At 45.2% G+C, this 576,716-nt stretch overlaps 1 protein-coding gene across 1 annotated transcript; it reads left to right on the forward strand.

Annotated features, from left to right (window-relative positions):
* Nucleotides 1-1,983: 1,983 nt before the first annotated feature.
* Nucleotides 1,984-348,269, forward strand: SH2B3 (SH2B adaptor protein 3). The gene is made up of 9 exons (XM_063964379.1): nucleotides 1,984-2,767; nucleotides 158,209-158,250; nucleotides 158,681-159,487; nucleotides 295,188-295,289; nucleotides 303,116-303,204; nucleotides 342,343-342,437; nucleotides 344,321-344,535; nucleotides 344,748-344,919; nucleotides 346,281-348,269. Exons 3-9 carry the CDS (start codon nucleotides 158,708-158,710, stop codon nucleotides 346,586-346,588), a joined length of 1,761 nt encoding a protein of 586 aa, XP_063820449.1. The 5' UTR covers nucleotides 1,984-2,767; nucleotides 158,209-158,250; nucleotides 158,681-158,707; the 3' UTR covers nucleotides 346,589-348,269.
* The last annotated feature ends 228,447 nt before the right edge of the window (nucleotides 348,270-576,716 follow it).

A 576,716-nucleotide genomic window follows, 5' to 3' on the forward strand; every position in this document is an offset into this window, starting at 1 on the left:
GGGACCTAAGGAGAAGCTACCTGCCACGTTTCAAGATTGTAGGCCTTGTGGTTTAAGAGATTTTGTTATGAGTCAATTAGTGAGTCAATCTCCTTTTTTGCCTTTGAGATATATATAAGTACTGATATGGTTGTGCGATCAATGCCCAAAGTTCTTTGCAGATTAAGATCCGTGGAACAACAGATGTGAGTGCAGGCACCTCAGTTAACAGCGTAACTACAGCTGTCAATTCGAATGTGTGACTGGGAAAAAAAATGAAGGCGCACTCAATGAGAAAGTATCACAAGTATTTACTAAAAAGTATATAGCTCACACACATCTTAGTTTAAATTCACAAGCTCACGGACGATTCCACCAGGGCCTCCGGATCGCGGCTGGTCAGTCATTCCACGCGGCTTAGGATGCACGTCAATGTCCTTAGCGTTTTTAGCTCACGGATCTGGTGTAGAACTCTGGCAAGTAATACACGTCCTCCATGGCCACGCCCAACGCGTTTCGTCACTGTCGGACTTCGTATATATATATATATATTAAGCCAAAAGGTCGACATGGTTAATAGGTCAACAGTGCATATGGTTGACAGGTACAAAAGGTCGACAGGTTTAAATGGCCAACACAGCTTTTTTTTTTTAGCATTTTCAATTTTTTCATACTTTACCATCCACATGGACTCTGATTGGGAATAGGAAAGCTAGCCATTCGAGGGGACATGGTACACTAATTAGGGTTCTATGTGCTTTGACGGTGAAAACAACAAAAAAAATGTAAAAATGTCAACCTTTGTTGTGTCAACCATTTGAACCTGTTGACCTTTTGTTGGGTCAACCTTTTCATGTGTCAACCTTGAACCTTATGACCCTGTCGGCCATTGGTGGTTGACCTAATGACTGTAGACCTTTTCCATGTAGACCTGCTGATCCATACCCAGCTGAAGTACTGTACTGTACATGCTGGCTTGTATTACAAATGTAAAGTTATAGCAGGACAGTTGGTAACAGAGAGCATCTGTGTAAGGGGTGATGAGAGGTGGGTATATACAGGGCCGATGCAAGGTCTCTCTGCATCCTAGGCAAAGCTTCAACCTGGTGCCCCCTAACCTGCAACCCTCATGCAGGAGGTGCATCAGTGCTATGAAGAGCAGCTGTGTGGGCACCCCTCAGGAGCCATAGTTGCATCCGCCTCCTATGTGCATTCACGTGACTTGATGTTATACGTGTCAGCACAGAGGAAGCGCTGAGGCACTATGTGGTACAGCTTGATAGTGGTGGCTACACCTGATTCTGACCCGCAGCAGCAGTCAGCGCAGCGTAAAAGGAGGAGGCCACATACTGTATAGAGACATCCTTCAGTTTTTTGCTAGATGAATTCAGTGGCGCCCTCCAGGGGCTGGCGCCCCTAGGCAACCACCGAAAGCTGCCTAATGGTACAGCCGGCTCTGGGTATATATACTGTAAGGGCTAAAACACACTACCCGGCTTTTGCCGGCCGGGAAAAAGCTGGACGGCTTTTTCCTGTGCCGGCATTGTAGTTAACAGTGTGAGGGCTAGGGTCCCTTCACACTGCATGGCCCCGGCCCAGCTGCCGGGTTGCAGCCAGGTCTCACCACTGGAAGGTCCGGCGGCCGGGCGGCCGCCGGGCCGTCAATGCAGCCAGTGAACCGTGTGTGTGAAGGGGAGCTTTCACACACGTTTTTTTTCCAAGCCGTGCCTGATGCTGCGCATGCGCACAGCATTACACACGGCTCAAAGCCGTCCTGTGTGCGAGACTCTGCCGGTTTCTCCCGGATGGCAAAAAGCCGGACAAAGTTTGTCCGGCTTTTTGCCATCCGGGAGAAACCGGTCAGTGTGTTACAGCCGTAAATGTACAGCAGACACATCCCAGAGAGTACAGCTATAGTGAGAGGCTTGTGGCTGTGTATAGCAGATGGGAGGAGGATATTATTATACAGGGTGCTCCTGCCCTCTTGCTCCTCCCTATCATGGCCAAAGAGGGACGAACTCACTTTCGGTTTTGCACTTATTATGGGCTCAGGAACTTAGAAGATTCTAAATTCACACTCAGCTCCAATGATGCATTTACCGTATATGCACTGAATCAGTAATACTTACGTTACAGAACCAACCTCTGTTCCCTATAGCCCCGTCCCATACGGGTGTCCTGTCCCTGAGCAGAGTAGGAGGCGTAAATACGCGCGAATCGCCTCTTGCAGCAGGAGATGTACTAAGCGCATTATCCCTGCGTGACGGCCGGTGGTGGCGGGACCCGGAGCGCTGGGAGTAGTAGTGCCTGTAGGTGTGATAGTGCCTGGCTGCCATGTGACACACAGAGACGTGGCTGTCACCAGTGATCCCAGTGCTGCCGCCGCCTTCTCTCGCTTCCACATGCAGAGGACAGTACAGGACTGATAGAGAGGAGCGCACATCCTGCAGCCGCCGTTACATAATAACACAGCTCAGCATGGGCCAGCAGCTGCAGCGCCGGGGTCTGACGCCGAAAGCTCCCTGATCATCTCCCCGGGATCTCCTCCCGGCATCTGACGTCTGTCCGGGATCTCCTCCCGCAGCTGCTGTCACCCGCACACAGGCGCAGCTGTCACCTCACACGCCGCTCACAGCGCCTGCCTGCCGGGGGTGAGGAGGAAGAGGATGAGCTTCTAGCAGCAGCAGTCTTATATCCATATCTCACACACAGGGGCTGCCGATCATTCTGTGAGAGTGATGGCCTGAGACACCATGGGGGATCCGACACGGGAAGACCTCTCCTGCAGGTAAAGGCTCAGCGTGCAGCTGCCCCACTTCCCCTGCCACTAGGGTGCGCAGTGCACGTAGGGGGCACAGTGCTCAGGCCGCGTCACTTCTGGTGATGTACTGTATGTGAATGTATTATAGGGATTATATACATACACACATACGTTGGAGATACACTGTTACTCTCTCACAGCCTTCCTTCCATCTCTCTGACCCCAGCCTTGGCCAGTAGCCTCCCCCTGATGGCTGGTGACCATGTTGCTGCGTGCAGCCCCCTCCGCCCAGCAGCCGCCCGCCGCATGTCACTGTGAGATACCATGCACGTAGTATACAGTAGCTGTCATGACTGTCCGTATACACACACATGCACCTCCTGGCCTGGCACATCTAGGTGCAGGGCTAGTAGCCACTATTGCCCTGGTCATACAGAGCACTACTGTACTTGCCATGGTCATGCTCGGCATTAAGTGACACTCTGCGGGCACTTGTATACTGCAGGTCCCCGGCCTCCTGGGGGATGTTTATGGTGATAAAAGCAGCCACTAGCACATGTCAGGAAGCGCATGGTAACATGTCCGGATGTATGAAGGCGATTGGATGTTTTTAGAATGTACTATGTTGCTTTGATAGTGTTACACAGAGAGAAGGTCCAGCAGCAGCTGGAAGTCCCCGGAAGCAGCGCAGGCTGCATGTTGGCTGGCCTTCACCTTCATGCCATGCAGGGAAAACAGGAACATACATGATTTGTGACTGCTGTAGAAGTCCATGCTCTCTTTTAAGAATTGTTGCCGAGTATGTTTCATTTGTTGTCTGTGGAAACCCCAATATGTCACTAACAGTAGCTGTTCTTGTCAGCCCCACTTTACCGTAATGTGGTGTTTTTGGTTCCCTTTGTTATTATGATTGGGAAAAAGGAGGTAATTATGTGTATGCATACACGTGTGTGTGTGTGTGTGTGTGTGTGTGTATATATATATATATATATATATATATATATATATATATATATATATATATAGTAAATACATACTACAGTATGTTAGTCACAAGCAGTAGTGCCTTTTTCTCTGAGAAGATGCAGAATTTGTAGAAATTCTCTTTATGCTAATATTTTATATGTGAGAGGCTATGAAATATATGAAATACAGCACCGTGTAACTTTATAATTTACTGTGTGAAGGATTTGTTATGTGTATAGACGAAAGCTGGTGTACAGTAACTTATATAGCAAACATAACTGAGTTGTTAACAGGATGCAAGCAAGTAAAATGGTTTCTTTTAAGTTTGATTGTATCATTCATCTAAGGAAGCCAGTAACACAGACATACCATCAGTCAGCTCGGAGGGATTTCCCCCTGAAACTTCCTAGCCTGGCACACAATGCCCATATGCCAAAGGGTCACTTGACTGTTAACAACATTTTTATTTATAAACACTTATAGAGGTTTTGCAGGCTTTTTTTTTAATGGAAAAATATTATAAAATGAATACACACTAGTCAAACCCTACCCGCACAGAAACAGTGTTTGAGCTTCAGCGCTCTGCATGGTGAATCCAGTGTGAACCTCTGCTATAGTATTTTGGAAATTATTGATGTCTATGGAGAACATCTTTCACACGCATTGACGCACTGAACTGGCCTATCTGTACTGTGATTAGTGTGTCCAGGTCACCAGTGCATAGCGGTTTATGATACCCATGCTGCTCACTTGTGTTTTCACAGAATAAACTCTTGGAACATGATTAAAAACAGTAATAATAGTTATTTGTATATTAAGTGCACAATGATGGGTACTCACTCAGAACTCTAGGTGGGCTTGTTTGCCGAGAATGCATGTTTCACAGAGGTCATTGTCGCGCGTTGACCTATGAAAACTTTTCAAGCAGTATTCTTTTATCTCTTTACGGTTGTCTTTCGTTTTCATATTTTTACTAGGTTGTGTAAGCTCAGATCAATCACACGGTAGCTATCACAATAATGTAACTATTGGTGGAAATATACATTAAAATAAAACTTTCCATCGGGTAGCAAAGCTTGAAGGAAAACTGTATCGTACGACAGAGTTAAGCTAACCCTTCCAGGGATAACAAAGTGCAAGCAGTTTATTTACAGTATGTGAAAATAATAACTTGGTTCACCGTGCTAATGAATATATAGGTTGTAACATTTTCTCTGCAAAAGCTCCACATTTGTGGTTTTTGTTGTATTTGGCACTGAATAGGTTAAAAGCATTCTCTTTCCCAACTACCAGGCGGAGTGGGATACAGGGAGCACTGGTGGCCTTAGTGTTATGCCTGGAATGTGAGTACATTGCTAGAAAGGAAAGGAAGCATTTCCTAGTACTGTGTAGGCCCGGACCGATAAGAGAGGGCAACCTGGCCACAGTTTACTTTTGAATGCAACCTTGCCAATTCTGTTTTACAATGGCGAGTGATATAGTGATTGAGTGATGCTATTCTCATTACAAAGCCTTTATATGAAATAGTTTTTTGTAACATACTTTTATTTTAACCAATATTTTTATCATAATTGAAGAGCCTTTGTATATGCATATTAGGAACTGTGTTACCTGTAGCAGTGGGCCACAAACCCTTGTCTGTGACAAGTGAGGGGCATTCAGAGACTAGTAAGACAAGACAGGTAAATCTGGTTCTGTTAGTGTGTGCAGATGTGTCCCTATGCCATATGGCAAGAGACGCTCTGAGTGACTAAAAGGAGTTGCGTACCATATTTTTCTTAAAATTTTGCATCTTACGCCAGGTACACACTAGAGTGACGGGAGTTTGTTCCGACGTCGGAATGAATACCCGTCAGCCCTAGATCGTGTGTACAGACTGGGGAGATGCTAATGAAGGTCGGAACAAGCTTGTTCCATCTTTCATTAACATACTACAGGACACTCGCAACAACGCTTGGTTGGACGTGCATCACATAAGAAAGGACACATCTGTATGTCTCTGCTACCCACTTTTATAGGGGAGGCCCTGCATCCAACAAAATGTGAGCAAGTCCTGCTATCAGCTATACACCTTAAGTGCTTGTACTAGTGGATTTTGTCAACAGTTTAAATCATGGTTAATATTGAAAGCCCAACAGCTAGTGTATTTCACAGTATTTTCAGCTAGTTATAGAGAGTATGTGATATAAACCAATGTAATTTAACATGAAACCACTACTAGGTACATTTCATGCCTTAAGGTGCCCATGTACTAGATGACCTGTAAACGATGCATTCTCGTTAACGATTTCCCTTGAACTCTCCTGGCAGCTCCTCGGCAGTCCTGGGCAAATGATATAGTACAATACACATTAGACATATCTTAAGAGCTTCAGATCTTCAATGCAGCAGGGAAGATCAGAAGCTCTGACCAACATCCAGCGGGACGGCGCATCATGATTATTATTGTTCACAGACACTGAGCGATCTGCACTATTATGAACAATTTGTAGCTCTGATCCGTTGGAAATGGTCAAATGGCTCATAATATCGTCTAGTGTATGAGCACCTTTATGGATGGCCACCAAATTCATTGCCATATGCATAACCAAGGCTTTATTTATAGTGAATAAGCCATGCTTATAGCACTCTATCCATCTACTATGGGGGTTATTAAAAACCAACTTGTAAAAAAACAATTTAATGGTAAATACAGATGTGCTGGCTATGTGTGACCGGCGGTCAGGAAACGTATCCCGTGCAAACATGGAAATTACATGATCTTCATAAACTGGGAACTTATATGAAGTGGAAACATTTACAAACACGAGAATGTTTTCCAAATGTACACAGCAGTAATTACTGTTAAGTCATTAGTTTACAAACTATATACAATATTTGTATTAGGGGGATAGGAAATATGCTCATACATAGCTGGCCATGTACACTATCATCTGTTTGGCTGAATAGACCAACCTGTTTTCAATTTGACACACGTGTACAGGGCCGGTGCTAGGGTGTTTGGCGCCCTCCTGCAAACTATAAATTTTGCGCCCTCACTCCTGTACTTTAAAAAGGAACAGCAAAAAAGGGGATGTGGTCTCATGAGAAATGGGTGTGGCCACACAATAGTACCCGCATTTCATATTTCACGACACAGTAGCACAGTCTTACTCGCATTACACCACATAGTCTACCTTATTCATATTACCCTACACAGCTGTACCCCTTATATACGTTATACCACACAGTGCCCACAGTAGCAGTGCCACTTGAGTCGGGAAAGGGAGGGTGCAATGAGGTGGGTGGTCCAGGCACATGTGCACACAGGATCTTGCTAAGACACCCCGCACTGCGTTCCCCTACCTGCATTCAGCGCCTTTGAGTATGAATTCCGTGGCGGACGCTGCTGGCTGGGATTAGGTGCTGAGCGGGAGCCGTCGGACAGCAAATACATGCAGGCAGGAGTGGGGGAGCATACCAAGCTCAGCACTCTTTGGTGAAGAGGATGACTGGCATATTTTGCTGTCCTCGTCTATGCAAAAGGTAGGCATTAAATATATCTATATGTAGATTTGTAGATATATATCTATATGTAGATTTGTATAGCGGCACTCACGGGTCTTGGTAGTAAATGGTCAAAATCAGGCAACTAGCACCAGAAGCAGCATGTTTATGGCGCTGGTAGCCTGATTTTGATCATGTACTACCAAGACCCATGAGTGCCACAATCTACCTGCATATCGACCCCTGCACCCTGCATTGTGGACAATGGAAGGCACCTGGGCACCATTCTCTAAATCTTAATAGAGTGCCGGCCATCTGTGTTTTTATATATATATATATATATATATATATATATACACACACAGTACATGCAACCAGGCGTTCCCTAGGGTGTGATTGGTGAGTCCTCCCCTCCACTAGTAGCAGTACCCAGGCATCACTCAGCGGATTAAGTGACCAATAGAAGATGTATTCAAATAAGCAAAAGCATAGATGCACACCACTTTTGCTTATTTGAATATGTCTCCTTTCTCTAAACTAATCTGCTGAATGACACCTGGTTACTGCTACTAGGGGAGGGGGGGGGGGGGGGGGCACCACGACTCAGAAGTCACCACCACGACTCACTTTACACATATATGCTGCAGTGCTGGGCTCTGGGTGAAGGGCAGGGCTGGTAGCACACCAGGTGGCCCCTTTCCTCCTCTTCCTTAGTGGCCACAGGACACGGGGGAGCGGGGTGAGTGTGATAAGGGAGAGTGGCTGCTGGTGCTGCTGATTACTGGACAGTGCGACAGACAGGAAGAAATTGTGGGGGCGGCGCCGGCTCTGGCAGAGAGGGAGGGGGCGGCGGCCGCTCTTCATGCTGCCGGCGCCGCTGTGCTGTCAGTGTGACTGGTGCAGCGGCAGCACACAGCAGGGAGAGCACCTCTCCACGCTGCACAGGGTCCCAGGCGCAGCGCAGGGATGCAAAGCAGGCAGAGCGCCTCTCCTACCCGGCCTGCACGTGTAGATAGGAGGAATGGGCAGATCTGGTAGTGTGATATGTAGGCTGAAAGATTCATTTGCAGGGAACATGTTTCCTGTTGTCTTGAGTGTCCAAGATATGCAAAGAGACAGAAAAAATCCAGATGGCTTCATTCAAATCAGCTTTTTATATATTTATCCAGTGTTACTTCTATTAAAATTTAGTACCGATTTATGATTTTTTGCAAAAATGACATTTCTTATCACCCCATGACATATTTGGAATGCATTTTCGGGATATTTATTATTAAAGACATGTCCGAAAGAGACTTCAAAAAGTACCTATCAAGACGAAGTCTAGAAAGTAGAGCCATCAGTAACTTTACTTCCAGGTTCACACCCAACATCTTTAATGTGGATAAGTGGGCTTTGGGCTGCACATGTCTAATCATGGTTTAACAGAGAGGTTTCCTTTGGACCTCCAGAAAAAATGAGTACACATACTGTATATCCCGTAAGCATTAGCTAATGGGGCCAAGCTCTGAAAGCCAATCTTTTCAGATTTTTTTTTAAAATGGGAAGTTTTGCAGTCCTTATAAAAGGCTATGGGGACTGCTTTTGTGAGCATGAACAGGGGAACCCAATTGGTAAATGTCCCCGATACGCTAAACTGCAAATTGACTTTAAGTTTTTCCTTTATAAATAGACTCCCTAAAGAGATATTCACAATATTGATAGCTAGGTTTAGTTAGCTTTTTGGTGTGTTTTCCTGTTTGTGTGTATGTGTACTTTTGTTCATCTGTATAGGGTCTGCATTTTGTCCCTATCAATATCTTTCCCGCCTACTTGTTCGTATGTAATAGTGTCTCCCAGTTTTCCAAATAGTATTTCAGTATAGTGTCTCTTAAAAAGTGAGTTTTTTATGGCAGTCTACTTCTTTCAGTGCCACAGATATTTATAGAGCATAGGCCCTCATTCCGAGTTGTTCGCTCGTTGCCGATTTTCTCTATATTGCGATTAGTCGCTTACTGCGCATGCGCAATGTTCGCAGAGCGCATGCGCTTAGTTATTTTACTCAACAGTTAGGTATTTTACTCACGGCATTACGAGGATTTTTCTTCGTTCTGGTGATCGGAGTGTGATTGACAGGAAGTGGGTGTTTCTGGGCGGAAACTGGCCGTTTTATGGGTGTGTGTGAAAAAACGCTGCCGTTTCTGGGAAAAACGCGGGAGAGGCTGTAGAAACGGGGGAGTGCCTGGCCGAACGCTGGGTGTGTTTGTGACGTCAAACCAGGAACGAAACTGACTGAACTGATCGCAGTGGCAGAGTAAGTGTCGAGCTACTCAGAAACCGCTAAGAAATTTCTATTCGCAATTTTGCAAATCTTTCGTTCGCAATTCTGCTAAGCTAAGATACACTCCCAGAGGGCGGCGGCTTAGCGTGTGCAATGCTGCTAAAAGCAGCTAGCGAGCGAACAACTCGGAATGAGGGCCATAGTGCACACATGTAACATAAATGTCAAATGTATATGGAGGAGTCTTCTTACTGTAGCCGACTGCTAGTATTTGGCGCCACTGCAAAGCCTTCTTTTTTTAGGCTTCACCTTAAACTCATCACTTGAACCAGGTAAGGCAGCCAGCACATACCATATATTACATACATGATGACATCAGAATCAGCTTTATTGGCCAGGTGTACTCACGTACACTAGGAATTCTTTGTGGTACAATGCATTGCCAAGCAGCAACATGAAGGGGGAATACATAGCATAAGAAGGGGGAAAAACGTAGCATACATTACAGACATTACACGTATGAGTTGATACTGCACATTGCAACTGTACAATAGACTTGACATATTAGACATATTATACATGCAAGACTAAAAACGAAGGCTGCTTGGCAGAGCAGCACCGAGGCAGCCATCCGCGGAGCCAGAAAAATTTCTGGTCTCGCCAGGATTCAAACACAGGATGCACGCATTGCAGGCGGACACTGTAACCATTATGCCACTGCTGACCACAACACATGTATGCTTGCATGTGTTAACAGCCCCCTCCATGCAATGTTTGGTCTGTGCTGCAGCCCACGGGCAACAGCCGCCACAGTAAATAAGTATACATGCTCTTACACTCAAAACTGTATTTTATTTTAAGTCGGGGAATGTTTGTTCCAAAATATAGGGTTCAATCCCTGCCATCACTGTATGGAGATTGTATATCCTCCCCGTGCTTGCGTGGGTTTCCTGCAGGTACTCCGGTTTCTTCCCACAATCCAAAAATATACTGGTAGGTTAATGGGCTCCCAACAAAATGAACCCTAGTCTGAAAGTGTACATGTGGTAGGGAATGTAGAATGTAAACTCCACTGGGGCAGGGCCGATGTGAATGGCCAACTATTCTCTGTTTAGCACTGCGGAATATGTGTGCACTATATAAATAACTGGTATTAAATAAATAAATAAATAAAAATTGTAGCAGATAACCTTCACATTGTATGAACAAAATACCACCACTTTTAAGTTAAGAATAAAAAAGTGGTAGTAAACTTAAACTAAAAGTGGTATAAACTTTAGAGTGAAAATATAATTTAGCATCAGGTCACCTGGACTATTTTTTTTCTTTAACTGTTCTCATGCAAGATAAATGATGTTTCCAGGAACAATTCTGGCTTCCTTTTTTTTTTTATAAACAACTGGATTTTTTCTCTTTCTCTTAATTTTTGGTAATTTAAAGGGGAACATTAGCAAAAACAATTAGAAAAAAATAACTTTTTTTGCAATGAATCACACTCAAGACCCTTTTAGACAAACTTTTGGATTTACTAATGAAATAAAACTGGTTATTCATCATGTTTGAGTGCCACATCTATCTATCTATCTATCTATCTATCTATCTATCTATCTATCTATCTATCTATCTATCTATCTATCTATCTATCATACAATTCATATTTAATGATAATACTTGAGTTTAATTTGTCATCTTAACTACTAAATCAAACACCTCCCATAACTTTATCTAAACAGACGAGGTTTGATTTAGTCCTAGTGAAAATATTGCTCACTGATCTATTTTGTGCCTTGTAAGATTGTTACTAAATCGACAGTTTCACTTTCACAAAAACCACAGTGATTGATTTTATGTCTTAAGATATGAGTCTGCAAACAGTAACATGTTTACATTGACAACGGATGTGTAGTGTACTTCATGTTCTTCTCCAGAGCACATCCATATCAAGCTGGAACAGGGCACCCATCTCAGAGTGACACGCATCCAGAGCGGAAACACTGCTGCTTTTGTAATTCTCTGGAAGAAAGATGACATTTTATAAGGAGCTCTTTTAAACTGCTCTATACAGGAATTATACAGACCAATGGGGTCATGTATTTCTGAATTATGTGCACAGCACACAGATTATTTAATGAACAGTTATGGTCTTCTACTAGAGTGTACATAAGGGCTACTATAATATAAATGATATGCCTTAGATTTGATTGTTGAGGCACTAATTAGTCTCTCATCCGTAGGGGGGGTTAAATTGTTTTTTTGGTGCATCCATCTCCTGCAGGAAAAAGAGAGAAACCCAGTGGCGCAAAAGTGAAAAAAACACTTATAATGCAGCCCAGATAACTCAAATGGCTCCATCTCCTGTCTAAAATGACAGGTGCTATTCAATTGTGCCGATGGCTGCAAATCCCATGGTGCCCATTATTTCTGCTCACCACCTCCTTGAGGTGGCAAGCAGGAACAAGCAAAAAGTCAGGCTGTTGGCCAGCCAAACTGCTGTTTCGACAGGGCACCCAATGTTTTGCATGGGTTTAGCCACTTTAACGGGGTCCTTTTTTTTAAAGGGGAAAACACAAGTAAAAATCATGTCTTATAAGTGATTGCCCATTTAAAAAAAAGTCTGACATCGGCCGGCATCCCACACCTCCAGCGACCTTGGACTCCATTACATCCCACCAAATGTGTCTAAACCCAGCACATATGGGCGTGACAAGTGCGATAATTAATGGGCACCTGTCTGCATAACAAATGAATATTGCCCGGCAGGTGCACATTACTTACACATGCTCAAAAACAATAGAATCCTTCCTCAAGAGTTAAATGATTTTCCTGACCACTACCATCAACATGCATATGTTTAGCATAAATTACATAACAATGTAAAAACAATAGTAATTAAATATTGTTGAACTCATTATGTCCATTTAATATACTGATTTACAGTATAATTATCGATTAAGTAATAATTATAATTATATGCAAGGGCTATAAAAATAAATGCCAGCAAATCAATATGAGTTGGAAGTGCGAGTTCTTTTATATTTGTCTAGGATGCAATTTCAGTTTAGGTTTGTTTATCTGAGTTATGTGATATTTATTGTACGCTGAATACCAGGAATTTGGATAATGTTGCTTTAGGCCAGTATATTTTACAGTTATCAGTGCTGCATTTTCTTTCATGCACAATTATATATTTATTCTGGAAATGATTGCAAGTACATCCCAGTTCATAAATGACACAGGGGGTCATTCCGAGTTGTTCGCTCGTTATATTTTTCTCGCAACGGAGCGATTAGTCGCTAATGCGCATGCGCAATGTCCGCAGTGCGACTGCGCCAAGTAAATTTGCTATGCAGTTAGGTATTTTACTCACGGCATTACGAGGTTTTTTCTTCGTTCTGGTGATCGTAATGTGATTGACAGTAAGTGGGTGTTTCTGGGCGGAAACTGGACGTTTTATGGGTGTGTGCGAAAAAACGCTGCCGTTTCTGGGAAAAACGCGGGAGTGGCTGGAGAAACGGAGGAGTGTCTGGCCGAACGCTGGGAGTGTTTGTGACGTCAAACCAGGAACGAAACTGACTGAACTGATCGCAGTTGCCGAGTAAGTGTGGAGCTACTCAGAAACTGCTAAGAAGTGTCTATTCGCAATTTTGCTAATCTTTCGTTCGCAATTTTGATAAGCTAAGATTCACTCCCAGTAGGCGGCGGCTTAGTGTGTGCAAAGCTGCTAAAAGCAGCTTGCGAGCGAACAACTCGGAATGAGGGCCACAGTTCAAACAAGTCATTGTGAACTGATAGCACATTATACCCATTTGTTTGTAAGTTTGAGGGCCTTATGTTTCCACAAGGCAACCTACTGTTGAACATTTAATAGATCTAAGTCAGTGTGTTACTGAATTTAGGGGTGTATTCAAGAAGCAAAATTTCATTTAAATCAGGCGGCTATTCAGGTACTGTAGCAGAAAAACATAAAAAAATAAAAAATCTTTAAAGACTTACATTATATGATGCAAGATGAGAATGGCATTATATGAGGAACATCCTTATTTAAGCTGATAACTGCACAAACCAGTGGATCTTGTCCTATCAGTCACTGCAGTCGGCTTAAGCTACTCCCACTTTCCGGCCCTCATTCGGCAATTACACTACCAGTGTTTCCAGCAATGTAATATTCCAACCAATATTGCGATTATTGCTAAATAATATAACTAAAATAAATGCATAGGTTACACTTATTCTGTTTAGTGTCCTGTATGTCTCATACTTTTGCTGATAATTTCCATGCTAGGGTAGTGGAAAACATCTATTTTACATATGTCTGGGACATTGCAGAAGCCACATTCTTGAAGGCCTATTTAATAAAGGTTGAAAAAAATTAGTCTTTTTCTTATTTGCTGTTAACTGCACCAAAATCTAATTGCTTTATTTGCTGCCTATTTGAGAACAACTGAAAATGTCTTCAGCAAATTATACAAAATTGAGTCACTGTGTAAACTAAATGTATGTAAATTCTTTTTCTGCTGTCATTGTGATGTAGGCATACTGACAACATAAACTCTCTTTCCCTGTCACTGTGATATTAGGGGATGCAATAAATTTGCCGGCTGTCGGGATCCCAATGCACAGGGGCTATTCCCAATCGTGGGTGTCCACGACACCCATAGAGTGAGAATAGAACCTGTGGCAAGCGCAGCAAGATACCGAGCCCGCAGCGTGGCAAGTGCAGAAAGTCCGCAAGGGAACTCTCAGCACTTGCCCTGCTGACGGCATTCTGGCGGGCGGGATGTCGCTGTTGGGATCTTGAAAGGCAGGCATCCCACCAGCCGGTAAAAAGTACATTGCATCTGGAAAGTATTCACAGCGCTTCACTTTTTCCGCATTTTGTTATGCTACAGCCTTATTCCAAAATGGAATAAATGTACTTCTTTTACGTCCTAGGGGATACTGGGAATCCATTTAGTACCATGGGGTATAGACAGGTCCACTTGGAGCCATGGGCACTATAGAAGTTTGATAACGTTTGCTGGCTCCTCCCTCTATGCCCCTCCTACCAGACTTAGTTTAGAAAATGTGCCCGACGGAGTCGGGTCACATCTCTGGAAGCTCCTGAAGAGTTTTCTGCATTTATTTTAAACTTTTATTATTTTCAGGCAGTGCTGGATGGCACCAGCCTGCTTCGTGGGACTTAGGGGGGGAACGGGCCAACCCTACTAAGGTTTAATGGTCCCGTTCCCCGCTGACAGGACGCTAGCTCCTGAGGGAACTATTCGCAAGCCCCACCATGGCGAGCGTACATTCCTGCAGTACGCCGCCACCCCTAACAGAACCAGAAGACAGAAGAGTGGTGAGTACTAAGCCGGCGTCTCGATTAGCATTAGGGTACGGAGACGCACGGCTTCTAATGGGGCAGACTGAGTCTCCAGACTTAGTACACAGTATGTGTACACAGTACCCAGACTGGCATTGCAGCTTAAAAAGGGTCTTTCTCCATTTTATGCACTTAGACACATAAAGCCAGTATAAAGAAAAGTGGGAAGACCGCGCACCATTGCAGGGGCGGGGCTTCACTATGAGTGGATCCAGCAGCTCACAGGCACCATTTTACCCTGTTGCAGCAACCCAGTCGCTGACTGCAGGGACGCGCAGTTTCTCCGGAGAGCTTCCAGATTACCTCAGTGGTACCAGGGGGTCATAGCAGGGGGAAGCTTTATACTTGTGTACTAAGTTCCTAATCTACAGTAGGTACTTAGTCTGCGACCCGGCTAAACTTAGCTTTAACGATAAGGGCGCCGTGTACTGGTTCTATTCTCTCTCTGTGTCTCTCCGGAAGGGCTCTTTGTGGGTTATTTGTGCTCTCAACCTTTTCCTGTGTGTGTGCTGTTACTGCTGCAGTATGTCAGGCAAAGATTGTGTATCATGCAAGGCACAGTGTACCTCTTCTCCAGAGGGTTCACTATTGTGTACTCAGTGTAGTATCCCTTTTCAGGCTAGTGGGATGGAGCCAGCATGGCTGGACTCCATTTGGGGGACGGTTTCCACCATTTCCACTAAATTATCTCGTAATGAGAAGGAGATGCAATACTTAAGACAGTCTATGGCTGAATTTATGCAAAAGGACTCAGTACTCAGACCAGCGTCTCAGTCCTCTACCATTTGTCCGCAAAAATGTACTTTGGCCCATATCCTGCATTCTGACTCTGATAATGAAGGGTCAGAAATGGAGGGAGGTGAGGTGGACATAGAGTTAGGGGAGGGTACTCTGTCGCAAGGTGTTGAGGCTCTCATAGACTCTATCAGGGAAGTTCTGAATATTCCTGATAAGGTGACATAGGTGTGTGAGGAATCTTTCGTTAATGTGAAGAAAAAATCCTCAGTCACTTATCCGGTGTCAAAGGAACTAAATACCCCGTTTGAAGAACCATGGGTTAATCCAGATAAGAAATTTCAAATTCCTAGGTGGTTATTATCATCTTTTCCTTTTCCTCCAGAGGATAGAAAAAAATGGGAAAATCCACCAATAGTGGATGCTTCAGTCTCCAGGCTCTCACGTAAAATAGTATTACCTGTTCCTTGTGCAGCATTCCTAAAGGATACAGCTGATCGTAAGATTGAGACTACACTCAAATCTTTGTATACAGCTACAGGGGTGGCCCAGAGACCCACTATAGCATGTGGGTGGATTACGCGAGCCATTGCTAAATGGTCTGGTGATTTATTTGAGGGGTTAAACACCTTACTTCAAGAGGAAATTTGTTTTACTCTTGTAGCACATACAAGACTCTGCAAACTTTATGGTTGAAGCCATTAAGGAGATAGGTTTGCTTAATGCACGCACCACAGCTATGGAAGTGTCGGCATGCAGGGGATTATGGCTACGTCAGTGGACTGCTGATGCGCACTCCAAAAAAGGCGTGGATGGCCTGCCTTTCACAGGTGAGTCCTTATTTGGCGAAGAACTCGATAAGTGGATTTCACGAGCTACTGCGGGTAAATCCACTTATCTACCTTCTGCAGCTCCGCCAGCTAGGAAGGCCTACTCAGGACCCAATTTACAGTCCATTCGGACTGCAAAGTTTCGGGGGAAAGGTCAGAGGTTCTTCTGCCGCCGCCAGAGGGAGTGTAATTCCTTACCTGGACGATCTTCTGATAAAGGCTGCATTCAGGGAGCAGTTGTTGGAGAACATTGGTCTCACGACCAGATTACTCCTGGATCATGGGTGGATTCTGAACCTGCCAAAATCTCACCTAGAACCAATGCAGAAGCTTAATTTCCTGGCAATGATACTGGACACAGAGTCTCAGAAAGTGTTCCTTCCCTTGGAAAAGGCAATGGTGATCCAGTCGATGGTTCGGGCTGTCTTGAAGCCGACCTGAATTTCAGTACATCTGTGCATCCGCCTTCTGGTGAAAATGGTGGCTTCTTACGAGGCAATTCAGTATGGAAGGTTTCATGCGAGGCCCTTCCAGCTGGATCTGTTGGACAAATGGTCCGGATCGCATCTTCACAAGCATCAGAGGATTCGTCTATTGCCAGAAGCCAGGATCTCCTGTGGTGGCTACAAACTTCTCACCTAGTGGAGGGTCGAAGGTTTGGGATTCAGAATTGGATTCTGTTAACCACAGATGAAAGCCTCAGAGGTTGGGTGCAGTCCCCCAGGGGGTGCAGTTTCAAGGAAGGTGGTTAAGTCAATAAGTTCCAATAAACATCCTGGAGCACAGGGCTATTTACAACGCCCTTCTACAGGCCTCCTATCTCCTTCAGAATCAGGCCATTCAAGTTCAGTCGGATAATGTGACGGCGGTGACTTACAAAAACCGATAGGGCGGAATGAAAAGCAGAGCCGCAATGTCAGAGGTGTCAAGAATTCTCCTCTGGAGGGAGAAACACGCCGTGGCATTGTCGGCGATCTTCATTCTGGGAGTAGACAGCTGGGAAGCAGATTTCCTCAGCAGACACGACCTACACCCGGGGGAATGGGGCCTCCACCCGGAGCTGTTCCAGTGGCTGACATGTCGGTGGGGTTATCCACAAATCGACATGATGGCCTCTCGACTCAACAAGAAGCTCAAGTGGTATTGTTTCAGGTTGAGGGACCCACAGGTTGTAGCGGTTGACACCCTGACAACTCCGTGGGTCTACCAGCTGGTGTACTTGTTTCCTCCGATTCCTCTGATCCAAAGAGTTCTCAAAAGAATAAAAAGGGAAAGAGTTCAAGCAATCCTGATTGCTCGGGACTGGCCAAGAAGGGCCTGGTATGCGGATCTTTTTGAGATGCAAATCGAAGATCTGTGGCCTCTGCCTCTTAGAGAGGATCTTCTGCAACAGGGCTCATTTGTTTATCAAGACTTACATTGACTACGTTTGACGGCATGGAAGTTGAACGACTGATTCTAGCCAGGAGAGGGAATCCTGACAAGGTCATCCCGACTATGATCCAAGCCAGGAAGGGGGTAATGTCAAAACATTACCATCGTATCTGGAAGAAATATGTCTCTTGGTGTGAGAGCAGACAGTATTCTACGGTGGAATTTCATCTCGGACTTTCCTGCTTTTTCAGCAGTCGGGAGTGGATGTGGGCCTACGCCTAGGCTCCATAACAGTTCAAATTTCGGCCTTGTTTATTTTCTTTCAGAAACAATTGGCTTCTCTCCCTGATGTCCAGACGTGCTTGAAGGGTGTTCTTCATATCCAACCTCCCTTGTGCCTCCCACGGCACCTTGGGATTTCAATTTGGTTCTGCAATTCCTCCAAACTGACTGGTTTGAACCATTACAGGAGCTAGACGTAAAGTATCTTATGTGGAAGACAGTCATGCTGTTGGTCTTGGCTTCAGCAAGGCGCGTCTCGGAGCTGGGGGCGTTGTCTCACAAGAGCCCTTACTTGATTTTCAATGAGGACAGAGCTGAACTCAGGACTCGTCAGCAATTCCTTCCTAAGGTGGTGTCGGCGTTTCACATCAACCAGCCAATTGTGGTTCCGGTGGTTACCGACACATCTGCTACTTCGAAGTCCTTGGACATTGTAAGGGCTTTGAAGGTATATGTAAAGCGAACTGCTCGTCACAGGAAATCGGACTTGCTGTTCATTCTATATGATGCCAACAAGACTGGGTGTCCTGCTTCAAAGCAGTCTATTGCACGCTGGATCAGGCTCACTATCCAGCATTCTTATTCCACAGGAGGATTGCCGATTCCGAAATCTGTACAGGTCCACTCTACTAGGTCGATGGGTTCCTCTTGGGCGGCTGCCCGGGGTGTCTCGGCATTACAGGTCTATCGAGCAGCTACTTGGTCGAACACGTTTGCCAAGTTTTACAAGTTCGATACTTGGCCTCTGAGGACCTTCAGTTTGGTCAGTCGGTTCTGCAGGAACCTCAGCACTCTCCCACCCAGTTTGGGAGCTTTGGTACTTCCCCATGGTATTAAATGGATTCCCAGTATCCCCTAGGATGTAAGGCAAAATAGAATTTTAATTACCTACCGGTAAATCCTTTTCTCGTAGTCCGTAGGGGATACTGGGTGCCCGCCCAGTGCTTCGTTCTTCCTCCACGGTTGCTTGTTTAACTGTTGTTTGGTTCAGCTGTTGCTGTCCCTGTTTTCTAGTTTGGTTAGCATAGCTTTCCTCTTGTTCTGGTTGTGCTGGTTCGAAATCTCACCACTTTCCTTATCTATTTCCTTCTCTCAAAGTATGTCCGTCTCCTCGGGCACAGTTTCCTTGACTGAGTCTGGTAGGAGGGGCATAGAGGGAGGAGCCAGCACACATTATCAAACTTCTATAGTGCCCATGATTCCAAGTGGACCCGTCTAGACCCCATGGTACTAAATGGATTCCCAGTATCACCTATGGACTACAAGAAAAGGATTTACCGGTAGGCAATTAAAATCCTATTTTTCCCCTCAAAATTCTACACACAATACCCCATAATGACAATGTGAAGAAAGTTTTTTTGATGTATTAAAAATAAGAAACTAATAAAATCACGTGCACATAAGTATTCACAGCCTTTGCTTAATACTTTGTTGATGCACCTTTGGCAGCAATTACAGCCTCAAGTCTTTTTGAATATGATGCCACAAGCTTGGCACACCTATCTTTGGGCAGTTTCGCCCATTCCTCTTTGCAGCACCTCTCAAGCTCCATCAGGTTGGATGGGAAGAATCGGTGCACAGCCATTTTCAGATCTCTCCAGAAATGTTCAATTGGATTCAAGTCTGGGTTCTGGCTGGGCCACTCAAGGACATTCACAGAGTTGTCCTGAAGCCACTCCTTTGATATCTTGGCTGTGTGCTTTGGGTCGTTGTCCTGCTGAAAGTTGAACCGTCGCCCCAGTCTGAGGTCAAGAGCGCTTTGGATCTGGTTTTCATACAGGATGTCTCTGAACATTTCTGCATTCATCTTTCCCTCTATCCTGACTAGTCTCCCAGTTCCTGTCGCTGAAAAACATCCCCACAGCATGATGCTGCCACCACCACCACCATCCTTCACTGTAGGGATGGTATTGGCTTGGTGATGAGCGGTGCCTGCTTTCCTCCAAACATGACGCCCGGCATTCACGCCAAAGAGTTCAATCTTTGTCTCATCAGACCAGAGAATTTTGTTTATCATGGTCTGAGAGTCCTACAGGTGCATTTTGGCAAACTCCAGGTAGGCTACCATGTGCTTTTTTTACTAAGGAGTGTCTTCCGTCTGTCCACTCTACCATACAGGCCTGATTGGTGGATTGCTGCAGAGATGGTTGTCCTTCTGGAAGGTTCTCCTCTCTCCACAGAGGAATGCTGTAGCTCTGACAGAGTGACCATCAGGTTTTTGGTTACCTCCCTGACTAGGGCCTTTCTCCCCTGATCGCTCAGTTTTGGCGGTCGGCCAGCTGTAGGAAGAGTTATGGTGGTTCCGAACGTCTTCCATTTATGGATGATGGAGGCCACTGTGCTCATTTTGGACCTTCAAAGCAGCAGATATTTTTCTGTTCCCTTCCCCAGATTTGTGCCTCAAGACAATCCTGTCTCGGAGGTCTACAGACAATTCCTTTGACTTCATGCTTGGTTTGTGCTCAGACATGCACTGTCATAGGCATTACAGAGACATAGTGGGACAATTCTCATGACTGCGCAGCAAACTTGGAGGGGTACACCCTCTTCAGGCAAGATAGGAATAATAAAAAGGGAGGGGGTGTTTGTCTTTATGTTAAGCCATTCTTAAAACCGTATTTAAAGGAGGTAATTTACGAGGAGACCGGAGATAACGTGGAGTCATTATGGGTTGAGATTTCGAGTGGGGGTAAAGATCCAAAAAAGCTTTTAACAGGAACATGCTACAAACCACCAGATATTAGTGTGTCTGACGAATCACAACTCTTGCAGCAAATTGAAAAAGCTGCGGGAATGGGGGAGGTCATTATCATTGGGGACTTTAATTACCCATACATAAATTGGAACACCGAAACAGTAAATACAGCTAGGGATAACAGGTTCTTAAACATGCTAAAAGATCATTACTTATCCCAGGTAATCGAGGAACCAACTAGGCATAGGACTATACTGGATCTAGTACTAACAATGAGGAGATAATGTCAAATGCTAAAGTAGGGGAGACCTCGGGACTTAGCGATCATAATATGATCACATTCGATATCAGCTCCCAAAAACAACACTGTAAGGGTCTAACTAAGACTTCAGCTTCCAAAAACAGCACTATAAGGGTCTAACTAAGACTTTAAACTTTAGAAAAGAAAAGCTAATTTCAACTTGCTGAAACAAGCAATGAAGTGCATTAATTGGGAAATTGTATTTCATGGTAAGATTATGGCTGAAATGTCGGATGTTTTTACAACTGTGCTCAATAAGTACACTCATTTGTTAATTCCCAAGGTCAACAAAAACACGAGTAGAAAATTCAAATCATTGTGGCTTAATAAGATCAAGGAACAAATGGATGAAAAGAGTCGTGCTTTCAAAGCATTTAAGTCTGGCAGGAAGGAGGAATCATTCCAGTTCTAGAAGGAATGAATGTAACAAAAAATGCAAAAAAGTAATCAGAGCAGCTAAAATAGAAAACGAAAACAAATCACAAAGGAGAGTAAAACAAACCCCAAAAAGTTCTTTAAGTATATAAACGGTAAAAGGAGAGTTATTGAAAAAATTCTTTTCATCAGTATTCACGAGAGAGGACTGGTTGACGAGAGTAAAGCACAACATAAGCTATAATAACGACCTGTTGCTAAGTACTTGGTTAAATGAGGAAGTAGTCCGGGAGAGACTAAGTAAAATTAAGATAAATAAATCTCCTGTGCCGGATGGACTTCACCCCAGGGTTCTTATGGAACGTAACTCAGACATATCGAGACCCCTATATTTGATTTTCAGAGAGTCAATTATCTCAGGAATGATACCGAAGGACTGGCGTATAGCAGAGGTAGTCCCAATATTTAAAAAGGAAATGAAAACTCATCCCGGTAACTATAGACCGGTAAGTTTGACATCTATAGTGGTGAAAATACTGGAAGGTATATTAAGGGATAGCATAATAGAGTCCTTGGATGCCTCCCAAGGCTATTACTATTAATCATCTTAAACTAACTTAATAAGCTTCTACAAGAAATTGAGCGATAATACTGATCAGGGTAAAGCAGTGGATGTGGTCTTTTTGGACTTTGCTATGACCTTTGACAAAGTCCCACATAAGAGACTAATTTTCAAATTAAGAGAGCTTGGGATAGGAAACACTATTTATACTTGGGTGAGTAATTGGCTGTACAACAGGGAACAGGAGTGGTGATTAATGGGATGTTCTCTGAATGGGCCTCAGTACTTAGTGGAATACCGCAGGGTTCAGTACTAGTGCCATTGCTGTTTAACATATTCATTAATGACCTAGGGGTTCCGGTATGAATGTTCGACCATGTTATGGTCGACAGTCATTAGGTCGACATTGACATGGTCAACATGGACACATGGTCGACACATGAAAATGGTCGACACATGAAAGGTCGACATATGAAAAGGTCGACATAAGTTTTTTAACTTTTTTTGGTGTCGTTTTTTGCGTAAAGTAACTGGGAACCCCAATTAGTGCACCGCGTCCCCTCGCATGGCTCGCTTCGCTCGCCATGCTTCGGGCATGGTGCCTTCGCTCCGCTACCGCTTCGCTCGGCACACTTTACCGTTCCAATCATAGTCCATGTGGATCGTAAAGTATGGAAAAGTTCCCCAAAATAAATAAAAAAACTCATGTCAACCTTTTCATGTGTCGACCTTTCATGTGTCGACAATTTTCATGTGTCGACCATGTGTCCATGTCGACCATGTCCATGTCGACCAATAGTGGTCGACCTAATGACTGTCGACCATAACATGGTCGACCATGTGAACGGATACCTGACCTAGGAGTGGGCCTAGAAATCACAGTGTCAATTTTCGCAGATGATACTAAACTATGTAGAGTAATTCATTCAGACAAGGATGTTGAGTCTCTACGGAATGATTTACCTAGACTGGAGGTCTGGGCAGACAAATAGAGAATGAGGTTCAATATGGACAAATGTAAAGTTATGCACTTTGGGACTAAGAACAATAGGGCAGCCTAAACTAAATGGGGAAAATGTAGGGATAACATTAGTTGAAAAAGATTTGGGGGTGCTTATCGATAATAGACTTAGTAGCAGTACGCAATGTCAAAATGCAGCAACAAAAGCAAATAAGGTCTTATCATGCATAAAACTGGGAGTGGAGACTATGGATGAGAGTGTAATCTTACCACTGTCTAAATCATTTGTGTGGCCACACCTGGAATATTGTGTACAGTTCTGGGCACCTCACTATAAAAAAGATATCTTGGAACTCGAAAGGGTTCAGAGGCGAGCCACCAAACTGGTTAAGGGGTTAGAGGCATTGGACTATGAGGAAAGACTTAAAAGGTTAGATTTGTTTACGTTGGAAAAAAGGCGACTGAGAAGGGACATTATTATTTTTTCTAAATACATAAAGGGACAATACAATTAGAATGTAAGCTCTCACGAGTAGGGCCCTCTTCCCTCATGTGCTTATCCTTTTCTTACTTTAATAATCCTCAACTGCCCAGATCCCGCAGTTTTTTGGCCACCTGGAACTTATCTCTATATTGTTTACTGGTGTAGTTATGCTTAGTTACCCTGTACTTGTCCTATATTGTCTTCAACTGTAAGTCACTGTTTTCCTGTTTTGATTATGTGCATATGTACTCTGTAATTGGGCGCTGTGGAACCCTTGTGGCGCCATATAAATAAAGGATAATAACAATAATAATAATAATAATAATAATAATAATAATAATACAAGGTTTTATCAGACGATCTGTTTATCAAAAAAACGCTACACAGGACACTGGGACACCCCCTGAGGTTAGAAGAAAAAACATTTCATACAAAACGGAGAAAAGGGTTCTTCACAGTAAGAGCAGTGAGGATTTTGAATTCTCTGCCAGAGAAGGTAGTAATGGTGGACTCAATCAGTAAGTTTAAAAATGGACTAGATAAATTCCTAATTGAAAGAAATATCCAAAGATACAACATTTAAATGATATAAAATTTTATAATACAGGTTGAACTCGATGGGCATTTGTCTTTTTTCAACCTCAACAACTATGTAACTATGTAGCTGTCAAGTGTGGCATCTGAGCTCAATTTTGAGCTTCATGGCAAAGGCTGTGAATACTTTTGTACATGTGATTTATTAGTTTTTTATTTTTAATACATTTGCAAAAATCTCTAACTTTTTTTCACGTTGTCATAATAGGGTATTGTGTGTAGAATTTTGAGGGGAAAAATGAATTTATTCCATTTTGGAATAAGGCTGTAACATAACAAAATGTGGAAAAAGTGAAGTGCTGTGAATACTTTCCGGATGCACTGCATGTATTCCAATATAAGAATACCGACAGTGTTATTCTCTTCCACTGTCAGCGTGATGTAAGATCACTGATAACGTAAACTCTTTTTCTGCTCTCAATTGAAGAATATTGACAATGTAAGTTCTTTTACGGTGTATGTATGATGTAAGAATACTGATAGCATAGACTCTCTTCCTCTGTCAGTGTGATGTAAGAATACTGACAGCATAAGATCTCCTTGTCTGTCAGTGTGATGTAAGAGTAACGACAGCATAATCTCTCCTCCGCTCTCAGCAAGATGTAAGAATACTGACAGCATAAGATCTCCTTCTCTGTCAGTGTGATGTAAGAATACTGACAGCATAACCCAGGCATGTCCAAACTGCGGCCCTCCAGCTGTTGAGAAACTACACATCCCAGTGTGCCCTGACACAGCTTTAGCATTCTCTGAGAGCAAAATTGTGTTGGGGCATGTTGGGATATGTAGTTTCACAACATCTGGAGGGCCGCAGTTTGGACATGCCATAAGCTCTCATCCACTGTCAGCGTGATGTAAGACTTCTGATAACGTAAACTCAGCATTAGCTCTCCTCTGTCAGCGTGATGTAAGAATACTGACAGCATAAGCTCTCCTCCTCTGTCAGCAAGATGTAAGAATACTGGCAGCATAAACTCTCATCCACTGTCAGCGTGATGTAAGACTTCTGATAACGTAAACTCAGCATAAGCTTTCATTCTCTGTCAGCGTGATGTAAGGATACTGACTGCATAAGCTCTCTTCCTCTGTCAGTGTGATGTAAGAAGACTGACAGCATAAGCTCTCTTCCTCTGTCAGTGTGATGTAAGAATACTGACAGCATAAGGTTTCCTCCCCTGTCAGTGTGATGTAAGAATACTGATTGCATAAACCAGGACTGGCCAACTTGTGGCTCTCCAGCTGTTGTAAAACTACAAGTCCTATCATGCCTTGCCACAGTTTTGCTATTAGGGAATGCTAAAATTGTGGCAGGGCATGCTGGGATGTGTAGTTTCACAACATCTGGAGAGCCACAAGTTGGCCAGGCCTGGCATAAACTCTCTTCCTCTGTCAGTGTGATGTAAGAATACTGACAGCATAAGGTCTCCTCCCCTGTCAGCATGATGTAAAGGGCCATACACACTAGGGGATCCGGTCTGAAGATCGACACTGTCTAGGTTGACAATGTTTAGATAGACCACTATAGGTCGCAGGACCGGCAACAGAAATCTTGGGGCCCGGTACACGGCTATCTCTGGGCCCCCCATCCCCCATATATAGCCATTATGTAATACATAGGATACAGTATAATACTGTATATGTTTCTGACAGCTATGTGACTTATGCTATAAACATCACCACTACATCAGGGTCGAAACTAGTGTTTTTGTAATCTTGACATGCACCCCCCCCCATATAAAATTACTACACACATTATTACACCGCACAGTAGTACCCCTTATCAACATTACCCCACACAGTAGTGTCCGTTATTCACTCTACACCACACAATTCTACCCTTTATACACGTTATGCCACAGTAGGCGTATTACTGACTCCAAGTATATGGGAGGAGGAGGCGGAGTGCAAAGGTAACAGCATCACACGCAAACACTACCGTAAACACAGTGTACTGGCTGCAAACACACTCCTCTTGTCAAACAATATAAACTAGCGCTCTCCCTAGACTATGAAGCAGTTTTAATATCAATATGAAGTGGTGCTAAAATAAGGTATATCTAAACAACAGACACATAAAATATCATAAAACACACACACACACACACACACACACACACACACACACACACACACACACACACACACACACACACACTATGTATAGGTACTTTAGGAAGAGTTGGCAGGTGCTTCACTGTCAATATGCAGGGAAAATACCATGTGTTGCAGGCAGCTTTCCCTACCTTTCCCTACTAGCAGTGCCCGGATCCATAGAGCACAGGGCAGCGCTCACAGAGATCTAAAGCTGCTGATTGCAGAGTGTGGAGAGCCCCTAATGCACAGCGCTGGTCTGCTGTGTGGAAGCGAGCGGATCTCCTTAACCCACTCAGTGAGGGCATGAAGGGGGGGGGGGGGTCATTAACCCACTCAGTGAGGGCATGAAGGGGGGGGGGGGTCCATTAACCCACTCAGTGAGGGCATGAATGGGGGGGGGGTCCATTAACCCACTCAGTGAGGGCATGAAAGGGGGGGGGGGGTCCATTAACCCACTCAGTGAGGGCATGAAGGGGGGGGGGGGGGGGGCATTAACCCACTCAGTGAGTGCATGATGGGGGGGGGGGCATTAACCCACTCAGTGAGTGCATGAAGGGGGGGGGGGGTAATTAACCCACTCACAACCTCACAGGCACACTGAGCAGCTCCCATCCATAACACCCGGCCACAATAAGATAACCCGTCAGTCCGATTGCCACCCCGTCAGTCAAACAAAAAATTCATTATATTAATCTTACTCTCCAGCAGCCTGACGGCAACAAGCTGCTAATCGTGTCCTGTCCTGGGATCCCGCTTAACACCAGCCGCGGAGCGCTGCAATACCCGCACTGTCCCAGCATTCTGTACCACTGACTGCACTGCTATTTAAAGTTCCCGCGTACCACGCGTACGCGCGCGTCGCTTCTTTCTACTTCGCCCCCAGCACCGCCCACTGCCTGACGTGCACTAGGTCCTTCCGGCGAAGGCATCCTAGACGCTACCGATCTCCTATAGAGCTTTTCCCCCCTGGTGTCCTTCCGTGACAGGTGCTGGGAGCCCGCACTACAGCACTGGCTTGCTCAGTCAGCGTGCCGCTCAGGTTCCTCCTGCCTTCCTTCCTCCCGGATATGGCGTACACCATGCAGTCAGTGAAAGTGGCTGCGCCAGATTCTTGGGGCCCCTCTTAACCTCGGGGCCCGGTACGGGAGTCCCCTTTGACCCCCCCTGTCGCCGGGCCTGATAGGTCGACAGTCACTAGGTCGACAGGGTTTGAAGGTCGACAGGTCAAAAGTTTGAGTTTTTCAAATTTCTCATACGTCCTAGAGGATGCTGGGGATGCTTCAAGAACCATGGGGTATAGACGGGATCCGCAGGAGACATGGGCACACTATAAGACTTTGAATGGGTGTGAACTGGCTCCTCCCTCTATGCCCCTCCTCCAGACTCCAGTTAGATTCTGTGCCCAGTGAGACTGGATGCACACTGAGGAGCTCTCCAGAGTTTCTCAGAAAAAGACTTTTGTTAGGTTTATTATTTTCAGGGAGACCTGCTGGCTACAGGCTCCCTGCATCGTGGGACTGAGGGGAGAGACGTCAGACCTACTTCTCTGAGTTTAAAGGCTCTGCTTCTTAGGCTACTGGACACCATTAGCTCCAGAGGGTTCGATCACTTGGTGCGTCTAGCTGCTTGTTCCCGGAGCCGCGCTGTCACCCCCCTCACAGAGCCAGAAGACAGAAGCCGGGTGAGTATGAGAAGATCAGAAGACTTCAGTGACGGCAGAAGACGGTGTTTGAGGTACCGCGCAGCAGGCGCGCTGCGCGCCATGCTCCCACACATAACACGGCACTGCAGGGCGCAGGGGAGGGCGCCCTGGGCAGCATGAAAACCTCAAACAGCACTGGCATAAGTAAATAACAGTGCCTAGGCACTATTTAAGGGACCCCCGCCAGTATAAATATGAATTTAAGCGGGACTGAAGCGCGCCATGTAGTGGGCGGGGCTTAGCCCACACAGCTCTGACCAGCGCCATTTTCTCTTCACAGAAGCTGCAGAGACGCTGGCCCTGACCTCCACACTGCTGTACAAGTAACAGGGTGCAAAACGGGGGGCACAAGTGATTTGGTGCAAATTGATATATATAAAGTGCTAACAGGTCTGGGCAGTCTTTCTACTCGCTTCAGTACCGGGATAGGCCCTGGGTTGTGAGCTGGCAGAACTCCCTCGGTGTCTCTCTTACAGGCTTTGTGTGGGTCTGTCTCCTATAGCCCCAGTATGGTTGTTGGGTCGGTACGTGTGTGTCGACATGTCTGAGGCTGAATGCTCTTCCCAGGAGGAGGCTGGAGTGGGGACAGAAAATACTGTGAGAGTGACCGTGTCAGCACCGCCGACGGATGATTGGGTAAATATGTTAAGTGTTAAATACAAATGTGACTCGGTTGTTGATAAATCTGAGTCTAAGAACCAGACATGGAGGAAATCCATCGAGGATGCTTTGTCACAAGCCCAGACCCCTTCGGGGTCACAGAAACGTGCATTTACCCAGATAGCTGATACAGATACCGACACAGACTCTGATTCCAGTGTCGACTATAGTGATGCCAGATTAAATCCAAAACTGGCTAAGAGTATTCAGTACACGATTGCGGCGATAAAAGAAGTGTTGCATATAACAGAGGACCCTGCTGTTCCTGATACTAGGGTCTGTATGTTTAAAGGAAATAAACCAGAGGTAGCGTTTCCTCCCTCTCATGAACTGAACGCTCTTTTTGAAAAGGCTTGGGAAAATCCTGACAAGAAGATACAGGTTCCCAAAAGAATTCCAGTGGCATATCCGTTCCCTTCTGGGGACAGGGAAAGGTGGGAGTCAACCCCCACGGTAGACAAAGCTTTATCGCGTCTATCCAAAAAGGTGGGGCATCCGTCTCCTGACACGGCAGCCCTAAAAGATCCTGCGGATCGTAAGCAGGAAAATACACTAAAATCCATTTATGTCACTACAGGGTCGCTACTCAGGCCTGCCGTTGCTTCGGCATGGGTGAGTAGCGCTATTGAAAAGTGGGCAGATGTTGTTGGCCTCTGCATCCGCAAGGCGAGTGTCTGAGTTGGCGGCTTTGTCTCACAAAAGCCCCTATTTAATTTTCCATGCTGATAGAGCGGAGTTGAGAACTCGTCAGCAATTTCTACCGAAAGTGGTTTCATCACTTCACGTGAACCAACCTATTGTAGTGCCAGTGGCTACTGATGCCTTGGCGGATTCAAAGTCTCTCGATGTGGTCAGAGCTTTGAAGATCTATGTTGCCATAACGGCTCAGATTAGGAAAACTGAGGCTCTGTTTGTCCTCTGGGCTCCCAACAAGATTGGGGCTCCTGCTTCTAAGCAGACTATTGCGCGCTGGATTTGTAATACGATTCAGCAGGCTCATTCTACGGCAGGTTTGCCGTTACCGAAATCGGTTAAAGTCCATTCTACGAGGAAGGTGGGCTCATCCTGGGCGGCTGCCCGTGGAGTCTCGGCTTTACAACTTTGCCGAGCTGCAACTTGGTCAGGATCAAACACCTTTGCGAGGTTTTACAAGTTTGATACCCTGGCTGAGAAGGACCTCTTGTTTGGTCAATCGGTGCTGCAGAGTCATCCGCACTCTCCCGCCCGTTCTAGAGCTTTGGTATAAACCCCATGGTTCTTGAAGCATCCCCAGCATCCTCTAGGACGTATGAGAAAATAGGATCCTCTACGGACTAAGAGAAAAGGATTTACCGGTAGGTATTAAAATCCTATTTCTCATACGTCCTAGAGGATGCTGCGGACTCCGTAAGGACCCTGGGGTATAGACAGGATCCGCAGGAGCTTGGGCACACTAAAAAGACTTTGACTGGGTGTGAATTGGCTCCTCCCTCTATGCCCCTCCCCCAGACCTCAGTTAGACTTTGTGCCCAGGAGTGACTGGACACACACTAGGGGAGCCCTACTGAGTTTCTCTAAAAGACTTTATGTTAGGTTTTTTATTTTCAGGAAGACCTGCTGGCTACAGGCTCCCTGCATCGTGGGACTGAGGGGAGAGAAGTCAGACCTACTTCTTCTTAGTTAAGGGCTCTGCTTCGTAGGCTACTGGACACCATTAGCTCCAGAGGGTTCGATCACTTAGTTCGCCTAGCTGCTTGTTCCTGGAGCCGTGCCATTACCCCCCTCACAGAAGCCAGAAGAAAGAAGCCGGGTGAGTATGTGAAGAACAGAAGACTTCAGTGACGGCAGAAGACTTCAGTAACGGAGGTATCCGCAGCGGGGGGGAGCGCCCAGGGCGGCATATTACTGAGGGTCAAGATAGCTGGCAAGGGGAAATACTAGGTGCTCCCACACACCAACGGCTTACGAGGGTGCAGGGGGGGAGGCGCCCTGGGCAGCGATATTTATATATGTATATATACAGGGGGTTAACTGCTGTATATAGACCCCCCCAGCTCAATATATATTTATTTTAGCGGGCTTAAGCGTGCCGGGAAGGGGCGGAGCTTAGCCCTCACAACGGAGTCAGCGCTCTTTTCTTCCATGTCTCCGCCAAGGCTAGGTTTATAGTACAAAGGGGGGGGGGGGGGGCACAGTGTTTTTAGTGCTATATGGTGAGAAATATAGCACTATGTTCAATAATGGGCGCATAATCCTTGTTGTGGTGCATGAATCTCTGTGTTTTCCTGTCAGATTACCCACTATAGGTTTAATCGACATATGTCGACATGTGTGAGGGCTCTGTCACAAGCTGCTGTGGGGATCATTGTCGGCATCGCCGACGCCTGTCGGTACTTGATTCGGAAGATATAGTATCAGCAGGTTGGTGGTTGTATGCTTGTAAAAGTAAACACGGTATGGGAGACACAGTCGTATGTGGGTGCCCTGTCGGCATCAACTGTATTTACTGGGTGAAAATTAACATGCTGTAACTGAATTATACCTGTATATATGTTTATAGGTATATGTGGGGGGAGTGTTTTGAAATTATATATGTATGCTCCCCTCAGACCCCTCGGGATTCCAAGAATGTTAATTTTGCCTGCTATATGTCCGGACAATTCACTTATGTATATATGTTATATACACTGTATGTATGTATATATATATATATATATATATATATATATTTATTCAGAGTGAGGACAGCGCCGAGGACACAAGCTCCAATATTGCAGCTAATAAAAAATAAAGGCTGTTTATAATAAGCCAAACGGGTCTGGAAGTTAGCCACTAGAAAGCTGGAATATTCTACACTGGTCCCTACTGATTATAGGATTTAAAAGTGGGATAAACTATATGGGATTTGTCCCATCTATTTTCATATTAAGAAATCGCTCTTACATATAAAAAACACCCCTGAGGAAGTCTGTTAGACGAAACGCGTTGGGTGAATTAACATTTGTGGGTTGGACGGGCTGTCATAGGAGCTCCTCCCCGGCTGGGGTAGACAGCAGTGCCAATGAGATGGGTTCACTACGATCTGCCGGCGGCCGGCGACCAGCATACCGGCGCCGGGAGGCCGGCCGCCGGCTTACCGACAGTGTGGCGAGCGCAAATGAGCCCCTTGCGGGCTCGCTGCGCTCGCCACGCTACGGGCACGCTACGCGCGCCACACTATTTTATTCTCCCTCCAGGGGGGTCGTGGACCCCCACGAGGGAGAATAAGTGTCGGTATGCCGGGTGTCGGGCTCCCGACGCCGGTATGCTGGTCGCCGGGAGCCCGACCGCCGGCATACTGAAGACCACCCAATGAGATCTTATCCCACGAATGTTAAATTTTAATGTAAGAGTCATTCATTTATTTTAAAATAAGATTTTATCAACAATAAATTTCATGGAAGTTTTAAACTAACGAGTGATGTTGTTATCTGGGTGAATCTGGTGAGAGGGTATTTTGCAGAAATATCCATCTTCTCGTGATCAAAGCTAAAACTGAAGGACTGTCCTAGAGAGAAAAAAACAGCTAAAGAGACATAACTACACGTTAAGAGCGCTCTCCATACAACCATTTACAGTGTTTAACCACCTGGTTCTCGACTGGCAGGAGGACCCTTTTGGAGAATAGCAGCCGATCTTCCCCAAGGACTATTAGGTCTAAGGCGGATTTATAGCGCAATTTGGTTATATATATTTATATATACAGTATATATATATATATATATATATATATATATATTGTGTATTACATTATGTATATTCATGAATGCTGAAGTAATAGTATTCTTTTTCATGTGCTAGTCGCTCTGTTGATTAAGCTCTACATCGGCAGTGACGAGTTGGTCTTCAATCCTCTCAAGGAGTCCGAAGGTTTATTCTCTTCCCGACGCGGAGAGAATACTGTGGAAGTCAACTCCTGGTCGACACGGGGGCCTGTCATAAAGGATCGTATACAGGAAGCTAAGTGATATTTTATTTCTATGCTTTGAGCTTGTTTACATTACCTGCACATGAGGAAGTGTTTATATTCGGAAGGGCATCCGATAGAATTAACCTAAAGTGTGTAAGGTTTGTTCCTGCTGTTGGTTCTTCTTTATACCATTGAGGCGGCCGCTGTGCGTATACAGGAGGTGTGGCTGGGGAAATGCTGAGGCTGACTCCGAGAGATACTGGACTTTTTCCCTGGGACGGTGTACCACTGTTTGGGGATACCTCAGTTCAGTCAATCCCAGGGGATACTACTGGTGATTCTAACTTCGCGAGTTAGTCTCCTTCACAAGGGTTGGTGACGCATTCTTTGGTGGGATGTTGTCGTTTTAACCAGTTCGATACCGTTCTTTTTCCTTTTCTGTGCTGACAGTGGAATGGGAAAAAGGTAAGGGTTCTGCAGCCTTGTTCCGTTCGCCGAAGGGGATGTCGTTGTCTGTTTCTACCACATACATCACATGTCGCGGAGTCTACCTGGCTGGAGGCCACCCTGGTGGGACCTCGTCTACTACTTTTCAGTCAGTCCGGGAATAGACTAGGACCTGTGAGTTAATTATAGAATCCTAATGGGGACTTCCTGGTGTTACAGATGTTTCCCCTCCCTGATTTTTGTAATAGATCTTGCCGTTCCCCTCTGGAAGGGGAGGTGGTACGCGACGCCATACCAGAGGTGCGTAAGGTTCAGGGCATTGTCCTGCTGTCCCTGGTAAAAAAAAAAAAAAAGAAAGACAAAGATTTCTCCTTACGACGTTGGACTACAGGATGGAATCTCTCAGAGCAGGGAGCTCCAGCACGTCAAGATAGTAAGGGGTTTAAAGGCGTTTTTCTACGCATTCATCTTACCTGGGTGGATATCCAGGAATGTCTTTGCCATTTCACCGGAGTGATGGCAGTAGGATGGTATTCTTTCCATAGTAAGAGCCATCGTTATTCTGTAGGGGGGCACTCCCCTGATTAAGGCGAGGTCAAGTCACAAGTGGTGCAAATCGTTGTTTTCTCTCTGACTGTTCTTCGACACAGGGGAAGCCTGTTATTCCCAACGACGCAGACGTCGGAGGTGGGTATCAGAGTCGATACGGAACGGTTGAAGTTCTGTGTGTTCCTGTGGAAAGAGGTCTGAGGATCCGGAGTCGGATCAGATTTGTAGTGACAATCCATCAGTATGTTCCGTTGATGAAGAAGATGGGTGCGGCCTAAGAGGCCTTTTTCGGTGAGCTGGTCAAATGCCAGAGTGGTTTTCACGGGGCCAGTTAGAAAGGTGGGCCGGGTCTCCCCTGCACATGCGCCAGAATATAATCCTAATAGCCAGGATATCGCTTCTGTGGTGCCTGCTCTGTTCTCACCTCCTAGAGGGACGAAGGTTCGGAATCCAGGATGAGATCCTGGTGTCCATGCATGCAGATTTCCGAGACTGGGGAACAGTCCTTGCAAGGGCAGTATTTCCAGAGGAAAAGTTCAAGCTGGGGAGCTTGTCTGCAATAAGCTTTCTTGAATTAAGAGCTATTTTCAGTGAACATACGCTTCATGATCTGCCCGTGTTAATTCTGTCGGACGATTTGACAGCAGTCGTGTAGGTAAACCGCTAGGGCGGAACAAGGAGCAAAGCGGCAATGGCTGAAGCCGAAAAAGATTTTCCGCTGGGTGAAAAGACTGGTAAATGCTATATTAGCAGTCTTCGTTCCGGATATGAACGATGGAGAAATAGATTCCTCTGCAGACGCAATCTCCATCCGGGAGAAAAACAGTCGTCATCGAGAAGTTTTCACTGAAGTGACAAGTCTTTGAGGAGTGCCTCAGGTCGACATGCTGGCGTCTCACCTCAACGAGAGATCTCAGGGATATTGTTCCAGGTCAAGGGACACTCAAGCTATAGCAGTGGCCGTCCTCGGGACTTCTTGAGTGTTTTCAGTCGGTCTATGTGTCCCCTCTGTTTTCACTCTTCGGAAGGTGATAAACGGGGGAAGAACAAAGGTTCAGGCGATCCTCATGTTTCCGGTCTGACCAAGGAGGGCTTGGTATCCGGTTCTACAAGGTTTACTCATAGAAGACCCATGGACTCTTCCTCTACGTGCGGAACTGTTACAACAAGATCCGGGCGTGTATCAAGACTGGCGGTTGAACGCCATATCCTAATCAGAAAGGCTATTCCCAGTGAAGTCATTTCCACACTTCTTCAGGCTAGAAAAGAAGTAACGTCAGAGCCTTACCACCGTGTTTGGAGACAATATGTGTCTTGGTGTGAATCCAAGAAGCCTACTACAGAAGACTTTTGGATGGGTTGTTCTTCTCCATTCTTTGTAAGCAGGTGTGGGTGCAGGCCTAAACTTGGGCTCCATTTAAGTGAGGTTTTTGGCCTTATACACTTTCTTTCACGAAAGTATTGGCAACTTTTCCGGAAGTTCGGACCTCCGTAAAAGGAGTACCACGCATCCATCCTCCATTTGTGCCCCCGTTGGCACTGTGGGACCTTGACGTGGTGTTGCGTTTTATTGTGTCACACTGTTTGGAACCTTTGTGTAAGGTTGTGTTGAACATTCTCTCTTGGAAAGTGGTCATGCTATTGGCTTTGACGTCCACAAGGTGGGTGTCCGAAGTAACGGTTTTGTCTCACAGGAGCCCTGTTTGATCTTCCATGTGGATAGAGAGGATTTGAGAACTCGGTCAATAGTTCTGCCAAATGTGGTTTCTGGGTTTCGCAGAAATCAGCCTATTTTGATGCCGGTGGTTACTTAAGCTGATTCAAGGTCTCTCGATGTAGTCAGAGCTTTGAATATTATGTCGCCAATTTGGCTCAGATTGCGGAAACAGAGGTTCTGTTTGTCCGGTATGCTCCCAGCGTGATTGGGGCGACTGCCTCTCTGCAGTCGGTTGCACGCAAGAGCTGTGCTCCGATTCGGCGTGCTCGTTCTGCGGCTGGATTGCCGTTACCGAATTTGGTGGTGACCCATTCTACTAGGTAGGTGGGCTTTTCTTGGGCAGATGCCCGAGGAGTCTCGGCGATTCAACTTTGCTGAGCGGATGCTTGGTCGGGTTCAAACACTTTGCTAAGCTCTACAAGTTTGGTACCCTGGCTGAGGGGGACCTCCTGTTGCTCAATCGGTGTTGCAGAGTCGTTCGCACTCTCCCGTCCGGTCTGGAGCTTTGGTATAAACCCCATGGTCCTTACAGAGTCCCCAGCATCCTCTAGGACGTATGAGAAAATAGGATTTTAATACCTACCGGTAAATCCTTTTCTCTTAGTCCGTAGAGGATGCTGGGTGCCCGTCCCAGTGCGTACTGTGTCTGCAGTAATTGGTTATGGTTACACTCTGGTAGTGTTTCTTTCTGTCAGCTTGTTGCTGACGTTGTTCATGCCATGGCATGCAGTGTTTTCTTATTGGTTGTGTTAACACACAGGTTGTGTTACATATTCTCTCAGCATGTGGCGGTATATTTTTCATACCGTGGGCTGGTATTCTATTGAATGCCATGTTTTGCGGTATGTTCGTGGTGTGAGCTGGTATGACACTCACCGTGTTTAAATTATAAATTCTTTCCTCGAAATGTCCGTCTCTCCTGGGCACAGTTTCTATAACTGAGGTCTGGGGGAGGGGCATAGAGGGAGTAGCCAGTTCACACCCAGTCAAAGTCTTTTTAGTGTGCCCAAGCTCCTGTGGATCCCGTCTATACCCCATGGTCCTTACGGAGTCCCCAGCATCCTCTACGGACTAAGAGAAAAGGATTTACTGGTAGGTATTAAAATCCTATTTTTATTAATTTTTTTTTACTTTTTCATACTTTACCATTCCAATCGCAGTCCATGTGGCTCGTTATCAGTACTTTGGGCGTAAACCTTGCCCGAAGCACTGCGAGCGAAGCGAGCCATACAAGGGGACACGGTGCACTAATTCGGCTTCCCGGTCCCTGTACGCAGAAAATTACACCCAAAAAAACATAAAAACTCATGTCGACCTTTTGGCCTGTCGACCTAGCACATGCCGACCTAGAAACCCTGTTGATCTTCAAACCCTGTCGACCTAGTGTCTGTCAACCTATAGTGGTCGACCTAGACACTGTCGATCTGATGATCCACATCCCACACTAGATGATTATTTTGACCAATATGGTCGATACCGACGATTGTGAATGATATATCGTTCACATTGTTTACTGTGTATGGTCCTAGCAATCAATGATGCGCGCACCTGTGCTCGTTGAATGCAGGTTGGTGGTCGGAGGTGCTGCATGCTCATTGTGAGCAATGTCACTTGTGACGTCGCTCATCACGGCATGTGTGTACGGAGCCGCGATGAGCGATGTTCACAGTGTGTCATCGCTCTCCCACCCTGGCAGCGGCTCCCACGTCCCCCTCCGGCAGCAGCTTTCTCCCCACCAGCGGCTTCCTCTCCGCCAGCGGCTTCATTCTAGCTGAGCCGCTGACGGGAGCCGCTGACGGGAGCCACTGATGGGAGCTGCTGACGGGAGCTGCTGACGGGAGCTGCTGACGGGAGCTGCTGACTGGAGCTGATGATGGGAGCTCAGCGTCTCTGTCCACTACCCCACCAATATATATATAGATAGATATAGATATATACATATTAATATATATATATATATATATATATATATATATATACACATATTAATATATATATAATATACACTGGTCAAAAAAATAAAGGGAACACTAAAATAACACATCCTAGATCTGAATTAATGAAATATTCTTATTAAATACTTTGTTCTTTACGTAGTTGAATGTGCTGACAACAAAATCACACAAAAATTATCAATGGAAATCAAATTTATTAACTCATGGAGGTCTGGATTTGGAGTCACACTCAAAATTAAAGTGGAAAAACACACTACAGGCTGATCCAACTTTGTCCTTAAAACAAGTCAAAATGAGGCTCAGTAGTGTGTATGGCCTCCACGTGCCTGTATGACCTCCCTACAACGCCTCCCAGACCTGGACTAAAGCATCCGCCAACTCCCTGACAGTCTGTGGTGCAACATAGCGTTGGTGGATGGAGCGAGAAATGATGTCTCAGATGTGCTCAATTGGATTCAGGTCTGGGGAACGGGCGGGCCAGTCCATAGCATCAATGCCTTCGTCTTGCAGGAACTGCTGACACACTCCAGCCACATGAGGTCTAGCATTGTCTTGCATTAGGAGGAACCCAGGGCCATCCGCACTAGCATATGGTTTCACAAGGGGTCTGAGGATCTCATCTCGGTACCTAATGGCAGTCAGGCTACCTCTGGCGAGCACATGGAGGGCTGTGCGACCCCCCAAAGAAATGCCACCCCACACCATTACTGACCCCCTGCCAAACCGGTCATGCTGGAGGATGTTGCAGGCAGCAGAACGTTCTCCTTGGCGTCTCCAGACTCTGTCACGTCTGTCACATGTGTTCAGTGAGAACTTGCTTTCATCTGTTAAGAGCACAGGGCGCCAGTGGCGAATTTGCCAATCTTGGTGTTCTCTGGCAAATGCCAAACGTCCTGCACGGTGTTGGGCTGTAAGCACAACCCCCACCTTTGGACGTCAAGCCCTCATACCACCCTCATGGAGTCTTTTTCTGATCGTCTGAGTAGACACATGCACATTTGTGGCTTGCCGGAGGTCATTTTAAAGGGCTCTGGCAGTGCTCCTCATGTCCCTTCTTGCACAAAGGCGGAGGTAGCGGTCCTGCTGGGTTGTTGCCCTCCTACGGCCTCCTCCACTTCTCCTGATGTACTGGCCTGTCTCCTGGTAGCGCCTCCATGCACTGGACACTACGCTGACAGACACAGCAAACCTTGCCACAGCTCGCATTGATGTGCCATCCTGGATGAGCTGCACTACCTGAGCCACTTGTGTGGGTTGTAGACTCTGTCTCATGCTACCACTAGAGTGAAAGCACCGCCAGCTTTCAAAAGTGACCAAAACATCAGCCAAAAAGCATAGAAGCTGAGAAGTGGCCTGTGGTCACCACCTGCAGAACAACTCCTTTATTGGGGTGTCTTGCTAATTGCCTATAATTCCCACCTGTTGTCTATTCCATTTGCACAACAGCATGTGAAATTGATTGTCTATCAGTGTTGCTTCCTAAGTGGACAGTTTGATTTCACAGAAGTGTGATTGACTTGGAGTTACATTGTGTTGTTTAAGTGTTCCCTTTATTTTTTTGAGCAGTGTGTGTATGTATATATATATATATATATATATATATATATATATATTAATATATACATATTAATATATATATATACTTTACGTATGTCTACACGCATGCCCTGCTGTTGTCCTTTATTCAAGCCGCTAGGAGTGCCGCACCTTTGGACTTTATGTTACTATTATTTGTGGAGGCGCAGCAACGCGGTCTTATTGGGAGGGCCGGGCACTCTGGTCATTTTTATTGAACCTATTATAATTTCTGCTGCGGGGTACACTGGGCTCCACAAGGATTGGACAATAGGGTGTAGAGTAGGATTTTGATCCGAGGCACCAACAGGCTCAAAGCTTTGACTGTTCCCAGAATGCACAGCGCCGCCTCCTCTATAACCCCGCCTCCCTGCACAGGAGCTCAGTTTTGTAAGTTGGTGCTGCAGTAAGCAGGCACTGAACAGAGGGGCTGCTCCAGGCAGCCCTAAGAAACCTAAGGTGGTTTCTTCGTTCCACCTTTAATCAGGAGATTGTGGTTCCGGCCTTTGTCTCTCCTGATTTGTCTCCCAAAGAGCAGTCTTTGGATGTGGTACGGGCTCTCCGTATCTACGTGAAGAGAACTGCTTCTATTCAAAAATCTGATTCTCTCTTTGTTTTGTTTGGATTTCACAAACATGGCTGGCCTGCTCACAAGCAGACCCTGGCCACGTGGATTAGAATGGTGATTGCACATGCTTATGTGAAGGCTGGTCTGTCAGCTCCTGCTCACATTACGGCCCATTCTACTTGGTCTGTTGGACCTTCTTGGGCGGCCCAACGTGGTGCGACCCTTGAACAATTGTGCAAGGCGGCTACGTGGTCCTTCGGGAACACGTTCATAAGGTTCTATGCCTTCGATACTGCCGCTACCCAGGATGCTTCCTTTGGACGCCGGGTTCTTGTGCCCGCTACAGTGCGTCCCCTCCCATAGGAACTGCTTTAGGACATCCCCATTGTCCAATCCTTTTGGAGCCCAGTGTACCCCGCAGCAGAAAACAAGATTTATGGTAAGAACTTACCATTGTTAAATCTCTTTCTGCGAGGTACACTGGGATCCTTCTATAAACAACTGGTCGGTACCGCCATGGGCACCAGGTTCGCGCACAGCTATGCTAATTTATTTATGTCCAGGTGGGAGGAGTCCCACGTGTGGACAGGTCATGGCTGGAACGCAAACCTGGTGCGGTGGTGGCGGTACATAGACTATATTCTTTTTATTTGGAAGGGCGATGAATCTGCCCTCAATGAGTTTTGTCAGTATTTGAATGACAATAATTTGAATATTCAACTATCTTTTGAAAGTAGCCGTCAGTCTGTCCATTTTTTGGATTTAAATATAGAGATATTGGAAGGAGTTCTCACTACCAGTAATTATGTGAAACCAACAGATTGCAATACGTATATACCCCTGGATAGCAGTCATTTACCCCTTTGGTTGGAGAATGTACCCAGGGGCCAACTGTTGAGATTAAGTAGAAACTGCTCGAATAATGAGAAATATAGAGAGCAAGCCTCTACCATGATGAATAATTTTGTAGATAAGGGGTATGAGGCAGCAAAACTGCTTTGGATATCTGAGGAAGTGGGCAGTACAGAGAGATTTACACTACTGAAGGATAAAGATAAGGCAGTGAACAATACTACAAATTTCCAAGTATCCTTTCATACACAATTTAATAAGCATAATAAAAGGATTAAAGGAATTATTAGAAGGAATTGGAATATCCTTCTGAAAGATGAGATTCTAAGGAAAGTACTACCTGAAAAACCTAAATTTACTTATAAAAGGGCACCTAATATTAAAAATAGTCTTGTATCAAGTGCACTACATATGGATGGGAAACGATTTCTCCCTAGAAACAAAGGTTTTTACCGATGTGGGGATTGTAAAATGTGTAAAGCCTGTTCGAGCTCTGAGTCCAAAGTAACCAATTTCTGTTGGGAAAAGATAACGATTAAAATAGATGAATTTATCACCTGTCATACAGACTATGTTATATATGGTATAATATGCAAATGCAAATTACTATACATAGGTAAAACAAAACGTCAGGTGAAAATTCGATGGGCAGAGCATGTTCGTAACATCACAAATGGAAATATCAATCATCCTTTCTTATTGCATTTTAAAGAGAAACATGAGAAGTCTGTGAAAGGAATAAAAAGTTTTTGTGCCATAAAATGGATAAAGAATAATTGGCGAACAAGAGATAGAGATAACAGGCTGGCAAAAGCAGAAATGAGAAATATCTATGAATTTAACAGTCTTAAACCTTATGGTTTTGAATCATGATTTCGAGATTCGGTGGCTCCTGTGATATCTGTATATCCAGGATCATCATCCCTGATTGTGATATATTGGGATTCAGACAACAGAGATACCCTTGCCCATACTTTAGAAATGGGTAGGTCATCAGGGTTTCCATAATGTTTTCCGGTTCAATTTAAAATCATGTTTTATATATGTTATATGATAGAATTATTAGCTCTTATTTAAGACCATGTCACATGATAGAAATACTATATGTAATCTGGTATTTGGAAGTGACGGTGGCCATCTTTGTAATGGGCAAGGGTTATTTTGAAGTCTATATGCATGTATTCTTTTTTCCAGGTCACGATGGTGCTATTGACACGATCACGTGATCGGAGGTCCGGACCGCTTGACTGGTTGTGCAGTAGCACGATGTTTGATGCACATATGGGCAATTAGAGGGAGTGACGCATGTTACGTGACCTGGTCGTGACGGCCAGAACTGGTTGACATAACGATAGGACGCAATTATGTGTTTGAGATGGAGGACATGTGACCTATATGTCATATGTGTTCCAGTGTTTAGAAATGACAGCGGCCATCTTTGGAATGGGCAACGGTGAAACTGGTAGCCTTATATATTTGCTGGTTTGCCCAGGTTGTGATAAGAAGAGACTTATGGTGCTGCTTATGTATGCAGGGTTGTATATCATCGGGAGACATGGGGTTTATCATGAAGAGCGCCGATCGGATGTTCTGTTTTTGGGCCCATCACGTCATCGGAGGTCCGTACCGCGTGATCGGATGTTCGGTCACGGGGGTTTGATGTTACACATGGGAAACCAGAGGCAGTGACACATGTCACGTGATCCAATTCGGATAGTCAGAATTAGTTACTATGACAACCAGACGCAATGTAGCGTTAGAGCTAGTAAAACATGTGACTCATGGCCCGGATGTGTAACTATGGTAACATGATGCAGGCCTATTTAATTAAGGGGATTTAAACAGTTAGTTGGCGCCGTTTATGTTAATACACGTTGAGGAAAACACATGCTATTGGTGCATCCAGGTGTCAATCTAACCAGATGCATGTTTATTGGATAATTGATTAGAAACACACCAGGCCACTGCTATTTAAGAGAAGTCAGTTTGGGAACTATTTCATTCAGCTGACCATACAGGAGAGGCTGCACATCAGTGGTATGTTTTTATATGTTTTTATTTGGGAATGTTAATAATAGGAAAAGTTTTTATTGATGTCACTTTAGGATTATACGATTATGTCTATTTTATTAGATTATAGTCTATTGGAAAAGTGGTGTAAAACACACCAAGTCTTTGTTAGCTTAGAGAGGAAAGCTTGAGAACCATTATGTTCAGCTGACTATATACTAGAGGCTGTATACCATTATGGAAGTTGTAGTAATTGGGGTAAAATCCTAATTAATGTTTTTTATTGTTATAGTTAAATACACTGTGTAATCTTGACAAAGACGCCGGTGAGCGTCGAAACGCGTTGATACGATACAGTGTAAATTGATGTTCTTAAACCAGCATATTCACTGAGGGGATTATATGGCATTGTGATATCCGGATGTTACTGTGTCAGCTGAAGTCCATCTCTGTTCCCCAATTTGGGTATGACTGGTCGTTTGTTTGGTTTTAAAAATAATAAAAAGGGTTTTTGCTTTGCCCTAATTGGCTTCCCGTATTTTAATTTTGCATATAATTCCATGAGTGACATCTATCCACATCACATGGTCTAAGGAGGAGAGAATAAAACATCATCTCCAGTAAAGAAACCTTTATGTGTTTTCTACCACATTTATAGAAGTAAGCATACACGTAAGAATTTACGTTCAAGTCCTCATCACTTTGGGTGACCCCATAAGAAGGTGGACGTCGGATCTTTTCTGGGACTGTCTTATCATCTTAGTTTCCCTCCACACTGGGGAAATAACTTTTATCTCATATACAGTATCACACTATTTTGTGTTATATCTCTTTGTTTCATGTAACAATGTCATCGGTGTGAGGACTACTCAAGTGAAGGAGCATTTGGAGCGCAGAAAGTGAGATGGTACCATTCTTTTTTCCATATACTTTACGTATGTCTACACGCATGCCCTGCTGTTGTCCTTTATTCAAGCCGCTAGGAGTGCCGCACCTTTGGACTTTATGTTACTATTATTTGTGGAGGCGCAGCAACGCGGTCTTATTGGGAGGGCCGGGCACTCTGGTCATTTTTATTGAACCTATTATAATTTCTGCTGCGGGGTACACTGGGCTCCACAAGGATTGGACAATGGGGTGTAGAGTAGGATCTTGATCCGCGGCACCAACAGGCTCAAAGCTTTGACTGTTCCCAGAATGCACAGCGCCGCCTCCTCTATAACCCCGCCTCCCTGCACAGGAGCTCAGTTTTGTAAGTTGGTGCTGCAGTAAGCAGGCACTGAACAGAGGGGCTGCTCCAGGCAGCCCTAAGAAACCTAAGGTGGTTTCTTCGTTCCACCTTAATCAGGAGATTGTGGTTCCGGCCTTTGTCTCTCCTGATTTGTCTCCCAAAGAGCAGTCTTTGGATGTGGTACGGGCTCTCCGTATCTACGTGAAGAGAACTGCTTCTATTCAAAAATCTGATTCTCTCTTTGTTTTGTTTGGATTTCACAAACATGGCTGGCCTGCTCACAAGCAGACCCTGGCCAGATGGATTAGAATGGTGATTGCACATGCTTATGTGAAGGCTGGTCTGTCAGCTCCTGCTCACATTACGGCCCATTCTACTCGGTCTGTTGGACCTTCTTGAGTGGCCCAACGTGGTGCGACCCTTGAACAATTGTGCAAGGCGGCTACGTGGTCCTCCGGGAACACGTTCATAAGGTTCTATGCCTTCGATACTGCCGCTTCCCAGGATGCTTCCTTTGTACGCCGGGTTCTTGTGCCCGCTACAGTGCGTCCCCTCCCATAGGAACTGCTTTAGGACAGCCCCATTGTCCAATCCTTTTGGAGCCAAGTGTACCCCGCAGCAGAAAACAAGATTTATGGTAAGAACTTACCTTTGTTAAATCTCTTTCTGCGAGGTACACTGGGCTCCACAAGGCGCCCACCCTGACGCACTTAGCTTCCTTGGGTTGGTATGGCATTAGCCGCTGACACTTCTCTTGTCGTGAGAGTGTGTCAACTAACCGTTGTCGTCTCTTTTCCTGCTACTGCATTGGGCTGGTTAACTAAAAACTGAGCTCCTGTGCAGGGAGACGGGGTTATAGAGGAGGCGGCGCTGTGCATTCTGGGAACAGTCAAAGCTTTGAGCCTCTTGGTGTCTCGGATCAAGATCCTACTCTACACCCCATTGTCCAATCCTTGTGGAGCCCAGTGTACCTTGCAGAAAGAGATTTAACAAAGGTAAGTTCTTACCATAAATCTCGTTTTTTTTTAAGCTGGTGGCACAGTGGAAATTGGTGGGGCAGTGGGTGATAAAAAAACTTATCTGTGTCCCCCTTCTATAGCCCTGCCCACACACCCAGGAATGCCTCCCCAATATTAAAATATGTAAAAAAAAAGGTGCCAATTCCAAAGATATCTTTCATCTTTCAAATTGTTTGAAAAATTGCTTAGTGTGTAAACTCAATTTTGTTTGTCAGGGCTCTGGGAAATTCAAGGGAAATTGCTCATCGTCCATATTGTTCATCTTTCACATTGGTCATGCCTTCTAGTGTGTAGGGCACTTTAGAATACTGACAGCATAAGGTCTCATCCTCTGTCAGTGTGATATAAGGATACTGACAGCATAAGGCAGTGCTCTCCAACCTTAATTGGGGTGTGAGCTACTTTCGGAAAATAAAACCTCTGAAGGAGCTACCCCCTCCCCCCAATGCGCGTGCGTTCTTGTGAAAGTGGGTGTGGCCTCACAAAAATGGGTGTGGCCTCACAACTACAAGTAATGCCCCCCGCGTAGTGCCTGATACACAAATAATGCCCCTCAGCAGTGCCAGATACACAAATAATGCCCCTCAACAGTGCCAGATATTCAAATAATGCCTCCCAGCAGTGCCAGATACAGAAATAATGCCCCCAGCAGTGCCAGATACACAAATAATGCCCCCCAGCAGTGCCAGATACAATGCCAGATACAATATCCCCCGCAGTACCATTTAAAATGCCCCCCCCCCCGCAGCGGCAGTTAAGATGCCCCCCGCAGTGTCCGATACAGTGCCCCACACAGTGCTATCCCTTGCTGGCTTCTTCTACTGCCGCATTTAAAATATGGTGCCGGTAAGTGAGCCAATCAAAACTCGCGGTCCGGCAGCCAATCAGGTGCCGCCACTGCCGGTCCACGAGCTCTGATTGGCTGACGGCCGGCACCATATTAAAAATGAAGGGAGGAGGAGTGCCAGTGACTGCCCAAGTCCGTGCGCTCTGTGAGCTACCGAAAATACTATGGCGAGCTACCGGTAGCTCGCGAGCTACGGGTTGGAGATCACTGGCATAAGGTCTCCTCCCCTGTCAGTGTGATGTAAGAATACTGACAGCATAAGCTCTCTTCCTCTGTCAGTGTGATGTAAGAATACCGACAACATAAGCTCTCTTCCACTGCCAGTGTGATGTAAGAAGACTGACAGCATAAGCTCTCTTCCTCTGTCAATGTGATGTAAGAATACCGACAAAATAAGCTCTCTTCCTCTGTCAGTGTGATGTAAGAATACTGACAACATAAGCTCTCTTCCTCTGTCAGCGTGATGTAAGAATACTGACAGCATAAGCTCTCTTCCTCTGTCAGTGTGATGTAAGAATACTGAGGGTAATTCCAAGTTGATCGCAGCAGGATTTTTGATAGCAATTGGGCAAAACCATGTGAAATGCAGGGGAGGCAGATATAACATGTGCAGAAAGAATTAGATTTGGGTGGGTTATTTTATTTCTGTGCAGGGTAAATACTGGCTGCTTTATTTTTACACTGCAAATTAGATTGCAGATTGAACACACCCCACCCAAATCTAACTCTCTCTGCACATGTTATATCTGCCTCCCCTGCAGTGCACATGGTTTTGCTCAACTGCTAAAAAATTTCCTGCTGCGATCAACTTGGAATTACCCCCACTGACAGCCTTAGCTCTCTTCCTCTGTCAGTGTGATGTAAGAATACTGACAGCATAAGCTCTCTTCTTCTGTCAGTGTGATGTAAGAATACTGACAGCATAAGGTCTCCTCCCCTGTCAGTGTGATGTAAGAATACTGACAGCATAAGCTCTCTTCCTCTGACAGTGTGATGTAAGAATACTGACAGCATAAGCTCTCCTCCTCTGTCAGTGTGATGTAAGAATACTGACAGCATAAGGTCTCCTCCCCTGTCAGATGTAAAGGGCCATACACACTAGACAATTATTTTGACCAAAGTGGTCGATACAGATGATTGTGAACGATATATCGTTCACATCGTCTACTGTGTATGGTCCTAGCAATCAATGATGCGGGCACCCGCGCTCGTTGATTGCAGGTTGGCGGTCGGAGGTGCTGCATGCTCATTGTGAGCAATGTCACTTGTGACATCGCTCATCACGGCATGTGTGTATGGAGCCGCGATGAGCGATGTTCACAGTGTGACATCGCTCACCTCCCCAGCAGCGGCACCCTCCCTGCCAGCGGCTCCCACCCCACCAGCGGCTCCCACGTCCCACCACGGCAGCAGCTCTCTCCCCACCAGCGGCTCCCTCTCTCCGCCAGCGGCTTCATTCTATCTGAGCCGCTGACGGGAGCCGCTGACAGGAGCTCAGCGTCTCCGTCCACTGCCCCACCAATGGCATTTTTTACATCCACTGTCCACCAATTATATTTCCACTGTGCCACCAATGTAATAAAAAATGTAATTACAGTATAATGGGTACTAATATATATATGTATATATATATATATATATATATATATATATATATATACATACATACATATTAATATATATACTTTATATATATATATATATATATGTGGAAAGAGTTTTTTAGGTCAGTGCGCTTATCCAACGTTCGAATGTTCCTTCAAAGGAAGGGGTCGCCAAATGTCCAAATATTAGGACTTAATTGATCGTGGACAGTCCGTATCAGTGGCTTTCTAGCAAAAACTTTGTGCTCTATAGACACCTCCCAAACTTCTTTGGTGGCAGCTCAGTTCTTCAAGATATGACCCAGGTATATTCAGTCATGCAATTCTGTGGAGGCAGGGGAGAAGAACAAGCGCCATATGGTGTAGTAATTTAGAAAAATTAGAATATTGTAGACACATATACGAAGTGTAAGTACCGGATGAATTCTTGGAATCAGGCCTATCTGTCTCTCTTTATCCTCAGTGGCTGTACCCCAGCTATATATCAGGAGACAAAGATCATCGCCATATAGTGTAGTATCTTTGCAGATTTCTTAGGGAACCCTCCCCTATATTTCATGCGTACCAAATTAATAATTCAATCAAGCATATAGGATAGACTTATATCCAGGTAGCTCGAGTCGGTCCAGTATGGTGTATTTGTTCATTCAATTGCAAACTACTGCCTTGTATAATAGTACCAAGTTTTTAATAAACAAACGTAATATACAGATGAATCAAAAAATAAATAAATAAAATATGAAATCTTAGCTTAGTGATACAGGCAGTAGGTAGGTAGGTCAGTCTCAACGCGTCTCGCCTTTAGGGCTTCCTCAGGAGAATCAGGAGTAGCTCGAGCTACCTGGATATAAGTCTATCCTATATGCTTGATTGAATTATTAATTTGGTACGCATGAAATATAGGGGAGGGTTCCCTAAGAAATCTGCAAAGATACTACACTATATGGCGATGATCTTTGTCTCCTGATATATAGGTGGGGTACAGCCACTGAGGATAAAGAGAGACAGATAGGCCTGATTCCAAGAATTCATCCGGTACTTACACTTCGTATATGTGTCTACAATATTCTAATTTTTCTAAATTACTACACCATATGGCGCTTGATCTTCTCCCCTGCCTCCATATATATATATATATATATGTATTTCTGCTGCAGGGTACACTGGGCTCCACAAGGATTAACATCGGAGTGTAGAGTAGGATCTTGATCCGAGGCACCAACAGGCTCAAAGCTTTTGACTGTTCCCAAGATGTACAGCGCCTCCTCCTCTATAACCCCGCCTCCATGCACGGGAGTTCAGTTTGTAAGTTGGTGCCATGTAGTAAGCAGGCACTTAACAGCCTATTGATAGCTTAAATTGACAGAAAAGAAGATTTTTCTACTAAGACTTCAAGGGCTGCAGCAGGCAAAGTCTTTTAGACTTTTCTGCCTGCAGCTCCATCACCCCCAGTGGCGCTGTTTAATCCCGCGCCCTGGTTGCTGGGTCACTGCAGCGGAGGCTCCGGTTCCTTCCTACTCTTCAGTCACACACACGCCGCCGTCCTCCCGGATCGTGGGGCCGCAGGAAGGAGGAGGTAAGGGGTCTCTTTGGCCGCGCTTTACCGCGATCCAGCGCGGCCGTGGGAGGCGGTCCGCGCTGGCGTGGACACTGTTATCGGGCAGCCGCTCCACTAGCCACCAGGGACGATTATAGGGCACAGGTCTGGGTTTTTTTTTGTGAAAATTACCCCGTTTTGTAATGTCCGCAGCGCCCGGTGGGGATGCCAGCAGGGGGGGTAGGCCTGACCTGTAGCTCCTCCCCCGGCCCCAGGGCGCCATTTCTGCAAATGTTCCCACCCTGGAGCTGCATTTCTCGCCTTCAATCCTAGTCAGCAGCCATCACAGACAGAGCTGAGCTGTTCCTGGGAATGCTGGAGCAAGTCCTCCTCTGTAGAGCCGCCTGATTGCCAGTGCTGTGCCTCATACAGGACACTTAAGTATTTTACCTGTCACTTGGACAGTGTTAGTTAAGAAAGAGTGCATACAGTCGGGTGGTCTTCTGTATGCCGACTGTAGGGATCCCGGCGCACAGTATACCGGCGCCGGAATCCCGACAGCCGGCATACCGACACTTTTTCTCCCTCGTGGGGGTCCACGACCCCCCTTGTAGGGAGAATAAAATAGCGTGCGCCACCGTGCCCTTAGCGAGCCCGCAAGGGGCTCATTTGCGCTCGCCACGCTGTCAGTATGCCGGCGGTCAGGCTCCCGGCGCCGGTATGCTGGTCGCCGGGAGCCCGGCCGCCGGCATACCATACTACACCCCATACAGTCAGGGTTGTGTGGTACAAACACCCTGTGATATACATCCAGTATCTACTGTGCTTTGTTATATCTATTGTTGACACATATAGCCATACTGAGTATTACTTTGTATTGCTAGTCCAGTGCAGTTTTATGGTGCATAATTTCTGCATGGTACGCTTGTGACTATATACTTGTGTGTGCATGTAGCTGCTGCATGGTTGCCTTAATAAAGGGTATTTCACTCAGTGGGCTATTCCTTTATTGCTATACCTGAGAGGGCTAAGTGTATTATCTATCTATCTATCTATCTATCTATCTATCTATCTATCTATCTATCTATCTATCGAACTCCCGGTTGTACTGTCATTGTCACACTTTCCTGGGAGTTCTTGCTAAGTATATCGCTGCTTCACCTTGTACCTGGTTGCCCGATATTGTACACATTATTATGTCAGCTAAACGTGGCAACGACGCTGGGGCTTCTCCCACATTGCGTGGTAGTGAGGCCGCAGACGCGATGGAGGATAATATGGCAGCTGAGACTTCAGGTTCAGGGGGTTCCTTACCCCCCAGTGGATCTGTAGCACCTGGGGCATCACAGGACCCACCTTGGACTACCTTTTCCACGCTGTTAAACACGCTTGTAACTAAATTGGCGTCCCCTGCGGGACCACCTGTGCCACTGCAGCAGTTTATGGTCCTTGCTATTAATCCGCCATGGGCAGATCAAATCTCCACTCAGTTACAGCATTTGAACCGGTCATTGTCCAAATCTAAGTGTCACTCTCGCCCGCCTAAGACTAAATCGTCTTCTAAATGGGCCATTACCTCCTCCCAATCTACTGCTATCTCAGACACGTCCTCTGAGGAGGACGGTGCATATACTGATCCCACAGACACTGACACAAATATTTCTGATGGGGAAGGGAAGTTATTGGTGGATGTCCCGGATTTGATTGAAGCAGTTAGGCTCATTCTTCAGGTGTCTGATGATCCTGAGCCTGTCTCTAAGAAACCGGATAGGTTTAAATGTAAGAAGGTGGTTAAACAAGTGTTACCTCATTCTGAACCCCTGGTTGACATACGTCAGGAATCCTGGGAAAATCCGGGGACAAAATTCACACCAAATAAGAGACTGTTGGCTCGCTATCCTTTCTCTGCGGAGGTATGTAAGAATTGGGAAACCCCTCCGCACGTTGATTCTCATGTGGCGCGTATGGTTGTTTCCTCTGCTCTGCCAGTAACTACCGTCACCTCTCTGAAGGAGCCGACAGATAGACGTGTGGAGGGTTGTTTAAAAGCGATTTATACCCTAACGGGGGCTGTGCATAGGCCAACCATTGCAGCAACTTGGGCTGGTGAAGTTGTTGAGGCGTGGGCTCAGGAGATTGAGGCAAAACTACCTTCTAACGCATCTGAGCATGCTCGACAATGTCTCTCGTATATTACCATGGCTTCTATCTTTGTCTCCGGAGGTCTGCCTCTCACTGGACTGGTGGCTTCAGGACCAACGATTGAGCAGGGGCCGTCCCTTCTGGATATCCAACTGGGTCCTGCTGACGACGGATGCCAGTCTGAGAGGTTGGGGCACGGTGTTGGAACAACACTCTCTCCAGGGTCCGTGCACCAAGCAGGAGTCACTACTCCCGATAAACATTCTGGAATTGCGGGCAGTGTTCAATGCATTGACAATGACCCAGCATCTGATACAGAACAGACCTGTTCAAGTACAATCGGACAACGCCACCACGGTGGTGTACATCAATCATCAAGGCGGCACTCGAAGCCGCATGGCAATGAGGGAAGTATCACAGATTCTTCAGTGGGCAGAACGCCATCTGCCAGCCATATCCGGTGTTCATTCCGGGCGTCCTGAACTGGGAAGCGGACTATCTCAGGCGTCAGGATGTACACGCCAGAGAGTGGAGCCTCCATCCAGAGGTGTTTCAACTTCTCGTGGACACGTGGGGTCTTCCAGATGTGGATCTGATGGCGTCTCGACACAATCACAAGGTTCCGGCCTTTGGAGCAAAGACAAGGGACCCTCAAGCTGCGTTTGTGGATGCTCTGGCAATTTCATGGAACTTTCAGCTACCGTATGTGTTCCCTCTGGTGTCACTCCTGCCCAGAGTAATACAGAAGTTCAAGCAAGAAGGAGGAAACCTGCTTCTGGTAGCTCCAGCGTGGGCCAGACGGCACTGGTTCTCCGATCTACTGGGTCTCTTGTGGGATCGTCCCCTTCTACTTCCACAATAACCAGACCTCTTCATTCAGGGCTCTTGTGTTTACCAGGATTTGGCCCGTCTGGCTTTGACGGCGTTGCTCTTGAAGCTTCCGTCCTGAGGGCAAGGGTTTTTCTGTGGCGGTTGTTCCAACTATGTTGAAGGCCCGTAAGCCGGCTTCTGCTCGGATCTACCATAGGTCTGGAATGGGAATGCTTACTTTACTTGGTGTGCATCTCACAATCATGATGTTTTCAAGTTTAGTACGGCCAAGCTATTGGCCTTTCTACAACAGGGCCTGGACTTAGGCCTGCGTCTGGCCTCCGTCAAGGTTCACATCTCTGCCTTGTCGGTTTGGTTTCAGAGAAAGATTGCTACCCTACCTGATGTCCATACATTCACTCGGGGTGTGTTGTGGATTCAGCCTCCTTATGTGCCACCTGTGGCCCATTGAGACTTGTCGGTGGTTTTGGAGGCCTTGCAAGAATCTCTGTTTGAGCCTCTTCCCTCTGCTGACCTTAAGTGGCTTTCCCTTAAGGTCCTTTTCTTGCTGGCGATTGCTTCAGCTAGAAGGGTATCGGACTTGGGCAACTTATCCTGTAAGTCTCCCTACTTGATTTTTCACAGTGACCGGGCGGTTCTTAGAACGCGGCCAGGTTATTTGCCCAAGGTGGTGTCTTCCTTCCACCTTAACCAGGAGATTGTGGTTCCGACCTTTAATTCTCCTGAGTTGTCTTCCAAAGAGCGGTCTTTGGATGTAGTACGGGCTCTCTGTATCTATGTGAAGAGAACTTCCTCCACTAGGAAATCTGATTCTTTTTTTGCATTGTTTGGTTTTCACAAACGTGGCTGGCCTGCTTCCAAGCAGACTTTGGCCAGATGGATTAGAATGGTGATTGCACATGCTTATGTACAGGCTGGTCGTCCGGTTCCTGCTACCATTAAAGCCCATTCTACTCGGTCGGTTGGACCTTCTTGGGCGGCCCACCGTGGTGCGACCCTTGAACAATTGTGCAAGGCGGCAACGTGGTCCTTAGGGAACACGTTTGTAAGGTTCTACGCCTTCGATACCGACGCTTCCCAGGATGCTTCCTTTGGACTCCGGGTTCTCATGCCCGCTACAGTGCGTCCCCTCCCATAAGGAACTGCTTTAATAAATCCCAGATTATTATTATTATTATTATTATTACATTTTATTTATAAGGCGCCACATGTGTTTCGCAGCGCCGTACAAAGGACAGTACAGGGGACAAAACATTGCGTTACAGTAAATAAATAACAGAAATAGAGTAGAGGTAACAGAGCACCACACATTCTCAAGACATAGTACAGCTAAGATGTAAGTATTGAGGGAGTGATCATCGTACTACTAGAGGCTGGTGGTCATAGATGGAGATGAGCCTTTACTAGCAGGATAAAGATGGTCGTTGAGTAGGGGAGAGCTGTGAGTGAAATGTGTTGAGACGAGGGCTTAGATAACAAGAGGAAAGAGGGCCCTGCTCTGAAGAGCTAACAATCTATTGGGGAGGGGCGACAGACAGATGACAAGAGGTGCAGGCAAGTGGGAGGTAGCCTGATAGCAGTATGCAAGCAAAGCTGAGATGTTCACGGCATGAGGCAGGGGGGGTGGAGGCGCGGCTTCAGCTCTGGGTTATGCATCAGAAGGGTACGCTTTGATGAATAGGTGGGTTTTTAGTGCCCGTTTGAAGCTTTGCAAGGTTGGGGAGAGTCTAATGGAGCGGGGGAGTGCGTTCCACTGAAGGGGTGCAGCACGGGCAAAATCCTGAACTCGTGCATGGGAAGCAGTAACCAGGGCGGTGGAGAGGCAATGCCCATTAGTCGACCGTAGGGGGCGGGAGGGAGTATGAAGGGAAAGGAGGTTGGAGATGTAGGGAGCAGTGGAATTAGAGATGGCCTTGTATGTGAGGGTGAGGAGTTTGAAGAGGATTCTGTAGGGGAATGGGAGCCAGTGTAGATTTTGTTGAAGGGGAGTGGCAGATGTGGTGCGGCGTGAGAGAAAGATGAGCCTAGCTGCGGAGTTCAGGACAGATTGGAGGGGAGCAAGATGGGAGCAAGCGAGGCCAGTGAGGAGGACATTGCAGTAGTCAAGTCGTGAGATGACCAGTGAGTGGATGATGAGTTTAGTTGCACTCTGGGAGAGATATGGCCTGATACGAGCAATGTTGCGTAGCTGGAAACGACAGGATTGTGCCAGAGCTTGGATGTGGGGTGCAAAGGAGAGGGAGGAGTCAAGAGTGACGCCCAGGCAGCGGAGTTGGGGAACGGGGGAGATGGTGGTGTTGTCAACAATGATGGAGATATTGGTCGGGGGTGTTGCTCTGGATGGGGGGAAGATGATGAGTTCCGTTTTGTCCATGTTGAGCTTTAGAGAGCGTTCAGACATCCAGGAGGAGATTGCAGAGAGGCAGCTCGAAACCTATCATAGTACAAAAAGCATGTAATGTCTGGATGTTAAAGTTGCAGCAGTGAGAGATTGTCAATACCTATCATAGTACAAAAAGCATGTAATGTCTGGATGTTAAAGTTGCAGCAGTGAGAGATTGTCAATACCTATCATAGTACAAAAAGCATGTAATGTCTGGATGTTAAAGTTGCAGCAGTGAGAGATTGTCAATACCTATCATAGTACAAAAAGCATGTAATGTCTGGATGTTAATCCTTGTGGAGCCCAGTGTACCCCGCAGCAGAAAACGAGATTTATGGTAAGAACTTACAGTTGTTAAATCTCTTTCTGAGAGGTACACTGGGCTCCACAAGGCGCCCACCCTGACGCACTTAGCTTTTTTGGGTTGGTATTGGCATAGCCGCTGACACCCTCTCCCGTGGTGAGTGTGTGGTGTAATTGGCTACGAGCGATTGTCGTCTCTGGTACCTGCTACTGCATTGGGCTGGTTAACAAAACTGAGCTCCTGTGTATGGAGGCGGGGTTATAGAAGAGGCTGCGCTGTGCATCTTGGGAACAGTCAAAAGCTTTGAGCCTGTTGGTGCCTCGGATCAAGATCCTACTCTACACCCCGATGTTAATCCTTGTGGAGCCCAGTGTACCTCGCAGAAAGAGATTTAACAACGGTAAGTTCTTACCATAAATCTCGTTTTTATATAAAGTCCAAAGGTGCGGCACTCCTAGCAGTTTGAATAAAGGACAACAGCAGGGCATGCGTGTAGAAAACGTTTCAATGCCTTTATTGCGGCATGGTCATCAGGTCTTTTTTGCCGCAGTAAAGGCATTGAAACGTTGTCTACACGCATGTCCTGCTGTTGTCCTTTATTCAAACTGCTAGTAGAGCCGCACCTTTGGACTTTATGTGACTATTATTTGAGGAGGTGCAGCAACGCGGCCTTAATGGGAGGGCCGGGCACTCTGGTCTGTATGTGTGTATGTATGTACTGTATATATGTATATATATATATATATATATATATATATATATATATTTTTTTTTTTTTTTTTATTGAACCTATTATATTTTATTTTTTAATAAGTTGGTGGCACAGTGGAAATTGGTGGGGCAGTCGGTGATAAAAAACTTAATTGGTTCCCCCTTCTACAGCCCTGCCCAGAAATGCCTCTCCAATATTAAAATATGTAAAAAAGGTGCCAATTCCAAAGATATCTTTCATCTTTCAAATTGTTTGAAATATTGTTTAGTGTGTAAACTCAATTTTGTTTGTCAGGGCTCTGGGAAGTTCAAGGGAAATTGCTCATTCCCACATTGTTTATCTTTCACATTGGTCATGTCTTCTAGTGTGTAGGGCCCTTTAGAATACTGACAGCATAAGCTCTCCTCCTCTGTCAGTGTGATGTAATGGGCCCTACACACTGGCCGATCCGATGCCGAGCTGCCCGACGGCGGATACGGCCGACGAGCGACCCGGCGGCGGGGGGGGGGGGGGGGGAGGGGTGGCAGTGACGGGGGGAGTGAAGTTTCTTCACTCCACCCGTCACGCGGCTCCATTAAAGTGCAGGCAAATATGGACGAGATCGTCCATATTGGCCTGCATGCACAGCCGATGGGGGACCAGCGATGAACGAGCGCGGGGCCGCGCATCGTTCATCGCTGGAGCCTCCACACTGAAAGATATGAACGAGTTCTCGTTTATTTATGAACGAGATCGTTCATATCTTTCAAACAAATCGGCATGTGTGTAGGGCCTGTCACAACTGAGGGCCTGAGCTGACGGGAGGCAGCCTCAGTTGTAGGGGCTGAGATGTACCGGAACCTGGGAGGTTGTATCAGACCCCTGGACATGTAAGTAACATGAATAATAACTGCCCGAAGGCGTGACCACGACAACTTAGATAAAAGTCAATGATGTTTATTATGACAACTCCGCATCACAGCAGCAATAAAAGAAAACGTAAAAGTCAGCAAAGAATAAATACAGTTCCTGAGTACTACAGCATGGCAGGAGCCACAGGGCACTGGTAGTGTGAGATAGTTCTTATGATCTTCTAGATGGAAAGTCCTTACCAGGCCCGGCTGTAGCAATGGAGATAACCCAGGATTGTACCAGCTGGTGTTCCAGGAAGAGCTGGGTTGCTGAAGGTAAAACAGCTGCTGTGGATACTGGCTGGAACCAGACTGTTGTTAGCACGGAGTGGATACTGGCTGGAACCAGTTAAATAATAAATGAACTTTGGGAGCGATGAAATGTGAACTGAAATGTAGAACTTGAGAGCGGAGAAATAATAATTCCGGTGGAGAGTGGTAAAGTGTAGAAAGGACACCGGCCCTTTAAGGGAAGCTGTATTCTGCTGGAAGCTGAGGCTGGAAGCAGGTAGTGTTGTAGCTGGAAACAGATGAATCCACAATGGATTGGAGAGTCAGGCTACACCGCAGGTGGAATGCTGGTGCGGGTCTCTATGGTGGAAGTCTTGAGACAGGAGCTGGAACCTGGAAGACAATCATAGAAGAGAGACAAACAGGAACTAGGTTTGACAACCAAAGCACTGACGTCTTCCTTGCTCAGGCACAGCTTACTTATACCTGCAGCAAGGAAGGGGTTGGCTAGGCAATTATGCAAATCAACAATACAAACAGCAGATTGGTGGAAATGATCAGATGACAGAATCCAAGATGGCTGCGCCCATGCAGACACTTGGAGGGAAGTTTGGTTTGTAATCCATGTGGTCTGGGAAACAGTAATGGCGGCGCCGGCCACCGGAGACAGGAGACGCCAGGCTGATAGATGCACATTTAACCACGCGGGCACAGCGGAGGCCGCGGCTGATGAAAACACCACTCTGACACTCTGCATGTGGAAACTCAGGAACAGCGGAATCTGGTCCTGGAACGCTGAGCCCGCCTTAGGAGGCATCTGAAGGGTAAGTAATGGCGTCCAGATACCCGGATCGTGACAGCACCCCCCCCTTTAGGAGTGGCCCCAGGACACTTCTTAGGCTTTAAAGGAAACTTTGCGTGGAAATTTCGGACCAAGGCAGGAGCATGGACGTCAGAGGCATTGGTCCAAGAGCGTTCTTCAGGACCATAGCCCTTCCAGTCAATGAGATACTGAAGTTGACCGTAACGGTGACGTGAGTCCAGGATCTTGGCCACTTCATACTCAACGCCTCGTTGAGTTTGGACTTTCGGAGTTGGTGGAAGTGAGGAATGAAACCGATTCAAGATTAGCGGTTTCAACAGGGAAACATGGAATGTCCTGGGTATTTTTAAGAAGGGAGGTAACTGGAGTCTGTAAGCAACAGGATTGATGACTTGATCAATTTTAAAAGGACCGATGTAGCGAGGTGCAAACTTCATACTGGGAACTCTTAACCTCAAATTCTTCGTGGATAACCATACCCGATCACCCACCTTGAGAGCAGGAACTGCTCGACGCTTCTTATCCGCAAACTTCTTGTACCTGAACGATGCCTTGAGCAGAGCTGATCGTACGCTCTTCCAGATATTGGCAAACTGATGCAAGGTGATATCCACTGCGGGAACAGAAGTTGCTGGAAGCGGTTGGAACTCAGGGACTTTAGGGTGGAATCCAAAGTTGGTGAAGAATGGTGTTGAAGAAGATGAAGAATGATACTGGTTGTTATGACAGAACTCGGCCCAGGGAAGTAATTGAACCCAGTCATCTTGAGAGGAGGACACATAGATGCGGAGGAAGGCCTCCAAGTCCTGATTCACCCTCTCAGTTTGACCATTGGTCTGAGGATGGTAAGCCGTGGAAAACTTTAACTTGACTTGGAGGACTTGACATAAACTTCGCCAGAATTTGGCTGTGAATTGAACTCCTCGATCTGAGATAATTTCTTCTGGAAGACCGTGGAGTCGGAAGATCTCTTGTATGAATACTTGAGCCAACTTGGAAGCTGACGGAAGACCGGTGAGAGGAATGAAGTGTGCCATCTTGGTGAACCGGTCAACTACCACCCAGATGGTATTGAACTTGTTGCACATGGGCAAATCTGTAATAAAATCCATCGACAAATGGGTCCATGGTCGACGGGGAACAGATAGTGGAACCAGTTGCCCCGCAGGCGACTGGCGGGATACTTTATGTTGAGCACACTTTGGGCAAGATGCAATAAACTCCAAAACGTCCTTTTTCAGAGTTGGCCACCAATAGGACCTAGAGATAAACTCCAGGGTTTTTTGGATACCTGTATGTCCGGCAAAACGGGAAGCATGGGCCCAATGCATGAGCTTCTTCCTTAGTGTCGGCTTCACAAAACTTTTCCCTGATGGGGGCGTAGAGTCCATCCCTACCGTGGAGAATGCCAACGGATTTATAATAGGATGCTTGTCTGAAGACTCTGACTCATTTTCTTGCTCCCATGAGCGGGAAAGGGCATCGGCCTTGCGATTCTGAGAGCCCGGACAGAACTGGAGTTTAAAGTCGAACCTGGAAAAGAAAAGTGCCCATCTGGCCTGACGAGGGTTGAGACATTGTGCGCCTTTTAGATATAGAAGGTTCTTGTGGTCTGTAAGGATGGTGATTGAATGAGAAGCTCCCTCCAACAGATATCTCCACTCCTCTAGAGCGAGCTTGATGGCTAGCAACTCCTGGTCGCCAATGGCATAGTTGCGCTCCGCTGGGGAGAACTTCCGTGAGAAGAAACTGCAAGGATGTAAATGACCATCTTTAGCCCTCTGAGATAACACCGCTCCTACTCCAACGGAGGAGGCATCCACCTCTAAGATGAAAGGAGAGTCGACGTCAGGCTGTTTCAGGACAGGTGCAGAGATGAACCTCTGTTTTAAAAGATGAAAAGCTTGCATGGCTTCTTCAGACCACTTGGACGGGTTAGCACCCTTCTTGGTGAAAGCAGTAATAGGCGCCACAATGGTGGAAAAGTCTCGTATAAACTTTCGGTAATAATTGGCGAACCCTAAGAACCTCTGGACCCCTTTGAGGGTTAAGGGTACTGGCCAATTCTGGATTGCTTGTAGTTTCTCAGGATCCATCTCTAGTCCGGAACCGGACACAATGTACCCTAGAAACGGAATGGACTTGACTTCAAAGACGCATTTCTCTAATTTGCAGTAGAGATGATTGACACGGAGACGGGACAGAACCTCCTTTACCCAGAAACGATGTTCCTCTAAATTGTTGGCAAAAATGAGGATATCATCTAGATAGACCACGACATGACGGTATAGAATGTCTCTGAAGATCTCATTGACGAAATGCTGGAAGACAGCTGGAGCATTGCTCAATCCGAAGGGCATGACGAGGTACTCATAATGTCCGTCACGGGTGTTAAATGCGGTCTTCCACTCGTCACCCTCACGGATCCGGATGAGATTGTATGCACCTCTCAGGTCCAGCTTTGTAAAGATGGTAGCTCCGCTAACTCTGTCAAAGAGCTCAGTAATCAGGGGTAAAGGATAGCGGTTCTTGATGGTAATGTCGTTCAAACCTCTGTAGTCGATGCACGGCCGCAGACCACCATCTTTCTTCTTTACAAAAAAGAAGCCTGCGCCGGCTGGAGAAGAAGAAGGTCGAATGAACCCCTTTGCTAGGTTCTCTTTTATGTATTCCTCCATAGAATGCGTCTCGGGGAGAGACAACGGATAAGTTCGGCCTCGAGGTGGAACCTTCCCTGGAACGAGATCAATCGGGCAGTCCCATTCTCTATGAGGGGGAAGGATATCAGCAGAAGCTTTACTGAACACATCCGTGAAATCTTGATATGGAGGAGGTGGAACATCAGACGACCTGGGGGAGGAGGAACAGACAGGCAACACTTTAAACAAACATGTCTTAGTACAGGAGGAACCCCATGCCAGGATTTGCGTAGTCGTCCAATCAATTGTAGGATTGTGAAGACGGAGCCATGGAAGGCCCAGGACCACAGGATGTGTGGCTCTTGGAATCACTAAAAGTGAAATAAGTTCGGAATGAAGAACTCCCACTCTCAGACGAACTGGTAGAGTCCTTAGAGAAATAACTGTATCAAAAATTTTACTGCCATCCACAGCAGTTAAGGAAAAGGACGAAGGAAGTCTCTCGGTGGGTAGGGACCACCGTTTAACATAGGCTTCGGTAATAAAGTTCCCAGCTGCTCCGGAATCCAGGAGGGCAATGACGTTCTGATAACGTTGAGCAACTTGAAGCGAGACTGGGAGGTTACAATCTTGAGGAGATGGAGAGGAGATCATTACTCCTAGCCGGCCCTCTCCTTGGCGAGCTAGGATTTGGAGTTTCCCGGACGTTTGGGACAGGCATTAATGGTGTGAGACGGAGCTGCACAGTACAAACAGAGAAACTCGGAGAGACGTCTTCGGCGCTCAGCAGGAGTTAAACGGGAACGGCCAATTTGCATGGGTTCATCTTTAGTTGGTGACAGTTGGCGAGGAGGAGGAGCAGAAGATTTTGGAGCAGATGATCTTCCACGCTCAGTTGCTCTCTCTCTGAAACGTAAGTCAACTTTCGTACAAAGTGAGATTAACTCATCTAACTTGGAGGGTAAGTCTCTGGTAGCTAACTCATCTTTAATACGCTCGGATAAACCATGCCAGAATGCAGCATACAGGGCCTCGTCGTTCCATGCCAGTTCGGATGCCAGGATCTGGAACTGTATAAGATATTGTCCTACAGTACGTGATCCCTGGCGTAAACGGAGAATCTCAGACGAAGCTGAAGTTACCCGGCCTGGCTCGTCGAAGATGCGCCTGAATGTTGACACGAATGCAGTGTAAGAAGATAGCAGGGTGTCGGACCTCTCCCATAACGGTGATGCCCAATCGAGGGCTGAGCCACTGAGAAGAGAAATAATGTAGGCAATTTTTGTACGGTCACTGGGGAAATTGCCAGGTTGTAGCTCAAACTGAATCTCACACTGGTTGAGAAATCCCCTGCAGAATCTTGGAGATCCGTCAAATTTTGCTGGCGTTGGAAGATGAAGACGTGGAGCAGGAATGGGTAAGGTGGGTGGGGTTATAGCTGGAGTCACTGTGGTTGACGCACCAGACGCGCCTGATCCACGGAGAGTGGTCTGAATCCCATCCAGCCGAGTAGAGAGATCCTGGAGACAGCGGATGATGTGGCCCTGTGCAGCCTCCTGATGTTCTAGTCGGGCTGCCAGTTCTTGCATCGGCCTGGCCGCTTGATCCTGGTCTCCGGCTGGATTCATTAGGTCAGTGCTTACTGTCACAACTGAGGGCCTGAGCTGACGGGAGGCAGCCTCAGTTGTAGGGGCTGAGATGTACCGGAACCTGGGAGGTTGTATCAGACCCCTGGACATGTAAGTAACATGAATAATAACTGCCCGAAGGCGTGACCACGACAACTTAGATAAAAGTCAATGATGTTTATTATGACAACTCCGCATCACAGCAGCAATAAAAGAAAACGTAAAAGTCAGCAAAGAATAAATACAGTTCCTGAGTACTACAGCATGGCAGGAGCCACAGGGCACTGGTAGTGTGAGATAGTTCTTATGATCTTCTAGATGGAAAGTCCTTACCAGGCCCGGCTGTAGCAATGGAGATAACCCAGGATTGTACCAGCTGGTGTTCCAGGAAGAGCTGGGTTGCTGAAGGTAAAACAGCTGCTGTGGATACTGGCTGGAACCAGACTGTTGTTAGCACGGAGTGGATACTGGCTGGAACCAGTTAAATAATAAATGAACTTTGGGAGCGATGAAATGTGAACTGAAATGTAGAACTTGAGAGCGGAGAAATAATAATTCCGGTGGAGAGTGGTAAAGTGTAGAAAGGACACCGGCCCTTTAAGGGAAGCTGTATTCTGCTGGAAGCTGAGGCTGGAAGCAGGTAGTGTTGTAGCTGGAAACAGATGAATCCACAATGGATTGGAGAGTCAGGCTACACCGCAGGTGGAATGCTGGTGCGGGTCTCTATGGTGGAAGTCTTGAGACAGGAGCTGGAACCTGGAAGACAATCATAGAAGAGAGACAAACAGGAACTAGGTTTGACAACCAAAGCACTGACGTCTTCCTTGCTCAGGCACAGCTTACTTATACCTGCAGCAAGGAAGGGGTTGGCTAGGCAATTATGCAAATCAACAATACAAACAGCAGATTGGTGGAAATGATCAGATGACAGAATCCAAGATGGCTGCGCCCATGCAGACACTTGGAGGGAAGTTTGGTTTGTAATCCATGTGGTCTGGGAAACAGTAATGGCGGCGCCGGCCACCGGAGACAGGAGACGCCAGGCTGATAGATGCACATTTAACCACGCGGGCACAGCGGAGGCCGCGGCTGATGAAAACACCACTCTGACACTCTGCATGTGGAAACTCAGGAACAGCGGAATCTGGTCCTGGAACGCTGAGCCCGCCTTAGGAGGCATCTGAAGGGTAAGTAATGGCGTCCAGATACCCGGATCGTGACAGGGCCTATAAGACTACTGACAGTATAAGGTCTCATCCTCTGTCAGCGTGATGTAAGAATACTGACTGCATAAGCTCTCTTTCTCTGTCAGTGTGATGTAAGGATACTGACAGCAAAAGGTCTCATCCTCTGTCAGTGTCAGAGCCGGCCCTAGGCATAAGCAAACTAGGCAAATGCCTATGGCATTTGGTGTGCCATGGGGCACAAGCAGGTTCTGCTGATTAAAATGATATGCGGCATGCCTATATTCTGTGTGTGGCTGCGGCTGTATCTGCATATGAAATGCTGCGTTACAGTGGAAATCACTGTAACGTAGCATTTTGTTTGCAGATACAGTCACAGTATTACAAATAAGATGCATTTTCATTAAAAAAAACCTGTGCACCAAATGTGTGCACTGTTCCTATTTGAAATATACTGTAGGGGGTAGGAACACAAAAACAAGTACTACTATGGGTGAGGGGTGATCGTGCTGGGAAAGGGGTGCTGGGTCAGAGGCGGAACTAGCGGCGGTGCTAGAGGGCACCAGCCAAAATCTTGCCTAGGGCATCATATTAGGTAGGGCCGGCTCTGGTCAGTGTGATGTAAGAATACTGACAGCATAAGGTCTCATCCTCTGTCAGTGTGATGTAAGAATACTGACAGCATAAGCTCTCTTCCTCTGTCAGTGTGATGTAAGAATACTGACAACATAAGCTCTCCTCCTCTGTCAGTGTGATGTAAGAATACTGACAGCATAAGCTCTCTTCCTCTGTCAGTGTGATGTAAGAATACTGACAGCATAAGGTCTCATCCTCAGTCAGCATAATGTAGGAATACTGACAGCATAAACTCTTCAGTTGTCAGTGTAAAATAAGAATGTGAGCAAAGTAAACGTTTTTCTGTTATATCTTTTCTCTAATCTTTTCATGATAGCAGTGTCCTCATAGAGAGTAATGGGTAATTCCTGGTATTAGCAGACATTTTTTTCTGAGAAAAATGTTGCTTTAAAGGCAGCATTACATTTTATCAATTCTTAGCCCGTAGATTGCAGTGGATGAACTATAGCAATTAACTTGAATGTGATATTTTGGCAGAACTAAAAAGACCACAATAGACCTTGTTGATGTTTGCTATGTACAGTACACTGCTATGTATTATAGTAAGTAGCCAAGAAATGTGAGGTACAGTGCTTTACTGTGGTAAATCCTGTAAACAAACACCACTTCACCCTTTACTGAGCACCCCTCTAAGTGATTTACTTTATAACATACTAAATAGAAACTCAGATTTCTGATGATTTTATGAAAATATCCTAAATGTAAACAGTTGTTGGGTTTAGCAACCTTTTAGTACAAGTTCTTGGTGTAGTTCTCTCAAGGGTAGCATTTGTCTTGTATATCCTACTGATATGCCCGTGGAATGCATGAATTCTGAAATTAGCTAATAAGACTTGGCTAATCATAACATGATGACATTATCAGAATGTGGTTCCTGTTTTTGTTTAGCTGACTGAGTCAGTCCTTTGGATCCCCCTGAACACACGTTAAAGGAAAAATATTTATAGTGAGTTTGTTTCTGTCACTTGCACATAAATGTTGCTTCCTACACACATTTGCAGTTACATATACAGTTGGTGGGGGGGGGGAAACTGTGAAAAGCTCCCCACACAGAAGGGTGTATAGAGACATATAAGGACATATTCAGACCATGACGCAGCTGCTGCGCACATCAACCAACCGCTTACTGGCCGTCTGTGCACGTGCAGCTGCTGTAGTGTGCATGCGCAACCAGTCATTATGCGATCGCATCATGATTGACAGGCGATGAGCATCTGGGGGGCGGCGATGCGGCATTGGCGCGGGAGTTTCACAGGAAACGCAGGTGTGATATGGCTGTTTTCGGGGCCGGTTGATGACGTTGCCTGCATTTCCTGCAATTTGAAACATGGTGGCGGCAGCCATACTGCGTAGGCAGGGGCTAACATCTATTTCAGGTTTTTAGCAATGCCTCCCAGCATGTGATTTTAGTGGATGCAGATTTTTCTAAGATGCCACAATCTGCAACAAACTCTGAATAACCACATAGGGTGGTATCAGATTAGCCACAGTAAAACATCAGTTGTGTAAAATTAAAGTTTTTCATGCTTTTTTCCTGTGTTTCACCAATATTTTTTTTACAGGCTATCCAATTGTGGTTGCCCATAAAAAAATACGTTTCCTCCCAAAAGCACAGGTTCAGTGACACCTGTGCGTTTTTCGGCAGCCGCAGCTGCTTTCGGGGATTTGGTTTTGCCTACCTGAGGCAGGTGAAACAAAATCCCTGATAAGCTGCGTCTTGCGCTAGCTTATTGGGGATATTTGGATAGCCCCCGACGCACTAATGACCGCGGATAATAGGATACCACCCATAGGTTTTTTTAAACTGAACAGAGAATGATTTGTTGAGCAATAAAGACAAATGTGTAGTTGTTTCTCTACGATGCTTACACACGTATGCATTTATATTTGTGAATGTTACAGTGATATCTAATATAGGGCTTTATTCATGTGCCTAATGAAATGGCACTTGGAAAATATCAGTAAATAGCGCATAATATTAATGTGATATACACTAATGTAACTGTCTGACGGCATCCTCCGATAAACGGCCCCTTTGCGATCCCGAAAAGCAGTGTGAACACTGACATACTGTATCAGGAATCCAATAAGTCTTCACACTGCGCTTGTGCCGGTCTTGCCTTGCACTCCAGCATTCGCTCATGGGCCCTCATTCCGAGTTGTTCGCTCGCAAGCTGCTTTTAGCAGCTTTGCACACGCTAAGCCGCCGCCTACTGGGAGTGAATCTTAGCTTATCAAAATTGCGAACGAAAGATTAGCAAAATTGCGAATAGACACTTCTTAGCAGTTTCTGAGTAGCTCCACACTTACTCGGCAACTGCGATCAGTTCAGTCAGTTTCGTTCCTGGTTTGACGTCACAAACACACCCAGCGTTCGCCCAGACACTCCCCCGTTTCTTCAGACACTCCCGCGTTTTCCCAGAAACGGTAGCGTTTTTTCGCACACACCCATAAAACGGCCAGTTTCCGCCCAGAAACACCCACTTCCTGTCAATCACATTACGATCACCAGAACGAAGAAAAAACCTCGTAATGCCGTGAGTAAAATACCTAACTGCGTAGCAAATTTACTTGGCGCAGTCGCACTGCGGACATTGCGCATGCGCATTAGCGACTAACCGCTCCGTTGCGAGAAAAAAATAACGAGCGAACAACTCGGAATGACCCCCATGATCCAGGGCAGATGCTGGACACAAGGGGGCGGAGCAATGGAGCAGGAGCAGTGAACTTCACTTCTTCTCTCCCACTACTGAGGTACAGTACTCTTCAACTCATTTCACCATCTCAGATGGCGAAATAAAATGGAGAAGTGAAACGGAAGCATGACGTTTCCGTTCTTCCCTCTATCGCTCTCCCCATACTATTGTATGGAGAAGTGATTCTAAAAGTAATCAGGAGTGCCACTTCTTACATTTCTCCACATAAACCCCTTCCCTGAATAGGACAAAGAAGTGAAAATCTGTGAAACAGGGCTTTTCACTTCTTTATGAATAGAGCCCATAGACTCAAGTTACACTTTAAGCTGTAATACAGCATTGGCATCTGACATGCTAGTGTGCCCTGAAGACATTAACTGAAAGCTGGTGTGTCTGGCTGTCTTGTACTGAAAGTATAGTGAGATCTTTCTATAAAGTGGATCAATAATTTCACAAATAATTCAAATTACTGCTGAGCTGATATAAATAAGTTTTTGTTTCCTAAGCCCTCACTTATTAGTTGACTGTCATTATTGCTGTGATTTAGAAATAGATATTTTTTTCTATTATTATTATTGTGTCTTTATGGTCTTTGTTGCTACAGAGGGGTTAATGTAGGTTCTCTTCTCATATTTTTATGCTTTAATTGATGTGTGGGTTGACAGGTAGGGGCATGACATTAGTACTCACATGGAAATACAGCTTGGCTTCTGTTCATCACCTCATTACAACTACCTTTTCACTGCTGGAACAAGTCTATTCCTGTGGACATTCTGTGGTTCTCTGTGGCAGTAATACTGGCAGTAACTGGGATGTATTTAGTGTGGCTCAGCAAGGGTCCATTGAAGAAGAAATATTAAAAACTTAGTATGTTTTCAGTATTTCATTATTATAGTTCACTAGTAGGCAGTCCTGGTCACAAGCATATCAGTGCAACATTTTGAAGCATGCCTGTATTCCGGCTACAAATTATTGTAGCTATCATTTTACAGAATGTACTAAATAATTGATAGCTAGAATTTGATTAGTTGCAATGGGCAACACCTCTACTTGCCCTCTTTAATGCATCTCTCCTTAATTTCTCTGTATTAAAATACACAATACATGGAATTTTAACACCTGATCTAATGTATCACAGTAACACAATTAATAAATGAGCTATTTGCAATTACGTAGCGCCCAAACTAATTCTAGCTATAGTATGTGTAAACGGGTGGTCTTCAGGTTGCCGACTGACGGGATCCCGGCGCACAGTATACCGGCGCCGGGATCCCGACAGCCGGCATACCGACACTTATTCTCCCTCGTGGGGGTCCACAACCCCCCTGGAGGGAGAATAAAATAGCGTGGCGAGCGCAGCGAGCCCGCAAGGGGCTCATTTGCGCTCGCCACACTGTCGGTAAGCCGGCGGTCGGGCTCCCGGCGCCGGTATGCTGGTCGCCGGGAGCCCGACCGCCGGCATATCGTAGTGAACCCGTGTAAACTATTTGTAATACATAGTATAGATTAGTGATCCTGTGTCTGATTCTCGGCACCAGGTCTTATCGATGTATTGTGCATTTGCTTGCCCCTGATGGGGGGGGGGGGGGGTGATCACCCTAATTGCTCCCTCTGGATCCATCACTGCATGTAAGGAGGCATCCTAAGGAATTCTATAGCTCCAGTTGTGAAGTGCTCTGTTCCTTGGTCTTGTAGGGGCATTTACCTACCATGGTTTGGTTCAGTCAGTCCATTCAGAAACAAGGTCAGTTCTAATCGCTGCTTAATGATATTAAATTATCATTTGAGCCAGCACATTTTGAAAACAAAAATGATCCACCCAAATGTTGGAAAGGCTGCACAGAACTAAGCTCCTGCACATCTAGCGGACCTGCCCTAAAGTTGCCTGATTTTGGAACAACATAATTCCTCAGACTTAGAATATTACTGTAATGCCCAGCTCCAAAAAACCTGATTCGAGACTGAAGTCTCAGGGCGGACAACAACTGCCTATGATTTCAACATACTATCATGCCACAATACTGCATAGGATTGTCGATTGGTCTCGCCCTGGTTCATATAGGAAACAGTGGGTTGATCTGGAGGCTTCTTCCACTAATCTTAATTTGCAGGCAGTGCCCTGGTCTCCAAAAATTAGCCGCTCATTCCACCCTACTGTGGGGCCCACCTTGGCTCTATGGCGGACACTCCGTTACAAGATGGGAATATCGTCTAGACGGACATCCCTAATGCCTATTTTTGATAACCCACTGTTCCCCCCGGGACAGTCCAATACAATTGCCTCTAGATGGGAGAGAGCGGGTGTGACAAGGGTAATACACCTGCTTGCACGTGGCAAACTCAAAACGTTCTCCGAGATACAGGCAACGGGCGATATACCCGCTAAGGACTATTGGTTTTACCTCCAGGTCCGCCATTTTATTACCTCACAGAAAGGGGCAATAGACCTTTATAAGGCTCTTGCTCCCTATGAATCCATGTGCAATCAGGTGTCGGCCCCATCACATGTAGTGTCGGGTATTTACAAAATCTTACTGCAGGGCTGCTTCCCTACTGTCCCTTCTTTCTGTGATGCCTGGGATAAAGATTTACTACATCGGGGAATTAAGATCCATTGGGATTCACATTGCAAGGTTATGGCACAATGCTCCACCAGCCTGGAGGTTGTGGAAACACAATACAAATTATTGACGAGATGGTACAGGTGCCCCTCTCTTCTTCATAAATTTTACCCGTCAGTCTCTCCCCTGTGCTGGCGCTGTGGTAGGGATACTGGCACGTTGATCCACATTTGGTGGGATTGCCCGTCGATTGCCCCCTTTTGGAACACAACTATTAAACTATCCACTGAGATTATGGGAGGCCCAGTACCAACGGGCCCAGACTTTTGGCTTCTCTCACACTCGAATGTCCCCCTGTCTCATTACAAGAAGTCTCTACTTAAACACTTGAATAACGCAGCGAGAGCGGTGCTCCCAGTACACTGGCGGTCCGTTAGCCCACCAACAATGTGGGAATGGTTCCAACGCATTGATTTTTATATGCATATGGAGGATGTTTACTCTGCCGCCTTAGATAAATACTCCGATTACTTAGCCACTTGGCTTTGCTGGATAGAGTTCAAGACCACTAAGACCTATGCTGATTACGCACCACTGACTACACACTGAGGGCAGAACCGGTTGAAGCCTCCTCTCTGGTTTCTGTATGATTTATGTATGTGACCCTCTTCATTTCCCCCCCTCACCCTTTTTCCCTTTCTTCCCCTTGTCCACCCCCCCTTTTTTTTTAAGTATTAATTGTTTCCGACTGTTTACTACCTCGAATGTCATATGGCTACCATGTTAAGGAGTGATACTGTTACGAGGAGCTCTTTATTCCAGATATTATGTCTTCGGTTGTATGATATATAGGAGTAAGATGACATATATATGTCTGTTTAACTACAATCACCATGCTATGAGACTAATGTCTACGTTTTATTTTTGGACATATGTACTGTATTATATGGAAACTGTTTCAATTTGCAAAATGAAAAATAAAGAATTAAAAAAAAAAAACAAAAAAAAAAAACCTGATTCGTACTTGGTGCCGATGTCCACGTAGTTTAGTGATTCTTGGCAGATGCACATAGGCGAAAATGTTTGTGTACGCATAAAAATGCTGTTGCAACTGGGACAGATGGTATAAGAAATGGGGAAGAAAAGTGATGGCCATTCCTGGACGGTGAATGGGAGGTAGCTTAATGTGAACACAGAAAAAGCCTCTCTCATGGGCTTAGCGGCGGCGGTAACAGTGAAAGCGTCTGCATTCCGAGACACACAATCGCAGCCATAGGAGGACATGGTCAGAAAACTGCACCTATCACAGCACTGGTGCTAGTGATGTGGTGAGCTGGTAGTGGCATCTGAAGACTCACCGGCGATATTACAGCTTGCAGAGAGTGGGCATCTCGGTCTTTGCACATACATGCGTACACTTGTACGCCAGGGAAAGGGCTGATAGTACCATTTGTGTATACTCGCAGCTGAAACTCCAGCAAAAGACACAAGAGCCAACATAGCTGCATTCATCTCTGAAACAGTCTGCCCAAATCCTGTGATAAACTCACTTCTCAGATACTCTCTGCACCCTGGTGTTGTATAACTAGTCACTGGAAAATAATGGTGCCTCATAACCAAGGAAAAATTTATGTACACACCTTTACAACAAAACTCAAAACCCTGCTAAAAATGGGTGTGGTATGGAAGGTAGATAGTAACTAGGTCAACAGTGTCTAGGTCGGCCACTATTGGTCAACAGGGTATCTAGGTCGACAGGGTCTTTAGGTCGACACGGTCTAGGTTGACAGGTCAAAAGGTCGACATGAGTTTTTTATGTTTTTTGGGTGTCGTTTCCTTCGTAGAGTGACCCGGAACCCCAATTAGTGCACCGCGTCCCCTCGCAAGGCGAGCGAACTTCGGGTAAGGTGCCTCGCTCCGCTACGGCTTTGCTGAGCACAGGTTACCTTTCCAATCGTACTCCATGTGGACTGTTAAGTATGAAAAGGTTCAAAAAAAGAAAAAAAATAGTGAAAAACTTGTGTCGACATTTTGACCTGTCGACCTAGAACATGTCGACCTAGAGACCCTGTCGACCTAGAAACCCTGTCAAACTAGTTACTGTCGACAGACAGTGTCGACCTAGTTAAGGCGACCTAGAGACCGGATCCCCTAAAAATAGTGACCTTTCAGACCATATTTTGTTACTTGCTGTTTGCTTTGTGTTCCATGAGCTTACTGATCCACTAGAGCATACTTTATTTCTGTGTTTAATTTCCTCTGAGTTGTAGTGGGCCCTCTGACTTCCCTCAGTATCCCTCCCCGTCCCCACAGGGGAACATGCCAGTTATCTGTACCCTGTTGCTTGGTATCACAAGATGAGACTGAGCATATCTCTCTCGCAGGACTTTGGGGTTGTGCAGTACTGCGTATGAGTGACAGTCTGGCACCGAATCATAGTTCAGCTGATTCATTCTGATGCTTTGTCAGACTGTCCAGTTTCTCCACACTAGCAGTGACAGACCATGCCTGTGTATGCAAGGCTTGCAGGGAGATACAGGGGGCCTATGGACACATGCACTCACCCCATACACTGGATGTATTTTGTAGTCACTATGGTGACAGGATTTTGTTGGTCTACCACATGCAATGGGCTTCTCAGTCAGCAGTTCTTAACTGTATTTAGCATCTGTGGTATATTCTGGAACAACTTATTAGTCAGAGTTTTCCCCCACTGTGAAAATGGGGCTGTTGAGCGACTTTCTTGCCATTGGTAGATTCAATGTCATGACTTAAACAGGCCATATTGGCTGCATTTGCGTGTCATACATTCTACTAGTAATTTATATTGGTGTTCCATTTTTTGTCCGCTATATACTGTATGTACCATTTCAACAAATATGGGGCCTAATTCAGACGTGATCGTAGATGTGCGAGAAAACACACATCTATGATCAATTTCTATGACATACGGGGGGACGCCCAACACAGAGCAAGTCGGCCCCGCATGCCGGATCTAGAAAGAAAAAGACCTTGCACATGCACTTACCGGTGCAATTTTAGTACATCTGCAACGTAGTCTGAATCGGCCCCATCGTTCTACAACTTGTTTTATTAAGCTAGAAAATCTTAAAATATTAAAGACAAAGAAATATTAAAGACAAAGAAATTATTAGTTATCAAAGTAAATTGTGACAGCTTTAAATTACTTGATCATGAATAACTTTTCAATGTCACCCTAATGCCCATTTCCAAAAGCTGTTGGGACTTGATTCTGAGTTGCACGCAATGCAGATGTTCACGTATTTGAGAAATTTGTAGCAACTGCACACGCACAATATTTTTTTTTTAATGCATGATATTTTTATTGAAAGGAAGATGCATAGGATTACAAACAGGAATGTAGAACAGCAAGTACAGTTGAAGAACCTCGTAGTCGCACACAAGAACAACCATCTTGTAAGAAGAGGCATTACAGACTAGTGCAAGGGTAACATATTACACCAGGGGGGTAATTCTGAGTTGATGGCAGCAGCAAGTTTGTTAGCAATTGCACTGCAGGGGGGACAGAGATAACATGTGCAGAGAGAGTTAGATTTGGGTGGGTTATTTTGTTTCTGTGCAGGGTAAATACTGGCTGCTTTATTTTTACACTGCAAGTTAGATTTCAATTTGAATACACCCCACCCAAATCTAACTCTCTCTGCACATGTTTTATCTTTCCCACCTGCAGTGCCATGGTTTTGCCCAACTGCTAACAAATTTGCTGCTGCGATCAACTCAGAATTAGGCCCCAAGGACGGTAGTAAATGTACATTGAATAAAGAAGGAGCAAACTATCCAATTACTGTTTCTCAAGTACATAATATAAAATACCTTCAAACTAAATAAAAAGAGAGTAATAATTAGGGAGGCCAATCCGGGCCGTTTTTTCAATCCCGGGATTCGGGATTGAAAAACGGTCAATCCCGGGATTCCCGGGATCCCGGGATTGCAGTAGGGACCAGTGAAGGTTGTAGGGAGCAGCGCTGGATGAAGGGTGTAGGTAGTGGTGCGGGAGGTAGGGAGGGTGTAGGTAGTGGTGCGGGAGGTAGGGAGGGTGTAGGTAGCGGTGCGGGAGGTAGGGAGGAGGTAGGTAGCAGTGCGGGAGGGTGGGTGTAGGTAGTGGTGCGGGAGGGAGGATGTAGGTAGCGGCACGGAAGGGTTGGTAGCGGCGCGAGAGGGAGGGTGGGTGTAAGTAATGACACTTACTATTAGGCGGGCGGCCGCGGCAGCCATGGACTCACTGAACGCGGGAGCATTTCAAATGAAGCGCCGGCCGCCAGCCAACCAGAGCTGGCGGACCGGCAGCCAATAAGGGAAGCGGTCGCAACAGTGGCTCCTGATTGGCTGCCGCTGCTGTGGCAGCTTCCCTGATTGGCTGCCGAGCCGCCAGCTCTGATTACCTAATAGTAAGTGTCATTACTTACACCCACCCTCCCACACATGTGCACTGTAATCCCTTGAATCCCGGGATTGGAAGCTCCAATCCCGGGATTCAAATCCCGGCATTTTTGGGCCCAAATCCCGGGATCCCGCCGATCCCGATCCTGGGATTGGCCTCCCTAGTAATAATGCTAGAAGGTAAGCAAGCGAAAGAGGGAAGTAAAGAGAAAGGAAGAGAGAGACAAATGAGAAGAAAGTTTGGAAAATTTGGGACGGGTGGGGAACCATCTTATAAATCATAAATGTAATTATTGCTGTTTCCAAACATATATGTAACTGAGCACAAAATAAAATCTAAATTGCACTGGCAATATGCTTATATGTCTCTGTTTCACAAAATTCTAACCAGGGAAGCCAAATCAACGAATATGTATGGAATTTATCAGAGGAAGACATTATAATTTCATCCATCGTTCTATACCACTCTGTCCTTTTAAATCACTCCGAAAGGGAAGGAGGGGAAGCGGATTTCCAGTGGACCGGAATGACTGCTTTAGCCGCACTATTAAGATATTTCAAGATAGACTTTTCATAGTGTGATGAGGAGGAAGAATGTAAATTTAGCAACCAAAATTCAGGGCTGTCAGGAATCTCTGAACCTAGTATGTCTTTTGTGGTTGAAATCACAGCGTTCCAGACAAGCTGTAGTTTCGAGCAGGTCCACCATATATGTAATGGCGAGCCATAGTCTGAACCGCACTTCCAGCAAGTTGCAGAAACCCCAGGGAACATCTTAGAGATCGTGGAGAGACAGCGGTACCATCTAGAAATGACTTTAAAATGAGTTTTCCAGGGTCAATATGTTAGTGGAGCTACTCCACGATTCGCACAATATTTTTTAAAACCACCTACAGAGCATGGGTCAAACAGTGTACACAAAAAGATGCTGTTGCAATCGGGACAGACAGTATCAGATATAGAGGTCTATTTACTAAGCCTTGGAGAGAGATGAAGTGGTTTGGAGATAAAGTACCAGCCAGACCGCTTCTGAGTTTTTTCAAACACAGCCTGTAACATGGCCGTTAAGAGCTGATTGCCTGGTACGTTATCTCCATCCACTTTATGTCTATTCAAGGCTTAGTACATAGACTTCATAGGGCAGAAAATGAATTGGTGTTCCTGGGAGGTGGGTAGAAGTGAACACAAAAAAAAAATTAGTTGCATGGGCATGCTGTGGGAGTGTCATGGGCATGTCAGTGAAAGTGCCTTCGTTCTGAGATGCAGAACCGCCAGAGTCAGACTGGGAAACTGCAACTGCCTGTACAAGTGGCGACAGTGCGATTGATGGTGTGCCGATAGTGACATCTAAAGAATCAAAGGCAGTGTGTAGAGATACTGAAAGCCGCCGTCTCCTTGCACATCCTGGTGCTTGCTTGAACACCAGGGTAAGTGATGATACTAGCATTTGTATATACTCGTAGCCGCAACTCCGGCAACAGACGTAAGAGCGAACGCAGCTGCATCCATATCTGAATCAGGCCATTGGTACTTTATTTTGAACCTGCCCAGCCAAATTCTGACCAAATCCTGTAATTTAGGGGTCTGTTCATGAAGCAGTGAAAACATTGGAGAAAAGGACCTGTGGAGAAGTTGGTCATGGCAACCAATCACCTTTGAAGGAAGCCTTTATTAAGTACATTTTATAAAATGTAAGGGAGATGCTGATTGGTTGCCATGGGCAACTTCGCCACTGGTCTGTTTCTCCACTGTTTTCACTGCTTTATGAATAGTCCCTTAACTCTCTTCTCAGATCCTCTATGCAGCCTGGTATGTTATAACTAGTCGCTGTTCAAGAAGTACACACTTAATTATGGTTCCACTGTGGTGTCAGAAGTTTGTTTGATGTCTACCACATGCAATGGCCTACACAGTCGCCAGTTCTTAACCGTATTGATGATTTGTAGTATACTGTGGAACAACTTCTTAGTTTTCCATCTCCACTGTTGAGTGCCTTTCTTATCATTGGTAGGTTCAGTGTCTTGACATATACAGGCCATATTGGCTTCATTTGGTGGTCAGACATTTTACTAGTTCAATCTATCACCCTGCATCAAAAACAGGGAGGAGCGCATATGTTAATTTTAAAGGGCAGAATTTTAGACGTGATTTTTCACTATAGCTATTGTAGGTGTAGCTATACATCACATATAAAATTTGCCCTTAAAAATTAAAATATGCCCTCCTCACTGATTAGGTGCAGGGTGCTACACTGAATACTACTAGTACCTTACAGTATATTGGTCTTTCCATTTTTTTCACTACTACCATATTCAAAACCAACTGAAAATAAACTGTATTCCATGCACTTTTAGGTTATGTACTAACATTTTGTATAGCATTTACCATGCCTCTTTTGCTAACCTTTAAAATCAAGGATTTTTTTTTTTTTAACCTCACCCTGCAAAATGCAATATTTGGTAGTAATATAACGCACTGATATAAATAGGACAGTGCCATAATGCAGTAATATAAGGCAGTAATATAAAAGTATCATTAAAGGCAGTAATATAATGCAGTGATACAAGGCAATACTATAAGGCAGTAAGATAATGCAATGCTACAAGGTAATAATATAAGGCAGTAATATAATGTAATGCTTCAAAGCAATAATATAAGGCAGAAATATATTGCAGTGGTACAAGGCAATACTATAAGGCAGTAATATAATGTAATGCTTCAAGGCAATAATATAATGCAGTGGTATAAGGCAATACCATAAGGCAGTAATATAATGCAGTGGTACAAGACAATACTATAAGGCAGTAAGATAATGCAATGCTACAAGGTAATAATATAAGGCAGTAATATAATGTAATGCTTCAAGGCAATAATATAAGGCAGAAATATATTGCAGTGGTACAAGGCAATACTATAAGGCAGTAATATAATGTAATGCTTCAAGGCAATAATATAATGCAGTGGTATAAGGCAATACCATAAGGCAGTAATATAATGCAGTGATACAAGGCAATACTATAAGGCAGTAAGATAATGCAATGCTACAAGGTAATAATATAAGGCAGTAATATAATGTAATGCTTCAAGGCAATAATATAAGGCAGAAATATATTGCAGTGGTACAAGGCAATACTATAAGGCAGTAATATAATGTAATGCTTCAAGGCAATAATATAAGACAGTAATATAATGCAGTGTTACAAGGCAATACCATAAGGCAGTAATATAATGCAATGCTACAAGGCAATAATATAATGCAGTGGTATAAGGCAATACCATAAGGCAGTAATATAATGCAGTGGTACAAGACAATACTATAAGGCAGTAATATAATGCAATGCTACAAGGCAATAATATAAGGCAGTGGTACAAGGCAATACTATAAGGCAGTAATATAATGCAATGTTACAAGGCAGTAATATACAGTAAGGCAGTAACATAAAGCAATAATATAAATAAGGCAGTAATATAAGACAGGAGCGTTGTAGCATAGGAATCAGCTTTTCCATAGTAATCTCAGATCGCATGTGGATATACTGTATTCTCTCCTGAACAGAGAGCACATATGGAGACTCATTTTGTTAGAGAGCATGAAGCACTGTTAAAACAATATTTAGCTAAACAAATATATATAGAAATGCTTTTATTTTCCCTTTTCATGAATTTGGCTAATATTGTTACATCATTTTTCAGTATAATGTTCCTGTATGTTTTTATTTGTTATTGTATTCCCGACCCAAAATATATTCAGAAGAATAAATGTAGTTTACAATATTTATTATAACAGTTAAATAAAAATTTGGATACCAGAGTCCATTAGTGTCTAGGCAAATGTAATAATCATGGGTTAAATTAATTTGTAATCCTCGTAAAACAAACTTTCCATAGAGATCAGTGACGATGATGATGATGAATATTGATGCTCTTCATTTTAATACATAATGGGGGGTATTCAATTGCTTGAAAAGTCAGTTGGGTGTCTGTTTTTGTCCATCTAATAGACAGGAAAACACAGACAACCCAACCGACGTTTCAAGCATTTGAATTCCTCCCAATGAATCAGTTTGCCTCAGTTTTTCTTTGAGTAGTTTGTTTCTCAGCGCTGTAACTTGCCTGCCGTTTTCTGTAGAGAATTTCAGGCTACACTCCCAGCTGTTATACTGGTTCGTGGAGTCTTACTACAACCTCTGTCTGTGTTATGTGCCGTAGGAAGCTTGGCTAGTGGCTGAAAGGATGCTGAGTCACTTACTGGCTGGCAATGACAGCTTCGCTAGAAAGTCAAAGTGGGGGCCCACTAAAGGGCAGTAGTGCAGATATTGCATGCAGCACGTTCTCCCTCTACAACCTCCTCTACACATGGCCTGACTGCGTAATAGTAAACATGCTGTATCTCATATATAAAGGTATCTCTGTGGTTCAGTGTACAGGTAAATGGAGGGCTCAGTTTACTGCCATTTATACTATTTGGAGTAGTTTGTTAATAAAGATTTTTTTTATATACAAGTCACTACCTGTTAGTTTCCCTGTTAGTAAATATAGCATACTGTATGCAATTACCAATACTAATGATGTAGAATACACAATAATAAAGATGTACATAAATGAAGCAATGACCTTGTAGAAATAGTACAGGAGAAAAAAGAAAGCCATGGAAATAAAATAGAAGCTAAATTGCATGTCAAGTATTTCTGCATAGAGAATAGATGTTTTTGGAGGGGAAGTAATTTCATATTCTACTTCTTCCTTCCATAGTGTGTTGGTAATACAGTTAGGTTTGAGGTATCACAGATCCATTCTCGGTATTGCTCTGTATAAAGGCGTGTGTATGAAACTACATATGTGAAGCAGAAATAAATATAAGGATATAATTTATGTGTTAGGAAAGTGGCCGCTAGTAACTTGGTTCTTAGGGGAAGATCTCATCATATACATCAGACCGCTGCCAGCGTGGCATTCACACTGTGGGATAGTTTCTTATGAACTTGTTTGCATGACATCATTCTAAAATACAGTAGTAATGACATATTTAAAATTTTAGAACATAGTACAGAGTTGTTTTTTTCTTGCATTAATACGTTACCAGTACATTAGAGTGTACTGGTGAAAGCGCTCTGCATGAGATGCATCACTAAAATAATTTAAAGTATGTGTTATGCAGTTATAGCCACTTTTCCAGTGGGTGTGATATAGAAGACAGACATTAAAAAAATAGACAGTCATTAGGTCTTCACAATAGGGTCGACAGGGTCAAAAGGTTGACAGTAAAAAAATCAACCATGCGTCGACCATATGTTGACCTTTTGAACCTGTCGATCTTATGGTGTCGACCTTTTGACTGTCTATCTACCACTTCTCTTTCCAGTGCATATTATATGTGAAAGAAATTAAAAGTAACTGTCTTCTGTATTAATATGGGGATCGGTATAGGAACCCGGTGGTCGGGTTCCCTGGAGGTCAGGAAACCAACACCGGGAACCGACAGTCAGAATACCGGCAGCAAGCGCAGTGTGTCCCATCACGCTCTAGGCCTGCTGGCGACCTTCGGGCGCCACACTATTGCCCCTCGAGTGGTGGTGTGGACCACCACCCAAGGGTGAATACCGGGCCTGGGTCGGGATTCTGACCACTGGCATTGCCCCGGCTGTCGGGTTCCCAGCGTCTGTATCCTGACCGCCAGGATCCCGAGAGCCGGTATTTTAACAGCATACTAATACTATACCTGAAGGTGAGGAGACTTCCATATTACATACTGTTAAACCATCTTATATGTAATATATTTGCACATTTTAAGAATTGATATGGTAAAGGTAACTGAAGTTCCCAATGGTTTTTGGGTACGAAATCCCAGCAGTTGGGATCCCGACGGACAGAATCACGATGGATCCCAGTAAGTATTTTAACCTTATCCCTAACCTTAACACACCCCTCCCGAAGCCTAACCTCCCCCTCCGCAGCATAACACTAAATTTACGCCCCTTCCCCCTCATAACCTAACCCCAACCCTCCCCCTAGGGCCTAATCCCAAGCCCAGTACTCACTGACGTGATCTGTCTGGATCCTGTCTGTCAATCTTCATAATGTTGGAATCCTAACTGCCAGGATCCTAGCCTCATCCGGAACAATTATACCTTTGTATCCACTTTTCATAGACATACAGTAGTGACACATCCACATTTCCCTCTTTTTGGAACTGCCTCATAAAATCCTTCTGCTTGTTCTTTACTGGTCTGGGATGTTACTGGAAATGCACATGAATGAATTAAGTGAGCTGCTGAAAGATTGGCTGTGCTCTCTCTCTCTCGGTTTCCCAAAAGCGCATGACAGTGATAAATGAAATAGAATATCATGACTCTAAAATAAAATATTGTGACATGAGTCATATAGAAGAAACAATTAGAACAGAATAGAAAAAGAGTTGCATTAAAAAAAAAAACAGATTTAAGGGTACATGTCCCAAGACAACAGGGAAGCTGACTATTTAAGCATCACTATTTTACATTTTATATTACAAATACTTCCAGTTTAGTAAATAAGCTTCCTGAACTGATTTAAATGACAAGGGTATAGTTTAGGTGTCATAGATATTACTGAGTCATGGTAAAACAATAAGCATGACTGGGAAATAGATGCTTATGAGAGATGACAAAATGCCTGATAGAAAGACGAATGTGTCATATGCCAAATAAGCCAGGAGTAGTGACCCTGAATTTACTGCTTTGAGCATCTCCCAAGAGATTAATTAGTGAATCAATATACAAGGAAACATCCCACATTTAGGGTCTGATTCAGAGATGTTACCAAATGCAGTCACAGATGCAAATTTGTACTCGTCCGCCGTGTGAAAATATGCAAATGATGCAGCCGCTTGGATTTGTATTCGGTAGCCCACCAGAGCTTTTGAAGATCCCATCGGCTGCATACAAAGATGCAGCATCCATCGCAGATCTGTTCACTATCAATGTGCTGGGTAGCCCTAAGGTGGCGCAGAATGACTGCAGGGAGTGAGACACAGGAGACAGTGCACCTGTGTATGAGACCGCAGTCATAGCCCCAATTACTCCTACAAAATTGTCACATCCGCATTTTTGTTGCCACAACATTGTACCTCCCTAAATGCTCCCTGACTTGCAAATACTTTCCGAATAAATCCTCTCTGCCACCACATGGCACATGCACAGTGCAACTTATATGCATGTACAGTGCGACCTCTATGCCTGCACTATCGCTCAACTGTGTAAGTATCCGGTTTGTGTCCAACTATGAATCAGGCCGTTAGTCGTCAAAAGGAGATGTAGGAGGAGATTCAATGAGCCGCTAGGTTCTGTTGGAGCCTTACATGCAAACATATCTGGGGATGTGCTATCAAAGTGTTCCCTCCTATAATTCCGCATCTATAGGGTCTAGTGACAGTATATTTATATTTATTATACAGACAGCAGCGAAGCAGATGCAGCTTGAAATAGATGGAATGTTGAAGCTGTCCAGATAAGCTGATCCATGACCAAGCTGAGCACAACCCAAAGAGAGTGAAATGATTAGAAAAGATTATGCAGCTATTAGAAGCAAGGTGAACTCCTGACGTTTGATATAAAACATTTAGGTCCTGTTAGTAGGACAGGAATGAATGCAGAAGTAGAGTATTTTTTCTCTATATCTTGTCAACTGTGACATCATAAGTGAAGAGTTATTTCCCTGTAGATCTCAGCCATGAGTAAATGCAGAAGTAAAGAGTCCACTATATTATCTCACAAGGTGGATCCTCTATAACCATGTGTTTTCTCATCGCCAGTTACCAATTGTAACCTGTATTCTTCACAGTCTGCTGGAATTGTGTTAATCCCTACAAATAATCAAAAATTAAAATAATAATAATAATACCTATACCACTTTTAGATTTTAGAAATGCGGATTTAGTCAATGGGCAATTATTTAATAGAAAACTGATGTTTCCCCCAAGTAAGTATCAGTTGTTGTACGTAAGTGCAAAGAAAACTGTGTACAAGAAATATAGACAGACCGAGGGGGTCGCTTGCTGCAGTTTATCGCAGCGCAGCGATCAGGCCAGAACTGCACATGCGCCGGCGCCGCAGTGCGCTGGCGCATGGCTGCCAGCCGACGGCTGTTGTTGCCTAGCGATCACCTAGTGATCGCTGGGCAGGAGGGGGTGGCATGGCGGCGTTTGGCCGCCGTTTTGTGGGCACAGTCCGGCCAACGCAGGCGTGGCCGGACCGTGCAGAGGGCGGGCCGCAGCGGCTGCGTAACATCACATGCAGCCTCTGCGAGCCGGGCAGCGATGAGTAGCTCCCGGCCAGTGCGCAAAAGCTGCACTGGCCGGGAGCTACTCTTGAAGTACAAAAGCATCGCCACTGTGAGATAAGACATGTGCAAAAATCCAGTTGTAGTTCTTGTTAGAAACATATTGCTCTTCAAAAGGCATTGGGATATAACCATTAACCTTTGCATACTGATACAAAGACACAACTTGCTTTATAGCTACAACTTGGGCAGCACAGTTGGTGTATTGGTTAGCATTACTGCCTCAATGCCCTGAGGTCATAGGTTCAATTCCCACCATGGCCCTGTGTGGAGTTTGTATATTCGCATCGTGCTTGCGTGGGTTTCCACCGAGTACTCCGATTTCCTCCCACAATCTAAAAATATACTGGTAGGTTAACCCTAGCATGAATGTGTGTGCATGTACCTGTGGTAGGGAATATAGATTGTAAATTCCACTTGGGGTGACTGATGTGAATGGCCAAATATTCTCTGTAAAGCACTGCAGAATATGTGTGTGCTATATAAATAACTGGTAATAATAAATAATAATAACTTAAAACACCTGTCACAACTGGCATCATAGTGAGAGTGGCATTATAAAATGTAACATATAGTAAAATTGATACTTTTGAGCAAGGAAGGTGGGAGCTGCAAGAGTAATGTACTCCAGTTACATCCTTATAAATCATGTTCATGTACATAGTAAAGCAGCAGGAACACTTTTGCGTATGCAGAGAGATGCTCTAGCTGACCTACATATGGGATCAGTATGAAATGTCGGCCGTCAGTATACCGACAGCGGCATCCTGGCCGCCAGTATGCTGGTAGCGGGGTGAGCGCAACAGAGTCCCCTCGTGGGCTCGTCGCGCTGTGGGCAAGGTGGCTCGCTCCACTCGCCACAAGTTGTATTCCTGCTCTATGGGTGTCGTGGACACCCACAAGTGGGAATAGCCCCTGTGCGCCCGGATTCCGGTTGTAGGCATTGCCGGCTGTCGGGATACCGGCGTCTGTATCCTGACCGGCGGGATCCTGACAGCTGGTAAATTAACTGCATCCCATACAGATATGACATGTGCCTCTAGATGTGGACTTTTTAACACTACCACCATGAACTATGGGGGTAATTCAGACCTGATCGCTGGGCTGCGTTTTTTGATGCCCTGCGATCAGATAGTCGCCGCCTACAGGGAAGGCGAAAATGCTGTGCAAGTTTGCATTCGCTTCATGAGCAGAGCTGCACAAACATCAGTTTGTGCAGTCTGTGCTCAGCCCAGGACTTACTCAGTCGCTGCGATGTGATACTGCTGATCGGGGCCGGAGCTGATGTCAGACACCCTCCCTGAAAATGCCAGGTCCCGTCTGCGTTTTTCCGGACACTGCTGTAAAACGGTCAGTTGCCACCCACAAACAGCCTCTTCTTGTCAATCGCCTTGCAATCGCCCGTGCGATCGTTTTTTTCGCACCATCCCATTGCTAGGCACCGATGCCCGTTGCAGTCGTTCCGACGCGCTGGCGTGTTGCGGTGCACACGCATGCACAGTCAGATCTGATCGCCCGCTGTGCGAAAATGCACAGCAGCGATCGTGTCTGAATTACCCCCTATATGCAGGATGACAGCTTATGCTCCCCTTGCATCAGTGCCGTTTAACATTACTCTGGAACTTGGAAGTATCTGTGTTGGTTTCTAACTGACCTTTACTTTGCTTCATATCTTATCTGCACCTGAGGAAATATTATAAATGAAATGAAGCAGTTCATCTAATAATCACATATTGTAACTAGTTGCCTTGTTTGTGTTCTCTTTACTTATTCCGTTAATGATAATGCTCCTGATAAAGCTGAATATTTATCGTATATAAAACCCTTTATGAGGTCTAAGAACACTGTACGCTATTTACGTATGAAGTACCGTAAGGGTACGCTCGTTGCGTAACAATCGCTCAGCCGTAGTCGAGACGCTCAAGCGTCACGTTCGCTCACGGCCAAGAGATCACTGGCAGGCACGCTATTGGCTGCTGACTAACGTAATGATTCGCTATAGCGTAGCGGACGCTCGGGACCACGAGGAGATCACCAGCGGCGCTGACGCTCACAATGTTAAACCTTTGTATCTAAACCATAAACAGTGTATTGTGCAGTAAAACCTTAGTGTAATGATAGAGTGTAAATGCAACACAGTATAACCTTATTACCTTTAAAGCTGTTCTAGCGTCACCGACGCTCTGAGAATACTTTACACTATAAGAAATACACAGATACCGTGCTCAGGGTCCAACGCCTAATATATATATTATGAATGATATACTTGCAAAAGAATTAATACAAATACAAATCATACACTACAATATAACATAGACTACCTAACCAGATAACTACACAGGAAATATAATACAACTAGGTGCTTCATCGCGCCCTACGGGCGCTCTTCACACCGTCGCAAGGGGCTACGCCCCCTTAACCCTTGCATGCCTTTCTGGGGTTCAGTATTTGTGTTATATGGAGTATCACCTGCATTCCTTTGTTAGTGGTTAAATATTGCACAATGAAAGGGTGTGCGATGGTGAAGGAGGCGCAGCCCCTTGCGATGGCGTGAACAGCACCTGCAGACCACAATGTACAGAATGTAGCGGGTGCGGGGGGTACTGCGGATGGTGTCTGTAGATGCTGCGGATGGAGGGGGGGCGGAAGTGGGGATGGGGCCCGGATGGGGAAGGGTTGGGAGGTGCTGCGGGTGGGGGAGGGGCAGAGGAGTGGGGGATGCAGATGGGGGAGGGGTCCGGAGGCACTGCAGGTGGGGGAGGGGCGGGGGTGCCATGGGTGGGGGAGGGGCAGGTGTGGGGATGTTGCAGATGGGTGAAGGGTTCCGGAGGTGCTGTGGGATGGGAAGGGGCGGGAGTGCCACTGGTGGGGTAGGGGTCCGTAGGCGCCATGGGTAGGGGAGGGGCAGGTACGGGTGTTGCGGCAGATGGGGAAGGAGGTCCGGAGGTGCTGCAGGTGGTGGTGGGGCAGGTGCGGGGGTGCCATTGGTGGGGGAGGGGTGGGTGAGGGGGGGACCGCGGATGGAGGAGGGTGTCTGCAGATGCTGCGGGTCGAGGGGGGCAGGAGTGGGGGAGACATATAAGGGGGGTGAATGGTGGAGGGGGCCTGGAGATTGCTGGGGGTGGTGAAGGGGCGGAGGAGTGGGAGCCGCGGGTGGTGTAGGGGGTCTGGAGGCACAGCATGTGGGGGAGGGGTGGAGTGCCGCATGTGGTGGAGGGGAAGGTGCGGAGGTGTGGTGCATTGGGGAGAGGTCTGGAGGTGCTGCGGGTACTGTACCTGCCAAAAAGGTAGTTGGAGGGTATGCAGTAACAGGGCCAGGACAGGGGTGACAGGGTCAGAACAGGGTTGACTGGGCCAGGACAGGGGTGACAGGGTCAGTGTAGGGGCGGCAGGACCAGGACAGGGGTGTCAGGGCCAGTATAGGGTTGACAGGGCAAGCACAGGGGTGACAGGGCCAGGATAGGGGTAGCAGGGCCAGCATAAGGGTGACAGGGCCAGGATAAGGGTGAAAGGGCCAGGATAAGGGTGAAAGGGCCAGGATAAGGGTGGCAGGTCAAGGCCAGGGGTTACAGGGACATGACAGAACACAGGGCACGGGAGAGATTGGTATTAGGGACAGAACAGTGGTGACAGACAGATGTGTCTTACCGGAGTCACTGCTGCTGGCTGCTGCTGTTCCACTCCAACCTGTTGGCATCTGCTGCTGGTGGAGACTTGGTATGGCTGACTCTCTTAGGCTGTATTCCTGCTTCCTCTGCCCGTCCGCATCACTCCCCCCCTCCTCAGTCACACACCGCAGACCTCGCGCAGCTGCCGGGCACTGTGGTAAGGTGAGACTGGGAGTGACTGGTTAGCCCCCAGGAGATGCTGCGGCTGGAGGGAGGAGGGGGTCATAGCATGCACGTGGCGCGGACCTCACGGCTGCTGGGCACTATGGTAAGGGGAGACTGGGAGTGACTGGTTAGCTCCCAGGAGACGCTGATGCTGGAGGGAGGAGGGGGTCAGAGCCTGCAAGCAGCGCGGACTTCTGCAGCGCTACCCGCCGGCTAAAGTGTGTGAAGGAGCTGGGCGCAACTCACTGCGGGTGGCAGCGCTGCAGCTAGCGGTGGGGTCGCAGGGGCTGGAGATAACAGAGGCAGTACGGAAAGTGCACAGCGGCTGGTGACCCACAAAACTACAGCTAAGAAGCGTGGAGTGTGCCAGAATGTGACGCTCCTCCCTGCCAGAGAGACCCTGCTGAGTATGCTGATGTGGGGGTCAAGTATGGCATACCCCCTCACACACCCCCATACCTCCCAAATGTCCCAATTTTCGCGGGACAGTCCCATTTTTTGGGGTCTGTCCCGCTGTCCCACCCGCGGGTCGCAGTGTCCTGCGGTGGGGGGGGGGGAGCAGTTGGAAAGCTCCTGTACTCGCTGTTCTGCTTAGCAGATCAGCGGTGAATAGTGGAGACAGAGGGAGAGGGGGCATCAGGGGGTACGGATTAAGGGGGGGTTCCAGCAGCAGAGCCGGATTAAGGGGGGGGGGCAGGCGGTACGTACCGTTGGCCCCACAGTTTTGGGGGGCCCCCTGGCTGGAGTAGCTCTGTCCCAGCTCAGAAGCTCCCCCGTCCTGCCAGCAACAGCGGCAGCATTGTGCTACAGTCAGCACACGCTGCTGCGTATTGGCAGGTCTGTGGTGTTGCAGGGAGGCAGCAGTCTCCCTGCTTTCTTCTGCCTGTGCGGGTGTGTAGGGGGGAGCGACCACCTCCTCTGGATTTACCTCTAGCTGAGGGGCCAAAATACCATAAAAAAAAAAAAAAATATCCCGGAATTTGCATAATGGGGCGTGGCCTCGCGTCCCGCGATTAGGCCACGCCCCCAACCCACAGCAGGCACAGCAATGAGATAGGGCTCCCCTGTCTCAAGTACCCTGTGCCCCCCGGACTCATAATCAGCCCCTGGGGGCATGCCAGCAGCTCACAGAGCGCTGGGCATGCCCCCTCACTGACGAAAACGGGGGCCCTCCCGCGAAGCCACGCCCCCTTTTTGCCGTGTGTGTGTGTGTGTGTGTGTGTGTGTGTGAAAGCTGGGAGGTATGCATGCACCCTGCCTGTGCCATGTCCATACTATCTGCTTCTGCAGCTGCTCCTAGTGTCCTATAGATTTGGCCAGATCTGTGACTCATTTGACTAACTCCGCCCACTGTTGTGACTCCGCCCAGCGTTAGCAAATGAATCACAAGATCACAGAATAGGGCTATTATATAGGAGATTACTATTTAAGAGAAAATAAGAGAGAAAGAGGAGAAGAGAGAGAGAGAGAGAGAGATTGGCTCACAATAACAAGAAGATCAATATAGTTGCAGCGAAGCTTACACATGTGAGGAACAATCGCTGCACAGTTATTCAATGCTGAGAATCTTTTTGGAGAAAATACTTGACCTTACCCATACTGGCAGTCCCTATATACACAACCCTACAATACCGCATGGGACAGAAGCTAGACTCCATTTTATTAAAGCTCCCATGATTCCAAAGACTGCACCACATGGTTGAAAGGGGGAGGGGAAAATACCCGGCAGCAGCCATTTTAGATTTGCAGGTCCAAACACATGGCACTCTTTGCTACACCACAATCACATAGCAGAAGACACAAGACTCCATTTTATTCCAAAATGTCCAAGCCTCAGAACAATGCATATGTTCTGATTTTACAATTCCAAACCATCTAAATCACCTTTCACAATTTCAATCCAACTTCCTAGAACCATCTTATTCACTTTCACATTCCAAACAACTTCAGTATCTCAATAACCAGAGCATATTCATCACAAGACCAGATCACAATGTAACCACACATCTCAGCCCGCCACTGCCACAAGCACATGCCCAAACGCAACTGCATGGTGGTATTTATGATTAACAAGATATATATTATAACTAACCAGTACAATCTATTTTAAATCACCATAGGCAAACAAATACCACAAATGCTATGCTACAGGTTGTCTAATGTCCCAGCTACCATCACAGATTCCCAGATCTATCACACAAACACCCAACAATCACACAACCAAGTTACAATATCCTATTTAAACCAGAAAGCAATCTGTCTATATTTCCTTATCTAGCCATGTGAATTCAATACTTAGCCTTTGGTGCCTGGTGATGATCCAGCCATGCTTCTGGGAGCTTTGTTCTGAGTGTAGCTTCATTACATCTGTTCTCTGAGGCCACCAGCAAAAACTGACCCCCAACCCCCCCAGACAGGAACTATCCTCCTGTGTGTCTGTTCCTAGGGGAGGGGTCTCTCTCTCTCCTTTGTATATGTTAATCAGGTTCAGCCCTGAAAATCTTAGTAAAAGGTTGGCTTGATCATCCATTGTTCTCAACAAAGTGATCTTAGCTTTTATACATATAATCATATCTATCCGCTGCAATGTCCCACAACTTCACAACCAGCATCAAACTAACCCACACATCATTCTGCTTGCTTCAATACCAAACATGATGGGCGCATCTGGTTCTGTTCAGATAATACATATTCATGACATCAATTCATCAGCCAATTCTAAATCTCCATGATGTCTGGTGCTTGACATTATTATAACCATGTACTGTATGAAACAAGCGCCGAATCCATCTCCGTGCCATGTCCGAGCAAATGCGTGTGTTTCCATATATTGCTGTGCTCGCTGCGCATATTTGCAAGTATAGCGACTTAAATGTGTGTGTGGTTTGTATGTTCTCTCTATGTAATACTTTTGACTTTGACAGTCCACCCTTTGGCAGTCACCAATAACTGCCACTTCCTAAAACATTTCAAAAAGAGAAAAATATATGTCAGGGGTTAATACATTTACATGGTTGGGTAGGGGAGGAGAGGAGAAGGTAGAAAAAGGGTATGACCTAGTGAGATAGCAGAAGCATGTGTGTATGAATCCGTGCTTGGGGGTCATGTATCATCGTGCCGTACGTGTTTTAAATCAAGCTTCGAGGTATTGCGAAGTATACATTTGAATTCCTTCTTATCCCGTGGTACGGGTCTGTGGATGGGCTGTCAAACTTTACCGAGCTCTTTTCGGCTTTGGTTGTAACAAAATGGGGGAGCACATTTTAGTTGATGATACATGAATGGGGGTGATATGTGATTGCTGATATCTGTGCCTGTATTCCCTATCGACTATGTGTGTCATTACCTGAGGGTTGTAGAAATGAAGAAAAGACATAATTACGGTAAATGCGGTGGTATTCTATGTCAGGTAAATGAACATTCGTCGATTGAGGTCTTGTTTGGTGTCTGTTGAATGCAGTCTTCTTTGTGCTTTTGCCCATAAGGTGCGAGCAAAAGCTGTCAATGTCCATAGATTTACAAAAGTGTTGGGCTAGCGTAATTTTAAAATTTCTAGGGAAACTGGGGATCCATGGCATAGTTCATCAAAAATCTGTGTATCAGGTTGTCAAAACTTCTTCTTTAATCCATCTGTTGTCTGTATATCGGCTCATCAAACTCCTCGTCCAAGTGGGTCTTTTTACCTTGGAGAAAACGGAAAAACAGGTTAAAGAAACGGACCGTAGAAATCGCATTTTCATCACATCATTGTTTCTACCGTTGGGTCATAAATCAAGTCCATTGGAATTACAGTTTCCTCACTCCTTAGACTCATTACCTCAGGTAGTACTTTTCCAATATAACACAATCCTTCAGAGTTTGGGGCAAGCCGCTCATACGCCTTTCTCCCGCATATGAAATATGCATCATCGGGGAGAACATATGGGACGGATTAGGACATAACCATATTACACACCTTCCATGTGAAATCTCCTAACCCTAATTCTTCCATCTGCTTAGTACACGTATCAGGTTGTACGATATGTGCACAGTATCCTGGTGATACCTCTCCAACTCTCGTAATCCTATTTCCTAAGGTATACCTATACCGGAAAGATTTTCCTCTACTGGCTATGTGGCGTACAAGCTCTGTATCTGTCGGCATTCTATCTGCTCTATATGAAAAGGTCATGGTTTGGTTACTCCATGACACTTCCCAATTTCCCGGCTTTCGGGGATTGGAGATGTTAAAACATAATAGGGACCTATCCACATGGTATTGGTGGAGCTTCAAACTAGGAGGGCTGGAGATATTAAACCTCCTGTCCACCGGTCTCCCACCCTTTAGCTCAAGTACCTCCCCTATCGTTAAAGGAAATGGTACTAGTCCTGATTTGCTATGACCTTGAGGTACTTGAGAGCATACCCAACAATCTGTTTGATTTAACACACTACCCACTAAGGAGTGATAGTCACTCAATGGATGCCGGTCCATGTGGATATTAAAACTGGATTGGCATTTCTTAATGCACCCATCCTCAACTACATTGTTACAGAGCCTACAGATACAGTTTTCTTTTCAGCTAACAATGTTTACAAATAACATGGCTGTTAGATCGTTTCCGGTACTCGCCTTTGCTCGGTGCTTGTGTTGCTATTGGAAATTTACACCTCCGTCTTAGTCATTGGAACCTTTCTGGATCCTTTCTCGACCTCACTGGTACTCTCACCGAAATAGACTGCTCGGGTCAACGTCATGGTCAACAGGAAAATCCATATCACAGTCTCTCGGGGCAAGTCCATCTTACAGGAGGAGAAAAGAAGAAATTTGTAATGGGGTACAGAAAATCAGTTTGAGGGGGAGAGAAACTTGTTACGATAATTAGTTCTCTCGTCTTGTTGTTCTTCTTGTTCTGCTGTCTTCTCAAAGGTGCTGTCTCTCAGTCTTCCAAACGAACATTCTGGTGATGCAATATTCCCTCCAAACCAGCGATCTTTCTGTAAGGAGCAAAAAAAATCTTGCATTACCATTTGCCTAACTGAGGTGTGACATACCATCTTTAAAACATGAAAGCATGAGTGAGAAGAGAGAGAGAAAACAACAACAGCAAAAAAACAAAAGAGAGAGAGAACAATTCATATATGTATATATATAACATAACACATCAATAAACAACAACAGGGAAAAAATTTTTTTTTCAAACAAACAGTTTTCAAAACATTTTAAAACATTTTAAAACATTGTCAGATCATCAGGCTGTCATATCTACATGTCTAATGGTTTCCTTGCGCAGTCCCTCCCCCCCAGCACTTCCATATTCCATTGTCTGTATCTGGCCAGAATACATTGGTGCGGATAGGTCATGCTGGGGTTTGGTAGACTTCTGCAAAGACCAAGTATATATGCAATGTTTGAATCCTACCAATAATCGTCAGAGATGGGGATAGAGAGAGAGAAAGAGAAAAAAAAACATTTTTCACAAATACATTTACAACGTTTCACCTGGTCATTCCTGTGTCTTCAGGGAATGACCTCCCAATTTATTAACCGTTACCTCAGGCTTACCATCAGTCGTTTGATCACCTTTCTTGACTACATATCATGGGTGTGGCTCAAAATTCTTCCTATGTGATCCCTGATTGTAATTTGGTGTGTCATATTTATGCTCATTTTCATGTCTAGGGGGTCTGACTTTATGTGTGCTATTACAGTTGTTGGCATAATGCCCTTCTCTTTTACAAAGATAACAAACCCGGGGCTTCTTCCAAGTGTCAGTGACCTGAGGTTTTGGTTGATTTGATGCCTCCTCAAACGCTCGGATGCTCATCACCATCAACCGCTTTCCCTGTGCTTCCCTGCTTCCTTGGATATCATGGTTATGTTGTTGTCTAGGGGATTGATATGACTTTTGTATTTCTCTTGATCTACAATCTCTCGCAAAGTGTCCCTTTTTATGACAATTGTAACAGACTTCCACATTTAAATTTCTCGCAGGGGTTTGGGGCTTATGCTGGAGTGGTCTTGTGGTTAGGGCCTGTATGCTTGCGGCCATTAATTTATCACTTTGTGACTCTCTGTATCTGGTGATATTTTGATCAATATCAATAGCGGCCTCTCTTAATGCGGCCACCGAGATATTTCTCCAGTTTGGGTTGGTGGTCTGTACCCTTGTACTCAATACCTCCTTTAAACCATTCATTAATACCTTAACCGCTATTTCTCTATGCTGTGCGCATGTTTTGATGTCTGTGATCCCAGTGTTCCTAGCCATTACTTGCAGTGCTCGATTGAAATAACTGGAGATACTTTCCCTTTCGTTTTGTCTTATGGAGAAGATTTCATTCCACTTGACAACGGCAGGGAAATATACTTCCAACTGTTGGTTTATCTGCTTAATACATTCCTGATTGTGTTCCTCCGTTTGAGGTACTTCTGTGTCTAATTGACAATCAGTAATAAATGTCGCAGAGTCAACACCGGAGGGCAAACATGCCCTCAGCACTGTCCGCCAATCGTTGTTGGTGGGTTCTGTTGAGTTTCCTAGTTCTTTAATGAACCTTTGACATGCGACTAGATTTTTCCGTGGATCGGGAAATTCGGACATAATTGACCTCAATTCGGTCCGGGACCAGGGACAGCGCATTGCACTGTCCTGGACGAGAATGGTTCCCTGATCGTCAGTCTTCCCATTGGGGACTGTGATCACCCTGACAGGACTAAACTCAATTACATCACCTTGTTTTGGTCTTACAATATGGGGTACATTTGTTTGTGCGTGATATAAAACATTGTACGTACCTGTGGACACGACCTCACCTGACCCTCCGTTAGGGGGTTTGATTATTGCCTTTACCGATTTGGTCGCGTCCACCTGGATGTCTTGTGTGATGGCTGCTGGAAGTGGTGCCGACATCGTGTTGAGTTCACTTTCTTGCTCGTATTCCTGAGGGAAGTTTGACATGGGGTGCAACTTGCACGGGTTAATAGTTGTACATTTAACAGCATTACAATTATCATTGTTATGTTTATTATACTTATTCTTATCATCTATACTACAGTTGCTAAGTGCGTTTTTATTGTTCAACATTGTGCCTTTCTCCGCAACCATAATCCTCTCCATTGCCACATCTCTCCTCCCAAGATGAGAGTCAGGTATGTCAGTTAGCTCTTTTTGCATTTCACTTTCCTGTTGCCATAACTTTAAACAATCATAATGTTTGATCCGTCTCTTTGCTGGTTCAATAAGACCTATCCTTCTCCTTAGATTTAGTAACACTTCTGTGCTGAAGCTACCTACTCTTGGGAATTTCTCCCCGTCATGTACCGTCATTCTCTCCCATTCATCACATAAAGCTTCTGTGTGACTTCCGTATTTCTCACACATTACGTACCTTGCCGACCCGACTGGTCGGTTCACTGAATCAACCCGAACCGAGGTTGATCGCCCCCTACCTGAACAAGTGGCCCCCATAGTTCGAAGGTGTTGCTTTATTCAGCCAACCCTTACGCAAACCAAAATGTTCAAAATAGGCTGACGGTGGCGGTTTACCGAGTACCCCACTCACTCGCCCACGCCGACCAATACGACCTGATCACACCGATATGGTGCTGGCGTACTCGACGCAGAGCCCCTGCGACCTGAACCTCTATTTACTGGAACCTGTGAGGGTGATCCGAAGAACACTTACTCTTTCCAGTAACTATTGGTTGTTGGATAGTTCCTGAGTGAGCAGCGAACCTCCCTTAAAATAAAAAAAATTACACAAATCACGTTAGAATGTACAAATAGCGTTTATGACCTTCGTACACAAATAGTACCGGTCAGGTTTACTAATGCACACAATTACGTGCGGTACAATCGTTCAGCACATAAGCAACTAATCTTATGTACGGAGCGACCAGTGGAATCGAAAATTACGGCTGCGAATTCCTTCAGCCAGAGCTTGTATGGCCTATATGGGTGTTGCACCAACCCTTTTAGGTGTTGTGCCTGTGGACTGTATAGCGGACTTCCTTGTCTGCTGTACCTGAACCTGCTGGTCTGCTATGACCTCCTGGTCTGTTACAGTATGACCTCCTGGTCTGCTACACTCTAATGCTCAAATTGTATGTTTTAACCAGGGATGCCTCCCTAGCCACCATGTACGTCACTTACACGCATGTACCTCACGAGAACTCGACTTTTCTTGTGGTTCAACCTCAAAAATTGTAAAAACAAACACTCACTCACCACATATACACTTTTGTTTCTATTTCTATTTCTGCGCAGAAATTTCTCTTTAGACCAGATGTGTTACCAATTAGGAGAAGGATCTGTTAATTTAAATTTCGAATGTTAGAATAGATTTGCGCGATTTATCGCCTTGCGTTATTTACCGCGTTGCACTATTTATCGCGTTGAAAAAAATTAACACTTGTGATTTGAGTTACGTGGGCGTACCCGTACGCTCCGTTGCGTAATATACGCTGCGTGCGTCGGCCCTTGGGTTGCGTACGCAAGTCTCAGTCCTTTGTTAGAGACACGTGTACGCAAAGCAAAGATCCACCGTAACACAATTTATACGTTTATCAATGTAGATGATCCTTTATCATCTACCGCGCACCACACTGACTTCGCCTTGTCTCTCAGGCACAGCTGTGTTTGTCTATACTTTAACTATATTACCTTTTTACTCTTAAACTATAAAATAGCAGCAAATCTCTCTTAGCACGTTTATCAACTATAAAACTGGCAAACAGGAGAGTGATATACGAAAATACACAAATGAAAAAAAAAAGAAATGCAGATATATATGTGTGCGTGCGTGTGTACGCAAGACAGAAAAATAAACAGTTTTAAAAGAGACTAGCGTGTTGTTCTTACCTCCGGTTCCCGGATTCCTTCAGCACCCTTTACTAAGAGAAGCAGACGCTTATCCAAACAGCACTACGAGGAATATGATCTCCCGCCCTTTGCTGCTGGATAATGTCTGCTGAAATTACCTAGTGCAGATGTGTGAAGGACAGGACGAGCCCGCAATTGATAAAGCTGAATATTTATCGTATATAAAACCCTTTATGAGGTCTAAGAACACTGTACGCTATTTACGTATGAAGTACCGTAAGGGTACGCTCGTTGCGTAACAATCGCTCAGCCGTAGTCGAGACGCTCAAGCGTCACGTTCGCTCACGGCCAAGAGATCACTGGCAGGCACGCTATTGGCTGCTGACTAACGTAATGATTCGCTATAGCGTAGCGGACGCTCGGGACCACGAGGAGATCACCAGCGGCGCTGACGCTCACAATGTTAAACCTTTGTATCTAAACCATAAACAGTGTATTGTGCAGTAAAACCTTAGTGTAATGATAGAGTGTAAATGCAACACAGTATAACCTTATTACCTTTAAAGCTGTTCTAGCGTCACCGACGCTCTGAGAATACTTAACACTATAAGAAATACACAGATACCGTGCTCAGGGTCCAACGCCTAATATATATATTATGAATGATATACTTGCAAAAGAATTAATACAAATACAAATCATACACTACAATATAACATAGACTACCTAACCAGATAACTACACAGGAAATATAATACAATTACTATTTAAGAGAAAATAAGAGAGAAAGAGGAGAAGAGAGAGAGAGAGAGAGATTGGCTCACAATAACAAGAAGATCAATATAGTTGCAGCGAAGCTTACACATGTGAGGAACAATCGCTGCGCAGTTATTCAATGCTGAGAATCTTTTTGGAGAAAATACTTGACCTTACCCATACTGGCAGTCCCTATATACACAACCCTACAATACCGCATGGGACAGAAGCTAGACTCCATTTTATTAAAGCTCCCATGATTCCAAAGACTGCACCACATGGTTGAAAGGGGGAGGGGAAAATACCCGGCAGCAGCCATTTTAGATTTGCAGGTCCAAACACATGGCACTCTTTGCTACACCACAATCACATAGCAGAAGACACAAGACTCCATTTTATTCCAAAATGTCCAAGCCTCAGAACAATGCATATGTTCTGATTTTACAATTCCAAACCATCTAAATCACCTTTCACAATTTCAATCCAACTTCCTAGAACCATCTTATTCACTTTAACATTCCAAACAACTTCAGTATCTCAATAACCAGAGCATATTCATCACAAGACCAGATCACAATGTAACCACACATCTCAGCCCGCCACTGCCACAAGCACATGCCCAAACGCAACTGCATGGTGGTATTTATGATTAACAAGATATATATTATAACTAACCAGAACAATCTATTTTAAATCACCATAGGCAAACAAATACCACAAATGCTATGCTACAGGTTGTCTAATGTCCCAGCTACCATCACAGATTCCCAGATCTATCACACAAACACCCAACAATCACACAACCAAGTTACAATATCCTATTTAAACCAGAAAGCAATCTGTCTATATTTCCTTATCTAGCCATGTGAATTCAATACTTAGCCTTTGGTGCCTGGTGATGATCCAGCCATGCTTCTGGGAGCTTTGTTCTGAGTGTAGCTTCATTACATCTGTTCTCTGAGGCCACCAGCAAAAACTGACCCCCAACCCCCCCAGACAGGAACTATCCTCCTGTGTGTCTGTTCCTAGGGGAGGGGTCTCTCTCTCTCCTTTGTATATGTTAATCAGGTTCAGCCCTGAAAATCTTAGTAAAAGGTTGGCTTGATCATCCATTGTTCTCAACAAAGTGATCTTAGCTTTTATACATATAATCATATCTATCCGCTGCAATGTCCCACAACTTCACAACCAGCATCAAACTAACCCACACATCATTCTGCTTGCTTCAATACCAAACATGATGGGCGCATCTGGTTCTGTTCAGATAATACATATTCATGACATCAATTCATCAGCCAATTCTAAATCTCCATGATGTCTGGTGCTTGACATTATTATAACCATGTACTGTATGAAACAAGCGCCGAATCCATCTCCGTGCCATGTCCGAGCAAATGCGTGTGTTTCCATATATTGCTGTGCTCGCTGCGCATATTTGCAAGTATAGCGACTTAAATGTGTGTGTGGTTTGTATGTTCTCTCTATGTAATATTTTTGACTTTGACACTCCCTAGTTGGTTTTGTAAGTGAAGATTGGACTGGCTCAATAGGGGTACTAGTGCTGTATTTACAGTATAACGTAACAAAATAGATTCATGTGTATTTTCGTATTTATTTATTTATTTATTTATTTATTATTGCAGTTTACTAGCAGTTCCAAAAAAATCAAGCTAGGCAAAGCACAATTGTTAAGTATAAAAATATGTTTTTAGAGTAAATATGGCTGCTGGGTGCAAAAGTTACACATGAGGAATAAGCATTTTGTGCAGCAGAGGGTGATATTTAAATTGTGCTGCCTGACTTAAAATTTTGTGTATGGCCTAATGTAGCCTGTCGCTAAAAGTCAGTGTTGTAATAGAGCTGGCCAGTATGTATATACAAGTGACGTGTGGTGGGGTGAGGCAGAGCCTGTCCTGTCATACTAACGTTTGCTCCAGAGTTTTGACTGTATAAAGTATATGAAAAATACAAACAATATATTAGACATATCTTCTTTGTATTATTCTAATCATTTTTATAGTCAACTCTGGAGTGAAAAGTATATGGAAGTTGTCTATCTTTTCCGCACATCTCTGATCAAAACTCACTAGATTTTATTCCTCTGCATATTTGCATAATGCCCAAGTGAACCCTTTGGTTCATATATTGTGTGTAAATCTGGCTCTGGTACTAAGCAGTGCCTCCTAGCCATTTACCTCACCGCATGTCCCTGATATATACAGCATGCAATATTTGTTTGCACCGGGTGGTCTTCAGTATGCCGGCTGTCGGGATCCCGGTGACCAGCATACCGGCGCCGGCATCCAGACCGACACATATTCTCCCTCCTGGGGGTCCACGATCAACCTGAAGGGAGAATAAATAGCCCACCGTGCCCACAGCATGGCGAGCGCAGTGAGCCCGCAAGGGGATTATTAGCACTCGCCCAGCTGTCGTTATTCCGGCGGTCGGGATCCCGGCGCCGGTATGCTGGCCGCCGGCCACTCATACTACACCCGTTTGCACCACTTGCAGTGTAACCTGATAAGCTCAGCTGCAAGGTCTACACCTGGCAAAATTTACTCTAAACTTTAAACAGCTTCTGTGTGTAGAACTGGCTAGTAGTTATGTACTTGCATAAACACAGCTGCTAAAGTATAGCCCTTTCTTCCTATTTATATCAACACAAGTATTTCCAGTCATCCCCTGCTTGTACTCTAGCAAGGTTTATTTGCCATATCATTTAGTAGCAAGGGTGAGTTTTATATGTCAGTATAAATGATATCAGCCATGCATATGGGGGTGTTGGACATCAAGGGGTACATTAATAAGGGCTACATTGGAAGCTTGACTACTTCTGGTTGAAGTGGATTTCCGGTCCAGGGAGGTACCCAAGAAAGTTTTTGCTTGTTAAACGTGATTTGGTGTGCATTATACACCGCAAATTATGGTACACTGTTTAACTTGTGCATTTTAACCTTATTTTTATTGAATTAAAAAACTTTATCACACAATTGCTACCTTCTCTTTCTCCATACATGTAATATATGAATGGGAGAAGTCTTATACCAAAAGGGAAACTTTTCAAGTACCATTGAGACACAGAAGGAAAAGTGTGAATATGGCTGGGCTAACAAGAAGAGGACTATTGGAGAGATAAGAAAGAGAACTGATTATCATTATATGTGACCCTGAACAGATATTATTATCCGAATATTATATTAATATACACAAGATATCATCATCTGGTTATTATACCATATATTCAGAATACCATCTTATTCTGTCTATACCCTTATTGCTTTTGCGCCGGTCTATTTTCGTGTGTTGTATATGCATATGGGGGTGTTGGACATCAAGGGGTATATTTACTAAAAGTCGATTTTGGTTTTCAGTCGATTCTCAGTTGTTTTTCAGTTGATTTTATGTGTCAGGTATTTACTAAAGTCAAAATCGACTGAAAGAGAACTTTACACTTAAATCGAACTTCAATAGATCCTTCAATACTTGACCTTGAGTTCAGTTCTTAACTCATATTTACTAATAATCGTTTTGAAAATCAACTCAAAATTGACCACAATTCAACATTATCAATAGAACTATCAAAAACAGTTTTGTTTGATTTGAAATCATGTGGAATTGTCTGAAACCTAAATATGTTGGAAAAAACAGGGGAGAGAAGCATGTGGGGCACTCTGGCTGCATAAATTATGGTATTTAAATGCACAGCAATGATTTAAAAAAATTGTGGATATGTAAATAACCACATGAATGAAGGTGTTTGCAGGTAATACAGTGCATGTGACCAGTAGGAATGCTTTTGTATAATTTTGGCGATTTTTGAATTATTATTTTTTTTTTTAAATGGAACTCAAAATCGACTTTTAGTAAATTAGCTATTTGGAATGCATGCACTGTAGTCGATTTTGTGTTGATGTTGATTCTATTTTGATCGATTTTAAATAGACCCAAAATCGGCTTTTAGTACATACAGTATACACCCAAGTCAGGAAAGTTTGGGGTATACATCTTCTTGTTTCTTGTTGTTTCAGGAATATTCCTTCATGTTTGGAACAGCTCAAATGTGTAACATGGCCCTGGGCAGGCAGTGACACATTTTTGGGATTCTGATGAATGAAGAGCACACATTTATACATGGCCCTAGGCAGGCAGTGATGGATCAGGGGCTTTTGATGAATGAAGAGCACACATTTGTACATGGCCCTGGGCAAGCAGTGACGCATTGGGGGCTTTTGAGGAATGCAGAGCACACATTTGTACATGGCCCTGGGCAAGCAGTGACGCATTGGGGGCTTTTGAGAAACGAAGAGCACACATTTGTACATAGTCCTGGGCAATCAGTGACGCATTGGGGGCTTTTGATGAATGAAGAGCACACATTTGTACATGGCCCTGGGCAGGCAGTGACGGATCGGGGGCTTTTGATGAATGCAGAGCACACATTTGTACATGGCCCTCGGCAAGTAGTGACGCATCGGGGGCTTTTGAGGAATGCAGAGCACACATTTGTACATGGCCCTGGGCAATCAGTGACGCATTGGGGGCTATTGAGGAATGCAGAGCACACATTTGTACATGGCCCTGGGCAATCAGTGACGCATTGGGGGCTTTTGAGGAATGCAGAGCACACATTTGTACATGACCCTGGGCAGGCAGTGACGGATTGGGGGCTTTTGATGAATACAGAGTACACATTTGTACATGACCCTGGGCAGGCAGAACAACTACAAGGCCCAGCTATGCCCAGCCGGTCATATTTTGAGGATTCCTGTCTGTGAAAGTAGGTGGGATAATAACTGACCCAGTAAAATAGATTAACTCACCTGTGCATGACTAAAGAAATCCACAACCTGACCTGTTAGGGGTATTTTGGAACTGCAGTTGAGAACCACTGTTGTAGAACATTACCAGGCAAAGAAAAATGAATCACATGGTGTCCAAGCGACAGTTTCAATTAGATGTGAGCTGTCTTACACTCAAAGTGGCTTCCAGCATCTTAGTTGGATGTCTCTCTCTGCTGGTTATAAGCGCAGTAATGGGCCCTACACATATTTTTGAAGTTATGTTTGACTAGGATGAGAGCACATTCTTGTTATCAATCTCTATCTCAGCTCATCAACGACCTGTAGCCAATCCAATCATCAGGATGGTCATCTACTGCCCCCTACACACTCGGCGATCCGCCCTGACAGCGGATACGGACGATGGGCGACCCGCTGGCGGGGGAGGAGGTGACGGGGGAGTGAAGTTTATTCACTCCCCCCGTCATCCAGCTCCATAGCAGTGCAAGCTAATATTTATGAGATTTTCCATATTGGCCTGCATGCATAAGCGACCCAGCACCAACGATGAATGAGCGCGGTGTCGCGCATTGTTAATCATTGGTGCCTACACACTGAACGATATGAACGAGTTCTCATTCATTAATGAACGAGAACGTTCATATCGTTCAATTATATCGCCTAATGTGTAGGGCCTATTAGGAAAGGGTGACTTCAGCTCACACCTCCATAGGCTGCAAGCAGGAATCAGAAGAGAGATATCATGTGAAGCTGCAGGTTTGCATATTTTTCATTAAAGATGTTTGGAAAATATATATTAACGTTACAATCACTGTAAATAGGGCATAACTATACTGTACATCGAGTTTCATACATGAATCACAGCAAACGCCCTCGCTGTTAAAATGGCGCTTCAATTGAAGTTAGTGCAATCTGAAAAAGGGCACTTGTAACATTCAGTACATATATAAAAGTTATTTATTTTTCATCCACTTGGGGTCACTGGAGTAATCTTGGGATATGGACGGTTCCACAGGAACTAGGCACTGAATAGTTCAACTTTGACTATACCTCCCCTCCATATCCCAGAGTACCTCAGTGTTTTTTCGGTGCTCACCGAGACTAGGCTTGTGGAACTTGATCCACAATTACTGAATTTTTTGATTATTTTTTTTTTTTTTAATCCCTTTCCCCCTTCCAAGAAGGCGAGGGTCTGGGATAGTGAAAGCTGCTGAAGCAGCTGTGGGTTCGGACCTCTCTAGAAGAGCTACCTCACTACCACGTGCAGGACACCTGCAGTAAAGGCTGGCAGTGCTTACAGAGAAGCCCCGTCATTGCCCTCACCACAGGGTCCAGGTATGTGTTCGGGGCGGTCAGCTCATGCTGCCGCCCCGCTGTGTGGATTACTGTGTGTGTATGTGCTGCCCGCAGCCGCCCGCCGACGCTTTCAGCGCCGCTGTGTATGTGCCTCTCCCGCCGCTCGGAGCCACGCCGGCGCTCCACGGCTCTATGCGGCATGTTCACCTGCTCCGATGCGCTTCCGGAAGGCGCAGTGTCATAGCCCGGTCTCTGTGTACAGAGAGCAGTACACGGAGCACGGGGGAGAGGGGGAGACATACTTAAATAAATAGAGTGTGTATGAAGCCTAGCACAAGGCCTGCAGCGCTGCATAGAGGATTAAGCCTTTGTAACAGGATATATGTGCTTTAATGCATATAAAAGAAATATAAATCTGCAACATAGTTATAAGTTTGCACTTTGGTGATATTCTGTGAGCATGGGGACATATTAAACCATGCTTCCTGTTTTTCCTGTTTTCTTTTCCAGAATTCCTGATTACATCTCTCCACCATTGAAGGCGCAGGGGTGTTAGGGGGATTTTGGGATCAGGCATATTACTGGCACACTTGGCCAGAGATATAGAGACACCTTAGTGCTATTTACTGAGTCGCGCAGGTTGTTTGTCTTTGTATTTTGTTTTGTCTGTTTGCATAATGAGTAAAACACCAACAAAGTCCAAAAAGCAGTTTTACTGCCATGTCTGTAAGGGTGTATTACCTGATGGATTTACCACATGTAAAGTATGTTTTGTAAATTCAGAAACAAATACAATTTCTGCTCCGGTTTCAAATTTAATTTCAACCCCGGACCCACCATGGGCTATATTAGCAGATGTCTTAGCTGGATTGCAATCAGGGTTGGCCGCCTCTCGGCAGGAGCGAGAGGCGGCAAGATCTGAATCTAGGGTGAGACCGCTAGAACTACCAGAGGGGTCTCAGCCTTACCAAAGGTCCAGATCCTCTTTGACTAAGGGGGATAAGTTTCATTTTTCTTATAAACTACCGGTTTCTGCTATGTTACTGTCTGATGATTCTTCGCCAGACCTCACTGTACAAGATGTGGGTGAGGAGGGCGAAGTAGACCAGCAGTCAGAGGGTGACAATTTTGACAGCCCGGGCATTGATAATCTCATCAGAGCGGTGCGTCAGTCTCTGAATTTTACAGAAACTGAGGAGCCTCTGACAAATGATGAGGTCGTTTTTACTAAACGACAGAGAACTCCAATATGTTTTCCTGTTTCAGAATCTCTTAATAAAATGTTACTAGAAACAAGGAAGAATCCGGATAAACGGTTTTCTGTACCTCACAGATTTAGGTCTAGTTATCCGTTTCCAGAGTCTGTGACAGCTACATGGGAGAATCCGCCGTTGGTGGATTCATCTGTGTCGAAACTTACAAAGAAATTAACCATACCAGTACCAGCTGCAACTACACTCAAGGACCCTTCGGATCGTAAAATAGAGGTTATGCTGAAGTCCATGTATACAGCAGCAGGAGTGCTGCTAAGACCTGGGTTGAGTGGCATCTGGGTAACTAAGGCCCTAATGGTATGGATAACAGAACTCAGATCTGCCTTAACTGATGATCATCTTATACTTCTCGCTGATCAAATCTGGGAAGCGCCTGACTAGTTATGTACAGCTTCTACTGACGTCTGTCAGCTTACTTCTCGCCTTTCATCGTCGCTAGTCGCAACTCGGCGGGCGCTCTGGCTACGTTCTTGGCGAGCAGAGACAGAGGTCAAAAAAGGAATAGAAGCGTTACCTTACGAGGGCGAGAAGTTATTCGGTCCTGAATTGGACAAATGGATTTCTGAGGCCACGGGAGGAAAGTCGGTTTTCTTACCATTTCCTCCAACAGTACCTTGAAAAAGGTATTCTGGACCGGCGTTCAAATCTGATAGTGTAGGAGCTTCCGCAGTTTAGTATATATATATATATATTGATTCACGTTTTTCGCATTTATTAAGATATTTACTGTTAATCACAAAATGAGTTGATATGTCCTTAAGAAAAATGTGCAGAGCTGGTCAGAATGTTGTATTTGCTGAATAATCTTGTTTTAAGGCATGACTTGTACAAGACAAATGCAACATTAAATGTATTGGAAATGTATCTAGGACGGACAAAGCAACACCAGATATATCCAAGGCTAATTGAGAAGAATAAAGAAAGAAATCTTTTGAGTTTATGTCCGAAAGACTGATAAACGAAACAATAACCATTTTCAAGGCTGTCCTAGTTGCCACTTCTAACATTGTATAACAATCGATGTATTTTCAAGACATACATGGTGCATTCTGATTGGCTAAATATATTGGCAAGCATAAACCCTTTGTGTTCAAGCTATAAATAATAAAGCCATGACGGCCCCCAAACAGATCAACTATGAACTGCTTAGGTTACACAATGATCCGGTGTCACTTATTCATTCACTGATCTCCAACCGGTTGCTAAGGGAAACAGCATTCTGACTGATGACTGAAGAGAGTTCATAATCAGACCTATTGTTAACATACCCTATCATTTTGGGGATCTCATCCAGGGATATTCCAGCATCTCCTCCACTGGCAATAAATCCTCTGATCTTTCAGGAACCGCTGATAACAAACAAAACCGGTAAGTGAGATTTACTGTGTAGATTTCTACCTGCTCACTTGAACTCAGCGCTTCTTGTGTAAATCAAGGGGAAGTCCAGTCGAGAAGGTCAGAGAATATCTTAAAGAGCCCAGCGTCAGTCAGAAGAAATTTTTTTAAGGTACCATACATGTATGTTATATTGTTGAATTGTGTTATATTGTTGAATTATGTTATATTGTTGAATTGTGGGTAAATAATTTCAGATAATTTGTCACAAGTGCACAGGGGGAATTAATCAAGTATGCAGAAAACTTTTAAATTGTGCAAATACTGATGTGTGTTTGTTGAGAAAATAGAGCCGTTTTATAAAAGTGGCGCATGGCCAAGATATGTTCTAATGCTGATAACCAGTTTGAATTGATAAATAACCAAAGAGGTGTATGCAAATCTTGTACCTGTGTTGTTGTGTTAAGAAAATATAAAGGGTCTGTAGCACCAAGATTGCTGGCAATTACAGGCACTGAAGTCTCATTTGGTTATGTGGAAAATGATGATGAATTTTATTGTACAAAAGGTTGTCATTTTAAAAAGAGAATTGTTGGAACATTAAGAATGATTGATTTAACATCATAACCTATTGGCCTAGGAACCACATAATTCCAGGTCTAAGACCCATGTGCCGTGCAGTCTCAAACAGCTGCCGTGCACGCAGATAACAGATATAGGATTTACTGTCATCTTTGTTTTTGTATCCTTGCACTGTTATATGTACTCTGTCAATATGCTTTTGAAAAGGTGGGGGGGAGTCGGGTTGTCTGCTGAATAATGAAACTAGATTCTCCTACACACACTGATAGGTATTTCTCAGTGATCCAGCATTCCCGGTGTTAGCTGTTACTTTCTGAAGAGAAACAAGCATTAAACTACAACAGGGATACTGATACAAGCAGGAGTCCATATAGGCAGGGGGATAGACCCTTGGAGTAACTTAACAATAATATTAGGGACGCATCTCAGTGATCCAGAAGAAATAATCTATTATGCAGGTCTCACTTGGGGAGCAGTACTAACAAATTCTCCACCAACACAGGGAGGAAGGGGCAACACTACAACCCCAGTCATTTGTCCACAGACGGATTGAAGAAGCTCTTTTGGAGATTCTTTAACAGGAGATTTTAATTCCCTCATAAGGAGTTATTAAAATACCACATCAGGATGGGTTCAAACCCGTGGATATTGTTAATAACAAGGAGGGAAGCAAAGCTTTAAAAGGAGATTTTAAGTCCCTCATAAGGAGTTACTAAAATACCACATCAGGAGGGGTTCCGCGCACGTTCACCCAGGCATGGGAGCGCGGTCTGTAAAGATGTCAGGGCCCGACAAACCCGTGGATATTGTTAGTAACAGGGAGGGGAGGAAAGCTTTGAAAGGAATAAGTAAAATTTTTAAAAGAGCAGGTTTTCCGTCAGAAGGGACACCAGACTTAGAGAAATGGGAAAAATTTGCCTCCTGTAACAAGAGTTGGATAATTAAGCATAATAGTAGAGATCAAGCATCCATCTGGATCACTGTAGCAAAAGAATTAGGAGCAGAGAATAGAAGAAGAGATGAGGAAAATGATTTCCCCATTGTACCAGAGTACTCAATAGCACCACAACCAGCGTTAAACTCACTGCCTGTAATTGCAGCAACAGCACCTGCACACTATACCCCACCCCTATACCCAGACATGCATGCACACCAAGGTACCCCTAGTATGAACAGAATGCAATTACCTACAAGCTCACTAAAAGTGAAATTAAAAAGATACGAGCAAGGTTAAAAGAGTGACGAATAATCAGCCCTATCTTAGAAGGATCTGTGGTTGAAAATCCGAATGATTTACCTGAGCTATGTGTACAGAGTATGCCCCAGTGTCCTGATACTTCATCACAAGAAACCCCAACAAGGTTAAAGCAAAGAAATTTTCTACCTAATGCTTCCCTCATGTTTAAACGAGTGGTAGACACCTGCAATCAAGCTGAGTCCAGTAAACAATTGTCCACAATCAGGAACTATAGGCGAAAGGGTGCAAATCAGGTGAAGAGGAGAAGCAAGGGGTCAAGACACAGCCTCTACAGCTTTTCATGCCCAGGTGCATAATGTACAGAATAAACTGACATATTTTCCAGAAAGATTGTGTCCGGTATGTCAGTTTTGCGTTCCAGAAGGATATGAACATTGCCCAAATTGTGGAAACTGGATTTCACACCATGAACCACCATGCCAAGATATCTATGCGACTAGAAATACTGAAAGACGGTCATCATTGCCTGTTTCTCTGTATCCAGCACAAGTACAGGGAATACGCAACCCAGATAATGCAGCCAGGACGAACGAACCATACATCGTACAGAGCCAACACCACAAACCATGGTATGGCAATGACCTCGCAAATATAGTTGCAGAGTCCCCAGATCCTAGATAAAACCCAATAGCAGTTTATGCCTATATGGAAAGAATTCAAACCATATGGACACCGGCATGGGTCGACTACCACCAGTTGTGTGAAGCTATACTAGGACCAGCTCAGTAAGCACCATGTTAAAAGCAGATGCAGTAGATGATTGCCCAGCCATAACGGACGTTCCGACAGAGAAAAATAGAACAACGTTTGAAAGTGGAAAGATGTACATGACAAGACTTAAGAGATGGTGTCATGCACAGACACTCAGGGCACCAGCAGCCCCAGATTTGAAACAGGAAAAGACTGAGTCCATCAGAACTTACTATGATAAAGTCACTATACGACACACAAGATGATAGAATATGAAAGTGTGCAACTCCTGTGTCGGCAACAGTGTACTCAGTCACCACTGGCAGTTCGATAAAAGTGACTTTACCCACAGGAGACCCAAGGGTTTCAAGAGCTGTTTTTATGCACAACCAGATTCCTCTACGTTTACTTACAGATCAAGCCATTGCAACGACTGGATTGGGAGGTTAAGCCCTACCCTTGCAAGAAAGCAAAGATGTAACCTGAAATACAAGCTGCTATACAAGACTATCTCTCACAGGAAAAGTAAGACAAAGAGGAACAACAACTCCCAGCATAAACATCATTATGTTAAACACCAGCCTGGGTGGACTTGGACTAAGAAAATGACATGCCAGCAGCAGTGAGAAAGAATATGCAAGTGAAGAAAGGACAAAGTATGAAGAATAATGAATGAATCATAAAGAGAGGTGATTGGAAAAAGAAAAGTTGAGAAACAATATGAAGGTTGCATGAAAGTTTGGAGACTAAAGGAAGTCTGCTTTAAGAAGGACAAAGAAAGACATCTGACAAGTGGTCAGTACTACCTGGCAAGATTACAGAGATAATGCCATGATTTAAAGCAACAGAAGCTCCGGGGTTTAAAGCAAATAATAAGGAACAAGACAGAAAAAGTTCCAGAAAACAAATGAATGATGCTTCTTCTGCCAATATGAAGTACAAGCTCCTTCAGGTACTCCCCAGTGAACATAATATCTCCAGAGGAAACAGCAGAAGGTATGATTACAGTCACCTTGCCCACTGGAGAAATACGTCTGTGCCTAATGAATACTGGAGCCAGCACACGCAGAAGACAGCAGAGGGAGATACCACAAGAACTGGTGATATCAGAAATTCTTAAAGGGACAGGAGATGAGAGAAATGCAGTCACCAATACCAGCCCAATTCTTGACCTTGGAGTACATGTCCAGTGACTTTGCTGAAGCACAATGTACTAAAGCTTATCCAAGGAGAATACAGTACACATCAGCAGAAGTTTAACTTTCCAGCAACTTATCAAAGGAAAGAACAAAAAGCCATTTAGAAGCAAGTTAAAACAGAAGTTCAGTATTGACTCATTCCAGCAGTACCAGTTGTAGAAGAAAGGAAGCAATACTACTGGACCGGAATAGCCCAAGTGATATATCCACAAAACACACAGCTAAATACAGGATGTGAATGAACTGCTGATTGCCACCACTACTAAAAGAAGCACCAAGAAGGGGCAGTGTCCTTAGTGAAGTTTCTGAAAGACCAAGACTGCAGAGCCTCAGAAGGAGAAATTGCAGCTAGTCAAGCAAGAGTTAATCTTCCTAGGACACTCAAGGTACCAGACATCTAACAAAAGTGAAAAGGAAAAGATTCAGACTGCAAGCTAAGATGCCAACTAGTGTCAAGCAAGTCAGATGATCATTCCTGGGCCTAGTAGGACACTACAGAACACGGATACCTCTAGCACCAGTCTACATGCAAGCATTGTATGACAACACTGAAAGGGAGGAGGGTCCGCATCCTACATACAGCAACAGATGAATTAGGCTATTGAACAGTTGGAAACAGCACTTGCCTCATCTCAAGCCCTAGAACTACCTGACTATTAAAGAAGGAGGCCATACATAGAAGTCCTTATGCAAAATCATGGACTGAGGTGAAGACCAGTGGCCTACAACTTAAGCAAGCTTGACAGCGGTAATCAAAGAGCACCTACCGGCATCAGAGCAGTGATAGCAGCAACAGCCCTAGAAGAGTATAAGAGCACAGACACAGTGATGAATCAGAAGTCCTAGAAGAGGACAAGAGCACAGGCATAGTGCTGAATCATGAACTTATCATCCAGGGTCCACATGCAGGTACAGAGAAGCTTCAACAAGCAAGAACCAAACACCTGTCAGTGGCAAGGCTGACCATGTATGAAGTAGCACTGCCAAAATGTGACAAGTAACCATCAGAAGATGTATTACCCTCAACGCAGCAACCCTTTTCCAACATTAATCAATAAAGGTGTTGAATCTCAAGATTCAAAAGGAGGGAAAATCAGATTATCTACTGATGAATGGGAAAGCCAGAAGTTTCTAATATTCACTCACGAAGGTAAACAATATGGTGGGACACAATTACCCCAAGGGGGAGCCACTAGTCCATCAGATTTCTCAGAGGCAATGGCATTAATCCTGCAGAAATGGAGACCACACTTTACAGACACCCAGTTAGTTCAATATGTCGATGATCTGCTTATTGCTGCACAGACAGAAGAGAAGTGCAAAAAGGAAACAGTATCACTACTCATCTTTTTGGCAGAAGAAGATTGCAGAGTGTCAAAAGACAAGCTTCAGCTAGTACAGAAAAAAGTTGTCTTCTTAGGACACTGCATATCTCAAGGAACAAGGCATCTTACTGATAAAAGAACAAAGGCAATAACTCAAGCAAAAACCCCAAGAACATTAAAAAGGAGGCGTCAGCAGAAAACAGGGACACCATTGAAGAAGCAGTAAGACAACTAAAGCAAACCATAATAACAGCCCCAGCATTGGGATTGCCTGATTACACTGTGTATACAAGTACCTCACGCTGTAACAGAAATATTAAGTCAAGAAAATAGCAAGCATCTTTCTGCAGCCAGACTTACCAAATATGAAGTGATTGCCTAGCCTCATGGAATTAGAGACTTTACCTCTTCCTAATGTCTAAGATACACCACTGGACAATCCAGACATGAACCTGTTCGTCGATGGATCAAGATATTATGATAATGGATCCCCAAAGACAGGATATGCAGTAACAACTGAAACTGAAGTCATAGACTCTGGAGCATTGCTACCAAGTATGTCAGCACAAGAAGCAGAACTCATAGCAATGACCAAAGCCTGCATACATGCTGAAAACATGACAGCTAACATCTAGTCCCAAGATTACGCTGTTATATGGAAAAGTAGGGACTTCAAAAGTGCAAACGGAAAACCCATCAAACATGCCAGTTTGATTATGGAACTCTTCAGAGCATTGGAACTACCTAAAAGAATTGGAATAATCAAGGTACAAGCACATACTAAGAGCCAAACCATGGAAGCTAAAGGAAATGCATTTGCAGATGCAGAAGCCAAGAGAATTGCCTTACAATCAAAAGAACTTGAGCAAGTCTTAGTAGCTCAAGACGTGAAGCAAATGCCCAGTGAGAGGAGTTGATCAAAATTCAACAACAAACATCACAAGGAGAAAAGGAGAAATGGAGATGATTTGGGGGCAGAAGAAGATGAACATGGACTTTGGAAATAAAGAGAATTGAAGTACTGTCTACCAGCAGCTCTATTTCCACCCATGTTACAAGTAGCTCATGGACAAGTACACCATTCAAAGGAAGCCATGGTGAATAGAGTACAAGAGCATTGGATAGCTCCAGGCTTCAATAAAGCTGCAACAAATTTTGTAGCAGGATGCTGGATCTGTGGAATCAGCAATCCACGACAAAGAACCAAGACACCTCTAGGAACTATACCCAAAGCCTCTTACCCATTTGAAAGACTACCAATTGACTATATACAGTGGCGACGAAGCAGTCCATATGAATATGTACTAGTAGCAACGGACATGTTTAGTCACTGGGCCGAAGCCTGGCCAGTAAGCAAAAACCACTGCAAAGAAACTGATAGCAGAAGTAGTATGTAGATTTGGGATACCTGAGGTTATAGAATCAGATAGAGGTACACATTTCACAAGAGAAGTCATGCAGCATATAATGAAAGATTTGGGGGTACAGCAGGCCTTCCATGTGCCTTACCAGCCCCAGGCGAGTGGGAGGGGGAACATCTGAACTTTGACCTTAAGCTAAAACTACAGAAAATGACAGAAACCAAAAGAACTTGTCCAGAATGCCTACCTATAGTCTTGTTTAATATTAGGACCACACCCATGAAACCTAGTAAACTGACTCCATATGAAATATTGTTTGGGTCAGCTCTAAGAACAGGTTGTTATTATCCACAACAATTACAACATAATCATGATGATTTTTACAGGTTATGTACAGGAGGTCTGTAAAACATTGACTAACCTCCATGGCCGAGTGTTTTCTACCATTCCAGACCCAGAAGGATCAGCTACGCATAAGCTAAATCCAGGAGATTGGGTCTATTTAAAGAGACATGTGAGAAAGACCTTTGAACCAAGATATGATGGTCCATATCAAGTGCTGCTAACCATGTCTACCTTAAATTAAGATGAAAGGTCGTGATACTTGACTACGTGCATCCCACTTGAAGAAGTTGACAGTGACTCTCCAGCCAGAAGAATGAAGTTGCTTATCCTTTGATTGTTGTTAGGGGTAATCCCCAAGGTTTGGACTATAAGTCCAGGGGACTGGTTTACTGAAAGAGAATGTTTCAGGCCTAGATAGTGTAGGTAGAATAGGGAGAAAAAGTGGAATCAAAAAGAGGGGAAATGATAGTGTAGGAGCTTCCGCAGTTTAGTATATATATATATATTGATTCACGTTTTTCGCATTTATTAAGATATTTACTGTTAATCACAAAATGAGTTGATATGTCCTTAAGAAAAATGTGCAGAGCTGGTCAGAATGTTGTATTTGCTGAATAATCTTGTTTTAAGGCATGACTTGTACAAGACAAATGCAACATTAAATGTATTGGAAATGTATCTAGGACGGACAAAGCAACACCAGATATATCCAAGGCTAATTGAGAAGAATAAAGAAAGAAATCTTTTGAGTTTATGTCCGAAAGACTGATAAACGAAACAATAACCATTTTCAAGGCTGTCCTAGTTGCCACTTCTAACATTGTATAACAATCGATGTATTTTCAAGACATACATGGTGCATTCTGATTGGCTAAATATATTGGCAAGCATAAACCCTTTGTGTTCAAGCTATAAATAATAAAGCCATGACGGCCCCCAAACAGATCAACTATGAACTGCTTAGGTTACACAATGATCCGGTGTCACTTATTCATTCACTGATCTCCAACCGGTTGCTAAGGGAAACAGCATTCTGACTGATGACTGAAGAGAGTTCATAATCAGACCTATTGTTAACATACCCTATCAAATCCTTTACACCTCAGTCCTTTCGCGGGCGTGGCAGGGGAACGGCCACACCAGGTAGACGAGGTCGGGGACGTGGTTTCCAACGAACCAATACCACTTGTCAGGATACTAAAGTCACCGGTAAGCCAGTGGCATGACGGGCTCCCGGCCCATCTCGGATCTCCTATTGTGGGAGCACGTCTTCAGTCATTCCAGTTGGCGTGGCTTCAGACTTCCATAGATGGGTGGATCCGCAATTTAGTTTTAACAGGTTACAAAATAGAGTTCGACTGTCTCCCGCCAATGCGGTTTTTCAGGACAGGACTGCCTCTGTCGGACGGCAAGAGGGCGATTCTGCAGACTGCCGTTCAGTCTCTGCTGGACGCAGCAGTTTTGGTTCCGGTCCCTGTGCACCAACAGGGTCAGGGTTATTACTCCAGTCTGTTTCTGGTACCGAAGCCGGATGGCTCGGTCAGGCCAATTTTGAACTTAAAGGGCCTCAATCAGTACGTCACTTACTACAGATTCAAGATGGAATCTCTACGGTCAGTAATTGCAGGTCTAGAGCCACAGGAATTCATGATTGCGCTGGATCTCAAGGATGCGTACTTACACATTCCGATTTGGCCTCCTCATCAAAGGTTTTTACGGTTTGCAATGCGACAGAACCATTACCAGTTTCAGGCTCTACCGTTTGGCCTCTCGTCAGCACCTCGGGTATTCACCAAGGTGATGTCTGTGATGATAGCTCATCTCAGATCCCTAGGAGTGATAATAGTTCCGTACTTGGACGACTTACTCATCAAAGCTCCGTCTCAACAAATCCACCTTCAACAGGCATTGCTGACATACAATGTACTGGTTCACCACGGTTGGATTGTCAACTTCAAGAAATTGCATCTAGTTCCGTCTCAACGACTTCAATTCCTAGGTATGGTTCTCGATACGGTAGATCAAAGAATTTACCTACCCGAACAGAAAGTACAGGTCATTCGTCATCTGGTACAATTAGTGCTCAAGCCACGCACGGCGTCGGTTCATTTGTGCATTCGCCTTTTAGGCACAATGGTGGCGGCTTTCGAAGCGCTTCAGTTCGGAAGACTTCACTCACGTCCTTTTCAACTGGACATGCTCGCACAGTGGTCAGGCTCGCATTTACAGATTCACCACAGGGTAAGGTTGTCTCCAAGGACCAGAGTGTCTCTACTCTGGTGGCTCAAAGTACAGAATCTAACCGCAGGGAAACGGTTCGGCGCCTGGAATTGGATAATTCTCACGGCAGACGCAAGTCTCAGAGGTTGGGGAGCTGTAGTTCAAAATTTTCAGCTCCAGGGCCTCTGGGCGGATCACGAAAGATTGCTGTCTATAAATGTCCTGGAACTCCGGGCAATTTACAATGCTTTGCGACAAGCAGTGCACTTGTTGCAGGCTCAAGCTGTTCAGGTGCAGTCAGACAATGCGACGGCGGTCACATACATCAACAAACAAGGCGGAACGAGAAGCCGCATGGCAATGCGGGAAGTAGCTCGAATCCTCAATTGGGCCGAATATCACCAAGTGATATTGTCAGCAGTGTTCATTCCGGGAGTGGACAACTGGGAGGCGGATTATCTCAGTCGTCGGGATTTTCATCCAGGAGAATGGGCATTAAATCCAGAAGTGTTTCACATGCTGGTCCAGAGGTGGGGTTGCCCGCAGGTGGATCTGATGGCATCTCGCCACAATCATCAAACGCCCCAGTATATGTCCAGAACGAGAGATCCAGAGGCAGTGGCGGTGGATGCTCTCACAGTCAGGTGGCCATACAGTCTAGTGTATCTGTTTCCACCGTTTCCGCTGCTCCCTCTATTGCTAAAACGGATCAAAAGAGAGTCCGTCACAGTCATACTAGTGGCGCCTCATTGGCCACGGAGAGCTTGGTTCTCGGATCTTCGCGGATTACTCGCAGATGATCCTTGGCCGCTCCCACTACGTCCGGACCTGTTACAACAGGGTCTGTTCCTTTACCCCGATTTAGCGCGGCTGCGTTTGACAGGGTGGCTGTTGAGACCGCCCTCTTAAGGAAAGAGGGCATTCCAGAATCAGTCATTCCAACCATGTTACGAGCTAGGAAGCCGGTTACGGCAGCTCATTATTACAGAATTTGGCGTGCCTATATAGGTTGGTGTGAAGCTCGGAAGGTTCCGACATCTTCTTTCAAGTTATCCCGTCTTTTGTTATTTCTACAGATGGGGTTAGATGGAGGTCTACGTTTATCTACACTAAAGGTGCAGATATCTGCTTTGTCAATTTACTTTCAAAGAAGATTGGCTCTATTACCGTCGGTACACACCTTTATGCAGGGTGTCCTCAGAGTACAGCCTCCATTCACTCCACCTACTGCGCCATGGGACTTGAATCTGGTGTTAGATTTTTTACAGTCTTCATATTTTGAACCCTTACAAGAAGTGGATATTAAGTTTCTCACTTGGAAAACGATTTTTCTCCTAGCCTTAGCTTCGGCAAGGCGGGTTTCAGATTTGGGTGCCTTGTCATGCAAGCCACCGTATTTGGTGTTTCATGATGACAGAGCGGAACTTCGAACGAATCCCGCTTTCTTACCAAAAGTAGTGTCATCTTTTCACATCAACCAACCATTAGTAGTTCATGTGTTCAGGACATTCTGAAACTCTGGATGTGGTATGCGCTTTACGCATTTATGTATCCCGAACGTCTACAGTTCGTAAGACGGATACGTTGTTTGTTCTCTATGATGCTGCCAAGAGAGGTTGGCCAGCCTCTAAGCAGACCTTATCCAGATGGATAAAACTGACCATACGTCAGGCTTATCTTCAGGCTAGGTTACAGCCGCCTACATCGGTAACAGCTCATTCCACACGTTCTGTGGGAACTTCATGGGCAGCTGGTCGTGGAGCTTCTACGACACAGCTTTGCCGTGCGGCTACATGGTCGTCAGTGCACACGTTTGTGCGCTTTTATAAGTTTGATACTTTTGCGGCATCAGCATCTAGCTTTGGCCGTTTAGTGTTACAGGTGCCAAATAGCTCTCCCGCCCACGGGGGAAACTTTGGTACGTCCCAAGAGTACTCCAGTGACCCCTAGTGGATGAAAAAGAAAATAGGATTTTGGTACTTACCAGGTAAATCCTTTTCTTTGAATCCATAGGGGGCACTGGACGCCCACCCAGAGCAGTTGTTACCTGGTTGTGGTAAGTGCAGGGAATATTATGGTAACACACTCTTACCGACTGTTTCAAATTAGAAATTTATCGGGTTGGTGTCAACTGTTAGTTGTCAGATTTGTTTTGTGTCAACTTTATTGTTGTCCGTTTTTTTTTTGTTATATGTTTTTCTCCATTGTCAACCTCTATAGCTCCAGTTCGGCTCAGTAAAAAAAACACTGAGGTTCTCTGGGATATGGAGGGGAGGTATAGTCAAAGTTTAACTATTCAGTGCCTAGTTCCTGTGGAACCGTCCATATCCCAAGAGTACTCCAGTGCCCCCTATGGATTCAAAGAAAAGGATTTACCTGGTAAGTACCAAAATCCTATTTTTGCTATGTAAAAAAGATTGAAAATCTAGACACAGCGGGACTCATGCTAAGAATAATTGTATTTACATAAGAACAGCTTAGGGGTATATTCAATTAGTGTAGAATTTTCAGACATTCGGAAAATCAGCACTAATTCGACCTGTGTGTATTCAATAGCGGGCGTTTTCACCCGTTTTTTTAAACCATTTTCGCCCATGCCTTTTCGTTGTTGTTTTTTTGTTGTCGAATCGGCATGGGCGAAAACTGACCCAAAAACTGTGGAAAACGCCCGCAAATTCGCCAAAACATGTGGATCGACGGTGAATTCGCTGATCCACGTGGTTTTCACCAGTGCAGATTTTTCAACCAGTCGAAAAAGCGGCACGGATATTGAGTAGGAAAATCGGGTGAAAAGTGCAGTCGAAAAAACAGCACTAATTGAATACCCTCCATAGAGGTGAAATACGTTCCCTACAATTGTGCACATATGCGGCTGTGCATTAGTAGCATACATACCATGGGGACAGTAAGACGGGCATACATGAGATACACTTTCACCCAATTATGTAAACTTTTGTTTTTGTAGCAATTATAATTCTTTATGATGTACAAAATAGGCTGATAAAATCATACTAAATAAGCCATCAATGAAAAAATCATCAATTTGTAATCAAATAATGATTTAGCTATCAGTGACTATAAATTAGGTAGCATGTACCCATAGGTGGTCTCACATCTGCTGGTGGTGTGTTACAGAAAGTGTTGCCTTGCACTAATCACACGGTGTCCCCACTAGCCGCTACTCCTCTTACTCTGCTAGCTCTCGTGTTGTTCCCAACACCTAGGACCATCTTTACCTTTTGTCCCATGTCCTTATATGTTATCTGTTTGTACCATTTATACCCTCAATGTACAGTGCTACTGTACGCTTTATAAATAAATTATTATTATTATGATAATAATAATAATAATAATAGACTGCCTTGAGTATTTGTGGCTTGTGTAAAAATTGCTGAGTATTAGAAGTGTAAATCACAGTTATCAAGTGTCCACTTTGGGTGAATGTAAAGCATGGTGAGGTACCATGGACAGATACTACATTGCCTATGATCAGTGGGATAATAATGTCTTTAAAATTATTCACTGCAAAAACAGTGGCTGTGCGCCATATCCACATTTTATTTATACCCTAGTGTGTGCCTTATTACTAAATGTTTCTCTTTTGTTTTTAACTGCCATTTGGTGGTTTTGTATTGAATTGCCTCTGGGAGGTTCTCCAGTGCGCTGCTGGACTAATATCTGTGTGAAACCTAGTCTGATTATATGCAGTGTTAGCGTTGAAGATACAATGAATGTTATCAGCGAACTTACACCCACGCCGACAGGTTTGGTTGGGTTGATGCAATATTGATGAAATATCATTTTATGAGAGCTATACTTTGAATTTCATAACTGGATTCGTATTCTGTTGTTACTACTATAAATATGCTTGGTTTCATTTTGTGCCTTCCACTGTTTGTCTTACATATGTTTCCTGTGAATGTACGTACACATCTTATACTTTAACTATGTTCTGCTCACAAGCTGCTATTTATGTCATTTACAACTAGAGAAAGTTTAGTAAAATGCGCACAGCAACACTACTTGGGGGTAAATTTACTAGGCCATAATTTATAAAAGCCGCCACATCTTGGTGTGTTTAAGCAGGAAATTCAAAGGCTTTTGCAAACCACGTTTAGTAAATGTACCCATAGACTCTGCACCATAGCAATGCAAGACCAGAGCAACGTTTTACCAGCAAACCCAACTGCCTTCAAAGAACATGGCTGTGTAGTTTTGAAATTTATTTATATCTAATTAATATATTTATTTATTTATTTATTAACAGTTTCTTATATAGCGCAGCATATTCCGTTGCGCTTTACAATTAGAACAACAGTAATAGAACAAAACTGGGTAAAAACAGACAGAGGTAGGAATATGGCAAGGGGCGTCGAAAGCAAAGACACCTGAGCTGCCAAAAGCAATGTAACGAATGTTACTCTGCGCCACGAAGCCACGCCACACATTTCAAGTGGTGGTGCCACACACAACTCTAATTCAGACCCTGTAGCTGATGTGCAAAAATCGATATGAAGCGATTTTTGCACATCTGCACATGCGAGTACACTGGTACGCGCATATGCAAGGTCCTACACTGTGTCCTCTTCAGGATGCAGTTTAAGACCTGGAGGGGGGCGGGAATGGGGCGTTAACACTGTATTTTGTGTGTGTCGACGTTCAGTTTAGGGGGAGCTGTGCGGACCGTTGCTGGGGCGGGTCGCAGCGGCTGCGTGACGTCACAAGCAGCCGCTGCAACCCTTAGCATGGTGGGTAGCTGTCTGTCTTTGCAGCTAGGCTGCGTAGGCAGAGGGCTACTCGAAACATGCAAAAACATCACTGCCGTGCGATGCTTTCACATGTTTGTGCGGGATGGCTGGATCCGACATGTGGGGCGGACTTGCCCTGTGCTGGGCGTCCTCCCGCATGTCTAAGAATTTGATCGTAGATGTGTGTTTTTTTGCACATCTACAATCAGGTCTGATTCTCAACTCTTGTCCTTACCACTGTAACCAATAGAAAATGACAATGAATAGAAATATGACGCATTTTCTCACGTCAAATTTGTTTTGCCATGGAGTTGGAAGCCATAAAAAATACAGATGTGGACATGCGCCGGGATATTTGTTTCCTGTTTTGCTTCTAAATATTGTCTATATATTAGCTGGTGTCTAGTCAGCCAATACAGGGTCATTTGGCTGTGGTTTAAAGAAAACTATTTTTCTGTCACATTGTAGGCACTTTAACTAAACTTAACTTAACTTAAAATTAAGAACTCAAGATCACTCTCTACCCCATCTGTGGGGTTGGGATTGATTTGCCAGCATTCAGGATGCCGGTGGTCAGAATACTGACTGCGGCATACCCCATAGTTAGAATCCTGACAGGGGAAGTAAGTATACTTATCTCCCCAACCCCCCCCCCCCCCCACCCTAACCCTCCTTTCCACAGCCTAACCCTCCCCGATGACATCTAAACATACCCCCCCTTACTGCAGCCTAACCCTTCCTGGGGGTTGCCTAAACCTAATCCCCCTTGCTGCAGCCAGCCTAAACCTAACCTCCCTGGTGCAGCCTAACCCTCTCCCCATAGCCTAAACATAACCTCCTCCATCGCAGCTTGCCTCTCCGGCGTGGCAGTGGATGCTCTTTCAGGATCCTGGCTGTCGGGATTCCGGCACCGAGCTGGAGATCCTATTCGGGTTGCCGGTGGCTGCATTCTGTATAGTGTCAGGATTCCGGCGTCGGTGTTCTGACTGCTGGGATCCCGACCATCGGGATCCTGACCTGATCCCAATCTGTGTCACCCCTGCCTGTCTGCTTCTCCCCTTTAGAATGTAAACTCACGAGCAGAGCACTATCCCCTCATGTGCTTTTCTTTCTCTCACTTAACCCATCCTCTACTACATACTTGTTTAGACGGCACCTTGTCCATTGTTTTTTTGCCGTCCTGATACTTTTTTCATTGCACTCTACTGATGCAGCTATGTATATATATCCGGTACTTGTCTTATATTGCCTTGAACTGTAAGTCACTTTTTTCTAATTTTGCTTTTTTGTTTACGTACTCTGTAACTGGGCACTGCAGATCCCTTGTGGTGCCATATAAATAAAGGATAGTAGTAATAATAATAATAATAAAAAAAATGAATTAATTTATACAGGTAATGACAAGCCCTGGCAGCATTGATGGCACTGTTAGTATTTATATGGTTCATTTATATTGCTACACAACTGATACCCTTAAAAATAACAGCTGTGGCCATGTTCAGGTCCTTTTTCTTATTTTGCTAGAATTACATCATGGTGCTGTGAACAAGCCCTGTTCTCAACTCTGTACACATATTACTATTTTGCCTCTCCTTTAGCTCAACATTATTTTACCAGGTGCAAACATTCCCTTTTTTTCAAGATGGATATAGTCCACAACCCTAAATAAGGCCCATTAAGTCCAACAATGGCCACACACCTCTGATCACAGCAGCAAATTTGTTAGCTAATGGGCAAAACCATGGGTGTAATTCCAAGTTGGTCGCAGCAGGAATTTTGTTAGCAGTTGGGCAAAACCATGTGCACTGCAGGGGAGGCAGATTTAGCATGTGCAGAGAGAGTAGATTTGGGTGGGGTGTGTTCAATCTGCAATCTAATTTGCAGTGTAAAAGTAAAGCAGCCAGTATTTACCCTGCACAGAAACAAAATAACCCACCCAAATCTAACTCTTTCTGCACATGTTATATCTGCCTCCCCTGCAGTGCACATGGTTTTGCCCAACTGCTAACAAAATTCCTGTTGCAATCAACTTGGAATTACCCCCCATGTGCAATGCAGGGGGGGCAGATATAACGTGCAGAGAGCTTTAGATTTGGGTGGGGCGTGTTCAAACTGAAATCTAAATTGCAGTGTAAAAATAGAGCTGCCAGTATTTACCCTGCACAGAAACAATATAACCCACCCAAATCTAACCCTCTCTGCAAATGTTCAAATGTTATATCTGTCTCCCCCCTGCAGTGCACATGCTTTTGCCCATTAGCTAACAAATTTGCTGCTGCAATCAGATCTGATTAGGCCCCATGTGCAGCTGTATGGATACATTATACATAGTAGTATCCAAATACATGAAGGGCTGGATTCAAAGTTGTACAATATGCTGATATTCAAACTGTTGAGCAATTATCGGCCAATTGTGCATGCTCCGCGGTCGCACTGCGCACTTACCAAGGCACGTTAGCAGTGTCACTCACAGTGAAGATAATTTCGCAGTATGATTGACAGCCAAAGACCGTTTGTGGGCAGTTCTGGGGAGTGGCGTCACTGGCATGTCGTGACTGTTTTCAGGTGTATCAGGCTACGACTAGATTCCTGTGCACAGATAAAATGTTGCGGGCGTCTTAGTTGCCTGACTGTAAACTCACTCAGAGAAGCATTGATTTCATGATCTGCATCTGAAGCTGTGTATGTGTACGTAGTTGTGGACAGCTGCGATGGCGCAAGTGGGCTGTCTCATTACACGTTCTGGCGGCTGATGCATTAGCATATTTTCTCATATCCATAGCTACAAAAACCGCAGCTGCAGCAACGCTAACAAAAACTACACCCAGTAGTGGCTTCAAATTGGTTGACAAAGGCATAAAGGGAATGGTCCCAATTACATGACGTGGATAATGTTACTACTGCATGGTCATGGAGTATACAAGTTGGTTATTCGCCATCTGTGCATTGCACTTTTCAAAATTGAAAAAAGAAATAAGGAAGGTTAGAAAGGGAAGAGACCGTAGGCCATTGTACATCAAAAGAACTCACAGAAAAACATTTTCTCTTACGTCCTGGAGGATGCTGGGGACTCCGTAAGGACCATGGGGAATAGACGGGCTCCGCAGGAGACATGGGCACTATAAAGAAACTTTAGAATGGGTGTGCACTGGCTCCTCCCTCTATGCCCCTCCTCCAGACCTCAGTTAGATCCTGTGCCCAGAGGAGACTGGGTGCTTTCAGGGGAGCTCTCCTGAGTTTCTCTGTAATAAAGAATTTTGTTAGGTTTTTTATTTTCAGGGAGCACTGCTGGCAACAGGCTCCCTGCGCCGTGGGACTGAGAAGAGAGAAGCAGACCTACTTCAGTGATAGGCCCTGCTTCTTAGGCTACTGGACACCATTAGCTCCAGAGGGATCGGAACGCAGGTCTCACCCTAGCCGTTCGTTCCAGAGCCGCGCCGCCGTCCTCCTACAGAGCCGGAAGATAGAAGCCGGGTGAGTATACGAAGAAAGAAGACTTCACAGGCGGTAGAAGACTTCGGATTTTCACTGAGGTAACGCACAGCGGTAACGCTGCGCGCCATTACTCCCACACACACACTGCAGGGCGCAGGGGGGGCGCCCTGGGCAGCAATAATCCTCTTGGCTGGCATAAACAGTATATTCAGCTATGGCATTATAATATACAAACCTCCGCCAGGTTTTTTTGTATTTTGAGCGGGACCGAAGCCCGATCCCACAGCACTAACCAGCGCCATTTTCTCCACAGCACGCTGCTGAGAAGCTGGCTCCCCGGACTCTCCCCTGCTGAACACGGTGACAGAGGGCTTTGAAGGAGAGGGGGGGGGGGGGGCACATAATTTGGGCGCAGTCAATATATATGTATATATAAAAAAAGCGCTACATATATCTGGGAATTGTGTTTCCAGGGTCATTGGCGCTGGGTGTGTGCTGGCATACTCTCTCTCTGTCTCTCCAAAGGGCCTTGTTGGGGGAACTGTCTCCAGATTAGAGATTTCCCTGAGTGTGTGGGGTGTCGGAACGTGTGTGTCGGCATGTCTGAAGCGGAAGGCTCTTCTAAGGAGGAGGTGGAGCAAATGAGTGTGGTGTCTCCGTCGGCAACGCCGACACCTGATTGGTTGGATATGTGGAATGTTTTAAATGCAAATGTGAATTTTTTACACAAAAGGTTGGACAAAGCGGAGTCCAGGGTAAATACATGGAGTCCATCCCTGCCTTTCACTATGTCACAGGGCCCTTCTGGGTCTCAAAAGCGCCCACTATCCCAAGTAGCAGACACTGATAAAGACACGGATTCTGACTCCAGTGTCGACTATGATGATGCGAGATTGCAGCCGAGATTGGCAAAAAGTATTCATTATATGATCATTGCAATAAAAGATGTGTTGCATATCACAGATGACCCCTCTGTACCTGACACGAGGGTCCACATGTTTAAGGAAAAGAAACCTGAGGTTACTTTCCCCTCTTCACATGAGCTAAATGAGTTGTTTGAAAGGGCTTGGGAAACTCCAGACAAGAAACTGCAGATTCCCAAAAGGAATCGCCAGCCTGGAGGGGGGCTGGGGGGGATTATATGGTGTCCCTGGACATAAAGGATGCATACCTTCATGTCCCCATATATCCTCCTCATCAGGCGTTCCTGAGATTTGCTGTGCAGGATTGTCATTACCAATTTCAGACGTTGCCGTTTGGGCTTTCCACGGCCCCGAGGATTTTCACCAAGGTAATGGCGGAAATGATGGTGCTCCTGCGCAAGCAGGGAGTCACAATTGTCCCGTACTTGGACGATCTCCTAATAAAAGCGAGATCGAGAGAACAGTTGCTGAACAGCGTATCACTCTCCCTGAGGGTGTTGCAGCAGCACGGCTGGATTCTCAATCTACCAAAGTCACAGTTGGTTCCAACGACCCGTTTGCCTTTCTTAGGCATGATTCTGGATACGGAACAATAAAGGTTTTTTCTCCCGATGGAAAAGGCCCAGGAACTCCAGAACGTGGTCAGGGACCTGTTAAAGCCAAAAAGGGTGTCGGTCCATCAATGCACTCGAGTTCTGGGAAAGATGGTGGCGTCTTACGAGGCCATTCCATTCGGCAGGTCCCATGCGAGGACCTTTCAGTGGGACCTTCTGGACAAGTGGTCCGGGTCACATCTACATATTCATCAGATGATCAGCCTGTCCCCCAGGGCCAGGGTATCTCTCTTGTGGTGGCTGCAGAGTGCTCACCTTCTAGAGGGTCGCAGGTTTGGCATTCAGGACTGGGTTCTGGTGACCACGGACGCGAGCCTCCGAGGATGGGGAGCAGTCACACAGGGAAGAAACTTCCAGGGTCTGTGGTCTAGCCAGGAGGCTTGTCTACACATCAACGTACTGGAATTGAGGGCCATATACAACGGCCTACTTCAAGTGAAGAATTCTCTTCGCGACCTACCGGTTCTGATTCAGTCAGACAACGTCACGGCAGTGGCTCATGTAAACCGACAAGGCGGAACAAGGAGCAGAGTGGCAATGGCGGAAGCCACCAGAATTCTTCGCTGGGCAGAAAAACATGTAAGCGCTCTGACAGCAGTCTTCATTCCGGGAGTGGACAACTGGGAAGCAGACTTCCTCAGCAGACACGATCTCCATCCAGGAGAGTGGGGACTTCATCAAGAAGTCTTTGCAGAAATTGCAAGTCAGTGGGGACTGCCTCAAATAGACATGATGGCGTCACGCCTCAACAAAAAACTACCGAGGTATTGTGCCAGGTCAAGGGACCCTCAGGCGGTAGCAGTGGACGCCCTGGTGACTCCGTGGGTGTTTCAGTCGGTCTATGTGTTCCCTCCTCTTCCTCTCATCTCAAAAATATTGAGAATCATAATACGAAAAGGAGTACAGGCAATTCTCATTGTTCCAGATTGGCCTCGAAGGGCCTGGTATCCGGATCTGCAGGAAATGCTCACAGAAGATCCGTGGCCTCTTGCTCTCCGAGAGGACCTGTTGCAACAGGGGCCCTGTCTGTTCCAAGACTTACCGCGGCTGCGTTTGACGGCATGGCGGTTGAACGCCGGATCCTAGCTGAAACGGGCATTCCGGATGAGGTCATTCCTACTCTGATAAGGGCTAGGAAGGAGGTGACAGCGAAACATTATCACCGTATCTGGAGGAAGTATGTGTCTTGGTGTGAGACCAAGAATGCTCCTTCGGAAGAATTCCATCTGGGCCGTTTTCTCCACTTCCTATAGACTGGAGTGAATTTGGGCCTAAAATTAGGTTCCATTAAGGATTTCGGCCCTGTCCATTTTCTTTCAGAAGGAATTGGCTTCTCTACCAGAAGTCCAGACTTTTGTGAAGGGAGTGCTGCATATCCAGCCTCCTTTTGTGCCCCCAATGGAACCATGGGACCTTAACGTGGTGTTACAGTTCCTTAAGTCTCACTGGTTTGAGCCTCTTCAAACCGTGGAATTAAGGTCTCTCACTTGGAAAGTGGTTATGTTGTTGGCCTTGGCATCTGCAAGGCGGGTGTCCGAATTGGCGGCCTTGTCTCACAAGAGCCCCTATTTGACCTTCCATGTGGATAGAGCGGAGTTGAGGACTCGTCCTCAATTTTTGCCTAAGGTGGTTTCTTCATTTCATATGAACCAACTTATTGTGGTGCCTGTGGCTACGAGTGACTTGGAGGATTCCAAGTCCCTGGATGTAGTCAGGGCCTTAAAAATCTATGTAGCCAGAACGGCTCGAGTTAGGAAAACAGAGGCACTGTTTGTCCTGTATGCAGCCAACAAAGTTGGCGCTCCTGCTTCGAAGCAGACTATTGCTCGCTGGATCTGTAACACGATTCAGCAGGCTCATTCTACGGCAGGATTGCCGTTAACAAATTCGGTAAAGGCCCATTCCACTAGGAAGGTGGCCTCTTCTTGGGCTGCTGCCCGAGGCGTCTCGGCTTTACAGCTTTGCCGAGCAGCTACCTGGTCGGGTTCAAACACTTTTGCAAAGTTCTATAAGTTCGATACCCTGGCTGATGAGGACCTTGCGTTTGCTCAGTCGGTGCTGCAGAGTTGTCCGCACTCTCCCGCCCGGTCTGGAGCTTTGGTATAAACCCCATGGTCCTTACGGAGTCCCCAGCATCCTCTAGGACGTAAGAGAAAATAAGATTTTAAACCTAACGGTAAATCTTTTTCTCCTAGTCCGTAGAGGATGCTGGTCGCCCGTCCCAGTGCGGACAACATTCTGCTTGCATAAGGGTAATGTTACAGTTTTGTTCAGTCTTTGACTGATGCTGTTCTGTTTCATACTGTTGACTGGTTCGTATATTCCAGGTTATACGGTGTGGATGGTGTGGGCTGGTGTGAATCTTGCCCTTGGATTAACAAAATCCTTTCCTTGTACTGTCCATCTCCTCTGGGCACAGTTTCTCTAACTGAGGTCTGGAGGAGGGGCATAGAGGGAGGAGCCAGTGCACACCCATTCTAAAGTTTCTTTATAGTGCCCATGTCTCCTGCGGAGCCCGTCTATTCCCCATGGTCCTTACGGAGTCCCCAGCATCCTCTACGGACTAGGAGAAAAAGATTTACCGGTAGGTTTATAATCTTATTTTTACACATGTATCAAAACAATCAAACACTTTAATAGTATGAGCAACCAACCAGGTTATCGATACAAAAATAAAAGGTGCGATAACATTTAGTTTCGTCTCTTTAGTAGCAGAATTGCATATATGAGAACAACCAGTACGCTTCGGCTAGCACTTACTCCATTCAAACCATCTCATCAGAGGGTTGGTGGCTGGTGAGAATAGGAGCATCCTGCAGTTTCAAACTCACAATAGGCTTGTACCTTAAGGGGCATACACACAATAAAGATAAAGATTTCCCTTGAAATGTCCCGAGCAGCAGAATGTCCAAATAGTGCATACACACTGAAAAGATAAAGATAATGCAATATCGTTGGCTTCAAGTGAATTTTTTTTGGTGTCAAATTTACATAATGGCCTGTACTACTGTGGGGTACTTCATGCAGCCTCCATTTTTATATTTGCAGTGCAGCTTTGTTGTTTTTTTTCCAGTTGTCAAGTTTTGTTTGCCTATGTGGGCGTGGTAGTTGGTGTGAATGAGTGGGCCCAGCACAGGAGGAGGATGAGATCGAGCTGCCCACCACTGTATGCCGTTATAGCTGTCCTCCAATATTATATGCTGCTGCCTTCCACCCATCACTCCCACCCACCAATATGTGGTGCTGCCCACTGTGCAAAGAAAAACACAACTTTTTTTTTTTTTATCAAAATGTTTTTATTAAATCCATTTGGAGTGGATTCATTGATAAATATCAGGCCATGGAGTGCCTATAGAGCAAATCCTATTGCAAAAAAGTGTAAAATAAAAACCTACATTTCAGCAAGTGGTCAAGTACAATAAAAGGCTAAACAGTGATGCAGACATAGCTAGGGTCAAGAAGAAGAAACTGAAACAAAAGAAAATATAAAAAGTCACAACGTCTAGAGCAGTGTCAATGGATGTCATTAACCAAACTTATGATACTATGACAAAGTAGTATTCATCCTGGAGCAAGGCCAAGCCACTAAGAAAATCCTCTCCATGCAATTTTTTAAACATGAATAAAATTATAATTCATATAAACTGGGGTCTCCATGCTCAGCAGGGCTGAGTAAATTCCACTGGACATGGAACCTGTGGGGCCAGGGGGTGCGGCATAGGTGGTTGGTGGCAAAAGGACACCCGTTGTGGGAAAGATGACTGTTTGTGAAGGAGCAAAATTGGTTGTGTTTGCGCTGGGCGTCTGGTATGTGATTTTATTACAATAGTAGAATCATCCAAATCTTCAGAGATCCCACGTATGAAAATATCATATCAGACGCTTAAGGGGGGTACACACAGAGCGATGTATGCTTAATTTCTAAGCGATCTGACTAAACTTCTTAGAAATGAAGCACGGATCTCTCCGTGTATATGCCCCATAGCAATAGAGATGCATGGCCCTGCGCTATCGCCGGTTCTAGATTGGCCTGGCACAATCTAGTTACATCGCTCCACATGTTGAAAAAATTGCTTGGAGGACATAGAAGGGTAAGTGTAGGATTTCTTGGAGTGGCCCAGACACTTCCTGTTTTGGTAGGGGGTCAATGGGTTTGGTCTCCACTGAAGTTTCTGCAACTTCTGAGGCCTCCTGGGAGGCAGAGACGACCTCCAGGTCTGGGGTGCACACCTGTAAAATAATACAATCGTTAAACAAATATAAAACAAACAAATAAATGAAACAACAAAAAACCTGTGTGTCTACTTATCTGATCCGGATTCTCCATTTCCACTTCTGACAACACCCTGTCGTCAATTGGATGTAATCTGGACGTTGAGGCTTGCTGTGGCCCCTGCTCCAGGACGAATGTCAATTGGTTGAAGTACTATTAGGTAGGTTTAGTGACCTCATCTGCCTCTGTGCCAATTCGTTGGGACTTTATATTTCCAGTGTTCGTTCATAAACATAGTCCTCAGATTCTGGATATTTTTCTTGACCAATGCCACATCTACATCACTGTGTTGACCTCTACTGTAGGTGACCAGTTCCTGAAATTGATGATGTTTTTCACTTTGTTGCAGTAGTCTTTGCTCTTAACTCGCCATAGGCACTTGTTGGCCTTCAATAAATCCACTCTAGAAGTCTTGATTTTTTTTCAACAGGCATGTCTGTGAACAGAATAAAAAAAAAAATCAATATTGTTTGCCTATGGTTTATACAGGGTGGCACACAGGGAAAACATTGGTGGGCAGCAGTGTTTCTCTATCGTCCTAAGTGGATGCTGGGGTTCCTGAAAGGACCATGGGGAATAGCGGCTCCGCAGGAGACAGGGCACAAAAAAGTAAAGCTTTACTAGGTCAGGTGGTGTGCACTGGCTCCTCCCCCTATGACCCTCCTCCAGACTCCAGTTAGATTTTGTGCCCGAACGAGAAGGGTGCAATCTAGGTGGCTCTCCTAAAGAGCTGCTTAGAGAAAGTTTAGTTTAGGTTTTTTTCTTTACAGTGAGTCCTGCTGGCAACAGGATCACTGCAACGTGGGACTTAGGGGGAAAGTAGTAAACTCACCTGCATGCAGAGTGGATTTGCTGCTTGGCTACTGGACACCATTAGCTCCAGAGGGATCGAACACAGGCCCAGCCGTGGAGTCCGGTCCCGGAGCCGCGCCGCCGACCCCCTTGCAGATGCTGAAGCGTGAAGAGGTCCGGAAACCGGCGGCTGAAGACTCCTCAGTCTTCATAAGGTAGCGCACAGCACTGCAGCTGTGCGCCATTTTCCTCTCAGCACACTTCACTGGGCAGTCACTGAGGGTGCAGAGCGCTGGGGGGGGGCGCTCTGAGAGGCAAATATAAACCTTATACAAGGCTAAAAATACCTCACATATAGCCCATAGGGGCTATATGGAGATATTTAACCCCTGCCTGACTGGAAAAATAGCGGGAGAAGAACCCGCCGAAAAAGGGGCGGGGCCTATCTCCTCAGCACACGGCGCCATTTTCTGTCACAGCTCCGCTGGTCAGAACGGCTCCCAGGTCTCTCCCCTGCACTGCACTACAGAAACAGGGTAAAACAGAGAGGGGGGGCACATTAATGGCTATATATATATATATTAAAGCAGCTATAAGGGAGCACTTAATATAAGGATATCCCTTGTATATATAGCGCTTTGTGGTGTGTGCTGGCAGACTCTCCCTCTGTCTCCCCAAAAGGGCTAGTGGGTCCTGTCTTCATTAGAGCATTCCCTGTGAGTTTGCGGTGTGTGTCGGTACGTGGTGTCGACATGTATGAGGACGATATTGGTGTGGAGGCGGAGCAATTGCCAAATATGCAGATGTCACCCCCCAGGGGGTCGACACCAGAATGGATGCCTTTATTTGTGGAATTACGTGATGGTTTATCTTCCCTTAAACAGTCAGTTGAGGACATGAGGCGGCCGGACAATCAATTAATGCCTGTCCAGGCGCCTCAAACACCGTCAGGGGCTGTAAAACGCCCTTTGCCTCAGTCGGTCGACACAGACCCAGACACGGGCACTGATTCCAGTGACGACGGTAGAAATTCAAACGTATTTTCCAGTAGGGCCACACGTTATATGATTTTGGCAATGAAGGAGACGTTACATTTAGCTGATACTACAGATACCGTAAAACAGGGTATTATGTATGGTGTGAAAAAACTACAAACAGTTTTTCCTGAATCAGAAGAATTAAATGACGTGTGTGATGAAGCGTGGGTTGCTCCTGATAAAAAGTTGATAATTTCAAAAAAGTTATTGGCATTATACCCTTTCCCGCCAGAGGTTAGGGCGCGCTGGGAAACACCCCCTAAGGTGGACAAGGCGCTCACACGCTTATCCAAACAAGTGGCGTTACCCTCTCCTGAGACGGCCGCACTTAAGGATCCATCAGATAGAAAGATGGAAGTTATTCAAAAGAATATATACACACATGCAGGTGTTATACTACGACCAGCTATAGCAACTGCCTGGATGTGCAGTGCTGGAGTAGTTTGGTCAGAATCCCTGATTGAAAATATTGATACCCTAGATAGGGACAATGTTTTACTGTCGTTAGAACAAATAAAGGATGCATTTATCTATATGCGTGATGCACAGAGGGATATTTGCACACTGGCATCTCGGGTGAGTGCTATGTCCATTTCAGCCAGAAGAGCCTTATGGACACGACAGTGGACAGGCGATGCGGATTCAAAACGTCACATGGAGGTTTTGCCGTATAAAGGGGAGGAGTTATTTGGAGTTGGTCTATCAGACTTGGTGGCCACGGCTACTGCCGGGAAATCCACTTTTTTACCTCAAGTCACTCCCCAACAGAGAAAGGCACCGACCTTTCAACCGCAGCCTTTTCGCTCCTACAAAAATAAGAGAGCAAAGGGCTTGTCGTACCTGCCACGAGGCAGAGGAAGAGGGAAGAGACACCAACAGGCAGCTCCTTCCCAGGAACAGAAGCCCTCCCCGGCTCCTGCAAAAACCTCAGCATGACGCTGGGGCCTCTCAAGCGGACTCGGGGACAGTGGGGGGCCGTCTCAAAAATTACAGCGCGCAGTGGGCTCACTCGCAGGTAGACCCCTGGATCCTGCAGATAATATCTCAGGGGTACAGGTTGGAATTAGAGACGGATCCTCCTCATCGTTTCCTGAAGTCTGCCTTACCAACCGTCTCTTCCGAAAGGGAGAGGGTGTTGGAAGCCATTCACAAGCTGTACGCTCAGCAGGTGATAGTCAAAGTACCCCTATTACAACAAGGAAAGGGGTATTATTCCACTCTATTTGTGGTACCGAAGCCGGATGGCTCGGTAAGGCCTATTCTAAATCTGAAGTCCTTGAACCTCTACATAAAAAAGTTCAAGTTCAAGATGGAGTCACTCAGAGCAGTGATAGCGAACCTGGAAGAAGGGGACTTTATGGTATCCTTGGACATCAAGGATGCGTATCTACACGTTCCGATTTACCCCGCACACCAGGGGTACCTCAGGTTCATTGTTCAAAACTGTCACTATCAGTTTCAGACGCTGCCGTTCGGATTGTCCACGGCGCCTCGGGTCTTTACCAAGGTAATGGCCGAGATGATGATTCTTCTTCGAAGAAAAGGCGTATTAGTTATCCCATACTTGGACGATCTCCTAATAAGGGCAAGGTCCAGAGAACAGCTGGAGACAGCTTTAGCACTATCTCAAGAGGTGCTAAGACAACACGGGTGGATTCTGAATATTCCAAAATCCCATTTAATCCCGACAACTCGTCTGCTGTTCCTAGGAATGATTCTGGACACGGTTCAGAAAAAGGTTTTCCTTCCAGAGGAAAAAGCCAAGGAGTTATCCGATCTGGTCAGGAACCTCCTAAAACCAGGAAAAGTGTCAGTACATCAATGCACAAGAGTCCTGGGAAAAATGGTGGCTTCTTACGAAGCAATTCCATTCGGCAGATTCCATGCAAGAATATTCCAAAGGGATCTGTTGGACAAATGGTCAGGGTCGCATCTGCAGATGCACCTGCGAATAACCCTGTCACCAAAGACAAGGGTGTCACTTCTGTGGTGGTTGCAGAAGGCTCACCTATTAGAAGGCCGCAGATTCGGCATTCAGGATTGGATCCTGGTGACCACGGACGCCAGCCTGAGAGGCTGGGGAGCAGTCACACAAGGAAGAAACTTCCAGGGAGTATGGACGAGTCTGGAAAAGTCTCTTCACATAAACATTCTGGAACTAAGAGCAATCTACAATGCTCTAAGCCAGGCGGAACTTCTCCTGCAAGGAAAGCCGGTGTTGATTCAGTCGGACAACATCACGGCGGTCGCCCATGTAAACAGGCAGGGCGGCACAAGAAGCAGGAGTGCAATGGCAGAAGCTGCCAAGATTCTTCGCTGGGCGGAGAATCACGTGATAGCACTGTCAGCAGTGTTCATCCCGGGCGTGGACAACTGGGAAGCAGACTTCCTCAGCAGACACGATCTTCATCCGGGAGAGTGGGGTCTACATCCAGAAGTCTTCAACATGTTAATAGACCGTTGGGAAAGACCAATTGTAGACATGATGGCGTCTCGCCTCAACAAGAAACTGGACAAATATTGCGCCAGGTCAAGAGATCCACAGGCAATAGCTGTGGACGCACTGGTAACTCCTTGGGTGTACCAGTCAGTGTATGTGTTTCCTCCTCTGCCGCTCATACCAAAGGTATTGAAGATCATACGGCAAAGAAGAGTAAGAACAATACTAGTGGTTCCGGATTGGCCGAGAAGGACTTGGTATCCGGAACTTCAAGAGATGCTCACGGACGAACCGTGGCCTCTACCTCTGAGAAGGGACCTGCTACAGCAGGGTCCCTGTCTTTTTCAAGACTTACCGCGGCTGCGTTTGACGGCATGGCGGTTGAACGCCAGATCCTAAAAGGGAAAGGCATTCCAGAAGAAGTCATTCCTACCTTGATTAAGGCACGGAAGGAAGTCACCGTGAAACATTATCACCGCATTTGGCGAAAATATGTAGCGTGGTGCGAGGATCGGAGGGTTCCGACGGAGGAATTCCAACTGGGTCGTTTCCTACATTTCCTGCAATCAGGATTATCTATGGGTCTCAAATTGGGATCCATTAAGGTTCAAATTTCGGCCCTGTCAATATTCTTCCAAAAAGAATTGGCCTCTGTCCCTGAGGTCCAGACTTTTGTCAAGGGAGTACTGCATATACAGCCTCCTGTGGTGCCTCCGGTGGCACCGTGGGATCTAAATGTAGTTTTAGATTTCCTCAAATCCCATTGGTTTGAACCATTGAAAAAGGTGGATTTGAAATATCTCACATTGAAAGTGACTATGTTACTAGCCCTGGCCTCTGCCAGGAGAGTATCTGAATTGGCGGCTTTATCTTATAAAAGTCCTTATCTAATCTTCCATTCGGATAGGGCAGAACTGCGGACTCGTCCGCATTTTCTCCCTAAAGTGGTATCAGCATTTCATCTGAACCAACCTATTGTGGTGCCTGCGGCCACTAGCGACTTGGAGGACTCCAAGTTGTTGGACGTTGTCAGAGCCTTAAAAATATACATTGCAAGGACGGCTGGAGTCAGAAAATCTGACTCGCTGTTTATATTGTATGCACCCAACAAGTTGGGCGCACCTGCTTCTAAGCAGTCGATTGCTCGTTGGATTTGTAACACAATTCAACTTGCACATTCTGTGGCAGGCCTGCCACAGCCTAAAACTGTAAAAGCCCACTCCACAAGGAAGGTGGGCTCATCTTGGGCGGCTGCCCGAGGGGTCTCGGCATTACAACTCTGCCGAGCAGCTACGTGGTCGGGGGAGAACACGTTTGTAAAATTTTACAAATTTGATACCCTGGCAAAGGAGGACCTGGAGTTCTCTCATTCGGTGCTGCAGAGTCATCCGCACTCTCCCGCCCGTTTGGGAGCTTTGGTATAATCCCCATGGTCCTTTCAGGAACCCCAGCATCCACTTAGGACGATAGAGAAAATAAGAATTTACTTACCGATAATTCTATTTCTCGGAGTCCGTAGTGGATGCTGGGCGCCCATCCCAAGTGCGGATTATCTGCAATACTTGTACATAGTTATTGTTAACTAATTCGGGTTATTGTTAAGGAGCCATCTTTAAGAGGCCCTTTCTGTTGTCATACTGTTAACTGGGTTTAGATCACAAGTTGTACGGTGTGATTGGTGTGGCTGGTATGAGTCTTACCCGGGATTCAAAATGCCTCCCTTATTGTGTATGCTCGTCCGGGCACAGTACCTAACTGGAGTCTGGAGGAGGGTCATAGGGGGAGGAGCCAGTGCACACCACCTGACCTAGTAAAGCTTTACTTTTTTGTGCCCTGTCTCCTGCGGAGCCGCTATTCCCCATGGTCCTTTCAGGAACCCCAGCATCCACTACGGACTCCGAGAAATAGAATTATCGGTAAGTAAATTCTTATTTTTTACTTCCCCCAGTTTAGTTTAAGCTATGCGTAATGCCCCTAGTATACTGCCACATACACTAAATGCCCCATTAGTGCTACCAATAGTGCCCCCATTAGTGCCACACAATGCCCCCGATAGTGCCTCCATTAGTGCCACACAATGCCCCAATAGTGCCCCCATTAACCCCCTCATTAGAGCCACACAATGCCCCCATTAGCGCCCCCATTAGTGTCACACAATGCCCCCATTAGTGACACATAATGCCCCCCAATAGTGCCCCCATTAGCGACCCCAGTATGCCCCCCCTTCAGTAGTGCCTCCAATGGTGTCCCCAGTATGCCTGCACAATGCCCCCAATAGTGCCTCCATTAGCACCCCCAGTACAGCCCCCCTATGGTAGTGCCCCAATTGTGCCCCCAGTACACCCGTACAATGCCCCCAATAGTGCCCCCATTAGCCACCCTGGAATAGACCCCCCCAGTAGTACTTACCGATAGTAGAAGAAGCTCCTTCCCCTGCATGGACAGTGCATAAAATGGCGCTGGGGAGTGTCCTGGGTGCGGCCGTGATGACGTCGTTATCGTTAGTGTTTGTGCGTATACACTGAACGATAACCATTGTGCGTATACACTGAACGATAACCATAGCCAAAATTGCCATGCATGTTCAGTTGATAAAAATTGTTGATAACAACCCACGGGAGCACACATCGTTATCGTTAACATGCATACACACATATGAAAAAGTAGATCCAGATTATGCAGACACATTGGGGTAAATTTACTAAGATTCGTATTTTCCCGTTTCAGGTCAAAGTTCAATCACGAATGACATCGAAAGTGTAAAACTGCAACTTTTTGAATTGATTACGACTAATTTACTAAGCTGTCGTATTCGGGTTTTTCTTTTGTTCCGATGTCGATGTCATTCGTGTTTTTTTTTCTATTTTTACGGCAGTGATTAGCAAAACACTGCCGACTTTTTTTACAATCAATCTCGGCCGGATCTGTGTGATCCGTGCTGGGGTTTTTTTTTTTTTTTAATTAAACACTGTAAAATAATAAAAAAAAATGCGTGGGGTCCCCCCTCCTAAGCATAACCAGCCTCGGGCTCTTTGAGCCGATCCTGGTTGCAAAAATATGGGGAAAAAAATGACAGGGGTTCCCCCATATTTAAGCAACCAGCATCGGGCTCTGCGCCTGGTCCTGGTCCCAAAAATACGGGGGACAAAAAGAGTAGGGGTCCCCCGTATTTTTAAAACCAGCACCGGGCTCCACTAGCTGGACAGATAATGCCACAGCCGGGGGTCACTTTTATATAGTGCCCTGCGGCCGTGGCATCAAAAATCCAACTAGTCACTCCTGGCCGGGGTACCCTGGGGGAGTGGGGACCCCTTCAATCAAGGGGTCCCCCCCCCCAGCCACCCAAGGGCCAGGGGTGAAGCCCGAGGCTGTCCCCCCCCATCCAATGGGCTGCGGATGGGGAGGCTGATAGCCTTTGTTGTAAAAGAAAATATATTGTTTTTAGTAGCAGTACTACAAGGCCCAGCAAGCCTCCCCCGCATGCTGGTACTTGGAGAACCACAAGTACCAGCATGCGACGGAAAAACGGGCCCGCTGGTACCTGTAGTACTACTACTAAAAAAATACCCAAAAAAAGACAAGACACACACACCGTGAAAGTATAATTTTATTACATACATACACACATACATACATACTTACCTTAAGTTCCCACGCAGGTCGGTCCTCTTCTCCAGTAGAATCCAAGGGGTACCTGTTGAAGAAATTATACTCACGAGATCCAGGGGTCCAGGCTCCTCGGGAAATCCAGGGGTAATCCACGTACTTGAAAAAAAAAAAAAAACGGTGTCCCGACCACGAACTGAAAGGGGACCCATGTTTGCACATGGGTCACCTTTCCACGAATGCCAGAAACCCACTTTGACTTCTGTCTAAGTGGGTTTCTTCAGCCAATCAGGGAGCGCCACGTTGTAGCACTCTCCTGATCAGCTGTGTGGTCCTGTCCTCACTGACAGGCAGCACACGGCAGTGTTACAATGTAGCGCCTATGCGCTACATTGTAACCAATGATGGGAACTTTCTGCTCAGCGGTGACGTCACTTTAGGTCAACCGCAGGGCAGAAAGTTCCCATCATTGGTTACAATGTAGCGCATAGGCGCTACATTGTAACACTGCCGTGTGCTGCCTGTCAGTGAGGACAGGACCACACAGCTGATCAGGAGAGTGCTACAACGTGGCGCTCCCTGATTGGCTGAAGAAACCCACTTAGACAGAAGTCAAAGTGGGTTTCTGGCATTCGTGGAAAGGTGACCCATGTGCAAACATGGGTCCCCTTTCAGTTCGTGGTCGGGACACCGTTTTTTTTTTTTTTTTCAAGTACGTGGATTACCCCTGGATTTCCCGAGGAGCCTGGACCCCTGGATCTCGTGAGTATAATTTCTTCAACAGGTACCCCTTGGATTCTACTGGAGAAGAGGACCGACCTGCTTGGGAACTTAAGGTAAGTATGTATGTATGTGTGTATGTATGTAATAAAATTATACTTTCACGGTGTGTGTGTCTTGTCTTTTTTTGGGTATTTTTTTAGTAGTAGTACTACAGGTACCAGCGGGCCCGTTTTTCCGTCGCATGCTGGTACTTGTGGTTCTCCAAGTACCAGCATGCGGGGGAGGCTTGCTGGGCCTTGTAGTACTGCTACTAAAAACAATATCTTTTCTTTTACAACAAAGGCTATCAGCCTCCCCATCCGCAGCCCATTGGATGGGGGGGGACAGCCTCGGGCTTCACCCCTGGCCCTTGGGTGGCTGGGGGGGGGGGACCCCTTGATTGAAGGGGTTCCCACTCCCCCAGGGTACCCCGGCCAGGAGTGACTAGTTGGATTTTTGATGCCACGGCCGCAGGGCACTATATAAAAGTGACCCCCGGCTGTGGCATTATCTGTCCAGCTAGTGGAGCCCGGTGCTGGTTTTAAAAATACGGGGGACCCCTACTCTTTTTGTCCCCCGTATTTTTGGGACCAGGACCAGGCGCAGAGCCCGATGCTGGTTGCTTAAATATGGGGGAACCCCTGTCATTTTCCCCCCCATATTTCTGCAACCAGGATCGGCTCAAAGAGCCCGAGGCTGGTTATGCTTAGGAGGGGGGACCCCACGCAATTTTTTTTTGAAAAAATAAGCACTTTCCCACCCCTTCCCACTGATATACATGCACGGATCTCATGGATCCGTGCATGCCTATCCAATCACGAATAAAAAAAAAAGGTCTGTTTTTTTTTAGCACTTTTTTACGAGTTGTAATTTTTCACGGCAGTGTTTGTTTGTTTTTTGCTTTGCACTTCTTAGTAAATGACCGAGATTCATACTTAAACAGCCGCGTTTTGACCGATGGTGTATTCATTCGTAATTTTTTACTTGGACTTGCAAAAAATTACGAATGCCCTCATCTCTGCCGTGATTAGTGTTTAGTAAATTACCGAGATGACACTTTGATGAAAAAACGGCATCTCGGTCAAAATCGGGAGCTTAGTAAATTTCCCCCATTGTTCCACATCTGGGTCAGAACTAGACATGCCCAGAATTTATTACATGACCACTATTATGCATGCATTGGTTAGAAAGGGTCAGATAATTTTTATGGAGCTTCTCAGGGGTCAAATCTAATCTATGTAAGAGTTTATAAAACTGTACAGCATGGGATATATACTTAACTGGAAACATGTTTGAAAAACAGATTTACATTTGTCCTCGGAGAAAGACCAGGAGAGGTAAGCCTCCCATTTCAGTAGGGCTGAAAATTTCTATTATTAGTCACCAACAGTGCACTATACCACCAGGAAATACCTCCCTTGTAAAGTGACTGAAGTACATCTCTCATCAATATAGCTGGGGATAGCAGACCGTTGTTGGGAGACCCATTGTAAACTGTGTAACCAGTGACACAATTATAGGTATTTATAAAATTCTCTAGCAGAAATCTGATGTTACCTCCCGCAAATAGATCAATCCATTAATCCATCAATCATCAAATCTAAAATCAGTGGTGGTATTCAATTGATTATTGCGCCCGCTCACGTTTAAAGTGACGGAAGATTGCGGGGGTGATGTTAAATTATATCTGTTTATCACCCTGATCCCACCCATAGAGGTTGGGTTTAGTTGTGTAAAGCAGCTAAACCTGACCAAAGTGCTGGGCGCGATCTCAAAAAGTGCTGTTTGGGCACCCAGAGGAGTCATTGTTTGCACATTTCAGCTCGCCACCCCCTGGGGTGTGACCTGAAATGCAGATGCCGGCATCCATTCGTGTCCGAACTGAGTTACAGTTGAATAGCTTTGTTGGGCGCCATCTGCTGGCTGCCGGTGGGAGGAACAGTTGAATGCCTCCTTAATTAGCTATACTAGCTGCACCTGTTAGTCGATTACCCTTTTAATTGGGACCCAAATAATGCCTTGTTGTGCATCATACAAAATAGTAAACTGGAACTTCTTCATGTTTGCAAATAGCTTAGTTTAATGAACCCACCTGCAGGAGCTACATCCCTGCGAAGCTAATTGAATCGACCCCAATTATATGAAGCAGTAGCTAGTATTGAAATGTAAAAACTACTCACTGGAAACCTGTGTGGTCTTTTAGTGATTGAAACCTTTTATCAAAAATGAGATGCTAGTATCCTTTTCAGTCTCACTTTGCTTGTATCAATCATTTGTGGTTGTCAAAGCCTATACCCATTATGACTATTTTCTCTACTATAACCAGATGCAATCTCAGAATATATTTTGCTTTCAGTGGTTTCCAATAATCAGTGGTTTTGTTTTCCTATTTGGTTTCTCCATTGTATAAAGAGTGATACAGTCAAATTAAAAGAAATCAGTGATTCAGCTAACTTAGGGGTCTAGAGCTAAAACCAAAACAAATGTGTTAGGTCATTATAAATTCTCACCATTTTTTGCTATCCATATTTCTCTAACGTCCTAGTGGATGCTGGGAACTCCGTAAGGACCATGGGGAATAGCGGGCTCCGAAGGAGGCTGGGCACTCTAGAAAGATCTTAGACTACCTGGTGTGCACTGGCTCCTCCCACTATGACCCTCCTCCAAGCCTCAGTTAGATTTCGTGCCCGGCCGAGGTTGGATGCACACTAGGGGCTCTCCTGAGCTCTTAGAAAGTAATAGTCTTAGATTTTTTTATTTTCAGTGAGACCTGCTGGCAACAGGCTCACTGCAGCGAGGGACTAAGGGGAGAAGAAGCGAACTCGCCTGCTTGCAGCCGGATTGGGCTTCTTAGGCTACTGGACACCATTAGCTCCAGAGGGATCGACCGCAGGCCCAGCCTTGATGTTCGGTCCCGGAGCCGCGCCGCCGTCCCCCTTACAGAGCCAGAAGCAAGAAGATGGTCCGGAAAATCGGCGGCATGAAGACTCTGTCTTCACCAAGGTAGCGCACAGCACTGCAGCTGTGCGCCATTGCTCCTCTCACACACTTCACACTCCGGTCACTGAGGGTGCAGGGCGCTGGGGGGGGCGCCCTGAGGCAGCAATAAAAACACCTTGGCTGGCTAAAATACCTCAATATATAGCCCCAGGGGCTATATATGAGGTAAATACCCCTGCCAGAATTCCATAAAAAACGGGAGAATAGGCCGCGAAAAAGGGGCGGAGCCTATCTCCTCAGCACACTGGCGCCATTTTCCCTCACAGCTCTGCTGGAAGGAAGCTCCCTAGCTCTCCCCTGCAGTCTACAAAGGGTTAATAAAGAGAGGGGGGGCACTAAATTTAGGCGCAGTATACATTATATATAAAAACAGCAGCTATAGGGGACATAACTCAGTTAGTCCCTGCATTATATAGCGCTCTGGTGTGTGCTGGCATACTCTCACTCTGTCCCCCCAAAGGGCTTTTGTGGGTCCTGTCCTCGTTTAGAGCATTCCCTGTGTGTCTGCGGTGTGTCGGTACGGCTGTGTCGACATGTTGAATGAGGAGGCTTATATGGTGACGGAACAGAGGCCGATATATGTGATGTCGCCCCCTGTGGGGCCGACACCAGAGTGGATGGATAGGTGAAAGGTATTAACCGACAGTGTCAACTCCTTACATAAAAGGGTGGATGACGTAACAGCTGTGGGACAGCCGGCTTCGCAGCCCACGCCTGCCCAGGCGTCTCAAAGGCCATCAGGGGCTCAAAAACGCCCGCTCTCTCAGATGGCAGACACAGATGTCGACACGGAGTCTGACTCCAGTGTCGACAAGGTGGAGACATATACACAATCCACTAAGAACATCCGTGACTTGATCCCGGCAATAAAAAATGTGTTATACATTTCTGACTTTAACCCAAGCACCTCTAAAAATGGGTTTTTAGGTTTGGGGAGAAAAAACAGGCAGTGTTTTGTTCCCCCATCAGATGAATAAATGAAGTGTGAAAAAAGCGTGGGTTCCCCCGTTAAGAAACTGGTAATTTATAAAAAGTTACTGAGGGCGTACCCTTTCCCGCCAAGGGAGATATCCCCTAGGGTGGATAAGGCGCTCACACGTTTGTCAAAAAAGGTGGCACTGCCGTCTTAGGATACGGCCACTTTAATAGGTACCTGTTGATAAAAAACAGGAGGCTATCCTGAAGTCTGTATTTACACACTCAGGTACTAGACTGAGACCTGCAGATAGTGCTGCTGCAGCGTGGTCGGTGACCCTGTCAAACAGGGATACTAGTTGGCAAACATAAAAACATATTAAAGACGTCGTCTTATATATGGGGGATGCACAGAGGGATATTTTGCCGGCTGGCATCCAAAATAAATGTAATGTCCATTCTGTCAGGAGGGTATTAGAGACCTGTCACTGGACAGGTGATGCTGACTTAATAAAGCGCATAGAGAGCCTTATAAGGGTGAGGAATTATTTGGGGATGGTCTCTGGGACCTCGTATCCACAGCAACTGCTGGGAAGAAATAATTTTACCTCAGGTTTCCTCACAGACAAAGGTACAGTCCTTTCGGCTTCAGAAAAGCAAGCGGGTCAAATGGCGCTTCCTTTCTGTACAGAGACAAGGGTAGAGGGAAAAAGCTGCACCAGTCAGCCTGTTCCCAGAATCAAGATTCTTCCCCCGCCTCCTGTGAGTCCACACCATGACGCGGGTGCTCCACAGGTGTAGCCAGGTACGGTGGGGGGCCGTCTCAAAAATTTCAGCAATTAGTGGGCTCGCTCACAGGTGGATCCTTGTTTCTTTCAAGTAGTATTTCAGGGGTACAAGCTGGAATTCGAGATGTCTCCCCCCAGCCGTTTCCTAAAATATGCCTTGCTGACAACTCCCTCAGGCAGGGAGGCTGTGCTAGAGGCAATTAATAAGCGGTATTCCCAGCAGGTAATACTCAAGGTGCCCCTACTTCAACAAGGACGGGGTTACTACTATTCCACACGGGTTGGGGTACCGAAACCGCATGGTTCGGTGTGACCCATTTTATATTTAAAATCCTTGAACACATACATAAAAAAATTCAAGTTCAAGATGGAATCGCTCAGGGCGGTTATTGCAAGCCTAGACGAGGGGGATTACATGGTATCCCGGGACATCAAGGATGCTTACCTGCATGTCCCCATTTACCATCCTCGCCAGGAGTACCTCAGATTTGTGGTACAGGATTACCATTACCAAGTCCAGACACTGCTGTTTGGACTGTACATGGCACTGAGGGTGTTTTATCAAGGTAATGGCCGAAATGATGATACTCCTTCGAAAAAAGGGAGTTTTTAATTATCCCGTACTTGGACAATCTCGTTATAAGGGCGAGGTCCAAGGAGCAGTTGGTAGTCGGGGTAGCACTATTTTGGAAAGTGCTACAACAGCATGGTTGGATTCTAAACAGTCCAAAGTCACAGCTGGTTCCTATGACACGTCTACTGTTCCTGGGGATGGTTCTGGACATAAACCAGAAATAGTGTTTCTCCCGGAGGAGAAAGCCAAGGAGTTGTCATCTCTAGTCAGAGACCTCCTGAAGCCAAAATAGGTAGCGGTGCATCATTGCACGCGAGTCCTGGGAAAAATGGTAGCTTCCTACGAAGCAATCCCATTAGGCAGGTTCCATACAAGAACTTTTCAGAGGGACCTGTTGGACAAGTGGTCCGGATCGCATCTTCCGATGCATAGGCTGATAACCCTGTCTCCAAGGACCAGGGTATCTCTACTGTGGTGGCTGCAGAGTGCCCATCTTCAAGAGGGCCGCAGGTTCGGAATACAGGACTAGGTCCTAGTGACCATGGATTCCAGCCTTTGAGGCTGGGGGGCAGTCACACAGGGAAGAAACTTCCAGGGACTTTGGTCAAGTCAGGTTATTTCCCTACACATAAATATTCTGGACCTGAGGGCCATTTACAATGCCCTGAGGCCGGCAAGGCCTCTGCTTCAAAACCAGCCGGTACTGATCCAATCAGACAACATCACGGCAGTCGCCCATGTAAACCAACAGGGCGGCACAAGAAGCAGATGGCGATGGCAGAAGCCACAAGGATTCTCCGATGGGTGGAAAATCATGTGTTAGCACTGTCAGCAGTGTTCATTCCCGGAGTGGACAACTGGGAAGCAGATCTTCTCAACAGACACGACCTCCACCCGGGAGAATGGGGACTTCCTCCAGAAGTCTTCCAATAGGATTGTACACCATTGGGAAAGGCCACAGGTGGACATGATGGCGTCCCGCCTCAACAAAAAGCTATAAAAGATATTGCACCAGGTCAAGGGACCCTCAGGCGATAGCTATGGACGCTCTGGTAACACCGTGGGTGTACCAGTCGGTTTATGTGTTCTCCCCTCTGCCTCTCATACCAAAGGTACTGAGAATAATAAGAAGGCGAGGGGTAAGAACGATACTCGTGGATGGCCAAGAAGAGCTTGGTACCCAGAACTTCAAGAATTTATATCAGAGGACCCATGGCCTCTGCCACTCAGACAGGACCTGCGGCAGCAGGGGCCCTGTCTGTTCCAAGACTTACCGCGGCTGCGTTTTTGACGGCATGGCGGTTGAACGCCGGATCCTGAAGTAAAAGGGCATTCCGGAGGAAGTCATTCCTACGCTTACTAAAGCCAGGAAAGAGGTTTGAGCAACTCATTATCACCGCATATGGCGAAAATATGTTGCATGGTGTGAGGCCGAAAGGGCCCCAACAGAGGAATTTCAACTAGGTCGATTTCTGCATTTCCTGCAAGCAGGAGTGACTATGGGCCTTAAATTGGGTTCCATTAAGGTACAGATCTCGGCTCTGTCGATTTTCTTTCAAAAAGAACTAGCTTCAGTACCTGAAGTTCAGACATTTATAAAAGGAGTGCTGCATAATCAGCCCCCGTTTGTGCCTCCTGTGGCACCTTGGGATCTCAACGTGGTGTTGAGTTTCTTAAAATCACATTGGTTTGAACCACTAAAAACCGTGGATCTGAAATATCTCACGTGGAAGGTGGTTATGTTATTGGCCTTGGCTTCTGCCAGGCGAGTATCAGAATTGGCGGCTTTGTCTTGTAAAAGCCCTTATTTGATTTTCCATATGGATAGGGCAGAATTGAGGACTCGTCCCCAGTTTCTCCCAAAGGTGGTGTCAGCGTTCCACCTGAATCAGCCTATTGCGGTGCCTGCGGCTACTAGGGACTTGGAGGACTCCAAGTTGCTAGACGTTGTCAGGGCACTGAAAATATATGTTTCCAGAACGGCTAGAGTCAGAAAATCTGACTCGCTGTTTATCCTATATGCACCTAACAAGCTGGGTGCTCCTGCTTCTAAGCAGACTATTGCTCGTTGGATTTGTAGTACAATTCAGCTTGCACATACTGTGGCAGGCCTGCCAAAGCCAAAATCTGTCAATGCCCATTCCACAAGGAAGGTGGGCTCATCTTGGGCGGCTGCCCGAGGGGTCTCGGCTTTACAACTTTGCCGAGCAGCTACTTGGTCAGGGGCAAACACGTTTGCAAAATTCTACAAAATTGGATACCCTGGCTGAGGAGGACCTGGAGTTCTCTCATTCGGTGCTGCAGAGTCATCCGCACTCTCCCGCCCGTTTGGGAGCTTTGGTATAATCCCCATGGTCCTTACGGAGTTCCCAGCATCCACTAGGACGTTAGAGAAAATAAGAATTTACTCACCGGTAATTCTATTTCTCGTAGTCCGTAGTGGATGCTGGGCGCCCATCCCAAGTGCGGTTTATCTGCAATACTTGTACATAGTTATTGTTAACTAAATCGGGTTATTGTTGAGCCATCTGTTGAGAGGCTCTATTGTTTCATACTGTTAACTGTGTTTCAGATCACAAGTTGTACGGTGTGATTGGTGTGGCTGGTATGAGTCTTACCCGGGATTCAAAATCCTTCCTTATTGTGTACGCTCGTCCGGGCACAGTACCTAACTGAGGCTTGGAGGAGGGTCATAGTGGGAGGAGCCAGTGCACACCAGGTAGTCTAAGATCTTTCTAGAGTGCCCAGCCTCCTTCGGAGCCCGCTATTCCCCATGGTCCTTACGGAGTTCCCAGCATCCACTACGGACTACGAGAAATAGAATTACCGGTGAGTAAATTCTTATTTTATATCAAATGTGAAAAATGTGATGCTGGGAAAGACCATGCGGTAAAGGTCTGTCCTGGCGAGGACAAAACTGGCATGTAGCGTGCTTCCAGTGCATGTGCTGGATGGGTGCCGGTGGAGCAGGGGAGTGATGCGCTGTGGTAGAAAACAGAAAGAGAATTTGCCCTTCCCTGATTTTCTGCAGTGCCTACAGATTCAGTTATGCTTAAAAAAGCGAAACTTTGATCATCTTTATAGATGGAGGAAACGCACATGTTGCCCCTTAAGCTATGGGGCTGGCACCTCCAGTCAGAGAGAAGTAAAACAGGGGAGATCAGTGTGCTTTCTCTGCTGTTTCATTATTTTATAAATGAGAAGGTGATTTCTCCTGCTGAGAAGCCAAAGACACACTATTTTTTACTTTTATAAAATCATACCCTCCAACATTTTACACATAACAATCGATACAACTTAGAGAAAGGGGCGTGGCTATAGGTAAAGGGTGTGTGGCCATACCTCTTTTCCTATACTTTCAATGGAAAATAGGAGTGTCAAAAATCGATACAGACCATAAAAAAAGGTACTGTACCTGCCAAAAAGGTACAGTTGGAGGGTATGTTAAATGATACCCTAGAAGACTTGATGGTTTTAAAAGGGAGTTAAGTGTTAGTTGTCACTACAGTGTATTGTATATTTCTGTTTTAGTTTATCAATACTGTTTTGAAAATCTTATTTTAACCCAGTAGTTAAAGTGCAGTGCTTAGTCAGATACCCTCCCAAAATATCTATGCATTGTTTCCTTTGCTATGCCTTTATTGTATATATGATGATGATGATGATAATAATGATAATAATAATAAATAAATCTTATATCTATACTGTAATTTAGTTTCCCAAACTCTGCCATTACAGTACAGGTTTTCAGTATATTGGATGCTTGAGTCTAGATGGGTAAATCAAATTGACTGAAGTACTATTTAAGTCACCTTTGCTAAAGCATGAATATCCTGAAAACCTGGACTGTAAATGAGTTTAGGAAACTCAGTTAGAATAGTGTTAGGAGCTGTCGCAGTGGCTTACATATTCGGCAGGTTCGGGTCAGTGCTAGGCGACAAGGACACCGTGTCACTTCACCCACAATGGCTGATGGCTACAATGCCGTAACTAGGCATTTTAGCGCTGTGTGCAAGAAACGACAGTGGCGCCCCCCCCCCATGTAAGATAGGGGCAGTGCGCGCCGCAGGCGTGTGAAAAATTTATAGGGGCGTGGCTTCACGGGGAAGGGGCGTGGCCACAAAATAATAGCAATTCATACTACGGTGCACAGTAGTCTACATTATTCAAATTACGCTGCACAGTAGCGCCACTACACCAGGTAGAGCCCCTTTTATACATTACAGCAGACAGCGTCCCCCTTTTTACACATTACGGCAGCCATCCCCCTTTTTACACATTGCGGCAGCCAGGCCCCCTATTTACACATTGCGGCAGCCAGTCCCCCTTTTTACAGCCAGTCCCCCTTTTTACACATTGCGGCAGCCATCCCCCTTTTTACACATTGCGGCAGACGGTGACCCCCTGAGAGAGAGAGAGAGAGAAAGAGAGATATACTTACCATCTCCCTGCTGGCAGTCAGGCTCCTCGTGCAGCTCCCTCGGTGCAGGCAGTGAGGTGAGAAGGAGGGGGAGCAGGGAGCCGCAGCAGCGCTATGTCATTGGTAGTAAGCGCCGCTGCAGCATCCCCCTCTCTTTCTGTATTGGCTGCCTGGCGCTGTTGTGGATGCTGGGATGGAGGAACCGCATCCCAGCATCCACCGCAGCGCCGGGCAGCCAATACAGAAGGAGAGGGGGATGCTGCAGCGGCGCTTACTACCAATGACATAGCGCTGCTGCGGCTCCCTGCTCCCCCTCCCTCCTCCTCCTTCTCCGCTGCCCGGCGCTGGTCCTCTTCTCCCTCCACAGCGCGGCGCACGGCGCACACAGCAGAGGCGGCATGTAATGAGTCAATTTGACTCATTACATGCCGCTGGCCGTGCGCCCTCAGGGCAACTGCGCTGTGTGCCAAGCCCACCTGGCACACACGTAGTTACGGCCCTGGATGGCTACGACGATTGCTATGCAACCAGGACTCTCTGCGGATGCTTACTTTGTTTGTGCAGCTACTCGGCTGCAGTGTAAGTAATTGCAAGGTGCCTGTCTGTACAGCTGTAAGACTATTAACCAACCAGACCTGTTCCAGCCACATAACACCCATTCTCTACTCCCTTCACTGGCTACCTGTAAAATGGCGAATCGTTTTCAAGATTGGCTTACTGACTTTCAAAGCTCTACATGACCAGGGCCCAAGGTACTTGAATCAGCTTCTGATTCCATACTACCCCACTTGATTGCTATGATCTGCAGATGGAGGACTACTAACAGTACCTAGAATCTCCCTGAGTTCATCTGGGGGTCGAGCTTTCAACCTTGTGGCTCCGACTCTTTGGAACTCTCTTCCCCGCACAGTGCGAGAAGCCTCCACTCTAGAATCCTTTAAAAATATACTAAAGACTTACCTATTTACTCAAGCATTTCACTAATAAGCTTGTTTTGTATTTTGAGCTGTAAAGACAATTGTAAAGACCTTTGAGTTCTATTAGGAGGAAAGTTCTATATCAATAACATTATTATTATTATTTTCTCTAACGTCCTAGTGGATGCTGGGGACTCCGTCAGGACCATGGGGAATAGCGGCTCCGCAGGAGACAGGGCACAAAAAGTAAGCTTTTAGGATCACATGGTGTGTACTGGCTCCTCCCCCTATGACCCTCCTCCAAGCCTCAGTTAGGTTTTTGTGCCCGTCCGAGCAGGGTGCAATCTAGGTGGCTCTCATAAAGAGCTGCTTAGAAAAAGTTTTTTAGGTTTCTTATTTTCAGTGAGTCCTGCTGGCAACAGGCTCACTGCTACGAGGGACTTAGGGGAGAGAAGTGAACTCACCTGCGTGCAGGATGGATTTGCTTCTTAGGCTACTGGACACCATTAGCTCCAGAGGGATCGAACACAGGCCCAGCCATGGAGTCCGGTCCCGGAGCCGTGCCGCCGACCCCCCTTGCAGATGCCGAAGTTGAAGAGGTCCAGAGGTCCGGAAACAGGCGGCAGAAGACTTTCAGTCTTCATAAGGTAGCGCACAGCACTGCAGCTGTGCGCCATTGTTGTCGGCACACTTCACACCAGCGGTCACTGAGGGTGCAGGGCGCTGGGGGGGGCGCCCTGGGCAGCAATGTATAATACCTTTTTCTATGGCTAAAATACATCACATATAGCCCTTGAGGCTATATGGATGTATTTAACCCCTGCCATATATCGCAAACTCCGGGAGAAGAGCCCGCCGTTTTAGGGGGCGGGGCCTATTCTCCTCAGCACACAGCGCCATTTTCCTGCTCAGCTCCGCTGTGAGGAAGGCTCCCAGGACTCTCCCCTGCACTGCACTACAGAAACAGGGTAAAACAGAGAAGGGGGGCATATTTTGGCGATATTTTTATATATTAAGCGCATATAACAGAAACAACACCTTTTAGGGTTGTTTATATACATTTTTATAGCGCTTTGGTGTGTGCTGGCAAACTCTCCCTCTGTCTCCCCAAAGGGCTAGTGGGGTCCTGTCTTCGATAAGAGCATTCCCTGTGTGTCTGCTGTGTGTCGGTACGTGTGTGTCGACATGTATGAGGACGATGTTGGTGTGGAGGCGGAGCAATTGCCGGTAATGGTGATGTCACCCCCTAGGGAGTCGACACCGGAATGGATGGCTTTAATTATGGAATTACGTGATAATGTTAGCACGCTGCAAAAGTCAGTTGACGACATGAGACGGCCGGAAAACCAGTTAGTACCTGTCCAGGCGTCTCAGGCACCGTCAGGGGCTGTAAAACGTCCCTTACCTCAGTCAGTCGACACAGGTACCGACACAGATGAATCTAGTGTCGACGGTGAAGAAAGAAACGTATTTTCCAATAGGGCCACACGTTATATGATCACGGCAATGAAGGAGGCTTTGCATATCTCTGATACTGCAGGTACCTCAAAGGGGGGTATTATGTGGGGTGTGAAAAAACTACCTGTAGCTTTTCCAGAATCAGAGGAATTGAATGACGTGTGTGATGAAGCGTGGGTTAACCCCGATAGAAAACTGCTAATTTCAAAGAAGTTAATGGCATTATACCCTTTCCCACCAGAGGTTAGGGCGCGCTGGGAAACACCCCCTAGGGTGGATAAGGCGCTCACACGCTTATCAAAACAAGTGGCGTTACCGTCTCCTGATACGGCCGCCCTCAAGGATCCAGCTGATAGGAGGCTGGAAACTACCCTGAAGAGTATATACACACATACTGGTGTTATACTGCGACCAGCAATAGCCTCAGCCTGGATGTGCAGTGCTGGGGTGGTGTGGTCGGATTCCCTGACTGAAAATATTGATACCCTGGATAGGGACAGTATTTTATTGACTATAGAGCAATTAAAGGATGCTTTTCTTTATATGCGAGATGCTCAGAGGGATATTTGCACTCTGGCATCGAGAGTAAGTGCGATGTCCATATCTGCCAGAAGAAGTTTATGGACGCGACAATGGTCAGGTGATGCGGATTCCAAACGGCATATGGAAGTATTGCCGTATAAAGGAGAGGAATTATTTGGGGTCGGTCTATCGGATCTGGTGGCCACGGCAACAGCCGGAAAATCCACTTTTTTACCTCAGGTCACCTCCCAACAGAAAAAGACACCGTCTTTTCAGCCGCAGTCCTTTCGTTCCTATAAGAACAAGCGGGCAAAAGGACAGTCATATTTGCCCAGAGGCAAAGGAAGGGGTAAGAGGGTGCAGCAAGCAACTACTTCCCACGAACAGAAGCCCTCCCCGGCTTCTACAAAGCCCTCAGCATGACGCTGGGGCTGTGCAAGCGGACTCAGGGGCGGTGGGGGGTCGACTAAAGATTTTCAGCACACAGTGGGCGCGCTCACAGGTGGACCCTTGGATCCTGCAGGTAGTATCTCAGGGTTACAAGTTGGAATTCGAAAAGTCTCCCCCTCGCCGGTTCCTAAAGTCTGCTTTACCAACGTCTCCCTCAGAAAGGGCGACGGTATTGGAAGCCATTCACAAGCTGTATTCTCAGCAGGTGATAGTCAAGGTACCCCTCCTACAACAGGGAAAGGGGTATTATTCCACACTATTTGTGGTACCGAAGCCGGACGGTTCGGTAAGACCTATTCTAAATCTGAAATCCTTGAACCTGTACATACAGAAATTCAAGTTCAAGATGGAGTCACTCAGAGCAGTGATAGCGAATCTGGAAGAAGGGGACTTCATGGTGTCCCTGGACATAAAAGATGCTTATCTGCATGTCCCAATTTACCCTTCACACCAAGGGTATCTCAGGTTCGTGATACAAAACTGTCATTATCAGTTTCAAACGCTGCCGTTTGGTTTGTCCACGGCACCTCGGGTCTTTACCAAGGTAATGGCCGAAATGATGGTTCTTCTACGAAGAAAAGGCGTATTAATTATCCCTTACTTGGACGATCTCCTGATAAGGGCAAGGTCCAGAGAACAGCTGGAAGTCGGAGTAGCACTAACCCAAGTAGTGCTTCAACAACACGGGTGGATTCTGAATCTTCCAAAATCTCAATTGACCCCGACGACACGTCTGCTGTTCCTGGGAATGATTCTGGACACTGTTCAGAAAAAGGTGTTTCTCCCGGAGGAGAAAGCAAGGGAGTTATCCGAACTTGTCAGGAACCTCCTAAAACCAGGAAATGTGTCAGTACATCAATGCACAAGAGTCCTGGGAAAGATGGTGGCTTCTTACGAAGCAATTCCATTCGGCAGATTCCACGCACGAATATTTCAGTGGGATCTGCTGGACAAATGGTCCGGATCGCATCTGCACATGCATCAGCGGATAACACTGTCACCAAGAACAAGGGTGTCTCTTCTGTGGTGGTTGCAGAGTGCCCATCTGTTAGAGGGCCGCAGATTCGGCATACAGGACTGGGTCCTGGTGACTACGGATGCCAGCCTACGAGGCTGGGGAGCAGTCACACAGGGAAGAAACTTCCAGGGCGTGTGGTCAAACCTGGAGACGTCTCTTCACATAAATATACTGGAGCTAAGAGCGATTTACAATGCTCTAAGCCTGGCAAAACCGCTGCTTCAGGGTCAGCCGGTGTTGATCCAGTCGGACAACATCACGGCAGTCGCCCACGTAAACAGACAGGGCGGCACGAGAAGCAGAAGAGCAATGACAGAAGCTGCAAGGATTCTTCGCTGGGCGGAAAATCATATCATAGCACTGTCAGCAGTGTTCATTCCGGGAGTGGACAACTGGGAAGCAGACTTCCTCAGCAGACACGACCTCCACCCGGGAGAGTGGGGACTTCATCCAGAAGTCTTCCACATGATTGTGAACCGTTGGGAAAAACCAAAGGTGGACATGATGGCGTCCCGCCTCAACAAGAAACTGGACAGATATTGCGCCAGGTCAAGAGACCCTCGGGCAATAGCTGTGGACGCTCTGGTAACACCGTGGGTGTACCAGTCCGTGTATGTGTTTCCTCCTCTGCCTCTCATACCAAAGGTACTGAGAATTATACGGCTACGGGGAGTAAGAACAATACTCGTGGCTCCGGATTGGCCGAGAAGGACTTGGTACCCGGAACTTCAAGAGATGCTCACGGAAGAGCCGTGGCCTCTACCGTTAAGAAGGGATCTGCTTCAGCAGGGACCTTGTATGTTCCAAGACTTACCGCGACTGCGTTTGACGGCATGGCGGTTGAACGCCGGATTCTAAAAGAAAAGGGCATTCCAGAGGAAGTTATTCCTACCTTGATTAAAGCCAGGAAGGAAGTGACCGCACAACATTATCACCGCATTTGGAGAAAATATGTTGCGTGGTGTGAGGCCAAGAAGGCCCCAACGGAGGAATTTCAATTGGGTCGATTCCTACATTTCCTGCAGGCAGGATTGTCTATGGGCCTCAAATTGGGGTCTATTAAGGTTCAAATTTCGGCCTTATCGATTTTCTTCCAGAAAGAATTGGCTTCAGTGCCTGAAGTACAAACCTTTGTCAAAGGTGTACTACATATACAGCCCCCGATTGTGCCTCCAGTGGCACCGTGGGATCTCAACGTAGTTTTGGATTTTCTCAAATCCCATTGGTTTGAGCCGCTCAAATCGGTAGATTTGAAGTATCATACATGGAAAGTAACCATGCTACTGGCCCTGGCTTCAGCCAGGAGAGTATCAGAGTTGGCGGCTTTATCGTACAAAAGGCCATATCTGATTTTCCATTCGGACAGGGCAGAACTGCGGACGCGTCCTCAGTTTCTGCCTAAGGTGGTTTCGGCTTTTCACTTGAACCAGCCTATTGTGGTGCCTGCGGCTACTAGCGACTTGGAGGACTCCAAGTTGCTGGACGTTGTCAGAGCATTGAAAATATATATTTCAAGGACGGCTGGAGTCAGAAAATCTGACTCGCTGTTTATCCTGTATGCACCCAACAAGATGGGTGCTCCTGCGTCTAAGCAGACGATTGCTCGTTGGATCTGTAGCACAATCCAACTTGCACATTCTGTGGCAGGCCTGCCACAGCCTAAATCTGTAAATGCCCACTCCACAAGGAAGGTGGGCTCATCTTGGGCGGCTGCCCGAGGGGTCTCGGCATTACAACTTTGCCGAGCAGCTACGTGGTCAGGGGAGAACACGTTTGTAAAATTTTACAAATTTGATACTCTGGCTAAGGAGGACCTGGAGTTCTCTCATTCGGTGCTGCAGAGTCATCCGCACTCTCCCGCCCGTTTGGGAGCTTTGGTATAATCCCCATGGTCCTGACGGAGTCCCCAGCATCCACTAGGACGTTAGAGAAAATAAGAATTTACTTACCGATAATTCTATTTCTCATAGTCCGTAGTGGATGCTGGGCGCCCATCCCAAGTGCGGATTGTCTGCAATACTTGTACATAGTTATTGTTACAAAAATCGGGTTATTATTGTTGTGAGCCATCTTTTCAGAGGCTTCTTCGTTGTTATCATACTGTTAACTGGGTTCAAATCACAAGTTGTACGGTGTGATTGGTGTGGCTGGTATGAGTCTTACCCGGGATTCAAGTTCCTTCCTTATTGTGTACGCTCGTCCGGGCACAGTACCTAACTGAGGCTTGGAGGAGGGTCATAGGGGGAGGAGCCAGTACACACCATGTGATCCTAAAAGCTTACTTTTTGTGCCCTGTCTCCTGCGGAGCCGCTATTCCCCATGGTCCTGACGGAGTCCCCAGCATCCACTACGGACTATGAGAAATAGAATTATCGGTAAGTAAATTCTTATTATTATTATTATTATTATTATGTATATGCAGCTACTCAGCTGCAGTGTCATTTATTGCTAGAGGTCTGTCTCTGTTCTGGAGTTCTGACTGATTCCCTGAACAGTCAAAGCACAGTTAGGGCTTTAGTGCATTGCTGGTTATAGCTTCTGTGCCACATGAAGTCACCTGCCCTGCTGCAACTTTATAGGAGTTATTCTGCTAGTTCCTGCCTGTCATTCTTATATTGCAACTTGTCCCTTGGTGTTTGGAATCCCTGCCTTTGCCAGTCCTGCGTCTGTCTTAATTCAACCTATTGTTTCTGAACCTAGGATCCTCAGCATGCCTTTTACTCCTCTCCCAGCTTTCATTCATTACCTGTTTCTTTCTGTGTATTTGCCTACAACCACTGAACTATTATTTATGTTCCCACCGTAGACCATTCCTTGTGCACACACAGGCCCAGATTTATCAAGCCTTGGAGAGAGATAAATTGCACAGTGATAAAGTATCAACCAATCAGCTCCAAACTGTCATTTTTCAAACACAGCCTGTAACATGGCAGTTAGGAGCTGATTAGCTGGTACTTTATTACTGTGCAGTTTATCACTCTCCAAGGCTTCATAAATCTGGGCTCTAGTTTCCACATGTACTCTTTGTTATCTGTCTTAAGTCCTAGCGGCATTCAAGTGCTGGGAGAAGTAAATTCTCTCGGGATCGGCGGCTTTTAAAGGTGAAGCCCATAATAGTGAGTTCATGAGTCGCGTGGTAAACTAGGTGTGCCCTAACAATAAGATAGACTGAGCACTGATTGACTGAGCACGACTGGGAACGATTCTTAGGCTCAATACAAGACTTGACGGCGGGCCCTCCGTTGCGCCAACAGAGTGGCCGATCTAGGTAAACATACACATTTACAGATCGGCTGCTCAATGTGTCGGTCAGGACATCCACCCTGCTGTAGTGTCAGTCCCTGCAGCACGTGTATGGCCAGTCGGCAGACTGCCCATACACAGCCATATGCACCAATATATCTGCACAGCACAGCCAGTGCCGGACTGGAGCATGTAGGGCCCACCGGGGGAAATGCAGTGGTAGGGGCCCATGTTAGGTGTGTGGCCAGTCTGTACAGGGGGTGTGGCCTGCCACCTCATTGGTTTGACTAACCATTAGAGAGTTTAACGTCTGGGCCCCTTCATAAATATATACAGTAAATTCAGCTGCTGCATGCATGATAATGTACCAGATTAACAACAGCAATGCACTGTAGAAAATACACCATAGTCCAGTATAAGGTAACATATGTACAATGTACAATTGAAGTGCACAGTCTGGAACCTGATCCTTAGAGCAGGAGGTGGGCCCCCAGGCAGTGGGGCCCACCGGTGGTTTCCCCTGTACCTTTGTGGGCCAGTCTAAGCCTAAGCACAGCCGACCCCTTTGTGATATATCGGCCATTCGCTTGAACAGCTAATATATTGCCTAGTGTGTACCCAGCATAAGGAAAAGAGAGTATGGGTAAATGTTTAGGAAGATGGAACTTCCAGGTGATGTGTGTGGAAATGGCAGTATTGGAAATGCATTTAAGTGAAATAGAGTGAGAGACTGCTCCAAGACAAAGTAGAGGAGCAGGGGTGTGCATCTTCCAGGCAGGTTCAAGATATGGAGTGGAAATGAGAAAAACAGGATTTTTTTTTATGTTTACCTAAAAAGTGCTTGAGATATCCAAGAGCATATAGTATACAGACAGCCCTTGACTATATTTAACAGGCTAAGGTACTGTATAGCGAAAAATGTGGAATAGAATAAGGACAACTGCATTAAAGTCAGCAGTAAGTTTAGGGAAATGATTTATGCATGATAAATTGCATAAAGAAAAGATGGGTGAGAGGGCAGCTCCAGTTCTTTTATGTAAGTCTGCCCCTTACTACACTGGAATTTCAAAAAACTGTGCAAAACAATTATTGTTTTAGAGTTGAACCTGGAAGGAACTTGCTTTCCTGTTGTGGGTTAGAGGAGAGTCAGTGCGATAGTTAGTGCACGCTTCTACTGTGCCTCTAGTTTAATTACTAGTTTTCTAAAAGCGCACAGTTGAAAGGGAAATTTCATAGTTTTATGTCATATTTAGTTTGCAAAGCGATCAAAATGGCTTTTTCTGTTAAGCTTATTCTACCGGATTAGGAAATACATCTGCACTGTGATATTCCAGTAAATGCAAAATCAATAAATACAATTTTATCTAATTTGAAATCTTCATGTATGACTTAAATCACTATACCTGGATTCCTGCAGGTCTGAATACAGTTTGCAGTGTTAGCCTATGTGACAACATCTAATATGTACATGTACCTTCCTAAACCCTCAGTTATGGAATATAATATCAAGACTAATGGTGCCCATGCACTTGTGAGATAATCGGTGCTAACATTCGATTTCGACCGGATCTGTGAGAGAAATAGAAGGATTGTATGCACATTTTAGATACCATGCGACGCGATGCGCGGGCACGCCGGTCGAATCTCACATCTCAAGATAGTATGTGCTGCACTTAATATTTATCGAATCGCAGTGCGATTGCATGTGTTTTTTAAAACACATGCAATATATCGCACTGCGATGTGCGATGGGCACCCGCTGGGAGCAACCAGACGCCGCTCTCACTTGGCAGTGACGTGCCCATCACGTGATTACCATGCGATCTATCGCATGATCGCATGGTAAACACTTTTGCAGTTCAGGTGTGATTTCATTGCACCTGAACTGCCGGTGCGATGCGCTGCGATGTTGCGAGGAATCGCACAAGTGTATGGGCACCATTACCTTTTAACCCCATTTGGGAGAACAGTTGGATAAAGAAGTTCTTAACATAGGAGTCTTATATTGATGACAATATGTAGAATCCTCCTTTGAGGCCCATTTAATAATATTACTGTGGTGGAAAGGTCTTCAATATATTTTTTGAGTCTCCAATACATACCAGCCATAGGGGTTGGGGCTGATATGCCGGCGGTCTGGATCCCGGAGGTCAGCATACCGACCACTGGAGCCTGGCCGCCAGAATGCCGACGGGGGGATAAACGCAACAGAGCCCCTTGTGGGCTCGCCACGCAGCGGGCATGGTAGCTCACTGTGCTCGCCACAGGTTCTATTCCCACACAGTGGCGGTTCTTGCCACGGGCAAGCGGTACTTTTGCCCGGGGCGCCGCCTTCCGGAGGGCGCCGGCGCCATCCGGAGGGCGCCGCACCAGGGCAAGATCCGCCACTGTGCCCCCCGCAGTGCCCCGCTGTGCTCCCCCCCACCCCCCGCTTTGAAGGGAACCAGACGCGTAGCGTCTAGTTTCCCTTCATTGAGAGGAATTTAGTTGTGCGGTGCGCGATGACGGCATCGCGCACCGCACAGCAAAGGTCCTCTCCATGAAGGGAAACTAGACGCTACGGTCTAGTTTCCCTTCATGGAGAGGACCTTTGCTGTGCGATGCGCGATGACGTCATCACGCACCGCACAGCATAGTGGCACAGACACTAGGGGTCATAATTGACCTCTAGTGTCTATGCTGTTCTATGGGAGAGACGTAATAACGTCTCTCCCATAGATGAAGAGAGGAGAAGAGCGGCGCCGCCGGCGGATGGGGGTCTGGATCAGGAACGGGGATGGTAAGTATACTTTTTATTTATTTATTTTTTCTTTCAGGGTCGTGACCACGCCCATTCAAAGCCACGCCCCCATATTTTGCCCGGGGCGCCACAATACTAAGAACCGGCCCTGTTCCCACACTATGGGTTTAGTGGACACGAGTGGGAGTAGACCCTGTTAGCAAGCATTCCGGCTAGTGGCATTGTCAGCGGATGGGATTACGGCGTCGATATCCTGACTGCCGGGATCCCGACCGCCAGCATATCAACTGCATCCCAGCCATAGACATCACTTAGTAATGCAGTGAACTTTCTTTAACATTGTCACCTTATCCATTATAGGGCATAGGCAAGGCAATGGCTGTTCTTTTTCATTTTCAAAACACATTGGTTATTTATGAAGCATAAAACACCCACTGCACACTGCAAAAGCAGCTTTAGGCCTAACATGCACTTGGATTTGCTTATGTGTGCCTATAGTGCCACCACTATCCATTTGTGCACAAAAAGGGCAATTTCCCATGTGGAGAAGTAGATCTTTGCAGAGGGAGAAGGGAGGAGTTTGCTGGAGTGAAAGCTTGTTGGAGAGTAAGTGCATCATTTTGAGAAGTAGTTCAGAACAAGAAGCAAGACTAATGATATGGGAGAGAGGGCACACACAGCCTTTTTCAGTCCATAAAATGTCTTAAGAAATGTAAAAGTAAAATAACGCCACATATACAAAGGATTTTTATAAGCCTTGAACTGTATTTTAGGGGAAAAAAAACTTAGAGAAAGTGGTAGGAAGGACTTAAATGTTATATTCACACTTTACAGAATGCGACTCTTCAGAATTTTTTTCCATCACCAGGGAGCACATAGACAAGTACTGATACTGCAGGTACAATAAAGTCTGCTGTAGCATACAATGGGGCAGATGTATTAAACCCAGAGACAGCATAAGGAAGTGATAAACCAGTTATAAATGCAAGGTGATAAATGCAGCAGCCAATCAACTCCTAACTGTTAATTTACATATTGGAGCTGACTGGCTGGTGCGTTTATCACCTTGCACTTATCACTGGTTTATCACTTCCTTATGCCTTCTCCAGGTTAATACATCTGCCCCAAATTCATTGTGGGAAAACAACCTTCTCTTTAATGAATAATACTCGTAGGTTACCAGGTGGAATGCTCACATTAAAGGGTCAGGACATGTCAGCATGACCTGCAGTAAGCAAAACCTTTTGTCAAGATAGTTCATTAAATATTTTATTGAGAGAGGGTCATATCAGTGAGGTTGGAAATGACAGAAAGGTGTCTCCCTGATTAATTGGGTCATCTGGCACGCTGTCTTTATTCCTAATGTAGATGCTCCCCCTAAATGGATTTCTTTATACATACTGTTTTAGGATCTTTGCACTCCTTTGTAGACAGTGATAGAAGTGAAACTACTTAAACTGATCATGGTTAGAAAAATGAAAGAGGAAGTAGGAGGCCTATATAATTGGCACTTGTGTGAGTGTATGCAGTGATCATTCACAACTGCACTACAGTGTATAAATACCAGTCTCACTGAGAACAGCCAGGCTTTCTGCAGTATGTCACATTTAAAGAACAAATTATTTGATCCGCTAGTTATTTTATGTCACAAAGAAGAAGTACAGTACAGCCAAGTTTGGACCCACATATAACATGATACTGAAATTCCTGACACACACTGTCTGCAGTCACTTTTGATGTTTATATTCCCAGTGCTTATCACCTATTGGTATTGGAGACTAGTTAACTGTTGCCATTAAAATTAGTGGGAAGTAGAGGATGAGCTGCAGCTACTCAAGGGAGGGATCTGAGAGTACCCTTTCCCTTATGTAGTATTGGCATTTTTAGGACCTTGCTGTTTTTAAGACCTTGATCAACAGTGCTGTTACCATAAAGTACAGGGGAGTGGCAGTGTTCTGGCTGTCCTTATGTAACATAACCATTGCTAAATGTAGCCAATACTAAAAGTCATGAGAAACCTGTGAAGACAGCTGTTCTCAGCAGGATGTAGTCAGGATCCCTACAAATCCCGATTGTATTAGGGCTAGGGTTAGGCACTACGGTGAGGGTTAGGGTTAGGCTGCGGGAAGGGACGGCTAGGGCTAGGCTGCCGAAGGGGTGGTTAGGTTTAGGCTGCGGGAGAGGTGGGTTAGGGTTACAATACTAACCAAAATTTGCTAAGATGTACAGAGGATTATTTAATAATAATAATAATAATAATAATAATAATAATTTTATTTATATAGCGCTCTTACTCCAATAGGACTCAAGGCACTTTACAGACAAAAAAAATGCACATGATACAGAAGATTTAAAAAATACAGTAATTGACAAGCCACACAGACATACAAAGATCACACCGTAAGCATAATGCAGGATTGGTGTAAGCATTTTGGGTAACAACTTTCAAGGGTTGTGTATTCCACCCTCACAAGTACCAGGAGAGGCAGCCATCTTGTGCACGCTGTGTAGGATAGCCTGGGTGGAATAGTCTACCCCTAGAAGAGATGACACAGAATGGGGTGATTTCAAAGAAACAGTCAGGTCCATGTATTTTTTATCCCATCCACAAGCGTTCCAGATGAGGCACTCATGTTGGGCGTACTACGAAGGTTACACTGTGGGAGGTGAGCCATACAATACTAACTAATTTTAGAGTTTATTAGCACTATAATAAGGTCACCATTCTGTATCCGTTAATTTTCATTCACCATTTTAACAGTTCATGTTCAGAATTGTGCTATAGAATTTAGATAAATTGAGATTATAGGCAGAACCTCTAGCTTTTTCTCTGAAACACAAAATAAATTGTTATTACTCACTTTACTATTCCAGTTCCCTGTGCTGAATTACTTGTTTGAGATTAAGGGGGTTATTTATCAAAGCTTGGCAAGAGATAAAATTGAGAGAGATAAAGTACCAACCAATCAACTCCTAACTGTCATTTTTCAAACACAGCCTGTAAATTGTAAATTAGAATCTGATTGGTTAGTGATTGATAACTACACACCCTTAAAATCGCCATTCTCACCAGAACAGTCTCCAGTTACCTTTAATGGTGTTAAGTTCTACTTTACCGCTACAAACCCGGGTTCGAGCAGGCTCAGACCCTTTCACATTGCAATTTCAACCCGGGTTATTCCCGGTTTATACCCGGGTTGGGGCCTTTCACACTGAACCCGATACACTCACGTTAAACACTGTGATGTGATTTAAAGTGGATTTTCTGGCTCACATTGATGAGGTTTCAAAGGAAATAAAAGAAGGGGCTGGGGACTGCACTGAGCAGACACATAAACAGCCAATCAGCACTTTTTTCTGAGACTCGGGTTGAGCCAGGTCCGACACCTGTTTAACCCTTCTTTTAACCTGGGTTGAAATGCCAGGTTTCTTGACCCGGGATATTCACTTTGGTGCTTTCACACTGCACCTCGACCCAGGTCGATCCGGCAACAACCCGGCAATATCCTGCGTTATCGATGCAATGTGAAAGCGGTATTAAGTGACAAGTTTGAGAGCAGACCACTGGATTGAAGGGTGTCATGTTAAAGGATCTATATGGCTATGTAAAGAACTAATTAATGTATTATTTAAAGTCAAAACTCAAATCTTTCTACATCTCACTGCCCCCAACTTATTAGAACTATTTTTTGTTTGTGTAGACAATGTGTTTAAATAATTGCTTAATTGATTATGTTCTGTTATATTTCACAGGCTGGAAAACAGTGTCACCATTGCACAGAGGAGCAATAGCATGTAGGTACATTGTGTATTTTATTAATCAGAAAATCTTTATCTGTTTGTATATTAGAATTTAAGGCTGCATCTCACCTAATACTTTAACTTGTGAAACAGCAAAGATCATCTGGTATTGCTATGTTACATGTTAAGGTAAATTATGTACTTTGTTAAGGGATATTAACAGATGGACTGGTTATCTAGTTTGCCATTAAATGCTTAGTATATAGTTCTCTTGTCAGGGTCATCTGTGCTAATTAAATGGTAACCTGATGCAGGTAATCTGTGTACAGCACTGAAGAGGTGAAGTTTCTTAGCTTGATATTAGAAACAGTAGTGCTGTAATCTAGAGAGCAGTTCACTATAAAGTAACTTCCTCTTAGCATGCAAGACAGTGAATTTGCAATGGAAAGCCCCTCATTCAGTGTTTCCTTTTCTGCTTTCGTAGCATACCACAACTGCTTCAGTCACTGCAATGAATGGGGACACTATTCAACCTGAAAGTTCCTCCGTCCCTCAGGGCTGGAATGAGTTCTGCGAGCTTCACGCCATCTCCACGGCTAGGGAGTTGGCAAGGCAGTATTGGTTGTTCGCTAACCAGAACCCACACTATGATATCTTGGCCGCGGAAAACTTCTCTTTGCAGTTCACAGATCTTTTCCAACAGTATTTCAGGAACGAAGTGAGAGAAAGCTGGGGCATTGACCAATACAGATTTTTTCCCTTCAGTAGAGTAAAAGACTACAGAGAGACAGGTAGCAGGACTTCAGAGGAACCTAATAGCACGGTTGCAGCAAAAGTGGAGGTGGATTTGACAGCTATCCATGAACAGACAGAACAGACAGCTAATGACACAGCTGTCCAACATGTACAAAAAGCTTGGAGCTCAGAGGAGCTCCAGAGCAATCACACTCCCCCACCTCCAAGACCATTCATCCGATTCTCCTTCAATCATATTAGGAGGAGTATTAGAAATATATTCAGACGGAAACCTGCAGATACAACTCCTCCTGAATCCAGGGAAATTGACACTGATAGAACAGACTCGCCCACCTGGCATAAAAGGATTTTGCCATGGACTTTAACAAGGGAGCCAGTGTTTGAAGTTCGGAAAGAGGGGTATTTAAATTACAGCATGGTGGATGAGACAAGTATGGACAGTGGAACTGTGTGGCAGAGATGCCGACTAATTTTACGGAAAGCAAGCCAATTAGACAACGAGGAATATGTGATGGAATTGTATGATCCTCCTAAGGTAAGAGACCTTACTATTTATTTAGGAATAACGCTACATGTGTTATATGTTTGTGTGTGTGGGGGGGGGGGGGGAGTGTCATAACTATACAGTGCAAAAGCTATGTGTGAAATCCTGCTACTGCCTTTGTTTCATCTGACCTGTCCTGATGCTAGAGTTCCAGCTGGAGACCCCTAAGGTTTTTGCACAATGTAAAATATCTGTTCCAATGTAGAGTTAACTATAACTTGTTGGAAAATGTTGTTTGTACATTTTAACCAGACAAGATAAGTTGAAAGCACAGTTCAGTACCAGATAAACTGTTCATTTATATAACTAATAAAATAACTACCATTACAACTTCCACAAATATAACATTTGAAATAACAACAGCCTTTTTGCCCACTAACTTTCCAGAGCTAATTAATAAATTAAGGCTCCTCTGCAGTTCAATGGAAGCAATATTGGAACCTGCAGGAAAGTGAGTTGCTTGGGACGTACAGTAGAGTAGGTAAAACACTTTGGTGATTTTGTATATTTCCATCTACAGCACAAGGATTAGCATGGCAGCAAAGGCACAATTTCCACTCAAATCAATTGGGCCTAACTTTATGCTTTCAAATGACATTTGTACTATGTACAAACCGATCACAAAATAACCCTCAAAGGGTTAAACAAATTTGCATTAAGCCACGTGGACATAAATGACTCCCTCGGTATTATCCTGGTATTTCAATTATACAGTATGTACTGTGCTTCAAAGGTATTATGTTGTCACTGTTACTTTCTGTTTTAGTTGAGTCTGTTATTTCAGTTATGTGCTTTTTCTTCTATGATCATGTTATGTGTGTTATGTGATGTAATGATGCAATAATGTATGTTATGTACATAGAGCACACAGATATGAGCATAAATAGAGATTGCAGCTACTATATAGCAAATAGTAGTTACTACAGGTTGAGTATCCCTTATTCAAAATTTAAAGAATTTTGGATAAGGGATACTCAACCTGTATAATGAAATAGAATCTTCCTGGAGATCTCAGTTTATTTTATTATACAATTTATATTGATGTATCTACCATTTTATTCTAAAATTTTGAACATCAAAGAAGAACGTCTCAGAAAGAGAAGATAAAGAAGGTGTTATTCTTACTAGCTACAGGATATGGTCATTTGATTACAACTGTCTGGCCTTTCATATCACTATTCAAAAGAACTGCAAACAAATGTTAAGAAAATGTCCAGAGAGTTATTTGCAAATTCATACATCTTGAAATTTCTAGTATTTTATTTGGGTAAAATGGACAGTAGTGCTAAATACTTATATTTGTTACATATCTGTGCTGATACACGGTCTTTGTATGTCTGGCATCCGAGTTTCTGTGTTACTTGCTCCCAGTGACCATTCGGCATAAATGAATGTTCATTTCAGGAGGTGTGGAAACTCTTTTCTTCCTGTGTGCTGCTTGGGAGCTTATGCTGGAGACTGACGCAGTGATTTCCATACTTATCCATTCACAGAAAGTGGATAAAATTTGTGTCAGTGTGGGCTGAAAACAAATGATTGGCCTGCTCATGGTCATGCACTAATTCCCAAGCTCACAGTGGACGCATTAGTATGTGTGTGGTCATTTGCTGACCGCTCTGTGGGGGTCATTCCGAGTTGTTCGCTCGCAAGCGGATTTTAGCAGATTTGCTCATGCTAAGCCGCCGCCTACTGGGAGTGAATCTTAGCATCTTAAAATTGCGAACGATGTATTCGCAATATTGCGATTACACACCTCGTAGCAGTTTCTGAGTAGCTCCAGACTTACTCGGCTTCTGCGATCAGTTCAGTGCTTGTCGTTCCTGGTTTGACGTCACAAACACACCCAGCGTTCGCCCAGACACTCCCCCGTTTCTCCGGCCACTCCTGCGTTTTTTCCTGAAACGGTAGCGTTTTTTCCCACACGCCCATAAAACGGCCTGTTTCCGCCCAGTAACACCCATTTCCTGTCAATCACATTACGATCGCCAGAACGAAGAAAAAGCCGTGAGTAAAATTCCAAAGTGCATAGCAAATTTACTTGGCGCAGTCGCAGTGCGGACATTGCGCATGCGCATTAAGCGGAAAATCGCTGCGATGCGAAGATTTTTACCGAGCGAACAACTCGGAATGACCCCCAGTGTTCTTACATTTACACCGCAATTGGCAATGGATGACTAAGTAGATCTGCACATATAGGCCAGCATTATGCAATTAAGGAGAAGATGTATAATAAAACATAGAGAAAATGGTGATGAAAAGATTCTGTATCAGCTGTCACTGGAGAGTAGTTATGTGGTTACCTCATTGACCAAAGGAACATGAAACCACCTTGCATGCGGTATTCCATGATTGGGTATGTCTGATGGGGCCACCTTTAGAGCCCACAGAATATGCAAACCTTCATACTTGTGATTTGAACCATAAGAATAGTGGTAACAAGATACATTGATATATGAAGTAAACCTGAAATTGTAAATGGAATAGGGGTGAAAGTGAGTTTTCGGTCTCTCTGTCTCCTATACTAGTAGACGTGGCAGTTTTGGAATAATGCATAATAAAAAAAATATACTAAAAATGTCCTGATTGATTTTTAAATAATGACCTCTGTAAAGTAAAGAATGTATTACAATGCCTAACGGTGATACTTTGGTTGAGAAGAAAATGTATCAAATGTAGGGTCGGACTGGCCCGCAGGGTTACAGGGGAAATCCATGAAGGCAGCCAAATTCACAATCAACCAAATTCACATCAACCAAAAAAGTAACCTAAACAAAATACTACTTCTGTGTATTTGCAATATGTTGTCACTTCATAAAATATACTACTCTACTTATATGATAATTTACAATATTTTTTACTTTTGTGAAATAATAATTGCTTTAATTGGAGGTATTATTATGTTAATACAAAAAAAAGTGTGAATACGTTGGTGTATTAAAAATGTATTTAAAATTGATTGAAAATATAACTTGACCGTAATATCTACTATTATATTCTATTTATTAGCTAATGTACAATGTTATAAAAATACATGCATGCATATTTTACAAACACTTAAATAATCCGTATTGTTAAAAATATAAAAAAAATATAAAAATTCCCAGTTTATTTGGCACCAATCTTGGTAATTGCAATAATGTTAATACAATTGTATCAAACCTCTTGTGTCCAGGTGTCCAGTATTAAGTGTCCAGATCAGGGCCGTCTTAACAGCAGTGTAGGCCCCTGGGCACAGCAATGCACTGACCGCCCTACCCATCCTCCAGGGCAGGCATTCCCAACCACGGTCCTCAAGGCACACTAACAGTCCTGGTTTTAGTGATATCCAGGTTTCAGCACATGTGACTTAATTAGTAGCTCAGTTATTTTGATTTAACCATCTGTGCTGAAGCCTGGATATCACTAAAACCTGCACTGTTGGTGTGCCTTGAGAACCGCGGTTGGGAATGCCTGCTCCAGGGGTAGGGGGTGCTATCAGTTGCAGCTTTGATGTCCTGCGGGCGGTAGGGGGCGTTCTATCTTCCGTTCAGCATGTAGGACCTGGAGCAGTAATTTCTGATGATTACTCCTTTACTGCACAGATGGGGCTAAACTGTAGAAGTGGGCATTGGGCTGAATGAAGGGGCCCTGGTACATGACTTCCAGGGTGTTAGGGGGTATTAAATACGTAGGGGAGGGGTGGATAGTGGAGTGGGCTTAATATATATAATTTTCCGGTGGGAGGGCAGCTTGCTTGACTGCAGATATCTCATGTTCCTGAAAATATATTTCTTGGCTTTGAATTGGATAAAAAACTAGAGAGTCTCACCGTTCAGGAGTTACTGGGGACTTGGGGATGAGAGTTCAGGAGCCAGAGCAATCCACCAACGAACATATAAAACTGCATATTAGGCGTGTGGAGCTGGAGCAGGGACCAGCTGCTGGAAGGCTGATATCTCTGGTTCTGGGCATAGTACAGACAAGCTGCCAGTGTCCACCAAAAGGGGAGAGTCCCAGCTTTTGGACTATACCCTCAGAGAAACTCTAATACCCCTTTTACACTCGCACTCCCGGGTCACTCCCGGGATGCATCCCGGGATGCATTCCCGGGACTGACCCCTTTCACACTGCACTAAGACCTGGGATCGACCCGGGACAGCCCCATTCACACTGATCCCGGGATATCCCTGCAAATGCATATGTATGTCATTAGAAATGGCCTTTTTCTGGCTCACATAGATGAGGTCACACTAGTCAACAAAGGGAGGGGTGAAGAAGAATCAACACAACATGTTTGGTGAATTCAAAAAATTTTATTTCACCTTTGATATTTGGTTTCATTTTTTATGATTTCCCCCCCCCAAAAAAACACATTGCCAGCAACTGTATATATATATGGAGAAACAATGTAGAAAACACTGAAAACATGGTCTACTATTACGCACATTTGGCTATGTTATGCATAGATTTGCAATCATGTTTTGATTGGCATAAAATAAAAAAAAACACTGGTAGGCTTGGAGAAACAACACCATAAAATACAGTGTCCCTGCAGTATATTATTACTGTGTCAAAAATAAATAAAAAGTGCTTTAATGTAGACACTATACAAAACAGAACAGAACATAGAAAAACACGGTACGGGACTCTGTACGCAAACGGTGTACAAAGGCCGCAGCGGCTTCAGGTTAAAGTGTATTTAGAGTGTATTGAAGGTATAGCTTTTCATTCCTGTATATAAATCAGCTTTATCAATTGTAAACATGTACTTACTGTTTTTCTGTAAAGTTGGGGTGACGGTGACGGCACTTTGTACAGTCCCACTGTCACTGGTCTGAGCATCCACGACGTCTTCAATGGTTGCAGTTATGCTGTCGTCGTTTCTAGATGTGTTGATGGACGGGTGGGAGGATGTGTCGCTGTCCTCAGGTGTGTCGTCAATTAACAACGGTGATGACGGGCAGACGTCACTGCTTGTCTGTGTCTCTTTTGGAGTGCCTTCTGTAGCAGTGTATTGTGAACTGGAAGACAGACTCACCGGACTGCAGAGAGCTGTGTGCCCAAAGATATTAGCACAGATGTCATAGTACTGCCAGTCGATACGGCCAAACCCGCTCTTTCTCCGGTTGTTGTCATGCACTTTCATGAAATGCTTTTCTCTAACGTCCTAGTGGATGCTGGGACTCCGTCAGGACCATGGGGAATAGCGGGCTCCGCAGGAGACAGGGCACATCTAAAAAAGCTTTTAGGTCACATGGTGCGTACTGGCTCCTCCCCCCATGACCCTCCTCCAAGCCTCAGTTAGGTTTTTGTGCCCGTCCGAGAGGGTGCAATCTAGGTGGCTCTCCTAAAGAGCTGTTTAGAAAAGTTTTTTTTTTTAGGTTTCAATCTCAGTGATTCCTGCTGGCAACAGGATCACTGCATCGAGGGACTTAGGGGAGAGATTTCCAACTCACCTGCGTGCAGGATGGATTGGAGTCTTAGGCTACTGGACACTTAGCTCCAGAGGGAGTCGGAACACAGGTCAGCCTGGGGTTCGTCCCGGAGCCGCGCCGCCGATCCCCCTTACAGACGCTGAAGAGACGGCAGAACAGAGGTCCGGAAAGCAGGCGGCAGAAGACTCCTCAGTCTTCTTGAAGGTAGCGCACAGCACGGCAGCTGTGCGCCATTGTTGTCACACGGCTCACTGACTCAGTCACGGAGGGTGCAGGGCGCTGCTGGGGGCGCCCTGGGCAGCAATATAATTACCTTTAGTGGCAAAATAAATACATCACATATAGCCATTAAGGCTATATGTATGTATTTTAACCCAGGCCAGTTTCTTAAAAACCGGGGAAAAGCCCGCCGAAAAAGGGGCGGAGCTTATTCTCCTCAGCACTCAGCGCCATTTTCCTGCTCAGCTCCGCTGGTGAGGAAGGCTCCCAGGTCTCTCCCCTGCACTGCACTACAGAAACAGGGTAACAAAGAGAAGGGGGGCATAAATTGGCGATATTTATATATTAAGAGCGCATATATAGTAAACAACACCTTCTAGGGTTGTTTATATACATTTATAGCGCTTTTGGTGTGTGCTGGCAAACTCTCCCTCTGTCTCCCCAAAGGGCTAGGGGGTCCTGTCTTCGATTAGAGCATTCCCTGTGTGGCTGCTGTGTGTCGGTACGTGTGTGTCGACATGTATGAGGACGATGTTGGTGTGGAGGCAGAGCAATTGCCGATGATGGTAATGTCACCCCCTAGGGAGTCGACACCGGAATGGATGGCTTTAGTTATGGAATTACGTGATAATGTCAGCACATTACAAAAGTCAGTTGACGAAATAAGACGCCCGGCAAACCAGTTAGTACCGGTTCAGGCGTCTCAGACACCGTCAGGGGCTGTAAAACGTCCTTTACCTCAGTCAGTCGACACGGGTACCGACACAGATGAATCTAGTGTCGACGGTGAAGAAACAAACGTATTTTCCAATAGGGCCACACGTTATATGATCACGGCAATGAAGGAGGCTTTGCAGATCTCTGATACTGCTGGTACCTCAAAAAGGGGTATTATGTGGGGGGTGAAAAAACTACCTGTATTTTTTCCAGAATCAGAGGAATTGAATGACGTGTGTGATGAAGCGTGGGTTAACCCCGATAGAAAACTGCTAATTTCCAAGAAGTTATTGGCATTATACCCTTTCCCACCAGAGGTTAGGGCGCGCTGGGAAACACCCCCTAGGGTGGATAAGGCGCTCACACGTTTATCAAAGCAAGTGGCGTTGCCGTCTCCTGATACGGCCGCCCTCAAGGATCCAGCAGATAGGAGGCTGGAAACTACACTGAAGAGTATATACACACATACTGGTGTTATACTGCGACCGGCAATAGCCTCAGCCTGGATGTGCAGTGCTGGGGTAGTGTGGTTGGATTCTCTGACTGAAAATATTGATACCCTGGATAGGGACAGTATTTTATTGACTCTAGAGCAATTAAAGGATGCTTTCCTTTATATGCGAGATGCTCAGAGGGATGTTTGTACTCTAGCATCAAGAGTAAGCGCGATGTCCATATCTGCCAGAAGAAGTTTATGGACGCGACAGTGGTCAGGTGATGCGGATTCCAAGAGGCATATGGAAGTATTGCCATATAAAGGAGAGGAATTGTTTGGGGTCGGTCTTTCGGACCTGGTGGCCACGGCAACTGCCGGCAAATCCACTTTTTTACCTCAGACCCCCTCCCAACAGAAAAAGACACCGTCTTTTCAGCCGCAGTCCTTTCGCTCCTATAAAAAGCGACCAAAAGGACAGTCTTATCTGCCGCGAGGCAGAGGAAAGGGTAAGAAAGGGCAGCAAGCAGCCCCTGCCCAGGAACAGAAGCCCGCCCCGGCTTCTACAAAGCCATCAGCATGACGCTGGGGCTTTACAAGCGGACTCAGGAACGGTGGGGGGTCGACTCAAGATTTTCAGCAATCAATGGGTTCACTCACAAGTGGACCCGTGGGTCCTGCAGATAGTATCTCAGGGTTACATGCTGGAGTTCGAAAGGTCTCCCCCTCGCCGGTTCCTAAAGTCTGCTTTACCAACGTCTCCCTCAGAAAGGACGTCGGTTTTGGAAGCCATTCACAAGCTGTATTCTCAGCAGGTGATAGTCAAGGTACCCCTCCTACAACAGGGAAAGGGGTATTATTCCACACTATTTGTGGTACCGAAACCGGACGGTTCGGTAAGGCCTATTCTAAATCTGAAATCCTTGAACCTGTACATAAAGAAATTCAAGTTCAAGATGGAGTCACTCAGAGCAGTGATAGCGAATCTGGAAGAAGGAGACTTCATGGTGTCCTTGGACATAAAAGATGCTTATCTACATGTCCCGATTTACCCCTCACACCAAGGGTATCTCAGGTTCGTGATACAAGACTGTCATTATCAGTTTCAAACGCTGCCGTTTGGGTTGTCCACGGCCCCTCGGGTCTTTACCAAGGTAATGACCGAAATGATGGTTCTTCTACGAAGAAAAGGCGTATTAATTATCCCTTACTTGGACGATCTCCTGATAAGGGCAAAGTCCAGAGAACAGCTGGAAGTCGGTGTAGCGCTAACACAAGTAGTGCTTCAGCAACACGGGTGGATTCTAAATCTTCCAAAATCTCAATTGACCCCGACAACACATCTGCTGTTCCTGGGCATGATTCTGGACACGGTTCAGAAAAAGGTATTTCTCCCGGAAGAGAAAGCAAGGGAGTTATCCGAACTTGTCAAGAACCTCCTAAAACCAGGAACTGTGTCAGTACATCAATGCACAAGAGTCCTGGGAAAGATGGTGGCTTCGTACGAAGCGATTCCATTCGGCAGATTCCATGCACGAACATTTCAGTGGGATCTGCTGGACAAATGGTCCGGATCGCATCTGCACATGCATCAGCGGATAACACTGTCACCGAGAACAAGGTTGTCTCTCCTGTGGTGGTTGCAGACTGCCCATCTGTTAGTGGGCCGCAGATTCGGCATACAGGACTGGGTCCTGGTGACTACGGATGCCAGCCTACGAGGTTGGGGAGCAGTCACAAAGGGAAGAAACTTCCAGGGCGTGTGGTCAAACCTGGAGACGTCTCTTCACATAAATATACTGGAGCTAAGAGCGATCTACAATGCTCTAAGCCTGGCAAAATCGCTGCTTCAGGGTCAGCCGGTGTTGATCCAGTCCGACAACATCACGGCAGTCGCCCACGTAAACCGACAAGGCGGCACGAGAAGCAGGAGTGCAATGGCAGAAGCTGCAGGGATTCTGCGCTGGGCGGAGAATCATGTCGTAGCACTGTCAGCAGTGTTCATCCCGGGAGTGGACAACTGGGAAGCAGATTTCCTCAGCAGACACGACCTTCACCCGGGAGAGTGGGGACTTCATCCAGAAGTTTTCCACATGATTGTGAACCGTTGGGAAAAACCAAAGGTGGACATGATGGCGTCTCGCCTCAACAAAAAAAATTGGACAGGTATTGCGCCAGGTCAAGAGACCCTCAGGCAATAGCTGTGGACGCTCTGGTAACACAGTGGGTGTACCAGTCAGTGTATGTGTTCCCTCCTCTGCCTCTCATACCAAAGGTACTGAGAATTATACGGAAAAGAGGAGTAAGAACAATACTGGTAGCTCCGGACTGGCCAAGAAGAACTTGGTATCCGGAACTTCAAGAGATGCTCACGGAGGATCCGTGGCCTCTACCTCTAAGAAGGGATCTGCTTCAGCAGGGACCTTGTATGTTCCAAGACTTACCGCGGCTGCGTTTGACGGCATGGCGGTTGAACGCCGGATTCTAAAAGAGAAGGGCATTCCTGAGGAAGTTATTCCTACTTTAATTAAAGCCAGGAAAGAAGTGACCGCACAACATTATCACCGCATTTGGAGAAAATATGTTGCGTGGTGTGAGACCAAGAAGGCTCCAACGGAAGAATTTCAATTGGGTCGATTCTTACATTTCCTGCAAGCAGGATTGTCTATGGGCCTCAAATTGGGGTCCATTAAAGTTCAAATTTCGGCCTTATCAATTTTCTTCCAGAAGGAATTGGCGTCAGTGCCTGAAGTACAAACTTTTGTCAAAGGTGTACTACATATACAACCCCCAATAGTGCCTCCAGTGGCACCGTGGGATTTGAACGTGGTTCTAAATTTTCTCAAATCTCATTGGTTTGAGCCTTTAAAATCGGTAGATTTAAGATACCTTACATGGAAGGTAACCATGCTGTTGGCCCTGGCTTCAGCCAGGAGAGTTTCGGAGTTGGCAGCTTTGTCATACAAAAGCCCATATCTGATATTCCATTCGGACAGGGCAGAATTGAGGACACGTCCTCAATTTCTCCCTAAGGTGGTTTCGGCATTTCACTTGAACCAGCCTATTGTGGTGCCTGCGGCTACTAGCGACTTGGAGGACTCCAAGTTACTGGACGTTGTCAGAGCATTAAAAAATATATATTTCAAGGACAGCTGGAGTCAGAAAATCTGACTCGTTGTTTACATTGTATGCACCCAACAAGTTGGGTGCTCCTGCGTCTAAACAGACGATTGCACGTTGGATATGTAGTACAATCCAACTTGCACATTCTGTGGCAGGCCTGCCACAGCCTAAATCTGTAAAGGCCCATTCCACAAGGAAAGTGGGCTCATCCTGGGCGGCTGCCCGAGGAGTCTCGGCATTACAACTTTGCCGAGCAGCTACGTGGTCAGGGGAGAACACGTTTGTAAAATTTTACAAATTTGATACTCTGGCTAAAGAGGACCTGGAGTTCTCTCATTCGGTGCTGCAGAGTCATCCGCACTCTCCCGCCCGTTTGGGAGCTTTGGTATAATCCCCATGGTCCTGACGGAGTCCCAGCATCCACTAGGACGTTAGAGAAAATAAGAATTTACTTACCGATAATTCTATTTCTCATAGTCCGTAGTGGATGCTGGGCGCCCATCCCAAGTGCGGATTGTCTGCAATGCTTGTACATAGTTATTGTTACAAAAATCGGGTTATTACTGTTGTTGTGAGCCATCTGTTCAGAGGCTACTTCGTTTGTGTTATCATATTGTTAACTGGGTTCAGATCACAAGTTGTACGGTGTGATTGGTGTGGCTGGTATGAGTCTTACCCGGGATTCAAGATCCTTCCTTATTGTGTACGCTCGTCCGGGCACAGTACCTAACTGAGGCTTGGAGGAGGGTCATGGGGGGAGGAGCCAGTACGCACCATGTGACCTAAAAGCTTTTTTAGATGTGCCCTGTCTCCTGCGGAGCCCGCTATTCCCCATGGTCCTGACGGAGTCCCAGCATCCACTACGGACTATGAGAAATAGAATTATCGGTAAGTAAATTCTTATTTTTAAGAGTTTTCATTTTGTTGATCACTTGCTGCTGTGTGTGGATGATTCCTCTGGCTTCCAGCATCTTGGAGATGTTTTTATAAATCCCTGCATCTTTAACTGTGCCTGTGATCTGCCTCATAATTTCCTCCTCTCCCCTAATGCTCAGCAACTCTCTCACCTCCTGGTCTGTCCAAGTAGCCATGCTGCCTTCCTCAAACGCTTCCTGGACGCTCCCCTGGGCTCTGAAAGATGACATCATCTTTTCTGAGCCCAAGAAAGCTCCAATCCGAGGCCTTTTAACAGTCCCGGGATAGTGAATCCTGGGATGGGCCCTTTCACACTACACAGCATCCCGGGACGGTCCCGGGACCAACCCTGGACGAGACCTGGGTTGAAATCCCGGGATGCTCGTCCGGGAAATTGACCCTGTACCCTTTCACACTGACAAAAATCCCGGGATGATGCGCGTTCACGTGCAAAATCCCGGGATTTTCATGCGAGTGTAAAAGGGGTATAAGTCAGACAGAACCCGAGATATCTGTCTGGGAAGAGCAATTAACAGGCTTGGATGGGGACCCCTGCTTTCAAGTCAGATATCTCCAGTTCCCCAGGGCCAATTTTCAAAAACCTGGTACCCCTGGACAGAGGGGACCCTCAGCTATCAGCCTAGGGCCCTTGCACTCCTGGGGCCCTTGGGCAAGAGCCTATTGAGCCCATACGAAAAGACGGCCCTGGTCCAGATGCTTGTTGATATTAATCTCAGAATTCAAAACAATAGAATGACTGTCAATTTACAAATATTTAAGCCAATCCTAATATTAAGGCAAACAGGCGTGTTTTGCAGATGCCTATCCAGCAGGTGTGTCTGAAAGGGGTAACAGTATGTTTGGCTTAATCACTTTAATATTAGGCTGACAATAAAGATGGGCAATTCCAATAGCGGAGAAGTACTGACTTGACAGGAAGCTGTACCTGATATTTACGCTGATGTTCAATAATTATTACCTCTCTCCTGACTGTTCAGTGGCCTGCTAATGCGAAGCTGTCCCCTCCACCTCAGTAATGGGTCTAAGGTGTGCAGTGGTGCAGGTGTTGGAGCTCCTGTGGGTAATGTGTCAGTTTTACTCTCCATAGCCCAGAGACACAACAGCAATGTGTTTCCTACACCTCTGTGTACTTCATCAAGCTGATAGGTTTGATATAATTGTATGAACATGGTTCAATTTACCATGATTGGCGACAAACAAACTGGATTTTTTAATATAGATTTTTTACAAATATTTTTAACAATTAGAATTATTTAGATTTTGTAAAATATGCATGCCTGTATTTTTATAGCATTGTACTTTAGCCATAAAATATAATTGTTGATATTACGGTCCAGTTATATATTCAATCAATTTTGAAATAATTATTTATACATCAGTGCATTCCCATTTTGGGTGGGGTTTACAACATTCCCCTTTTATGGGTATTGCTGCAGATGAATACATTTATCATTTTCTTTATACATTGGTTGTGACTAGCGCTGGGTACATATTTTTTTTATTGTGGTATCATCATGTTAGAAAAGAAAAGGAAGACAGTCAATAAATTAGATGTTTTAACAGCTAATTTTTTGATTGGGGGATTTGATTTGAGCAAACTGAGTGCTCATACATTCTAATGCCTTCAGTCATTGGTACAGTATATACAGCTTTTGTGAGATCTTTTATCCCTACTAATCAGTTTTTATGCCGGTAGACTTAAGGGGGGTACACACGGAGCGATAATCTAAGCAATCTGACTAGATTGCTTAGATTTTCAGCAAGATCGCTCCGTGTGTATCCCCTACAGAGATAGCGATGCGCAGCCCCGCACATCGCTATCGCTGCTGCTAGATTGGCTTGCATGCAGGCCAATCTAGGGGGTCGCTCACTTCACCTGCTGGGTTAAGTGAGCGGCCTCCCGTCTCCTCCTGCACGCTCAGAACAGATTGCGCTGTGCTGAGCGGCGGGAGAGATGTGTGCTGAGCGGTTCACTCAGCACACATCTCTCCTGCATCGGCCAGTCTATATGGGCCTTAAGAAACACAAGTCTGTTAAAGATGTTCATGCAGATGTTTAGTGTTCTAGTCTAATGTATTTATAATAATGTATTTGCTCTGCTTTCGGTTGATTCTCTAAACCTTTGAAATGGCTGCATGCTCAAAAATATCAAAACATAGTTAACACGCAGAGCAGTTTATATGGAAATTCTGTGCCTGAGAAACGTCTGTGATGGTTTGCCCTAGTTTTGCATGGGCCCTGTAATTTTGCATGGTATGCTTAGCAAGGTAATGTATTTATTTTATCAACTAGGAGACGATTAAAAAGTTGTTGTTTTGAGCCTGATTCAGACCTGACCGCAGGTTTGTGTCCACACGCAGATTCCAGAATATCGTGATCTGCAGCTGAGCAAGATCCATTCTGCGCATGCACATAACGGGCCTTGCGATCTGGCCTGTACTTCCCCTCTGCCGCTGCCTGATTGATAGGCAGCGGCATTGAGGGGGTGGGGAGGGGGCGGAGGAAGTCCTGCGTTCGCAGATACGGGGGTGTCTCACCACCGTTTTCTGGCAAGGGAGAGCTAGGAGTATGCGTGTTACCATACAGACTTTCTGGGCTTGCAGTCCACAATTCTGTGGGCTAGCTGAGTAAGCTGGAGCTTCCATCAGCATGGAACCCATGGTCGCGATGTTGGATCTCAGCTTGAGATGTCTTTTGCAGTGCTGGGATCACAGCAACATGCAGGAGGCGCCTCTTCTACCGATACATCTCCTTCAAGCTTCTCCTTTAGATCGGACGGAAATACAGTGCTGTTTGCATGCAGCATTGCGTTTTCCTCCATCTCTGAATCAGGCAAGTGTAAATTGTTATCTCATCAATTTCCTATTGTAATCATTTTAGGTCCTGGTTAAACTCAGAATTTTATTGTACTTGTAGGGATATATTTACTAAAGTGCGGGTTTTCAGATAAATGACAGTTAAGAGCTGATTGGCTGGAGCACCATTTAACATTTGCGACGATTGATAACAAGAATATCACTTGTTAAATCTGCCTCTCTATAAGAGTGATGCAAAGTTTAAATACATTTCACCTCAAATATATAACCATAGGCAAAAGGATAAAGGTATCTAAGCAGCTGGTATTTTAGCTTCAATTACTAGGTGCTAAAGCCTATGTGTCACCGTCCGTTATTGACCGACAAGGAGAATATTGGTAAATAGATAAGTATTGGGAGAAACTGTTATTTAAATAACACTATTATTACTTTTATTATGACATTAGTACATTGCACTAATATGACATTTTCAGCTATTTTTTTTGTCTTTCATCTTAAAATTATAGATTTGAGACTCTGCCCCCTTTATAAATTACTTCACAGATGATTATAGTGAAATTGCAATGCATATTTATTGGATTTGTGTAAGAATGGGAGTATAAAGAGAACACAGATCACTTTCACAGTATATGCATTGCACTCAGAGGTAGATCTGGAGACGTCTGCCTGGCTTTATTGTAACTCCATTATCTGGTATCATGGGAAGGCAATAGCTAGACAATGCTTTTTGCCGCTCATTAATTGGACTCAAGATGCCTTTCTCATAGAGGCTTATGGGGACAGTGGTGAGCAGAGGAAAATGGGATATCACAGGAGAATTCTTGTTTGTTATAAGCCCTACACACTTGTCGATGTAACTGAAAGATATGAACGATCTCGTTCATTAATGAACGAGATACCATTCATATCTTTCAGTGTGGAGGCATCAACGATGAACGATGCGCGGCTCCGTGCTCGTTGATCGCTGGTGCCCCGTCAGCTGTGCATGCAGGCCAATTTGGACGATCTTGTCCATATTTGCTAGCACTTGTATGGAACTGGGTGACGGGGGGAGTGAAGAAACTTCACTCCCCCCGTCACTGCCCCCCCGCCGCCGGGTCGCCCGTCTGCCGCATCGGCGGTCGGGCAACTCGCCGGCGGATCGCCGTGTCTGTAGGGCCCTTTACATTAATACCACTTTCAGACAGAAATGTCTGAAAGTCCCGACAATTACCCGGCATTTCAATGCGGGTTCGTTTTGCCGGGACCTGCCTGCCCCCCACCCCTTTCACACAGACATGCAAATTACCAGGTCGTTAATTTTGACCCGGTAATTTGCATATCAACACAAGTATTTTGTCTGTGTGAAAGGGTCAACCCTTGTCTTAATTCCCGTGTCTCCGATCCTGGTAGATTCCAGGGTCGAAGTCCCCGGAATTACAACCTGGCGTCGACCCTTTCACAGAGGAAGAGGACCTGTGTGTTTTATGAAATTACCGGGTGGAACTGCTTCACCCGGTAATTTCATTTTCTGTCTGCAAGGGGTATGAGACATGCTGAGAGAGGTACTTTTTTCTGTAAAAAAAAAAAAAAAAAGGCAAATAAAGTACTTTCTCAATGTCATAAATAGACCCCTTAGTACATAGAGTCATTGCTAATCTGATAATGATAGGTATGAGAAGATGTCATCTCATTTACTTTGTAGTGTGGACCATCCTAAGGAGAGCTTGATACAAAAGAAAAGTGGTGGGAAATGTGACAGCTAACAATGGGGGACCACTTCACAAAATGTTTTGTGCCAGGAAACTATTTTGGTAAAGCATGCAATTGTAAACAATAAAAAAAAAAGTTCTTGTTTTTTATTGTAGCTACTTTCATCCAGTTAGAGCAACTAACAAATATACCCTAAAATGTAACTGCCTTGTTACAGTATTTCAAGTCTAGTGGTATCAAATATATGTATTTTACTTTATGTAAAGCCTATAGTACCAGAAACATGTATACATAGGTTAATTTTAAATGATTCATATCACTCATGCACAGAAGTTCTAATAGTGGGAGTAAGGAACATTATTGGGTATATTCAATTAGGGTTGGATCCATTCCGACATGCATTTGTCGAAATGGATCCGACAACCCCTATTCAATCCCATTTCAATTCGACTTTAAAAAAAGTCGAATTGAGATGAGACCTGTGAGCGGAGGAGAGGGGGGAGACCAGCGGGGACATCCGCGGGCAGACAGAGGAGAGCAGCACTACAGCAGCGCTGCAGGAGGATGTCTCACAGCCGCCAGACCTCACGGCAGTGTCCACCCGGCTCCAGCAAGTGTGACCTCACTTGCTGGAGCCGGGTGGACGCTGCCGTGAGTGGCGCAGCTGTGACACATCCTCCTGCAGCGATGTGCTGTAGCGCTGCTCTCCTCTGTCTGCCTGCGGCTGTCCCTCCATCTCCCCACGGCTCTCCCCCCTCTCCTCCTATAAGGTCCCTCATCTCAGTCCGACATTTTTGTATGTCGGACTGAGATGGTCGTAAACGGGGCCAAATCCTGTAGAATTTGGTCCCGTTTCCCTTAAAAGTGAATCGGCAGCTATACCGCCGTTTTACGTACTATTCGACAAGTCGAATTACCCTACTTGTCGAATAAAAATAGCGGGGTCTGAATAGGTCGAATCACGATTCGACCTCAAAAAGTCGAAAACTGCCGTTTTTTCGACAGACGGCAGCTTTCAACCCTAATTGAATATACCCCTATGGCTCATGGGAAAGGGCAACATACAAAACGCTTCAGAAATCCTCTGAGAGGGTGACAGTCTATTAGTGCTGCTAAACTTAAACTAGTGCTTAAACTATCTGTTGCGCCCTATTAGATACAATTAACATTTCTCTTATTTTTATGAACTCACATACACCTCAAGTGTTTGCCAGATACGTTTATGAAGCTTAAAGGGGGAATTCAGTCGTTTTTTGGGCACCAGCACCCGACGGAGCTATTCAATTATTGTGCCGATCTGGCATGAGTGCTGTTGGTGCCCATTATTTCTGCCTGCATTCTACTGAGGTGATGAGCAGAAATGTGCAAAAAATAAAACCAAACTGATTTTGGGCTCGACATGCACAAAATGTAATTAGCACGAGTAACAGCAACACAATTGAATATAACCCCGTCACTTTAGATGGGAGATTGGGTGCAAGAGGCCAAGGAAAACAATTGAATTCCTCTCTTGGAGTCCTTGGTTAGATGCCAGAACTGTGAATTTTACTAAAGGTCTTGGAATTCTTTTGGCTATGTACATGCAGGTAATGGGAATATTTTCAAGTTGAAAGACTATAAACTAAAAGAAAGTCTAATTGGTGTCTTTGTTCTTTTGTGTTTTTTTCCCCCTATGTAGAACAGTGAGGTTTTTGGTGAAGAAACCGCCATTGCCTGTCTTCCTTAAACTGTCACAGGTTATAGAGGAAGTGCCTACATCCTCTCCCACTTTTTACAAATATTTGCACAAATATATATATCTTATTTGTCTTAAAAATTCCCTAACTAGTTGCACTTCATCATAATCAAGTTTTACTTCCTGTGGTTAATACATCCTATTATCTATACACTAAACAATTGTTGCAAAAGTCTTTTTTTTAAACTTGAGTTTATATAGTATATAGTTGCCTGGAGAAATAGCTTAAACTGTCCTAATGTTTTATGTCCCAATGTGTGACAACTCGTTATACCTCCCAGAATATTTGATCTTTCCCATTTTCTGCAAATCACTGTGTAATACCGGAAACCAATACCACTGGTTTTGGACCAACTGTCAGACCTGTGTGCTGCAAACATATTCTGAGATTCTTAGGGACCTATTTGATAAACATTTTTTTATTTTTATTTTTCTCCAGCATTTTACCTAGAGAAGACCACACTTGTATTTTATGTTTAGTTATATGAAAAGTGTTGAGAAATCACAGATTTTTCCTCCATTTCATTTCTTCAGTCACATTACTGCAGCCCTCATTGGACATAATAGAGGCTGTGCAGGAATGGTATTTATATGTCTGTATGTGTATGTATACATGTATGTACCGATAGATAGATAGATAGATAGATAGATAGATAGATAGATAGATAGATAGATAAGGTCCATGTGGTACAGCACTCCTGGCCAGTGGCGGAACTAGCGAGCGGTGGGCCCAGGTGCGACAAAATGTCCACCCCCTCACCCCTGGAGAGGACCTGGTGAGGGGGACCTGCTCAGGGCCAGAGAAATGGATACCTAGCAACAGTGCCGTAACTAGACATTTTAGCACTGTGTGCAAGAAACGGCATCGGAGCCCCACCCCTGCATGCAAAACGGGGGCAGTGCGCGCCGTAGGCGTGGCTTCGTGGGGAAGGGGTGTGGCCACAAAATAATACCAATTCATAAAACAATGCACAGTAGTCTTCATTATTCAAATTACGCCGCACAGTAGCACCACTACACCAGGTAGAGACCCTTTTACACCTTACGGCGGACAGATTCCTCTTTTTACACATTACGGCAGACAGCGTCCCCTTTTTACACATTACGGCAGACAGCGTACACTTTTTACACATAACGGCAGACAGCGTCCCCTTTTTACACATAACGGCAGACAGCGTGCCCTTGTTACACATTACGGCAGACAGCGTCCCCCTTTTTACACATTGCGGCAGGCAGATTCCCCCTTTTTACACATAGCGGCAGGCAGATTCCCCATTTTTACACATAGCGGCAGGCAGATTCCCCATTTTTACACATTGCGGCAGGAAGATTCCCCATTTTTACACATAGCGGCATGCAGATTCCCCATTTTTACACATTGCGGCAGGCAGATTCCCCATTTTTACACATTGCGGCAGGCAGATTCCCCCTTTTTACACATTGCGGCAGGCAGATTCCCCATTTTTACACATTGCGGCAGGCAGATTCCCCATTTTTACACATTGCGGCAGGCAGATTCCCCATTTTTACACATTGCGGCAGGCAGATTCCCCCTTTTTACACATTGCGGCAGGCAGATTCACCATTTTTACACATTGCGGCAGGCAGTCCCAAGAAAGACAGAAAGAAAGACAGAAAGCAAGAAAGAAAGAAAGAATTATACTTACCCTCTCCGCTGGCTCAGGCTCCTCGGTGCAGCTTCTGACGATTCCCGGGCAGGAGAGAAGGAGGAGGAGGGAGGTGGAGGAGGGAGCTGCAGCAGCACTGTGTTATTGGTGGAGGCGCTGCTGCTGCTGGCCCTCCGCTTCACTATAGGCTGTTCTCGGAAGACAGCCTATAGTGAAGCAGAGGGCCAGCAGCAGCAGCGCCTCCACCAGTAACAAAGCGCTGCTGCGGCTCCCTCCTCCACTTCCCTCCTCCTCCTTACCCCCGTGCCGCTGCGCTCCTCTCCTCTCTGGGCAGCTGTGTGCTGCGAGCAGCGGTTGCCCGCAGCACACAGTGGCATGTAATGAGTCAGTTTGACTCATTACATGCTTTGGGCCCCTGGACAGAGGTGGGCCCCAGTGCAACGCACTGGTTGCACTGGCGGTAGTTCCGCCTCTGCTCCTGGCGACTTTCAATAATTCACAGGTAGCAGTATGTAGAACAACGTTTCAATGCTGTAATTCTAGCATTTTTATCAGGTTAAAAGAATAGCAAAACAGTCTTACTGTCCCTTTTATTACCAGCAACACCAAGTGACTATCTGCTGCCGGGAGGCGGGTTGCACGCTCGTTCCCGGCGGCGCATAGACGGTGACATCATTCGGCGCTCCGTCATAACTGTGCTCCCATCACCATAGAAACAAGGTACACATACTGAAACTAATACATCACACAGATTAGGGTCTATTGGAACGTACCATATGCGTTAATATATCACACTAGCGCGCTTTAATTGTATTAAATTGCTCATTACCAACGCTGTTGTATAATAATAGATATCAAAAAACGAAATATACCACTTGTTAAACACATATTCTAGTATTAATAATGCTATAGAATATCAGATCCTATTAAGGTAATGCCCAAATAGATAATATAGACAAACTCCACTACATAATAAAGATAGTGACCAAAAAATATTATAACAAAAAATATACTACAAACCACAGAATGACCACCTGATAAACTGTTGTCAGTTATCATATTAGAGAAAACAGTTGAGACCCAAATGGTCATTAAGACCCTTGGGATATATGGTACCCAATCGGTGGATCCATCTTGTTTCAAGCTGTAGCAATCTCAAAGCGCGATTACCACCCCCTAGGCAGCTACTGGACTTGGTCAGTCATCCGATACCTTAATGTGTACCCAACTAAAGATGGGTGGAATAATCTCCTTACAAATAATCACTTGATTTCAGTTGCACTCACTGCTGTTCTGCAGCTGGGTACACACTGCTCGATAAATGCCACCGATCCGATGGAGCGATTATCAGATCGGTGTGCGCCTGTACACACTGAACAATTTTTGCTCAGTGTGTACTTTGTAAAATGGCAAAGTATGCAAGGTCCCTACCCCTATCAGTAGTCTGCAGGAGCATCATCATGAAGTAAGACTAGGGTTTTCGGAGCCCAGGACCAGATTAGGAATGGCGCGACTTCCTCCCCCCCCCCCCCCCCCCCCCCCAAATTAAAAAGAAAGACCCACCACAAAGGAAAGTACTATATTTGCTCGCGCCGACGAAAAAATGGGTTTGACCACATACCAGAAGTGGCGTGGCGACTGAAAAATGGGGCATGCCAACATGACACGACAACTGTTTCTCGTCACACTGGGAACATTCTTTTCAATTCCACATAGACCTTACCTATATGATGGTTTCTCACAATGTGGAACCTCTGAAGAAATGTATCCTCTAAGGCAAACGACATCTTCAGTTGGTATTCACTATTCATTTAGGAAATCACATTGGGGGTCATTCCGAGTTGATCGCTAGTTAAAAATGTTCGCAGCGCAGCGGTTAAGTGAAAAAGCGGCACTTCTGCGCATGCATATGTGGCGCAGTGCGCACGCACGACGTACTTTCACAACGGGCGATGTATTTTTACACAAGGTCTAGCGAAGCTTTTCAGTTGCAGTGGCAGCCGCAGAGTGATTGACAGGAAAGGGGCGTTTCTGGGTGTCAACTGACCGTTTTCAGGGAGTGCTCGAAAAAACGCAGGCGTGGCTGGGCGAACGCAGGGCATGTTTGTGACGTAAAATCCGGAACTGAATGGTCTGAAGTGATCGCAAGCGCTGAGTAGGTCTGGAGTTACTCTAAAACTGCACAATTTTTTTTTGTAGCCGCTCTGCGATCCTTTCGTTCGCACTTCTGCTAAGCTAAAATACACTCCCAGAGGGCGGCGGCTTAGCGTTTGCACGACTGCTAAAAACTGCTAGCGAGCGATCAACTCGGAATGACCCCCATTGTCTGGAAGATGCCTGACTGTGTAGGAATATTACCAAGGTCAGCATCATACAACAGCAGTTCAACGAGACTTGTGTCACTTCCTGCCCTCTGCGTCTCTCAGCGACACCATCTCCCCCTTTCATCTCTCAGCCACACCATCATCTCCCCCTGCGTCTCTCAGCTACACCATAATTTTCCCACCACATTGTCTCTCAGCACACCATCATCTCCCCCCTGTATCTCTCAGCCGCACCATCACCTAACCCTGAGTCATCTCTCAGCACACCATAACCTACCCCCTGCGTCATCTCTCAGCACACCATCACCTCCCCCTGCGTTGTCACTCAGCTCAATATCACCTACCCCTGCATCGTCTCTCAGCACACCATCATCTCCCACCCTACGTCATCTCTCAGCACACCATTACCTCCCCATGCCTCATCGCTCAGCACACCATCACCTCTCCATGCGTCGTCACTCAACACACCATCACCTCGCCATGCGTCGTCACTTCTACTGCGTGTTCTCATGTTCCGCCTGTGTGTCTCACCATCCTCTTTTTCATCTGTGCCAGACAGCCTCCCCAACTTCATTCTGTATCTCCCCCCCCCTTCATTCTATGGACGATAGTCAACTGTATTTGTGGCCGGCAGCCACTAGATGGCGTCCAATGGAGCTATTCAAATGTTACTCCGTTTTGGCTCGATCGGCTGCCGGTGTCTACATTTCAGCTTGCACTCGCTGGGGGTGGCGAGCTGCAATGTGTGAAAAGTAATCAGTTTCCTGATCCTATTAGTTTAGTCGGGTTTAGCCGACACTAATGGGCGCGATCAGCATGATAGATTGTAAGCTTGCGAGCAGGGCCTTCCTACCTCTATGTCTGTCTGTTTTTACTCAGTTTTGTTCTATCACTGTTGTTCTAATTGTAAAGCACAACGGAATATGCTGCGCTATATAAGAAACTGTTAATAAATAAGTAGGAGTCATCAATTGTATATAGCCCCCTGTGATCTCCCATCACTTTAGACGGGAGATGGGGGGCGAAAACAATTGAATTCACCCCAATATCTCTCTTTGTGTCTCCCCCCTCTTCATTCTATATCTCTCTGTGTCTCCCCCCACTTCATTCTATATCTCTCTGTGTGTCTTTCCCCCATTCATTCTATATCTGTGTGTGTCCCCTACTTCTTAGCCTCTCTTGTGTGTCACCTCACCCGTTCCCTTCTAATCCTATCACTGTGTCAGAACTCACCTCCCCCCCCTCCCCACACTCACCTTCCCCCCACCCTTACCTTCCGGGAGCTGGAAAGCAGGAGGCGGCGGGAACTGTGTATGGGGTAGGCAGCAGACTGAGGCTCCAGTGCTCCGCTCATCAGACAGGGAGCGTTACACATTGCAGTCACGCTCCTGGCAGACTGCAGCAAGCAGGCGGCGCGGTAGATATAGTGGAGGGCAGCAGGACCAGATTGCTCGGCGGCATGCTGGTGGATGGCGGAAGAATGGGCGGAGCTCCGGCGCAATGGTGGCACAGTGGGGCGAGTGCACCATGCCGGTGGCACCCCCCTTCCTGCCACTGGGTGCTCACCTCCTCCCCTAACTCTCTTCCAGCCAGCAGGTGCTCACACTCCCCCCTCCTCCCGCCATGCCATCCACTGGTTACTCACCAACTTCCCTCCCACACACCCTCCCTGTGACCTGCTAACACCCCCCTGCCTCTGGGTGCTGACCTTCCCCCACTTCCCCTGTCACTGGGTGCTCAAACCCTTCCCCGGTACTGGGTTTTCACATGCCCAACCTGCCAGTAGGTGCTCCTTTCAATAGGTGCTCACCTCACCCCCTAACTCCCTGTCTATCAGTCACTGGGTACTCACCTGCCCCCACCTTTCTCTGTACACACCAGCTAACACCTGTCCACCCGTGCTCACCATCTCCCACTTCACCTGTCACCTGCTCACCTACCTCCCCCCTCCTGTCAGCTACTGAGTGCTCACTTCCCTCCCTTTCTCGCTGCTACTGGGTACTCACCTGCCTCCACCTGCCCATGTACTCACCTGCTTACACCCCCACTGGCATTTGGTGCCCACCTTTGGGCAGAGCAGAACACCACCACCCCCCTTGACGGCGCAGTGCTCGATTCTATTATCAACTGGAATCTCCCTGAAACTACTTTTTGAAAGATTCATGTATGTTTCAAACATAAGAGCTCATTCAGCCTTTACCCTTTTGCCCCCTCTCCTCCATTCGTAGCACCTCCATCTTAGGCATTGGTGGATGCCTGTAGCTTTTGAGCTTTAATGTGCATTATGACAGCCACCGTGGCCCTGCCTACCAGAATTCTGAGTGGCAAGGGACCGCCTCCCCTCCTGTCCTGTCTCCTGGTTAGATGACACCAGACAGAAATTCTTCCCAGCTCTGTATCTCACTCCATCGCTCTTTCTCTATCAGGGTAAATCACTCCGCCCCTTTCCTCAGTGACAGGTCACACACATATACACACATATACTAAATGGTAGCTAAATAGCTAGGATTTTCATGAGTTTATCATATATTATTTTTCACTTTTAGTTTTATTCATGACAATATTTTAATACAAGTCTAGCATGTAAGAAATTAATTGAACCCAAGTTTCTGACTAGGTATGTATGTTGGCAACATTGTTTCCCTCCCCCTGCAATTAACAAATTATTGTCCTCTTCAGATTACTGCAGCCTTAAGGGCCCCATACACTAGAACGATAATGCCCGATTTAATCCGAATCCGCCCTTTCGGGCCGATAAATCGGATGAAAAGTGGCAAATTGGATGTGTTTTACATCCGATCCGATGCGTGGTCGAGTGAGCATCGGATTGAAGCCCCTAGGTCGTTAGTGCTGCACTCGTGATATGTCAAATCCCGCAGGCACGGCTGGGATCGCATACGATACATCGTATGCAAAAGGACCGCATACGATGTATCGTATGCGATCCTGCCGCCCGGGAAGCTGTCGGGCGGTTCAAGGGAAATCGCATCCGACTTTAGCCTCCGACATGTCGCTGTAGTGTATGGGGCCCTTTAGTTACAGGTCATGTCAGGGCCATAAAATGCTAACATCCTGTCGCTAATTTTAATATGTCTCTTCTCCATTATTGTCTATTTAGCACTGCAGGTATCTAACGATTGGTGTGACAAAATGAAAACATTTACATAGATTAAACTAAGGGAGAAATAAGATATTAAACACAGGAATCTGATGGCTTGTAGCTCTGGTGGGTAAAGGTATCAATAGGTTTGAACTCACTCAGTTTAATACCTCTTTAAGGAACCTACTTAAATAATCACAAATTAACATATAGCTAAAATCCTTAGAATTGCTTTATATGTAATTTTAGCAGCTATCTGAGGGCAGGATGTGGCAATATCAGGGTCACAGCATACTTCTATCTGATCTGTCAATTACCATTTCAGAAATTGTAGTTACCTAGAAGAGAATGACTTGTCCACAGATCCTGTGTTATTTGCGTATTGCACTATGTAGTAACAAGTTCTCTTTAATGAAGAATGTTCATTCCCCATGTGAGATTCAATGGGTTGATATCAGGTATTGCTTTTGGCCTTGCTTTCAATGCTTTTACCTTGTGCATAGAGTACTGTGTTATACAGTATCTCCCAATTTCAACACGTCACTAGCTAGCAGATGTGGGGGTACACAGTAAAGTTTCTGGGTTTACCGTGATGGGGTTTAGTTGGGTCAGGGGTTAAGCATATTTTTTTTCACAATTTCACATGTGTTATTTTTGCGAGTTGTGCTGTATATTGTGTATATTGTGACCACTAAGGTGCTTTACAGTCATTATGATTCCCCAGTTTTTGTGAAGATAGAACTGGCTGAGAGATTTCACTGCTCATAAGAACATGCATTCCCCCTAAAAACGGGAGTGCAAGCAGAAATCCAGCAAAAGTGGTGGCATGACGCTGTTTTGTGCCATTAGCGTGTCAGAAACAGCATTGCGCCCGCACATAAGTTGGAGAATGATGGTTCTGGTGACAAAACACCCTGATTAGTCCACAAGTACCGGCTTTCTGCGTCATAACAGCGCGCTGTTTTGAATTGCTACGGGAGCTAATTCCTATCGCTATTCAATCCACGCTGAATTGAAATGACCCCAATGTTAGTAATAAATTAAAAGGTCACATTTACAATGTAAAAATACAATACAATACAATACAATACAATACAATACAAATACAAATGCTACTACAAAATGAATTAATTAAATACAAACATTCCTTGTATTCCAGTTTAAAAATGTAAATATCAGTTCAGTAATGAGAATAGAAGGTTGCAACTCCATATAATATAACAGCCACACTAATGATTAATGTACAGTAGGAGGGGTCCAAACACATCACACAAGCAGAAGTGGCTGCCAGTCATCATCATCTTCAGTGCAGATTTAGTACAAGGGTGCAGCATCCATAAGGGATAGGCCTCCTCGCAGGCACATTTATATCAGTGTACTGGTTTGTATCTGTTTGCAATATAACCCCCCCCCAAAAAAAAAAAAAAACTGATAAGCTTACTCACTCCTTCCACCCATGTTTCACATTTGTCAAGTATGTAGACAACTGTAAGCATAATATTCTACTCCATTGCTATACAGTAGTAAACTTAAGTCTTTTATTTTTAGGACATTAGTAATACAGAAATGCATATTTTATGCAGAAAAAATGCACACGTTAAACACTATATGAGTCTCTATAGTAACAGGTTAAATAAAGCAGGCACAGAATATCAAACACTGTTGTTAGCAGGTTGAAGACACTCCACAGATATGTGTTTTATCATGTACTAAAACACTGAAAGATCTATACTTGATATTTGCATATTTGTGCAAAACACTATAGTTAACAATGTAAATTGCTATTATTAGTGTTTTGCTTCACTCAAAAAGAGTCATAGGATTAGCCTGCAGAAAGGAAGGGTTAGAGTTAGGGGGCTATTGGGGTAGGTAGGTATACTTACTTTCAGGATACTTATTTTCCCCCTGTTGGGATTCTCACAATTGGATGCTGTCGGTATTCTGACCGCCGTCATTCTGAACTTTGTAAAATGTAGGCCGAGGCCTGGTTCACACCACCTCTGGTGAAGTATAAATAAACGGTTCCTTCTCAACCCTTTGAATTCCATCTCAATAATCTAATAATACAAAACCTCAGTTGGAACACGCAGGATTGCAGACATTTTACCAAATTATTTTTTTTATCCTTGCAATCGCCATCATATTGGTCTACCTGTGAAAGGCAGAAGTATGTTTGTGACATGGCAAAATGTTATTTGACCTGTAGTGCCACACTTTTAATGCTTTTGTTCATAACCCTTATGGGAGAATTCAGTTTAGAGTGATGACTACGAAGTGCCTCTGGAAAGGTCAGGCAAAGGCACTTCACAGCCAGTATTTGCTCATTTTCTGTCGTACTTCATAGAGGAGCGAGGGGACATTAGCAAAGACCGTGTGCTATGATAGACAGTAATTTGCACAGCCGGGGGTTCTAGATAATGTCTTCACATCAGACTGACTTGAATTCTGCCCTGTACTTGGCAAATATAGCATAAATAGTAACATTAACATAACACCAAATACTGGTCAAGACTGTTAACAGGGGCAAAGGGAGGGCAACTCGCTGAGGCTATCAGGAGTTGCAATTGGGAATGGGTTCAGTAATTTGTGAACCTGTACCTAAAGTATGGACAAATATACAGGTTCTAGATCACTGAAGGAATGTTATGGTTTTGATGCAGATCTGCAAAGGCTGTAGATGAAACTTCTTGAAAATGCTAGTCATGGAGCTTGACTAAGTGGTGGGAAATATGTGCAATATTTAATAATGGTATATTTATTCAGTGACACATGGCACCAAGCAGTAGATCTGTTCAAAGGAACAAAAGCAGAGTATACTTTTCTCAGAATTAAGATGTTGGTACAGGAAACCAACTGAGATAATGTAAGAGCTGTACACGAAATCTGTCGGTGTAGCTGTCTGCAAATGGGACTCCCCCAATTTCTAGTCAGGAGCTTCTCTTCTCATTAGTAGTTTACCTTTTTGCAGTCACCTGGTAGATGTAGAATTACAGCCTTTACCAAATAAAGTGCAAAGGCACCAGCTTTCTTCTTGCAGTTTAGCCTGGATTTGGTCTGTAGTTAATGTAGACCCAGGAAACTAAAAAAAAAACCACCTTATTAATTACATTACACTCACTGAAAAGGCTTGGTTGGAATATTTTTAGCTTATTGATTCAACTGATGTTTTATAGCTGTTTTTTACTTTAAAATGCTATAAAGGCATTGGATGTGGAATTTCACATGTATAATTTATATAGCTGCCTGTGCAGTCACAAAAGCGTGCAGCTTATCATGTGACTGTCACCTACAGGACCCACACACAAGTGATCTCTGTATTTTTGTGCTCTTGTGGACAGCATGCAGCACAAAACAGCCAAGGTACAGCAAGAATGTATGTGGAAATGAAAGTACATAGCTGTATGGAGCAGAGGAGTAAGTGTTTGCATTAGTTGGGAGGTGTAGGTCAGAATAACTCTGTTAGTTGCAAAGTACTGAAAAGTGCGCTAGTGACTACTTTGTGTCTGAATATGCAGAGAAGTCCACAAATGAGATTTGCACTTATTGGAAAGAGAATGTTGACCGTTTGACCCTGTCGACCTAATGCATGTCTACCATTAGTGGTAGACCTATTGACTTTAGACCTTTTTAGTGTTGCACACTCTTCACCCAGACTTTTATACTGCTGCAATAATTATTTTTTCACCTCAGGAACTCTGTGATATTGGTGGTCATTCCGAGTTTTTCGCTCGCTGCCGTTTTTAGCAGAATAGCGATCAGGCTAAAAATGGGCGATTCTACGCATGCGTATGGGCCGCAGGGCACATGCGCTAAGTATTTTCACACAAAACTATGCAATTTTACACAGGTCCGAGCGACGCTTTTCAGTCGCTCTGCTGATCGGTTAGTGATTGACAGGAAGTGGGTGTTTCTGGGCGGAAACTGAGCGTTTTCCGGGAGTGTGCTAAAAAACGCAGGCATGCCGGCCAAAAACGCAGGAGTGGCTGGAGAAACGGGGGAGTGGCTGGCCGAACGCAGGGCGTGTTTGTGACGTCAAACCAGGAACCAGACGGACTGAGGTGATCGCAATCTAGGAGTAGGTCTGGAGCTACTCAGAAACTGCAGGGAAATATTTAATAGCAGAACTGCTAACCTTTCGTTAGCAATTCTGCTAAGCTAAGATACACTCCCAGGGGGCGGCGGCCTAGCGTTTGCACTGCTGCTAAAAGCAGCTAGCGAGCGAACAACTCGGAATGAGGGCCATTATGTCTTCATCATGTCTGTGAAGCTTTGTGGTCCTGCCCCCACCTCATTTACTGCACCAGTAGATGGATGATCTACTCAGATGAGCTACTGTCTTGTGATGTGCCACAAAGTTTGGCCAGTGAGTCAAGACTTTGAAATGAAAATGTTTGGGTGCAGGGGGCGTGGCTCATGGGCCTATCATAGATACACAACTGAGTGCAGCCTTCATAGACAGACACCAATAACCATTTTCTATAGCTTTATAGAAGGAAAGTGCATTTAACTCACTGACAACTTGAATACATACATAGCCACGCTCATCTATCTTCCGTGTGGTGTGTGGTGCAAAAACTAGTCGCATTATGTTTCCCTGCACCTTTTTGCAGCGTGGTGTATTCAGTCGCAATGTAACGTATTGAGGGGGTCATTCCGAGTTTTCGCTATGCTGCGATTAGTTGCTTACTGCGCATGCACAAGGTTCGCAGAGCGCATGCGCTTAGTTATTTTACACAAAAGTTAGGTATTTTACTCACGGCATAACAAATCTTTTCCATCGCTGTGCTGATCGTAGTGTGATTGACAGGAAGTGGGTGTTTCTGGGTGTAAACTGGCCGTTTTATGGGAGTGTGCGGAAAAACGCAGGCGCTCGAGTTGCAAAACGCAGGAGTGGCTGGAGAAACGGGGGAGTGGTTGGCCAAACGCTGGGTGTGTTTGTGACGTCAAACCAGGAACGAAAAGGACTGAGCTGGTCGCAATGGCTGAGTAAGTCTGGAGCTACTCAGAAACTGCGGGGTAATCGTTACGAGAAAATTAGCGAAGCTTTCGTTCGCAATTCTGCTATGCTAAGATACACTCCCAGTAGGCGGCGGCTTAGCGTGTGCAATGCTGCTAAAAGCAGCTAGCGAGCGAACAACTCGGAATCACCCCCTGAGTCACCTGCTGTTGCAGTTCCGGTGTTCGTCCACAAGGTGTCTCTTTTCAAAACCACCATTGCGCATGTGTTAAGTCTCTATTGTAAAGTGAAACGATGCTTGTAGTTTAGATATACTTCTTTTTTTAGATGCTTTTTTATTTCCATCTCTTATGCACCGAAACACTATAAAATAGCATGTTATATTATGGTGGATATACAGTAATGTATGTTTAACAAGCCTTACCACGATAACAGTTGTTTTATTACACACTGCAAATTTTGCTGTGCTCGTGCTGGGGCACTCATGATCACTCATGATATACTGTATATTTGACATTACAAATCTTATTTTTTTGCACCATGACTTGTGCCTTATTCTCGGACCTTGCAATTTCGCGGCAGTAGTGACGCAATAATACCATGCTTATACATTATTGTATATGATCACTTACAGTAAATACAGTACCTGGATAAGCACAGAAAAAGTTTTTTTGCATTGAGCGGATTGCTCACTGAACATGACACTGAACTATATTGTATTGTATATCTGTGTAAAAAGTAGCATTCACAGCTTTTTTCCAATTGTCCCAAAACAAGTTCTGTCATGCTTTGTATACAGACTCATACATGCACACAGATATACCAATCAGTTGCGAAAAAAGCTGTGTTTGCTACTTTTTACACAGATATACAATACAAGTGTGGCTTTTCAAACTACAAGAGTCAGAATCAGCAATGCACACAGATATACCAATCAGTTGCGCTTACAGTGAGTGACATCCATATGTCACTGCAGGTGTCAGTCACCTGTTTCCGGGGCTCTCTTGGCATAGTGGTATTGGCGATGGTTACCATGCCCATAAGCTAGGGTTCGATTCCCGCAAAGGACAAGATGCTTTGAAAAACAATTTAGAATACTTTTGTTATTCATTTTATGCTGTATATACTGTATGTCTATACTGTATGTATGTCTATACTATATGTCTATACTATATTATACTGTAATAAAATAAGAGGTAATTCAGAGTTGATCATATATGTGCTAAATTTAGCACATCTACGATCATTTACTCTGACATGCATGGGAAAAGTCCGCCCCGCATGTCAGGCCCCCCCCCCCCCACTCACACACACAGGTACAAAAGCATTGCACGGCGGCGAAGCTTGTGTACCTGATAAGTAGCTCCCTGCCAGCGCAGCTCCTGCATGCTGGCAGGGGGCTAACCGCCGTGTCCCGGGTCGCAGCGGCTGCGTGTGATGTCACGCAGCCGCTGCGGTCCGGACACGTCTCCATTGTCCGGATAGCTCCCCGCCAGCGGCGTTCTAATGCCGTTGGCATGCCCCCTCCCGCCCCTGCGACCGCCTCTGCCTGTCAATCAGGCAGATGTGATAGCATCTCACTGCCTGCACATGGGCAGAGCGCCCGCCGCACGTGCACACTGTGCATAGTAATTCAGACTGCAATTGCTACCGCGATGCAGTCTGAATTACCCCCATTGTTCAGCAAGCGCCGATCATCAATTTCTGTAGTGTTCTCACACAATGCTAACATGCCTTACAAATGAATGCTGGGCTCAGGATTGCTGTATAAAGTGAACACACACTGTAACTAAGAATGACAACACAGATAAAATGTGCTTGCATTGAACTGATTGTGCGTCTTCAACGCACACAACATGCAAATTATTATATACATCACTATGCAAAAAGGATGCACAAGCAGCTTCTGCTGATTAAAATTATATTTGGCATGTCTATATTCTGTGTGCGAGTGCGTCTGTATCTGCATACGAAATGCTATGTTAAAGTGATTTCCAGGAAAACACTGTAACATAGCATTTCCTATGCAGATACATCCACAGTCTCACACTAAATATAGGCATGTCGCTTATCATTTTAATCACCATAGTCTGCTTGCATAGTGATGCGTATAAGATGCATTTACAGCAAAAAAAGACAGCCATACTTATTATCAGTAAATTAGGAATGGTACAGACACCTGTTGTTTTCCAAGGGCTAATGTGGATGCGGTCAGGATCCCTATAGTCAGAAACCCAATGGATCGTGAAGGTAAGTACAGGGGTTAGAGTTAGCCAATGGGGGTGGGTTAGGCTGCAGTGGGCGGGTGGGGAATTAGGGTTAGGCTACAGGGGTTAGGGTTAGATTGTGGGGACACAGGGAAATTATGTTGGATGGGTGGGTTATGGGTTGGGTGAAAATAGTTACCACGATCTCTCTGTATTCTGACCGCTGGACATCCAGACTACCAGGTTTTTGTACCCAATCCTGACGATGAGATAAAAGCTTTTATCATTTTCTATAAAAATGCGTGGGTGGCCAATTTCAGGTGTATTCATTACTGACATATTTTAAAAGACCTACAAGTGCGTTCATTACAAAGTTCATTAGACTTCGATGTTAATTTCCCTGTTATGTTATGTTACCAGTATAGTAGATAAGTAGATTGAATAAAAGGGCTAGAAGCTTGTATTAGTTTTAATGCATTTTACAAACTATTTTTGTTTTCATATCTGTGAACAAGCTATTCTAAATGTAGACAGTATATCCAGCCAAGAGACAGGTTATGAATTGTATTTTCTCTTAAGATAATATAACATACAAAACATGTAAAAATTTCTCTTGAAACACGGTTCCCTTTTCATCAATGCCCATTTCCTACCGGCCTTTATGACCTTTGCAGTTGTTCTAGTCCAATATAAACTTGGGCACAATCACAACTGTTTATCTTTGCTGGAAAAGGTCAAGTCTACTTCCTTCCTCAGAAACAGTCTGTGTATGTTACAAAGTAAATGAAGCCATTACATTTTTGAGCACTGTGAAGTTCACTGCTCTAGTCTATAAATTAGTATGAGATAAGATCAACTTATCCCACCCAACCTATGTAACCAAATTTTTCCCTTTATTATATTTTATTTTACAACTCCATGGGGAGAATCCAATTGTGGTTGGGAAATGTAAAAAAACGTGCGGTGTGGAGGTTTTCCAGCAGCCACGTGATTTTTTTATTTTTTTATTCAGTTGTAGGACAGAAAATGGGACGCAGTAATTTAGTCTTTTTTCTCGTACCTCCAGAGCAAGTCTGATTTTCCCTAAAATCGTTAATTTTTGGAAAAATCACCGGGACTTGCTCTGTCAACCCGGCAGCACCCTCCCTAAGAACTAATTTAGCAATTGGAAGTTGCCAATTAGCTTAATTCGTCAGTTATCACCCAGCGACGGGAGCCATGTTTTTCTGCAACAGTGGTGCGTTTGTGAGGTGTGTGAGTGTTTGTAAATGTCTGTAATGTCTGTAGGTGGGTGAATGTGTGCATGAGAGTGAGTGAACCCCTCCCCGTGTCAGTGTAAACCCCCCATCCATAGCCGGCCGCTGGGAGAACTACATCTCCCAGCAGCCCTTGCACCCAGGGGCGTTCACAGCTTTGCCGGGCCCAGGTAATGGGAGGGGGTGTGGCCAGCATGCATACCCACTGTAATCCAAAATTGGGCACGACATATGCAAGTTCTTTATCTCGCTAATCCTTGCGCCCAATTGGATTCTCCCCCAACTATTATAAAGTTCATTCTTAATTTAACATTAAATTAACATAGTATATGAAACAGTACCATTAGTATATGAAACCGTCATTCAGGTTTTGCCTCTTTACGCAGCTAAACCCGACTAATATGGGTGCGATATGGGGAACAATTGAATATCGCATCGCAATCTCCCGCCACTTTAGGCGGGAGATCGGGAGCGAGTAAACAATTAAATTCCCCCTTGAGAATAGTATGGAGAGAAAGTAACTTTATATGAAACACTTTTGTATACTTTGTTGTCTTTATAATTAAGTAACCCATCTTGCACGTGATTAGAATGGGGGTGGCAGTGATACAAGATGACAGTATTGATGATATGAATTAATGGTATGTTAATGTGCTCTGTTGAGCAGAAACTTGTGCAATATTTCCTTTCCAGTGATGAAGAAAGGTTACGTCTTTAGTTGGCTTATTTCCTCTTATTCTAACTACGCAGAAAGGTTGTGTCTAATATTTGTCAGCTTTATTCATATAATGTATGACCCAGAGCAATGATAGCATTGGTGCCATGCCTTCCTGCAGAATATTCACTCTCTCCAAGGTTCTGGAACATGAATTTCAAGATCTACCAGCATTAAGTACTGTATTGCTCTGTATTTTCCAAGTGCTTGTTAGGATATGCCTGAGCCAAGTTCGGATTTGGCAGAATTAAACCAGATAGCAAAGCATGGGTTAATTTCAGGTCAGGTTAGCAGCATACTGAAATGGTTACTGCAGACATGCTTGACAAGGTATGATAACTGGAAGCCGCAGGATTGAATATGCACTCAGTGATTGCAAAAATGCGCTATAGGCAGTGAGGGACTCAATTTTGAAATATGAGCGGGTCCTGCAGGATGCGCTCTGACTCCCCAACCAATCACCGCCGGCAGTATTCCCCGTCTCAACCAATCACCGCCGCAGTGTCCCCAGTTTTCACAGCCAGTCACTGACAGGCCGGCAGCATCTCCCATCTCCCCATTCAAGAGCGCCCTGGCCCTGCCCTGAGACCTTTCCCTCCCTGGCCGCCAGCACACACTCATCCTACCGCTGTGCAGCTTCAATCTGCATTTGGGCATCCTCCTCCACGGGCTCCGGGTAACAGGATTTGCTGGCTTTTGCAGTCAGCAGCGTGCTCTATGCCAGCTGCAGGATGGACTCCCGTGCTGTTTAAGAAAGCAGAGGCTACCTCTCAGCAGGAACTGAGCGGCAGTGCACAGGCTAACCCATTGTACTGAATATGCACCACGATCAACAGCACTGGCGGCTTCAGGGGAGGGCACAAAGGTATGTGTTCCAGGACAGGGTTTCTCAAACTGTGCGCAGCAACGCAGCGCACTTATAGGGCTGCGGCAAGCTGGTACCCTAGTGCAGTCTAATAGTGTCTGCACATAGCTTTAGGCATACAGTAGAAACAGTGTGTGACCATTTACAGAGAGGACTGCAAGCTCCAGCCCCGCACCCTCCATCCGCTGCGGCAGACCAGAATACAATCTAATGTCCCTCTTCTCTAACCCTCCCGTTGTCTCCCAGGAGTAATGAAATCTCTGCACTAGTCTACACAGCAAAATAGTTTGCAGACTACAACCCTTAACTCTGCCCTCCTGCCCCCAGATCTGGCCGACATATGGCTGCTCTTCGTGCTCCTGGAGTTACAGGCAGCCTGCTGCTGGAGGGGCTCAGAGGTCATGGAGTTAAGAGCACTCTGGATTAGATTTATATGAACTCCCTGCGCAAATATGAACTTCAACTCTGGAGTGATTGCACTGGGAGACTGGTGTCCTACTGTGTAGCAGCTGTCTGCAAACTACAGGTATGAAGTACACTGTGTGTAGCCTCCCTCTGCTTCAACCCTGTGTACACTGACACTGTCTGTGCAGCTGGGAGTGCTGCTGCTCAGTCTAATTCTGCGGGGTGCGGAGTGAGAGGACTCTGAGCAGGAAGCATGAATGCCTCTGGGAGAATTGAAGAAAGTCTCACCTGCTGCATCCGGTGTCAGTGGATTAACTGAGGGTGCTGGTGCCTTGGGGGTGCACTCACCAGGTGAGACATTGTAGCAGGCAGTGGTTCCATAGTTATCCCCAGGGTGTTCTAATTATTATTTAGGGACGTTCTGCATTTGCCCCATCACCCAATGTCTGCCCCAACATGGCCTTCCCCCGTACCCCTGCACTATCATGGCTCCATCCCCACTGCTCTGTCTGGTCCCCCTACCCCGGGTTCCTTACTCGATTCTCAACAGCTGGCCCTCCTCTTCTAGGTCTGTCCCATATCCATTGCAATAGGAGCAGCAGGAGTGTATGCCCAGGCTTCGTCTGTGCACGCATAGAGGAGACGTGGCACTGTCACCCACTGCCTCCCTGTCTCCTACTATCTCTCCCCATCACCCTCTTTCTCCAGTCACGCTTTCCTGTCACCCACTGCCTCTCCATCTCCTACTATATCTACTTGTCACCTCACTCCTCTGTCACCCACTGACTCTCCCCATTATCCTCTGTCACCCCTGCATCACTGTCTCCCAATCACTGTCACTCTCTGGGGTATATTTACTAAGCTCCCGATTTTGACCGAGATGCCGTTTTTTCTTCAAAGTGTCATCTCGGTTAATCTCGGTCATTTACTAAACACTAATCACGGCAGTGATGAGGGCATTCGTAATTTTTTGCTAGTTCAGGTAAAAAATTACGAATGAATACACCATCGGTCAAATTACGCCTGTTTAGATATGAATCTCGGTCATTTACTAAGAAGTGCAAAGCAAAAAAACACAAAACACTGCCGTGAAAAATTACAACTCGTAAAAAAGTCCTAAAAAAAAACAGACCTGCTTTTTTTTTCCGTGATTTGAGATGCATGCAGGGATCCATGAGATCCGTGCATGTATATCAGTGGGAAAGTGCTTATTTTTGCCAAAAAAATTGCGTGGGGTCCCCCCTCCTAAGCATAACCAGCCTCGGGCTCTTTGAGCCGATCCTGGTTGCAGAAATATGGGGAAAAAAATGACAGGGGTTCCCCCATATTTAAGCAACCAGCATCGGGCTCTGCGCCTGGTCCTGGTCCCAAAAATACGGGGGTCAAAAAGAGTAGGGGTCCCCCGTATTTTTAAAACCAGCACCGGGCTCCACTAGCTGGACAGATAATGCCACAGCCGGGGGTCACTTTTATACAGCGCCCTGCGGCCGTGGCATCAAAAATCCAACTAGTCACCCCTGGCCGGGGTACCCTGGGGGAGTGGGAACCCCTTCAATCAAGGGGTCCCCCCCCCCAGCCACCCAAGGGCCAGGGGTGAAGCCCGAGGCTGTCCCCCCCCATCCAATGGGCTGCGGATGGGAGGGCTGATAGCCTTTGTTGTAAAATAAAAGATATTGTTTTTAGTAGCAGTACTACAAGTCCCAGCAAGCCTCCCCCGCATGCTGGTACTTGGAGAACCACAAGTACCAGCATGCGGCGGAAAAACGGGCCCGCTGGTACCTGTAGTACTACCACTAAAAAAATACCCAAAAAAACACAAGACACACACACCGTGAAAGTATAATTTTATTACATACATACACACATACATACATACTTACCTTATGTTCTCACGCAGGTCGGTCCTCTTCTCCAGTAGAATCCAAGGGCTACCTGTTGAAGAAATTCTACTCACCAGATCCATGGGTCCAGGCTCCTCGGCAAATCCAGGGTTAATCCACGTACTTGAATAAATAAAAAAAACGTTGTCCCGACCACGAACTGAAAGGGGACCCATGTTTGCACATGGGTCACCTTCCCACGAATGCCAGAAACCCACTTTGACTTCTGTCTAAGTGGGTTTCTTCAGCCAATCAGGGAGTGCCACGTTGTAGCACTCTCCTGATCAGCTGTGTGCTGCTGTCCTCACTGACAGGCGGCACACGGCAGTGTTACAATGTAGCGCCTATGCGCTCCATTGTAACCAATGCTGGGAACTTTCTGCTCAGCGGTGACGTCACTTTAGGTCAACCGCAGGGCAGAAAGTTCCCATCATTGGTTACAATGTAGCGCATAGGCGCTACATTGTAACACTGCCGCGTGCTGCCTGTCAGTGAGGACAGCAGCACACAGCTGATCAGGAGAGTGCTACAACGTGGCACTCCCTGATTGGCTGAAGAAACCCACTTAGACAGAAGTCAAAGTGGGTTTCTGGCATTCGTGGGAAGGTGACCCATGTGCAAACATGGGTCCCCTTTCAGTTCGTGGTCGGGACACCGTTTTTTTTTATTTATTCAAGTACGTGGATTAACCCTGGATTTGCCGAGGAGCCTGGACCCATGGATCTGGTGAGTAGAATTTCTTCAACAGGTAGCCCTTGGATTCTACTGGAGAAGAGGACCGACCTGCGTGAGAACATAAGGTAAGTATGTATGTATGTGTGTATGTATGTAATAAAATTATACTTTCACGGTGTGTGTGTCTTGTGTTTTTTTGGGTATTTTTTTAGTGGTAGTACTACAGGTACCAGCGGGCCCGTTTTTCCGCCGCATGCTGGTACTTGTGGTTCTCCAAGTACCAGCATGCGGGGGAGGCTTGCTGGGACTTGTAGTACTGCTACTAAAAACAATATCTTTTCATTATCACAAATGGCTATCAGCCTCCCCATCCGCAGCCCATTGGATGGGGGGGGACAGCCTCGGGCTTCACCCCTGGCCCTTGGGTGGCTGGGGGGGGGGGACCCCTTGATTGAAGGGGTCCCCACTCCCCCAGGGTACCCCGGCCAGGGGTGACTAGTTGGATTTTTGATGCCACGGCCGCAGGGCACTGTATAAAAGTGACCCCCGGCTGTGGCATTATCTGTCCAGCTAGTGGAGCCCGGTGCTGGTTTTAAAAATACGGGGGACCCCTACTCTTTTTGTCCCCCGTATTTTTGGAACCAGGACCAGGCGCAGAGCCCGATGCTGGTTGCTTAAATATGGGGGAACCCCTGTCAATTTTTTCCCCATATTTCTGCAACCAGGATCGGCTCAAAGAGCCCGAGGCTGGTTATGCTTAGGAGGGGGGACCCCACGCATTTTTTTTTGGGATTTTACATTGTTTAATTAAGAAAAAAAAAAAATAAGAACCCCAGCACGGATCACACAGATCCGGCCGAGATTGATTGTAAAAAAAAACGGCAGTGTTTTGCTAATCACTGCCGTAAAAATAGGTAAAAAAAAACGAATGACATCGACATCGGAAGCAAAGAAAAATACGAATACGACAGCTTAGTAAATCCATCGTAATCAATTCAAAAAGTTGCAGTTTTACACTGTCGATGTCATTCGTGATTGAACTTTGACCTATTTTCGGAAATTACGAATCTTAGTAAATATACCCCTCTGTCTCTGGTTTTCTATCGCCAGTTACAGCAGCAATAGAAAACTACCTTTCACCATGATTTACTGGTATAATTACAAAGCAGTGTACTTTCAAACCCACAATCTTACCCCCTCGCTACCCCCAGCACTGCCCCAGTACTGTTTTCCCACGAACCCACTCCTTGCCCCCAGTACTGCCCCAGCTGCAATCTACCCCTATCCCCAGCACTGCCCCTAGTAGCTACCTACACTTACACCATTCTTACCACCAGCATTGCCCTAGTACTGCCCCAGCAGCTGTCTTTCTTACCCCTCCCTAACCCAACTACTGCATGCCCTTATCTCCCTCTACCCCAACTGCTACCTGTTCACCGCACTTCTCAAACTGTTGCCTTCCCCCAGTTGTTCCCCAAATGCTGCCTGCTCTTACCCCATCCATACCGCTAGCACTACCTGCCCTTAACCCTCTGTACCCCTTCCTGCCCCAAGTGTTCTCTGCCTCAACCCCCAGCTCTACTCCAACTTCTGCCTGCCCCTAACACTGCCTATAAAGCATAAATTGTGATGGAACCCAGAAACAATGGAGCAGGACCCCAATTTTTTCAAGTGAGGGGTCCCAGGGACCCACATATTTTTTCGCACAGCGCAATCACTTTGCACTGGTAACTAAACATTGGGAACTGAATGAATGATGTGATAACTGCTGGGAGTAACCAGGTGAGTGTGTGTGTGTGTGTGTGTGAGCTTATTAAAAGCAAAGTTTCGTCAGTTTGAAAAGAGAGACTTGCTTGATGAATAGTGACTAGGCTGTAGTAACACACATAGGTAGAGTTGTAGCTTCGAATACTGATACAGTTATCCAGAAATTGCTGCAGACCTGTGAATACAGGCACGGCTGGAGTGAGTAAAGTTTGCTACCAACAACCAAGGACACACAGGTTGGATGTTCACGAGACCTGAGGTGGCAGGATAAACTCACGAAGACTTGGCAGGAGTTAGGCAAGTATCAGGACCATGCATGAGAATAACTGGAGGGCTATGGCTGGATGTTGACACGGAGCAGAAACGGACACAGGATGGCAGGTACTGAGCAGGATCCAATAAGGCACGGGTCTTAGGACTGGCAAGGAACCAGGACTCAGGGACAGATGTGGGGTTCAGACGGGCAAACCAGGGTTACAAGAACTGGGAACTGCACAGTATGCAGCGACCGTGTGGCAGGCTCACTAGGTGCAGAAACGTAGTAATATTACCGGCTCCAGGATCAGGGCAGAATTCCTAATGAAAGTGAAAGAGACCAATCACAGGAGGAGTCAGGTAACAAAAGCATTTCAAACAGGTGTGCTACATACGTAGCAGCCGGCTTCCAGGTTGCTAGGAGACAGAACACAAATAGGAATGAGTCACAGTGGTGGCTCATAACAGTGCTACAGCTATGAATGTGAATATATCATCTTATTTGTGTCATTCATAAATTAATTTTAGACAGTCTTTGGAGAATCCAGGCATTGCTGAAATGCAGCATTCATCTTCCAGCTAATAAAAATGAAGCATCAAAAGACCTACCCATACTACAGGCCCAGACGGATTCAGTATGGGATCCCGGCAGTCAGGAGACCTACACCGGAATCCCAACATCCGGAATCCCATCAGCGAAGGGACTTGCTGCGCTTGCCACGCTTTGGCCATGGCAGCGAGCTTTGCTCACCACGCTATTCTATTCCCTCTCGGATGGTGGCGTGGACCACCACCCGACGAGGAATACCGGTCTTCTGTTGGGATTCCCACCGCTGGCATGTACACGCCTTTCGGGATCCTGAATGCTGGGATCCCGACAAGCGGTATATTGACCGCATTCTGCCCAGACACATCCAAAGTACCAGCATGATAAAGTGGTCTTCAGACCTTGCAAAAGACAGCCTAGATATTCATTGTATGCAATCTCTCTGTAAAGTGTTTACATGTGATGTGGTAGAAAGCACTCTTCCTTTTGACTAATGATTTGAATCATCATTCTTCGAAGGTGGTAGAATGAGGACTACTTTCCTTTTTCTATGTAGTCATTACATACTTCTCTGTTTAAAAAGAAAAAAAAATGTGTTCACATTTAGGTATGTACTTATTTATTTCTTTTTAAGCCACACTGTTTCCATTCTGAGTATGACATGGAAAAAAACACTTGCTTTGCACCGACCACAGGGCCAACTTGCGAATTAGCTATCAGTAGCACATTTCTTATTTTGGAAACATTGCTTCAATCCATACTTCATTGTGGTGTATAAGGCACTGAACTGAAACCCTTTCTTCTGTCTATTAATATGACCCTTGCAACCACTATACTACTGGGCCGGCCACCTATAAACTGCAAATGCTTTTTATTATTATCCTTATCAATAATATGGTGATGTTTCCTACATGTGTGTACAGCCAGCAAGTCTAGTCGATACTTGTGCAAGTGGCTTGCCAGCTTTTGTGTAACCAGAAGTACCAGGATGCCTGGACATAAAATGGTTAGCATTTCCTATGTTTACATTGTTCTAGTTTCTCTAAACATTTCAGGCCCACAGTCCTTAGTTAAAAAAGATGGGGCTTCCAGATGGATGAATGCTTGCAGTTTTATTAAAGTGTTAGGGCCAACATTTTTTGTACCTGGAACAGTCCTTCATCAGGGTAACTTCCTGCTTCTGTCTATTAATGTCCAAATATTGTAATAAAGCTGTGTTCTATTTCAAATGGAAGCTCCATCTTTTGTTTGTTGTGGACTGTACGGCTGCTAAGTATCTGCAGTGGCACAGATTGAGGAAAGTACAAGCCTCATCACTCCAGCTATGGAGACACTTAGGTAAATGTATTATAGCGGCACGCATCGTCCCGCTATAACACTTCCTGCTTCGCCTCATTACCGAGGCGAAACGGGAAGGGACATCGACAAGATGAACTAACATCTTGTCTGCCAAAGTGGGGGAGCGAAAGTGATGTGTCTCATTCCGGGCCCGGCTCCTCTGCGCATGTGTGGGATCTTACTACTCACGCGAGATCCCCAGCGCAGTCCGGAGCCGGCACCCGCCACAGGCAGGGACAGCTGTGTCTCTGCTGTGGTGAATGGTCATCGACAGCTGCAGGTGTCGGTGACCGTTCATACATTGCCCGTGCATATCGACCTATTGGCCTGCTATCTTTTTTGTGCACCCCTGTCATTGTGCCTGTACCGCAGCCATCATACATGGGGGAGGGGTGGTCTTCAGTATGCCGAATGTCGGGATCCCGGCGCACAGTATACCGGCGCCGGAATCCCGACACCCGGCATACCGACAGCTATTCTCCCTCGTGGGGGTCCACGACCCCCCTGGAGGGAGAATAAAATAGTGTGCCCGTGCCCGCAGCGTGGAGAGCGCAGCGAGCCCGCAAGGGGCTCCTTTGCGCTCGCCCCGCTGTCGGTATGCCGGCGGTCGGGCTCCCGGCGCCGGTATGCTGGTTGCCGGGAGCCCGAGCGCCGGCATACCGTACTACACCCATGGGGGAGAAGCGGTATAGCGCACATAACGTACATTGACACCGCTTCTTCCTCATAGCGCCACTTCATACATTTACCCAACAATTTCTGTTATGCGGGAGAGAGTTCATCTGCTTGCAGCTAGTGACCAGCCAGGTGCTGTTTTGGTCCTTTTCTCTTGGGTGCTCTGCAGTATGATCTTATTATAGACCAGAGCGGCACTAGTCTGTTGGAGCAGCTGTGGTTCCGCTGCTGGTGGTGAAGTTTGCCCTTCACTGACCAGCGGCACCCCTCTCCAGCTGCTGTGGGGACTGCCGGAGTCTTCTACCTCTTCCTAGTTGCTGCTTCAGTGTGACTTTTAACTTCAGGTGGTTTCAGCCCTCAGAGGGACACGCGTGTTTCTGTTTTAAAAGACCAGGTGTGACATCTGTGACATCATATTTGTCGCCATATTCAATCCTCCTGCCTATTTATGGAAGTCTCTGGGCACTATTCGTTGCCTGGGTATTAGGCTCATATCCTGTTCTCCAGAGTCTATCTGCGTGAATTCCCAGTATAATTACCTGTGTTCTGATCTGGTCTGTCTGACGACTCATCTCGCCTGGTACTGCTTCTTGTGACTATCTTTCTCCTGAACTGATTCTGCCCATCCCCTGGTGCCGCATTGCCCACCTGGTTCTGGCCCCTTACTGTTGACTGTTCTCCAGTATGCCTCATGGTGATCAGTCTTACTGCCTGCTTTCATACCCACCAGGTCATACATAGGAGCCCAATTAGAGGGCCACGACCTATGTATCATGCATAGCAAAGGCAAAATCCCCCTTGCAGGGGTCCCTGGTGGAGGCCACCAATATGCTAGACTCCGCGCTTCTGTTCTGGATCTATGCCAGTTGTGTTTGTACAGTCAGTATCCATATCATCCCAGTGAGAGTTATTAGTGTTATAAAGTGCTTCCACATTTCCATCCCTAGTAAATTGTGTATCAGCCTTCCTCAGAGGCCCTGTAAAGACCCCTACACACAGCACAATATTTTAAACAATGTGGGCGTTTCCGACCATTGATTAAAAAGTGCCGTGTGTAGGGACGATAGCTCAGGTTGTTGGCCATCTCCTCAGATCTTTTGAACATGCAGAAAGATCTGAGGAGGTAGAGAACGATGCCATGCTGGCGAATGCAGGATGGCCCTGCTCTCCTGACACCCGCATGACCCCCCCCTTCCCCGCCATCGCTCATCGTTGCTGGTATTGGCTAGTGTTTAGGGGCCTTAAGAGGGGGTTTGGTTTTAATTACTGTATGCCAGGTCTCTAGTTGAAAGAAACGGTATAGGCCCTTTAGCTGAGTACTTATAGAATCAGATAAAAATGTAATCAACCTGTACTTACATAGAAGCTAAGCTGGACATTGTGACTGCCTGATTTCTGTGAGATTGCAATACTATAAATAAACTGCACATTTCCTATGATAGTCAGTCTTGCAGCTTGCTCAGAAAGCGTTCCCTCTACCCTCCTTTCTGTGAGCTCCACTATTGACATAGGTATAATATACTAAGGTATTAAAAGCAGGTTGGGAATCGATGATGTTGAATATATGTGTACTTTGTATGTTCACAGAACTGCTTGTTGATTTATGTCAGGGGTAGGCAACCTGTGGTACTCAAGCTGCTGTGAAACTACAGATCCCAGCATGCCGTACCACAGTTTTAGCATACCCTAACAGCAAAACTGTGGTAGGATATTCTGGTAAGTGTAGTTCCACAGCATCTGGAGTGCTGGAGGTTGCCTCCCCCTGATTTCTAATATCCTAGTAATTTCCCGTAAGGGGTACATAATCCCATATATAAATACTACAGTATTAAATGCAGGTTAGTACATGATGATGATGAAATGTGTGTACTAGGCTACAGATATGTCCACTTACATCTAGCCTCCTTGCACATCACACAGCCCATCAAGTGACGACATGCCGTGGCGACTCTGCAGCGCTGAGTGTCTTTACGTGTGACTGTTTCCATTAAAAAGCATCTTATTCACAACTTTAATCAGCAGCTTATGCTGATAAAAATGATATGCAACATTCCTATGTTCTGTGCGACCGTGGCTGTATCTGCATATGAAATGGTACGCTTCAGTGCTTTCCCAGAAACGTACCACTTCATATGCAGATACAGCTTCAGAAGCACAGAGAACATAGGTTAGCCGCAATATAATTTTAATCAGCCCAGTCTGCTTGTGCGTCCTATTTGCAAAGCAATACGAATAATACGCATTTCTGGCAAAAAAAAAGACGCCTGACGCTAATGGAGTAGCACGGGACCTGTCAGCTATCTCCCGCTCCATGGAATATTGGGGGTAATTCAGAGTTAATCGCAGCAGCAAATTTGTTAGCAGTTGGGCAAAACCATGTGCACTGCAGGGGAGGCAGATATAACATGTGCAGAAAGAGTTAGATTTGGGTGGGTTATTTTGTTTCTGTGCAGGGTAAATACTGGCTGCTGTATTTTTACACTGCAATTTAGATTTCAGTTTGAACACACCCCACCCAAATCTAACTCACTGTGCATGTTATATCTGCCCCCCCTGCAGTGTACATGGGCCCTCATTCCGAGTTGTTCGCTCGCTAGCTGCTTTTAGCAGCATTGCAAACGCTAGGCCGCCGCCCTCTGGGAGTGTATCTTCGCTTAGCAGAATAGCGAACGAAAGATTAGCAGAACTGCTACTAAATATTTTCTTGCAGTTTCTGAGTAGCTCCAGACCTACTCACAGATTGTGATCAGCTCGGTCCGTTTAGTTCCTGGTTTGACGTCACAAACACGCCCTGCGTTCGGCCAGCCACTCCCCCGTTTCTCCAGACACTCCCGTGTTTTTCCCTGACACGCCTGCGTTTTTTAGCACACTCCCGGAAAATGCTCAGTTACCACCCAGAAACGCCCCTTTCCTGTCAATCATTCACCGATCAGCAGTGTGACTGAAAAGCGCCGCAGGATCAACAGCAAAACTGCTAAGTTTTTAGTTAAATAACTAAGCGCATGCGCGCTGCGTACCATGCGCATGCGCATTTAGCAACAAATCGCAGCATAGCGAAAATCGGCAACGAGCGAACAACTCGGAATGACCACCATGGTTTTGCCCAACTGCTAACAAATTTGCTGCTGCGATCAACTCTGAATTAGCCCATTGAGGCAAGTTGTATGAGGACACATCTCTATGTTCAAATAGCTTCTAACTGACTTGCAGTGTGCCTAGTATTTGTCTACATTCCCCAACACCACCGGATAATTGCTTAACTATGAAACTATGGGATAAATAGTTATACCAATTTTATTCATAGTACCGCTACCTTTTTCCAAAGAAAAATAGCAATGAGATAAATTAACAATCCGTACAAGCTAGATCCTCTCATAATTCTAAATGGTTGTGTCGTGATCTGAATCCTTTTCTAAAATCTCTGATCTCCTTTTTATTAATACTGCTTCTAGGAAGACCACTATCAGGCTTCCAATGATATCCACTTAGAGGGGGGAATTCACTCGATCTCCAGTCTAAAGTGACGGGAGATCCCGGGGCAACATTCAATTGTCCCCCGTTATCCCACTGATCGCTTAAAGTGGCAAAAGCAGACGAAGCAAATGGGCACAATGCGAAAAATTGTTTGGGCAAGCAAAGGGGTCACTTTTTGCGCATTTCAGCTACCTACTCCCGGGGGTAGCGAGCTGAAATGAAGTTCTCACGCCCATCTGCAGCAACATTTGAATAGCTGCCAGCAGGCGCACCTGCAGGTGTGGGGACCAGCGATAACATTTGAATCTCGCTTAGAATATCTTTAATCTTCTCTTTCCATATGCACTCTACAAATGATACCTCTGACTTGAATAAGGAATTTTCCTGTCCTTGATTTACTAGCCATAATAAATCTTCATTGCTGACAGTTGGGCAAGACTTGCGGTACTGTGATCATTATGCATCATTTGGAATTTGCAAACAACAGTGCAGCGGAAATATGGGATAGCGGGCCTGTTTCAGATATGGTTGGAGGTGGCATCGCTGCTGCTTACTTGGATGCAGCAGCGACGCACAGACATGGCAATGCGTCCTGGGATGCAGCATTGGATCAACTGCAACACCATCATCTGGTCACTGCAGCTCCTACCAAGAGGCCAGGAAATCTCCATTTTCCAACAGAAACCCTGGCCTCGGCACTTCCCCAAAACGGAGGAGACACGCCACTTTTTTTTTTTTTTTAAATGGAGGCCATCACTGGCCCCCTGCCCCCAAACAGCTGCAGACTGCTAATCACTTGACATCTACTCAGTACTTAGAGATATGGACATGAGCTGTCGACATCACCATTTAACATTTGCTCCAAGCCACCCCCCCACTGTTTTATATAAATATTATTTAAAAATGTTTTTTGCAAATATTAGCATAACTTGTGTATTATTATGTCATTTATTCCAGAAAACCTCACTGTTTTTTATTTAAAAAAAAAACATTCTTCAATGATTATTATGGCAATGTAACTTAGTATACTGATTCCTTCATGTTCCCTCATCCATGACATTTCTGGGGAACTTGATTCAATGTTAGAATGCAGAACAGCCATAATCACAACTCTGCAGGTTCTAGATATACATATTTTGTGCATTTGCAGAATACACATTTTCAGTTTTATCTTGTCAGCTCAAAATAAGGATGTGAGAACTATCGAAACATTCCAGATTGTATTTGGGTGGATGGCAGTGAGAAACAGGACACTTCTGAGCTGATGCAACATCTTGGTGCAGCCGTATAGAAATATTGCTTCTGACTTCAACCTAAAAACTTTAACATTGAGCAGCACTACACACTTTTTGTGTCCTGCTCACTTAATGGCAGCGTAGACAAAATGGAATAGTAAGCAGTTATCTGGTTAGTTCCTTGTGGTTATATTGTTATGCTTGCCAACTGTTTTTAATTAATGCAGACAGCCCCAGTTATTAATTGTTCCTGGGAATAGCCCTATTTTGCAATATTAATCAATTGGACAAAAACACTCCTCTTTTCTGCATGCAATAATTAATTTAGTGTCACACTTAACACGTAATACACTTAGATTTTACAGCTCAGATGTAACACTATTTGATGTTCCCAGATGATATACAGTATGATAGAATGAAAGTATAAAAGCAGAATGATATATTCCCAGATGATATACAGTATGATAGAATGAAAGTATAAAAGCAGAATGATATATTCCCAGATGATATACAGTATGATAGAATGAAAGTATAAAAGCAGAATGATATATTCCCAGATGATATACAGTATGATAGAATGAAAGTATAAAAGCAGAATGATATATTCCCAGATGATATACAGTATGATAGAATGAAAGTATAAAAGCAGAATGATATATTCCCAGATGATATACAGTATGATAGAATGAAAGTATAAAAGCAGAATGATATATTCCCAGATGATATACAGTATGATAGAATGAAAGTATAAAAGCAGAATTATATATTCCCAGATGATATACAGTATGATAGAATAAAAGTATAAAAGCAGAATGATATATTCCCAGATGATATACAGTATGATAGAATAAAAGTATAAAAGCAGAATGATATATTCCCAGATGATATACAGTATGATAGAATGAAAGTATAAAAGCAGAATTATATATTCCCAGATGATATACAGTATGATAGAATGAAAGTATAAAAGCAGAATTATATATTCCCAGATGATATACAGTATGATAGAATAAAAGTATAAAAGCAGAATGATATATTCCCAGATGATATACAGTATGATAGAATAAAAGTATAAAAGCAGACTGTGCATGCGCCTAAAGCTGCAGTAGGGGTCTGTGCATGTATCGCACAAAGCATCTGCAGTGGCAAGGAGCTCTGTATGAGCCGCATCTTGAGTGGGCATACTGTAGCATTCTGTGAAATGGGTGTTACTGAGCGCAAACTGGGCGGTTACCGTTCACATGTATGCACGGAACAGTTGCATCTCCTGGGGTGTCTGGGAGTGTCATTTGCATATAGCCTGACTCCTGTCATTGTGCGAGGCGAGTACGGAGATGAGGTGCCTGCTTCAGGTAGATCTTTTGCATCCAGCTCTTTTCCATGTCAAGTTCATATACAGATTCAGTCGCACACAAATACACAAGTGTCACATACCAAATTAATCAGTGCAGACTTCTAGTCGCATCCAATTGCGACCAATACCCCCATACACATAGGAGGTCATCCAGTTGGGATTGCACTTGCAATTTCATGCAAGTACCAATGTTCGGTACTTTGTGCATGCACTGGACCCATTATGCACGTGTTCCGGAAGCAGGATGGCAGCAGACTATAAGTTCAGTGGGCGAGGAGGGGGTGGTGACGGTCTCCTTTTGTGAAAACAGGTGTGTCACTGCCATTTAGGGGGTGGGAAGATGTTAGTGATCTCCGCCATAGGACAGAGATTTCCTGGCCTCTGTGATGGGCGGCTTGTGTGCCACCATGGGTGCAGTAAACCACCCGATGGTGGGAGATCCGATACTGCTTCCTAGGATGCAGCAGGAGGTGTCTGCTTTTAATAGATGCCCTACTGCTACAATATAATACATCGCTATCGTTGCTGCTTCCATGAAAGCAGCAGTGATAGAAACTCCATCCGCACCTGAATAAGCCTCATAATTCCCACAATAGTAGTGCACCTTATACAGATAATGCCCACAGTAAGTTGTGCCCCTTATACACATAATGCCCACATTAGTAGTGCCCCTTATACAAATAATGCCCACAGTAGTAGTGCTGCTTATAAACAAAGCCCACTGTATGAGTGCCACTTAAACCTACAGGGCCTAATTTAGGTTGGATCACAAATCGCGATCCAACCACAGTTTTTACTATGGCCCCCACTACGCATATGTAGGACCCGTCCTCCGCGTGAGCGCGCAGTTAATGCTAATGGTTAGCATTAACTGCGAACGCCTCTGCCTGATTGACAGGCAGAGGTGTTTGCGGGGCGAGTGGCGGTCCATTGCGGGGGTGGCACAGGGTAAACGGGGGCGTGGTGGCACGAACGGGGCGTGTCATCAGAATTTTCGGGTGTGGCTGCGCGATCGCTATTTGAGCATGATCGCAGTGGGTGGGTGGGTGTTGGGCTGTATGCTGGGAGGTCTTGCCCTGCAATGGGCGGTCCCTAGCATGCGATTCAAAGGATTGCAAATTCTGTTAAAAAGCAGAATTTGCAATCCTTACTGAATAAGATCCATAATGCCCACAGTAGTAATGATGCTTACACACAATGCCAAAAGTAGTAGTGCCGCTTACACACACAATGCCCACAGTAGTAGTGCTGCTTATACACAAATGCCCAAAGTAGTAGTGCTGCTTACACACACAATGCCTACAGTAGTAGTGCTGCTTACACACACAATTTCCAACAGTAGTAGTGCCCCTTACACATAATGCCCACAGTAGTGCCTCTTACACATAATTCCCACAGTAGTAGTGCCCTTTATACACATAATGCCCACAGTAGTAGTGCCGCTTATACACAATACCTACTGTGTGAGTGCCCCTTACACACATTATGCCCACAGTAGTAATGACGCTTACACACACAATACCCACAGTATTAGTGCCACTAACACACAATACCCATGGTAGTGCCATTTACTGTGGATATAATACCCACACTAGTCGTGTTGCTTATACACACAATTCCGACAGTAGTAGTGCCCCTTACATATATGGTGTCCACAGTAGTAGTGACGCTTATACACATAATACCTACTGTATGAGTGCCCCTTACACACATTATGCCCACAGTAGTAATGACGCTTACACACACAATACCCACAGTATTAGTGCCACTAACACACAATACCCATGGTAGTGCCATTTACTATGGATATAATACCCACACTAGTCGTGTTGCTTATACACACAATGCCGACAGTAGTAGTGCCCCTTACATACATGGTGTCCACAGTAGTAGTGACGCTTATACACATAAAACCTACTGTATGAGTGCCCCTTACACACATTATGCCCACAGTAGTAATGACGCTTACACACACAATACCCACAGTATTAGTGCCACTAACATACAATAGCCATGGTAGTGCCATTTACTGTGGATATAATACCCACACTAGTCGTGTTGCCTATACACACAATGCCGACAGTAGTAGTGCCCCTTACATACATGGTGTCCACAGTAGTAGTGCCGATTACACATATAGTGCCCACAGTACTATTGCCCCTTATGCACATAGTGCCCACAGTAGTAGTGTTCCTTGCACACAATGCCCACAGGCAATATTAGTGCCCCTTATACACATAATGCCCAAAAAAGAAGAATCAAGGAGACAGGCATAGAAAGGTACAGTGTGGGGCAGACAGTGGAGGAAGGAGTGGAAGAAATGGTGCACAGAGGATTGGGTGGGAGATAGTTAGATGAAGCAGGGGATTAAGGGGATAATTGAAGACCTGGAGAGGACAGAAAAGTGCAGAGATCAGAGAAGGGGAGCTAAGAGAAAAAGTTTTTAATAAGGATTGGGAAACTTTCCCTAATTTACCCTATCCAGGGAGAGCCGCGTTCCACGGAGGAGGTGGGGCCTGCAGAAGGGGACGGAGCCTAGGAGACTAGATGGCTGCTGTAGCAGGAAAACAACTTCCTATCTACAGTAGCAGTAGCACTTAGGTGGATGGCGCTGAGGTGCCTTGACGCTGTTGCCTGTTTGACAGACACAGAAACAGTGGATACTGTAGCAGCAGAGTGGGGAGAGTGCATCTGTAGTTCAGCGACTCCCTGCATTGCTGACCTCGCAGAACACATTGCCCCAACTTTGCTCACAGCAGCTTCACAGCCTCCTATTTTCAACCAGTATTAAATACCCTTATAGTACCGTTCTAAAGCTGTTGTGGGAAGGGATTTAGAGGGTAATTCAGATCTGATCGCTAGGCAGTGATTTGTGCAGCCCTGCGTTCAGATAGTCGCCGCCTACAGGGGGAGTGTATTTTCGCTGTGCAAGTGTGCGAACACGTGCAACAGAGCTGCATAAACTGATTTTGTGCAGTCTCTGCACAGCCCAGGACTTACTCAGCCGCTGCGATCACATCAGCCTGTTCGGGAACGGATTTGACGTCAGACACCCTCCCTTCAAATGCTTGGACACTCCTGCTTTTTCCAGACACTCCCTGAATTGGTCAGTTGACACCCGCAAACGCCCTCTTCCTGTCAATTTCCTTGCGAATGCCGTGCGAATGGACCCTTTGCACAAACCCGTCGCTGACTGGTGATCCCGTTGCAGCTGTGTGACGCGCCGGCGCAGTGTGGTGCACGCGCAGTTCAGATCTGATCGCCCTCTGTGTGAAAACGCACAGCAGCGATCAGATCTAAATGACCCCCTTAGTTGTATAGAATAGCTTATGCAATTAAAACTTTACATTTTAAGTCAACACAGAATAGATTTTCTATATATGATACAAAGCTGGCAATGTCAATTTTGAGGTTTATTTGCTTTTCATTTATTAGTCTATTTTTTTGGTGTCAGTCACCTGCCGAGAAGATTTGCAAATATGTAAAAAAAAGTATATGACAACTTTTAGCCAAACATGCGCCAATATACCAATATCTGTGTGTAGTCATCTCATCAGCTGTATTGTCAATTATAATATTATGGGATGGACGTATCAAGCATCGCATTTTGAATGTGATACATCCCGCCACTGATCGCATACATAGCAGCATTTACTAACATCATGTGCATGTGCAATCAAAATCGCAAAGGACAGCTCTTCCACTAAGAAGACTTCCAGGTTTATGTCCTGGGAGTGTTTCTGCACATGCGTGACCATCAATCAACTCAGCTACGGGGACACTGGGATCCTATTAGTCCTTCTAGCATAATGCAGAAAGAAGACCATAGGCTTCTATCATGCAACGGATGGCGCTACCTATCGGGTAGAAGTTCTGGTTACTACAGTTTTTTTTGAGATTTGTCCGCATTTTGCGGTTAGTACCTCCTGCCCTAAGTGAGCATAGATTAAATGAGATAAATAGGAGTTTGCATAAGTATTAAGGAGCTAGGTAGAATTATAAAACAGTACAAAGGGTGCAAAATATTGTGCAGTAAGCACAGAGCCTAGACTTCTTCAGCTTTCAGATCTGCAAAGTCATGAACTTTGAGCTGGAATGGTTTTATTTATTTTCTGTGGCAACCTTGTTCTTCCTCATTTGGGTAAGATGTCAGTTATCCTCAGATGATAGCAAGCTAAGGTAAATATTTATGGTTACAGTGTTATTTATGGCTTGGTACCAAACATTGATCATACTTGTATTTTACAAAGGGCAATTCAGTATGAAATTCCTAAAGCAAATGCAAGTGGTGGAACTTTACATTTGCTTTGTACATTGACTAATTTCAATAAAAAGATCCAGTTTCTGCTAGTCATCTATGTGAATATTATATAGTAATTCTCATAACCAGAATGTGTCAGTCATCCTCTTGTACCTAGTAATATCCACCAGAACACAGGGCCCGTGGTACACAGCCGCGTAGAATGCCAGACTGTATCGCGTGCCACTGCAAACAGTGAGTCACCGTCACTCACTCTCTACTGCCCCGTGGCCGCCCACCCCAGACACAAGCTGCTCTCTGCTAAATGCACAGCTGATGGAACAGCGCAGCATGTGATGACGAGGGGGAGCTGGAGCTGGAGCTACCCTATGGCAGAGGTGAGAAGCCAGCTCTCCCTGTACAGTGTATTTGTGTGTGTCAGTGTGCCCATGGTCTCTGTACAATTTCCCTTGTCATTATCTCCCTGTCACCCCTGCCTCAGTCACTGACTGGGTGAGATTCAAATGCTGTTCCTACCGGTAGCCACTAGATGGTGCCAAACTGAGCTATTTAATTGTTGCTCTGATCCAGCTCGATCGGCTGCCTGTGTCTGCATTTCAGCTCGCACCGCATACCGAGTTGAAATTTGTGAAAAGTGAGCACCCAGGCACTTTTCCCCGATCGTGCCCATTAGTTTAGTCGCTTTATGCGGCTAAACCAGACATTAATGGGCGCGATCAGCATGATAGTGGACATCAATTAAATATCGCCTGCTGTGATCTCCCGTCACCTTAGACGGAAAATCAAGGGCAATAACAATTGAATTCCCCCCATTATCTCCAAGTCACCCCTGCCTCAGTCAACCACTATATACATATGCAGAAGTGGTGGAGGAAACATTGGCTTTATCTCTATATCTACATCCTCTTGTTAGGAACAGAAATATAATGACATATTCAGATACCAAAAAATTAAACTTTACTCAGCTGATTACCCACAGCACCAAGGGAGCAATTATCAAGGAGTTTACACAATACTTAATTTTATTACAGCAGTAAATGTACTCCTAATACACTTAGATATCATATATATCTCTGTTTTTAAATATTTTTCACCATAGGCGTAAATCTCAAATTGAAACTGTCCACTATGGAATATGATTAGTGTCAATAGAGTGTATTTTAACCCTAATATTTACATAATTTAAGTATCCTATAGGTGTTTGTTTTTATACTAAAGTCTGTCGATCCTTTTTCTTATGATTAACTTTAATAAACATTACGTTTTAACATATTTCATATTTCCAAAGTGTGCCCCAACACAGTCTTTCTTTTTCCTTCCAAAACTACAACATAGGATAGCTCTAAGGTTAGTACAGAATGTAGTATTCTAGAATCTCCATTCACGCATATTTTGTTAACTAGACGTGAAGCCTGTTGGTTCCACTGGTATCAATATCAACCTAGAGATGCTTTGCATTACAACTCTGTGAGTCAAACTGAGAGTGGCTGTAAGTTCTTTCCCTGTTAGAGCTATTACTAATTGATTGGAAGCAGAGAATAATATGGAGCTAGCTATAAAACTGTAGGTAAGAAATTACAGTGTTCAATCATTCATTTCCAAAGCAATCAGTTGTGTGTTGTAATACAGCCATTACTCATAGTGTGCCTTTCTAGGTAACCATAACAGTTTCACTTTCAGTCTGAGAGACAGTATAATTTAAAAGACATGTCCAGCATACATTCTTCATAGCGATATGACAGGTGACCTGGTACAACTCCATTGCAATTGGATAGGTTGTCTGGTGCCACTGCTTATTAATTCATTTTATTTCCAAAACATATTTTATAATTGAACACATTCTACAGCTACTTCGCGGTCTTTATCGCAATCCGGCGGGGTCAGTGGGAGGCGGGCCACGCGCGCTGGCGGTGGACACTGTGGATACAGGCGATCCCACTAGATCACCAGGGCATGGGCGCAGGTCAGGTTTTCTCTCTAAACCAATTCTTATATCGCCCACAGTACCCGGTGGTTTTGCCAGCAGAGGGGATAAGGCTTAGACCTGAAGCACCTCCCCCAGCCCCAGGGCGCCATTTCTAGCAAGTGTTCCCGCCCTGGAGCTGCATATCTGTCTTTTCCTCACTTCCTGTCAGTGTCTGCGGCGCCATTATTCCTCAGTTCACTGTTCCTGGGACTGCTTGGGCAAATCCTCCTATGTAAAGCCGCCTGGTTGTCAGTGCTTTGACTTTACATGACACTTAAGTATTCTACCTGCCTTTTTTAGTCAGTGTTAGTAAGAAAGAGTGCATTTAGTCAGGGTTTCCTAGTACAATTACCCTGTGATATACATCCAGTTCTTACTGTGTACTGTTATATCTATTGTTATATAGCTGTGTAAGCTAGTCCAGTGCAGTATTTTTGTCAGTGATAACCTGTGCATTGTACAAACTGTGACTATCTATGTGTTCATTTGATAGCTGAGTGGTGTCCATTTCGTGTCTTTCACTCAACCTGCTATCCCTATATTCTATAACCTGATGGGGCTTGGTGCGTCAGGTGTTATCTAATATAGGATTTTCACAAAGATATACTGTATTACGTATTTTTCTCTGTGATTTAGTCACCATATCTCTCCTTTATCCCTGCTGGTGCTGACTACACTGCGCAGGGGTTTGGGTTTAGGGATATAGTGCTGCTGATAATTGTACTGTGTTACCTCATACTGCAAGTTATATCATGTCTGCTTCTGAGGGTAATGGTTCTGGGGCTGAACACACTGCCGGTGTTGCTGAAGCCACAGACCCATATGAGGAGAATATAGCAGCTGTGGGCTCTGGTTCTGGGGGCTCTGGTTCTGGGGGCTCCTTGCCCCCCAGTGGGACTGTGGCAACGGAGGCACATACTGACCCACCGTGGGCCGCTTTTTCCATGCTTCTGCATACGCTAGTTCATAAACTAACACCCCCTATGGGACCCCCAATGCCGGTACAACCGTATGTGGTCCCTGCAGCTAACCCGCCGTGGGCGGACGATTTATCTGCTCAGTTAAAGAAGTCCCTGACTACTAAAAAGTCTGACCATCGCTCGCCTAAATCCAAGGGCTCCTCTTAGCGAGCGCTTGTCTCCTCACAATCCACTGCTGTCTCTGACACCTCGTCTGATGAAGACGGCACGTATACTGACCCCACAGGTTCTGACTCAGATACGGCTGATGGGGAGGGTAGTTCACATGTGGATGTTCCTGATCTTTTGGAGGCTATTAAATTAATTCTACAGATTACGGATGATCCCGAGCCATCCGTCCCTCCTAAGAAACCAGATAGGTTCAAGCGTCAGAAGGTGGTTAAACAAGTTTTACCTCACTCTGACCACCTATTGGATATACGTCAGGAACCCTGGGAAAACCCGGGTACGAAGTTTGTGCCTCACAAGAAGATGCTGGCTCGCTATCCCCTCGCACCAGAGCTGTCTAAGAATTGGGAAATGCCTCCTCCAGTAGACTCACATGTGGCTAGGATGGTGGTTTCCTCAGCTCTACCTGTCACTACCGTCACGTCTCTAAAAGAGCCTACGGATAAGCGTGTGGAGGGTTGTCTGAAAGCGATTTACACCCTCACGGGTGCTGCGCAAAGGCCCACTATTGCAGCTACATGGGCTGCCGAGGCTATTGAAGCGTGGGCCTTGGAGTTAGATACTGAAATCTCCTCTGACCCTGCTAGACAATGCTTGTCATATATTGTCACAGCTTCTCTCTATATTAAAGAGGCGGCTTCGGATGCCGGTATACTAGCAGCCAAGGCCTCTACTACGTCAGTCCTGGCTTGCCGGATATTGTGGCTGAGATCTTGGTCTGTGGATCTGGACTCTAGAAAAACCCTGGAGTTACTCCCTTTCAAGGGAGTTATTCTGTTTGGGGAGGACTTAAATAAGATAGTGGCTGACTTGGCTACTGCCAAAACTGCCTGTCTACCAAATACCGCTCCTTCTGTGTCGAAGGCTAAAGGTACGTCCTTTCGCCCTTCAGGTAAAACAAAAGGTCAGGCGTACCACAAGCAGGCCCACACTTCCAAACCTGGTAAGCCGAAGCCCAAAAGAGCCTGGGCTGCCCGTCAGCCAGCAGCCAAGACCGATAAGCCTGCCGCATGATGGGGCGGGCCTCCCCCTGGGGGATCCCAGGGTGGGGGGCCGGCTTCTGGGGTATACCCAGGAATGGTTGAAAACCACTTCAGATGCCTGGGTACGGGAAGTCGTCACTCGAGGTTACGCCATAGCCTTCAAAAACCGACCCCCTCATTGATTTTGCCAGACAGATGTCCCGTCAGACCAGACAAAGGCAAACACACTGCATTCGTTGGTACAGACCCTACTGGATACAGGAGTTGTAGTACAGTTGCCTCTTGCTCAGAGGGGCCGGGGGTACTGTTCTCCGCTGTTTCTAGTCCTGAAACCGAATGGGTCCTCCCGGCCCATTCTAAACCTCAAGGCATTGAACAAGTTTGTGAAGGTTTCCAAGTTCCATATGGAAACCCTTCGCTCTATAGTTCTGGCCTTGGAACCTGGGGACTACATGGTCTCCCTGGATATACAGGATGCTTACCTGCATATTCTATAGCAGCGTCACATCAGCAATACCTGAGGTTCGCTATTGGCAATCTTCATTACCAGTTTCGGGCGTTACCTTTTGGTTTAACAACGGCTCCGCGAGTTTTCACCAAAGTAATGGCGGTGCTGATGGTGGTACTCCACCGTCAAGGGGTCAGGATACTGCCGTACCTGGACGACTTGTTAATCCTGGCAAATTCCCCAGAACTTCTCCTGTGTCATCTGGATATGACGGTCCGGTTTCTACAAGCCCACGGGTGGCTCATCAACTGGAAGAAATCCTCCCTGGTCCCTGCTCAGAGCATGGTGCACCTGGGAGCGCTATTGGACACTCACAACCAGCGGTTGTTCTTGTCTCAGGAGAAAGTACTGAAGCTTCAGGACAGGATTCGTTGCTTCCTTTCTCGTCCGCAAGTGTTGATACATTCGGCGATGCAGGTGCTGGGCCTCATGGTCTCAGCATTCGACATGGTGGAGTATGCTCAATTCCATTCTCGCCCCCTCCAGAGGCTGATTCTAGCCAAGTGGGACGGCCTGCCTCACGGATCAGGTCTCACATGATCTCATTGACTCCGGAGGTCCGTCTGTCGCTACTTTGGTGGCTCCGGGACCAACAGTTGTGCAGGGGCCGTCCCTTCTGGATATCCAACTGGGTCCTGTTGACGACAGATGCCAGTCTCAGAGGTTGGGGCGCGGTGCTGGAGCAACACTCCCTTCAGGGTCGGTGGACCAAGGAGGAATCTCTCCTCTCGATCAACATTCTGGAATTGCGGGCGGTCTTCAATGCGTTGAACCTGGCCCAGTATTTAATTCAGAACCGTCTTGTTCAAATACAGTCGGACAACGCCACCACAGTGGCTTACATAAATCATCAAGGCGGCACTCGAAGCCGTTTGGCAATGAAGGAAGTCTCACGGATCCTATGTTGGGCGGACCGCCATCTACCGGCCATATCGGCAATATTCATTCCGGGAGTCCTGAATTGGGAAGCGGACTTTCTCAGTCATCAGGACGTGCATGCCGTAGAGTGGAGCCTCCATCCAGTAGTGTTTCAACTCCTAGTGGAAAAGTGGGGTCTTCCAGATGTAGATCTGATGGCGTCTCAACACAATCACAAGGTTCCGGTCTTCGGAGCAAGGACAAGGGATCCTCAAGCAGCATTCGTGGATGCGCTGGAGGTGCCGTGGAGGTTTCGGCTGCCGTACGTGTTCCCTCCGGTGTCACTCCTGCCCAGGGTAATTCGGAAGTTCAAGCAAGAAAAAGGAAATCTGCTTCTCATAGCTCCGGCGTGGCCCAGACGGCCCTCGTTCTCAGACCTGTAAGGCGTATCGTCAGAGCGTCCACTCTGCTTCCACAACGCCCAGACCTCCTCGTTCAGGGCCCCTGTGTCTACCAGGACCTAGCCCGGCTGTCTTTGACGGCGTGGCTCTTGAAGCTTCCGTCTTGAGGGCTAAGGGTTTTTCTGAAGAGGTCATTAAAACTATGTTGCGGGCCCGGAAACCGGCTTCTGCTTGGATTTCCTATTGGGTCTGGCATTCCTACTTTGTTTGGTGCGCATCTAATAGTTATGACGCTTCCAAGTTTAGTACAGCCAAGCTTTTGGCTTTTCTGCAGCAGGGCCTAGATTTAGGCCTGCGTCTGGCCTCCCTCAAGGTTCATATTTCGGCCTTGTCGGTGTGGTTTCAGAGAAAAATTGTGACTTTACCTGATGTTCATACTTTCACTCAGGGTGTGTTGCGTATCCAACCTCCCTATGTCCCGCCTGTGGCTCCTTGGGACTTGTCGGTTGTTTTGGAGGCGTTGCAGGAGTCTCCGTTTGAACCCCTAGGTTCAGCTGACCTTAAGTGGCTTTCCCTTAAGGTGGTGTTCTTGCTGGCTATTGCCTCTGCTAGAAGAGTGTCGGATCTGGGTGCCTTGTCTTGTAGTTCCCCATATCTGATTTTTCACCGTGACTGGGCGGTTCTTAGGACTCGTCCAGGATATTTACCTAAGGTGGTTTCTTCGTTCCACCTTAATCAGGAGATTGTGGTTCCGGCCTTTGTCTCTCCTGATTTGTCTCCCAAAGAGCGGTCTTTGGATGTGGTACGGGCTCTCCGTATCTACGTGAAAAGAACTGCTTCTATTCGAAAATCTGATTCTCTCTTTGTTTTGTGTGGATTTCACAAACGTGGCTGGCCTGCTCACAAGCAGACCCTGGCCAGATGGATTAGAATGGTGATTGCACATGCTTTAGTGAAGGGTGGTCTGTCAGCTCCTGCTCACATTACGGCCCATTCTACTCGGTCTGTTGGACCTTCTTGGGCGGCCCAACGTGGTGCGACCCTTGAACAATTGTGCAAGGCGGCTACGTGGTCCTTCGGGAACACGTTCATAAGGTTCTATGCCTTCAATACTGCCGCTTCCCAGGATGCTTCCTTTGGACGCCGGGTTCTTGTGCCCGCTACAGTCCCCTCCCATAAGGAACTGCTTTAGGACATCCCCATTGTCCAATCCTTGTGGAGCCCAGTGTACCCCGTAGCAGAAAACGAGATTTATGGTAAGAACTTACCTTTGTTAAATCTCTTTCTGCGAGGTACACTGGACTCCACAAGGCGCCCACCCTGACGCACTTAGCTACTTTGGTTTGGTATGGCTTTAGCCGCTGACACTTCTTTTGTCGTGAGAGTGTGGTGTATGTGGCTACAAACCGTTGTCGTCTCTTTTCCTGCTACTGCATTGGGCTGGTTAACTAAAAACTGAGCTCCTGTGCAGGGAGGCGGGGTTATAGAGGAGGCGGCGCTGTGTATTCTCGGAACAGTCAAAGCTTTGAGCCTGTTGGTGCCTCGGATCAAGATCCTGCTCTACACCCCATTGTCCAATCCTTGTGGAGCCCAGTGTACCTTGCAGAAAGAGATTTAACAAAGGTAAGTTCTTACCATAAATCTCGTTTTCACATTGCAATAGCGGGTCACACCTGGCACTTGCGCACAGTTCCTTCCCGGGTGCGACCCGCTTGAGATCCCTTTCAGACTGGCGGCATCAACCCGGCAACATTGGGTTGGTGACGTCAGCAGTGACATGTGCAGAGGCTGCATCAGGAGATCAGATATCTATATCCCTCTCTATAGTCTGAACGGGTTCCCGGCTGCATCGACCCTTCAACCCAGTCACACTAAACTTCAACCTGCTTTATTCCTGGGTTGAAATACCGGTTCAGTAGACTTCGGAAATTGTAACATTCCCCTTTCACACCGAACCTTGACCTGGGTCGACCCAGCAATATACTGGGTTATTTTTTGTGATGTGAAAGGGGTATAAGTTACACAAATTGGGGTTTTGCTTTATAGAACTTTCTATTGACCAAATAACTTGTGATTCTTAAAAATTAGAAGTTAAGGAAGCGATTGACAGATTAGTAGCATCATTATTGTAAGGACTTTCACATAGGAGAATTTGTACTAAAAACATGTTGAATTTGAAATGTATGCAAAATTTCCAGTGAATGAAAAAATTAAGTTTATACCCATTTTCCACTAGCTCCTTAAAACACAGGTAAATGTGCGGGGGCGCGCATTTACCCGTGTTTTTCCCTAGTGGAAACGGGTCCCCCGGCAAATTCCCGGATCAAGTGATCCGGGAATCCTACCCGGGTAGCTAGCCGGGTTGAACACGTGTTCAACCAGGCTAGCTGTCTAGTGTGAACGGGAGCCGTGTCGAGGCGACACGGTTCCCGTTCACAGTGCATAGGGGGGGGCGGCGCTGGGAAATCATGTGATCTCCCAGCGCCGCCCCTGCCGCGTCACTAGCAGCGTCACCAAGCCGGCAATATGCCGGGTTGGTGAGCGCTGCTGAAAGGGGCTGTAGCACGGGTCGCAGCCGTGTGAGGCGACACGGCTGCGACCCGTGCTTATAGTGGAAAAGGGGTATTAATGTGTAGCTGTCAAGTGTCACTAAATCTGTGCAAAATATTCCCCCTATAACTCATAACCTTAATGCAAAGTATGCAGGGGGCTTCCTGAACAATGGATTTGGTTGTGTTCTTTTGAGAGAAAAGTGCTATATAAACAACATTGTTGTTGATGATAGCATTATTATTATTATTATTATTAATAAGGAGAAGAAAAAGAAGAATATTAACCTTATTTCACCAAATATACACAGTCGAGCCCCACGACACATGTCTGGTAGCTCCCAGGTTCATTTTGACGGTGAGCTGCTACACTGTAGCTTGTCGGTCGGCCCTCGTGCACCTATCCCAGCAGCCGGTAACGCAGCCCCAACCCGTTCCACCATGCAAGATATAGGAGTTAAAGGATCTGGCGACATAGTCCTGGTATGAGATACCAGAGGACAGCTTCAGAGGTCTTGTACAGTCCTGTTAGGAAACACCTGACAAGTTACATAAGACACACAGAGTTGCACTAGTGAGGTCTTTAGCCTACAACAGCTGCTCTTTCTTCCCTTAGAGTACAATACAGTCACCGGTACTTGGGATGCCACCAGGTCTTAAATTTGGAACGGATGGGGCTTAAATAGCTGTCGGATGATCACAAGGTAATAGAGTATATAGTAACAGGGCAAATAGTTCTAGGCAGGAGTGGGTTCACCCCTAGGTTAGGGCAACCATGGCCACCAAGAGAGGTGGTGGCATAAATATTTTTCCAAGCAAAGCATCTGCAATACTAGCGCAAGCAGAGAAAATTTTACAGGAGGTGCAGGAGTTAACCAGAGAAACCAGTACAAGGCTAAATACAGGAACAAAGAGCCAGCATGGAATAACCAAGGGCAGGATCTGGGCATCCACCCAAGTAGCAGACCAGGGCTTCAGAACAAGAGCTTGACCATTTAGCGATACCACAGCTGGAGCTTACAGCAGTGACTATCACCGACACTGTGGAGCATGGCTGAATGCCTTTTAACAGAAGCAGAGACCGATCAGATCACCCCTGCAAGGATCAGCCCTTAATGAAAAAACATAATGTACCTGCAAGGCTGCACGTATACTCTGGAGGTGTCCCGGGACCAGGAAGCACTGCGGCCGCATGAGTCCCGGCTGCCTGGCAAACGCAAATGCAGAGCTAATTAGCAGTACTGCTGACGTCATACAGCGACCTGGCTGCCTAGCAACAGCTGGGACCTGCAGACAGCCGAGCTGCTACCGCGACTCATAACAAGTCCATGGCCCGCAGAGCAAAAACATATTATGCAGGGGATCATAATGTTCTGGTTCATCAGTGTTATGTATGTATGTATGTATGTATGTGTGTGTGTGTGTGTGTGTGTGTGTGTGTGTGTGTGTGTGTGTGTATATGTACAAGGGCTGATTAAAAAGTAAGGAGACTGCCTCTGTTTTTCAGTCCCAAAGGAAGTTGTGGCAACGCAATGCTGGTCATTGTGAAGCTCATACATTGATGTGTCTGAACCTAAAGTTGGACTGCCTAATCTTCTTTGTTTGGTCACAGTGAGTGGAAGATCCTCGTACGTTTTGTCATGAGGAAGACGCATCTGTGAGCTTACGTCAGAGATGTGTGATTGAAATTTGTGTTAAACTTGGGAAAAGTGGAAATGAAAGTCATGAAAACAAGCATATGATAGGAGAAACAATTAGCCGTGCTACAGTGTTTCGATGCATTTACAGTTGCTTTGTCACAATATGTCGAACTTGTTCAAATGAGATTCCAAGTGAAAACTAGTGATGAGCGGGTTCGGATCCTCGGGATCCGAACCCCTCCGAACTTCACCCATTTTACACGGGTCTGAGGCAGACTCGGATCCTCCCGCCTTGCTCGGTTAACCCGAGCGCGTCGGAACGTCATCATCCCGCGGTCGGATTCTCGCAAGAGTCGTATTCTATATAAGGAGCCGCGCGTCGCCGCCATTTTTCACTCGTGCATTGGAGATGATCGTGAGAGGACGTGGCTGGCGTCCTCTCAGTTTCTATGTTCAGTGTGCTGCAAATTGTACTGCAAATATCTGTGCTTAGTGTGCTGCAAATATCTGTGCTCAGTGTGCTGCAAGTGCAAATATCTACGTTCTCTGCCTGAAAAACGCTCCATATCTGACTGTGCTCAGTGTGCTGCAAATATCTGTGCTCAGTGTGCTAATTGCTTTATTGTGGGGACTGGGGACCAGCAGTATTATATAGTAGGAGGACAGTGCAGAGTTTTGCTGACCAGTGACCACCAGTATTATACGTTCTCTGCCTGAAAAACGCTCCATATCTGTGCTGCATTGTAGTATATACACTGCTCAAAAAAATAATAATAATAAATAATAATAATAATATACTTTATTTGTCATTTACAAAATCGACAACGAAAATGTGAATGAAAAGACAATAAGAAGCTCATAAACCATAAAAACAACAGTAACAGTTTGGTACACCTGGAAAGCAATAGCAACCTACTGATCATTTAGCAGCCGGATAGCAGTTGGAAAAAAGCTGTTTAGCATGCGGTTTGAATGAGCACGGATACTTCTAAACCGTTTTTGGGATGGCAATCTTTCAAAGATCGAACAATTTGGATGACTCTCATCAGTGAGTATACTCCTAGCTTTCCTTAGTACTTTTCTAGTGTACAAGTCTTTCATGCTAGTCAGAGGTACCCCGATGGTCCTACTGGCAGTTTTAACTACCCTCTCACAAGCTATTCGTTCTGCTGCAGTGCAATTTCCGAACCACACTATCATCCCATAAGTTAAAACGCTCTCTACTATACTATAATAAAACCTAACCAAAGTGCTTGTGCTTGAACAAACAGCTCTAAGCCTCCTCAAAAAGAAAAGGCGTTGCTGCGCCTTTTTAATCAGAAAGACACTGTTTGTAGACCAAGTTAGGTCATTTGTAATATGTGTACCTAAAAATGTAAAAGATACCACCTCCTCAATCGGTTTTCCATCCAAAAACACAGGAAATAGTGGTCTGTTACAACCTCGCCTAAAATCAACGACCATCTCCTTTGTTTTAGATGTGTTCAGGACCAAACAATTTGTGTTACTCCATTTTAGTAAACGCAAAATTTCCAATCTGTAAGAAGACTCGTCGTTTCCGCTTATCAGGCCAACAACCGCTGTGTCGTCAGCAAATTTCACCACCCTGACAGAATCAGAGGCTGAGAAACAGTCATACGTGAATAGAGAGTACAATAACGGGCTCAGAACGCACCCTTGTGGAACCCCCGTACTTAAGCAAATCTCACTAGACACAAATTTACCAAGCTTAACTACCTGCGGCCTTGCTGTCAGAAAATTTAAAATCCAGTTGCACGTAAACCCGTTTACGCCAAGATTAAAAAGCTTGGAGACTAAAGATGTTGGTACAATAGTATTAAACGCGGAACTAAAATCCACAAATAAAATTCTCACATAATTCCCTTTCTTCTCTAAATGGGTCTGTGCCTGATGTAAAACAGTCAGGACTGCGTCCTCTGTAGACCTATTCTGCCGGTACGCAAATTGAAAGGGATCAAAGTTTGCAGGAAAATGGGATTTTATATGTTTTAACATCAGCCGTTCGAAGCACTTCATAACTAATGAAGTTAGCGCGATGGGCCGATAATCATCTAAGCACTTTGGTACACCCTTTTTAGGTAAAGGGATGATTTCTGTGTGCTTGAAACATTTGGGTATTTTACAGACCTGCAGAGAGATGTTAAATAATACTGTAAAAATCCCAGCTAATTCATTACAACATTTCCTAAGGACTTTCCCATGAATCCCATCTGGGCCAGCGGATTTGCCCATACTGACACCTCTTAGACACTTCAACACCTCTTGCTCATCCAAGACTAACGAGGCCTCCCCAGGTCTAATCCCAACTGCTTCAACACTGGTTGAATCGTGTCTGTCAAATCTAGAATAGAAGACATTTAGATCTTCGACCATAGTACTATTAACTGCACTTGACACCGCCTTTCTAGGTTTATAGTCTGTAATATCTTGCAGGCTACGCCACATACTCTTTGTGTCGTTGCACTGCTTTAACTTGACCTCCATCTCAGTTGAAAATTCCCTTTTTGCCTTTTTTATCCCTCTTCTCAAATCTGCTCTGGCCCTTGAGTATGCTTCCTTATCCCCTGTTTTATATGCTGTATCCCTTGCCTTTAACAATATGCGGACTTCGGAGTTTAACCAAGGTTTTTCGTTCGCAAAAACCTTGAAGCACCGCTTAGATGTAACACTTTCAGTGCAGCAGTTTATATAGCCTATCACCGAAATAGCTAAAAGATCAATATCAATGGACCCGCTCCTTGAGGACTCCTCAATTAACAACTCCCAATTTGTAAAAGCTAAAGAGTCCTGGAGCCTTTCTATTGCATTTTCCGGCCAAACAGTGATAGTTTTCATTGTGGGCCTGACCCTTTTTACCAGAGGTATATACTTAGGGATCAGGAACAGGGAAACGTGGTCTGATTTCCCAATATGTGGGAGGACAACAGTCTCATAAGCAAGATCCATATTTGTGTATACCTGGTCTAAAATATTGTCACCGCGTGTTGGCACCTGAATGTTTTTATAAAATTTAGGTAAGACCGACTGTAAGTCAGTCTGATTAAAATCTCCGGCAATAATAAAAGCGGCATCCATATATTTAGCCTGTAAACTAGTCAACCTGTCATATAAAGTGTCTAGTGCATAGCCTGCAGTGGCTTGCGGGCAAATGTAAACAGCCATAACCAAGATAACAGAATATTCGCGGGGCAAATAATAAGGCCTGCACTTAATCACTAAAAATTCTAAATCCTCAGTGCAATAAGATTCAACAAAGACAGCATTTGAACACCAAAGCGTATTCACATAAATACAGACCCCACCGCCCCTACATTTCCCCGATGCATCTGTTCTATCAGCTCTAAATAAAATTTTGTCCGTGAGTTCCAAAGCGGAATCCGGAACGGACGCAGTCAACCATGTCTCTGTGAGAACTAATAAGGAGCCATTTTTCAGGCACCGTTAATAATAAAGGGAACACTAAAATAACACATCCTAGATCTGAATGAATGAAATATTCTTCTTAAATACTTTGTTCTTTACATAGTTGAATGTGCTGACAACAAAATCACACAAAAATTATCACTGGAAATCAAATTTATTAACCCATGGAGGTCTGGATTTGGAGTCACCCTCAAAATTAAAGTGGAAAAACACATTACAGGCTGATCCAACTTTGATGTAATAAAAGTTAAAAGTTTGACTTAAAACAAGTCAAAATGAGGCTCAGTAGTGTCTGTGGCCTCCTCGTGCCTGTATGACCTCCCTACAACATCTGGGCATGCTCCTGATGAGGTGGCGGATGGTCTCCTGAGGGATCTCCTCCCAGACCTGGACTAAAGCATCCGCCAACTCCTGGACAGTCTGTGGTGCAACGTGATATTGGTGGATGGAGTGAGACATGATGTCCCAGATGTGCTCAATTGGATTTAGGTCTGGGGAACGGGCGGGCCAGTCCATAGCATCAATGCCTTCGTCTTGCAGGAACTGCTGACACATTCCAGCCACATGAGGTCTAGCATTGTCTTGCATTAGGAGGAACCCAGGGCCAACCGCACCAGCATATGGTCTCACAAGGGGTCTGAGGATCTCATTTCGGTACCTAATGGCAGTCAGGCTACCTCTGGCGAGCACATGGAGGGCTGTGCGGCCCCCCAAAGAAATGCCACCCCACACCATTACTGTCCCACTGCCAAACCAGTCATGCTGGAGGATGTTGCAGGCAGCAGAACGTTCTCTTTCCAGACAATGTCACGTCTGTCACATGTGCTCAGTGAGAACCTGCTTTCATCTGTGAAGAGCACAGGGCTCCAGTCTTGAATTTGCCAATCTTGGTGTTCTCTGGCAAATGCCAAACGTCCTGCACGGTGTTGGGCTGTAAGCACAACCCCCACCTGTGGGCGTCGGGCCCTCATACCACCCTCATGGAGTCTGTTTCTGATCGTTTGAGTAGACACATGCACATTTGTGGCTTGCTGGAGGTCATTTTGCAGGGCTCTGGCAGTGCTCCTCCTGTTCCTCCTTGCACAAAGGCGGAGGTAGCGGTCCTGCTGCTGGGTTGTTGCCCTCCTACGGCCTCCTCCACGTCTCCTGATGTACTGGCCTGTCTCCTGGTAGCGCCTCCATGCTCTGGACACTACGCTGACAGACACAGCAAACCTTCTTGCCACAGCTCGCATTGATGTGCCATCCTGGATGAGCTGCACTACCTGAGCCACTTGTGTGGGTTGTAGGGAGGTCATACAGGCACGTGGAGGCCACAGACACTACTGAGCCTCATTTTGACATGTTTTAAGGACATTGGCCCTCATTCCGAGTTGATCGCTCGCAAGGCGATTTTAGCAGAGTTACACACGCTAAGCCGCCGCCTACTGGGAGTGAATCTTAGCTTCCTAAAATTGCGAACGATGTATTCGCAATATTGCGATTACAAACTACTTAGCAGTTTCAGAGTAGCTTCAGACTTACTCGGCATCTGCGATCAGTTCAGTGCTTGTCGTTCCTGGTTTGACGTCACAAACACACCCAGCGTTCGCCCAGACACTCCCCCGTTTCTCCAGCCACTCCTGCGTTTTTTCCGGAAACGGTAGCGTTTTCATCCACACGCCCATAAAACGCCGTGTTTCCGCCCAGTAACACCCATTTCCTGTCAATCACATTACGTTCGCCGGAGCGAAGAAAAAGCCGTGAGTAAAAAAACTATCTTCATAGCAAAATTACTTGGCGCAGTCGCAGTGCGAACATTGCGCATGCGTACTAAGCAGAAAAACGCTGCGATGCGAAGAAAATTACCGAGCGAACGACTCGGAATGAGGGCCCTTATATCAAAGTTGGATCAGCCTGTAGTGTGTTTTTCCACTTTAATTTTGAGGGTGACTCCAAATCCAGACCTTCATGGGTTAATAAATTTGATTTCCATTGATAATTTTTGTGTGATTTTGATGTCAGCACATTCAACTATGATCAAGTCTTTGGAGTCATGAATGTATTCACATTCATGAAAGTAGAATGTCTGAAATCAGGTTAGCAACTCATTTATCTAGTGATTTGTAATACAGTATATGTCACTCTTTGTGTTGTTCGCACTTACTGTGTTTGTACTGTGCGCTGATTGATAAATACCTATTTTGACACAGAGTTTGTGCTAATGAATATCTAATATAGCTATTAAAGGCTGTGTTTCAGTTCTGTTATTACACAACGCCATGGGACTTAGATCTTTACTTCCGTTTCTCATAACCCCAGAGCGTTCTGTGAATACTTTTTAACATGAATGGTTGCTAAATTCTGAATGGAGACAAACACTGATGTGCTTCCATATTACTGTGTGCCAGGGTACAATAATGTACATAGCATACCTCATACTTGCCTATTCTCCCGGAATGGCCGGGAGGCTCCCGAAAATCGGGTGACCCTCCCGGCCCCCCGGGAGAGCAGGCAAGTCTCCCGATTCGCGGGGTCCCCCCTGCCCGTCCGCCCACTTAGTGTGTAAAGTGGGCGGTCCGGGCAGTCGATGACGCGATTCTTGCTGAATCGCGTCATCATAGCCACGCCCCCTGCAGTGTAATGCCGGTGATCGCGGCATTACAGCGCGGGGGCGTGGCTTAAGGGTTGTGTCATCGTGACCCCGCCCTTGCTCCGCCCTCATCCCGCCTACAGCCCACCCCCTCCCCTACGTCACAGCCTCCCCTGCCCGCCCTCTGAGCCGACCTGGCTGCGTTCTCCCGCAGAGAGCAGCCAGAATGTCGGTAACTATGGCATACCTCCCAACATGACCCTCTCCAGGAGGGACACAATGCTATGCTTCTGGACTTTTCTTTTAATGTATGATTGCCGACACCTGTTTTGAACAGGTTAATGTACACTGCTCAAAAAAATAAAGGGAACACTAAAATAACACATCCTAGATCTGAATGAATGAAATATTCTTATTAAATACTTTGTTCTTTACATAGTTGAATGTGCTGACAACAAAATCACACAAAAATTATCAATGGAAATCAAATTTATTAACCCATGGAGGTCTGGATTTGGAGTCACCCTCAAAATTAAAGTGGAAAAACACACTACAGGCTGATCCAACTTTGATGTAATGTCCTTAAAACAAGTCAAAATGAGGCTCAGTAGTGTGTGTGGCCTCCACGTGCCTGCATGACCTCCCTACAACCCACACAAGTGGCTCAGGTTGTGCAGCTCATCCAGGATGGTAACAAGAACAAAAATTACACCTACCTACTAAATGGGGTAAAATTAGGGGATTCTGTACTGGAAAAGGACTTAGGTGTCCTCATAGATAGCAAGCTAAGCAGTAGTACCCAAAGTAGGACTGCAGCAAAGAAGGCTAATAAGATTTCTCTATCGTCCTAGTGGATGCTGGGGTTCCTGAAAGGACCATGGGGAATAGCGGCTCCGCAGGAGACAGGGCACAAAAGTAAAGCTTTCCGATCAGGTGGTGTGCACTGGCTCCTCCCCCTATGACCCTCCTCCAAGCCAGTTAGATTTTTGTGCCCGGCCGAGAAGGGTGCAATCTAGGTGGCTCTCCTAAAGAGCTGCTTAGAAAAGTTTAGCTTAGGTTTTTTATTTTACAGTAAGTCCTGCTGGCAACAGGATCACTGCAACGAGGGACTTAGGGGAGAAGAAGTGAACTCACCTGCGTGCAGGATGGATTGGCTTCTTGGCTACTGGACATCAGCTCCAGAGGGACGATCACAGGTACAGCCTGGATGGTCACCGGAGCCTTGCCGCCGGCCCCCTTGCAGATGCTGAAGTAAGAAGAGGTCCAGAATCGGCGGCAGAAGACTCCTCAGTCTTCTAAAGGTAGCGCACAGCACTGCAGCTGTGCGCCATTTTCCTCTCAGCACACTTTACACGGCAGTCACTGAGGGTGCAGGGCGCTGGGAGGGGGGCGCCCTGGGAGGCAAATGAATACCTATTTTGGCTAAAAATACCTCACATATAGCCTCCGGAGGCTATATGGAGATATTTAACCCCTGCCAGAATCCGTTAAGAGCGGGAGACGAGGCCGCCGAAAAAGGGGCGGGGCCTATCTCCTCAGCACACAGCGCCATTTTCCCTCACAGAAAGGCTGGAGGGAAGGCTCCCAGGCTCTCCCCTGCACTGCACTACAGAAACAGGGTTAAAACAGAGAGGGGGGGCACTAATTTGGCGTTAGAAATATATAAAAAAGATGCTATAAGGGAAAACACTTATATAAGGTTGTCCCTATATAATTATAGCGTTTTTGGTGTGTGCTGGTAAACTCTCCCTCTGTCTCTCCAAAGGGCTAGTGGGTCCTGTCCTCTATCAGAGCATTCCCTGTGTGTGTGCTGTGTGTCGGTACGTGTGTGTCGACATGTATGAGGACGATGTTGGTGAGGAGGCGGAGCAATTGCCTGTAATGGTGATGTCACTCTCTAGGGAGTCGACACCGGAATGGATGGCTTATTTAGGGAATTACGTGATAATGTCAACACGCTGCAAGGTCGGTTGACGACATGAGACGGCCGACAAACAATTAGTACCGGTCCAGACGTCTCAAAAACACTGTCAGGGGTTTTAAAACGCCCGTTTACTTTAGTCGGTCGACACAGACACAGACAGGGACACTGAATCCAGTGTCGACGGTGAATAAACAAACGTATTCCTTATTAGGGCCACACGTTAAAGGCAATGAAGGAGGTGTTTCATATTTCTGATACTACAAGTACCACAAAAGAGGGTATTATGTGGGATGTGAAAAAACTACCGTAGTTTTTCCTGAATCAGATAAATTAAATAAAGTGTGTGATGATGCGTGGGTTCCCCCCGATAGAAAATTATGGGCGGTATACCCTTTCCCGCCAGAAGTTAGGGCGCGTTGGGAAACACCCCTTAGGGTGGATAAGGCGCTCACACGCTTATCAAAACAAGTGGCGGTACCGTCTATAGATAGGGCCGTCCTCAAGGACCAGCTGACAGGAGGCTGGAAAATATCATAAAAAGTATATACACACATACTGGTGTTATACTGCGACCAGCGATCGCCTCAGCCTGGATGTGCAGAGCTGGGGTGGCTTGGTCGGATTCCCTGACTAAAAATATTGATACCCTTGACAGGGACAGTATTTTATTGACTATAGAGCATTTAAAGGATGCATTTCTATATATGCGAGATGCACAGAGGGATATTTGCACTCTGGCATCAAGAGTAAATGCGATGTCCATATCTGCCAGAAGATGTTATGGACACGACAGTGGTCAGGTGATGCAGATTCCAAACGGCACAAAGGTGTATTGCCGTATAAAGGAAGAGGAGTTATTTGGGGTCGGTCCATCGGACCTGGTGGCCACGGCAACTGCTGGAAAATCCGCCGTTTTTACCCTAAGTCACATCTCTGCAGAAAAAGACACCGTCTTTTCAGCCTCAGTCCTTTCGTCCCTATAAGATCATATCTGCCCAGGGATAGAGGAAAGGGAAGAAGACTGCAGCAGGCAGCCCATTCCCAGGAACAGAAGCGTTCCACCGCTTCTGACAAGTTCTCAGCATGGCGCTGAGACCGTACAGGACCCCTGGATCCTACAAGTAGTATCCCAGGGGTACAGATTGGAATGTCGAGACGTTTCCCCTTCGCAGGCTCCTGAAGTCTGCTTTACCAAGGTCTCCCTCCGACAAGGAGGCAGTATGGGAAAAAATTCACAAGCTGTATTCCCAGCAGGTGATAATTAAATTACCCCTCCTACTACAAGAAAAGGGGTATTATTCCACACTATATTGTGGTACTGAAGCCAGAAGGCTAGGTGAGACTTATTCTAAAAAAAATTTTGAACACTTACAAAGGTTCAAATCAAGATGGAGTCACTCAGAGCAGTGATAACGAACCAGGAAGAAGGGGACTATATAGTGTCCCGGGACATCAGGGATGCTTACCTCTATGTCCCAAATTTGCCCTTCTCACTAAGGGTACCTCAGGTTCGTGGTGCAGAACTGTCACTATCAGTTTCAGACGCTGCCGTTTGGATTGTCCACGGCACCCCGGGTCTTTACCAAGGTATTGGCCGAAATGATGATTCTTCTTCGAAGAAAAGGCGTCTTAATTATCCCTTACTTGGACGATCTCCTGATAAGGGCATAGTCCAGGGAACAGTTGGAGGTCGGAGTAGCACTATCTCGGATACTGCTACAACAGCACGGGTGGATTCTAAATATTCCAAAATCGCAGCTGATCCCGACGACACGTCTGCTGTGCCTAGGGATGATTCTGGACACAGTCCAGAAAAAGGTGTTTCTCCCGGAAGAGAAAGCCAGGGAGTTATCCGAGCTAGTCAGGAACCTCCTAAAAACAGTGCATCATTGCACAAGGGTCCTGGTAAAAATGGTGGCTTCCTACGAAGCAATTCCATTCGGCAGATTTCACGCAAGAACTTTTCAGTGGGATCTGCTGGACAAATGGTCCGGATCGCATCTTCAGATGCATCAGCGGATAACCCTATATCCAAGGACAAGGGTGTCTCTCCTGTGGTGGTTATAGAGTGCTCATCTTCTAGAGGGCCGCAGATTCGGCATTCAGGATTGGATGCTGGTGACCACGGAGCCCAGCCCGAGAGGCTGGGGAGCAGTCACACAAGGAAAAAATTTCCAGGGAGTGTGATCAAGTCTGGAGACTTTTCTCCACATAAATATACTGGAGCTAAGGGTAAATTTATAATGCTCTAAGCTTAGCAAGACCTCTGCTTCAAGGTCAGCCGGTATTGATCCAGTGGGAAAAACATCACGGCAGTCGCCCACGTAAACAGACAGGGCGACACAAGAAGCAGGAGGGCAATGGCAAAAACTGCAAGGACTTTTCGCTGGGCGGAAAATCATGTGATAGCACTGTCAGCAGTGTTTCATCCCGGGAATGGAAACTGGGAAGCAGACTTCCTCAGCAGGCACGACCTCCACCCGGGAGAGTGGAAACTTCATCGGGAAGTTTTTTCCACATGATTGTAAACCGTTGGGAAATACCAAAGGTGGACATGATGGCGTCCCGTCTGAACAAAAAACGGGACAGGTATTGCGCCAGGTCAAGAGACCCTCAGGCAATAGCTGTGGACGTTCTGGTAACACCGTGGGTGTACCAGTCGGTGTATGTGTTCCCTCCTCTGCTTCTCATACCTAAGGTGCTGAGAATTATAAGACGTAGAGGAGTAAGAACTATACTCATGGCTCCGGATTGGCCAAGAAGGACTTGGTACCCGGAACTTCAAGAGATGCTTACAGAGGTCTTATGGCCTCTGCCGCTAAGAAGGGACTTGCTTCAGCAAGTACCATGTCTGTTCCAAGACTTACCGCAGCTGCGTTTGTCGGCATGGCGGTGGAAAGCCGGATCCTAAGGGAAAAAGGCATTCCGGAAGAGGTCATTCCTACCCTGGTCAAAGCCAGAAAGGAGGTGACCGCACAACATTATCACCACATGTGGCGAAAATATGTTGCGTGGTGTGAGGCCAGGAAGGCCCCACAAAGAAATTTCAACTCGGTCGTTTCCTGCATTTCCTGCAAACAGGAGTGTCTATGGGCCTCAAATTGGGGTCCATTAAGGTTCAAATTTCGGCCCTGTCGATTTTCTTCCAGAAAGAATTGGCTTCAGTTCCTGAAGTCCAGAAGTTTGTCAAGGGAGTATTGCATATACAACCCCCTTTTGTGCCTCCAGTGGCACTGTGGGATCTCAACGTAGTTCTGGGATTCCTCAAATCACATTGGTTTAAAACCAGTCAAATCTGTGGATTTGAAGCATCTCACATGAAAAGTGACCATGCTCTTGGCCCTGGCCTGGACCAGGCGAGTGTCAAATTGGTGGTTTTTTCTCAAAAAAGCCCATATCTGTTTGTCCATTCGGACAGGGCAGAGCTGCGGACTCGTCCCCAGTTCTCTCCCTAAAGGTGGTGTCAGTGTTTCACCTGAACCAGCTTATTGTGGTGCCTTGCACCTACTAGGGACTTGGAGGACTCCAAGTTGCTAGATGTTGTCAGGGCCCTGAAAATATGTTCCAGGACGGCTGGAGTCAGGAAAACTGACTTGCTGTTATCCTGTATGCACCCAACAAACTGGGTGCTCTTGCTTCTAAGCAGACTATTGCTAGTTGGATGTGTAATACAATTCAGCTTGCACATTCTGTGGCAGGCCTGCCACAGCCAAAATATGTAAATGCCCATTCCACAAGGAAGGTGGGCTCATCTTGGGCGGCTGCCCGAGGGGTCTCGGCTTTACAACTTTGCCGAGCAGCTACTTGGTCAGGGGCAAACACGTTTGCTAAATTCTACAAATTTGATACCCTGGCTAAGGAGGACCTGGAGTTCTCTCATTCGCTGCTGCAGAGTCATCCGCACTCTCCCGCCCGTTTGGGAGCTTTGGTATAATCCCCATGGTCCTTTCAGGAACCCCAGCATCCACTAGGACGATAGAGAAAATAAGAATTTACTTACCGATAATTCTATTTCTCGGAGTCCGTAGTGGATGCTGGGCGCCCATCCCAAGTGCGGATTATCTGCAATACTTGTACATAGTTACAAAAATCGGGTTATTATTGTTGTGAGCCATCTTTTCAGAGGCTCCGCTGTTATCATACTGTTAACTGGGTTTAGATCACAAGTTGTACGGTGTGATTGGTGTGGCTGGTATGAGTCTTACCCGGGATTCAAAATTCCTCCCTTATTGTGTACGCTCGTCCGGGCACAGTACCTAACTGGCTTGGAGGAGGGTCATAGGGGGAGGAGCCAGTGCACACCACCTGATCGGAAAGCTTTACTTTTGTGCCCTGTCTCCTGCGGAGCCGCTATTCCCCATGGTCCTTTCAGGAACCCCAGCATCCACTACGGACTCCGAGAAATAGAATTATCGGTAAGTAAATTCTTATTATTAGCATGCATAAAACGGGGTATTGATGCTAGGGACGAGAGTATTATACTCCCGTTATATAAATCACTAGTGAGGCCACACCTCACTACCTCACTCAGTACCTTGTACTGTGTACAATTCTGGGCACCGTACTACAAAAAGGATATCCTGGAGCTAGAAAAGGTACAGAGTAGGGCGACCAAACTAATTAAGGTCATGGAGACAATGAAATACAAGGAAAGGCTTGAAAGACTAGGCATGTTTACATTGGAAAAGCGGAGACTAAGAGGGGATATGATCAACATCTACAAATATATAAGGGGACAATACACAGAGCTTGCGCGGGACCTGTTTTTGGTTAGATCAACACAGAGGACTCGTGGACACTCGCTCAGGTTAGAGGAGAGGAGATTCCGCACAATACGTCGTAAAGGCTTTTTCACGGTAAGGACAGTACGTGTTTGGAATTCCCTGCCCGAGGGAGTTGTAATGGCGGAATCTGTCAACACCTTTAAGAATGGGTTAGATAAATTCCTAATGGATAAGGATATCCAGGGGTATGGTGCATAGTCATGCATTATAGTTACTATAAATAGGGATAAAATGCAACGGCTGACAGCAGCATCAGTCAGAAATTTTAGTCAAATCATCATGCATAGGAGACCACAAATAGGTTGAACTCGATGGACAATTGTCTTTTTTCAACCTCAGATACTATGTTACTATGTTACTATGTATCAATGCGAGCTGTGGCAAGAAGGTTTGCTGTGTCTGTCAGCGTAGTGTCCAGAGCATGGAGGCGCTACCAGGAGACAGGCCAGTACATCAGGAGACGTGGAGGAGGCCGTAGGAGGGCAACAACCCAGCAGCAGGACCGCTACCTCCGCCTTTGTGCAAGGAGGAACAGGAGGAGCACTGCCAGAGCCTTGCAAAATGACCTTCACAAAGCCACAAATGTGCATATGTCTACTCAAACGATCAGAAACAGACTCCATGAGGGTGGTATGAGGGCCCGACGTCCACAGGTGGGGGTTGTGCTTACAGCCCAACACCGTGCAGGATGTTTGGCATTTGCCAGAGAACACAAAGATTGGCAAATTCGCCACTGGCACCCTGTGCTCTTCACAGATGAAAGCAGGTTCTCACTGAGCACATGTGACAGATGTGAGAGTCTGGAGACGCCAAGGAGAACGTTCTGCTGCCTGCAACATCCTCCAGCATGACCGGTTTGGCAGTGGGTCAGTAATGGTGTGGGGTGGCATTTCTTTGGGGGGGCCGCACAGCCCTCCATGTACTCGCCAGAGGTAGCCTGACTGCCATTATGTACCAAGATGAGATCCTCAGACCCCTTGTGAGACCATATGCTGGTGTGGTTGGCCCTGGGTTCCTCCTAATGCAAGACAATGCTAGATCTCATGTGGCTGGAGTGTGTCAGCAGTTCCTGCAAGACAAAGGCATTGATGCTATGGACTGGCCCGCCCGTTCCCCAGACCTGAATCCAATTGAGCACATCTGGGACATCATGTCTCGCTCCATCCACCAACACCACGTTGCACCACAGACTGTCCAGGAGTTGGCGGATGCTTTAGTCCAGGTCTGGGAGGAGATCCCTCAGGAGACCATCCGCCACCTCATCAGGAGCATGCCCAGGCGTTGTAGGGAGGTCATACAGGCACGTGGAGGCCACACACACTACTGAGCCTCATTTTGACTTGTTTTAAGGACATTACATCAAAGTTGGATCAGCCTGTAGTGTGTTTTTCCACTTTAATTTTGAGTGTGACTCCAAATCCAGACCTCCATGGGTTAATAAATTTGATTTCCATTGATAATTTTTGTGTGATTTTGTTGTCAGCACATTCAACTATGTAAAGAGCAAAGTATTTAATAAGAATATTTAATTCATTCAGATCTAGGATGTGTTATTTTAGTGTTCCCTTTATTTTTTGAGCAGTGTATAAAAAAAAGGTGTTTCAGCACAGGTTAGGGCAATCATTTATTAAGATTGAAGTCCAGGAGCAGAGCATTCTGTCCCTCCTGGTGAGGGTCATGTTGGGAGGGGATCAGTACGTAATCCCGCTGGATGGGATCCCGGCGGTCGAAATACCGACGCTGGAATCCCGACCACACAATCCCGACAGGGGTGGCGAGCGGAACGCAGCCCCTTGCGGGCTCGCTTCGCTCGCCACGATGCGGGCACGGTGCCTCGCTACGCTCGGCACACTATTATATTCTCCCTCTATGGGTGTCGTGGACACCCACGGAGGGAGAATATGTCGGGATTGTGGCGGTCGGGATTCCGGCGTCGGTATTTCGACCGCCGGGATCCCGTCCAGCGGGATGTTGACCGCATCTCGTTGGGAGGTATGCAGTAATATTTTCTCATTTGGCCTCTCAATGAAAATATCTGTTCTTATTCTAAGGTGTATAGGTTAGTTTTTGTGAAGTATATAAATTCATACCCAAATGCATTACCATGTGAGTTACAGGAATCAGCATGATCTCAGCAATTTAGCTGGCAATAATTTAAAAGGCAAGACGGACCTTGTTTTGCCTTTTTAAATTATTGCCACTTTAAATCGAGCAACTAAATTTTTGAGTACCAACAGCAATTCAGAAACATGAGAGTACAGCTTTCACAACATTCACATGGTACAGCAAACAGGTAGGTCAGAGTCTGCAGGACACAGTGGCATACCTCCCAACATGACCCTCTCCAGGAGGGACAGAATGCTCTGCTCCTGGACTTCCCTCTTAATTTATGATTGCCATCACCTGTGCTGAAACACCTTTCTTATCCATTAACCTGTTCGACACAGGTGCAGGCAATCATACATTAAGAGAAAAGTCCAGGAGCAGAGCATTGTGTCCCTCCTGGAGAGGGTCATGTTGGCTAGGTATGTACATAGAAGTGAAGAGGGTGATCCAGGGTGCTGGATTAAATAAAGCTTTAAATAAAGCTACATCAACAACAAAATTGAGCATATCTTTATGCTTATCTTTTAAAAACATGTGGTTATTTGGGGTGTAGTTATCCTCAGTCCTTTATTTCCTACGTTTTGGGGTCTCCCCCTGTCACTGGGAATAAGCGCCCGGACAGGAACAAAACCTTTGTACAAACTGGAGTGTCTTTGGAGTCTTTGTTCATAATAAGACCTGTGAGTGCCACCGCTTTGGCTCTAATGGACCATGCCTCCCAGCTTTACATCCCGCAGCACAATAGATGTCCACATTAAAAAATTGTCCACAACCCACATCACAGAACCATCACGCTGGCACTATAGTCTAAGGGGGAAATGTACTAAGCAATGATAAGCGTTGAGAAATGAGCCAGTGGAGAAGTTGCCCATGGCAGCCAACCAGCTGTTCTATATAATTTGAAAGTATGCAAATTATAAATGTAACTTCAGTGCTGATTGGTTGCCATGGGCAACTTCTCCACTGGCTCACTTAGGAGACCTCCGGTCACAATACCGATCCCGCCATCCCGCTCTCAATCCGGACAGTCGGCATGTCGATTAACAGGGACTATTCCCACTCGTGCGTGTCCACGACACCCATCGAGTGGGTATAGAACCTGTGGCGAGCACAGCTCGCCACCAAGCCCGCAAAACATTCTGCTGCTGGGATCCCAGCATAGGGATGCTGAACGCCGGGATACCATACCCAACCCAGTTATTTATGTTATGTGGAACTAATATAGTACAAAAGGTTTTATGATAGATGTCTACTACTACCCGTGGCTATAAAGTATCGCTAGCAGTGCTGCAAGTATGGCGGTAATGGGCGGTACAGCATACCGGTAAGAAGTTGGCAACCGGTACGCAGTACCCCCAGGCCGCCACCTTGCAGCCACTGTGTCGGGGAGAGGAGAGCGCAGCATGCGCCTCTCCTCTCCTGCCCCTCTACTGCCCAGTCAGTCCGGTCTTTCTCCCTCCTGTGGCAGCGGTGGCAACGTGTATCACAATCAAACGCCGGTTCGTGAGCCAATCAGATCTCATGGACCGGAGCCTGGTTTGAGCTACATGACACCGCTGCCGCAGGAGACCGGAGTGAGGGCAGGAGAGGGGCAGGAGAGGCGCGTGACACTGCAGAGCCAACCCCAGGCGGCAGCAGCCACGGTGAGTTGCACTGCTGGGGGATGTGTGCATGTGTTCTGGGGACATTTTCAATGGCCACGCTCCATGTGGCATGTGGCCACACCTGCTGTTTGTCTTTGCGCGCACACAGTACCACAAGATTTTTTTCTACTTGCACCACTGATCGCTAGTGGTTGCCATTGTTGGTCTTGCCGGTATAGGCTTCCCCATGACATCTCTATCTCAAGACAGAGATAGCCGAAAGTCAAGATAGGAAAAAATGCTTTATTTTTTAAATTAATTCCAATATTTATTTATTTTTCTTAACTGAATCTGCAACTGGAAACTTAAGTCTCTGCTTCCACTGCAGTAAACTTGTGTGATCTGACCAGGTCCATATGTGCAGAAGAGACCAGGACAGGCAGCTAAAGTGGTAGGATTCTGCTGCCAGCCAGTAACACTGGGAATCCAAGTATCACTTAGCTGGCCTGGCAGTGGCAATAGTTTAATGGTAAATTGGGCAGAAAAAGAATTCCTGTTGCTGCCATAAGTGCAAATAGAAAATACTTATTTTCCCCTTTTGTGTCATCAGACTCTTCTACATGCCTCATTTGTGCTTTTATGTTTTGTTTTCAAAACTTTTTTATTAGTATCAAAGTTTCCAAAAACATAGAGAATCACATTTGTGAACTGTAAAGTAATGTAGAATGATACAGAAGCACTTGACATACCATGTAAAAATAATCACAGATGGCTATATGAATAGCACAAAAAGGATTTTATACATAGAGATATGTAAAGAACAATAATATGTATTATATAATTAAACAAAAAGAAACACGCAGGGAAAAAAAAGGGGAGACGAGACAATCTATTCACCAGCACTGGGGTAAAATATAAGGCATATACAGGCCAGATAAATGGCATGAACAATCATGATGTGTACTACAGACAGAATGCTCAACATTACGGTGGAACAATTTGTTTATACAAACCCAGGTAGTATTTTCAAAAAGTGTTCCGATGTCTACACTGTTGAAACAGGTGAAACTCAATAAATTAGAGTATTGTGCAGAAGTTCATTTATTTCACTAAATCAACTTAAAAGGTGAAAGTAGTATATTATATAGACTCATTACATGCAAAGCAAGATATTTCAAGCCTTTATTTGTTATAATTTTGATGATTGTGGCTTACAGCTTAAGAAAACCCCAAATCCAAAATCTCAGAAATTGAAAATCAATAAAAAAAAGTATTTTAAATACAGAAAAGTCAGCCGTCTGAAAAGTAAAATTCCTGCATATTAACTCAGTACTTGGTTTGGGCCCCTTTTGCTTGAATTACTGCCTCAATGCGGCGTGGCATGGATTCTATCAGCCTGTGGCACTGCTGAGGTGTTATGGAAGACCAGGATGCTTCAATAGCGGCCTTCAGCTCTTCTGCATTGTTCTGTCTCATGTCTCTCATCTTTCTCTTGGCAATGCCCCATAGATTCTCTTTTTTCTTTAGCCCCAGGTACGACACTTCTGACGTTGTTTGTTGTTCAGGTTCGGCTTGACAAGAGGAATACGACATTTGAAGCCCATGTCCAGGATCCGTCTGTGTGTGGTGGCTCTTGAAGCACTAACTCCAGCCTCAGTCCACTCCTTGTGAAGCTCCCCCACACTTTTGAATGGCATTTCCTGACAAGAAAAAAAGAACTGGTCTGTTGCTCAGTGGTCCAAAGTCCTCTTTTCTGATGAGAGCAAATTTTGCATTTCCCAGAGTATGGAGAAAGAATGGAGAGGCACACAATCCAAGATGCTTGAAGTCCAGTGTGAAGTTTCCACAGACTGTGTTGATTTGGGGAGCCATGTCTGCTGGTGTTGGTCCACTGTGCTTTATTAAGTCCAGAATCAGCACAGCCGTCTACCAGGACATTTTAGAGCACTACATGCTTCCTTCAGCAGACAAGCTTTATGGAGATGCTGACTTCATTTTCCAGCAGGACTTGGCACCTGCCCACACTGCCAAAAGTACCAAAATCTGGTTCAATGACCGTGGGATTACTGTGCTGCATTAGCCAGCAAACTCGCCTGACCTGAACCCCACAGAGAATCTATGGGGTATTGCTAAGAGAAAGATGAAAGACATGAGACCGAACAATGTTGAAGAACTGAAGGCCGCTATTGAAGCATCCTGGTCTTCCATAACACCTCAGCAGTGCCACAGGCTGATAGAATCCATGCCACGCCGCAGTGAGGCAGTAATTCATGCAAAAGGGGCCCAAACCAAGTACTGAGTACATATGCATGATTATACTTTTCAGAGGGCCGACATTTCTGTATTTAAAATCCTATTTTTATTAATTTTATGAAATGATCTAATTTTCTGAGATTTTGGATTTGAGTTTTCTTAAGCTGTATACCACAATCATCAAAATTATAACAAATAAAGGCTTGAAATATCTCACTGCATGTAATGAGTCTATATAATATATTAGTTTCACCTTTTAAGTTGAATTACTGAAATAAATGAACTTTTGCACAATATTCGAAATTTATGAGTTTCACCTGTAGAGTTCCATTTTTTATAAAAAAGAGTGGCTTGACGTTCAAAATACAAAGTATACAGAAATATGTCCACTATGCAGCTCTGATTCCATGGCGCAACCTATCATTTGATACTGCAAAGGCTGCCCACAGCCTCTTATAGTGGTGATGACATGGATCATCATCATCATCTGGTGATCAGGGGCACTAAGGGGGGGGGGGGGGGGCACTTATTATTAGGGCTATTTGGAGGGGCCCAGCATGGACCTAAGGTTATCTTTTAGGGCACAAATATCCCCCTTTGCAGCATGTGGTGAAGCACATATTGTATTTTTTCTATTTTTTTCGGAGGGTGTGTGGCCACATCTCCCAGACTTGCCCACCCCAAGTACCAGTCCCCCGTTGGCAGCCCTGTACCTAAAATCTACTTAAACATTTAGAAATTACTTTTATCTCCCTTCACATTGCCTCTGATAGTTACTAATGAAAGTTGAGTAAATAAGCAGTACTACTACTGTAATTCTTTTTTTTCTTTTCTGATATTGTTACCTTTCAGGACACTGGTTTTGTGTATAAGAGACCTCACACCTGTATATATATTCTAAATTATGTTAGGGAAATGTGAATACTGTGTTTCAATGTGACTATTTTACATGCCCATAATTTTACAGACACAATTATTGCTAGTATAAAGGATTGTAAAAAAAATAAGTTAGCTAGCACAGTCCCCACCGTGGGTGCAGGCTGCCCTTGTCATGTTGTTTTATATATGCATGGGTCAATTTGAGATCGATCTATATAAATTACTGAATGCCTTATCCAGTACACTGTTAGGGGTATATTTTTTACTAAGGAGCAGGTTTTTAGAAGTGGAGATTTTGCCCATATCAACTAATCAGATTCTATTTATCATTTATCTAGCACCTTCTAGAAAATAATAGCTAGAATGTGATTGGTTGCTATGGGCAACATCTACCCTTATACCCAGTGACGTGTGAGGTGAGACAGAGCCTTTCCTGTCATACTAATGTATATGCCAGAGTCTTTACTCTATACAGTATACAAAGAATACATTAGAAATATGCACTTTGTATCATTGTAACCTTTTTTCTCTATCGTCCTAAGTGGATGCTGGGGTTCCTGAAAGGACCATGGGGAATAGCGGCTCCGCAGGAGACAGGGCACAAAAAAGTAAAGCTTTTACCAGATCAGGTGGTGTGCACTGGCTCCTCCCCCTATGACCCTCCTCCAGACTCCAGTTAGATTTTGTGCCCGAACGAGAAGGGTGCAATCTAGGTGGCTCTCCTAAAGAGCTGCTTAGAGAAAGTTTAGCTTAGGTTTTTTACTTTACAGTGAGTCCTGCTGGCAACAGGATCACTGCAACGAGGGACTTAGGGGAGAAGTAGTGAACTCACCTGCGTGCAGAGTGGATTTGCTGCTTGGCTACTGGACACTAGCTCCAGAGGGACGATCACAGGTACAGCCTGGATGGTCACCGGAGCCGCGCCGCCGGCCCCCTTGCAGACGCTGAAGAGAGAAGAGGTCCAAAATCGGCGGCTGAAGACTCCTGAGTCTTCATAAAGGTAGCGCACAGCACTGCAGCTGTGCGCCATTTTCCTCTCAGCACACTTCACACAACAGTCACTGAGGGTGCAGAGCGCTGGGGGGGGCGCTCTGAGAGGCAAATAAAAACCTTATTAGAGGCAAAAAATACCTCACATATAGCCCACAGAGGCTATATGGAGATATTTAACCCCTGCCTAACTTCAAAAATAGCGGGAGACGAGCCCGCCGAAAAAGGGGCGGGGCCTATCTCCTCAGCACACAGCGCCATTTTCTCTCACAGAAAAGCTGGAGAGAAGGCTCCCAGGCTCTCCCCTGCACTGCACTACAGAAACAGGGTTAAAACAGAGAGGGGGGGCACTGATTTTGGCGATATTGTATATATATAAAAGATGCTATAAGGGAGAAACACTTATATAAGGTTGTCCCTATATAATTATAGCGTTTTTGGTGTGTGCTGGCAGACTCTCCCTCTGTCTCCCCAAAGGGCTAGTGGGTCCTGTCCTCTGTCAGAGCATTCCCGGTGTGTGTGCTGTGTGTCGGTACGTGTGTGTCGACATGTATGAGGACGATGTTGGTGAGGAGGCGGAGAAATTGCCTGTAATGGTGATGTCACTCTCTAGGGAGTCGACACCGGAATGGATGGCTTATTTAGAGAATTACGTGAGAATGTCAACACGCTGCAAGGTCGGTTGACGACATGAGACGGCTGACAATCTATTAGGACCGGTCCAGGCGTCTCAGAAACACCGTCAGGGGTTTTTAAAAAACGCCCATTTACCTCAGTCGGTCGACACAGACACAGACACGGACACTGAATACAGTGTCGACGGTGAATAAACAAACGTATTTCTCATTAGGGCCACACGTTAAGGGCAATGAAGGAGGTGTTACGTGTTTCTGATACTACAAGTACCACAAGAAAGGGTATTATGTGGGAGTGAAAAAACTACCTGTAGTTTTTCCTGAATCAGATAAAATAAAATGAAGTGTGTGATGATGCGTAGGGTTACCCCGATAGCAAATATTGGCGTTATACCCTTTCCCGCCAGAAATTAGGGTACGTTGGGAAACACCCCTTAGGGTGATAAGGCGCTCACACGCTTATCAAGTGGCGTTACCGTCTCCAGATACGGCCGCCCTCAAGGAGCCAGCTGATAGGAAGCTGGAAAAATATCCTAAAAAGTATATACACACATACGGTGGTTATACTGCGACCAGCGATCGCCATCAGCCTGGAGATGCAGTGCTGGGTTGGCTTGGTCGGATTCCCTGACTGAAAATATTTTATTCATGTACAGCATTTAATAGGATGCATTCTATATATATGTATGTGAGATGCACAGAGGGATATTTGCTCTCTGGCATCAAGATAAGTGCGTTGTCCATATCTCCCAGAAGATGTCAGGGACACGACAGTGGTCAGGTGATACAGATCCCATACGGCAGATGGAAGTATTGCTGTATAAAGGGAAGGAGTTATTTGGGGGTCGGTCCATCGGACCTGGGGACCACAGCAACAGCTGGGAAATCCAACCTTTTTTACCCCAAGTTACATAGAGGTAAGGGAAGTAGACTGCAGCAGGCAGCCCTTTCCCAGGAAAAGAAGCCCTCCACCGCGTCTGCCAAGTCCTCAGCATGACGCTGGGGCCGTGCAAGCGGACTCAAGGTGGGGGGGTAGTCTCAAGAGTCTCAGGGCGCAGTGGGATCACTCGCAAGTTGACCCCTAGATCGTACGAGTATTATCCCAGGGGTAAAGATTGGAGAGTCGAGACATCTTCTCCTCGCAGGTTCCTGAAGTCTGCTTTACCAACGGCTCCCTCCGACAGGGAGGCAGCATTGGAAACAATTCACAAGCTGTATATCCAGCAGGTGATAATCAAAGTACCCCTCCTACGACAAGGAAAAGGGTATTATTTTTCCACACTATATTGTGGTACTGAAGCCAGACGGCTTGGTGACACATAGTCTAAATCTAAAATGTTTTGAACACTTACATAAAAGGTTCAAATCGAGATAAAGTCACTCAGAGCAGTGATAGCGAACCGGAAAAAAGGGGACTATATGGTGTCCCTGGACATCAAGGATTACCTCCATGTCCAAATTTTGTCCTTCTCATCAAGGGTACCTCTGGTTCGTGGTACAGAACTGTCAATATCAGTTTCAGACGATGCCGTTTGAATTATCCACGGCACCCCGGGCCTTTTTACCAAGGTAATGGCCGAAAAGATGTTTCTTCAAAGAAAAAAGGCATCTAAATTATCCCTTACTTGCACGACCTAAAAAGGGCAAGTTCCAGAGAACAGTTGGAGGTCGGAAGAGCACTATCTAAAGTAGTTCTTCGACGGCACGACTGGATTCTAAATATTCCAAGAATCGCAGCTGTTTTCCGACGATACGTCTGCTGTTCCTAGGGATGATTCTGGACACGGTTCAGAAAAAGGTTTTTCTTCCCGAGGAAAAAGCCAAGGAGTTATCCGACCTGTCAGGAACCTCCTAAAACCAGGAAAGGTGTCTGTACATCAATGCACAAGAGTCCTGGGAAAAATGGTGGCTTTTTACGAAGCAATTCCATTCGGCAGATTCCATGCAAGAATTTTCCAAAGGGATCTGTTGGACAAATGGTCAGGGTCGCATCCTCAGATGCACCTGCGAATAACCCTGTCGCCAAGGACAAGGGTATATCTTCTGTGGTGGTTGCAAAAGGCTCATCTATTGGAGGGCCGCAGATTCGGCATACAGGATTTGATCCTGGTGACCACGGACGCCAGCCTGAGAGGTTGGGGAGCAGTCACACAAGGAAGAAACTTCCAGGGGGTATGGACGAACCTGGAAAAGTCTCTTCACATAAACATTCTGGTACTAAGAGCAATCTAAAATGCTCTAAGCCAGGCGGAACCACTCCTGCAAGGAAAACCGGTGTTGATTCAGTCGGACAACATCACGGCGGTCGCCCATGTAAACAGACAGGGCGGCACAAGAAGCAGGAGTGCAATGGCAGAAGCTACCAAGATTCTTCGCTGGGCGGAGAATCACGTAATAGCACTGTCAGCAGTGTTCTTCCCGGGCGTGGACAACTGGGAAGCAGACTTCCTCAGCAGACACGATATTCACCCGGGAGAGGGGGGTCTTCATCCAGAAGTCTTCCACATGCTAGTAAACTGTTGGGAAAGACCAATGGTAGACATGATGGCGTCTCGCCTCAACAAGAAACTGGACAAGTATTGCGCCAGGTCAAGAGATCCACAGGCAATAGCTGTGGACGCACTGGTAACACCTTGGGTGTACAAATCAGTATATGTGTTTCCTCCTCTGCCTCTCATACCAAAGGTATTGAAGATTATACGGTGAGGAGGAGTAAGAACAATACTAGTGGCTCCGGATTGGCCAAGAAGGACTTGGTACCCGGAACTTCAAGAGTTGGTCACGGACGACCCGTGCCCTCTACTTCTGAGAAGGGACCTGCTACAACAGGGTCCCTGTCTCTTTCAAGACTTACCGCGGCTGCGTTTGACGGCATGGCGGTTGAACGCCAGATCCTAAAAGGGAAAGGCATTCCAGAAGAAGTCATTCCTACCTTGATTAAGGCAAGGAAGGAAGTCACCGCGAAACATTATCACCGCATTTGGCGAAAATATGTCGCGTGGTGCGAGGATCGGAGTGTTCCGACGGAGGAATTTCAACTGGGTCGTTTCCTACATTTCCTACAATCAGGATTGTCTATGGGTCTCAAATTGAGATCTATTAAGGTTCAAATTTCGGCCCTGTCAATATTCTTCCAAAAAGAATTGGCCTCAGTTCCTGAGGTACAGACTTTTGTTAAAGGAGTACTGCATATACAGCCTCCTGTGGTGCCTCCGGTGGCACCGTGGGATCTAAATGTAGTTTTAGATTTCCTCAAATCCCATTGGTTTGAACCATTGAAAAAGGTGGATTTTAAATATCTCACATGGAAAGTGACTATGTTACTGGCCCTGGCTTCCGCCAGGAGAGTATCTGAATTGGCGGCTTTATCTTATAAAAGCCCTTATCTAATCTTCCATTCGGATAGGGCAGAACTGAGGACTCGTCCGCATTTTCTCCCTAAGGTGGTATCAGCGTTTCACCTGAACCAACCTATTGTGGTGCCTGCGGCCACTGGCGACTTGGAGGACTCCAAGTTGTTGGACGTTGTCAGAGCCTTAAAAATATACATTTCAAGGACGGCTGAAGTCAGAAAATCTGACTCGCTGTTGATACTATATGCACCCAACAAGTTGGGTGCCCCTGCTTCTAAGCAGACGATTGCTCGTTGGATTTGTAACACAATTCAACTTGCTCATTCTGTGGCAGGCCTGCCACAGCCTAAATCTGTTAAGGCCCATTCCACAAGGAAGGTGGGCTCATCTTGGGCGGCTGCCCGAGGGGTCTCGGCATTACAATTCTGCCGAGCAGCTACGTGGTCGGGGGAAAACACGTTTGTAAAATTCTACAAATTTGATACCCTGGCAAAAGAGGACTTGGAATTCTCTCATTCGGTGCTGCAGAGTCATCCGCACTCTCCCGCCCGTTTGGGAGCTTTGGTATAATCCCCATGGTCCTTTCAGGAACCCCAGCATCCACTTAGGACGATAGAGAAAATAAGAATTTACTTACCGATAATTCTATTTCTCGGAGTCCGTAGTGGATGCTGGGCGCCCATCCCAAGTGCGGATTATCTGCAATACTGTACATAGTTATTGTTAACAAATTCGGGTTATATTGTTAAGGAGCCATCTTTAAGAGGCTTTTTCTGTTATCATACTGTTAACTGGGTTTAGATCACAAGTTGTACGGTGTGATTGGTGTGGCTGGTATGAGTCTTACCCGGGATTCAAATTGCCTCCCTTATTGTGTACGCTCGTCCGGGCACAGTACCTAACTGGAGTCTGGAGGAGGGTCATAGGGGGAGGAGCCAGTGCACACCACCTGATCTGGTAAAAGCTTTACTTTTTTGTGCCCTGTCTCCTGCGGAGCCGCTATTCCCCATGGTCCTTTCAGGAACCCCAGCATCCACTACGGACTCCGAGAAATAGAATTATCGGTAAGTAAATTCTTATTTTTATAGTCAAAACTCTGGAGTTGAAAGTCTATGGGGTATATGCAATTCACGGCGAATCGCGGCAATTTTTCGCCGTTTTTTAATTCGACTAAATTCGCCAGGTGAATTCCGGAAGGTGGCTTCCGGAATTCACCATATTCAATGAAAAACGGATTCGCCAGAATCGCGGGCGAAAATCGTCCGATTTGGCGGATTTTGCCACGATTTTAAAAAACGGGGAAAAACGGGAAAAACCCGGAAAAAAAAATGGCGTGGGGTCCCCCCTCCAAAGCATAACCAGCCTCGGGCTCTTCGAGCTGGTCCTGGTTCTAAAAATGCAGGGGGAAAATTGGGCAGGGATCCCCCGTATTTTTAAAACCAGCACCGGGCTCTGCGCCTGGTGCTGGTGCCAAAAATACGGGGGACAAAAAGAGTAGGGGTCCCCCGTATTTTTAACACCAGCATCGGGCTCCACTAGCTGGACAGATAATGCCACAGCCGGGGGTCACTTTTATGCCGTGCCCTGCGGCCGTGGCATTAACTACCCAACTAGTCACCCCTGGCCGGGGTACCCTGGGGGAGTGGGGACCCCTACAATCAAGGGGTCCCCCCCCCAGCCACCCAAGGGCCAGGGGTGAAGCCCGAGGCTGTCCCCCCCCATCCAATGGGCTGCGGATGGGGGGGCTGATAGCCTTTTGTGATAATAAAAAGATATTGTTTTTTCCATTAGTACTACAAGTCCCAGCAAGCCTCCCCCGCAAGCTGGTACTTGGAGAACCACAAGTACCAGCATGCGGGAGAAAAACGGGCCCGCTGGTACCTGTAGTACTACTGGAAAAAAAATACCCAAATAAAAACAGGACACACACACCGTGAAAGTAAAACTTTATTTCATACGCCGACACACACATACTTACCTATGTTGACACGCCGACTGCCACGGTCTCCGACGATCCGAGGTACCTGTGAAAAAATTATACTCACCTTCCAGCGTCCAGAGGTACATCCAGGTCCAGAGATAATCCACGTACTTGGCAAAACAAAAAAACGAACACCGATCCATACCGGACTAGAAAGGGGTCCAATGCTTTCACATCAGACCCCTTTCTCCCGAATGCCGGGACATCACGTGACTCCTGTCACTGAAGTCCCTTCAGCCAATCAGGAAGCGCTACTTCCGTGGCGCTCATCTGATTGGCTGTGCGCTGTCTGTGATGTGACAGCGCATCGCAAAGCCGCTCCATTACTTTCAATGGTGGGAACTTAGCGGCTAGCGGGGGGGTCACCCGCCGGTCAGCCGCTGACCGGCGGGTGACCTCACCGCTAGCCGCTAAGTTCCCACCATTGAATATAATGGACTGGGCTGTGCGATGCGCTGTCTGCTCAGACGCACAGAGCCAATCAGATGAGCGCAACGAAGTTGCGCTTCCTGATTGGCTATAGAGACCTTTCTGTGACAGCTGTCACTGACAGGTCTCTCTGCATTCGGGGATAGGGGTCCCATGTGTCAGCATGGGACCCCTTTCAGTCCGTTTGGTCGGGTATTTGCGGTTTGTTATTTTCTACAAGTACGTGGATGTATCTCTGGACCATGGCTGAGGTGAGTATATTGATCTTTTTTTTCAGGTACCCCTGGATTCTACATGGAGAAGAGGACCGATGTCGGCGTGTGAACATAGGTAAGTATGTGTGTGTCGACGTAAGAAATAAAGTTTTACTTTCACGGTGTGTGTGTCCTGTTTTTATTTGGGTATTTTTTTTTCAGTAGTACTACAGGTACCAGCGGGCCCGTTTTTCTCCCGCATGCTGGTACTTGTGGTTCTCCAAGTACCAGCTTGCGGGGGAGGCTTGCTGGGACTTGTAGTACTACTGGAAAAAACAATATCTTTTAATTATCACAAAAGGCTATCAGCCCTCCCATCCGCAGCCCATTGGATGGGGGGGGACAGCCTCGGGCTTCACCCCTGGCCCTTGGGTGGCTGGGGGGGGGGACCCCTTGATTGAAGGGGTCCCCACTCCCCCAGGGTACCCCGGCCAGGGGTGACTAGTTGGATATTTAATGCCACGGCCGCAGGGCACGGCATAAAAGTGACCCCCGGCTGTGGCATTATCTGTCCAGCTAGTGGAGCCCGATGCTGGTGTTAAAAATACGGGGGACCCCTACTCTTTTTGTCCCCCGTATTTTTGGCACCAGCACCAGGCGCAGAGCAGGGTGCTGGTTTTAAAAATACGGGGGATCCCCTGTCAATTTTTTCCCCGCATTTTTAGAACCAGGACCAGCTCGAAGAGCCCGAGGCTGGTTATGCTTTGGAGGGGGGACCCCACGCAATTTTTTTTTCGGATTGTACCGTTCCAGCAATAAAAAAAATAAAAAAAAATAAAAAATTTTTTAAATTATAAATAATATTTGTGCCTCCAAAAAAAAAAAAAAAAGTACCTAATCCCTTCTAATATAAATAGATCTGCTATTCCCAAAAAAAAAAACACAAAAAAAACCATGTTTAAAATTTTTTTATTTGTTTTCACCCTCCAAAGTGTGGCGGATTGAAAATGACGAATTTGCTGTCTAAAAGCACTGCTGTCGAATTTCCAAACTTGAATTGAATATGCTTTGGTCGAATTGCAGCACTTATATCATTGCAGAAAAGTCGAATTTGCAAAAATTCGAATTTCAAAAAGTCGAATTTTGAAAGTCCGTTTTTTGGTCGGAAAGCACTGAATTGCATAGGCGAATTTTTTTTTTGGTCGAAAATGACCCGAAATTCGACAATTTCGGGAATTCGACCGCAATTGCATATACCCCCTATGACCTGTGAGGGTCTAATTTTTCCGCACATCTTTGATCAAAACTCACAAAATTTCCAGCAGTATATACTGCTGCATCTATGTATAATGCCAACATGAATCCTTGGGCTCATATAAGACTGGCTCTTATATCTGGCTCTGGTACTCCTGAACCATTTATCTCACTGCATGTCCCTGATTGTATACCCCTATGTATTTTTAAAACTTAATATATGCAATAAAAATAAGTCGAAAAGTTAAATTTTAAGAATAATATGTCATCTCCATCAGTAATTATGTCACATTGGGCCTGATTCATATTGTAAGTAAAGCAAATAAGCAAGCAACTGGGAAAAACTATGTTCCACTGCAGGTGGGGCAGACGCAATGTGCAGAGAAATGTAGATTTCAGAAATTGAACAAATGGCAAAACCGCATGATGCAACAATGTTATAGTCTACCGCTTTCATGCGATTTGATACCTCGGCCAAGGGTCCAGCTCCAGCACTCGAAAGACGACTGAAAATTCGTAACCCATGCAGTTTACGCAAAAGTGTTCCTTCTGATACGGTTTGGCTGGGTCCAGCATTGTACTGCTGGAGCAGTTCCTGACGTGTTTGGAACCAATTGGTGGTTGCTAGGCACCCTAAATGCCTGCTGTCCCGACTTGTCATGATCGACTTTCGGCCACTGTTCCACCGCTGAGATTCTTGGTGTCCATGCTCTTCCACTGTAGATGGATACTGCCCACTGTCTTCGAGGGAACACCAACAAATGCTGCCACCTTCTCCAGGCTATGGCCATACTCTCGTCCAAAAACATTGGCTGCCTTTTGTCACATGTATGACCCATGGTTCCACCTGAAAAATAAACAATATCTCAACAAATTCACATTGTATCTATACCTCAGACATTAACAATGATCATCCAATAGTTTTAGTGTAACCATCTACACACGTTTACGTCCCGAGTCGTTGAACTTATACCACTTGTCTTTCCACATTCAATATTATTAGTATCACGGCACCTTTCCCTTGCTTTATCTTTCTCACCACCCTGGGTGATTGGAGGAAACACATAAGCCAGATGAAAGTCCCATCTAACCGACAGGGCATCCACATAAATCGCTCTGGGATCCTTTGTTCTTGACCCGTATGCAAGAACTTTGTTGTTCAGACGGGACGCCATGAGATCTTTCTCTGGGAACCCCCAATTGTCTACTAGAATCTAGAATACCTCCGGGTGTAGAGCCCATTCGCTTGCCTGAATGGTGTGTCGACTGAGAAAGTCCGATTCCCAGTTTAGGACTCCCGGAATGAATACTGTAGACAAGGCTGGATGATGAAGTTCTGCCCACTTTAGTATGTGACTTGCCTCCTTCATCGCTTTTCGGCTGCAAGTTCCTCCCTGATAGTTGAGGTACGCTACTGCCGTTGCATTGTCCGAGCAGATCTGGACTGGTTTTCCCCGAGAATGTCCTTTGCCTGAATCAGTGCCATGTATATGGCCCGAAGTTCCAATATATTTATTGGCAGGCAACCTTCTTCCTTGGTCCATTGCCCCTGGAAACACAACCTTCCTGACACAGCTCCCCAGCCCTGGAGACTGGCATCTGTCGTCAGAATTCCCAATCTGATATCCAAAAGGGTCTCTCCTTGGTGGTCATTCCGAGTTGTTCGCTCGCTAGCTGCTTTTAGCAGCCGTGCAAACGCTAAGCCACCGCCCTCTGGGAGTGTATCTTAGCTTAGCAGAAGTGCGAACGAAAGGATCGAGGCGCGGCTACAAAAAAAAGATTGCAGTTTCTGAGCAGCTCCAGACCTACTCAGCGCTTGCAATCCATTCAGACTATTTAGTTCCTGTTTTGACATCACAAACACGCCATGCGTTTGGCCAGCCACGCCTATGTTTCCCAAGGCACGCCTGCGTTTGTATCTGACACACCTGCGTTTTTCCATACACTCCCCTAAAACTGTCAGTTACCTCCCAGAAACGCCCACTTCATGTCATTCACTCTGCGGCGAGCAGTGAGACTGAAAAGCTTTGCTAGACCTTGTGTGAAACTGCTACGGCTGTTCTGAAAGTACGTCGTGAATGCCATTGCGCCGAATACGCATGCGCAGAAGTGCCTCTTTTTTGCCTAAACGCTGCGCTGCAAACGAAAACAGCTAGCGAACAACTCGGAATGACCACCCTTGTCCAGATGGGATGTCTGTAGTCACCAGGCTAATGACCTTACTTTTATCGTAAGAACCATAGTCTGTGTTTTTATCGTCTGATGTAACCCATTCCATTTGGCAAGAATCAGATGCTGCAGAGGCCTCGAGTGGAATTGTGCATACTCCACCATGTCGAATGTTGACACCATCAACCCATCACACGCATTGCTGCGTGAATGGATACCTTTTGACTGTGTAGCAAGTCTTGAATCCTTGACTGAACCTTGGATATCTTGTTCAGAGGTAACATTACTCTCTGAAGACTTGAATCCAGTACAGCCCCCAAGTGAGTCATCCGCGTTACGGAACCAGAGACAATTTTGCCCAATTTATCAGCCACCCGTGCTTCTGCAGACACGTTATTGTCTTTTGCAAATTACATAGGAGCAATTCCTGCGACTGTGCCAGGATTCAAAGATCGTCGAGGTATGGAAAAATTCTTATCCCCTGCTGGCAGCGATAAGCTGCCATTACCACCATAATCTTGGTAAATACTCTGGGGGCTGTGGCTAACCCAAAAGGTAGGGCTTGGAACTGAAAATGCTGTTGGAGGATATTTATTTATTTATTAACAGTTTCTTATATAGCGCAGCAAATTCCGTTGCGCTTTACAATTGGAAATAGCAATGGTATAACAAACTGGGTGATAACAAACAGTCATAGAGGTAGGAAGGCCCTGCTCGCAAGCTTACAATCTATAGATAGCAAACCTGAGATAGCACTGATGGGGCGGTTCTATGGGAACATGTAGGTAAGCATCCTGTATATCCAGGGATACCATATAATCCCCTGGCTCCATGGCCAAAATGATGGAACGTAAAGTCTCCATGTGAAACTGAGGTACCCAAATGTATTTGTTCAGCACTTTGAGATTGAGAATGGGCCAAAATGACCCATTTGGCTTCTGAACTAAAAACAGGTTGGAGTAAAACCTCTGTCCTCGTTATGCATGAGGAACTGGAATGACTACTCCTGAGTGAAGCAATTTCTGAACTGCCTCTTGCTTCGTCTCTACCCAAGATGGGCTGGTACAAAAAAACCTTCGAGGAGGGTGCTTCTTGAAGGCAAAAGCATAACCTAGAGATACTGCTTCCTGCACCCAGGCATCTGTTGTAGACTGCTGCCAGATCTGTGCAAACTGAAGAAGTCGACCCGCCACACCATCAGGCTGATGGCTTATCTGTCTTACCAACTGCTGTACCTACCTCTGTGTCGTCATCCATTAAGTATACTATCCAAGGTGGATAAACCTGTACCTGAATCTGCCTTGTATTTTTCAAGAACCCCTGGTGAAAGCTAAAACAATTTGCACACAAACCATCCTGAACCAGATCCTGAGAGGATAACACAGCTTTGCAAGACAAACATGATATGAGTGTTAGTGTTGCTGTGAGTGTATCTTCCTCACCTTTGCCGCTCTTAGACATGATAAATAATCAACACTTCCACAGTGTACTACACAATTTGTGACTGTAATCACTTTAAGCTTTTTAAAGTGACATACAATCTGACCCTACCCATGAACCAGCATTGAAGATCGGAATAGAACAAACTGACAGAATATAGTAAAGTCAGTAATCACACTAGCAGTTAGTCACGTTATGCATTAGTATAATAAGCAATATGAACACATCATTAACTACAACTACATTTCAAGTATGTAGGAGAACATATTACTGAATCATGTTTAAACAGATCTACCGTATTCAGATGCATTGCAAAAGAAACAACAGTAAATGTATACAGACTCATATGCAATAGGCACTTATCTTAACTATTCATACTCAAAAAGGTAGATAGAGACTTAGTGCTGTATTACCCGTACTCAGTAGAGTGGGATACAGGGAGACTCACCTCGCTTCCAGGACAGATCAATACGTTAGCGAACGCTGAGTGGATCCAGACGCTACTAGTGTACACTGCCGCTCCATGAACCTATAGTGAACACAGATGTTCAGTGAACACAGCCGCCTATGCTGCGATTGGGTCACCTTCGTGTACAGCGTCTGAGACGGAAGCGGGAAACAGTTAATGGCGGGAGACTCCGAGGAAACTGGTCATGAACCGGGGGGAAGGGCGACCAGGAGAGTGTTTGACTCCCCACTGCTGACATCAGCCCTAGGGCTCGCGGCCTCATACTATTCCTGGAGCCTACAATCCCTAAGGCCTAGCGCTGGTGCACCCAAGATGGCAACTGCGTCAGCGACTGTTTGGTAGTCTCCTCCCAAAACAGTGCGGCTGTGTCCGTATTCCCCTTCTAAGCGGAAACGATGCCTTACCTTCTTCCTGTGCTCCTCCGGCCACAGCCTGGTAACGTCTGCTGAACCTGCTAGGTACCTACTCGTGGGAAAATGTTGTCGCGACCCGGCGGAGAGTTGTTGGAACGACTCTTTCTAAGGTACGTATAAGACGCTGTTAAGAAAGATTGCTTAGAAAAATAGTAAGACTATAAAAATAAAATTAGAAAGCTTAGGGCTGCTAAAATCCAGCGGCCGTCTGACCATGGTCCGGCTCCTGCCGCACCAAACAAAAAACTGATTTGCCTGAGCCAGGAGACGGGGATATATGGACGGGCCCGTTGCACACTGTGAGACCGGAAAGATTTGACCGATTGGTGCAAATCCACTGTCGTTTCATCATATCCGATTGTTATCCCGTGGATAACCTGTGGACCCTGCCGGAGAAAGTGATGATTTGTATGGCGTTATTTCATGTGTCATTTATGGTATTTATAACATTCCTTGTTGCTAAGAAGAGATCGTTAGGAAGTGGTGCTTCAGTATCTTGCATTAATTATTGGCTTTCAGTCTCCTAATACTTGCCCACATGTGCATTAGCCTTGAACCTGCAAGAATCATAATTGTAATTGCATTCTACATTCATACTTGATGTATTGAAAATGTTTGATTTTTAGCAAATGACTGCTTTTTTAATCTTTTTTTAAAATTGTTCCTAAATATTAATTGGGCCCTAATTGCTCAATATACATAATCTGTAATATTTCCAGAAGAGGAAAAACACTAGATGGTGTTAGCCATGGTAGCCTATAGGCTAAACATTTAGAGGGGTCATTTAGATCCTTTCCTGGTAGTAGCCACTCAAGCATGGCAGTCTGATGTCCAAGCATGTGTAGTAGGCTGTCCAAGGTCCCTCAGCAGAAAGTAGTACGGATGGTGTAATGGTTAGCATTACTGCCTAACAGAACTGAGGTCATGGGTTCTATTCCCACCATGGCCCTAACTGTGTGGAGTTTGTATATTCTCCTCTGGGTACTTTGGTTTCCATCCCAAAATATACTGGTAAATTAACTGGCTCCCGACAACAAATTAATTTTAGTGTGCATGTTTTTAGGGCAGATTAGATGGGCCGAGTGGTTCTTATCTACTTCTGTGGGCAGAATTCAATTGTTTTCTCGCACCCGATCTTCCGTCTAAAGTGACGAGACAACATGGTGTGATATTCAATTGATTCCTCTTATCGTGCAGATTATGGCCAAATCTGTCGGATTTAGCCTCATAAAGCCACAAAACCTGACTAAAGTCATCGGTGCATTCGCGAAAAGTCCTGTTTGGAAACCCAATCTGGTTACTTTTCGTGCATTTTTAGTTTGCCACCCTGTGTTTAGTGAGTTGAAATGATGATATCACTCCCGTCAGCAGAAACAATTGAATAGCTGCTTGCAGGCGTGATCGGGGGTGGGAGACGGGAAAAATAATTGAATTCCGCTCTATGTTTCTATGTATAATAAAGTGATCACTCGTATATGTCACATGCACAGGCTGTGATCCCTGATTGTGATTTTTAACACATCCGGATGGTACAGAATTTCATATTACCAAGACTAGCAGCAATAAGAAATTGATCTTATCCGGTCTAAAACCCAATAAATGATGAATGGGTCCTTAATTGTATAACAGTGATCCATTGACTTAGCTGAACAATAAATAGAAGCATCAGATAATTGTATTGTAATATCAGGCTTGTAAATGTGGAAAGCTACATAGAACTGAGCCCAGGAGTGCAGACGTCCGCTGGTTTAATTTACTTGATCTATAGCATGGTGCCTACAATCCATTTTTTTGTTAGACCCATGGAAAGCAAAACACAATACAGGTTGACCCGGGACAATGAGACAGGAATGTTACTTCAGTATTTCTGTCCTGTGTCCCACTATACTGTGTCTGTTCTGGATTTTGTTATAAGGGGTATATGTACTAAGCTCTGGAGAGAGATAAAGTGGCTGGAGATAAAGGGGGTCATTCCGAGTTGATCGCTTGCTAGCAGTTTTTAGCAGCCGTGCAAACGCGTAGTCGCCGCCCACGGGAGAGTGTATTTTTGCTTTGCAGGAGTGCGAACACCTGTGCAGCAGAGCGCCTGCAAACACATTTTGTGCAAAACAAGACCAGCCCTGTAGTTACTTATCCTGTGCGATGATTGCTGCGACGAGTGACACGGTAATGATGTCAGATACCCGCCCAGCAAACGCCCAGCCACGCCTGCGTTTTTCCAAACACTCCCAGAAAACGGTCAGTTGACACCCATTAACGCCCTCTTTCTGTCAATCTCCTTGAGTTCGGCTATGCGATCGGAATCGTTGCTAGAACCAGTGCAATAACACAATGGACTTCGTACCCGTACGAAGCGTGCGCATTGCAGTGCATACGCAACTCGGAAAGACCCCCCAAAGTCCTGTCCTTTTTTAATACACAGCCTGTAACATGGCAGTTAGGAGCTGATTGGCTGGTACTTTATCTCCGTCCATTCTCCCCAAGTCTTAGTACATAGACCTCTTAGTCTCACTGTGGCCAGCTATGGAGGCCCCCAGTTACTACCCCTGCATTGACAAAGGGACCTGTCATTCATCAGTGAGGTCAGTCTCACAGTGAATCCAAGTGTATAAGTGCTGAGGTTAGTATCACTTCTTATAGCATTCTCTGTTATTTCCCTGGGATATAAACTTGCCTGGTTTTGATTGTTCTTATTAGTACAAAGTCTTACTATCAGACTTTTAATATATTTTTAGTAAAACTGGTCAAATAAATACCTGGTGTCTTGTTTTCACCTTTTTTTCTATGCTATCATGTTATCTATTTCTTCTACTGTTTCACGCTTTGTTTGCCTTCCTATGAGTGCTGAGATATCACCACATATAGTGACTACACTTATTACCTGAGATGGCCACACCCCTCTGGTGATGCACCAACGCACGGTGGCTGTACAAACACATCTGTTGCCATGGGGACTTTTAAACAATGTTGACAGGTATGGCATATCTGCAAGGAGGTTCTCCTTTTCACGTAACAAATGTTATGTCTTTGTCGTATAAGCTATGAAGCTCTGCAGTGATGAAGAGTGTAGTAGGGGTGGCAAAAACATATGTGGCCTAGTGGAGTAGAAGACCTGGAATCTATGACATTATTGTTGCTAATCATGCAACAACTTTTTTGCTTTATGTAGTTAGCACAGTGGTTCTCAAACTTTTTGGAATCATGGCGCCCTAGAGTATCAGAATTTCATTCACAGCACCCCTAGGCCAAAAATTTCTTAGTGAGAAATGTTGAAATAAATATGAAATAAAAAATTGTGTTCATATGTCATCTTTAGGTTCCATTATGTGGTGAGGAACAAGATTTGCTTCTGTTTGTCCACATATTTTACGATTGGCAGCCACCAGCACTGGTTTTACCTATTACATTGACCAGAAATAATTTTGATTGATCCTGGACCACCAATCCAAGGCACCCCTGCCAGTGTTCTGAGGCACCCCAGGGTTCCTAGGCACACAGTTTGGGAACCACTGAGTTAGCATATCTCAGTAACTAGCAATCCCAGCTGAATTGATTAAACTATGCCTTGCACCAGTTCTTTGTATAATACTAGTCTCCATTCAGACTGCTTTTGTGCACAACTTAGCGAATCTAACAGTTTTTTCCTATTTGCTTCTTTGGGAAAAGACAGTGCAACTTTGTCCAGCAGTGGAGTGGTTAATCTTGCATGGGAATTCACAGTTAAAAATCTGTGGTTGTAAGCAGAGCATTTCCTTGAGTAGAGCATTGTGACAGTCATGTGAATTCCCTAAACGGATGCTGTTAATTGTATTATACGCTGGTTTGACACTGGCCGTATCAATAGAGTAATGTGGCTGCCAGTGGAAAGTTAACAGTTAGTAGTGTGATACAAATCTGACTTGTTTTGTCCTATTCTCATCTGAGATCTTGCATCATGTGTCTCAGCTAGATTTGCCAATTTACCAGTATTTTCTTGCCCATGGTTTTGCTGCCAGTGTTATTATTAGGACACATGCAGTATACTGCATACATAGCAGGGCCATTTAAGTCCAGAAAAGGTGGTAACCCTAGTCCAAGCACAAGATACTTGATGAACCATCCTGCCAAGAGATAATTGTAACTGAAACTCTTATCATGACAGCTCGGTTTTACAATTAAGGCAAAGGGTAAACGTTCTCATCTTTGTATTTTAACACTTAAAACACATCTCATCAGTTTGTTCCGCATTAATTGCTTAACAAAGTCCTACAGTCTTGTTTTTAGTAAACATTGATGACCTTTGAATAATGTGGAACTGCTATTGTCATCACACTTTGGTGTACTTGAAGTATAATAAAGAAATCTGCTGAAGTATTTTGTCCATGACTAATTCAGCATCTGAAGTGTGCCTTATTCATGGGTGTCTGTAGCTGACGCATCACAACCTTTTGTATGTGGATTGTGGATTTTGTAGGCTGGGCCAACATTCATGAGTATACAGTTTAACAATTGTTTCTTGTCTCGATGTAGAATACCAATTCCTGAATTAGGAAGAAAATTCCAGTCTTATGGCAAATTGAGCTACTGTATGCTTGATTTTCTTTTATTCCTTTCTATGAATCTAAATGCGTGGAATAAGATGGATATATAGGTTCCTTTTTTTTCTAAATAACTATATGTAGCTAAACTGTACATGTATCAAAGTAAGGATCGTCCACACGGGTATAACGTATGCCGGTGTCACCATAGGATTGCAGTTCACATGCCTTTTAATAAAAATTCCCCGTAGTTACAACAATCATTTATGGTCTCTCTATTTTAACCATATCTATAGGTAACCTGTATGCATGGTTAGACTGCCCCCCAGATATACAGAGGGAATTCCGATGGTCCCCACTTCCATAGGGCCCAAGTTCCTCCTCTAGGGTTCAGTAATTTAGTGGAGTAGGATTATGGATGAATTTGGGGCCCTGTTCTTTGAAGGTACTCTCTAATGGTTGACCAAATCCCTCTGTGGTGGCTGACCATACCCCTAAAGCTTGGTCCCCTACCACTGCATTCCCTCCTGGGCCCTTCATGCCCCAGCCCAACACTGCATATAGGCCTCTCATATGCCCTTATGGACTCGCATAACTGATTCCAAATCTGGAGCTGAAGAAGTGCTATGCATTAATATAGAAACATAGAATTTGACGGCAAATAAGAACCACTTGGCCCATCTAGTCTGCCACCCCCCCTTTTTTTGTTTACCATATTTTTATCTCGAACCTTATTTGATCCTTATTTCTTTGTAAGGATATCCTTATGTCTATCCCATGCATGTTTAAATTGCTCTACTGTCTTAGCCTCTACCACCTCTGATGGGAGGCTATTCCACTTGTCCACGACCCTTTCTGTGAAGCAATTTTTCCTCAAATTTCCCCTGATCCTACCCCCCTCCAGTCTCAGTGCATGTCCTCGTGTCCTATTGCTTCTCTTCATTTGGAGAATGTTTCCCTCCTGGACTTTGTTAAAACCCTTGATATATTTGAATGTTTCTATCATGTCCCCTCTTTCACTTCTCTGCTCCAAACTATACGTATTGAGATTTCTTAGTCTTTCTGGGTATGTTTTGTGATGTAGGCCATGCACCATTTTAGTTGCCCTTCTTTGTACAGTCTCTAATGTATTAATGTGCAGAGAGAGAGAAAATTACCCAAAGGTAGTTCACTCCGGTGCTAGATGGAGAGGTTCAACACAGGAGCTAATTAAGGTTGGTCAGGCTTCAGGAAATGTGGAAATACAAAGCAACAAAAAATTCAGCGCTAAAATGGTCACGGATGAGATGATCAGTATAATACACATATTTATTAATATACTTAAAATCAGATTCAGCAGCCTCAGTAAAAAGTAAATTAGTACAGTAAGCTAAAAAACTGACAGAATTGAATAAAAAAAGCGTCTAAAAATATATACAGTACTGCTCCTGGTCGGGAATGAAGATGGAAAAAAATGAATTGTTCCAGCGACCTGTTCCAACATTAATAGTCCCCTGTGTCCTTCTTGGACCTCAACATTCAATGGATACTTATATTTATAGTTACCACAGCCGATTTCAAGGCATTAAGCGGCTTGGCGTCTTGCATATAGCAGTCCCTTGGTAAACGCAACAATGTGGATTCCAAGACAGAAGGAGGTCTCTCCCAGAAAAGCGGGCCGGGTATAGTAGTAATGGAGGACTTGGTCCAGGTCTCTTCAGTTCCAATTGCAATAAATCTGTAGGAGCAAGAGTGTGGAGCAGCTATCACCAATGCATTTTGTTGCCTTAACGCAACTTTTTCAAGGTGCTTGTAGTGACTCAGACATCTCCCAGCCTCTAGTCCAGGGTTTTCCAACTCCAGTCCTCTGCGAACAAACTATAGCAGTGCATGCTGTCCAGGTCTCCTCACAGACCGCTCAGCACACGTATCTTCCCCCGCTCAGCACAGGGTGATGTGTGCTGAGCTAGGGGGGACCATTCATTTCACCCGTTGGGGTGAATGAGCATGCATGCCAGTCTAGCACGGCGATAGCTGTGGGACATACACACGAGAGATCCGTGCTTAAAATCTAAGCAATCTAGTCAGATTACTTAGATTTTAAGTACAAATCTCTCCGTGTGTAAAGGTCCGTATTCACGGGCAGATGTGGGGAGAGATGTGTGCTGAGCGAACCACTCAGCAAACATCTCTCTCCCCGCTCAGCACAGCGTGATGTGTGCTGAGCGTGCGCGGGGGCATTCATTTCACCCAGCGGGCGAAATGAGCGACCTGCTAGATTGAGCACCGAGCGACCTGCTAGATTGAGCACCAGCGATAGCGATGCGCAAGGCTGCGCATCGCTATCGCTGTAGGGGGTACACACGGAGCGATCATGCTTAAAATCTAAGCAATCTTGTCAGATTGCTTAGATTATCGCTCCGTGAGTACCCCCCTTAAGTGACCAATTATCTGCTATTATCCAAGGCAAAGGGTCAACAGTTCCTTCTAATTTACTTATCTGCTGCTTTCAACACATTTAACCAACTTCTTCTATACTCTTTCACTCCCTTGAACTGCAGCACTGTCCACTCATTTCTAATCTCTCATTTCTGTCTCTGATTGGTCCTTCAATTTTGCTTTTTCTGGATTAAGTTCCTCTTTACTTTCTCTATTCTTTGATGTCTCTAAAGGCTCTGTTCTTGGCTCTACACTTCTTTCTTTACACATTATCTCTTGTCATACTCCAAATCTACTTCTTCTCTCCTGACCTCCCTTTCCTATACCAAATGCCATTTCTGATAATAATATTAATTTTATTTATATAACAAGATTTCTCCCACAGGAGTCAAGACACTTTACATACATCAAAAACAATACACATAATACAGAAGATTTAATACAGCAATAGACAAGCCACACAAACATAAAAATGAAAACCTAGAGCGCACAGAGTAAGATTAATGCAGGATTAGTGTAGGCATTTTGGGTAATAACTTCCACAGGTTGTGTATTCCACCCTTACATGGCACCAGGTGAGGCAGCTCTCTTCGGTGCACTGCGTAGTATTACCCTGGGTGAAATAGTCCACCCCTAGAATAGTGTTATCAGCCGCAGCACGGCTCATGGAGGAGGCAAGTTCCGGCCATTGCCAAGCGACCGGGACGCTGCACTTCCTCCGTCAGCTGGCGCTTCCGGGTCCCGCCCTGCGTCTAGAAACGCTACCGCAGGGGCAACTGGGAGCCGCTGAGTGCCTAGCAACCGGGACGCTATACGCAGGCAGCTTTCCCAGTTTCTGGGCAACTAGTCTGGCAGTGACTTGTAGAAGTGCAGCAGCGCAGCTGCACATCCTTTCATGTATTATCTCGTCTCTGATTACTGGGTTCTGATTGGTGCAGCACCATTTATATTCCTTTCCTGGCCTCTCCCAAATCACTGGTGATAGTTCCTGCTCTTGTGAGAACCTGTCAGCTCATGTGAGAACTTGTCAGCCTCTGAAATACCCGTGATTCTGTGACCCTGCTTGACTGAATTCGTAATCTGATCCAGGTAGCTTTGTATTCAGGTTTTGGTGTGAAGTTTCCAAACAGGCACTGTCTTGCCTACATTTCTTTATTGTATCCACCTTGTGCGTTGTTGCGTTAATATTTAATTAAGTTGCTTATTACATCCTGTGCATTGTTGCATTTACAAATCATTAATATATACAGTCTTGTTGCTTATAACACCCTGTGCATTGTTGCATGTACATATTGATTGTGTTAAGAATATACACCTCAGTCTGTGCCTTAGCATAGTAGTAAGGTTGTGGCAGGTGATCGTCTCACCATACTGCATTTATCCCTGCCCAGCCTCCGATAGTCGCCTTGTCCATATGTAGAACCTGGGGGCATCTGAGTACGGGATGGACCTAATTCACCCTGGAAAGGCGGCTGCTATAGGAGAAGCCTAGCATTGCAGGAGACTAAAATACTGCTGGGCAGTGGGTAACTGCGTGAGTGTCACCAGGCACCGCCTATAAACCTACGGAACTGAGTGTAATCATAACAAATAGATAACACAAAACAGTGTGATTGCAGCTTCCTAATGCTCAGAGTAGGGCCCCAACAAAACCATCAGGTCCATGTATTTTTCATCCCATCCACAAGTGTAACAGAAGAGGCAGCCATGGGCGCACTACGAAGGTTACACTGTGGGAGGTGAGCCATACAAGGGCCCAATGCATATATGGGAATACTGACACTTGTGTAGTAGTATGATATCCCTGTACTGAAAGCGCCACCTGAAGTACATCCTGCCCACGGAGGTACCATCCAAGGCAACCATCTGTGGTGCACTTCGTAGGTTGCTGCTGTCAGGATGTGTTAATAGTGGAGGTACACATTACAGGAATGGAAAATGGTGGAAATTAAGTATGCTGTAAGAAAAAAAAAGCACATGATAGGAAAACCTTTGCAGGTTTACAACGGAAGGAGGAAACTTGAGATAACAATATTTTGATAAAATAATACATGTCCTGGTCTTAGGAGCATTACTGGTGAGTGTGAGAATGTGGGGAGCACAGTAATGAAAGATGGAAATGTCCCTGCTGAGTCTGGTCCTGATACTCTCCCCCCCCCCAGCTTCCTGCTTACCTTGAGGGGTAGGCCCGGGGGCAGTCCTGATGTTCTCAGTGGGAGGGGTAGTAGGCCTGGTCCTTGTGTTCTCATGGCAGAGGTGAGGAGAGGTCACATAATGATCCTGAGGTTTTTCTTGATGTTGTTCAATGTTTGTTTAACAGTTCAGTTTCAAACGCTTAGAGATATGTACGCTTTATGTATTTGAATGCACAGCTAACAGCACAGCTGTCCCTATACTGCATGTAAAGATATACTGTGGCAAATTAACACAGGCTACAGGTGAGGCAAATGATGAGCCAGTCAGAGGTGTTACATTGCACTGTGTTTGAATAGGGTGTGGTATGGAAAGTAGATAGTAACTAGGTGGACCACTATTGGTCGACAGTAACTAGGTCGACAGGGTCTCTATGTCGACGGGGTCTTTGGGTCGACATGGTCTACGTCGACAGGTCAAAAGGTCGACATGGGTTGTTGTTGTTTTTTTTTGGGGGGGTTGTGTCGTTTTCTTTGTAGAGTGGCCGGGAACCCCAATTAGTGCACCGTGTCCCCTCGCACGGCTCGCTTTGCTCTACCGTTCCAATCGTGGTCCACGTGGATCGTTAAGTATGAAAAGGTTAAAAAAACGAAAAAATCGTGAATAACTCATATCGACCTTTTGACCTGTCGACCTAGAACATGTCGACCTAGAGACCCTGTCGTCCTAGAAACCCTGTGAACCTAGTTACTGTCTACCAATAGTGGTCAACCTAGATAGTGTTGACCTAGTTACTGTCGATCTAGAGACCGAATCCCATTTGAATATGCAAACACCAAATCAGTATGCCTTCATTAACTGTGCATCACTGACCACTGGATGTAAGAACATTTATCTCAAACTCAGTGGGGAAAATTCAATTATGTATGATTGTTGTAAAGTCCTTTTCCAAAACAAGTCCGGTATGTAATACCGGCGCGGTCGGCACTCCGGCAGTCAGGAGACCGATGCTGGAATCCCGGCGGTGAGCGCAGCGAGTCCACTCATGGGCTTGCTGTACTTGCCACTCTTCGGGCCCGGTGGCAAACTATGTTCGCCAAACTATTGAATTTCCCCTCGGGTGCTGGTGTGGACCACCACCCGAGTGGGAAATGGGGGCTCTGGTCAGGATTGTCCAGATGTCTGGATTCTGGCGTCGGTCTTCCGACCCCCGGGATCCCAACAGCCGCTAAATTAACTGCATCCCCCCAAAACAAACACATCACAGCCTCCAATGCTTAATTTACCTCTCAAGATATGCACAGGAGAAACAGTGATGGTTGTCTAACATTACCATAATGTATGGTAATGTGCGCATCCACACGGGTGGTATTCATGTGACCGCCGGTCAGCTGACCGACAGTCACATGACCTCCTCCACCAGCCCGACGGCTCACTATCCCGATGGTCGGCATGCCGACCAACAGGGACTATTTCCACTCGTGGGTGTCCACGACACCCATAGAGTGGGAATAGAACCCGTGGCGACCACAAGTCGCCACCAAGCCTGCAGCGTGGTGAGCGCAGCGAGCCCGCAAGGGGCTTGCTGCACTCGCCCCTCCCCGCCGGGATCCCGGCGTCGGTATGCTGCCGGGATCCGGGCGTCGGTAAGCTGACCGGCGGTCTCCTGACCGGCGGTCAGCAGTACTGCACCCCATCCACACATCAAACAGAACAGATCCGTCCGCAATATCTACAGTACAGAGTTCATAATCTTTTAGTGGTTCACAAACTTATTTGAATCACAGCACTGTAGCGTATCAGAATTGTTTTCACAGCACCCCTAGGCCAATGTTTCTTATTGAGAAATTCAGAAAACAATATTAAATGAAGTAAATTGTGCTTATTAGGGTCAGTTATGTGTTGAGGGATAGGATTCACTTCTGCTTGCCCACATATTTTATACAGTAATTGGAAGCCATAGCAGTGGTTTGCCTATTACATTGACCATAAATAATTTTAATTGGCCGTGAACCATAAATCCAGGACACCCAGTTTGGGAATCACTATACTAGACTGCAAGCCCACACAAACTTCCATCTATTCTGTCTCTGCACCTTAATTGTTCTTCTTACACTGGTCAACAAAAATCAACCTTTTGTCTCATCACACACATAACCACACTTTTCTGAATGCATTCTTGGCGCTGATTCCATTCTAATATTAGTTTTTTTCTAGCATGCATAGCTTTTGAAATAAATTCATTTTATTATCATAAGTCATTAACACAATTATATTTATATCACATTTTTTATTATTACATGATCTTAAAAGCGTTGAGAGCTTTTCTTTTATGATTTGTCACAATACAACATCCAACAGTGGTCAACCATCATGCTTTCGTTCCAAAATCCTTGGTAGCGAGTTACCATGGTGATAATTTCTTGGTGGAACCGTTCGTCACTCACCTCACCAAGATTTTCTGGAAAAGAATCCAGATGGAAATGCATTTTAAATGAAATGTGGCGCCCCATTTCTTTATAAGTATCAAGGAGATTCTGTTTGCCATCCTTGTATGCATTAGACTTGTTACTCCCCAGAAAGTTTTCGCATATCCATTTGAATGTCAGCCAAGCTTTCAATTCCAGCGGACTGGGGGCCTTGTGGAATTCCATATCCTTTAAAACCTCCCTAATTTGTAGCCCATCAATTTTTGCTACACTAACCTTAGGACATTTCTTATACCCCTTTCACACCGCACAAATAACCCGGTATATTGCCGGGTTGACGCGGGTCGCTGTGCGGTGTGCAAGGGTTATGTTTTACGTTTATCTGCATTTGAATGACTTGGAATCTAACTTTCTGTCATTGTGGAGTTTGTGGTGCCTTATAGAAAATGTTGTCACGCAAAAGGAAGTATGGCGAGTTTTTCACCGACTTAACTGCATGTTATACAATTGTCCCGGTTAGCTTCTTAAAAATTGTATTTCTAGAATCCTGGATTGATTATTAATGCATCGTTTGCACAATTTATCATACTGGGTGACCATAGCAGACAACAAAGTTGATTTATTTTTATGTTTTGCTTCCTGATAATTGTTTCTCAGTGGTATTGAAGAGATGTATTTTCTGGATCAACTTATTCTGCTTTGTAAACTGCTGTATTTGTGTCTGATTTTCTATTCATTTGTACAGGATTCTCTGTATGCGGCCCGGTAAAATTTTCCTATATCTGACCCCCTCCCTCCAACTAACCTTGGCCAGTTCTTCCAGCCACTGACTAATCTTCAGACTTCATCCGTGAGTTGGAGCAAATGAGCAACTTTCAAAAAAAAGTTAGTTTTTTTCCTTTGTAAGAAGCTCAGTTTATAACACTGTCATTTCTGACCTTAGAGGAAATAGAGTTTGGAGGCACTCGCCACCCTCCAATAAAAGTCTATTTCACATATCCTTTAGAACCCTTAGCATCTGGCTTTAAAGCATGACCGCTGGTCTTGAATATTTGTTTTAAAGCTCCATCAAAATGAATTAACAATGCTTGGTTTGCATAACATTATATTAGGACCATGATCTCTTTGTGCAGAGATGTCCCACCAGCCTCCAGCAATTGTAAGGATTACTGACACCCTAGGGACAGTCCAGGAATTAGTATAGCAAATGTGCTGTCTGGTTTGTAGATTTCACACATTTTTAGGAAGGATGGATTTGTCATTAGTTTGAGATCTGCCATATTTATTCATAGTCTTGGTTTGTGTCTTTGAGGTACCAGATAAGCTTGTAAAGAATTTTCCAAACACATTTTCATAAAAGGGGTGTACAATATTATCCGTCTGACCAATAAAAACTTAGATTTCAGTAAAACTGTTTATATAGTGTTGCATGATAGTGTTGGAGGTACAGTATTTTCAAAATGTACTTTTGTTATCGCATATGTAATATCAACTCCATATCACTCATTTGTTTTTATTTACATTGTACATGTTTGCATTAATCTGTGTGGGATTGCCACCTGATATGTTCCTGAGACCCTCTACACCAGTAGTTCTCAGCCTGGGTGTACGTGCTGAGACGATTGATGATACCTGAAAAAATATCAGTAATGGCGGATGGGGCCATCTGGAGACCATTTTTTTTCTTTCTTGTTTTCTTTAACTACTGGTATGGGGTGGTTGTTGGTGAGAAGGGGGAGGGGATAACAAGCATGTGGCGGCTGTGTAGACTCGCCAGTCTAAAAAGTGTGTTATTGGCAGAGAGACATGAATTTTATTGTCGTCTGCTGCAGACTCGAAAAAATAAGGTCTTGTGAGACTAAGGGGAAATGTATTAAACCTTCTAAAGGGTGTACTACAATATACCGGATCCTGATCGCCGGAATGCCGGCAGCAGGGCGAGCGCAAAAGAGCTACGTGTGCTGCACTATTTATTCTCCCTCCTGGGGTGTCGTGGACACCCCAACAGGGAGAATTCTTATCTGTATCCTGGTGGTCAGGATCCCGGCGCCAGTATACAGAGCGCTTGGATCCCGACAGCCGGGATATCGAGTGCCTCCCCTTATAAAGAGTGGAGAAGTTGCCCATAGCAATTAATCAACTTCTAGTTAGCATATATGAAGTACGGACATGTGAGTAGAGCATTCTTCAACAGCATGGGTAAGAGGTCCGCCTAAGCTCTGTCCTAAACTTTTATATTAATATAGAAAATGATTCTGAGATTCTGACATTTCAGAGCTATGCCCACTAGCCTGCATCTTATTTTCCAGGACAATTTTAAATATCGAGCGCACAAATAAAGCAAAAAGACTGCCAGGTGAGGAAAACATTGAGAACTGCTGCTCCACTCTACATATTCAGCTTTATTGTTTTTACTCTAAACATTAATGTCATACAACTAAAAGTGCTTCCCCGGAGAGCTTATTCTCAGGCAAATTCAGAAAAGATGGCAGACTGTGAAATTAGAAAATTATAGGTTAGTTTATCACAGAAGATCAGCAATTAGACTTACAACAGGACATGCTCCGCCCGCCGCTGCCAATCTTTGTCAGGCGCACCTCCGGACGGGCCTTCCCCAGATTGATGCTTTCATTAGGCTGGCGCTGAGGAAAATAATCAGCCTCCTTCTCTGCCCCATCCTGCCTCTGATGCTGCCCTGCTCAGTGCTGTAAATGCTGTGACGACAGGCCAAGCTTCGCCTGCTGTATGTTAAATATGTAAGGTTTGAAGGGATAAGCTGACTCTATTCCAAAGGGCCCTAGGTCTCCTTGCTTAGCTTCTTGCTCTCCTTAGGGCTCCTCTTTTGAGGTAAAAAAGTAAAGATCTTTGCACAACATTTAAGGTCACTGGGAGTGCTGTCCGTACCCTTTACACAGCAGATAAGCAATTGCTAACTATCAAGCTTTCCTTTAATGCAATTAAGAGTCAAAATATCTCTGTCTCCTTTCCTCCTATTGCTCTCTGAGAGGTTCGGCAATGTTTAGTTTAAGTGAGAGGTTAACCTATGATAATTGAGACACTATCCTCACCTGACTGGAAATAGGTTGGTTAAGTACTTATTTCTGAAATCTTATTTCTGAAATCTATATATTTGATATCTGATGTGTCTCCCATATTTGAATAATGGATTGCTCTGCAACTGCCACTGGCAAGGAAATCCAGGAACAGAGCATTGTGTCCTCCCCCCTCTCCTCAACTTGGTATCGCTGGCACCATGCAGTCTTTATAGCCCAGGCAGGGTGGGCTGTCTTAACTCTCCTCTGTGAGGGGGGAATTCACAATAATCATCTCACACCTTTTAAACCCTTTGTGGGTGGAATTTAAAAAAAAAACATCTTAGTGGGTGCCTACGTCACAAAAGCAAGCTACTGGTCCAAATGTCAATCCTAGTCCATATGGTTCAGGAGATTTTGTGATGAGTCAGTGGTATTTGCCTTACATATATATATATGTATATCAAATGCTGAAGGTGCGGCACTCAGGTTCACATAGCCTAAAGTTTTATGCTATGTGAACCTGAGTGCCGCACCTTCAGCATTTGATAGTCGGTTTTTTTTGAGGGCACCGATGCAGTATTGTTTGGATATCGGGAGTGCCAGACCTGGGTTGTTTCTATATATTTATTAGTGGCTACATAACCTTGATTGATTTGAATTAACATAGTTTACTGAATCCAATGTGTCTTAGTTTTCCTAAGAGAGTCTACTTTCCCATTAATTTCCTTAGCTCAAAGTGTTTACTTACCTTTTTCTATTGGATTTCATATCTTTGTTACCAAGCATTGCAAGAAATTTTATACTACTTTTGCCATGGAGTAGTGTGATGAGACCAGGGTAATTTTTAACTGGTCCACCCACAGGTCAACATTAAGCATCACCCTTGGCTTTTAATGGTATCTCGGCGTAGGCTAAATAGACCACTTAGGCAAATAATTGGTGAAACATCTATACTTTTCTTACATGTAAAAACATACACTACACATAATATAAAACATACATTGCACATAGCAAATATATAACTGTACCATGCAGTTACACACTCCTATATCTCACCAGGCTGTGTAGTGGTCTTGTGGGTCATTACACAGAATTTGAAATCAAGATTTTTTGTAACTGTGATGGATAACACTTAGGGGGGTAACCTGCTCCCGGCGGTAATTTACCGCATGGCAAAAATGGGCTTTTAGCGCGATAATTGACTGATGGTCATTATCGGGCTATCCAATTACCGTGCGGTAAATGACCTGTTTTGGGGCAATAACACATGGGGTCTGGAATAAGTTCCTAGATCGATGTGTTATAGCTGAAAAACGGGTCTCTAAGGGCTAGTAATCAGGGATTTTGCTCTGCGTGCCGATAAGTCCCAGATAAGTGCCGGCTGGGACAGCCCCCTTAACATTCATGTGGCAAAAAGTGTGATATTTCTTGTGGTTAACTTTATTTTTGTTTGAAAAGCTTGTCTCTAGACCTAAATTGTACATTCTGAATCCTATTCAGAAAATCTGTATTTAAGGTACGATTCAATTTGTATTTACTTTAACATACCTACGTTTCATTTAAATTGGCACCTTAGAATGTATAATGGTCATGTATGTGACACTGTTGTCAGGCATGTGACATAAGAATGAGTCATGTTTTTACCACTGGACTTCATTCAGGTCTATGATCAGCAATTTGCGTATGTCAATGGGTCTTGCGACACAGGACACAGAGATGGCATCAGATTGTCTGATGCCATTTGGGGGGGCAGGTATTTCCATAGTTGGATGGAGATATCCTGGCCTCTGCAACACCGCAAGCCGTCCGATGGTGAGTCCAGTGATCTGATTCTGCTTTTAGGATGCAGATCAAATTACTTCTGTAGCAGGTGGAGTCTGCCTGTAATAGATGCTTCCTGCTGCATTACCATACAGAGCTATCATTGCTGCTTCCAAGGAAGCAGCAGTGATAGTAACTCCAACCACATCTGAATATCATCCATTGTTATTATTTTGTTCATTTTTTTACTAGAGAGCAATGCTTTTTTTTTTCTTTTTACGATCTTCTTACTAGCGGCCATTTAGTACTCCATTTTCTTCAGGCGATTCTGCCTGATGTTTTAACGCATCAATAATTTAAAAGGCAAAACCAACCTGACTTTGACTTTCAACTTATTGCCACTTTAAAACATTGGTTCGAATTGCACCGTACATTTCTGCAATGATGTTTAAAGGATGGTAGTTGTTTTCAAACTACAGTATAAAATCCTTTATTCTGATATCAAAGATGAACATGAACAGAAAGCAAGGAAGGCTGAGAAGATATTACCAAAAAAAAAGGAATGATGCCAGGTTTGAAGTGAAAACGACAGAGAAGGTTAAGGCAGACATAGGTCCTAACTATGACAAAGAAAAAGAGATAGAAACTTACTGAGAAAGCTAAGGAATTGCAGAGGAAATGTAGAGTTGCCAAGAACGATAATAAGTTATCAGAATTATCAGGTGTCTTCTGCTGCCTCTTCCTCTCTGACTGCACCTTATAGAATTCCACAGAGTCTTGGTAACGTTTGGTACACACCTGATGCGCTAGCCCAAAGCCAGTCACACATACCCAACCCATACACACCTATACAATCGTCGATTGTATAGGTATGTACTCAGCTTATGGCAGTAAGGAAAGCCTTGCCAATACCACCACATAAACAATTAGTAGCTGCGAGGAGTTTGGTGGATAAGGTGGGTTTAAAACTACATAAGTCAAGAAAAATCTTCTGTGGAACAAACGATAGGCTTACTAAAGGTGGAAAAATGGTGTTAACATTCTTATGTTGATCAGACATTGTTTATACTACTCTAGATATGCATGATGAAATGACTGTGGGAAATTGGTGTTACAAAGCATACTCCTTCATGCTATCTTACAACGCACATGAAAGTGCCACATGCTTTGTTTAAAGCAGAGAACACAGACTTAAACATTGATATTCAAAGTTTTGCGGTCTACAAACATACCATATATTCTCCGATAATATTTGTTGTAGTCACTTTGCATTATACCTTGTAAAGTACCGTTTGGTCTCCGTTTCTACTTTTACGTCCTAGATTACCTTAATTACTGTATATATGTATATAAAGTATGTTTGTCACATACTTGATTGCGGAATGGCAGTTGTTGACAAGACCTAAGTCAACCCCAGGATGCCGCCTCTAAGAGATTGACAATTGTGAAATGCTCCTTAAGGCAATTCATGCGCGCTAGCAGTACAGTTGTAAGCATAATGATTAATCAATATAGTAGTGGGGACTGAGCTCAATGTTTTCCCACTTTTGGCAGGTACACCTAGTAGTACAGCCTGTTCAGGCTTTACAACTCACTGATGGTCAGACCTTTCTGTACTGCCTCTCTGTTTTCTTAACTCCCCCTCTCATATTATGATCTAGCAACGGCTGTGTGGCTATGGACCTCTCCTAGACCTCAGCTTACTTGCAGGGACCATGCGTGTGGCTCCAGCATGTGTGCTAAAGAAGGAATGTGACACAGTGATGTTCCGGCTAACTAAATATAGATGCAACAGCCAAGAGGCATATCACAATACACAATTACAAAACATTTAAAGAATTGCACTGTGGACATAAAAGACATACATACATGGTTAACACAATACAGTATAAGCTATTTTAAACAATTTGGATGTGAAGAGTTATCCAGCAAACTAAATCCCATTTTCAAGGTCCTGAAACCCCCATCTCATCACAAGCTGCAACCTTAGTTACACCATAGTCTACTAATTGTAGCAAATACATTTGTATATAGGCAAAAACTGTGTTTATTTTTGTGCTGGACTTTTTATTAAACAGTCACTATCACTACCAGTGTTTTCTGCAGACATATATTGTGGTATTTTTCTAATTCATTATGTTTTTTTAAACAAATTTTTTGTGTACTAAAACATAGATTTAGAGAAGGAAAGCACAATTTGATTGTGAGTGATCGTAAGAGAAACCTTAGTTGAATACAAATGTATTTACCATAGCCAGTGGCGGATCTAAATTGAAACCAATGAAGCTTAAGATTCAGTGCCCTGAAAGCTTCAGGGTCCCTAATCCTGGAGGGGCCCTGAAGCTACTTTTTTTTTTTTCATTAATTAATTTTTCAACAAAATCAATAACACCATGACAACCAGGCTCCTAGTACAGCATAGCTGCTATTACAGCTAAGATGCGCCCCGCTTAGAACCGCGGAAGCTGCTTGAGTTGTAGTCTACCTCTGATTTGAATCAGAATTCTCTTTATTGCCAAGTACATTTGCACATACAAGCGAATTAACTTGGTGAGGTTGGTGCATAAGCAAGATATAGCTAAAAAGTTTTAAAAAACAAAAATGACAATAAATATAAATAAAATATAATAATTTCACTTAGATAAGCAAGGGTTGGGATGAGGTAGGGGGGTAAAATCCCATAGTCAATGAGAGGCAGGGGGCTTGTTGAAGAGCCCCACTGCGATGGGGTAGAAACTATTCATGTTGTGTAAGGTTTCGATCTTGATAGACCGTAACCTATTTCCAGATGGCACTCTCTGAAAGAGGTGGTGACTGGTGTTGGGAAGGGTCGGTGATGATCTTTCCTGCCCTCTTTCTGGTCCTGGAGGGTATAGGTCCAGGAGAAATAGCATGTTACAGCCAATAACCCTCTCAGCTGATCGTATGATCCGCTGAAGTCTGCCTTTGTCCTTGGCATTGGAAGAAGTGTACCAGATGGTGATCGATGAGGTGAGGATGGACTGAATGATGGCCGTGTAGAACTGGACCATCACTTTCTGTGTCAGGTTGAACTTCTTCAGCTGCCTCAGAAAGAACATCCTCCATCTTCCGCTGCGTATTCTTAATTATGGAGGTGATTTTGTTCTCCCACCTAAAGTCCTTGGAGATTATAGTCCCCAGGAATCTGAATGACTCCACAAAGTTAACTGGGAAATCACACTTTATGTGTGTGTGTGTGGGGGGGGGGGGGAGGGGGGCAGTGGGGGCAGTCAGCGCTAGGCTTCTCCTGAAATCTACTGCCCTCTCCACAGTTTTTTTATTTTTGGTTTTGGTTGCACCAAGAGGCCAAGTAATCATCTTTCCTTCTGTAGGCAGACTCATCCTCATTGGAGATTAGTCCAGTTAGGGTTGTGTCATCTGCAAACTTCAAGAGTTTGACTGATGGAAGGCTAGAGGTACAGCTGTTATTGTAGAGTAATAAGAGCAGGAGAGAGAGAAACAGTGGTGTGGGGCTCCAGTGCTGATGGTCCGGGGCTCTGAGACTAAGCTACCCAGCCTTATACTGCTTCTTGTCTGTCAGGAAATCAGTTATCCACCTGCAGATGAACTAAGGCACACTCAGCTGGGATAATCTGTCTTGGAGAAGTACTGGGGCAATAGTGTTGAATACAGAGCTGACATCCACAAACAAGATTCTAGAATAGTTGTTGGGAGAGTCTAAATGCTGGAGGATGAAATGGAGTCCCATGTTTACTGCGTCACTCCCTGACCTGTTGGCTCTGTAGGCGAACTGCAGTGGCTCCGTAGGTGTAAGTCCCTTACAGACTGATGAGTCATTGGCTGAAAATTGTTGTTCCAGCTTCTCAGAGTTCTGTCGTTTGGCCTCCTTGATCGTCTTGCCAAATGTATACTTGGCCAATAAAAAGCTGTCCCTGTCTCCACTCTTGAATGCTATCTCCTCCTCCAAACAAAGCTGTCAGAGTCTGGCTGTGAACCAGGGTTTGTCATTGTTATAACTCACCCTGGTGCGTGTTGTAATATCAAGCACCCTCACAAAAACTGATGTATGAGTTCACAGCTTCTATATATTCATCCAGGCTATTGGAGACAGTCCTTAACATTTCCCAGTCTGTGTTTTTAAGGCAGTCACGGAGTTGCTCCACTGCTTCTCTGTTGCTCCAATTGTTTGATCACCTCATGACAGGTTTAGAAAGTTTTAGTTTCTGCCTATATGCTGGGATCAGATGAATAAGAGCCTGGTCAGGTAGTCCCAGAGCCACTCGGGGCACTGCGTAATAAGCTCTACTAATAGTGCTGTAACAGTGATCGAAAATCTTCTCCTCCCTGGTTGGACATTTCATTAGCTGTTTATATTTGGGGAGATTGTAAGTTAAATGTCCCTTGTTAAAGTCCTCAAGGACAATAACCAGGGATTCTGGGTTCCCTCTCTGCACTCCTAATAATTGGTCGTCAAGCTGGCATTTCGCCTCGCGCACATCGGTTTGCAGGTGAATGTAGACTCTGGCCAATATGAAGAAAGCAAATTCATGCGGGAGAATAATATGGTCTACAAATAGTGTGAAACGTGTATCCGTTTTAAACTACAATTCCCGACAGCCTGCAGAATTTCTCTTTGTGACAAGACGAAGCCTGAGCGGGTCCATCCTAGGAAGGAGGCTGGGAGCAATGAAATGTGAGAAGTAGCCTGGGACAAGGAGACATCTAATAAGGTAATTTTGCCATCTGGGCCTCGAGGTCCTTGTGAGGGCAGCAAGGCCCATTGGATGTTGCCCTGTTGTTGCTGGTTGTGAAGGAGCTCCCGTAACAGTTCAAGCTTCAGGGTCCCAAAAATGTGGATCGGCCACTGACCATAACTAGAATTATTCCCAGGGAACTTGCAGAGCCTAATGGTGATATGTTTCAGTTTTCTTGATTACTAAGAGGTTAAAGCATAGAAGCACATTGTTACAGCAACATTTTCCCGTAAGGAATGAGGCAATTCCCACAGTGGGAGTATTAGCAGAGCATATCCGTTTCGTTCTGTTAATTGGAAACATTAGCTCAGGGACTGTTAGAGAAATGTTTAATCCAAGCCCTAACGAGATGAAGCATCAAGTGAAAGCAGCAAGTTACAGAGCCTTTTTGCTATGAAAGTGTTAAAATATACTACTAGGACTGTGGCTGATTTAAAAATTAGAGCTCATAGTTCAACACACATTTTGGAATAGAAACACTGGTTTATGTAAAAAACATACACAGGTTGTGTAGGCCAGAATTTTCTGGAGACAGCAGAGATTTCCTGTGGAAAGGATGAGACAGGTTTAATAAGTGCATCTGTTCAGGACACTAGATGTGGATATAATGTGTTTTTGGGCACTCACTCACACATATAATTATTAGAAGTGATAGAGATAATCAGAATTTCTATATATATATATATATATATATATATATATATATATACACACATATATATATATATATATATATATATATATATATTTATTATGACTGTGGACACATGTTTTATTACTTATACACTGTAGCTTTCCAAACAATAACCCATTAAAAAACACTTGCAAATTCATATATGACACTTGCATTAACCTGAACCAGATGGCTGGTAGTAATAGTTTATACAAGGATAACTTAGAAACTCATGTTGGAATAGTATTTGAACTTTCATATATACATTTGCAAGTGTTACAAAAAGACTATTCTAGTTGGACTGATGTGTAGTTGATACTATTGGTCGGTATTTGTTATATACACATTCTATTAGATTGTATTTAGCACCAAACTACTGCCATCTTGGGGAATGGGTAGTCAGCTGCAAAGAACACTTTATGTAGAGCCAGTCCCTGCACCTTTACTGCTGATCTAATCTGGTTTGGATGAAGTATCATGAAAGCAGTTTATTACTCAGTTCAAACCCCAAGACAATAGGTATGTGGCATCCCGGAAGGGAACAGGTCATATACCAACAACTTGCTAATGCTTTCCTTAGCTTCTGGTAGTAAGGACATATATTGTAAATGGCAAACACTTGCAGATAAGGTCGGTAGAAAAAGGAAAAATGGTACGGCCCTCCGTCCAAAGTGTAAACAGCACTGGTAACAGCAAAATCAGGAGGGGGAGAATGGGTAGCGTTCCCCCCAAATATTCTGCTAGCAGCGGTAGGCTTTGTCAGGCTAGGCTTGTGATACCTTGGGACAGAAAATATGCTGGTCACCCCATAGGGAAAAAGAGCCCCATGTTCACAATACTAGAGGTCTGCCCACATCCTCAGGGGAGGGGAATAATCATAGTAAATAATAGATTTAAGTGATGTTAAGTGATGAGTTGCTCAGGCCTTTCTGATTGTAAATAATGCCAACCTCATAAGATGTCATTTTTCATTGTGGCTTCCATGGAAGCATGTCTTGCATCCTTCTTTATGGTTTTTATTTTACCAAGAAAGATCAGATTATATCAGATGGGGAAAAAGAGGGAAAGTGTCAGAGATTATTTCAATAAAATTCATCACCTATGCTGTGTGTCAGGTTATTTGTTTTTTTTGTTAAATTATTCCCCCTGATTTTGCCGTTACAAGCTTTGGTGGTAAGCACTAGAGCTTTATACTGGGGGGAGGGAGACACACCAATTTTTTTAATCCATTTTTTTTTACATTGCAGTAAAGCATCAGGGTGCGGCCTCAAATGTAACACTGATGTAAAGCCTTCAAATAACGTAATTTTTATTTGTGTAAAAGGTTACAATACACCAATTAGTCAGAATATACAAAGCATAGAATATTGTGAAATTGCGAAGAACATTGTGTACAATGGCCCTCATTCCGAGTTGATCGCTCGCTAGCTGCTTTTAGCAGCAGTGCAAACGCTAGGCCGCCGCCCTCTGGGAGTGTATCTTAGCTCAGCAGAAGTGCAACCGAAAGGTTAGCAGAACTGCTCTTAAAAATTTTCATGCAGTTTCAAAGTAGCTCCAAACCTACTCCTACCTTGCGATAACTTCAGTCAGTTTAGTTCCTGCTTTGACGTCACAAACACGCCCTGCGTTCGGCCAGCCACTCCCCCGTTTCCCCAGGCACGCCTGCGTTTTTACCTGTCACGCCTGCGTTTTTTTAGCACACTCCCGGAAAACGGCCAGTTACCACCCAGAAACACCCACTTCCTGTCAATCACTCACCGATCAACAGAGCGACAGGAAAGCATCGCTCGACCTTGTGTAAAACGGCATAGTTTTGTGTGAAAGTACTTCGCACGTGCGTACTGCAGCCCATATGCATGCGCAGAAATGCCGATTTTTAGCCAGATCGCTGTGCTGCGAACAACGGCAGCTAGCGATCAACTCGGAATGAGGGCCAATGTACAGAGTACAGCAAGACATCCAGTATAATAAGAAGCAATGGTAAATTTGTACAGAGGCATAAGAGCATTAAATAGGTTATGTTGCGTAAAAAAAACCCCTCTTTTTGTATTCACTGTGTACGAGTGTTATTATGCTTAATTTACGCCCCAAACCTACTTTAAACCCGGTGTACTGTATAATGACTCAGGTGGGAACAGATGCATGATCAGAGTAGCAGTGTGGTAAGTAATAGGGAGGTGTTAATGATAGGATGGCAGGTTAATAATTGTGGGTTAACAACGATTCAGAATTGAGGGTTTAATGATGATGGAATGGTTTATGATGGAAGATTAGGGTTAATGATGATGCATGGAGGAGAGGTTAATGATGATGACTGAGGATCGGCTGGTTAATGATTGTTATTGATGCTGATGAGGGTGGCAGGATGGTTATAATGATGAACGGGACAATAATGCTGAGGAGGGTTTGAGGAGTTAGGAGAACTTAGAGAATGGATTTAAGGGTAAGAGAGGAGTGAGATGGCTCTGATTTATGCTATGTTATTGGAAATGCATATGCTACTTTCTTTTTGGTGTTTGTGATGTCATTTTTGTATTGTTACTCTGTCTATTAACATGAAAATCAATAAAATAGAGGAAGATAGAGGAGTGAGGTGAAGACAGAAGAAAGAATGGTGGAGGTAGAATGAGAGAAAGAAAGGTAATGTGTATTGAGAGGGAGGTAAGGTTGAGCTCTGTGTAAAGAGAGTCATGGCTGTGTGCGTGATCTGTTGTTTAAGATATTTAAAAATGTGTCTATTCAATTTTAAGGTTGGATCTTAGATTCAAATGATTTCTCAAGCAATGTTTTAGTACTGATTTTAGACATGTAATCTCGCAAAATTTAGAGATCGGTCCAAGTGGAGCATTTATTCCTACTCCTTACTGCGCTGAGTATCTGATAATAATTTTGTACACAAAAACGATATTTTCGCAGTTGGGCGATATTGGCCGACTGCGCATACATCTAAGTCACTCTGCGCATGTGCCGCGATGTTCTTGTGACAATGCTCGCAGTGTGGATATATTTGCAAAGTGATTGACAGTAAGGGAACATTTAGGTGGGTAATGGGGTGTGGCATCAAAAACGCAATGGTGACGCAACAGCTTTATGCCGTGTCTGCGTTTCCGTACACAGTAGCAGTGGCTCTGGCATCTCACTCCCTGGGGCCAGGCTTTGTGACTATTGGGATACTTATGAGTTCCGTAATGGAATGATCTGTGAGTGACGCTACATCTTTGTACGCATACGCTTTGACTTGCACAGCCACCGGTGTCGGCAGCATTAGCATATTTTTGCATGTTAGCTTTGTACAAGTTCTCAGCCTGGAATACAGTACATTAGCCTACATCTGAGTCAGGACCATGATTTTATAATCTGCACTATTAATAGGCGCTATAATTCTTAGAGTTATTGTTTTTATATATCATGTTATAAAACTATCTGCTCCATACGCCCAGTAATTGGCTAAACATGTTATTGAATATTTGTAATTGTAACAAAGTATTTTATTGTTCTTCTGCTTTACCTGCCATTACTACACGGCTGTGTTTTATCCACCATTAATGCACACACCCTCCCCTTTGCATACCAGTACTTTGGACCCTCTCCTAGGCTTCCCACTGTTTGGTTTATTGAGTAGTGGCTCCGTACCTAATCAACTGTCTACTGCTGGTCACATACTATAAAAATATATGGGTGATAGATTTACTAAAAATAATCTTTAGTTCCTGCAAGAGACCAAGCACTTCTTCATCACAGTCCAAAAAAGAATCTGCAGAATTCATGCAACAGAAGGCCTAATTCATGTTTGTATGTAATTGCGATTCTCTAGGCACCCACCGGAGCCATTGCAAAGTCATTTGCAAATGTGTGCACATTCATTGCCTATACTAGGAACATCGGGGTAAATGTTGGTCTATGGCTACGCAGACTGGACAACAGCAGTAGCGACGCAGGCGCCATGTTTATGCATGTACGAGATTGCAGCCATCAGCAGATAAACAGTTATAGCACGCCTGCGATTTACCAATCCCGCCCCAAAAACACTCCGTTAACACCTCCAAACAGTCACTTCCTGTAAATCACCTTCGTGCATGCTCATTGTGATTGCAGCAAATGCGTAGTCTGCTGATAATCGTCCATTGCATACAAACATGAATTAGGCCCAGAATCTGCAGCATTAATTGTCTGTTGGTATGTAATATCCAGTTAAAATGATTATACATGTAATCACGGTACAGTAACCTGAAAGTAATGTGTAATATTAAATGCATACCTCCTCACTGATAACTTTGTCATACTCCCGCCTCCAAGACTTTTCCAGTGCTGACCCACAGTTATGGAACTCACTTCCACGCCCAATCAAGCTAGGGCATCAGTGCTTCAAACATTCCCTAAAAGCTCATCTGTTCATTAAAGATTATCAGTCCACCAGCTAAATCCTCCTCTGGCTCACCCAGTGGTGTATATGTCAGGGTGTCAAAGATAGCTGTGCTTCTGTCCTTGCTATCTTCTGCTTATGTGTCATCTTTCCAAAGACATTACCAGAAAGATGGTTTTGCTGGAAGCATGTATGGCTGGCAGTGGAAGCCAGTGCTGGGTACAGGGCAATCCTTGACCCATGGGTCCCTGCATACCTACACCACTAGGTGAGCTGCACATGGGTTCCCTCAGGGTTTAAAGCACCTGTGGACTTTCCATTACTACATCTACTTTCTCACTCCACGGCAGGCCCTTCCCTTGGGCTTGGAAGCTTGCACAAACTCATTTTATCTCCCTTACAACTTCTCTAAGCATGGTTGGAGTGGGGTACAGGGGAAACCACCAGTGGGCCTCACTGCCTGGGGGCCCAGCTCCTCCTGTAGGGATCAGGTTCCACACTGTGCCCTTGAATTGTACATCATACATATGTTACCTTATACTGCACAGAACTACAGTGCTTTGCGGTTATTAATCAAGTACATTATCATGCATGCACTAGCAGTGTTTACTATATATATTTATCAAGGGAACCAATCCATGCAGGTTATTAGGCAAACAAATGTTGTGGTTGGCCACACCCCTTCCAGAGACTGGCCACACCCCTAAGCATGGCCCCTACCACTGCATTTCCCTAATGGGCCCTTCATGCCCCAGTCCGACACTGTCTCTAAGTTACCTATTATTAGGTCCTACGCACATTCCCCAGTTTGCACTGCGCTGCATAATATGGCACCTTATAAATAAATGTTAAATAAAAAGAAACATGGTTGAAAATTAATGGTACTGGAAATAGACTCTTTGAAATATTTTACCATGAAACAATATATGAACAGCTCTATATAGTCTTCTTAATACAGACAATACCCAAGTCTGTATAGAGTTTCCAGTCCCTTGTCATATTAATCAAAAGGGTTTATACTTCCTAATAAGGAGAAAAATGTAGTTTGTAAGAAAAGCTTCTGCCTTTTCTTCCCCTGCAGCGTAAAACTAAAATACACAGACACATTGTAGGTTGCCTGTGCTCATATACCACACAGATATAGTGGCCTTCATTCAGCTGTGGACAGAGTACTTTGTGCATTTGCGGAACTCGTACTGCGCATGTGTGGTAGGGGTCTGCGACATCGGTCGCATTACAGCATCAGACTGTCAGTTTTGACAGTCTGATGCCGTTTGGGGGCGGGGAGGTTACGGCGACGATGGCCTCCGTTTCTCCAAACGGAGGTGTGTTGCCGCCGTTGCAGGGGAGGGACGAGGCCAGGATCTCCATAGGAGGACGGAGATTTCCTGGCCTCTTGGTAGGACTTTCAGCAGCTGGCTTGTGTGACCCCATGGACACAGCTGGCCGATGGTGTAGGAGATGATCCGATACTGCATCCTTGGACACAGTTCGGACCAGTAACACAGCAGAAGGTTTTATGCCTCCTGCTGTATTACCATATTAGAGCTATCACTGATGCTTCCATGTAAGTAGCAGCAACTCCAACCACTTCTGAATAAGGGACAGTGTAGTTTGCTTATGCTCACTTACCACACAGACACAGTGTAGGTTGCATGTGCTCACTTACCACACAGGCACAGTGTAGGTTGCCTATGCTCACTTACCACACAGACATAGGGGGTAATTCCAAGTTGATCGCAGCAGGAAATTTTTTAGCAGTTGGGCAAAACCATGGCCCTCATTCCGAGTTGTTCGCTCGGTATAAATCTTCGCATCGCAGCGATTTTCCGCTTAATGCGCATGCGCAATGTCCGCACTGCGACTGCGCCAAGTAAATTTGCTATGTAGTTAGGAATTTTACTCACGGCTTTTTCATCGTTCTGGCGATCGTAATGTGATTGACAGGAAATGGGTGTTACTGGGCGGAAACAGGCCGTTTTATGGGCGTGTGGGAAAAAACGCTACCGTTTCCGGAAAAAACGCAGGAGTGGCTGTAGAAACGGGGGAGTGTCTGGGCGAACGCAGGGTGTGTTTGTGACGTCAAACCAGGAACGATAAGCACTGAACTGATCGCAGATGCCGAGTAAGTCTGAAGTTACTCTGAAACTGCTACGAGATGTGAAATCGCAATATTGCAAATCTTTCGTTCGCAATTTTAAGAAGCTAAGATTCACTTCCAGTAGGCGGCGGCTTAGCGTGTGCAATACTGCTAAAATCGCCTTGCGAGCGAACAACTCGGAATGAGGGCCCATGTGCACTGCAGGGGGAGCAGATATAACATGTGCAGAGAGAGTTAGATTTGGGTGTGGTGAGTTCAATCTGCAATCTAAATTGCAGTGTAAAAATAAAGCAGCCAGTATTTACCCTGCACAGAAACAAAATAACACACCCAAATCTAACTCTCTCTGCACATGTTATATCTGCTCCCCCTGCAGTGCACATGGTTTTGCCCAACTGCTTAAACATTTCCTGCTGCGATCAACTTGGAATTACCCCCATAGTGTAGGTTGCCTGCGCTCACATACCACACAGTCACAGTGTAGGTTGCCTATGCTCATTTACCACACAGACACAGTGTAGGTTGCCTATGCTCACTTACCACACAGACACAGTGTAGGTTGCATGTGCTCACTTACCACACAGGCACAGTGTAGGTTGCCTATGCTCACTTACCACACAGACATAGTGTAGGTTGCCTGCGCACACATACCACACAGTCACAGTGTAGGTTGCCTATGCATACTTACCACACAGACATAGTGTAGGTTGCCTGCGCTCACATACCACACAGTCACAGTGTAGGTTGCCTATGCTCACTTACCACACAGACACAGTGCAGGTTGCCTGCGCTCACATACCACACAGACATAGTGTAGGTTGCCTGCGCTCACATACCACACAGACACAGTCTAGGTTGCCTGCGCTCACTTACCACACAGACGCAGTGTAGGTTGCCTGCGCTCACATACCACACAGACGCAGTGTAGGTTGCCTGCGCTCACATACCACACAGGCACAGTGTAGGTTGCCTGCGCTCACATACCACACAGGCGCAGTGTAGGTTGCCTATGCTCACTTACCACACAGACGCAGTGTAGGTTGCCTGCGCTCACATACCACACAGTCACAGTGTAGGTTGCCTATGCTCACTTACCACACAGACGCAGTGTAGGTTGCCTGCGCTCACATACCACACAGTCACAGTGTAGGTTGCCTATGCTCACTTACCACACAGACAATAGTGTAGGTTGCCTGCGCTCACATACCACACAGTCACAGTGTAGGTTGCCTATGCTCACTTACCACACAGACATAGTGTAGGTTGCCTGCGCTCACATACCACACAGTCACAGTGTAGGTTGCCTATGCTCACTTACCACACAGACACAGTGCAGGTTGCCTGCGCTCACATACCACACAGACATAGTGTAGGTTGCCTGCGCTCACATACCACACAGACACAGTGTAGGTTGCCTGCGCTCACATACCACACAGACACAGTCTAGGTTGCCTGCGCTCACTTACCACACAGACACAGTGTAGGTTGCCTGCGCTCACATACCACACAGGCACAGTGTAGGTTGCCTATGCTCACTTACCACACAGACGCAGTGTAGGTTGCCTGCGCTCACATACCACACAGACGCACTGTAGGTTGCCTGCGCTCACTTACCACACAGACACAGTGTATAGGTTGCATGTGCTCACTTACCACACAGGCACAGTGTAGGTTGCCTATGCTCACTTACCACACAGACATAGTGTAGGTTGCCTGCGCTCACATACCACACAGACACAGTGTAGGTTGCCTGCGCTCACATACCACACAGACACAGTGTAGGTTGCCTGCGCTCACATACCACACAGACACAGTCTAGGTTGCCTGCGCTCACTTACCACACAGACACAGTGTAGGTTGCCTGCGCTCACATACCACACAGACGCAGTGTAGGTTGCCTGCGCTCACATACCACACAGGCACAGTGTAGGTTGCCTATGCTCACTTACCACACAGACGCAGTGTAGGTTGCCTGCGCTCACATACCACACAGACGCACTGTAGGTTGCCTGCGCTAACTTACCACACAGACACAGTGTAGGTTGCATGTGCTCACTTACCACACAGGCACAGTGTAGGTTGCCTATGCTCACTTACCACACAGACATAGTGTAGGTTGCCTGCGCTCACATACCACACAGGCACAGTGTGGGTTGCCTATGCTCACTTACCACACAGACGCAGTGTAGGTTGCCTGCGCTCACATACCACACAGACGCAGTGTAGGTTGCCTGCGCTCACATACCACACAGACACAGTGCAGGTTGCCTGCGCTCACATACCACACAGACACAGTGTAGGTTGCCTGCGCTCACTTACCACACAGACACAGTGTATAGGTTGCATGTGCTCACTTACCACACAGGCACAGTGTAGGTTGCCTATGCTCACTTACCACACAGACATAGTGTAGGTTGCCTGCGCTCACATACCACACAGACACAGTGTAGGTTGCCTGCGCTCACATACCACACAGACACAGTCTAGGTTGCCTGCGCTCACTTACCACACAGACACAGTGTAGGTTGCCTGCGCTCACATACCACACAGACGCAGTGTAGGTTGCCTGCGCTCACATACCACACAGACGCAGTGTAGGTTGCCTGCGCTCACATACCACACAGACACAGTGCAGGTTGCCTGCGCTCACATACCACACAGACACAGTCTAGGTTGCCTGCGCTCACTTACCACACAGACACAGTGTAGGTTGCCTGCGCTCACATACCACACAGACGCAGTGTAGGTTGCCTGCGCTCACATACCACACAGACACAGTGTAGGTTGCCTGCGCTCACATACCACACAGACACAGTGTAGGTTGCCTGCGCTCACATACCACACAGGCACAGTGTAGGTTGCCTATGCTCACTTACCACACAGACGCAGTGCAGGTTGCCTGTGCTCACATACCACACAGTCACAGTGTAGGTTGCCTGCGCTCACATACCACACAGACATAGTGTGGGTTGCCTGCGCTCACATACCACACAGACATAGTGTGGGTTGCCTGCGCTCACATACCACACAGACACAGTGTAGGTTGCCTGCGCTCACATACCACACAGACACAGTGTAGGTTGCCTGCGCTCACATACCACACAGACACAGTCTAGGTTGCCTGCGCTCACTTACCACACAGACATAGTGTAGGTTGCCTGCGCTCACATACCACACAGACGCAGTGTAGGTTGCCTGCGCTCACATACCACACAGGCACAGTGTAGGTTGCCTATGCTCACTTACCACACAGACGCAGTGTAGGTTGCCTGCGCTCACATACCACACAGACGCACTGTAGGTTGCCTGCGCTCACTTACCACACAGGCACAGTGTAGGTTGCCTATGCTCACTTACCACACAGACACAGTGCAGGTTGCCTGCGCTCACATACCACACAGACATAGTGTAGGTTGCCTGCGCTCACATACCACACAGACACAGTCTAGGTTGCCTGCGCTCACTTACCACACAGACACAGTGTAGGTTGCCTGCGCTCACATACCACACAGACGCAGTGTAGGTTGCCTGCGCTCACATACCACACAGACGCAGTGTAGGTTGCCTGCGCTCACATACCACACAGACACAGTGTAGGTTGCCTGCGCTCACATACCACACAGGCACAGTGTAGGTTGCCTATGCTCACTTACCACACAGACGCAGTGTAGGTTGCCTGCGCTCACATACCACACAGACGCAGTGTAGGTTGCCTGCGCTCACTTACCACACAGACACAGTGTAGGTTGCATGTGCTCACTTACCACACAGACACAGTGTAGGTTGCCTATGCTCACTTACCACACAGACATAGTGTAGGTTGCCTGCGCTCACATACCACACAGTCACAGTGTAGGTTGCCTATGCTCACTTACCACACAGACACAGTGTAGGTTGCCTGCGCTCATATACCACCCAGACACAGTCTAGGTTGCCTGCGCTCACTTACCACACAGACACAGTATAGGTTGCCTGCGCTCACATACCACACAGACGCAGTGTAGGTTGTCTGCGCTCACATACCACACAGACGCAATGTAGGTTGCCTGCGCTCACATACCACACAGACGCAGTGTAGGTTGCTTGCGCTCACATACCACACAGACACAGTGTAGGTTGCCTGTGCTCACATACCACACAGACACAGTGTAAGTTGCCTGCGCTCACATACCACACAGACACAGTGTAGGTTGCCTGTGCTCACATACCACACAGACATAGTGTAGGTTGCCTGTGCTCACATACCACACAGACACAGTGTAGGTTGCCTATGCTCACACACCACACAGATGCAGTGTAGGTTGCCTGCACACACCACACAGACGCAGTGTAGGTTGCCTGCGCTCACATACCACACAGACACAGTGTAGGTTGCCTGCGTTCACATACCACACAGAGACAGTGTAGGTTGCCTATGCTCACACACCACACAGATGCAGTGTAGGTTGCCTGTGCTCACACACCACACGGACACGCAGTGTAGGTTGCCTATGCTCACACACCACACAGATGCAGTGTAGGTTGCCTGTGCTCACACACCACACGGACACGCAGTGTAGGTTGCCTGTGCTCACATACCACACGGACACGCAGTGTAGGTTGCCTGTGCTCACACACCACACGGACACGCAGTGTAGGTTGCCTGTGCTCACACACCACACGGACACGCAGTGTAGGTTGCCTATGCTCACACACCACACAGATGCAGTGTAGGTTGCCTGTGCTCACACACCACACGGACACGCAGTGTAGGTTGCCTGTGCTCACACACCACACGGACACGCAGTGTAGGTTGCCTGTGCTCACACACCACACGGACACGCAGTGAAGGTTGCCTATGCTCACACACCACACAGATGCAGTGTAGGTTGCCTGTGCTCACACACCACACGGACACGCAGTGTAGGTTGCCTGTGCTCACACACCACACGGACACGCAGTGTAGGTTGCCTGTGCTCACATACCACACGGACACGCAGTGTAGGTTGCCTGTGCTCACTTACCACACAGTGTAAATTGTCGGTGCTCGCTTACCTTATATGCACAGTTAACCCTATCACTGCTCAACACCTGAATACATCATTAGCTCTTTAAGTCTCCTTATAATTTGTTACTGCAAATCTTTCTTTTTCCAGGTCTACTCAGGCTCATCTCTAAGACATAATACCACCTGAGCGTCTCTTATCTTATATATTTTTTCTTTTAGCAAGATCTTTGCATGTTTTCTTTGTATATGTTCTTACATTCTCAATCTTAACAGATGCTAGCCTTACTTCAGCATTAAATTAACAGAATAAAATGTAAAATTTTACCAAACTAGAGCCCAAGACATAGAGATAAAGGTACTTCCACCCACTAGCACTTACTCGCTGCACTGTACTGGCTTAGTTCGAGTCGAGCACTTAGGGGGGTAATTAAATTAGCTGTGGGATTGCCCCACTCGTGAATCCCCGAAGTCGGACTGAACCTCACAGCTCCATGTGCTGCAAGTCTGCGTAAGAACAGCAAAATTGGGTTCACGCACTCAAAAGAGAACCATTGATTCCGCACGGGAAAAACTATATTTAATTGAATAGTCTTTGCCCGTGCTACAGAGATTTTTGCTGGGTGAACCCGACAGCTAATTGAATACCCCCTTAGTGGCTGTATTTGTGGCAAGCCACAGAAGACAAATGTACTATTTTATACTAATGAACGCATCAGTATGGCTAATATAAGGATACGTACGACCTGAATTGGGAAGCACACCACTGTTTTTGCATCTGCAGTGTTAGCAGGCTGCACTGTCTCAGCAGTATATGCATCTGTGTCCAATTCTACAGTACATGTGTATGCACGCTCTTTCTGCCCTGTTCTGCCCATCCAGGTACAGGCAGGTGTGTCAGAACCACACAAATCTGAATAGGTGCACACTGTTCTGGGCATGTGCAGTGCAGAATCACACAATATAGTACACTGCCCCTTTCTGTCTCCAACACAATCGTCTTCTCAATGTCATTCATCTCTTAGTTATTGTTATTAGCGCATCCATCATTAGACCTTCCCCTTTAATGCATGCCCAACGTGCATTTATTCAGAGCACAACTGATTATACTTCAGTTACTCCCTGAGTACTAGTGCAACCGCTGAGCAGGCTGAATCAGACACAGCACATTATTTTTACCCTGAACAAGGATACATTGGGTGCAGTAGAATGTCAGACACACGCACAGCATTTTGGGATGTAAATAGAATGCTGTTTTCCACAGTCACAGTAGAGAGTTCTCCGCAGTTGTTCACCCCAGGCCTTCCCTAACCGTAGTGAGACACAGTAGGACACAGAGGTGTACAAATTAGGCACCATGGCACATGATTTGGCCACAGGTGGTTTGTCAATCCCTGACTTATATTGTTTTTAGAAGAGGAAATTAAACAGTGTAGCAACAACATTATATATCTTCTAAAGAGCAAGTAAAGTCACTTTGAAACATTAATATTTAATATGTGTAACTAAATGATATATCTGAAATAACTGATGTCTACAGCTAACAATCTGTATACAGCATACAGTACATTCTATAGAGCAAGCTGTTTATAATTATTTTATTCAATTAATTTAAAGTATAAAACAAGATTAAATACAGACATAACCAAAGAAAATGCCTCATTTAGACTTGGATGTATTTTTGTGGGTCCAGACATACGCACAAAATTGTGGTCTTGCATTTGTAATTTGAATCACATGTATCTCAAGAGACATCCAACTCCATACAACACAACAATACAGTATTTCTGTGTCAGGCATGCAAATACATCAAGTATGCTTACTCCCATCTATAGTGTAAGTTTAGTTATAAGAGCAAAAAGATGTATTAAACCACATTATCTGGAACATTTTCATGCATTTACCACTCTCATAGCATATTCCATTGTTGTCTGTGTGGAGATCATACATAGCATGGCTTAAACTCCAATGGTATCCGGTCTTTAGGTTGACAGTAAAAGGGTTGACAGTCCAGTGTTCAACCACTATTGATCGATGTGGTCAAAAGGTCGGCATGATAATGGTCGACATGTGTTTTTAAAAAAAAAATTCACTTGTATAACTTTTTTACACTTTACTATTCACATGGACTACGATTGGGAATAGTAACCTGTGTCGAGTGCAGCGTTAGCGAAGCGAGGCACCTTGCCCGAAGCATGGCGAGTGAAGCGAGCTATGCGAGGGGACACAGTACACCAACTGGGGGTCTATGTGCTAAAAGTTCAAACTCTATATGTTATGAACAGTATGCTGACAACATATTGCAACTCTAGTGCAGAATCCCGCATCTGTATGTGCTGTAATATGTGCTTTATTCACACTGTGACCCAGCAGAGAACTTGAAAGCAGCAATTATGCAAGTGATCGTGTTATCCACTAGGGGATATAAATTGAATGGATTTTTGGAGAGATAATAGTTCCAGGCATAGGTAACAGTATATCAAAATAATGCCTTTACTTAATTAATTCATGTTAGAGTACTTGAAAAATAATATATATATATATATATATATATATATATATATATATATATATATAATCTCCAAGCTCCGGCACTCTCTGGAAACGACAAGGTTGCTGTACCCGGTGCCTTCCTCACATACAACCCCAGGGCTATGTGTAATATATTCTCCAGCGGCGGCACTCGGGATGAAATAAATGAAGACTCAGACAATAGCTTGTAGGCAACATTTTAGTGCTTCCCAGCACTTTTATCATGGCTTGATAAAAGTGCTGGGAAGCACTGAAATGTTGCCTACAAGCTATTGTCTGAGTCTTCATTTATTTCATTCCAAGTGCCGCCACTGGAGAATATATATGTATATACATACATATATATACACACATGTGCACACACATGTACAAGTCAGAAAGTTCTAACGTGCATCTGCATGTATGTACACAACCATGTGCTCCCCTAATAAGTCTTATTTACAATAATCAGATTCTGTGTACAAAAGTCAATTAAAACAAAAATAAATTGTAATATTAAATTAATAAAAAACTATTTACTATCAATAATAAATAATTTATTGGCAGCCAGGCTAGACGACCAAGTTATAAGCTATGCTACTTGAGAATTTGGCTATATGACAGATATGTGTTTTGGTAAACTTGGATATCCTGATAAACTTTGCTACAAAAAAACAAATTATCACAATTTGAAACATTACGATCCATCTATACAAGGCTTTCCCTGTGCCTAATGCTATAAATACTGAGGGGAGTTTTATCTTGTTAATACTGTAGGAAATGAGGTTGATACCCATTTCAGATACTGTTGGTCTGTAGTCTGTAACATATGTGGGGGTCTTAGGTTTAAAGAATACAGCTATATTGGACTAGATATAGACTAGAATGAAAATGGAATTTCCCTGTCTGCATAACATAATTAAAGACCTGGATCATTTGTGGAGTTAAGAGGATTGTGTAAAAGTTTTTATAATGTTACATGGGGAACCAATAAGGGCCTGGAGCTTTAGAGGACGTCTAAGACTTAATTGCTAACTTTATCTCCTCTTCCGTTCTTCCGTTATATCTGTAGCCTATTAGATTTGTTGGCTGTAGCCCAATCTAGTCTTAAGAGGTCACAACTCTCTAAATATTTTTGGATGACAGAAGAGTTTGCGGACATTGAAGGATTCCCCATATGAATATTGTTTTTTTTTTTAGCAATTGTTTTTTTAAATACTGTAGTAACAGAAACAGCAAATAAGATGCAATGTGTACATGGTTTGTATGAGAGATAAATAGAAGGTTGAGCAAGGAGTCAAAGCACATTAACATCATAAAGTAATTATATAATTGGCAATACATCTTGCGTAAGTTACAATTAGAGTCAATTGAGAAAGTAACAATATATCAAGAAAGAACTATGACTAGAGACCACAGTACAGAACATTACGGAACATGGAGGAAGTTTATAAACAAGTCATAATACCCAAATAAGTAGCGGGCGGCTGAACCCAGAGGATTTTGTGTCATTGTAGGAAATGGGGAGAAGAAGATGGTGGAAGTGAGGTTAGGAAAAGCATATTAGAGGGTACTGATTGTGATTACTTAAAAACTTCTGTTGAATGGTAGATGTGCCTAACTTGAAGGTACTGGAAGAAGACTTTTTTAGTGGAGAGAAAGACTAAAGGGAGGGTCGGAGAATGATCTCAAAGGGCCTAGTTGGGTAGGGAAGAGGATGTGTTGCTTCGTCCAGTGCTGAAATTCTTTGTGGTTGTGCACAGGTTCCCAGTTTGGATTGCTCCATAGTGAAAGGATATAGGGGGCAATTCTGAGTTGATCGCAGCAGGAATTTTGTTAGCAGTTGGGCAAAACCATGTGCACTGCAGGGGAGGCAGATATAACATGTGCAGAGAGGGGTGTAGTATGGTATGCCGGCGGCCGGGCTCCCGGCGACCAGCATACCGGCGCTGGGAGCCCGACCGCCGGCATACCGACAGTGTGGCGAGCGCAAATGAGCCCCTTGCGGGCTCGCTGTGCTCGCCACGTCACAGTACCACAAGTGCTGAACTCGCCACGCTGCGGGCACGGTGGCCACGCTATTTGATTCTCCCTCCCGGGGGTTCGTGGACCCCCACGAGGGAGAATATATGTCGGTATGCCGGGTGTCTGGATTCCGGCACCGGTATACTGTGCGCCGGGATCCCGACATTCGGCATAGTGAAGACCACCCGCAGAGAGAGTTAGATTTGGGTGTGTTGTGTTCAATCTGCAATCTAAATTGCAGCCAGTATTTACCCTGCACAGAAACAAAATAACCCACCCAAATCTAACTCTCTCTGCACATGTTATATCTGCCTCCCCTGCAGTGCACATGGTTTTGCCCCACTGCTAACAAAATTCCTGCTGCGATCAACTCAGAATTACCCCCATAATGCTGTAGGTATGTTTGTGCCACATAGTGACAATGAGAATTTTACTATGAGGACCGCGTTTACCACTCTGTATCAGTTTTAAGGGACAATACATAGAAGGGAGTACAGGGAGTGAAGCTCCATTTCAATAGACATCCATGTTCTATCATGTGGGGGTGAGTGTCGAAGTGTCCATTGCTTCACATGAGATGTCTGGCAATATGTTGTGAGGTTAAGGGTCCAAGCTTGTAAGGGTTATTAGCTTTTGATTTACTCACCACCATTTTTTCTACTTTATTACTATTTTAGTAATATTTTTAGTTAAGCCAATAGTCTCTTATTTTTTCACATTTATTAAATTTCCCCTCCGAGATTCAAAATACACTAATATGTATTTAAACATGGAATTACACACCAAATGTCCTATTAGATCTGTACTAGAAGATGTGTTTGATTTGCATTGGCTAGTGCCCAAATATAATAACTGTTTCAGTACAAATCAGCGGTTAGGAAAATGAGGCACATTAAAGAAAACCAGTTGAGAACCTTAACAGGCAAGCCAAACGTTTTTCACACTGATTAATAATAATAATAATAATAATAATAACAATAATAATATTAATACATGTAGACAGCGACTATCAGACAGGGTGATTCTCCAGAAAGTGAACATAAGTCCTATGCACACACACTTTACATTTTATTTTTCCTTTTAAACTGGTCTGTTAAGAAATTGTTGTTATATGAAAACTTAATTGCTTAGTAGCAATGTCTTACCCTATAACTTAAGACCCACTAAAATCTTGGTATTTTGGAGAAGTATGTAGTTTTAATTTGTGTAACTGTCCTGTACATCGTGGAGAATCGCCCGACAGAGGCTAGTATCCTCACTCTGACTAGTTCTAAAACACGTTGCAGAGTTTCCCAAACTCTGCCATTACACTCTGCCATTACACTCTGCCATTACAGTCTGCCATTACACTCTGCCATTACACTCTGCCATTACACTCTGCCATTACACTCTGCCATTACACTCTGCCATTACACTCTGCCATTACACTCTGCCATTACACTCTGCCATTACACTCTGCCATTACACTCTGCCATTACACTCTGCCATTACACTCTGCCATTACACTCTGCCATTACACTCTGCCATTACACTCTGCCATTACACTCTGCCATTATACTCTGCCATTACACTCTGCCATTACAGTCTGCCATTACACTCTGCCATTACACTCTGCCATTACACTCTGCCATTACACTCTGCCATTACACTCTGCCATTACACTCTGCCATTACAGTCTGCCATTACAGTCTGCCATTACACTCTGCCATTACACTCTGCCATTACACTCTGCCATTACACTCTGCCATTACAGTCTGCCATTACACTCTGCCATTACAGTCTGCCATTACACTCTGCCATTACAGTCTGCCATTACACTCTGCCATTACAGTCCATGGGGATCATTCTGACCTGATCGCACACTGCAATTCTTCGCAGCATCGATCAGGTCAGAACTGGACATGCGCCAGCGCCGCAGTGCGCCGGTGCATGGCTGACAGCCGACGGCTGTCATTGCCTAGCGATCGCCTCTGCCTGATTGACAGGCAGAGGCGGGAGGGGGCGGCACGGCTGCATTTGGCCGCCGTTTTGTGGGCGCAGTCTGGCCAATGCAGGGGGGCGGCCGCAGCGGCTGCAAGACGTCACACGCAGCCGCTGCGACCCGGGCAGCGACAAGTAGCTCCTGGCCAGCACGCAAAAGCTGCACTGGCCGGGAGCTACTCCTGAAGTGCAACAGCATTGCCGCTGTGCGATGCTTTTGCACTTCTGCGACGGGGCAGGGACTGACATACGGGGCGGGCTAGCCCTGTGCTGGGCATCCCCCTGCATGTCTGTGTTCCTGATCATAGCTGTGCTAAATTTAATGAATCACCCCCCATGTTTTAAGGATAGTCCAGAGGGTTAAATCAAATTAACTGAGGTACTAATTAAGTCACCTGTGCTCAAGCATGGATATCCTTAAAACCTGTAATGGCGAGTTTGGGAAACTGACATATTGGGCCTGGTTCAGAGGTGGCTGGAGCGGCTAGTATAAATATATATTTTATGTACACATTTCTACAGTCCTAAACTACATCAGTGTATTAGTTACCAATCCATCACCCTGCAGCCATCTCAGGCTCTACCGGGGCACATAGCAAAGCTCATGATGGCCCTGTGTGTATAACCATACTGCATACCTCCCAACATGACCCTCTCCAGGAGAGACAGAACGCTCTAATTCCCTCTAAATTTATGGTCGCCATCACCTGTGCTGAAACACCTTTCTTATCCATTAACCTGCTCAAAACAGGTGATGGCAATCATACATTAAGAGAAAAGTGCATAAGCAGAGCATTTTGTCCCTCCTGGAGAGGGTCGTGTTGGGAGGTATGATACTGTACGTCTGAACCTCTTCAGTTGGGGATTGGGACAATCTACAGACGGCTATGTGGTGCACTTGAGAAGGGGTGGTGTGGTCACTCTATATGAGGGCATGGCTACATCACATTGGCATGCCATGCCATCTGCATATATGGTGCCGCTAGAAATGAATATATTAAAGAGATGTTCTGTTATGCATTGCATTCATGTTAATTTTACCATATATATCATTATTCCCATGAATATTAAATGGTTCATCTTTTTCTCCACTGCAGTGCTCCAAACCAAAGTTACGGGTTCCGTGTTCTACAATTCATGAGATCAGAAAATGCACCAACCTGGAGATGCCAGACAACGTTAACACATTCGTACTTAAGGTATGTGCCACACAGAAATAGATGAATAACCAGAGTTCAGTACTTGTGGCTGTGACTGTCTGTATATGTAGACACCTGCAATAATTTTCTCCTAGCAAATACGTATACAAATCACATGATCTCATAATACATTTGCTTATGTGATATTGTCATACTGTATTTGCATACCAGACAGACTGATCATGAATATTATTGACTTTTGATGATGTCTCAGTAGTAATGAATCAATGTACTACCATCCATAACAGTATGTAATACTTGAGCAGTTTGTCTTGTCATTATTTAGTCTCAGATCATTGATACATATGGAGCAATTGCTAGAACCCCACCATGAATTGGCGTTATGCACAGTTCCTTATTCAGTTTAATGTTGCACACACAAGATAATATAAAATATTTTAAAGATGTACGCATAATTGGTAACTTTTTCCTTGAAAACAATGTTGGGTTACGTTAAATGTATTTAGTAGGTGCTCATTCAGATCCCTTCTCTATATTTGGTGCAGTAAAACTAGTCCGTGCTTTAAAATGCTGGGATCAAGGCTTCTTATGCCACTACACTACACTGTTGTCAGTGCTTGTTGTAAGCAGATCTCCCATTATGCATTGTGCCAGGATATGAATGTGGATCAGGGGTGATTTATGACATAAAGAGCAATACATTTTCAAAGCACTGTGCATTTGGGATGGTCATTGCGAGATGAACAATGAATAGTTGCAATAAGCCTTGAAATGGCATGTAGCCATGGTAAGGTAACCATCGGTGGTTAATTATTACTCATGCTCAGTGAACTGCAGCTGTTTCCATATGTGCAAAGGAGCTGTGCTGCGGGCACTCCTTTCTGACGTCTGCGGCTAAATGGACGCCATCAGCCTCGGTTTACACCTTCAGTAAGAAGCATGCAATGGTGGCACCCATCAGAAGTCCAACATGCAATGCAAAAATAACCATAATTTTCCGAAGGCCATCCCTACTGAATAAGGTGTAAGAGCGGTATTACCACATATGCAGCTCATATAATCTGAAAGATGTTTTAGTGGTAGTAATATCTTATTTTGTCTCCCTTACATTTTATTCAAGAATCCCTTTCATCCCCAATAATAGCCCTTTTGTGGAGTCTTTTCCCCCAACCGGTGACTTTATTTAGCAAGGGTTTGGTCTCTCGCTGTAGCAGAGGATAGCCTGACTATAAGACAATCAAGTAACTGTATTGTACTAAAATATCCACACAACCACAGAAATTGGCCCAAATTACAGCACGTATTTGGGGGTCAATTGGGGTTTGCAATGTGATTAGTATATCTTTTATATATGAATGTACATATATATTGTTTTATGCAGTAAGGTTTAACACCTTTTTAAATTTTATATGAAGTATCATTTTTGATTTGTCCTCATTAGTGCTGCAATCATTTGTGTTTCTTCTGTCAGACTCGACTATCTGAAGTAGGTCTATTATTTCCTGATTTATTTTTTTACTAATTCTGTTTAAATTTATAACTCACACCCTATTACATTGTGCGAGTTGTATGTTTTATAGGCCCTACACACTGGCCGATTTTTAGAAAGATATGAACGATCTCGTTCATAAATGAACGAGAACTCGTTCATATCTTTCAGTGTGGAGACTCCAGCGATGAACGATGCGCGGCCCCGCGCTCGTTCATCGCTGGTCTCCCGTCGGCTGTGCATGCAGGCCAATATGGACGATCTCGTCCATATTTGCCTGCACTTCAATGCAGCCGCGTGACGGGTTGAGTGAAGAAACTTCGCTCCCCCCGTCACTGCCCCCCCGCCACCGGGTCGCTCGTCGGCCGTATCCGCCGTCGGGCAGCTCGGCGGCGGGTCGGTCAGTGAGTAGGGCCCCTAAAATGGGAAGATATCTGGATGTGAGTTTGCCCCCTGTGTGTAGTGGAAATGCAAGGTACACGTTCTTAAAGCTTATTACGATATTCTGTTGTGTGAGTTCACTCCTTTTCAGAACTCGCACCCTATTACATTTAGCCCTATTTATCTCTGCTCAGAAAAATGACCTTAAGAATTGAAGGTTAAACTGTATATAATTTACAGATATTGTTACCAGATGATTCGTGATTAGACCGCAGGTTCTTAAACTCTGTTCTCATTACCCCAAAAAGTTCACGTTTTCCAGATCATGTCACAGGATTGTAAGTGAAATAATTAGCTCCACTTGTGGATCTTTTAAAATGTGCCAGTGCACAGGTAGCCAACCCTGGTCCTCGAGAGCTACCAACAGTTAATGTTTTCCAGGTCTCCTCACAGAATCACAAGTTAAGTAATTAGCTCCATCTGTGGATCTTTTAAATTGTGTCAGTGAGTAATGAGTACACCTGTGCAGCTGCTAGGTGACCTGGAAAACCTGCACTGTTGGTAGCTTCGAGGACCACGGTTGGATACCAGTATGCCAGTGAGTAATGAGTACACCTGTGCACCTGCTAGGTTATCTGGAAAATGTTTACGTGAGTAATGAGTACACCTGTGCACCTGCTGGGTGATCTGGAAAATATAAAAAAATTAAAAACATTTGATTTCTGGCTTTGGCTGAAGCCACTGTAACATACCTCCCAACATGACCCTCTCCAGGAGGGACCGAATGCTCTGCTCCTGGACTTTCCTCTTAATTTCTGATTGCCATCACCTGCGCTGAAACACCTTTCTTATCCATTAACCCCTGCATGTCCAAACTGCGGCCCTCCAGCTGTTGAGAAACTACACATCCCAGCATGCCCTGACTCAGCTTTAGTATTCTCTGACAGCAAAACTGTGTCAGGGCATGCTGGGATATGTAGTTTCACAACAGCTGGAGGGCCGCAGTTTGGACATGCCTGCATTAACCTGTTCACAACATGTGCCAGCAATCATAAATTAAGAGAAAAGTCTAGAAGCAGAGCATTCTGTCCCTCCTGGAGAGGGTCATGTTGGGAGGTATGCTGTAATGTTAGTAAAAACTGCAAAGCAAATGTACATACCATTTGTATTTGTTCAGTGTAGCAGATTTGCACATTATTTATTTTCCTGATACAGTTTAAGGTAGGGTTTGGCAGTAACAAAAATATCCACAAGATAATATATGGAATTAATCTTTATAGCAATATATATCATACTTGCCTACCTGACCCTCTCCATGAGAGAGAGAATGCTCTGTTCCTGGACTTTCCTGGTAATGTATGATTGCCATCACCTGTGGTGAAGCACCTTTCTTATCAATTACCTAGCTCACCACAGGTGATGGCAATCATACATTACCAGGAAAGTCCAGGAACAGAGCATTTGGGTGGTTTATATTGTTTCTGTGCAGGGTAAATACTGGCTGCTTTATTTTCACACTGTAATTTAGATTTCAGATTGAACACACCCCACCCAAATCTAAAGGCCCATACACACGGTGAGATTCGGGCTATGCCCGATTCTCACTATGCAACAGGGGCTAGGTCGGCATCGCAAGCACATAATGAGTGTGCTTGCGATACTGACTATGTGCGATTTTGGCTAAGTGTCAATTTTAACTATCTCTTCTATAGAGATAGTTAAAATTTACTTGCCTGCACAGTGTATCTAGGCTTGAGATGCCGACCGCGCATCGGCATCGAATCGGGATCGCAAGGTGACTTTCACCTTGCGATCTGCACTAACTTTTCTTACGATTTATATATATATATATAGTCAAAATCGTACGAAAATCTCTCACACACCATAACTCTCTCTGCACATGTTATATCTACCCACCCCCCCTGCAGTGCACATGGTTTTGCCCAACTGCTAACAAATTTGCTGCTGCAATCAACTCTGAATTACCCCCATTGTGCCTGAAGCAGAGATGGATTCAAAACACATCGTTGTTGCCTCTTTGGACACAGCAGCAATGTGTAAAAATGCTAGTGCTACAGGAGATGTCTGTAGGCAAAATACGCTTCCTGCCGGCATCCACGATCCGAGTGCTGCGTCCGAAGACATTGGCAGCATCTGCCATATGAGTAAGCCGAATCTTACTCAGAGTGACTGCCGGAACTGCTCAGCTGGAGCCAGGAAACCTACCCACCCCCTACCTCAAACGGGTGGTAGTCATGTGACCGCCGGTCGGCTGACCGACAGTCACATGACCTCCTCCGTGAGCCCGACGGCTCACTATCCCGATGGTCGGCATGCCGACCAACAGGGACTATTTCCACTCGTGGGTGTCCACGACACCCATAGAGTGGGAATAGTACCCGTGGCGACCGCAGGTCGCCACCGAGCCCGCAAGGGACTTGCTGCACTCGCCCCTCCCTGCCGGGATCCCGGCGTCGGTATGCTGCCGGGATCCCGGCGTCGGTAAGGTGACCGGCGGTCAGGAGACCGCCGGTCACCCGTACTACACCCCCTCAAACCTCCGGCAGTCTGTCAATCAACCTGCGGCTTAGAGAACACTGTGTGCGATCACGTAGGACCAGTACTGCACATGCACAGTTCACCCTCCATCGGAGATGTATGTGCTAAATGTCTCTGAATCAGGCCTCTGCTCCCAAGAAGAATGCACTGAAAAAATGTGGCTGCATCTGTGGTATATGGGCCTGGTTTGTACTAGTTGTCATCATAGTTGTGTACGGGTATGGGACTCAGGGACAACACCCATTAGGTCGATACCTATTGGTCGACAGTGGCTAGGTCGACACTAGAAATATGTCGGTACGGCCATTAGGTCAACATGAACAAGGTCGATATGAAAAAAAGGTTGACATGAGTTTTTCGGGGGGTTTTGGTGTCGTTTTCTTCGTAAAGGGACCGGGAACCCCAATGAGTGCACCGTGTCCCCACGCATGGCTTGCTTCGCTCACCATGCTTTGGGCAAGGTACCTCGCACAGGTTACCGTTCCCAATCGTAGTCCACGTAGATTGTAAAGTATGAAAAGTTTTTTTTTAAAAGGTTAATAACTCATGTCGACCTTTTTGCATGTTGACCTTGTTCATGTTAACCTAATGGTCATGTCGACCTATTTCTAGTGTCGACCTAGTCACTGTCAACCAATGGGTGTCGACCTATGTGGTTTCGACCCAGAGTCCGCATACCAGCGAATACATGCATCTTCTCTTTACTAGTTGCAAAAGATATGCCTCCAAACAGGCTTAAATACACTTCCATCCAGGCCATCACGCCATCGCAACACTTTGCCTTCTTACTGAGCCTAGGTCATAAGTGTATATGCAATAGAAAAATACATATGTCATTGCATCACTTATTTTCTGAGCATACATTATGTGAATTTATAACGGGGAGGGGGGGATTCAACTTTGTACTGCACACACTAATTCCAAACATAATAAGAAGTGCTATCATGCTGGGATTTGTAGTTCCACACAGAAAAAAGAAAGTGCAGATGCACACCCTATAGTTCTGATTAATGCTAATAAGAATAATTATAATAAACTCTGTAGTCTAACGTAGAGCAAAATTGAGGGGCTTAAATTAATTTTGGTTAAAAAATATGGTCCCACCAGCCACAATCAGGTGACCTCATATGGTGGGTCCCTAACACTAAGATTCAAGTCCAGGGCACGGACCCCCCAAGTCAGCACAGGCCAACCGCCCTAAGGCATCACATAGTGAGAGGTAAAGTGTTAGTATGTTTACTTAAGTAAGAAGCAGAAGCCATGTGTTAGGAGTGTTACATTGGTGAGAAGTAATAATTAGAACTAGTGATTCATCGCGCCCTACGGGCTCTCTTCACACCGCCGCAAGGGGCTACGCCCCTTAACCCTTGGGGCGTACAATATTTTTATTATAGGGAGTATTACCTCCAATCATAATTTTACGATGGTTAAATATTGCACAGACAAAGGGCGTGCGTTGATTAAGGGGCTATAGCTTCTTGCGACGATGTGAACAGCGCACGTAGGGCTGGTGCAGGGGAGACGTGAATGGGGGAGGGGGTCCGGGGGAGCCGTGGGTGGGGGAGAGGCGATAGTGGGGGTGCTGCGGGTGGGGGAGGGGCAATTGCAGGGGTGCCGCGGTTGGGAGAGGGGCGAGGGTTCCACGGGTGAGGGAGGAAGTCCTGAGCCACCGCAGGTGGGGGAGGGGTGGGGGTGCTGTTGGTGGGGGAGATGGTCCGGAGCCACCGGCTGGAGGGGGAGTCCTGAGCCACCGCGGGAGGGGGAGTAGGTGCTGTGGTTGGGGGTGCCGTGGGTGGGGGAGGGTGTCCTGGGGTGCCACGGGTCGGAGAGTGTCCTGAGCCACCGCAGGTGGGGAGGGGCAGGGGTGCCGCGTGTGGGGGAGGGAGCCCTGAGCCACCGCAGATGGGGGAGGGCGGGAGGGGGTGTCCTGAACCACCGTGGGAGGGAGAGTAGGTGCTGCGGTTGGGGGAGTACTGGGAGCGGGAAAGACGCGGATGGTGCCCTGGTGTGTCGGGGGTGGGGGAGGGGCGGTAGTGGGGGTGCCACTGGTGGGGGAGGGGCGATAGTGGGGGTGCCGCTCGTGGGGGAGGGGACGATTGCAGCGCTGCCGCGGGTTTGGGAATGAGTCCTGAGCCACCGCGGGTGGGGGAGTGGCGGGTGGGGGAGTGGTGCCGCGGGTGGGGGATGGGGCCCTGAGCTGCTGCGAGTGGGGGAGGGGTGGTAATGCTTCTCCTCCTGGAAGCAGCTAAACTGCTTACCTTTGTTGGTGCTCCCTGCGGCAGGCAGTGAAGGCTCCTCTGCCTGGGCCAGGCACTGCAGCTTCCCCCCGACGGCAAGTCCCTCTGCAGCCGAGTGGAGTGAACACACAGGGAACACACAGCAGCCAAAGCCTCTTATTGGATATAACCTGTGTGGGAGAGCGTTTCTCACCCAATCAGCTGTGGGCTGGGTGTGATAGACCTGCCGCTAACCCAATGAGAGCTCCTAGCCACGCCCAGCGTGAGGAAATGAGTCAGAGTCATAGATCTGGGCTAATATATAGGAGATGTTACAACGTGATACTTGGATAGAAAAATAATTACATGCTTAAAAAGTACTTAAGTATTACAATGTGATGCCCCAAAGCAGCCAGGCCACACCAATGCAGGGGGCCCTGTGCCCCGATCTCATCCCTAAAAGTGACAAATTATAAAAATGTGTTCAGGACTTACCATCATAGTGCATTTCCCAATATGCAGTCTGTAAATGCCAGAGATCCATGCTAATTAAAAACACCTTTGGGTAGGTGGGAGGAGTGCTAATCCGACTTTTTACTTATGTTACACTTATTAACACTTTAACCTCTTACCAGTTTGATTCCGTGGGGCTGTTGTCCTGTGCTGACTTTGGAGGGGGGGGGGGGGGCGGTCACATGCCCTGCACTTGAACCTCAGTGTTGGGGACCCACCAGATGTAGTCATCTGATCGCGTTTGGTGGACCTATAATTTTAGCCAAAAATTATGCTCAGCACCTAAATTTTGCTCTGTGTTAGATTGTGGAATTTATTATAATCATTCTATTTAGCAGTGCCTAGACTATAGAGTGTGCATCTACATTTTCTTTTTATGTTTTTTTCCGTAAAACAAATATTATGTGAAATAGAGTACTTTATGTCAGTCTAATATTTCCTTTTCTCCTCTTTACGTCTTAGTCACACTGAGGATATTCTCACACACATAGATTAGCTCTAAGATAATGTACACTATTACTGTAACAGTAGGAACTACGTACAAATACCCCCAAGAAGAATGATATTTATTACATGACAGAATTTGTTCTCACAAACAGATATAGATAACCCTTTTAGATGTGGATTTCAAAGAGAGCCTTTGTGTGTTTCATCCAAAATTAGAATGGTTTGTGATATTTAGTTTTTCTCTCTATCTTTTTTTTTAGGTTAATACAACTGAAGTTATTTTTGAAGTTGTAGATGACCAGCAGCTAAATTCTTGGACATCAGAAATTAAAGAGTGCATGAACCGCGGGTAAGCCATCCACTTTATTTTCTGGTGGAAGATTTTACAATCTTAAATAGAAACAAATCCAGTCATTCTAAATATCATTATGAGATCACATCAATGGACTTATTAGGAGGATGCTTCTTAGAGTTACTGCAGTGAACCTTGTCAGCCCATAATCAGGTTATATTAATGTAGCCCATACACTTGTGAGATATCGGGTACAATCCTTCGATTTCAACCGCATCTGTGAGATAAATCGAAGGATTGTATGCACATTTTAGGTACCATGCGACGCGATGCGCGGGCACGCCGGTCGAATGTTGCGTTGCAAGATATTAAGTGCATCGCAGTGCGATCGCATATGTTTTTGGTAACACATGCGATATATCGCATTGTGATGGGCACCTGCTGGGAGCGGCCAGAGGCTGCTCCCACTCGCCGGTGACCTGCCCCATCACATGATTACCATATCTATTGCATGATGGCATGGTAATCACTTTTGCAGTTCAGGTGCAATTTCATCACTGCTTCATCTCCAGCCAAAGATTCAACAAAAAGGCAAAATCCCAGATCTTATTAAATGCAAGCAACTAATTTTTTAATTCTGGGAGTATATATTTGATTTTACATTTAGATGGACTACAGGTGTAAGGTACTATATATTCAGTAGGTTTGTAGCGGTCTATTGCGAAAAAGAGATTAGGAGGGCTATTCATCACGTACATCATAATTTTTACAACGTTTTCATGCTAAATTATAAATTACAAGTAATGGACCCATTCAGTAATGATGTAATGCATATATATCACTGGTTATAATTCCCCCCAGATAGTAGCTGCTGTCCCCATAAGTTAGTATGGGGATGTGGAAATATGTAATTCATCATATTACAAATAAGCATTTATTTTGGAACTTACAGTCCCTGAAATTATTCACAAGCTGTTGTTTATATGGCATCTTGTGCAGGAGAGGGATCCCCGCTACGTACTTACTGCCACCAGCTCTCTGCTCCACCTCCGTCTTCTCTTTGATGGGTAACTTGGAGCTCCCTGTGCACTGAGACAAAGCTCCTGATCCGGCCCCAAGTGCCTCCACCAAGCTTCCCATTACCTGTGTACCGCAGCAGTCTGTGTGGCTGGGAGTCATTGACTGGCTGCGGAGGTGTGCATTTGGATCTGCTTGGTGACTGTGCTCCCCTCACACACATGTGCATGTCTGCCCCACCGCCACACACTCCCCCCCAGAGTGCACCAAAAAGAGCTGTCTAACACCCACCAGCAGCACCAATACTTTTCTACGGCATGCCAGGACTTATAGATCCCTCCCGCCTGTACACTGCATGCACCTATGTGTATTTCAGTAGCTCTCGTCCCATAGACAGCAGCATCTTCCTTGCAGCGCATGTGTGAATCTGACTGACAGCTCAGACCGCCTCTACCAGTGCCACTGACCGCGCTTGCATGAGCATGTGCATCTTAAAGACAGACTTCGGAAAGTATCAGAAACCTGGTGCAGCAGGCAAATGTCTCACGTTTCTGAAAAGCTGTCTCCTTTGAAAGACAAGCTTTTCAGATGAGATAAGTATGATGGGTTCAGTACAGAGTGGAAGGCATCACATCATCCTGGAGTTGCTTTGGCATACAAGGGTAATTTTGCAGTTTGTCCTTAAAAAAATATATATATAACGGTTTAATTTTGGTATCAGGAGGAAACTAATACAGCCGTTTATATTGATGCCAAACTAAGTAGCTCATGTAGTAGCTGTTCAAAGACACTAGAAATAGAAAATGCTGCAAATTCTGTCCCTTCAGAGCAGTTCTATACTGGCTCAACTAGGGTTCTAAACTTTAGCAAAGCCAACTTTGACATGATGAGGGAAGCTTTAAGGGATATCGAATGGGAAATTTTGTTTCATGGAAAAAATACTATGGAGAAATGGGATGTATTAAAATCACTGCTAGTTAAAAATACTCTCAAATTTATTCACACAAGCAGCAAAAAAAGGAATAAAAATCCCAAACCAATGTGGCTTAACAAAAAGATAAAGGAACTTATAGGCAAGAAAAGGCAAGCATTCAAAAAATACAAATCTGACGAGGAAGCAGAGTCATTTCAGCACTATAAGGAATGTAACAAAATATGCAAAAAAGAAATCTGAGCGGCTAAAGTTGAAACTTAAAAACTAGTAGCAAAGGAAAGCAAAGCGAATCCCCAAAAATAATTTAAATACATCAACAGCAAGAGATTAAAGAAGGAGAGTATAGGCCCTTTAAAAGACAAGTTGGGAGTTTTCATCAAAAATGATAATGACATAGCGGACAAACTAAATGAGTTTTTTTCAACGGTATTTAAAAGAGAGGACCAAATTCAGGGACTAACACACAATCTCAATAATGATAATGTCCCACTGATGTGCTTATTTAAGTGAGGAGGTAGTCTGTGACCGATTAAAAAATGTAAATATTAATATGTCACCGGGTCCCGATGGAATTCACCCAAAGGTTCTAATGGAGCTTCACTCTGAACTTGCAAGACCACTATTTTTGATCTTTAAAGATTCAGTTATATCAGGTATGGTTCCCAAAGACTGGCGTATAGCGCAAGTAGTGCCAATATTCAAAAAGGGAAGTAAAGCTGAACCGGGTAATTATAGACCAGTTAGTCTTACATCTATTGTGGGGAAAGTATTGGAAGGTATTCTAAGAGATAGTATTCAGAAGTTCCTTGAAGCCAGTAAGGTCATTAAAAGGAATTAACATGGATTTGTGAAGGACAGATCATGTCAAACCAACTTACATTTATGAAACAGTAAGTGCGAACCTTGTTCAGGGTAAGGAGGTGGATGTAATCTTTTTAGACTTTGCCAAAGCTTTCGACACAGTACCACACATGCGAGTTATCTATAAGCTACAAGAAATAGGGCTAGGGAGCACAATATGCACTTGGGTCAAAAATTGGTTAGATAATAGGGAGCAGCGCGTTGTGGTTAATGGATCATTCTCAAATTGGACTGAAATGCTAAGTGGTGTGCCACAAGGGTCTGTACTAGGACCACTATTGTTCAACATTTTCATTAACGACCTAACAGTAGGTCTAGAGAGCATGGTGTCAATTTTTGCAGACGATACCAAATTGTGTAAGGTTATAAATATGGAGGGGGATGCTGAGTCTCTTCAGAACGACTTAGTTAAACTAGAAGCATGGGCAGCCAAATGGAGAATACGCTTCAGTACAGACAAGTGTAAGGTAATGCACTGTGGTAGCAAGAACAAAAATAACACCTACATACTAAATGGGGTAATATTAGGGGATTCTGTACTGGAAAAGGACTTAGGTGTTCACATAGATAGCAAACTAAGCAGCAGTACCCAAAGTAGGATTGCAGCAAAAAAGGCTAATAAGATATTAGTATGCATAAAACGGGGAATTGATGCAAGGGACAAGAGTGTTCTACTCCCATTATATAAATCACTAGTGAGGCCACATCTTGAATACTGTGTACAATTTTGGGCACCATACTACAAAAAGGATATCCTGGAGCTAGAAAAGGTTCAGAGGCAGGCGACCAAACTAATTAAGGGCATGGAGACGCTGGAATACGAGGAAAGGCTTGCAAGGCTAGGCATGTTTACACTGGAAAAGAGGAAACTAAGAGGGGACATGATCAACGTCTACAAATATATAAGGGGACAATACACTGAACTTGTGCGGGACCTGTTTTTGGTAAGATCAGCACAGAGGACACGTAGACACTCGCTTAGGTTAGAGGAGACGAGATTCCGCATAATGCGGCGTAAAGGTTTTTCACAGTAAGGGCAATACGTGTTTGGAATTCCCTGCCTGAGGGAGTTGTAATGGCGGACTCGGTCAACACCTTTAAGAATGGGTTAGATAAATTCCTAAAGGATAAGGATATCCAGTGTTATGGTGCGTAGTCGCGCAATATAGTTACTTTAAAAAGATGAATAAAACACAATGGCTGACATCAGCATCAGACAAAATTTAGACCAAAATAATCCTGCGTAGGAGACCACACATACGTTGAACTCGATGGACAAATTGTCTTTTTTCAACTTTAGATACTATGTTACTGTGTATGTTAGAATACATGTCTGTAGACAGTTACTGATGAATTGACACCACTGAAGAGGTCACCATGTGTAGAATAAACAAGAAATAAGAGCATCAGAAAGTGCTGAGCTCATCTTCTCCCACTTCTGCTCCATTTCTAGCTTCTTCAACTTTTTGTTCTCTACCCACACAGAGCCTTTAGCAGTCAGTGTGAGAGAGACTCCTGTGCCCTATTCCCAGTGGTGCAAGTAGAAAAAATGGTTCACAGGTACTGTGTGGGCGCACGCTCCAAAAATGGGTGTGGCCAAATGTCACATGGGGCGTGGCCAATGAAAATGGGGGCGCGGTACACATATGGGGCGAGGGGCAGATACACATATAACCCCACTAGTGGCAGATACACGTTGCCCCACAGTGCCAGATATACATTGCCCCACAGTGCCAGATATACATTGCCCCCACAGTGCCAGGTACACATTTCCTCACTGTGCCAAATACACAAATGCACCCAGAGTGCCAGATATACATTGCCTCACAGTGCCAGATACATAAATGCCCCCACTGTGTCAGATATACATTGCCCCCCCCCTGCCAGATACAGAAATGCCCCCACAGTGCCAGATATGCCCCCAATACCAGATACACATGTCCCCCCAGTGCCAGATTTGCCCCCAGTGCCAGATTTGCCCTCAGTGTCAGATACACATGTCCCCGCAGTGCCAGATATACATTGCCTCACCGTGCCAGATACACATTGCCCCAGTGTCAGATACACAAATGCCCCCACTGTGTCAGATATACATTGCACTCCAGTGCCAGATACAGAAATGCCCCCATAGTGCCAGATATTCCCCCAGTGCCAGATACACATGTCCCCCCAGTGCCAGATATGCCTACAGTGCCAGATAGGCTTCCAGTTCCAGGTATACATGCCCCCCCAGTGCCAGATACACATGTCCCCCCAGTGCCAGATTTGCCCCCAGTGCCAGATATGATCCCAGTGCCAAGTATACATGCTCCCCCAGTGCCAGATACGCTCCCAGTGTCAGGTATACATGTATAGCCCCCTCCCCCCCCATGCTGCTCACCGCTGCTGCTGTCCTTTGTGTGTGAGGGGAGGAGAGCGCAGTCTGCGCCTCTCCTTCCCCTCAGTTTCCGGCGGGTACGGGTGTCTTAGTTCAATTCAGCGCCGATCTGTGAGCCAATCAAAGCTTGCGGTCCGGCAGCCTTGGCGAGGAGCAGCGTCCCGTCGGCGTGGGTCCGGCATACCCACGGCTAAATTCTTAAGGGTACGCCGTACCCACTCGTACCCGCACACTCGCACCACTGCCTATTCCCCATAATATCTACACACGAGGGGTGTGCTATAAGTTTCTGGATGCACAAAAAGTATGATTTAAAGTGAACATTACATTTTTTAAAGTATTCGCCAGAGGAGTCTATGGAAAGTTGCATGCGCTAAAACTACTTGGTGAAGCTGCTTCACTACTCCGAAGTAGGTTTTTCTTCTACATCCTGGATGAAGGTCTCCACTGTACATTCCAGGGACTCAAAAGGAATCCCACTCAAATGCGCTTGATTTACTGGAACACGAAGAAGCCGCAGGGGCCAGGTCTGGACTGTACAGCAGATGACCAAGCTTCTGGATGCGTCCATGGGCCAGAAAAACCACCACTTTCACTGACTTGTGGTCAGATGTGTTGTTGTGATGAAGGGCGCCACGAGTGCGAGTTCTTGGACAGCATCTCGACATGTCTTCCAGCTCTTGTAGCAGTCATTGGTTAGTGTACCAATCCCCAGTGATGGTGCGTGCAGAAACCTTGTTCAGGCCAAGCTTTTCGTGGAGTATTAAGCGGATAGATCCCAATGAGATGCCTACCTACCTGTCTAATTGGGCCACGGTCACCCTGGCATCTACCTCAACTATAGCCCGCACGGCAGTAATGTTTTTATTGTTGATGGCTGACACAGGTCGGTCTCAGTGCTACTCGTCTTCCATGGACCATCTCCCGTGCCAAAATTCTGCAAACCTCTCATGCACAGTGGTCCAGGACAGTGATTCCTCCCCAAAAGCAGCATGCAGTTGGCCAAAACTCTCCTCCTCTTGTAGTCTTGTAGAAGATCTTGGCTCTCCAGTGTCCTCTGTTGAGCTCCATAACAAGTTTGTAAAGGAAGTGAACATGCTGACTTCTTCGGTGTGCATTCTGCTTATATATGGTTCTCTGCTTTGACATGTATGACCTCCCTACAATGCCTGGGCATGCTCCTGATGAGGTGGCGGATGGTCTCCTGAGGGATCTCCTCCCAGACCCTGGACTAAAGCATCCGCCAACTCCTGGACAGTCTGTGGTGCAACGTGGCGTTGGTAGATGGAGCGAGACATGATGTCCCAGATGTGCTCAGTTGGATTCAGGTCTGGGGAACGGGCAGGCCAGTCCATAGCATCAATGCCTTCGTCTTGCAGGAACTGCTGACACACTCCAGCCACATGAGGTCTAGCATTGTCTTGCATTAGGAGGAACCCAGGGTACAACCGCACCAACATATGGTCTCACAAGGGGTCTGAGGATCTCATCTCAGTACCTAATGGCAGTCAGGCTACCTCTGGCGAGCACATGGAGGGCTGTGCGGCCCCCCAAAGAAATGCCACCCCACACCATTACTGACCCACTGCCACGGTGATGGGCTGTAAGCACAACCCCCACCTGTGGACGTCGGGCCCGCATACCACCCTCATGGAGTCTGTTTCTGATCGTTTGAGTAGACACATGCACATTTGTGGCTTGCTGGAGGTCATTTTGCAGGGCTCTGGCAGTGCTCCTCCTGTTCCTCCTTGCACAAAGGCGGAGGTAGCGGTCCTGCTGCTGGGTTGTTGCCCTCCTACGGCCTCCTCCACGTCTCCTGATGTACTCGCCTGTCTCCTGGTAGCGCCTCCATGCTCTGGACACTACGCTGACAGACACAGCAAACCTTCTTGCCACAGCTCGCATTGATGTGCCATCCTGGATGAGCTGCACTACCATTAATGATAATCAATTGAAAGACTCTAGATTTTATCATTAAAGATGTGAGTAATCTACATTAAAAGGATAATTAACCACTAGTACCCACTGATTTTATGTTACCAGACTTTCATATCCAAGTGATAAATTAAATTATTTGGTTCTGTGAATCATATTAAATAATATTTAATATTAAAAGTAATCTATAGTGGGGCAGACTTGTAGATAATGTTAAAATCTTTAATACTCACTAAACTATACTTAGACATTTTTTAGGGTAATTTCCAAATCAAACAGCTCTATATATCCAGGTTAGGATCATTGAAACTACGAGTTTGTGAATGAAGTAAATATGCTACCTTCTTCGGTGTGCAGTGCTGCTTATATACTGTTCTGTGTCTTGACATTTCACAGGAACTTTAGTCAGAGATTACAGTTCACAACCAGACTGATGGTGTCCACTCTACCCGTGCCAGAGGCGGAACTACCGCCAGTGCGTTGCACTGGGGCCCGCCACTGTCCAGGGGCCCAAAGCATGTAATGAGTCAAACTGACTCATTACATGCCACTGTGTGCTGCGGGCAACCGCTGCCCGCAGCACACAGGAGTCGGAGAGGAGCACAGCGCAGCGCAGCGGTCATGGGCACGGGGGTAAGGAGAAGGAGGGAGGTGGAGGAGGGAGCCGCAGCAGCGCTTTGCCACTGGTTGAGGCGCTGCTGCTGCTGTCCCTCTGCTTCACTATAGGCTGTCTTCCGAGAACAGCCTATAGTAAAGCAGAGGGACAGCAGCAGCAGCGCCTCAACCAATAACACAGCGCTGCTGCGGCTCCCTCCTCCACCTCCCTCCTCCTTCTTCTCTCCTGCCCAGGATCTCTGCCAGAAGCTGCACCGAGGAACCTGAGCCAGCGGAGAGGGTAAGTATAATTCTTTCTTTCTTTCTTTCTTTCTTTCTTTCTTTCTTTCTTTCTTTCTTTCTTTCTGTCTGTCTGTCTGTCTGTCTGTCTTTCCATGTGCAAAAAGGGGGACTGTCTGCCGCAATGTATAAAAAGGGGGAATCTGCCTGCCGCAATGTGTAAAAAGGGGGAATCTGCCTGCCGCAATGTGTAAAAAGGGGGAATCTTTGCCGCAATGTGTAAAAAGGGGGAATCTTTGCCGCAATGTGTAAAAAGGGGGAATCTGCCTGCCGCAATGTGTAAAAAGGGGGAATCTTTGCTTCAATGTGTAAAAAGGGGGAATCTGCCTGCCGTAATGTGTAACAAGGGCACGGTCTGCCGCAATGTGTAAAAAGTGTACGCTGTCTGCCGCTATGTGTAACAAGGGCACGCTGTCTGCCGTTATGTGTAAAAAGGGCACGCTGTCTGCCGTTATGTGTAAAAAGTGTTCGCTGTCTGCCGCTATGTGTAACAAGGGCACGTTGTCTGCCGTTATGTGTAAAAAGGGGACGCTGTCTGCCGTTATGTGTAAAAAGGGGACGCTGTCTGCCGTTATGTGTAAAAAGGGGACGCTGTCTGCCGCTATGTGTAAAAAGGGCACGCTGTCTGCCGTTATGTGTAAAAAGGGGGACACTGTCTGCCGTAATGTGTAAAAAGGGGACGCTGTCTGCTGTAATGTGTAAAAAGAGGAATCTGTCCGCCGTAAGGTGTAAAAGGGTCTCTACCTGGTGTAGTGGTGCTACTGTGCGGCGTAATTTGAATAATGGAGACTACTGTGCACCGTTTTATGAATTGGTATTATTTTGTGGCCACACCCCTTCCCCACAAAGCCACGCCACTATGTATTTTTGCGCGCGCCTACGGTGCGCACTGCCCCTGTTTTGCATGCAGGGGTGGGGCTCCGATGCCGTTTCTTGCACACAGTGCTAAAATGTCTAGTTACGGCACTGTTGCTAGGTATCCATTTCTCTGGCCCTGAGCAGGTCCCCCCCCACCAGATCCTCTCCAGGGGTGAGGGGGTGGACTTGGATGGGATGAGGAGGGGGGGGGGGGGGGGGGGGGGCAAAGCATTTTGTCGCACCTGGGCCCACCGCTCGCTAGTTCCGCCACTGACCCGTGCACTGCACATGCGGATACTTATTACACACAACCCGCACACGTGTGTGTGTGTTTATATAGTGTGTGTGTGTGTGTGTGTGTGTGTGTGTGTGTGTGTGTGTGTATTTACAGAGGCAGAACTCTGGGAGGCAACGGAGTTATCTGCCATCGGGCTCCTGCTCTGAAGGGGGGCACCTCTCCTACAATTCTGTGACACCATTGAATGAAGTTATATGATAGCTGTCGCTGTCTTTTCAGTGGCCGACTTCCTCACTGGTCCCTGCACTTTACAAATCACACCCTCTTTATTATACTGAATCTACTCATTTTACAAGTATCACACCCAGGATTAGAAACCACGACCTATTACACTGGAGGCAGACACCTTACTGATGAAGCTGTTTGCTCCTGTATGGGAAATATGAGAATTTTAACTATATGAAGTTACTTCTCTGACAATTACATGTAACTTTATATAGTTAGAATTCTCATGCTTCCTCTACAGGAGCAAATAGCTCCATCAGTATAGTGTCTGCTGTCAGTGTAACAGGTCATGGGTTCTAATCCTGGGTATGACTGCTAAGAAATGTGTGATTTAAAATAAAATACAATTAAATGTATAAATACAGTATATAAATTGTTTTTAGAACACTCCATACACACACACACACACACACACACACACACACACACACACACACACACATATATATTTATCTTAATATAGGAAATAGGGGGGCACCAATATTTATCTTGCCTCCGGGCGACTGTGATGAACTTACGCCACTGTGTGTGTGTGTATGTATATATATATATATATATCTATCATCTTTAAATTAGAGGAAACAGCCCCAGCACTCACAGGTCTTGTCTCATGCACCATAAGCACTGGTGCCAAGCGCCTAGTTCATCTCCAGTCAATGTTTTATTCTTAATATAAAAATATTTTTGTAACTGGGAAAGCTGGTATATACAGCAACACATTTAAAAAATACAAAACATTAAAAATCTTTGCACAAGGTTAACAAATATAAAACATACATTTTAGCCACAGCAGTCCAACTATACAGTATATGTCTGAAATATATAATCAGCAAAAATATCCAGCAATCAATATTCAAACCAACAGTATTTGCTCTATTGCTATATAAATAGATGCTATTTTTTGAAGGTGCCCCCCGTCCCATTGCTTCTAGAGAGACACTTCTCTGCAGCAGCTGTTAATTGTATGCCATATAATAGTGCCCTAGCTCATTTTCTGTACCACAGTAGAGCCTTATTTAATGTTATGCCCCATAGTAGTGCCCTAGTTTCTTTATGAATCGCAGTAGGGCTTATGTTCACCTTATGTCACATTACAGAGCTGCCAGTATACATTATGCCGCACAGTACCCCTAATTCACATTATGATATATAGTGATAAATAGTTCATATTATGCATCTTTACAGTGCCCTGGTTCATATTATATTACATTAAAATGCCTTCCAGTTCATTTTATACCACACTACAATAAGCAGGTCCAGGGGCATATCTAGATATTTTGCAAGTAAAAAGTTTGAAAGGACCCTACGTACCACCCAATAGGGAAAAATGTAGATAATATATGTAACTTTGACAGGGAAGGTGGGCCCCACTCAGCCCTGGGCCCCATAGCAGCTGCACTGTCTGCACCTATGGCAGCTACGTGTGTGTGTGTAGAGAGAGAGAGAGAGAGAGAGAGTGGATAAAATACAGAGGCAAAAGACTTGTTTGCAAGTATAAACTGTATTTAAGCTGTACACATCGGCATGTATAGAGCTTGAATACAGTTTATTTTTGTAAACAAGTCTCGGTGTGCTGCTGTCTTTTGTCCTTTGTGTGTACAATTTTTTTTGCAAAGGTAACCCAAGCACTATATTGTAAGTTATGTGATTCCCAGCCCAATTTGCTTTGATTTATTGTGTGTGTGTGTGTGTGTGTGTGTGTGTGTGTGTGTGTGTGTGTGTGTGTGTGTGTGTGTGTGTGTGTGTGTGTGTGTGTGTGTGTGTGTGTGTGAGATCCTCCAGAAAGTGAACATAAAGTCCCGTGCATCACACACTTTTATTCATTTTTTCCTTTCGAACTGGTCTGTTTAGTTGTTGTTATATGAAAACTTAATTGCTTGGTAGCAATTAACCTATGACTTAAGACCCACTAAAATCTTGGTATTTTGGAGTGGTATGTCATTTGAATTTGTGTAGCTGCCCTGTGCATCACGGAGAATTGCATATATATATATATATATATATATATATACTGTATATATAACTGTGCAAAAGTTTTAGGCAGGTGGGGGAAAAATGCTGCAAAGTAAGAATGCTTCCAACAATAGAAGTATTAATAGTTTATATTTATTCATTAACAAAATGCAAATGAAAGAACAGAAGATAAATCTAATTCAAAACAATATTTTGTGTGACCACCCTTTGCCTTCAAAATAGCATCAATTCTTCTAGGTACACTTGTACACAGTTTTTGAGAACTTTGGGAACTAACCACAGGTCTTCTGTGGATGTAGGCTTTCTCAAATCCTTCTGTCGCTTCATGTAATCCTAGACAGACTCGATGATGTTGAGATCAGGGCCCTGTGGGGGCCATATCACCACTTCCAGGACTCCTTGTTCTTCTTTATGCTGAAGCATTGAGGGAACTTGCAAGGAACCTCCAACATGCTTCATTGTTGCCTGCAGACACTAATTATTTTACTGCTCTCCAGCCCTTTGGCGAACAATCTGCCTTCTGTTACATCCAAATATTTCAACTGTTGACTAATCAGTCTAGAGCACCTGCTGCCATTTTTCTGCACCCCAGTTCCTATATTTTCGTGCATATTTGAGTCACTTGGCCTTGTTTCCACGTCAAAGGTATGGTTTTTTGGCCACAATTTTTCCATAAAGGCCACTTCTGGCCAGACTTCTCCAAACAGTAGATGTGTGTACCTTGGTCACACTAGTTTTTGTCAGTTCTGAGCTGATGGCAATACTGAACATCTTCCGATTTCAAATGGATGATGTATCTTTCATCTGATGCACTAAGTTTCGTTGGCCAACCACTGCGTCCATGGTCCTCAATGTTGCCCGTTTCTTTGTGCTTCTTCAAAAGAGCTTTAACAGCAAATCTTGAAACCCCAGTGTTAGGATTCTGTTTAGTATTTATCTGGTGTCAGCTGATCCATATGTGTTCCTTGGCTCTGTGTACATGCAGCTCAGCAGGTGCACAGGGTTTGTAATTACTAGTGAACACTCCCAGCCTGGCCTTGTTCATTGGTCAGTGTGGCTGTTAAAGGCCAGCTAGCTGAGTTCTCAGACGCCGGTGATATTACTCTGCTTTCCAGCCAGAACTACCTGCATTGCCTGGTGTCTCCATTCTTGCTCCTGTTCATACCGAGAAGTCTGGTCTTCCTGTTCAAGTTATCCTGCCACAAGCATCCTTATCAGCTCATGTTCATGCCTGAACCATTTAGTTAAGTATCATGGACTTTTACTGTGATCTCTGGATCCTCTAGTATTCACTATTCGTGTTACATGTACTATGGACTTCCTCTGTGCCTGCATGCTGTTTTGCTTTGTTATACAAATCCTGCAATCAGTTCCGTGGATTATAATACTCTGATTCTTTATTCAATTGTCTCATTACTCTGCTGCAATTCTCAGTCTGCAAACCCATTTATTCTTAGCTCACTTTGTAACCTGGATTGTACTGTGATTCCTCTGCCATACCTCATTATACCACTGCTATAATAAATACTTAATATTCCTGCACTTCTGTGGACATTTATTTCCGGCAACAGTGGTTGTTATACATTCTAGCCCTGTAATCAAGTCCTGGCTCTTAGCTGTTATATTTCTCACCTGCTGTCCATAACCAGTGTAAGTGTGCTGCACATTCCATTGTTAAAGGGACAGTCCATATTCTGCTACAACGCACTCAAGTTATTACAGTATTCCCCAGTGTAACATTGGTTAACCATTTCTATGTCACATTGCACCTGCCAGTACCTCCAGTAGTGATTCTCTCCTTGTAATTCACCTGCCAAACAATTAGAGGCAGGTGAATCATAACATTATCACCGGCCAAAAAGACACACTACTGGAGTAGTATGCTCAGAATGGACCCAGTCGTTTCAAGTCCAGTCCAGATCTCAGCCGGTCAGACTCATGTTGCAGATCCAGTTCCGGGTCTTCTGAGCAAGCTGCAGAACTTTGAGAGTACACAGACACTGCTGTTACAAGCCTTTTTAGGAATATCTTCTCGTGTGGATCTGCTGCAGCAGCAGAGTATTCCAACCTCTGAAAGTGTCCTGGAGGCAGTTAATCCTTGCCATAATCAGCCTGGTGAGGACAATATTGTTGGTACATTTTCTTGCAACTGTTCCAGGTCCCCTCTGTCCCATGGTGGAGTGAATCCTGAGCGACTGAGTAATTTGTTCGTGAAAATTGAGCAGTTACAAACATTTTTTACTGGTATAACCCAATTGATACCAGAAATTTTTGGGAGTTTTCTGGACCTTTTCAAAGCTTACTCTCAGGTTTCTGAGACCAATGTTCCTACAGACTCTTGCTTCCCCACTACTGAAATTCCCTCGTCAGGTTGGGGTGAAGGGAGATTTCGGAGTTACCTGCGACCCAGGCTTTCTGAAGCTGAACGCCAGCGGCGTATTGAGAATGGTCTCTGTCTCTATTGTGGGAGTGCTGAACACCTGATTAAAGACTGTTCATTATGCAGGTTCAGAAATAGTGATAAACTTCAGCCTTCCAGGGTTCAAGCTGATAAATCACTCAATGTCCTTCCAGACCCTATTTCTCCCAAAAAGCTTGCCCAAAAGAAAACTCTTATTTACAATTGGAGTCCAGTGACGAGGGGCTCAGAACTTAAATTTGGGAACCAGCAGGAGACTATTAAGTCTCTTATCAGCAGTGAGGTGTTCACCGCCTGTGCCCCAGGAGGGTTCCCGAGTGGCTGTGCCCCAGGAGGGGTCCCGAGTGGCTGTGCCCCAGGAGGGGTCCCGAGTGGCTGTGCCCCAGGAGGGGACTCGTGTGCCAAAGCCCCAGGAGGGGACTCGTGTGCCAAAGCCCCAGGAGGCGACTCGTGTGCCAAAGCCCCAGGAGGAGTTCCCACTGCCCTTGCCTCACGGCATGAGGACCCGTCTGCCCTTGCCTCACGGCATGAGGACCCGTCTGCCCTTGCCTCACGGCATGAGGACCCGTCTGCCCTTGCCTCACGGCATGAGGACCCGTCTGCCCTTGCCTCACGGCATGAGGACCCGTCTGCCCTTGCCTCACGGCATGAGGACCCGTCTGCCCTTGCCTCACGGCATGAGGATGCTGTTTTCCCTTCCATCGGGCAAGTGAGGACTGCCGTGTCAACGGTCAGTCCAAATGTTGTCTTTTCTTTCAGGGTCACTCAGTCATCCAAGTCTGCCTTGCCAGAGGTCCAAGAGGTGCCCGCCTTGCCAGAGGTCCGAGAGGTGCCCGCTTCGCAAGAGGTCCGAGAGGTGCCCGCTTCGCAAGAGGTCCGAGAGGTGTCCGCTTCGCCAGAGGTCCGAGAGGTGTCCGCTTCGCCAGAGGTGCCCGCCTTGCCAGAGGTCCGAGAGGTGCCCGCCTTGCCAGAGGTCCGAGAGGTGCCCGCCTTGCCAGAGGTCCGAGAGATGCCCGCCTTGCCAGAGGTCCGAGAGGTGTCCGCCTTGCCAGAGGTCATGCCAAGGCCTGTCCAGCCCCAGGAGGGGGTTCTGCCTGTCCAGCCCCAGGAGGGGGTTCTGCCTGTCCAGCCCCAGGAGGGGGTTCTGCCTGTCCTGCCCCAGGAGGGGGTTCTGCCTGTCCAGCCCCAGGAGGGGGTTCTGCCTGTCCAGTTTCCAGAAAGGGTAGTTGATGGCCTTTCACCAAAAGGGTCAGCAAACCCTGAAGTCCCAGGATGGGTTCCAGTTTTCGTGTCCAGTTCTGAAGCCCCGGGTGGGGCATCTGATCCTGCAGCCCTAGAAAGGGCATCTGATTCTAGTTCTACTGTTAAACATTGTGCCTCAGAGTTGATTTCCAGTATGAACACAGCTTTCTCAGACTGTATCCAAAATGCCTCCAAACACAATCATGTCGGATTTGTTAGTTTTTGTTCCAAGAAAGATCTCCATTGTAATTCTCCAGGGAATATTGTCTTTGAAGGAGATCTTGCCCAATTCCGTGCCCTGGCTCGCCAGTTTCTCATATACATCGAATCAGACTCGTCAATCAGCATCACTCCTCCCAATGCAGTTAATTATTTCCTCAGATCCTTCAGAGGGGAAGCTTTGGACTGGGCCAAACCCTTCATCAAGTCCAAGGATCCATTGCTCTCTGATCTTCCTGTCTTCATTAAAGCGGTACAACAAAGATTCACCCCAAAATCAGACTGTTCAAAGTTGTCCATAGTTTCAAATTCTGCCGTATCTATTTCCAGTCAAAGTCTACCTGTTCCGGTCCGTAAAGTTAATTTAACTGCTTCAGCTAATGAGTCTCCATGTCTTGCTGATCCTAAAGAGAAATTTCCTGCCCTACCAGTTCCTGGGAAGAACTTTAAGTTTCGTAAGTCTCAAGTAGGGGCTTCATGTCCTGTTGGTCCTGAGAAAGTTCTTCCTTCTGTCAAGTCTGAAAAGAAAGTCCAGTCTGTGGGTCCTGTTAAAGACTCTCATTCTTTTGATCCTGACCAAGACCCAGACTCTATTATCTTTAATGGGAGGTTGGAGCAATTTCGAGATCTGTTACTTCAAGTTCGGGAATTGGGTCCATGCCTTTCCTCTGATGCTGAGATAATTCGATTTTTGGGCATGGCCTTCAAGGGGGAGGCTCTGAAATGGCTTAAACCACTCATCTCTTCAAACGATCCTATTCTTCAAGACTTGAAAGCATTCAGTAATGCTGTTACTGAAAGATTTAGTGATCCTGAAAAAGATTTTTTGGAATGTTCTGAGAGTCCGGCCTTGTCCACGAAAGAACCTTCTATTACTGAAGTCGGATCACCTTTGAGGAATCAGCACACGAATGACTCGTCATCTCACAAAGACTGCAGGCTTCCAAAATCTTCTCCAAAACAACAAACCAAGTACATAATTTCTGGCTGTATGTCATTTTCCTCCCCACACAATTGGTCTTCTGAAAATTCCTGTAATTTGAACTCATCTGTTCAGTCTGTCAAGTCTTTAACTTCTGCTAAGAAAGCTGTGGTTTTGCCTTGCGACGTTGACTCCAATTCAGATTATGACTCTGTAGCTGAAGAAGCTCTGTTATTGGAGTCACCTGTAAGTTATGACAATGTCTTTATGCTCCCAGTGGTAAAACCAAAACGGTCCCGTAAGAAGAAGCATCGTCAGAGATCTTGAATTTATGATTTATCTCTTAGACTTTTTGTTTCCCTTGTCCTGTTTGGGTGTCCGGAGTCCACCCTGAAGGGGGGGGGTAATGTTAGGATTCTGTTTAGTATTTATCTGGTGTCAGCTGATCCATATGTGTTCCTTGGCTCTGTGTACATGCAGCTCAGCAGGTGCACAGGGTTTGTAATTACTAGTGAACACTCCCAGCCTGGCCTTGTTCATTGGTCAGTGTGGCTGTTAAAGGCCAGCTAGCTGAGTTCTCAGACGCCGGTGATATTACTCTGCTTTCCAGCCAGAACTACCTGCATTGCCTGGTGTCTCCATTCTTGCTCCTGTTCATACCGAGAAGTCTGGTCTTCCTGTTCAAGTTATCCTGCCACAAGCATCCTTATCAGCTCATGTTCATGCCTGAACCATTTAGTTAAGTATCATGGACTTTTACTGTGATCTCTGGATCCTCTAGTATTCACTATTCGTGTTACATGTACTATGGACTTCCTCTGTGCCTGCATGCTGTTTTGCTTTGTTATACAAATCCTGCAATCAATTCCGTGGATTATAATACTCTGATTCTTTATTCAATTGTCTCATTACTCTGCTGCAATTCTCAGTCTGCAAACCCATTTATTCTTAGCTCACTTTGTAACCTGGATTGTACTGTGATTCCTCTGCCATACCTCATTATACCACTGCTATAATAAATACTTAATATTCCTGCACTTCTGTGGACATTTATTTCCGGCAACAGTGGTTGTTATACATTCTAGCCCTGTAATCAAGTCCTGGCTCTTAGCTGTTATATTTCTCACCTGCTGTCCATAACCAGTGTAAGTGTGCTGCACATTCCATTGTTAAAGGGACAGTCCATATTCTGCTACAACGCACTCAAGTTATTACAGTATTCCCCAGTGTAACATTGGTTAACCATTTCTATGTCACATTGCACCTGCCAGTACCTCCAGTAGTGATTCTCTCCTTGTAATTCACCTGCCAAACAATTAGAGGCAGGTGAATCATAACACCCAGTATGCTTTGAAATCTTTGCATGGAAGAGATCTTGTTGATGTGATATACCTACCTTGTGTCTTGTTGCTGAGCTCAGTCTTGACATGGTGTATGATCTGTGACATTAAACTGTCTTCCACAATCTCACCTTTGTAGCAGAGTTTGGCTGTTCCTCACCCAGTTTTAAGCATTCTTCGCACCTGTTTCTGATTCAGTTAACAATTGTGTTTCAACCTACAAATGAAAATGATGATCATTATAACCTGTTTGGTGTGATTGATTTATCATACATCTGATGATAATCCTACAAAATCCCTGACTTTGTGCAACGGTACATAGAAGAATTGATGCTGTTTTGAAGGCAAAGGGGTCACAATAAATATTTGATTTTATTTAGATTTCTCTTCTGTTCATTCACTTTGCATTTTGTTGATAAAAATAAACTGTTACCATTGTATTTTTGAAAGCATTCTTTACCATAAAAAAAACTTTTGCACAGCACTGTATGGCAGAACTGAAGAGAGAGAACTGGTTACTGTAATGCTGGACATACACTAGGTCGATATTGTGTACATATACACAATATTGACGCCTTGTACGATGCATCGTTTGCACATCGTACATGTTTTGTGTACAATTATGATGCAATGCGCGGACCCACGGATCGAATGTCGCATACTTTGATCATACGTGCAGCCCATATTAACCTTCATAATCGTATGCACATCGTACCATGTTTTAGGCACATACGATGCATCATACGATTTTCAGTTACATTTCCCTGGATTTGTTTGGGGCTGGGACTGTCAGGGAGCTTCCCAGGAAGTTCAAGGGAAATCGTGAGACGACTCGCATCGGATGTGGGTCATCCTAATGTACTGTATTGCCAGCATAACTTTATCATTCTTGTTTTGTCATAATAGCCCGTGTTGTTATATTACTGTGTTATTTAGCAAGTATCAAGTGCTGTGGATTATGCTAGCGCTATAAATAAATACAGTACATGTTAATAAATAATAACTTGCAAGAAGATTTGGGATGCATGGATACAGATACAGAGTCCACACTTTTGGTAGTGTACTGTATATGTTTTTTCCTTGTTTTCTTTTTTCCCTTAACCACTTAACTGACTATTTTTTTCCCCAAAAACCGCTCCGAAATTGTCGTTTTTTTTTATGAGTGAATTAGGTGAAGAACATGAATTTAACCCTATCCCAAATAATTTTGGTTAAAAAAAAAAAATATATATATATATATATATATAGTAGAGGAAAGTTCAGGGAGGCAGAGGGACCTTCAGGTCCTTCTGACAGCAGCAGCGGAGGGAAGTTTCCATTTCCTGCCGCTGCTAACACTGTTTATCTGACTGGTCGCATCCTGTGCGACCAGGTCAGATAAGACCCTTGCAGCCATGGTCGGCCAGGCAAGTGGTTAATAGTCATAACAATAGCATTATGTCTCTCATGCATTCTTACACACTTTGGTGTCAATTCAGTTATTTGTGAGTAGGTTAATGCATTGTTGCAATGGCATGGAAACGGATGACAACGCGTCCCAGTTGTGCAGACTTTTATACACAGCTCTATGGGGCTGTGAACAAAAATCTTTGCGTTCAGAGTTACTTTAAGTCACACATATGTGTAAATTTTTCTCGCAGGTCAAAACAACTCACTGCTAACTGAATCGACCCCTTAAACTGTACACATCCCCATCACAACTGCAGAGAGACTATTCCATGATCTGCCACCCTTTCAGTAATAAAGTCCTTCTATATATATTCCTGTTGTCTTTTTTTGCTCCAATTTCAAAGTTTAGCCCTTTTTTCCAGACACCTCTTATAAAGCACTGCTTTCCTGGCCTCTATAGTACCTATATTTTTGATAAACAGTATGTGACTGTTTCTGTCATATCACCGTTCCGTTTTCCCTCCTCTAACTTGTACATACATGGCGAGTCACATTATTATGACCACCTTCTACATTTGAGATCGCCGTGTAGCCTAAGAAGTACGTCACGGGTCGTGCGCTCGGCTTGGTGGGTATATAAGGTGTGTGATAGGCCATCTGCACACATATCACTCGTTGCTATCATGGGTAAAAGTGGCGATTTATCCAAGTTGCAAAAAAGGGATGATTATCGGATTTTGGGCCAAGGGTGGCAGTATTTCTGAAACAGCGCAGTTTGTGAGCTATTCGCGTGCTGCTGTGGTGATGATGTATCGTGACTGGACAAATGGCACCATTGTGAATAACCAACATGGTAACTGCAGAGCACCACGTGCCATTGATGTGAGAGGTGAACGTCAGCTACAAAGCTGCATGAGGCCTGACCGACATACTACAGTGTAGCAACTCTAAGTCAAAATGAACCTAGGGGCTACCAGACGTGTGTTTAAAATGACAGTTCAGCCCGTCTAATTGCTGTCCGTGCTGGCTATTAGCTGGTAGTCATAATAATGTGACTCAAACGTGTATAAAGCGCCTGAATTTTTGGGGGGCCATTTAGGTTGGCAACCCCATGTGTACTCTCCACTAGATCTAGAAATGTTCCTTCACCAGAAATGCTATATGGCCATGTAATGTGGTGGTGCACTGTCTACGTCGACCACTATTGGTCGACAGTAAGCAGGCCGAAATGGTGTCTAGGTCGACAGGGACTCTAGGTCGACATGACATAAGGTAGAACTTTTTCGTACTTTACGATCCACGACCTGTGCCGAGCGCAGCGTTAGCAGGGACATGGTGCACCAATTGGGGTTCCCGGTCACTGTACGGAGAAAACGCCACAAAATAAAATAAAAACTCATGTCGATCTAGTACATGTCGACCTAGAGTCCCTGTCGACCTAGAAACCATGTTGACCTACTTACTGTCGACCAATAGTGGTCGACCTAGACACTGGCGACCTAAGTCTTATCTACCTAACATACCACCCCCTATGTACTAAGCTCAGGTATTTACATACTGAGAATGTAATGGGCTGGCCCCTTGTGCGAGGACTAAAGGGCCCCATACACTAGAACGATAATGCCCGATTTCAGCCAATTTAGGGCATTCGGGCCGATATATCAGGTGAAATCGGGCATTTTGGATGTGTTTCCGATCCAATGCGCGTTCCCGAGTGTCGGATCGGATTCCCTAGGTCGCTAGTGCTGCACTCGTGATATATCGTAATCGCCTGGAATCGTATGGAAAAAGGTGTGTTTTTTTGTGTCTGCGATATTTCCCTTGCAATATATCGTAGGAAGTTTGACTGGCATTCTCAGGACACTCCCATCAACAGCAGCAGCAGCAGTGACGCAGCAGGAGGAAAGCTACAGATATATCCGATTTGATTGGATTTCGCATTGCCCCAAGTATGTATTTCCACACTGACCACCAATGTAATCACACTGTCCACCAATGTAATCACACTGACCATAAATGTATTGTTCACATTTTATTTATTTGTGTGTGCCCAAAGTCATTTTTACCCCCTAAAGCCATGTGTTTTCACCGCCACTGTACCCCCATGCTGCACCATGTGTTCCTGTGTGCCCAAAGTGATTTATATCCCCAAATGGCCACGTGTTTTCACCGCGACTGTACCCCAATGCTGCACCATTGATGTTTGTATAACGAGGAAGGTATTTTTTTTTTTAATTATTTAAAAAACATATATTATACACATTTAAACACCATTTAACAAAAAAAAATGTAACCATATAAACATTTAACCATATAACCATTTAACTATATACCTTAAGTAAAACCATTTGGAAAACACAAAATATAACAATTTGTGCACCACTTTTTTTCATTATAGATATGTCTCTAGATTCAGACATTGACTTCATCACCGGCCTACTAGAAATGTACCGTGCATTGGAGTGTTTATGGAAAATCAAAGCCAAGGGCTATTCTGATAAAGTGCAACGGAATGTGGCCTTGGAGGAGCTGGTGGAGTACTGCAGGCCCTTTGTGTCCGGTGCTAACAAAGAAAGAGATCCAGAACCTGTGTACGGTGTTCCTCAAAGAGCACAAAAAATGGAACAGTCTAAAAGGTCTGGAGCAGGTTCTTCCCAGATTTACAAGACCTCGCTCTGGTACTACCCCATGCTGGAGTTTGTCCTGGACCAGGAGGCTACCCGGACAGGTTTCACCTCCCTCGGACTGCCACATCAGAACCTGAAGACGGTGACCTACAGTTCCAACATCAGTCCAACACAGTACACTAATGAAATGTGGGCCTCTTGTCAGTCGACTGCACCTACCCCGTTAAAATAGGCCAGGTACACGTCCCTGACCTGTTTTGCCCGTAGGCTCGCCCTAAAATGGAGTGGAGGTGGTTCCACAGAGGGAAATGGTGAAGTCTTGTCTGCGTGTTCAGGGTCTGGGTCTCCTGGCGCTTCTCTGGGCAGTGTCCTATGCTGGGTGGTTTTACTGGGCAAATAGTTATGCAGGACACAGCACGCAGTCACCACCCAATCTATCTTCTCCACCTGCAAATTGATAACCGTTAGGAATATGTGGAAGCGGCTAGACAGGATGCCAAAAGTGTTCTCTACAATTCGTTGTGCCCGGGATAGCCTATAATTGTAGATGCGCTTCTCCCTTGTCAGGTGCCTTTGGGGGTACGGCTTCATAATGTTCTTGTGGAGTGCGAATGCCTCATCAGCCACAAAAACAAAATTGAGGCCATGCTGGGTTTGCTCCCTAGATGGCAAGTTGAGGGTCTTTGTGGTGAACCGCTTGTAGAAGGTGGTAATCTTCAGCGACCCACCGTCTGATGCACGTCTATTTTTGCCAACGTCAATGAAGATGAATTCATAGTTGGCATTCACCACTGCCATCAGCATGAGGCTGAAATACCCTTTATAATTATAATAAAGGGATCTGCTGTTTGCAGGAGGGTTGATGCGGACGTGCTTGCCATCTATCACTTCTCCACAGTTGTGGAGATGCCAGGTGGTGGCAAACTCCTCTGCCACAGCTTGCCATTCTGATGTACTTGCAGGGAGCTTTAAAAAAAAATAGAAATAAAAAATTAAAACATGTATTTCAACAGTGTATATTTTTTTATCTACTACAGATTGGAAGTGTGGAAGACCTCAGCATAATCCAGGATACGGAGGAATCCCAGCCCCAAGTGCCTACCCCTGAAACACCCGCTACCCCTGATACCTCTGCAGCACCAGCTCCTCCACCGCGCCCCTGGAAGAGAAGCCAAAAAAAGAAAAAAGACCTCATATTCGAGGAAATAAAGTCAAGACTTGCCCAGCCAACCCCCGACCACTACTCCAAATTTGGGGAATTTATGGCATCTGCAATGCGAAACCTACCCCCGAGTCAAGCGGAGCAGATTCAGCGTCTCAATTTAAAATTCAAACTACGTGATGATGTCGTACTATTCGACTGCCGTCCTCTCACTCTTCCTCCCACCCAACCCCATCTCATTCCTCCCACCCAACCACAGCCTACTCCCCCACCCACCTGCTCCTCAGCCATATACTCTGCTATGCTGGAGGCAGAGGAGGACATGCCCCAGTTTGAAGATTTGTAAGCATCTTATAATTCCCAATAAATATGGAGCGGTATAGGCTATATGGTGTTTTGGGGGCAGAGTTTTGGGGTAGGATACACGCGTGCTGTAGGTGCATAATAATGGGGCCGGGACCATTCATTCTGCACTTTACAACATGTGTGTATTCTCCCAATCCAATCTGTGCCCAAAACACCATATAGCCCTCCATCTTAGGGGTGAAAGTACCGCCCCATATTTATTGGGAATGAAAAGTAAATAAATTATTTAATCCTTTCAATTATTTAAATATATATATATATATATATATATATATACAATCACTGCTGGTGCGGCACTCGGCTTAAGAAAGATTCCAGTAGACTGGCGTGTATAACAACGTTTCAGTGCTCCTTTTTATTGCACTATCATCAGGTTAAAATCAAGATAACATGTACATACCTTTTATATGATCAACACCCATGTGAGACGCCGGTTCGGAAAACCCGCCCAGGGTCCCGTTCCGGAAACAATAACGTGTGACGTCAGCGCGTTTGCGCTCACCAACCATCACCATGACAACACATAAGCAAAAAGAACAGACCTGCATCAGAAATAGGTTCATATTACTTTCAGAAACAGTGCAATTATAAATTCATAAATCGAAAACTGACTTACATCAGAAAAAGAACATGGTATTATAAAGGACAAAACCATTATATACTCATGAATGAATTATAAACAAAAACTGACTAATTGAAACAAGCAAAGCTTATATATTCATTAAGACCACGGGGTGATAATACATCGAGCCGATGTATCCATTGTGTCTCTCTCTGAAGTAATAATCTATTACGATCACCTCCTCTGATAGGTTTCTGTACATAGTCTATCATTCTATATCTCAGACTTGAGATGCTATGTCTGAGTTCCGCAAAATGGCGAGCCACCGGGTGTTCAGATTTTTTATCGGACAATAATGCAGCTCTAATAGATGAACGATGCATTGACATGCGATCTTTAAACCTACATTGGGAGATGGCAACCTGGTAATCTGGTCTTGGCAAAGGCTCTGCTGTGAGCCGAAACGTTGACCTTCTGTTTGTGAGTATGTGCTGTCTGGATTAAAATCTATCAATTTCACCCTGGAGAAGTCTGGTGAGTGCATCCTTATTTGTGCACATGTATCGTGGAACTTCGTTCTGATAGGACCTGTTCCTGGATTTTGCACCCCAGCAACTGTGATTATTAACGACATGTGAGTGCGACTCTTCTACAATGGATATATATATATATATATATATATATATATACAAATTGTGATATGCTGTTTTTTCTACATTTTTATGTGCCATGTTTGCAAGTAATTGCATAAAGCTCTATGTGCCATTTTGGCAAATAATTGCATAAATTTGCATAGTTGGTTAAATAAAACAAAAAACACTATTTTTCTATAAACAGTGTAAAAGTAACTAAACAGGTGTCGTGTGTATTTTATTTACCTTTAAATACTGGAACTGCAGCACGTTCACAATGGCCGTGCAGGTGTCAGGGATTATTCGACCCAAAGCCTGGGGCGATATGAGGGTCCCAAACTTCTTGTCCTCCAACGACCTCCCTGTAGCCAGGAACCTCAGAGTAGCAGTCAGCCTCTCCTCAGTAGTGATGGCCCTCCGCATCTTGGTGTCCTGCCTCTCGATGTAGGGAGTCAAAAGGCCCAGCAACTCCTGGAAGGTAGCTTCATCCATTCGCAGGTAGTTCCGATAGTCCTTGGGGTTGTTCTCCCTAATCTCGGTCAGGAGCGACATGTGAGAGAGAGTCCCCCTCGTCAACAGCCACTCCTTGCTCCAAACAGATCTCTGCCCCTTTCGTTTCAGATCCCTGTTACGTTTCAGCTTCAGATAGCCATAGGGTAACTGAAGTTGATACCTGTAGGAATCCATCACAGAACAGGATAAAGAGCACTTTGTTCAGAAAAACCAAACAAAGCAAAGCACGCTAGCGATTTGGAACGCTCGGAAGGTATAAACCAGCTTCACTAATCACAGAGCAGCAGTGTGCACATGGCTAAAATGGCTGCTGCTATTTATATGCCTATTTAGCCCACCCCCCTAGCACCAATCCAGCCAATCACATATTCTATAGCTGCAGTGTCCACAGGGCTAATGGCTGCTGCTAGTTATAATATGCCTTTGGACCAGCCCCCCTAGCACCCTAAATCCAGATATATCTTATGGTACATGTGAATGCATTGCGATAAATCTCCTGTGATATGTCTCCGCGTGACATATCGCTGGAGATATATTGCATGCAAAAAAAAGTCACACATGTACCAAATTGTTTGGAATCGTATGGAACCACTCCCGGGAGAGTTCAAGGGAAATCACCTCCGACTTCAGCATCAGACATATCGTTCTAGTGTATGGGGCCCTTAAGATGGTATCATGCTAAATGTTCACTGAAAGCCCTCTGGGGAGAGTATCTACTCTACTTTGTGAAAGTGGAAACATAATAGTTAAATATATCATTCACATGGACTCAGGATTGAGAGTAATATCTCTGCATGTTACCCCAGTAATATAGATTTGGCAAAGTGCACCCAATGATCATAGCAACATACTGTATGATTATCATGACATTACACCTCTACATGATAGTCCTGGTCAAAGCAAAATTAATGTAACTTATAGCTGCAGGCTTCCTTCCTCTATGTCTGTCTGATATTACCCATTTTTGTTCTATTACTGTTGTTCCAATTGTAAAGCGCTACAGAATATGCTGCGCTATATAAGAAATGGTTAATAAATAATAAAAATAAATTCAAACTCCACACAGAAAGGGCCCTGGTCAGAAATCAAATTCATGAACTCAGCACTTTCTGTCAGCAATGCTAACCACTATGTTATAGTGCTGACATGATATACTGAGTATTTATACAACAAGACAGGTAGCAGAAAACTTGCTTCCAAAAATGGCACATTTCCCAACAGGGGAAACTAAGTGCTGCATACTGTATTATTAGTTATTATTAAGCCCAGGATTCTTAGGTGCTAACCTATTCTAATCCTTTCCCATTACGCTTAAAGTTTTAGGTTCGTTTTATGTACCAGGGAGTAACATAGGCCCTCATTCCGAGTTGTTCGCTCGCTAGCCGCTTTTCGCAGCAGTGCACACGCTAAGCCGCCGCCCTCTGGGAGTGTATCTTAGCTTAGCAGAATTGCGAACGAAAGATTCGCAAAATTGCGAATAGAAATTTCTTAGCAGTTTCTGAGTAGCTCCACACTTACTCTGCCACTGCGATCAATTCAGTCAGTTTCGTTCCTGGTTTGACGTCACAAACACACCCAGCGTTCGCCCAGACACTCCCCCGTTTCTCCAGCCACTCCCGCGTTTTTCCCAGAAACTGCAGCGTTTTTTCACACCCACCCATAAAACGGCCAGAAACACCCACTTCCTGTCAATCACACTCCGATCACCAGAACAAAGAAAAAACCTCGTAATGCCGTGAGTAAAATACCAATCTTCTTCGCAAATTTACTTGGCGCAGCCGCAGTGCGAACATTGCGCATGCGCAGTTAGCGGAAAATCGCACCGATGCGAAGGAAAATAACGAGCGAACAACTCGGAATGAGGGCCCTACTTAATTTCTACAGGACCTGAAATTACCTATTTTGACTGTTAGAACCTAAAAGGCCTCATTTTGTTACTTAAGTGGAAACTATATAAATTTACTGTGGAAATGTGTGGCATAAGTAGCTTTCATATGTTATTCAAGATTCAGTATGATTTACCAGTGGACGGGATGCTGGCTGTCCATATCCCGATAGTGGCATCCGGGCCGCCAGAATGCCGGCAGCGCGAACCCGCAAGCTGTATTCTTTGCGCTCAAATGCAGCAAGGAAGTAGCAGGACACATCTGTAATAAAGGCACAGTGTTTCAAACATAATATGTTGCATGGTTTTGCTTTATTTTCATACAATTTATAAATTCCTAAACTTAAATTTTTAAAACCTATAAAATCCTAAAACATGAATTGAAAAAAAAAATAATCTTAGTTTTTTAGATCCTAAAAATACGGGGGCCTAGTTATTATATACAAACAATGGGCCAAATGTGCTAAGCCTTAAAAAGTGATGAAGGATAAAGTACCAGCTAACCAGCTCCTGTCATTTTTCAAACACAGCCTGTGACATGCCAGGATCTGATTGAGTGGTACTTTATCACTCTCCATTTTATCACTTTTTAAGGCTTAGTACATCTCCCCCATTGGGAGGTTAAAATGTGTTCTTTTGTTTGTGTTCTGTGTATGTTACTGTTATACAGTGTGTGTGTTTATCATGAAATATGTTAGAATAGTAGAAGAGCTCTATTAAACAAAATGATGTAAGGGTTAAAAGCATAGCTGTTTTCCTTGGAGAGCAGGATTTGCCTGCAGCCCTGGAGCTGTGCAGGGGTTAATAAGGCTTACAGACCGTTGTCCTGCAGGAATTGGAGAGGTCACCTGCAGCTGCTGCTGTGGAGCACTGCATGTGTGACTTGGTGTATAGGTGACAATTGCTGTTTCTGAAGCAGGAAGCAGAGGAAGTGCATGCTGACCTGTAGGGTTTGCATATGGTTCAGCCTCCAGCGCTTTGCTGAAAGGCTTTTCCTGTTATTGAAATACCAAGAACTCTGTTAGCAATTAATCACTGTGTGATTTCCAGAGCTTGTCCTCCTCCAGCTCTGCTCCTTTCCTTGAATTTCCATGAAATACAAGTATGTTTCCGGCACTCTTGAGAGGCTCTAAAGCTGAGGTTTGCTCCATGCTCAGTTATACAATGGTACTAAAGAGAAAGAGATGAGTCCCACAAGACAAGAATGTATTTTTATTCCATAAGAGACACAGATGATCATGTGTTGTCTGAACATGGTGGTGCCGCAGCTAATATAAATTGTCATAATTTGAAAAAGTTTAAAAGAAATAGTAGGTATCGTGGAGGCACACTGTCTCTTTAAATAGCACGTTTATTCAATTTCATTAAAATTTGCAACAAATAGAATTAAAAACACATAGATTTGTAGTGAGAAAAAAAAGAAATTATAATGTGATTAAAAGAAAAAGCTGTGTGCCGCTTCCCCTGTCATACAATTTTGCACTTTAATAGGATTACCGTATATACTCGAGTATAAGTCGACCCGAATATAAGCCGAGGCACCTAATTTTACCACAAAAACCTGGGAAAACTTATTGACTCGAGTATAAGCCTAGGGTGGGAAATGCAGCTCTAGCCGTACACAGCCCTCATAGTGCCAGATATGCCCTCATACTGCCAGATATGCCCCCACAGTGCCAGATATGCCCTCATGCTGCCAGATATGCCCCACAGTGCCAGATATGCCCTCATGCTGCCAGATATGCCCCACAATGCCAGATGTGCCAGATATGCCCTCATGCTGCCAGATATGCCCCACAGTGCCAGATGTGCCCGATATGCCCCACAGTGCCAGATATGCCCTCATGCTGCCAGATATGCCCCACAATGCCAGATGTGCAGATATGCCCCACAGTGCCAGATATGCCCTCATGCTTCCAGCTATGCCCCACAGTGCCAGATGTGCCAGATATACCCCACAGTGCCAGATATGCCCTCATGCTGCCAGATATGCCCCACAGTGCCAGATGTGCCAGATATGCCCTCATGCTGCCAGATATGCCCCACAGTGTCATATGTGCCAGATATGCCCCACAGTGCCAGATATGCCGCACAGTGCCATAGATGCCCTCATGCTGCCAGATAAGCCATACAATGCCAGATATGCCCCACAGTGCCAATTTGTTACTTACCCTCCGTCGCTCCCGCGCTGTCCCGTCGCTCCCGCGCTGTCTTCTGAAGGAGGGACACGGATGGCACAGCGCGCGGCTCTCCTGTGTCCCTCCTGCGTCTCCGGCGGCAGCGGCGTGTGTGTGTTAAAGGAAGTGCACTTCCTTTAACACACACACGCCGCTGCCTCCGGAGACGCAGGAGGGACACAGGAGAGCCGATTGCTGTGCCCTCCGTGTCCCTCATAAATACTCACTCGAGTATAAGCCGAAGTGGCTTTTTCAGCACAAGAAAAGGTGCTGAAAAAGTCGGCTTATACTCGAGTATATACGGTACTATACTGTCCCTTTAATTAATTACACAGGTTCAGTGGCTGATTAAAATCAGGCGAAATGCAGGTTTGAAGTCAGTCAGACAGAGAACCTGTATAATTCATGAGTGTCCCGGTTTAAAGGGATAGTATGATAAGGATTAGAAGATGGCTAGGGATAATAAACAATCTTCCATAGCAATAATTGTCATCATATCACTATATATTTATTATATTGAAACAATGTAGATAGTAGTGGAGAGGGGCAATTCTTTTCACTGTGTGTGACTACATTAATTTGCTGTAACCTGGTTATGCACGTATAACCCACAAAAATCCACAAACAGAAGAGAAAACAATAAGATTTTCACAGTATATTCCTGTCAGTGCTTACATTTGTCTGTTACTACTGTTGAATTCAAGGTATTAGATACCTTAGGTCATACTTGCCTACCTGACCCTCTCCATGAGGGAGAAAATGCTCTGTTCCTGGACTTTCCTGGTAATGTATGATTGCCATCACCTGTGGTGAAACACCTTTCTCTGACGTCCTAGTGGATGCTGGGAACTCCGAAAGGACCATGGGGAATAGCGGCTCCGCAGGAGACTGGGCACAACTAAAGAAAGCTTTTAGGTCACCTGGTGTGCACTGGCTCCTCCCACTATGACCCTCCTCCAAGCCTCAGTTAGATTTTGTGCCCGGCCGAGGTTGGATGCACACTAGGGGCTCTCCTGAGCTTCTAAAAAGAAAGTATATAATTAGGTTTTTTATTTTACAGTGAGACCTGCTGGCAACAGGCTCACTGCAGCGAGGGACTAATGGGAGAAGAAGCGAACCTACCTTCTTGCAGCTAGCTTGGGCTTCTTAGGCTACTGGACACCATTAGCTCCAGAGGGATCGACCGCATGGAACTGGCCTTGGTGTTCGGTCCCGGAGCCGCGCCGCCGTCTCCCTTACAGAGCCAGAAGCAAGAAGAGGTCCGGAAAATCGGCGGCAGAAGACATCAGTCTTCACCAAGGTAGCGCACAGCACTGCAGCTGTGCGCCATTGCTCCTCATACACACTTCACACTCCGGTCACTGAGGGTGCAGGGCGCTAGGGGGGGGCGCCCTGAGCAGCAATAAAAACACCTTGGCTGGCAAAAATACCACAATATATAGCCCCAGAGGCTATATATGTGATAATTACCCCTGCCAGAATCCATAAAAAAGCGGGAGAATAGTCAGCAAAAAAGGGGCGGAGCTATCTCCTTCAGCACACTGGCGCCATTTCTCCCTCACAGCTCCGCTGGAAGGAAGCTCCCTGGCTCTCCCCTGCAGTCTACACTACAGAAAAGGGTAAAAAAGAGAGGGGGGGCACTAAATTTAGGCGCAGTATATATAACAGCAGCTATAGGGGACATAATTCAGTTAGTCCCTGCATTATATAGCGCTCTGGTGTGTGCTGGCATACTCTCACTCTGTCTCCCCAAAGGGCTTTTGTGGGTCCTGTCCTCTGTTAGAGCATTCCCTGTGTGTGTGCGGTGTGTCGGTACGGCTGTGTCGACATGTTTGATGAGGATAATGATGTGGAGGCGGAGCAGATGCCTATAGAAGGGATGTCACCCCCTGCGGGGCAGACACCTGAGTGGATGGACTTATGGAAGGAATTGCGTGCACGTGTCGACTCCTTACACAAAAAATTTGACGACATGCCAAATGCGGGACAGCCGGCTTCTCAGCTCGTGCCTGTCCAGGCGTCTCAAAGGCCATCGGGGGCTCTAAAACGCCCGCTACCTCAGATGGCAGACGCGGATGTCGACACGGATACTGACACCAGTGTCGACGACAATGAGTCTAGTCTAATGTCCACTAAGGCCATTCGTTGCATGATTGAAGCAATGAAAGAGGTGTTACAAATTTCTGATATAAACCCAGGTACCACTAAAAAGGGTATTATGTTTGGGGAGAAAAAACTACCCGTAGTTTTTCCCCCATCAGAAGAATTAAATGAAGTGTGTGAAGAAGCGTGGGCTTTCCCTGATAAAACATTGGTAATCTCTAAGAAGTTACTAATGGCGTTCCCTTTCCCGCCAGAGGATAGGTCACGTTGGGAGACACCCCCTAGGGTGGATAAAGCGCTCACACGTTTGTCTAAAAAGGTGGCACTACCGTCTCCGGATACGGCCGCCCTCAAGGAACCTGCTGATAGAAAGCAGGAGGCGATCCTGAAGTCTGTATATACACACTCAGGCATTATACTTAGACCAGCTATTGCGTCAGCATGGATGTGCAGTGCTGCCGCTGCGTGGTCAGATTCCCTGTCAGAAAATATTGACACCCTAGACAGGGACACTATTCTGCTAACCATAGAGCATATAAAAGACTCAGTCTTATACATGAGAGATGCACAGAGGGAGATCTGCCGGCTGGCATCTAAAATAAGTGCATTGTCCATTTCTGCTAGGAGAGGCTTAGGGACTCGCCAGTGGACAGGGGATGCAGATTCAAAAAGGCACATGGAAGTTTTGCCTTATAAGGGTGAGGAGTTATTTGGGGATGGTCTCTCGGACCTAGTTTCCACAGCAACTGCTGGGAAGTCAGCATTTTTACCCCATGTTCCCTCACAGCCTAAAAAGGCGCCGTTTTATCAGGTACAGTCCTTTCGGACTCAGAAAAACAGGCGTGGAAAAGGCGGGTCTTTTCTGTCCAGAGGCAGAGGTAGGGGAAAAAGGCTGCAACAAACAGCAGGTTCCCAGGAGCAAAAGTCCTCCCCCGCTTCTTCCAAGTCCGCCGCATGACGGTGTGGCTCCACAGGAGGAGCCAGGTACGGTGGGGGGCCGCCTCAAAAATTTCAGCGATCAGTGGGCTCGCTCACAGGTGGATCCCTGGATCCTGCAAATAGTATCTCAAGGGTACAAACTGGAATTCGAGGCGTCTCCACCCCACCGGTTCCTAAAATCTGCCTTGCCGATTACTCCTTCAGACAGGGAGGCTGTGCTAGCGGCAATTCACAAGCTGTATTCCCAGCAGGTGATAATCAAGGTGCCCCTACTTCAACAAGGACGGGGTTACTATTCCACACTGTTTGTGGTACCGAAACCGGACGGTTCGGTGAGACCCATTTTAAATTTGAAATCCTTGAACACATACATAAAAAAATTCAAGTTCAAGATGGAATCGCTCAGGGCGGTTATTGCAAGCCTGGACGAGGGGGATTACATGGTATCCCTGGACATCAAGGATGCTTACCTGCATGTCCCCATTTACTATCCTCACCAGGAGTACCTCAGATTTGTGGTACAGGATTGCCATTACCAATTCCAGACGCTGCCGTTTGGACTCTCCACGGCACCAAGGGTGTTTACCAAGGTAATGGCGGAAATGATGATACTCCTTCGAAGAAAGGGAGTTTTAATTATCCCGTACTTGGACGATCTCCTAATAAAGGCGAGGTCCAAGGAGCAGTTGTTGGTGGGAGTAGCACTATCTCAGGAGGTGCTACACCAGCACGTTTGGATTCTGAACAAAACAGGTATCGGTGCATCACTGCACGCGGGTCCTGGGAAAGATGGTGGCTTCTTACGAAGCAATTCCTTTCGGCAGGTTCCATGCCAGAATCTTTCAGTGGGACCTGTTGGACCAATGGTCCGGATCGCATCTTCAGATGCATCGCCTAATAACCCTGTCTCCAAGAACCAGGGTGTCTCTGCTGTGGTGGCTGCAGAGTGCTCATCTTCTAGAGGGCCGCAGATTCGGCATACAGGACTGGGTCCTGGTGACCACGGATGCCAGCCTTCGAGGCTGGGGGGCAGTCACACAGGGAAGAAACTTCCAAGGACTATGGTCGAGTCAGGAGACTTCCCTACACATAAATATTCTGGAACTAAGGGCCATTTACAATGCCCTAAGTCAGGCAAAATCCCTGCTTCTACACCAGCCGGTACTGATCCAGTCAGACAACATCACGGCAGTCGCCCATGTAAATCGACAGGGCGGCACAAGAAGCAGGATGGCAATGGCAGAAGCCACAAGGATTCTCCGATGGGCGGAAAATCACGTACTAGCACTGTCAGCAGTGTTCATTCCGGGAGTGGACAACTGGGAAGCAGACTTTCTCAGCAGGCACGACCTCCACCCGGGAGAGTGGGGACTTCATCCAGAAGTCTTCACGCTGATTGTAAATCGATGGGAACGGCCACAGGTGGACATGATGGCGTCCCGCCTAAACAAAAAACTAGAGAGATATTGCGCCAGGTCAAGGGACCCTCAGGCGATAGCTGTGGACGCTCTAGTGACACCGTGGGTGTACCAGTCAGTTTATGTGTTCCCTCCTCTGCCTCTCATACCAAGGGTACTGAGAATAATAAGAAAACGAGGAGTAAGAACAATACTCGTGGTTCCGGATTGGCCAAGACGAGCGTGGTACCCGGAACTTCAAGAGATGATCTCAGAGGACCCATGGCCTCTGCCGCTCAGACAGGACCTGCTGCAGCGGGGGCCCTGTCTGTTCCAAGACTTACCGCGGCTGCGTTTGACGGCATGGCGGTTGAACGCCGGATCCTGAAGGATAAGGGCATTCCGGAGGAAGTCATTCCTACGCTGATTAAAGCCAGGAAAGATGTAACTGCAAAGCATTATCACCGCATATGGCGGAAATATGTTGCTTGGTGTGAGGCCAAAAAGGCCCCAACAGAGGAATTTCAACTAGGTCGATTTCTGCATTTCCTACAAGCAGGAGTGACTATAGGCCTGAAATTAGGCTCCATTAAGGTACAGATCTCGGCTCTGTCGATTTTCTTCCAGAAAGAACTAGCTTCACTACCTGAAGTTCAGACGTTTGTGAAAGGAGTGCTGCATATTCAGCCCCCGTTTGTGCCTCCAGTGGCACCTTGGGATCTCAACGTGGTGTTGAGTTTCTTAAAATCACATTGGTTTGAGCCACTTGAAACCGTGGATCTAAAATATCTCACGTGGAAAGTGGTCATGTTATTGGCCTTGGCTTCAGCCAGGCGTGTGTCAGAATTGGCAGCTTTGTCATGTAAAAGCCCTTATCTGATTTTCCATATGGATAGGGCGGAATTGAGGACTCGTCCCCAGTTTCTCCCTAAGGTGGTATCAGCTTTTCACTTGAACCAACCTATTGTGGTGCCTGCGGCTACTAGGGACTTGGAGGATTCCAAGTTACTGGACGTAGTCAGGGCCTTGAAAATTTATGTTTCCAGGACGGCTAGAGTCAGGAAAACTGACTCGCTATTTATCCTGTATGCACCCAACAAACTGGGTGTTCCTGCTTCTAAGCAGACTATTGCTCGCTGGATTTGTAGCACAATTCAGCTGGTGCATTCTGCGGCTGGACTGCCGCATCCTAAATCAGTAAAAGCCCATTCCACAAGGAAGGTGGGCTCATCTTGGGCGGCTGCCCGAGGGGTCTCGGCTTTACAACTTTGCCGAGCTGCTACTTGGTCAGGGGCAAACACGTTTGCAAAATTCTACAAATTTGATACCCTGGCTGAGGAGGACCTTGCAGTGGCGCACACAGGGGGGGTTTCCGAGTACCTGGAAACCCCCCATGAAGAGTTGAATTTCTATTTTGAGACGGAAACAGCTGTGTCTCCGTCTCAACAAAAGCCGCGACCGCGATCGCCTCGGCGGAGCTGTAGCAGCAGAGAGCTATTGAGCTCTGCTTACAGAATGTCCCTGGGCCCGTGGGAGCTGCTGGCTGCGCATGCTCAGCCACAGCAGCTCCCTCCGTCCTCTCACACTGCTCTCAGCGCCTGGTGGATTATATATAATGCTGTATATGTAAGTGTGAAGTCTATGTTCATGTGTGACTGTATTTGTATGTTTGTATGTATGTGTTTGTGTGTGTGTTTGTGTATGTACGGTATGTATGTATTGTGTGTTTGTGTATGTACTGTATATATGAATGTGTGCTATATATATATGTGTGTGTGTGTATGTATGTATGTGTGTATATATATATATATATATATATATATATATACATATATACAGATGGAGCCATGCTAATTGTGGCTCCATCTGCGACTGAGTGCGCCCAGTGAATGGGAGCGTCTCTGTGCACTCGCCAGCGTGCCTGGGCGGAGGCACGCCCAGGCACGCCGGGCACCCCCCTCTTGCGATGTAGCCATGCTAAATGAGCATGGCTCCATCTGTATAAATATTTGTGTATATATATATATATATATGTGTATGTGTGTCTATATATATATATATATATATATATATATATGTATTACAAATACATGGATATATGCACACACACCCACCCACGGAAACCCCTCTCGCTAAATCCTGCGTTTGCCCCTGCCTTGAGTTCTCTCATTCGGTGCTGCAGAGTCATCCGCACTCTCCCGCCCGTTTGGGAGCTTTGGTATAATCCCCATGGTCCTTTCGGAGTTCCCAGCATCCACTAGGACGTCAGAGAAAATAAGATTTTACTCACCGGTAAATCTGTTTCTCGTAGTCCGTAGTGGATGCTGGGCGCCCATCCCAAGTGCGGATTGTCTGCAATACTTGTACATAGTTATTGTTAACTAAAGGGTTATTGTTGAGCCATCTGTTGAGAGGCTCAGTTGTTTTCATACTGTTAAACTGGGTATAGTATCACGAGTTATACGGTGTGGCTGGTAGGAGACTTACCCGGGATTCAAAATCCTTCCTTATAATGTCAGCTCGTCCGGGCACAGTGTCCTAACTGAGGCTTGGAGGAGGGTCATAGTGGGAGGAGCCAGTGCACACCAGGTGACCTAAAAGCTTTCTTTAGTTGTGCCCAGTCTCCTGCGGAGCCGCTATTCCCCATGGTCCTTTCGGAGTTCCCAGCATCTACTACGGACTACGAGAAATAGATTTACCTGTGAATAAAATCTTATTTTCCTATCAATTAACTAGCTCACCACAGGTGATGGCAATCATACATTACCAGGAAAGTCCAGGAACAGAGCATTTTCTCCCTCATGGAGAGGGTCAGGTAGGCAAGTATGCCTTAGGGCACAGGTTCTCAAACTCGGTCCTCGGGACCCCACACAGTGCATGTTTTGCAGGTCTCCTCACAGTATCGCAAGTGAAATAATTAGCTCCACCTGTGGAGCTTTTAAAATGTGTCAGTGAGTAATTAATTCACCTGTGCACCTGCTGGGTTACCTGCAAAACATGCACTGTGTGGGGTCCTGAGGACCGAGTTTGAGAACCTATGCCTTAGGTGCAGTAAGTCCGGCTACTATGGGGCCCGACTCCCCTGCACCTAACTATCATCTCACATCACAGAGAAGTGGGAGGGATGGTCACGTAACACCTCCCAACAGCCCCGCACCGGCCGTCTTCCACTGCATCCAGCACTGCCCCTACAGTTATCTGCAAGCCTCCTTGGAGGGGCAGTTTCTGCAATCAGTTTCGCATATATTGCAATTGCAGCGCCCACAACACACCCACGCAGAAATTGCGTACCCATCCCACTGACACGCCCTCCACCACCCTTTTTATTATTGCTAAATGCGATCGATACTGTGTTCGCAGATACCTAAGTACGAACCCGGAAACCAGAGTTGGGGCGTGGGCACTGTCTTCTGTTTGGTTCTGTACACAGGCGCTGTGTGCCGATAATCGTTCATTGCGCTATTATTTGCATTTGCAACAATTCTGACTGAGGCCCTATTTTTGCTTACTCCCTCCTTCCCCTGTTTGAGCTCTCTAAGCATAAGGAATTGCAAGTGCAAAATTAGAGAAAATCCGCATATGGATGGAAGCTAAAGATATTTTTGGTGTGCATGTGCAATACGGAAATATGTATTTTATGCAAAAGAAAGAGGCTTACATCCAGCTGCACAGCTCTTGTGGGTATTGGTTGCAAAAACCATTGCACATGAGAATCCTACTTTTGTCAATAATCTTGAAACAGGCTGTAACGTCTGTTGTTACATAGGTGAAAAAGCTCAGCGCTTGATTACAGTACCTTGTATGGAGAAAAGGTTTCTCAATCCATAGCTTTGACAATGATATCATCTGAAGACATTAATTGCTAGGAAATTTCCCTTTTACTTAAGGGACCGGTATATTAACAGATTTATTTAATATTAACCCACAATGAAGGGCTGCTTTGAAAATCTGCTGTTCAGTACAACCCAGTACAATGCATTTTTCACTTATTAACAAGTGCCTAATACAGATGTGGTTGTTCTTGCGATTGCTGTTGCTATCTTTTGCCATAAGCAATTGTGAATATATTCTGACATGGGCAGAAGCGTTCACTGCTGTCTCTTCATTTCCATCTGACGGCGTACAACTGCTGAAACATCGGTGCCATTGTCGCAAATTGGGTCATGTCACAGAGTCTGAGTGCTTCTGAAGACATGCAGGCTAAGGGCTCTCCAGCAGCAAGTGAGATCACAACTGCTAATTTATGCACACCCAGAAAACGGTGTCTGAAAGGCAAAGACACGCCTGCGTTTACCTAACCACCCAACACTGTCTTCCTGTCACTCACTCTGTGTCTAATCCCTTGATGCAAGCGTCATCGCGATTCAATTGCTGTGCGTGCACAGTGAAGCTAAAACGCATGCGCAGTATGAAAACATTGAGCGATTTGCGTACAGTAGCCACTTTGCAACTGCATCCAGGCCCAATTTCCTTTTCAATTTGAACACCTTAGACCAGTGGTTCCCAACCTCGGTCCTCAAGTTTCCCCAACAGTCCATGTTTGCCAGGTTCCCCTAGCAGTTGAACAGGTGTAGTCATTACTCACTGACACATTTTAAAAGACCCACAGGTGGAGCAAATTATTTCACTTGCAATCCTGTGACAAGACAGTGTTTATAGCTTTCCTCAACATGGCTTCTGTCTGCACAATGTATCTAGTCTATATATTTCTGTTCTTTCCTTTAGTTTCTCATGGAGTAATATTGGGGTCTTACTAGTTGTAATATGCCTTATGATTTAGGCTACTGCTACAATTCTGCCTATCAGAAGTCTTACTAAAGGGCCCTACACATATAAAGATCCGCCGCCGAGCTGCCCGACGGCGGATACGGCCGGTGGGGGGGGGGGGGGGGCAGTGACGGGGGGGGTGAAGTTTCTTCACTCCCCCCGTCACCCAGCTCCATTGAAGTGCAGGCAAATATGGACGAGGTCGTCCATATTGGCCTGCATGTACAGTTGACGGGGCACCAGCGATGAACGAGCGGGGGCCGCGCATCGTTCATCGCTGGTGCCTCCACACTCAAAGATATGAACGTTATCTCGTTCAATAATGAACAAGATCGTTCATATCTTTGAGGAATATCGGCAAGTGTGTAGAGCCTATAAGCCTAAAATGCAAATTCATGTTATATGAACATCTTGCAATATTCACAAGTCAAAGAGAATGTTTCCATTACAATAGCTGTTTGAAAATACATATTTGTATTTGGTGTACAGACGAGAACAAGCTTTTGTACCACGTCAGTTGGGTTATTTGTTTCAACTACCCAATAGCCAAATACATAAAGGGCCCTACTCATTTGACGATGCGCCGCCGAGGTGCCCGACGGCCGAAACGGCCGACGAGCGACCCGGCGGCGGGGGCCAGTGACGGGGGGAGTGAAGTTTCTTCACTCCCCCCGTCACGCGGCTGCATTGAAGTGCAGGCAAATATGGACGAGATCGTCCATATTGGCCTGCATGCACAGCCGACGGGAGACCAGCGATGAACGAGCGCGGGGCCGCGCATCGTTCATCGCTGGAGTCTCCACACTGAAAGATATGAACGAGTTCTCGTTCATTTATGAACGAGATCGTTCATATCTTTCAGAAAATCGGCCAGTGTGTAGGGCCCATTAAACATGGCCTTTATTTGAGACAAATTGGCGCAACATCCAATTACCTGGGAATGAGGTTAAATGAGCAAATACCCACCATAATGGGTAGGATACTTGCATACATTTCCACTAATTGTAGTGCAGACGATTTGTGACTGGTCAGTTCCCAGGTTGCTCAGTGTGCTATCACTTATAACAAATTATGGTCAAGACTTGCAGTTGTATACTCATTGTGATGTATAAGCTACACGTAATTCTGTGAGAACACTAAAATCACCTCTGCTTATTATAGGACAGAGGGGGCAGATGGAGAACACCAAGTGTCTGTTCATTCAGATTCACCATCCCAGAACCCCACCAGTGGCAGCACAGATTCCATCATGCAAGGTTAGTTCATGTGTTGCGTGTGTTATTGGATCTACAGGCCTTCAAACAGGATCACTAGGTACAAACTGTTCTGTCACTGAACTGCCTACTTTTATTTATTATTGTAGTTGAATCAATTAATTTATGAGAAGGATGTTTTTCACGTTCAGCACAGGTTATTGAAGTCCTGAGAAGAGTATTTTGTACCAGGTGGTAGGGTCATATTGGATGTTCTGGATTTATAGAAGAGGCTTTCAGACTCTTCCTGTATGTACCGTCTTGCTCACCTGAAACCCAACTTCCAAACCTGAAAACAGGATCTGCAAAAGCTAAAATTAACTGGAGGCCGAAACCGTTCCGTAAGGAAAAAGTGTACAGTATGAGAAGCAGAACAGTGTCTTATGGGAACCCATTAAATAGTGGGACTGGAGGGGAAATTAATGGGACAGAAGCCTGATAGCAGAAAGTTGAAAATAGAGTTAGAGGAGAGAAATGCAATGGAGTCCCAAGATCGCCAGATGTGCGGGAACCGGACGATCTTGTATGTTATTTTAAAGAGAGAATAACTTACAAGGCATGGTTGGAGTCCGAGATCGGTGGAGGTGCGGGATGCCAGCTGATCTAGGACATTTTTTTTTTAAACCGCCAGATATCTGCCGGCATCCTGCAACTGTGGCGCATCCCGCCGATAGTGTGTAAAGTGCACAGCTAGAGGAACCTGTATTAAATTGCTGAACAACTTATTCTTCATTGAAAATGAGAATACTTCTAATCCAGCTCCATGTAAACGTCATGGTTTCAAAGTAATAAACCTAAAATAGGACAAAGTATATTTCACTCAGTTCTACAGAGGATGACTTAGCTAGCTAACACTACTGTGATCTCATCTCTGAGACATCGCTGCAAACAGACCTGTGCAGTACATGAGAGAATAAAAATAGTTCCCCCTCCATTGTACATTATGGGTTTAATAATAGTACTATTTATGTTTTGCACTGTGACACACTGTTGCAGCCTACTGATTTGTATATAAGCCATACAGCATTGTATTCTGAATCATAGCACATTGACCTTATGCGCATGATCATAGAACACCTGCAGCCCCACTCACTTCCGATATTCTTGCACCAAGAGCTGACAGTGTTGCTTGCACTTTACCAAATGAGCTCTGCTTGTTATTTCCAGCTGGACACTAAGGGGCAAATTCCGACCTGATCGCTGCTGTGCGTTTTCACACAGTGGGTAATCAGGTCTGAACTGCGCATGCACCGGTGCCGCAGTGTGCCGGCGCATGCCAGAGATGCGATCGTCATCTCAGCCCAGCGATCGCCTCTGCCTGATTGACAGGCATAGACGTTTGCTGGGCTGGAGGGGGCTGGCCGCCGCCGGTTTGGGGGCGCGGTCCGGGCAACGCAGGCGTGCCTGGTCCGTGCGGGGGGCAAACCGTGGCGGCTGCGTGGTGTCACATGCAGCCGCTGCGACCCGGAGAGCGACGGGTAGCTCCCTGCCAGTGCGCAGGAGCTGCACTGGTAGGGAGCTACTCTTCAGGTACAAAAGCATCGCCACCGTGGGGGGGAGGCGTTCCCCGCATGTCTGTGAAAGTGATCAAGTCTGAATTACCCCCTAAGTACAGTGCACCTGTGCATTACAATATGGATTCTTGTGACAGGGTGGAGCCTAAGCATAGCGATTACATTAAATTGGACAAACAGTACTGTATTTACTTTAGATGCAAGGCAGCTCTTATAGTGATCATCAAAAAAAACATCTAATTGAGATCCAACCTCTTCTCTTGTAGTGTCTAGTTATATTAAGATGTAGTAGATTCTAAGTAAAAAAATATTTATATATAAAAATCCGGGTTTAAATCTGTAGTGTATAATCATTTCCTTATTATCCCTCAGGTGCTGCCGTCTTTGTGCCTCAAGAACAGTGCTGCCACAAAACTGACCATTTTCTGGCTTCCTACCCCTGGTTCCATGGACCCATCTCTAGGGTGAAAGCTGCTCAGCTTGTTCAGTCCCAGGGGTTTGAGGGGCATGGGGTCTTCCTTGTGAGACAAAGCGAAACGCGCAGGGGAGAGTATGTCCTCACTTTTAATTTCCAAGGCAGAGCAAAGGTATTGCCACAACCTGTCACTGCTAACGTGTTGATTGTTTCAATTACCAAAGCTTCCATGTTCTGCATACGACAAGCATTATTCTGTTCTTACTTTTTACCCTTACATAGTTAAATGGTGGCCTCTGTTGCATGAAATTGAATGTTTCCATTTTATGTGCATTATGTTCTATAAAATGTGAATGCTATATGATTTACCATTCTGTGTTTCAGCACTTACGCCTCACACTGACAGATAGGGGTCAGTGCCGAATCCAGCACCTCCGCTTCCTGTCTGTGGTAGAAATGCTTCACTACTTCCGCTTGCACCCAATTCCACTTGAGTGTGGAGCTGCAGGAGACGTGAAGTTGTCTAGTTACGTGGTGGCCGCTGTTCATTCACAAGGTGAGATGTTTAACCAAACATGTTCCGTTGCTAGATTTTTTTACCCGGCACGTTGTGTACAGTACACCAAGCTAATATCGCGGTGCCAGCTCCAGTATAATAGTCACACTGTTTCCACATGCCTCTGTCAGACAATCTTCAGCCTTTTGCCAGCTAGATGGTCAGTGAGGTGGAGATTGTCCAGTGATTCATTTGTGTCTGCACCACCTGCAGCAAAAGGGTTAAATCGGATCATTAATGTACCACATTGTGATTGATGTTATCACGTGACTTTGATGCATATATTTCACATTCGGGGTCATTGGGGTAGTGGTGTAGACTGTAGTTCAACAACAGCAAAAAAGCCAAGAGCCGCTGGTTGTGCAAGTCGTTATTCACCCCGGAAAGCATTAGATACCTCTGTTGTTTTTAAGCTGGAATAACTTGGCCGGCATCCACCATACTACAGTGTGTGTTTTTATAGCACAGTCGGTGACCGATAAATTCAAAGTTTCCTATTTTCTAAAAAAAAATACATGAACTGAAAATATTTGTAATGTGCTTTTATTTTTAAAAGGCCGATACTCTTCTAAACTCCATATTGCAGGCAATGTACATAACTATAAAATATAAATTAATTAAATTATATGTCTGCCTATTTATTATGATAGCCACATTTTGGGCACCACTTTGGAATATTGAAATGATTATTTGATGACAAATTTTTGTCAACATAGAAAACAAGTCACGTCTCACAAGTTGTGCCCCACATGCCGCCAAATGTCTGCTCACAGAAAGAGCAGTTTTATTTGGCTTGCAGCTGCGCTGCTCTGAATTCGCTGTTTGGGTTGTCATCCCATAACTGAAACGATTCATTGATGAGGACCTTGGATGTTCATGTGTTTCTCGGACAATAAAGCTATCCATTGCATTAACTGAAGTATTTGTAGAAGGTTAAGTACAGTAATGTATTCTCACCCATACTCACTTTGTACCATACAAATGCACAGTATATTGTGATACACGCATACATGAAATCCTTTCAAAATGATTGACAGGAATGAACAAGGACAGCTTGTGTTAGTAACTTTGGGCAGACTACAACTGCTCAGTTCTCACTTCATTTACTATTTTCAGGACATGCTGCCAGAATAGGTTAGTATTACAGTTGAACCCAGAGTGCAGTATACCACCGTTGTCAGTGGATGACATATTACACATTGTTGGACACAGCACTGCAGGATTCCTTTACAATACAACAAACATCTTCTGCTGAATTTTGTTTTTTAGTCGTATTTCTTGAAGTTGTATTTTAATAAACAAAATATGGTAGAGCGATGATAACCATCTGGTAGTTGACTATTGTTTTTCCCTTCCTACAGACCACAGCCCCACAGTCAGTACATTACTGTTCCCATTGCCAATCCAGAGGTCAAGTTCAGAGCGCAGTGTCTCCCACTTCCAACAACCAAATCTACTGCGACATCCCCATTCAGAGGACATTCACCCCAGCTCGTACACTGAGCAGATTTTCCACCTGGTTCCCCCTCCAGGAGAGCTGGCACGGAACTTCCTGCGCAATGAGTCTGGCAGGTCACAGTCAAGCAGTCAGAGGGAGTCCGACTACGAGATGGATTCTTCCTCGAGGGGCCACATGCGAGCAATAGACAATCCTTACACACCTCTATGACAATGCAGTTGTGTGCTGTAAATATTGAACTGACATGTTTACTTTCCTACAATCACAAAAGCCTTAACACATGCTGATCAAACCAAGAATGTAACCTGTTTTTATTTTTATTGTTGCCTTATGTTGCAGGGATGAGTGAAGTTGTACATCCCCACTGGGTGTTATTGTATTAGGCCTGTTAAAGGGCCCTTCTGTTTCCTGCCTGCTAGGCCTGTGCCGGTGTTGGGTGCAGTGAAGGGTTAAGTTGTTAGTGACTTATCAGCTTGTTTTTTATTACTGTTTACAAAAGGTAGTTGTGAACTATTCCAGTTGCAGGAGGTGCATGGAGTAAAAGTAATCAGGTTCTTCCATGTTACATATATGTTAATGACTGGAGCTGTCCCACTCCATACAATTAGCTGCATTAAAAAACTAGTCTTTCTGGTAACTATTACCTCTGGGCCTGCAGTACTAGTAATACCAGGAGTGTTAGGAGCATATTCAATTAGCCACGGGGTTTAGCTATTCAGTTAATTAGCCTTTTCCCCTCTCTGTAGTCACTGGGTTAAAGTGCGCTAACCCTTTGATGCTGCAGAGAATGTGGAATCAGGATTTCCCTACGCATTACAAAACAGAATCTGCATTTTTACACCAATTTTTTTTTCCTCGCAGCTCCTGATGATGCAAGGAACACTCAGGCTTCTGGTAGTAAGCGATCAGGGTTCCCACAGCTATCTGAGTCAGACATAGTCAACAATCAGCTGCGGAGTAAACTCTGTGGCTAATTAAATATGCCCCTTAGTACCAGCAACACAACTATAATGACCTAGGCAGCTCCATCATTAATCGGCTCCTCAAATATTAATTATTGTGAAAAAAGGCAACTGAATAAGTGCAACTATGACGGCTTCCACTAGGACAGGCTAGGACATTTGGTAATGGAGTTGATAATTAAGATGTTCTAAGTATCCATTTAGGATACAAAACCCTGTGTTATTTTGTGAGCACAGAAAGCATATCCAGCTACTGAAACAAGATGAGGGATTTTATTTATGTAATTTACATCTTGAAGTGTAGCTGTGTGTACAGTCTTTGTGCCTTAGATTAGGGTAACACTGGTGTCAGTGCCCTACAGTTGTTCTCTTGGCCACAGTCCCATAGGAGACCAGTCATTACGGAAGATAAGCAGTATGCCGACAGGACACATTCAACAGTGCTCCCTTGTCGCAGGCAACCAAGTGCAGGGCACTGTCATCATTATTCATGAGCCCGTATACAAGTGACTGCCTCATGGATTTCTTGACTCACCACAGGGTATATTTATTGAAGGTCGATTTTTATTTGTTTTTGTTCATTGTTAGATCGATTTTAATCGGTGTTGGGCTTCCAGGGTTAAAACGCACATTTACTAGCAGATGATTTTTTTAATATAAACTTTTAAATGATAGTAAATGTGTGTTATAACCCTGGAAGCCCAGCACTGATTAAAATCGATCTAAACAAAATCGACCTTTAGTAAATATACCCTCATGACTCATATTCCTCCTCAACTGCAGGTGAGCATTATAGATAGATATATATATATATATATATCTATCTATCTATCTATTTCATGAATTTTATTTAAGCAGTGCTGCTTTATATTGCAGTCTGCAGAAAAACCAAGTTCACATATGAAATTAAAAGTAGTCTTCTAACTTTCTCTTCTGACTAATTGATATAATTATATGACTGTCTTGGAGGATTACTTAATATCTGCATTATGGACTATTGAGTATATGTTCAGAACGTTAAGATAACAAACACGAGCTGCATTATTAATGTAGACTTCCCATAGGTCAGCACTAAATAAAACAAAGCACCTCCATTTTTTACCAGCGTGCCTAATGTTGTATGGGTGTGAACCGGACAGGGCATAGGCTTCTTATTCCCATGGATTTATAATGCAGTTTGCATGCACTAGTTTATAATTGAAAACAGCATTAAGTTTAAAATACATTGTTCTTGAAAGAAGTTTTTTCATTCCTACAGTATATACAGTATGCACCTTCCATCTGTTACACGTGTTTCTAATTTAACAACAACAATATGAAAAGATTCATCTGTTTGCTTAGATGCTATTTTATTGGAACATAAAAGACGTTGGTGTGATCCAGCTTTAAAGAAATCACCCGAACGTGTACAATGTAATATGTGTGGAATGTGCATAGTGTCTGTCTGCATTGTTTTAAATGCAGCAAGCTGGAAGTTTTCAGCAGCGCGGTTACTTTACTGGTAAACCACCTGACAGAGACAACACTGGAAATAGTGCTCTGCTAGGAATGCATGCTGGGATTAGCAGCTAAAATGTATGTAGAGGTCAGTAAAAGGAGAAGTCTTTATGGGATACTGTGAAGAATGAACCACAAATTATCAATGCATAGTTGCAACATAGAAAACATGTATACAGAAGTTAATACAATGCTGCCTAAAATATTCAGACATGCCTAAAAAACAATATGTGAAGTGGATGGAAGTAAGCACAATCTGTGGTCAACTAGGTCCAGTCATAATAAAAAATAATTTCAAAGGTTATACATCTAAGATGCTAATAAAGTCCAGACCAGATTTCCGCAAGGATGTTTTTGTTGTCAGTAGACATCTGTGCCCAGTCAGCTCTTTAAAACCAGACATGTACGTTGTTTAAATTCATGCTGCAAACCTGTGTTATGATAGTGAAACAATATGCCCCTCAACTAACTTCATTTTAGCCAAGTTTTTTTTATGTATTTCACTATCAATGAGTTCATCATCTACCTGGCATCCATTTTATGGGCTGAGCATACATTGATGAGGAACCGAAGAATGAGGTGTTTGTTTGATCTACTATACAATTTTCTGGCCAACCTGGCAAATCATTGGCCCAATAATTGTGTGTATGCTGCACCTGTGCTCAGCAATCGGTCCAACATGTTCAGAATCGGCTCCTGATATAGTGTTCCGGAAATGTAGTGTGTACAGACCTTGGCCTGACTTACTGTTGATTTTTTTATGGAGACACTGATCAGCGAGATGATTTGAAATCAAAGGGATTGTTTAAGATTATTGGGTAGTGTGTGCACTGTATATCGGCCGTTTTCAGGATAATTTTGTTTTGTCAAAATCATCTTTTTTTTTTTTTTTTTTTTAGGGACTATGGCTCCATATCTGACTTTACCATAAACACCCATAAGTCAACTGCAGTGCTCCTATACACCACTACTGCTCAAACAAGCTGGAGCAGCTCTATCAATCTACAGTGGGCTAGGACAAATCTATATACATAAAAGGCAAATACCACTGACTCATCACAAAATCTTCTGAACCATAAGGACTAGGAACTTGACATTTGAACAGTAGCTTGCTTTTGTGAAATAGGCACCCACTAAGAAGGGATTTTTTTAAATCTCACCCACAAAGGGGTTAAAAGGGGCGAGATAATTCCCCCCTCACAAAGGAAAGTTAAAACAGCCCACCCAGCCGGCGCTATAAAGAATGCATGGTGACGGTGATACCAAGTCGCGGAGGGGGGAGGACATAATGCTCTGTTCCTAGACTTCCTTGCAGTGGCAGTTGCAGAGCACTCCATTATTCAAATAGGGGAGCCACATCAACTGCTACTCCTAAACACTGTCAAATATCGCTGAGTGGGGCCCCCCGATTTGAATAATGGACTGCTCTAAAACTGCCACTGGCAAGGAAGTGCAGCCCCATGGTTCAGGAGATTTTGTGATGAGTCAGTGGTATTTGCCATATATATATATATATATATATATATCAGATATAAGTACTTAACCAACCTATTTCCAGTCAGGAAAGGATAGTGTCTCAATTATCAGAGGTTAACCTGTCACTTGAACTAAACATTGCCAAAATTCTCAGTGAGCAATAGGAGGAATGGAGACAGATATTTTGAATCTTAAATGCATTAAAGGAGAGCTTGATAGTCAGCAACTGCTTATCTGCTATGTAAATGGTACCGACAGCTCTTCCAGTGTCCTTACTTGTTGTTTGAAAATTTTTGCCTTTTTACCTCAAAGGAGAAGCTAAGCAAGGAGACCTAGAGCCCTTTGGAATAGAGTCAGCCTATCCCTGTAAACCTTACATATTTAACATACAGCGGTCGGAGCTTGGCCTGTCGTCCCATCATTTACAGCACTGGGCAGGGCAGCATCAGAGGCGGGACGGTGCAGAGAAGGAGGCAAATTATTCTCCTCAGCACCAGCCTTTTGACAGCATCAGTCCAGGGAAGGCCAGGCCGGAGGTGCTGCCTGACAAAGATTGGCAGCGGCGGGCAGAGCATGTCCTGTTGTAAGTCTAATTAGTTTACCAGGAAGTCCTTCAAAATTAAAGTTATACACACTGAAATATTTGAAATTCCGTAGCGAAGCACAGGCATTCAGCTAGTCTCTCATATTTGGGAATTGAACTCCCTAAAATCCCAGCTCAACTTTATGTCGTTGTTAGTACAATTAAATAGCTAGAGAAGGAACTGAAGGGCTGGAGCTATCTCCTTTCTGGGCAGGGTCAATCTCATTAAGATGGTCTCTTTCCCTCAACTGATGTACTTGATCCAGTAAATTTCCATTCTTTTTACGCAAAAAGATACCAAACATATTAATTCCTTATTTCATTCCTTTATATGGAACAGTGCAAGCTCGAATTAGCCTTCTCAAATTGTATCAGCCCAAAAAACAATGGCGGGATTAGCTTTCCCAATGTGACAGAGTATAATCATACCACCATACTATGTTTCCTATGTGATTGGAGTAATTCAGAGATATACACTTGCACTGGCCTGGAGTGCGTTCAACCATTGAACATCATTAGTTTTCTCCACCAACATGACCAGGAGATTCCACCATAGATCCGTGATAACACTTTGTTGTGGAGTACATGCAAATTATGCCATATACTCCATCATAAGGTTAACTTGGATACCCAAAAATCTTTCCATGCAACCTTCTTACACAACCCATACTTTCAAGACGGCATGGCTTTTTACCCCTTTACAATTTGGAGAATTGGAGGTGTATATTCTGTACTTCATTTGGTTGATACCTCAACTAAGAGACCACTCACATATACTGAAGCCTCAGGCAAATTATTCAATGGCCTTCTTGCAGGCTCAACATTATGTGTGTCATACTATTAGGACTGTATCAAAGCAGGATTGGGATAATTTCCTTGACCTTCTTTTAAGACCACTTCTACCTACGCGTAAAGTCCTCACCATTCATCATACCTTCCTTAGGGCGAGAGTTGACCATTCCTTCATCAGAACTGGTGTGTCACATTGGTTACAAAACTTCCCCACTATCAATTCCTCAACTGATTTGTTGTTTCCACTCCTCAGGTAGATTTTTACCATCTAGCATTTTTATTGAAATGTTCCTTAATACTCTCCACCATCCCTATCTTTCCCCTGGGAGACGCTATTTGATGGGACTGTCGGATTCCCACCAATGTCCAAAACTAGTTAGGGAGGCTTCCTAGTTGCATCTGCTCTCCTTTTACTGTGTGCATCTCTTTTTCACTTCTTTCTCTGGTTTTTAGTTATATTTCTGTGTCCCAAAGCAAATACATTTTTAATTTGAAGACCTGTGCTATAACAAAAGTTGCTCTCTGGATACAATATCAATTGCAGAGAACATAGCTATATTTTCAGTGGCTTTGAGGTGAAAATTAAAAGCGGCAATAACTACGGCAAAATGTCATCATAATCCCGCAGAGAAGTGGTGACTTACAAAAGCCACTGCTATGTAAATATAGCTCCAGTTCTATGACCTACTACTAGCAACACAAAAGAACTCTACCTGGTGACATAGTAATGCTCACAAACAATAACACATGGCAGGTAGAATTACATTAAAACCTATTCCTTCTGTTGATCTCACAAGACACCATCTCTCCTTTCTGTAGTCTTCTTTTTTTTTTTTTTTACAATTCTTGTTGGTTTTGGCTGTAAAATGGCAATCGGAAGAGGAAGTAACCACACACATTTCTGAGAGATTTTCTTGGCAGGCCACAGTATAACATCCAGCTGTGCTAATGAAAATAGATCATTTCAAATACTAATAGTCAGTCATCTCACATACATGTTCAAGCAACAGTCTAGGCAGCAATATGTACTCCAGGACTTTACCTCAAATTTCATTTTGTTAACCTCTTCAGCTCTACAGCGTCAAACTTCCACAATGTCTGTACAATAAGTTGTTGTTTGGGAAGCTCTACAAAGCCTGTTATAACTACTTCGAATTGATGTTTTCTTTTATGCTTTCCATGTAAAACATACTCACCCTGAACAGGAACAGTAGAACACAATAGACGTAGGGGGAGCTTTAGCAAAGCTTGGGGAGAGATAAAATGGAAAGAGATAAAGTACCAACCAATCAGCTTCTGACATTTTTTCAAATACAGCCTGTAAAATGCCAGTAAAAGCTTGTATTTCTCCACTCCGGGAGAAGCCTGGAGAGGAGACGCTGCAGGAGTCTTCGGGGAGCGGGGCCGGACTGTGACATCACCAAGCCCCGCCCCCACATCGGAAAATGCAGTGGGTCTGCGGGAAGGGGGGGGGGGGGCTAAAATTACGCGATTTGCATAATTTTATCCCCTACCCCACCCGACGGACCCACGAAAATGGGAGATTATCTCTCCATCCTGCTCGCATCACTAGGGTGCGAGCAGGATGCGGGAGACCTGCCCACTCTTCTGGGGGTGCAGGGGGCTACCCCAAAAAACAGGAGCCTCCCACAGCTTCCGGGAGAGTAGGTAGGTATAACTTTCTACACTTTGGTTGGAAGCTAAACATTGTATTAGGAGACTTGTTCAAAATCTTCTAATGAGAGATAACTAGTATGTATTTAGTGGCTGAATACTATGTAGACAGACACAGGGCAGGACACCTCCATGCATATAATGCAGTTTAAAGTATTTGTTTTTTAATTTATTTTATGATAAAAAAAAGTCTCCTGTATGGCTCATGAGAACATTTCAGTGTTTCCGAAAAATCTGACATGTGCTCATTCTCAGTAAAGATAAGATTTCCCCACAAATGATCTGTTTAAGGAATTGACTAAAAATTCATAGTATGTGCAAGTGCATGACCATTCCTAGGAATTCAGTCAGCTACAATTACTCATTCAGTATTATCAAATACAGGATACTGCATCCTTTTATAAATCTAAAAATGACTTACATGCTTCAGTTGCAAAATATCCCTGTTCTTGCTTAAAAAAAAAAAATTAACATTCAGTGCATGCATTCCATGGTAAATATGAATGGGAAGCTGTACTTGATGCATTCATGCCAAAGAACTCACAAATAATAGCCACAGTGAGATGGAGAGGTAATAGAGCAGGGGTAAACCCAGGCTTTCTGGAGGGGGAGTTTCTAAATGTTTAATTTCAGAGTGATTGTCGCCAGCCCATGAAGTATGCATAATTAGCACATAATAAGCTATAGTCTGCCCCAAACAAAGTGCAGTTTATGTAATACAGTACTTCAGACATATGCAGGCCCAATGACCACAGTAAGCCATTTACCAGATTCTCCCTCTGGTGCGATGCTTCAGCATTCAGATCCACATACACACAGCAGACTTGGTAGAAAATTGTGTGGCACTCCCGGGCATCCAGAAAAGTGGACAAGTCTCCCGCAACTTGCTCGCACCCCCCGCAGCCAACCGCACCGAGGGGAACAGTGGGTGATGACGTGATTTGCGGCGCATCACGCCAATATAGCCCCACAAACCGCTTTGCAATTCCAGTGAGGTAGGCATTGCATAGCCGGGGGGTGGGGCTGTGATGACCCAATCACACCTCCATAGACTGCTCCCTTTTTCAAAACCCCCGTCCCCCGGTGAGCCGACCTGGCTTCTCCCAGCTAAAAAGTTGGCATGTCCGATCTGCTGCCACTGGACATGTGTAGCAGCTCCGCTTTGCCCTTTATATTGCTTGTAGTGGCTGCTGCAGCAAGGCTGTGGGGAAGGATATTCTCCGGGCAACTGGAAGCCCCCCCCCCCCCCCCCCCCAAGTCATTTTTAAAGAGCAACTAAACTCCAGAGCACCAGTTGGCTAATGCTCTAAAATTATTAACTGATATATATGTAACCATGTCTATAACTTAGCAGATAAGATAGTTTTTCACGTAAGTTTGTGATCATGAGAGGATTTATTTGCCTACATCTTACATATTTCCAATCCGTAATCCTTTAGAAGATCACGGCAGCCATCACCTGTTGCAGAAAAGTGCTGATAACGGACAACAATAGCTTCCGCAGCAAAAACAAATCTGAAATAACAAAGTTCTTGTTATATATGTGGCTAGTAGCACTTTTATATAAGGCAATCTGTATTTTAAACAGAAATTCTTTATTAAAATGTGTTGTAAGTGGGAATAGAATACTAAAGCCATGTAATGTGTTTTAAACACATATAGAAGGATAATATGTGAAGATATGTATATTGAGCTGTTTGTGTAAACAGGTGGAGTAGTCATTATAGCAGCACACATAACTGTATGTATATAGCTCTGCTACCTGGGGTTCTGTGCCCGGGCACATATCAGACACCTTGTAAGACAAATACAGATGCCATGTGGCAGGCCTTGTGCCCGGTGTGATAATTCAGCCACTGGACTCAACGGGACAATTCTATAAAATACCAGATGTTTTTCCTATTTAATATTATTTCCTCTTTATATCCAGCAGCCAGAGATGCAGCAGTTTTGAAAAGTGCTGCAAGGTAAACTTACCTCTGTTACTGAAAGAATAGGAAAGACCTGACCACGTTGCAATACATATGGGGGCATTCCGAGTTGATCGTAGCTGTGCTAAGTTTACTATCATAAACTCAGACATGCGGGGGGACGCCCAGAACAAGGCTAGTCCGCCCCGCATGTCAGTGCCCCCCCCCCCCCTCCCCCTGCACAAATACAAAAGTATCGCACAGCGGCGATGCCTTTGTATTTGAGGAGTAACTTCAGGCCAGCGCATCTCCCGCTGGCCGCAGCGGGTGCGTGACACGTCACGCAGCCGCCGCGGCCCGCCCCCCCAACGGTACGGCCACGCCTGCAGTGGCTGGACCGCTCCCCTAAACGGCGGCTTAACGCCACTTTTCAGCCCCCTCCCGCCCAGCGACCACCTCTGTCTCAGAGGCGATCGTTGGGAACCGACGACTGCCTTGCGCCGGCGCATGCGCAGTTCCGACCAGATCGCTGTGCTGCGACAAACTGCAGCGAGCGATCGGGTCGGAATGACCCCCAGATTGCGGTGTTGCAGGAGTGCTAAGCAACCCCTCTAATCTGTCACACTGATGTAGGGATAACGGACATCTTTTTCGGAAACGATAGCAGTACATCATCCAAGTCCACATTTACTAATATTGCATTGTGTTGAAAAAGTTGTAGTGTAAAGCTGCATACACACTATGAGATATTGCATGCAATATTGCTGATATTGTATGATTGCATGCAATATCGCATAGTGTGTGCACACGATTTATCACATGATGCGCGCTCCTGTGGACCTCCAACATCTGACCTGATGCAGTCTTGATGGTGCAATAGTGTAAACTTTTTGGTAGTGTGTACATACAACCATACGATCTTAGGACATTGACGTTGTCCGGAACCCTCCTCCTCCTCCTTCTTCTGCTGCTGCTTGTGTTCCCTTAAAAACAATTCCAGCCCCTTTCCTATATAATTTCATCTTATCTTATTGTTTCATTGTATAGTGTGTATGCCCAATATCGTACAGTATGTCGGGAAATTGTATACAATATCGCATGGGACGCACATCGGACTAGTGTGTACACAGTTTAAAACAGCAGCAGAGGAGCACTGAAGCTACTATCAATTTGTATCAAATAGAAGACAAGAGTCTGGTTACTGTCCAGAGTGACAGTGAAAGCCAGTGTCTGGATGTTATGGCAGCATGCAAATTTAGCACCTAAATGCAGTATTGTAAAGAAACGTTTGAAAATACAGGAATGACAGAATTATTTAAGTGAACCTGAGAAGTAGATCTGTTTGTACAGGAGATTAAATATCCATACATTTGTCTTGCAAACGTGCCTAACCTGGAACTCTGGTTAATGTATGTTTCAAAAGACCGTAAATGTGTAAGAGGATTTATTTTCTCTTTATAATGGTAAGAAATAGTGTGATTTTTATGTGCAGAGAATTGTACACATACTAGTAAGATGCTGATATGAGGATATTCTGCCCCCTCATAGCCTCCCTCCCCCCCCCCCCACCACCACAGGGGCCTACCTCTTCTGCAGCCCGGCAGTCTCTCATTCGGGATGCAATCGCTGGGATTGTGATCCCATTTGGGATGCCGACTTTAATGTAATGTTTAGATTCTGGTGTCAGTATTTCAACTGCTGGGATCCCTGACCAGATCCCAATGAGAGTAGCCATCATTAATATCAGCAGGTATTTGCAGCAGTCCTATCCTTGATGCAAGAGATCCATCTGAAATCAGACAGATCCCTGCACACGATCTGTCTGAAATCGGACAGATCTCATATTAGGGGTGATTCTAAAGAGGAGGAGGCCCGTGTGCAGTTTCCGTCAGGGTAGGGGCGGATCTAGACTTTTCTTTTAGGGGGAAGGGGGGGGGCACTTTATTAATTAATACCGACTCCTCCCCCTTCACCCATTACTCCTCCCAATTCCCACTTCCCGTCCTAACTGTCCGATAGAGATCAGAAGAGAGAGAGGGGATGGGATCCAAGGTTTGATACATCTCACCTTAAGTGGTTAATTACTGTATACTAATGCCCATTGCCTAATGCCCCATGTTTTCCGAGCCCAGTGCCCTCTGCAATGTAATCAGGCTGTCTGATGCACACACCACGACAGCTCTATAATATCACCCTGTAATATTCCTTACACTGTGACACTGCGGCGTGCCTATGACTATGTTAGGGGGGGCGTTCACTCTGTTTGCCCCCTCCTGAATCTGACTCCTCTCCAGGGGGTGGCACAGGGACACTGGGCAAAAGGCTCCCTATGGGACCCTAGCGCTGTCACAGAGCCTAGGGCGCATGTACAGATCTGCACAGTGGCCATTTTTCCAGTGATTTTCTTTCTGCACATGCATGAAACACCAGGAAAATGGTGCAGCGCAACTTTCCTAATGATTTCTGCAGTGCTGCAGCTGTGCCGCGAGACTCCAGAGGGTGAGTACTAAACATAATGGGAGCAGGGGATGCAGTCCATTTACCTCCAATCAAAATTCCGACGGACGAAATTCCGACAGCAATTGACCAACGGTCAAAATCCCGACATGGACAAAATACCGACATTTAAAATACCGACATTTAAAATGCTGACAGGTCAATGCGAGGGGATGCGGTACACTTATATGGTGTCCATGTCGACCTATGTCGACATACACACACACAACTGAAAACCGCATGTCGGTATTTTGACCTGTCGGTATTTTACATGTCGGTATTTTGACCTTGTCGGTATTTTAAATGTCGGGATTTTGTCCATGTCGGGATTTTGACCGTCGGTTAATTGCCGTCGGGATTTTGATTGGAGGTATTTCATACCGATCCTGGGAGCAGGGCATGCGGTGTGGGCCCCCTAGACCCCGGGGGACCATTATTTGCACAAGCGACATGTACAGTTTGATATAAAAAAAATCTTAGAATTAGGTCCTATATGTGTACCGTGGGAAAATTATTTTTTCTACTAATTCCCATATGAAAGGCTGTCACAGAGAACACTTCCCATATGAAAGGCTGTCACAGAAAACACTTCCCATATGAAAGGCTGTCACAGAAAACACTTCCCATATGAAAGGCTGTCACAGAAAACACTTCCCATATGAAAGGCTGTCACAGAAAACACTTCCCATATGAAAGGCTGTCACAGAAAACACTTCCCATATGAAAGGCTGTCACAGAACACACTTCCCATATGAAAGGCTGTCACAGAACACACTTCCCATATGAAAGGCTGTCACAGAAAACACTTCCCATATGAAAGGCTGTCACAGAACACACTTCCCATATGAAAGGCTGTCACAGAACACACTTCCCATATGATACAGGTAGGCTGTCACAGAACACACTTCCCATATGAAAGGCTGTCACAGAACACACTTCCCATATGAAAGGCTATCACAGAAAACACTTCCCATATGAAAGGCTGTCACAGAACACACTTCCCATATGAAAGGCTGTCACAGAACACACTTCCCATATGAAAGGCTGTCACAGAACACACTATCAAGTAGAGTTATAGCATAGTATGGAGAATTTTACTAGGTAGCTTTTCCAACCTTTTGGCTGAACAGCCCCATCCTTGAAAGCCAAATAAACAATACTTTCTAGAGAGCAATAACTGTGCTGCCATCAGGCTCAGACTGGCATAAGCATATTTTTTCTCTGTACCATGTAGTATTTGCTATTGAGATCTGAAATGTTTAGCATATAGCATTAGTAAGTTATATCATAAGCTCAGTTAGGTGTAATGTGCTAGAACACTATTAGGGGGAGATTTATCAAAGCGTGGAGAGAGATAAAGTACTAACCAATCACCTTCTGCAAACAGCCTGCAACATGAGAGTTAGAAGCTGACCATTTAGTGCTTTATATTTCCCCACTTTATTTCTCTCCGTGCTTTTATCTATATCCCCGAGTCTTAAATTAAAGTATTTTGATTACAGATGGGTTAGAAATGTCCAAAATTAATTTTTAGATATTAATGTAGTAATATATGTACTATTAGAGAAATATAGCAATATAAGTACTTCATATGTACTATTTAGTTATTACCTGTAATCTAGTTGGAGAACCACTTTAAACTCTAAGGTGACAAAGAATTTTGACAACGGGAGGAGGTGAGAGAAAAATGTAACAATACACAGACCTGGAGCACGTTATACATTATTGGGCTGATGCAGAGTAGAAGGCAGGCCAGTTTTGCAGACATCTCACGCATACAGTAGTCATACTATATGCATCTCAGTCACATGTATACTTACGACTTAGCTGGGTGGTAAGTGGTAGCAATTGCGCACAATTTCAGCTCAGGCTAAGGTTAGATGCACTTGGTGAGTCAGGAGTTTGGGCCCTGTGTCTGCAACCAATCCCCCACCAGAGTGTTTCAAACCCCACAGCTTTAGGTTTTGTTTGAGTTGTTCAAATAGCTTCTTAGTATAAACCACTAAAGGCGGGTCCGTCGGCCAGTGTGTACGGCCGATACGTCTGTGAACTCCATCGTTCACAGACGTATCGCGTCGGCCCCGCAACACAGCCGACGGCCAATATATCTACCGATATATTGGCGCGTCGCTGTGTGTGTACGGCCGTACACATGCTGCGGCGGCCGGCGGTGATTGACCGCTGAACTGGGCAGGCGTGTGTACACGCCCGTCCAGTTCATGACGTCAGTCCCCGACGGATCGGGCAGTGTGTATGCACAGCACACTGCCCGATCCGTCCATAGATATATCTGCAGATATATCTTTCCAGTGTGTACCCACCTTAAGAGGCAGATTCAGTTTGAAACTGCCCCTAAATATTTGTCAGAGGACTACTTACACCTGGCCCCTACATATTTGTTAGAGGACTACTTACACCTGTCCCCTACATATTTGTCAGAGGACTACTTACACCTGGCTCCTAATATTTGGTAGAGGACTACTTACACCTGGCTCCTAATATTTGTCAGAGGACTACTTATACCTGGTCCCAACATATTTGTCAGAGGACTACTTACACCTGGCTCCTAATATTTGGTAGAGGACTACTTACACCTGGCTCCTAATATTTGTCAGAGGACTACTTATACCTGGTCCCTACATATTTGTCAGAGGACTACTTACACCTGGCTCCTAATATTTGGCAGAGGACTACTTATACCTGGTCCCTACATATTTGTCAGAGGACTACTTACACCTGGCTCCTAATATTTGGCAGAGGACTACTTATACCTGGTCCCTACATATTTGTCAGACGACTACTTAAACCTGGCCCCTACATGTTTGTCAGACGACTACTTACACCTGGCCCCTACATGTTTGTCAGAGGACTACTTACACCTGGCTCCTAATATTTGGCAGAGGACTACTTATACCTGGTCCCTACATATTTGTCAGACGACTACTTACACCTGGCTCCTAATATTTGGCAGAATACTACTTACACCTGGCCCCTACATATTTGTCAGAGGACTACTTACACCTGGCCCCTACATATTTGTCAGAGGACTACTTACACCTGGCCCCTACATATTTGTCAGATGACTACTTACACCTGGCCCCTACATATTTGTCAGAGGACTACTTACACCTGGCTCTTAATATTTGGCAGAAGACTACTTACACCTGGCCCCTACATATTTGTCAGACGACTACTTACACCTGGCCTCTACATGTTTGTCAGAGGACTACTTACACCTGGCTCCTAATATTTGGCAGAGGACTACTTACACCTGGCCCCTACATATTTGTCAGAGGACTACTTACACCTGGCTCCTAATATTTGGTAGAGGACTACTTACACCTGGCTACTAATATTTGTCAGAGGACTACTTATACCTGGTCCCTACATATTTGTCAGAGGACTACTTACACCTGGCTCCTAATATTTGGTAGAGGACTACTTACACCTGGCTCCTAATATTTGTCAGAGGACTACTTACACCTGGCCCCTACATATTTGTCAGAGGACTACTTACACCTGGCCCCTACATATTTGTCAGAGGACTACTTACACCTGGCCCCTACATATTTGTCTGAGTACTACTTACACCTGGCTCTTAATATTTGGCAGAGGACTACTTACACCTGGCCCCTACATATTTGTCAGAGGACTACTTACACCTGGCCCCTACATATTTGTCAGAGGACTACTTACACCTGGCCCCTACATATTTGTCAGAGGACTACTTACACCTGGCCCCTACATATTTGTCAGAGGACTACTTACACCTGGCTCATAATATTTGGCAGAGGACTACTTACACCTGGCCCCTACATATTTGTCAGACGACTACTTACACCTGGCCCCTACATGTTTATCAGAGGACTACTTACACCTGGCTCCTAATATTTGGCAGAGGACTACTTACACCTGGCCCCTACATATTTGTCAGACGACTACTTACACCTGGCCCCTACATGTTTGTCAGACGACTACTTACACCTGGCCCCTACATGTTTGTCAGAGGACTACTTACACCTGGCTCCTAATATTTGGCAGAGGACTACTTATACCTGGTCCCTACATATTTGTCAGACGACTACTTACACCTGGCTCCTAATATTTGGCAGAATACTACTTACACCTGGCCCCTACATATTTGTCAGAGGACTACTTACACCTGGCCCCTACATATTTGTCAGATGACTACTTACACCTGGCCCATACATATTTGTCAGAGGACTACTTACACCTGGCTCTTAATATTTGGCAGAAGACTACTTACACCTGGCCCCTACATATTTGTCAGACGACTACTTACACCTGGCCTCTACATGTTTGTCAGAGGACTACTTACACCTGGCTCCTAATATTTGGCAGAGGACTACTTACACCTGGCCCCTACATATTTGTCAGAGGACTACTTACACCTGGCCCCTACATATTTGTCAGAGGACTACTTACACCTGGCCCCTACATATTTGTCAGAGGACTACTTACACCTGGCCCCTACATATTTGTCAGAGTACTACTTACACCTGGCTCTTAATATTTGGCAGAGGACTACTTACACCTGGCCCCTACATATTTGTCAGAGGACTACTTACACCTGGCCCCTACATATTTGTCAGAGGACTACTTACACCTGGCCCCTACATATTTGTCAGAGGACTACTTACACCTGGCCCCTACATATTTGTCAGAGGACTACTTACACCTGGCCCCTACATATTTGTCAGAGGACTACTTACACCTGGCCCCTACATATTTGTCAGACGACTACTTACACCTGGCTCCTACATGTTTATCAGAGGACTACTTACACCTGGCCCCTACATATTTGTCAGACGACTACTTACACCTGGCCCCTACATGTTTATCAGAGGACTACTTACACCTGGTTCCTAATATTTGGCAGAGGACTACTTACACCTGGCCCCTACATATTTGTCAGACGACTACTTACACCTGGCCCCTACATATTTGTCATATGAAGGGGTAGCACATTTGAGCCCTGCAACAAACAAGTGGATTTAGCCCAAGTATGTGTGAATGCAATAATGAATATATATTTAAAGTAATGCACACATGATTTTATTCCAGACCAGCTAGTACCACAACCCTACTTTACAAGGACTGCACTGACATCTATTATAACATGGACATGTTTACCTGTTATCATTTTTGTGTATCTAAACTTTTCTTTAAACCTGATTAGCTGACTGAATCAACCCAAATAGATATTTCGTTGTTCATTGACCGCATGATAATCTTATTCCATTATAGCATTAAGTAGACGTTGGTAAGTCATGATTGCTGCTAAGTAAATTGCCAGTGACTGGATAACTACAATAAAATATATTGGCTTGCCGTTAATACGAAGGAGGAATCCGCAGTTCGCCTATATTCTTAGAGTTATTTTAGCAACAACTTGGGTTGCACTTTTTAGATATCCCAGAACTACCTGTAAAGGACGTCGGGGAAGATGTATCAATCCGTGGAGAGAGATAAAGGACCTAATTCATGTTTGTACGCAATGCCCATGATCACACAACTGGGCGACTATCGGCAGACTGCACATGTGCCGCGATTGCACTGCACACTTACCAATGTGCCTCTGCGATGCTGCTCACAGGGAGATTTGTAATGCAACGTGACTGACAGGAAGAGACCGTTTGTGGGTAGTAACAAAGTGGCAGCAAAAATTCAGGCGTGTCATGGACATTTTATGGGTGAGTATCTGCTTTAGCTGCGATCATGTATGAAGAAACATGGCGCCAGTGTCGCTACTGTTGCGTCCAGTCTGCATGACCATAGATTCACTCGGGAAGCCGATGTTCCTTGTTACTGTGTAGGTGCTGCGTATGTTTACGCAGTTGCTGAGGACTTTGTGACGGCTCCAGTGAGCGTCTATCTTTTTTTCTCGGTGGCGGCTTCACTTGCGATGATTAAGTCCGTAGCCTAACAATTTGCAGCTGCGTAGGCATTGTACAGTATGAATTAAGCCCAAAGTACCAACAAATCGGCTTCTAACTCACTTTTCTAGCAGAGCCTGTACAATAACATTTAGGAGCGGATTGTCTGGTGCTTTATCTCTCTCCAAAGCTTTATACACTTTCTCCATTGTTTTCTATGATTAAAGTGAAATACAATGAAACTTTGTGGTTTATTTCATAAGGGAAAAAAATGATCAGTTATTTTTTTTTGTATCTCTGACTTTTTAGTGTATTTGTAGAGTAAAACATCTTCATAGACAGCAACATTGACCACCGCTCTAGGTTACAAAAAGCAATACCAAAGAGGCGGAACAATATATAATACAGAAATTACAGTGGAATAAAGTAGAACTTTATTTAATTTTACACAGTATTTGCTAAACCTTTATTTAATCACCTGTCTGCCTAGGAAACAGTTGTAACTTCTTTGTGGACGCCTGTTTTTTGTTGTTGTCATTGACTGATAAATGTAAACTTTGCCTGTTGCCCACCCACAGTGGAGTAGGCCATTTTTGTTGGCTGAACCAATGCTCATGAGAATGAATTTGTACTGCCTAGGAGACCGCTTAGTTTCCAATTTACAGTTGCCGAATTTTCTGAAACTATTTAAATAAAGCTGTGTTGTGTTTAACAGGAACAAATTCCCTTATTGAATGTGTTCCCCATTAAATAGAACATTGTAGTTTAGAAGCATTTAAGTGTATTATTATTATTATTTTAATCCCTGTTTACAAACCAATGCCATAATTTTACGGACATGAGATGGCGTTAGATCTATTTAGCCATAATAGGTTATGTCATACAGACCTCTACTGCTGTGCTTGGCCGCCCTATATATGTCATTTCACTATATTAACAACCACTTGTGATATTAGTTCCACACATACAACAATGGCTAATAGATCATTATATACACAGTTAACCCCTAGGATCCAATAGGGAGCAAGCCTGGAATTAGTGTGCCTTATGTTATATACTGTATGTGACCTTGAACAACATTGGCGTGATTGCATTGGGCAATGTCGCAATCATGTTTTTATTCTTGGTTTTAAAAAAAGGACAGAAATCTTTTGATTTATCTCCTTATATTAATGTGGAAATGTTTCTAGTTCCATTGTACTCTATAGGGATAGATTTCTGTATTAAGATATGTTGTCTGACCATAGGACTTGCAACTGTGGCCACAATAGGTTAAGTACACGGGTGACCTGCACCTTAATGTATACATTAGTCACTGCATTACTTTTAGTACTTTTTTACACTCTGTGGAATAAATAATTAGGCATCCTGCAAATATTCTTTCCATATTGTCATGTACTGTACTAGTAACTTATTTTTTTAAGTGTCTTTTGCTAGAATGTACATATATGTCATTAAAAGACTTAAGTTGCTTTCTCTGAAAAGTATTTTGTCATCTGTATAGAAATTAAAATATTTGTTATTGTATTTGTGTATGGTATTCCTTCTCCATTTACAATGTGTTTATGTATCAGACTTTCCAGCACTCTGTGCTTCTGTGTCTCCAACGAGGTGGGATAACTAGTCAACAGTCAGAAGGTAGAAATGAGAATGTTAACGGGGTCAAAATGTCAATGCGCAGTATGTTGGCATGCTCAGCATGTTGTCAGTGACTATGTTGCTCATCATGTCTACCCGGATATGTTGACATTATGAACTCTAGATAGACCATCCCTGAGGGCCTAGTGGCTTCTTCTCCCAGCAACACAGGCGGCTCCAGCAACTTCTTCCAGTTCCTGGCAGTGCTTTGAGAGTCACTTCCGGGTGAGAGATGCAATCCTCCACCGATCCGGTGAGTATATTTTCCCTATCCGTAAACCTAACCCTCTTTCTAGTGCCTAACTTGAACCCTCTCCCGCAACCTAATCCTAACTCCACCAGCGGCGCCTAATCCTAACCACTGACATTCTCAGGATGTAGACATTTCATATGGCGACATTTCAGATATCGACATAGTTTGAACCAAGTTGACATTCTGATGTTGACATTGTGGTGTCGACCTTATGAACTGTCAACTATTTGACCAGATACTGTCTCCAACACAGATAAGTATCAAGTTCAGATAGCAAAGAATTTAGGCTTAACACTAGTTAAAATTACCAGTTTTTACTGAAATCACATTATTTTAGTAACTGTTAAAGAATTTTGGAATTGGGAATGGCCGTGACAGTCCCATTGCACGCCCATGAAACTGACCCTTTTTGGACTCAATTTAGGACACTTCCTAGTCTCTACCCTGAAATGGCCAGGGATCGCACACCCCTTCAAGTGATAGCGATGGTGGACGCAATTTCCATAAGGCACTTGGGTTTATGCATGCACCATAAGAGTTTCCTGGACTTTCGTGAAAGCGCAGTAGCAAAAACATCATTCCACTAAGGGAACATCAAAACCGCCTTCTGTCTCTGTATCAGGCCCAAAGTCTGAGGCTATTGGTTCCCAGTGAAAAGCACCTTAAATGTATTAAAATCAATTAGTTAGATGATGAGTAAGTCTACTACCACCCTTGTATTTCTACCCTGCACCCCATTTTGCCTATTTTTTTCTTTATTTTTTTAAAAATAATACAAATTATTATTATCCAAACCACACCCAACTTGTAGAGACTGGCAATGACACAGCAGTGGCTCAAGAGCACATTACATCTTTTTGCACCATGTAATTTAATAAGTCTTTGTATGCTACTTTTATTTGATATCATTTACTTGTTTACAACTTCCTTATTGGATGCAGCATATACTGTACCTATGATATTTGCAATCTAACCGATGCTTTTGGAGTATCTGACTGCATAGCTGCTTTCCCAGTAAATGTTACATTCTCATATCTGGATATTGCAGATCAAACAGGATGTAGATGAACATAGGATAATACTTTTTTTTTTTTTTTTTGCAGTTCTTTCTTCAGAAAATAGACTTTTAGGAGTGCAGACATGGTGGCTTTTATTCACTTATGGTTTATTAAACACTAGGGTGAATGCTCTTTCTAGGAATGAGTACTCAGCATGAACACACCTTTGAATGCAAAATAACACTTCAAGCATGTGTTATCTTATATCCATAGACCAGTGTATACAGAGAGTGCATTCTTCATGTGACCCAAACTGCTCTACCTTGGATTCAACAGCACTGGGGTTGACAACTTTTTTAGCTGTAGACACTGGCAATGGCACAGCAGGCGGGAACCTTGTGCCCCTTGGCCTGGGGCAGATTGTTTTTTTATTTTCTTTTTTTTGAGGACGGGGAGGGTAGGAAATCGTGGCCCTGGGCCCCTCCAACAAGCCTATGCTCAGATAATTAGTACCCACTCCTCCCCCTCTATACACCATTGGCTGTGCCGTGGAGATGCTACAACTTCCAATATTTCAGACCTTTTGCGGTAAACTCCACTGGAATACATTGTTGCGTTTAACAACTGACCACCATTTTCTGCATGACCACATATCAAATATAATTACAGCTATAGAACTATACAGCTGTGATGTAATTGGTGTGAAGGCATACTCTTCCCTCAGTGTACATGAAATGTGTTATATTTCTGAGTGATTGGATTCAAAATATATACAAAAAATCCCTTACAATATAAATAATAACAAAGATTGTCAGTTCTAGGCTGAGAGAGGTACCTTGAAGGGTTGGATTAGCTAGACAAGAAAACACATTAGTTACCCCCAGAACACTGACATAATACAGTAAAAAGGTAGCATTCTATGGGGGGAATTCAAATGTTTGAAAAGTCAGTTGGGTAATAGACAGGAAAAAACAGACACCCAACCGACTTTTCAAACATTTGAATTCCCCCCTATATGTAAATAAAATTCAGAAGCTTAGTCACATACATTTGCAAATATATAATAAGCTACTCACCGCTTCAGCTAAGGGTGGCCCTAAACAATGAGTCTCATATATTCATATATTACAGTGTATGTATATTAATTATATATATATATATATATATATATATATATATACATACAGGAAACTGGAACACAGCACTCATAGGACTTAATGAACATGCATCAAACAGAGTCAAAGGAGCTGGCTGAACAGCATCAATGTCAATGTCGACATTGACAGTGATGCTGTTCAGCCAGCTCCTTTGACTCTGTTTGATGCATGTTCATTAAGTCCTATGAGTGCCGTGTTCCAGTTTCCTGTATTCAACCTTCCTCACACGGGCACCTGGGCCTCTACTCCACTGTGGATTATATTGGAGTGCCAGTCCTTTCACTGCATTTTATACATATATATATATATATATATATACACACCCACACACACTACACCGAGAGCCCAGCACTCACCTTAGTAAGTTCATTCACCTCTACACATCTGGACATAAATAATGGGGTTTTGAAATATATATATTACACATACATACATACTCAGGATCATACAGTCATGTTTATAAATTGAGAGGTAGCGTACCACGAAGTACCCCAAAAGCCTCCAATGTGGCATAAGGACCAGCACTCCTTCTAGTATGTATGTGATTCTAGGGTCACTCAGATGATTAATCAAATACTCTGGGCTGACAATCTTATCTTGTCCAAGGATATTTGTCAGGAAACCAGTTTTCTGCCCTCCCACGCCTGTGGTGAGATGTTTTTCACCAAGACTGAAACATTACTAGAGGTCTTCTGGCATGCAGTAGCTAGCCCTGTTACCTATCTTTCAAAACTGCCAGGAGGCCTGTGAAACGAATCCTCTTAAGGGATCAGTACTAAATGCCGCCGGCCGGAATCCCGGCGGTCGAAATACCGATGCCGGAATCCCGACCACACAATCCCGACAGGGGTGGCAAGCGGAACGCAGCCCCTTGCGGGCTCGCTTCGCTCGCCACGCTGCGGGCACGGTGCCTCGCTACGCTCGGCACACTATTATATTCTCCCTCTATGGGTGTCGTGGACACCCACGGAGGGAGAATATGTCGGGATTGTGGCGGTCGGGATTCCGGCGTCGGGATTTCGACCCCCGGGATTCCGGCCGGCGGCATCTTGACCGCATCCCCCTCTTAAAATGGCCTAGTTTCCTAGTCTTTTCTTTAAAAGACAAGGAAACGGTTTGATGCAAGACCGTTTCCACATGTAGCATGTTCATCACGGTTATTTGACCCATACAGCACTGCCCGGCACCCTCCCCTTGATGTGCTGCAGTTGCATTGGACTGCTTGGTACCCGACCTACAGTATTTGTCCTTCATTGCTAGGACCAGATTAAGTGAACTTGTTTGATTCATTACCAACTCACTGGGCTGCCTGGGGGATAACAGAGTCCGATTAGGGCTATATTCTAAGGCTATATGCCAACTACAACACCTGCCTTCACTGTGAGACTCAGTGAGGGTCTCGTTTGCAGTCTATGTCAGTCTGTTGTTAGGTGTGGTTCTCACTTTTCACCTTGTAAACGCTGGTTTACGTACAGGACTAAAAGCAACACTTTAAAAAGACATTTCATACACTTTAAATGGAGCCGCTGCGGCCGCTATACTTAATCCTCAACCTCTGTACTTATTACACCATTAGCGTACAGAGCCCCGTACTGTGTACGTACTTTGCGTACAAGCGCTGCGCTGGCTGTACAAAGTACACTCAGTGCGTACACACCCAAATATACTCCGTGAACCCTTAACAGCTATACATGTGATAGTAATACACTTATAACCTTAGCAGGGAAAGGAAAATACAACACCAATTTGTATTTAAAATGCCGGGTTCCGACACCACAACATATTACTGAAAGGGGGTTACAATAACAAAGCAATACAATACAAAAGAATAATGGCTACAGTCAATGGTACAAACGTGTTTGGTTTTCGCCGCGCTTCCCAGTCTGGTCCTCAGTCATCTGGGTAGATGCCCTTTTGAGTCTGTGTGTGACCAGGCCTGCAGCTGGCTCATTTATACAATCTTCCAAAACTTAACACAATGGATACTGTAATCTCTTTGTCCATTGGACACAGGGATGGTCATTTACAGTACAGGAGAGGTCATAGGTTGGTTTGAATAGGTGGGCGATGTCTGTTCCAGATGCACGGTCTCCTCTGGGTTCCCGCCGCATACCAAATGTACAGTAAATACAGTTTATATCTATATTCTGCTCCTGCACATAACTATTCGCAGGAACGTGCGATCTTCTGCAAACCAACACCGGAATATTGCCCTTAAAATACCCTACAGCTGGATACCAAACACCACCTTATAACCTTGTTCTGTCCCCTCCTATCCTGTAAAGGGGAATCCCTTTGTTCTGATACCATTTAAACTGTTGTAACTTGCTGGTGTGGTGCAGGGAGACTATGTGTACATTATGCACTATTTGGATTAAATATGTAATGTGTTTTGATGGCTTTTCCATGCGTTCACAAACTCTACCGTAAATACTCATACCACGCGCTAATGCGCAGGACCGACCATACGCAAATTGCGAATATGCGCACACATGGCAGAACAAGTACATGCACGGAGGCCATATGTGTGTAGTTTGTACGTGATGTATGTACTGCAATATTTTTCGACTTCGACAGTCCACCCTTTGGCAGTCACCAATAACTGTCACTACCTAATCAATAAACAGAAAAATATCTATACAATATCTACAGAAGCTTGGATGGTCGGGGAAGAGTTGTAGGTGGGAAATGTATGACCTAGTGGGATAGTAAAAAGCATGTATGTATGAATCCATGTCTGAGGGGCATGTATCATCGTGCCATATATGTTCTAAAGCAAAGTATACATTAAATCCTTCTCATCCCGTATTAAGGGTCTGTAAATGGGCCAACAAACACTACCAAGCTCTTTTCGGCTTCTTGTTCCAACAAATGGGGTGCGCATTTAGTTGATGATACATGGAGGGGGAACATATGTGAGTGCTAGTATATGTGGATATCACCTGTCGACTATGTGTGCCATTAACTGGAGGTTGAAGAGATGAAGATAAGACACATATATAAATATACATTCACATAAACATTTTTGGGTAGGGCTGACGTCTTTCCCGGTTGGATGTATCTGGGCAGAGGGGGAGACAAATAAAAACGGGTGAAAGAAACAGGCCATGGAATTCATTTGCAATCATTATCATAATGCTGTCTCTATGGATTGATCATAAATCAAATCTGCTGCTGTAACAGCGCCCTCGCTCCTTAGACTCATCAAATTTGTGCCGTGCTTGCGCCGCGTTAGAATTTGAACACACCTAAATATCAAACCAATAATTATGATGACTCCCAGGATACAAAGGAGAAACTTCCCCACACTCATAATGACATTTTGAGCCCACTCTCCTAAACCTGAGAACCATTTGCGTGGGTTCAACCATGAGACCCAGCCGGTCAGTTCATTACTCACAGTCGCTAAGGTAAGGTTGTGCTTCCTCCTGAACTCCCACTTCAACTGCAAGATATCGTCCATCTTTTGATCGATGATCTCCGTTGGGTCGTCAGTGCTGTTCATTTATATATGTACAACACTTCACACCATATTGAGTTGCCAGAGTAACACAGTACCCACCTGTCACGGCTGTGACATAATTAAGGACCATCCTGTGCTGAATCAGTTCCTTCTTGTTGGCTTGTAACTCCCTTCCTGTGTACCTGAAGGTGTCATCATACATCTCAGTGATATTATCTATCAAGTTCGCTAGCGCATGGATATACCTATAATTTATAGTTCCTCTGGCAGTACGGGTAATGTCTAATGCGAGAAGGAACTGAATCCCGGTGGATTTGTGGATCAAATCAGAGGCTGTGTGCTCTGCCCTGTCTATGAGGTGTCTCTTGATGATGTGTTCATAGTGAGTATGAGTATAAGGAGCCTGAGCACTGCGGTGAACGTCTTTCATTTTATCACGGGTTATGGTCATGACCTCCGGTAGTACTCTCCCAATATAACACAATCCCTCTGAGCAAGCTACTTGTACGCCTTCCTCCCACATATGATAGGCATCATCTGGGAGAACATAAGGGACAAAATATAACATCACCATATTACAAATTTTCCAAGTAAAGAATCCAATCCCTAGTTCTCCCATCTGCTCAGTACAAGTATCGGGCTGGATGATATGAGCACAATACCCTGACGATACTTTTCCAACCCACATGGTCTTGCTTCCACGGGTATACCTATACCGAAAATACCTCCCACTGTTGGCTATTTGGCGTACAAGTTCAGAGTCTATGGGTATCCTATCAGCTCTGTGTGAAAAGGTCATTGTCTGGTTATTCCACGTCACTTCCCAATTTCCCGGTTTTCGGTAACTGGAAATATTAAAACACAATAAGGACCTGTCTACATGATACTGGTGGAGCTTCAAACTAGGGGCCTAGAGATATTGAATTTCTTGTCCACTGGTCTCCCACCCCGTAATTTGAGTACCTCATCTATTGCTAAAGGGTATGGTACTAATCCTGACTTACTCTGACCTTGAGGTACTTGTGAGCACACCCAGCATTCTGTCTGGATTAAGACCTTACCCACTAGTGAGTGGTAATCTCTCAACGGATGGTGGTCCATGTCGATATTAAGGTTGGACTGACATCTCTGGATGCACCCATCCTCTACTATATTCTCACAATTCCTACAAATACAATATTCATCAGACAATAACCCTTCACAGTGCCTCCGAGCTCCCTGACTACCAGAGCGCTTACTGATACCAGCCTTTACTCGAGTGATGTGCTGCTCCTGAGATCCTACAAATTCATACTCGCCATCAGAACCCATTCCAGATCCCTGCTCGACCTCTCTGGGACCCTCACCAAAACAAACTGTCCTGATCAAAAACAGAATTACTAACAGAACCCAAAACGCAGTCTCTTGTGATCGATCCATTTCGTTAGGGGAAAGAAGGAAAATAAGAAGGAGAAAAGAAAGGAAAATGCAGGGGGAGGTGAAAAAAGAAAATGGTGCGACAACCGTTCTAGATCTTGTTGCTCTCTGTGCTCATATGCCTTTCAACAGTCCTGCCTCTCAACTTTCCCGGAACAAATACTCTAGTGTCCCTTTGCCTTGCTCTTTGAACCCACAGTTCACTTTGAACTCACAGTTACCAAACTTCTTTGTCACGAGTTCTCTCCGGGTCAGCGACCATCTTGCAGTGGGACGAGTGGACCCAAGTCTCCCTTTCGGCGACCTTTAATGCTGTCGTGCTGGTTAACAAGACTTGGTATGGTCCTCCCCATCTGTCTATGAGGCAACCTGAGCGTAAGAAATTTCAAATCATCACATAATCCCCAGGCTCAATGTCATGACAATTACTGTTCGGTAGGTCAGGAATCACCAGCTTTAAATTTCTTTGTTGATTTCTCAGCTGCTGGCTCATCCCAACCAATTATTTCACAGTCACTTCATTATTACATTTCAAATCATCCTGGGGGTCTATCATTACATGAGGTTGTCGACCAAAAAGAATTTCACAGGGTGATAAGTTAAGTTGACACCTGGTAGTGGTTCTGATGCTGTACACCACTAGTGGCAAAGCTTCTGGCCACAACAATCCAGTTTCAGCCATTACTCTGCTCAGCTTGTTCCCATCAGTTTGCACATGACCTGAAAGACTTCACCTGTAAAATGGGTACCCCTGTCACTTTCAATCATTCTAGGGATACCATATCTACACACAAATTCCTGCACAATTTTCTTTGCAGTGAACGTAGCAGTATTTGTGGCAGCAGGGAACGATTCTACCCAATTGGAAAATACATTAATACAAACTAACACATATTTCAAATTCCTACAGGGTGGTAACTGTATGAAATCGATTTGTATTACCTGAAAAGGTCCGTCTGTAGGAGGGATATGGGATGGCTCTGTTGGTATTGTCTTTCCAATATTCTTCCTCAAGCAAGTAAAACATGTCATTGCTCTCTTACCTGCATGAGAATAGAATCCTGGCGCACACCAGTAGGCTCTCATCAGCCTGCACATACCCTCTTTGCCTAGATGAGTCAGACCATGTGCCACCTCAGCTAGACTTGGAAGATATGCTCTGGGGGCTATTGGCTTACCGTGTCCACCTGTCCACAGTCCTGAGGACTCCTGGCCATACCCCTTTGTCCTCCAAACTGCCTCTTCCTGTAGGGAACACAGATTTTTCATTTTAATTTACTATCGTGTGTTATCAGTTGTGTGAAGTAAACCGTCTCTGGATTGTCACAACTGAGGGCCTGAGCTGACGGGAGGCAGCCTCAGTTGTAGGGGCTGAGATGTAACGGAACCTGGGAGGTTGTATCAGACCCCTAGACATGTAAGTAACATGTAGAATAACTGCCCGAAGGCGTGACCACGACAACCAGGATAAAAGTCAATGATGTTTATTATGACAAACTCCGTAACACAGCAGCAGTAAAAGGAAACATAAAAGTCAACAGAGGATAAATACAATTCCTGGGTACTACAGGGTGGCAAGGGCCACAGGCACTGGTAGTGTGAGACAGTTCTTATAATCTTCTAGTTGGAAAGTCCTTACCAGGCCTGACTGTAGCAATGGAGAGAACCCAGGATCGTACCAGCTGATGTTCCAGGAAAGGCTGGGCTGCTGAAGGTAAAACGGCTGCTGTGGATACTGGCTGGAACCAGACTGTTGTTGGTACGGAGTGGATACTGGCTGGAACCAGTTAAATAATAAACGAACTTGAGAGCGATGAAATAATAATGAAGTTTGGAGTTTGAGAGCGGTGAAATAATAATACCGGTGGAGAGTGGTAAACTGCAGAAAAGGACACCGGCCCTTTAAGAGAAGCTGTACACTGCTGGAAGCTGGGCTGGAAGCAGGTGATTGTTTGAGAGCGGTGAAATAATAATACCGGTGGAGAGTGGTAAACTGCAGAAAGGACACCGGCCCTTTAAGAGAAGCTGTACACTGCTGGAAGCTGGGCTGGAAGCAGGTGATTGTTGTAGCTGGAAACAGGTGAGTCCAGAATGGATCGGAGAGTCAGGCTACACCGCAGATGGAATGCTGGTGCGGGTCTCTATAGCAGAAGTCTGGAGACAGGAGCTGGAACCTGGAAGACAACCACAGGAGAGAGACAAACTGGAACTAGGTTAGACAACCAAAGCACTGACGCCTTCCTTGCTCAGGCACAGCATACTTATACCTGCAGCAAGGAAGGGGTTGGCTAGGCAATTATGCAAATCAACAATACAGACAGCAGATTGGTGGAAATAATCAGATGACAAAATCCAAGATGGCTGCGCCCATGCAGACACTTGGAGGGAAGTTTGGTTTGTAATCCATGTGAGAATTGAAACAGTAATGGCGACGCCGGCCACAGGAGACAGGAGACGCCAGACTGACAAGCGCACATTTAACCACGCGGGCACAGCGGAGGCCGCGGCTGATGAAATCACCACTCTGACATTCTGCATGTGGAAACTCAGGAACAGCGGGATCCGGTCCTGGAACGCTGAGCCAGCCTTAGGAGGCATCTGAAGGGTAAGTAATGGCGTCCAGATACCCGGATCGTGACATGGATGAGAGAAGAGAGAGGAAAAAAATAGTAAATAATAAAAAAAAGAAAAGAAAATGTCAGGTTTGGAAATGTCAGGTTTGGCATTCACCAACAGGCTGTCACACCATCATGCATATCGGTGTCTGTGCACAGTCTCCCTTCACAAGTATTCTCATTATCCACCCTTTGTGCATGACCAGGCACACTGCATTAATACTGGTGTCCTTATTTCCTTATGCTGGTGAGATATACTGGATTTGGGCAGAGCTCTGAAGGACCAAGTAGGCCTGTGGCGTTTGAACTGTAATCGGGTCCATGTGTTGTACCCTCCTGTCGGTGAACGTAAGAGATGAGGAGGAAACTTTGAAGGAAAATCACATAGAGGTTAGTAATAGGTAAGTTTATAGAGGCAAAGAGGATTTTATAAAATTTGACAACTGGATTGGGCACTATGGGGAAGTGATTCTCTACTGTCTATACCCCTAAAAAAAATTCTATGTGTCATATATCTACTGGGACTATCCCAGCCATCAATCCAGTGTCCTGTCCATCCTAAGTTCATAGGGAACCCGGTATCTGTGAGATAATTTCCTCTACCTGTGATGGACATGCATCTAGAACAGTGAAATGCAACATTAGTCATCGTGGGTATCCAACATACTTTGTTATTCCTGGGCGGGAGCACGCTATGTGTATACCACCTCTAACAAAACTCCTGTTAAGTTAATCAGGGGCCATTTCTGCTAGAGAAAGAAGCAAAAGTTTAGAGGCCTCCTCTTAACCCCAGCAAGTTCTGTCAAAAGGGTAAAGTTGCATTTATTCCGTTCTTCCCATTAACCGAATCTGTGTTTTCTATATGGCTCATGATTCCTTACTATGTGTCCCTTGATCCCGTCTATGTGTTTTAATACTGTGGCTTGTGTTCTCTGTCTACGGGTCTATATTGACTATGTGTTCTACTATTCCTACAGTCTCTGGCAAAATGCCCTTCCTTTTTACAAATGTAACATATTCTAGATCTATTCCAAACAGCAGGGGTCTGGGATTTTGGCTGATGGGGTTTTACTGTAAGAGCCTGTAGACTTATTGCCATCAACTTATCCTCCTGTTGTTTTCTGTGCCTAGCAATATTCTTATGATGTTCAATTGCGCACTCTCTAAGACAAGCTACTGTGGCCCCTCTCCAATTAGGCAAAGATGTTTGTACCCTGTCCCTTACTGTCTTATTGAGTCCATCCATTAGCACAGAGACAGCCACCTCCCTGTAATTCGCATCGTTCCATGTATCTGATACCCCAATGTAGCTATCCATTATTTGCAGGGCCCAATGAAAAGATTCAGATGCCTTTTAATTTCCCCTCTGTTTTATGGAGAAAATTCTTCTCCACTTAACAGTAATGGGGAAATACAACTCTAGTTGCCTATTAATTCATTCTACATTCTCCTGATTGTTTCCGTCAGTCATAGGACTATCCGACTCTAACCTACAATCAGTGATACATTTTTGGGTGTCAATATTAGGGGGTAGGCACGCTTTTAAAAGTATCCGCCAATCTTTATTAGCTGGTTCATAAGCATTACCCAGATCTCTGATAAACTTCTGACATCTGGCTAAATACTTCCGGGGATCGGGGAATTCTGAAATGATTGACCGCAGCTCAGCTCTGGACCACGGGCAATACATTGCATTATTCCTGGTGAGGATTACTCCCTATCGGTTCCCCCATTGGGAGTTACTATTTCCAAGACAGGATGTAATCCTACCATTCCGTTTCTAATCTGTTTACTGTAGAGTGTTGTTGTCTCTGTGCAATGACCCGTCTCACACTTACCGGTAGCTGTGACCTCACCAGTTCTTTCAGTGGTGAACACGGTTACTGCTCTAACTGGATGGACAGGCCCCACCTGAGTTTCCTGCAAGGCGACTGCCTGAATGAGAGCTGTGATTTGGCTGGATCCTTCATCTTTCTGTGACCTATAACCTTGAAAAGACTTCAAAACAGGATACATCTTGCAAAATTAGGGTTAATATATTTCTATTGCATTATACTATCATTCATAGATATACCATTGACTGTAGCCATCTGTTCCCTCTCGACCTGTGTCGATAATGGTGTGTTTGTGTCCTCATTCCTGCTAGGTTTGGAACCTGCTTTGCGGGTTTGTTCCCTTTGCATTTCCCCCTCTTGTTGCCATAATTTTAAACAATCATTATGTCTAATCCTTTGTTTTCTGGATTTAAGAAGACATATTTTACTGCTTACATTCTGCAGTACCTCTGGTTCAAAGCTGCCCACCTTAGGGAATGGTACCCTATCTTTGTCAGTCATACATACCCATTCGTCACAATAAACTTCAGCATGTGGACCATATTTTCCACACATAATAAACCTCGCTGGCCCCTTGGGCCGCAGCTCTTCAACCTGAACCCTGGCTACCAAACGTCCCTTAGTTGAGCAACTGGCTCCCATAATTGTGGGGCTTTTCCCACAAACACCAAAATACTCAATATAAGGCGACGGTGAAAGTTCTCCGAGCGCTTTCACCCACTCCCGCCCACGTTGGCCGGTACTACCATACACTGTCGATAGCGAAGGCGATGTACCCAACTTAGGGCCCCTAATTGACCTATATTTACTGGAAGTTTTTAGGAGTAACTTACTCTTTCCAGTAAAATATCTGTCGTTGGAGATTTTCCTGAGAGAGACCAGCGAAAACTCCCTATACTTTTTATACACAAATCACGCTTGCGTATGCTCTACACAGCGCTTATGATACCGCGATTTTATGCAACAGCTTGTAAAGGGGTATCAAGTTGTGCTATATATCGCACCCACAAACGCGCGGTCCAATCGCACAGTGTATAGGTACTTGTTACCTATCTGCCATATGACCACTGGAATCGAATCACAAGCTGCGAAACCTCAGCCGGAGCGTATCAAAAAACTATATGGGTCACAAAGTTCACAATTCACAATTCCCTACCATGCTCCTGTGTAAGTCTCCTCACGACTTACGTATTCCAAATCCTATACTAATGTGAGTCAGCTGCCTCACGCCACCAAGCCTCCACTCACTTGGTGTACCGAACGACGGGATCCCAAATTCCGGGGTTCAAATCCACTCACTCCGCTTTCGCTCACTCAAATACACTTTGTTTTTCTGTACAGAAAATTTTCACTCGTTCTGATTGGCAGCTTTACCCCCAGAGGCAATACAGTTTAAACAAAAGTTTTATACTAATCTGCTTTAGAAACCGGGTAGTTTTGTGCTATTGTAGCATGGCTACTGTCCCACCTTTTAACTAAACAACACTATTGTGTAATTTGTACTTAGCGCCCGCACTTTTACGCACTTTGCGTAAACAAGCGGCCGTGCGTGTCTTTTACGGTGCGTGCGCAGTCCTGTACTTTGTCCGAGACACGTATACAAAACCCTGCGTCCGCAACAAAACAAATCACACAGCTCTATAAATGTGAACAATTCTAATTACTATTGCCCACTAGACACAACTTGTTCTGTATAAACTTTTATGCAGACCTGCGTTTGTGTCTTTACACTTACTTCCTTAAAATACTGTTATTTCAAATTTACCTATATAGCAACAAATGTATCCGATTTCACACAGATCTATAATGACTGCAATAATCTATAATTTAAATGATATGATTCAGATTGGATAGCTATATTGTAATTATGTGTATATTTATATCAGTGTATGTTCTATACACTGATATAAATATACACATAATTACAATTATATTACATATATATATATATATATATATATATATATATATATACTCTCCAAATGATAGAGGCACTCCCGGACTACCAACTTAGTGAAAATTCATGGTGATTTAATCACCATGAATTTTCACTAAATTGGTAGTCCGGGAGTGCCTCTATCATTTGGAGAGTATTACAGGGGTTGGCTGGCCTCTAGAGAGCACCCTGGCAGGTTATTTGCTACTTTTCCGTGGAGTGCCGGCTGTTCGAGTTGGGTATATATATATATATATATATATATATATATATCTATTGTAGAAAAGACGCACTCACATGTCATTTTAGTCACAATTGCTGGGGTGCAAAATCCAGGAACAGGTCAAATCCAGACAAAGTTCCACAATACATGTGTACAAATGAGGATGCACTCACCAGTCTTCTCCAGAGTGCAAACAATGAACTTTAATCCAGACAGCACATACTCACAAAACAAAAGGTCAACGTTTCGGCTCACAGCAGAGCCTTTTTTCAAGACCAAATTACCAGGTTGCCATCTCCCTAGCACTGCTCTAAACAATGGGGCCATAAATACCATTAGTGCAGCCACACACCCCAATCACCCAATTAGTAAAAAGGCCAAGCTCACTAACAATGAGCTGCACTCAGAGGATAAAGCCAGATACATTCAGACCACATTAAACCAAACACATACATATACTGGAGTCAAAACAGCTCGTTGTAGCCACACAAAGTCTACAACCGTGTGTGGAACGCACGCCGGTACAGTGACACGCACGGCACTTCCTGTGAGCCGCGCGTCACTTCCGGTCCAGCGTTACCAAGCAATGGCGCCGTATGTGAAACAGACTGTATCAAGTACATATGCCGCATCAGGGTGAACAGGTATGTGGAACCAAACGAGGTGTCCACAACACATGATTTTAGGAATGAAATAGTCATCAGAGATGAATTCATAGGTTGCCTAGCAACGTGTAATACATAAGCTGCCTCACGGACTTCCTGTAACACATCATTTCCGGTCACTCCTAACCAGGCAACAGTGTTAGGTAAATACATCTAATATATCTAATTATACACTCTACTCATCCATAAAATATATTGTAGCATAGCTGGTAAAATATACTACACTGCATATAAATAAATAATATAGCGACAGAAGAGTCTATAAAATGAGCACAAACGTTGCCTAGCAACATGTAACCTAACAAACCAGCATAAGTCAAGGTCAGCAAGATCCACAACTAACACCTAGTTACCAGGGTATGTAAAGTGTCTCAATCATTAATGTGGTGGTCAGGCGGGCTGCACCAATGGCACACAGGCATTCATCGAGATAATGGTCAAAACGTTACAAATAAAAAACAGACATAGTGATAAACATATATCCCCAAACTAATAAAAAGCCACAGAGTAGGGGCGTGGCCTGACTAGCAGTGGGGACAGTAGCACCTCACATGAGCTCCTGCTACCCAAGGGTTAAAATCTCGGAATTACCCCCCAAATAGTGCCCTGGTGCCCCCTCCACTTGCCTTATTGCCTCTGCCTTCAGTGGCCTGACACGGGGAGACGAGCTGCGGAGTCGGGAGGCGGCCTTGGCTGCCTTTGCGGATTGCAGCCTTCCCCCCCTTGTGAAGCCGGGGCCTCGATTTTGTCGCCTTGCGGGGCTGGGCTCCGGAGCTGTCCGCGGGAGCCGGGATTCTTCCTTCAGCCCTTCCGGACCACCTGTTCCTGGCTGCGGTGACCTCGTCCCCCCCCTGTGGGCCCCTCCGGCGGAGCTGTGTGGCTGACGAGCCGGGCCTGCGACCTCCAGCTACCTCCGTCCTCCGCGGCCTACTACGCGCCCCGCAGCCGGGACCTGGAGTTTGGGGATACCCCGGCCGGGAGCTCTGGGACCGGAGCGCGGCCGCGACGGACCCCCCAGGGCCTCGGATCTTCTTCCACTGGTGTGGCTGGGCACCCCCTGACACCAGGAGAGAGCCTTAGCGCCTCCACCGGCCCCACAGGAGATATTTGAGGAGTGCAAGCTGTCCTGTGTGTGCTGCGGCGGCCATTTTGGATTCCTGGGACACAGGCTGGAGGGAGCTGTGCACACCTACGGGAAGTTCTGAAAGGCTGTATAACACTTCCAGCAGGCTGAATTGTCTTCAATGTCCAGTCCACTTGGAATGTGGTGAGTACCTGCTGCTGCCACAGCAACCATTCCCGATCTGCACCCCTGCTCCATAGAATCCTGTGACACGAGCCCAGAGCCGCCATTTTGCTTTCTGGCACTCAGCCAGGGTGAAGATAAATCGCATTATACCACACACTCCTCACCCTTGCAGGCTTACAGATTCTGCCCGCATTACTGCCCGCAGTGGCGACAACCATGAAAGAGCTTTAATATCCACGGGGTGTGCCAGGGCCACAAGATGAAGGGTTAAGCCGCAATCTACCCCGACCACAGAGCTGGCGCCTGGGAGAGCCACGGCCTCGGCGCTATGACACTCGGATCCACACGTCCCCGACCCATTCTCAAGATGAGTTAACGCAAGATAATAAAATGCTACAAGTGCCATAACTAAGTAATTGGACTCTATTTATAACGCTCTGGCACATTATCCCCCAACTCCACGGCTAGGACACCTGAAGATGACAAATGTATCCCCCTCTGGAGGCCGCTACGGTGAACTATTTGATCTACAATAACAGAAGTCAGGAACACGATATTATCTTGAATACCGATCAACTTCTACGAACCTGATAAGACACCTTCCTCCACCCTCCGACCTTCCTGGGGCTACCAGTACTTACTCCACGAGTCACGTAGGAGACCGGTGCGAAGCTAAAAAAAGACAGCAGCCTGACCTCCCCGGACTATCCGCTCAATGTACGGACCCTGAACTGTGTCCCCTCGTCAATAATTTTTCATTCCCATTTCTTTTACACCTCCACCGTTATTCTCCCCCTTTTTTTGTACCTATATGCCACTATGTCCAAAAATAAAAAAGCAACACAAGTCCCGACTAACTTCTTTGGCTCAAAATCTAAGGGCCCGCAGAACCCCAACATGTACGCAGGCTCCCCCCCCCTCTCCGTGCTCATCGGAAACAGGTATCGACCCTCAGATACAGGCGGTCATGTCGAGCCTACTGGAGGGGGTACAATTTGCGTTCAAGCAGGAACTCTCGAACGCCATAGCTGATTTTAAATCGGACCTTACAGCCCTCGGCAATCGAACGGACACATTGGAAACTAAGACGGACGATCTCTGCCGCTCCCAACACCGCCTTGACAGTGAGCTCACCAGATTGCACGAAGAAATGGAGACCCTCAAAGAGCGACAAGAGGACCAAGAAAATCGCTCGCGTAGAAATAATCTACGCATACGCGGTGTCCCAGAATCGGTCCTCGGACCATCGTTGCCGTCATTTCTGAGAGAATTCTTCACACACATAGTACCAGACCTCACAGACGAAGAATGCCTCTGCGACAGGGCACATAGAGCACTCCGTGCAAAACTGTCTCCTGCCCAACCACCCAGGGATGTTATTATCTGTTTCCATTATTTCCGCTCGAAAGAGGAAATTCTGTCCTCCGTTCGAGACTCATCGGAGATTCTGTTTAAGGGTATGCAACTGCAGATTTATCAGGACCTAGCCCCCTCCACGATCCAGAAACGGCGGGACCTCCAGCCGGTCACCCGGGTCCTGCGTCAGCATCAGATCAGATACAGATGGGAAATTCCCCTTTCAACTTCACGTCTCGGTCAATAACTTTGTCCATTCAGTCAAGACCTTAAACCAAGGACAGGAACTACTGGCAAAGTTAGATCTCCTTCCAGCATCATCTGTAGTCGACACGGCGACTTCTTCATCTAAATCACCGCACCCTCCGCCACCCCTTCCCGACTGGACGAGGGTGACCCGACAGCGCAATGTGGACAAAAACCCTCCCTGACCTGGGGAGCTCCCCGCTGTGGATTATATGCGTAATGTTGGCGCAACAATTCCGCGCCTCGAACTGAGCCAGAGCCGTGGAAGATTCAACCTCCATCCATATGCCAGTGTCGTAACTATCCTCAGTTATTGCTGTTATAATTAAGTCATACTTGTTTGCACCCCTGTGGTTTCCCTCCTCCCTCCCCCCCCCCACCCCTATAATATATATATTTTTTTTTTCCTCCTTCTTCTCTTCTCCTCTTCCCCAACCCCTTCCTTCTCCCCCCTTCCCCCTCCCTATCTTGACTTTATGTTTGAGGTTCTTGTTGTCTGGACGCAGTTCTCATTGTCCTATATTGTAATATGTCAGATATAGATAAAAAACGGCCAAAGCCAATCCCAACCCTTGTGGCCCGGGCACCCTACGCCCTCCCACATGGTACCCTGGTTACCCCCCCATAATCCCTTATTGTTGCTTACAATGTTACTGTTGCAATGCTTTTTCCCTGGCGGTCCCCGAATGGGACCCACAACCTTAGGGATGTTTCCCCGTTTGGGGTGTTTCTTCTTCTTCTCTATGTTCCTCTTTCTCTCTTTCTTCTGGCGACCTCTGCCTGACCTTCCCGCTCCTTTTCTTGCTTGGCCCAGAGGGGTGGCCCTCTTCTGGCGCGGACGGTACGTTACTGGACCTTTAGGGCAACATGCCATACTCCCCCACGTAAATAGCCATGTCCCTTAAAATATTCTCGGCCAATGTAAATGGCCTAAACTCCCCTAGGAAACGCACCGTGTTCCTGAGCGCCTGCAGACGTGAGAAAGTCGACATAGCATTCCTCCAGGAAACACACCTCACCGGTCCCCATACCCAGCTTAAGGGCAAATGGTTCTCCCAGTCCTACTTTGCCTCGGCAGACTGTAAAAAACGGGGTGTGGCCATATTAGTTCGCCGTAACATCCCGTTTACTCACTCTAGGACAGTGACAGACCCAGAAGGACGGTTCCTCATGGTAATGGGTACCCTCCGCTCAATGGCTCTCACACTGGTCTCCACCTATGCCCCCAACCAAGACCAGTCTCTGTTTTTCGACTCTCTCTCTAAACGCTTATCACGGAAAGCACAGGGAAGCATTATCATGGGTGGCGATTTTAACACCATAATCGACCTGTTGCTAGATAGATCTGGCCATCCCCCCTCACGCTTCTATAACGACCCTTCCTCGGGCCTCCCGCACACTTACCGCCATCATGAAACATCACGGCCTCTGTGACACTTGGCGTTCCCAACACCCTCACACCAAAGATTTCACGCATTTTTCAGCCCCACATCAACACTACTCCAGGATCGATATGATCCACATCTCCTCTGCCCTCGTACCACTGATTTCGGACACGGGCATTACACCTCTGTCATGGACGGACCACGCTGGGGTCTATCTCCTTATAGACATATACCGCGCGCTGCGTAGGAGATATAAATGGCATCTGGACGACTCGCTTCTACAACACCCCTCAGCATTAGAGGAAACCAGACTAGCAATCACACACTACTTCATTGAAAACACATCTCCCGACATCTCGCTTAATGTTCTCTGGGAAGCCCATAAGGCTACGATTCGCGGAGCCTTACTGGAAAAATCGTCAGCACTTAGGAAAAAAGCAGTGCAGGAGATATCCTCCCTCGAATCAGAAATAGCCACCCTACTATCCAAACATAAAGCATCCCCCAATCCTTCCCTGCTCACCCTTCTTTCCAACCGCGCGGCACTGATCCTCCGGAAGCTGCAACAACGCTTCTATGATAAAATGGACAAAATAGATTCCCTACTGGCCAACAAACTACGTCGCAAGCAAGCGTTGGGTGCAATAGATAAATTGTATTCGTCGCGAAGGGGAACCTATACACATGACCCTGAAGTGATGGCCGAAGACTTCCGTTTGTTTTATAGCTCCCTTTATAACCTACCTGGCCTATCCCAGCAGTCTCCTGAAGAGACTGGGGGAGTGCGCTCATACTTGTCTGATACCCCCCTCCCAACCCTATCGGATTCTCAGTTGGAAGCCCTTAACTGTCGAATCTCGGAGGAGGAGTCAATAGCCGCCATACGATCTATGCGCTCGTCGGCCGCTCCAGGTCCGGATGGTTTCACAGCCCAATATTATAAACTCTTCGCAAAGGAGCTGACCCCACACCTAACCTCCCTATTTAACGGTATTCTTGAGGGAGCCTCCTTCCTGCCAGAGACCACCCGGGCCGACATAGTGGTAATCCCAAAGCCCGACAAAGACCCGACTAGTTGCCTGAACTACAGACCGATTTCACTATTGAATGTCGACCTGAAGATATACGCGAAAATATTAGCTAACCGTCTGGGTCCCTTGATGCCCGGTCTGGTCCATCCGGACCAGGTCGGCTTCATCCCTGGACGCCAGGCACCTGATAACACTAGAAGGGCCATAGATCTAATATACTCGATTCAAAAAAGGAAATCTCCCTCTCTCATTCTGGCTCTCGATGCGGAAAAGGCCTTCGACCGTATATCGTGGTCTTTTACCTTTGCAGTCCTTGACAAAATGGGATTCTCCGGAGAATTTTTGGAAGGGATCAAAGCACTTTACCGCTCCCCATCGGCCCAGGTTATGGTTAACGGTGTCTCCTCCTCCAGTTTTAGAATTGCCAATGGTACCAGGCAGGGATGCCCCCTTTCCCCTTTAATCTTTGCACTAGTCATGGAGCCTCTAGCAGCAAGAATCCGTAACAACAATACTATTCGTGGAATATCCACAGGCCTATCCGAACATAAGATAGCGTTATATGCCGACGATGTCCTGATCTCCCTCACAGACCCAGCACAATCTCTCCCCGCCCTCTTATCCGAGATCAGCTCATACTCCCAGTTCTCTGGATATAAAATAAATGTTAACAAAACAGAGGTCCTCAACTTTTATATCCCTGCAGCTCTCAAACAAGACCTTCAGAACACCCTCCCCTATAACTGGTACACAAAGAAAATCAAATACCTCGGTGTGTACCTGACCCACCATCACCACCAACTTTTCCAAGCAAATTATCCCCGTTTATTGCAGACAATCAAGGAGGATTTGGTGGAATGGTCCAGCTACTTTATATCATGGATAGGCAGAATTAACTCCGTCAAGATGAGCGTACTCCCCCGACTTCTGTATTTATTTCAGACCCTCCCGATTTATGTCCCTACCTACGTGTTCAAGACCCTGCAACGCCAATCCTCCCTTTTTATCTGGAACCATAAGCGTCCCCGCGTTAGACTTAAATTGCTTCAACGCCCCTCCAGAGGCGGAGGCCTGGGTATTCCGGACTTTAAGAAATATTTCTATGCTGCACAACTTGCTCAATGCGCACAATGGTGCAACGAGGGAGGGACACGAAAGGTCTGGGTGGGGATAGAGGCAGAGGAGACGGGCCTAGCTACATTATCCTCCCTATTGTGGCTTCACCGGAACCAGCGCCCGCGCGCGGCCCTCTCGCACCCCGTAGTAAGTCGCTCATTAGCGACATGGGATCTGACAAATAGACGGTTCAGTTTAGCCCCATACCCATCCCCGCTAATTCCGTTATTTCACAACCCAGCCTTTCCTCCAGGCATGGGTAAAGCCTCGCATACATTTTGGCGCTCGAGTGGTATACTATATGTTAACGATATCACCTCCAATGCTACTTTCCCACAATTCGCGGATATCCGTGAAGGAACAGTAATCCCCTCTTCGGACTTCTTCCGCTACCTACAAATCAGACACTTCCACTCCACCATTACCACTACCCTCCTCCACAGACATTTATCCCCCTTCGAATACATCAGCTGGAAACGCACCAACACTAAGGGCCTCATATCAGATATTTACACCTTACTTGACGACTACCCCAATACATCCCAGGCCCCTCACGAAGTGGCATGGGAAGAGGAACTAGGAGTAACTATAGACAATGAAGATTGGGTAGATATATGGGACAATGCGGCTTCCAGCTCTATCTGTGTGAGAATTAAAGAAAACATCTATAAACTACTCTACCGCTGGTACTATGTCTCTGCCCGTCTACACACTATGTTCCCCGACACTCCAGATGGTTGCTGGAGGGGTTGCACGGACAGTGGTTCTTTCTTACACATATGGTGGGCCTGCCCTAAAATTCACAAAATATGGGGTGAACTCATTACACTGCTTTCGCGCTTATTTGACATCTCTATCCCCCCTGACCCCCAATACTTCTTGCTCCCCATGTCTCTTCCAATCCTCAATAGACACCAAAACAAACTATTTCGACATGTAGTTTCGGCAATGACTTGCCAAATTGCCACAGACTGGAAGAACTTGAGCCCCTCACCAATACCGGTGATAATCTCCCGGATATGGTATGTCCACAAAATGGAATATATGACCGCAGTCATACGTAACACCTCGAAACAATTTGACAAAGTATGGTCCCCGTGGCTAAACCTACAACAGGCCTCCTCCCCATTTGTAACCTGACGCGGTACGCCACGGTCCGGCCCGCCTCCTGCCCCAGAGGACCACCCCTCCACCCCCCCTCTATTCCCCCTGCTTTTCTTTCCGATTGGAGGCGCTCAGCCTCACCTGCTTTTCTGTCCCCTTTTACTCGATCTCTGAGTATTCTTTTCTTCTCATTGCCTCCGCTGACTCTCTATGACGGAAGGCCACTCCGTTGCCGAGAGTTCCCCACCGCATACATCTTAATTTTAATCTTTTAAAATTAGGGGAAAACAAAAACAAAAAAGGATCAATTATTTTGTTGTAACAATTTATTGTAACTACATTTGTTCTTTAAACGCCCAAATTGTCCGGGTGCTCTGTTACCAATATAATCTTATTGTGATCCACCCAATAAATTGTGTTTAAAAAAAAAAAAAAGCCACAGAGTAATATCGCAGCAAATGATGCATATACATATGGCAGATTAAGCATAAATTAAAACAAAAAACAAAAGAGGATCAGAGGACATGACTAATGGATCACTCAACGAGCTGAACACCCCTGCACTGTCAAAAAATACAAATAAAAATTACAATAAGGCTAACAAAACGAAAAATAAAAATAAAGATTAAACTAACGTCCGCATCAAAAGATGCATTGCCAAGTCACAAAAACATGTGCAAGGGGTTCTGTTCGTTGAGTCCTTTCGGTGACATTGTCCCTAAGTAATGGATCCAGTATGCCTCGCGTTTTAGTAACAGCTTGTTCCTGTCCCCACCCCTAGTGAGAGGAGGAACCCAGTCAATTATCATGGACCGCATAGTGGAGAGTTGATGTTTAGATTGCAGGAAATGTACTGCCACCGGTTTGTCGGTCTTGCCTGTCGAATATGCCAAGTGGATCGAAGACCGATGTTGGTTCATCCTTTCACGAAAGGTGCGTATCGTCTTGCCAACGTACATTTTGCCACAGGGGCACGTCAAATAATATATAACGTGATCCATGGTGCAGACCAAATGGTGTCTCAACTTAATCTTGGTTCCGTACAGCGGATGGTTGAAAAACTGTCCCGTAAACCATGGACCGGCATGTGGTACACTGCAAACATTTATAGCACCCTGGTCTTTTACCAAGCCATTGTCCACCACTTGAACTATCATAGTTGGTCGGAGAAGTATATCCTTCAGATTCTGGCCACGTTGTATACTGAATAGAGGAGGCTTTGGGCCAATGGACTTAAACCTGGGGTCAGAACACACAATTGGCCAATTGGCCATAACAGTTTTTTGTATTGACCGTAAATTAGTGCTGCAACTGGTTTTAAAGATCAAGCGGTTGGACTCCCTTGGTTGTTTGGACGGATTACCACCTTTACTGTGGTACTGCGGATTACCACCTTTACTTTTTTTCCTTTTTTTCAATGTTATAATTTATAATTGCTTTGGATCAGAGGATGTGGACATAGATTGGGTCTGATTCCATATTGTGAGTGTTGGCTTTCTGTAGGATGTCACACGCCCTAGGCATATTAGATGAGCAGTCACTTAGTGATGCGGAAAATTTGTTGGTCAGCCTTACTGATGATGAGGCTGAGCTTGTATTATTCAATCAGGTAGATTTTGATGAATTGCCTTCACAGACACCTATTGAAATATACCACAAATTGCATAGGCTGCGCAGGAGGGAGGTTGACCTTAATTTACATGGTCAGTTCCTCTCAGAGTATTTTCAGAAAAAGAGGATACCTCGAGGTTTTAGGATTGTCAACACACCCACCATTGGAAGGAAAAACGCTTCCTTCTGTGTTAAATGGTGTGGTGTGCTGAACAAGTGTTCTCTTGACTTGCTCGTGCTAGTAATTGAAGAGGTTGGGTGTTGAGCTCAAAAAAGTTAAATCTGAGATTGAGACTTTTGAAAAGGAACAGGGGGCCTCGCTTAAAGTAGATAAAACTGAGAATTGGTTTGAGAAAATGCAAGATCAGATAGAGAAATATAAGCATGAGTTGATATCATTCAAAAGAAAGAAATGGGAGACAGTAGAACTGGATTATCAAAAACATTCAGTCTACCGGTGGCTCTCTGGTGAGGGTAGGGATAGCTCCTTTCGACATAATCGCCCTTATAGGTTTAGAGGGCGGGGTGGCCGATCCTTTGGTACACATATTCACAATTCATATTCCTCCTCTGACTCCGATTATACTGATACTCTGCCACCCTCTGGGGCATCATCCTCCTCTACTTTTTTAGGCCTGGACACTCGATCCAAATGGGAATTAGCTACGGGGGGGGGGGGTACAAAAAATCGTGGAAGAAGCAAGAAGGGGCCCAAAACCAAAGCCTAATCTTTAATTTGTCTGACCACCATCTTACTGAGGCAGAGACGTCCCTATTAAGTAAGGGTTTATCTTTTGTGCCCACTAATAGTTTTAAATCTTTTCAATGGTCCATCGAGCACTATAAAATGGGTCGGCAGCTAAGATTGCGTGAATACTTTGATAATCAACCTAAAAAGTTAGGATTAAATTCTATAGAGACGGTCTCTACTTCATCCATGGTGTTCCGCAATCCTAATACTTTCGATCCCATTTCCAACAATGCAAGTTTACGAACCTTTATGAGACTGACTAACTCAGATGTGACTAGGGCTGCTTGCAGTAATAGGAAACACTGTTCTAACCTCACTGGTGACAAATGGAAAGCACTGAGAAGTTTGAGGAACAACACTGCTCTTGTCATCAGAAATGCCGACAAGGGCGGTGCTGTTGTATTACAAAACTTTACCGACTATGATGAAGAGATTAGATCTCAGTTGGCTGACAGAGATACCTATGTTCAGGTTGAGTTCAATCCAATTCCACGGATTAAGAAGGAAGTTGATTCCATATTGTGTACTGCTCTCCAACGTGGTGTGTCCAGTAATTTATACCCTCCCGAAAGTCCATAAGTCCTTGATTAAACCTCCTGGGCATCCCATTATCTCTGCACGTTGCTCTCTTCTACAACCGCTGGCAGTGTTTGTAGACCATTTTTTACAACCTTGTGTAAAGAGTATGAAGAGCTATTTACGGGACACAGGTGATTTTTTGGGAGGATTAAATTCTCAGGACTGCATTTCTGCCGAGTACCAACTAGCGACCCTTGATGTTAACTCTTTGTATACCGTCATCCCCCACAATGAAGGATTAACGGCAGTCCGCGAAGCACTTTTAGCAGGCCCTTATGAAGGACCTCCCATTGAATTTATTTTGGATCTGATTAGATTAGTATTGTCACATAACCACTTACATTATCAAGGGGAATATTTCATCCAGTGCACTGGGACAGCGATGGGGTCGAATTTGGCCCCTGGGTTCGCTAACTTGTATATGGCTAAATACGAGAACGAATACATCCTTCCTAGGTTTGGGGAACAGATGTTTTATTATAGGAGATACATTGATGATCTCTTTGTGATATGGAGGGGTACTACTGAGTCATTCTATGCCATGGTGGATGTACTCAACAATCTGAACACCCCCATCAGATTTACTGCAAACATTAGTGATACTACAATTAATTTTTTGGATGTGACGATTTTGAGCCGACCTCCTGTTTTAGAATACACTCTATACCGGAAGCCAACTGACCGGCTACAAGCCACCATCCAGACAAGCTCAAATCGAACTTACCTGTTTCGCAGTTACTCAGAGTCCTCAGGAATAACTCTGATGTAGGTTGAGCTGAGATCCAGTTGCAGGATTGTGTCGACCGGTTTGTGTGTCGTGGATACAAAAGAGGTGATGTGCTGAAATGCCTCGCTAAGGCACGTGTAATCCACAGTAAAGGTGGTAATCCGTCCAAACAACCAAGGGAGTCCAACCGCTTGATCTTTAAAACCAGTTGCAGCACTAATTTACGGTCAATACAAAAAACTGTTATGGCCAATTGTGTGTTCTGACCCCAGGTTTAAGTCCATTGGCCCAAAGCCTCCTCTATTCAGTATACAACGTGGCCAGAATCTGAAGGATATACTTCTCCGACCAACTATGAGTGCCGATAGTTCAAGTGGTGGACAATGGCTTGGTAAAAGACCAGGGTGCTATAAATGTTTGCAGTGTACCACATGCCGGTCCATGGTTTACGGGACAGTTTTTCAACCATCCGCTGTACGGAACCAAGATTAAGTTGAGACACCATTTGGTCTGCACCATGGATCACGTTATATATTATTTGACGTGCCCCTGTGGCAAAATGTATGTTGGCAAGACGATACGCACCTTTCGTGAAAGGATGAACCAACATCGGTCTTCGATCCACTTGGCATATTCGACAGGCAAGACCAACAAACCGGTGGCAGCACATTTCCTGCAATCTAAACATCAACTCTCCACTATGCGGTCCATGATAATTGACTGGGTTCCTCCTCTCACTAGGGGTGGGGACAGGACAAGCTGTTACTAAAACGCGAGGCATACTGGATCCATTACTTAGCGACAATGTCACCGAAAGGACTCAACGAACAGAACCCACTGCACATGTTTTTGTGACTTGGCATCTTTTTTTGCGGACGTTTGTTTAATCTTTATTTTTATTTTTCATTTTGTTAGCCTTATTGTAATTTTTATTTTTTGACAGTGCAGGGGTGTTCAGCTCGTTGAGTGATCCATTAGTCATGTCCTCTGATCCTCTTTTGTTTTTTGTTTTATTTTATGCTTAATCTGCCATATGTATATGCATCATTTGGTGCGATATTACTCTGTGGCTTTTTATTAGTTTGGGGATATATGTGTATCACTATGTCTGTTTTTTATTTGTAACGTTTTGACCTTTATCCCGATGAATGCCTGTGTGCCATTGGTGCAGCCCGCCTGACCACCACATTAATGATTGAGACACTTGACATACCCTGGTAACTAGGTGTTAGTTGTGGATCTTGCTGACCTTGACTTATGCTGGTTTGTTAGGTTACATGTTGCTAGGCAACGTTTGCGCTCCTTTTTTAGACTCTTCTGTCGCTATATTATTTATTCATATGCAGTGTAGTATCTTTTACCAGCTATGCTACAATATATTTTATGGATGAGTAGAGTGTATAATTAGATATATTAGATGTATTTACCCAACACTGTTGCCTGGTTAGGAGTGACCGGAAATGATGTGTTACAGGAAGTCCGTGAGGCAGTTTATGTATTACACGTTGCTAGGCAACCTATGAATTCATCTCTGATGACTATTTCATTCCTAAAATCATGTGTTGTGGACACCTCGGTTGGTTCCACATACCTGTTCACCGTGATGCGGCATATGTACGTTGATACAGTCTGTTTCATATACGGCGCCATTGCTTGGTAACGCCAGACCGGAAGTGACGCGCGGCTCACAGGAAGTGCTGTGCGTGTCACTGTACCGGTGTGCGTTCCACACATGGTTGTAGACTTTATGTGGCTACAACGAGCTGTTTTGACTCCAGTATATGTATGTGTCTGGTTTAATGTGGTCTGAATGTATCTGGCTTTATCCTCTGAGTGCAGCTCATTGTTAGTGAGCTTGGCCTTTTTACTAATTGGGTGATTGGGGGGTGCGGCTGCACTAATGGTATTTATGGCCCCATTGTTTAGAGCAGTGCTAGGGAGATGGCAACCTGGTAATTTGGTCTTGAAAAAAGGCTCTGCTGTGAGCCGAAACGTTGACCTTTTGTTTTGTGAGTATGTGCTGTCTGGATTAAAGTTAATTGTTTTACACTCTGGAGAAGACTGGTGAGTGCATCCTCATTTGTACACATATATATATATATATATATATATATCATTCACTGGCCTTCTATGAGACACCTTTACCCATTCAGTGCTTCTAATTTGCATATCAAAGATGTTTAGCCTGCCTGTACTAGTGGTTGAACCAGTTAATTAACATTTCAATGCCTATCTTATAGCAAACAGAGAGTTAACTAAATCCTGGGAAGGAAGAAGAAAAAAAAAAAGTACTTTTTATTTTTTTCTGTGTGCAATTTCTTACACCAAGCCAAGCATTTATCTCACCATTTACTCTCACTAGGCCCAATTGAAACTATTTGTAATTGACTATGGCATGGGTTAAATAAATGCATTGGTAACTCATAAATGGTGCTTGATGTGACAAAGGAAACTGATTGTTCTGAGCAGACTGAAAATCAGCTATTTAGAAAATGACCTTCCTAAAATGGCCACTGCTCCTCCCCCCTTCCACATCCATGAGGTTTACACAAGATGGTGGACAGGCCATGTGGTTAGTCCAAAATGGAGGACAGACCATGCGGCTTCCTTTGTCACAAAGAAATCACAGATTATACAAGCACCAGAAGTTATTTTAGGCCTGAGTTAAAAAAAAAACCTATATCAAGGCTATGCAGCAACTTTTAAATGTACTTTTAAATCTACTTAACAGATAAACAATCCAATCTGAATCAAACACAATATGATTTATTTGAACTTTGTTTTGCAACAATGTGAGAGGGTATGAAAAGTATCGGTGCCCTTTGTGTACGCTTTTTTGCACACAAAAAAATTCACAGATTTTTAAATAGCTTTTTTCCTGTTTTACGGGTTCTACCAGCACCTCTGCAGACCATACAGAGCAGACGCCATCTAATCAGCACACACGTAGGGTTTTCAGTGTATCCATCGACCAAGAAAAGGTTATGTAGGATAACTTTCCGCCCTTTGCTGATAGATTAAGTCTGCTATGACCTGTTAGGCTGTGAGCATGTGGAAACCGGACGATGCCCCCAATTGTAAACGCTGGTTTACGTACAGGACTAAAAGCAACACTTTAAAAAGACATTTCATACACTTTAAATGGAGCCGCTGCGTCCGCTATACTTAATCCTCAACCTACGTACTTATTACACCATTAGCGTACAGAGCCCCGTACCGTGTATGTACTTTGCGTACAAACGCCGCGCTGGCTGTACAAAATACACTCAGTGCGTACACACCCAAATATACTCAGTGAACCCTTAACAGCTATACATGTGATAGTAATACACTTATAACCTTAGCAGGGAAAGGAAAACACGACACCAGTTTGTATTTAAAATACCGGGTTCCGACACCACAACATATTATTACTGAAAGGGGGTTACAATAACAAAGCAATACAATACAAATGAATAAGGGCTACAGTCAATGGTACATATGTGTTTGGTTTTCGCCGCGCTTCCCAGTCTGGTCCTCAGTCATCTGGGTATATGACCTTTTGAGTCTGTGTGTGACCAGGCCTGCAGCTGGCTCTTTTATACAATCTTCCAAAACTTAACACAATGGATACTGTAATCTCTTTGTCCATTGGACACAGGGATGGTCATTTACAGTACAGGAGAGGTCATAGGTTGGTTTGAATAGGTGGGCGATGTCTGTTCCAGATGTACTTGTGGGTGGTATCCTCTGGGTTCCCGCCGCATACCAAATGTACAGTAAATACAGTTTATATCTATATTCTGGTCCTGCGCATAACTATTCGCAGGAACGTGCGATCTTCTGCAAACCAACACCGGAATATTGCCCTTAAAATACCCTACAGCTGGATACCAAACACCACCTTATAACCTTGTTCTGTCCCCTCCTATCCTGTAAAGGGGAATCCCTTTGTTCTGATACCATTTAAACTGTTGTAACTTGCTGGTGTGGTGCAGGGAGACTGTGTGTACATTATGCACTATTTGGATTAAATATGTAATGTGTTTTGATGGCTTTTCCATGCGTTCACAAACTCTACCGTAAATACTCATACCACGCGCTAATGCGCAGGACCGCGGGAGCGACCATACGCAAATTACGAATATGCGCACGCACGGCAGAACAAGTACACGCACGGAGGCCATCTGTGTGTAGTTTGTACGTGATGTGTGTACTGCAATATTTTTCGACTTCGACAACCTCCAGTACAGCAACTGGGGATAATGATAACTCTGAATAACCCCCTATGTGTAGAACATTATTGGCAATGCAGTCCTGGGTTTACTGTAGTCATTGACCAATATTAGTTCCAGAGATGGATGATCCTGCTTTTGTCGCTGTGTGCAATTCCATCTGGGATAGAAAAATTGACCTGGAGCAAACGTCCAATATGGAGGACTAGTAGGTGTTAATGGTTTCAGTGGTTGGCAAATGGTGGTTCTCAGTGTGGATGGGTGTGGCCCAGAGGGTCCCAAATGGGTATAGAGCTGGCAAGGTACCCTGTGATAGTCATTGGTTAGATTTTTTTTAACATGTCTGTGGGAATTCGCAACCACAAGAACATTAGTGTTATCACCCAACTATAGGGGTATGATAAGGCCTGTTTAGCATTCAGTGTTCTAATCAATCCCAAAGGTGTTCTATTTAGTTGGGGAATAAACTGTAAACTACAATTGAATGGAAATGTGCTAATGAAAACAGTCTGCTATGGCTGAAATAAAATGACAAGTACAACAATATAGAAAAAGTAAAAGAACATAATTTATTATACCAATATTGCATTAGATTGTGATTAATATTTTAAAAAACGTTCTTCCATCTAAAAAGTGCCCATCTGGTCGTCAGCATATCCAATTTATATAGGCTCTCTCAGATAATGTTCTCAATCGAAAGTCCATCAATTTGTTACTTTAGTGAATGTTTAGTGAAAACAGTATACTGTCCACTATAGCAGTGTTACTTCTGAAGTATAAAAGCACATAAGCTCCTAATGTGCTTAACGAGTGCTGCTTTCAGTGGCGCGGCCCCTCCTTCTATAACATGCATGAGGGGGAAGCCCACCCACAGCTGCTATCAGCTTCAGCGTCTCCTTCAGTATATGCACAAGGGGTACACAGAAGTCCCCTCAGTGGCTCGGCTGTCCAGATCAAACAGCCATCCGTGGTTGTTTTTGAAATGGCCGCACTTGTCTTCCTCCTGACAGAACCCTAGGTAATGTCCAAATGGCACAATTAGTATAACAGCAGGTCCTGCACACCAAAAAAGTCGAAGAACTTGTTATGGAGCCCAACAAAGGCAACTAGGGAGCCATGATCTTCTACGGCTACAATAGTGGTCTGCGAAATCAGGAGAGTTTTGACCGACTGTGAGTTGCCTTTGGGGAGGAAGCACTGTCCCAAACCACTGTGTTTGAGTGGTTTGCAGATTTTTGGCACAAGAAATGGTGCCTGGAAGATGGGGAGTGCTGTGGTCGACCTGTGTCCACCATCACAGAGGACAACGTTGCTGCCATGCAGGCCATAGTTGAGGTGGACGTCAGGATGACTGTTGCCCAGTTAGAGAAGAAGATAGGCATCTTACTGGGATCCATTCACTTGATACTCCACGAAAAGCTTGGCCTGAGCATGATTTCTTTACACTGGATGCTGGTGGGTGTTTTTGGAGCCAAGACTGATCATGTAGCTACCATACCACTCGTGCAACAGTGTACAGTCACTGGGGACTGGTACATCAACCTATGCCTGCACAAGTGCTTGCGCCGTCCAAGAACCTTCTCCATCACAACAATGCATCTGCCCACAAGTTCAGAAAAGTGGTCGATTTTCTTGCACACATCCAGGGGTTTGGTCATCCACCATACAGTCCAGACCTGGTCCCCTGAGACTTCTTTGAGTTTACACATATCAAGTGGTAGATGTGTGGAATTTGTTTTGAGTCACTGGAAGCTGCAGTGGATGCCTTCATCCAGCATGTAGAAGACATACCTGCTTTGGAATGGTCCAGCTGCTTCACCAAGTGGTTTGAGCACATGCAACTTTGCATAGACTCCTCTGCAAATACTTTGAAAAAATGTAGTTTACGTTGCTTGTAAATATAACACTGTTTGTGCATCATGTTGACTTAATGCATGTCAACCATATGGTGTCACCTTATTCACTATACATTTGAACCCATAGGGGTGCCAGTGTTGGTGAGAGCTTTCTTTCTTGACCAGATTACTCCGTATTTGTAGCTCCGGATTTTAGTGATGATTTCCCTTTAATAGATTAAAATTAAGACCAAAGTATGTTGTATAGGAAAAACAATAACTCAAGTATAGTAACTATTCATGTATAGAACTGAAAACCAGGAAACCAGACATTTCCATAAAAGGAAAAACAAAGTCACAATTATGAGCTTACACTGTTACAAACAAAAACAGATGCTGCAATTGTCCTAGAATTATTGAAGTTAAAAAATAAACAATACCAAAAGTGTTCATAAATGGATCCAACCAACCATTTATACTAACTCACATCTCATGTTTGCTTTGATTACATGAGCGCAACAATGACATTTAACATATATCCCTCTACTACCTTCCAGCACACCTTGGTGGTCATTCAGAGTTGTTCGCTCGCTGCCGATTTTCGCAGTGCAGCGATCAAGTGAAAAAACTGCAAAAATGCGCATGGGCATGGTACGCAGCGCGCATGCGCTAAGTACTTTCACACAAAACTTTGTAGATTTACACAAGCTCGAGCAACGTTTTTTCATCGCTCGAGTGATCGTAGTGTGATTGACAGGAAGTGGGTGTTTCTGGGCGGAAACTGTCCGTTTTCAGGGAGAGTGCTAAAAAAAACGCAGGCGTGCCAAGTAAAAACGCAGGAGTGGCTGGAGAAACGGGGGAGTGGCTGGCCGAACGCAGGGCGTGTTTGTGACGTCAAACCAGGAACTAAACGGACTAAGCTGATTGCAATCTGTGAGTAGGTCTGGAGCTACTCAGAAACTGCAAGGAATTATTTAGTAGCAGTTCTGCTAATCTTTCGTTCGCAATTCTGCTATGCTAAGATACACTCCCAGAGGGCGGCGGCCTAGCGTGTGCAATGCTGCTAAAAGCAGCTAGCGAGCGAACAACTCGGAATGATCACCCTTGTCATTTGTGCAGTACTCACCCTAGCTGGGACCCTCCATGCCTGGCTACTGTAACTATCAGGGAAGCCACATGTGCTCATCTCCTCACCACGGGGGTCATTCCGAGTTGTTCGCTCGCAAGCTGCTTTTAGCAGCTTTGCACACGCTAAGCCGCCGCCTACTGGGAGTGAATCTTAGCATAGTAAAATTGCGAACAAAAGATTCGCAATATTGCGAAAAGACTTCTCTGTGCAGTTTCTGAGTAGCTCGAGACTTACTCTGCCAGTGCGATCAGTTCAGTGCTTGTCGTTCCTGGTTTGACATCACAAACACACCCAGCGTTCGCCCAGACACTCCTCCGTTTCTCCAGCCACTCCCGCGTTTTTCCCAGAAACGGTAGCGTTTTTTCACACACTCCCATAAAACGGCCAGTTTCCGCCCAGAAACACCCACTTCCTGTCAATCACATTACGATCACCAGAACGAAGAAAAAACCTTGTAATGCCGTGAGTAAAATACCTAACTGCATTGCAAATTTACTTGGCGCAGTCGCACTGCGGACATTGCGCATGCACATTAGCGACTAATCGCTCCGTTGCGAGAAAAAAATAACGAGCGAACAACTCGGAATGACCCCCCCCACAGTCTCACAGCAGACATGCTAGACACAGTTCTCCTTCTGCTGTTAGGAGAATGGAACAACTGAGGTATTGCCACTGGGGAGTACTTACTACCCTTTATGGTAGCTAGTGTCTACAGCAGAGTTTCTCAAACTCAGTCCTCAAGGCACCCTAATGGTCCAGGTTTTAAGAATAACCATGCTCAGGCACAGGTGACTTAATTAGTACCTCAGTCAATTTGATTTAACCATCTGTGCTCAGCCATGGATATCCGTAAAACCTGGACTGTTAAACTAGGTACACACTGTCAGATTTTGTTTTGGATCGGCCCGACAATCGGACAATTTTTTTGTGAAATTGTAGGCACCAATATCTGAGCTACACATGTAAAGATTTTTTTTTAAGTTACAAATTTTCTGCCACATCACACTGCATTTGCATATGTCCACCCACAAGTAGGCTTATGTAGTGAGAGGAAAACATAGGAAATATGGGCATAATATTGAGAATGCAGACACACTGCTAGAGATCAGGAGATTGTGGCAGATATTGATGGTTTGGGATGATAGTCCGGAAAATCGATTGTTCAAGTGTGTGAGCAAGATTTTACTGAATTATTGGCAAAATGTCGACTTTATCGTTCGTACACACTATACAATAACTTTGGTCATTCTTCCAATTATTGGCAAATCGGACCAATAATTGTATAGTATGTACTTAGCTTTAGTGTGCCCTGCAGGCCAAGGAATCTGTGTACGAAACCTTGGAGAGAGATAAAATGGATGGAAAGTACAGGCCAATAAGATCCATAGGATCCACAGGGAATACCTTGGAGTGTAGGTGGTTGGAGAGGACCTGGCACCAGTTAAAGCTTTTTTTTTTTTTTAAAGTGTTTTTATTGACCAGTGAAGTACCAGTAAAACAGGTTTAACAGTATACATTATATGAACAGTACATTATGAACAAATAGTATCAAGAAATACAGTTATACTCCGTGTAAGCCCTAGGTAACAATATTATGGAAACAGTAGAGGTTGTGTAGTAACCTTTGGAGCGCGGGAGAGTTAGGTGATATATATGTGCGATGTATAGTCTGGGGTTCAAAAGGGGGGAGGTGCGGAGTCTAATGTCTCCTGTAAATACCATTTTGTATCTTTGAAGCATTTCCGCAGGGCTTCCTTTGTAACCTGAGGGAGAGTCTGGACATAGGGTAGCCAAATGTGGAAAAATCTCTCGGTCAGTTTGTCTTTCTGTAAGGCGGTGTTGGTCCAGTCTAAGTGGAATAGATGAGAGATCCTAGGATGTAGTAATGTGATGGGGGTTGAGTCAGTGGATATCCATTGTGATAGGATTGTTTTTTTTGTGGCTGCTGCCAGTTTAATTAAGAGAATGCGTTGTCCTTTGGCTAGACCGGGGGGGTGTTGTTTTGGGAATATGCCCCAGAATGCCCACGTCTTAGTAATGGTAAATTGTAACTGTAATTCTGTTGTGATATATGACTGGAGTGTCTGCCAGAGTGTGTGTACCTTGGGGCACGACCATAGGCAGTGTACAAGATCTGCTTCTGGAGCAGTGCATTTGAAGCAGTGAGATGATGGAGCTGCACCGATAAGGTGTCGTAGCTTGGGGGTGATATATGCTCTATGTAAAAATTTTTGGTGCATTTCTGAGTATGTGACTGAGCCTAGTGTTTTGTCTAAGTATGCGTTGGCTTCCAGGATTAGTTTCATTGTGAGGTCTGGAAATTCTAGCTTCCACTTTAAGAGGCCTGTTGAGCCGGTTTCTACGTCCAGTAGAGTACGGGAATATGTATATATGAGCGCTGTGGGAAAGCTACCATCTTGGGTGCGTCGTAATGTGTTGTCCAAGGTATGGGAGTTATCCTGTGCAATTAATGAAGATGTAACCTTTTGTACGCAACTACATGCTTAAAGGAAGGGAAAAAGTGGGATTGGTAAGGATGGGAAGCGTGCTATGAGTTGAGAGTGTGTAAGTAGGGCTAGAGTTTCGGCATGTAAGAAATGGTGAATGAATTTCAGCCCACCATTGTACCAAGTCTGAAATATAGGGGAGGTGATGTGAGGCTTGAAGTCAGGGTCATTCCAAAGAGGTAAAAATAATGATGTGTATCGTGATATTTTCAGTCGAGCACGGGTTTGTCTCCATGCAGCGCAGGTGGAGGAGATGAGTATGTTATCTGACACGCAGTGTGGTATGGAGGTAGGTGTGGTGTGTAGTAAGGATACCAGAGCTTGGGACGGGACAAAAGACTGCTCCAACTGTGTGTTGGTGTATATATCGCGTCCGCCAATCCAGTCCAAAGCGATCCTGTAGTTAGCTGCCAAGGCGTAGGAATAAAGGCATGGTAAATTAAGACCTCCGAGGGAGCGGGGTTGGCGTAGTTTGAATAATGAGAATCTAGGGTGTTTGTCCGCCCAAATAAATTTGGACAGTGCTTTGTCTAGTTGGGCTAGTATGTGTTTGGGTGGAATCAGTGGGAGCATCTGTAGTACATAAAGGAGGCGGGGGAAGCTTATCATTTTGTACAGATGGCTCCTGCCAGTGTATGTAAGGGGAAGGTGGGACCATTTGGCGAAGTCTGCATATGTCCTGGTCAATAGCGGGGGGAGATTGAGCGAATATAGTTTGGAGGGATGGTCAGGGAATTTAATCCCTAGGTAGGTAATGCAATTGTTTGTAGCCCAATGGAATGGAAAAGTTTCTCCCCAGCCTGTTTTTATGGAGGGAAAGAAGGCTAATGCTTCCGTTTTGGATGGATTAATTTTAAAACCAGAAACTAGTTCAAATGAGTCTAGGATGTCAAGTAGGTATGGCATGGCTTTTCGGGGATTACTAAAGTAGAGTAGGATGTCATCAGCAAATGCAGAGAATTTGATTTCGTGATTGGCTAGTTTTATGCCGTGCCATCTATTTTCTCTGCAGAAATGGCGAAGGAGGGGATCCAAGGCTAAATTAAATAATAGGGGGGATAGGGGGCAGCCTTGTCTGGTGCCGCGATGTAAGGAGAATGGTCTTGAATTGTGGCCATTCACTGTCAGGAAGGCTTGTGGTGTTTGATAGATGATGTGAAACACCTTGACAAAAGCAGTGCCAAAGTTTTGAAGTCTAAGTAATCTATCTATGTGGGCCCAGGACACTCGGTCAAAGGCTTTGTCTGCATCACAACTCAGTACCATATTGTCTAATTCCAATGAATCGTGGGTTTTATACATAGCTGCTAGCAATGAGCGAATATTGTGCACTGAGTGTCTATTACGCATGAAGCCTGTCTGGGCAGGATGTAGTAATTTTGGTAGGACTGCTTGGAGGCGGGTGGCAAGGATCTTTGTGAATATTTTAAAGTCTTGGTTCAACAGTGAGATTGGGCGATAGGATGATACTAACGTATGATCCTTATTAGGTTTGGGGAGGACTATGATTCGGGCCGTGTTAAAATCTGTTGGGGCGGGATGTCCCTCCAAAAGTGCATTATATAACCGCCTGAGGTGTTCGCTTAAGTGTGGGAGAAGTAATTTGTAATAAGATGCCGACATACCGTCGGGTCCTGGGGATTTCCCGTTTGGGAGGGATTTGATGGTTATTTCCAATTCTGCTGCAGTTACTGGGCTGGTAAGTAGGTCTCTATCGCTTTCAGAGAGTGTGGGGAGGTTTGCCTGCGTCAAGAAATCTATTCCTGCCTTGGGATTGTCAGGTGGTGCGGTGTATAATTTCTCAAAGAAAGTTAAGAAGGTGTCACTAATCTGGTCTTGTGTTGTTGAGGGGGGTCCGTCTGTGTCTCTAATTGAGGAGATATATTTAGGTGCTGCATGAGTTTTCACCATGTTTGCTAATAGTTTCCCTGGGCGGTTACCCCAGCGAAAGTATTTATTGGATTGGAAGGAGAGGAATAGTTTGGCCTGTTCGGCACAGAGAGTGTCATAAATTGATTTGGTGTCTTTATATAAGTTCCTGTTGGTTTCAGATGGGTCGGCTAATAATTGGGAGTAGGTCGAGGCTACCTGGAGGGACGCCTCTGCCATCCTCTCCCGGAGTTGCCTTTTTCTGGCGGCAACATAAGAAATGATCTGTCCTCTAAGGACGGGTTTGGAAGCCTGCCAGAAAAGGTTTGTGTCATTAACATGTGCTGCGTTGTCCTGTGTATAGTTAAGATACGCCTGTGTCAAGAAGAGTTTGAAGTCTTCAGAGTGGGCAAGGTATTCAGGGAACCGCCAGGTATATGAGTATTGTCGGGGTGTGGTTAGTTTAATTGTTAAGGTGATGGGGGCATGGTCCGAGTATGTTGGCTATGGTGGAGTCCAGGATTCTATGTATTGCAGAGGTCGGTACTAACCAGTAATCCAGTCTGGAGAATATTTTATGAGGGTGTGAGAAGAATGTGTATTCTCTAGAGTCAGGGTGGAGGAATCTCCATGGATCTAGCAGTTGCAGAGAGTCTTGTAGTAGTGACAGGGATGGTGGTGTGGATCTACTGTGACTCAGCTGTCTGGAGCCACCGGATACATCTAATAGTGGGTCTAATACGGTGTTAAGGTCTCCCCCTATGATCAAGACTCCCTCCATCCAATCCTGCAATTTAACATAGATGTCTGAGAAGAAGGAAGCGTTCGGTCCTGTGGGGGCGTAAATACATGCTAGAGTAAAAAGTTCACCTTCAACCTCTATCTTTAGGAACAAAAACCTGCCTTCAGGGTCTACCCAGTCATTTTTGATCTTGTAATTCAGCGATCTGCGGAATAGGAGAAGTACTCCCCTTGTTTTAGTAATATAGGAAGCGCTTTTGAAATCTCCAACCCAGGTGTCTCTAAGTGTATTGGGGTCACTGGGACGCCAATGTGTTTCCTGTAGGAACACTATATCAGGGTGAAATTTTTTGAGATGTGTTAATACCTTTTTCCTTTTGATTGGTGTGTTTAGACCCTCTACGTTCCATGAGACCAATTTTAGGGACGTCTTTGAGCCATCTTTAGAGGCCACATTGTCCCTAGAGGTTGTCATCATCCAATTCCCATTCTAGTGGAATTGAAAAGGAGAAGCCATATACGACAGTCCCTTCCCCCGTCCCAGCTCGCTTGGGGAGGACTGGAATGATGTGTCGGGCAAACTAACGGAGTTAGGGTATGTATGTGATCACTGAACAATACAATGTAAAAAGAAAATAGTAGCCGATATAGTATAGGCCACCAGTCATAACATTTTTTAAATTTTCGAACCAAGGGGGACAGAGGTAATAACTGTCCATCTGTAACAGAAGCTTTAGGTCGGTTAGTAGGGGGGAGAGGGGGTGGAGAAGGAAATAAGAACCATATAACAACCATCAACCATGTGTTATCCATTGGGTGAGGGAAAAGGGATGTAACCACGGATAGAGATACTTGGGACTAAGAGAGTCAATCCGCATCGTCCATTCGAGGATTAGGATGTGGTGATGATAGGGACTTGAGAAAATTTCGAGCTGAATCTGTATTGTCGAAGAAATAGGGTTTGCCGTCATGGAAGATTCTCAGTTTTGCCGGGTACAATAGGGCAAATTTGATGTTTTTGGCATAGAGTTCCTTGCAGATTTGGGAGAACTCCCGTCGTTGTGTTGAGACTTGAAAAGAAAAGTCCTGAAACAAAAGAAGTTTGGATTCCTTGTATCGTAGGTCAGAGCATTTACGGTAGGCTTCCATGATCTTGACTTTGTCGAGGTAGTTTAGTAGCCTGAATATGACTGGCCTGGGACGTGATGAGGAGGATTGTGAGGATTGTTTATCAGGACCGATGCGGTGGACTCGTTCCACCAGATAAGAGGTGGGGGATGAGGGTAGATTAAGAGTTGTAGGTAGCCATTGCGTTACCAAGTCCATTAGATCTGCTTGTCTGATGGTTTCTGGGAGGCCAATCAGGCGTAGGTTGTTCCGGCGATTTCGATTTTCTAAATCTTCGATCTTGTCGGTCATGGCCACTAGGGTGTTATCATGTGTTTGTTGTTGGGATTGGATTGTTTGATAATCATCTTCCAAGGTAGATATTCGGTCTTCGGCTTCAGCCAGGCGTTGGGTGTGTTGGGTTAGTTGTGCCGCAGCTGACGTGATAGCTTCCATTAGGGGTGCTAATTTTGCGTCTAGTAAAGGAGATATGATGTCCGCTATTTCTTTGGCCCTCTGTATTGAGGATGGGCTAGCTTGAACGTCGGTGGACATTGTGTCGTCAGTGGTATGTCTGTTTGGTGAATAGGGAGATCCTTGAGGGATAAAGCTGGGTTCCCTTTCTTTGGTCGTTGTTTTGTTTTTGTTTTGTGAATTTTTACTTGCGCGTAGAGTTTTAGCCACGTATTTTTCCATGGTTAGGGATATATCTCTCAACGTGGCAAAAGATTTCTGACGGTTTAGGTTCTCGACTTGTGAAGCAATGAGCTGTTGTTTCCGTGGCGGCGGTATATATTTTTGTTGCGTTCGGTCGTGTTGTATTAGGTCGGGTTGAGGTAGAGGGATAGTGTGGGATCCAAGGGGCTAGCAGGTAATAACAGCACGTTGCTGTAGGATGCCAGGGATCCCTCAGGCAGTCGGGTCAGCTCTTTCTTTATGACCCAAAATGGCCGCCGTCATGTGTTGCACACTTGTTTGTGTGGGTTTTGGTGGAGGAGGTGGTGAGGAATAGGTGGATGAATTATAATTTGGCTCAGCGTGGGTAAATCAGATGAGAGTGATCTGTTAGTGGGTTTCGCCCCTGTCTGGGGGTTAATAGGTGTGAAGCAAGCCTTTTGGTGTCAGGAAGGTGGGCTTCAGGTGCAGTATAGTGCTCGTCTGTGCATGTCTGTGCGGTACAGCTCAGCGGCAGGTTTCCAGCAGCGGGCACCCTGTGTTTGTGTTGGCAGGGTTTGCCTTCCACTCTCAGTCTCAGTTATTAGTAGGTCAGGGAGGCAGAGGTGAGTGGATCTTTTAGGGGCTTATTACCCCTGTTCAGTTTCGGAGGGGTAGTAAAGCTGTACCGCAGGGCAGGGTTTGCAGTGCCACTGTATTCAGTCGCGCGTCTCGCTCCAGGCCCCCGGCGGTGTCCGTCTGCCAGGGAGTGTTGTGGGCAGCGGGAGGGGTGATTTGATTTAGGGGAGCGGCTCACCTTTACTGCTGCTGTATGGAGTCGCCGGGCTGCAAGTCCGAGCCGCTGTGCCCCGCTCCGTGGGACCCAAGATGGCCGCCGCCTCCGGAGTTCAGGGTTCTCGGCGTCCGCGTTCCAGCTGTCTCTCTCCACTCTCGTGCTGCGGGTGTTGTGGTGGCTCGAGGAGCGGTCTCCGGTGACAGACTACAGGTGTGTTCCGGGGGTGCTTCCCGGTCTGGTACTCCTCCCGGTCCTTCGTGTCTGCCTCCAAAATTTAGGCCCCGGCTTTATGATGGTGGGTAGGCCACAATCCGCGGGAGCCAGTATACCGGCTCCCCGATTCCGCGGCGCTATTCCACTGCAGTAGTGTGTTCCCACAGACAGGGGTGTTGGTTTTAGAGGGGTTTTGCGGTACAGGAGGAGGAATATTGGGGTTTTTAATCTCGTTATTTGCGGAGCTCTCTGTATGAGCTTCCTTCCACTTCAGCCTCCAGGCCACGCCCCCAGTTAAAGCTTTTGAGTTCCCAGGATTCTCCGATCCCTCCTCCCCTATACCCCGCCCCCAGCCCAGGCTATCCTGTTTTGTGAACAAGCCCAAGGCAGGAGCAGGATAGGAGAGAAGGTAGACTGGTACACACAAGAAACAGTCACACAATATAGAAGGTAACCGGTGACTAAGAGAAGAAAACCTCAAAGGCCAGGTGCGTCATGGTGGGCACCCTGTGGAACCTATGGACCTGGAAACAAATATTTTAAGTCTACCATAACTCTTATTTTCTTCTTCAGGGTCCATAGTCCCCACAGAGAATACCTTGGGGATGTACCAAAGCAGTTTTCTTAAGGAAGGGGACGCTCTTCAGCAGAGAGGAGAATCTGGTACTCAAAGGAAGCATCCTGAGAGGCAAAGGCATCAATGGCATAGAACCTAAGGTGTGGACAGAGGACCATGTGGCCACCTTGCAGAGCTGTTCAACAGATGCACCACAGCGGACTGCCCATGAAGGACCCACATGGCACGTAGAATGGGAAGAGACTGTATCCTGTACAGGGAGGTCAGCGTGCATGTAAGCCCATGAGATAGTCAAGCAAAGCCATCTGGCCAGAGTTAATTTGTTATCTGGCCAGCCCCTCTTGTGAAACCCATATAGCACAAAGAGGGTATCAGATTTTCAGAAGGAGCTGGAATAATCCAAATAAATCCTAAGAGCATGGACCACAACGAGGGAGGCTTCACCAGGAGAGAGGTCTGGAGACTGGACAGCCGGAACCACAAACTCTTCATTACAATGGAACGTATATACCACCTTGGGAAGGTAGACAGCATGTGTTTGTAGGACAGCTCTGACCGGGTGAAAAACTTCCAAGGTGGAGCGACGTGAGAGCGCCCCCAAGTCAGAGACTCTGCGGGCAGAGGCAATAGCAAGGAGGAAAATCTATTTCACAGTTAGCCACTTGAGGTCTACTGAGTCCAGAGACTCAAATGGAGGCTCCTGTAAAGCCTGGAGAACAAACGACAAGTCCCACAGAGCCACAGAAGGGTTCAAAGGCCCTAATTTAGACATGGCCGCATCACAGTTTGCCATACATCCGCAAACTGCGTACATGTAGCAGCCGCATCGCACCTGCGTGGCCATTCACATTGCAGGTGCATCCCCAAAGGATGTGTCTGCAACATGATTGACAGCAGCGAGCATTGGGTCGCTGTGCTGGCAGGGGTCAACCTTATTTTGATGTGTCTGCAAATAAATTGCAGACGCATTGTGAGGCAGCGTTACACATGCCCTATGCTGGGCGGACCCCAGCATGTAAGATGGACGCAGATCTTGCTGCATATGCAGCAATCTGCGTCCATCTCTGAATATCCCCAAAGGGAGGTTGAATATGAAGGACTCCATGAAGGAAATTCCAATCATCAGACAGGAGAGCGATCCTTCACTAGAAGCAGACCGACAGAGCAGAAACATGCAATTTAAGGGATGCGAGGCGGAGGACAAGGTCTAACCTAGCCTGGAGAAAGGCAAGCACCTGGGAAACTCTAAAAATCGTAGGGTTATAGCCTCTAGAACACCACCACTGGAAGTAAGAGTGCAAAAGTGTAAAAGATACAGGCTGAGGTATGCTTACTCTCCTTGAACAGCATTTGAATTACAGGGCAGGAGAAACCCTTGGATCTTAGAATGGATGACTCAAAGACAGAAAGCTATGTCTGGATGTAAACAGGGGGCTTGAGATTGCAGATCTGGCCACAGAGGGAGCGGAAAAAGAGTATCTATGGAGAGATACTGGAGGTTGGTGTACCAATGGCGCCTGGACCAGGCTGGAGCGCCATCAACAGCACGGTACCTCCTTCCTGCTTGAACTTGTGAAGAACCATCAGAAGGAGAGAGACTAGAGGGAAGATGTACACCAGATTGAAGGTCCACCTCACCGCCAGAGCATCCATAAGGCGTCCATAATCCCTGGTCCTGGACCCGTATATGGGTACTTTGGGATTGTGTCGTGAGGCCATGAGGTCCACGTCTGGTAGACCCCATTTGTCCACGAGGAGTTGGAAGACATCTGGATGTAGAAAGATGTGGACATCTTGACGGCTAAGTCCGCTATCCAGTTGAGGTCTCCTGGGATGAACACCGCCAAGATGGCCGGGATATGACTTTTGTCACAAACAAAGATGTATGTTATTTTCTTCATGGCCGCCCAACTGCACGTGTCTCCCTGATGGTTGAGATAAGCCACCACAGTGGCATTGTCAGACTAGACTGCCTTGTAGAAACAGAATAAGCACACTGTATACAGACCAAAGCTCCAGAATGTTGATGGCTGGCGACTTTCATTGGGTGTCCAGCATCCCTGAAAGAAGTGGTGATCGGGCACCATGCCCCACCCGTGGAGGCTGGCGTCCATAGTGAGGAGTACCCAATTTGGATTCCAGAAGGGACAACCCCTGTTCAAGTGAGATGTGTGTAGCTGCCACGAGGGGGAAAGCGGGACCTCCAACAAGAAGACAGTTGTCTGGGCCTGAATCAGATGATGCTGCCCATTCCACCGGGACAGGATCAGATGTTAACGAGGCCTGGAGTGAAACTGAGTGTATTCCACCATGTCGAAGGTGGAGACCAAGGACCCCAGAACCTGCACTGCAGAATAAATAGGCACTCGCCATCTCTGAAGCAGCTTGCGTATGCGTAGGTGAAGTGCCATAATTTTTAGTGCTGGCAGGAAAATCCTCTGCACTTGAGAATCCAGATGTGCACCTAGATGTAACATCATCTGAGCAGGAGACAGGGAGTACTTCTTCCAGTTGATGAGCCAGCCGTGTTTCTGTTGGAAGACAATAGTCAGCTGAAGATGGTGTTGGAGAATTGCTGGGGAGTGTGCCAACAACAGAAGGTTGTCCAGGTAAGGGAGGATTCTTACACCCCGATGCCTGAGCTGTGCCACTATAGCCATTATTTTGGTAAAGACCTGAGGTGAGGTAGAAAGCCCAGAGGACAGAGCCTGAAAATTATAATGTTTGTGAAGGATAGCAAATCTGAGGAATTACTGGTAACTTTGGGTAATAGGCACACACATGTATGCATCCTGAATATCTAGAGATGCCATAAAGTCCCCAGGTTCCAATGCTAAGACAATGGAACTGAGAGTTTCCATGTGTAACTTGGGCACTCGGATAAACTTGAGTGATTTGAAGTTGAGAATTGGCCAATGAGATTTTGAAACAAGAAAAGGGTGGAGTAAAAACCAGTCCCCTGATGCAACAGAGGGACCAGTATGATCACTCCTGATTGCAGCAGAGATTGGACAGCTCTCCGCAGAGCCAGGGACTTGAGTGGATCTGTTGGAGGACCTGTAGAAAAGAACTGCTGTGGAGGATATCTCAGAAAGGTGATAGCATATCCGTGAGAGACCACTTCTCGTACCCATGCGTCTCTGGTGGTCTGACGCCAGGACTCTGCAAAGCGAAGAAGTTGGCCTCCCACCCTGGGATCTCCCAAGGAGGAGGCACGTCCCATCAGGTGGAAGATATTATGTCAGACTTGGTAGCAGGATGTCTGGCAGCCCAAGCTTGTTTATGGCCAGATTTGGTGGTCTTGTGTGAGCTAGTCTGTCTGGCAAAGGATGGACCTTTAGCATTACCCTGGGACAAAAGGACCAAAAAAAGGACGTCTTAGGCTTTGGTGTAGTAGCTGAAGGCAAAAAGGCAGATTTAAAGGCTACAAGAGTAGCTACAATCATGTCCAAATAGTATATCTCCAGAGAAAGGTAGGGATTCAGGCACCTTCTTGGAATCAGTGCCTGCTTTCCAGGACCGTAGCCACAAGATCAGTCGTGTGTCAACAGAGTTGGCAGATGCTTTGGAAGCAAAGACTCCAGTATCTAAGGCTGCTTCTCCCAGACAAGAGACTGCATACCTGATATGGGAGATGTGGTCCAGTTGTTCTCTAGTAGCATCAGAGGAGAGGCTGTCTTCAAGCGCCTTTGCCCAGCCTTCAATAGCCTTAGCTACCCAGGCTGGAGCCTTGGTTGGTCGTGAAATTGCACCTGCATGTGAATAGACGGATTTAAGGAAGGATTACATTTTTATATCCATGGCCTCCTTAAGGAAGGACGCTGTAGGTATAGGTAACATAGAGCTAACTAGACTGCCACATGTGAATTAACTGTAGGGGGAGCCTCCCACTTAGTAAATTCTGCAGCCAGTAGAGGGTAAAAAGATTCAAGTCTTTTTGGGAGCTGGAACAGTCGGCTAGGAGTAATTCATGCTTCATGCATGAATTCAGTAAGCTGTAAAAGTAAATTCAGCTTTAAAAACCTTTTGGCGTTTAAATACCAGAGCTAATTCCTCATCTTCTGTCAAGAATTGATTTAACTGCCCGAACTAAAGTGGGGACATCCATGGTAGAATGTCATTCTTTCTTGACTGAGGGAGACTCAAGGGAGAGACCTATTCATCATCTAACTTCAGATGATACTTCAGAATCCAAAAGCTGCGTGGACTGTGAGGAAGTCACAGCCTATGTGCTTTGGTGACTATTGGTCTGTCACCCTGTAACATTGCTGAAAGGCGACAAAAGTATGAGCGAAATTGTAAACTGAGTTGGGAAAAAACATCCATCCAGGTAGAAGGCATAGAGGGAACAGGCAAAGCAGGGTGTACCTGCTGTGGGATCCCCATCGTAGGAGTCAGAGTGGGAGCTGACAAGTGGTCCACTAGCTGTTGTCATGACATGAGAGAAAGATGACATCCAAAGGGGTTTTTGGACAGGGCCTGGTGGAGTGGGCTGGTGAGGTGGGATACACCACTTAGCACACAGACCGTTCTGTACAGGATCATGAGAAGATAAGCCCACTGAACAGGATCTACATGTAACCAGCACAGGAACCCCAGCTTCCTTATTACCTTTGGAAGACATGGTAATAACAGTACAGTGAGCACACAGAGTGTATAGCCAGAAAATACAAGGTGACACCCCTCACAAATACAAGATAAATGTGAGGTACTGTGGAAGCTCTATACACCTGGAATGGGTTAAGAAGAGAGTAACGGATACAGTGTATCCAGAAAGTATTCACAGCACTTTACTTTTTCCACATTTTGTTATGTTACAGCCTTATTCCAAAATGGAATAAATTCTTTTTTCCCCCTCAAAGTTCTACACACAATACCCCATAATAACAACATGAAAAAAGTTTTTTTGAGATTTTTGCTAATTTATTAAAAATAAAAAAACTAAGAAATCACATGTACATAAGTATTCACAGCCTTTGCCATGAAGCTCAAAATTGAGTTCCGGTGCATCCTGTTTCCACCGATCCACCTTGAGATGCTCCTACAGCTTAATTGGAGTCCACCTGTGGTAAATTCAGTTGATTGAACATGATTTGGAAAGGCACACACCTGTCTATATAAGGTCCCACACTTGACAGTGCATGTCTGAGCACAAACCAAGCATGAAGTCAAAGGAATTGCTTGTAGACCTCCGAGACAGGATTGTCTCGAGGCACAAATCTGGAGAAGGGTACAGAAAAATATCTGCTGCTTTGAAGGTCCATCATCTGCAAATGGAAGAAGTTCGGAACCATCAGGACTCTTCCTAGAGCTTGCCAGCCGTCTAAACTGAGCGATCGGGGGTAAAGGGCCCTAGTCAGGGAGGTGACCAAGAACCCGATGGTCACTCTGTCAGAGCAACAGCATTCCTCTGTGGAGAGAGGAGAATCTTCCAGAAGGACAACCATCTCTGCAGCAATCCACCAATCAGGCCTATATGGTAGAGTGTCCAGAAGGAAGCCCCTCCTTAGTAAAAAGCACATGGCAGCCCGCCTGGACTTTGCCAAAATGCACCTGAAGGACTCTCAGACAATAAGAAACAAAATTCTCTGGTCTGATGAGACAAAGATTGAACTGTTTGGCATGAATGCCAGGCATCATGTTTGGAGGAAACCAGGCACCGCTCATCACCAGGCCATACCATCCCTACAGTGAAGTATGATGGTGGCAACATCGTGTTGTGGAGATTGTTTACAGCAGCAGGAACTGGGAGACTTGTCAGGATAGAGGGAAAGATGAATGCAGCAATGTACAGAGACATCCTGGTTGAAAACCTGCTTTAGAGCGCTCTTGACCTCAGACTGGGGCGACGGTTCATCTTTCAACAGGACAACGACCCTAAGCACACAGCCAAGATATCAAAGGAGTGGCTTCAGGACAAATCTGTGAATGTCCTTGAGTGGCCCAGCCAGAGCCCAGACTTGAATCCGATTGAACATCTCTGGAGAGATCTGAAAATGGCTGTGCACCAACACTTCCCATCCAACCTGATGGAGCTTGAGAGGTCCTGCAAAGAGGAATGGCAAAACTGCCCAAAGATATGGGTGCCAAGCTTGTGGCATCATATTCAAAAAGACATGAGGCGTAATTGCTGCCAAAGGTGCATCAACAAAGTATTGCGCAAAGGCTGTGAATACTATGTACATGTGATTTCTTAGTTTTTTTTATTTTTAATAAATTTACAAAAATCTCACAAAAACTTTTTTCACATTGTCATTATGGGGTATTTTGTGTAGAATTTTGAGGGAAAAAATTAATTTATTCCATTTTTTTTTTTAATTCTTTATTTGTACGTGGTCAGGTACATAGGGAAGGCATTATAGCAATACATGGGACAGGCGGCCAACATAGCCAGTGTCCAAGATAGACCACAAATTTTCAGATAAATAACAAGGTTAATCGGAGAGGGAAGAACAATCGAGTTCAAACAGGGGGTTCAAGGTGGGGGGGGGGAGGGAGGAGGAGAGGAACAAGGGGGGGGGAAAACCACATTAGTATCCATATATAATATATATCGTGAGAACAACAAGATCAGAATAAAGGGAGGGAGGGGAATCAGAAAAGAGACGAAGACAGAGAAGGCAAAGGGAAATGAGAAGATAGAGAAGGAGAGGAGCTGGAATAAAGAGAAATGTCGGAGAGAGAAATGGTGGAGGGTGCCCATGGGTCTACGGGGGGGGGGGGGGGGGCCAGGAGCAGATGGGGGGGAACGGCTAGCTACGTTCAGCGGCGAGCCAGGGAGCCCAGACCTGCTCGAAGACGTGGCCTCGGTCGTGGAGGTAGTGTGCAATTTTTTCCATTGAGGCGATGTGCCAAATTTTAGCTTTAAGGGATAGTAGGGAAGGTGGTGAGGGAGTCTTCCAGTTGAGGGCGATCAGTGATTTTGCTGCCGCTAGAATGTGTGAGGTCAGCTTTTGGGAGAATTTATTGAGGAATGGGGGGGGGGGATAACACAGTAGGGAGATCCAAGGATCTTTCAGTACAGGGGATTCTAGGAGTGAGTTAAGGAGGGAGTGGACCAAGTCCCAGAAGGGGACGATAACCGGGCAGGTCCACCATATGTGGAGCATAGTGCCTCTAGCTCCACAATTCCTCCAGCAAGCCGGAGAGGAGGACGGGAAAAATGTGTTAAGTCGGTCGGGGGTATAGTACCAGCGGTAGTAAACTTTGTAGGCCGTTTCTTTAAAAGCGGTGGCAATGGAGCACTTAGCAATCCCTAGTCTCATGTCCTCCCAATCCTCAGTTTCTGGTGGAGGCCCGAGATCCCGTTCCCATGCGAGTTCATGGGGCCGGGATGGGGGGAGGGAGGATTCTAGTAGGAGAGAGTAAATTTGGGAGATTATGCCTTTAGAGGAGTGGGAGTTGACACATAGGCTTTCAAAGGGAGTGAGAGCACGAAGTAAGGCGATGGGGGGGAGGGAGGTTAGAAAGTGGCGTATTTGTAGGAATTGAAAGGGATTAAGTGGTTGTGAGGGGATTTTCTGCTGGAGGTCAGGGAGGGACAACCATTGGCCTCGATCGGCAAAGTCGGTTGTGAATTTAAGGCCCAGTGCTATCCACGTCCGGGATCTCGTAAATGAGAGTCCTGGGGGAAACATGGGATTCTGTCAGATGGGGGTCAAGGGTGAGGGAGTAGTAGTGAGACCCCACTTCAGAGAGAGGGAGTCCCAGGTTTTGAGGTTGAATTTAATGGTGGGGAGAAGTTTAGAGGTTGGGGGTCGGGAGGTGGAGGGGAGGCCCCATAAGGGGGTCAGGTCTGGGATGCCAATGAAGGCTGCCTCGATGTCTAACCATGACACCGATCCTGGGGGAGCGTATGAAGTGACAATGTGGGATAAATGGGAGGCTAGGTAGTATAGTTTGACATCGGGAAGACCTCTGCCACCCGCGGAGGTTGGTCTTTTCAGAGTGTTGGCAGCAATGCGGGGAGGTCTGTAGTTCCAAATAAAGCGTACAAGGGCTCGTTGGATAGTGCGGAGAAAGGAGGTCGGGACCGCCACTGGGAGGGTCTGGAAAAGATAGAGCCATTTGGGGATTATGGTCATTTTAACTGCTATGATCCTGCCCAGCCACGAGACAAAGAGACTATTCCAAGAGGTCAGGTCGGCTAGTGTGTTGGTAAGGAGGGGTGGGAAGTTTTCTCGGAAGAGGGAGTCGTAACGAGGGGTTAGGTATATCCCTAGGTATTTAATCTTCGTGGGCTGCCATTTAAAATTAAAGTTGGCGCGAAGGGACTCCGCCTCACGTTGGGGGATATGAAGTATCATGGCCTCAGATTTGGAGTAGTTGATCTTATAGCCTGATATAAGGCTATAGGCTTGTAGAACTGAGAATAAGTTTGGGAGTGAGATAAGGGGCTGGGTCAGGGAAAGTAGGATGTCATCTGCGAAGAGGGAGATTATAGGATCTGTGGGGCCTACTTGTATTCCGTGTATGTCCGGATGTGCTCTAATTTGAGAGGCAAGGGGTTCTATGATGAGGGCAAATATTAAGGGGGAGAGGGGGCAGCCCTGACGCGTGCCATTGGAAATATTAAGTGGAGCGGATGGGATACCATTGATAAGGACAGTGGCAGTGGGGGTGGAGTATAATGCTAGGATGCTAGTGAGAAAGCCACCGGACAGGCCATAGGCCTCCAAGGCGGGTCTCAGGAATCCCCAGGAGATCCGGTCAAAGGCTTTTTCGGCATCTAAGGAGAGCATGATAGTGGGGGATCTCCTGGAGTTCGAGATATGTATAAGGTCAATAGCACGCCTGGTGTTGTCTCTCGCCTGGCGGCCCGGGATAAATCCTATTTGGTCATAGTGAACAAGGGAAGGTAGGTATGGGTTAAGACGATTGGCCAGGATCTTAGCAAAGATTTTCAGGTCTAAGTTCAGGAGAGATATGGGGCGATAGCTAGCGCAATTAAGGGGATCTTTGCCTTCTTTGGGGATCACCACAATTCTAGCCTCAAGCATCTCGGGGGGAAAGGGGTCGCCTTGGACAATCCTATTGAACAGGGAGTGAAGGTGGGGGGAGAGAAGGGCAGAAAATTTTTTGTAATAGAGAGCCGTGAACCCGTCCGGGCCCGGGAATTTGACAATTTTTTGCATGAGTATGGTCTGGGTGATTTCTTCCACCGTAATCTCACTGTTAAGAAGGTCCAAGGCGTCCTGGGGCAGTTTGGGTAATTTAGAAGCAGAGAGAAAGTGGGAGATGAGGTCGGATTGGGGTTGGGGGAAGAGCCCGGTGGAGGGGGCGGAAGGTTGTATAGGTCAGTGTAGTAGGATTGGAAGGCGGCTCTAATTGCAATGGGATCCTGAACAAGTTGATTGAGGGAGTTCCTGATAGTGACAATGTTGATTTTGGCTCTCGTGGAGCGGAGTCGTGCCGCCAGGATCTTGTCCGCCTTGTCACCCTTCTCATAAAAGGACTGGCGAAGCCACTTAAGACGCTTGGCCACCCGTGTGGTGAGAAGGAGATCGAGTTCCGCCTTGATGGTGCGAAGTTCGGACAAGACCATCTGATCGGAGGACGCCTTGTGCTGGGTCTCAAGTGCGTGGAGTTTAACGGAGAGTTTATTGTATTGGGAAAGGGATTGTTTTTTAGCTTTTGAGGCTAGGCTGATGAGGTGTCCTCGAAGGACAGCTTTGTGCGCCAGCCAGAGGGTGGTCCTGGAGATATCGGGGGAGTCATTTAAGGTGAAGTAGTCTGAGATCTTATCCTGAAGATGGGACCTTATCTCGGGGTTGTGCAGAAGGGAGTCGTTGAGGCGCCATGTCATAGGGCGAGGGCGGGAAACCAAGCCTGCCAAGTCGCAGGAGATGGGGCGTGGTCGGACCAAATTAATGGGTGAATATGGGCAGCGCGGAGATTCAAAGCAAGATCATGACTGAGCAGGACCATATCAATGCGGGAGTAGGAGTTATGAGGGGCAGAGTAGAAGGTATAATCGCGGGTAGAGGGATCTTTTATCCTCCAGGAGTCGTAGAGGAGTTGGGATCGCATGAGATGGAGAAGGGATCTAGAGCGAAGGGAGTCCGATGGGGAGGGAGTAAGGGGGGAGGTAGAGCGATCTAGCTGTGGGTTGAGGACGGAGTTAAAGTCCCCTGCAAGTATGAGGTCGCCCTGCCGGACTCGAGTGAGGAGATTATCTAGCCTTGTAAAGAACCGTTCCTGTCGCTGGTTAGGGGCGTAAACGTTAACCAGAGTGCATAGGTTGTTATTAAGTTTCCCCACCAGGACAAGGAATCGGCCGTCTTTGTCGGCGTGAGAGTCTAGGAGTTCAAAGGTGAGGTGGCGGGCAAATAAGATCGCTACTCCTCGTTTTTTGGCGAAGTGGTCGCAGGCATGAAAGGAAACGGAATGGTTTACATTGCAGGGTAGGGTGAGAGTCATGCACGAAGTGAGTTTCCTGTAGGAAGATCAGATCGCCTCTATGGTGTTTAAGAAAAGCAAAGAGCTTACCTCTCTTTTGAGGGCTATTCAGGCCCTTCACGTTATGAGAGAGTACCCGGAGACCCATGGGCAAGTAACAGCGGGGTAGGCAGATTAGAAAGAGCGGAGGTGGTTGAAGGTGGAGAGGGGGGAGGGGGAGAAATAACGGAGATATATGAAGTAAGAGAGAGTGTGGTCAGAGGGGGGGGAGGGAAAGAAGACCGGGAGGGGTGGGAGGGTGGTTGGTCGTCTGGCGGTAGAGGCCAGGACCGGCGTAGCTGACAAGGGGAAGGAGTACTAGGCGCCGGGGGGGCACCTAGGTCAGCGGTAGGTCACGGGGCCCTGTGGGGGCGCGGCATGGGGCCCAGACCGCGGATCACGAGTCACTCGGGAAAGGGCAGGAGGCAAGCCTCCCCTGGGGGGTACCTGAGGAAGAAAGCTGGAGAGAAGACAGGAAGAGAAGACAGCTGGAGCGCCAGCCCCAAGGGGCGAAGGGTAAGGGGGGGGGGGGGGGGAGGATGGAAGGGAATAGATCAGGTGTCAGCATGGAAACATATCAGCAGGGTGACATTTGAGTATTTAGGCATTTAAGCATTTAAACTTATAGAGATTTAAACATTTCAACAGGGGGTAACAACCAGGCAGTTGTGAAGCAACTAAGGGATCAGGAGATCAGGTTGCGGGGAACCTAAAGTAACGTAGTTCCTCTGATGGGGAAATGCGACCAGGAGTGATCGCCCCAATTCTGTGTTGAAAGCGTTAGCGTAGAGAGGTGAAAGTTCTCAGAGAACTGGAGGTGGGGCCTGGGAGGCCGCAGAGGATGGCACCGTGAACCACTCAGAGCGAGGAGATTGAAGTGAGTCCCGCTGTGTCCGTGGCGGGAGGCATTGGGTATGGGCATCTTGGTCGGCCGCGGGGATGCCCAACCTGGAGAGGAGCGATTGGGCCTCTGGTTGATCTCTGGCTGTGAGAAGCTTCCCTTGGTGCCATACTAGGATACGGAAAGGGAAACCCCATTGGTACTTCACGTTGTGACGGGAGAGCAGGGAAGTGATGGGTTTGAAGTCCCTGCGTTTAGCTAGGGTGAGCGGGGATAAATCCTGAAAAATCTGGAGCGGGGTGTTTTGGAAAGTCACAGATCCTAGCCGTCGGGCCTCCCTCATGACGGCCTCCTTCGCGGTGAAGTAATGCAGTCGGAGAATGACATCTCTGGGCTGGGAGGAGTCCTGAGAGCGAGGCCGCAAGGCTCGGTGGGCTCAGTCCAGGAGGAGATGTTCCTCAGGGGTGTCAGGCGACAGGTGTGCGAAGAGGCGTTTGAGGTAGAGATCAAGATGAGTTGCTTCGACCTCCTCGGGGATACCCCGGATCCTCAGATTATTTCTCCTTGCTCTATTGTCTTGGTCTTCATGCTCCTCCCGGAGGTGGGCAACATCTTGACGGATTTGGTGAAGATCGGTCTCTACTGTTTGCTGGAACGTTACCACCTCTTCCACTCTTCGTTCAAGTTGGTCAGTTCTGGAGCCGATGTCGGCAATATCGGATTTCAGGGAGTGTAGAGCCTGGACTGAGGACTTGATGTCCCGCATCTCCTTAAGGAGGGAGAGAAAATCCTTGCGGGTGAGGGGTGTGAGATCTTCATCCTCGGCCTCTGATTCGGAGGGACCCTGGGAGGGCCCGGGATTATCAGGCCTGTTCGTGGCTGGGGTGCTTTTCTTGGTTAGGAATGGTGTGAGGTCGGACCCCTGGGATTTTTTGTTACCCCATGTCATCTTGGGAGCTTAGGGGGGTGGGTGGAGAGCAGGGTGGGAAATGGAGGTGGCGCCCCCGCAGTGAGGCTCAGGACCAGGGAAGGTAAATTGAGGGCTTTAAGGAGGCATCATGGTGTGGTCATTAGCCGAGCCCTGCAGACGGAGCCCGCCCAGGGAGGCCCAAGAGAGCAGGGGGAGGGCACCCGGCTCCGGATTAGAAGCTGGTAATCCGAAGTCGCAGGAGGGGGGGCCGTGTAAATGGTTTCCGCCGCACAGGGACCACGGGGACGCGCCCCGGGCACGGACCAGCCAGTGATCAGGGTAGCCCCGCGGCTGGTTCCCGGCGGGGGGAGAGGCCCGCGGACAGTTATGGAGACGGTCCTTTGGTAGGCCCCAGTATGTGCCCCAGCTGGTTTTAAGTGGCTGGAGGTAGAGGGGATTGCGGTCCCGAAGGCCCCCAAAATGGCCACCGCCGGAGCAGGCTGCAGGCAGCCAGAGGCTGGGGGAGAGTCGTGCCAGTGCTCCTCAGGAAGGACCCCGGCGTTTAGCGGGGCCAGGGGCTCCAAAAGACATTGTGCGGGGGCTCCAGAGAGTATACTGAAGTGGAGCAAATCCACAGAGTCTCAGGGGTGAGCGCACAGGAGGGGGGGGGGGGGATGGAGCTGCATCTGGTCCCCTCAGCAGGTCAGGGCCGCCGGCAACGGCCGTCCGCGGGCAGCATGTGCTGAAGCTCAGAGGTGGGGACCGCCGCCGGGAGATCGAGCAAGTAGAAGCGGCTCACCTCTTCGACGGGGGGATCCCCGGGCCGCACGTCCTCCGCGCCCGTCCCCGGATCCCGAAATCCAAAATGGCTGCCGCCGCCGGGAGTCCGGGCCTCATGCAGCCGCGTCCAGCCGGGCTCTCCCTCGTCTTGCAGCGTCGCTGATCCCAGCAGCCAGGTAAGGGGGGTCCGGCCGCAGGGGTCCAGGATCGGGGTCCCAAACGGGCACTCCGGGGTCTCCAGGGGCGGACGCCCCCCGCGATGAGCAGCGCCGGTCCGAGGTCCGGAATCGAGGCCCCGGCTTTAGGTGGGTGGGCAGGCCGCAATCAGCAAAAGCCGGTATACCGGCTTCCCGACTCCGCGGCACAGGTCCACGGATGTGGGGGGCCTCGCAGGTGCAGTGGGTGGTATTGTGGGGCTTTCAGGGAGCAGGGGGAGGAAAACAGGGGAATATTATCCTCAGATGTTGCAGAGCTCCCTGTTTGTGCTGCTGCTCCAGTTAGCCTCAAGGCCACGCCCCAATTTATTCCATTTTGGAATAAGGCTGTAACATAACAAAATGTGGAAAAAGTGAAGCGCTGTGAAGACTTTCCGGATGCACTGTAGATATAACTTTCAGAGTATATCACAACCGCAGAGCTAGCACAAGTCATATACAATGCATATTAAATTGCAATGGGCACTAAATCAACTACTCAAGCCTTTAAAAGCTGGTAGGATCAGCGCTGTATAATGTGGCCCTCGGGAGAGGTATACAGGGAAACTAGACACAACTTCTCTTGAGACCTTGCTGCTGCAGATGAGTTATAAATTGGCTGTTGAGTGTCTCACTGGAAAATGAGAGTGTGGAGGAACAGCCCATAGGCGTAAAGCCTCTGTGAGAGATCACGCTCTGAGATGGAGAAGGGGCAATCGGGGGAAAGCCCACCTCCCCTATACTGACATTATCCCCAGAGCATAATGGTCTCTAAAGTGTCCCCGATGCAATATTAGTGTGCCTTGGTAGCCTACTGGGGTTGTGAACAAATTGGCTGACCACATAAGTTGTCTCCGGTGGTCTCCGCACCAGAGATAAAGGCAGCACAAGACCCGATTCCCCGTAAGCAGAGAATCTCCTTACCTGTCTCCCCGGTGTCCTGCTTCAGCTTGGGTCATAGAAACATAGAATGTGACAGCAGATAAGAATCATTGGCCCATCTAGTCTGCCCTCTTTTTTTACCATAGTTTTACCTCAAATCTTATTTGATCCGTATTTCTTTGTAAGGATATCCTTATGTCTATCCCATGCATGTTTAAATTGCTATTCTCTGTTAGCCTCTACCACCTCTGATGGGAGGTTATTCCACTTGTCCACAACTCTTACCGTGAAGTCACTTTTCCTCAAATTTCCCCTGAACCTCCCTCCCTTCAGTTTCATTGCATGTCCTGGTGTTTGAATACTTTGCTTCATTTGGAGAATGTTTCCCTCCTGGACTTTGTTAAAACCCTTGATATATTTGAAAGTTTCTATCATGTCCCCCCTTTCCCTTCTCTGCTCCAAACTATACATACTGAGATTTCTTAGGCTTTCTGGGTATGTTTTGTGATGTAGTCCATGCACCATTTTTAGTTGCCCTTCTTTGTACAGTCTCTAATGTATTAATATCCTTCTGAAGATATGACCTCCAGAATTGAACACAGTATTGTCGATGAGGCCGTACCAATGACCAATACAGTGGCATTATTACGTCTTTCTTTCTGCTGCTGATTCCTCTCCCTATGCAACCAAGCATCTAACTAGCCTTCCTTATTGCTTTGTTACATTGCTTACCTGCCTATAAGTCACCTGAAATAGTGACTCCTATATTCCTTACTTTCTCAGTAGTTTCCAGGAAAGTGCCATTAATACTGTATTTAGCTTTTGGATTTTTGAGACCCAAGTGCATGATTTTGCATTTTTTGGGCATTAAACTGTAATTGCCACACTCTTGACCATTCCACTAGTCTACCTAGATCCTCAATCATTTGTTTTACCCCTCCTGGTGTGTCTACCCTGTTGCATACCTTTGTGTCATCTGCAAAAAAGCATACTTTCCCTTTAATGCCATTTGCAAGGTCACCAAAAAAGATATTAAAAAGCACTGGTCCAAGTGCAGATCCCTGGGGTACTCCACTGGTAACATTTGCCTCCTGTGAATGCACTCCATTTACTACAACTCTCTGTTTTCTATCCTGCAACCAAGATCTTATCTATTCATCCATCTTAGTATCCAATCCCAAGCTTACAAGTTTATTTAGCAGTCTGCGATATGGGTGTCGGGATTCTGGCGCCGGTATACTGTGCGCCGGGACTCCGACATATTGGCAAACTGAAGACCACCCGTGGCCCCTTCCCCTCTCTTTCAGTAGTGAATACGGAGCAAAAAGAATTATTAAGATGATCTGCTATTACATCCCTCAACAAGACTCCCACTCTCTGTCTTTAGTCTTATTATTCCACCCAGTGGCGTCACCGGGTGTGGTGACACCCGGTGCGCACCCCTGTTCTCCTGCCGCAATCGCGGCAAAAAGGGTGTGGCCTTACAGTTATGGGGCGTGGCTTTGCGGGATCCTGGAATCGTCACTCTGGGGGCGTGCCCAGCATCTCCGGAGATGCTGGGCTTCCCCCAGAGACGGTCTCAGTGCGCTGTCGGTTCCTCTGCTATGACAGGAGCCGGGTGCTGTAGCAGAATTTCACACTGCAGCACCTGGCTCCTTTCACTGCGGAGGAGCTGACATTTGGTGTCACCCCCCTCCAGGTGTCACACCCGGGTGCGGGACGCACCCCCCGCACCCGCCTTGTGACGCCACTGATTCCGCCCTTTTGTTTTTGGTTTTCTCCTTTCGCATATTGGGCCTAATTCAGAGTTGAACGCAGCAGCAAATTTGTTAGCAGTTGGGCAAAACCATGTGCACTGCAGGGGGGGCAGATATAACATATGCAGAGAGAGTTAGATTTGGGTGGAGTGTGTTCAAACTGAAATCTAAATTGCAGTGTAAAAATAAAGCAGCCAGTATTTACCCTGCACAGAAACAAAATAACCCACCCAAATCTAACTCTCTCTGCAATTATTATATCTGCCACACTTGCAGTGCACATGGGGCCTCATTCCGAGTTGTTCGCTCGCAAGCTGCTTTTAGCAGCATTGCACACGCTAAGCCGCCGCCTACTGGGAGTGAATCTTAGCTTAGCAAAATTGCGAACGAAAGATTCTCAAAATTGCGAATAGAAATTTCTAAGCAGTTTCTGAGTAGCTCGACACTTACTCTGCCACTGCGATCAGTTCAGTCAGTTTCGTTCCTGGTTTGACGTCACAAACACACCCAGCGTTCGCCCAGACACTCCCCCGTTTCTCCAGCCACTCCCGCGTTTTTCCCAGAAACGGCAGCGTTTTTTCACACACTCCTATAAAACGGCCAGTTTCCGCCCAGAAATACCCACTTCCTGTCAATCACACAACGATCACCAGAACGAAGAAAAAACCTTGTAATGCCGTGAGTAAAATACCAAACTACTCAGCAAATTTACTTGGCGCAGCCGCAGTGCGAACATTGCGCATGCGCAGTTTGCGGAAAATCGCTGCGATGCGATGAAAAAGAACGAGCGAACAACTCGGAATGAGGGCCATGGTTTTGCCCAACTGCTAACAAATTTGCTGCTGTGATCAACTCTGAATTACCCCAGTATACCTAAAAAAAAAGGATTTGCCACCTTTACCCACTGACTAGGACATTTTCTCCTCAGCTTGTGCCTTTACACATCTGATTACCTTCTTAGTCTCCTTCTGTTTAACAAGATATATCTTTATGTCATAATTATTTTGTGTCTGCTTATATTTCCTAAAAGCCATCTTTTTTGCTTTCACAACACTTGCTACTTCTTTCGCTAACCACACTGGCTTCCTATTCCTTGTGTTTTGATACAAACATTTTTTTTAATATTGCATTTTTAATGTTTCCCACCTCTCCTGCACTCCTTCCAAGTTCCTCCACTCTGCTAAAGAATCACTTACACATTATCCCATCCTTACAAAATCAGCCTTCCTAAAATCTAACACCGTTGTTTTGTATGGGATGAGTCAGTCTCTGTCTTTAAGCTAAACCTTCTTGATGATCACTGGATCCCAGGTTTTCACCCACTTTTATATCAGATATTGGTGGTCATTCAGAGTTGTTCGCTCGCTAGCAGTTTTTAGCAGTCGTGCAAAAGCTAAGCCGCCGCCCTCTGGGAGTGTATCTTAGCTTAGCAGAAGTGCGAACGAAAGGATCGCAGAGCGACTACAAAAAAAAAAAGCAGTTTCAGAGTAGCTCCAGACCTACTCCTAGCTTGCGATCACTTCAGACCATTCAGTTCCGGATTTGATGTCACAAACACGCCCTGCGTTCGGCCAGCCACACCTGCATTTTTCCTGGCACACCTGCGTTTTTTCGAACACTCCCTGAAAATGGTCAGTTGACACCCAAAAACGCCCCTTTCCTGTCAATCACTCTGCGGCTGCCATTGCGACTGAAAAGCGTCGCTAGACCTTGTGTAAAAATACTTTAGCCATTGTGAAAGTACATCGCATGTGCGCACTACGCCACATACGCATGCGCAGAAGTGCCACTTTTTCACTTAATCGCTGCACAGCAAAATTTTTATCTAGCGATCAACTCGGAATGACCCCCATTGTCTCAATTTTGTAAGTATATTGCATCTTTCCTAATTTGGCTGCCTCACCAGTTGGTCGAGGGATGCTCCCTGCAAGGAATTCAAAATGTCCCTACTCCTAGAGGAACTAGCAACAAACACTACCCAATTTACTTCAGGAAGATTAAAAAGATGAAAACGTCTCCCATCAACATTACCTCTCCTGTTAATGCCATTTTAGTGATGTCCTGCAATAGGTTCTTGTCCAGTTCCTCTTCCTGACCTGGTGGCCTGTATATCACCCCAATACAAAGAATTGACTTCTCCCCTGTTTCTATGGTCACCCAAAGGGCCTCAGTTTTCTCTTCAACACTTTGTATTAAGGTAGTATATATGCTTTTTTTTGTAAATACATTCCTACCCCTCCTCTGAGTCTTCCTATTCTGTCCTTCCTAAATAAAGTAAAGCTATGTCCCAGTCATGATTTTCATTGCACCATGACTCTGTAATAGCCGCAATATCTAGATCATCCCTTGTCATTATTGCATTTAGTTCTGGGATTTTATTTCCTAAGCTCCTAGCATTTGCAAGGTCCCCAGAGGAGCGTCCTAGTGGAGCTCCAGTGGCACCCGCCATAATCACTGGACCCCCTACTAGTGTTGCGGCATCAGCAGGAGCTTGTTGGAGCCTCACCGTGGGCATCCTATAGGACGCCTAGTGCTGCGTGCGCTGACAAAGACACAAAAAATCCCAGAACAGCATAAAATAAAGCTTGGGTTTAAAAAAGGTGCATCTAGCTCTTGCCAGCATCAAAACAAAACTGGCTGGCCTTTGGCTGGGGCAGGGTATAGGGGAAGAGGGACCAAGGCATCCTCGGACTTAAAATCTTTAACTCTTTGGTCATCTCCAACCACCTACACCCTAATGTCTTCCCTGTGAAGACTCTGGGGGTTATTCAGGTTGCATTGCTAATTAATTCGACCGCATTAACCCTGACGGCTGCAGCACTTCGCATGCACAGGTCCCATCCAGTGCGTGCAGTTAATGCGACTGAGAGCCTAAGCCTGGAGTACTGCTGTGACAAGTCCTGATCACCTGACTGCAGCACAGCCAATTAAGTAACTGTCTGAGCTTCCCTGCACCACCTGATCATCCCAGCCAATGCCTGCACACTGGCTCCTATAAGAATGCTGGGTAAGGACTGCATGATCGTCAGTGTTATGATTGTCATACCCTGTATGGATGATTGCGCTCAGCTGCTTCCAGGTTACCTTGTTCCAGGAGATTCCATTCTGCCCTGAGACCTGAGTTCCATTCTGCTTGCATCTCTGCCTGGCTTATCAGTGTTCCGCCATCGATCTTTAGCTCCATCGGTGTTCCGCCATCAATCTCCAGCTCCATAGGTGTTCCTCCATCAATGTTCTGCCATCGTTCTCTAGCTACATTGGTGCTCTGCCATCAGTATCCAGTACCATCGATATCCTTTTTATCTCCAGTGGTCAGTAACATTGTGTATTCCTTTATATTGACTTCATCAGTGGTTTACACTGTAACTGTGTCTGCTATTGTGTGCTCATTATATTGGGACTTCATCAGTGGTTTACACTGCAACTGTGTCTATCGTGTGCTCATTATTTTGAGACTTCATCAGTGGTTCACACTGCATCTCCTACTGCATCATGCCATCGATGTTACATCTACTACAGCATTACCCTTGTTCCTGTGCCAATGTTACTGCATTATCTGGGATACAGATCATTGAGTCTAATACCATCTGCGCTATCTGTAACATCTTGCGTGCTGAATAAAAAACTTGTTTATTTTATATTCTCCTCCATTCTGGTCACGCCTTCGGGCCTACGCTCAAGTTTACCATATCCTGGCTATGTATAAGAACTTTATCAAAGCTCCCAGATTCAAATTCCAGTCAGCCCCTATGCCTGAGATCTCCACTGGTCAGAGTCAGACCTCAGGCGTGACAGTTAGCATTGGTCAAATGTATCCAGTCAAGGATCAGGCTTCTCCTGCAGGACCGGTACAATACCTGACAGCATGCCTTGAACATCAGAAGGCTAAACTTGTTCAGGTTACCCAGTCTCTGCAAGAACAGTCCAGTCAGTTGGATATTATTGAATCATCATCCAGTGGCTCTGAAGTTTCCAGTATGTCAACACAGTTTCCTGTAGCGTTATTCCCAGCTGCTGCTCCGTCAGTACCTATTGAATGCTTTAGCCCTCCAGTTTCAGACAATGCATCTTCTAACCAATCAAAAATGTATTTGGTTAACTCCATTTCTGTTCCTATGAGTGATTTCCAAGCTTCAAGTTCACAGACCTCATCCAATGCTCCATCACTAGCCTACCTTGATGGAGATCTGGAACAATATCATGCATTGGTGAATCAATACCTTGCCATCATGGAGTTTAATTTATTATCTGATATTACTCCCTCCAATATTGTAAAATAACTTTTCCTGTCTTTTAGAGGAGAGGCTCTAGAATGAGCTAACTCACCTATTGAGTCAAAGGATCCTATACTTCAGGACTTGTTGACCTTCAGTGACGCTGTAATTAAAAAATGTAATCCAAAAATTTTGAATTCAACTTCTCCTAAGAGGGTCTCTAGTTCCCTACCCTCATCCAAGCACCATCTATGTACTCTAGAAGGGGCTCCATCTCATTCTCCTGGGAATAATTCTAACGTTATTGCCCATTGGCATAATGATGTTTTGGCTGCCTTGTCAGAAGTTGAGAGCAATCCACAAATTACACCTGACACTCATTTTCAGGTATCTGATTCAAGAGAACGCTCTGACATTTTTGTGAAAGACATTCCTGTTGAGGGGATGATCTCCTCTATCCATAATTCCCGGTCCTCATGGTTCCCTGTGGCTCATAAATTTGAATATTTAAGGACTCTCAATCAACTGTTGGAACAGTTACAAGACCTTCTCTCTAGCATCTTTCTGATTATTTCAAAGTGTCTCAGTGATACTCCTAATATCTCTGCTCCATGAAAGCCTTCCCACAGTCTGCTGAGAACACAGATGCGACAGCTGCCAATCTCCCTAGGTCTAAGTCCTTTCCCCTTGCACCAAGTAAAGATAAATTCCGGAGTAATCCGCGGTCTAGACTTTCTGAAGAGGAACGCAGGCGTCGCATGTAATTTCAACTCTGTTTCTACTGTTGGGGTTCTGATCACTTTATTAAAGATTGTTCTATCCATAAGCCAAGGAAGTGTGTTACATCTCCACATCACAGCATTCATAATTACAAACCTTCCTATGTGGAATCTTCAGCTCCTTCTGATCTGGTCAAGAACAATAAGATGGTCGATCAAAGAAAAACCCAAGTCTACGATTGGGGACCTGTGACCAGGAGCCCCATTTCCAATTCTGGGAAACAAAAGAGATTAAATAAGACTTTCTTCACCAGAGGGGCGTCTGTTTCTGTAGCCCATAGAGCTAGATGTATTAATTGTATTATTCGCATTACCTGATGTATCAATGTATTGTGTATTGAGAAGCATGCTTGTGGATAACAAATGGTTGGAAAGTTAATTGCTTTGCTGGGAGGTATTCATACACACCAGGGGGTATATTTACAAAGATTCGTGTTTTGGCCATTTTGAAGGGTGTTTGAACTCGAATGGTATCGGGTGCATTTTACTGCAACTTTTTGAATCCTGATACGATCATTCACTAAGCTGCCGAGTTTTGCACATTCGTTTTTTCCGATGTCGATGTGATTCGTAATATCAGGCAGTGTTTTTGTTTACGGGAGTGATGAGTAAAACACTGCCTGACAAAACACAAGGAATCCCGGCCGGATCTGTGAGATCCGTGCAGGGCTTCATTGTGTACCTTAAAAAGTTGATTAAAGTCTTAAAAAATCTGAAAATAATTGCGTGGGGTCCCCCCTCCTAAGCACAACCAGCCTCGGGCTCTTTGAGCCGGTCCTGGTTGAAAAAAATATGGGGGGAAAAATGACAGGGGTTTCCCCAAATTTATTCAACCAGCAGCGGGCTCTGCGCCTGGTCCTGGTTCCAAAAATACGGGGGACAAAAAGCGTAGTGGTCCCCCGTATTTTTGAAATCAGCACCGGGCTCCACTAGCCAGGTACATAATGCCACAGCCGGGGGACACTTTTATACTGGTCCCTGCGGCCCTGGCATTACATACCCAACTAGTCACCACTAACCGGGGTACCCTGGAGTGGGAACCCCTTAAATCAAGGGGTCCCCCCCTCCAGCCACCCAAGGGCCAGGGGTGAAGCCCGAGGCTGTCCCCCCAATCGAAGGGCGGCGGATGGGGGGCTGATAGCCTTTTGAAAAAATGTGAATATTGTTTTTAGTAGCAGAACTACAAGTCCCAGCAAGCCTCCCCCGCAAGCTGGTACTTGGAGAACCACAAGTACCAGCATGCAGTGGAAAACCGGGCCCACTGGTACCTGTAGTGCTACTACTAAAAAAATACCCCCCAAAAAACAGGACACACACCGTGAAAGTATAAGTTTATTACATACATGCACACCTCCATACATACATACTTACCTATGTTCCCACAAGGCTCGGTCCTCTTCTCCATGTAGAATCCTTGGGGTACCTGTGGAAAAAATTATACTCACATAATCCAGTGTAGAATCAGACCTTTGTATAATCCACGTACTTGGCAAAATAATAAAACGGAAACCCAACCACGCACTGAAAGGGGTCCCATGTTTACACATGGGACCCCTTTCCCCGACTGCCAGGACCCCCCCTGACTCCTGTCAAAGAGGGTCCCTTCAGCCAATCAGGGAGCGCCACGTCGTGGCACTCTCCTGATTGGCTGTGTGCTCATGTAGTGTCTGTCAGGCTGCACATGGCAGAGATACAATGTAGCGCCTATGCGTTCCATTGTAGCCAATGGTGGGAACTTTGCGGTCAGCGGTTGACCGAAAGTAACCTCACCGCTGACCGCAAAGTTCCCACCATTGGCTACAATGGAACACATAGGCGCTACATTGTATCTGTGCCGTGTGCTGCCTCACAGACACTACAGGAGCACACAGCCAATCAGGAGAGTGCCACGACGTGGCGCTCCCTGATTGGCTGAAGGGACCCTCTTTGACAGGAGTCAGGGGGGGGTCCTGGCAGTCGGGGAAAGGGGTCCCATGTGTAAACATGGGACCTCTTTCAGTGCGTGGTCGGGTTTCCGTTTTATTATTTTGCCAAGTACGTGGATTATACAAAGGTCTGATTCTACATGGATTATGTGAGTATAATTATTTCCACAGGTACCCCAAGGATTCTACATGGAGAAGAGGACCGAGCCTTGTGGGAACATAGGTAAGTATGTATGTATGGAGGTGTGCATGTATGTAATAAACGTATACTTTCACGGTGTGTGTCCTGTTTTTTGGGGGGTATTTTTTTAGTAGTAGTACTACTACTACTACAGGTACCAGCGGGCCTGGTTTTCCACCGCATGCTGGTACTTGTGGTTCTCCAAGTACCAGCTTGCGGGGGAGGCTTGCTGGGACTTGTAGTACTGCTACAAAAAACAATATTCACATTTTTTCAAAAGGCTATCAGCCCCCCATCCGCCGCCCTTGGATGGGGGGGACAGCCTCGGGCTTCACCCCTGGCCTTTGGGTGGCTGGAGGGGGGAACCCCTTGATTTAAGGGGTTCCCACTCCTCCAGGGTACCCCGGCCAGGGGTGACTAGTTGGGTAGTTGAGTATGTAATGCCAGGGCCGCAGGGACCAGTATAAAAGTGTCCCCCGGCTGTGGCATTATGTACCTGGCTAGTGGAGCCCGGTGCTGGTTTAAAAAATACGGGGGACCCCTACGCTTTTTGTCCCCCGTATTTTTGGAACCAGGACCAGGCGCAGAGCCCGCTGCTGGTTGATTAAATATGGGGGAACCCCTGTCATTTCCCCCCCCATATTTTTCCAACCAGGACCGGCTCAAAGAGCCCGAGGCTGGTTATGCTTAGGAGGGGGGACCCCGCACAATTTTTTTTTCAGTTTTTACACTAAACAGACCCTTTCCCATAGATCACCATGCACAGATCTCACTGATCCGTGCATGGTTATCCAAACTCGGCTGGAAAAAGCAGGTCTATTTTTTTGCTGCTTTTTTTAACGAATCTAAAAAAAACAAACCCGCATTTGAGCACTCAGAAACTAACACCCAAATACGAATGAATAGTGAATGCCCGTATTGTATGAAATAACAGCAGTGTTTAACCGATGGTCTATTGATTCGTATTTCGGAACTTTGCAAATCAAACCATTACGAATAGTCCAAACACTGCCGAGATTGGTGCTTAGTGAATTCCCGGATTGGGACTTAGAAAAAAAAACACAAATCGGACAAACTCCGATTTTTAGTAAATACTGGCCCAGGAGTCCAGATACAAAATCCTCAATGGAAAAGTGATCAAGAGGTTGGAGTTTCTATATAACACAGCAGGGGTCAAACCAACAAACCCCCCAGAAGAGTGTGACCTGTTCTTCCTGAGACAAGTTGTAAATACTAGTCCAGGCTGATTACAAAACCAATTCCCCCAACTTCAAACAAGCAATTAAAGATAAGGGAATCCACCTCTGCTAGAATGGATCAGAAACACCAAAGTGTAAGCAGAGATTCAATCAAATCTGGTTTTGGAAAGATTAAAAATTAATCCCAAGGGGGTGGAGCTGTGAGTAAATTGGAGTAGGTTTAAATATGGGAAACTCTGCAAATTGTTCATTATCGTTGAGGTGGTTCCAGTGAGAGACAGGATCCTATAATGTTACCAGCATATGCAGAGAAGCCCTCACTCAACCAGCGTTCTGTACTGCAGGTGACTAGAACGTTGGTTTTCTCCCTATTTAATTTCTTGAAATTGTGATTACTTGTGTGACTATTTAAACTATTACATTCTTGTAACCTTTCTTTTCCTGCAACTATAAGCTTTGAAGTTTTTACTTGAATTAAAATCTTAAATTTTAGTTCTGGATTCTGTATTTTTACACCCAAACCCTGAGAGGCTCATGTCACCTAATTTTTTACGTATTAATAATTGTGTGTACGGGTGAGAGTAGGAGCTCACCCTGGGGTTGACCCAAAAAGTACTTCTGCTGGTGGCAGTTACCACGTTGATTTACCACACGCGCTGAGGTAATCAGGAAGGTGTCATGGGCAGCGATTCTCAGATTGGTGTATCTGGAGAATTACCACCCTGGAATCGTGACAGACTGGTAGGCTCCCATCTCCATGAAAACCTTCCCACAGTCTGCCAAGAACACAGATGCGACAGCTGCCAATCTCCCTAGGACTAAGTCCTTTCCCCTTGCACCAAGTAAAGATATGTTCTGGAGTAATCTGCATTCTAGACTTTCTGAAGAGGAACGCAGGCGTTGCATGAAGTTTCAGCTCTGTTTTGTACTGTGGGGGTTCTGATAACTTTATTAAAGATTGTTCTCTCCGTAAGCCAAGGAAGTGTGTTAGATCTCCACATCACAGCATTCATAATTACAAACCTTCCTATGTGGAGTCTTCAGCTCCTTCTGATCTGTTCAAGAACAATAAGATGGTCGATCAAAGAAAAACCCAAGTCTACGATTGGGAACCTGTGACCAGGAGCCCCATTTCCAATTCTGGGAAACAAAAGAGATTAAATAAGACTTTCTTCACCAGAGGGGCGTCTGTTTCTGTAGCCCATAGAGCTAGATGTATTAATTGTATTATTCGCATTACCTGATGTATCAATGTATTGTGTATTGAGAAGCATGCTTGTGGATAACAAATGGTTGGAAAGTTAATTGTGTCTGTTTCTGCAGCCCATGGAGGGGCATCTGTTTCTGCAGCCCAAGGAGGGGCATCTGAACTTTCAGCACCAGGAAGGGCGTTACACTCTACAGCCTCAGAGGAGGCATTTGCTTTGCTGACTCCAGGAGTGTTCTCCGATGTTCAGGCTCTAGAAATGGCTTATGAGTCTTCTACCCAAAGACAAATTTCTGATCTGTTAATCCCAGAAGGGGTGTTGGAATTATCAACCCTAAGAGAAGTGTCTGATTCGTCAAACCCAGGTGGGGTCTCCAGACTTTCAGCTTCAAGGGAAGTATCCAGGTCCAAGATCCCAGGTGGAGTTCTAAGGGCCATAGATACAGACATGGACTCCTGTTTGCTGCCTTCCGAGTGTGTTACCATGTTGACAGCCAGCATGGTCCATGTCCAGGATGGACTAACTGAACACTCGGGTTCCACTCATTCCGGTTCTAACCGGATTCTGATTCCTTCAGTTCCAGCTGATTCAACCATATCCAGACTCAATCCTGTTCCATGTGTCTGTCTGAAGATTCCTTCGGTTCAAGCCGATTCCAATATCTCTGGACCCAATCCGGTTCCATCCGTAGGTCCAAAGACTCCTTCGGTTCCAGTCGATTTAAATATCTCTGGACTCAATCTAGTTCCATCCATAGGTCCAAAGTCGGTTCAAGTTCGTCTGGACTCAATCTGGTCTCGTCCATAAATCCGGTACAATCTCCTCTGGTTCCAGCTATTTCAAGTTCATCAGGATTCAATCCGGATTCTTCCGTTTGTTCAGGTAAAGAACTTATGCCTGCCTGCCCCAATAAAGGACTTCCATCTTCCAGTCTCAAGAATAGACTTCCATCTGTCTCCGTGTCTATTCTTTCATCACATCAACAAGTCCAGGGACTCCAGCTTCGGTAGCCTTCATTCCTGATGGGAATTCCAGTATTTCCTCTCCAGCTACCAATCTAATTCAAGTGGCTAAGTCTTTGTCTACTGATCAGTCTGCCAAGTGTTCATCTGAAGTACCTCCATCTGTTTTCTTCGAGGGAGATTTAATCCAGTTTCATGGTCTAGCACATCAGTACCTTTCTGATATTGAGTCAAAATCAAATGATGGCATCACTCCATCTAATACAATCAAGTATTTCCTTTAAGCTTTCAGGGGCAAAGATTTGGAGTGGGCTACTCCTCTTATTGACTCCAACGATCGGAAACTAACTGATCTCTCTGCTTTCATTAAAGCCATTCAATGGGAATTTGCCCCAAAGACTGACTGTCTGAATCCGTCCAATGCGAACTCATCCGCAGCATCATTACCTGTGCAAGATCAAAGTATCAAAGACTTCCAAGTTGCCAAGGAAAGAAATATAGCAAAACCAGTTCAAGAACAACGATGTGCTGATTAAAGATTTGGTTACGTTTTCTTCGATTCTGCTTTTGGTTCCTCATGTACTTCAAAATTCTGTGAAGTGCAGTCTGGCATAGCATTTCTCTACACTAATGTAAATGTTCCCATGCTCACTCTGGACTTGGACTCAGATTCCAAAAGTGAATTTGTTGATGACTCAAGCTACATTAAGGGTGGAACTATTCTTCCTAGCCATGTCTTCTCCCAGGAAGATAATTCTATTTACAGTGATGGTTAATGGTCCACTTGTTCGGATGACAAAAGTCTGACTTCTGAATAAGAAGATTGGGAAGACTTCTAGGAATTCAGTTTGTTTAAGTTGTCTTTAACTTTGTCTAGATTTAATTTCTTCAGTTTCTGGATGTAAATTCTTTTGCAAGAATATCCTAAATTTCAAGATGGGTGTTTGGAGTCCACCCATGAAGAGGGGGGGTACTGTCATGATCCTGACTGTATTTCTAATGTTCTGTGGCTTACCTCTGCTTATTCTGCAAACAGGCATCTGCTTCACATACAAACTGCAGTCTTGATTACTTGCTGGTTAGCACCTGAGCAGGAATTCCACTGTGTGTGTAATTGCCAAGATCTAGTGTTCAGCAACCAGGCTCTCTGGTCATCACACCCCGCTGACAGTAAAGTTTGTACATGCTGTTCTCTCAACATAATATCTGCTTCCTAGTGTTTGGGCCTACTAGGCCTCAATCCACATAAGAGCCTAAGTCTGTACATGCTGTTTTCTCAACATAATGACTGCTTTCTAGTGTTTGGGCCTACTAGGCCTCAATCTACATAAGAGTCTAAGCCTGGAGTACTGCTGTGACAAGTCCTGATCACCTGACTGCAGCACAGCCAAAGTAACTGTCTGAGCTTCCCTGCACCACCTGATCATCCCAGCCAATCCCTGCACACTGGCTCCTATAAGAATGCTGGGTAAGGACTGCCTGATCGCCAGTGCTATGATTGTCATACCCTGTATGGATGTTTGCTCTTAGCTGCTTCCAGGTTACCTTGCTCTAGGAGAATCCATTCTGCCCTGAGACCTGAGTTCCATCTTGCAGCTCTGCCTGGCTTATCAGTGTTCTGCCATCGATCTCTAGCTCCATTGGTGTTCCGCCATCGATCTCTAGCTCCATCGGTGTTCTGCCATCGATCTTTAGCTCCATCGGTGTTCCGCCATCGGTCTCCAGCTCCATCGGTGTTCTGCCATTGATCTCTAGCTCCATCGGTGTTCCGCCATCGATCTCTAGCTACATTTGTGCTCTACCATCAATATCCAGTACCATCGGTACCCTTTCTTTCTCCAGTGGTCAGTAACATTGTGTATTCCTTTATATTGACTTCATCAGTGGTTTACACTGTAACTGTGTCTGCTATTGTGTGCTCACTATATTGGGACTTCATCAGTGGTTTACACTGCAACTGTGTCTGCTATTGTGTGCTCATTATATTGGGACTTCATCAGTGGTTTACACTGCAACTGTGTCTATCGTGTGCTCATTATATTGGGACTTCATCAGTGGTTCACACTGCATCTCATATTACATCTTGCCATCGATGTTACATCTGCTACAGCATTACTCTTGTTCCTGTGCCAATGTTACTGCATTATCTGTGATACCGATCATTGAGTATAATACCATCTGCGCTATCTGTACCATCGTGCATGCTGAAAAAAAGTCTTGTTTTATTGTATATTCTCCTCCATTCTGGTCACGCCTTGGGTCCTACGCTCAAGTTTACCATATCCTGGCTATCTATAAGAACTTTCTCAAAGCTCCCAGATTCACATTCCAGTCAGCCCCAACGCCTGAGATCTCCACTGGTCAGAGTCAAACCTCAAGCGGCGTGACACAAATCCTGTGTAAATCAAAGGTGCCCAAGATCACACGAGGGGTGCTGGCCACATCCTGGTGTCACCCTTCCAGGGGTTGACACAGACATGCCGGCTCCTCTACAGTGACAGGAGCCAGGTGATGCAGTTTGACATTATCCTGCAGCATCCGGCTCCTGTCACTGAGAATGACCCGGCATTACAGGCACTATTCTCCGGGGACGCTGGGCACACCTGCGGTGTGAGGAAATCAGGTGTGTCCCATGTGGCTACGCCCCTATAGTGGCAGCTTAGGGGGGGTCTTTGGTGAGGCCACAACCCTTTTTTGTGCATGCACAAGGGGTAGAATATTGGCAGCACCAGTTGTCACCAACCCTAGTGCCGTCACTGTCCTGAATTGAAGAGATATCATGGTAAACCTATTTAATGTTATTTTTGCCACACAAAGTTGTTGCTTCCAGCAGGACTGGGTCCAATTTAGGCACTTAAAAAATAGCTGCATACACAAATGTAATCAGCAGTCAGGTCAATTATCTGATGTCAGCAGTGCTACTGTAGCATGTCAGGATAAGAAACAAACAATATCTAGTTAATAAATATAACATGGAGAAACAAAAGAAGTTCACATCTAAACAGCAGAGCCTTGAAAAACAATTCCGGGAAACTAGCTCCAATTCACATTACATCACAGAACCATGATTATGGTAAAGACTCGAGGAGCTGTAGACAGACCAAAAGGCAGTGCCCGAAACTAGTAATGTTGCTGAAGGACAGCAAACCGGAGAAACTGTTGATGAGTGGACGTAATAGGCACATCCAGGTAGGAATCCTGAATTTCCAGAGACACTATAAAGTCCCCGGGCTCCAAAGCTAGGACAAAGAAGTAGAGTGTTTCCATACGAAATCTGGGCAAAGGATAAACTCCTTCAGGGACTTAAGGTTGAGTATATGTTGATGAGACCCATTGGGTTTCTGAACCAAAAAAGGGTACAGTAAAAATTCCCTCCCTCGCTGTCCCGAAGGGACAGGTATTATGAACCCTGAATGCAGTAGAGACTGAATGGCTTTCTGGAGAGCCAGGGCTTTGATCGGGTCTATTGGAGGACCTGAAAGAACTGCTGGGGGGTACCTCAGAATTGTGAGAACATACCCGTAAGAGAGCGCTTCTCATACACAGGCACCTATGGTTGTTTGATGCCAGGACTCTGCAACCGAAGTCAGCCTTCCACCGTGGTATCTCCCAGGAGGAAGTCTGCCCCATCAGGTGGAGGTTTTTTTTATCTACCTTAGTTGGAGCTTGGAGGCCTTTGTGGAATTTGGAAAGAATTGTACTTTAGCTTTACCCTGGGGTCAAAAGGACCAAAAGTAAGATGTCTTAGGCTTCAGGGTAGATGCTGAGGGCAAAAAAGCAGATTCAGAAACTGCCAGAGTAGCGACTATCTTGTCTAATTCTGCACCAAATAGAATGTCCCCAGCAGCGATTCGAGGGTCTTCTTGGAGTCGGTATCCGCTTTCCATGATCATATCCTGATGACCCGGCAGGTGAATACAGAGATAGCAGATGTCTTGGAAGCCAAAAGGCCAGTATCAAACACCGCTTCTGTAATGCCCGCACAATTTTCATATCGCATTGAGCATGATTAAAAAATTGTATTATTCGCATTACCTGATGTATCAATGTATTTTGTATTGAGAAGCATGTCTGTGGATAACAAATGGAAAGTTAATTGCTTTGCTGGGAGGTATTCATACACACCAGGAGTCCAGAGACAAAATCCGGAATGGAAAAGTGATCAAGAGGTTGGAGTTTCTATATAACACAGCAGGGGTCAAACCAACAAACCCCCCAGAAGAGTGTGACCTGTTCTTCCTGAGACAAGTAGTAAATACTAGTCCAGGCTGATTACAAAACCAATTCCCCCAACTTCAAACAAGCAATTAAAGATAAGGGAATCCACCTCTGCTAGAATGGATCAGAGACACCAAAGTGTAAGCAGAGATTCAATCAAATCTGGTTTTGGAAGGATTAAAAATTAATCCCAAGAGGGTGGAGCTGTGAGTGAATTGGAGTGGGTTTAAATATGGGAAACTCTGCAAATTGTTCATTATCGTTGAGGTGGTTCCAGTGAGAAACAGAATCCCATAATGTTACCAGCGTATGCAGAGAGGCCTCACTCAACCAGCGTTCTGTACTGCAGGCGACTAGAATGTTGGTTTTCTCTCTAATTAATTTCTTGAAATTGTAATTACTCGTGTGACTAGTTAAACTATTATATTCCTGTAACCTTTCTTTTTCTGTAACTATAAACTTTGAAGTTTTTACTTGAATTAAAATCTTAAATTTTAGTTCTGGATTCTGTATTTTTACATCCAAACCCCGAGAGGCTCATGTCACCTAATTTTTTACATATTAATAATTGTGTGTACGGGTGAGAGCAGGAGCTCACCCTGGGGTTGACCCAAAAAGTACTTCTGCTGGTGGCAGTTACCACATTGATTTACCATCCGCAATGAGGTAATCAGTAAGGTGTCATGGGCAGCCATTCTCAGATTGGCATATCTAAAGAATTACTGCCCTGGAATCGTGACAGACTGGTAGGCAGCCATAGGATATCCAAAAAAGTTATTTTTTTATTTAGAAAAGTGAATAAAATTCACCAGATACCAGAACTTAAAGCTTATATTATACCCCTTTTCCACTGTAGTACGGGTCGCAGCCGTGTCGCCGGACACGGCTGCGCCCATGCTACAGCCCCCTTTCACACAGTGCTCACCAACCCGGCATATTGCCGGGTTTGTGACGCTGCTAGTGACGCGGCAGGGGCGGCACTGGGAGATCACATGATCTCCCAGCGCCACCCTCCCATACACTGTGAACGGGAGCTGTGTCGCCTCGACACGGCTCCCGTTCACACTACACAGCTTACCAGGTTGAACACGTGTTCAACCCGGCAAGCTACCTTGGTAGGATTCCTGGATCACTTGATCTGGGAATTTGCAGGGGGACCCTTTTCCACTAGGGAAAAACATGGGTAAATGCGCGCCCCCGCGCATTTGCCCGTGTTTTAAAAGCTAGTGGAAAAGGGGTATTAGTAAAAGTTACAAGGGTAAATTTACTAAGTTTTTAGTTCTATTTAAGATGGGATGTTGCCCATAACAACCAATCAGATTCTACTTCTTATTTATCTAGCACCTTTTAGAATATAATACCTGGAATCTGATTGGTTGCTATGGGCAACATCCCATCTTAAATAGAACTCCCATCTTTGTAAATTTACCCCACACAGTGAAAACGATTTCTGTTCCCCATCCGTATTTTTTTTTTGTCAAAAGATGGCCGCAAACTATAAGCTCAGAAAGGAAGCGCTTGTAGCATGGTATCTGGAGCAGGGTCTGCCCAGCGAGGGCCAGACCATGGACAGATGATCCAAGCCTTGATAGACACAGACCAGCAGCAAAGAATGGGGGGTGGGTGGAATCAATCGGATTCCAGGGCTGAGGATGAGGAGCAGCTGACTCTGGGGGTTGTGGGGCCCACATTTCACAGATCGTACTCCTCAAATGCTTCCAGTGAGGCTCTGCCTTGGATCTGTATCTGCAGTAGGCTCTAAAAGTATGTGAAAGAGCCTGACCAAGTGGTGCTGCTGCAGCTTATGGAACAGTTTAATACACGAGAGGCTGCTGAACGCCAAGCTGCTATGGAACGAAAAAGAACAAAAAGGCTGATCGCAAACTCCAGTTGGAGTTAGCGAAACTCGCCAGCCTGTGGCCATCGACACAAATCCCCATCGACCGCGTCAAGATCAATTTCCAGTGATGAAAAAGGACAGCAAACTAAACACCTTTTTCAGAACTTTCGAAAAGACTTGCTGACAATTAAAATTGGACTCTAGTCTTTGGGCCAGTTATTTAACCCCTGCCCTACGGGGAAAAGCGTTGGATGCATTCGCTGTCCTCCGGCGTGCGATGGATGGGAATTATGCGGAAATTAAAAAGGTGTTGCTGGCCTGGTTTAACATCACCCCGGAAGCCTACAGGCAGTTCAGGGGTCTAACTCGAAATGCCTCTGATACTTATGCCGGACTGTCTGCTCAGTTAGCAACCTTCCAGTAGCAATGACTGGAGGGATTGTAAGTGAGGACCTTTGATGCATTAAAAGGACCTCATGATACAGGAGCAATTCATCTCCCTGTACCCAGCAGAAGTCAAGGAGTGGGTCCTGGATCGCGAACCCAAGTCGACAGATGAGGCTGCCAGCTTTGCGGACAAGTATACTGCTACCCAGACCGCCATGACAAAGAAAAGTTGGGGACCGCCAGGACAACCTGCCTGGAGGGAGCAGCGACCTGCAGGAACCATCCCATCACAAACCCTTGCAGCAGCGACCTGTTTCATCCCAAGTATAGAGGGAAGGGGGAAAGCCGGTTTGGCCACGAGCCACAACTCCCTAAATGTGGAGCGCTATATAACGCGGACACCGGGGACACATGTATTGAATATAAGTGTATTACTGCCCCGCCGCCACATTTCCGGGTATGGGACTACAATACCCACAAAGCATCTCCCGAGGACTAGAAGAGATAGGCCGGAGATAGGTCAAACCAGCACAATGGAAACACCACGTGACACAATGCGCCCAATCGGGTCCCGCAGTCGCATTACTAAGCGATAGAACTACATTACCCATAAGGCCTTAAAACAGGCTGGGAGGTTCTTCTGCCGCACGGTCTCAACTTTATATGTAACTTTACATGCAATCTCACTATCTATGACAACATTACCCCATCGATGTTGAATTATATAGCCAGCATTTTTTAGGCCATTAAGTATATCACAATTGCTATATGAATGAATAGTTCAGTCTCTGAACTGAACCCAATAATAAATCTATCATAACAACAAGCTCCATTGGTCTATGATCATGCCAGTCATGCTATCAGGATGATGATCTTTTATCATTGGTCAACACATTGTGTCCCACTCAAAACTAACTTCTTATGGATAAATTTCTCACCACGGGCGGGATCTGGGGAATTTTCTGCCCACTCCCCCCAATTATTTTCAATTTGCTTTAGGGTATAAAAGAAGCTCACCCCAATCACACTTGGTGAACAAGCCAATTCCCCGGCTAAATGCATGTCCAAGGTTGGAGGTTCCAGGTCCCGTGCACAGGATCAAAACTAACACACTATACAAGGTTCTTATACGTTTAACTTCAATTTTTACCTGCAAATGTACTATACTTACGGTTGATCCACCAAATACTCTATCTGTATCTCATAATTTATACTCCACTTCAGAGGGACTCTCATTGGGACTGTGCCAGTACACACCCCCTGCACTGGTTTCTCCACCGGGGGGGGGTGACTGGTTAAAGTCTCAAAAGTAGATCCTCCGCACTCCATCTGTCTTTCACTCTACTCTAGCTCTGTCCTTCTGTAATCTCACCCACTCGTTCACTGTTCACTAGTAACACACAAGTTGGCAGTAGATGAAGGGACAGCTGAGAGTGAGTCCTTGATAAGAACTACCCACTTAAGGATTAATCATACTTAAATTAAAAACTATCCATTAATAGGAGATACGGTACAATATTGTATTGATAAACTATTATCAGATAACTGCTTATCAGATTTTTTTAAATATATTCTTTATTTTGGTTTTTCAAGAAAAGTACAAACAGTTTAAAAATGTTGTGCTATACAGGATGATACTAAAAAATAATAAAGTATATCAGTATATGAACAACAATACAATGAAATTGTAAATGTACGATCCTTCAAGAGAACAAGAAGGTGTGTTATTGTTTTGATAAAGCTAAATATTTATCGTATATATATAACCCTTTATGAGGTCTAAGAACACTGTACGCTATCTACGTAAGAAGTACCGTAAGGGTACGCAAGTTGCGTAACGATCGCTCAGCCGTAGGCGAGACGCTCAAGCGTCGCGTTCGCTCACGGCCCAGAGATCACAGGCATGCACGCTATTGGCTGCCGACGAACGAAATGATTCGCTATGGCGTAGCGGACGCTCGGGACCACGAGGAGATCACCAGCGGCGCAGACGCTCACAACGTTAAACCTTTATATCTATACCTTTAACAATGAGATACACAGTATACTTTAGTGTAGAGACAGAGTGTAAGTGCAACCTGGTGTAACCTAATTAACTACAAAGCTGCTTTAGCGTCACCGACGCTCTGTGAACACTTAACACTATAAGGAATACACAGATACCTGGGTTTAGGGTCCAAAGCCTATTATATGTATTATGACTATTATACTTGCAAAAAAAATCACAGTACAAATGATACACTACAATATAACAGAGACTACCTAACCAGATAACTACACAGGAAATACAATACAATACAATGAAGTCTAATCAAGGGAAAAATACGAGGAAAAGAGAAGAGAGGGAGAGAGAGAAATGGCTCACAGTAAGACAATATGATTACGGAGAAAACTTACGCACAAGGGGAAACGATCGCAAGCGCCTCGATATCCAGCTCCCGGTTATCAGCAATGAGAACCGTTGATGAGAGAGTGAAGTTGGATATGGTCGGCCTGCTATTTATGCCCCACACACAATACAATTCAATGGTCCCTACAATCTCATTGTTCATTAGACACAGGAATTCGGCTTCGCATTATAACAAAAGGTCATAGGTTGATTCATACAGGTGGGCTGTCTTGTATCAGTGGCCTTGGTTATGCAAAACAAAGGGTGATGACTAACACATTCCTGTCTTCTGGAGAGCTATTGTTTGGCGAATACAAAACAAAACCCTGTCTCTGGGTTTTGTTCGATATTCATGATGTCCACTTTCAGTTGAGACAATGACATCTCAGCCATCATTCTCCTGGATACAAACCCTAACCCATTCGTAAACACAGGTGTTGGCCCTCCTCATTGAGTCTCAAAGCTCAGCGTAATTAAAGGCTATTGTACTCCGTCTGCGGGAAAGATACTGATTTGGAGTACAATTAATCTTCAATTACTATTCCTGTGCTTACCTTATGCATGTGAAGATGTGAGGCCCTCCCAACATGCAAACTATTGTTTGGGGGATCTCTAAGGTCAAAGAGCCATTTGAGACCCACTGATACCTGTTTCCAACTGTTACTAAGTAAGAACAAATAATAGTAAATGGACATAACTTCTTATGTCCATAACTATTCGCACGAATGCTATATTAACCAAACTTTCAGAATCTATCAAAGGGACCATGATCTACAAAATACATTATTACTGAAAATATGTAACGATTGAGTCGCATGCTACGACTACACAAACTTTACCGTAAATACGCATACCGTGCACCAGCGGGTGCACGCAACTGCGGGTATGCGCCTTCACGGGAGAGCGCACGCATGCGCAGCGCGGACCAGTGTGAGGTGCAAATATGGCAGTGTGCATAGAGATATTTTTCTGACTTTGACAGTCTACCCTTTGGCAGTCAATAATAACTGCCACCTTCTAAAACATTTCAAAAGGAGAAAAATATATGTCAGGGGTTAATTCATTTCTATGGTTGGGTAAGGGAGGAGAGAGGAGAAGGTGTGAAGAGGGTATGACCTAGTGAGATAGCAGAAGCATGTGTGTATGAGTCCATGTTTGGGGGGTCATGTATCATCGTGCCGTACGTGTTGTAAATCAAGCTTCGAGGTATTGCGAAGTATACATTTGAATTCCTTCTTATCCCGTATTAAGGGTCTGCGGATGGGCTGTCAAACTCTACCGAGATCATTTCGGCTTTCAGTTGTAACAAAATGGGGAAGCACATTTTAGTTGATGATACATGAATGGGGGAATATGTGATTGCTGATATCTGTGCCTGTATTCCCTATACTATGTGTGTCATTACCTGAGGGTTGTAGAAATGAAGAAAAGACATAATTACGGTAAATGCGGTGGTATTCTATGTCAGGTTAATGTACATCTGTCGGTTGAAGTTTTGTTCGGTATCAGTTGAAAGTCGTCTTCTTTGCGCTGTTTTGCTCATTAGGCGTGAGCAATAAGCTTTGTCAATGCCATTAGATTTACAAAAAAATGTTGGGCTAGCGTAATTTTAAGAATTCTAGGGAAACTGGGGATCCATGGCAAAGTTCATCAAATGTCCATATCTCAAGTGGTCAAAACTCCTTCTTTGGTCCATCCGTTGTCTGTATAGCGTCTCATCAACTTCCTCGTCCAAGGGGGTCTTGTTATCTTGGAGAAAAAACCAGAAAAACAGGTGAAAGAAACGGACCGTATAATCGCATTTTCATCACATCATTGTTTCTATCGTTGGGTCGTAAATCAAATCCAGGTTAATTACAGTTTCCTCACTCCTCAAACTCATCACTCTGGTACTTTGTTTGCACCTCATTAAAGCCTGCCCGCATCTAAATATCAATCCAATCGATATAACGACACCTAAGATACATAGTAGAAACTTCCCAACATCCATTATGACTCCTTGAGCCCAGTCTCCCAAACCGGAGAACCAATTTCGCGGGTTCAACCATGACACCCAACCAGTCAGCTCATTACCTACAGCAGCAAGAGTGAGATTGTGTTTTCGGCGAAATTCCCACTTTAATTGGAGAATATCGTCCATCTTTTGGTCTATGACCTCTACCGGATCCTCGGTGCTATTTGTGATATACGTGCAACACTTCACGCCGTACTGTGTTGCCAATGTAACACAATATCCGCCTGTCACTGCTGTGAGGTAATTAAGAACCATTCTATGCTGTACCAGTTCTGTTTTATAAGCTTGAAGTTCTCTTCCAGTGTATCTAAACGTGTCATCATACATTTCAGTGATATTATCTAACAAATTGGCGAGTGCGGAAATGTATCTATAATTCATCACTCCTCGAGCGGTGCGAGTGAAATCTAACGCCACCAGAACCTGAATCCCGGTGGATTCATGGATCAGATCAGAGGCCGGATGCTCTAACCTTTCTGACAGTTGTCTTTTAACAAGGTGCTCGTAATGAGTGTGAGTATAAGGAGCTTGGGCACCACGGTGTATGTCTTTCATTTTGTCATGTGTTACAGTCATTACTTCAGGCAATACTTTTCCAATATAACACAATCCTTCAGAGTTTGGGGCAAGCCACTTGTACGCCTTTCTCCCGCATATGAAATATGCATCATCGGGGAGAACATATGGGACGGAGAAGGACATGACCATATTACACACCTTCCATGTGAAATCTCCTGACCCTAATTCTTCCATCTGCTTAATACACGTATCAGGTTGTACGATATGTGCACAGTATCCTGGTGATACTTCTCCAACTCTAGTAATCCTAATTCCTAAGGTGTACTTATACCGAAAAGATTTTCCTCTACTGGCTATGTGGCGTACAAGCTCTGTATCTGTAGGCATTCTATCTGCTCTATGTGAAAAGGTCATGGTGTGGTTACTCCATGATACTTCCCAATTTCCCGGCTTTCTGGGATTGGAGATGTTAAAACATAATAGGGACCTATCCACGTGGTATTGGTGGAGCTTCAAACTAGGAGGGCTGGAGATATTAAACCTCCGGTCCACCGGTCTCCCACCATTTAACTCAAGTACCTCCCCTATCGTTAAAGGAAATGGTACTAGTCCTGATTTGCTATGACCCTGAGGTACTTGAGAGCATACCCAACAATCTGTTTTGTTTAATACATTACCCACTAAGGAGTGATAGTCACTCAATGGATGCCGGTCCATATGGATATTAAAACTGGATTGGCATTTCTTTATACATCCATCCTCAATGACATTGTTACAGAGCCTACAGATACAGTTTTTTTCTTAAACTAACAATCCTTCAAAACGTTTGCAAATAACAAGGTTGTTAGATCGTGCCCGGTACTCGCCTTTGCTTGGTGATTGGGTTGCTATTGGAAATTTACACCTCCGTCTCAGTCATTAGAACCTTTCTGGATCCTTTCTCGACCTCACTGGTACTTTCACTGAAACAGACTGCTCTGGTCAACATCAGGGTCGACAGGAAAATCCATATCACAGTCTCTTGGGGCAAGTCCATCTTACAGGAGGAGAAAAGAAGAAATTTGTAAAGGGGGTATAAGAAATCAGTTTGAGGGGGAGAGAACTTGTTACGATAATAAGTTCTCTCGTCTTGTTGTTCTTCTTGTTCTGCTGTCATCTCAAAAGGTGCTGTCTCTTCAGTCTTCCAAATGAACATTCTGGTGATGCAGTATTCCTTCAGCGATCTTTCTGTAAGGAGCAAAAATCTGGCATTACCATTGGTCCAACTGAGGGGTGACATACCATCTTTAAACCATGAAAACATGAGTGAGAAGAGAGAGAGAGTCAAAAAAAAACAAAAGAGAGAAAACACTTCATATGTATATATATTACATAACTCAACAACAAACAACAATAGGAAACGAGAAACAAAGCATTTTTATCAAACCTTTTTCAACATTAAGAAAACATTGGTAGCATTATCAAGCTGTCATATCTACGTGTCTAATGGTCTCCTTGAACAGTCCCTCCCCACCAGCACCTGCATTACTCCACTGTTTGTATCTGGCCAGAAATACATTGTGGCGGATAGGTCCTGCTGGGGTTTGGTAGGCTTCTGCAAGGACCAAGTGGATATGCAAAGTGTGAATTCTTACCACTAATTGTCAGAGATGGGGATAGAGAGAGAGAGAAAAACATTTTTCTTCACAAATACATTTACAACGTTTCACCTGGTCATTCCTGTGTCTTCAGTGAATGACCTCCCAATTTATTAACCGTTACCTCAGGCTTACCGTCAGTCTCAATGATCACCTTTCCTGCCTATGTGATCCCTGATTATAATTGTGTGTGTTATAATTTTGCTCATTTCTTGGTCTAGGGGGTCTGACTTTATGTGGGTTAGTACAGTTGCTGGCATAATGCCCTTCTTTTCTACAATGGTAGCAAAGCCTTGGCTTTCTCCATGTGCTAGGGGCCTGGGGTTCTGGTCGACTTGAAGCATCCTCTAGTGCTTGGATGTTCAGTGTCATCAACCGCTCTCCCTGCGCTTCCCTGGTTCTTTGGATATTTCGGTCATGCTCGATAGCGGACTCTCTTAATGCCGCAACCGAGATACCTCTCCAATGAGGTATTGAGGTTTGTACCCTAATTTTTAGTGTGTCTTTTAAGTTGTTCATTAATACGGACACAGCTACCTCTCTGTGGTGTACATTAGTTTCAATGTCATCTATACCAGTGTACCTAGCCATATCCTGCAGAGCCCGGTGAAAATACTCTTCTGCGGATTCAACTTCTTTTTGTTTTATTGTAAAGATTTTATTCCACTTTACTACTGTAGGAAAATATTCTTTCAACTGTAGATTGATTCTTTTTACATTATCTTGGTTATACTCGTTTGTTAGTGGCACTTCCTCATCTAGCTTACAATCAGCGATAAATTTCAATGAATCAACATCGGGGGGTAAACATGCCCTCAAAACTGTCCTCCAATCTTTGTTATTTGGCTCTGCAGTGTTTCCTAGCACTCTAATGTATCTTTGACAAGCAACTAAGTCTTTCCTGGGATCAGGAAATTCAGACAGAATTGTTCTTAATTCTGTTCGGGAAAAAGGGCAGTACATGGCGATGTTCCTGACAGGAGTGAATCCTGAAATGTCAGTTTTCCCATTTGGTACTGCGATTACCCTAACAGGATTAAGTCCAGTAACGTCATTCTGAATTGATTTTACGATATAAGGTACATTTGTTTGTGCGTGATGTATAATACCATACGTACCTGTGGACACGACCTCACCTGACCCTCCATTAGGGGGTTTGTTTACAGTCTTTACCGATTGGGTCGCGTCCACCTGGATGTCTTGTGTGATGGCTTCTGGAAATGGTGCCGACATCGTTCTGGGCTCACTTTCTTGTTGGTGTTCCTGAGGAAAGTTTAACATGGGGTGCGACTTGCATGGGTTAATAGTTGTACATTCAACAGTATTACAATTATCTTTGTTACATTTATTACACTTATTCTTATCATCTATACTACAGTTGCTAAGAGCGTTTTTATTGTTCACCCTTGTGCTTTTCTCCGCAACCACAATCCCCTCCATTGTCATGTCTCTCCTCTCAAGATGAAAGTTAGGTGAGTAAGTTACATTTCTCTGCATTTCACTCTCCTGTTGCCATATCTGTAAACAATCATAATGCTTGATTCGTCTCTTTGCTGATTTAATGAGACATATCCTTCGCCTTAAATTATGCAACACCTCTGAGTTAAAACTACCTATCCCGGGAAATGGTACCTTATCCCCCGCAGTCATTCGTGTCCATTCATCACAAAAGGTCTCAGAGTGGGGACCATATTTCCCCCACATTACTAACCGAGCAGACCCTCGGGGTCTGCAAGCCTCTGGAGTCTGAATCCTGACCTCCGACCGTCTCTGTATTGTGCACTTGGCTGCCATTGTGGACCTTTTTAACACAGAAAAACTTCCTAAAATGCACCAAACACAGAACTTCGTTGGAAATCCTTAAAGCTCTTCCACTGAACTTCTTCTGCTCCGGGTATCTCCGTTCCGCCTTCTAGCAGACACGTGTAGCCGTTGCAGGCCCTATTTTTAGAGATTTTCCTGAGAAAAATTCCCTTCCTTTTTCTTTTACACAAATCACGCTTGCATGTGCTCCCTACAACACGTATGAGGGCAAAATTTACGCATGGATATACGACCTCATATCACGTTGCGTTATTGGTCACACATACAACCGTGCGGTCCAATCGTACCACTTATAGACACTTGTTGCCCATAAATGGTAGGATCATTGGAGTCTCCCTACTGTGCTCCAAAACAGCCAGAGCGTAATACAACGAAAACTTTATCACACTCTGTTGCACGTTTTCACTTCAGACCGTGCTCATAGATCACACAGCTTCACAAAGTCCACAAAGCGGGGTTCAATACCGTTTTATCACACAGATCACAAAGTCCACAAAGCGGGATTCAATACACTCATACCGTTTTCAACCCACTATCATTCTTATAGTTTTCTGATCAGAAAAATCATTTCCCGTAGTCTGATAGCTCTCCCCAGAGGTGTTACAGTAAAGTAAGGTATTTAAACTAAGTTTTGGAAAGCTGAAATCAATTTGTGCTATTTATCGCCTTGCGTTATTTACCGCGTTGCGCTACTTATCGCCTGTTGTTTGAGTTACGTGGGCGTACCCAGACGCTCCGTTGCGTAATTTACGCTGCGTGCGTCGGCCTTTGCGTACGCGAGTCTTTGTTAGAGACACATGTACGCAAAGCAAAGATCCACCGTAACACAATTTATACTTTTATCAATGTAGATGATCCTTTATCATCTACCGCGCATCACACTAACTTCGCCTTATCTCCCAGGCAGAAACTGTGTGTTTGTCTATACTTTAACTATATTACTTTTACTCAAACTATTGAAATAGCGGCAAATCTCTCTCAGCACGTTTATTAACTATAAAACTGGCAGACAGGAGAGTGATATACGAAAATACACAAATGAAAAAGAAATGCAGATATATATGTGTGTGCGTGTGTCCGCAAGACAGAAAAATAAACAGTTTTAAAAGACTATCGTTTTGTTCTTACCTCCGGTTCCCGGATTCCTTCAGCACCCTTTACTAAGCGAAGCAGACGCTTATCCCGTCAGCACTACGAGGAATATAACCTCCCGCCTTTTGCTGAGGGATAATGTCTGCTGATTCTACCTAGTGCAGATATGTGAAGGACTGGACGGCCCCCAATTGATAAAGCTAAATATTTATCGTATATATATAACCCTTTATGAGGTCTAAGAACACTGTACGCTATCTACGTAAGTAGTACCGTAAGGGTACGCAAGTTGCGTAACGATCGCTCAGCCGTAGGCGAGACGCTCAAGCGTCGCGTTCGCTCATGGCCCAGAGATCACAGGCATGCACGCTATTGGCTGCCGACGAACGAAATGATTCGCTATGGCGTAGCGGACGCTCGGGACCACGAGGAGATCACCAGCGGCGCAGACGCTCACAACGTTAAACCTTTATATCTATACCTTTAACAATGAGATACACAGTATACTTTAGTGTAGAGACAGAGTGTAAGTGCAACCTGGTGTAACCTAATTAACTACAAAGCTGCTTTAGCGTCACCGACGCTCTGTGAACACTTAACACTATAAGGAATACACAGATACCTGGGTTTAGGGTCCAAAGCCTATTATATGTATTATGACTATTATACTTGCAAAAAGAATCACAGTACAAATGATACACTACAATATAACAGAGACTACCTAACCAGATAACTACACAGGAAATACAATACAATACAATGAAGTCTAATCAAGGGAAAAATACGAGGAAAAGAGAAGAGAGGGAGAGAGAGAAATGGCTCACAGTAAGACAATATGATTACGGAGAAAACTTACGCACAAGGGGAAACGTTCGCAAGCGCCTCGATATCCAGCTCCCGGTTATCAGCAATGAGAACCGTTGATGAGAGAGTGAAGTTGGATATGGTCGGCCTGCTATTTATGCCCCACACACAATACAATTCAATGGTCCCTACAATCTCATTGTTCATTAGACACAGGAATTCGGCTTCGCATTATAACAAAAGGTCATAGGTTGATTCATACAGGTGGGCTGTCTTGTATCAGTGGCCTTGGTTATGCAAAACAAAGGGTGATGACTAACACATTCCTGTCTTCTGGAGAGCTATTGTTTGGCGAATACAAAACAAAACCCTGTCTCTGGGTTTTGTTCGATATTCATGATGTCCACTTTCAGTTGAGACAATGACATCTCAGCCATCATTCTCCTGGATACAAACCCTAACCCATTCGTAAACACAGGTGTTGGCCCTCCTCATTGAGTCTCAAAGCTCAGCGTAATTAAAGGCTATTGTACTCCGTCTGCGGGAAAGATACTGATTTGGAGTACAATTAATCTTCAATTACTATTCCTGTGCTTACCTTATGCATGTGAAGATGTGAGGCCCTCCCAACATGCAAACTATTGTTTGGGGGATCTCTAAGGTCAAAGAGCCATTTGAGACCCACTGATACCTGTTTCCAACTGTTACTAAGTAAGAACAAATAATAGTAAATGGACATAACTTCTTATGTCCATAACTATTCGCACGAGCGATTAATCCGCTCCAAACCAACACCGGAATATTGCTATTTAAATACTCTTCCGATGGGTACCAAACACCACTGTATGACCCCTGTTAGACCCTTCGCACAATACAAAGAGGAATCCCTCTGTTCAGGAACATGCTATATTAACCAAACTTTCAGAATCTATCAAAGGGACCATGATCTACAAAATACATTATTACTGAAAATATGTAACGATTGAGTCGCATGCTACGACTACACAAACTTTACCGTAAATACGCATACCGTGCACCAGCGGGTGCACGCAACTGCGGGTATGCGCCTTCACGGGAGAGCGCACGCATGCGCAGCGCGGACCAGTGTGAGGTGCAAATATGGCAGTGTGCATAGAGATATTTTTCTGACTTTGACAGTTTGCTAATAAATCATCAGAAATACAAGTTTGTATAATGTATAAAAGAAGCAAATATAACAAAACACAGAAAAACCTTAATCACATAAACAAGAAGAGAACAAAACAAAGGTAACAGGTGGGAAAAGGTAAAGTCAGGAAAAAGAAAAGGGGGGGGAGGGATGGGGGGGTGATTGGGCAAACAAATTGTAGTTGATAGCAAGTGTTTCATCTTATTCATTGTTATAGGTTATAAAGGCAAACAATATTATTGGGAATCTACTGGTATCTGGTCTTTATATTTGGAAGTAGTTTTAAAGGTTAACCTGCTTATCAGATTTAACAGTAATCGAGACTTGATTGTGCAATATTTTTTGGATACAATTGATCAAGAAATCATGGGGGTCATTCAGAGTTGATCGTAGCACAGTGGCGATGCTTTTGCACTTTAGGAGTAGCTCCCCGTTGCTCCACGGCCCTCCCCCCCGCACGGTCCGGCCACGTCTGCGTTGGCCGGACTGCGCCCACAAAACAGCGGCCAAGCGCTGCTGTTCTGCCCCCTACCCATCGACTGCCTCTGCCTGTCAATCAGGCAGAGGTGATCGTAGCGCCGTCGGGCACTGCGGCGCCTGCGCATGCGCAGTTCTGACCCGATTGTGCCGCTGTGATAAACTGCAGGGTGCGATCGGGTTAGAATGACCCCCAATATAATAATTATTACAGAGTAAAACTACTCAGGTATCTGAAACCAAAGATATTTCGCCCTATTTTAAACGTTTATGTAATTTTGTCTACTGTCATATGTTTTTTCTGCACATGACCAATAAATTCAACACCAAAAAGAGTGACTTACACTTTTGAGAGCCATCTACCAAATTGGCTGTTACATACTATACAATTTTTGCATATCATATATCGAAAGGTTGTTGTGCAACATTCATGTTTTGTATACCTGTTCTTAATGCATACCAATAAAAAGTCAGATGTTTTAACTACATAAAGTCTTTATTTCTTTAAAGTCTTTACCCCATTTACCCACAAATGTATTGCTTGGTACTGACTTGGACTGATTTCGGGCCACATATCTAACAGAACCTGATGTCTCAACAAGTACAATGTCAGCAGCTTCTCCCACTAATCCCATTCCTCCCCAGGTACAGCATGATCCAAATAGCATGCAAATGTATATGTGTAAGGGGAGGGCAATGAATACATGTATTGGTGAAAATACTCCTGCTGATTTGTAGATATCTGGAGCAAATACACCAGGGGGTTTATTTACTAATATACATGTTTGTGGCGATTTGTAGGGAGTGTGATCTCAAATTTTATCGGATGCATTTTCATGCAACTTTTTGAAACCATCTACGCTAATTTACTATATTTACTATGCTTTCGAGTTTGTTGTTTTCGTATTTTCCGATGTTGTTCGTGTTTTTTTTTTTAAATTTGGCCGCAAATCGCTTGTTCGGTTGGGAATTTGTTTTTTTTCCATGGATTGTGACTATTTTAAACGCGGCAGTGTTTTGTTTTCAACTACGGCCGCATTTCTACTTTTATTTTCGATTTAAACCTTCGTTCGGGATTGGTTGTGTTTCAGATGTAGGAGGGTCTGTGCGCAACCATATAAATACGCCCCAAACCGTCCGCACCTCGTGGGTTTAGTAGTGGTGAGGAGAGAGGTTGTGCTGTGGAGTTTGGTGAGTAGGTGTGTTTTGGAGTTGTATTTTTGGCGAGTCTGAGTGTGGTATTGTGTTTGAAAGTAGTCTTGTTATTCTTGTAGTCTTGTTTCTTTTTGGTTTGTCATAATTTTTGTCCTTGTTTTTTTTTTTGGAGTCTCTTGTCAGTGTTTGTTTGTGTGTTTGTCGTGTTGAGTAGTGGTAGTGGAGGAGTGTGTTGTGTGTCCTTTTATTTTTCAGTGTTAATTATTCTTTTTTCTAATTATGTCTGTCTCAGGTGAGTGAGGTGGGGGAGGTGAGTGAGGTGGAGGAGGTGAGTGAGAGGGAGTAGGTTAGTGAGGTTGAGGAGGTGGGTGAGCTTGGTGCTGCAGCCTTTAGTGATAGTGACAGTGAAGCAGCTCCGCAGCCACGTACCACTACTAAGACTGGCCGCAATGTCAAGTTTAGTTATGCTGAGAATGTGGCTTTGGGGCGTGAGCTGATGAAATATCAGCCGTACCTATTTGGGCCGGAGTCCGCAAAGGTGACATCATGGAAGAAGAAGGTGTTGTGGGCTACAGTTGTTGCTGCTGTAAATAGTGAGGGGGTGGTCAAGCGGGCGGAGGATACATGCCGCAAACGGTACTATGATATAAAGCGCCGTGTGAAGTCCAAAATGGCCAAGGAGGCAAAGTCGGCTCGTAAGACCGGTGGGGGTCAGCCCTTCATTGCCAGATATCTGGACTACGAGGAGCCCATGCGGAGCTTAATACCTCCTGAAGTTGTGTCAGCAACCCATGTCCGTGATTCCGAACAGCCCAGGAAGGATGGTGAGCATGTTTTTTCTTAATAACATACTCTGCTTTTTATTGGATTAACTTTGGTTTTGGTTAATGTGTGTCATGTGGCCTAGCGCGTTACTCGCATCTTCAACTACACGGCAGCAAAACCCTTGGCATTGTTAATGGCTAATCCAAGAACCAATGTAGCACATAACAGTACTGTATGTGAAATGTGTCTTAAAATTTATGATTGTTTTTGTATTGTTAAGTTGTAATTTTGGCCGGCATTTAATTTGCAGACACCAAGCTTGCCCTTCATCACATTTCCCACAAAAAGCATTGTACTCTGTGAAACCTTGCACATGGCTAACTGCCTCAAAATACAAACAGTGGTTCAGATGTTCTAGGCTGGAGTAGGCCTAAGTAAATTATAACCCAGTGACATGTGCAAGCTAATTCAAGCACCATTTAATCTGGTTTAAAAATAAGCCACCATATTTTTGGTCGCTTGCCGTCTGTATTTATCACCTTCGCCAACACTGCTTTATCAGTGGCTTATGTCTTTGGATGGTTAATAAATCTGTTTAATGTTTTGCTTAGTTTTGTTATGATGTTGGGCTAGTGTGTGTTTGTTGTGGCACATCACACAGGTTGACACAAATGTACTTTCCTATTATTGATATTTGCTTTTCTAATCAATATGTGTGTGCTTTGTAGTGTTCTTTTATCTTTCTGGAATGTAAGGCCATGTTTGTGGCCTCTCCATTTTGTCATGCGTAGCACTTTCCTGAGTGCACATGCCTATTGGCCAATATTGTTTTGCTAATGGCTATGTGTCAGGGGTCGACATCAGATGTTTTTTTATATGTTCCAATGATTAGAAAATTACAAGCACACAAAATAAAAAGTGTTTATTATCTGTATAATCATAATTTTTCTAATGCTTAACAAGTGCATTATACAATTTCATAATTTGGGTTCCCCCCCCCCCCCCGGTTGTACAGTGTAGAAAAAAAACACAACTGGTTGACCTACAGTCAGTCCCACGACATCTGATGATGACGCTGCGGCAGCAGGTAAAGTGTCCATTGTAGTACATGTTATGTTTGTAAAGGAATGGACATATAATATTTCTTTAATTCTAGGTCCCTCAACACAAGGCTTAACCAGCAGAAGACTGCCTCCTGAACCCCTCAAAAAGAGGACACATGTGGCACCCAAGAGACCAAGGTCGGATGTCCTGTCCAAACCAAAGGAGTCTACACCGCCACAAAGAATTTCAATAGTTTCTTCCAAACCACCATGCCAAATTTTGGACACTTCACCAAGACGCCAACCACACTCCCCTCATCTGGATTGTGAGTAGGAATCTAAAATTTTAGAAGAGATTACTCATCTATAAATTAGCCGTTAATTTACATTAATAAACTGGACACACAGCACAACCAACAATGCGTACAGAAGAACAGCAACCACAAAATGGCCACAAAGTGGAATGTAGATTTCCGCCTCCATTAAAGATATGTATGTCCACATCAGCCATACAGTAGCAGATTGTGTGGAAGATGCTGCAACAGAAACAGATGGAGAAGCTTGACAAAGAGTAAGGCTGTAAACATTGTTGTGTGTTGATTCTTTTGCATACATTCGCTTCAACATGCAAACACATACAGACATTTTTTTCGCTCACAGTAAAAGGCAACACTTTTGTAAACAACTCACACATTTCTTGTGGAGTATGTAGGATATACCAGACAAATAATGTGGTTGCTTTTACATTGATGTACACAGCAAAGCAACAATGAGAGAGGCATGTGCAGCCTTTAAAGGCAGTAGTGATGTTGTTGCAATGCAGAATATGTACAATGGGGGTCATTCCAAGTTGATCGTAGCCCTGCAAAAATGTTTTTGCAGGGCTACGATCACGTCCATAGACATGCGGGGGGACACCCAGCACAGGGCTAACCCGCCCTGCATGTCAGTGCCACCCCCCCCCCCCACTGCAGAAGTGCAAAAGCATTGCACAGCGGCGATGCTTTTCCACTTTAGGAGTAGCTACCGGGTAGCTCGGCTTTAGCATGCTGGCCGGGAGCTACTCGTCGGATTGCACCCATGAAACGGCGCCCAAACGCCGCCGTTCCACCCCCCCACCCAGTGACCACCTCCGTCTGTCAATCAGGTAGAGGCGATCGTAGTGCAGCGATGGCCTTCGGCCGTCGGGCATGCGCCGGCGCACTGCGGCGCTGGTGCATGTGCAGTTCTGACCCAATCGCGCTGCTGCGATAAACTGCAGCGTGCGATTGGGTCAGAATGACCCCCAATATGCGTTCACATACATGTGTAGAGTGGCCTTTGTTTGTTAAACATTTGTCAAACATATATGGCTAGCTATCCAAAAATGCTTTGTCCTTCCAGAAATAACTAACGACACCAGCATCCCTCTGACACACCAGCAACACAGTGACATGGATGAGACAATCATTTTACAACTTCAGCTAATAATTGAAGCAAACACACTCCCAGCACCTGTGAGTACACCACCCCCGCTAAACACACCACCACCACAACACGGCCCAACAACACCAGTATCACAAGGGCCTGATCAAGTGTTTTCGGACAATTAGGCTACACAGCAGGCCACTAATCAGGATTGCCTGCGTAGACAGACACAAATATTCTCAAGCCTGCCTAATCACCTCAAAAGAATAAGCTGCAATATCAGCCGACAAAATGAACCAACCACGCGAATGGCAAACACCATGGAAATAATGCAGGCAGACATGACACATGTAATGGGCATCTTACAATGCCTAATGGATGAACATCACAGACAACAGCAAAGCTACCTAAACATTTTAGAAACAAATCATATGCTCATTGAATCTATATCCCGCATCATGGAGAATCACACTGCAGCAACACGTGAAGTCAATGCCACCCTCACTAACCTCAATGACACCCTCAGTTCCCAGCAGCACTAGCAACAAAGCACCAGTTCTTGTACGACAACTCCACTTGTATCGCCAGTGGCCTCACCACCAAGGCGCTCCACCAGAACTTGCCCAAACGACAGTGGTAAAGGCAAAGCAGCATCCAAGCAGCCAGCCCCCCAAAAATAACAGCCAGATGTAGTGGTTTCTGTTTGGAGATAAAAATACAATGAGTTAGTAAACGTATGTTTGACACTATAGATTGCCCTGTTAGCTTACTAATTTAAACAACATCATTAATTATCCGTAAACTAAGTTTACAAGTGGATTTGTTCTTCACACTGCTATTTATCAGTCTTTGTAAATGTTTTTGGCAGTGAATTATCATCTGTGCTACACATTGTGAGTTGCATGTATTAATGAGCCAACAGTCTTTGATTATCCAATTAATATTACCAGATTCTAATCAGTCTCATATCTAGCAGCCTGCCTACTGCACAGGCATGCACATTGTGAGGTGTATGCATTATTGAGCCAACAATCTTTGATTGTCTTTTGATTCATTCCAGATTTTAATCACAATCAGATAACAGCCTGTCTACAGCACAGCCATGCAGATTAACACATGACCCATACAACCTAATTTTTGGGTTTGTGAGAAAGGTTAATTGTTTAATACTTTACGTCATTAGGACAATAACAGTATTGTTCAACAAGCAAGTGTCCGAATATGTGCAAACAAGAATGGTTTTTTAAGATTTTTTGGGGGGGCTGGATTGTCATTAATGTCCTGCCACATTTGCGTGTGCTAAAAAGGCGTTATGGGAGCATTTGTTTGGATGCTTCTAACAAATCACACTTTTCCTTGTAACAGCAAAGCAATGTGTGTAATAATGGATACATATTGTTTCTTGTGTTGTGTCTACAAAACATGTCGAATTTAACAAGCAATCTCAAAAAAAATTTTACTTTTTGGATGGTACGAAGTGTGTGTCCCTTAAACACCATGGAACACCACACATAGGGCCACATGTATTCAGCATGTAGAAGATAAAAAACATGGCAAAGTGTAAAGTGAATACGTAGCAGACATTCAGATAGTAACTAGCTTTTAGTGCTTTATCACCTTCCACTTATTACTGCTTAATGACTTCTCCAGCCTTGTGTCCCATAATATGATGTGTACTCAAAACAAGAACACACAATACACATGCTGCATTTGTATGCCTCTAAGCCAGTGTATGTTTATGTGTCTTTGGAATAATACACATTCTGTCGAAGTAACATGTTTGAATTGGTTACAAATAATAATTATGTGCCAATGTAAAAAAAATATATATATGCCCATATACTTAACTTAAAAATGAAGATTTATAAGCTCTTGCCTTACCTGCCTCCCTACATCTGTACTCCAAGTGTCGCCAGATGTAGCTAACTCCTCTGCTTGCTGACTGCTTTCTTCATCCTCTTCTTCATCAACATGTGGCAGATGTTGTTGCAAACACATGTTATGAAGAAATCAGCAGCAGAACACAATTCTGGTCACCTTTAAGAGACTATACATCAAAAGCCCACCAGACTTATCCAGACACCGAAACCTAGATTTCAGCACACCAAAACATCTATCACATTCTGTGTGGACATATGTGCATTATTGTAATTGTGTTCAGCAGGGGAATCAGGGCAGGACAATTGAGTCAGAAGCCAAGAGAAACAGCCATATCCCCATTCCCTCAAATTTATCAAAGAGGGATGACTGACTGAGGACGAAGGAACCATGGCAGCCACCAGGGTAACCAGCAACAACACTCATGATTTTGAGTTTTGCATCACAAACCACCTGGACATTCGTAGAGTGGTTAAGATGTCTATTGGTATATATATGCTGCCTGCCCCTAGGTGGTCTCAGCTGAACGTGTGTGCAATCTATGGCTCCCAGCACATTGGCCATGCCAGCAAGGCCATAGAAAGCTACCCTGACAGCATGCCACTGAGACTCCTGGGTAGGGAAGCAGATTGAGGCATCAATGTGGGGCTGCAAAGCATCCAACACCTGTGCATATATTTGTGAAAAAAATGGTACTGAGATTAAATGACATAACATGATTACTGTGTCATTACTGTGACATTACTACAACAAACAAATAACAGATGAGGATGTTAGGTATACGTCACCTGGTTTAGGATTCTTGAAAAGGAGGGCTGTGAGATCCCAATGACATCACCATAAACAGCCTGAAAGCTACCAGTAGCCATAAAGTGAAACACAGCCAGCAGTTTGTGCAGGCCTGAGACAGGGTGAGAGCATCCTGTCTCAGGGTCTAGGTCCAGTTTGACAAGGTCATATAGATGGAAAATGTTGGCTCTATTTAGACGGAATATCTGTATGACCTTGTCATCGGCCAATGCGTTTAAGTTTAAATGCCCCCTAAAAAAACGAGGTCTGCGCAGCCTCCGCGGCACCTTTACAAAATGCTGACCATGTTCAGTTTCCTGGCCCTGGTTTCTTCCAGGCTGATGTCTGAGTCTCAGGAATCCCACAGCACGGAAAACATCACTGCACCACAGTCCAGCAGCCATTTCTGAGTGAGGGATGTTTGAAATGGACCTAGGGTCCTTTTATAGGCCTCCTAATTCAGGTGTGATTGATGTTGAAGTTGCCACACATGTAAACACGCCAGGAAAAAGCAGGTCTATTTTTTTGCAGCTTTTTTTTACAATTCACAAAAAAATATGACCGAAATGGAGCATTCACAGACAAACATCAAAATACAGTACGATTGAATAGTAAATCACTGTGTTGTATGAACAAACAGTCGCGTTTGACCAATGGTCTATTCATTCATATGTCTGATCTCTGCCATAAAAACCATTACGAATAGACCCAACACTGCCGAGATCAGAACTTTAGTAAATAAACCCCCAGGTTGGGAAAATTATGATAATGTATTGTTTTGTGCCAATATGACCAGTTACTCTGCCACTGCATGTTTCACTGTTGGGGATAATGTGCCTTTGGTAGGGAATGACCAGGTGGGTGCGGTATGCATTACTGATATGTCTGTTGGGGGCACTGCCAGGATAGGGCCTAGAAAGAGGGCTGTGTTAGTAGCTGCTGTGACTACACGCTATCAGAAGGCTAGGGAGAGCGAGGCACATGTTGCAGATTCTTTCCCCCTGACCCCCATCTATGCACACAAACACGGGCCAGGGCCCGCAGTTCATGTCCAGCCTTATGCAGAGCCTCTTCAAGAGGATGCATGTGGATCACCTGATCACCTCTCCTTATCATCCCTCGGGGAACGGGCTGGTGGAGAGATTTAATACCACCCTGAAACAAAGGCTCCATATGTTTATGGAGTCCCAGGGAAGAGACTCTTTCCATACTGCGAGATCCTGCAGGAATCCTCCGGCTACTCACCCTTTGAATTCTTGTATGGGCGCCATAGGCATGCGCACGGGGGGTGCCTGGTGCGCAAAGGCACCCCCTAATGTCCGGCACCCCCCGCACGTCACGCCTGCGATCCGATCATCGCTGTCTGTGTGCTGCTGTTGTAGCAGTGCTACTGCTACTACAGCAGCGCACTGATAGCGAAGATCAGATAACCTGAGTCCTGCATCGCTCACTGCCCTTACAGCATTCACCCCCTCCCGCTGCGCCGCCGCCGGTCACACACAGCTCCCTGTCAGCTGCATGGAACCTAAGCGGCTTCTTTGTGGATGGGTGGGCTGGCCACACAGCCCACCCACCATCATAATCCAACTGCCTCGCGGTGTGACATCAGCACGTCACACCGCGCTCCCTCCCTCCCTTCCTTCCTGCCCTGCTTTGTCGGCTGTCCTCCGAGTTCCGGCTTCCACCCGTGCTCATTTCTAGACAGTGGCAGTGAGTAGTGTGGGCCCTGCCCTGCCATTTTCGACCGCTGGTCGGCTGGAGGAGAGGAGGAGAACAGTATCCTGCCTGAGCCTTCAGAATGTGAGCGAGAGACTCACTCACTGTCTGTGTGTGCACCAGGCAAAGTTCAAGCCAGGCAGGGGGTGGGGGTGTATAAGTAAATAAAGGGTTATTACTATTATTATCATCATCAATATCATCATCATCATCATCATTATTTTTACTATATATATATATAATGGTGTAGTATAGTATGCTGGCGCCCGGGCTCTCAGCGACCAGCATACCGGCGGCGGGAGCCCGACCGCCGGCATACCGACAGCGTGGCGAGTGCAAATGAGCCCCTTGCGGGCTCACTGCGGGCACGGTGGCTCGCTACGCTATTTTATTCTCCTTCCAGGGGGGTCGTGGACCCCCACGAGGGAGAAAAAGTGTCCGTATGTCGGCTGTCGGGATTCCGGTGCTGGTATACTGTGCGCCGGGATCCCGACAGTCGGCATACTGAAGACCACCCATATTTTATATATATATATATATATATATATATATAGCGCTTGTAGAAGGCGGCACTCCTAGGACTTACTTACAGATAATATAAATGGGTGACGAGCACCACAATAAGCTGTAAACGTTTCAGTTTTATTACAAAAACTTTCGTCAGTTTTTGTAATGAAACTGAAACGTTAACAGCTTATTGTGGTGCTCGTCACCCATTTATATAATCTATAAGTAAGTCCTAGGAGTACCGCCTTCTACAAGCTATCTTTAATTCGCCACAAGGCATTTTTAGGAATGTAATCGGACAACTAACGGGTCATCCATTGAGTGCCAGCTCTTTACACCTATATATATATATATATATATATATATAATATATCCTTACAGGAGCAGCCGGCACTCCCATAAAAGCACAACTTGCTCAGGATCTCAGAAAGATAGATATATAAAGGTCATTAAATAATTGGCACTCAGAGACAGCAAAATGATTCAAAAGCAATATGTAATATCCATGTCACAAATATATGGTGCTAGTCACGGCCAGTAGGCGGGGATAGGCACAACCAGTAGGTGGGACTAGGCACGCACGGTAGGCAGGACTAGGCACGCCCGGTAGGCGGGGCTAGGCACGCCATGTAGGCAGGGCTAGGCATGCCATGTAGGCAGGGCTAGGCATGCCATGTAGGCGGGGCTAGGGACACCACTCCAGTCATCCACCCCCTAATAAAATGTGCTGCGCACGCCTATGATGGGCGCAGGGTGCACGGTCCCTTGGATATGATTTGAGAGGACTGGAAAGGAAAGCTAGCCACCCCTGAGACTTCTGTGGGGTTGGCTCAGAGCAACCTTAAGGCTCGCAAACCAGGCAGAAACGCTGGTATGAGTGGAATGCCAGAGAACACAGATTTGAAGTGGGACAGAAGGTCCTAGTACTAATTCCAATGATGCAGAACAAACTGCAAGCTGCATGGGAAGGTCCATACATGGTGGTCCAGTGCATTAATGATGTGAACTATGTCATTGCCAGAGAAGAAAGCAGAATGAAACATAGTATATCACATAAATATGCTCAAGGCCTACCATAGCAGGGACACGTGTGCTGGCAGTTTACAGTCTCCCAGAGGAGGACCAGGAATCAAACCCCTTATCGGATCTGACAGCAGCAGCTGTGTCAGGTGGTACCCTGACAGATGCCCAGTATGGAGAGAAACAGAGGTGCAGCGAAGTCAGCTATCTGACACCCTACACCCCAACTAAGCCTGCTTCACAGAACCAGGGAAAACGCACCTAGCCACACACCACATAGACACAGGTAACCAAACACCCCTGAGATAGCCAGCATACCGAAGTACATTGGAGGTCTTACAGGCCATGAGGATGGTTAATGTTAGGGGCAGTGGCGTAACTAGAAATTTTTCTCCCCCAAGCCAAAAAATCCTTCGGCGCCCCCCCCCCCCCATACACCCCGTAATTGGCACTAGCAAAGGTAGAAAAATGCGTGCGCCGCAGGCGCGTGCTGGCAAAAAGGGGGTGTGGCTTTGCGTGGAGGGCGTGGCTTTGCGTGGAGGGCGTGGCATTGCAGGAAAAGACTACCTTATACCCCAGTTTTGCAACCTGCACGCCCAGGCGTTAGCCACCACAGGAAAGAAAAATAATCCTGATTCATGCCCCTTACATTATTTGTCATTTTTCCTCCTTATAGTAATGCCCAGTATACATTATTCCACATACTGCAATTGCCCTTAGACATTATTCCACACACAATCAGTGATCGCGCTGAGCCCAAAAAAAAGTGGGTCCCAGGGACCCTTCACTTTTAAAAATTGGGGTCCTACCGGTCTTTTTCTGGGTCCCATCGGAATGAAGGTTCTTATTAATTTTAATCTTGTTTGGACACTACAAAAGTGTTGCAAGATGGGTGGGATGGGGTGACAATGCTGCTGGGCTGTGTAGCATGCAGGACACCCTGCACCAGAGCTGTAACTAGACATTTTGGTGCCCTTAGGCAGAAAGTGAATTGGTGTTAGACCACTGAGACCTCAAAGAACAGGTAGTGCGCGCCGTAGGCGCGCCGCAAAATTTTAGGGGCGTGGCTTCATAGGGAAGGGGCGTGACCACATAATAGTGTCAATTCACATTACACCACACAGTAGTGGCGCTTATACACATTGCACCAGGTAGAACCTCCTATGCACACTGATCCAGGTAGATCACGTCATACACTTTGCTCCAGGTACAGCACGTCATACACTTTGCACCAGGTACAGCACGTCATAGACTTTGCACCAGGTACAGCACGTTATCATACACATTGCCGCTAGGTAGAGCACGTTATCATACACAGTGCGCCAGGTAGAACACGTTATACACACTGCGCCAGGTAGAGCACGTTATCATACACATTGCGCCAGGTAGAACACGTTATTATACACAATGCGCCTGGTAGAGCACGTTATCAGCCACATTGCGCCAGGTAGAGCACGTTATTATACACAATGCGCCTGGTAGAGCACATTTTCATACACATTGCGCCAAGTAGAACACGTTATTATACACAATGCGCCAGGTAGAACACGTTATTATACACATTGCGCCAGGTAGAGCACGTTATAATACACATTGCACTAGGTAGAACACGTTATTATACACAATGCGCCTGGTAGAGCACGTTATTATACACATTGCACTAGGTAGAGCACGTTATCATACACATTGCGCCAGGTAGAACACGTTATCATACACATTGCGCCAGGTAGAGCACGTTATCATACACATTGCGCCAGGTAGAGCACGTTATCATACACATTGCGCCAGGTAGAACACGTTATTATACACAATGCGCCTGGTAGAGCACGTTATTATACACATTGCACTAGGTAGAGCACGTTATCATACACATTGCGCCAGGTAGAACACGTTATCATACACATTGCGCCAGGTAGAGCACGTTATCATACACATTGCGCCAGGTAGAGCACGTTATCATACACATTGCGCCAGGTAGAACACGTTATTATACACATTGCGCCAGGTAGAACACGTTATTATACACAATGCGCCTGGTAGAGCACGTTATTATACACATTGCGCCAGGTAGAACACGTTATTATACACAATGCGCCTGGTAGAGCACGTTATTATACACAATGCGCCTGGTAGAGCACGTTATTATACACAATGCGCCTGGTAGAGCACGTTATTATACACATTGCACTAGGTAGAGCACGTTATCATACACATTGCGCCAGGTAGAACACGTTATCATACACATTGCGCCAGGTAGAGCACGTTATCAGCCACATTGCGCCAGGTAGAACACGTTATTATACACAATGCGCCTGGTAGAGCACATTTTCATACACATTGCGCCAAGTAGAACACGTTATTATACACAATGCGCCAGGTAGAGCACGTTATAATACACATTGCACTAGGTAGAACACGTTATTATACACAATGCGCCTGGTAGAGCACATTATTATACACATTGCACTAGTCTGCACAGGACAGTGTCTTGTACCTACTGATTTAATGCAATGCCAAACTTGATGGATATAGTACAGTATTTCACATTTTTTTTTTGCTTATGGACCTTTCCAAGTGTCATAGAAAAACCATAAGCACCAGAATTACAACATTCACTGCACCATTGATGGAAATGCAAAATATGTACAATAATTAATAACTATTTCTATAATGCACAGAACAGTACCACACTGGGCAGGCGGACGGGAGGCTTCCCAAGCGGCGCGGGGCAGCGGGACGGATCGACTATCACTTACTAGGACAGCGGGCGGGCAACAATAAAGGGCAGGCAGCCGGTAGTGACGGCGATGTCTTCCCAGGCGGCGCGGCGGCCCAGACAGGCCGCAGTGACAGCCGCACGCAGCCGCGCACTTACCAATTGTCTCGAGCTGGCGGGCGGCAATGGATGGCAGCAGCCGCGGGCGGCAATGAACTCCTGGCTAGCCAGGCCTCCACTGCTTCCAGACCCTCCGGCAGCAGTAGGACTCGGAGGACCCTGCACAAACACTCAGCGTCGCGACTCGCCAGCCTCTCCTCACTCGATCTTCCCACGTGCAGGGGCCAGGGGGTGTACACAGCTGACCTGACCCTCCCTCCTCAGTCACAGATATATAAATAAAACCGCCCACCCTATAAACCGCTCCTCCCTCACCTCTGTGTAATTGGCTGGACACTCTGTCTGTCAGCCTAGCTGACAGCCAAAGCTAGTCACTGAAAGTGGCGTCGCCCCCACGCCATGGCGGGGTCTGCAGGGGCAGTAGTTACGCCAGTGGTTAGGGGTTATACAGAAGTCCTGCAGTTCCTGGGCTGCGCCCATAGCACTGGTTCCAAAGAAATGTGGAGGCAGCTGGTTCTGTGTGGACTAAAGGAGGTTAAACGAATCACAGTATTTGATGCATACTCCATGCCCAGGGTGGATGACCTGTTAAGTCAGCTTGCCTCAGCGCACTTAGGGCCTAATTCCGAGTTGATCGCAGCAGCAATTTTGTTAGCATTTGGGCAAAACCATGTGCACTGCGGGGGGGGGGGGGGGGGGGGGGCAGATATAACATTTACAGAGAGAGTTAGATTTGGGTGGGTCATTTTGTCTCTGTGCAGGGTAAATACTGTCTGCTTTAATTTTACACTTCAAACAGGATTTACACAACTGCGCCTACTTGCAAAATAAATTGTCAGTATAAGTGAAAGAACCACGGAATAATATGTAGTATGAAAAATACTGACGTTTATTTGTATATAAATAATATAGGGTCAAAATTTGCTTTTACCCAAATGTATGAAAAAAATGATAGTGATAATCATGAAGTTGGGCAAAGAATGATGATAAAAAAAAAAAAAAAAAAATATATATATATATATATATATATATAATATAAAAAAAGAAAATGAAAAATATAAAGTGGAAATGAAAAAATTAGAAAAAATATGTCTAAGTCCCAAAATGTCTGGTGTGAGCAGAGTGTGGCGTCCCACCTCTTTTCCACCTTATTGTCGTTTTTTACTATCCGGTATCACAGTATAGATTGATATTTCTGGATTAGCAGGAATGTTGAATTCCACAGTTAGTCACAGTATCGCTGTGGGGTACCCCAATCTGGACAGTGGTGGGATGAGGTGATCAGGGTGAAGGTAAAATTAAATATCCCCGGACTCCCCGCTAACCTCCTCCGTCCTGTGCAGCAGGAGACGTCCGCAAACACAGACGTCTGCCAGTGTTCAAAACCGGAGGGACGCGGTCATGCCTCTGGGGGGAAGGTATCGACGACTTCTGGACCCACAAGGGGACTGTCCGCCGTGAACCTTCCCTCCTACGGGGTGTATTACCTTTTCTCCTGCGCTCGATCCCGTCACACACTTCCACTCCTTTCTTCTGTCTTCTCTCAGCCTGACGATCGGTGCTCCGCTCTCAGGTCTGTGTCCTCTCGGCCGTGCGGCTCCGTTTCTCCTCCACAGTGTCTCTTGCGAATCAGTTTGTTCCGTCCAGATATATTTCAAAATACTGTTGTTTTCTATAGATGATATGGAGAGTGGTGATGCAATGCTCAGTTCCTTCTCCAACGCGTATCGACCCGTTTGGGTCTTCCTCAGGGAGTCCTTCAATTTCAGTTTGAATACACCCCACCCAAATCTAACTCTCTCTGCACATGTTATGTCTGCCCCCCCTGCAGTGCACATGGTTTTGCACATGGTTTCTGCAGTGCACATGGTTTTGCCCAACTGCTAACAAATTTGATGCTGCGATCAACTCAGAATTAGGCCCTATGTCACCATTATGGATCTCAGCTGCAGTTACTGGCAAATCCAGTTGTCCCCTGAGGCCCGCAAAAAAGGCTGCCATTATCACTCCTTTTGGCTTGTACAAATTTCTTGTCATGCCCATTGGAATGAAAGACAAGCCAGCTTTGTTCTAGCATTTGGTTAATGACCTGCTGGAGGACCGGGAGGGGCATGCTGTTACATACTTGGATGACCCCAGTTTGTAACCCACAATTGCAAAGCCACTGACAGATCTCTAAAAAAATGGGATTTTGGTACTTACCAATAAATCCTTTTATCTGAAGCCACAGGGGACACTGGAACATGATGACACTGGGGTATAGACGGGTGGCTATAGGGAGCCTGGCACTTTCAATTTTAAAGAAGTGTGAAAGCTCCTCCCCCTCTATCCATGAGCCCTCAGTTAAAAATTAGCAGAGAGGAGACAGGACGAAGAGGAGTAGAAAACACTAGAACAAGGAAAGAGAAAAACACACATTTAACACTTTTAAACTTTAAACAACAGAGGCAGGTGAACAGCGCTGGGTGGGCGGACGTCCAGTCTCCCCTGTGGCTTCAGAGAAAAGGATTTACCAGTAAGTGCCAAAATCCCATTTTCTCAGTCAGCCACTAGGGGAAACTGGGGATGTCCCAAAGTTTCCCTGCTGGGTGGGATATCACTGAGGAACCTGCAATACAAGGCGGCCAAAACTAGAAGCAGAAGCCGCAAACGTGTCAAACTTGTAAACTTAAGTATGAATATGGGACCAAGTTGCCACCTAGCAGAGTTGAGTCGTGGTGGCGCTTCAGGAGGACTAGCAGCTCACAATGCCCCTACACAATGGACACCGGCAGCTGTTTAACCTTTTGAAGATAAGCCTGATGAATCATCATGCAAATCCATCACGCCAAAGTCTGCTTCGTAGCCGGCCAACCCCGGCAGGGTGCATCATAAGGAGCAAATAAAGGGCACTGTTTGGGCTACATAAATCTTCAAAGCTCAAACTACATCTAGAGTAGAGGGTGTACCAGAATCTTCCCATAATGATGGGATCACAATTGGCTGATTGATATGGAAAGCAGAAATGACCTTCGGAAGAAAAGACGAATGTGTCCTTAATTCAGCTCTGTCTTCATGGAAGATGAGGTAAGGTGGTTTGCACAACAAAGCAGTCAACTTAGAAACCCTCCGAGCAGAAGCCAATGCCAGTAAAAAGACTGTTTTCCATATTAGGTATTTGAGGTCTACCTCCTCCAGAGGCTCAAAGAACTACACTGGAGATAAGCAAGCACAAGATTCAAGTTCCAAGGTGCTGTGGGCGGCACAAACTGTGGCTGTAACCAGGTAACTCCTTGCAAGAAAGTCTCAACTTCCGGAGGAAGTGCCAATTTGCGCTGGAAGAAGAATGAAAGTGAGGAAACTTGAACCTTCACAGATCCCAGATGGAGTCCGGTATCCAACCCTGCTGAAGAAAAATTAGAAACCGGGACAGTTGAAAAGACCCAGTCTGAAAACCATGACATTTGCACCAAGCCACATGAGAATGCCATATGCGATGGTAATGGGCTGCTGTAACTGGTTTTCTAGACCGCAACATTGTGGTAATATTAGCATCCGGAATCCATGATGGCTCAAGATGGCAGCCTCAATAGCCACCTTGTTAAATGCAGTCGTAGTTAAATCGGGGTGAAAGAAAGGACCATGTTGTAACAGATCCCAATGTAGAGGCAGTGGCCATGAATCGTCCACCAGAAAGAAGCGCAGGTCGGAAAACCAAGCCCTTCAAGGCCAATCTGGTGCCACCAGAATCGCCATGGCCAATTCTCTCTTGATATTCTTGAGAATTCGAGGAAGCAGTAGAAATGGAGGAAATGGGTAGATGAGGTCATATGGCCAAGGAACCCTTAGATTGTCCACCATTTCTGCCTGAGGAGCCCGTGTTCTGAACACGTACCAAGGAAGTTGAGATCCATCTGTGGGCAACCCCCTCCGTCACACTAGCACTTTGCAAATTTCTGGGTGTAGAGCCCATTTTCCCAGATGAAAATCCTGGAGACTGAGGTAGTCGGCTTCCCAGTTGTCCACACCCGAAATAAACACAGGGAAAAGAATGACATCGTTGGGATCGGGCCCAATGTAAAATCGGCCAAACTTCCTGCATTGCTGCTCGACTGCAAATACCATCCTGTTTGTTTACATAGACAACAGCAACCGCATTGTCTGACTGAATTCTTACCGACCTTGAGTGGAGAACGTGGCTGCCGTCCAGATCGATCTCAGTTCCAGCACATTTAACAGTAACTGAGATTCCTGAGGCATCCAATGACCCTGAAACTGCAAATCCAGTACCACTGGCATATGTCATCAGAACAACCCAATCCCATATTCAGAAACTCCTGTTGGCTGTGAGGTTACTCATCTGAAGCCACCAAAGGAGTGACACTCAGGTTCAAGGAGTTAAACATATCAATTAATGAAGGGTTAAGCGAGACCCTGACCATTGATGTAGTAGGTCCGGTTGATAAGGACAGGAATGAACTCGGCCGAAATGTAGGGCTTCCAAGGCCACAACCATCTTCCCCAACAAGCAAATGGCAAGTGTACCGAAACTGTCCTTGGCTCCAGTAGTTTCTGAACCATAAGGCGGATACTCTGTGTTTTTTCCTCCGGTAGGAAGACTTTCTGAGCATTCGAGTTCAGTATCATCCCTAGAAACTGAAGATGCTGTGATGGTAGAGGGTTGGATTTCTTGAAATTGATTATCCAACCGGGTCTTACTAAGATGTTGTAAGCTTGCAGAGCATGCTCCTGGAGAAGAACTTTATGATTGACATGATTTTGGTAAATACTCTGAACTGTAGACAATCCAAATGGTAAGGCTCTCAATTGAAAATGGTCCTGTTATATTGCAAATTTGAGAACCAGATCGGGATATGTAGGTAGGTATCCTTTATTTCCAGGTATACTAGATATCCCATGGGTTCTAAGCTTGCAATGACTGAAGTGGTCGATTACATCTTGAATTTGTAACAAACCAGAAACTGATTCAGGGACTTTAGATTCAGGATTAGTCTTACAGAGTCCGGTTTTGGAACTACATAAATATTTGAATAGAAACCCTGCTACCTTTGGTGAAGTGGAACCGGCATTAACAGTGCTGAGTTCACCAGGGATTGTACTGTCCTCTTGAGGACAATCCTTTTGTTTTGCCCTACGGGCAAACCTGTTGTGAAAAACTTGGCTGGCAGTAAAACTTCTAAATCTAGTTTGTATTCCATGGATACGAGATTGCGAACCCGCAGATCCGTGGACAGGAAAAACCAAGCGTCCTGAAAATGTCGAAATCGGGCCTCCACCATGGATACTCCCAGGTGGGAGGGGAGCCTGTCATGCCACAGTCTTTTCTGCAGGTTTAGGTTCCTGGCGATGGGCAACTGGTTGCAGTTTACTATGTCCTCTTCCTCGAAAGGCCTGTGCTGTTTGAAAAGAACAAAAGGTAGTACCCGCATAATGATGTCTTGTATGTGTAGCCAGAGTTGGGAGATAAGTGGCTTTTACTCCTGTGGCCTAAGAAATCTACTTGTCTAATTCCGGGGAAAAAAATACCAAAAAGGAACTCTCCGGCAAATGGAAGAGCTTCTACAGCCCTCTTGGATTCTGCATCCGCCTGCCATGAACGCAGCCACAATGCGATAGCAGATGCAGATATTCTGGAATTAACCTGACCAATATTTTTAGCAGCTTCACCCAAGTACATCGAAGAATCTTTAATGTGTTCTGCCAAAATAATCACTTCATCAAACGGAACCCCTGCGTGTATATCCTTGATTAACTTTGTGGTCTACTGCCTTATTGACCAAGGAACTGACTAGTGACCGCCTAAGCGACACTCCAGCCCCTGTAAAGATTGACTTTAAAGTAGTGTCTAATTTTCTGTCAGACTAGTCTTTCAGAGTCATAGCACTCGGGACTGGTAATGCTGTCTTCCTTGACAGCCTTAAACCAATGAATCCACCTGTGTGTGTGTGGTGGTGGGGTAGGGGGAGGAACGGGGGGGGGTTGTTTCCATTTCTCAGTCATCAAGATTGGAAAAGGGTAATTTGCCTGGAATCTTCTCAGCATCTGAAAATGCTTACCAGAGTTTTTCAAAGCCTCTGTCAGTTGATCAAGTTTTTGAGAGAAAGGATAGGTGACCGACGGACGTTGCTGTTTCTCAAACAAAGTTGTGTCTGGCGAATCTGGTGCTACTGTGTCAGATGTTTAATATCTGTCGCACTGCCAAAATAAGGGGTTCTAACCCATATGTGGTATCCTGGGGAGATAAATCCTCTGAGATCTCACGATCATCCTCATCTACTTCATCTTGGGACATGAGTTCTTCCCCTGACTCATCTGATTGTAGGACCTGAGGCAAGGACCTCTTCCTTATCGTAAAGATGCCTTATTCTGTTTTGTAGAAGGATCTGGAAGCTTTGGCAGATCTACCAACTTGTCAAGACCAGCAACCCAAGGTGGTTAAGCAGCAACAAAAAGTGGAAGGTGATCTGGACACCCGTGTGAGATCTGCAGCCTCACAAGACTTAAGTATTGCAGTAAGTTCACTTTGTAATTGTGACAGTACCCTAGAGAGCTACCGCCCAACAGGGGAGGGGAGGGGAGGGGGGAGAAAAGTGTCATAAGAGGAGCCAGAGTGACCCATCTCTCCAGCACAAGCATCACACAAGGAAGAGTCATCAGTGTGAGCTTTTTTTTATTGCATTTGGAGCAAACACATTTTTTTGTGTTGCCTTTGCAGTCATTCCCCTGCAAAGGCTGAGCACACACTCTTACAAAACACACCCCAACACAGTAGTCTTGTATCAGTTTTAGGCTGATATAGAATTCTATTTGTTATAGAGTAACCTCAGTATTCCTTGTTGTGCCTCTCATTTATTGTCATACAGGAAAAATTTGAGGTGTGCGCATCACCTAATGAAATTGACCCTTTGTGACTCAGGCACAACTAGTATCCATCTCTGCAATAGATATTGTGTATCTCAAAAATATTATATATTTTATTTTATATTCTCATTGATCTTACTAAATTTATTGATACATCATTATAAACTGTTGGATTGAGCCTTCTCAATCATTTAAGATTAAAGTAATAATTTAATTTAACTTCAACACATAAGATACAGATTAATGTATGCAGTGGAGTGGCTCTGTTGTTACCATCTAATGGACATTATATGACCCCCTACTCTTTTGTATGTAATTACATTTCGTGAGACCCAATATTAGCACAATAAAGTATATACCCAACTCAAATCGTGGGTGCTTGGTACCCCTAATGCTCTCTATTAGTCTGGTAGACTGGTCAAGTGTGTAGTTGGCTGGAGTGATAAGTTTGTGTATGTGTTATGTCACACGCTCAGTGAAAATACCATACCCCGCCTTCCGGCGTTAATTATGGGTCACTATCCAGTATCACAATATATCTCTAAACAGCCTTAGAATGTATCAAAAGCCTACCTAGGCATATAACAAATTTATTGTGATGATCTCAAATGTGTACACTAATGGGTAGGTCATTTATATCACACCTCTCAGCATCAGTTATCATGAATCATCCTAACTCCGCTTGTGTGTATCCCACACTGTGCTATTCGGATTGACCCGTCCAGGTACAGTTACATACAGTCATATGTAATAGTATAATAATATAGTCAATATGTCAGGCAGCGTTGTACAATGATGCGCCCCTCAGCGCATCATTGTACAATTTATAAATAGTGAATTTATAAATATATGATGGACATTATTGATTACCATGAATTGGTTGCACTTTTATTTTAGTTTGTTATTTGTAGTATGCCCTCTATATATGGCATAATGAATGCATGTTTGTAACACAATTTACTTATTTTTTTTTTATTCACACACACTTTTGACACAGGTTGGTCTCCAACCAATACATTCACTGTACACTGAATGCGTTTATTATGATCACATAATTGCCAAATTTATCACGATATATAATAAATTATACAAACATATAGTAATGAAATCATTATCAGGATTTATGAGGAAATCCCAGGGATGGGACCACAGACAGAAGGTGAGGGTCAATAACGACACAAATTCACTGTCATAAAAAGGATTTTACTTACCTACCGGTAAATCCTTTTCTTGTAGTCTGTAGAGGATACTGGGGTCCACATTAGTACCATGGGGTATAGACTGGTCCACTATGAGCCTTGGGCACTTTAAGAAATCAATAGTGTGCACTGGTTCCTCCCTCTATACCCCTCCTACCTGAATCAATCTAGAAACTGTGCCCGAGGAGACAAACATATCCTGAGGAAGGATGTAACAGGTCAGTGGTGAGATTCGATACAGCACACACAAACTAGAAGAAAGTCATGATAACCAAACTTGAACAGGAACAGCAACGGCTGAACCAACAACAATACTTAACGAAGTAACAGTGCAGGAAACACGAAGCACTGGGTGGGCACCCCGTATCCTCTACGGACTACGAGAAAAGTATTTACCGGTAGGTACTTAAAATCCTATTTTCTCTTGCGTCCTAGAGGATACTGGGGTCCACATTTGTACCATGGGGATGTACCAAAACTCCCAAACCAGGCGGGAGAGTGCTGAGGTTCCTACAGAACTGATTGACCAAACTGAAGGTCCTCAGAGACCAAAGTATCAAACTTGTAGAACTTAGCAAACATGTTCGAACCCGAAAAAGTAGCTGCTCGGCAGAGCTGTAAAGCCGAAACACCCCGGGCAGTTGCCCAGGAAGAACCCACCGACCTAGTAGAGTGAGCCTGTACTTTAGGAACCGGCAATCCTGCCGATGAATGAGCCTGCTGGATAGTAAGCCTGATCCAGCGAGCAATAGACTGCTTTGAAGCAGGACATCCAATTCTCTTGGGATCAGAGAGAACAAACAGCGAGTCAGATTTTCTGTGACGAGCTGTCCGCTTCACATAGATCTTCAAAGCCCTCACCACAACCAAGGACTTTGAGGTAGCAGAGGTGTCCGTAAGCACTGGAACCACAATAGGTTGGTTGATATGATTGCAGACACCACCTTAGGAAGAAATTTCTGACGAGTTTGGAGTTCAGCTCTATCTTCATGAAAAATCAAATAGGGGCTTTTGTGAAACAATGCACAGTTCCGACACACGCCTTGCGGAAGCTAAGGCCAACAGTGTAATGTTCTTCCATGTAAGAAACTTTACGTCAACCTCCTGTAAAGGCTCAAAACATTCCGATTGCAGAAACTGCAACACCACGTTAAGGTCCCAAGATTCCGAGGGAGGCACAAAAGGCAGTTGGATGTGCAGAACACCCTTCAAGAATGTCCAAACCTCAGGGAGGGAAGCCAATTGTTTCTGGAAGAAAAGGGTTAAGGCTGAAATCTGGACTTTCAAGGAGCCCAAACGTAGACCCACATCCATACCTGACTGCAGAAAAAGGAGGAAACTGCCCAGTTGAAATTCCACTGTAGGAAATTTTCTGTTTTCACACCACGAGACGTATTTTTTTCAAAATATGGTGGTAGTGTTTAGACGTTACCCCTTTCCTGGCTTGGATCAGGGTTGGAATAACCCTGTCCGGGATCCCCTTCTGGGCTAGAATTTGACGCTCAACCTCCATGCCATCAAAAGTAGCCGTGTTAAGTCTTGATAGACGAATGGCCCCTGTTGTAGAAGATCCTCTCGAAGAGGCAGAGGCCACGGCTCCTCTAGGAGCATCTCCAGTAGATCCGCGTACGATGCCCTTCTTGGCCAGTCCAGAGCAATGAGAATTGCTTGAACCTTTTCCCTTTTTATTCTTTTGAGAATTCTCTGGATCAATGGAAGAGGTGGAAACACGTAAAATATCTGGTAGACCCATGGAGACAACAGGGCGCCCACCGCCACTGCTTGTGGGTCCCTCGACCTGGAACAATACCGCTTGAGCTTCTTGTTGAGATTAGAGACCATCGTGTCTATTTGTGGAGTCCCCCACTGATGTGTCAAGGACTCGAAGGTTGTGTCTGCTAAAGAAGTCCGCTTCCCAGTTGTCTACTCCTGGACTGAAGATTGGTGACAGCGCCACCGCATATCTTTCTGCCCAGAGGAGAATCCTTGTTACCTCTGACATTGCTGCTCTGCGCTTTGTTCCACCCTGGCGGTTTATGTACGTTACTGCCGTCACATTGTCCGACTGAACTTGAATGGCGTGATCTTGAAGAAGATGCGATGCCTGTAGATGGGCATTGCATATGGCCCTTAGCTCCAGAACGTTGATCGGAAGGATGGTTTCCTGACTTGACCATTTTCCTTGGAACTGTTCCCCCTGGGTGACTGCTCCCCAACCTCTGAGGCTTGTGTCTGCGGTTAGCAGAATCCAATTTTGAATCCCGAACCTTCGACCCTCGATCAGGTGAGAAGTCTGAAGCCACCACAGAAGAGAAATCATGGCTTTTGGCGACAGGCATATCCTCTGGTGCATGTGAAGATGCGATCTGGATCATTTGTCCAACAGATCCAGCTGGAAGGGCCTTGGATGAAACCTTTCATACTGCAGAGCCTCGTAAGAGGCTACCATCTTCCCCAGAAGGCGAATGCATAGATGCACCGATATCCGGGTTGGTTTTAGAACATCTCGCACCATTGATTGGATTACCAATGCCTTTTCCAACGGAAGGAATACCTTTTGTACCTCCGTATCCAGTATCAACCCCAGGAGCGGAAGCCTCCGTGTTGGTTCCAGGTGGGATTTTGGTAGGTTTAGAATCCACCTGTGATCCTGGAGTAGTCGGGTTGAGAGGGCAATGCTGTCCAACAACCTATCCCTGGATGGTGCTTTTATCAGCAGGTTGTCCAGGCACGGTATTATGTTCACACCCTGCTTGCGGAGGAGAAACCATCTCTGCCATTACCTTGGTGAACACCCTCGGTGCCGTGGAGAGGCCAAATGGCATGGCCTGGCCTGGAACTGGTAGTGACAGTCCTGCAGTGCATACCGTAGATAAGCCTGATGAGGCGGCCAAATCGGAATATGAAGGTACACATTCTTGATGTCCGGAGACCTCCAGACCTGAGATCACCGCTCTCAGAGACTCCATCTTGAACTTGAACACCCTTAAGTACGGGTTCAGTGACTTGAGGTTTAAAATAGGCCTTTACCGAACCGTCCGGTTTCGGTACCACACACAGGTTGAAATAATAACCCTTGTTTTGTAGTTGAAGTGGTACTGAGACAATGACCTGAGTTTGTACCAGTTTCTGAACTGCTGTCTGCAAAGTTATGCTTGCTTCCAGAGAAGCTGGGAAGCCAGATTTGAAGATTCTGTGAGGTGGGAGTTCCTGAAATTCCAGTCTGTATCCCTGGGCGAGGGATCCTGGCATGTTGCACAAATGTGACTGAAATAATGTAACTGGGCTCCCACCTGCCTGTCTTTCAGGCAGTGTGGTTCACCGTCATGCTGAAGGCTTTGAGGAAGCAGAACCGTAGGTCTGGTCCCGAGAACCAGCAGCTGCTAGTTTTCTGGGTTTACCTTTATTGCATTTGAAGGCTGTAGAAGAACCTTTTTGTTTGCCTTTAAACTTCGCTGTCCGAAAGGACTGTAGAGTTGGAGCCAAGTAGGTTTTTCTAGCTGGGGGTGCTGCGGAAGGAGGGTATGTAGACTTACCCGCCGTAGCCTTGGATATCCACATATCCAGTTCATCTCCAAAAAGGGCCTCACCTGTGAAGGTAGGCTTTCCACGCCTTTTCTGGAATCCGCAGTGCACTGGCGCAGCCACAAGCCCCTGCGTGCTGACACTGCCATGGCAGTGGTGCATGCGTGGAGCAAACTAATTTCCATTAAGGCCTCCACCATATAGTTAGCAGAGTCCTGAATATGCTGTAAGAGTAAAATGATCTCCCCCCTGGGCAAGGAATCTAATTAATCAATTAGGTTACCCGACCATTTAGCAATGGCCACGGGTTCTATTCCCACTCTATGGGTGTCGTGGACACCCACGAGTGGAAATAGTCCCTGTTGGTCGGCATGCCGACCATCGGGACAGTGACCCGTCGGGCTGGTGGAGGAGGTCATGTGACCGTCGATCAGCTGACCGGCAGTCACATGAATACCACCCATTGACTATATTATTATACTATTACATATAACTATTTGTATGTAACTGTACCTGGATGGGTCAATCCGAATAGCACAGTGTGGGATACACACAAGCGGACTTAGGATGATTCATGATAACTGATGCTGAGAGGTGTGATATATATGACCAGTTACCCATTAGTGTACACATTTGAGATCATTACAATAAATTCATTATATGTCTAGGTAGGCGATTGATACATTCTAAGGCTGTTTGGAGATATATTGTGATACTGAATAGTGACCCATAATTAACGCCGGAAGGCGGGGTATGGTATTATCACTGAGCGTGTGACATAACACATACACAAACTTATCACTCCAGCCAACTACACACTTGACCAGTCTACCACACTAATAGAGAGCATTAGGGGTACCAAGCACCCACGATTTGAGTTGGGTATATACTTTATTGTGCTAATATTGGGTCTCAACGAAATGTAACTACATACAAAAGAGTAGGGGGTCATATAATGTCCATTAGATGGTAACAACAGAGTCACTCCACTGCATACATTAATCTGTATCTTCTGTGTTGAATTTAAATTAAATTATTACTTTCATCTTAAATAATTGAGAAGGCTCAATCCAACAGTTTATAATGATGTATCAATAAATTTATTAAGATCAATGAGAATATAAAATAAAATATATATAATATTTTTGAGATACACTATCTATTGCAGAGATGAATACTAGTTGTGCCTGAGTCACAATCGGTGAATCTCATTAGGCGATACGCACACCTCTCCAATTTTTCCCCTATGACAATAAATGAGAGGCACAACAAGGAATATGGAGATTACTCTATAACAAATAGAACTCTATATCAGCCTAAAACTGATACAAGTGTATCCTCCCTAAGCAATAGCAACTGCTACAGTACTGAATTATACTCTACTTTAGCAACATTTGACATATATCCCAATATGGAAGAATAAATACAAGACACACAAGAACCATGGTTTAGCTTTTCAATTTCAAATTTCATTTGTACACTGCTTCACATTTTTTCACTTGCACATATTTCGTAAGCTATTAATATATATTAAATAATAGTTACATTTTAATCAATTAATGGTCATCTACCATTTAGGATGATGACTTAAAGTAATTTGAGTGTACTAGCCTGTGTGTGCCCTTATCAAGGAATACTTTTTTCTTTTTTGTTAGTGCGACATGTCACACAACCCAAACATATCACACAGCCCTTTCTTTGCGGGTTCATCCACGTGTTATCATTACTTACGGCATGTCGTGCTGGATGCATTAACAGTTGTTTTAGATTCCTCCCTCATCTGAAGGCCATCATAGGTGGATGTGGGAACACGTCCGTGGGTTTGGACTGCAGTAACGGCCAGTGCCTCCTCAGTGAGCCTCTAATATCTCGTGCCTTAGCATCAAACTGTGTCACAAAGAACATCCGCTTTTCCTTGAGCGGTTTTAGTTCTAGAAGCCTGGAGCGGGCTTTATACAAACAAGCCTCGATAATGTTCTTTTTATACCCCCTCTCTAGAAATCGAGTTGTAATTTCTCGAATTTGGTACTCAGTCGTATCCAGATCTGTGTTATTCCTCATGACGTGCATAAATTGCGAGATAGGCAAACTATTCTTGAGGGAAGGTGGATGATTACTTGTTGCGTGCAGAATCGTATTACGATCCGTGTCCTTTCTAAACAGAGTGGTACCAAGTTTGTTGCCACTTAATATCATCAAATCAAGAAAATGAATCAAGGTTAAACTAGAATCACTCGTCAATCGCACAGTGGAGTCCAAGCTGTTCAACCTATCTAGCATCAAACAAAATCTCTGCTCAGTACCATTCCACAGCAAAAAAATGTTGTCTATAAAACGTTTATAGTAAATAATCTTCGTGCCATAGATGGGCAGAACAACAGGATTTTAATACCTACCGGTAAATCCTTTTCTCCTAGTCCGTTGGGGATGCTGGGGTCCACTTCATGACCATGGGGTATAGACGGTTCCGCAGGAACCATGGGCACTCTTAAGACTTTTCAATGGGTGTGAACTGGCTCCTCCCTCTATGCCCCTCCTCCAGACCTCAGTTATAGGAACTGTGCCCAGGGAGACGGACATTTCAAGGAAAGGATTTACTTTAAACTAGTGGTGAGATACATACCAGCTCACACCTCAACCATGCCGCACAACATGGCATTCAACAGAACACACGCCAACAGGCATGAATCAATTACAGCAACATGCTGAAACTAATATAACACAACTTGTGTAACCCTAATAACAAAAAACTGCAGGTAAAGTATGCACTGGGACGGGCGCCCAGTATCCTCTATGGACTAGGAGAACAGGATTTACCGGTAGGTATTAAAATCCTGTTTTCTCATATGTCCTAGAGGATGCTGGGGTCCACTTTAGTACCATGGGGTTATACCAAAGCTCGGACACCAGGGCCCAAGGGGAGCATTCAAAACACTTGTTGAGAAGTGGGGAAGGTGTAAAGCATCTGCCGTCCGCCACATACATTGGCCGCAATCGCATTCAGGTGTTCTACCAGGGTCAGCCAAAGACTTGTTTCAGGTGTGGTGACCCTGGGCACTTGAACCATGAGTGCGACACGGTCAAGTGCAATCTATGCGACGGACTGGGCCATACTTCAAAGACATGTAATATCATTTGTTGCAATTTATGTGGGGGTGAAGGTCACCCATATAGTAGGTGCACGGAAGCGGTGAAAAAAAAGGAATGGAGGAGGAGAAGAGAAAGTGTAGAGGAGTTAGTAACACAGAGGAGGGCAAAGGAGATGGAAGAAAGAGAGAAAAATGTGCAAGTAGGAATAGTGAAGGTACAGTAAGGGAAGGTGGAATGGAAGTTGGCAGGAGGAAGAGGGAAGGGAAAGGAAGGAAAGGAAGAGAAAGATGAGGGGTTCCAACTAGTAGTAAAGGGAGGAAAAAGGCAGGCAGGGATAATTAAAGAAAATTTACTACTTTTCAATAGGTTTGAAGGGGCACCTACGGACGAAGAAGAGGGGGAAATAATGAGAGAAAAAGGAGAGCTAGTGCTAAAGCAAAGGAAAGTAAGGAAGAGAAGGAAGAGAGAGAAAGGGAGTGGGGAAGGCGGAAGAAAGAAGACGGAGAGAAAAGGAAGTTTGACGGAGGTTTCAGGGAAAGAATCAGAAAGTGAGTTGGAGTGGGACCCGGTAGTGGGGAAGGACAAGGAGGAAGGTGATCATGTAGAATCAAACATAGAGGAAATTGGGGAGGGAGTGCAGGAATTCACAATAGAGAAGGATTCATCTTCAATGGATCCTGCCCGGAAACCCCCAGATCCTGGTTCAGGCGTGGAGGGAGCCGGGATGAAAGAAAGTGAGTCTGTCGTAAGAATGGAATGTGGTGTTGGTGGTGGCGATGGTGAAGGAGGTGGTGGGGAGAAATGAATAAGGAAAATGGGTAGTGAAACTCAATCAGAAACATGGATCTCCACCCTATACGATGTGCCACGATTAATGTGGCTTCCGTTCTTTCCGATAAGGCTTTTGATTTTTTTAACAATCAGGATTTTGATATTTTGTTTTTGCAGGAGACCCGGATTAGCAGGTTGGCCGTTCTCCACAAAGCCAAAAGCGAGTGGAGAGGTGGGCCCTCCTATTGGTCTCTTGCAGATGAGCTTTACGGTGGGGTGGCGGTACTTTTTGCCGGCATAGTACCTGTGCACAAGGTTGTTGAGTTACAAATTGGAAGGTGTATGATCTTAGATGTCACCTTGAGAGGGCATGACCTAAGGCTGATCAACATCTATGGTCCCCAGACAGCCTGGGATAGGAAATGCCTTTTCAAGAAGATCAAGCCATTTCTTTTTACGGCCCAGCAGGTTGTTTTTGGTGGCGATTTCAATGCCGTAGTTAGGCCAAAAGACAGGGGAGGCGCCAAAAAAACCTTGGGCTATGATTCAAATTATTTAGTGTCAATGGTTAGGGCAGGCTGGGTTGGTTGATGTTCATATTCAACATCACCCAGACCTCACGGGGTACACTTATTTTAGTGGTCAGAGTAGATCCAGAATAGATAGATTTTTCGTTAAGGAAACTTCCAAGACTTTGCCTTCACAGGTAAGGTTGGTGGAATTTTTGGATCACGGATTCTTGACTTTTTCTTTGAATGCTTCACAGTCCATCTCGAAAGGGAGGGGCCTATGAAGGCTGAACTCAGAGCTCCTGAAGGAAGAGAAGGTAAGACAATCCTTTAGGGAATTCTTCCAAGCACAGGAAACACTGTTGGAGGCAGGATGGAGTAGATCGGAGTGGTGGGAGGAGGTCAAAGAGAGGACCCGAGGGTTTATCAAATGGCTGGTAGCAAAGAAAAACTTGGTAAAGAAAAGTGCCTACTGTACTCTGAGGAGGAAATTGGATTTCCTGATCTCTGAAAGAGGAGATGATGGGGAAATCTCCCGGGTGAAATCTCGGATGCAGCAGTTGCAGTATAGTCGACTTTCGTCTTTGATTCAGGAGAGGGATTACGGAAAATACCACTCCCTGGATCCCTACCAGAGTTGTAGGAGAAGGATCGAGATAAAAGAAATCAGAGGTCTGATTAATAGAAAGGGTGTCATGCAGGAGGGGAGAGAGGGCATCCTGGAAGTCATCAGAACCTATTACACTGATCTGCTGTCCATGAAGGCACTTAGCAGAGAAAGGATGGAGGTATTTCTAGGGAGGATACCAGGGCTCGTGGAGCCGGATGCCTCAATTGATTGCTTAGAGAGTGAGATATCTGTGGAGGGGGTCAGAGAAGCAATTGGGGGTTAAACATCAAAAAAGACACCTGGGCCAGATGGTTTAACAGCTGAATTCTATAAAGAATTCTCAGACGTCCTGGCACCTCGTCTTGTGGAGGTTTTTAATAGTGGCCTGGCAGAGGGTGAACTCCCTCCCTCCATGAGGCTTTCTGCACTTATCTTACTCCTTAAAGGTAAGGACCCGGTCCGTGTTGAGAACTGGCGCCCCATAGCACTCCTCAATACGGATAGAAAGGTGTTGGCAAAAATCATATTCAATAGGCTGATGGAATTTTCCGGGCAGTTGCTCTCTGCTTCTCAGCATTGTACTGTGAAAGGTCGAAGCACATTTAGAGCTGTCCTTGGTGTCCGGGAGGCCATAGAGCGATGTAAGGTTGAGAAGTGGGGGAAGTATTTACTGGCATTGGATCAGTCCAAAGCTTTTGACCGAGTCAACCATGAGTGCCTCTGGACTTTGCTGGAAAAGTATGGAATTCCAGTTAAGTTAGTCAATTGGCTACGCATATTGTACAGCAAGGCCGAGAGCTTCCCGCTTGTTAATGGTTGGGTAGGGCCTGCCTTTGTGGTGAACTCTGGTGTCCGTCAGGGTTGCCCCCTGAGCCCTGTTCTTTATGCGTTTGCGATCAATCCTTTTATTCGGAGGATTGATCACAGCATGGTGGGAGGGGTGCAGCTGGGCCAGGGAGAACCACTAAGGGTAATTGCCTATGCTGATGATGTCACAGTGGTTCTGTCGTCAAACACAGAGGCCTGTGATGTAGACCAACTGATAGGCGAATACTCAGGAGCCTCAGGCTCCATGATAAATCAGGACAAGTGTGAAGTTTTCTGGATGGGGGAGGAAGGTAGAGAATTCAACCTTCCGGACAGCCTCCCCGTGGCAAGCCATCCAGTTAAGATTCTAGGAATAAGACCCGACCAGGGCGATTATGCCACAGCAAATTGGGAAAGGAAACTGGAAGAGACGACCCGGAAAGTAAGAAGCTGGAGAGGATTGAAATTCTCTCTGATGGAAAGGGTTGATTTGTGTAAAACCTATCTGATCCCATTGTTTTTATATGTCAGTTATGTATGTTTTTTGCACAACCACTGTGGTCTAAAATTGTCTCTTTGTTTGTCCTGCTGTTGTGGGGAAACAAAATGAATATGGTCAAGAGAGGCATTGCATGCAAACCGAGGACCAGGGGGGGGGGGGGGGGGCTGGATATGGTCAACCCGGTGGTGTTTTTTATAACTGCTTTTTTTAAAATGAATTTTGGGGGTCTGTTTTCAGAGACCCCCCCTCGGTGGGCAGACGGTTTTAGGGAATGGATATCCCCCTTCCTCACAGTATGGATAGAAGGAGGTCACTTGAGAAATTCTCGGCCTAGAAGAGGCCACCTCCCGATCTATGTGATCCAGTGCTTGAGAGTGATTGGGCAGTGGGGTTTGGGAGTGGGGGAGTTAAGAGATCTCAGTAGGAAGGAGTTGGGGAAGAGGGTTTTGCAAACTCACTTCCATGTCCCATTGGCCCTGAAGGATTGCCCAGGAACTGTATGTTCAGAAGGGATTTCTCTGTTAAATTCTCAGAGGATCCCGTTGAAATTTAGGAACATCGCCTGGCTCTCATTCCAAGGGAAGCTCTACGTTAGGGGGAACCTGAAGTTTAGAAGATCTGATGATCGTGATTGTCCACGGGAGGAGTGTCAAGGTCAGGAGGAGAGTATGAACCACTTCTTGCTTCAGCGTCCTTTTAATATAGACATTTACAAAAGAGTGTCAAGCGCTCTAGGAATACCTTGTCTTTCTGGTCTGGATTACCGGGGATGGGCATATGGGGCACTCAAAGGGTATGAGGAATTTGATTTATGCACAATTTTTATGATAAGTTTAGCTGTCAGGTATCACTTACGGAATGCACGGTGTCAGGTTTCATTGAGAAATAAAGTCCTTCCCTGCGAAGTGGTGGAGGGTTTAATACTGCACGAGGTGTAGCGGATGATGGAAATGGAGGAGGAGAGATTGGACGTCACCAGTTGGTCCCACTTGTGGCGACGGCTAAAGCCCCCATAGTGGGTGATGGAAGATTTCTAGCCTCCAGGTACTGGTAAAAACTTTTCTATAACTATCTCACTTTTTAGTTGAAATAGAATTTTGAGATTGAGATTTGTTTTTGTTTTTTAAATGGTTGCGTACACTGGAAGAGCTGCCTAGATTTGTTATTGACTTCTCATTTAAATGTTGGATTGTCCAGGATGAAAGTAGAGTGAATGGTATAGAAGGTGAGTGGGTGGGTTGAGAGTGGAGTGAAAGGTGGTGGTGGGGAATGAAAGGAAGTGCGAGAGAGGTATGCATGGGCTCAAGAAAAGGTGAGGGGGGAGTACGGAGGAGGAGGAGGCTAGTTTTGGGAAAAGAAGGGTTCTTAAGGAAGTTGTTTGAATTAAGGAATAATAAAAAATAAAAAAAATTGAAGGGAATATGTAAAATGGGGGTAAAGTGTTAGGCACAAATGGAAAATTTGTTTGTTGATCAGTTTTTACTGTATTTATTTGTTGCGAATTTGTAAATATGTAAATAAAATGTAAGAAGGTTGCAATATTCAAATAAAAACATTACCAAAGCTCCAGTACAGGCCGGAGAGTGCGGATGACCCTGCAGGACCGATTGACCGAACTTGAGGTCTTCATCGGCCAAGGTGTCAAACTTGTAGAATTTTGCAAATGTATTTGACCCCGATCAAGTAGCTGCTCGGCAAAGTTGCAATGCTGAGACCCCCCGGGCAGCCGCCCAGGATGAGCCCACCTTCCTAGTGGAATGGGCCTTCACCGACGTCGGTAACGGCAATCCAGACGTAGTATGAGCGTGCTGAATCGTACCTCTGATCCAACGCGCAATAGTCTGCTTGGAAGCAGGACACCCAATCTTGTTGGGAGCATACAGGACAAACAAAGACTCTGTTTTCCGTAACCAAGCTGTTCTAGCGACATAAATCTTCAAAGCCCTAACCACATCTGGAGACTTTGACTCAGTGAACGTGTCAGTAACTACTGGCACCACAATAGGTTGGTTTATGTGGAAAGATGAAACCACCTTTGGAAGAAAATGTTGACGAGTACTCAACTCTGCCCTATCTTCATGGAAGATCAGGTAAGGGCTCTTGTGAGACAAGGCCCTCAATTCAGACACCCGCCGTGCGGATACCAATGCCAAAAGCATCACCACTTTCCAAGTGAGAAACTTCAACTCTATCTCTTGTAGAGGCTCAAACCAATCCGATTGAAAAAACTGCAACACCACATTAAGGTCCCATGGTGCCACTGGAGGCACAAATGGAGGCTGGATGTGCAGAACCCCTTTCACGAAGGTCTGAACCTCTGGAACAGAGGCCAATTGTTTTTGGAAGAACACTGACAAGGCCGAAATCTGGACCTTGATTGACCCCAATCGGAGGCCCGTCTCCACACCAGCATGCAGAAAATTGAGAAAACGTCCCAACTGAAACTCTTCCGTAGGAGCCTTCTTGGATTCACACCAAGACACATATTTTCTCCAAATACAGTGGTAATGTTTCGACGTTACTCCTTTCCTGGCCTGAATAAGGGTGGGGATAACTTCCTTGGGAATACCCTTTCAGGCTAGGATCCGGCGTTCAACAGCCATGCCGTAAAACGTAGCCACGGTAAGTCTTGATACACGCATGGCCCCTGCTGCAGCAGGTCCCCGCGAAGAGGATGAGGCCGAGGATATTCTATGAACAACTCCTGAAGATCTGAGTACCAAGCCCTCCTTGGCCAGTCTGGGGCAATGAAGATTGCTCGAACTCTTGTTCTCCTTATGATACTGAGCACTTTTGGGATCAGCGGAAGTGGAGGGAAGACATACACCGACCGGAACACCCACTGGGCCACTAGCGCATCCACTGCTATTGCTTGAGGGTCTCTCGACCTGGAACAATATCTCTGAAGCTTCTTGTTGAGACGAGATGCCATCATGTCTACTTGAGGAACTCCCCAAAGACTTGTCACCTCTGCAAAGACTTCTTAGTGGAGGCCCCACTCTCCTGGATGGAGATCGTGTCTACTGAGGAAGTCTGCTTCCCAGTTGTCTACACCCGGAATGAAAATTGCTGACAGAGCCTTTACATGTCTTTCTGCCCAGAGGAGGATCTTCGTCACCTCTTCCATTGCTGCTCTGCTTTTCGTTCCACCCTGCCTGTTTATGTACGCGACTGCTGTTACATTGTCCGACTGGATCTGCACGGGGTGATCTTGAAGATGTACCGCTTGTTGAAGGCCGTTGTAAATGGCTCTCACTTCCAGCACGTTTATGTGAAGGCAGGCTTCCTGACTTGACCATTTTCCTTGGAAGCTTTCCCCCTGAGTGAGAGCTCCCCAGCCTCGGAGACTTGCATCCGTGGTTACCAGGACCCAGTCCTGAATCCCGAACCTGCGTCCCTCTAGTAGGTGAGAACTGTGTAGCCACCACAGGAGCAAAATCCTGGCTTTTGACGACAGGATTATCTTCCGGTGCATGTGTAGGTGGGATCCCGACCACTTGTCCAACAGGTCCCACTGGAATACCCTGGCATGGAACCTGCCAAACTGTATGGCCTCGTAGGCCGCCACCATCTTCCCCAACAACCGAATGCACTGATGGATCGACACACTTGATGGTTTCAATATCTGTTTGACCATTTTCTGGATTCCCAGAGCCTTTTCCACCGGAAGAAATACTCTCTGAACTTCTGTGTCCAGAATCATCCCGAGAAAAGACAATCTTGTCGCCGGTTCCAACTGTGACTTTGGATAATTTATGATCCAGCCGTGTTGTTGGAGTATTGACAGGGAGTGTGTGATGTTTTGTAACAACTGCTCCCTGGATCTCGCCTTTATCAGGAGATCGTCTAGACAAGGAATTATATTGACTCCTTTTTGACGCAGGAGAACCATCATCTCCGCCATCACTTTGGTGAATACCCTCGGCGCCGTGTAAAGACCTAAAGGCAACGTCTAGAATTGGTAATGGCAATCCTGAACCGCAAATCTCAGATAAGCCTGGTGAGGAGGATAAATGGGAACATGCAGGTAGTCATCCTTTATGTCTACAGACACCATGTAGTCCCCCTCCTCCAGACTGGAAATCACTGCCCTCAGTGATTCCATTTTGAACTTGAATCGTTTCAAGTAGAGATTCAGATTTTTTAGGTTTAGGATCGGTCTGACCGAGCCGTCTGGCTTCGGAACTACAAAAAGGCTTGAATAAAACCCCTCCCCTTGTTGTGACAAAGGTACCAGGACTATGACCTGATCCTGACATAATTTTTGGATTGCCGCTGTTACTGCTTCCCTTTCTGGAAGAGAAGCTGGCAAGGTCTATTTGAAAAATCGGCATGGGGTAACGTCTTGAAACTCCAGCTTGTATCCCTGGGACACTATTTGCAATATCCAGGGATCCAGGCCAGACAGAATCCAACCTTGGCTGAACAGTTTGAGACGTGCCCCCACCCGAGCGGCCTCCCGCAAAGGAGCCCCAGCGTCATGCTGAAGATATGGCAGAAGTAGGGGTAGACTTCTGCTCCTGGGAACCTGAAGCCACTGTGGACTTCTTTCCCTTTCCCCTTCCCCTACCTGCAAAGAAGGGGGAACCTCTCGCTTTTTTGTATTACACTTCTGTGTCCCTAAAATGGTTTCTTCTGGGGAGGAGCTCCCTGCCTCTGACATGTCTTACACACGTGTACAACCACACACAGACACACTGGGACTTATAGGGGACAGACCCACAGTAAAATCTGTCAGAGGGACACAGTTTAGGAGCAGCCAGTTCACAACCCCAGCGCCAGTATCTAATGCCTGTGAACACAGAATGCCCGCTGACATGCAGCGCTTTTTACACAGTAAAACACACTTGTAAAGCATCAAATTCGCTCACCCCCCCCCCCGTTTTGCACCCTGATACTTGTAGTCAGAGACCAGCGATGTCTCTGCAGCCTGAGGAGAGAGAAAATGGCGCTGAGTAGTGTGCTGGCTGCCTGAGGAAGAAGCTCTGCCCCATAATGGCGCGTTTTTACCTCAGAAACTTTTCATAATATTTATACTGGCGGGGGTAGGGCTGTAACTGGGTATCTTAAGCCCCTTTTTTGCCAGTTTATATAGGTGTTATTGCTGCCCCCCCCCGCACGCCCTGCACCCTGCAGTGCCTGTGTGTGTGGGCAGCAATGGCGCGCTGCGCTCCCGCCAGCCGCGCTGTACCTCAGCCGTCACTTTTCTTGATAGAAGATCTGTCTTCTACTCACCTGTCTTCTGACTTCTAGCTTTTTGAGGGGGGTGATGGTGTGCTGTGGGAGTGAGCATCTAGACATGGCTAGCGTTCAGTACCCTACAGGAGCTAATGGTGTCCTGTCAGCCAGAAGCAGAGCCATGAAACTCTTCAGGAAGTTGGTTCCTACTTCTGCCCCCTCAGTCCCACAAAGCAGGGAGACTTGTCAGCAGTTCCCCCTGAAAATAAAAAACCTAACATAAGTCTTTTCAGAGAAGCTCAGTAGAGCTCCCCTGGAGTGCATCCAGTCTGCCTGGGCACATTTCTAAAACTGAGGTCTGGAGGAGGGGCATAGAGGGATGAACAAGTTCACACCCATTGAAAAGTCTTAAGAGTGCCCATGGCTCCTGCGGAACCGTCTATACCCCATGGTCATGAAGTGGACCCCAGCATCCTCTAGGACGTATGAGAAATTGGTTGTCTCATGCTCGTGCATAAAAATGCCAGCGTAGGCCGGGGCTACATTGGAGCCCATCGCTGTGCCTGAGCATTGTATGTAGGATTCTCCCTGATAAAATGATTGTTAAACAGTAACAATTCTAGAAACTCAAGAATGCACTCAATGGGTATGCTCGATTTGCCTGTAGACATCAACAGCTTCCTTATTGCCTCTAGAACCAACTCATGAGGGATCATAGTATACAGTGAGGAGACATCAAGTGTTACAAGCAATACTCCATCCTTGATGTCATCTAAAGCTAGTATTTTAGAAAGTCCCCAGTGTCCCTAAGGTAGCTTGGTGTGTGCGGTGTCAACTCTTGAAGGAAACGGTCCACAAACATAGCCAGAGGCTGTAATAATGAGCCCCTGGCTGAGATAATTGGGCTGCCAGGGGGATTAATCAGCATCTTATGTACCTTTGGGAGTGTGTAAATCATAGAGCAAACTGGATAATCAACCTTCAAGTAGTGTGACATCTGTTCATTCAACCATCCTTGGGTCATTGATCTACCCACCAAGGCATCCACTTCACGTTTGATAATAGTCATCGGATTTTAGCCACATTTAGTATATGTAGAGGCATCGGAGAGCTGGCACCTGACCTCTTTATCATAATTTTCAAAATTCTGAACAACTACGGCACCGCCTTTATCGGCGGGCCTAATTACAATTTTATCATTGTTACGTAGAGAGGTTAGAGCTTTTCTTTTGCTAGGCGTCAGGTTGCCAAAGCCTCTAGATATATCTGCCTTAAAGTCAATCTCTGTCATCCTTAGAAAGGTGTGTATGCTGGCACTGTAGGATGGAGGGTCGAACAAACCTGGTTTAGTGAATAAGGAAGTAGAAACTACACCATCATTGCTATCATCTGGCCTGTCAATAAAAAAACTCCCTCAACCTCAACTTCTGACCAAATTTATAATGATCAACTGCTAGATTGAAATCATCATGCTTGAAGGTGGGTAAATATAAAAATCCAAGTGACAGCAGAGATGTTTCATCATCAGTAAGTGTGTAATCAGACAAGTTAAACACACTACTTAGTCCTTCCTGCGCCTCCTTCTTCTTGAAACCGCCCCTTCTTGGGTGCGATCTCCTTGGTCTCTGGCACCTGCTGAAAGAATCAGAATCTGATGCAGAGTGTGATGTGGAGGAATCTGTCCCCAGCTGTAACATAGTATTTGAGGTTGAATAGAGGCAAATTGCCCATCGTGTTCAACCTGTTTTAAGTTGTGATGATTCTACATACTTGCTAAATAATGTTTTATGACTAGTTAGCTACTATAACTCATGTTACCCCCGGATTAACCACGTTGATATTTTAAGTATTATAACCTTGGATAGCTTTTTCATTCAGAAATGTATCCATTTCTTTTTTAAATCCAATTGCAGAGTCCGCCATTACCACCTTCCCTGGCAGGGAATTCCACATCCTGATTGCCCTAACAGTGAAGAACCCTTTCCTCCGTTGCGTTCGGAACTTTCTCTCCTCTAGTCGCAGCGAGTGCCCACGTGTCCTAAACTGTGTTCTTTTAATAAATAATTCCTCTGATAACTCTTTGTGATGTCCCTTTACATATCTGAAGATATTAATAATATCTCCTCTTAGGCGCCTCTTTTCTAGTGTATACATATTCAGCCTAGTAAGTCTTTCCTTATAGTCCAGTCCTTCTAGGCCTTTAATCAATTTAGTAGCTCGCCTTTGAACACTTTCGAGTTCACTGATGTCTTTTTTATACAATGGTGCCCAAAACTGAACACAATATTCCAGGTGCGGACGTACCAATGGCTTATACAGCAGCATGATCACATCCGAGTCCCTTGTCTCAATTCCCCTTTTTATGCACGCTAGCACCTTATTTGCCTTCTTTACTGCGTTTTGACATTGTGTACGGTTATTAAGACTATTATCAATGAATACCACCAAATCTTTTTCCAACTCTGTTTCCCCTAGGCGTTCGCAATTTAATATGTAGGATGCAAGTTTGTTTTTAGTCCCAAAATGCATAACCTTACATTTGTCTGTATTGAACCTCATTTTCCATTTAGACGCCCAGAGTTCAAGTTTAGATAGATCATTCTGCAAGGACTCCACATCCAATTCTGAACTAATTACCTTACACAGTTTAGTATCATCTGCAAAGATTGACACTGTGCTTTCCAGGCCTATTTCTAGGTCATTGATAAATATGTTGAACAGTAGTGGTCCGAGTACGGACCCTTGTGGTATTCCGCTGACTACTGGGGACCAGGTTGAGGACTTCCCGTTGACCACTACTCGCTGTACCCTGCTATCCAACCAGCTGCTTATCCATGTGCAAATAGTTTTTCCTAGGCCAATCTCCTTTAATTTGATCATCAGTCTCCTGTGAGGAACTGTATCTAAGGCCTTTGCTAAATCTAGGAAGACCACATCCACTGCTTTTCCTTGATCAAGATTTTTGCTCACTTCCTCGTAGAAGCTAATGAAGTTAGTCTGACATGACCTGTCCCTCACAAACCCATGCTGGTTCTTGCTAATAATCCTAGCGGACTTTCGATACTCCTGTATGACGTCCCTTAGAATTCCTTCCAATATTTTCCCCACTATAGATGTTAAACTAACGGGTCTGTAGTTTCCCGGAAGATTTTTGGATCTCTTTTTAAATAATGGCACTACCTCAGCTATACGCCAATCCTTCGGTACCATGCCTGATCTAATTCAACTATTGAAAATCAAGTATAGGGGTTGTCACAACTGAGGGCCTGAGCTGACGGGAGGCAGCCTCAGTTGTAGGGGCTGAGATGTACCGGAACCTGGGAGGTTGTATCAGACCCCTGGACATGTAAGTAACATGAATAATAACTGCCCGAAGGCGTGACCACGACAACTTGGATAAAAGTCAATGATGTTTATTATGACAACTCCGCAACACAGCAGCAGTAAAAGAAAACGTAAAAGTCAGCAAAGAATAAATACAGTTCCTGGGTACTACAGGATGGCAGGAGCCACAGGGCACTGGTAGTGTGAGATAGTTCTTATGATCTTCTAGATGGAAAGTCCTTACCAGGCCCGACTGTAGCAATGGAGATAACCCAGGATTGTGCCAGCTGGTGTTCCAGGAAAAGCTGGGTTGCTGAAGATAAAACAGCTGCTGTGGATACTGGCTGGAACCAGACTGTTGTTAGCACGGAGTGGATACTGGCTGGAACCAGTTAAATAATAAATGAACTTGGGAGCGATGAAATATGAACTGAAATGTAGAACTTGAGAGCGGAGAAATAATAATACCGGTGGAGAGTGGTAAAGTGTAGAAAGGACACCGGCCCTTTAAGGGAAGCTGTACTCTGCTGGAAGCTGAGCTGGAAGCAGGTAATGTAGCTGGAAACAGATGAATCCACAATGGATTGGAGAGTCAGGCTACACCGCAGGTGGAATGCTGGTGCGGGTCTCTATGGTGGAAGTCTTGAGACAGGAGCTGGAACCTGGAAGACAATCACAGGAGAGAGACAAACAGGAACTAGGTTTGACAACCAAAGCACTGACGCCTTCCTTGCTCAGGCACAGTGTATTTATACCTGCAGCAAGGAAGGGATTGGCTAGGCAATTATGCAGATTATCAATACTGAGAACAGATTGGTGGAAATGATCAGCTGACAGAATCCAAGATGGCTGCGCCCATGCAGACACTTGGAGGGAAGTTTGGTTTGTAATCCATGTGGTAATGAAAACAGTAATGGCGGCGCCGGCCACCGGAGACAGGAGGCGCCAGGCTGACAGATGCACATCCAACCACGCGGACACAGCGGAGGCCGCGGCTGACGTAATCGCCACTCAGACACTCTGCATGCAGAAGTTCAGGGACGGCGGCGGAGGCCGCGGGAGACGCCATGCCAGGTGTAATATGGCGTTTACTGTGACAGCGTCCCAGAGTGACAGGAGAGGATACAGGAATGTACACATCAGGATAACAGATGGAATCCGGTCCTGGAACGCTGAGCCAGCCTTAGGAGGCATCTGATGGGTAAGAAATGGCGTCCAGATACCCGGATCGTGACAGCACCCCCCCCTTTAGGAGTGGCCCCAGGACACTTCTTTGGCTTTTGAGGAAACTTGGAATGGAATCTCCGGACCAAGGCAGGAGCATGGACATCAGAAGCATTGGTCCATGAACGTTCCTCAGGACCATAACCTTTCCAGTCAATAAGATACTGTAGTTGACCGTAACGGTGACGTGAGTCCAGGATCTTGGCCACTTCATACTCAACGCCTCGTTGAGTTTGGACTTTCGGAGTTGGAGGAAGTGAGGAATGAAACCGATTCAAGATCAGCGGTTTCAACAGGGAAACATGGAATGTCCTGGGTATTTTTAAGAAGGGAGGCAACTGGAGTCTGTAAGCAACAGGATTGATGACTTGTTCAATCTTGAAAGGACCGATATAGCGAGGTGCAAACTTCATACTGGGAACTCTTAACCTCAAATTCTTCGTGGATAACCATACCCGATCACCCACCTTGAGAGCAGGAGCTGCTCGACGCTTCTTATCCGCAAACTTCTTGTACCTGAACGATGCCTTGAGCAGAGCTGATCGTACGCTCTTCCAGATATTGGCAAACTGATGCAAGGTGATATCCACTGCGGGAACAGAAGTTGCTGGAAGCGGTTGGAACTCAGGAACTTTAGGGTGGAATCCAAAGTTAGTGAAGAATGGTGTTGAAGCAGATGAAGAATGATACTGGTTGTTATGACAGAACTCGGCCCAGGGAAGTAATTGAACCCAGTCATCTTGAGAGGAGGACACATAGATGCGGAGGAAGGCCTCCAAGTCCTGATTCACCCTCTCGGTTTGACCATTGGTCTGAGGATGGTAAGCCGTGGAAAACTTTAGCTTGACTTGGAGGACTTGACATAAACTTCGCCAGAATTTGGCTGTGAATTGAACTCCTCGATCTGAGATAATTTCTTCAGGAAGACCGTGGAGTCGGAAGATCTCTTGTATGAATACTTGAGCCAACTTGGAAGCTGACGGAAGACCGGTGAGAGGAATGAAGTGTGCCATCTTGGTGAACCGGTCAACTACCACCCAGATGGTATTGAACTTGTTGCACATGGGTAAGTCTGTAATGAAATCCATCGACAAGTGGGTCCATGGTCGACGGGGAACGGATAGTGGAACCAGTTGCCCCGCAGGCGACTGGCGGGATACTTTATGTTGGGCACACTTTGGGCAAGATGCAATAAACTCCAAGACGTCCTTTTTCAGAGTTGGCCACCAATAGGACCTAGAGGTAAACTCCAGGGTTTTTTGGATACCTGTATGTCCGGCAAAACGGGAAGCATGAGCCCAATGCATGAGCTTCTTCCTTAGCATCGGCTTCACAAAACTTTTCCCTGATGGGGGCGTAGAGTCCATCCCTACCGTGGAGAATGCCAACGGATTTATAATAGGATGCTTGTCTGAAGACTCTGACTCATTTTCTTGCTCCCATGAGCGGGAAAGGGCATCGGCCTTGCGATTCTGAGAGCCCGGACAGAACTGGAGTTTAAAGTCGAACCTGGAAAAGAAAAGTGCCCATCTGGCCTGACGAGGGTTGAGACATTGTGCGCCCTTCAGGTATAAAAGGTTCTTGTGGTCTGTAAGTATGGTGATTGAATGAGAAGCTCCCTCCAACAGATACCTCCACTCTTCTAGAGCGAGCTTGATGGCTAGCAACTCCTGGTCGCCAATGGCATAGTTGCGCTCAGCTGGGGAGAACTTCCGGGAGAAGAAACTGCAAGGGTGTAAATGGCCATCTTTAGCCCTCTGAGATAACACCGCTCCTACTCCAACGGAGGAGGCATCCACCTCTAAGATGAAAGGAGAGTCGATGTCAGGCTGTTTCAGAACAGGCGCAGAGATGAACCTTTGTTTTAAAAGATGAAATGCTTGCATGGCTTCTTCAGACCACTTGGACGGGTTAGCACCCTTCTTAGTGAAAGCAGTAATAGGCGCCACAATGGTGGAAAAGTCTCGTATAAACTTTCGGTAATAGTTGGCGAACCCTAAGAACCTCTGGACCCCTTTGAGGGTTAAGGGTACCGGGCAATTTTGGATTGCTTGTAGTTTCCCAGGATCCATCTCTAGTCCGGAACCGGACACAATGTACCCTAGAAACGGAATGGACTTGACTTCAAAGACGCATTTTTCTAATTTGCAATAGAGATGATTGACACGGAGACGGGACAGAACCTCTTTAACCCAAAAACGATGTTCCTCTAAATCGTTGGCAAAAATGAGGATATCGTCTAGATAGACCACGACATGACGATATAGAATGTCTCTGAAGATCTCATTGACAAAATGTTGGAAGACAGCTGGAGCATTGCTCAATCCGAAGGGCATGACGAGGTACTCATAATGTCCGTCACGGGTGTTAAAGGCGGTCTTCCACTCGTCACCCTCACGGATCCGGATGAGATTGTATGCACCTCGCAAGTCCAGCTTTGTAAAGATGGTAGCTCCGCTAACTCTGTCAAAGAGCTCAGTAATCAGGGGTAAAGAATAACGGTTCTTGATGGTAATGTCGTTCAAACCTCTGTAGTCGATGCACGGCCGCAGACCACCATCTTTCTTTTTTACAAAAAAGAAGCCTGCGCCGGCTGGAGAAGAAGAAGGTCGAATGAACCCCTTTGCTAGGTTCTCTTTAATATATTCCTCCATAGAATGCGTCTCAGGCAGAGACAACGGATAAGTTCGGCCTCGAGGTGGAACCTTCCCTGGAACGAGATCAATCGGACAGTCCCATTCTCTATGAGGAGGAAGGATATCAGCAGAAGCTTTACTGAACACATCCGTGAAATCTTGATATGGAGGAGGTGGAACATCAGACGACCTGGGGGAGGAAGAACAGACAGGCAATACTTTAAACAAACATGTCTCAGCACAGGAGGAACCCCATGCCAGGATTTGCGTAGTCGTCCAATCAATTGTAGGATTGTGAAGACGGAGCCATGGAAGGCCCAGGACCACAGGATGTGTGGCTCTTGGAATCACTAAAAAAGAAATAAGTTCGGAATGAAGAACTCCCACTCTCAGACGAACTGGTAGAGTCCTTAAAGAAATGACTGCATCAAAAATTTTGCTGCCATCCACGGCAGTTAAAGAAATGGACGAAGGAAGTCTCTCGGTGGGTAGGGACCACCGTTTAACATAGGCTTCGGTAATAAAGTTCCCAGCCGCTCCGGAATCAAGGAGGGCAATGACGTTCCGATAACGTTGAGCAACTTGAAGCGAGACTGGGAGATTACAATCTTGAGGAGATGGAGAGGAGATCATTACTCCTAGCCGGCCCTCTCCTTGGCGAGCTAGGATTTGGAGTTTCCCGGACGTTTGGGACAGGCATTAATGGTGTGAGACGGAGCTGCACAATAGAGACAGAGAAACTCGGAGAGACGTCTTCGGCGCTCAGCAGGAGTTAAACGGGAACGGCCAAGTTGCATGGGCTCATCTTTAGATGGTGACAGTTGACGAGGAGGAGGAGCAGAAGATTTTGGAGCAGATGATCTTCCACGCTCAGTTGCTCTCTCTCTGAAACGTAAATCAACTTTCGTGCAGAGTGAGATTAGCTCATCTAACTTAGAAGGTAAGTCTCTGGTAGCTAACTCATCTTTAATACGCTCAGATAAGCCATGCCAGAATGCAGCATACAGGGCCTCGTCGTTCCATGCCAGTTCGGATGCCAGGATCTGGAACTGTATCAGATATTGTCCTACAGTACGTGACCCCTGGCGTAAACGGAGAATCTCGGATGAAGCTGAGGTTACCCGGCCTGGCTCGTCGAAGATGCGCCTGAATGTTGACACGAAGGCAGTGTAGGAAGATAGCAGGGTGTCGGACCTCTCCCATAACGGTGATGCCCAATCAAGGGCTGAGCCACTGAGAAGAGAAATAATGTAGGCAATTTTTGTACGGTCACTGGGAATATTGCCAGGTTGTAGCTCAAACTGAATCTCACACTGGTTGAGAAATCCCCTGCAGAATCTTGGAGATCCGTCAAATTTTGCTGGCGTTGGAAGATGAAGACGTGGAGCAGAAATGGGTAAGGTGGGTGGGGTTATAGCTGGAGTCACTGTGGTTGACGCACCAGACGCGCCTGATCCACGGAGAGTTGTCTGAATCCCATCCAGCCGAGTAGAGAGATCCTGGAGACAGCGGATGATGTGGCCCTGTGCAGCCTCCTGATGTTCTAGTCGGGCTGCCAGTTCTTGCATTGGCCTGGCCGCTTGATCCTGGTCTCCGGCTGGATTCATTAGGTCAGTGCTTACTGTCACAACTGAGGGCCTGAGCTGACGGGAGGCAGCCTCAGTTGTAGGGGCTGAGATGTACCGGAACCTGGGAGGTTGTATCAGACCCCTGGACATGTAAGTAACATGAATAATAACTGCCCGAAGGCGTGACCACGACAACTTGGATAAAAGTCAATGATGTTTATTATGACAACTCCGCAACACAGCAGCAGTAAAAGAAAACGTAAAAGTCAGCAAAGACTAAATACAGTTCCTGGGTACTACAGGATGGCAGGAGCCACAGGGCACTGGTAGTGTGAGATAGTTCTTATGATCTTCTAGATGGAAAGTCCTTACCAGGCCCGACTGTAGCAATGGAGATAACCCAGGATTGTGCCAGCTGGTGTTCCAGGAAAAGCTGGGTTGCTGAAGATAAAACAGCTGCTGTGGATACTGGCTGGAACCAGACTTTAAGGGAAGCTGTACTCTGCTGGAAGCTGAGCTGGAAGCAGGTAATGTTGTAGCTGGAAACAGATGAATCCACAATGGATTGGAGAGTCAGGCTACACCGCAGGTGGAATGCTGGTGCGGGTCTCTATGGTGGAAGTCTTGAGACAGGAGCTGGAACCTGGAAGACAATCACAGGAGAGAGACAAACAGGAACTAGGTTTGACAACCAAAGCACTGACGCCTTCCTTGCTCAGGCACAGTGTATTTATACCTGCAGCAAGGAAGGGATTGGCTAGGCAATTATGCAGATTATCAATACTGAGAACAGATTGGTGGAAATGATCAGCTGACAGAATCCAAGATGGCTGCGCCCATGCAGACACTTGGAGGGAAGTTTGGTTTGTAATCCATGTGGTAATGAAAACAGTAATGGCGGCGCCGGCCACCGGAGACAGGAGGCGCCAGGCTGACAGATGCACATCCAACCACGCGGACACAGCGGAGGCCGCGGCTGACGTAATCACCACTCAGACACTCTGCATGCAGAAGTTCAGGGACGGCGGCGGAGGCCGCGGGAGACGCCATGCCAGGTGTAATATGGCGTTTACTGTGACAGCGTCCCAGAGTGACAGGAGAGGATACAGGAATGTACACATCAGGATAACAGATGGAATCCGGTCCTGGAACGCTGAGCCAGCCTTAGGAGGCATCTGATGGGTAAGAAATGGCGTCCAGATACCCGGATCGTGACAGGGGTCGCGCTAGTTGTGAACTAAGCTCCATAAGAACCCTCGGGTGAAGTCTATCAGGACCAGGTGATTTATTAATCTAAATTTTGCTTAGTCTCTCCCGGACTACTTCTTCGCTTAAACAAGTATCTAACCATGAATCATTACTGTCACAATTGGTATGCTCTACTCCCATCATCAGTTCTTCACTGGTGAATACTGATGAAAAGAATTTGTTCAGTATTTCTGCTTTTATTTCGTTATCATTTATTCTCCTTTTTTAACCTTTTACCGTTTATGTATTTAAAAAACTTTTTAGGATTGGTTTTACTCTATAGCGATTTGCTTTTCATTTTCCATTTTAGCTGCTCTTATTGCTTTTTTGCATTTCTTATTACACTCCTTGTAATACTTGAAAGACTCCTCCTTTCCATTAGATTTAAATGCTTTGAAAGCCCGCTTTTTTTTTTAATCAATTTCTTCCTTAACCTTCTTGTTAAGCCACATCGGTTTGAGTTTAATACTCCTGCGGTTACTGCCCATGGGAATAAAGTTATGAATATTGCTATCCAGCAACCCTTTTAAAACATCCCACATTTCCAAAGTGTTCTTGTTATTAAACAGAACCTCCCACTCTATGTCGTTAAGTGCACATCTAAGCATACTGAAATTAGCCTTCCTAAAGTTAAAAGTTTTGGGGGAACCCCTGTAGCTATGTTTCCTGAAACTGATGTCGAATGTGATCATATAGTGATCACTGTTACCCAAAGTCTCCCTAACTTTAGTGTTTGATATAATGTCCACATTATTAGTAATTACTAGATACAGGGTAGTTTTACCCCTAGTTGGGTCCTCGACTAATTGAGACAAGTAGTGATCCCTAATCATATTTAAGAACCTGCTGCCCCTCGCATTAGCACATGAATCATTACTCCAGTTTATATCCGGGTAATTAAAATCCCCAATCACAAGGATGTCCCCCAATCCCGCAGCCATATTGATTTGCTGCAATAGTTGTTCTTCCTCATGTATGCTAATATCCTGCTGTTTGTAGCACGTGCTTATGACTAGTTTTTTTGGATCAATTCCCCCACTTAAGATTTCTACCCATAGTGACTCCACATTATCGCCAGTCTCCTCATAGATAACCTCCTTTAGGTATGGTTTAAGTGATGTTTTAACATAAAGACATACACCTCCTCCTCTTTGTCAGGTCCGGGTGTTTTTGTGAATCCGTTAACCCGGGACCAACCACAGGTGTAGGTGCTGGGGTATGAAGAAAGCAGGGAGGACGAAGAAAGTTCTGTTTTATATATTTATTGAAAATAACAATTCAGTAAAGTGGTAAATGGCAAGTTATTAATCACCATAATATACTGACGTATTGCATGAATAATAGAAATAATATGCAGGATATATCTTAAAGAAAAAATAAAAGAAATGTTCATGGAATTGCGTTTAAAACAGGCTGGAGAATAAATGTTGAATTGTCCAAATATAAACAAGCTTTGATGCTGAACTGTAGAATGTGTTTAACTGGGTAATGCAGACATAAAGAAATAACTGTGAGGATTTGCAATGAAGTTTTGAGAGGTAACTGAGAGACTGTGAAGAATTATCCTTGTAATGGCAACATAGAAAGTAAAAGTACTAAATTGGGTTACTTGCGAGTTCCGGAGATCACTGTGAGACTGTAGCAGATGATATAAGTGATGAACGGGTTAAATGCAGAGCAGAACAAACGAACAGCTGAAGTTAGTGGAATCCTCCAAACTCTGTATGGTTGAAAGCAGGCAGACAGGGTTTCCTCATGCAAGACTCTGGGAATCCAATTGTTACCAGTAGGTGCGTGATTAACTGACAGCACAGCGGGGAGCCGGTGGATCTTTAGCAGTGAAGGCTGCAGACGGGCCTCTGGGAACGGAGGCGATATCTGGACCACGGGAATCACACAGGAATGCACGGAGAGAGCTCAGAGCTAGAGCACAGCGTTGATACAACAAAGCACTGGCCCAGAGTAACATAATCCTAGCTTACTTAAAGGCAGCACAAGCACGGGATTGGCTTACACCTGCCCACAGGTGTTTTCACAAGTGCTCTGTATTACCTATTTGGTCTCCAACATGGCCACCTCCTATACAGCAGACACACCGCAGTGCCTTAGGCCATTTGGTCCCCGCACTCACAGTTCCCAGACTCTGCATTACCTGTGCCACTGATCACGCCGCGTCCCCACACGGGCACACAGCACCGCGAGCAACCGCACTGGCAACGAATGAACCCCAGAACCCGCAAAGATAAGAGACCGGTTCGTGACACTCTTTTGTTAGCCCTGTCCCTCCTAAAAAGAGAATACCCCTCCAAGTTAGCAACCCAGTCGTGAGAGTCGTCCCACCATGTTTCCGTAATACCTATAATGTCATACTCAGCCTTTGATCCTAACAATTCCAATTCCCCCATTTTACCTTCTATACTTCTTGCATTTGCAAGCATACATTTTAGTTTATTGGTTCCTTTATTTGTTTGTTTTCCTAAAGATTTCCCATCTTGGTTAAGTAGTGCATCCGTAGAGTTACTGATACAGACTGTCCTTCTTGCTCCCTCTCCAACCCCACCGTACTTAGTATTGCCCACCTTACTTTTCTCTTTGGTCAACCCAATGTTCCCATCTAAAATCACTGCCCTGACATAAGTATTTTCCCTTAAGTCCCGTACAACATTTTCTATAGTCTGTAATGATGACACATAATTGTTATTATTTAATGCTTTAGCAATACCTTTCTTAACACCCTTAATAGAACCCATGTAAATACCCTTACCGGCTGCACTTTCCCTCCCCCTTCTCCACCCCCATTTATCTCACTACCACCATCCCTACTATACTCGCTGCATGACCCATAGTTTCTAGCTAAACCATCCCCCCAGGCTCCTAGTTTAAAAGCTCCTCCAACCTACTAACCATCCTACCCCCCAGCACCGCAGCCCCTTCCTCATTCAGGTGCAATCTGTCACGAGAAAAAAGATGGCGCCTGACTGAGAAATCCGCCCAGTGTTCCAAGAACACAAACCCCTCTTTCCTACACCAGTCTCTGAGCCACACACTTACCTCCCTAATCTCCCTCTGTCTCCCTGGGCTAGCGCGTGGCACTGGTAATATTTCAGAGAAAATTACCTTAGATGTCCTTTTTTTTAGTTTCTGGCCTAAGTCCCTATAATCTTTCTTAAGGACATCCCACCTACCACTAACTTTGTCGTTGGTGCCAACCCCTCCCAACAATCTATCTACCCAGTTCGCGATGTGCCGTACCCGAGCACCCAGGAGACAACAGACATTACAGCGATCACGGTCCCGGTAGCAGATTGCCCTATCTGCCTTCCTAATGATAGAGTCCCCTACCACCACCATCTGCCTGGGCGCCTCTCTAGCTTTCATTCCATCTGAGCCAGAGGGACCACTCCTCCGGTTGCTAGAGGGAGCAGTCTCCTCCGGCTCCGTCATTTCGTCGCTATCATCCATCGAATCTTCGTCCAATCGGGCAAATTTGTTCGGGTTTGATAGATCCCCAACTGCCTACCCGATTTTCCTCATCTACCAGTGACCACTGCTGCAACTCCTCCACCATTCTATCTAAACGTCGCTCGAGATTGTAAATATCCCTCAGTCGCGTAACGGTCTGCTCTAGATCAGTTACCTGGGCTTCCAGGGCAACCATTTGCTCACATCTCGTGCATATGCATTCGACCTGGGTCGGCTACTCCAGGTGCGCATCCATCTTGCACGACACGCACTGAGTGAGACTCTCAATCACGGCCCCTCCCATTGTTTGAGAACTCAACTCCCTATTACCTTTTGAAAGTACAATAAAGAGAATAAAAACCAACTAACCAATACAATCAATACACAATAAGTTATCAATACTTATCTGAGTGGGACCTCTCCTGCGGCACCGATACTCCACCTAGCAGTTGCAGTTGTTCCAGCTCACTGCACCTCCTTTTCACTCGGCTTCCAGCTCCTGCTTATGCTGATTCCAACTCACATACACTTACAAATCCAAGCTACACTTTGAAATACAAGCTCCCTTACAATGACATTCTGTATTCTATTTCTAGGTGGCCTGAAAGATCTCATCCATCTGGTATTACCAGAATTACCAGTGAGCCATCTATACACCTGATGTGTTGCATAATCATGGTTAACTGTCTGTAACTAAGGGCGCAAGAAGAAGGGCGCAGGAAGGACTAAGTAGTATGTTGAGCTGTGTGAGATGTTTGGGTTGTGTGACACATCACTCGAAGATTGTAGGAAACAAGTTTCCACACATTATGAGTGGAAAACAGATCAACATCAGATATCGGCTGCATTGTAGGCTGGACCATGTAATATACATGCTGCTATGCCCATGTGGTCTACCCTATGTAGGGATGACCACTTGCACTTTCAGAGAGCGAATGGCAAATCATCGGAGCTCGATCCATCTAGCACTACAAACAGGTAAAACCAATAAACCTGTTGCACAACACTTCCTGGACACGGGTCACCAAGATACGGCTTTGAAGTGCAGAATTATTGATTGGGTGCCAGCTCCCAAACAAAAGGGTGATTGTGCACTTCTTTTGAAAAAAATGGAAGCTAGGTGGATCTTTAAATTGGCCCAATGAATCAAATCCTCTCAATATTTTTTACGCTACAGGAGTCAACTATTCGTTCTGTATGCTATACTGGTGAAATCCGGAGAATTCTATTTACATTTTTTTCTTGTTTGTTTTGTGGCCAATACACTCCTTTTTGAATTTTTTTTATTATTTTTTAGTGGTGTTGGTTAGGATGTTCTGTATCCGTCAATGTTTTAATATATATAATAATATATCCACACCATAGTTGCCATTTTGACCATCGGGTGGCGGACTGATAGTCTAGGATATAAGTGAACAGCTTTGGATCGGTTCACTTGTGACTGACTATATGAATATATAACAGTGGATTAGTTAGGAGTATCCCATAAACAAATATTCCGAAATACAGAATTTTTTGAGTGAGACTGAGATAGTGAAACCTTTGTTTTCTGATGCCTCAATGTATACAAACTTTGTTTAATACACAAAGTTATTCAAAACATTGTATTAAATGACCATCAGGCTGTGTATAAGGTGTATATGAAGCATAAATGAATTGTGTGTATGTACACAAACTTTGTTTAATGCACTACGTTATTAAAAATATTGGTGAAAAGGACATTCAGGCTATAAGGTGTATATGAAACAAATGCATTCTGTGCTTAGACCTGCGTCCCATCGCCATGGTATCTTATTATGGTATGCAATTATTCCAAAATACGGAAAAACGCCTTATCCAAAATACTTCTGGTCCCAAGCATTTTGGATATGGGATACTCAACCTGTATAAGTTTTGAAGTTTTTATTTGAATTAAAATCTTAATTTTAGTTCTGGATTCTGTTTTCACACTCAAACCCTTAGAGGCTCATGTTACCTAATTGTTTACGTATTAGTAATTGTGTGTCAGGGTGAGAGCAGGAGCTCACCCTGGGCTTGACCCAATAGGTACTTCTGCTGGTGGCAGTTACAGCATTTATTTACCATACGTGCTGAGGTAATTAAGTAAGGTGTCACAGCAGCGGATCTCAGATTACCATATCTGGAGAATTGCGGCACCAGAATCATGACAGCTTTGACTAGATAAGTGGCTGCTTCCCTGAGATAGGAAATGTGAGACAGCTGTTCCCTGGCAGCATCAGAGCAGAGACTGTCTTTTAGGGCATCTGCCCAGCCTTCAGTAGCCGTAGCCACCCAGACTGAAGCCATAGCCGGTTGTGTAATAGCCCCTGTAGGAGAATAGACAGACTTAAGACAAGTTTCAATCTTTCTATTCATAACTTCCTTCAGGGAAGACACAGATGGTATAGGCAACACAGATCGTGAGAGTTCTCCGTAGGGGGAACCTCTCATTTAGCACATTCTCCAGATGGGAGACTGTAAAATGTTTCCATGTTTCACGGATGAGCTCAGTGGGCAGATCTGATTGAGGGAATTCAGCTTCAACAGCCTTCTGGCATTTGAATAACTGGGTCTTTGGCTTAGGAGCAGGCTCCTTCTCTTCTATTCCCAGATTAGATTTGACTGCCCGCAGTAGCGTGGGTACATCCACTGTAGAATGACGCTCCTCCTCACTTGAAGGAGACTCAGGGATAGAGATGTCTGCATCCTCTGCCTCCCTAGATGATGCATTAAAAACATACAGCGATTTAAACTGTAAGGATGGCACAGGACTCTTAATTTTCCAAAATTGTGAATTATAAATGCACAAAACCAAAGTTCTTATGCTGCCTCTGCAACAAAAAGGAAGCTCCACAAATCTCCTTATAAGAAGAACCTAAAAACAATGATTGTCCAGATTGGCACAAATGGACAATTTCTCCTAAAAAGAGGAGTGTGATACTTTTCCTTGGATTCATTTCAGACATTTTTACACTATACTCTCATGATGTTATCCTTATCTCGAGAGAAGAGAAAAATAATCAAGCAATATAGCCTTAAAAATGGAACAGGTTTATTTTTACATCACACTCACATTAAAATAAAAAAGACAAGCATATCACCACTTAAGTGGTAGGTGGGGCACGTCTCTCCTTCACAGCCAATATACACCATCTGGAAGTTCCTTGAACGAATGTCCAACCAGTTTATAGCAGGTGCAGGTCTCTGGAGAAGTCCCCAAATCAATCAACAGGCCACCGTATGCTTTACGCGTTTCGGAACTGCGTCCTTCGTCAGAAGCATGGTGGCATTACCGAGGTCACAACACTTATACCTTCTGTCAAAGTCAAAAAATATTGCAGTACACACATCACGTACAAACAACACACAGATGGCCTCCGCGCGTGTACTTGTTCTGCTGTGCGTGCACATGTTCGCAATTTGCATATGGTTGCTCCCGCGGTCGTGCGCATCAGCGCGTGGTATGGGTATTTACAGTAGAGTTTGTGAACGCATGGAGAGCTATCAAAACACATTACATATTTAATCCAAATAGTGCACAATGTACACATAGTCCCCCTGCACCACACCAGAAAATAACAACAGTTTAAATGGTTTCAAAACAAAGTGATTCACCTTTACAGAATAGGAGGGGACAGAACAAGGTCATAAGGTGGTGTTTGGTATCCAGCTGTAGGGTAGTTTAAGGGTAACATTCCGGTGTTGGTTTGAGGAAGATCGCATGTTCCTGTGGATAGTTATGTGCAAAAGCAGAATATAGATATAAACTGTATTTACTGTACATAATGTATGCGGAGGGAATCCAGAGGAGACCACCCACAAGAGCAGTTAGAACAGACATCGCCCACCAATTCAAATCGACCTATGACCTCTCCTGTACTGTAAAAGTGCATTCCTGTGTCCAATGGACAAAGGGATTACAGTATCCATTGTATTGCGTTAGGAAGAATTGTATAAATAAAGCCTGCTGCAGCCTGGTCTGGCACAAGACTCACAAAGTTATCTATCAGATGACCGGGGACCGGCCGGGTTGCGCAAGCTTGTCCACTCACGTATGTAACATTGAATGTAGCCATTTACTCTGTTATATTGTATTGTATTATTTGTATTGTAACCCCCTTTCAGCAATAATCCACTGTGGTGTCGGAACCCAGCGGTTAAATCACAATTGGTGTCGTGTCTTCATTGCCCTGCTAAGGTTTAAAGTGTTTTATCATTGCATTGCATTACTGTGAAGGTTTAAAGTGTATCTCTGGGTATGTGCGCGCTGTGTGTACTTTGTACCCCCAGCGCAGCGTTTGTACGCTAAGTCCATACAGTGATACGGGACTCCGTACGCAAACAGTGTATAAGGTACGTAGCGTGTGTACTAAGTTTAGCGGCCGCAGCGGCTCCATGGTAAAGTGTATTCTAAGTGTGTATAAGGTATAGCTTTCTTTCCTGTAAGATAATCGACATTATCAATTGGGGGCTCTCCGGTTTTCCACATACTTACTACCTAACAGGTCACAGCAGACGTAATCTATCAGCAAAGGGTGGAAAGTTATCCTACGTATCCTTTTCTTGGTCGATGGATGCACTGAAAACCCTACTTGATTGCTGATTAGATGGAGTCTGCTCTGTATGGTTTGTAGAGATGCTGGTAGAACTCGTAAGGTAAACAGGAAAAAAGCTATTTAAAATATGTGAATTTTTTTTGGCGCAAAAAAGAGTACACAGCACCCATACTCTTTGCATACTCTCTCACATTGTTGCAAAACAAGGTTCAAATAAGTCATATTGTGTTTGATTCAGACTGGATTGCTTATCTGTTAAGTAGGGTTAAAAGTACATTTAAAAGTTGCTGCATAGCATTGATATAGTTTTTATGTTTAACTCAGGCCTAAAATAACTTCAGGGGCTTGTATGATGCGTGATTTCTTTGTGACAAAGAAAGCCGCAAGGTCTGTCCTCCATTTTGGACTAACCACATGGCCTGTCCACCATTTTGTGTAACCCTCATGGATGTGGAAGGGGGAGGAGAAGCGGTCATTTTTCTAAATGGCTGATTTTAACTGCCCAGACTAATCAGCTCTCCTTGGTCACATCAATCACCATTTATGAGTTACCAATGCATTTATTTAACCTATGCCATAGTCAATTACAAATAGTTTCAGCTGGGCCTAGTGAAAAGTTAATAGTAAGATGAATACTTGATGTAAGAATTACACACAGATATAAACAAAGTTTTTTTTTCTTTTACCTCTAGGATTTAGTTAGAATCTGCTTGCCATAAGATAGCCATTGAAATTCAAATTAACCTGTGTAACTGCTTTTTCTTACCAATGAAAAACCACTTTTACAGGCAGGCAAAAGCACATAGCTTTCATATGCAAATTAGAAGCACTAAATGGGTAAAGGAGTCTCAGGAGACCAGTGAATGTTACATTTATATATAATTATTATAATTATGTGTATATTTATATCAGTGTATGTTCTGCAAGATAGCTATCCAATCTGAATCATATCATTTAAATTATTGATTATTGCTAGAGTCATTATAGATCTGTGTGAAATAGGATACATTTGTTGCTATATAGGTAAATATATAGGTAAATTTGAAATAACAGTATTTTAAGGAAGTATGCGTAAAGACACAAACGCAGTTCTGCATAAAGGTTTATACAGAAAGAAACTGTGTGGCGTGTTAAGTGAGCGATTATAGTTAATATTGCTCACATTTATAGAAATTGTGTGAGTTGTTTTATTGCATACGCACATTGGTACACGTGTCTCGGACAAAGTAAGGGACATGCACGGTCGCGTGTTTGCGCAAAGTGCGTAAGAATGCGGGCGCTGAGTACAAATTATACAATAGTGTAGTTTAGTTTAAAGGTAGGACAGTAGCCACGCTACAATAGCACAAAATTGCCCAGTTTCCAAAGTTTAGTATAAAACTCTTATTTACTGTATTGCCTCTGGGAGTAAAACTGCTTGTCTGAATGAATGATAATTTTCTGTACAGAAAAAACCAAGTATACCTGAGTGAGCAAACGTAGGAGTGAGTGAAATTTGAACCCCGGAATTCGGGATCCCGTCGTGTGGTACATCAAGTGAGTGGAGACTTGGTGGCGTGAGGTGGCTGACTCACGTTAGTATAAGGTTTAAAACGCAAATCTTGAGGTGATTTGTGAAGGAGCGTGATAGTGCATTGTATTGCGAAGTATTGAAGTTAAAAGGTTTTTGGTATTACGCTCCAGACTGAGGGTCCCAGTTTGTACAACGACCCGTGATCGTACGGCATATAGGTAACAAGCATTTACCAATCTATATATGTGTCTGTTGTGAGAGGCAGAGAGGTTTCTGCATTAGGAGGAGGTGCAGGCCCTGACATGCCACATGGAGCATTATGGGGTTGCTCCAAGGTAAGTAGCTCTTAGCTTAGACATATTTTAGTAAGGAGCCATTATCATGTGACTCCTTGCTGGTTAATATTAGACCCAGATTGGGGTAATGGAGGTGTGAGGTGTGGTGCCTCTGGACTGGCTGAGCTGGATGGCTTTAGTGTGGCATACCTTTACATTCTATTAACACTTTTCACTTATTAATTTTCTAACACTATTTCTCTATTTTAATTACATTTCATGTTTGTATCACCCCCTCTATAGCTTCGGCTTCCTAAATACTAATTTATTAACACTATAGTTTTTTACACTGGTATGTCACGCTGTGCTTTCTGGCTCATTCTGGTGTTTTGGGGTGCCACACCCTGCACCTAGATATAGCGCTAGGGACCCCAAATATACAGAGAGGCCTTGATGCGGCTTTGGGGCTTAACCACACATTTGCGCAAATATGTGTAACGAAGATCTCTGAATTCTATTACCATGTGGGATTTATATCTGGTTACTGTTATCCATTCAGTGTGCTGGGGAAACAATTGCTTTTTTTCTTGCTCAGAAATACCCCTTCCTTTCGAGCACCTGAATGATATCACTAAGCTAATTGAGCATTTACCAATCTATATATGTGTCTGTTGTGAGAGGCAGAGAGGTTTCTGCATTAGGAGGAGGTGCAGGCCCTGACATGCCACATGGAGCATTATGGGGTTGCTCCAAGGTAAGTAGCTCTTAGCTTAGACATATTTTAGTAAGGAGCCATTATCATGTGACTCCTTGCTGGTTAATATTAGACCCAGATTGGGGTAATGGAGGTGTGAGGTGTGGTGCCTCTGGACTGGCTGAGCTGGATGGCTTTAGTGTGGCATACCTTTACATTCTATTAACACTTTTCACTTATTAATTTTCTAACACTATTTCTCTATTTTAATTACATTTCATGTTTGTATCACCCCCTCTATAGCTTCGGCTTCCTAAATACTAATTTATTAACACTATAGTTTTTTACACTGGTATGTCACGCTGTGCTTTCTGGCTCATTCTGGTGTTTTGGGGTGCCACACCCTGCACCTAGATATAGCGCTAGGGACCCCAAATATACAGAGAGGCCTTGATGCGGCTTTGGGGCTTAACCACACATTTGCGCAAATATGTGTAACGAAGATCTCTGAATTCTATTACCATGTGGGATTTATATCTGGTTACTGTTATCCATTCAGTGTGCTGGGGAAACAATTGCTTTTTTTCTTGCTCAGAAATACCCCTTCCTTTCGAGCACCTGAATGATATCACTAAGCTAATTGAGCATTTACCAATCTATATATGTGTCTGTTGTGAGAGGCAGAGAGGTTTCTGCATTAGGAGGAGGTGCAGGCCCTGACATGCCACATGGAGCATTATGGGGTTGCTCCAAGGTAAGTAGCTCTTAGCTTAGACATATTTTAGTAAGGAGCCATTATCATGTGACTCCTTGCTGGTTAATATTAGACCCAGATTGGGGTAATGGAGGTGTGAGGTGTGGTGCCTCTGGACTGGCTGAGCTGGATGGCTTTAGTGTGGCATACCTTTACATTCTATTAACACTTTTCACTTATTAATTTTCTAACACTATTTCTCTATTTTAATTACATTTCATGTTTGTATCACCCCCTCTATAGCTTCGGCTTCCTAAATACTAATTTATTAACACTATAGTTTTTTACACTGGTATGTCACGCTGTGCTTTCTGGCTCATTCTGGTGTTTTGGGGTGCCACACCCTGCACCTAGATATAGCGCTAGGGACCCCAAATATACAGAGAGGCCTTGATGCGGCTTTGGGGCTTAACCACACATTTGCGCAAATATGTGTAACGAAGATCTCTGAATTCTATTACCATGTGGGATTTATATCTGGTTACTGTTATCCATTCAGTGTGCTGGGGAAACAATTGCTTTTTTTCTTGCTCAGAAATACCCCTTCCTTTCGAGCACCTGAATGATATCACTAAGCTAATTGAGCATTTACCAATCTATATATGGTTTGTAGAGATGCTGGTAGAACTCGTAAGGTAAACAGGAAAAAAGCTATTTAAAATATGTGAATTTTTTTTGGCGCAAAAAAGAGTACACAGCACCCATACTCTTTGCATACTCTCTCACATTGTTGCAAAACAAGGTTCAAATAAGTCATATTGTGTTTGATTCAGACTGGATTGCTTATCTGTTAAGTAGGGTTAAAAGTACATTTAAAAGTTGCTGCATAGCATTGATATAGTTTTTATGTTTAACTCAGGCCTAAAATAACTTCAGGGGCTTGTATGATGCGTGATTTCTTTGTGACAAAGAAAGCCGCAAGGTCTGTCCTCCATTTTGGACTAACCACATGGCCTGTCCACCATTTTGTGTAACCCTCATGGATGTGGAAGGGGGAGGAGAAGCGGTCATTTTTCTAAATGGCTGATTTTAACTGCCCAGACTAATCAGCTCTCCTTGGTCACATCAATCACCATTTATGAGTTACCAATGCATTTATTTAACCTATGCCATAGTCAATTACAAATAGTTTCAGCTGGGCCTAGTGAAAAGTTAATAGTAAGATGAATACTTGATGTAAGAATTACACACAGATATAAACAAAGTTTTTTTTCTTTTACCTCTAGGATTTAGTTAGAATCTGCTTGCCATAAGATAGCCATTGAAATTCAAATTAACCTGTGTAACTGCTTTTTCTTACCAATGAAAAACCACTTTTACAGGCAGGCAAAAGCACATAGCTTTCATATGCAAATTAGAAGCACTAAATGGGTAAAGGAGTCTCAGGAGACCAGTGAATGTTACATTTATATATAATTATTATAATTATGTGTATATTTATATCAGTGTATGTTCTGCAAGATAGCTATCCAATCTGAATCATATCATTTAAATTATTGATTATTGCTAGAGTCATTATAGATCTGTGTGAAATAGGATACATTTGTTGCTATATAGGTAAATATATAGGTAAATTTGAAATAACAGTATTTTAAGGAAGTATGCGTAAAGACACAAACGCAGTTCTGCATAAAGGTTTATACAGAAAGAAACTGTGTGGCGTGTTAAGTGAGCGATTATAGTTAATATTGCTCACATTTATAGAAATTGTGTGAGTTGTTTTATTGCATACGCACATTGGTACACGTGTCTCGGACAAAGTAAGGGACATGCACGGTCGCGTGTTTGCGCAAAGTGCGTAAGAATGCGGGCGCTGAGTACAAATTATACAATAGTGTAGTTTAGTTTAAAGGTAGGACAGTAGCCACGCTACAATAGCACAAAATTGCCCAGTTTCCAAAGTTTAGTATAAAACTCTTATTTACTGTATTGCCTCTGGGAGTAAAACTGCTTGTCTGAATGAATGATAATTTTCTGTACAGAAAAAACCAAGTATACCTGAGTGAGCAAACGTAGGAGTGAGTGAAATTTGAACCCCGGAATTCGGGATCCCGTCGTGTGGTACATCAAGTGAGTGGAGACTTGGTGGCGTGAGGTGGCTGACTCACGTTAGTATAAGGTTTAAAACGCAAATCTTGAGGTGATTTGTGAAGGAGCGTGATAGTGCATTGTATTGCGAAGTATTGAAGTTAAAAGGTTTTTGGTATTACGCTCCAGACTGAGGGTCCCAGTTTGTACAACGACCCGTGATCGTACGGCATATAGGTAACAAGTACCTATATGCTGTGCGATTGGACCGCGCATTTGTGGATGCGATATATATAGCACAACTGGATACCCCTTTACGTGCTTTGCATAAAATCGCGGTACCATTAGCACTGTATAGAGCATATGCAAGTGTGATTTGTGTATAAGTGTATAGGGAGTTTTCGCTGGTCTCTCTCAGGAAAATCTCCAACGGTGTATATTCACTGGAAATAGGTAAGTCACTCCTAAACACTTCCAGTGAATAGAAATCAGATAGGGACCTCACTGGGTACGCGGTGGTCATTCTTGGAGTGAGTCGTGGTACCCGGCGGAGAAGGAGTGAGTGAAAGCGCTTTAAGAACTTTCACCGTCTATTCGTATTGTGCATTGGGGATTGCGTAATAAGGAAAAAGTCTGCGATGGGATCCAAATGCACAAGCGGTGGACGTTTAACCAGGGTTCAGGTTGAGGTGCCGCGGCCTAAGGGGTCAGCGAGGTTTGTTATGTGTGGATCACACACTGAAGACTTTTTGTCTGAATGGGTACGTATGACTGACAAAGATAGGGAACCATTCCCTAAGGTGAGCAGCTTTGAACCAGAGGTATTACAGAACTTAAGGTTAAAGATATGTCTGATTAAATCCAGAAAACAAAGGATTGGACATAATGATTGTTTAAAATTATGGCAGCAAGAGGGGGATATGCAAAGGGGATTAGCTCATACAGCAGGTTCCAAACCTAGCGGGAAAACAATGGCGACCGCACCACCACTACCGTATATTGCGGGGGAGAAGATGGCTACAGTCAATGGTATATCCGTAAAATATAGTAGTATGTAAAAACAATGTATTAACCCTAATTATTTTTTTGCAAGATGTATCCTGTTTTTTTTTAAAGTCTTTTCAAGGTTATAGGTCACAAGAGGATGATGGACTTGCTGGCAGATCAGTTCCTGTATTTATTTACAGAGAGAGAGAGAAATAAGATGCATTGGAGGGAATGGTAATTGTATCGCTGGCCTGTAACTGTATGTAACTGTATGTTTTAACTGCTTACTGTATGAGTTGTAACTATATGTATACTGTACTTTGTAATATATATATTGAATCTATATTTTTTTTAATAACAAATATATCCAGCCAAATCGCAGCTCTCCTCCAAGCAGTCACCTCGCTGCAGGAAACTCAGGTGGGGCCTGTCCAACCAGGTAGAGCAGTAACAATATTCCCCAATGAAAGAACTGGTGAGGTCACAGCTTCCGGTAAGTGTGAGACAGTTCATTGCACAGAGACAACAACACCTCACAGTAAACAGATTAGGAACGGAATGGTAGGATTACACCCTGTCTTGGAAATAGTAACCCCCAATGGGGGAACCGATAGTCAGGGAATAATCCTCACCAGGAATAATGCAATGTATTGCCCGTGGCCCAGAGATGAGCTGCGATCAATCATTTCAGAATTCCCCGACCCTCGGAAGCATTTAGCCAGATGTCAGAAATTTTCAGAGATCTGGGTAATGCGTATGAACCGACAAACAAACACTGGCGGATATTTTTGAAAGCGTGCCTACCTCCTAATATTGACACCCAAAAATGTATCACTGATTGTAGATTAGAGTCAAATAGTCTTATGACTGACAAAACACAATCAGGAGAACTTAGAGCAAATTAACATGCAACTAGAGTTGTATTTCCCCACAACTGTTAAGTGGAGAAAAATTTTCTCCATAAAACAGAGGGAAAATGAAATGACATCTGAATACTTCCATCAGGACCTGCAAATAATAGATAAATACATGGGGGTATCAGATACAGGGAACGATGCGAATTACAGGGAGGTAGCGGTTTCTGTATTAATGGACGGACTCAGACAGTAAGGGACAGGGTACAAACATTTTTTGCCTGATTGGATAGCTTGTCGTAGAGAGTGCGTGATTGAACACCATAAGAATATTGCTAGGCGTAGAGAACTGCAGGAGGAGAGGCTGAGGATTGAAAGTATACAGGCTCTTACACCAGAGTCTCATCAGCCTAAACTCCAAAAACCCTGGTGGTAAGAAAAGACAGAGAAATTGTTACATTTGTAAAAAAAATAAAGGACATTTTGCTAGAGATTGCAAGAGTAGTAGAGCACATAGCCAATATAGACCCCTAGACAGAGAAAACAAGCCACGTTATTAAACACATAGACGGGATCAAGGGACATATAGTAAGGAGTCACGAGCCATATAGAAAACACAGATTCGGTTAATGGGAAGAATGGAATAAATTCAATTTTACCCTTTCGACAGAACTTACTGGGGTTAGGAGGAGGTCCCTAAACTTCTGCTTCTTTCTCTAGCAGAAGTGACCTCTAATTAATTTAACAGAAGTTTTGTTAGAGATGGTATATATATAGCGTGCTCCCGCCCAGGAAGTACGAATTATGTTGGATACCCACGAAGACTAAGGTTGCATTTCGCTGTTCTAGATACATGTCCATCACAGGTAGAGGAAATTATCTCAAAGATACCGGGTTCCCTATGAATTTAGAATGGACAGGACACTGGGTGATGGCTGGGATAGTCCCAGTAGAGATATAACACACATAGAAATTTTTTTTGGGGGGAGCAGACCGAGTAGAGAATCATTCCCCTTAGTGCCCAATCCAGATGTCAAACTTTGTAAAATCTTCTTTGCCTCTACCAACTTATCTGTTACTAAACTCTATGTGATTTGTCTTCAAAGCTTCCTCTTCATCTCTTACGTTCACCGACAGGGTTATAGTTCAGACGCCACAGGCCTACTCGGTCTTTCAGAGTTCTGCCCAAATCCAGTATATCTCACCAACATAGGGACACCAGTATCAGTGTGCCTGGTCATGCACAAAGGGTGGAGAATGGGAATACGGGTGAAGGGAGACTGTATATAGACACCGATATGCACGATGGCGTGACAGCCTGATGGTGAACGCAAATCTGAAACATTTTCTTTTTATTATTTCCTTTTTTTCATTTTCCACAGATGGTTTACTTCACACAACTGATAATACACAACAGTTAAACACATTGAAATTCAAGATTTATGTTCCCTACAGAAAGGCCGCTGACCCGGAGAGAACTCGTGACAAAGAGCAGAGTGTAGAGAACCTCGTATCACTGGAGTGTCTGTTCCGGGAAGATTGAGAGACAGGACTGTTGAAGGGCATCCAAGCACAGATCTAGAACGGTTGTAGTATAATTTTTTTTTCACCTCCCCCTGCATTTTCCTGTCTTTTCCCCCTTCTTATTTTCCTCCTTTCCCTAAACGAAATGGATCGATCACAAGAGACTGCGTTTCGGGTTCTATTAGTAACTCTGGTTTTGATAAGGACAGTTTGTTTTTGTGAGGGTCCCAGAGAGGTCGAGCAGGGATCTGGAATGGGTTCTGATGGCAAGTATGAATTTGTAGGATCTCAGGATCAGCACATCACTTTAGTAAAGGCTGGCATCAGTAAGCGCTCTGGTAGTCAGGGAGCTCGGAGGCACTGTGAGGGGTTATTGTCTGATGGATATTGTATTTGTAGGAATTATGAGAATATAGTCGAGGATGGGTGCATCCAGAGATGTCAGTCCAGCCTTAACATCGACATAGACCGTCATCCATTGAGTGATTACCACTCACTAGTGGGTAAGGTCTTAAACCAGACAGAATGCTGGGTGTGCTCACAAGTACCTCAAGGTCAGAGCAAGTCAGGATTAGTACCGTACCCTTTAGCAATAGATGAGGTACTCAAATTACGGGGTGGGAGACCGGTGGACAAGAAATTCAATATTTCTAGGCCCCCTAGTTTGAAGCTCCACCAGTATCATGTAGATAGGTCCTTATTGTGTTTTAATATTTCCAATTACCGAAAACCGGGAAATTGGGAAGTGACGTGGAATAACCAGACAATGACCTTTTCACACAGAGCTGATAGGATACCCATAGACTCTGAACTTGTATGCCAAATAGCCAACAGTGGGAGGTATTTTCGGTATAGGCATACTCGTGGAAGCAAGACCATGTGGGTTGGAAAAGTATCGCCAGGGTATTGTGCTCATATCATCCATCCTGATACTTGTACTGAGCAGATGGGAGAACTAGGGATTGAGTTTTTCACTTGGAAAGTTTGTAATATGGTGATGTCATATTCTGTCCCCTATGTTCTCCCAGATGATGCCTATTCCATATGTGGGAGGAAGGCGTACAAGTGGCTTGCCCCGAGCTCAGAGGGATTGTGTTATATTGGGAGAGTACTGCCAGAGGTCATGACCATAACCCATGATAAGATGAGAGATGTTCACCGCAGTGCTCAGGGTCCTTATACTCATACTCACTATGAACACATCGTCAAGAGACACCTCATAGATAGGACAGAGCACGCAGCCTCTGATTTGATCCACGAATCCACCGGGATTCAATTCCTTCTCGCATTAGACATCACCCGTACTGCCAGAGGAATTATAAATTATAGGTATATCCATGTGCTAGCAAACTTGATAGATAATATCACTGAGATGTATGACGACACCTTCAGGTATACGGGAAGGGAGTTACAAGCTTACAAGAAGGAACTGATCCAGCACAGGATGGTCCTTAATTATATCACGGCCGTGACGGGTGGGTACTGTGTCACTTTGGCAACTCAATATGGTGTGAAGTGCTGTACGTATATTACAAACAGCACTGATGACCCAACCGAGATTATCGATCAAAAGATGGACGATATCTTGCAGTTGAAGTGGGAGTTCCGGAGGAGACACAACCTTACCCTGACGGCTGTGGGTAATGAGCTGACCGGCTGGGTCTCATGGTTGAACCCACGAAATTGGTTCTCAGGTTTAGGAGAGTGGGCTCAAAATGTTATTACGAGTGTAGGGAAGTTTCTCCTTTGTATCCTGGGAGTCGTCATAATTATTGGTTTGATATTTACGTGTGTTCGAATTCTGATGCGGCGCAAGCACGGCACAAAGTTGATGAGTCTCAGGAGCAAGAGTACTGTTATAGCAGCAGATTTAATTCATGACCCTTCCATAGAGACAGTGATATGATAAGGATTGCAAATGAATTTCATGGCCTGTTTCGTTCACCTGTTTTTCTTTTGTCTCCCCCTCTGCCCAGATACACCCATCCGGAAAAGACATCAGCCCTACCCAAGAATGTTTATGTAAATGGTTATGTGAATGTATTTTAGATACGTTTCTCATCTTCATCTCTACAACCTTCAGTTAACGACACACATAGTCGACAGGTGATATCCACATATACTAGCACTCACATATGTTCCCCCTCCATGTATCATCAACTAAATGTGCACCCCATTTGTTGGAACAAGAAGCCGAAAAGAGCTCGGTAGTGTTTGTGGGCCCATGTACAGACCCTTAATACGGGATGAGAAGGATTTAATGTATACTTCGCAATACCTCGAAGCATATTTAGAACATATACGGCACGATGATACATGCCCCTCAGACATGGATTCATACATACATGCTTTTTACTATCCCACTAGGTCATACATTTCCTACATACCACTCTCACCCCGACCATCCAAATCTTCTGTAGATATTGTGTAGATATTTTTCTGTTTAGTGATTAGATAGTGGCAGTTATTGGTGACTGCCAAAGGGTGGACTGTCAAAGTCGAAAAATATTGCAGTACACACATCACGTACAAACACACAGATGGCCTCTGCGCGTGTACTTGTTCTGCTGTGCGTGTACATATTCGCAATTTGCGTATGGTCGCTCCCGCGGTCGTGCGCATCAGCGCATGGTATGGGTATTTACGGTAGAGTTTGTGAACGCATGGAGAGCTATCAAAACACATTACATATTTAATCCAAATAGTGCACAATGTACACATAGTCCCCCTGCACCACACCAGAAAATAACAACAGTTTAAATGGTTTCAGAACAAAGGGATTCACCTTTACAGAATAGGAGGGGACAGAACAAGGTCATAAGGTGGTGTTTGGAATCCAGCTGTAGGGTATTTTAAGGGTAACATTCCGGTGTTGGTTTGAGGAAGATCGCATGTTCCTGCGGATAGTTATGTGCAGTAGCAGAATATAGATATAAACTGTATTTACTGTACATTATGTATGCGGCGGGAATCCAGAGGAGACCACCCACAAGAGCAGTTAGAACAGACATCGCCCACCAATTCAAATCGACCTGTGACCTCTCCTGTACTGTAAAAGTGCATTCCTGTGTCCAATGGACAAAGGGATTACAGTATCCATTGTATTGCTTTTGGAAGAATTGTATAAATAAAGCCTGCTGCAGCCTGGTCTGGCACAAGACTCACAAAGTTATCTATCAGATGACCGGGGACCGGCCGGGTTGCGCAAGCTTGTCCACTCACGTATGTAACATTGAATGTAGCCATTTACTCTGTTATATTGTATTGTATTATTTGTATTGTAACCCCCTTTCAGCAATAATCCACTGTGGTGTCGGAACCCAGCGGTTAAATCACAATTGGTGTCGTGTCTTCATTGCCCTGCTAAGGTTTAAAGTGTTTTATCATTGCATTGCATTACTGTGAAGGTTTAAAGTGTATCTCTGGGTATGTGCGCGCTGTGTGTACTTTGTAACCCCAGCGCGGCGTTTGTACGCTAAGTCCGTACAGTGATACGGGACTCTGTACGCAAACAGTGTATAAGGTACGTAGCGTGTGTACTAAGTTTAGCGGCCGCAGCGGCTCCATGGTAAAGTGTATTCTAAGTGTGTATAAGGTATAGCTTTCTATCCTGTAAGATAATCGACGTTATCACTTCACTAATTGATATACCACCCTCAGGGTGTGACTCATTTCCCGCCACTCTCCAACTCCACCTGGCGGCCAGGGATGACATTACGGATCTGTGACCCGCACGGAAGTAATGCAGCTGGAAGTGACCTCATGGCCTTGCGCCACCACATAAGGGACTTGCGGCCGGAAATTGACCTGCGTTCCAGCTTACGTTTCCATTACAGCCCAAATCTTACAAGGAATTGAACAACTTACATAGGAAAATCAATCATATTCCATAGCATATCAATTCCGGAAGTGAATATAAACGTCCAGGATATCATTCCAATCATAATTCATAATGTCCAATTAATTTCGAAATTTAACATGAAAAACAGAAATAAATAATAGGTCGTCAGAATTAAAACATTATATATATATATATATATATATATATATATATAGAGTAGAGTAGTACAACATATATATATATATATATATATATATATATATAGAGAGAGAGAGAGAGAGAGAGAGAGAGAGAGAAATCATAATTAAAAAAGAGATCATAATTTAAAAAAAAAAATTTGGGATCTGGATAAGAAGTCTCATGATAACAATGAAATTCATAAGTGAATACAAGCATATATACATGACAATAAGTAGTCTCATAATAAATATATATATATATATATATATATATAATATTCAAAATGATTCATGTATATATATATATATATATATATATATCTCATAAAGAGATAATTAAAAAAATATTATTATATTGGGGAATCTAGGTAAGAAGTCTCATGATAGCAATAAATTTCATAAGTAAACACAAGCATAAAATCCTAAAAATGGGGTAACTAATGAAACTATACAAACCACTTAACCTCAAACTCCCCATTTAATCCTCTTGGCACCAAAGTTTTAAGTTTATGTATCCACCTCATCTCTGATTTTGCTAACCTAATATCTAAGTCTTTACTATGCCATGTTGGGTGGATTGCTTCAATGCCCCAAAAGGCTTTTAATTAACTAGGATTTGAGCCATGTTTTTGAAATGGGCCGAGACAGTGTGGGTCTCCAACCCCTTCTTTATATTATAAATGTGTTCGGCAAGACGAGTTTTTAAGTTCCTACTCGTCTTGCTGACATAAATCAATCCACATGAGCATTCAAGACCATAAATTACATACTTAGTGTTACATGTAATGAAATCCTTTATGTCCTAATTTACTCCATTTATTTCAAAATCTTTAATTATACTTTTTCCTTTAACCTTTCTACACATAGTACATAAACTGCACCTATGAAATCCCCAACTTCTATTATTCATCCTTTTAGGTATATCTATGGCACTCCTGACTAATTTATCCTTTAGAGATGGGGCCCATCTGTAGCTAAAAACTGATTTTTTTTCTGGTAATTACCCACCAATAATCAGTTCATTTTTCAGGATATTCCAGTGCTTGCGTACCGCTGTCTCAAGTTCATGTCGTGAACTAAACTTACTTACAAAAGACCATTCTACATTCTTTTGATCTGACTTTTCCTCCATTTTTCCTTCTAACAAGCATTTCCTCTCTGTTAAAGTTACTTTATCCTTTGCTTCTTCAACTTTTAGTTTATCATAGCCCTTTTCTAAAAATCTATTGCACATTTCCTCCATCTGATCGTTGCAGACGCTTTTTTCCATACAGTTTCTTTTTACTCTCAACAGTTGTCCAAAAGGTATGCCATTAAGCCAGTTCTTATGATGTTGGCTTGTTCTTTCTATATAACAATTTGAGTCTGTCGGTTTTCTGAAGGTTTTTGTATGTAACACATTATTACTCACATATATAAATAGATCTAAAAATGATATTTCTGTCTGGCTCATAGCAAATGTTAAAATGATATAAAAATCATTCTGATTTAAAACATCACAAAAGGTTCTAAGTTTTTCACCAGATCCTCTCCAAACAAACAACACATAGTCTATTTACCGTTTCCAAGACACCAGGTTCGCCATCCTTCCATATAACTTGTTCTTCCCAGAAGGACATAAATAAATTTGCATAGCCTGGGGCAAAACTGGTGCCCACGGCAGTGCCAGTTTGCTGCATATAATAAAATCTTCAGGAGAAAGTCCTTTAAATCTGGAGGGAAGTCAGTTTTTTACAAAAAATATGAGACAGCTTGTATACCTTTTTTCGTATCGATTATTGTGTAGAGGCTTGATACGTCTGCACTTATCAAAAAATTATTTTCATTCCATTCTGTTGTCTCTAATATTCTTAAAAAGTCCCTAGTATCTTTTAAATAAGCTTTAGTTTTCTTAACTAATGGTTGTAAGTAGGAGTCTTTTACCGCCGATAAATTTGAGGTTACACTGTTTGTACCAGATATTATTGGTCTCCCTGGAGGGTGTACCGGGTCTTTATGTATTTTTGGAAGTGTATATATGGTGGGTACTGAAGGAAATGTAATATTAATAAAATCATATTCAGATTTTTTCAGGACACCTTTCATTAATGCATCTTTTGTTGATATCTAATTCTTTCAAGATTCTATTTAGCGGATCACTTTTCAACTTTTTATATGTATCCCCACTTGTTAAATGATCATTAATTCCTGCCATGTACACTTCTTTATCCATTAATACTACTCCATAACCCCTATCCGCCGCTTTAATAATTAGTTCACTATCTTCCCTTAAAGATTTTAATACGGCAAACTCACCTTTTGTTAGATTGCATTTCCTCCACTGTCTCGTTTTATTAAAACTTTCTGTATCATTGTTTACTAGTTTATTAAAACAGTCTATAAAGCTTCCTTTTGCATGACTAGGATAAAAGGTGGATTTCGGTTTAAAAGACGAGGTGGAGGGACCTCCACTGTCGTCTTTATTAGTTACCTCATTTTCCTTACTTTAAAAAAACGCGTTTGACAGTTTATTTACGTGTAAACTTTTCTACATCTATGTAGAAATTAAAAGGGTCTACCTTACTTGTAGGTGCGAATTTTAACCCCTTTTTAAAACATTTATTTCATTAATAATTCCCTTTTACTTAAGTTGAAAATCATTGTTGAATTAGTTTCCTTATTTTCTTTAATGACTTGAGATTGGTTTTCTCTTTTTTTTGCAGACCACCTCTTTTCCTCCTTTTGGTATTTAAATTTACTTTGGATCTGGGATTATTCTTTTTATTTATCTTTAGTACCGGTTTTGGTTTCTGTAAACCCAATCTAAAAAAGGGGATTGTGTGACATTCTCATTAGCAAGAATCTCATATCTATTTGGGTCCTGAAACCTAACATCATCCCTCAAAGGTGTTCTCCTCCCTCTTTCCTCATAATTCCTATTCCTCCAGTTGTTATTATAATATCTTCTTTCATAATCGTTGGATTTTGATTTTATGGAAAATGTAGGGTACCTATTTTGATGATTTCCTTGCGCTCTCCGGTTTTTCTTTTTTGAATGAGTGAATTTACTCTTCATTACTTTCCACTGTGGTTCAAATCTATAATTCTCTATATTGGAAATTTTCTCTACACCTTTTTCTGTTCCTCTATTACCCTTCTCTATTTTTTCTACTCCCTCCTTTAGAATATTCTTATCCCTCAAAAACTTCTGCTTTTTCTCCTTAAGATCTCGTTTCCTTATTTAATTTCCTTAAAATCTCAGCTTTTGCCTCCTTGAAATCTTCCAAATCTCTAATTGGTTTTACAACTGTTTGTAGGTGATTGATCTCATCATTTAATTTCTTTAAATGTAAATTTCTTTCCTTTAAAATTACATTGATCAATTTAATTGAACACTGTTCTAAAATACCGTTCCATTTGTTTAAAAAATTCTCATCAGCAGTGTTGAAGTACGGTGGTTTCAAGATTTTTAACTCTTTCGGTATCATATGTTCACTCTGATATTTTTCAAGGGTCATAATTTCCCACCAAATACGATTGTCCTTCAACATTGCATTTTCCAACTTATATAAAACCGAGGATAAATCCTTATCAGAAAAATTTACATCAGTACTTTCTGAACCAAATAAATTAGCAATGAGTTCCCTTCTTTTTTATCTAAAGGAGGACATCCAGCAGCAATGCTATTCACACGTGAAGCATAAACAATGCAATTTTCCAAAATTGTGAATTACAAATGCGCAAAACCAAAGTTCTTATGCTGTCTCTGCAACAAAAAGGAGGCTCCACAAATCTCCTTATAAGAACCTAAAAAACAATGATTGTCCAGATCAGTGCAAATGAACAAATTCTCCTAAAAAGATGCGTATAATGCTTACTTTTTAAATTTAATCCTTTTCCTTGGATTCGTTCCAGACTTTTTTACACTATACTCTCATGATGTTATCCTTATCTCGAGAGAAGAGAAAAATAATCGTGCAATATAGCCTTAAAAATGGAACAGGTTTATTTTTCCATTCCACTCACATTAAAATAAAAAATACAAGCATATCACCACTTAAGTGGTAGGTGGGGTACTTCTCTCCTTCACAGCCAATATACACCACCTGGAAGTTCCTTGAACAAATGTCCAACCAGTTTATAGCAGGTGCAGGTCTCTGGAGAAGTCCCCAAATCAATCAACAGGCCACCGTATGCTTTACGCATTTTGGAACTGTGTCCTTCATCAGAAGCATGATGGCATTACTGAGGTCATAATACTTATACCTTCACTAATTGATATCCCACCCTCAGGGCATGACTCTCGTTTCCTGACATGGATGACATCACAGATCTGTGACCCGCACGGAAGTAACGCAGCCGGAAGTGACCTTACGGTCCTGCGCCACCACATGAGGGACTCGTGGCAGGAAGTCAACCTGCGGCTTTGCCGAACGGACGGAAGTGACGGGAACCAGAAGACATCTCATTTCCTGTAACTTGCGTTCCAGCTTACAGAGAGAGAGAGAGTAAGTAGTAGAGTATTACAACATAAATATATATATATATATATATATATATATATATATACACAGAGAGAGAGAGAGAAAAGAGATCATAATTAAAAAATCTAGATAAGAAGTCTCATGATAACAATTAATTCATAAGTGAATACAAGCATAAAAATCCTAAAAGTATAAGGAATTTATACATAACAATAAGAAGTCTCATGAGATATATATACAAAATATTCATTTATCTACAGAAGGACCCCATCTCTAAAGGAAAAATTAGTCAGGAGTAATAGAAGTTGGGGATTTCATAGGTGCGGTTTATGTACTATGTGTAGAAAGGTTAAAGGAAAAAAATATAATTAAAGATTTTGAAATAAATGGAGTAAATTAGGACATAAAGGATTTCATTACATGTAACACTAAGTATGTAATTTATGGTCTTGAATGCTCATGTGGATTGATTTATGTCGGCAAGACGAGTAGGAACTTAAAAACTCGTCTTGACGAACACATTAATAATATAAAGAAGGGGTTGGAGACCCACACTGTCTCGGGCCATTTCAAAAAACATGGGTCAAATCCTAGTTAATTAAAAGCCTTTTGGGGCATTGAAGTAATCCACCCAACATGGCATAGTAAAGACTTAGATATTAGGTTAGCAAAATCAGAGATGAGGTGGATACATAAACTTAAAACTTTGGTGCCAAGAGGATTAAATGGGGTGTTTGAGGTTAAGTGGTTTTTATAATCTCATTAGTTACCCCATTTTTAGGATTTTATGCTTGTGTTTACTTATGAATTTTATTGCTATCATGAGACTTCTTACCTAGATCCCCCAATATAATAATGTTTTAATCTTTTAATTATGATCACTTTATTATATATATATATATATATATATATATATATATATATATATATAGAATATTTTACATACATTATGAGACTTATTGTCATGTATAAATTCCTTATACCTTTAGGATTTTTATGCTTCCATTCACTTATGAATTTCATTGTTATCATGAGACTTCCTATCTAGATCCCACTTTTTTTTAATTATTAATTATGATTTTTTTTCATTATGATTTCTTCTCTCTCTCTCTCTCTATATATATATATATATATTTATTTTGACTCTGACCTCCTATTATTTATTTCTGTTTTTCATGTTAAATTTCGAAATGAATTAGTCATTATGAATTACAATTGGAATGGTATCCTGGATGTTTATATTCACTTCTGGAATTGTTATGTTATGGAATATATACGTTATGGTAAGAACTTACCGTTGATAACGGTATTTCTCCTAAGTCCACAGGATCCACAGGATAACAATGGGATATGATGAAGCGACAGTGGATTTGCACCAATCGGTCAAAGCTTATCCGGCCTCCCAGCATGCAACGGGCCCGTCCATATATCCCCGCCTCCTTGCTCAGGTAAATCAGTTGTATTCCAAAGCTCAAGGCAGCAGCATCATAGATAGCCCTAATCAGGCTTTAAGAACACACATGCACACCCTTTCATATAAGAAGGAAGAAGTTAAGGAGTAAAAGGATCCACAAATCAGGTGCGTCAGGGTGGGATCCCTGTGGATCCTGTGGACTTAGGAGAAATACCGTTATCAACGGTAAGTTCTTACCATAACGTATATTTCTCAGGCAGGGTCCACAGGTTATCCACAGGATAACAATGGTATTTCCCCAAAGCAATTTAGTGGTGGGGACACTCCTGATTGGACAGGAGAATCCTTCGACCAAATTCAGCGTCATGAGAGGCAAAGGTATCCAAGGCATAATGTCTAATGAATGTGTTAATGGAAGACCATGTGGCTGCCTTACATATCTGTTCTGCTGAAGCACGTTGTGCTGCCCATGATGGACCTACCTTACGAGTAGAGTGAGCAGAGACATTAGCCAGAACAGGGAGATCAGCTTGAGAATATGCTTCTGAAATAGTCATCCGAAGCCATCTTGCCAGTGTCTGCTTATCAGCAGACCATCCTCTCTTGTGAAATCCGTAGAAAATGAAGAGAGAATCTGTCTTTCTGATGGCACTGGTACGATCCACGTAGATCCTCAATGTACGGACCATGTCCAGCGATGCATCTCCTGTATGTAGTCCTGGAAAGCCGGGACTACAATTTCTTCATTAAGGTGGAATTTAGACACCACCTTCGGAAGATACCCAGATCTAGTTCTGAGAACTGCTTTATCTGGATAAAAAAATCAGAAATGGGGAACGACATGATAATGCCCCTAAATCTGATTCTCTTATAGCTGACGCCATAGCCAGTAGAAAGAGAACTTTAGCTGTCAAACATTTAAGATACACTTTATTAAGTGGTTCAAATGGGGCAACTTGAAGGGCATTTAGGACTAGACTTACGTCCCAAGGCACTGTAGGAGGAGCAACAAGAGGTTGAATGTGCAGCATTCCCTGGAAAAAAGTACGCACATCCTGTAAATTGGCAATTTTCTTTTGGAACCATACAGTCAATGCTGACACTTGCACTCTCAAGGAAGCCACCTTCAAACCTTTATCCATTCCTGCCTGAAGGAATGCTAAGACCCTGGAAACTCTGAAAGACTTCGGGTCCATTTTCCGTTCACTGCACCAATTAATATAGGTTTGCCATATTCAGTGATAAATGCGAGCTGAGGAAGGTTTTCCTTGCTCTGAGCATAGTTTGAATTACCTGTTGTGAGAATCCTCTTGACTTCAGGATAGAGGTTTCAAGAGCCACGCCATCAAAGACATTAGATCCAGATGTCTGTGATAACAAGGACCCTGCATCAGTAGATCGGAATGTTGAGGGAGCAGAAGTGGAACATCCATCGACATCCTCTGCAGTTCTGTGTACCAATGTCTTCTGGGCCAAGCCGGAGCTATCAGTATCACGGCACCTTTCCCTTGCTTTATCTTTCTCACCACCCTGGGTAATAGGGTGATTGGAGAAAACACATAAGCCAGATGAAAGTCCCATCTCACGGACACGGCATCCACAAAGATCCCTCTGGGATCCTTTGTTCTTGACCCATATGCAAGAATTTTGTTGTTCAGATGGGACGTCATGAGATCTCTCTCTGGCAACCCTCACTTGAGTCTGGAAGACCATTCGCTTACCTGAATGGCGTGTCGACTGAGAAAGTCCACTTCCCAGTTTAGGACTTCCAGAACGAACACTGCAGACAAGGCTGGATGATGAAGTTCTGCCCACTTTAGTATGTGACTTACCTCCTTCATCGCTTTTCGGCTGCGAGTTCCTCCCTGATGGTTGAGGTACTCTACTGCCGTCACATTGTCCGAGCGGATCTGGACTGGTTTTCCTCGAAGAATGTCCTTTGCCTGAATCAGTGCCATGTATATGGCCCAAAGTTCCAATATGTTTATTGGCAGGCAACCTTCTTCCTTGGTCCACTGCCCCTGAAGACACAACCTTCCTGACACTGCTCCCCAGCCCTAGAGACTGGCATCTGTCGTCAGAATTTCCCAATCTGATATCTAAAGGTGTCTCCCCTTTTCCAGATGGGATGTCTGTAGCCACCAGGCTAATGACCTTCTTACTTCTATCGTAAGAGACATGGGGGTATATTCAATCAGGGTCAGATCCATTCTGACATGCATTTGTTGGAATGGATCCGACAACCCCTATTCAAAGCTCATCTCAATTCGACTTTTAAAAAGTCGAATTGAGATGAGGGACCCAGAGGAGAGGGGCGGCCTCGGGGAGACCAGCGGGGACAGCCGGGCGCAGACGGAGGAGAGCAGCGTTACAGTAGTGCTGCAGAAGGACGTCTCACAGCCGCCCTTGCTGGAGCTGGGTGGATGCTGCCATGAGCGCCACGGCTGTGAGACATCCTGCTGCAGTGCTGTGCAGTAGCGCTTCTCTCCCCTGTATGCTCACGGCTCCCCCCCCCCCCCCTCTCCTCCTCTAGGTCCCACATCTCAGTCCGACTTTTTTTATGTCGGACTGAGATGGTCAAAAAGGGGGGCAAAACCTGTCGGTTTTGGCCCAGTTTTCGACACAAGCACGTGGATCTGCAGCTATTCCGCCGATCCACGTGCTTTTCAACAAGTCGAATTCCTCGACTTGTCGAATATATTGAATAGGTTGGAACCCCTTCCGACCTAAAAAAAAGTAAAAAAACTGCCGTCTTTTCGACAGACGCAGCTATGGACGTCAATTGAATATACCCCATATCGTCTGATGCAACCCATTCCATTTGGCAAGAATCAGATGCTGCAGAGGCCTCGAGTGGAATTGTGCATACTCCACCATGTCGAATGTTGACACCATTAAACCTATCACGTGCATTGCTGCGTGAATGGATACCTTTTGACTGTGTAACAAGTCCTGAATCCTTGACTGGACCTTGGATTTCTTGTTCAGAGGTAAACTTTACTCTCTGAAGACCTAAATCCAGTACAGCCCCCGAGTCCGTCCTCTGCTGTGACGGAACCAGAGACGATTTTGCCCAGTTTATGAGCCACCCGTGGTTCTGCAGACACATTATTGTCTATTGCAGATGACATAAGAGCAAATCCTGCGACTGTGCCAGGATTAAAAGATCATTGAGGTATGGAAAAATTTATAAACTGCCATTACCACCATAATCTTGGTAAATACTCTGGGAGCTGTGGCTAACCCACAAATAGGGCCTGGAACGAAAAATGCTGTTGGAGGATAGCGAACCTGAGATAGCACTGATGGGACAGTGCTATAGGAACATGTAGGTAAGCATCCTGTATATCCAGGGATACCATATAATTCCCTGGCTCCATGGACAAAATGATGGAAAGTAACATCTCCATGTGAAACCAAGGTACCCAAATGTATTTGTTCAGTACTTTGAGATTGAGAATGGGCTGAAAAGACCCATTTGGCTTCTGAACTAAAAACAGGTTGGAGTAAAAACCCTGTCCTAGTTGTGCAGGAGGAACTGGAATGACTACTCCTGAGTGAAGCAATTTTTGAACTGCCTCTATCAAAGCCCTGGCCTTCGTCTCTACCCGAGATGGGCTGGTACAAAAAAAAACCTTTGAGGAGGGTGCTTCTTTTAGGCAAAAGCATAACCTAGAGATACCGCTTCCTGCACCAAGGCATCTGTTGTAGACTGCTGCCAGATCTGTGCAAACTAAAGAAGTCAGCCCCCCACCTTGGGGTCCCACAGGTGGAGGCCCGCACCATAAGGCTGATGGTTTATAATCGGTCTTCCCAACCGGTCCTCTGGTAGCCAAATGCTATTTAGTCTTACCAGACTTGTTGTATTGGGCCTGCTTGCCATCACTTTTTCCTTTAGCTTTCCTTGAGACCGAAAGGGCCGAAAAGCCAGAACTTTAGGTTTGAAATTGTATGTGGAAGGAAACTTGACCTTCTTGGAGTCTGCTTCTTACTCCAGAATATCTGTCAATTCTTTACCAAAGAGAATATTTCCAGAAAAGGTAACTATTCCAAAACCTTCTTAGATTCTGAATCAGCTTTCAACATACGTAGCAAACTGCTCTGCGAGCAGCTATTGTTGAAGCTGATGCCCTGGAGGCAATAGTACCCATATCCAATGCTGCTTCTTCCATGAACATTGCAGCCTTTTTTATATGAGCTATATGGGATTTTTGCTCTCTAGAAGCTATAGAAAAATCCCCCTCCAATGCATCAGCCCAGGCAGCTCCTCAGCTGAATCCAAGCTGAAGCCATGGCTGGCCTTATGACTGCCCCCGACAGGGAAAAAATGGTTTTTAAAAAACCATCCACTCTCCTATTCGTGACATCATTTCATGATGTTGAAGGCAAAGGTAATATAGATTTTCGCACTATTCAAATTACATGCGTATCTACTTTAGCAGCCACCTCCCTTTTTAAACAATCCCCAGCTGGAAGAGGATAATTGGAATTCCATTTCTTAGGAATTCTAAACTTCTTATTGGGCGTAGCCCAAGCCTCTTCCATAATTTCCGTCAGCTGATCTGACCCTGGAAACTCAGTCTAAGCTTGGGACGTCGAAACACAGGTGCCTTGGTTTTTAACATAGGCTCTGCTGAATCCTCTAAGGATAAAACTAAGGATAGAAATTAACTCAGCTATATCCAATGAGCTGAGACCTTCCTCCTCCTCTTCGTATGTCAAAGTAGAATTAATTGAGCTTTCATCTTCCGATGAATCCTCATTGAATCATGTGTAGTCTGTGAGAGTGAATATTTACTTACCACTGGCTTATCAGCTTGTTTCTTTTGAGAGGCTGCTGCTGGAAGTGATACACCATGGGTGGGGAGCTGCATGTAAGGGTTAATAGTGTAACCTATCCCTGGTACAGGAGTTGGAGGAACTATACGTTCAGCTATACTGGATAAAGTCTGTGCAAACATAGCCCAAGGTGGATCCATCTGCACCTGACTCTGCCTTGTATTTTTTATTAACCCCTTATGAAAGCTAAAACAATTTGCACACAAACCATCCTGAACCAGATCCTGAGAGGTTAACAGTTATGCAAGACAAACATGATATGAGTGTTGGTGTTGCTGTGAGTGTACCTTCCTCACCTTTGCCGCTCTTAGACATGATAATCAACACTTCCACAGTGTACTACACAATTTGTGACTGTAATCACTTTCAATTTCTTCAAGTTATATACAAACCGACCCTACCCATGCACCAGCATTGAGGATCAGAATAAACAAACGGACAAAAATATAGTAAAGTCAGCAATCACACTAGCAGTCAGTCACGTTATACACTAGTATAGTAAGCAATATGAGCACATCAACTACACTTTAAACATGATGCAGTAATATGTTCTCCTACAACTTAAACAGATCTAACATATTCAAACGCAAATGCGAAAGAAACAACAGTAAATGTATACAGACTCATATGCAATAGGCACTTATCTGACTATTCATACTCAAAAGGTAGATAGAGACTTTAGTGCTGTATAACCCGTACTCAGAGTGGGATACAGGGAGACTCACCTCGCTTCCAGGACCGATCAATATGTTAGTGAACGCTGAGTGGATCCAGATGCTACTAGTGTACACTGCTGCTCCATGAACCTATAGTGAATATAGATGCACCAGTCACACAGCCGCCTATGCTGCGACTGGGTCCCCTACGTGTACAGCATCAGACGGAAGCAGGGAAACAGTTCATGGCAGGAGACTCAGAGGAAACTGGTCATGAACCAGGGGGGAGGGGCGACCAGGAGAGCATCTGACTCCCCACTGCTGACATCAACCCTGAGGCCTCATACTATTCCAGGAGCCTCTGATCCCTAAGGCCTAGCGCTGGTGCACCCGAGGTGGCAGCCGCGTCAGCGACTGTTTGGTGGTCTACTCCCAAAACAGTGCGGCTGTGTCCGTATTCCCCTACTAAGAGGAACCGATGCCTTACCTTCTCTCCGTGCTCCGGCCACAGCCTGGTAACGTTTGCTGGACTTGCTAATATATCCAACACAGACACCCACCGAAACCAGGAGCGGTTCTTGGTGCGGGCAAGCAGTGCCTGTGCCTGGGGCGCTGCGGCATGGGGGTGCGGCCGCAGTCACCCGCAGGCACCGCCGCCTGCCTGCACCCCGCTCCCCCGGCTGCAGCAGATGCCGTGGGATGTGTGGGCATCCGCTGCAGCCAGCTCCAGCGACAGACACTAGAAGTCAGTAACAACCTCTAGGGTCTGTGCGGCGCCATGGGAGAGACGTCATAACGTCTCTCCCATAGATAGGAGCCGCGGCGGCCAGACGGAGCAGCAGCAGCGGTCGGGAAGCAGGAGTGGGGCAGTGGTAAGTATTATTTTTTTTTATTTTGTGGGTGTTTGACTGGGGGCACAGCAACAGGAGGCACAGCAGCAGAGAGCACAACTATTGGGGGCACAGCAGCAGAGGGCACAACTATTGGGGGCACAGCAACAGGGGGCACAGCAGCAGAGGGCACAACAGGGGGCACAGCAGCAGAGGGCACAACTATTAGGGCACAGCAGCAGAGGACACAACTATTGGGGGCAAAGCGACAGGGGGTACAGCAGCAGAGGGCACAACAGGGGACACAGCAGCAGAGGGCACAACTATTGGGGGCACAGCGACAGGGGACACAACTACTGGGGGCAAAGCAACAGGGGGCACAGCGACAGGGGACACAACTATTGGGGGCACAGCGACAGGAGACACAACTACTGGGGGCAAAGCAACATGGGACACAACTACTTGGGGTCAAAGCTACTGGGGGGAAATCAACTGGGAGGCACAACTACTTGGGGTATATCTGGGAGCATAACTGTGGCCACGCCCCTCCCCTATGAAGCCACACCCCTATTTTTTTACGCACGCCTCTGACGCGCACTAATTGTTTTGCCGCAGGGGGGGGGGCGCCAGTGGAAACTTTCGCACTGGGCGCCACAAGGTGTAGAACCGGCCCTGACCGAAACAGCACTGCACTCGTGGGTAAGCGTTGTCGCGACCCGGCGGAGAGTTGATGGAGCGACTCTTTCTAAGGTACGTATAAGATGCTGTTTAGAAAGATCACTCAAAAAAATAGTAAGACTATAAAAATAAGAATGCTTAGGGCTGCTTAAAACCAGCAGCCCTCTGACCATGGTCCATCTCCTGCCACACCAAACAAAAAACTGATTTGCCTGAGCAAGGAGGCGGGGATATATGGACGGGCCCGTTGCATGCTGAGAGGCCGGAAAAGCTTTGACCGATTGGTGCAAATCCGCTGTCGCTTCATCATATCCCATTGTTATCCTGTGGATAACCTGTGGACCCTGACAGAGAAATGATTGACTTTGCTATGTAAGATGTTCACTTCCTTGTAAGATTTGAGCTGTAATGAAAACGTAAGCTGGAACACAAGTTACAGGAAGTGAGATGTCTTCTGGTTCCCGTCACTTCCGTCCGTTCGGGAAAGCCGCAGGTCGACTTCTGGCCGCAAATCCCTCATGTGGTGGCGCAGGACAGTGAGATCACTTCCGGCTGTGTCACTTCCGTGCGGGTCACGGATTCGTGATGTCATCCGTGGCCACCGGGTGGAGTCGGAAAGAGTGGCGGGAAACGAGAGTCACACCCTGAGGGTGGGATATCAATTAGTGACCTTATAAGTATTATGACCTCAGTAATGCCATCATGCTTCTGATGAAGGATGCAGTTCCAAAACGCGCAAAGCATACGGTGGCATGTTGATCGATTTGGAGACTTCTCCAGAGACCTGCACCTGGTTGGACATTCGTTCAAGGAACTTCCAGATGGTGTATATTGGCGGTGAAGGAGAGACGTACCCCACCTACCACTTAAGTGGTGATATGCTTGTCTTTTTTATTTTAATGTGCATGTGATGTAAAAATAAACCTGTTCCATTTTTAATGATATATTGCACGATTATTTTTCTCTTCTCTCGAGGTAAGGATAACATCATGAGTGTATAGTGTAAAAAGTCTGGAAAGAATCCAAGAAAAAGGATTAAATGGAAAAAGTAAGCATCACACATCTTTTTAGGAGAAATTGTTTATTTGCGCTGATCTGGACAATCATTGTTTTTTTACAGGACGCCTAATTGCTTTGGCGGCCAAGGGTCTGTCACCCTGCTACGTTTGTTGAAAGGCGGTAGTTTGAGCAAGAGTCTAGACTGAGTGTGACAGAACATCCACCCAGGGAAGATGCATATGGGGGAATAGCAGAGCAGTTTGTAACTGCTGCGGAAACCATGAAGTGTGAGGCAGAGCAGGGGCTAAGCGGTCAGCTGTGTTAGAACCTGTAAGAAGGAAGACACACAGGGTGGTTCATGGACAGGGGCTGGTGAGGTAGGCTGGTGAGGTGAAATATACAGGGGAAACTCAGAAAATTAGAATATCGTGCAAAAGTTAATTTCAGTATTGATGTTACAGTGTTTTCCAAGGGCAAAGGTAATGAGGCTACTGCTCCACTGATGGTCACATGCAAGTCCTGTTCAGTGGGATTATTCCCTCAGGACCCTGTATAGGATGGTCTGTGTGCCAATTGCTACAGGTGAAACTCAGAAAATTAGAATATCGTGCAAAAGTTCATTTATTTCAGTAAAGGTGAAAGTAATAATATATTATATAGACTCATTACATCCAAAGTGAGATACTTCAAGCCTTTATTTGTCATAATTTTGATGATTGTGACATACAGCTTAAGAAAGCCTTAATTCCAAAATCTCAGAAAATTTGAATATTACATAGAATCCTTAAAAGGATTTTAAATACAGAAATGTCGGCCCTCTGCAAAGTATAAACATGCATATATACTCAGTACTTGGTTTGGGCCCCTTTTGCATGAATTACTGCCAGCGTGACATGGATTCTATCAGCCTGTGGCACTGCTGAGGTGTTATGGAAGGGATCCGGTCTCTAGGTCGACAGTAACTAGGTCGACAATGTTTAGGTCAACCACTATTGGTCGACAGGGTGTCAAGGTCAACAGGGTCTCTAGGTCGACATTAGTTTAATTTTTTTCTTTTTTTGAGCATTTTCATACTTAACGATCCACGTGGACTACGATTGGGAAGAGTAACCTGTGCTGAGCACAGTGGTAGTGATGCACCTTGCCTGAAGCTCGCTCGCCATGCGATGGAACACAGTGCACTAATTGGGGTTCCCAGTCAGTTTACAGAGAAAACTACACCAAAAAAACATTCAAAACTCATATTGACCTTTCGACCTAGACCATGTCGACTTAGAGACCCTGTCGACCTAGTTACTGTCGACTCTATGAACCACACCAGTTATGGAAGACCAGGATGCTTCAATAGCAGACTTCAGCTCATCTGCATTGTTCGGTCTCATGTCTCTCATCTTTCTCTTGGCACTGACCCATAGATTCTCTTTAAGGTTCAGGTCAGGCGTGTTTGATGGCCAATCCAGCACAGTAATCCCACGGTCATTGAACCAGGTTTTGGTACTTTTGTGCAGGTACCAAGTCCTGCTGGAAAATGAAGTCAGCATCTCCATAAAGCTTGTCTGCTGAAGGAAGTATGAAGTGCTCTAATATGTCCTGGTAGATGGCTGCGTTGACTCTGGATTTAATAAAGCACAGTGGACCAACACCAGCAGATGACATGGTTTCCCAAATCAACACAGACTGTGGAAACTTTACACTGGACTTCAAGCATCTTGGATCGTGTGCCTCTCCATTCTTCCTCCATACTCTGGGACCTTGGTTTCCAAATGAGATGCAAACTTTGCTCTCATCAGAAAAGACGACTTTGGACCACTGAGCAACAGACCAGTTCTTTTTTTTCTTTATCCCAGGTAAGATGCTTCTGACGTTATTTGTTGTTCAGGAGCGGCTTGACAAGAGGAATACGACATTTGAAGCCCTTGTCCAGGATCCATCTGTGTGTGGTGACTCTTGATGCACTAACTCTAGCCTCAGTCCACCCCTTGTGATACACCTGTATCTAGAGTAGAACATAAGAGATAAGTATGACTGACAGGCAGCCAGACAGCAGAGTTAGCACAAGTCACATACAATGTGTGTATATGTATATATATATATATATATATATATATATATATATATATATATATATATCTATATATATCTATATCTATATATATACGCCTCTAAAATGTCCCTGGTGCCAGTATATGTGCCTCAGTGGACTAGTGGAGTCACGAATGGACCAGGGACCACATCAGCACCTCCTGTCCATCTCCGTGACCAGAGGAAAGGCTGCACAAAGATGCGGTTCCCTGCCTTACCTGTCCCCCCGTTCTCAGACTGTAGCCTAGGGTTCCCAGGGAGCTTGCTAGCGGAGCTCTGTGGTGCCTGCCGTAATCACAGGACTCACCAGTGTTACGGTGCAGTTGGGAAGTTGCAGGAGCGGCAGTGCTGGTGTCCTCTAGGACTGCCTAGCACTGCTTGCTCAAATATGTGAAAGGAAAATAAAATAAATCATAAAATAAAAAGCTTTGGGCTTCTGAAAAGCGCGCCTCCCATGACTGCCCTACAGACGGAGTAGGATGAGCAGATAGTGAAGCTGGGACTGGAAGGTCAGCTTGAGAGAATGCATGTGCGATACATTAGATACGGAGAGCCCGAACTACATCCACAGAATATTCTGCAGCCGAGAGGTTTGCGGAGACAAAGGCCGGAACCACAATTTCCTCCTTCAAGTGGAACCGTGAGACCACCTTAAGCACGTAACCCGGTTGAGTACAAAGTACAGCCCTGTCCGGATGAAAGATCAGGAAAGAGCTCCCAAGTCTGACACCCATCTGGCAGATTCAATGACTAAAAGAAATAAAAAGTCTTTGCAGTTAACCACTTTAGGTCAACTGATTCCAAAGGTTCAAAGGGAGACTGCTGAAGAGTATCCCCAATATCAGACAGATCCCACTGAGCAACAGGAGGGATGTACGGAGGTTGGACATGGAGAAGCCCTGTAGAAAGGTGCGAAAATCTGGTAGCAGTGCAATCCTGCGTTGAAACCATACGGACTAAGCAGAAATATGCACTTTTAAAAAAGCCTAGGCTCAATACCCGAATCCTGGATATCCAGAAGATAGCAGGGTCATAGTACTTGGAAGCACACCACTGGATGTAGGTAGGCCATACCCTATAATAGATACGGGCTGAGGCTGGCTTTCGAACCATAAGCATGGTTTGTACAACCAGGCGAGAAAAGCCTTTCACCCTTAATATGGAAGATTCAAGAGCCACGCAGTCAAAGACAGCCATGCTAGGTCTGGATGGAGACAAGGTCCCTGAGACAAAAGCCCCTGTTGCAGCGAAAGTGGAATGTTAGCTCCCACTGAGAGACACTGTAGGTCGGAGAACCAATGACGTCTGGGCCACTACAATGAGGTTGCCTCCTTCTTGTTTGAATGTCTGTAGAACCCTTGGCAGATGGGATACCGGAGGAAAGAAGTACATGAGATGGTAGGTCCACTTGACAGAGGGCGCCCACGAACACTACTTGCAGATCCTGGGTTCTGTATACCGAAACCTTGTGGTTGTGTCTAGAGGCCATGAGGTCTACATCTGGGAAACCCCACTTGTCCACTAGAAGTTGAAAGACTTCTGGATGTAGGGACCATTCTCCTATGTGAATATCTGGATGACTGAGGAAGTCTGAGATGGCTGGAAGATGACGTTCTGCCCACCTAAGAATGCGGACCACTTCCTGCATTGTCATCTGACTGCATGTGTCGCTCTGGTGATTTAGAAAAGTCACTGCCGTGGCATTGTCAGATTGAAGCTGAACTGCCTTGAAGGACACTTTAGACCAGGTCAAGGCTTTGTAGACAGCTTATAATTCCAGGACACTTATTGGGAGACGAGACTCCGACTGCATCCAACACACCTGAAATGAGTGCTGTTTGGTCACTGCCCCCCAACTGCAGAGACTGGTGTCTGTGGTGAGGAGTACCCAAGTCCGGGGATCCAAAAGGGTCTGTCTTTGTCTAGGTGGGTCGTGTGGAGCCACCAGGGGAGAGACAACTCTACTGCAGCCTTGAGATTCTCTACATTTTCTATTACCATATAGTGTACAGGTCTTGTTACTAATAGCCCTTGGGGTTTTGTCTGCTGGCAGAAAGACGCTGACTCAGAGAGTCCAATAGTGATCCCAGGTGTAACATCTGGTGGAATAGTAAAAGGGAGAACTTTGTCCAATTGATGAGCAATCCCTGATTTTAAAGGAAAATCATTGTGATTTGAAGGTGTTGTTGTAAGACTTCTTGTGAAGTAGCTAGAAGCAATAAGTCATCCAGGTAGGAAAGTAGTCTGAATCCCTGAGGACGCAGTATCGCTACAATAACTTCGGTAAAAATTCTCGGTGCCGATGCGAGGAAACAATTAGGATATGCAGATACGCATCCTGAATATCCAGGGATTCCATAAAGTCCCCCGGCACCATAACAAGTACTATGGATCGAAGGGTCTCCATGCGGAATTTGGGAACCTTTACAAATCTGTTGAGAGATTTGAGGTTGAGGATGGGTCAGTATGACCCATTAAGCTTGGGCACGAGAAATAGGGAGGAATAATAGACAGAGGAACCAGTATGATCACACCGGCATGGAGTGATTGCACAACTTTTGGGAGTCCGAGGGAAGGCCCAGGCAAAAGAACTGTGGAGGGGGGCATCTCTTGAATGATACAGCGTACCCGTGAGAGACCACTTCTTATACCCAGGCATCTGAAGCGGTCAGATATCCGCAAAGTTAAGAAGTCGGCCTCCCACCCTGGGATCCCCCAAGGGGAGGCCCGCCCCGTCAGGCTGCAGGCGTCAGATTTTGCTGATGGTTGATGAGCAGCCCAGGATTGCTTGGCATTGGGCTTTACAGTGGATGTCTGGAGAAAGCCTGTCCTTTCGCTTTGCCCTGGGGACAAAATTAATGTAAAGTGAAATTCCTAGCCCGTGGAGTAGGTACAGACTGGAGAAAGACTGTCTTAGCTGCAGCCAGAGCAGTGACAATTTTATCTAATTTAGCCCCAAATAATACCTCACCTGTAGAATGGAAAAATTCCAAGGTTTTCTTGGAATCAAGGTCAGCTTTCCAGGAACGCAACCGAAGAATGCACTATGCTAGTACTGAGGTGGTGGACGCCTTTGCTGCCAATACTGCAGCATCAGATAGGGCCTCCCAAATGTAAGCAGCTGCCTGCCTAATGAGGGCCAAGCATTACATGCAGTCCTCAGATATATTGGAGGGCAATTCTGCCTCTATGGCCTATAACCATGATTCAATGCCTTTAGCAGCCACGGTAGATCTATTTACAGCACCGGTGACAGAGAAAATAGACTTAAGGCAATTTTTTATACGTCTATCAGTGAGCTCTTTCAGCGAGGAAAGAGTACTTACAAGTAGAATGGACATCTTAACTTGACGTGCAATATGCAAATCCACCAGAGGAAGGCCTCCCACTTATCACAAACCTCTGCAGGAATAGCGTGGCAGCATGTCAATTGTTTAAATACCGGAAACTTTTTACACAGAGTTTTCCAGGGATCCTGTCTAATTTTCATGAGATGATCCAAATGAGGAAAATCAGATTTAATAATATTTAGTCGCTTAAAAACATCAGTTTTCTCAGCAACCGGCTCAGGTTTCTCCTCAGTCAGTTAGAGGATATGTTTAATAGCCTCTATTAAAGCTGTCACTTCCACTGCGTTAGAAGCTGCCTCATCAATTACGCAGGAATCAGTGACAAATTATGTATCCTCCCCTTCCTCAGCAAACAACTCATTTGAGTCAAATATGGCAGTGTATTTAGTTGAAGGAGTCCTAGGGGTGTATTCAATAAGAGTTGGAAGCTACCGTCTTGTCAGAAAGACGTCAGCTTCCGACTGATTTAGGTCAGAAGGGGTTCCGACCTATTCAATAGGGGCTGTTTTTCCTCCGATAAGTCTGGAGTTCCCGATGTGGATAAGCAGAATAGCCGCGGATCCACATGCTTTTGTCAGAAACACTGCCAAATCCGACAGGTTTTGGCCCCATTTCCGACAAACTCAATCAGACTTAAAATGGTGGACCTAGATGATGATTTAGTCCCAAGCAACATCTTTTGTAGTACAAGGGATGTCTGGGCTAAAGTCTGTACCAGAGTATTCAGCGTCTCCACCCAAGGTGAATTGGAAAAGGGGATTTGGGTACTTACCCATAAATCATGTTCTCAGAGGCAACAGGGGACACTAGGAGACTTCCATTACACTGGGGGATATAGAGGGTGGCTATAGGGAGCTTGGCACTTTAAATAAATCAAGCAGTGTAACATGCTCCTCTCCCTCTATGCCCCATCATCCCTCAGTTAAGAATGATCCGAGAGGAGACTGGAGCCAAGAGACAGAACAAGAATGAGGGGAGAACAAACAGTAAACAACCTGAACAACAACCAAGGCAAGAGATCAGCACTGGGTGAGCGTCCAGTGTCCCCTGTGGCATAGGAGAAAAGGAAATACCCTTTTCTCATACAGCCACTAGGGGACACTGGGAGACTTCCATTACTCTGGGGATGTCCCAAACTTTCCCTCTGGACGGGAGAGCACTGAGGAACCTATAAAACCAAATGGACAAATCTAGAAGCTGAAGACGCAAACATATCAAACTTGTAAAACTTAAAGGTATAAATTCGGTGCCTCCGCTTTGCCTCCTGTTGCGGCCGGACCGTGCTGTGGGACCGGGAGACGTGATGGAAGCCTCCACAAGTTGCGGCCTGTTCTGCTCTCTACATCTGGGGGACTCTGACAGCAGAACCTCCCGGAGGTTCCGGGACGGGGGCGGATACTTGAATCTCGCCTTCTTTGCTCTCCCCAGCTGTACATTTGCCCGCGGTGAGCTCCGTGTAGCCAGCGGGAGGTCCTCTGTGCCCTGGAGCCTGGCCTGACTGCACTGCCCTGCCGGGATCTTGTATTGCCGGACAGCCATCTTGACTACAACGCTGCTGCACCCAACATAGAGTATCCAGATCTGGACCTGGCGCAGGTTTTATATATTTTAGCTTATTTGTGGCTTCTTTGTTATCAAAAGTCCTTTTGGGGAATATTCTCCTGTGGGGTGGCTACCTTCAATAAATAGTGTCACATAAGCCCCTTGGCTGGACCTGATTGGAACTCAGCCCTGCTTTGTTCATGAACAGTGCACCTAGCAGAGGAGCAGCAGTGTAATATCCATTGTTTGATGGTCAGTTGTTTACAGCTCACAAGTTCCAGAAGCACATGTTCAGGGATTTATATTGACATTCTATCGTATTCTGCCTCGGATATATTCCCTTATATCAACACCGCTCAGAATTGCTCTCCCCCAGAGCTGATGTGTTTTAGTGCTATTTCATGATGTCACTGCCACCCCCACCCTTCATGAGGCGTGTGGGGCACCGGCTACTTATTGCATTTCGTATAAATAATTACTTATTCATAAAACAGCTGCGGATATACTTCTCCTGACTAGCGACTTCACTTCTACTGTCTGCCAATACAGTAACAGCTTTTATTTTGTTTTACTCTTATCAGTGAAGCATGGAGAAATTTGTCACCCCCAAAACTCCACGTGTTAGGCGTAAAACGGATAACGTAACAAATGAATGTTCATGACAGGATGAATCAGAAGCAGACAATAGCGATGCTTCGTCTACCAGAACCATCACATACAAAGATATGGTGAAAGCCATTGAGGTCACAATGAAACCTTTGCTGCAACAGGCAGAAAAAATTGCTGCAAGTATTGAGAAATTGGAGAAGCAAATGGCTCGGACAGCCTCTCAAGTTAAAACAAACGAACGTAGGTTGGGCGAAGTTTTCCATGACATTTCTCAACTTAAACAACAATCTGAGCGAGATGCTAAATTATGTCACCAGCTACAAAACAGGATCGATGATCTCGAAAATTGCTCGAGAAGAAACAATCTACGTCTAGTGGGACTGTCCGAATCGATTAAATCTGAGGCTTTACTGAATTTTCTCACTGATACGTTGACCTCATTGGTTCAATTTCCAGCTGATGCAGGGCCGTTGATTATCGAAAGAGCCCACCGCCTGGGAACTACCAGAGAGAATTTGAGCGTTCGACCTAGAGCAGTAATATTTCGATGCCTCAACTATGCGCAGAAGGAGCAGCTGTGGATGGTGTTTAGAAGGAAAGGGCCTGTGACTTGGGACTCTCACCGTTTATTACTTTTTCAAGATTTTTCGGCTGAAGTGTCTAAGGCAAGAAGGGAATTTGCACCAGTTTGCTCTGACTTATACCCCTTTCACACCGCAGCTTATACCCGGTATTTTGCCGTTTTAACTGGCTTCCTAAACGGGTCAAGCTGCGATGTGAAAGGGTCCCCTTCAATTCACCGTTTTCAAAATACCGGTATTTTGAAACGGTAAAAAAGCAGGGTCCTACCCGTTTCAGTCCCATTTCACTGTGCAGTGTGAAAGGGTCTGAAACGGTATTTGCAAGCCCCAGAAGATGATAGGCTGTCTCCATGTGTGATGTCACCAGCCACAACCAGGAAACAGCTTGGAAAACATAGGAGACACATGAGAGAGTGGCTTTATACACGTTTAAATGTGAAAAACACGGGAAAAAAATGGCGTGGGGTCCCCCCTCCAAAGCATAACCAGCCTCGGGCTCTTCGAGCTGGTCCTGGTTCTAAAAATGCGGGGAAAAAATTGACAGGGGATCCCCCGTATTTTTAAAACCAGCACCAGGCTCTGCGCCTGGTGCTGGTGCAAAAAATACGGGGGACAAAAAGAGTAGGGGTCCCCCGTATTTTTCACACCAGCATCAGGCTCCACTAGCTGGACAGATAATGCCACAGCCGGGGGTCACTTTTATGCCGTGCCCTGCGGCCGTGGCATTAAATATCCAACTAGTCACCCCTGGCCGGGGTACCCTGGGGGAGTGGGGACCCCTTCAATCAAGGGGTCCCCCCCCCAGCCACCCAAGGGCCAGGGGTGAAGCCCGAGGCTGTCCCCCCCATCCAATGGGCTGCGGATGGGGGGGCTGATAGCCTTTGTTGTAAATGAAAAGATATTGTTTTTTCCAGTAGTACTACAAGTCCCAGCAAGCCTCCCCCGCAAGCTGGTACTTGGAGAACCACAAGTACCAGCATGCGGGAGAAAAACGGGCCCGCTGGTACCTGTAGTTCTAATGGAAAAAAATACCCAAATAAAAACAGGACACAGACACCGTCGACAGTAAAACTTTATTACACACTGCCGACACACACATACTTACCTATGTTCACACGCCGACATCGGTCCTCTTCTCCATGTAGAATCCAGGGGTACCTGAAAATAAAAGTTCAATATACTCACCTCAGCCATGGTCCAGAGATAAATCCACGGACTTGGCAAAAAAAGAAAACGAACACCCGGGCCTGCGGACCGAAAGGGGTCCCATGCTGACACATGAGACCCCTCTCCCCGAATGCCGGGACATCACGTGACTCCTGTCACTGAAGTCCCTTCAGCCAATCAGGAAGCGCTACTTCCGTGGCGCTCACCTGATTGGCTGTGCACTGTCTGAGCTGTCAGACAGCGCATCGCAAAGCCGCTCCATTACTTTCAATGGTGGGAACTTTGCGGCTAGCGGTGGGGTCACCCGCGGTCAGCCGCTGACCGGCGGGTGACCTCACCGCTAGCCGCTAAGTTCCCACCATTGAAAGTAATGGAGCGGCTTTGCGATGCGCTGTCTGACAGCTCAGACAGTGCACAGCCAATCAGGTGAGCGCCACGGAAGTAGCGCTTCCTGATTGGCTGAAGGGACTTCAGTGACAGGAGTCACGTGATGTCCCGGCATTCGGGGAGAGGGGTCTGATGTGTCAGCATGGGACCCCTTTCAGTCCGTGTGGTCGGTTGTCCGGTTTGTTTTTTTCTCCAAGTACGTGGATTTATCTCTGGAGCCTGGTTGAGGTGAGTATATTGATCTTTTATTTTCAGGTACCCCTGGATTCTACATGGAGAAGAGGACCGATGTCGGCGTGTGAACATAGGTAAGTATGTGTGTGTCGACGTATGAAATAAAGTTTTACTATCAAGGTGTGTGTGTACTGTTTTTATTTGGGTATTTTTTTCCAGTAGAACTACAGGTACCAGCGGGCCCGTTTTTCTCCCGCATGCTGGTACTTGTGGTTCTCCAAGTACCAGCTTGCGGGGGAGGCTTGCTGGGACTTGTAGTACTACTGGAAAAAACAATATATTTTCATTTACAACAAAGGCTATCAGCCCCCCCATCCGCAGCCCATTGGATGGGGGGGGGGGACAGCCTCGGGCTTCACCCCTGGCCCTTAGGTGGCTGGGGGGGGGGACCCCTTGATTGAAGGGGTCCCCACTCCCCCAGGGTACCCCGGCCAGGGGTGACTAGTTGGATATTTAATGCCACGGCCGCAGGGCACGGCATAAAAGTGACCCCCGGCTGTGGCATTATCTGTCCAGCTAGTGGAGCCCGATGCTTGTGTGAAAAATACGGGGGACCCCTACTCGTTTTGTCCCCCGTATTTTTTGCACCAGCACCAGGCGCAGAGCCCGGTGCTGGTTTTAAAAATACGGGGGATCCCCTGTCAATTTTTCCCCCGCATTTTTAGAACCAGGACCAGCTCGAAGAGCCCGAGGCTGGTTATGCTTTGGAGGGGGGACCCCACGCCATTTTTTTCCTGTATTTAACCATTCCATCTAAAAAAAATAATAATAATTTAAAAATATATATAAATAATACTTGTGCCTCCAAAAAAGACAAACCAAGTACCTAATCCCATCTAATAAAAATAGATATGCTTCAAGCTGCTGGGTTCCATCGTACGACTATCCAAATTATTAATAATGAATTAATTAGTGATTAATAATAATGTGTGGGCCAGAAAAGTCCATTTATAATGACAACCACTGTTTTCTATGGGTGAAACGGGTTCAGTGTGAAAGGTACCAAAACGGGAATGAAATGGTAATTTACTGGTTACAACATGAGATGTGAAAGGGGTTTAACTGCTCAGACCCGTTTTAAGAACCGTTTCAAATACCATTTCAAAAGCAGGTTTTGCGATGTGAAAGCAGCATTAGTAAAATTTAAAAGGCGCTTTGCCCTTATCTTCCCAGCCCGTCTAAGAGTCTTTTCGGAACATGGTTTCAAGGATTTCCTCTCGGCTGAGGATGCTAAAGCCTATATTAAGGAAGAGTTGCAAGAATCTGATTCTCCCAACGCTGACTCGGTCATGTCGGATCAGGACTGATGAGGGACGAGATCTCATTTTATCTGTGTTTTGCATCATGACAGAGTGGTAATTTCTAGCTTTTTGTTGGTTTACTCCTTCATATTTAATACCATGCTAGACTCCACTTTCTTTTGGTTCTCTTAGTCATATGCTAAGTGGGACTACTACAGTCCTACTGTATAATTACCTGTGTTTCCTTTCCATATTGGCTATGTTAGAGATTTGGTGTGATACCTTACACCTACATTCACCCTGACAAGTATGGCAAATTTTGTTTCATTAACTTTTCCAGTTTGGAATGTTATCTTGAATTGTATTTCTGTTTTCTTGGGAAGCTGATTACATACTTTACTACTACATAATTAACAGTATAAGTAGTTATGCCTATTAAGGTTGAGTTGTTATCTTTATATAGTGGCCGGGCCCTCCTCATGCCTGAGGGTCGATATTAGGTTACCGGCAGTCTGGGATTTGCCCCTTCAGTGTTGGGGCTCTTCTTGGATTGTCATGGCAACTTACTGCAATGGGAGTATGAGAAGCAGTTCCCCGTATACTAATTTGTTGTTTTTATCTTATGTGATTATTTTTGTTTGCTTGAGTTCTATTTTGTCTGTTTTACCTTTCCTATGTCCCTCCCCTCCCTCCTTCTGTCTGACTGGGGTGTGCACCTTTTTGAGAAGATGTAGCACTACGCAAACTGGCAGGAATATTGGGTGTCTAATAATCTTTCTATGTCCATGTATGATATATAGTCTGAGACTGCAATGCGCGCTGAAATTACAAACTGAATATATAAGTCTGTCTTTAATCCTTACTATGATATGGTTATGACTACTCTGAATGTATGTACTTTTAATGTTGGTGGTATCAACTCCCCGGTAAAAAGATCCAAAATACTTACTTATTTGAATAGATTGCAGATAGATGTGGCCCTATTACAGGAAACCCATCTCACTGACCTGGAACACGAGAAACTAACAAGGCTTAGATATACAGTAGCTGGATACTCTTCCTACAATTCTAAGGCGAGAGGGGTCGCCATACTGATAAGAAATTCCCTGTCGTTTTCTATTCACTCGAAGCTTATTGATCCGAATGGACGATATGTGATATTAGATGTTACCATTAATACCCAACGAACGGTTTTATGTTCAGTATATGCCCCTTCTCAGTACTGTAGACCCTTCTTTATCACTTTAGTTAAAAAGTTGTATACATTTATAGATGCTGATGTTATAGTTGGAGGGGACTTTAACACAGTGGCTTTACCGGCACTGGATCGTAGTGGCCCCACCTCCAATCGTAATATTTCCTCTCAACTAGGCATCAAATTTATTTGTGATCAATTGTTGCTTAGTGATATATGGAGGATAAGAAATCCTAACTCCCGATCGTATACTTGTGTCTCAATGGCCCATGGTTCTTTAACTAGATTAGACTATCTTTTGGTCTCCCAACATTTATCCACAATTATTTCCAGGATTGAAATTGAGCCTGCTGCTTTATCTGATCATGCCGCAGTCTAGCTCACAGTGGATCCAGACACAGCACAAAATAATCATAGACCAGTGGTTCTCAAACTCGGTCCTCAGGACCCCACACGGTGCATGTTTTGCAGGTCTCCTCACAGAATCGCAAGTGACATAATTAGCTCCACCTGTGGACCTTTTGAAATGTGTCAGTGAGTAATTAATACACCTGTGCACCTGCTGGGTTACCTGCAAAACATGCACTGTGTGGGGTCCTGAGGACCGAGTTTGAGAACCCCTGTCATAGACAATGGATATTTCCAACATATCTGTGTAATTACTGCAAATTTCGTTCATTTCGGATTTCGGCCTGGTAAGATTATTGCCTTACTAATGTAGCACACAATTCTAACTCGCTCCTGTTCTGGCAAGCCGCAAAATCCGTAGAGGGGTCAGATTATCTCTTTTACTAAGGCATATAATTCTCAGTCATCCAACTTCATCTTGGCAAAACACTCCTTATCTATTGCGAGTAGAGATTATTCTCATAATCCTACACCTGAAAACAAGTCAAAATATTTTCAACATAAAGCCAAATTTAATGCAGTAATTCACCAAGAAGCGGCCAAACGGAATATATCGGCCAGATATAAATTCTTCAGATTTGGCAATAAAGCAGGGAAAATGCTCTCTCACCTGCTTAAGGGACAACGCACTCATAACATTATAGGTGCTCTGGCAGATAGGAATGGCGATTTAAAAAGCGCTGGCCCAGACATTCTTCAGATTTTTACTGACTTCTATTCTTCCTTATATGCACAAGAGCCTATTTCTAAGGATAATAAGGAAAAATTTTGGAACTCCATCAAATTGCCTCAAATTACTTCTCAACAAGTAGAAACTCTCCTAGCTCCTATTTCTGAGCAGGAGGTGAGTGAATCTGAAACCTGTCAAAGCACCTGGCCCCGATGGCTTCAGTGGGGAATTTTTCAAACTTCTCGGAGATCACTTAACACCGACCCTGGTCGGCCTCTTCAATACCATCATAAGGGACAAAACCATGCCTTTATATTTTAACGCAGCAGTGGTGAGCGTCTTGCCGAAACCAGGTAGAGATCGGACCTCCCCGGCCTCTTAAAAACCAATATCATTACTTAATTGTGATTACAAGATATTTCCAAAAATACTTGCAGAGAGATTAAAATTATTAATCCCTACAATAGTGCAAGCAGACCAAACAGGATTCGTATAGGGACGTCACTCGGTCACGAACATTAGAAAGGTTTTGACTTTGGTACAGCATGCGTGGGCCTCTGGGAACTCGAGGCCGGGAGTCCTCCTCTCTCTTGACGCAGAAAAAGCATTTGATATGGTATCATGGGATCACCTGTTTGAGACCATGCGGAGGTTCGGGTTCCCGGAGGCCTACGTATCCATTATAGGATCATTGTATCATAGTCCCTACACCAAAATACGGGTCAACGGTCAGCTTTCTAAGTCTTTTGAAATACAAAAGGGGACCAGGCAGGGCTGTCCTATGTCTCCATTGCTGTTCGCGCTGGCACTTGAGCCACTGGCTATGGCATTGAGAGACCATCCTGATTTTCTAGGTTTAAAATTAGGCTCAGGAGAATATAAACTGTCATTCTTTGCTGACGACATGCTGCTGTTAGTATCACACCCTGAGAGATCTATCCCAGCGATATTAGCTACCATCGCTTTATTCAGCACCTTTGCAGGATATAAAATTAACTTTGCTAAGTCTGAAGTATTACTTCTAGGTAACTCCCCTTTTACAAACCTGGAATCCCAAATGTTTTCAGACTTCCAGATTGTACAGGATAAAATTAAATACCTAGGGATTCACATAACGCGCTCACCACATGCTTCTATATAAGGAAAATTTCTCTAGGGTGTTAGCTTCAATAGTGAATTTAGTCTCGCAATGGCAACACTTACCACTCTCTTTGCTTGGTAGGAATGTAGTCATAAAGTCTGTACTTTTTCCCAAATTATTGTTAGGTTCCTGGTGCTCAGAACAAGGGAGATGTTATGAAGCGAGTCCAGAGCACCAGGACGGAATGCTGGGAAAGGGGAATGGAAAGGGAATAGCCCCTGGCGCCCTATCTCCGTTGTCTCACCCGTGCTGTCAGTACACTCTTGCGAGACTATGGTTGCTTGAGCCCATGGCAGCCGCGTTTGAAGGGCGGATTACGTCTGCCCAACTTCGATGCCCCCTCAGGTCTTAATGAGAGACAAAGAGTGAACCGAGACAGGGTGATAACAAGGGGCCCTCTGACTAAACGACAAGGCCAGGGGCTACTAACAAACCTAAAACCAAAGTATGTGCGGCTTGCCGCCAAAGGAAAAGAACAAAGGAAATGCTGACCACACACCGACACAATACTCGTGTACCGGCGGTGACAGCATAAGCAGAACCCTCTGCAAAACACCAGTGACAGAAATAATAAGGGAATACAGCGGCCTACGCCCACGGACGCGGCCGTGCCGCTACTCACGGAACCGGTACGAATACTGGCAAACGGACAGGAACTCCCAATGCTGCTGACACAGACTCTCAGAACTGGAGGACAGGCAGAATCCCAAACGACAGACCGGTGGACACCAAGAAGCCAGAAACTTGCACAGGCAAAGGTACTGGACCTCAGGACAGGAACGCCTCACGGCAGGACACGGGATCAGACATAGGAATCGACACAGGGACTGACACAGGAAGCTCAGGAACCAAGCTCAGAACTCAAGCAGACTGAAAACCCAGGAAATATCACCAGCATCTGCGAACTGCAATCAGCCAGCATATAACAGAGAGGCCTAATTAATAATCCAGTGCAGCTGGCCTATTGCAGGACTCCAAGCTGACAAGATGCAATTAGCAGCCAGATGAGGCTGAACACATGGGAACAAGCTGCAATTGCACAGACTCACCAGCGGCAGCAGACAAGAGTAATCTAAAACAGAGCAATGGGAAATCCTGGCATGCAAGACAACTAAATAAACATAAAATAGAAATGAACCACTACCTGTGGTTCATAACAGTATCCCCTCCTTAAGGGTGAGCTCCGAGCACCCCATGACACCCACGGTCAACATAAACAGAAGTATAACATAAAATACATAACAAAAATGCAAAACAGGAATGAGCCACAGCCGTGGCTCATAACATTACCCCCCCTTGAGGAGGGGTCAAAAGACCCCAAAATTCAGACTATCCAGAACAAGGGATACAAAAAAAAAACCTGACACACTGGTCTAACAGACAAGAAAACAAAAAAAAAACAAAAAAGTTGTAGCAACAACTTGTAACAGTGCCCTCCCCTTGATGGTGGCCACTGGACACAAGACAAGGAAAAAAAAAAAAATCTTTCTTTTTTTTTTTTTTTTTAAATCAAGGCAAGAGTCAAAAAATTATTTCTTTTTCTTCTTCTTCTTTTTACAAAGCTCTTTAGGTCTGACCAAGGTAATTCCCCAAACATTGTCTGAGCTGATGGTACCACCCAGCAAGGCTGCGTTCAAATCAGAGACAGGTTTCTTACCCTTGGGAGCTGAACTTTCTGGCAAAGTACTATTATTAGAAGAAGAAGTCAGAAAAGCACATCCTGCAGTTAAAACAACGGGCTGAGACTCTTGTGCTGAGTTTGCAGTATTTGGTGGACTCTCAGCAGACAAGACGGCTGACCTAGATGAACCTGAATCAATTTCTTTGGAACCATATCTTTTAATAATTGCATCACTGAATGCTGGGGGATCCTGAAGAATGGGATCTTCAGCTTTCATTAAGCTGGTCGCCCACTCAAAAGGCTCTCCTCTAAAAGAATAAATCAGATAGAGCACAAGGTTCTCTGGAGTGATGCCCAGAAATGGTCTAGACAACATAATAATGTAATAGTGTTTGTAAAGCGCCAGAAATTGGGCTAAGTCCCCATCAAAGATTATGGATGTTGAGATATCAGAGTCAGGATCTGTTTCCTTCTCATCTGACTGACTGGAGTGCTTTGCTAGGACCTGGTCACTATTGACCTTACTCGAGGCTGAGACTCTCTGAACCCCACCCGGGGCTGAGACTTTCTGAACCCCACCCGGGGCAGTGACTTTCTGAACCCCACCCGGGGCAGTGACTTTCTGAACCCCACCCGGGGCAGTGACTTTCTGAACCCCACCCGGGGCAGTGACTTTCTGAACCCCACCCGGGGCAGTGGCCTCCGGGAACCCCGCCGGGGCAGTGGCCTCCGGGAACCCCGCCGGGGCAGTGGCCTCCGGGAACCCCGCCGGGGCAGTGGCCTCCGGGAACCCCGCTGGGGCCAGCACCTCGGATTCTTTTACTGGGACCGGGCCGTTGGCGTCCCTGACTGGGATCGGGCCATCGGCCTCCCTCTCTGAGTCGATAATTATCGAAAGTTCTCCCGGGACTATGACTTCCGGGACTTTTGCTGAAGCAATAACTTTCAGATCCTCCACTAATGCTATGCTTCTTAAGTTCTTTCCTGGGGAAGCGACTTCTAGACCCTTCTTTGGGGCTGCGTCTCTCGAGACCCCACTTGGGGATATTACTTCAAAGATCCCTTCTGGGGTTTTGCTTCTCGAGTTCCCTTCAAGAACTATGGTTTTAGAGACCCTTTCTTGGGTTGCGCTTTTTAAGTCCCTACCTGGGGTGACAGCTTCTGAGACCCCTTCCGGTATGGACACCTGAACTATAATATTTGATGTCCCTCTATAAGCTAGGGCATCGGGTACCGCTCCAGCACTCTGGGCATCGGGTACCGCTCCAGCACTCTGGGCATCGGGTACCGCTCCAGCACTCTGGGCATCGGGTACCGCTCCAGCACTCTGGGCATCGGGCACCGCTCCAGGACCCTGGGCTACGGGCACCGCTCCAGGACCCTGGGCTACGGGCACCGCTCCAGGACCCTGGGCTACGGGCACCACTCCAGGACCCTGGGCTACGGGCACCACTCCAGGACCCTGGGCTACGGGCACCACTCCAGGACCCTGGGCATCGGGCACCACTCCAGGACCCTGGGCATCGGGCACCACTCCAGGGGCTTGCAACTCCGCTTCCACAGGAACCTCAAGAGAGGAGAAAAACATTCTTTTTTGATTCCTGAATCTATAATGGGGCTCCCTTGCCCAAGGACCCCAATTATAGGACAGAGAGCTTTTTAGTGTGGGTTGTGTGACAAGTACCTCTGCCACAGTAGAGACAGGAGTAGGTCTTGTATCCTGACTCAACTTGGCCAGAGGGCAAGACTCGTCACCACACTTTGGCTTGCGCAACTCACAGGTCTGCAGATAGTGGCCTAAACCCCCACAATATAGGCATAAGTTTAAGTTTCTGCGACGCAGACGCTCCTCTTCTGAGAGCCTGGGCCGCAGAAAACTTTTAAACCTTTTCTCTTCAATTAAACCAGAGGATTCTCTTGTCACCATACTGTGAACAAGAGTCTCTTTAGAGATAGATGTACTCTCAACGACTTCTGGCAAAATGAGCAAGATTTTAGTCAGAAGGTTTTGCAGTTGCTTTAGGGATTGCTGCAAAACTTCTAGTCGCTCTGGTCTCAAAGCACTGAATACAGAGTTCAGGGCTGCGAGAGATGCCTGCAGGGCTTGCATAGTAGACATAGGAGGATTTAAAACTAGACAGGACAAGACAAGGCAAGGCAAGACAAGGCAAGGCAAGACAAGACTAAATTTTGCTAAACAAATCAAGACTTTTTTTTTTTTTTTTAAACACCGGACTGGATTCGGACTGGATTCTAAACACCGGACTGGATACTAAACACCGGACTGGATTCTAAACACTGGACTGGATTCTAAACACTGGACTGGATTCTAAACACCGGATTCTAGACAAGACTGGATTCTAACACCGGACTGGATTCTAACACCGGACTGGATTCTAACACCGGACTGGATTCTAACACCGGACTGGATTCTAACACACTGAAATCTAGACAGGACTGGATTCTAGACTAGACACTGGACTGGGCCAAAAAAGAAAAAAAAAGTTTTATTTCTTTTTTGTGGTAGGGCTGGTGATAATGTTAGGTTCCTGGTGCTCAGAACAAGGGAGATGTTATGAAGCGAGTCCAGAGCACCAGGACGGAATGCTGGGAAAGGGGAATGGAAAGGGAATAGCCCCTGGCGCCCTATCTCCGTTGTCTCACCCGTGCTGTCAGTACACTCTTGCGAGACTATGGTTGCTTGAGCCCATGGCAGCCGCGTTTGAAGGGCGGATTACGTCTGCCCAACTTCGATGCCCCCTCAGGTCTTAATGAGAGACAAAGAGTGAACCGAGACAGGGTGATAACAAGGGGCCCTCTGACTAAACGACAAGGCCAGGGGCTACTAACAAACCTAAAACCAAAGTATGTGCGGCTTGCCGCCAAAGGAAAAGAACAAAGGAAATGCTGACCACACACCGACACAATACTCGTGTACCGGCGGTGACAGCATAAGCAGAACCCTCTGCAAAACACCAGTGACAGAAATAATAAGGGAATACAGCGGCCTACGCCCACGGACGCGGCCGTGCCGCTACTCACGGAACCGGTACGAATAACTGGCAAACGGACAGGAACTCCCAATGCTGCCGACACAGACTCTCAGAACTGGAGGACAGGCAGAATCCCAAACGACAGACCGGTGGACACCAAGAAGCCAGAAACTTGCACAGGCAAAGGTACTGGACCTCAGGACAGGAACGCCTCACGGCAGGACACGGGATCAGACATAGGAATCGACACAGGGACTGACACAGGAAGCTCAGGAACCAAGCTCAGAACTCAAGCAGACTGAAAACCCAGGAAATATCACCAGCATCTGCGAACTGCAATCAGCCAGCATATAACAGAGAGGCCTAATTAATAATCCAGTGCAGCTGGCCTATTGCAGGACTCCAAGCTGACAAGATGCAATTAGCAGCCAGATGAGGCTGAACACATGGGAACAAGCTGCAATTGCACAGACTCACCAGCGGCAGCAGACAAGAGTAATCTAAAACAGAGCAATGGGAAATCCTGGCATGCAAGACAACTAAATAAACATAAAATAGAAATGAACCACTACCTGTGGTTCATAACAGTATCCCCTCCTTAAGGGTGAGCTCCGAGCACCCCATGACACCCACGGGGAACATAAACAGAAGTATAACATAAAATACATAACAAAAATGCAAAACAGGAATGAGCCACAGCCGTGGCTCATAACAATTATCATATCTTACGCAGATGATTCCAATACGATTAACATCTTCAGATACACGCAAGGTCAGACAGATATTTCTAAAGTTCTTATGGCAAGGTAAAAACCCCCCAGAATTGCCTACCAAAAGCTTATTCAAAGTAAAATGAAGGGGGGTATTGGGTTCCCGGATTTGATGGCCTTTCAAACTGCTGCACATTTTAGATATATCAAAGGTTGGCTCTTAGAAGATCCGACATTTATAAATCTGTAGATGGAAAATGACTTATTTCACCCCTACTCACTGGGAGCACGCCTACAAACGATTGCCAGTAGAATTCCTTTAACTGTTAAGCAAAACATTTTGTTTCATGATACTTTTATTTCTTGGCAGGCTATAAACAAACGGTTGGGGCACCCTGATAATACCACTAGATATATGGCTATATTGGGAAATGTAAACTTTATGCCAGGCATTGATAACAGAAAATTAATGAATTGGAAGGAGCTGGGAATTGCACAGATAAAAGATGTTTTTGATCCGGGAGGAGTGATGTATTCGTTTCAGCAATTGCAAGACAGATTTGGGATTTCGAAGGCAGACTTCTTTGTTTTTACAACTTTGGCACTATGTACGTACTTTTATGTCACCTTCTAATACCTTCTCTCCCCCAGATAAACTGGAGCTTCTACTTCATCTCCTTAAAACTAAACCCTCTAAGATTAGCCTACTCTACTCAGTATTAATAGAGACAGATCTATCAAAATTATGGTCACGCTCGGGTGCAGCTTGGGCTTCTTGTATAATAGGAACTGATCCATCAGATTACTTGCTTAAACACTATCCTAAAACATTGAAAAATTTACTGTTCTACACTTGAAGAGACGCATATCAAGTTCATTAATAGAGCATTTATATCACCCATGCAACGCCATCACTTTGTAATGGATGAATCAGGGGTATGTCCTAAATGTAAGAGGCATGATGTTTCTTTCTTTCATTGTTTCTGGGAATGCAGAAAGGTGGTTAAATTCTGGTACAAGGTTCTAGGGGTTATTAAAGAAGTGACTACCATACCTCTTGCATTTCATGTGATACCTATTCTGTTTTGTAATTTTGCAATCTGGTTGCCCCTTCTACGGGCTCATAGTGATTATGATCTTCTCCCTTTCCTAACAGTTATTTTGACCATAGCTAAAAAGGCTATACTGAAATGTTGGACGAAGCCGGTGGCGCCTAATCTTTCTGCGGTCCAGAATCAACTGTTAGAAAATAAGTACTTTGATAGACGTGCAGCATTTTCTGATTTAGACAAAGGGTTGCTTAGATTCTATAAGAGGTGGGATATCTATATTACATTTCTTAATAACTCCTTACAAACGGATGTATTGTTCGATTTCGACCCTATCATAGGATCCCTGGGCAAACCATAATTATGTATACATTTAGCATTGCTCTGTATCTTCTTAATCTGTCTTACTCCTCATTCATATGAGTAATTTTCTTATTGGGCGCAAAGGGGTAGTTTGAGCATTCACAACAGTGTCGTCACTCAGACACTACTATGGTATTGGTTCTATAAAAAAATGAAACGGCCTTTGATATCATCGAGACAAATTGCATTTATTGTATGTCAGGTTTATATGTAACAGATGGTTTACATCCCCAGTCAGTCAGAAGATCACCCTTTCCCCTCCCTCCCCCACTATCCTGTTCCAGTTTATTCTTTTTGGTTTTCTATTTCTTTCCTTTTTTTCTGATTTCTTTATTTTATAGCGTGTATTTTACACTCTCTTCAATCCTTTCTTTTTCTCTTTACGCTAATGTAAAGTAATGTTTACACCTTTACGCGGTTATTAGATCTCTTTCTGCATTAGGATATGGACGTCCTCATTACTTAATGTCAATTGTATGGAATTGTAATGTCTGGAAATTGTAATTTTTTTTAAAAATTCAATAAAATAGATTAAAAAAAAATAAGAATTTACTCACCGGTAATTCTATTTCTCGTAGTCCGTAGTGGATGCTGGGAACTCCGTAAGGACCATGGGGAATAGACGGGCTCTCTAAAAGAAAGATTAGGTACTATCTGGTGTGCACTGGCTCCTCCCTCTATGCCCCTCCTCCAGACCTCAGTTAGGGAAACTGTGCCCGGAAGAGCTGACACAACAAGGAAAGGATTTGGAATCCAGGGTAAGACTCATACCAGCCACACCAATCACACCGTACAACTTGTGATAACCTTACCCAGTTAACAGTATGAACAACAACTGAGCCTCACTAAACGGATGGCTCATAACAATAACCCTTAGTTAAGCAATAACTATATACACGTATTGCAGAGAGTCCGCACTTGGGACGGGCGCCCAGCATCCACTACGGACTACGAGAAATAGAATTACCGGTGAGTAAATTCTTATTTTCTCTGACGTCCTAGTGGATGCTGGGAACTCTGTAAGGACCATGGGGATTATACCAAAGCTCCCAAACAGGTGGGAGAGTGCGGATGACTCTGCAGCACCGAATGAGCAAACTCAAGGTCCTCCTCAGCCAGGGTATCAAACTTGTAGAATTTAGCAAATGTGTTTGAACCCGACCAAGTAGCAGCTCGGCAAAGCTGTAAAGCAGAGACCCCTCGGGCAGCCGCCCAAGAAGAGCCCACCTTCCTTGTGGAATGGGCTTTTACTGATTTAGGATGCGGCAGTCCAGCCGCAGAATGTGCCAGCTGAATCGTGCAACAGATCCAGCGAGCAATAGTTTGCTTTGAAGCAGGAGCACCCAGCTTGTTGGGTGCATGCAGGATAAATAGCGAGTCAGTTTTTCTGACTCCAGCCGTCCTGGAAACATAAATTTTCAAAGCCCGGACTACGTCCAGCAACTTGGAATCCTCCAAGTCCCGAGTAGCCGCAGGCACCACAATAGGTTGGTTCAAATGAAATGCTGATACCACCTTTGGGAGAAATTGGGGACGAGTCCTCAATTCTGCCCTGTCCATATGGAAGATCAGATATGGGCTTTTACATGACAAAGCCGCCAATTCTGACACACGCCTAGCCGAAGCTAAGGCCAACAGCATGACCACTTTCCACGTGAGATACTTTAGCTCCATGGTCTTAAGTGGCTCAAACCAGTGGGATTTCAGGAAATCCAACACAACGTTAAGATCCCAAGGTGCCACTGGAGGCACAAAAGGGGGCTGAATATGCAGCACTCCCTTAACAAACGTCTGAACTTCAGGCAGTGAAGCCAGTTCTTTTTGAAAGAAAATAGGGCCGAAATCTGGACCTTTATGGACCCCAATTTTAGGCCCATAGACACCCCTGACTGTAGGAAGTGCAGAAATCGACCCAGCTGGAATTCCTCAGTTGGGGCCTTCCTGGCCTCACACCAAGCAACATATTTCCGCCATATGCGGTGATAATGCTTTACAGTCACATCCTTCCTAGCTTTTATCAGCGTAGGAATCACTTAATCTGGAATGCCCTTTTCCGTTAGGATCCGGCGTTCAACCGCCATGCCGTCAAACGCAGCTGCGGTAAGTCTTGGAACAGATAGGGCCCCTGCTGTAACAGGTTCTGTCTGAGAGGCAGAGGCCATGGGTCCTCTGAGATCATTTCTTGTAGTTCTGGGTACCAAGTTCTTCTTGGCCAATCCGGAACGATGAGTATAGTTTTTACTCCTCTCTTTCTTACTATCCTCAGCACCTTGGGTATGAGAGGAAGAGGAGGGAACACATAAACCGACTGGTACACCCACGGTGTCACTAGTGCGTCCACAGCTATCGCCTGAGGGTCCCTTGACCTGGCACAATATTTTTTTTAGCTTTTTGTTGAGGCGGGACGCCATCATGTCCACCTGTGGCAGTTCCCAGCGATTTACAATCTGTGTGAAGACTTCTTGATGAAGTCCCCACTCTCCTGGGTGGAGGTCGTGCCTGCTGAGGAAGTCTGCTTCCCAGTTGTCCACTCCCGGAATGAACACTGCTGACAGTGCTAGCACGTGATTCTCCGCCCATCGAAGAATCCTTGTGGCTTCTGCCATTGCCATCCTGCTTCTCGTGCCGCCCTGGCGGTTTACATGGGCGACCGCCGTGATGTTGTCTGACTGAATCAGTACTGGGTGGTTTTGAAGCAGGGGCTCTGCTTGACTCAGGGCGTTGTAAATGGCCCTTAGTTCCAGTATATTTCTGTGTAGTGAAGTCTCCAGACTTGACCACTGTCCCTGGAAGTTTCTTCCCTGAGTGACTGCCCCCCTTCCTCGGAGGCTTGCATCCGTGGTCACCAGGACCCAGTCCTGTATGCCGAACCTGCGGCCCTCGAGAAGATGAGCACTCTGCAGCCACTACAGCAGAGACACCCTGGCCATTGGGGACAGGGTGATCAACCGATGCATCTGAAGATGTGATCCGGACCATTTGTCCAACAGATCCCACTGAAAGATCCTTGCATGGAACCTGCCGAAGGGAATTGCTTCGTAAGAAGCCACCATCTTTGCCAGGACTCGCGTGCAGTGATGCACCGACACCTGTTTTGGTTTCAGGAGGTCCCTGACCAGAGATGACAATTCCTGGGCCTTCTCCACCGGGAGACACACCTTCTGTTCTGTGTCCAGAATCATGCCCAGGAAAAGCAGACGCGTCGCAGGAATCAGCTGCGACTTTGGGATATTCAGAATCCAGCCGTGCTGTTGCAACACTTCATGAGAGAGTGCTACGCTGACCAACAACTGCTCTCTGGACCTCGCCTTTATGAGGAGATCGTCCAAGTACGGGATAATTATAACTCCCTTCTTCCGAAGGAGTATCATCATTTCGGCCATTACCTTGGTAAATAGTCTCGGTGCCGTGGAGAGACCAAACGGCAACGTCTGGAATTGGTAATGACAGCCCTGTACCACAAACCTGAGGTATTCTTGGTGAGGTGGGTAAATGGGGACATGCAAGTAAGCATCCTTGATGTCCAGCGACACCATAAAATCCCCCTCTTCCAGGCTTGCAATAACCGCCCTGAGCGATTCCATTTTGAACTTGAACTTCCTTATATAAGTGTTCAAGGATTTTAAATTCAGAATGGGTCTCACTGAACCGTCTGGTTTCGGTACCACAAACATTGTGGAGTAGTAACCCCGTCCCTGTTGAAGGAGGGGAACCTTGATTATCACCTGCTGGAGGTACAGCTTGTGAATTGCCGCCAGTACTACCTCCCTTTCCCTGGGAGCAGCTGGCAAGGCTGATTTGAGGTAACGGCGAGGGGGAGTCGCCTCGAACTCCAGCTTGTATCCCTGAGATACAATTTGTACAGCCCAGAGATCCACTTGTGAGCGAACCCACTGGTTGCTGAAGTTTCGGAGACGCGCCCCCACCGCACCTGGCTCCGCCTGTGGAGCCCCAACGTCATGCGGTGGACTTAGTGGAAGCAGGGGAGGATTTTTTTTCCTGGGAACTGGCTGCCTGGTGCAGCTTCTTTCCTCTACCCTTGCCTCTGGCCAGAAAGGATGCTCCTCTGACCCGCTTGCCTTTCTGAGGCCGAAAGGACTGCATTTGATAATACGGTGCTTTCTTAGGCTGTGAGGGAACCTGAGGTAAAAAAGTCGACTTCCCAGCAGTTGCTGTGGATACGAGGTCCGAGAGACCGTCCCCAAACAATTCCTCACCCTTATAAGGCAAAACCTCCATGTGCCTTTTAGAATCAGCATCACCTGTCCACTGCCGAGTCCATAATACTCTCCTGGCAGAAATGGACATTGCATTAATTCTAGATGCCAGCAGGCAAATGTCCCTCTGTGCATCCCGCATATATAAGACGACGTCTTTTATATGTTCGATGGTTAGCAAAACAGTATCCCTGTCGAGGGAATCAATGTTGTCTGACAGGGTATCAGTCCATGCTGCTGCAGCACTACACATCCAGGCTGAAGCAATAGCAGGTCTCAGTAGAGTACCAGAGTGTGTATACACAGACTTCAGGATAGCTTCCTGCTTTCTATCCGCAGGATCCTTTAGGGCGGCCTTATCCTGAGATAAGCGTGTTAGCGCCTTGTCCACCCTAGGGGATGTTTCCCAACGTAACCTATCCGTTGGCGGGAAAGGGTACGCCTTCAGTAACCTCTTAGAAATCACTAGTTTCTTATCAGGGGAACTCCACGCTTCTTCACACAAATCATTTAATTCATCAGATGGGGGAAAAGTCACTGGCTGCTTTTTCTCCCCAAACATAATACCCCTCTTGGTGGTAACCGGGTTAACATCAGAAATGTGCAATACATCTTTCATTGCAGTAATCATGCATCGGATGGCTTTTGTAGACTGTACATTTGTCTCATCCTCATCTACACTGGAGTCAGACTCCGTGTCGACATCTGTGTCTACCATCAGAGCTAGCGGGCGTTTATGAGCCCCTGACGGCTTCAGAGTCGCCTGGGCAGGCGCGGGCTGAGACCCCGGCTGTCCCAAGGCTGCTGCGTCATCGAACCTTTTATGTAAGGAGTTGACACTGTCGGTTAAGACCTTCCACATATCCATCCAATCAGGCGTCGGCCCCGTCGGGGACGACACCACACTTATCTGCCTCTGCTCCGCCTCCACGTAACCCTCATCAAACATGTCGACACAGCCGTACCGACACACCGCACACACACAGGGAATGCTCAGACTGAGGACAGGACCCCACAAAGTCCTTTGGTGAGACAGAGAGAGAGTATGCCAGCACACACCACAGCGCTATATAACACAGGGATTTACACTGCTAATAAGTGATTTTCCCAATAGCTGCTTGTCTGTATCGATTTGTGCCTAAATTTATGTGCCCCCCCCCCCTCTCTTTTTAATCCGTCTTGTACCTGGATACTGCAGGGGAGAGCCTGGGGAGCGTGCTTCCAGCGGAGCTGTGAAGGGAAAATGGCACTGGTGTGCTGAGGAAGAAGGCCCCGCCCCCTCAGCGGCGGGCTTCTGTCCCGCGTTTTCTGTAACTTAATGGCGGGGTTTTTTACACAAATACAGTTAACGGACTGTATTATGTGTATTTTTGCCAAAAGGTATTATAATTGCTGCCCAGGGCGCCCCCCCCCCCCCAGCGCCCTGCACCCTACAGTGACCGGAGTGTGTGGTGTGCTGTGGGAGCAATGGCGCACAGCTGCAGTGCTGTGAGCTACCTTAATGAAGACAGGAGTCTTCTGCCGCCAATTTCATTGCTTATTCTTCTGTCTTCTGGCTCTGCAAGGGAGACGGCGGCACGGCTCCGGGAACGGACGATCGAGGTCAGGCCCTGTGTTCGAACCCTCTGGAGCTAATGGTGTCCAGTAGCCTAAGAAGCACAAGCTAGCTGCACGCAGGTAGGTTTGCTTCTCTCCCCTCAGTCCCACGTAGCAGTGAGTCTGTTGCCAGCAGATCTCACTGAAAATAAAAAACCTAACAAATACTTTCTTTTCTAGCAAGCTCAGGAGAGCCCACTAGGAGCACCCAGCTATGGCCGGGCACAGATTCTAACTGAGGTCTGGAGGAGGGGCATAGAGGGAGGAGCCAGTGCACACCAGATAGTACCTAATCTTTCTTTTAGAGTGCCCAGTCTCCTGCGGAGCCCGTCTATTCCCCATGTTCCTTACGGAGTTCCCAGCATCCACTAGGATGTCAGAGAAAAAGTTATGAATTCGAGACCAAGTGGCCGCCCAGCAGAGCAGTCATGGTAGCCCCATGACTAGAAGCCCACGAGGCACCCACGGAACAGGTGGAATGAGCTGAAATGGACAGCGGAGGACTTTGATCTCTGTTCAGATAAGCCTGCCGAATCATTTACCGAATCCAGTGAGCTAAGGTCTGCTTAGAAGCTGGCCACCCCCAACAGGGCACATCATACAACACAAAGAGAGCATCAGTTTTCCGTAAAGATGCTGTTCTAGTGACAAATCTTCAAAGCCCAAACCACATCTAAGGTGGAAGTCATCCCAAATTCTTCCTGTAAAGATGGAACCACAATAGGCTGATTGAGATGAAAAGTTGAAACGATGCAATGATGCATGCGTTCTCAATTCCGCTCTATCATGGAAAATTAGGTACGGAGGTTTACAGGACAACACACTCAACTTAGTCACCCTCCGTGCTGATGCCTTACCTTCTCACTGTTCACCGGCCGCAGCCTGGGATCATCAGTATGGACTTGCTAGTACATCCAGCTGGCATCCGCTGAAACAGCAGTGTTTACACAGAGGTAACCGTTGTCGCGACCCAGCGGGTGTTGCTGGAGCGACTTTTATATGCGTTTTTTTTTTTGTGTGTGTGCAAAGACTATAAAATAATAAATCTTGTGGCTGCAAAAAAAACAACGAGATTTATGGTAAGAACTTACCGTTGTTAAATCTCTTTCTGCGAGATACACTGGGCTCCACAGGGACTGACATTGGGGTGTAGAGTAGGATCTTGATCCGAGGCACCAACAGGCTCAAAGCTTTGACTGTTCCCAGAATGCATAGCGCTGCCTCCTCCATAACTCCGCCTCCATGCACAGGAGCTCAGTTTTTGTTAACCAGTCCAATGCAGTAGCAGGCAAAAGAGAGACGACAACTGTTAGTAGCCACAAACACCACATTCTCACGACAGGAGAAAGTGTCAGCGGCTAATGTCATACCAACCCAAAGAAGCTAAGTGCGTCAGGGTGGGCGCCCTGTGGAGCCCAGTGTACCTCGTAGATAAAGATTTAACAACGGTAAGTTCTTACCATAAATCTTGTTTTCTGCTGCAGGGTAAACCGGGCTCCACAGGGAATGACATTAGGGATGTTCTAAAGCAGTTTCTTATGGGAGGGGATGCACTGTAGCGGGCACAAGAACCCGGCGTCCAAAGGAAGCATCCTGGGAGGCAGAAGTATCAAAGGCATAATACTTTATGAACGTGTTCACGGAGGACCACGTAGCCGCCTTGCACAGTTGTTCAAGGGTCGCACCACGGCAGGCCGCCCAAGAAGGTCCAACAGACCGAGTAGAATGGGCCTTTATGGTAGCAGAAGCTGGAAGGCCAGCCTGTATATAAGCATGTGCAATCACCATTCTAATCCATCTGGCTAGGGTCTGCTTGTGAGCAGGCCAGCCACGTTTGTGAAAACCAAACAGAACAAAGAGAATCAGACTTCCTGATGGAGGCAGTTCTCTTCACGAAGATACGGAACCACAATCTCCTGATTAAGGTGGAAAGAAGACACACCTTGGGTAAATACCCGGGACATGTTCTAAGAACTTCCCAATCACGGTGGAATATCAGATATGGTGACCTACAAGATAAGTCACCCAAATCCGACACTCGTCTAGCAGAGGCAACAGCCAGCAGAAACAACACCTTAAGAGAAAGCCACTTAAGGTCTGGAGATTCAAGAGGCTCAAACAGAGACCCTTGCAAGGCCTCCAAAACCACGACAAGTCCCAAGGGGCCACAGGCGAAACATAGGGAGGTTAAATCCGCAACACACCCTGAGTGAACGTATGTACATCAGGTAACATCACAATTTTCCTCTGGAACCAAACCGACAAGGCAGAAATATGAACCTTGATGGAGGCCAGACGAAGGCCCAAGTCCAGGCCCTGTTGTAGAATGGCCAAAAGTTTGGCCGTACCAAACTTGTAAGCATCATGATTGTTAGATGCGCACCAAGCAAAGTAAGAATTCCAGACCCTATGGTAAACCCAAGCAGATGCCGGTTTCCGGGCCTTCAACATAGTTTGAATGACCGCCTCATAAAACCTTTGGCCCTCAAGACGGAAGCTTCAAGAGCCACGCCATCAAAGCCAACCGGGCTAAATCCTGATATACACAGGGGCCCTGAATGAGGAGATCTGGGCGCTGTGGAAGTAGAAGGGGACGCTCTATCGAGAGAGCCTGCAGGTCTGAGAACCAATGCCGTCTGGGCCACGCGGGAGCGATCAGAAGTAGGTTTCCTCCTTCTCGCTTGAACTTACTGATTACTCTGGGCAGGAGTGACACCGGAGGGAACACGTATGGCAGCTGAAAGTTCCATGGAATTGCCAGTGCGTCCACGAACGCTACTAGAGGATCCCTTGTCCTTGCTCCGAAGACCGGAACCTTGCGATTGTGTCGAGACGCCATCAGCTCCACATCTGGAAGGAGTTGAAACGAGGAGTTGAAACACTTCTGGACGGAGGCTCCACTCTCCGGCATGTACGTCCTGACGACTGAGAAAGTCTGCTTCCCAGTTTAGGATCCCCGGAATGAATACTGCCGATATGGCTGGCAGATGGCGTTCCGCCCACTGAAGAATCCGTGATACTTCCCTCATTGCCATGCGGCTTCGAGTGCCGCCTTGATGATTGATGTATGGCACCATGGTGGCGTTGTCCGACTGTACTTTTATTAAATGCTGGGCCAAGTTCAATGAGTTGAACACCGCCAACAATTCCAGAATGTTTATCGGGAGGAGAGACTCCTCCTTGGTCCACCAACCCTGAAGGGAGTGTTGCTCCAACAACGCGCCCCAACCTCTCAGACTGGCGTCATTCGTCAGAAGGACCCAGTTGGAGATCCAGAAGGGATGATCCCTGCTCAATCGTTCGTCCTGAAGCCACCAGCTCAGTGACAGATGGACCTCCGGAGACAAGGAGATCATTTGAGACCTGATCGAGTGAGGCAGGCTGTCCCACTTGGCAAGAATCAGCTTCTACAGAGGGCGGGAATGGAATTGAGTGTACTCCACCATGTCGAAAGACAACATCATGAGACTTAGCACTCGCATTGCCGAGTGTATCGACAGTTGCGGATGAGATAGGAAGCATCGAATCCTGTCCTGAAGCTTCAGGACTTTCTCCTGAGACAACCACCACCGCTGGTTGTGTGTGTCCAACAACACCCCCAGGTGCACCATGCTCTGAGAAGGGACCTGGGAAGATTTCTTCCAGTTGATGAGCCACCCGTGGGCTTGCAGAAACTGGATAGTCAAATCCAGATGGTGTAGGAGAATTTCTGGGGAATTTGCCAGGATCAACAAGTCGTCCAGGTACGGTAGGATCCTGACCCCTTGACGGCGGAGCACAGCCATCATTACCGCCATGACCTTGGTGAAGACTTCCAATGGGAATATGCAGGTAAGCATCCTGTATGTCCAGGGAGACCATATATTCCCCTGGTTCCAATGCCAGAACAATAGAGCGAAGAGTTTCCATCTGAAACTTGGAGACCTTCACAAATGTGTTCAAGGACTTGAGGTTGCGAATGGGCCGGGATGACCCATTCGGTTTCGGAACTAGGAACAGTGGTGAATAGTACCCCTTGCCTCTCTGAGCCAGAGGCACCTGTACTACCACTCCTGTGTACAGGAGGGACTGTACTACCGAATGAAGAGTTTTTGCCTTTACCTGATCTGAAGGGATGTCTGTCAGGAAAAATCGATGAGTGGGATGATTTTTGAAGGATATGGCGTAACCTCGAGTGACGACTTCCCGTACCCAGGCATTGGAAGTGGTCTTCAACCATTCCTGGGTATATCCTAGAAGTCGGCCCCCAACCCTGGGATCCCCCAGAGGGAGGCCCGCCCCGTCATGCGGCAGGCTTATAAGTCTTGGAAGCAGGCTGACGGGCAGCCCAGACCCGTTTGGGTTTGGGCTTATTGGGTTTGGAAGTGCAAGCCTGTTTAGAGTATGCCTGACCCTTTGCTTTCCCTGAAGGATGAAAGGAGCGAAAGGAAGTACTCTTAGCCTTTGGTACGAAGGAGCAGTACTAGGTAGACAAGCTGTTTTAGCAGAAGCTAAGTCAGCCACAATCTTATTGAGGTCTTCTCCGAAAATGATGTCTCCTTTAAAAGGGAGTACCTCCAGGGTTTTCTTAGAGTTCAGATCCACAGACCAGGACCGCAACAGTAGAATCCGGCGAGCCAGTATGGACGTAGTTGAAGTCTTGGCCTCCAGGATACCGGCATCAGAAGCCGCCTCTTTAATGTAATGAGAAGCTGTGACAACATACGATAAGTATTGTCTATCATAATCAGAAGCGTTGGAAGACATCTCAGCTTCCAACTCCTGAGCCCACACTTCAACAGCCTCTGCAGCCCAAGTCACTGCAATGGTGGGCCGATGCGCAGCACCTTGTAAGGTGTAAATCGCCTTTAAACAACCCTCCACACGCATATCAGTCAGTTCTTTCAAAGACGTGATGGTAGTTACTGGCAGAGCTGAGAATACCACTAGCCGCGCCACCTGCGAATCCACTGGCGGGGGTGTTACCCAATTTTTACTTAGCTCTGCAGCGAGGGGATAGCGAGCCAGCATCTTCTTGTGTGGCGTGAATTTATTTCCTGGATTTTCCCAGGACTCCTGACGTATGTCAACTAAATGATCAGAATGAGGTAAAACTTGTTTAACCACTTTCTGACGTTTAAATATGTCCGGTTTCTTAGGGGCAGCATCAGGCTCCGGGTCATCAGTAATCTGAAGAATGAGCCTGATAGCCTCCAAAAAGTCAGCAACATCCACCTGTGAAACAGATTCCCCATCAGAAGCGTCAGGATCAGAATCTGTGGGGTCAGTATAAATGCCATCCTCATCAGACGAGGTGTCTGGGACGTTGGTGGATTGTGAGGAAGTAATGGCCCCCTTGGTCTTAGGCGGGCATGGGTTAGACTTCGGAGTAGTCAGTGATTGGTTCAATTGCTGTAACTGAGCAGACAGTTGATCTGCCCAAGGCTGGTTAACCGCGGGGACCGTAAGCGGTTGTACCGGCACAGGAGGTCCCATAGGGGGCATTAATCTAGTTACCAGCGTATTCAAAAGCGTGGAGAAAGTAGCCCAAGGCGGGTCATTTTGAACCCCCGTTGCTACGATCCCATTGGGGGTTAAGGAGCCCCCAGAACCTGAACCCTCAACTGCTATATTTTCCTCAAATGCGTCTGCAGCGTCACCACCACACAATGTGGGATCAGCCCCAGCTCCGTTGCCCCTTGAAGCGGACATATCCGAAAGCTCAATGCAGTTCAACCCAGTACAATATCAGCAGCACAATACCTGACAAGAACCCCCTGTGCAGTGTAACAGCACAAACAGGCAATTCAAGAGGTACATGGTGACTAAAAATCACAGAGAAAAATACACACTGAGTATATCTTGTGAAACACCTATAATAAATGATAAACCCGACGCACTTAGCCCCCTCAGGTTATAGAATATAGGGACAGCAATCTGAGTGAGATGCACGAAATGGAGGTCACACAGCAGCTATATGCACACACACAGTCACATTACACAATGCAGAAATTATGACATGCAATAAAACTGCACTGGACTAGCAATACAAAGTAGTACTAAGTATAGCTATACACTCAATAAATATAACAATGCATAATAAAGACTGGATGTATATCACATGGTACTTGTACTATATAACCCTGACTAAATGCACTCTTTCTTAAATAACACTGTCAGCAGACATGTAGAATACTTAAGTGTCCTGTAAAATGCACAGTGCTGACATGCAGGCGGCTTTACAGAGGAGTATTTACCCAAACAGTCCCAGGATCAGCTCAGCTTGTCCTAACGGCGCCCAAACGCTGACAGGGAGTGAGGGAGAGAGAGAGATGCAGCTCCAGGGCGGGAACATTTACTCTAAATGGTGCCCTGGGGCTGAGGGAGAGGCTACAGGTCAAAGCTTTATCCCCCTGCTGGACTTCACCACCAGGTACTGTGGGCTTAGAAAAACAGTTTATGAGAGGAAACCGACCTGTGCCCTTGCCCTGGTGGTCTAGTGGGATCCCTGTACTGCCACAGTGTCCACGCCTCCCACCGGCCACGTGGGATCGCGATTTACAGAGGGTCCCGCCGAGGGGACCCACTTACCTCCTCCCTGAGTGCGACCACGCGATCCAGGAGAACAGCGGTAGTGTGTGTGTGACTAACAGGAAGAAACCAGAGCCTCCACTGTAAGTACCTGGCAACCAGGGCGCGGGAGTATACAGCGCCGCTGGGGGAGGTGATGGAGCTACAGCAGACGTCTGATATCTAACACAGACAGTGTCTCTGCTGCAGCCCTTGAAGTCTTCATTTTTCATTAAAAGCTTCTTCTCAGGGCTGCTGGAGCAGCCCCCCTGTTGTATGCCTGCTTACTGCATGGCACCAACTACAAAACTGATCTCCTGTGCATGGAGGCAGGGTTATAGAGGAGGCGGCACTATGCACTCTGGGAACAGTCAAAGCTTTGAGCTTGTTGGCGCCTCGGATCAAGATCCTACTCTACACCCCAATGTCATTCCCTGTGGAGCCCAGTGTACACCGCAGCAGAAAAAAAATACAGCCACACCGTTTTTCAGCAGTCCAAAAAAAATAAAAATGAATTTCCTGAGCCAGGACGTGGGGATATAGGGAGCTGGCCTGTTTCATCCTGGGAGTCTGAAAAGCTTAGACGGTTTGGTGCCCGTTCTGCTGATGCTACCTAATATCCAAATGTAAATCCTGTGGATCTATTGTGGACCCTGAAGGAGAAAAAAAAAAGTTTTCCATCCCAGGTATTTAAGATACACTTCCTCCAAGGGTTCAAAGCAATTCAACTGAAGGAAATCCAACACGAGATTCAAATCACAAGGTGCTGTAGGCGGCACAAACGGAGGCTGGACTCTGAACTCCCTGCAAGATAGTCTGTACTTCTGGCAAAAACGCCAGCCAGCATTAGTAGAAAATGGAGAGAGTGGACACCTGCACCTTCAGAGATCCCAGACGGAGTCCAGAATCCAACCACACCTGAAGAAACCGCAACATCTGGGACAGGCGAAAGGAGTCAGATGGGAAACTCCAGCGTTCACACCACATAGGACCTCCAAAATGTGGTGGTAATGGGACGTTGTAAATGGTTTATGTGCTCGCAACATTGTGGGAATCACGGTCTCTGGAATTCCTTTCCATTTTAGGATGTCCGCCCCAACAGCCACCATGTTAAACGCAGCAGTGTTAAATCTGAATAGTCATATTTTATTGTTTTTCTTTTTCACATATAAAATTAGACTTACAACACTTACATTCCATCTCCAATTATATAACATTCTTACTATTAATTAGCACATATTTTCTTATTTCCTCCAATGTGCCCGACCCCGCAGCCCATGACCGCAACATCACTTTTACTCTTCGTTTCTATAATACAAGTGCTCATATTTCTCAATTTAACTGTTTTTTTTATTTTACTTTATTATAACCGTGTCTCTTCATTTTCTCAATCAGTACTATCAATAATCTTATATACCATCCATCACTCTTTATTAAAATATTTTGTGCAAAGAATCAAAAAATAAATGTAAACATATGCCTTGTGATTTTTTTTTAACTATTATATCTATATTTATTTTAATTTATATAATTGTGTATTGCTGTCAAAGGCTGCGGCACCCGACCCCATCGGAAGATCCCCTTCGTTACATTCATCTGCTAACTTAACTACTACCTAACTACCTCGGTGTGACATGCCAAGCCCCCCTCTATTCCAATATATTCTTCCCTACTTCAACCTTCCATATATTTCAAAGCTGTTACCTTAATTCACTTCTACCATTACATTATAGTATCCTGACTGAAGCCATCTATTCCATATCCTTCTATATTTTACCTCTGCATTTCTAGAACAGTATACAAATTTCTCATGTGCTATTGTTGTGTTTATTGTGCTTTCCAGGCCCTAACCTCTGGTCCCTCTTTAGCCATCCATGTCCTGGCTATAATTACCTTAGCTAATGCACACACATTTAACAAATATTGTTTGGTATCTCTATCAATGTTTTCCCCTTCACATACTCCCAATAAACACATCCTAGATGTCATTATCGTATTTTCAATTCCTGTATTACTTATGATCCTAATGACCTTGTTCCAATAGGCACTAAGCACTGGGCATTCCCATATACGATGCAGAAATGTACCTACTGCAGATTTGCACTTTGGGCATTTATCTGTCTCTTTCCCTTTAAATTTCTTAAGTCTCACAGGAGTGAGATATGTCCTATATAAAATATACAATTGAATTTGTTGATATCTAATGGAGCTTGTTGCCCTGCTAGGGAATGCAATTGCAATATTCCATATTTCCTCATTCATTGGACCTACTGTATGTCTGCTTCCCACTTGTTTTTAAGTACAAATAGATCTTCAGAGTGATATCTATTTAACAAAAATGTATATATCTGTAAAATCACTTTCCGTGGTTCCAATGTTAACAAAAATGTTTTAATAGGAGAATCTGCTATATGTGGATATATTCCAGAAAACTGCTTATTTAGTACATGTCTCAATTGCAAGTACCTATAAAAATAGGCCGCTGGCAAATGATACTCATCTTGTAATTGAGAAAAGTATTTTAACCTTGCTTCCCCATATAATTGCCCCACTCTATTCCCTTATAGACCCATGCCTTATCTTCTTGCAGGTACCTCAATTCTTCAAGTTTTTTAGATTTCACCAAGGGAGTATCTGGATCCAAACTTTCATATTTCAGCATCCTCTGTACCTGTTCCCAGATCTTAATAGCCTTATTAACCATATCATATTTTTTCTTGAATAATTTACCCGCATATAACACATGTATGGGAGTATGTCCTGGTAGTATTTGTGAGCTCAACACATGGATCATTTTATTTTCCTATCTTCCTAAATATTTCCTCTAGGATATAACAGGGTGATTGTTGTAATACATATAGTAATTTAGGCTGAAATATCATTTTTATTAATCCTTCCTATCATAGTAAGTGGCAATCTTGTCCTTGACTTAATTTTAACCTGTAGATATTCTAACAAAGGTTGCACATTTAAACCAATATAATCCTGTAATTTATTATTTATCTGTATCCCCAAATACTTAAATTGGTCAACCCATTGAAGAGGGAGTCCACTTGATATTCCTGCCTTAGATACTCCCCTTAATGGGAGAATACATGACTTATTCCAATTTATTTTTATTCCAGAGTACTTTCCAAATTTACTGACCTCTTCCAGTACTACTGGTAATAAAATTTTATAATTAGCTAAGAAAAATAATATATAGCCAGCATATAGTGCTATTGTATCCCTTCTTTCTCCCATCCTAAAGCCCATTATCTCTGGATGCGCTCTTATAATACATGCTAAAGGTTCTATTGCAATTGCAAATAGAATGGGAGAAAGGGGGCAGCCCTGTCTAGTACCCCTCGACAATGAAAAAGGAGCTGATACATATCCATTTATAGATAGCCTAGCTCTAGGGGTCATATATAATAACTTTACCCATTTTATATATCATGGGCCTATTCCAAACGCTCTCATGGCTTCCCACAAAAACGGCCATTGGACGGAATCGAATGCCTTCATGGCATCTAAAGACACTATAGCTGATGACAACTCATCCTCATGAGCAATTTGCATATTTGTATACAGCCTTCTCAGGTTAACTGATGTTGATTTACCAGGCATAAATCCAGTCTGATCTGGGTGTATAATTTTATTTATAACTTTGTTCAAACGACTGGATAATACTTTAGCTAGAATTTTTGCATCTGTATTTATTAAGGATATGGGCCTATATGATTCAGGCATTTCAGGATCCTTTCCCGGCTTTGGTAACCCTATTATTATAGCTTTCTGCATTGACTCAGGAAGATTATTTTCTTCGTAAAACTCATTAAATGAGTAACAACTTAGGGGCTAATACCGTTAAATGCTTTTTATAAATCTCTATCGGTATTCCGTCAACTCCGGGAGCTTTACCTCCCGGAAATGACTTAATAGCCCGTTCTATTTCCTCAACTGTGAATGGTGCATCTAAGAACTCTCGGGATTTAGCTGTCAACGTGGGAAGACCAATATCCTGCATATATTCATGTAACTCATCAGTGCTACACACTGCTCTTGTTTTATAAACATCTTAATAAAATATCGAAAAAACCTCCACTATTTCAGGAGTATCACTAACTATATCTCCTGTATCTTTCTGTATTTTGGCTATTATATTAGAGGGTCTATCTACTACCTTTGCCAAATATGCCAAATAGCTACCTGATCTATCAGAGCTCAGATAGCTATTATGAGAATTAAATAGCATCATACGGTTTACTCCCTCATACAGATACTTTTTCCACTTATCTTGAGCTTCCTGCTATGCCTTCCTAGTGTCTTCATGTTTAATAAATATTTAATCTCAAGAGTACTACCTAAATTTTCTAATTCCACAGCCATTTTCCTATATACTAGTTTTAAATTCGCTATTTTTTTTTATCAAGGAACCAGTCATATACGCCTTGAATGCATACCACACCATTACCCATATTATCTTCCATAAATTCCATCCACAGTTTTTCCAAATCAGAGCCGTCCTCCATTTGCAACAACCATGACGGATTAATTTTCCAAAAAGACTGCCCCCTATTTGCCTCTACCTGCAAAATAATTGGTGAATGATCCGAAATACCTCTTGTTTTATATTCAATTATAGATAACCTTGGTAATATATTCTTGGAAACCAGAACCAAATCAATTCTTGAAAAGGATCCATAGGATTGTGAACAACATGAAAATTGCAGTACCCCGCGATTTTTAATTCTCCATGGATCTACCCATCCCAAATCTGCTATAAATACTGAGAAGCTTCTATTATATTGGGGCTTACTGACTGCTGATTTCCTCCATCTATCTATTTCTGGGTCAAGTACATTGTTAAAATCCCCAAGACAGATTACCGGTGCTTCTGGTGTCAATGCTACAAATTCTATAGCTTTCTTCAATACCTCATATGAAAAAGGTGGCGGTATATAAATAGCCAAAAGAATTATCTGAGTTGACTTAATATTACAATTCAAAAAAACATATCTGCCCCCTGGGTCAATCCTTATTGCATTACATATAAAGGGAACAGTTTTCTTAACTAAAATTGATACTCCCCTTGAGGATGACGAATATGGTGCATGGTACGCCCATCCTACCGATGGCCTTTTCAATGATAGGAGTCTAGCTCCTGCCAAGTGCGTTTCTGTAAGGCGTACTATTTCTGCGCCATAGTGTCTAATTTGTATAAGAACCAAAGATCGTTTCACTTTGTCATTTATACCCCTTGCGTTCCATGTTAAAATTTTAACCATATATAAAGATTAACAAACAGTACCACAGGATATCAACGTATATTGCTACCTCTACCTCCCTTATATGATTATTTCTTACGTTGTTTTTTTTGAGTTTGAAGCCATTCAATCCCTACTTTCCCATACGGACCTTTCGCATGTCGCACAGAGTTCCCTAACCACACTAACAAGACAAACAATTCCCATTCCCCCTCCCTGTATACCGTCTCCTTCTAGGCATACCTATTTCCCTCCCCCAACACCTTTGATCATACCTCTACATTACAAAACATAATACACCATACATAATTCATCTTTGGGGGCAATAAATAATGACCCCCATAGCACGGTGGACTCTCCAGCAATTTTCCAAGGATTACGCACATTACTTAACTCTTGCGGGATTTCAATACTATGAGTTACAACATTATTATGACTTTATACACGTCCAACAGCATTTTTTAGGATCTCACCTCTGACTGTCACTGCGGCATTCTCAGTTAACCACCAGTGTCAATCAGAGCCCGAGCCCAGGGCGTCTATATATAATACCAATTACATATTGCACTTATTATATTATTGCATAATTTTTACACATTTTTCTAAAATTAATCTGGAGACATCTGTTTTTTTTCCAGGCTTATAACTGTCCAACCAGGCGGAGGCCTCACTCGGCGTTTGAAAAAAATTTGGTCCCTCCATCTGCCACCACCCTTAACTTAGAAGGAAATATCATAGAAGATTGCATTTTCAGTTCTTGCAGTCTTTTTTTTTATAGGTATATATTTAGCTGTCATTTTGTACCTCTATCGCAAAATCTGGGAAGGTTGACACTTTCCACCCACTGTATTCCATTGGCCCCTTAGTGCGGGCCAAGCTCATCAGGGTGCCCCGATCTTGATAATTCAAATATTTTGCGATGAAAGTTTGAGGCGGTGAACCTGGTGGTAATGGGCGTAATGGTATACGATGTGCCCTTTCAATTGCAAATTGTGGTGAAAAGGAGTCTCCCAAATTTATCACTAATCCATTTTTCCACAAACCTTTCAGGATTGTTACCATTCTCTTTTTCTGGCAAGCCAACTATTCTTACGTTATTATGGCGTATTCGCCCTTCAATATCTGAGAGCTTGCTTTTCAATCCATACACCTGCTCAGATTTTTCACCTGAACTTGCAACTGAGCAGTCTGCTCCTCAGATGATGCTATTCTCCCTTCAACTTCCTCAACTCTTTCAAGCACTTTTTGCAAGTCCTGTCGTATCAGTGAGATATCTCACTGTACTTTACCAATTTTTTCTGTTAGCCGATTTTCGCTCAGGTTTACTGCCTCCAATACCGGTTGAAGTGTAATTGCTGAGGTACTAATAGCCCCATTTGCTTTTGTAGGGGTTGATTGTGGAGTGGATGTCACTGAGTTGGAGCCATATGTTTGTGTTCTAGCATATTTTTCCAGCTGGGCTGCAGCTGCCGGCTGCCCAGTTTTCCCCATTTCCACCTGCTTGTAATTAGTACCAACACACTAGGTGCTGTATTCAAATACTATTAAAAATCGTTACTTTCACCCAGAACAGTACAGATATGTTTTCAGATAATGAGCCAGACTACTCAACTTAATTTAAGCTTGGTCTCTCCAGCAGTTAAACTTGATTATTTGATTATAACAGGTTCCCCTTGAGCAATTCCACTTATATTTAGGAAGCTAATCCGCTTGCTCACTCAATTCCAAACAATCAAGTTATTCCTTGTATTACTGCTCAGTATACTCAAAGTAACTTCCAGATTAAAAAAAAAAGGTAACTCACTTATACCAGTCTTATGGTTTGCTCACCACTTCAGTACGCTTCAGGCATCACAGCGTTTCCAATTTCTGGTATGATCTCCTCCGCTGCTCACCCTCTCACAGTGGCAGCCTGTGTGCAGAGGAACCGTATACTGCCTGGCTCATTAACAGCGGCTGCCAGCCCCAGGATGTCCTCCCATCCGTGGCTGCGTCCCCGTAGTCTGCCGTTCACCTCTCCACACCACGGTGCTAGCCGCCTCCTCCACCGCCGCTGACACACTAACTGTCTTGGCGGGAGGCACCTTCCTCTGCTGCACCGCCCGGCACCACGACTCGCGCCCTCTCGATGGGTCCGCTCTGGCGGGATACCAGCTGGCCTCCTCCACCGACTCTCTCACTGTCCCGGCGGGAGGCGGCTGCATCAAGCTGCACCGCTCGGCACCTCATCTCACGTCCTCTCAGTGGGTCCTCTCTGACGGGATTCCAGCCACCCTCTCTCCCAGCCAAGCCCGGCCCCGAATCTCGCTCTCTGCTGCCACCCGGCTTCTCAATATCAAGAGGAAGGAGCTTTCCTCAGGCCCAGCACTCGCTGCCTCTGGCTCTTCTGACACTTCTCAGGGTCCCAGGTAGATGAGCAGGATTTTCCTTGCTGTAGAGGCCTTTAGCTAGCCCTCACCTACTCCCGTGCTGCCGTGGCCACGCCCCCCACCCGCAGCAGTGTTAAATCTGGATGAACTAAGGCTTCTTGTCATAACAGATCCGTAAGTAGAGGAAGAGGCCACGGATCGCCCACTAGAAAGAGCGCAGGTCTGAAAACCAAGTCCTCCGTGGCCAATCTGCTGCTACCAGAATCACTGCAGTTTGCTCTCATTTGATTCTTGCGGATAACCCCATCTGATCACTAGATCCTTGTGAAGAGCCCATTCTCCTGGATGGAGATCCTAACAACTGAGAGTCTCCCAATTCTCCACTCCCGAAATGAACACAGCTGAATGACTTGGTTGTGCTCTGCCCACTGCAGAATCTGTGCTGCCTCTTGCATGGCCATGCGACTTCCTCCCTGTTTGTTGACATACGTGACAGCCGTTATGCTGTCCGACTGAATCTCCACCGCCAGGGAGTGAAGAATACGGACTCCCAAGGGGACTAACGGCCTTGGAAGTGTGAATCTAATACAACTACGCCCTAACCTCCGAGACTGGCATCCGTCCGAACAGTCCAATCCCAAATTTCAAACCGCCTGCCTGCTGTGAGTTGTGCGGGTGGAGCCACCAAAGGAGCAATACTCTGGTCCAAGGAGCTAAACGGATCAGCTGTTTGAGGTGTAGACGGGACCCCGACCATTGATGTAAGAGGTCTAGCTGGAAAGTACGTGAATAAAACCGGCTGAATTGCAGGTCCTCAAAAGTTGCTTCCATCTTCCCCAACAGTGGACGGATATAAGTCGAAGTTTTAGGATCTTTTGAACCAAGTGCCGGATACTACTCGCATTGTCCTCCGGTAGAAAGACCCACTGTGCATTGGTGGCCAGAATCATCCCGAGAAAAAGGATACACTGTGACGGTTGCAGATAGGATTTCCGAAAGTCTTTTATCCAACCATGGTGTACTAAAATGTTGTACGTCAAAAGAGCATGCTCTTGAAGGAGCAGATCGGATGGAGCAGATCGGATGGAACCTTGATTAAGAGGTTGTACATGTAGGGAATAATCGTAACCCCCAATGACCTGAGGTGAGCGATCATCACTGACATGATCTTGGTAAACACCCTGGGCGCTGTGGAGAGCTTGAATGGTAAAGCTCTGAACTGAAAATTATCTTGTATTGCAATCTGAGAAAGGCCTGATGTTGTTCCCATATTGGGATGTGGAGCTACGCATCTTTGATGTGGCGATATTAAACTCCTGGGGTTCCAAACTCACAATCACTGAGTTGATAGACTCCATTTTGAAAATTATAAAATGCAAGCAACGGATTCCGTGATTTCAGGTTCAAAATTGGTCTTACCGTACCATCTTGCTTTGGGTCTACGAAAAGATTGGAATAGTAACCCTTTTTTTGTTGGTGAGGTGGGACAGGCATCAGTATGGCTGAATCCACCAAGGCTTGCATTGCTCCCTGAAGAGCTAAACGTTTGTCCGATAGGATGGTAAAACTTTGAAAACTAGTTTGTACCCCTTGGCAACGAGCAACTGTTAACTGCTTTCAGCGACTCCTACCTCATTGAGGTGTGGCTCTTGCTCATCCTCGAAAGGCTTGAGCAGTACGAAAAAGGGACAAAAGGATGTCCCAGTATAGGAACGTTTGGTCGGTGTGGCCTGAGAAATCAACGTATCCAATTCTTTTCCAAAAAGAGTATCGCCTGTTAAAGAAATTGCCTCGTCACCCTCTTAGTCTTTGCGCCGCATGAACGAAGCCAAAGTGCTCTCTTGGCCGCAATAGCTGATGCTGAGATTCTTTAATTGACCTGACAAATATCTCTAGTGGCTTCTCCTAAATACAGAGCGGATTCCTTAATGTGTTCCGCTAGAATGATTACATCCTCAACTGGAACCCAGTCTTGCAAGTCCTTAATCAACATATTGACCCAGTGTTCCACTGCATTGTTAATCCAGGAACTAACAACAAGGTTTGTCTAAGTGAAACACCTGCTGCAGTATAAATGGATTTCAACATAGTATCCATTTTACAGTCAGATGGGTCCTTTAAAAGAAGTTCATGGAACTGGCAACGCCGTCTTTTTAGACAGCCTGGAGAGAGAAGATTCCACCTCAGGGGACTTTTCTCATTTATCAGTAACAGAGAGCTAGGAACGGGTAATTTGTTAGAAAACTTCTTGGCATCTGAAAGCGGTTGTCTGGGTTCTTCCAAGCCTCGGATAGCTGATAATCAAGTTTCTTTGAGAAGGGATATGTGACAGATGATCACTGTTTTCTACCAAATAAGGTAGTGTCCGGCAAATAAGGAGGCACAGTCTCGGAAATGTTCTTCACCTTAAACTGCTAAAATAAGAGGTTCAACCCCCTAAGTGGATTCTGTAGGATCAATTTCCTCAGAGTCCGTGAACCCCGCCCAAATCACGGTCATCTTCAACTTACCCGTGGGGAAGTAGATTCACGAGTCTTGCGTAAAGCGCCAGCTCAAAATTTAATTGCGACATAGTTCCCGTGAGAGCTGCCGCCCAGGGGAAAAAACAACTGGTGTCCTGTGAAGGACCTACTGATACAACATCCAAAGCACATGTCTCGCAGTCATGTGTGTGTGCCTTATAAAACATTTTGCACACAATAACAGCTTTTGTGACGCCTTAGCTGCTGGTCCCTTGCCCATCACTGCATAGGACAGGACTCACAAATACACACAAACTCTTGCTCTCTCAATTAGCAATAGATAAGAGACAGTAAGAGAAAGGCAGGAGGATAGAGGGAGGTACAAAGTTTTTTAAATACATTTTACTCCCATAACTAAAACAACTCTGTTAGCTACCAGCTGTATCCTTATATGCAGACTATGTATAAAAAAAGGCACCCGTCTCATTGGAGAGAGAAGAGAAACAGTGTTGCAATTATACAGAGCTGTAGCTGAGGGAGCCCATTTGAAATGAAGGACAGACAAAAAACACAAACAGCTAACACAGCTACCATTTCTTCCTGCAGCTACACCAAACACGTCACCAAAACGCTGCCATAATGTTTCCCAAGCGTGGGTGCCTGTGCTGTAAACCATAACCCTTCCCTGTGTCCCAGAGCAATGAGATACTACGGGCGCTGGCGGCTGTGACCGGAGATGCGAGACAGCACCGCCGCGGCTCAGTCTGTATCCGGTCCCTTGCCCACTCTCTCCCCGCTGTTTGCTCAGCGCAATGAAGGAAGGAGGGGAGACAGCGCTGCTGGGTGGAGGAATGGCCACTGCACTTGGGGCACTGGGAACAGGAGTGACACACTGTACCTGAGGGATGCAGTGGAGAT

This window comes from Pseudophryne corroboree, chromosome 1, assembly GCF_028390025.1.
Source record: "Pseudophryne corroboree isolate aPseCor3 chromosome 1, aPseCor3.hap2, whole genome shotgun sequence".
NCBI classification, from domain to species: Eukaryota; Metazoa; Chordata; class Amphibia; order Anura; family Myobatrachidae; genus Pseudophryne; species Pseudophryne corroboree.

Coding starts and splice junctions, on each gene's coding strand:
- SH2B3 (XM_063964379.1), top strand. CDS start 158,708: ATGAATGGGGACACTATTCAACCTGAAAGTTCCTCCGTCCCTCAGGGC. Junction 303,205..342,342: donor AAAGAGTGCATGAACCGCGG/GTAAGCCATCCA, acceptor TGCTTATTATAG/GACAGAGGGGGCAGATGGAG. Junction 342,438..344,320: donor CACAGATTCCATCATGCAAG/GTTAGTTCATGT, acceptor ATTATCCCTCAG/GTGCTGCCGTCTTTGTGCCT.